Genomic DNA, 576,716 nt, shown 5'->3' on the forward strand with positions numbered 1-576,716 from the left:
GGGTGCTGGGGAACCTGCCCCAGTGCGACCTGTGCGGTGGCTCCGTCCCGGTTGTGCCTCCGGGGGACCGGCTGCCGTGATGCAGGTAAAGGCGGGTTTGTCTGTCTGCGGTCCCTGCTTTCCCCTCTGGTTCTCTCTCCTCCCCGGAGCCCACACTTTTTAAGGCTTCCTCTGCCCTGACAAATGCAGATGGCTCGGAAACGAAGACATCTCCAACCGGTCAGTTGGGGTTGGGGCCGGACTGGCTCCTGTTCCTATAGGAAGGTCCAGCACTCACTTCAGCTGAAGGGGGAAGGAATCCACCGGGGAAATGCCATTCTCCGGTCCTCGAACCTGAGAAACTGGTTATGACAGGTGCTAAACCCTGAAGAATATGTTCCTTGGCGGCGTCCTCACTGGACTTGTGCTGAGGTACCCGGTGATCCTCTGAGGTGGCGGGGAGGAGGTGAGGGACAGCCAAGTGGTGATACAAGGAAGCCTGCCCCTTCTGGAACACTTAGTAGGTGCCAGGCACTCTGAGGAGCTCTTTATAAGATTTCACCCTCACAAACCCAGGGGGCAGTATGATTATTCTGCTTTAACGCATGAGCGATCCAAAGCTTTCAGAGGTAGTCTGTCCTGTCCAAGATCCTGCAGTGGCAGAGCCGGGTTCTGCCTGGGGCGGCTGACTCCAGAGCCTGGGACTTCCCCATAGAAGGGGGTGGGGACCACTCATTGGAGACAAGCAAGTAAGGGCGCACAGAGAGACCACATTATTCCTCAGACTCTCGGGCCAACTTGAACCAGCTTTAGGATATGGAGGGGGCAGCTGGGAGTGGGAACATCCCTGCTTTTTGTCCAGATCCAAAGAGGGGATCCAAGGTTTCAGGAAGGCTCTTTTTTTAATCAATTGGTTTCTGTTTTCAGAACTAAGGTGGAAATGACACAGTGAGGAAGGAAAATGAGCACAGCCTGCCCTGGTCATACAATTAAAATATATACGCTGGCCAAAGGTACATCACTCCCCCACCCCTCCCTCCAGCGAGAGAAAGGCCCTTTCTGAACTGGAGGCCTATTAAAGCATTCCACTGCGGAATTCTCTGACCCTTCTGAAGGGACACTGTGAGAACCTTGTTCCTTAGAATGCAGTCACACAAAGGGTTTTGTGCAAATACCGAGCCATTATTCTATAAATGCAAAGAAGCATTAGGGATGGTATGTGAACAAAAGCTGGACAGAGGATGCACGCCCAGATGCTGTCTTGGCCAGGTTGCAATTTGAATGATCTAATGTTTTCTGGCTCCTTCTTGCTTTGCTTTTCCAATTTGGTTTGAATATTTGCATTACTGTATTATTTTCCCTGTACAATTGCTGTTGTCTGTACACAATTAGGTCATTTTCATAGTTGGGTGAGGAGATGCTTCAGACGTGCGATGAGCCACAGCCGGTAGCTGGTTCTCTCCTGGGATGCGCATTTAGATCCCCATCTTGTTGATCCCAAAGACTCTACCTGCACCCAGGATCCAAAAGTTTTAATGTAGGTCATTCAACCAAGTGGAGAGAACCACAGCGTCCCTTTGTAATGGTGGGTAAGCACATCTTGTTTCTATAACTTTCGGGTTGATTTGCTGATCTAATCATGCTGTTCCTTGGGCCAAATCTAACCCTGTATCGTAATGCTCCAGACAAAAGAAAGGGCTGTTTCCTGGAGGCCTGTGGCTTCTTTGGTCTGTGGAAGGTCTGCTGAAGTAGACCCTGAGCAAGAGAGAAGGAAAGGGAAGTACTAGGGTGAAGAGGAAGGGCAAGCTGCTCCCAGAGGTGAACCCAGAAATGCATGTCAGTACAAGAGGCTGAACTTTGACCTAGGACTTTGAAGACAGAGAGAGAAAGGGGATCCCAAAGGAATGGAGGCTTATTTTGCAGATGAAAGCTTATTTGGGCCATGTTCACAAAGTGCTCTGCAATCCCTCACCAGTGTAAAATCTCACTGATACACATGCCACTAATCGAGCTTTCTCAGCTCTCTGGAATTTGTGGCCCTTTGGGCAAGGCCAGTGCTACATTTTATGTGTGTGCTACCTTTAAAATAAGGTGGGGCTAAACAAATGGAAAGGGCAGGCTGTGATTAAACTCACCAGGGAAACCCCTTGACTCTTAACGTGCTTTGTAATCAGACATGACCACACTTAGCTCATTGAGTGCCACATTCTGGTAGGACCAACTCTCTGGCTCAACCTTCTCATGGTTCCTGCTTGCTTCCTCTCCCCATTCCTGAGATCTGAATCTACGACACTGACCTTGTTTCTCCTCTCTTCTTTCCTTTTTATCCAAATAATTCATTCATCATTTGTTACTAGATATTTGATCACCTTCCATGTCAGATATGTTCTAGATGCTGGAGTTACAACCAGTGAATAAGGAGTCTCTGCTCTTACAGAGATCAGTCTAAAGAGGAGCATCGACCACAAAGTGTGGCAGGCATCACGTGAAGGGAAGCCCACTTCAAGCATTTAGCAGTCGCTGAATCAGGAGGCAGCTAAGACTCAAAGAGAGGCTCTCACATATTGCTGATGACAAGATTGGAACTAGAGAGACCATTCAGGAATCGAAGCCTGGCCTCCTACCACCACTTCCTTCCTGAGGCTATCTAGAGCCCCACAGTCAGTCTTTTTCGGTCTTTTCATCCGGTTGCAGAATTCATAATTTACCCTTCACCCAAGACGAAGCTATTCCCACCTCAGTAAAACTCACATTTGTCACTAAAGCCAGATATGTGCCCTACCTCCGAGAACTGATGTGCTGATAAACTGAGCTGATAGATGTAAAAGTGCTTTGAGAGCTGTACTGCAATACAATTCCAAGTGCTAAAGCTACCGTCAAAGTAACATTTAGTTCCATCGACAAATCAGCCAAGGGATTAACCACTAGTCAACATCAGGTTCTGTGGGGGTGAAGCTATCTTCATGGATATAGTATGGCTCCATCCCTAAAGGTACAAAGTTAAAGAGAAAACACAGTAGGCATTTATCGAGTGCTTGTCATGTGGTTTTCCTTACAGTATCTCAAACAATCCTCACAGTCATCTAGGATATAGGCATCATTTTCTTCCTGGATGGAACACCCTCCCCCGATCCCTGTCTGTTCAAGCACAATATAGCATAGTAGCTAAAAACCCTGGATCAGGATTCACACTGCTTGAATTCATATGCAGGCACTGCCAATTACTTTCTGTATGACTGGGAACATTACTCAAATTCTCTATGCTTCAGTTGTAAAACTCAGATGCTACGAATAGTACCTATTTTATGCTTTCTTGTAAGGATAATGTGACCGTACATGTTAAGTACTTGCCACAGTGCTTGGTCCAGAATAAGCATGAGATAAAAATTAGGTACTATTATTATTATCCAGCTCCAACACCTTTTTATCTGCAAAGTCTTCCCAGATCCCCCATTAGAATTGGTCTCTTTTACCCCTATATCCTCACATCACTGTGGGCATTGCCTCTCAGCATATTTTTATGTGTACCTGGTTATTAGTGTCTGATACAGAAAAACCAATAAAAATGTTGATGGTTGGATGAACAGATGTTTCTGTCTCCCAGAACAATATCACATGTTCACAGAAGGCAGAGTATTGTGTTTCTAGCTATAAGACAGATCATCTGGATATCCTAGATAAAATATACCAAATATACTTTTAAATACATAGTGAAACTCTCATGCAAATTAGGGAAATCCTCATCACATACATGTGTGTATGCACACGGACTAGGATTCAAAGTGGTAAACTGCCACTGGAGCTCTGCTGCTTTGGAAAGTCTGTCTATCCCAGTGACTTTGAGGCTTGGTTTTAGGGCCATTATGGGAGACACAAGACCAGGCGTAGTTCCCTCAAAAGATGGAGAGCTGGAATAGAGAATTCTTCATAAAAGTGAGACCCACAAAGGGATACATACTAAATGAAAGGAATAGAAAAAAAAAAAAAAAAAAAAAAAAAGCCTGCCTATCTGCAATGAAGAGAAATGTCTGTCTAAGCCTAGACCATGAGATGTTAAAACACAATCTTCCCTCACACAAGTGTAGGATTTGAAATTTATACATCTACCTGGTCTGGGAAACTTCAGCTGTAAAATTAGTTTAAAGTGGCCCCAGGTTGGTAGCATACTACGGCACCTGGCAGAAAGAAGCTGATCTTTTGTAGAAGGACATTCTACAAGTTTCATAGGAGTCTAAAACAGATAAAGTCCCACTGAACATAAAATCACAATTAAAATGATAACTACATTAGGAAACATGCAAGCTACTATGAGTGAAAGCCAGTAGAAACCACAATGAACAGAATTAGACATTATATAACAGTTATCATATGCTAAATATCAATTGTTTAAAATGTTTAAAGCAATAGAAAAGGGAAACAAAACATGAAAAATGAATAAACAGAATCTAAAAAGACCAGGCAGAATTGAGAAAAAATACTACTTCTGAAAATAAAAAAAGTATAATTATTAAAATAAGAAACAGAAAGTGAGTGCAAGTAGAATAGATACAGATAAAGAGAGAATTAGAGAACTGGAAGATAAATCTGAACACATTACTCAGGATACAGCAAAAAAGGGGAAGGCAAAGAAATAAGAAACAAGATGTTAAAGAGGCCAGGAAGAAAAAAAAAAGAAATGCGAGAAAGACAATATTTAGAGAAAATGGCTAAAATATTTCCAGGATTAAGGGAAAGAAGTAGGGTTGTTTAATCTTTGAATCTAAAGCATCTGGCAAGTGCCTGGTACATAGTAGATGCCCAATAAATGTTTACTAAGTTGAACTGACACATGTGCTATAGCATTTGCTTGTCCATAACTTCATACACCTATTTATTTAAAAAATTCACCAGAGATACACTTGTGAACAAAATAGACAAAATCCTTGTCTTTATTGACCTTGTGTTCTGGATGAAGAAGACAAATAATAAATAAGTGAACAAACTAATACTCAAGATCCTTTTTGATTATAAGAAGTGATATGATGGAAGTAAACAGGTTATTTAATAGATATATTTGGATTAGGATTTCATTGAAGAAGTGAGACTTCAATTATAAGAAGTCAAGTGAAAGAACACATCCTAAGCAACATATATAGCAATTGCAAGGGCATTGGATAAGAAATAAGGTAGCATTTTTAAGGAAGAGAAAGAAGCCAGTGTGTCTGGAGTTCCGTGAGTGAAACAGTGAGTGATATGACATGTGATCTGAGAGGTGGGAAGGAGAAATGGTTTTTTTTTTTTTTTCTTTTTTCCTGAGAGCAGCAGGAAGTCATTGGAAGGTTTGAAGTGTAGGAAGCAGTGTGCTCTGTCACCTTGGCCACTGTGTGGTGTGGGAATGGATTGTAGTGGGGGCAAGAATGGAAGCAAGGAGCCTTGTTGGCGATTTCAGTTGTCCAGGCATAAGATGACAAAAACTTAGACCAGGATGATGGCTGTGCATATGGAGAAAAGTGTTTGGATTTAGCTGTTTTTTTTTTTTTTGTTTTTTTTTTTTTATGTAAAAGGTGAAGGAAAGAAAAGGAGGAATCAAGCATGATTCCTATTTTTGGATTGAGCAACTAGATGAAGGGTGGTGCCGTTTTCCAAGATGGAGAAGAGCAGAAGAGTAACACTTGGGTGGGGGTGAGGTGGGAACATGAAGCAGGAGTTCTGTTTTGGGCATGTTAAGCTTGAGAAGCTTATCACACATCTAAGTAGACAGCTGTATATAAGAATATGGAGGAGCTCAGGAAAATGAGCCCCAAGGGAAGGAAGATCATATTTTGAGATGTGTGTTTCCTTCAAGATCTTCTTATAGTGTGGGCTTGGACAGGGGGTACGCATAGGAGACTGACCACTTCCAGCTCCAGACCCTGTGGGAATAGTCAATGTAGCTCCAGGGTTCAGGAAACTCTGTATGCACAGTGCCCAACCCAGAAGTGAAGCCTGGAGTCTTCCAGCCCCATCAAAACCCATTGCTTTTGATAGTGGCTGTAGTTTTAAGCCAGTGTACATTCTGAAAGATGCCAAAAGACTGAGTACAGAAACGGTGTGGTGATAAACCTAAGCAGCTCTTGTGTGAGGAAGGGTGGAGAAGTCATCATATAATCTGGCTCCCACCCACTCCCACCCACCAGCTCAGGGCATTGTATACAAGAGATCCAAGGGAGTAGAGTCAAGAATATGACGCATCAGGAGGTACAAAGAAAAAGGAGATCCCAGCATGAGGTAATGACTGTAAAATGCCATAGTCCATTACATAAGCGAAAGTGAAACCTCTGAGGAACAAATAAACAAAGGGTATCATATTGATATAAAAATACAAGAAGCTCACTCTGTGGTTGCTGACACACATCACTGTGGAAACAAAACCATGTCCAAAGTGGCTATGGTTAAACTTGGAACCACATGACAGGAGCTTTAGGAAGTTCCAAAGTATCAAGAATAACTTGAACAAAGTAGCATTCTTCCCCAGGCTTATGGTTTTGAGAAAAGGGACAAGCATTCCTCTGGAGAGGAGGGACAACAATTCAAAGGGTCAAAGTGACTCAAGGTTCATTTGAAAGAAGGAAATTACTGCCGCCTTGGAAAAGGACCATCAGTTGACTGACATTAGTCAGGAATCAGCTCTCAAGTCCATAGGACTACAGTAGAACACTTTCCTTCTCAGCACTGCCCCCCTCCCCACATATGTATATGTATATGTATATATCCAACCTCACTGAGAATCTGTCCTTTTTCACTGCTCAGGAAAACCAAGACTATCACTTTAATTCTGCACCTGAGGGGCACCTGGGTGGCTTAGTCGGTTAAGCATCTGCCTTCGGCTCAGGGCGTGATCCCAGGGTCCTGGGATCGAGCCCCGCATCGGGCTCCCTGCTCCGCTGGGAGCCTGCTTCTTCCTCTCCCACTCCCCCTGCTTGTGTTCCCTCTCTCGCTGGCTCTCTCTCTCTGTCAAATAAATAAATAAATAAAATCTTTGAAAAAAAAATCTGCACCTGATCATGTCCACTTTACATTGGCTACTGGGAAACTCAGAACCAAATTAAGTACATAAAACTTTGGGTAAGCATGTAGCCTGTGTGGTAACTTCACTGTTGGCTTAATCTTGTTTTTATACCCTTATTTTTCTTTCATTCACCATTTTCTGATTTAAAAACAAAAACAGTGTATTTGACCTACAATGTGTTTTGGAATAAAGTAGAATACAAATAAATAAATTTTCTGCCCAAACAAGGCAGCATCAAAAGCAGGCATCTGGTGGTATTATGCCATCCCAATGAGCCAAAGAGGTTCTAATTACTGTCTGTTAGACACTCACGTCAGAATCATTAAGTTCATTAGATAGACAGGAATCTTGCTTCAGCCATAAACAAGATGACAAATTAAATGTTCATGAACAAAAGAAGGAGGTATTCAAGGTAAGAAGGGCAGAGCCAATAAAAACAATCAAATACGCAATTCTAATTCCTGTAGGGGGTGATTTCCACCCAGCCCAGGGTAAAGCTTCCAGGAGGTGCTCCTCTGGCCTGCTGGGTGGTTCTCTTACAGAAACTTGGCTGTTTCCTGGGTATAGCTGGTCCCTCAGCTTCCACCTGTCTAGACAAGTGGGTCAAAACCTCTGGAAAGGTTACTTTCTCTGGTTTTTGATTATTTCCTTACATTTTAGTAGGTTTTATTCATTTTCTGTTCTTTTTTAAATTACCGAAGTTATTCAACTTTTTTAAATTATAAAGGCAACACAAAGGCAATAAAAATTCAAGTAATACCAAAGATACAAAATAAAAAAATCAAACTTTCCCATTCCATTGTTCTCCCCATTCATCAAGAGTAACCAGCAATAACTGTTCAGTATGGATACTTCTGTAACTTTTCTGTGCACATTTAGACATATTTACATACATATACATATATTCACTAAATTTATGTATAGCTTTGTGTTTTTTAAAAGAATTTTTTATTCACATTATTCTGTAACTTTTTACACTCATTAAAATATTGTGGATTCTACTTCTATTACTTATCAACCACATTTTTTCTAATGACTCCTGAATGAATCATGAATCAGTAAAACTATACCATATAATATATTCAGCCTATTAAGGAACATTTAAGTTGTTTCTAATATTTTGATAGTACAAACTAATGTCACAATGAACATTCTTATATTTGCATCCTTTTGTTGTTTTTCTTTTTAAGAACTGCTGGATCAAGGGTATGCATGTGTTAAATTTTGATAGGCACTGCCAAATTGCCTTCCAGGAAGATTGACCAATTTGCACTTCTACCAACTATGAAAGAGTACCCTTTGTTCACATTCTCATCAACAATGGAGAGTGCCAGTTTTTAAATTTTGGCAGAACTGACAGACAAGAGCACGGTACTTATTTTAATTTGTCTTTGGCCAGTAGTATGGCTGATCATAATTTTTAGTCCTTCTTTTTACTATGGCTACAATGAAAGACAAAGCTGAAAGTGTGATTTTGGTTTCTTTTTGATACAGATGACCACCAAAACAGTGATATTTTGAGCTATTGATTCCTACGAAGATCCACATGTGAATGTTACACATTTCCGTGTCAGGACAGTCAATCATAATTGAACTCCTAAGGTCAAATTGTACCTGGTGTTTATTCTTGGATTCATTTAATGGCTTTGGTCCAAAGCATTAAAAGATGTCAGAAATGTATTCTGATAATGTTCCCTTGTACCACCATTATCACACTAACAGTTATATGTAACAGAAACAACTCAGACCAAGTTATGGAGAAAGAAACATATTAGACAACTACTGGGAGACCCCTATTGAGTTAACTAATTGATGACTGGGCCCCAGGAACACCATGGTGGTCTCACAGCAGGCATGGTATGGCTGGAAGGTCACCTCCAAATAGCAAATGTTTTAAGTTTCTTGATCTCTGGGCTCAAGTCTAATTCTTTGTTTTCTTTTTTTGAGAGCGAGAGAGAGCATGCGAACAGGGGAAGGGGCAGAGGGAGAAAAAGTATCTCAAGCAGGGCTCCACACTCAGCACGGAGCATGACGTGGGGCTCGACCTTATGACCCCAAGATCGTGACCTGAATCAAGAGTCAGATGCTTAACCGACTGAGCCACCCAGGCACCCCCAAGAGTCTAATTCTAGGAAGAAAGCATTTTATTGGCTTAACTTGGGCCTCAAGGAAGGGCAGGCTCTTAATCGAATCCAACAGGAAAGAGATCCTTCTTCAAAAGGAAACTGAAGTACCCTTAAGAAGTGAAATGGATGCTCGTTAGCTGAAAACCAACCAAACTATCCCTTACACTCAACTTTACAATTGCCATTTCTTCTCTTCACCTTGTAAACCTGCCCAGTCCCCACAGTCATATAGATAATTTGACAGATAGCATGCTCCTCACATCCAGAAGGGGAACCTGTGGGGAAGAAAAATGGAGACCATCCTATTTGTTACATTTTGTGCAATGCTTGTTCAAGAACTTTCCACTTTTCCAGCTCTGGGATTAAAATACTTAAGTCTTAGAATATGAACAAAAATTCTTTCTTTTTTTTTTTTTTTTTTTAAGATTTTATTTATTTATTTATTTATTTGTCAGAGAAAGAGAGAGAGAGAGAGAGAGAGAGCATAAGCAGGGGGAGTGGCAGGTAGAGGAAGAAGCAGGCTCCCTGCTGAGCAGGGAGCCCGATGTGGGGCTGGATCCCAGGACCCTGGGATCATGACCTGAGCCAAAGGCAGATGCTTAAACAACTGAGCCACCCAGGCGTCCCTTGAGAGGTTTTAATATTGGTCTTCACTCATTCTCCTTTCTCCTTGGTTATTCTTAAATGCACTGAAATTCTGTTTATTCATTTATTCATCCATGCAACCACTATTTATAGAGAGCAACCTTCTGCTAGACATTGTTCTAGATGCTGAGGGAACAGCAATGAAATGGAAAGCCATGGTCTCTGCTCTGGTAACAGATGAGGCTGGAAAGAGTAAGCAAGGTTGGAATTTAGACTTTGGACTTTATCTGAAAAGCAACAGAAAGTTACTCAAAGGTTTTGGGCAGGCAAGAAACATGATCAGATTGTACTTTAGATACACCATTCTAAATGGTATGTAGAGAGAGTGGACTCCAAGGGAGAAGAACAGAAGCCAACACACCAGACAGAGGACCAGTTAGGTAGCTAGAAAAGAAAAGATAGTAGCCTGGACTAGTCTGGTGCCCAAAGAATACAGAGATATGCACAGAATAAAGAGATATTTAGGAGGCACGATGAACAGGATTAGGTGATTAAAGTGTTATAGGAAAGAGACAAAGATAACTCTGGTATTTCTGGTATGAGCAACTGGATGACTGGTGATGACAATGGGTAGCCCAGGAGGAGCTGGTTAGAGGCAGGTGAAGAAAAGGATTGATTAGCTGTGGGTCACACTGAGTACATATGTGATTCTCATGTAAGTGAGGTGTCTGGTCTCAGGTTCAGTAGAGAGATTCAGAATATGGAGTTATCAGTGGGCACGAAGCCAAGGAGTTAGAAGACTGTGCCCAAGCAGAAGGTGTAAATTGAACAGTGAGGGTCACCAACATTGAACTCATAGTTTAAATAAGAAACCCTGGAGTATTCTGCCTCAAGAACTGTAACTTCTGAATCCTGTGGAGCCCCACATCAAGTCTTCTCTGTCGCAGTTTATTCTATAGGCTGTAACAATAGCCAGCTCCTTCATTTGAGGAGATTAGTAAGTTAGGCAACAGTCCTGGTGAATCCTCCATTAGCTTCAGCTTGTAGAGTCTCAACTAGTTCTGTTCCATCTTGTTTAGAGAAAGAGGTGTCCCTCATCATGCCCATAATCTCACACAAATTGTCCGGGTAGGTCCCCTACCTTTGGTTCAAGGGCTTACAGATTTCCAGGGCCATTGGACCCAGGGCTATACAGGCTATGGACTGGTGGTGGTGGGACGGGGGGGGTCCACCCTTGAGGAGAGCCTAGCCCTGACTGAGCCCCTGCCTTCTACTCTATTCTTTGGTCCTCATGGCAGATTTGAGGATGGCATTCCCTCCACACAGTGTGGTCCCAGTTGCTCCTCTCCTGCCTCTCTCCCTCACTTCAGTGCTAGGTTATCCAGTCACTGGATATGGAAAAACTGCATTTGCTGGATCCTTTGGGTGTTTGCTTCTTCCTGTCTGAGGTACCAGAAAGAGAGAAGAGAAATGAAATACACAGGAAGCACATTAGTAGGCTGAGCTAGGATAGTGCTACACTTTCAGATGATAGCTCACCTACAGACAGATGATTCAGGGATCAAGCTGGAGTTCTTAAGATTGCCAGGAGAGACCCGGAAGGCTGGGAATATGGGCGAAAGATCAGACACCTAAGCTGTTGGAAACCACACAGAGTTTTGGTAAATATATGCACAATTTAAAAAACACTTTTGCAAAAATACAGGTGTCTCCAGTTTAGCCCTCCCTGTTAATCCAAGGAATTGCTTGAGCCTTGTGGCCTAGTCCATGATCCCAGCTCTGACCGCGGCTGCCCATGAAGGCCTCAGTGAATTCCTCTTGGAGCCTCCAGACTTCCTTGGCTGGTAACTTGTTCCTCTTGGGACAGTTTCGCCCGAGTTGAGCGGCCTGGCCCCCAGCTGTGTGTGCCGGCCCTCTCTCCGGTAAGAGGAAACGCTTTCAGTTTAGTCCATTAACACAAACATTCAAAAGCAAACATTCAAAAGCCACAGATCATGTTCACATAAATAAAACAGGATTGAGGAAAGCTTCACCCCAAGAAACCAAAGGGGTGTTTAAAAAACTGCCCTTGCCTTCCAAGTAGGCAGGCAGGCAGCAAAGCCACAGCAATTCCAAAGGCTTGTGTGCCTGGTAGAGCTGGGTGGCGGAGGCCACAGACCTTTGAAGAGGAAATGCCATCCCCGGGACAGGCAGGCAGCCAGCCTCTGAGTCCTGAAAGTACCAGAGAGAAGCAGAAAGCAGTGAAGGGGAAGGGGGAGTGCAGTGAGGAAGTGAAAAAGGGGAGGAGGGAAGAGAGCAAATAAATGGGGAGATTCTTCCCAATTAGGGTCCCCACACCCAGACCAAAGAGTCACCAGACAGAGCAGTTCACTGTGCCCCTGAGACGAAGCCCGGCATGGAGAGTCCTGGGCGGCGGGCACAACCCAGGGTGACTAAGGCTTTGAGGAGGGGAGTGCGTCGTCGCTGAGGGGTGGAGAGGGGTGGTGGTGTCTGGGCTGAGAGATGCCTTCACTTTGAACGCTTCAGAGGAAATTAACTTTACAAGGTGCCTCCCTGTCTCCCAGAGTTATTAAAAGAAAGGAGGGAGCAAAGAAGAAATGGAAAAACGGTAATACCTCAGGAAGGGCTATGTGATCCTAACAGAAGGAAATGAGACGAAGATTAAGTGACAAATGTGCAACCTCCCCTGGGGGAGGAAGAACTCTGAATGTGACCTTGTGCAAATGGAAAAGAAACACAACCACCAATGTGGCAAAAGGCAAAATGCATCCGTGTGCACGCGCACGCACACACGCACACCCAGCTTTGAATATCTACAGAGAAATGACTAATTAAATACCGTAAAACTTCCAAGAGTCTGTTTGTACTCCTGTCTCAAGAAGGCAGCACTGAATGCTAAAGGAAAGGCAGTGAGTGGGGGACTTGGTGTAAACCATGGGGTCACCAGAAGGTATAAATCTAGGAGCCTTTGCAAGTCTTAACAGTGGTGCCAGTAGATGGATAGCTAGGCACTGACTGTTCTTTTGTTGATGAAGAAAGAAAAAAAAAACACTACATCTAAAAACTCTTTAAAAAAAAAAACAAGGAAGCCAACTGAAGCCATTTATTTCACAGGGTAGGAAGCCAGGTGTTTTCCTGCATGTTAAAAAACCGGGATTTAAATTTTTAAAACCCTCCTGCCTGACAATAATCCTCAGATCAGATGAGGCTACCCTCGCCCAACTCTGGTAAGCCCTGCCAGTGTTTGAAAGCACAATCCTTAGAAGCCTGTGCCTGCCCAGACATATGCATCCAGTAACTTCTTAGATTCAAAACTGTGTTCAGGTAGAATGGCAAATCCCAGGGTGAAAAAAAAAAAAAAAAAACACTGGGAGAGAAACAACCCATTTATTGCTTTTTTTTCTGTCTCTACACTCCTAAGTCTTTTAGTCCCTCAAAGCTACTTCGGATGGCAAGTCTAGAAGGACTTTGATGCCTCCAGAGGTGACACTCAGGGTGAATGGCCTCCTTATCAAGGAGACACCCCTGTGCCTTCCAGATAGCACTGTGTTTAGCCCACTGGTGAAGGAAACGGCTCTAGCTGGCTTCTACTGGCTCCTTCATCAAAGCTGCTCCCTGAACCTTTCAAAGCTCTACTCCTTCCAACATGGAAGCCCTAGGAGAGTTAGGAATTTTCTTCATCAAATTAACAGAGTATCCCGACTGACATGCTTCAGGACAGAAAAACTGACCAAAGCAAAGTATACCAGGTCATGATGGATAGCTCCATTCTTCATGGGCTAATTTTTATTTTCAATTTTTCTTATTATTTTGTGTATCAATAGATTTAGAAACAACCATAGTCACGGTACACTGAATGTTTATGTGCCAGATGCTACACACACACACACATCTTGTATAATTCTTATAAGCCTGAAATGGGTACCATATTGTTTCTTTGGCTAATTGAGGCTCAAAGGAGGGCTGTATAGCTTGCAAGAGGCTATACAACTAGTAAATCATAGAGTCATAGTTTGAACTCAGTTCTATTTAACTCCCAAACCAGTTCCTTTAATCAGTTTATGAGACTGGCTCCAGGTAGCAGGGAAAAACTAGTAAGAAATTCCATGTTGAGACCTTTGACTAGTATAACTCAATTTTCTGCCTCTGATATTGACCAGCATGGACATTAAGTAGGCAAGGCTAGGACACCGTATTAAAAAAGTTGAATAATCTTCTAAATACCTTTTTATCACTCATTAATCTGTGTTAAACCCATTAATGTTTTCAGTCTACATGATCTCTCAGATACTAGGTTCTGTAAGTTTATCATTTTATTCATTCACTACATTTTTATGCATCCTGAAACTACTTTTGTTAAGTTTCAAGGGAAGCCCTCATGCTCTAGTATTCCTTTGTTTATTTATTTAAAAAATTTTATTTATTTATTTATTTGAGAGAGTGAGCCAGCACAGGAGCCGGGGGGAGGGGCAGAGGGACAGGAAGAAGCAGGCTCCCCGCTGAGCAGGAGCCCAATGTGGGACCCGATCGATCCCAGGACCCTGAGATCATGACCTGAGCCGAAGCAAATGCTTAACCGACTGAGCCACCCAGGCACTCCAGTATTCCCAGATTTAATAGAATTGCTGATAGATCAAGATCTCAAAAAAAAAAAAAAAAAAAAAAAAAACCAACAAAACCCTCAACTGACTGGAATGGAAAGGAGTAAGAATAAATTACAAATCATGAACTGAGGTTCCGTCAGTCAGCCTATTATAGACTACGGAATGATGGCTAAAAAAGAAGATGGATGCTGTCATTCAGTGGTCAGCCATGGGATGTGGTAATCTCAGGCTTCCTCAAGAGAAACATGGGGTCCAGGACAAAGGGTGGATTACTCGGGTTTAGTCTTTGCTGCATAAATAGGAAGTCGTGTTCTAGACATACAGGTGTAATAACAATAAAACCACATTGCATAAAATATGTGTGTGTGTGTGCACACGTGTGCGTGCACGTATATGTGTTGAGTGAGAAGTGGAGGGGGGCGCAGAATAACTGACTTGAATGTTTAAAGGTGGGGAGTGAATTCAGAGGGAAGAACTGGAACCAAGTGGAAAGAAATTGCAAGGGGCTGATTTGGGTGCAGTGTAAGGGAGAATTTTCTAACTCTCAGAACTACAATGTGCTGCCTCAAATGGTGATAAGCTTCCCATCTGTGGGGGTATTCAAATAGAGGCTGAATGACCATTTGTGAGAGATGCTGTGGAGGGAATTCTGACACCGGAGGTGGGTGAAGGTGTGGAAGTGACTCCCTGATCTTCAGGATCCGTCCCAGTTACCAGATTCCACACTAATATCTCTCAGCCTTCATTCACCACCTGGGCAATCCCTAAAAAAGCCATTAATCTCTCAAAGCTTCAATTTCCCCTTCAGTAAAAGCACCACATAAAACCTGTGAAAACACAAGTTTGATATGAAAGTGCTAGTTATATTTTACTAGGATTCATCATAATAATTATATTTATGAAAATAAAAAATATTCATGAATCACCTAAAAATCACTTTGCTTACCTCCTGAGGCACCTTGGGAGGCCCTGGACTAGCTGATCTCTATGATCCTTTTGGATTCTATGGTTCTGCAGACTTGAATCACACATGTTGGAGGTGACCACAGAGGAAAGCTGTTTGGAAAAGATGACAAAACCACTAACAGGAGGCGTTCATTTGAACTTCCTCACATTCTCTCTATCACTTGGGAAATTATTACTGCTGCAGTTGCAGATGAGAGGAAAGAAAGCATGCCAGAAGGACTGTAGAATGACATGAAAATGTTACTAGGATCATCTCTCAACTCCACATCTAGTTTGATTCTCAGGCTGCCTCCCCCTGGGGCACCGTATATGGGTACGTATCCCCATGTACGTTAGCCCAATGAGGAAGAGAGATGGAGTTCTAGCGCTCCTAGTGAAAATCCAGAGGCTCATCCTGGAAGAGACTGACATGCCCGTTCCTGAACCAATTACTTTGGCTGAGAGGGTGGAATGGGGAGAGGGGTATCAATTGCAGCCAAATCATACAGCTGAGAATGAGGACAAGTAGCTCTCAAAGGAAATGTGGAGTATTAGATAGAAGGATAAAGCAATGTTGGATAGTCCAAACTCTCTGGCCACCTAACATCATCCCACAGCTTCCAAACGTACAGGCCACATTCCCTTCCCAAAGGGAGATAATATAAAAATTCATCCAGTTACTAAAGCTAGATCCAAGTCCAATATTTATGTCAACGTGCAAATCATGTCAAGTAACTCTTCATGGTTCAGTGATCTGTGGGTAAATAGTAAGTTTAACCACACCCTATATATAACAGGACAGAGAAAACGGAACTGCAATAAAAATTCCCAATTGCAGAGGGGAGAATGTGAAACATCCAGTGGCCATCAGTCCTCACACATATTACAGTCTTTCTGGACAGAAATGGCGAAGACTCCCTATCTTGCAGTGAAGTGAAGGTCTGGTGTTGCCTCAATTTCACTCTCTAAGAGGATCTCCCTTGTCCAACCTCTGCAGAAGACCATACAGCTTTAGCAGTCACTGCTGTTGGTTTAACACTAGAGTGTATGAGTGGTGGGGGATGGGGCTCTGAGGACAGATTCTGGGGTTGGGCAATCATTTTTGTCATTGGGGATTTTTCTGTATTAAAAATCCCTCATGATTTTTTTTTTTAAAGATATTATTTGAGAGTGAGCAAGCAAGAGAGAGCGAGAACGAGTGGGGGGAGGAGCGGAGGGAGAGCAGACTCGCTGCAGAGCAGGGAGCCCGACACGGACTGGATCCTGGGCCCCTGGGATTGTGACCTGAGCTGAAGGCAGATGCTTAACTGACTGAGCCACACAGCCACCTCATGACTTGAGTTGGCTCCCATCTGTGTGTTTTTGGTTGTGATGTTTAATTTTATGTGTCGACTTGACCGGGCCACGTACTGCCCAGATATTTGGGCAAAAATTATCCTAGATGTTTCTGTGAGGGTATCGTAGATGAGATTAACATTTAAATTAGAAGACTGAGTAAAGCAGATTGCTCTCCCAATGTAGATGAGTCGTAGCCAATCAACTGAAGGCCTGAAAAGAACAAAAGGCGGACCCTCCCCAGAGTAAGAATTCCTCTTCCTTGACTACCTTTGAACTAGGACATTCCTTCAGACTTGAACTGAAACATCAGCTCTCCTGGGTTTCTAGCTTGCTGTCTCACCTTGCAGATCTGGAATTGTCAGACTCCATAATCACATAAGCCAATTCTGTATAATAAATCTATTTTGAACTGGAGGGTATTATGCTGAGTGAAATAAGTCAATCAGAGAAAGACAATTATTGTATGGTTTCACTCATATGTGGAACATAAACAGGGCAGAGGACCATAGGAAGGGAACGAAAACAGAATGGGAAGTCGTTAGAGAGGGAGAAAAACCATAAGAGACTCTTAACTATGGAAACAAACTGAGGGTTGCTGCAGGGAAGGTGGGGGGGGGGATGATGGGCATAAAGGACGGCACGTGATGTGATGACTACTGGATGTTATATGCAACTGATAAATTACTGAACACTACACCTGAAACTAATGATGTACTGTAAGTTGGCTAACTGAATTTAAATAAAAATAAAAAATTTTTTAAAAAGATGAGAAAAAATAAATTTCTCTCTCTCTATATATACCCTTTTGGCTCTGTTTTGAGAACCCTGACGCACTGGTCAATTCCATGGGTTATGTAATAAAAATAGCGATCTAGTTGATTACAATAGCTTTTCATTTAGAGTACAGGTTTGGATGGTTATAATTAAGGGCTTCCACTTCCATATTGGCCTCTGTCTGGGGGGCAATACAAAGCAATGACCTACAGAGGGGAGGAACAGCTACCATCCCTTTGCCAGAGGGCTGTACACCAGCGGCATCTTTTCAAAAGGCATGGATGTCCCTTTGGACAGGCTGGGAAGGGTATAAAAAGAGGATTCTAGAAGATAGTTGGGAGATCACACTTATTCCAGGTCCCAATCTTTCCCTTCTCCCTTATTTTGCTCGAACTACCTTAACTGTAGGAAGCAATCTGGCTTTCCCATTCAGTCAAGGATCCAGACTACTGCACTCAGTCTACTTGGGACTACCCCCACAAGCAGAAACCATTTCTTATAGCAAGGCTCTATTTTTTTTTTTTTTAAAGATTTTATTTATTTATTTGACAGAGACAGAGACAGAGACAGCCAGTGAGAGAGGGAACACAAGCAGGTGGAGTGGGAGAGGAAGAAGCAGGCTCCCAGCGGAGGAGCCTGATGTGGGGCTCGATCCCAGATCGCCGGGATCACGCCCTGAGCCGAAGGCAGACGCTTAACCGCTGTGCCACCCAGGCGCCCCAGCAAGGCTCTATTTTATGCTTTCTTGGTTTTTAGAGGTGTTAGTTTCAAAGTAAATCTCTCTTTCTTATAAGATTTACAAAGGCTTCAACTTATAATCAATCCATCCTACAGCCTGAACTTTTTGTCCAAGTCTCTTAATTTTGTAGCCCAGGGAGACATATGAATTGAAGGTCCCAAAATACATTAGACAATGGAAAAACCAACTATTCCAGTACCACAAAGCAAGAATTGCTAATGATCAACTACAGTAAAGACTATTCCTTGTCCTCCAATACCCATTTAATTCTCCTCCTTAGAGGAGATCCACAACTTTTAGCCAATCACATTGCCACCCAGCATCAAGACTCTTCGGTTTCCTTGTAAGTAGGTGTGGCCACATGGCCGAGTTCTATAAATGGGATGCACAGAAGTGCTGTGTGCAACTGCCGTAAAATGTCCTTAAAGGGAAAGTAAAGATTATTTTCCCTTTATGTACCAATGTCGTCCCTACTAACACTCTAGTCTGGGACAGAGGCTCTCTTCACGATCTTGATTCAGTCAACTCCATAATCAAGGGCCTATAACTTGCCACACTTCATTTCCTGGTTTCAAATTCTGATATAGTTGACAGAAAATCCAACTTACAAATGCTTGAATAAGGAAAAAGAAAAGGAATGCACTGGCGAGTGCAACTGAACACTCCATGGGGATAGATGGCTTGGCTTCAGGCTGGCTCTCCTTACAGTAGCAAAACAGGCTAACCCACTTTTTAGCCTTACATTTTTACAGCAGGGGAGAGTCCATGCCCTGCGTGTTTTGTGGCTCCCTCAGATTGCACCAGCTTAGGCCACCTGCACAGTTGGAACCAAACATGTGGTCACAGGAGTGGGATATTCTGATCTGTTTAGGCTGATGAAAACCCACCCAGGAGCTAGGGTTCGGCTTAATCCCATCTAAACCAAAAGGCTGAGAACAAAGGGGAGCTGGTAGTTCCCCAGAGGAACTCAAGGTATGGTTACCAGAAAGAAGAGGGATGCATGTCGGGGAGCAAACAACAGATTTTTACTATACCTTTTAATACAATCCATACGGTACCATCACTTGGCCTCAGCTTTCTAGATTCCTTACTACTTTTTGGAGAAAGACAAAATGGGACTGTAGGAGATTGCAGATGATAATGAAGTACTTCTGGGTGGGCCAAATTACAGAATTTCAAATCAAGGACTTTTTGATGTGTGATACAAGCTGCAAAATAACGTGCTTGCCCTCTCACTCCTAAGGGGCACCCAAGTTTGCTAGGAAAAAAGAGAATCTGATTGCTCAGAAAGAAAACCAAGCCAAACCTCACAACTGCTCCCCTTGCCACTTAGAAAAGTGAAAAAAGAACCTCTGGATCATGTTTTCCCTTTGACTGTCCACACACAGGTCAGCCACAAACACTGGCTTCCTTCTTACAGAGTCCCACGAATTCATTCCCGGGGAGACTGGATGCCCGCTCTCACCTGGCTCTTCTCAGCACCTCAGGTTTTCCATTTCCAATGCTTAGAAGTTTTGTTTGTGAGGGTCCAAATGTGGCAGAAACTATTTACAGGCTTCTATGTTGCACTCGCTGCTGAGGCCAAAGATGTTGGCTGAGCAACTGACCAACCTTTCCAGGGAAGAGATCTGAAGCAGAGAATGTGAAAAAACACCTTCCAATCTGTCAGGAACATGGAAAAAGCTGCTGTCTCTTCGGTAATGATGGGGGCCCAAAAGCATAGCATCACAGCATCTGGTTAACCAGCCACCGAAACTTCCAAACCCAGAGGTTGGACCCTACTGTTTTTCTTTAGGAACACAGAGCAGCAGTCAAGAGTAGGACCACAGGGCTCTAGGAAAACTAAGACGTTAGTGGGCTTTTGGGACTGTCTTTGCACCACAGATTTATCCCACATGGACTTCAACTAGAATCAACTGTTTAAGGAGCCAAAAAAAATCATGATACCAAGAGGTGGTGTGTGACAGTCTCTTCTCACAGTAAAAATAATTTTGAGTGCTTAGCAGAAACCTGGGAGAAGGGAAGTCTTTCTGAAGTTAAAAGCAAAACCACCATTCGATAGTCCCTTCATTATGTACCCCAGGGAGACAGAAAATTCCCCTTTTAAAAATCAAGTGGTTTAATGTACTTCTCTCCTTGGTTATATAGTTTAGAGCATGAGAAGTGGCTTTAGTTCTACGGAACTAAGAATTAAAACTCACATTTCCCTGTTTACAAGGCCTTTCATTTGTCTGCTCTGGTCTTTTCATGGGTTTCCTCCAACCACCCCATTTCCACTTCTACAGCCATTCCTGATTCCCAACAGGTCCTGAAATGATACTTCCTCCCATGGGGTTGTCCTAACTGCCCCCAGCCTGACTCCCCAAGCCTGTCCCGGCCAGAGGCAATGCTCAATAGCTCTCAGCTGAGGTCACCAGCATGCCCAGCACAAGTTCCTCCTGTGACGTGACAATCATTAACAGTTGTCTCTGCATCCTTGTGTTCTTTCCCCTTGGGCCCCTTCCCCAAGGAGTCCTGGAGGCCACGTGCCCTGAGGTCTGCTGCAAATGCTTCGAGTGGTGCTCAAATCGGCAGTACACAATTCATTATGGCCAGTAAAACAGACTTGAGGCTAACACCCTGGAATCCACTGAAAGAAACCGGCATTAGCATTAACAGCTGCTTTCAAACAAACTGAAGCGACTGAAGTTTTTATGCCCAAACCAGTGAAATATGTGAGTACCATGGATGAAATACCCGAGAGGAACTAAACATACTAAGAGAAACTCAGCCTGCTGCCCATCACCGAAGAGAAAAACCTCCAAGCAAAGCAGTTTCACAAACTGTAAAGAAACTGTCCTTTTCCAAAAAATAATGTCGCTGGATGACCCAGATCAAACCCATTCAGGAGGTTATGTAGCCTAAAGGTTAGGAACATGACTTCTGAAGCCCAACTGGCCTTGGTTTGAATCTGGGCTCACCTCTTTACTCTCCATGTGACTGACCTGCGGCTCAGTTTCTCTCCCATATCCTACAAAAAGGCGATGATGGTACTGTACTCAAGGGACTCTTGAGCGAGCCCACATTTTAACATCTCTGAAATCTTTAGTTGTGAAATAGCTTTTGGCCAGGCCACAGTCGCGATGTAGTTGTCACTGCTTGTGCGTACATGGACTTGGTGGCTGTTTCTGGTGGCAAGAGTGGACAACTGCAGCCTTTCAGTATTTGGGTCCACAAATCACTGTCCTGATTGATGGGAAGCTTTCGGAATGCCTTATCCAGTGAATTTCACTTATGTTTTTCTTTTTATATGAGTACAGAGTGATATAAAAACTTGTCTCCATTCCCTATTACATCAATTCTGCATGATTATTCCATATTTTACCATCTCAAGTCAGGATGTGTCACACAATTAAGCTCTGTTTTTTTGTTCCTGGTGGTATACAAAATGGTATGTCTTACAAATTGATGGAGTGTTAGATTTGTTGAAATAAAATGACTAAAAGCTCTCTATGTAAGTATAAAGTCTAAATTGAGTTTTTATTTTTTTATATTTTTATATTTTTAAAAGATTTTATTTATTTATTTGACAGAGAGACAGCCAGTGAGAGAGGGAACACAAGCAGGGGGAGCGGGAGAGGAAGAAGCAGGCTCCCAGAAGAGCATGGAGCCCGATGTGGGGCTTGATCCCAGAACCCTGGGATCATGCCCTGAGCCGAAAGCAGATGCTTAATGAGCCACCCAGGCGCCCCTGAATTGAGTTTTTAAAAAGCATTATGTCATTAATTTAACTGGCAGCAATTTCTTTTTAGTGTTACATAAAATGTGCATCTTATATTAATGACATTGTAGGTTCAAAGAAACACAGCAGTACTTAACTCACAGGATTGTGAGGATTCAATGACTGATAGTTTTGTTTACAATGGTGCCTAGATCATGCTAAGTTCTAGGTTTTTAGCTATTTACATTAACCTATCGATAAGTCAGGGGGTTTGCTATAGATTGAAAGAGATCCATCTATATAAATTAAAACTTTTTATAAAATCTTTCAACCTAGAGAGGTTTCCTACTCCTCCCACCTTATCTCAATGCCCAATCTTTCTTGAGGGCTACTTCATGCCAGTAACTGCTTCTGTTCTCATGCAAGTATCAACCATAGATTTGGCCTTTAAGACTAGAAGAATTTCACCAATAATTACATAGACAGGAAGAAAGATAATGCCAGGTACAGAGAGGAATCAAGACAAGGAAAATATTCAAGCTCCATCATTTAGCATTTAGCAATTTGACCTCAGAATAAGCTTCAACCTCTATGCTTAGGTTTTTCATCTGTAAAATGGATTGAAGGTAAATCCAGTCAGTGATGCTGCCAACACGATCATTTCCATTCTCCATCTAGCTCCTGTTCACAAGTGGCAGGTGGGCTCAAATTCTTAACTCTTGGTGAAGGTGAGGAATATGAGAGGGGAGATGAAGCTGGGGAAAGAAATGGCAGGCTGTCTCAGGAAGTGGGGAAGCAGGGGGTGGGTTAATAGATAAGGATGATGAAACAGGCATCAACTATCTAGGAGATTGCTGGACTCACTCTGTTATCCTAGAAGTACAAGTCAGATATAGGACTGACTCAGAATTGTCCCATCGACATTTCAGCCTGGGTGGACATGTGCCACCATGGGTGCCAAACTAGAGAATGGACTTGGGACTCTACAGTTAGACACTTGGAATTCTTGGACAGTTAGTTGTACCAACTCAGCCTATCCTATCTTTCAGCCTGCAACAATGCAGATCCATTTCACATTACTGAATTTTTGTTTTGTACCCCACTTACTGCAGGGCTTTACTGTCACATCTACTTCACTGGACTGTTGTGAGAAATCTTAAATGTTGATCCAAGTATATAAAGTGCTTAGAATAATGCTTGGTATTGTGTAAGCTATTAATAGATGTTAGCTATTACTCTTATTATGGGTATGATATTAAACACATTTAATAGACAGTATGGCATTAGCATCAGATAATCAGGAGACACGTACAGTGTGAACATAACTATGAGTTCTACACAAAGGGATCACAACTATTACCGCTCAAGCCACGTCTCAGAGAATAGGTACAATATGTTCATGGAGAGACAATGAATGAGAAGAAAGGCACATTAGAGGAAAAAAACCCTGAAATGTCTATATAGTAGCCTCTATGTTGTTTCCTGTGACTGAGTCAACGGGTGAAAAAGAAAGGGGAGGAAAGGAGGAGGGGGGGAAGGAGAGAGAGAAAGAGAAGGAGGGAGGAGGCTGTAAAACTAGGAGGTTGGGGCCAAGTCATAAAGGGTAAGGATTTTGGTACTTTATGCAGCGAGAAAGAAAACCAGCAATAGATTTGTGTAGTAGCTCATCAAAAGCTATAGGATGTATTTGGTTATGAAGTTCAAAACAAGCACAGTCTGCCACTCTCCAATATGGGAAATGTTTACATTACAGTGCATTTTAAAGAACATATGCACACGTACTTTAGATAGCTTTCATTGACCAAAGTTGAAAGGAAACACTTTGTAGTGAAGATCCCCCCAAATTTATTTAAGGGCCTATTTTTATTTAAGTAGTGTTCATTTTTAAAAGTATTTTCCTCCAGTACAACTCTAATTTCAATACCAAAATTTCTCAAATGTTGATGAAACTGGAAGTTTCCAAATCTGTGATGGCAACGGACTGGTGCTATGTGCACGTGATGAAACTAGCAGCAACACAAAGTCAAACACAAACGGAAAGTGTTTTTTACAAGTCTATAATGGCAACTCAAAGCTGCACTGGCATCAAGTAGGAATTAAAATCTCTAGTTAAAGCCAATGAGGGTTTACAGGTTAGTTTTGAATTTTACTCCTTATGTTATTTCAAATCAGAAAACTCTTGATACACAAACTCAAAGAGGGTGCAATGAACATCTGTTAGTTTTGTATTCTCAGTAACTGTCTTGCCTCTCCTATTCCCTACCCTCTTCCTTTTTCTCATAATTTCCCCTTCCTTCGGGGTATCTCCTCTCCGGATCAGATCAGGAATGGAATGTGATCAAATGTGAGCCAAATCAAAGTTCTTTCCCAAATTTTACATAACTTGCTGCCATGCTTTGGTTATGATGGCGTAAGCTGACACTGTCAATGGCTGCCATCTACCATTCTCACCTCACTGCCTCCCTCCCCATACAGAAAGTCGGCCTGAAAGAGAAAACCAACCCAGGCAAACATAAATCAGAGCGAAGTAGGAGAGATGGAAAGATGGCTTCCTAGGGTGTTTGGACCAAGTCATGCCTGGACTTCCCTGTATATGAGCTGATAAGTTGCCACTCATGTTTACACTAGCCTGAGTTGAGTTTCTGTTACTTGCAAATGAAGAACAATTGGTTAATAATCAAAAGTGTACAATATATACTCGAAAATAAATTTTAACACAGTAGTATATGATTAAATAAGAGCAGACTAGGTATCTTTACTTAAAACTTAATGACTAATATGAAATCAGGTATAACACACTATATATGTCAACCACATTAAACCAAATATATAAAGAAAATTGTTGGCATTAGAGCTAGGCGTTTAACATTTCACTATACACCGTGAAACCTGAATTGTACTACTTGCTACAGGGAAACAAATTGGCTCAACTACACTTTGGAATCTTAAATATCTATTATACTAACTCTCTTTAATTCCTATTTATAATATGAACAGGTGCAAGCTTTGTTTACTGTAATTTATGGCTATTAATCCCATATATAATAATTAGCAATTATGAAAGGCCTACCTTGCCTTTGAAATCATTGTTTAAAAAATAAAGAAGGCCAGGTGAAGCTTTCCTCCTTTTCAAATGTGATTCGTGAACAAAATGCAGGATGTTGAACTTAACATGGGTCAGGGAGTTTGTTTATTCATCCGAATTTGTCAAGAATCCAAATGGAGAGGGCCTCAAAAAAAAAGAAATTAAGTTTTACTACTACAGACTTCTAAGGCTCTCAGTGAATCATTTCCACTTCACCCCCTCCAAGCAGTTGTCATAGTTATTCACTCAAACATGTTTATTGCAAATCCTGTGGGAATAAATATGTACATTAATCAAATGAGCTGATAGTTATATTTAAGGGAATTATGCCAAATTCCTTCCTAAGGAAGAGTCTATAATTGTAAAATCTGATAGAAGTTTAGACTATAGGGATGGCAAAGACGCACTGGATGGTGCAGATGTTCTTCTGCTTTTGTTTTCCTCCTAGGCAGGGAGGGGCAAGTACAGGATAAATCCTTCGGTTGTCCAGTTTTCATTTAAATTCTAGGAGACATGGAACTCAATACTTTCTTTGGAAACGAGACTATGTCATAGCAGATTTCACTATCAGGAAATTGCTCTCCATCCTGCTATTCAGATCATATGCTCCTGGTGTGTACTTTATCCCACTTTCCCCACTAACAATGCTGTGACACATTTGATTCAATTCATCCTATTTCTTGCCTGTTTCGAGAAAACAAATGTCACTTTTAGATTAAATACGAATCCTTTGAAATACCATTTAGTTGTCTCCCCAGAAATACTGTGAAAAACCTAATTCTACACAAACCTTTCACTGTATGAGTCAGATTCCTGAAGTTGCTTTAGGAAGTGTACCTATTTCTCAAATTGCAAGGCTTATTTTCTATGAGTCACAGTTCCACTATTACTTTTACACTAAGGGTCTTTGTGGCATTATTATCTTTGGATTCGCTTCTCCAGTTTTGACCCCCAGGTTATACATATTTGTGTTCTACAAGTTTCTCCTATGCTCATCCTCTCATTATTAGTTCATATTTCTATTTTTCCCAAGCCTCTTTAATTAATGCCTCTGGCTTCCTTTTGGTCTAAAACTTATTCCAATTATAAACTAAAAATGAATTCACCAATTTCCCATTTTATCATTGTTTTCTTAACCATTAAGTACACAGATGCAACACAGATGTAATAATCTTTTACTCTTTTATGGCCATATTGCAATTTCATAACTGTATAAATTCCAATAAAACTAGGAAACTTTAATTTCAATATGTGAGATCATAATGTATACGGAGCTGCCATAAGGTATAAATTAAGCCATGTATATACATAAATGCACATATACATTCCAGTAACACTTTGAAGAGTTCCAAGTGTTTCTTTCTTTAGTTATTGCTGGATGTTTCAAAACAGCATAAAACTGCTCATCACAATACCCCTGTATGGTAATGAGGAGAATGGAACGGGAACAGGATGAAAGGCACAGAATTCATAATAAGACACAGCTCACTGTGCAAACAAGGAGAGCCAAATTTGTGAGCACTGATGGTTCAAACAATGAGAAGCCAGTGATTTTGTGAACTGAATATAAGAAGTAATAGTATTTATTTATCCCTTACATGTGACACTGTACTAGATGATACCCAAGTAAAAAAGACCCACTTGGCCATCTCAAGAGGATAAGTTACAAATAAACCCCAAAGGCAAGAATGGGCAACTGATGGATCAGTCCTCCTGTGGCTACATGGTGTGTCACATGGCCTTTATGTTTAGTGAGGTTCCACCAATGAGACTGCCAACTTTGTGGCTAACACAGGTGATCCTTGGGTTTGGTCTTGCATCAAGCTAACAAACAAAAAGAGTTTTCAGCCTATGGAATTAAGCATATTAAAATCCTGGGCCTAACTAAAATAAGCATTATCCTGGTCAGGTGCAGAAAAAGGGTTATTACTAGGAATAAGGGCCTTATAAGTCAATCCAAGAGGCTAGAAAATACACCTTTTTCAAAAATATTTTTAGATTGTTTAATTACTCTCAGAGAAACAAAAAATTTCAACCACCCACTGACAATATCCCAGTCATCCAACAGCTAGTCAATGCATAGTCAGTCCTCTGCAATTGTCTGGGAATTTTCGCCTTCTTCCTCCAGAAGAAGTGCTCAATTTTCATTGCCAATGTTCTTGGTAGATTCACTTTTCACTGAAAAAAATAAGTAAACATACAGTCAAGTGTTTATACTGTTTCTGTTTAGCTTGTTCTGTTTTTCCTTCTTCTCTCCTCCCTTCCGGTGCATACCAACAGCACTGCTCATGGGGACAGACACACCATGTCATGTTCCAGGCAGGCGGGATATACAGTTCTGGCCACAATAAAGAAACGATGTCTGACAGTGGCAATTATATTTTGTGAGGCAACATCCTCCCTGACTCTGTGGAAGGCTTGGGAATGGTCACTTCACAGTGTGGTTATGATCCCATATTCGTACCACTGAAAAGACCACTATTATCACATAGGCTGGCCAAATGTGGTTGGAATAAATTTTTCCATAATTTTTTTTTTAAACTTAAAATTGAGGGTCAGTGTATGTTGAGTGAATGTGGGCTGAGAGAAGACTAGCTAATCGGTTCCTTCCTTTCATAGGAAAGATAACTTAGAGCAGAAATGGAGCTCCTTTAAAGGAGCTGTCCTGACTACAGTAAGCAAGACTGTGAATCACTTGCTAAGCTGAGAGTTCCTTAAGGAGAGAGACTAGATCTTTCCTCCTTGTATCTAACCTCCCAGTGTAGCTTGTTTGCTGAATCAATATGAATGCAAGTCAACCAGAGTAACAGCTCGATTTCATTGCTAAAGTGAAGCTAAAAGGAAATAATATATTAAAACACTATGAAAAGTACAGTTAAAATACAGATTATTTTGCTTCAGGCTTATAGCCACTTATTTCCATTGTGTAGTGAGGGAAATAAAGCTCAGAGGTAGAGTAAATGCTCAAGGGCCCACAGCTTAAGAGCTGATGCTAGAATCATAAACCTAGATCTTGCCTCATATGCAACTGCCAAGTTCCTTGGGTTTTGTCGATGGTACCAAGATTTAAGATTGTCCCATCAACCAAAATGTTTACTGAATCCTTTTTTATGAGTAAAGTACTGAAACAGGTTCAATCCAAGATATAGTCCTGACCCTTGTGGAGTTTTATAAACTCTAGCAGCATTCTTCAAGTATCTCCATGATAATACAAGTCAGTTGTTTCTCCTCTGGCTTTCTTTGCAATTTATACACATTTCATTATAGTACCTATTGCACTGTGAAGTTTACATGTGTGTTCTCGTGCCTGAGATCCATCCCCCCACCCCCACCCCAATGTGTCACACACAGTGAAAGACAGGAAGAGAAAGGGGGGTAAGGAAGAATGAGGGGAGGAGAGAGGGAGGGAGAATGGATGAAAGGATATATTAGCCCAATGAGAGACTGATGCATGAGTAGCTCCTATGCTGTATGTACTTTCACTAATTGAAGTCATCAGTTTTGGGTTGGATTCCTTTTCAAAAGGCAGAGACACTTTCTACTGGAGTTATCTTAGAACAGAGAAATACGTTTTGCTGATATTTTTAAATTAATGGAGCTTTGTACTACTGCAGTTTGGGGAACCGCTTCTCTTTCCTTGCTTCCTGAGGTGGCCTGTTTTCTTTTTATTGCACTCCATTCTTTTTTTCTTAAGACTGAAAAGCAGCATGCTCTTAAGTCAATTAAGTCTACTAGCTAACTTTGGCAAATAGGGAACTGTGAAGCAAGTAACACCATTCTGAGCACTTCCCACTGGACTGATACAAGATGGGTGACCAGAACTCCACATTTTCAATCTAGTGGGCTACCTTAACTGCTCAATCTTTTATAGTCAACCTTTTACATTCCTTAAAAAGCAAACAAACAAAACTTGCCTATTGCCCATCAATACTGGCTGACTTCTGAAAAGAAATTATGGCAATCTACAACCATAGCAAACATTATAACAATGATCAAGTGTGAAAACTACTGAATGCCAGCCCAGAAACACATTTTTCCCAAACTAGAAGAGAGACACCTTGTGCTATGAATTCAAGATCAAAATCCAACATTTTTGCCTCCGGAGAGAGAAGGAATTTCAAGGCTTTCCAAAGAAAATGCCCTGTTCTTATATAACCCTCCTCCTGCATTAAGGGACCACCCTGCAGAATATCCAAACCTATAAGAATGTACAAAGAAATAGATATCTTGAAGTGCTCAAAGAAATTCATGTACAAAAGACCCGGCATTATTTTAAAGTGAGTGTATTTATGATGTGACAACACTGGTATGGTCCCTAAGATCCTGTCAGGCCCTCTTTAAGTTTTTGCCACAGCAGCTCTAAATGATCCTGTATCCTGAAAGCACTAGTCACTTGTCTTCCTGTAAATAAGTCAAATATCATACGCCCACCAAAAAATAGCAAATTTTACTTAATCAAGTTCCAAGTACACTACAAAAGTAGCCTTTTCATTTTGCTTCATTACAGGAAGCCTTCCTTCAGTGTGCATTCCTAAACAAGGTGAAAGACGAGCTGTGTGTGCTCTGTTTATTTACACAGACATGTTTGCCCTGGCTAGTAACCCACATTACTAAACAACTTTCCCTGAAACCAACGTTTAGAGAGCTATGTGAATTATATTAAGGAAAAAGTAAGGTTTTACATAGCTTAAAAAAAAAAAAAAAAGCAAAACTGGTCATTTAGAACACACTTGTAATTTGAGAAAATAAAATCAGACATTCTCAAATTGTGAAAAATATAAAGTCAAGAATTAATCTAAGGTTTTGGAGGCCCATAACCAATTATTAGAAATTTCACGTTTGCTAGCTACAATTCTACTTTCAAATTGTAACGCTGACAAAATTTCGGCCACTTTGAAAAAAAAATTTCTCCTATTCACTTTTGCCAAGAAAAAAAACCTATTATACACATGTAAGAGAACACCTTAGAACAAAGGTTACTGCCTATTTCAGCCTATACTACTGGTGTAACAATAAAATGTAGCCACATGTTTCAAGTAATATTATTTAAAAAATAGATTTCAATCCAGTCCAAGGATTCACTGGTTCTCCAGAGACTGTTACAATGAAATGTGGCCTGTAGCTATTATTCTTAGCTGAAAGTGGTATCTAATGGTTTTGAGCTGAGTCACCTCTCTCCCTTTTAAAAAGTAATTTCTGAATTTTATTCATCTTCTAGAATTTGCATTCAGAAATACAAGTAGCTTACTCTAATCAGCAGTTGGAAATATGGACAAGTCATTTTAGATACTAAACTTATACATATACCATTTTCAGTTTTAATACTTCCAATTCTGCCACTCACCAAAGAGGGACAATTATCTACTTTTAAAGAATCATTAAAATGACAAGGAATATAGCCAAAGAAACAAACATCAAGGAAAATAAAACCAGTGCGTTTAAAAAAAGGAGATAAAGGTCAAATCAATGGCACTAGCTTATTGTAAACACAGTCCAAATTTTAAACAGGACGTCCTTTCAAACATTATCCCTTTCTATAAGGTAAGATACTAAAAATGTTTTATAATCCCTCATTTTAGGAATCTCTAAAGGAAGAGGTTTTTTTTTGTTTTTTTTTTCTTTAAAGATTTTATTTATTTATTCGACAGAGAGAGAGAGACAGCCAGCGAGAGAGGGAACACAAGCAGGGGGAGTGGGAGAGGAAGAAGCAGGCTCACAGCGGAGGAGCCTGATGTGGGGCTCGATCCCATAACGCCGGGATCACGCCCTGAGCCGAAGGCAGATGCTTAACCGCTGTGCCACCCAGGTGCCCCCCTAAAGGAAGAGTTTTAACTAGAGAGTAAATTTATCTGATATTGGACACACTCTTACTTAAAGGGTATTAGCTTTAAAAAAGACAAAAAACATGTAGAACTCCAAAAAGGCAAAGAATGTCGTTTTGTAGCCACTCAAACTTGTTCATTTTAAATTGATATTGCAAGTTATGTGCTCTCAAACATGACAGAATCAGCAGCTCATTCATTTGGTTTTTTACATTAACTATAGCTAGCTGTAGAGCAAATTCAGTTAAGTATGTAAATACAGGGGGAAAACAAATATATAAAGAAATAAAGACAGTCATGTAATCACTCAAGTTCACTAGAGTTATTCTAAGCATTACAGGAACAAATTTACGTTTACCTTGGTGAAGAACTTCCATGTCATGACTGGATTCTTTCAATACCACATGTAATGTTGGATACTCAATGATCACTTTGTTCCTCAAATTGTCACGGAGACTTTTGTAAGGATCCAGTTCATAATACCTTACAATAAAAAAAGCAAAACAAAACTAAAAACACCCTTCATATTCAAAGTTACTAATAAATAAAATATATCAGAGGCCCTTATATTAAAATTTTTTAAAATGTTAATGACATTAATTCAATAGTTATTTCCTTATAATATAGTAAGTTTAATACCTCTAAGAAAACCATGTAAAAGTGCTATTAATACAGGTTCTAAAGCTAAATCAAGAGCATATCAAATAATCTGACATTAGAAAAGCTTGAGAACAAGTCATTTTCAGATCAAGGAATAAAGACTAACTTTTATACAATATCTATGGTTTAATGTGTCATGAATTCTTCTTGGAACAGGCAATGACTAGTTCAAAACTCAAATTCCTCAAATATATTTAGTTTGAGCCTTAAAAGAAAAACAAAACACTATCCCATGATAATTTCCAGTAATATATGGTGTTAAAATAACTGGCTACAAATACTTTTGTAAAAAGTTAATTCTAAGTAGTTTCCAGAAATTTACATTGCCATACATTTGGCCTTCCTTTATTTTGAAATTAAAAAAAAAAAAAACAAAAATAAAACAGGTTTGAGTTTCTAGATGAGGCTAAAACACAATGAATTCAAGGAATATGTAGTTTATAAGTCATGGTATCATGATGTAGCTGTCAAATGTGTCACAGGTAATTAGATGCTAATGTTCCTTAAGGTATGAAACTCTTAAGTCATTACTTAAAAAAAGGGTGTTTTTTTTGAGTTGATTAAAGATGCATTCCCCTAACATTCTCCCCTTGCTTGCTTTCTGGGGTAGCAGAGAAAGAGGTGGAATTTCATCTAGCTCACTAAGAGTTGCATATGGGAATGTGTTGGCATGTGAATATCATGTCACGTTAAAGAGGAAAAAAGTTGAGAACACGTCCACCAGTGTAGTCATAATTCTCCAACTTTTTTCTTCCATCTCCACCAATGACAGATGATCTTCACATGCAAAACACACATCCTAAGGGATACCCAGCCTGATAGCTGTAACTCCATTCTTTTCCCTCCCACTCAAGAAAGCATACTGGATATAAGTGATCAAGACTGAGGTTATCACTGGAATACATTTGAATCTGCTGTAATTTTGTTAAGTGTAAATCATTTGCAAACTTTGCTATTTCCTAATTAGTAATAGATTATTTGTACTGTAACTCGCAGTTGACTGAGACATGCAGTGCACTTATGAAGAACTCCTGGTGTAGTGATATCTCTTTAAGTTTGTTCCATGGAATACTTTTCAAATAAGGGGGAAAAAAAGTGCTTAACAAAATGCAAAGACAAACCCACTACAGAAATGATTTTTTTCAGAAGTAGATGGCAAGTGAGAGAACTGTGCTTAACTTACGTTTGCCTGACTACATTCCCCACCCCTGGAATTCAATTCTTCATTTTAGAATCACAGAAATTTTTTTATGTTGAAAAAAAAAAAAAACACATGAAATGCAAAATACTCAGTTTTCCTAAACCAGCCACCCTAGTGCCCATAGGCCACGGAATGCATACATTCTTTTCCCTGTGTAATGTAACACAGATGTGCTTACAATACTTGAAAAGTGGTTCCAGCATTCAAGGATTAAATGCTTCACATCTTTTAAACATTATTTCCCTTTGAAATAAGCTGTGTCTTTTTTTCCCTAAAGTTAGCAGTAATTATACATAAGAGAGAAATGAGATTGAATTAGATATCAAAGATTAACTTTTAAAGTAAAATATAAAATGGATATAACCAAATTTTTCTTAGGAGAAAATAAGACTTGAATTCTCAAATAGGAAATTTTCAAATAGTATTCTACAATCACTTGATGTAACTTATCTTCTGTGAACTTAAACTGAATCATAAGACTTCTATTAAGAGACATTTCACAAATAAGGGAATGTTTTCTACTTATTTCAGTTTTTGATAATTTTCAGTGTAGACTCAATATTTTAGGTAATCTGTTTCTTTTCATAACATTCAATCATTAGGTCTCTCTAGATTTCCAAAGCTAAATAAAAAAAAAAAATTCTTCAAAAGCCATATGGTAACGGGAAGCCTAATATTCTTGCTGATACAGTATAAAATATGTTCCCAGCAGAGGAACATTTAGAGATACTTAAAAATTACCATGTAATAAGTTATACATTACTTCAACCTTAAAACTACAATGATTACTTGTCTAATTAAAAAAAATTTTGGTCCCTGTTTCATGTGTGTAGCAGGCCCTTTTACTTTTCTTTCTACTTTAACAAAAGCACTTAGGATGCAAAGATTTATAAGAACTTATAATGAATTATTTTTAAAATACTTTATTCAAATACAGTGAAAATCTGGTATGCTGTATGGTTTTCATTAGAACCGCTGAATTTTATTTAATGTTTACCCTAAAATGTTCCAAACTTCTAATCATAGCAATATTAGTATTGAGTGTCAGTAAGCTTCTAGGCTTCAGCTTTTAAGTCTGTTAAAGAGGCTGGACTTCACTAGATAATCTTTTAGTTGAAATCCTGAATTTCTTTATTTTTCTACTACTAGTGGTTACTCTTAGTCTACCATTAAAATCTGCCCGTAAATTTAAAAAGAAAATTATGTAAACTTTATAAAGAAAAGCTATCAAAACATATGGGGTAACATTTTGTGACTTGTAGTTAAATGAAGCAGCAACTTTTAGTGGCTGCTTGGGTTTGGGGTCCAACACTGTGAGTTAAAGTCCAGGTGCCATCACTTACTGGTATGTGATTCTAGACAAGTTACTTTACTTCTTTGATCCCTAGTTTCCACACACAAAACTGGAGAGAATGACAGTATCACTTCAGAGAGTTATTGTGGGGGTTAAATGATAAAACACAGAAACTGTTAGCTCATATACTTCAGCCATGAACAAAATTTTACATTTGTATTTACTTAAAACACATTCTGATAGAAACTTCAGTTCAGGACAGTCACTGAACTTCTTCAGAGTAACAAAGAATGGCACTTACTATATAAACGTAAGCACAGAAACATGTTTGGCCTTTTTATGCACTTTACATTTTAAATATAGAATTACAACTTTCAAACTATTATTTTAGATCACATTTACTTCCAGGAGGCTAAAAGTACTTTGAATGTTTCTATTTCTATTATCTTTAGGCAAGTTGTAGAGTCCAGCTTGGCAGTGCCGAAAACATTTAGGCCTTAGTTCTTTTGCAAGCCTTTAAGTTATTGAATCCTAAAGGACAGCTTTATCTGTTTGAAATTTTCTCAGACTCTGGAGTTCCCATTAGTAGAATGGCTCTGCTACCATAAGACAAACTACTTAGGTTTGGAAGAATTAAGACACCAACATTTGTCTTTTTTTTTTTACCCTTAGGGACCCTCTCAGACATTTCCTCTTGTTATTTCACTTGCTCACCCTCACGGGCTTGCTAGCTGACCCCGCTCCAGGCGGCTTCACAGGGGCATTATAAGGGCAGCATGGCTCAGTAGGCTAAACAGGTGTTACTGTGATTGACATTATATAAATAAAAGTTGTCTTGATAGTCAATGTTTTTAACCTTGGCTCTGTTACTAACTTTCAGAGAAACTGGCCAAGTTCTCAACTTCTTCCTCTATTTTATTTGCGTATTAGGATTTAAACAAAATTTCTCCTAACTCAAAAGAAGACAGAATTTAAAAAAGTCACAAACCACTTTATTTCCATTGCTGACACTCCTTAGATTATCTCTTTCCCCTCCTAAAAAAACTGAAACTAAATATGAATATTCTCCAAATTTAATAATCTAATAGTAGTCCCTAGGCCACAGAACTTTTTTCACAAAAAAATAAAGTCACTGGATGAAGTGATCACCAAGTTGACTCCAGCTTTAAAATTCTACAAGTTTTGATATATTTTTTAAAGATTTTATTTATTTGACAGAGAGAGCGTGCGCACAAGCAGGGGGAGTGGCAGGCAGAGGGAGAAGCAGGCTCCCCGCCAAGTTTTGATATTTATGCGATATTTATAGCTCTTCAGTTATGTTCTTAACTGGTCCATTCATTTTTCAATCTAGATTTCTAAGTTAAAAGCGCAATTAATTGATTCCAAATGTACAAAGCCAAATCTTTGGCTATTAAAAAAATTTATATATATGTTTATTTATTTATGTAAATAAATATTTATTTATATATATTTATGTAAGCAAGCTCTATGCCCAGCATGGAGCCCCAAATTAACCTTAATATAAGTCAGTTATCTGATAGTTAACTGTTTTTAAGGTACAGCTCATCCTGGCATTAACTGAACTATGGTTTTTTGAATCAACTGCAAAAACTAATTGTTTGAGATTCACATTTATCAAATTCCTTGAAAATAATACAACCTATACTAAACTAATTTTAATAAAGTAGAAAGTGAATGGATTAGGGAAACAAACTGGTTTTCAAAATCCGAATGAAAGGAATAAAGAAATCAAATTGTTAAGGAAGACACAGGATAGGAGAAAAAAATACATAAACTAAAACATATAAAACCAAACTAAGTACAAGAGTCAGAGAGTTTGAATTTTTCTGTTTAAAAGAAAAAGTTACTATTTAAAATTCTTCCAAATAATACTATGTCACAATTTTTGCAATTCATACAGTCCAAGTCAGATTAGAAATGGATCTTGCCAAAGCTGAATTTTTTCTTACCTAATTTCTCTTAGTTCTCATATTACCAAAAAAAAAAAAAAAAAAAAAAAAAAGCCAACAGTAGTTGAATTAGTAATTTGCTGCACTTTGTTTTGGGACTTTAATATATCTATGTAAATGAGGATTACAAGTGCTTGATATGGGGCACCAGTCATGAGTTGGGTAGTGCAGACATATGCCTCCTCTTTCAGAAAGCTCAACAGTTCATAACTGCAGTGGTAAATGATTCCAGTTTATCCATGGTATGACAGCTATGGGATGTGGTAAAATAGTGACCAATTATGTATTTTAAAACTTTAAGGAGGGCCTTACAAGGCTCTTACTTGTTCTACATGCCATTTGTTCAGTCTTTCCTGATCCTTACTGGAAGCTCAGCTACTTTTAAATCCAGAAGATCTTAAGGTCCTTAAGATGTGAGACTCCTCAAGGGTACTCCATTTTCTTCATCAGTATAATGATGGCAAAGTTATCTATTCAACGGCTAGCTTGTAAAGATTAAATAAGTGAATTTAACAGATGAAAATGTTTCTAAAATGGAACTTGTCCAACTAGTATCAGTAATAAGATTTTATACTCCAAAGATTTTTTAAAAGCACCTCAAGCAGGGAAATGACATACTAGTCAGGAATTATGTTCATGATCTATAACAAGACTACTTAGTAGAACAAGTATGATCTTGTAGACAGACCTAAGTCCAAATCCTGGCTTTGTAATTATAAATGGGTTTCTTTTGGGTAGGTAAATTTCTCAGTGCTTAACCTTCCTATCTTGTAGACATATAGTACGTTCTTCATTACAATTAATGCATGTGGAAATGTAAACACTTATTCATCAATTAATTCCTTAAATATTTATTTAGTGTCTACCACATACAGGTGGTCGGCTAGGTAACAGAAGTTCACAGAAATAAATCCCACAGTTTACTGAGGGTACTAGTCAAAGAAATAATAATCACATTTCATTGGGACAAGTGTCAATAGAAATCTAAAGCTGAGTAGATACTCAGAAAACATTCTCTCTTGTTCCGTACCCACCTGCAGATATTCAGGCTGCACATACCTTCAGTATCTAGGTACTTCATTTGCTAAGTCTAGTTACCTCCCCTTCTTAACTGTTTATTAAAATCCTTCTTCCTTTAAAGATTTTCTAATTAACACAGGGAATTTTAATTAGCCTTACTCTTGTTAATAAAACATATTTCTTCTGGTACTAAATTGAATATAAGAGTATGATTAGAACAGACTCTTAATCTTCAAATTTTTTTTTTCAAGATTTACTTATTTATTTGACAGAGAGAGAGAGCGCACAAGCAGGGAGAGCGGCAGGCAGAGGGAGAACCAGGCTCCTCTCAGAGCAGGGAGCCTGATGTGGGGCTTGATCCCAGAACCTGTGATCATAACCTGAGCTGAAAGCAGATGCTTAACTGACTGAGCCACCCAGGCGCCCCTTAATTTTCAATTTTTATTAGGAACTATCCCTTTGCAAAATATGATCAGTTTCGTCAGAGAAACTTTTGCTTAAAGGTTAGTTCATGAATTGACCACCACAGAATTATATCACTTTAGAACTGGCAAGAACTTACTCTAGCCTTTTTTTTTTTTTGTCTTCCAGCTGAGGGCAATGAAGCCCTGAGAAATTAAGTATCTTACTCAGGGTCTCTCAAGGAGATGCAGGATTGGGGCTATAAAGCAGATCTTGAATTCCTTCACTCTATTGTTTTCTTGTTCAGTTATTCCTCACTCAAAACATATTTATTGAGCGTCCCAACTTGTACCAGACCTGTTCCAGGCTCTGGGAAAATAATGGTGAACTATTAGGTACTGACTAGAGGTCAAGGATGAAGGCTTTTCAAGAAGAAAGTATATGTACAAGGTAAATAAGAGTCAGGAGGAAGCTAGGTGTCCATAGGACTAAGTGGAAAGTAGATATGGGAATATACGTAGAATTCACATTTGGGGTACTTATAAAAAATATTAAAAAGAAAGGTCTGGTTGGAGGAGGTTGAGGCTCTTTGGCTAAAATGAAATATTTGAAATCACGTAGAAATGTCAACTAATCATATCATTATTGCCACTGAAGAGCATATAAAAGTTGGTTACAAATTACCATATAATCAGAATGTATAAATTGAGTACACTGAGAATTAAAATGTATTTCCCAAGCTTTCAGAGAAAACTCTCACTTTATACTTCACATAATTCCTGTAACCACTAATCAGTACAGTATATATTTGAAATGAGATCACTATGGGAAGTGTGGACTTACAATCTAGTAAGAATCTGATCATCATATCACTTTGGAACTACTCTTCAGTACAGCCTCTCAAATTAAAATTCTCAAGTTCACAGCTACTGGAATTTTAATAGTTGTGCTTTCATCTGTCCTGTAAATACTAACCCAGCTGTGCCAACTGGCTGAGCTTCAGCTTCCCTACAGCTAAGTTTATAGTTCTTACCATAAAACTGCTTCAAGCAGAATGCCACGCATAAAACCCACTGGATATATGTCTTCTCTGATAAAAATATTTAGTACCTCACTCTACATATTGCCTTTATATGTATGGACATTCTTCGGATTGACTCTTAACATTTTCTAGTCTTCAAATGATCTCTTGTTTCCTTTGTTCTAAGGTCTAGATCCGAAATGTGGCCAAAGGTTAATACTATTTTGAGCACATACTCATCTTGATCATGGCTCTCATCCTAAAAAATAATCAACAATCCAAAAAAGGTGTAACAAAGAACTGGGTTGGGTTTTACATAATCTAAGAACATGCATTATGCCCACTCATGGCATGTACTATATTGAAGAAAACATACCAAAGCACTGGGAGACAAGCAGGCCTAGGTTAGGATCTAGGTACCACCATTTGGTGGTTTCGAAGCTGCAGGCTCTCTATGCCAATTATAAGTGTAAAACTTACAATGCATGTATAACGTAACATAATCATAATGTATACAAAATGCTTACCAAAGCACCAAAAAAACACTGGAGCCACTCAATAAGAGGTTGTTATTTAAATTTATTATATATCATAAAAATACCCATTTGCCTCTAGATCTAACCTTGATTTTAACTCACCCTTACAGCAAACATTTTTTGTGTGTGTTTGGGAAAACTTATTCAGGATCTTCACACTTTTTTGGTTATATATAAAATAGTTTTGGAAAACAATGATACTTCTCTGTGTGTGTAGATAGATATACAGATACATATTTTAAAGATTTTCTTTGTTTATTGAGAGAGAGAGTGTGAGAGAGAGTGCATGCCCCAGTCAGGGGAGGAGTAAAGGAAGAGGGAGGGGAAAGAATCTCAAGCAGACACCACACTGAGCATGGAGCCCAACGTGGGGCTCGATCTCACAACTTTGAGATCTTGACCTGAGCTAAAACCAAAGTCGGATGCTTAATGGACTGAGGCACCCAGGTGCCCCACTTTTGTATATTTTCAAACAGATTCTCTAAAATTTCATTTAAAATCTTTACTCACAAGTTTAAATAGATGCAAAGAACAAAATTTACTGTATGGTGTAAATACTGATTATTTAAAAATGAAAATGTTACCTCACTCTTAAGTAAACTCACTCAAATCTAAATACCATAGCCATTTGATACTGATATCATCCATTTAAAAGACAAATGAACATGCTCTTCTTTTTTTCCCCCTTTTTTCAAGCTCTTCCTTAATAGTTAGAAATCCTATATGGTTTCCTCTTCTCCTTGAACTTGTATTTCCACTCCAATTCTCCAAAGAATTTTACCCTGAGTAATGCATTTATGTTTGAAAATCTTTTATTGATTACCCATGTATACATGTAACAAAAATGTGTATGTAAGCTAAAATTTTAATTTTATTATCTATGACCTTAATACTTTAATTGTTAAAAATATTTCTGAATTGAATAATTTTAATAATTATTAGTAAAAAAATTGATCAAAACACAAACATACTACATTTGAAGTATAAAATTTTTACTGGAAATGCATCTCGTGATGTCCAATCATGGATGATGGCATCTTCTATTACATGCAAGTGTGCTTACTATTTTAAGTACTCATTAACAGAATCAAATTCCAAAAGGAAAACAAGGAAATTTAAGTAATCCCATCTAGAGAGCATACTGCTGTCTTTACTAACCCTTCCTTCAGCAGTTACTTTCAAGGGATCTAACTAAAAGGCAACAATGGAGTCTTCAATTTTCATAAAACAAGACATCTGAAAGTAGTTAATGCTGTTCTTAGACATTCAGGAATTCCTTTAATGTTCTCTGATAATATATTTAATTCTGTACCAATATTCTCAAATAATGTTAACTTCCAACAGCTTGTTTTCTAGTGGCAGGACATTTTAAAAAATCTTAACTTTTAACTGCATATTACAAATTTCTTACTTAGAATATCTTCAAGGTATATTTCTCAATTATTTTCTATAAGCCTGAAATAAGATAATTTAATTTTCCAGTACCAGTTCAATTAGGCAAAGGGTACAAACTAGTATCTTTAAAGATGTAAAAATCTGATTTCAAAAAAATCCATCTTAATATCAAATTATATATTTCTTTATACATCTTCAACAATTCAACTGAATAAACTCTGCCAAATACTTATACAGAAAACATGTCAGACACTGTATGGGAACCAAAAATGTCCTCAAGGAATTTACCACCCTGGCTAGTGTTTCTCAAAGTATGATCACAGGGATAACTTAGGAAGCAGAGACTATAAAAATACAGGTTTCTGCGTCCTATGTGAAACTGATAAACCAGAGCCTCTGAGGGTAGGCTGGAAATCTGTATTTCCAACAACTGTCCTAAATGATTATGATGGACACTGAAATTTGAGAAGCACTTTGTGAAAAAAGAAGAAATACAGGTTAAATGTTCAGTTGGGGAGGGGCGCCTGGGTGGCACAGCGGTTAAGCGTCTGCCTTCGGCTCAGGGCGTGATCCCGGCGTTATGGGATCGAGCCCCACATCAGGCTCTTCTGCTATGAGCCTGCTTCTTCCTCTCCCACTCCCCCTGCTTGTGTTCCCTCTCTCGCTGGCTGTCTCTATCTCTGTCGAATAAATAAATAAAATCTAAAAAAAAAAAAAAAAAAGTTCAGTTGGGGAGATGTTTATGGTAAGGAGGAATAATTGGCCAGTAGGGATATGGGCTAGGTGAAAAGCAAGGAGGGATGTGGCAGGGCTATGAGGAAAGGCAGGCAAGAGACCAAGCTCTCCGAATCAGCTAAGACTGAGAGGTGGTATCTTCCAGGCAGAGCTGAGAGTCAGGGAAATGAGAATCTGAGCAAGTTACGTGAACTGGAGGTCAGCTCTGCTCTAAGGTAGAAAAGGTTTTTGCTTGCTGGGCAGGTGGGAGGGAATATGTTAGTGAAAACCAAAAGGAGGTCAGGTGAGTCTTACTTGAGGCCTTAGGCAAAATCAATTTTTCTAAAACAACATAGGAAAAAGTATCTTACCTCTGTAATTTCACTATAAATGATTTTTAAAATATTTCATGTTACAGATCCAAAGAAAGTAAAGTAACCTTAGTTTTTATTTTAAAAACATCCTCTCAGCATGGAAATAAAACCATCCAAGAGAAAGAGCTCATACTTTTGCTGGTTGATTTTCAAAAAAAAGAAAAAGAAAAAAAAAAAAAGGTGTTCTAAATATTAACTACAGCCAGGAAAGTAGGAAACAGCTAATAAAAACTGTGTAAGTATAATAGGGTAGTGTCCCCACGAAGAGTAATAATCTTCTGAGATACTCATTAGGTCAAAGCCTAAATAATACCTTAATTTGGCTTGGGTTTAAAGTCTAGACTCTTCACTTTATATGCCAATCTTTGGAAGTAGAGTGAAGGCAATTGGTGTGTGCTTCCATCAAAAAATGACAAGTCTGGAGTGTCTATGCAAAATGCCCGTGCCTTCCACTGGGCACTTGTTATGCCTTATATATAAAATACTTATCTACTATAGCATTTACGATATATCTACCTTCTCTCCTAGACTGTGAGCTCTTTGAGGGCTAGTCTTTTAGAAGCCCTGTGTAACCCTGGCTTAACACTGAGTTGGCACATGGAAGGGGCTCAATGATACTTTAGGTCAAGTTCATTTATCAAAAAGCCTGTCTTTTGAGCAGGAACTTTTTCTAAAGTAACTTTAAATTATACCGGGCAGTTGTTATAATCCCTTTCTATTTTTCTCTCTCATTTTCCAGATTGAGAACTGAAGCCCTCAACTGATTAAATGATATAGTCACAAATAACCAATAAAAAATGCCTTAGGGGCACCTTGGTGGTTTAGTTGGTTAAGCGTCCAATTCCTGATCTCTACTCAGGTCTTGCTCTCAGAGTTGTGAATTTAAGCCCCATGTCGGGCTCCATGCTGGGTGCAGAGCCTACTTAAGAAAAAAAAATCCTTCAGAGCAGAGATTTGCAAACTACAGTCAGCAGGCCAGATCCAACCCACTGTCTGTTTTGTAAATAAAGTCTTATGGGAACATAAATCATACCCATTCATTTAATGTATTATCTATAGCTGCTTATGTGCTCTAATAGAAGAGCTGACAATTGTGATGTATGGCCCACCATGCCAAAAACATTTACTTTCTGGCCATTTTAGAAAAAGTTGTCCCAGTCCTGATTTTGGGTATTAAAGTGGTATCAACGCCGAGCAAATAGCAAGCATACATATATTTAAGTGAATCAGTACACTACTTGTTAAAAAATTAACACTGAAATTCCTACTATGGGAAAGTCATTGATTTAGTACTGCAGGAAATATAAAGATGAAGATGCCTAATGTAGTCACTGTTTTCAAAAGGGAGTTTATCATCAAATAGGATAAATCTTATTGAGAGAAAAATAAGATATGATTGCAGGAAACTCTAACAAGTACAACATATTTTTTAAGGCTCAAAGAATAAGGAAATCACATCCAGTTGGTGGGAAGGGACAGGCTCCACTGTAAATACTGATAATCAATAGTCTACTCAGAAAAATGGAGAGGAGAGACTCATTATGGAGGCAACCGCGTAAGCCAGGGTGGTAAGGGAGAGTGCAAGATGGCTCTAAGGTCTTATGTTTCACTACAAAGAATGACAGAACCAGTAACAAAGCGTGGATATCAACATTTGCTGACTGCTTACTAGATGCCAGGAACATCATTAACCCATTTAATCTATATTTAAAACAAAACACACACACACAAACACACACCACGAAGAAACAGATGTGGTGTGACGAGGTCTAAATGGTTTGAGTTTAAGATTTAATGAGATGTGTTAAGATAGATACAAACCAAGATTTGAAGTTTGGGAGAAAGGTTGGAATTTTTTGTTTTAAGCAGACTTCCTCCTTTTTTTTCTTTTTTATAAAGATTTTATTTATTTATTTGACAGAGATAGAGACAGCCAGCGAGAGAGGGAACACAAGTAGGGGGAGTGGGAGAGGAAGAAGCAGGCTCATAGCAGAGGAGCCTGATGTGGGGCTCGATCCCATAACGCCGGGATCAGGCCCTGAGCCAAGGCAGCCGCTTAACCGCTGTGCCACCCAGGCGCCCCCCTCCTTTTTCTAAGGAAGTAATCTACAGGATTAAAACAATAATAAAAACCCTTATATTGAGTCACTTCTGCAAGATGTTGACTGAATATCGCAAGTCTTACTTTTTATAATTTTTAAAAAATTTTTATTTGAGAATGAGAGCGAGCACAAGCAGATTCCCCGATGAGCAGAGAGCCCGACGTGGGGCTTGATCCCAGGACCCTGAGATCATGACCTGAGCCAAAGCCATATGCTTAACAAAACTGAGCCATTCAGGCGCCCCATCACAACTCTTAATACATGAATAATATGTATTTACCAAGAGTGATTTGTTATGTGCCAGGCACTGTGTTAATAAGCAGCTAACATCACAAAGTAATCCTCACAACAATGCACTATTGGTTCTGTTTTGATCCCCACTTTCAGGAGGGTAAACAAGCTTAGTAACTTTCCAAGGTTTGAACCAAATTTCTAACATTAATTTGACTTTATAGAAAATCTACTTTGATATAGGTTTTTGCATAAAAATAAAAAGGTTATTTTGGAACATCTCATAATCTGAGCTAGGTCTGAGAAGCAGTGATCTAATATGCCTAGTATTTACAATGGTGAGACTTTTGGTCTACAAAGTCTAGTCTGGAACCTCCCAAAGTAAAATCAGGTCTACTCCAAAGATTATGTATTCTGAAAGGATATTACTATTTCTTACTGGAATATGATATAATCTCACTGTGAAGGGATCCTAGTAACAAATGAGTAGTATAAAAAGGCCATTGTTTTTAAAAATAATGTTCCAGAAAATGATGCCACTTCCACTTAAAACTCAACGTGTCCTAAGACTCTCCAGGCCCTACCTGCAACTCTCCAAAAACAGACCCATGCCAGGAACCTCAGTCAGTCACCTTTGCTTTGTGTTTGTTTTCTCCCACTATATTAACTATACCTCATTCATTCTTGTATAAACCCCAGTTTTTATTTATATGCCTCAAAGATAAAATGTGCTTAATTAATGGTTTCTGAGTAAATTTGGAAAGAATTATCCCATAATAGCTTAAACCACATCTTTATCAAAACTAGGACCTTATAAGGGCACCTGGGTGATACAGTCAGTTAAGCATTTGACTCTTGGTTTCAGCTCAGATCTTGGGGTTGTGGGATCGAGCTCCACATTGGGGTATGTGCTCAGAGTGAAGTCTGACTGGGATTCTCTCTCCCTCTGCCCCTCCCTCCTCCTCTCTCTCTTTCTCAAAAAAATCTTAAAAAAAAAACAACAAACAAATAAAAAGGACCTTACATAAACATCAAAACAGCAAAGTAAACATAAAGAACAGAAAATGTATCTGAACTTCTTTATGGGAAATCAATGGTTCCATTAGTAAGTAAAATACAGAAAGTAGATTTGGAAAATTACAATCGAATGAATAGTATCAAACTTGAGAGTATTCTGAATTCTTCAGTCAGTAACAACTTAAATGAGCAGCAATACAATGACGGCCTCTTACAGTGCCTGGCATTACCAAGATAGGTTTTTGTTTCAAAACCACTCATTTACTTTCTGAGAATGGTTAAGAAATGGTGGGGCTAGAGATAAAGGGTGGCCTGCTAACACAAGCACCTTTCATGAATTCTCCTCCACTGAGAATGTAAGCTCCACAGGAGCAGGAATGGTTCTTCTTACTGCCATCACCCTAATGTCTAGAATGATAGCCTGGACCACAGTGCATATCACTGTTTGCTCATGAATTTACTTAAGAAGCCATATTAGCTTTTATAAGAAAATACAAATTCAAACCCTGTGTATTCTGGAAAGAAAAGTCCCAAAGAGATCAGCAGCAAATTCCTTAGGGTTAGACATGCATTCTATAAGTCCCTAAATCTAAAAATAAAAGTCATGTATGGCAAGGCTAAAAACTGGAAACATTTAAGATTGCTCTAGCTGATCAGGTATACCATGAGACAACTGTCATAAACCCTCCAAGAATGGAAAACACAACCATTGGAAACTGGCAACATCAAGTATTTGGTAAAAACACTTTACTCTGGAGTCATCGGAATGCTGTAAACCGTAGGATACATTTAAAATCAACAGCCACAAGAAAACTACATGTTTCTGCCTTGTAAGTACTTTTTAGGAAATAATAAAATCCTATTTTAGCATGCTTATCTTGTATTAGAAGCCTAACATTTTAAAACCTATAATAATCTTACTTAGATGTTCTCTGAATGTTTAATGATACAAGTGTAATTAAGTATATAATCAACTGTAAGTGCTCATCCTATCCTATGAATGCATTATCTGAAAAACAGTTATTTAAAAATCTTTAATTAAAAAAATCAAATGAAAATCTATTTCTAAAAGTATTCTCTCATGTATCTAATTTCATTATTCGTGATTAGAAAATACTCAAAAACTGGGAAGTTTTATAGAAATTAGGATCATTGTATCATGAAGCTGATTTAACAATCCGAAATACATGATACCTTACCCAATTTAGAATAAAAATTCCTTCACTGGCATTTCTGAGGACCTAGGTTGTAACCTTCCCCTTCTTCTTAATGTTTTCACAGATCATTGAGTTCAAATAAACAGCTCAAATGGGAAATCTGGATGGCAAGGTTTTTTATATAGATAAAAGAAAGTCAAAACACTTTTCATGTTATTCAGATTGGCTCAGGTTTAGTATCAAAACAGCCTATTCTAGGTATTCCTTGAACAACACTCACCTTTTACTTTATTAATCTACTATTCCTTTCCCTTTGGGATTAAGGTTAACCCAAGGCCCAACTTTGGTCCTCTATGGGTTCCTAAAGAAGGTATAAAGTAAGAGAAAATAAAGGACCTTAAAGGAAAATGAAGCACAGAGAAATTGAGTGCCTAGAATTAGGTCATTTGAATTTCAATTCAGTGCACTTCTTTGACCTTGTTTTGGGTTCAGGTTTACCCTCTCTGTTAAAATAAACCTTTCCAATCTGACTGTATCTTCCTGTGCTCTGGTCTCTCTGTATCCTGATTTCTTTCTAATTCAATTGCGTGAAATGATTTTCCCAACTACTCCCCTCCGGATCATGTCATGCTGCAGGCATTTCTGCCAGCTAGCCACTCTCCTGGAAAACCCTGGTCTGTTAGGACATGCTGAGATCTTCATCTTGAAATCTCTATCCTTTTTGCCTCTTCAAGCACTTATAGTACACGTTTCCAAGTTAAAAATGAATGCTATCTAAGCCCAAACAGCCTGTACTGTATTATAAACTTTAAAATACTTTTAACATGTACAATTTTGGTTTCCTTCAATTTTGGAAGAAGACGATACTATGCCAGAGTCAAGTCTGGCTGGCTCAGTGAGCTGGCACGTTTCTTCACTGGCCACTCCCCAGTTTGCCTTGACCTAAAATGAAAATATAGCAAACCTTCTCTTTCTGGTAATGGAGGAAATAAAAATGGAAACAACAAAGAAACAAAACAAAACAGAAACCAGAATGAAATAAAAACAAAAAAGGAGAAAGAAAAAAAAAAACAAAACCCAAACCTTGTGTCCTTAGCAGTTGTACCAAAATGATAATGCGTTGTTTTCCTTAGCTTTGGTAAAGAGTTTTAATTATCTGCCTAACAGATTAGGTAAAAAAGGTGACTGTGGTCAAGATGATGCCCAATCTCACCAAAATATTTTTATTAAGTCTAGAAAAGCAATATGGTATTTCAAACACATACTTCTTAAGAAAACAAATAATTGCATTCATGCAGCCATTAAAATAGTAGCCAATGGCTGCTATCTGTAATTATTCAAGGTCTGATAAGTACAACAAAGGAAAAGATGAAGCAATCAGTTGGATGGGTAGCACTTTTACTGTCTCCCTTCCACAATCCTTCTGGAGCCATATACATGCCATCCCCACACTAGCAGTCTATGACAAGGAGTTGGCAAATGCTCAGAGCGGTGCAAAAGTGTTAGAATGTTGGACTCATCAGCAGGTTGTCAGGAGAAGACCTGGGAGAGTATATATTAGATCCATGGCCTAGAGAAGATGAGATGAGACAACTATCCAGAAAGCAATTTCATTTTTCATAAAAACCCTCATAGGTGTTCTCTTAACAGGCTTATGAGACCGAAGCCACAGTATACTCGTCAAGAGTGCACCACGTAAATGTGAGTAACACTTACCAGAATTAACTAAATAAAACATAGTAAATGTTAAGAAAGGAACTGAATTTGAATGAGGTAACAGATAATAAAAGAAGGAAAAATTATTTAATGATTGACAGGAGGTAAATTCCAAAGGAATTATGCAAATTGTTTTGTTTAAACACAAACTGTATGAAATTTAAGATTTTGCTAAGCAAAACTGAAAGAATGCACCTTTTACGTCAGCATTTCTCACTAATTACATACATGTTTGATTATCAATTTCAGAAATACTGATTTTGGTTAACATGGATGTTATAACTGGATAAACTATCTTTGCAAAACCCACAAAAGTTTCTATCCCTCTCTGAGACCCCAAATCTTTCGGGGGAGGGAGGAGAGTTAAAGCATGAACTGCATGTAAATATACTGAATTAAGAAGTCTAGGGAAAAAAACTATGTGATAGAAAACTTGAATTTTTACATCACTGAACCATGATCAATGATATGAAGTTGAGAGTATTTGAGATATGTTGGTAAAAGGTGGTCAAGATTTGGTGTTTAAATCTGTTCTTAGCTACAAGTCTTATAACCTTATGTGTAGATGTTTTCTAAGAATCCATTGATCTGTAGTAGTAATAAAAGCATGCACTTACCGTGTGCTAAATGAACTATCTTAATCTCTCATGACAATCTTTTATTTTTTTTAAGATTTTATTTATTTATTTGAGAGAGAGAGAGAGGACGTGAACGAGCACCCAAATAGGGGGAACGGCAGAGGGAGGAGAAGCAGGCTCCCCACTGAGAAGGGAGTCCGACGTGGGACTCCATCCCAGGACCCTGGGATCATGACCTGAGCCGAAGGCAGACGCTTAACCAACTAGCCACCCAGGCACCCCTCATGACAATCTTATAATTATTGTTATCATCCCCATTTTAGAGGTGAGGAAACTAAGGTAAGTGAGGTTATATAATTTACTCAAGTTAACATAACTGGAAGCAGGCAGAGTTGGGCTGAAATCCCAGCTCTGCTTTCACAGCTTGGATTCTAAAACCTCTAAGCTACACTAACAAATCAAATCACAGGTGAGACGGACCAGATACAGTCTCAACTGATTCTAGTAGTTTTGTTAATTGAACAATGGAAGAGCATTAAAGGTCATGTAAGATCAGTGTTTTGTCTTTCAGTATGATGACAAAGTACTGGCACGTAAGCAGACTTTGCAGAGATTCCCAGAGATCCTTCGGTGTAGACTATTTTACCACCCCATTAATGAAGGAACAGAGCCCAGTAAAGTTAAGAACTTTCTCAAATAATATGGTTTGCTAGAACCCAGCTCTCTTTACATTTCTCTGCAGAAAATGCAATATATGCAATGCTCAATTGATCACATGAATTTTTGTATTTCCACAGGCAAAAACATGAACACTCGAACTCTGTTGTAGAGAGTATTTCTTGAAGTAAGTTAAAATGGGATTTAGGAATCTTTTACTTGTACACAAAGCTATTTTAAGATATTTTAACCAGAGTAATTTTTCAACTGAATTTATCCCATAAGAGTATTTTGAAATTTTAATTAATAATCATAGTAGTATAATAACCAGCTACTTAAGCTAATCAAGCTACTTAATTATATTACAGAATTAGAAAATATTTAAAGAAATGGGGAGGGAAGCAATTTTACCTTACTAAATTTTGCTGCATATATTCAACCTTCATTAAAATTTGGACCCCAGTCTGAGAGCGAATGTAGGCTTTCAACCTGAAATAAAAATGTCGTATTGAAGGAAGCAAAACTGATTTTTAATATATTTTAATATATTTCAAGATAGTATCTATGGAAGACCAAACATTTATGAGTAGCTAATAATACTTAAAATCCAAGCATAGAAAAGGGGTTAAAGATATTTTCTAACCAGGGATTTGAATTTTAAAAATTACCTTTCCTCTCTCTGTAGAATATCTTAAATTTAAAAATATCTATTTCAGTAAATTAAGTTAAACCTGGTATCTTATTTATTTTAAAAAAAATGTATCCAATTTAGTGACAGGTACTTTGTTTTACTGCCAAACACATGACCAACGATAACAACTGGATTATCAGTAAGAAGAAAGAAATTCAACCACTTATACGTGTACCAAAGACACTACTTGATATGGGGCAAGGATCTGGTTCAGTCTGGGCACAGCCTTTTAACAGAAGTAGAAGATGAGATTTAACTAGAATTGGATCAGAGATTTTAGAATCCACTTCAGTCTAAAATTTAAACACCAGGTTTCTTTGGAACCAAAACAAGCATTCATATCCCAAGCAGGTACCATCCAGAGAAAACAAAGTCAAATGGGTTCCTGCTCAGGAAAATTAATTCACACTCTAATAACAGTTCCTTTCTTGAGTGCTGCCTACTGTGTGCTAGGCCTTGTACTAGGAACTTTATATATGCTTTTTTTTTTTTTGAAGCTTCAAATAACCTTATCTAGTAGATATTATCATTCTCATTTTACTGATGAAAAAAATTAAGGTCCAGAAGTTAAGTAACTTACTCTTTGACCACATAGCTAAAAAGGGATAGAGCGAGTTATTCTAGCCCAGATATTCATAACTGAATCTTTCTACTATAATATGTAAACCATTTTTCTCCATGCTATATTTCTGGACAGGAGGCAGAGTGCATCTTAATTAGTTTTATGACGGCCTGGCTGAAACAGAATTCCCTGTCTTTAACAGTTACTTGGAAACTCTTAATTTTCAAAGTTTTTGATTCAACTTTAAAGAAGTTTGATTTGAGAGTTAACAGTGCAGACTCTAACTCCAGAATGCCTGGGTTTAAATCCCAGCTTCCCTGCTTATTTGCTATCTGAAGTCATTTAACCACTTTAAGGCTTAGTTTCCCTATCTGCAAAATGGGTATAATAGCAGTAATCTACCTTAAAGGGTTACTGTAAGGATTAAATTAATTAATACATATTTATTATCTCCTTCGATGAATGTCTGGAAAACAGTAAATGCTAAGTATTATGTACTGTTTTTAGTTATCCAAAAGCATCATCCATGACTGACAAAGCCTTGAATAAACACCAAGGAAATGGCACAGAAAGTAAACTGCACTGACGTATCACATTCTAATAAAGTCAGAGCTTTACATAATAAATATGCACATAACCAGTACCTCAACATTTGTAATAATTTCAGAAAATTACAAGATGTTTTGAAGCATACCTTTGACGAATTACAGGATCAGACTTTTCAGGATCAATGTAAGGTCTTAGGATTTCATTAATAGTTTTATCATCTGGTACTCTTCCCAACAACAAAAAAAACAAAAACAAAACTTATATTATTATTTATAATCTTCTATTAATGGTGTTAACTTGGAATTACTAAATCTTGTGGCTTTTTGTTTAAATGACTGAACACAGACCTTTTATTTTACTCTTGGCAAAATATAATATCCTTTTAAGCAAAAATTACTTAAGGAAAAAGCTCAAAAAGACTTCTTGGACACACTTAAAAAGTCCTAAAAAGCAATATTTTGAGAAGCTCTCTATAAATCAATTATAAAAATATGAAGCCTCTTTTAACACACACCTGTGCTCACAGATGAGAAGAACTCAAGATGAAATATATTTGAAAGTTGCAGAAATATAAAATTCAAAGAAAGGTTGCAAATGATGCTAATTTCAGTGCACGTTCAAGTTTATTCATTCTAAATCATAAGACCAGGGTAAAAAATTGATAACTACTTTCCCTGGAATCAAAGTATTTCAGGTTTTCAACTTTCTGGCAAATGTGCACATTATTTAGAACTATAAATCTGTGGAAACAAAACTAAGACACTGCTTTGAATGAGTAACTTTCTTCAATCAATTATACATATTCATATATACTATTGTGTTATATATCCCTATCCATAAAATTTAAGTCCTTTCCCTGACTTTAGTCTGGTATACAACTTCAAAGACAACAACTTAATTATCCATTATACTCCTGACAGACATTTACTGATATCACATTTAAGTTAATGGTTTACTTTAAGTACAAAAACACAACAAGAACAAAGAAGTTCTTAATAGTGGTAATACCATACCTTTTTTCTATGTACACAGCTTGACTCTGAGGAAATTGGAGCTTCACATGCCAACAAAACTGTTGTTTTCTAAATTAGAAGATAATCTTATGAGGATCAAGGTAGACAATAAAAGTTTCAGCACAAATCAAACCTCCTGAATTTTCTTTTTCAGATAAGAATTCAAAAAGTATTCCTAGAATTTAATGTATCTTTTCTGCTGTTTTCTCTTTTCTAAGATTTTAGAGGCTGTGTTTTTTAAACAATATACCTGTAAGGATTTTTAAGAGGAAAACAAAATTAAGTGCAGCAGTTCTGAATTACAAGGACTTTACATTCCTGAATTAGAAGGCAATTTCTCACAGTTCAGGGGTTTTCAAGATCAGTGTGTTACTACTTGAAGTTTACAAATAAATTCACTCATGACTAAAAACAATAAGCTGATGTCTTTGCCTAACTAGTCTGGAAATTAGGTGAATGAAGTGTTTTCTGGTTGCGACCAGCTGGCTGTGGATACACTTCTGAGCCATGAGTACGTGCATTCAGTAGCAAAACAGTAGACAACAAGCTGGTTGCTAAGCAGAATGCACTCTGAGCTAGAGTCCTTTTGCTTTCAGGTCTAAACTTTGGTTTGATACAGGATCAACAGTTAATAATTCACTAAATGTCTAATTTTAGCATACTGACCATATGTTCTATTTAACATACCTAAATCTGGTGACACTATATACCATTCCTTCTTTAAAAAATTTAATGCTCGAAATATTGAATCCGACAGAGAAATTCAAACGTTTTCACCATATGATGGTTTTACATGTTTTCCTTACTTAGAAGAAATTTCTAACAACCCACTGGCAAGTTAATGGCCAACAGCATGTCCAAGCAAAGGACCAGCATCATGATAAATCTATCCCTTAGCAGCATGGCTCCAAAATCTCAAATAATTTTCTTTTAATACAATCTAGTAGAATCTCTCTCACCAAATATTTATATGATTTAGTCAAATTTTGTCAGAAGACAATAACCATAAAAGCAAGTAAAAATCCTTCTGTTAGGGTAAGTCTATCAGAGATCTGCTTATGGAAGTTTTCTTCAATAACAAGACATATAAGAAACAATCATGTTAAGTTTAGCATTCGTTTTTTTTGATAAAACAAAACCATAGAGCACCCTTTACTAATTTAAAGACCAGATGTCTAAAACCTCAGAGGAAAAAACTTTAAAAAAATTTGAATGCAACTATAATAGTTCCTGGTTTTAAACAAACAATTCTTCCAAAACAAAACACTCTGCAATGTTCCTTATCTGAGAAACAGGCATTGCATCATATCACCATCAAGAGGCTCAGAGACTCCACATTTCCTTTTTTTCCTAAAGATTTTATTTATTCATCTGAGAGAGAGCACACGTGTATGTGTGTGTGTGTGTGGGCGGGGGGGGGGGTAGCAGAGGGGGAGAAAAGGAGGAGGGAGGGAGAAAGAATCTCAAGCAGATTATGTGCTCAGTGGCGTGTGGAGCCCAACACGGGGCTTGATCTCACCACCCTAAGCATAATCTGAGTCGAAACCAAGAGTCAGATGCTCAACCGACTGAGCCACCTAGGCCCAATTCCACATTTCTTAGTAAGAAATAAACTGATTGTTAAATCTTGATGTGTAATATGGTTTCTTTCTAAATATATTTGTTTTTTCCATGTTAAGTTATAGGGGAGGAAAAAGGATTATGAATTCAACATCTTATGGAGGTGTAAATCATATTCAATTACCCCAATCATTGCTTGAGTAATTTCAAGAACCATTTATCTTTCTTAACATTCAGTAGACCATAAATACCTTCAGAAGGTACTTTGCATTCCAAAAACAAAGGAAGAAAAGCCCTTGGAAATCATTTTATTTGCTATAGTTAACTAGTTGTGGTTGTAAAGAAGTCATTCACTACTATTTTATTATATATACATTGCCAAATAATGACTATTATAAAAATCTTTCTATATTTGGGATCAGTTCAAACATGAACAAATTTGAAAAGTATGTTTACTTTAAAAAAAAATGTGACTGTACAATATTTCAAAAACAAAGAAAAAGAGTATAAAGAACACTCAATGTACCCATACTCAAGATTAAACCAACTTGCATATTACCATATTTGTTTGAAATACTCTTTTCTTCTAAGGAATAAAAAGTTACTTCTACTATCACTTTATCAAATTCCCTTCTCATCCATCATCCGAGGTAGCTAATTTCCTGAGGTTGGGTATGTATTCTTGCCATCCATGGTCTTATATTTTATGTATATATACATACACATACCTTTAAACAATATAGTATTTTGTGTGATATTAATATTTACTTCAAAATTATCATACTCTAAATATCCTATGCCTTGCTTTTCTTTTACATTATGCTTTAGATTTATAATACATACATTAGTTCATTAATTTAAACCATCGTACAGTATTTCATTTTGTGAAAAGTGCCAAAATCTATTTATCCATTCTCTACTGATAGACATCATGACTGCGTCCAATTTTTTATCATTTGTTCTTCCATATTAAATTACAGTAAAGAAAAAAAACACTATCTCTAGAGATGGGTCTATCATTTACCTCTACTGGTACACAGAATTAAAAGTTAGCTTCCTTAAAAAATTGCCTGTGCTTTTTTAACTCTCTGGTAGTGTAAAAAGCATTTGTAAGCAGTAATTCAGAACAGAAGAGTTAAATGAAGGAATGGACACAGAGAGTTGAAGGGTACTGTATAAAGGATTCCTGAAATGGTTGAGTTAATTTATCTCTACAGTAGTTGCCAATTCTTTACTGTTCCTGAAACTGATGTAGTCCTGCCATGGACAATCGAAGCTCTTCTAAGTCTCAAAGAATTAGGTTTTTTTTTTTTAATTATTAAATTTTTAATTTTAATTGCAGTGTAGTTAACATACAGTGTTCTATCAGTCCTCATCATGCTATAAGCACTATCATCTATTTCACCTCCCCCACCTCTCCTCTGGTAACTATCAGTCTGTTGTTCATTAAATAAAGCTCGTTTCCCACTTTTCATAGTTATATATATGGTGATACATGCCCCAATTACAAAAATACACATACACCAAAATCCCAACATTATTTTTGAGGGGGATTATGAGTAATTTTATGTTTTTTGTTTGTATTAGTGAATTTCCTAGAAGAACACCATAAAGGGAAAAGTAACGCTTTAGTGAGTATCTTTATGCACACACAAACACACACACACTTTTGTATTTTGGACTATTTTGTAAAGACAGATCCCAAGGAGTAGAATCGTTGGGCTAGAACAGGGTTTCTTAACCTAGGCAGTGCTGACATTTTGGAACACATACTTCTTTGTTAGGGCGGGGGGTGGTGGGGTGGTGGGGAGACAGGGGAGACACTTTCCCGTGTAGGATGTTTAGCAGCATCCCTCCAGATGCCACTAGCAACACCCACTCCTCCAGTTGTGACAACCAAAGATGGCCCCAAATTATTGCAGATGTCCTCTGGGAGGCAGAATCACCACTTAATGAGAACCACTGGGATAGAGGTTAAAACATTTACTATTACTCCTACTGTTAAGACTACTGTTCCCTAAATTCAACAAAATGCCTTCAACTATAATAATGTCACTGTGTCCCTGCCATAAATTGCCAGTGTTCTCACAAATGGAAATACTGTACCCAAATATTCTAGGTAACCTAGGCACCTCAAGGTACTTTGTCTAGAGTTTGTTAACAGACTAGCGAAGAAGTGGTGGCAATTGTTAAACCTAATGTTCCCTTCTGGACCATATGACAAAGTAAGAGAACAGTGACCTCTCTCTGAGTCCCATGAAACTAAAAACTACTCATGCAAAGCAAAGCTTTTTTCCTACCCCTTCAGTCATGCACTTTTAATGGGGGCAGCATCACCCCAAAGGCATTAAAGTTTGTTCTTGGGAAGGCTAAAAAAAAAAATCTTAAATATTACCATCGTGTGTGGGCTTCCAAAGGGTCACTGTATGTAAATAAGACAAATAAGCAGTTTATCTATGATATCAAATATCACGGAGGAGCAATTAGAGGGAAAATGTCTAAAAGGGCTCCTTGGGAGGCAATAATAATAAAAAAGGTTGAGAAACACTTATATGTTTTAAAAGAGGAAAATAAATATTATTTGATACTTGGTTTTAATAAGGTAATACAGGACACTTGCTTAACAGCTAATGCTTACTAGAAAGTGTTAAGGGTCATTCTCTCCCACAGTTTCAAGAAAATAGTATGTGTTATGATGACACAAACTTACAGAGGAAGGAAGTTCTGTAACCATGCCTCTAATTATTCTTCTGACTCCATTACTTAAAATCGCTAATTTTCATATCTGGAGTGCTACCATAATTCCAAGGAAGAAGGGCAGAAAACAAAGGCACCAGATCCTTTTAAATGGCACTGATCTCTTGACACAGTAAGATTTTCAGGCTCATTTATAACTAAGAATTATAGAAATGAAGTATTTTCACCTGCCAGATTTACAAAAATGTTAAAATTAGAAGTACAGCAACGTGTGGTGAAATGGACACTTTCTGTTGTTGATAGGAATATAAGTTGGTGTAAGCTTCTGGCAGTTCAATTTCATAAAAGCTATAAATAAATATTCATAATGAAAAAAAATACACATATTTTTGCCTCAATAGTTTTATTCCCAGCAATTTACTCCAAGGAAATAATTGGAGAAGTAATGACATATGCTCATGTCCACTGTGTCATTCTAGAAAAAAATAAAAAACAATCTAAATGGATATCATCAGAGAACTGATTAAATAAATTATAGCAGATCTACATAGTGAATGAAAAGATGAGGCAGGACTATATGCGCTGAGGTAGAAAAATGTACGTGCTGAATGAGGGCATTTATGTTTAAAATATATATCCATACATGTGTTTACAGGTATGAAGGACATGCCCCAAACTTTTAACTATGGTTATTTCTTGCCATTATGAAAGGACTTAATTCTTACTGTATATATCTCCATTAAATCTCTGACATAATCATTTGTTAATTTTTATAATCAGCAAAGTCAAAAATGTTTCCACTGGAAAGTACAGGATGGTAGTCCTAGAAAGGACAGGGCTAATTTTAACATTCTTTTTAAACCTAAAAATATTCATTATTGGAAGTGTTCTTTTAAGAAGCTTCCTTTTTATCTCAGAAATTACTACCCAACCAGAACTCCGGTTACTTATCTAATCATTTTGACAGCTTCAAAGCTATTCCTCAAGAAATACGCCACACCTAAGACTTACATATGAAGGCTAAATTCTAAGAACTAAGATTTCTAATATAAAATTTAAATGAGCTTGGGTATTTTTATTCTTAAAAAAATTCACCAATTTCATTCCACTCTCTCACTGACTAACCAATATTTACTCAAAGAAGACTCCAAAGCACTCCCTAGGCATTAAGGATGTGAACAGACAAAGGGGATGAGGCAAAGGAAGACTTCTGTTTAGGACGTTAACAACCACCAATCCTGGGCACTGTGTTTCCCTTCCATGTGGCTGTGAGAGGAGGAGTATAGAGTTTCCATATGAGAGCACCTTGTTCTTCAGGGATGCTGTAGAGAGGAAGAATACTCAATATATTGTATGGACCAGAGGTAGCTCAGGGCAAAGGTTAAGCGGACTCTGTGCTTGAATCCTACTCTTAAAATTTTATAATTTGATGTGATCTTGAGCAAGAGAAAAATCTCTGTGACTCAGGTTTCTCACAGTAAAAGGGGGATAACAACAGTATTTATATCATAGGATTAAATGAGTAAATATATGTTGAGAGCTCAGAACATATAAAAATGTTAGTTACTGTTATTGCCATTGTTGTAATTCTACATTCAATTCAATGTTCTAAATTATTCACAGGTCCTTTAACTGAGAATATTTTGCTACAAGTTCTTAACCAAATTGCACTTACACTGAACTTAGTGTTTAGTAGCTAGAGATGAAACTGAACATCTGGATTCGTATTAGATTGTTAAAAGCCCTAAATGTTCTGCTAAACACTATGGATTTTATTCTGTGGTTAATGCACCAAAAACAAAGGTTTTTAAAGAAGAGTGAAATGAAGGGCTCAGAGGGAGACTCATCACCCTACTAACTTAACTCTCCTAGTAAATATTTCTATAGTATATTCCACAGTACATTCAAGACATTAACCTTTCAGCCCTTGTTTGTAATTACTAAGGGAAACGTCTCTCACTACTTTTGAGAAGCGCAATGACAGCTCATGTCAGTTCAAACATGCCTAAAATTTTTACTTCTGATTTTTAAATACAGGTGACTCCGTGGGAGTAAGCTAAAGCTAGAATTTCCACATGTCTATTCTTCAAAATACTGTATCACTAATTAAATTAGTAAAGTCTACACTTTATCAAACCTACCAGCAGATCCTTTTACCAGAAAGCACTAGCAAGTAGCAATAGTAATAACAATAGTTTATTAAGTGCTTTTAATATGTCATTGTTCTAAATGTTTTACATGTATTAATTCATTTAATTCTTATAACTCTGAGATGAATGCCATTATTTCATTTTACAGATGAGAACCCTAAGATGGAGAAAAGTCCCTCTTTCAAGGTCATTATTCAGCTGGAAAGTGGCAGAGGTGGGATTTGAACCCAGACAGTACAATAGCTCCTGGAGTCTATGCTCTAATCAACTATACCGTTATGAACTTAACCAGAACTGCAAGTTCAACAACAAACCATGTATTTTTATGTACTATTAATTCAAATGCAGCTCAGTTATATTTTATATATTTGCCTTCGTATTTTTTTTGTTTTTTAATGATTTTTTATTATATTATGTTAGTCACCATACAGTACATCCCCGGTTTTGCCTTCGTATTTTGAAATCATTTCTAAGAGTTACAGTTTAATTGCCTCCTTGGCAATCTCTTACCAACATTCTCCTTCCTAATCCATAACCATACTTTGATGAACAGCATCCATCCTCTACCTCTAGGGACATGCGCTTACTGGTTGGCCTAAGAAAATCACTATCCTAGATTTTCCTTGACACAATGGCTCAGGACTGGGCAGATAACCTAAGATGGTCCGATCATGGTGAATTTCAGGCTTTCTATTCAGTAATGCTGGGAGAGAAGCACTCCTGGATGTTTACTGCAACTCAAACTGTTGCAATATGACCACGCAAATGACCATGAGGCTTCAGCTGACACCACTGAAGATACAATGGAGAATCAGCAATAAACTGGGTTGTTGATGTAATCGAGTCATTTTATCTATTAACTCTGAAGTCCATCCTACCTCTGGATATTCAGTTATGATAGCCAATAATATACTCTTTTATAGCTCAAACCGGTTTGAATTGGGTATTTATTTCAAGCAACATCAAGCATTCTGATATAAGGAATTAAAGTTTTCTTCTTTCTAGGTTTCATCTTTCATTTTGAAGCAGTAGAAAGGAAAGATAGACTAATCTGTAAATTGTCAACTCATGAAATTTGGAAGCAGCACATACTACCTGAAGGGATTTCAGGAAAAAACCATTTTGTTCCACCATCAGTTATAAAACCTTATTTTAATTCAAAGCAGAAAGAAAATCTACCAAATTCTGAAACCCTTCAAGGAAAAAACAAATGTATAAAATATCTACATAATCCTTCACTCACAGGCATTTTATCTTTTAAAATGTATTTCAAGAGCAAATTTTAGAGTCTCAAGAATAAATATAACTATTCCTCATAAAAAATAATCCATCTATTTTATTAGGATTGGTACCATAATAACTGTTTTTGGAAGAGTGAATACAAAGGATCTGTGTAGTTACTTAGCATGGATTAAAATTACTAGAATTGGGGAGAATGAAAACCATAATTTTATATGTCTCACATCATTATGAAAATACTTTGAAAAGTTCCAGTTATATATTACATTTTGCTCTTTTAAAAATTAGTTTCACCACTACATAATAATAATAGGAAACAGGTTAAGTATGTGGTACTGGCTTTAGTAGACAGTATATTAAGAAAATGGATATAGCAGGTGAAGACTGAAATGAAAAAGTACATTTTGCTTCAAATAACTGATAAATACTTGAGCACTTAATAAAGCACTTCTCAACTGGGAGTTGCACCAACCTGGGCGGTGGGGACATTTGGAAATGGCTGGGCAGTTCTTACTGTTCCAAGACTGGGAAGCACTTTAGGCATTTTAGTGGGCAGAGACCAGAAATGCTAACCTTCCTGTAATGCATGGGAAAGTCCCACACAACAAAAAACTTGTCCTGTTCAAAATGCCAATAGAGCCCCTACTAAGAAACACTAGAATGAAGAAAGGAGAGCAGATATATATGCATACCAAAAACCGAATGCCAGCACTAAATGCAGCATGTGTTTCGTATTAACTGTGGAGAAAATATGTACTATAGGAACTGCAGCAAAAAGTAATGGAGAAGATGAGCTATCATGTGTATTTTCACAGATGGCTAGAAAATAATCGATGAGGAAAATATTCTAGGATTAAGCATGGTGACCAGCCTGGGTATGCTCGGTTGAATACATTAGCAAATCAGGTGGGGACAGACTATGAAAATTCATACTTAGTATGGATCCCTCATACCAACAGGAATATTTTCTGCTCAAAGTATGACTGTCTAAACTCCCTGGCATGGCGTATAAAGTCCTGCAAAGCCCAGCCCCAGTGGGGCTCTCTCCAACCTCATCCCCTACCACTTATCAACTCCCAACCTAGTTTCTAGACACACCAAACTACATACACTGTCTTAAATTTACTACTTTATCCTTCAGCATCTGATATCCTCACCACAAGACCATCCTTAAACCGAGACTTAACTTCTTGATTTTGAGCAGGTGACCATCACAATAAAAACACATTTTATAAAGATTTATTGGACAGCCGTGTGTCGCGTCGTGACTGAGGTAAGGAGACACTGCGGTAGGGAAGACACTTAGTAGTTCCTCAATAGTCCAGGGTGAGACAAGGTGGGTTTGCATGGGAGAATATGGTTGATAAATGCTGCAGTTAAGGAAATGGAAAGGGACAGATGCCAGAGGCATATCATGAAGTAGAAGACCTGGGAACTGAGGAAGACTTCCCTAACTGAACCAGGGTGGGGACCCCAAGATGACCAAGGGTGTTTTCCATTTCCATGAATGCTGGCTAATTGTGGTTATGGAAAAGTACAACCTCTGTGATGCTATGTCCCAGAAACTTTCTCACCACTGCCTACACGGCCCCTGTAAGGAAATGCCTATTTGGGGGACCAGTAAGTTTCTACTTTTTCACAGTTTTTTCTAAATTCCTGCTATTGCTCTGAAATTCTTCCACCAAAACAGATCACTGCAAAATCCACTTGTCCCCCCCATGACCACAACTGTTAAACCCGTCATTTCATTTTCCTTTGCTCCTTTCTAAAGTCAGTTTGCAGTGAAGTACAAACCTATACTACTTATTGGTCATCATGCAAATAAAATACTGTACTTTATGAAATGTATCACCACGTAACTGCTTAAGAAAAAAGTGCTACTGACATTAATAAATAGGTAGATGGGTATATTACTGCAATATAATTTGAATGCTGTAATTTTATCTGAAGAAAAAGTAATTTTGTGACTCTATAAAAGGTTATTTCTTTACAAGAGAGACATCTAGTGGCTAGCTTCTAAAACAGGACTGGAGCTCAATTATTAATTCACACTGTTGTTAAATAATGGGCACACTTCTACCATCTTCACACTCTTAAGTCTAAGAGACTTAGACTCTCTTAGACATTCCATATTAGTACATTCAGCTCCATTCTTTTTCCATTGTAAAAACATGCCATAATGAAGAGGTCCATTATTGACAAATTATTTAGATTCATACTACTCTTTTGCTATTACAAACAACACTGCACTCAATATCCTTGTACATATTCCATTTTCCATTTATATGGTTATATCTATCAAATACATTTCTAGAAGTGGAATTGCTAGGTCAATGAGTAATTATCATGTCTTCCTGATCCATCTCTTTCCCACTACTGACCTTACCTTTGTACTGGGGCCAGCATTTATTTTAAACAATTAGGACATTTTAGAAAAGATAATCAGAAAACCTTCTCAATAGCATATATTAAGAAATCCTGGAGAAATAAAATAAACAGACCGAGCTTATCAGCAAGTAAAAGATACCTTCTGGAACCAAAAGGAAGCAGGAACTAAAGACCCTGGGGGAATGCTGAAGCTATAAACCTGCTCTGGAAATCTTTGCCAATTCTGGTACCGAGAGGCTTGTCGACAACCATGCGGGTGACAGGAGACAAGATCTTGGGCCCACATATGCTAGAGACCTCAAACTGGAATCACAACATAAAAGTAGTGAAAGTGTAAACCAGAAAAGTCCTGCCCACTAGCAAAAGAAGACAACTAGGAAACGTGTGGACCTTAGCTTGGGCTCTGGGGAGAAAGGTAGATGGGGTAGAGGGAAAGATCTTGATTGAGAATGAGAAACCGTAGTTTCCTCAAATTGGTTGGGGGTTCAAATTATTCCTACTAATATAGTCTGAGAAACTTAAAACTAAAAAATTAAAGAGGATCCTGAATTGGCACCATGGAGTATCTTGGCATAAGCAAATGCATGCCGCCTTCTATGTCAACTTGCATTCACAGCTACTTTTTAGGAGAAAAAACAAGGAAACCAGCCACCATAATCAAAAGTCAGCAGAAACAGCAGACAGCAGTAATGGACTTCCAAGAGCTTCTAATACTGGAATTATTTACACAGATAATAAATGTTCTAAATTATTAAACAAAGGGGAACTTAAACATGAGAAAAGAATACAGTTCTATCTAGAAGAGCAGATAGATTTGGGAAAGACACAGAACTTCTAGAAATGACAATCAAAACTGAAACAGAAAAACACTCAGTGCATGAGCTAAATATAAGACTAATTAGACACAGCTGAGGAGATAGTGACTTGGATGATAATAACTGAATAAATTACCCCGAATGTAGCAAAGACAAACAAATGAGAGATTACAATAATGCCTCAGAATTTCCAGAACTGTCATATTCAGAAAGCACAAATTCCAAGAAAGATAAACAAATCTTAAAAATCACATGAAGATCCATATCATACTGCAACTGCAGAACTCCAAAGACAAAAGTGAAGATCTGAAAAGCAACTGAAAGAAAAAAAAAGACTATATAAAAAAAACCAGAGTTCTCCAAAGTGGCAAAAAAAGAAGACAAGGGAATAAATAACTGAATGGAAGTACTAAAATATCAAGGTATTTCGTATTCAACTAAGCTATCACTCAAAAGTAAGGGTAAGCTATATGATTCCATGTATGGAATTTTAAATAACGCAAAATTCATCACCAGGGGAAAAAGTCAGAGCAGGATGTCCTGGCAAGCAGGGGAGCTAACAAGGAAAGACCTTTCTGGGGTGATGGTAATATTCTATATATTCATAGGGACTGTGTTATACAGATATAGGCATACCTCGGAGATAATCACGGGTTCAGTTCCAGACCACTATAACAAAAGTAAATATTGCAACAAAGCCAGTGAAATGAATTTTTTTGCTTCCTAGTGCATAAAATGTTATTTTTACACTACACTGCAGTCTGTTAAGTGTGCAATAGTATTATGTCTAAAAAAATGTACATACCTTATTTTAAAAAATACTTTATTGTTAAAAAAATGCTAACCATCATCTGAGATTTCAGTGAGTCATCATCTTTTTGCTGGGGGAGGGCCTTGCCTCAGTATTGTAATGGCTGCTGACTGATTAGGGTGGCAGCTTTTAAAAATAAGACAACCATCAAGTTTGCTGCATCAACTGATTCTTTCTTTCACAAATGATTTCTCTGCAGCATGTGATGCCACTTGATAGCACTTTACCCAAAGAACTTCTTTCAAAATTGAGGTCAATCCTCTCAAACCCTACCACTGCTTTATCAACTAAGTTTATGTAACACTCTAAATCCTTTGTTGTCATTTCAACAATCTTCATAGCACTACACCAGGAATAAATTCCATTTCAAGAAACCACTCTTTTTGCTCATCCATAAGAAGCAACTCCTTATCTGTGAAAGTCTGATCATGAGACAGCAGCCATTCAGTCACATGTTCAGGCTCCACTTCTAGTTCTAGTTCTCTTGCTGCTTCTACCACATCTGCAGTTAGTTCCTCCATGAATGTCTTAAACCCCTCAACTTTTTCCATGAGAGCTGGAATTACTTCTAAACACTCTTGTCAATGTTGATATTTTGACTTTTTCCCATGAATCACAAATGTTCTTCATGGCATTTAGAATGGTGAGCCCCTTTCCAAAAGTTTTTCAGTGGACTCTGTCCAAGTCCATCGGAGGAACTACTGTCTATGGCAGCTATAGACGTATGAAATGTATTTCTTAAATAGTAAGACTTGAAGGTAAAAATGACTCCCTGACCCACTGGCTGCAGAATGGATACTGTGTTAGGAGGCATGAAAATAACATTCTTATCGTCCAGCTCCATCAGAGCTCTTGGGTGACCAGATGCATTGTCAATGAGCAGCAATATTTTGAAAGAAATCTTTTTATCTGAACTGTAGTTCTCATCAGTGGGCTTAAAATATTCAGTAAACCATGTTGTAAACAGATTTGCTGCTATCCAGGTTTTGTTGTTCCATTTATAGAGCATAAGCAGAGTAGAATTAGCATGCTGGATTTCTGGAATGGTAGAACAGCCTTGACTTCAACTTAAACTCACCAGCTGCATTAGTCCCCAATAAGATAGTCAGCCTGTCCCTGAAACTTTGAAGCCAGGCATTGACCTCCTCCCTAGGTATGAAAAGTCTAGAGAGCACTTTCTTCCAATATAAGGCTGTTTTGTCTACACTGAAAATCTGTTGTTTAGTGTAATCACCTCTAATTATATTGGCTAGATCTTCTGGAGAACTTGCTGCAGCTTCTACATCAGCACTTGCTACTTTACCTTGCACTTTTATGTTACAGGGAGGGCTTCTTTCCTTAAACTTCACACACCAACCTCTGCTAGCTTCAGACTTTTCTTCTGCAGTGTCCTCACCTCTCTCAGCCTTCATGGAATTGAAAAGATTTAGAGCCTTGGTCTGAATTAGGCTTTGGCTTACAGAAATGTTGTCACTGGTTTATCTTCTACCCAGGCCACTTAAACTTTCTTCACATCAGCAATAGGCTATCTTGCTTTCTTATCATTCCTGTGTTCACTGGAGTAGCACTTCTAATTTCCTTCAAGAACTTTTCCTTTGCATTCAGAACTTGGCTAACTGTTTGGCACAAGAGGTCTAGCTTTAGGCCTACTTTGGCTTTGACATGCTTTCTTCATTAAGCTTAATCATTTCTAGCTTTTGCTTTAGAGTGGGAGACATAAGACTCTTTCTTACACCTGAACACTTAGGAGGTCACTGTAGGGTTATTAATTGGCCTAATTTCAATATTGTTGTATTTCAGGGAATAGGAAGCCTGAAGAGAGGGAGAAAGATGGGGACTGGCTAGCTGGTGGAACAGTCAGAACCCACACAACATTTATCATTTAAGTTCACTGTCTCATATGGGTGCAGTTTATGGCACTACAAAACAATTACAATAGTAACATCAAAGATCACTGATCACAGATCACCGTGACAAACAATAATGAAAAAGTTTGAAATATTGCGACAATTACCAAATGTGACACAGACACATGAAGCAAGCAAATGTTGTTGGAAAAATGGCACCTTAAGACTTGCTTGATGCAGGGTTGCCACAAACCTTTGACTTGTAAAAAATATAGTATCTGCAAAGCACAATAAAGTGAAGTACAACAAAAACAAGGTATGACTATTTATGCACTTGTCAAAACTCAACAAGCGTACTCTTAAGATTTGTGCATGTCATGACACTGCATGCAAATTTTACATCAATAGGAAAAGTGAGCTTCCTATCTTTCACACAACTGTTTAAACTCTATTTTTTCTTTTACTGAGCATATCGTGATGTCATTTCAAGACAATTCTTCCACATCTAGCTTGTTTTTGTTTAATGGCTACCTAGAATTCCACCTTGGGAAGATACCATAATTTAACTCAGTCTTTTAGTAATGAACACTTGAGTTGTTGCCAGTTTTTACCCTATTAAAAACAATGCTGGAATATATACACATGGATCTCTGTAAACTGTACAAATACATTTGTAGGCTAAATTATATGAGTATGCATATATAACATTTTGAGAAATATTACCAAATTGCCTTCTAAAATGACCACTAATGTATATTCTCAACAACAGTGGAAGAGCAAATTGGCCTGGCTAACCCATACCTTCATTATATTAGATATTATCAATATAAATTTATAGGCCATGTATTATATGTATACATATCTTTCTATAGTATGTACATATCTTTCCATGACCATCTATTTCTAGCCTTTCCCCTTTTCCTAATTAGTTTCTAGTCTTTTTTCTTATTAATGCATAAACACTCTTTGTCATATATGCTAAAGATTTTTTTGTCTAGTCTTTTGAGCTTACTATGGTCTTTTTTTACCATACAATTTTAAAAAATATTACGTTAAGTCTAGTTATTTTTTTTTCCTTTATGGCTTTGGATGAGGTATTTCCTCTCTTCAAGATTATGAAAATACACCAGTTTTTTTAATTTCAGGTTTAGCATTTTAATCCACCTGAAGTTCTACTTAAAATTCCAGCTTTTCCCTGACAAACAGCAAGCTGGACTCAACCCCATTTATTAATTATCTGTATTAATGTGAATTGCTATCTTCATCATATGCTACAGTACAAAATAGCCTTACATCTACTTTCTATAATTTAAGCTACCTGTGGATTTCTATGTCAACACCAAAAAATTTTACTAGAATTTCATAAATTTTAATGAGTCCAGCCTCATTACTCCTCTTTTTCAGGTTTTTCCTCGTGCTTCTTCCATGTTTATTTTTCAAATTGAACTTAAGTCATTTTATCATAAAATCTTTCCTTCTTCTCAAAAAAAGAAAAAAAAATTCTCAAATCAAAACCAAATAAAATTAGTATTTTGATTAGGATCACATCAGATCATTCATTTAAGTAATGTTATTTCTATAATACTGAATCTCCTAAGCACAGGTACCTTTTTCCATTTGTTCCAATCTTTAAAGTTATTTGGTAGAGTTTAGGTTTTCTTTATACAGATCTTTCATATTTCCTCCACAGTTTTTGACTGGAACATACTCAAAATGGTGAAGGTGAACATAAGTTACACATCCCACAAAGAGATGAGGTAAAGGAGTTACCTCTGAAAGAGTCACTATTTTAAAGAATAGTCTGGGATCTGCTCCAAAGTAAGTAGGTAAGCCTTCTACTGGACACATTTCCTTATAAGGCTCCTCTATTTTTTTTTTTTTTTTGAGATTTTATTTACTTATTTGACAAAGAGAGACAGCAAGAGAGGGAACAGAAGCAGGGGAAGTGGAACAGGGAGAAGCAGGCTTCCCACTGAGCAGGGAGCCCAATGCAGGGCTCAATCCCAGCACCCTGAAATCATGACCTGAGCTGAAGGGAGATGCTTAACAACTGAGCCACCCAGGCACTTCTGGGCTCCTCTATTTTAAAGAGAATGTCAATTTTGTTTTGGCTCCACTTATTCTTAAGATAAGCATCCCTTTACTCTTCTTTGTTCATTAAAGTTACCCATTAGGACATTTCTACAAATTCACTAGTCCTCTAAAATTCATCACTATTAAATACATTTAAAATTTATTTTGTTTTATTTTTTATAGAAACAGTGGGCAGGGGAGGGGGGAGGGGAGAGAGAGAATCTTAAGCAGGCTATAGCCCAGCATGGAGCCTGATGTGGAGCTCGATCTCATGACCTTGAGATCATAACCTGAGCCAAAATCAAGAGTCATGTATTAACTAAGCAAGCCACCCAGGCACCCCACTATTAAATACATTTTGGACCTCACAGATTGATTAGTGTTATACCCCACTTTGACTATAAAATGAAAATTACACTTCCTATTCTTATAAAAATTCACATATCACACAATTTTGCATATGCGATTTAAGAGATTCATAGGGGCGCCTGGGTGGCTCAGTAGTTAAGCGTCTGCCTTCGGCTCAGGGCGTGATCCTGGCATTCTGGGATCGAGCCCCACGTCAGGCTCCTCCGCTGGGAGCCTGCTTCTTCCTCTCCCACTACCCCTGCTTGTGTTCCCTCTCTCACTGGCTGTCTCCCTCACTGTCGAATGAATAAATAAAATCTTAAAAAAAAAAAAAAGAGATTCATAGCCATACTGGTCAAAAACTCCTGCAATAAAGGATGCCTGGATTTACGGTGAACATTATGGTTCTAAGGTACCTATGGCACCTGCTATATAACCTACTGATAGTTCTACAGAGGTAACTCAGGCACAATAGAGCTTTAGTCACACTTCACATGGTAATACTTATTACCATACATAAATACCACAAAGACTTCTGCATTCTGTTCAAAAATTACCACTGGAACATTTAATTTTAAACAAGTTCAATTTGAGTTTTTGACTATATTGTAACTCAAGCTTAAACAAGCAAATGACCAATTTAATATCAAGGGAGTTATAGTAATCATCTTAGTACACAGCACTAAAATCTCATGTGAACAGTTACAGTAAAATCCCCAAATATCTGAAATTGAAAGTTTTCCCATTAACTCCTTTGCCAGCAAAACCTGCCTGATCCAGTTCACAATCATTATTTACCCATTATAATGTCAACATTTGCAGGTTTCACTGTAGATATAGTATTGTTTGATTATGTAATGCTGCTCCAGACCTCCTAGAGGTGAATATAATATAATAAATTTACCATATCCCCAAGGATTTCAGATAATAGAAGAAGACCTTGAATTGTCACTGTATATTATTTACTCAGTGCCAGGTACTACTTTAGGTATAATTTCATTTAATCCTCTCAACATAGTAAATTCAATCCTGTCCAAGGTCACCCAGTGTGTACTAAATGGTACAGGCAATATTCAAATTCAGGTTTATCTGAGTCAAAACATTAATCACTTCTGAAAGTTGAAAAAAAGTACCGAAAATAAGCCTCTTAAAAAATAGAATATTGGGGAATGGGTAGTGAAAATAATCCTTTGAGAAGATTCAGTATCCCCCTCTTCCCTCCTTCCAGCAATCATCTTAAATAACAACACATTATCTAATAACACTAAATCATAAAATAACACTTAAAGTCATTAAAACCTAGTCATTTTCATATGAATGGCTAAGAAAACAAAGTATCCTGAAGAAGGTGCTTCTAAATTTTCTAAATTTTGTTCCATTTTTTCCCCCTACAAGTGAAGTACAAGACCTTATATATTTATCTTGCTACTTATACACCACCTTTGAGCAATAGAATTTTTTGCAATCCTGATTCTACTATACAGTAAGTTCAAGAAGTATGTCTTCCATATTAATCTAAATCACTGGTTCTCAAATAGGGGTGATTTTGCCTCCCCCTTCTGCCCCCACTCCAGGAAACATCTAGTAATGTCTGGAGACATTTCTTGTTCCCACAAGAGAGATGGGTTGGGTAGGGGTGTGTGTGTATGTGTGTTACCAACACCTGGTGGGTAGAGGCCACATCCTAAAATGCACAAAATAGCCCCCTACAACAAAGAATTCTCTGGCTCAAAACGTCAGCAGGGCCAAGATGAATAATCATGATCTAAATCACTGATGAAAATGCTGAACAAGAATGAACAAAATATTGGGACACACTAAAGAGGTTTCCAGGCTGATTATCAATTAACTAACCAGCAATATTCTCAATATTCAGTATGGCTTCCATCTAACTGGGAACTCACCTCAGTGCTTTATTCATCTAACATCTGAATACAGACATTTTAAACTCAGTTAGTAGCAAAACCATTTTCGTTTAAAAATAATAATGGGCAATTTAACAACAAACAAATGGAAAAATTTAATTACACAGATTTTGAATTATTTTTTTCACTGAACTGACCCCTCAAATGGTCCTATGAATGAAAGATCAACTTACCACAACAGATTGGATTAAGTCAAACTTTACGCTTGAACTTTAAAGATATCACTCCGAAATATGTAGTCAAATATTCCATATCTCAGTAGCAATTAAATAAAAAGCAAATTTTAAAAAAAGTCATTTCAACCTTTCAAGTTAGCAACATTTTTTTAAAGATTAAACTCAGTGGGAGTGAGGTGTTTAAACGGGTATTCTCATATACTATAAACCAATAACAAAAAGCTTACAGACTGCACTTTGGGTAACAATGCTCTATAGTAAACGAAACCTTAAAAGATGTTCCTGATCAAATGAGAATACCCAATGTACTACGAATGAAGTTAGAAACTTACTTCTTATCAAAAAATGTTGAATTTTCTTTTCTCTTGGTGAATCCATTAGGTAGAAGCTTTAAGTTAATACCTTGTCTTCTGGCACGATTTTTCATAAAGTACATCTAATAACCAAAAATAAATAAATAGTCAAATTAATTTTAAAATGCCTTAAATTTCAGAAGTGAATAAAACAATGTTCAAAATATAATAGTTGAGATTTATTGGGTACTTTTGTTTCACAAAATGCACTAAACAGCAATATCTCATTTAATCCTCACAATACTATCAGATAGGTACAATTACTATCCCCAATCTAGGAACAAAAGTTAATGAGATGCCAACATTATACAGCTATTTCTGACAGACAGAGCCTGTACTAAACTCAGGTATATCTAATTTTAGAACCTGTATTTTTAACCATACATTCTATAAGCCAAAAGGAGGATTTAATGGGATTTTTAAAAATGTAGGTAATCTGGCAATTCATAGGGGCTACCTGTACAGTTCCTTTTCTTTTACTGAAGGTTTTATACCATACTTAGCTGTATACATGTCTGCTTTGATTACTAGACAGGTAGTTCACTCAGGGGAAGAACCATGGCATTGCCTAGTACAAGGCCCAACTTAAAGTAACCACTGCTATAGACTATACAAAATGGGTATGTGAATAATCAATCTGGCTCCGACACGTGTTAACCCCACTGACCATCTGGGTTGGTTGAGCTGAACTAGTCAACTCCAGAGAGTAGTGAAGGAAGTAATATCACAAGACTTTTTCCTTGATCACTCAAATGGCAAAGTATAAACGCAAGTTTTGGGGTCAGTGAATGGGAATCTAGAATTTGCGATCCAAAGAGTTAGATAATTAAATCATAAGCCAAGGGAAAGGGAGAGTCAGTTATCATTTGTTAAGAAGGGAAATAATCTATTATAACTCATGGGACTTTGGTTTCAGTAATAGCAATGATTATAAGGACCAACCCACCCACTGAAAACATCTAAGAATTACAGATAGCGGGGGAAATAAATATATGTAATAAAATAATATTTTAAAATCACCTTAAAAGCACTGAAGAAGTGAAAACAAAACCAGGAAAATACAGGCTATTATTTAGTGAGAAGTGGAAACTCAAGAGAGGTAAGCAAAGCAATGAAGCCACGTTTGCAAATTCTGGCAAATATAGGCTTTCCCTTTCAACAGCCTTTCAGCAACAGGGTCAGAGTTCAGACCCTGTAATATTCTAGGAACCCCACCTCAAGTGAATCTCAGTCACATAATATGCCTAATAATAATAAGAGTGAACCAGAAATAAACCCTGTCCCCAGAACATGCAAGGAAATTTATATTGGAATGACTGGAACAGAGGGGAAAAAGGAAAAACAATTCATTAGAAGCTGTAGCCAAAGGCCAGTTCTTGCTGAAATTTGAAATGATCTCCCTTGCTTTGTGTGGTCAAGGGAATCTTAAACTTTCAACTTGGTATAAGATAGGTCCAGATTTGCAATATTCCCAGATACTTGGCAGATAAAAAAAGGCCTGCGTTCTACTCTTCAAAAAGTTCTCACAAATAATTTAAGAAAAAAAAAGCAATACTCAATAAAAAATAAAGAAGCATAAATAATGCAAGAAAACAATGGTCAGTGAGCAAGAACCAAAAGAGAAAAAAGAGGTAGCTGAGAATTCCCCATAAATGCAGACACTAAAAGGATCGTACACAGACTGTAGAACAGCTCTGCAAAATTTAAAAACATATAACAGTTTGAAACTATGTGCAGTGAAGAAACTATAAAAACTGACTCAGCAAATTTTTAAAAGAACTAAATAAAACTAGAACATTTCCAGAATACATTACAGAGACAAAAAAGATTTAAAAAATCAGAGAAGTTAAAGGATAGATAAAATATGGGGAGAAGCTTAACTCACATTTAATGGTAGTTTTAGAAGAAAAGGAAAGGAAGAAGGCAGAGGTAATCTTTTAATAGAAATGGGCTGGAAATTTCCCAGAACTGATGGAAGATATGCCACAGATTCAAGAAATCTAACAATTCTCAAGTTAAGATGAAAAAAAAATTTGCATTTTCATATTACAGCACAAATGCAGAACAGCAAAGATAAAAAAATGTAGGCAGATTAAAAGATATCAAAGGCAGTTTAAAACTCCAGGTGACTGAAATAATAACAATGGAAGCCGTAAGACACCAGAACACTAATTATAAACCCAGAATTCCATAGAGAAAAATCATTTCAGAGTGAAGAACGGCAAATAAATAGAAATTTAAAAAACAAAAAAACAAAAAAAACCTCCAACAACCAAAAAAACAAAACCCAACAGAGGAACCCAAGAGGTGACAAAGAGCAAACCCACTCTAAAGGAAATTCTAAAGGATGTACGTGAAGCAGGAAAAAAGTGATCTCTCAGACGTAAGATCGAAGGTGATGACAGAAGGAATAAAAAGCAAAGAAAGCGGGATATATAAACTCAAGGGGTGCCTGGATGGCTCAGTTGGTTAAGTGTCTGACTTTGGCTCAGGTCATGATCTCAGGGTCCTGGGATAGAGTCCAGTGTCCGGCTCCACACTCAACGAGGAGTTTGCTTCTTCCTCTCCCTCTGCTCCTGCCCCTGCTTGTGCGCACTCTCTCCCTCAAATAAGGTTAAATGGAATTTAAGGTAACTGCTGGTAAACTGTTATCTGCCTGCTGCTTATCTTTATAAATTCAGTTGGAAGCTAGCCCCACCCATTAGTTTATATATTGTTTATGACTGCTTTCTTGATATAACAGCCGAGCTGAGTAGTTGTGACAGAAACCATATGGCCTGGAAAAAATATTGACTCTTTGACCCTTTACAGAAAAAGTTTGCCAACTCCTGTTCTAAGGTCTTTTGCATTGTTTAGGCACAGGGTTCAGATACTACTTAACTTTAGATACTGGCAAATTAAGCATGTATTTTGTAACGTCTACCTTAACCAACAGAAGGATAGAAAAAGTGTGTATAACTTCTCAACTGATAGAGAAAAATTCAAATGACTAAAAAAAAAAAAAACAAAACTGGCCAAAAGACATGAAGATGAAAAAAAAAACTGGTACAAATAGCAAAAATGATGTGATACATTTAAAGTCAAGTATATAGATAATTTTATTAAAATGTAAATGAACTTAATGATTTAGTTAAAAGTTACAGACTATCAGATGGAAGAAGAACTGGAAACCAACTACATCCAGAACATAAGGACACAGAGAGGCTGTAAGTAAGGAAAAAAACAGACTGTGAACTACCAAGCAAAGAACTGATATAAGTAATACTTCATAAGCATTAGTCAAAGTACACAAAAAGCTAGAGACAAAAAGGGTCACCTCATGATGCCAAAGGATAAATACACAAAGAAATACTTCCTGAGGTATGCATTTAATAATTTAGCCTTAAAACATATAAAGCAAAACAAATTGAACCACAAGGGGAAACAAATCAAACTGATTTTATCTACTGGAAAATGTTACATACTTCTTTTTGAAACTTACAGAAGAAACACATACACAAAAAAAGTCAGTAATTATAAACAATTTGAACAACATAATTAATAAACCTGACCTAAAAAGGGTATATGGAGTACTATATTCAGCAACTGCAGAATATTCTTTTCTTCAAGCAAACAAAGAACATTATAAAACCTGACCATATACTGGGCCACAAACACAAGTACTGATATATTTTAAAGGAATGACCTTAAAGAGTATGTTCTCTGATCACAGTGCAAATAAGCTAAACATGAAAAAAATACAACAAAAGTCAAGAGGACACATTAACAAAATAGAAAAAACATATAAAAGCAACTGAGCTAAGGAAAAAAAGACACAAATAACCAATATTACAAATGAAATGACTACAACTCCTATAGAGCTTTAAGGGAGAGGTTTATGAAGAACTTTACGCCAATAAATTTGAAAATTTAGGTCATATGGACAAATTCTTAGAAAAATATAATCTAGTAACACTAACTCAAGAAAACACAGAAAACCTGCAGAATCCCACAAATAGTAAAGACTATGTACCTCAGTGACCCAAACTCTAAGCCCTCACTGGTTCCTGAATAATTTTACCAAACTCCCAAGGAAGAAGCAATTCCAATATTAGTGAATGCATCTAAGAATGAAATGGGAATATTCCCAAATAATTTTATGAAACTAGAATCATTTTGATATGGAAACCTGAGAATATCAAAAAGGAAAATTAAAGGTTAATCTCACTCATGAAGAGAAATACAAAATGAGTACACGGATAAGGTGAAGACACATATAATTCAAATGAATTCTGCAGAGAATAAAAAGCATGATATGATAACATACCATGCAAGTTTAGCTTAAAATAGAAAACCAATTAAAAGAGCACTCATATTAGAAAATTATAGATTAAAAGAACACAAATGAAATAATCAAATACAGGAAAAACATTTGATAAAATATAACCACCATTCATGAAAAATCTGATAGCAAACTAGGACTAGAACCTCCATAATCTAGACATCAAATTCTATCTAGAAAAAATTTAAGAGCAAACATCATGGTACAATCTTGGAAGTTTTCCTTCTATAATCAGGAGTTATAAAACAAAGATGTACAGAAGAGTTAACATAGCAGGCCTTAGACTGTTATCTTTAGGTGGTTTTGCTTGCAAGGTCGTTCCCTGGCTAGTGCCTGGAAATTTAAATGATTGGTAAATGGTTCTCTACACTGACTTTTCCTAAAACAGTAAGTGTGGTTCACTGTGCCTGAATTGTTTGCATACACAACATGGTTTTGGTTGTTTTCCTTCTGGGAGCCTGGAATTTGGCACTTGCTAGGCAGACAGAGGATGCTTTTGCAACCAGCCCCCAATAAAAACCTTGGGTAGTGAATTTCTCATGAGCTTGCCTAGTAGACAATACTTCACAAGTGCTATCACAACTCAGTGACAGAGGAATTAACTGTATACTGTGTGACTCCAAGCAGGAGAGGATTCTTGGAAGCTTGCAACTGGATTCCTTCAGACTTTGCTCCTTTTCTTTTTGTTAATTTTGCTCTACATTCTTTCACTGTAATAAATTTCAGCCATGAGTATAACTCTGTTCAATCATGTGAATCCATCTAGCAAATCAAACCTAGGGGAGGACGTGGGACTTACAACATAAATATCTACTATCATCATTAGTACTTGACAATGAATGGGAAGTCCTAGCTATTCCAATAAGAAAAAGAGAAGAAAAGGATAGAAAGATAAAAACAAATTGGGATGAATTGTTTAAAGAGAAAATCTCAAGGAACAGATAAGGTACAAGTATAGATTTTAATTCTATAAAATGCAGATTATAATTCCATAAAATAAATAACAATAAAAATACCATTCCTAAATACCAGCAGATTAAAAATAAATACTATTTAAAAAAGCATGAAAAAATCAAGTGCCTAGTAAAAAAATCTTTTAAAAATTATTTATTTATTTATTTATTTGAGAGAAACAGAGAAAGAGAGCAGGGGAGGAGCAGAGGGAGAGGGAGAAGCAGACTCCATGCTGAGCGCAGAGCCTGACATGGGGCTCGATCCCAGGACCCTGAGATCATGACCTAAGCGGAAATCAAGAGTCGGACACTTAACAGACTGAGCCACCCAGGCGCCTCTAAAGTGCCTAGGAATAAATCTAACAAAAAATATATAAGATCTCTACAGAGAAAATTATGGAGATATTAAATAAATGCAGAGATTTCAAGATTTAATGCTGTAAAGAAGTCCAATCACCCAAGTTACTCTATAAAATGAATGCAACCCCAATTAAAATTCCCAGGTAGGAAAAGGAGACTGTACAATCAATTGGCTGATTCATCATATTTGTATAGAATTACAAAGAGTCATACCCATACTAGAGTATGGCCATGCTCCAGAAAATGGACAAAGTCTGAGGAATTACACTGAGATAGTGAGTTGCAGTAAAAAACTATAACTGAGAGTGTGGTATTGGACAGACAAGTACGCCAACAGAATAGAATAGATAGGGCAGGAACTGACCCAAGCATATATGGATACTTGATAGATGACAAGGCAGTCCCGCAGAGCAGTAGGGAAAGGATGAACTTTTCCATAAATGATGCTAAGAAAGTGGATTTTCCATATGGAAAATTAAATGGGATCTCCGCTTCACATGATACACAAAAATTAATCCCAGGTAGTTTACAAACATAACTGTGAGATGCAACACTATAAAGCTTAAAGAAAATAACTCTGGGAGAATAGCTTCATAACTTCAAAGTAGGAAAGAGTTTTTTTAATAAACATTTAGAACTACTAATTATAAAGGAAACATGATAAATTCGACTACATTAAGATTAAGAACATCTGTTCAGCAAAGACACATAGTGAAAAACAAGCCACAGAATGGAAGAAAGTATTTATAACACGTACAACCAACTACCAACAGGCATCTAAGAAATACAAAGAATTCCTACAAACCAGTAAGAAAAAGAAAGTTGACCAATAAAAAGATGAGCAAGAGACTTGACCAGGCATTCTACAAAATGAAATCCAAATGGCCAGTAAAATATTTGAAAGATGCTCAATCTCACTGGAAATCAGAGAACTGCACATTAAAAACCCCAATAAAATTACAAAGCCATCAAACTGACAAAAAATTTTAAAACTCTGATCAAATCAAGTATTGGAGAGGATGTGACAAAAGGTACACACAATATTGGGAGTCTAAACTGGTATAACCACTTTGGAAAATGTTTTGCTTACATCTAGTAAAACTGAATACGTGCATACCCCACAAAAGAGTAATCCCATCCCCAGGTATAGACCCTAGAAAAAACAGGTGTGTACACAAACCACAATTCATAAACAAAAGTGCTCACTGCAATGCTGTTAAGGTTTTAGTTGTTGTTGTTATTACAAAAAACCTGGAGTCTATGTTATAATAGAAAACTCAGAATCCATGAACAACCGAATAGATAAATAAATGATATGGTCCTAAACTAGAAAACTGTTTAGAAGAAAAAATGGATCAAGGAATGGCACAAGGGAATGGCAGGGAATTTTTGAGAAGTTGGTAATGTTCTAATTCTGGACCTGGGTTGAACACTGGATGTTCACTTTATAATTATTCATTAAACAGTGTATTTGTATTTTATGCTTTTTTAATATGCATGCAATTCTTTACGATAAAAACAAAAAATTTAAAAAGTAATTTGTCTTTTAAGCAGAAATCTTAATTATGCTTAATTAAGCTTGAGAAAAACATGCTGATGCATGATAATTTTTCTTTCAGATATGTATGTGAAAGCTCATTTTGCAGAAAGCAGCAAGAGTGATCTTTCAAAAAGCAAATGTGCTCAAAACCCTCCCATGGCTTCTATTTTCACTTAGAATATATTAGGAGCCCTCACCAGTTTCTCTAACCTCATGTTCAACATTACATTCTCCTCCTTACTCACCTATACTTCAGTCACCGTGTCCCCATTTTAATCCTCAAACATACCAACCTCACTCCTAACTCAGTCTTACTTATGTTTTTGTCACTACCTGGAATAGTCTTCCTCCAAAGGTTCACATTGCTGCCTCTTCCTCATCATTCAGATCACTGCTTAAATGTCATCTCTCAAAGAAGCTTCTCCTGACTACCATATTACTCATGACCTCCTCCCAACAAACACCATTTTCATTTTCTTTTATATCCTGTGTTTTATTTTCTACATGCACTTAACTCTATATGAAATTATATTTGTTCCTCTACTCATCTCTTGTCTCTCCCCACACAATACAAGCTCCAGGACAGAAAGAACTTTGTTTTGGTCACTGATGTATCCCTGGTAACTGGAATAGCTCTGATTCACAATAGCCACTTAATAATAGGTGAAAAAAATGGATCTAACTGACTAAAAGAATTTTAACTGGAAGAGATGAAAAGAAATACTTACACGTTTATTGCTTATTGGTCTTTTTAAGAAAGCATCTCTAGAAATGTGGTCTGCTGTTCTTGCCACATCTTCCAAAAACCGATAATCTAAAAATTTCAAAACAGAAAAATAAATGACATATGCCAATGGCCATGAAGCATTAATCTGTTATGCATAAGATGACTTACCACTTAGGAGATTCATTTCAGTAAACTGTTGTATAGAAACATATGCAGTCTTATCTCGAACTCCATTACAGGTCAGTTCTGCTTTGTGTTTCTTTACACAGGGCAAACTGAAGAGACAAATGAGGTGGTACTTTCATACTCTGAGGTAAGACGGGTACAGAAAGAGGTAGTAAGGTAGGAAATTACATACATACCTGCAGGAATATCGCATACAACGTGGACATTTGTACTTTGCTTCTTCTGTACCACAAGTTTCACACCTACAAAAACCCAAAAGAAACTTAATAAGTAAGTTATCAAATATTAATTCTATTTATTGATTTATAAATTTTTAATGCTGAGTCCGATTACTCACCACAATCATGTAGTCAATGAATAAAGTATATGTAAGTAACTGATAAAATATTTGATAGCTCTCAAACATCCTTAGAAAATTCTCCTCTAGAAAACTGTCTCCAAATGACAACTACATTTACAACGTTGTTAGTACTACATAATTCACGGAAACATGTTATTAAATTAAAAAAAAAATCTTACTTTTGACTTCTTTTTCTACTGCAATCAGAAAATGAGATTATTCATTAACATTTTAACTTGTAATTCCTGGCAGTCTGCTAAAGATTGTGTGTGTGTGTGTGTGTGTATGCGTGCGCTCACGTGCACGCACGCATGTACGCATGCATATAACCAGAAGTCCAATCAATCCATGAATTTACTTACCTTAAACGCACATATACCACAAAAAGAATATAAGACCAAGTCAAATTTACAGAGTAACAGCTGCATCTTTTCTCTTCATCTCCACACCCAACCTAAAATGAGCATTAAAATAATCCAGAAATGCTATTACCCATCATCTATCTCCAATTGCTCTTCTAGGATCTTGGGATACTGACAACCAAACTACAGTCATTTCTATTTGGCCCACTGTGTTCTAGACAGTAAGAATCCCAAGAATCTGACCACTCTTTTATTTCCTATGCTGTCACATGATCATACACTATAAAGAAATTAAATATAAAGCAATAAAGGTTCACACTATCCATAGAGAATGGGTGACTTCAAGTGCATTTTTGTCTAATTTTAACTTAATCCATGTAGTCACTGTTAATTTTATTAGACTTTTCTTTATGTCTATCCTCTTTAAAAGAATACTGAGTCAAGAGCATATTAAGTCAAACCAGAATCTGGTCAAGGGTTTTCTGGTCCCCAGAATTATCACTTCCGTACTTGGCCATTGTCCACTGGCCACTAACAGCCTGACACATTTTTACTGAATTTGTTGTCCTTTGACAAAATCCTGCCCTCCCAATTACCCCCTCCCTCCACCACAAACACGCAGGTTCCAGGGACCCAAGTTTGCACTTATTCTTCATTATTCCACACCCGGCTGCTAGATTTCCTTCAATCCAGACAACAGAGGACTCCACAGCTTTATTCCCTCAATGAATTTCTCCCTGTCCTACCTTGACATGGCCAGTTTCCGTTTGAAACCCACTGGGGGATTTATCTGAGGCTCTTCTTTCACCTTTGTATCACCATCCATCACTTCTTCCTTTGGGAAATACTTCTCTTCTTTAACACAAACTTCATCCATCATTTCCTCCTTTTTTATGTTCTGAGCAACAAACACCTCCTCTTTTACCTCCAAGTTATCCTTCTTCTCTTCCTTCACATCTAGCCAGTCCATTACCTCTTCCTTCACATTCACTTTCTCTTCTTTTACCTCTGCTTCATCCACTTTCTCTTCTTTTACCATAAAACTACTTTCCATCTCCTGCTTCACCTCCAAAGTGCCTGGTTTCTCCTCTTTCACCTCAGGCCCATCCTCCACCTCCTGCTTTACCCACCGGCCATCCAGCATCCCGTCTTCCATTTCCGACCAGTCCATAACTTCTTGTTTCACAACCGTTATGTCCACTCGCATCTCATCTGCCTTTTGTCCACTTCCTTCTCTATCATCTGTCTTCTCCATTCCTGCCAGTCCATTCCCCACTTCTACGCTGCCAGGGTCCGTCCCTGCTGTGCCCCCGACTCTCTCCCTACCGGAGTCGAGCCTCAGCCGCGCCCCCTCAGCTCCACTCTGCAGACCTCCTCCCAATGTCCCTTCATTATCAACAGCAATATCCATCAGCTCACGACCCCTGGCCTCCGCTGCCACTCTGTCCTTCAGTGTGGCTTGTCCACGCCAAAAGGAACGAATTCTGGGACGGAACACCTACACTCGCCCACGTGTGGTGCCGAGAGTCGCAAGTAGCAAACGCCGGCCTGCACCTTTCCTTCAAATCGTCGTAAAGCAACACTTCCGCGCCTCGCCACTTCACGACTCCTAGAGCCCTTTACGGCTCTGCGGCAGTCCGGCCCCGAGACTCTGAAAGAATCGGCGTGAAGCCACGCCCCTGTGAGCCCACTTCCGGGGCGGGGCTTCGCCAAACCCTTCCCCGGGGGAGGCAACCTCTGCCGGCCTTCCCCGCCCCCCATCTGTGCGGGGCACTTCTCGGTAAAGAGTGGAGCTGCGGAGCGGAGCAAAGAGAAGCAAATCCCAGACAGTTTTGGAATGGTTAAGACCCACCTTGGTCAGTATTAACGATTAATCTTGTATGAAAATGGAAGAAACACTTGATGCTACGCCTCGGCAAGCTTCATTCTTCACCTATGCACTAGAGACAGTGGTGTTAAGTGTTATTGTGAAGATTAAATGGAATCGTGCATGGAAATAAGCCAGTAGTTACTGAAATAAACTCATATATGGTGGCTATTGTTACAGGGAATCAATCCTGAGAGGTTTCAGATAGGAAAGAGGGAACTTTTATTCTTTCAGTTCCGTCAGTAACAGCCCACAGGAGCCAGTTTCCCATTCCCAGCATCCTACAGGATTCTCTCTTTAAGAAAGTGTGTGTGTGTATCCCTAAAGACTGGGCCAAAAGTTCGATCCCCAGAAATAGAAGATCCAAAAAATACACACAAAAATGCAAAAAACGAAAACCAATCTTTTATCTATTTCAGTTACTTTTAAAAATTATTATTATTACACACTGGGCATTAGGCACTTTCACCTGATCTTCACATCGTGTCTGCGAGGTATTTTTCTCACTGTGTAAGGAGACTTCATAGGACATATATTTTTCTTGCTGCGAAAAGGAGACTTCAAAGAAATGGTTTCTCTGCTTTAGGCTGCTTTGTATTAACTCCTCAATGCATGGCATTAAACTGTTACCACTCATTTGCAAGTTGGTCAAGTTGGTCAAGGAATGGGAATTTTGAATGGGTGGGCAGGCAAGGGAGGAAGAAAATTTCGAAACCTGGTTGGGGCACCACGGATTAAGTAGTGCTGGAAGGAGCACCGAAATAAATTGGGAGAGTTTAGTTCAATCTTCTTACCGGTTGTGAGAAAGAAGCTTCTTTTGGAGGTACTTAGAGGTGTTACCTGCCCATGGAGTCAAAGAAAGCCTGATCGGATTTTCAGGCCAGATGACATACTTACACTGGGGAAAGGGGCTAAATGATAGAAAGAATCCATGTGGTTTTTGCTAAAGGCAAGATTTGTGAGATGGGCACAACAAGAGGGAGTGTTGATCCTCAAGAGAATAAAACCGTCTGGATTTCCATTTAAGAAAGGGAAAAGTTCTGGAACTACAGATCAGACACCAGAAGCATAATGACTCTGTAAGATTTTAAAACTTTTGTCATTTCCCTACATTTGTTCTTGTAATCCGTGTGTTTTTTTAACAGTCACTGGAGGAAAAATCGTTAAACCGGTAAGGCTCCTTGATGGCATCACAGCTAATCATTTACCTAAGTTAAACAATCCACACTGTGGGACTGTAGGGGTGATACTGGAGGTTTTAGTGGTATTGTTGAATGGTAGTTTTGAAGGCAAATGGAGGCTTGAGTGGTCCTGAAGGAGGGAACTTTGGGTTGTTGGAGTATAGAGCACGGCATTGTATGCAAGTATGGAGACAGGACAAGGACAAAGAAAGGGAGGCAGAAGTTAAGTGGAGCTGTTAACTGAATTCTTATCCAGTTCCTCAAACTCCTCCCCTCCCCCCTTTCCACCTCAGTGGAGCAGTGGGACAAGCCCAGCTCTGTCACTATAGGATTGTGCCTATCATTTCTGTCTCCTGCCTCTGCACCACGCATCACCTTGCAGCTCTGCTAACCACTTTAGGAACTGGCCCTTTGCCAAAATCATAGTTGAGTTCATTTTAACAGCCAGAAACCTAAGAGTGCTTCTAGGAAAGCATCTTAGCTGCGACTGAAATGCCATGAAATGGTGCATCCTAGGGATGGCTAAATCATTTCAGCGGCTCAGCAGACACTTTGTGTAGTCAACTGTCTGCTTGACTATAGAATGAAGGGCCTTTCCTGACCCTTCAATAGGCAGGTAAGAAAACAAAGACCCAGAGAAATAAAATGATTTGCTCAAGATTAAATGGCTATTTAGTGGCAGCACTGACACAGAAAATTAACATTCTGGACAAAGCCCTTTGTTTGCACTTGAGTTAGTTTAAGATAAAGGCCAGGAAGCGGAATTTCAGCTGTGTCCACACAAGAAGCAGGAGCCAGGAACCAGAAGGCCTGGAAGTTTGAATTTTATTGTGTATGCGTGTGTGTTGTAATGTGTTGCAGGTTGGGCTATTCAGAAACAGATGCTGATAAGAGTTGTTAGGGATCAATACCTGTGAAGAGAAAGGAGAAGAAGCAGGATTGGCCAGAGAAAGCATTTAAATTGTGATACAGGTCTGACAAGCCTTGGCCAACCCGACAGGTAGCTCAGAGAAAGCATTTGTCTTTAGAGTGTCTCACTTCAGGCAGAACGCCTCATATTTTATATCTGGCCCCCCTGGGTCATCTGATACAGGCTGCCCCAGAAGGGGCATGATCTTGGGCAAGAGGGCTCTCTGCAGCTGGAGCTGACAGCTGGACTGCTCTTTGTGGCTAGGTAGCAAGTCCTTCTTTGAAGAAGATCTGGGTGGCACATCTCCGTGGCTACCACAGAGTGAATGTGTTCCTCTGTAGCCACATGGTCTCTTGTCATTGAATTGGCTTCACTCTACTTTCTTTGTAGGCAAGTTGTCTCTATTCCCCATGTACCTTGTTAGAAAATACTGCCATTCCACAACTCCGAGGTTTAGATATCCTCAGTGCTTATATAATCATGGAGACTCATTATTGTCTAATTCCAAATGTCTGGGGGAAAGAATCTGATTGGATCAGCCAAGTAAGGGAAATAGGGAAAAGCACTGAGTCTAAATCTCCTTTGCCAGTAGCTAGGTGACCACTCTGAGTCTCAGTGAATCTATCTGTAAAATGGAGACAGTTATATGTATTTCACAGAACTATTTTGAGAATTAAATGAGAAAATGTATGTAAAAGAGCTTTGTAAACAGTAAAGCATTCTACAAATATAAGTTTTATTTTCCTTATTCTACCAGTAATTTTGAGAGTCCTGCTGATGATAGCTTGCTTAATTGTTTTCTTTTTCGGATCATGAAGGACAAAGTTGAGAAAATCACATTTCCCAGTTCTTGGCACATTCTTCTCATGTGCAACAACCCTCTCAATATTTTTGCTGTTTGTACATCTCCACTATCATTACCTTCCCCCTCACGCTTATACATTTAATATGGCTCCTTATATATATATGTCTTTGTGAAATATGTAGAATTGTTTTATTGTATGCATCTTTTTAATAGCTTCATTGAGGTGTAATTCACATAAAATAAAATACACCTATGATAAACATACAATTCAAAAATTTAAACTTGAAATTTTATAGTTGTGCAACCATCACCAAAATCCAGTTTTAGAACATTTCTACCACCCCCGCCCAATACCCTTGTTCCAGTTTGCAGTCAATCCCTGTTCCCATCCCCAGCCCAGCCAACCATTGACCCACTTTCCATTCCTATAGACTTGCCCTTCCTGGAAGTTACATATGAAATAATACAATATGTGGTCTTTTGAGTCTGGCCTCTTTCATTTAGCATAAAGTTTTTGAGGTTCATCCATGTTGTAGTATGTCTCAGTAGTTTATTCTTTTTTATTGCTGAATAATATTCCATTGTATGGATATATCACATTTTGCTCATTCATCAGTTGATGGGCATTTGGATTGTTTCTAGGTTTGGTATCATGAAAAATTCTGCTTCCACATCCCCATATAAGTCTTTGTGTGTGTGTGTATATATATATATATATATATATATATATATATATATATATATATATATATATATATGTATGTTCTCATTTATCTTGAGTAGATACCTAGGAGTGGAATTCCTGGACCATACGGTAAGTGTATATTTAATTTTTAAGAAATGGCCAAATTGTTTTCCAAAGTAGCTATACCATTTTACATTTGCACTGGCAATGTATGAGGGTTCCAGTTTTTCTACATTCTTGCCAATAGTTGGTATTTATTGTCAGTCTTTTTGATTATGGATAGATAGTGGTATCTCACTACGAATTTAATTTTCATTTCTTTAATGACTAATGATGTTGAGCATTTTTTCATGTGTTTACTGGCCAGTTATCTATCTGGATTAGTGATATATTAAAATCTTTCACCTACTTTTAATTATCTGTTTTTTATTATCAAATTATAGTAGTTTTTGATATATTATAGGTAAAAATCTTCTGTAGGTAGCCATCAGGATGTTCCTTAATGATCTCCACCTCCTGCTATTCATGCCAATGTATGAAACTTTCCCAAATTATCCAGGATTGGCCTGAGTTACTGATAGTGCACAGTAGAAGTATACTGTGTTCCTCCTGAGATTAGGTTTGAAAAATGGCTGTGGTTTCTGTTTCAGGCAATTGTTCTCTTACTCTCTCTCCCCCAGATCACTTACTATGAGGGAAGCAAGCTGCCATGTTCCTGAGTTGCTCTACCAGGAAGGCTCATGTAGTAGGAAGCTGAACTCTGTATTATAAGGCTGAACTGTGTCCCTCCAGAATCCACATGTTGAAACCCTAATCCCTAGTACCTCAAATGTGGCTGTATTTGGAGATAGGGCCTTTAAAATGTGATTAAGTTAAAATGAGGCCATTCAGGTGGACCCTAATTCAGTCTGACTGGTGTACTTCTAGAAGGGGATAATTGGACACAAATAGAGATCAGGGATGTGTGCACACAGAGAAAAGACCACGTGGAGACACAGCAAGAAGGAGGTCATCTGCAAGCCAAAGAGAGAGGCCTCAGAAGAAACCAAACCTGTCAACACTTGATTTTGGACTTCTGGCCTGCAGATCTGTTAGAAAGTAAGTTTCTGTTATTTAAGCCACACATTTGACCTATTTTCTTATAGCAGCCCTAACAAACTAATACACTGGGCAACGAACAGCAAGGAACTGAGGCCTGTCAACAGCCATGTGAGTGAGCTTGGGAGCAGAGTCTCTAGTCCTAGTCAAGTCTTGGCAGGGCTGCAGCTCTGTCCAACAGTTGTACTCAGATTTCTCATATTCAAAAATGGTGTGACATAATAAATATTTACTGTATTAAACTTCTAAGTTTCAGAGCAGTTGCTACACAGCAATAGATAATTAATACCAAGTCCATGTATGGTTTTCAAATATATTCTCCCACTATGTGGCTTGTTTTTAATTTTCCTAATCATGCTTTTTAAAGAGCAAAAGTTTTATATTTCAGTGAAGTTCAGTTAATGAATTTTTTTAATGAATTCTGCTTTTTTGTCACACTAATAAATTTTTGATTAGCCCAATGTCCCAAAGATTTTCTCCTATATTTTCTAGAAGTTTTATAGTTTTAGTTCTTACATTTAGATCTATGATCCATGTTGAGTTTTTTTATAGTGCAAATTAATGATTTATTTTTCGCATATGGATCTCTTCTTATCCAAGCACGGTTGTTGAAAAGACCATCCTTCTCCCTTGAATTGCCTTGATATTTTGTAAAAAATGAAGTGATCACAAATATGAGGGTTTATTTCTGGACTTTCTGTTCTATTGATTTATATGTTTATCTTTGCACCATTTTCTTGACAACTGTAATTTTATAGTAAGTTTTCAAACTGGGTGATTAGTCCTCCTCCATTGGTCCTTTTTCAAAATTGTGTTGGTCATCATAGCAGAACAGATAGAGATGTTGAATCACTATGTTGTACACCTGAATCTAATGTAATATTGTGTGTCAACTATACTCAAGAAATTTTTTAAAAATTGTGTTGGCTATTCTAGGTCTTTTGCATGTCCATATAAATTTTAGGATTAGTTTATCTATTTCTACATTAAGAGCTTGCTGGGATTTTGACAGGGATAGAGTGGAATCTATAGATCAGTGGAAGAGAATTAGCATCTTAACAATAGTATGTCTTACAATCCATGAAAATGGAATGTCACTCATTAATTTAGATTGTCTTTAATTTCACTTAACAATGCTGTATAGTTTTCAGTGTACAAGATTTTGCATGTCTTTTGCTTAATGTATTCCTCAGTATTTTATTCTTTTTATTACGTAAGCTCTACACCCAATGTTGGGCTTGAACTCATGACCCCAAGATCAAGAGCCCCATGCTCTATTGCCTGAGCTAGCCAGACACCCCAGTATTTTATTCTTTCTGATGTGATTTTGAAAGGAATTATTTAATTTCATTTTTGGATCTTCCATCACTAGCCTATAATGATGCAATTGATTTTTTTATATCGATTTTGTATCTTGCAACCTTACTAAATTCATTTTTTATTATATATATTATATATAGCTGGATTCGATTAGCTAATATTTTGTTTAGAGATTTCATATATGTTTATGAAGTATGTTTGTCTGTAGCTCTCTTTTCTTGTAATGTCATCAGGTTTGGTTATCAGGGTTCTTTATGCCTTTTAGAGGAGTTCTCTAACTAATTTCTACTTTGCTCATTTGTTATTTGATGGTATCCAATCTTAGTCAACCCATCCACTAAGTTCATTTCAATCACTGTATTTTTCATAACCAGTTTCTCCAGCTTCTTTTTGCTTCGTATTGCTAATATTCTCCCTTATCGCTTTGGAGATATTTCTTTTACTCATTTAACGTTTCTCACTTCTTAAAAAACCCATCAATTTTGCTCCACTAGTAAAAATTGTCCAGTTTTCTAAGAAAGTTCTTTTATGGAATTACATTCTTCAGATGCTGTAATATTTTCCCCTGTGATCTCATATTCACCTGGGAATATCAGCAACTTCAGCTGTAATTCATACTTGAAAGGGAGGATCAAAGCCTGAAACTTGGATTGTGATTCTTCTGATTTTTTTTTTTTTTTTCTGAGGTGGCTAGTAAGGAAGAGAGTGGATGAATCTTAAGGTAGAAAGATTCTGATGTTATAGTCGGGGCTCCACTAGAACCACTTGGGCCTTTCATGAGGAGAACATGCCCCATATGCATTTTCCATCCCTTTCAAGAACTACTATATTCTGTGGTATCACCCAGACCCCAGGGTAGAAGGAAGAGAACTGTTGCCAGCCAACCTGTATGTATAGTTATCAGCTTCCCTGATGTTATTCCACCTCCATGGGCAGGTGTCGGGCTAGCCCTGCTGTTGGCCCTTGAGTTAGGGTGGGCTGTGATCCACCCAGGGTAATGCGGGTAGACAAGGGCAGAACCAGAGATACTATCCCTCCATTTTACCCCTTGCCTCCATCAGTGTCCATGTATGACTCTAAGCCTTCCTTACCCCACCACAATGGGCCCCAACTGCCTTTCATCTTCTACAGGCTTCTCAGTTTTTTCTGAAGAGGCTCCGAGCTCCATTAGCACCCTCTCATTTATATGACATCTTTAGGATTAGACTTGGGGACTCCAAGAAATAACAGTGTTATTAATTGTCTATCTTCTTCAGGAACTGGATTCTCCATATTGCTCTTCAAAAATAAGGATGATAGTAACTTTCTGAAATGATTTCAGAGGTGTCCTAAACATCCTTCCTACTGGGCTTCCCATGATATTGCTCAAATTTTTCCAGGATGCAAGCTGTTTTATTATATCCACAAAGATTTCATTACATTTGCAACTTTGAGGCAATGCAGCAATTCCCATGTACTTGTCCATGGACTGTTGTATCAGCATCACCTGGTGTGCTTGATGAGATTTCTGGATCTTTCTGTAAAGGTACTTAATCAAAATAGAGAGAGCTACTGGAAAATCTTTTAACAAGTGTCTCTGTGTGTACTTACGGTGTATAAGCAGGTTTGCAAATCACTGGGCGAAGGCATTACAATTACAGAGTCCAAGATGGTAGCCGCAATAGCTACTGAGCACTTGGAATGTGGTTATCCAAATTGAGATGTGCTGTAAATATAAAATGTACACTAGCTTTCAAAGATTCAGCACATAAAAAAAGAGTGTAAAATATCTCATTAATAACATTTTTATATTGATCACATGTTGAAATGAAAATATTTTAGATATATTAGGTTATACATTATTAAAATTAATTTCATCTGTTTTTTTTTAATGTAGCTACTAGAAAATCTTAAATTACATATGTGGCTTATATATTTCTATTGGGCAGTGCTGCACTAGAAGAGATTATTAGAATTCAAACTCCAATTAGCTGAGATTTAGATAATAGAAATATTCAAGAATCAGTTAGTTGTGGTACTTCATATGTTAATTCAGTCAATAAATATTTGTCTCTTCATTCTTCAAATTGTAGCCTGAGCATCTTTGCAAATCACAAGTCTGATGATGTCAGCCATCTCCTTAAAACCCTTCAATGTTTAATTGCTGCTCTTAGGATAAAGAAGCAAATCCTTATCATGGCCTTGCAAAGATCCCTCATATCTTCTCTTCAGCCTCATGTCTCATTACTCATCCTTCAGATGGAAGTAGGCCCTACTTTCCTAGGGAAGCATTCTTTAGGCACTCCTCCTCCCTCTGATCCAGCCTAGGTCCGAGTTCGTGTGTATGTGGGTGTTTCTTTCAGAGCACTGGTTTCAAGTTGTAATGATATATTCATGAATGCTATCATTGATTAACCATCAGTTTCTCTCCTAGATAGGAAGCTCATTGAGCACACAGCTCATTGCCTTTTTTGCTCAATTTGAATTGCCAATTCAGAGCACAGTCTCTACTTGACAATATGCTACAAAACATGAAGACGTGGAGGACTGGAGCTCCTACTTGCATCACACACTGTGCCATTCTACGTGATTATAAGCATTAAAATCTACACTTTGCTTTCAGGAAGGTCACATTGTAGTGAAGGGAGACAGGCATGTGAAGAGCAGTAACAGCCCACTGAAGCAAGTGAGAAGACAGAATGTGATCCAAAGAGGAAGCAGCATGCTTTCCTTTGTGGGAAAAGTTAGGAAAGGTTTTCCAAGGAGCTAACTTGAAGAAAGAGTAGGAGTTGACCAGGAGGACAAGGCTGGAGAACTTGCCAGGCAAAGTAATGAAAACATATAGTGTGTTCAGAGAACATGAGATAAGTTAGGTATGGCTGGAGTCCACTGACACTGACGAGAAAAGAAGGTGAGCAGGTTGACAGGTGATCAGAGGCCCAGTCACCAAGGCCTTATAGGCCTTGCAGAAAAACTTGGATTTCTTTATCCTAGAGGTGATCAGGAGTCAGTTTCATTTCCTCGGCTTGGGTTCTGAGGTTGGGACACAGAGAAGAAACCGCAGATTTGTTCTGGGTATGATTATTCTTTAGCAGGGGAGCATGACATACTGTGATTTGGATGGGCCTATTATTACAACACAAGTCACTTGTTTCCAAAGAATTGGCTGAATCTATTATTGGCAAAAGTATTATTTGGATCAAACAAACAAATCATGATTCAGGAGGTTCAAACATAATTGATGAGTCTTTAGAGGGATCCAACAATTTAGGTCATTACTATTAGAGGAATCCAGGACCTAATACAGAAGTCCTAACTATTTGCAGCAGGGAAGTACATGAAATAGATTTCTACAAAGATTTTAGAAAAAAATTTCTGAAAAATATTCCAAAATATTTATTCTCTTTTAACACCTGAACCCTGAAGGCAGCAATAATATTGGTTATAAAATCAAACTAAATAAAGTCTGATTGTTCTAATTTCTCACTTCCAACTATTAAAACAAAAACTCATTAGTATCTAGTTAATAAGTCTTGTTCAAAGTTTTTTTATTTTTTCATTGTAGGAGGACTTGGAAAAATATATAGTGTTTTTCTATGGTATACTGGATTATGTACGAAATATTTGGGAATAATTAAAAATTATTTTAACTGCATGTTTTATATAGTGTCTGGGCAATTGTTTTGGTAGTTAAATGGTTTAACCTCTTTTACAAATTGAAACATTCAAGTGAGAAAAATTGAATGTAATATCAAGAAAGTTCAAATAAAGTTTTTATATTCTAATAGTTGAGAGAGATCTTTATCCCTTCATGAAGAAATGTCTTTTTCCTGAAACTGGATTTCCAGTGTCTGCTGCAAGAAATGAGAAGTTTTCTTGAATTTCAACTCTAAATTTATCCTAAACTAGGTACCTTGTCAAGTCAAATTATTTTTAATGAATTGTTACTGGGATTACTTTGCACTTCTGTGCAGTACTGAAATTCCACTCCTAGGTACAGCTAAGATGATAGCTTGGATTCCCCACTAGTTGCTCATCTCTATAAAGGTGCCATTTTTCTAAATTAGCTTTGGATTATACCAGGACGCTGAATCCAAAACACACAAATTGCATAATTGTGTACCCGGGCTATGGTGATAATGACTTAGTCATACCTTCACAGCCAATTACTATGTAGGTAATGGTAGAAAAGTTGTGCTTGAATAGGGCAGAGCACATTACATTGAAGGGTTAGCTTACACTTGTTTCTGAAACTGTAAAAGCTGCTATTCTCGTATCGGAGGACCAAACTTAACTATTGGTCAGAAAATGAGGTCTGTCACAGTGCCTGCTGCTGAACACCATGTTTCTACTGCTCAGGTCATTTCTGTGCCACGAGCAACATTCCCTCTTTTTGTTTATTGTAGTCATCAAATAAACAAAAACTTGTTTCTTACAGAAAGAATGACATTTGTATTTCATTCCAGGTAAAAAGAAGGGATAGATCTAGGTTTTGTGAAGCCCGAGACAATTTAGGGTCCTCTTTATGGAAAATAACTAAAAATTGCTATGTTTTTGCAAACTCTATGAACATAAATGCCCAGGTGAAGACAATTTGAAGGCCATTTCAGGGCCCTAAAGCTTAAATCTATTAGCTTCAATGGTAACTCTGCCTTTACAGAAAGCATATGTCATCTTCTCTTGCTTCTTTCAAGTTCACCTAAAATATGAAGGATGGAAGGAAGGAAAGAAAAGTACAGGAAAGTATATATAGGTGGATAAAGCCAAATAAATATTATCAGTTTAAAATATTAGAAAATAACAATATTCCGTAGGATTCTAAATATGTGCAGAATTAAAATACCTGACAATAACATTCCAAAATGTCAGAGAGAGAGATAAGTGGAGTTAACATTTTATAATATCCTTGAGTTGTCTGAAAAGTAGAAAAGTACTAATTTCTGTGGCTTCTACAAAGTCAAGGATATTTATTACTGTCTTTAAAGTAGCCACTAAAAGAAAATAAAAATAATGTTTAACAAGCTAAAAGAGGGAAAATAGAATAAAAAAATATTTTACCAATCTAAAGGAAGAAAAAGAAACAGAGATGAGGCAAATACAAAATAATAGTAAAATATCAGGTTTAAATGCATATTTAACAGTAATTACTCTAAGAGTCTAAAATTGTCAAAGTAGATTAAAAATAAACAAATCTACAAGCATATGCTGAGTATAACAAATATGCCTAACCAGAATGATGCAGAAAGATGAAAAATAAGGGGATGAACAAAGATGTACCATGTTGACACTAACAAGTTACAACACAAAATTGGCATGGTCCAAGCTAACACGACAAGTAGGGATTGTTTCTCTTTTCACCCTGGAGGGCTAGTTATTAAACATTTACCAGGACACCTCTGAATAAAGCTGTGGTAAATTTGGATGCGACTACTTACAAGTATCAAGCAAAAATATGAAATGTTAAAGTAGAAACAGGAATATCCATAATCACAGTTGGAGATTTTTAACACACCTACCTCATATAATTAGAAGAAGCGGACAAAAAAAAAATTGCCAGTATAGATAAGGAAACAGACACTTAGTGATTTAACCAAGTACCCCAAACTGATGAGTGAGAGGGTTGGAACTGAATTCAACTTTTATGCATCTAAATCCAATATTCCTTCTGCTCTGGTTTTATATCATAAAAAGATTGGTGATATTTACTTATAATGACCACTGTAATTCCTACATTAATATACAAAAATGGGGAGAAAAGGGAGTCGCATTATATAATTATATACTGTTACAGTTGTACCTTATTTCTAGAAATAATCTATGTTAATCTATGTTCTAAAATATATAAATCTATTGTTATAAAACAAATTATGGGGATGGCATGGCTGTAAAACAGATGAATGATTTTATTAAGGGATTCACTACCACCTCCTTGGTGAAAACTAGCATGGAGCTTTATCTATTAAATCTTCAATGATGTTGTTGTTGCCTCAACAAGAGCAGCAGCTAATGCTTACAGAGTGATTACTGGCTTTGTGCTAGGCAGTTTTATACTTTCCCATGGCAATTTATTGAATCCATTCAACCACCAAGTGAGATAATGTTATAGTTAATTTTATGTGTCAGTTTGACTAGCCACAGGTGCCCATGTTAAAAATAATTTCCGGGTGTTTCTATGACAGTGTTTCTGGATAAGTCTTTCAACCAGTGGACTCAGTAAAGTAAATTGTCCTTCTCCCACAAAGTGGATGGGCAACATCCAATCCACTGACGGCCTGAATCAAACAAAAGGCAGAGTAAGGAAGAATGTGCCCCTTTTTGCTTTGTCTGCATGCTTGTGTTGGGACCTCTCATTTTCGCCGGCCACCAGACTGGATTTTAATCCATTGGCTCCCTTGGTTCTCAGGCCTTTGGACTTAACTGAATAACATCACTGGCCTTCCTGGGGCTCTAGTTTACAGGCGGCAGATTGTGGGAATTCTCAGCTTCCATAATTATGTAAGCCAATTCATCATAATGTTCATCAAAGCCAAATCATCATATAAAAACATAAAATAAAAATATTTTTATATATTATGCATATATAACAATATTATATGTATATTACATGTAAATTCTGTATTTCTACTTATATCTATCTATATCTCCTACTGGTTCTATTTCTCTAAGAAGCCTAACTCTTATAGATTTTTACTTTTATTATCCTCATTTTGCAGTGAAGAAACTGAGGCAATGAAAAATAATATACCCAAAGTCACACAGCTAATCCCCAGAGTAGTCTTAACCACTACACATACTATACTGCCTATGATTACATTGATTAAAATGTGCTTTAAAGTTAGTATTTCAAAAACAAAAAAAACCAAAGTAATGTATTTCTATTTTATATATATTTCTTAAATGATATCTAGGAAAACTACTTGTGTCTCTGAAATAAAATATTTTTTGGCGGAGGGAAACAAAAGGTATGGCACATAGACAGAAACTCCAGTTTCTTTCAGTTAGAATCAACCTCTGCTCCTTTTAAAAAACAATTCTATGGTCCTCAAGCAGGAAATCAGACATTTTTGCCATCGCCTTATTTTAAAAAATATGGTAAAATGAACAACATAACATTGATCGTTTAGATCATTGTGTCAATTCAGTTGCATTGAGTACATTCACATGTTGTGCAACCATTATTACTATCCATCTCCAGAACGCTGTCATCATCCCAAGCAGAAACTCTGTACTCGTTAAATAGATAATTCCTCATTTCCACCTCACCCAGCCTCTGATAACCTCTGTTGTATTTCCTGTCTTTGAATTTGTCTATTCTTGGTACTTCAGACAATTAGCCCGTTTTCATCTGGCTTATTTCACATAGCATAATGTTTTCAAGGTAATCAGTGTCGTAGCATATATCAGAATTTCATTCCTTTTTAAGACCAAATCATATTCTATTGTATGTACATACCGCATTTTGTTTATCAATTGATCTGTGGATGCACATTTGGGTTGTTTCCATCTTTTGGTTATTCTGAATAATATCTCTATGAACACTTGTGTACAAAAATCTGTTTGAGTACCTTCTTTCAATTCTTTTAGGTATATACTCAACTGGTCGTATGGTAATTCTATGTTTAACTTTTGAGAAACTGCCAAACTATTTTCCACAATGGCTGCACCATTTTACGTTCCCACCAGGAACATATAAAATTTCCACTTCATCCACATCCTCACCAATGCTTGTTATTTTCCTTTTTTTGTTTTTTGTTTTTGTTTTCTTTTGGATAATAGTCATCGTAGTGAGTGTTAAGTGGTATCTACCTATGGCTTTGATTTTGCATTTTCCTAATAACTAGAGATGTTGAGCATCTTTTCATTTGTTGGCCATTTGTATGTCTTCTTTGGAGAAATGTCTGTTAAGTCCTTTGCCCATTTTTAAATTAGATTGCTTTTTATTTTGAGTTGTAGAAGTTTAATTTAATTAATTATTTAAATTTTGGTGCAAAATGGTGATTTTATTAAAGCACGAGGACAGGACCTGTGGGCAGGAAGAGCTGCAAAGTTGTAGGAGTCTTAGAAAAATACATCCTGGGGATTAATTCCTTATCAGATATATGACTTGCAATTTTTTCTCCCATTCTGTGGGATGTCTTTTCACTCTCTTGATAGTGTCCTTTGATGTTCAGAAGTTCTTAATTTTGATGTAGTCCAATTTATCTTTTTCTTTTTTTGAACATGCTTTTAGGGTCATCTCCAAGAAATCATTGCTAAATCCAATGTCATGAAGACTTTCCCCTATGTTTTCTTCCAAGAGTTTTATAGTTTTAGCGCTTATATTTAGCACTTTGATCCATTTTGAGTTAAGTTTTGTATATGATACCAGATAAGGGTCCAACTTCATTCTTTTGCATGTAGATATCCAGTTTTCCCAGCACCATTTGTTGAAAAAACTGTCCTTTTCCCACTGAATGGTCTTGCCACCTTTGTTGAAAGTCATTTGACCATATGTGCGAGAGTTTATTCTGTGCCCTGACCTCATTTTGTACAAGTAGGAAATAGACTCTATAATCTTCTTATAGGTATGTAACAGATACTTTGTAATAATGCAAATGTACAGAGTACAGAAGGACTGTCGGCAAAGGGCTATCACACATAATAAAAGGATATGGTAACAAAAGAAGAAAAATGAATACCACCAAAAAAGATTTAAAGCATATTTTTATTATAGATAGGTAAGTGTGGTTTGCTGTGGCTAAAGATATGTTTATAATGGATGTACAAGCTTTTCTATATACCAAAAGGTATAATATTTTTTTTAATACTGAACTAACATTTCTTTGACAAGGAAAGTCTGGTGGATGGGCTGAGCCTATTTTAAATGGCTAAAGATTTTTTTTTTCCTGAATGTTGCTTTAAAGACTGGTAAGTTGAATTCTTTTAGGTCCCAACACAGTAAATTTGAGAATAGTGAAATAATATCAATGAATACTACAAAACGTGTAATTCCTATGAAGCAGAAATAATGGTTTTTATAATTTAAAACAGCAGCAATTTCAGAAGATTTGCTGAATTAAAACTTTACAAAATATTTATATACATAGTATCATTCCAGATGATCATGGATTTTTAAAAATAGTATATCACAACCCCAAAGTCTAACCCAAACCTACTACTGGATGTAGCTGGCCTGTAATATTTTTTACAACAATTTAAAAAATAAAAACGAAAGAAACCTCCCAATTCTCTTGTGCATAAGCACAGGTTACAGCGTGCTGGCTTTGATTCCATATCCACAAAGAGAATTTTTAAGTAGAACAAGGACTTCACATAAATAATGTTTTACTTGTTATTAAGTATGTAACCAAACAAATTAAAATAAGTACTAACGACCAAAACATATCTTGATGTAACCAGTACATACACTCTTAAAGAATGACAAAGACGAAAAAAGAAATAAAATAGTCTACGAAAGCCACAAGCACCTTGTTTTAGAAAGAGCACCGAGCAACACAAAAAGGCAACACGTAAGAGGTAGTGTACCACCGGCTAAGATGTATATGCCCATTGGGGACCTGAATACAGCTTAGTGTTTGGGAAAATAAGACATGTGAGACCGTGGCTTGTAATTTTTAGACAGAAGCATCGCACATATGGAAGCATTAGCCAGTATTGCTCCCTAGCGCTCTGCATCTCCAGCTGTCTAATGGGTACTTTGCTCTCAGTCAAAAAATATAGGATATCTGAAGAATTCCATGTTTATAAATTTTCAGTTCTAGGGAATTCTCTAAGAAAGCTCAGATCAATATAATTTTTTAAAGAATTAAATACTTTATCAATTATAGTCCTTTAAAAATGCCTTTTCTCCTTCTTAGGAGGAAATCTTTTCTTCCTGAGATTCTTTAAGATTTAGCCAATGCTTTATTCCATGCATTTCACAATGATAGCATCTTTCTGTCTATATTTTTCCCTCTGCAGCAATTACCTGGCCAACAGCACAAACTCTGAACTAATTCAGAAACCTTAGAGAAAGCACACAGAACTGCTTTCAATGTAGTACTTCCTTTCGGTTTTGAGATGAGGAAGTTTTTGTATTTCAATTACTGGAAGCTGATTAGGGTCCTGGGTGTGAAAAAGGAATTTTGCCTTATGCCAGCTGCCATCTTGAATCTGTAAAACAAGAACAAAATGCTTTGATATGTAATTGTGTCATTAGCAGTCATTCTCAGCAGACAATGCCCTTCATTACCAGACAGCGTAGATTTAGCTTAAGGATTAGAGATAATGAATAGAAAGTCCTTAGCGCCAAGTAAGTGCTGGCATAGAGTAGTGCTCAATGGTAACAATCACCATGACTAATTGAAAACATGGGTTCATCCTTTTCTCTAAATGGCTGTGTGTATTCTGATTTTTCAGTCTCAAGGACTAAGGCTAGGCTTCTGCTTTTGTTGTCTGTGGGTCACTGGACCAGGTATGAATTAAAAGGCTGTACTATTCATAATATGAGTAACACCCATCTGTTCTGTGTTCCTTTATTTGGGGCTGATTCTTTAGGATGGGCATTCTTGGATGAAAGGCAATGAGCTCTCAACCTCTCTGAACTTTAGGCAGGAAATAACCAGAATTGCTCAGTCAGAAGGAAATTATAATTATGTTAAATCACCTTTTAGGTTTCTTTTTTCCAGTCTGTGGTTACTGTTTATATAGTTCTTCCCTCTCTTCTTTCTAGGCCTGTTTTTCTTATTACTGTATGCTCTTTTTTTTTTTTCCTGACAAATTGTACTATGGAACAAAAACATATCATAAAATCTCTTATGATTAAGATTCAACAAGACAAAATAGAGAAACACAACTGACTAGTTTTGTGAAGCTTTTTATTAAGGAGTTTATTCACTTAACTCTTTTACAGAATTATTGTGATATAGATTTTAACATTTGAAGGATCCTTAGTGATTATATAAGCTATAAATTCCATTTACTAGTCATCAGCTCGGTGTGTGTGTGTGTAATACACCATTAGATTAACTCGTTAAGTCCTTCAAGCAGTATCTATTGAATATGAAGTACAACTGGCATGGCTGAATAAGGGGCAATCCTCTATTTTCTTTTCTTTTCTTTTTTTTTATGATTTTTTTATTATATTATGTTAGTAATCCTCTATTTTCTAACAGTGCTTGGGAAATACGAAGACGAATAAATTAGTTCTGGCTTTTGAATACTAGCAGCTTATAAATCTAGTTGGAAAGGGGAAACACAAACACATAGACATAACACAAGACAACATATGGTGAGTGCAGTATAAATAACGTAGACAGTGAGCACTAAATTCCTCATTTCCAACTGAAGTACTTAGGGAAACCTTTGGGTTCAGAATTCAGAATTTAAAATGGGCCTTCAAGTATGCCTAATTTTTTCACTTGGTTAGAGCGGTAGAGAAGGCATTTCAGAGAAAGATAATGACATGAGTAAAAACAAACATACAAACAAAAAAACTGTTGGAAAAATAGAAGATGGTTGCAAAAATAAGCCTAGCATGGGGATGAAGTGCAGATCTTGATAGAAATCCAGGCGCCACCATTCTCTTTATATATAAAACATGAAAAATGAAAACTTATCTCACACAGTTGTGAGGATTCAATGAGATTTCATTTAAAGTACCTAGCAGTATAGTGTGGCATGGGCTTTGGAGTTATACACACCTAGGGTATATTTCTTGCTCTCCACTAATTAGCTACATGACCTTGAGCAAGTTATTTAACCTCTCTGTGCCTTCACTTTCTTATTGATAAAATGAAACTTCTTTACAAAGCTGTTATAATTAAATAAAATAATGTATGTAATACAGGGTAACAGCTATATAATAAGGCCCCAAGGACTAATAGTAGGAATTATTGTTGAGATGATGATGATGAAGAAGAAGAAGAAGGAGGAGGAGGAGGAGGAGGAGGAGGAGGAGGAGGAGGAGAAGGAGGAGAAGGAGAAGAAGAGATCAGTTTGGCCATACTTTAGTGTTAACAGCCACTGAAAGCCCAAACTAGAAAGGTAGGTTGGGGCCTGGCTGTTTTAAGTGCTAAACAAAGAGCTGATAAGTTTAGATTGTGTCTCAGAGATAGTAGTGAGTCACTCAAAGTTTCCGGAGAAAATTATAAAAGTTAAGTGAGTTTGTTGATAATATTGATCTCTTTGCTTATAGAGAATGAGCCTATATTTCTGTTTGCCTCTCATTTGTCAAATACTCAACCACTGTTTGTCTGAAAATAAAATGCTGTGAAAAAGTAGAGTCCCCTGGAAATGTTAAGAGATGTTAAATCATGGGCTTCATGGTATATAAGAACAGGAAACCATGCAACTTAAAGTCATTAATGATACATATGTAGAGTGGATACTCTTTATAACAGGGTTGGGAAACTCTTCTGTAAAGGGCTAGGTAATAAATGTTTTAGGTTTCATAGTCTGTCCCATTTATTTAACTCTGTCATCATAGTGTGATAAAAGCCATAGATAATAAGTAAACAAATGAGTATGGCTATATTCCAATAACATTAATTTATAAAAACAAGTGGTGGGATGGATTTGGTCTGTGGACTGCAGTTTGCCGACACCTGCTTCATACCACAGTATTTTAAAATTATAGATTTTTCATAACATTTGTTATTTAATTTTAATTAGAAAAATGGGCTATGATTCAAATATTGATTGGTAGGGCCAGTCAATCTGCAATTCTGCCCATATCTGGCATCAGATATAAGGACTGACAAAATAAAATACAACGGACTTGCCTCTATAACATGTCTTCCATACATAATGAGATGTAAAATTACAGTAGTGAAACTGTATGAAATAAATCTATTTATTTATATGCTCTTTCTATCCATGCAGGGGTAATAGAAATACTTTACATGAGCAATAAAAAATAAATTTATGTGTTAATGCTTGTTTTGCATATAAAAATCCATGGATGACCAGTGGGTGTGACAGAAGTTGACAGGATATGATAAAAGCAAATGATTGACTCTGAAAAATGTAATGTTATTACAAATAGGGCACATTAAAACTTACTATCCTTCTGGATCTTCAGTTTGCAATTAAAGTCTTATCCCCATTATTTTAATTTTATGGCCCTATCAATTTTATGTTAGTTATACTGAACAATTCTAAAAGTGCCATCACTTACCTTGCAGTCATCTGAAAGCACCTTAGGTTCAAGTAGAGTGTTTTCTTCAAAAATCTGGCCATTCCATCCCTTGAAACCAATAGGCAATCCTGAGCCACTTGACTGAGCACTTGTCCACAATGGCGTGTTTAGACAGTGAATGGTGATGATATGAGTGGCTTCTGAGCTCAGTAAGTGAAGGAAGTTCATCTGGACTTTTCCAACTCCAAACTCCAACTAATGTCACAGAAATAATATATAGGTTATAAAATGTGGCAATTGAGAAACTTATAATTTGGGAGAATCTGAGGAAAGTCCTTGAAATACAGCCTTGAGAAAGCCCCTTTCCTTGGCATTTAAGTGCCAGTCAAGAGTATGCCAATAAATGCTTAACCACTGGCTCTTGCAGAGGTGGAGTAGGGAGGCTAATCCCTGATTACAGCATTTTCCAATTTCCATGGTGTACATACTCCTACCATGGCTGACTTAGGCAATCATGGTGGTATCACCGAACATGGAGTTGGAAAGGGGTGTTAACAATAGGGTATCCTGAGTCTCTATGAGCTGGCTTCAGTATACCATTCGGCTACCAGACATGACAAAAAAAAATGAAGGTAATTTTCATAATGTTATCTAAAATGCATTAATTATTTGTTGTTGATTAATGCTTTAATAATTTTTTCCACAAAAATCTGAAATTGTCTATAGTTTCCTTTGAAGAATTTTTATTTTGGGTTTTCAAAGATAAGCTACAAGTTGTAATTATATCTTGTTGAGTAGTTTTGACTATGAGAGCCTTTAAAGACAAGGACAGAATCCTATTTTTTGTGTTGCCAGCCCCTAATACAGTTCCAGTCATAGAGTGGAGTCATCAATTAATGTTTATTGAAATGAACGAATTCATGGACAAGTATTAATAATAAAGTCAACAATATGGGGCAAAATCAGAGCAAGGAGGTCAGACTGCAGAGTTCCCTGGCTTGGACAAGGTTTTGACATTATTATTATTATTTTATTATTATTCAAGCAGATGTATTATCATAACATAAGTGAACAAAAGTGGTTTCTACAAGGAATTTATATTAATTTCCAAACATAAAATTAGAAAAATATCAGTTATGAGGTATCAGAAAAGGAAAAAAATAAAATGACAACAACCAAAAAAGTAAAAGGAACAGAGAAGAAAGGCTAAGGAAGGTCAATGAGGATGAAAACATGGAAGGATCATAAGGAACATTAGAGTTTAAGTAGTTCAGATTCCTTTATTTTACAGCTGAGAATTACAAACTTGTAAACTATTTAACCTTTCTGAACCTTAGTTTCTTTGTTGGTAGAGTGGAGTAAGACGCAACATGGCAGGATTGTTTTAAGGATTTAAGGTGCCAAATGTCACTTACCTAGCACAGTGCCTGGCGTAGAGTAGGCTCTTTGGTGGCTCAGAGTATCATTTGCCAGGTTAGTAGAGGGATAGAGACTAGAACCCAGGTCCCTGATTTCAAGTCTACCGTTCTTTCTACTACCTGCCCAGTCTTTCTCAGGTTGAGTTTATGGATAGGAGAGATGGGAGAGTTGATTCAGTCAAGGAAGGAATTGGAATGCAGCCACTTCATTGTTCCTGTCTCCTTTGTACACACCTCCCGGTCTCATCTGTCTTTTATGATAATCCAAATAAAAATGCTGGGCCAAATCCAGGGGAATGAGGATGGTCATGCAGATATTTTGGAAGTAGGACTATCATGCTGCTCTTCATCAGAGGAACACGGATTCCCTAGGAATGGAAGAATCTTTCCTGCCTCTGCTTTGAGAGTAATAACGGTGAGTGCCTACTGCGATGAACTGGTGAAACACCCTTAATGAAGAGGGATATTTTAGGAAAGGGAAGGGAACAATAAGCAGCTAGAGGGACTAATAGACTGCCCATGTTAGCTGCTGCCTCTTTATGATGGACCAAACATACAAAGGGCAGGTTTATCAGTTCTTTGTCAATGAGAAATAAGTTCTTGGTAATAATGCCAAACTGATTTAACCAGAAAAAGAGAGAAATGCAGTTTTGATTTCTTCAGTATCTGTTACAGGTAGAACTAAGCTATAGGTTTTACAAATGTTTATTATAATCCCAGTATCATACCGAACTACCTTTCATTCATTTTATTATATTTGAAAGAAGTTTTAAAAAAATATTCAGTGGATGTTTAAGGGAGTTTTTTTGTGCCAAATCATCAAAAATAGCAAGCTTTGTGGCAAAATTCCTCTTTTAATGATGTCATTTTCAGAAAACCTTAAGGTAACTGATTACTAATTATAAACATTGCAGTTGTTTGGGGATTTTCTAATGTATGTGTATGCATAAAAACATAGGTTCCACATTTTTTTTTTTTGAAAGACTGTGCATGAGTGGGGGTGGGAGGGGCAGAGGGAGAGGGAGACAGAGAATCCCAAGCTGACTCTCTGCTGAGATCACAACTTGAGCCAAAACCAAGAGTCGGCAGCCCAACTGACTGAGCCACCCAGGTATGCCCCCTCCAACATTTTTAAAAGGAAATTAAAAAGCATTATCAGTAGACTAAGCCATGACCTGTCAATCATAAAATACACAATCGAAATTTCAAGATTCATTAGAATTATTTTTTAAAAACAAATAATTTTTTTTTCTTATATATGGTAGAGAATGATACCTTGCTTCCATTCATAAAAATCACAATTATTTAAAGTGACAGAATTTAAAAAATTATGTTCACTGATACTGGGCAAGTACAGGCATATATTCTATAACTCAATACATACCTTTGTTACAGAAACAGGAGATAAACATGTCTGACCACCAGCACTGAAATTACAGAAAACCTCAATGGCATCTGAAGGGCATCCGAGATTTGGATCAATCCAGTATTTTCCTATTAATTTATTGTAAAACATAAAAATATATAAATTCCATACTAAAACATATTTGAACCATCATTACAAATTATCATATTTTAAATATATATTTTTACAGACTTAACTATAAAAAAACTTAGATTATAAAGATGTTTACATTTAGTCAATAAATGAAAGTGGCGAGCATTATGTAAAATTGATACCAAAAATACTGTATTTTTTCATATACCTATCAATTTAAAGGCATTTTATAATTTCAACAAAAAATGATAGAATGGCTGAATATATGGCTCCTTTCCACAGATGAGCTCATCTTCTTAAAGGGAACTGTCTAAAGTTACATAGTTAATAGAAAAGTTGCAGTTGATGTGGGGTACGTGTATACATCCGTTCTGTCATTACAGAGTTCAAAAATAAATAAATAAATATATATAATGTATATATATATTATATATAGATTGTTCATATATATATATATATTTATATATATATATATATAAAACAGAAACAACTTCAATCTCCCTGAAGTAAAATATTACTTTTATAATTAGAATGAAAATAATAAAACATCCTTTGTTTTCAGAAAGAAAATGTACAATTAAATGGTTATCATTTTTGTGCTTTCCTCATCAGATTTGTGAGTGAGAAAAACTGGAGTCCCTGCAGCCTGTGTAGGCCCGCCAACCTTTGTCCTCACTGAATCCCAGCAGCATCAAATGGAGACTTAAAGTCAGCCTACAAGAAATACTCAGGCTGAAAAAGTATTGATCTAGTATCTTAATTTCAGAGTAACAAGCTCAGAATATTGAAGTAGCACCTTATTCTAAAAGCAAAGACTAAGAATTTTTGAATGAGATAGCCCTGCTTTTTTGCATTAAGAAGGCAAGACAATCAAGCAGTACTTGGCAAATGTCATTTCTGCCGTAGGTAGAAATCCTTGTCCGTTCCATCCTTTCCCTATTGCAAAGATTCCTCTGCCTCACTCTGGGCTTCCAAAATATCCTCAACTCTTCTTTCCTCTACTATTCTACTAATCCTTCAAAATGAATACTTGCTAAGCTGGTGGCTCCAAGAATAGGGACTGTCCTCTACTGCAGCGTTTTCAAATTTTAGCAGCATTAGAACCATCTGTTAAAACACAGAGAGGTGGGCCCCATCCCCAGAGTTGCTGATTCATTAAGCTAGGGCTTGAGAATCTGTATCTCAACAGAATCTCATTCTGCTCCAGGGACATTTGAAGAACCACTGATCTATTGAGATATGGAAGAAAGGGGTGAAAGAAATCCTATCCTCTGGTCCCTTTTTGTCCCCTTCCCTCAGAATTTTGGACATTTTGTAAAGTTTATAGAAATCAGTGCTGGATTTTTTACCAGGATCTACCAGGATTGCAGGCTTCCAATCTTATCTATGGGATAAACACATTATCTTCACTATTATCTCTTCTCTTCCAGAGAAATAGTATCCTTCTATTACGTGAGCTAATACATTCCTTATAAAAAGTTTTCCATCAAGCAAACTCTCAGTCATATAGGGTAGAATTGTTTGAATTCAGGCATTATGTTGTACAACGGTGACCTGGTAAGGACTTCGTAATAAAGCACTACGCCATGATATACCTTTTGTAGGCCTAAATGTTCTAACCCCAAACTGACTCATGAGGACAGTGCTTCTCTTGCAGCCCTTTCAAGTTTTGCCACAGCCTCTATTAGCAATGTGCCTGAAGTGTCTTCGTTGCTCTTCATTGCCACCTCCATTCTCCCTATTTTTTCCCTAAAATAACTTCATGGTAAAATTACTGTCATTACATTATATCATCCATTACCTTTCCTGTTGCATCTTTCTTTTCTTTCTTTCTTTCTTTCTTTCTTTCTTTCTTTCTTTCTTTCTTTCTTTCCTTCTTTCTTTCTTTCTTTCTTGATTTTATTCATTTATTCGACACAGAGAGAGTGCACGTGTGCAGGCATTATCAGTGGGAGGGGGCAGAGACAGAGGGAGAAGAAGGCTCCCCACTGAGCAGGGAGCACTAAAATGCAGGGCTGGATCCCAGGACCCTGGGATCAAGACCTGAGCCAAAGGCAGACACCCAAGCAACTGAGCCACCCACGCGTTCATTCACTTTCTTTGAAGATTTTACCATTGGATGGCTATCACTTTCACTAAATCTATCTATGACCCAATTCTTGGTGATTTTAAATTCACATGGATAGCACTTCCAATACCTTGGCCTCTCAGTTCCTGGAACTCTTCTGCCAATGTCCTCATACACTTCCCTGCTCCCCTTATTATCCCATTCACTTTAACCATTAACTTCCCATGCCATATCCTAGCCTTTGTTGTTACCTACAACTAGAATTCTGCCATAATTTCACCTCTTCTCTTTTAAGCTCATTCACACTGGTGTCCTGACTCTAATAATTCTTCCATCCTGTCAGGACCTAATATTCATTGATACTACCACTTTTTTCATCATCCCTCAAAATCATATGTTCAATTCCCTTCCTACCCAAGTAAAACCCCTAGTCCTTTACTATAATTACTTCCTTGGAGACTTCCTTAACATCCCTGCCCTGCCTCGCTTCAACGTACTTGTCTTATAAAGTCCCTACCTTATAAAAGTCCAGTTTTGTGCCTCATCTGTGCCTGAAGTTATGCAGCTAAATGTGGCTAAAGAAAAATACAACTATGCTGACTGGACTCACTTTAAATTCAAATGTTTGTAAGGCTGCCAGACAACGACACTTTCCCTTGTTAGTTCCCTCTGTCACTCTCCTAGTTAACTGTTTAAAACCTTTTCTTCTTCCCTCACCTTTATTATACCTATTCCTTCATCCTTATTCTTGACTGATAATCTTTCAATTTCACTGCGACAACTAAAGCAATCTGAAAGGAACTTCTATAACCTCCCACTACTACAACTATTTACCTACCTGTCCTTGCTCACATATAATCTGCCTTCCTTGTTATTATTGTGAAGAAACCGTGTTCCTATATAAGGTTTACCTTGTCTATTATACCTTCAGTTTCAAATTTTTCCTCTCTTATTTTGCTTTTGAGTCTAATTCTGTTTGCTGTTTCTGCCAGTTCTCATTCGGTGTTTTATTAACCAATACGCCTCATTATCATTGATTGTGTGAGGGGCACTGTATTTGAGAAATGATTTGTGGAAATAATTTGAGCCCTAGGATGATGGTATATTGTATAAAAGACTTTTGTTTCTGTCAAAATGGGGTGGGGGTACTAACAGTGTGGAACCATTTTAGTCCAAGTTCAAAGCTTAAGATTCTGATCTACCTTCATGATATGAAGCTAGGCTACAGTCTGTATGAATGTCTCTTTTCTTTTGGTTTATGTTTGCTCTTAGAGTGGAGCCCTTTGAAAGCCTAAATCCCCACACTTCTTGGGCCACAGATTCCATCTTTTGACTCCTAGCCCCATGAAGCCACCAAAAGTGGTATTTAATTTGTGCAAAACTAAAAGCAGTTCTTTTCTTTTTTTTTTTTTTAAAGATTTTACTTATTTATTTGACACACAGAGAGAGACAGCCAGCGAGAGAGGGAACACAAGCAGGGGGAGTGGGAGAGGAAGAAGCAGGCTCATAGCAGAGGAGCCTGATGTGGGGCTCGATCCCAGAACGCCGAGATCACGCCCTGAGCTGAAGGCAGACACTCAACAACTGAGCCACCCAGGCGCCCCAAAACTAAAAGCAGTTCTAAGTGTGTTCATCTCTCTGCTGTCTTCAACATGTTGGCTTGAAATATCCTCACTATTTTGTTAGCTATTTGACGCTTTTAACTTAAAAAAAAATTAAAAAAAAATGTAGCCAGGCAATTTGAATTACCTGCTTCATTACTGGAAATGGACACTCTCTGGCTCTATAATTTTCTCTTAAAACCAGATAAAGTTTTAACCACTACCATTACTCTAAACTATTCTTGTGAAGGTCATCATAGAAATTCATGCTGCTAAATCCAGTAGCCTTTCTCAGTCTTAACTTTACCCGACAGGCACCCAGTCAGTCTCTCCCTCCTCAGGCATAATTTTCTTCACTCCACAGGCATCTAGTTTTCTTCCTATCAGGTATAGCTTCTTAGTTTTCTTTGCTAGTTCCTCCTCATTTCCCTGATCTCTAAACATTGAAGACCCCTAAGGCATAGTGTTTAGACCTCTTTGCTTTTCCTTCTCCACTTATTCTTTAGGGAGTCTTAAGCAGTTATAGGGCATTGGATGCTATTTATATGTAAGTGGATTAAGTTTTTACCCTAGCCAGGACCTCTCTCTTTAATAACCACCTGCCTCCTGGACATTCTTACCTGATGCTTAACAGACATCTCAAATGAAATGTACCTGAAACTGAACTCCTGATCTTTTCTCTAAAACTTGCTTCTCCATCTCTCTTCTAGTAACCCCACACTTCCATCTGTTAGTCAAAAACCTTGTTAGAGTCATCCTCTATCCTTTTATTTCTCTCTTAACCCACATCCAATTATCATCAAAAACTGCTGGTTCTACTTTAAAGCATAGCCAAAGACTCGATCATTTCTTATCACTTCCTCTGCTACCAACTCTAGTTCAACCCATCATCATCTCTTTCCTGGATTTTTTCAATGGTCTTCTCAGTGGCTTCTTTTACTCTTGTCTTCATTATATTTGCAATACATTAGCCAGAGTAATATTTTAAAAAGCTAAGTCAAATCATACCATTTCTTTGTTGAAAAACTTCTGATGGCTTCCCACCTTATTCAGAATAAAAGCTGGAGTCTTGTGAGTAGTCTATAAGATCCTATATAATCTGGCTTTTTCTATCTTTCTGACTTCATTTTCTACCACTTTCCCCTTATGCACTCTCTTCTAGTCACACTGGCCTTCTTGCTAATCCTAGAAAACACTAAGGACACGCACTTCCAGGGCCTTTGCAGGTGTTCTTTCTGCCTGGAAAGCTCTTTCCCTAGATTTCCTGTAGCTTGTACCCTTACCGCCTTCTGATATTTCTCAAATGCCATGTTCTCAGACATGTCTTATCTAACTACTATATTTAAAACTACCCCCATTCCACCTTCTACCATAGCCCCCTTCCCTGCTGTTTTGTGTTTCTCTATAGCATTCATTGCCTCCTAGTGATGAAAATACCTTTGGGCATTAAAACCTTTCTGATACCTTGCAATCCATACACTTAGCTATTTTTCCTACAAGGAAAGCAGACCTTGAATTAGATTTCAGGCACTTGTTTGTCTTAAAATGTCTTTGTTCCTTTCAATTCTATAGAATTACAGTTTTATGACTTCAAATATGGGAAAGAATCAAACTTAGAATTACTATAGGTAGCTGTAACTATAAATATTAGTTTAGTTTTTGTGGTAATCTAGGGCAAGAAATATCTACAGAAGTTAAGCTTTTTATCAATATAAATAAAGTGAATATTTTCATTGCACTTTTAGTGGAAGTATGTGTTTTTGGACAAGAATGTGTAAGTGTGTGTGTGTTATGTGGCATATATGTATATAGGTCAAACAAAATATGCATTACTATTCACCCTACAGAAGGATATAACATTTTTTTTTTCAAATCAGCATATGTGTCACTGTAAATCTTAAACACACTGAAATGATGAAATCAGACATCAGAGTTTGAACAAACCAAGAACTTACCATCTGATACTTTGTGTTCACAGTTAAGCAAATCTTTACAGATTCGTGCTGGGTTATCTCGTGTGCCAAGGGGATTCTTGATGCTGTGCAGTAACTTGCTAAGGTAGTTCAGGGTTTTGAATATCTCAGCACTGTAGTCAATTAGAGTCACTTCGGTATTCTGGTAGCTCTGCCAAGTCATCAGAGGAATCATATCAGCAAAACAGCATACAGCAATACGTGACCCTGATGACCAACATGGACCAAGGCAGAAGAAAAATGTATTCTTCTTGTATGCAATGAGTTGGGAGTAGGGTATAAAGAACAGTTTATATTTAAATAAAGACCTATGTGTATATTTTATTAATCTTGATCCTAAATAAGAGATTAAATTTACTCTAAAGGCCTAGTTTTCAAACTAACATAAAACTTAATAGGGGCGCCTGGGTGGCACAGCGGTTAAGCATCTGCCTTCGGCTCAGGGCGTGATCCCGGCGTTCTGGGATCGAGCCCCACATCAGGCTCTTCAGCTATGAGCCTGCTTCTTCCTCTCCCACTACCCCTGCTGTGTTCCCTCTCTCGCTGGCTGTCTCTATCTCTGTCGAGTAAATAAATAAAATCTTTAAAAAAGAAAACTTAACAATCATTATGCTTACTGTAGTATAATATTTTAAAGAAAACTATGCATTGAATAGAGTTTAAATAAGAAAAATGAGTAACAGGGGCGCCTGGGTGGCACAGCGGTTAAGCGCCTGCCTTCGGCTCAGGGCGTCATCCTGGCGTTATGGGATCGAGCCCCACATCAGGCTCCTCTGCTATGAGCCTGCTTCTTCCTCTCCCACTCCCCCTGCTTGTGTTCCCTCTCTCGCTGGCTGTCTCTATCTCTGTCGAATAAATAAATTAAAAAAAAAAATGAGTAACAATGATAGATCCCATTTTAAGAAATGGCTAGGCTTCATTTAACTATTTTCTTCTAAAGTATCTAATTCTTCATTTAAAAATTCCTTAAATGTATTACATTTTTGTTTTAATGTTTTCCTTAAAAAAATCCCATGCATATATTTCTGTTTATTAAAAATGCTTACTTTGTCCTTAAAAACAGTTTCATTATGTTCAATCTGTTTTAAATACAATCTTTGAGATAAAGCCACATTTTGGACTCTGAAAAAACTTTCTGCTTGTCTATTGAGAGTGCCAATGTAAATAAAGCCAGATGTATTACCTCCATCTGTAAGGCAGAGTGCGATTCAGTCAAGGCTTGAATAGCAGCATTGATATCCATTTGTTTCTGTGTAAAACAAAACCATTTGAGATTAGCAGTAACATCAACACTGAGTACTCTAAAGTAAAAGCTGTAAATTCTGAAAGCCATGCTATTAAAGTATACTAGAGTTATTATCTGAAGGGGGTTTGTAACTCTTATGGTTAGACAGATCTTGCAAATTTTGCCTGGATATCTGAAAGGACAATATGCTGCCTTCGTCCAAATCTCAAAAGTCTCCTAATTAAAACAGGACCAAAGTCTAGAGCCATCAAATGAAAAACTATTTGCCACTGCTACATAAAAACACACACAAAAGTTACTCAAATGGAAGAGGAATGAAATATGACCCCCTCAGTTAATAAATTGTAAAATGAAGAATAAATAACTGTAGTAATTTATAACAGTTACATTTTTGGAAGGAAAATATAATAAAATACTACTGTCCTGAGGTAGTCACCACATTCGTTTAATCTGATACTTTTGCGGTCTTAAAAACAATTTCTAAAGTTGGAAAATGCACCATTAGTCCCAAAAGAAATAATACAGCATGAATCCAATCTCCTCCTGTATTTAATAAAAGATATTTTTAGAGAAAGGCTCAGCATAACCATTAGTAAAAGTCTTTTTGTATTTTATTTTTTAAAAAGCTTGGAAACTAAGAAGCATGAGTTAGGAGAAACTTCTGTGAAATGGCATCTGTGTCAACAAATCAAGCAATCTAATTTCTTTCAGAATGATTGTGCCACTAAGATATCTTTTTACTTGGAGGGCCATACAATAAAAACTGTTTTCAACAGATCTCTCATAACTCATGGGTAGTAATTTGAAAAACTATTTAAAATGATGGGACAATCAATAAAATGCACTCTTCCTTGCCTCAACATGTGGTTTTCATACTGGAAAATAATTGAATCATTCTGTATATATATACTGCCAAATAATGTGATACATACTGAGGACAAAACAGTAAGCTAAAAAGAAAACTGCCCTTGTGAAGCTGAAGTTTAAGGGAGAGAAAGGCACTAATTAAACCTTAAAACCCCATAATTACAAATTGTGATATGTGCTAATGAAAGAAAAAGTGTGCTTGGACCCATAAAGAGATTAGGGGCTTTCAGTGAAATCTGGAGGAGAAGAGCTTTGGAAGGAATAGGTCAGGGAAGGTTTCTCTGAGATAGTGACATCTGATCTGATATCTGAACACTAAATGTGAGGAGAGTGGATGGGAGAGCTTTCCAGGCAGAGGAACAGCCTTGCACAAAAGCTATCAGATAGAGAAGCATGGTCTATTCACAAAGCAGAAAGTCATCCGTTCTGGTTCTATGCAGAATAATTCTGACCATCATGCCTGTGTGGATGAGCAGATTTTGGGCATGGGTCACATAAAAATATTGGCACTAAACATGGGCAACTGAATCAAGTACTAAATAGTAGCCACCTTTATATTTCCCAGTTGGTTTGTGATTAGGGCTTTGATCTTAGAAAACCCCGCATAAGAGTTCTCAAACTCTTCAGTTCAATAACTTTTTGCACTTTTAAATATTATTAAGGGGCTTAAAGAACTTTTATTCATGTGAGTTATAACTTTTAGTATTTACCACAGTAGAAATTAAAACACAATTCTAAAACTATTTGTGTTAACTGCTTTAAAATAATCCATATGTTAATACAAATATTTAAATGAAAAATAACTATTTTCCAAAACAAAAAAGGGTGAGAAGAATGGCACTGTTTTACACGTTTGTAAATATCTTTAAAGTCTGGATTGATAGAAGATATCTAGATTGTCATATTTCTTTCAGTATTCAGTCTCTTATGATATGTTATTGTAGTTGAAATACATGAAGAAAATCTGGCCTTATAGAGATATACAGTTGGAAATAGGATTCTCTTATTTTATTTTTTGAAAACATTTTATTTTTTTATTTGACAGCATGCCCTGGCAGAATAGGGAGAGGGGCAGAGGTGAAGGGAGAGGGACTACCAGATACCACCCTAACAATGGAGCCCAAGGTGGGTACATCCCACCACCCTGATAGGAAATAGGATTATTTTAGTAGCCTTTTCAGATCATTGTGGATATTCTTCTTTGATACTATACCAAAACTTGACAAATAATAGTTTCTTAAGGGTTAGTTGAAATGTGAACTCTGAAATCAAGTCTATGAACTTTTTGTGCTTTTTATATTAAAATCTATTGGTCTATCTTAAACTGTGGAAGAATCTTTTATGTGTCCACAATTTTGTTAACATTGTGCATTGCTTATTTAGAAAATACCGATTCATGGAATTATGCAGATCTTCCAAATACTGACACATTTCATTATTAATATCACACGATTGCATTCGTTAGTATCATTGCCAATCTCATTAGAAAAATATAAGTACTGGGAAGCCATCAAACACAGTGGTAGATACAAGTTTTCCCGAATTTTTAATTTTTGCTTGCAAGTTTAAGACTTATTGGCATCAACTTCTATCAGTAGTTTTCTTGAAATGACAGGCTCACTTAATTCATGTTTAAGGAAATATCTGCCAAATACTCATGTCTGTATAACACTGTTAGTCTGTCAAGTAAATACGGTGTACTATGAAAAGAGCTACTAGTTCAGTTTCTAACCAAAACAGCTGCACAAGTGCTTTCATTTGAGGCAAACACTATGCTTCAGTATGCAGCCGAAGTGTTCCTTTATACGTTCTCCTATTTCATCACACAGATTATTAAAAAGCTGTATAGTTAAGACCGGTGTATTTAGGAGACAGAAAAAACAGTGGAATAATGACGTCCCAGAATTTTCTCTCCTATAAAAGCAATGAGAAAACTGGAAAAAATGTCAGAATGAAGCTTTCAGGATTATGGAAATTAACAAAATGCTTGCAGCAATGTGAGGAGCATTTATTTAAGAAAAATAGCTGAATCTCGGTAAGGCCAGTGAGCTTCTTAACGTAACTTTAATTTGCCCTATTCCCATGTCTTCCTTTCTTTCTTCTTTTCCCCCCACTGTCCTCCTTTTCAGTTCTGTAGTAGCTAAAAAACAACAGCAAAAACAAGAAGCCTAGGAGCCATAAGGGTGGGGGGAGAAGAATGGGGTTGGAGTTGCTTCAAAGAATCATTTCCAGTGAATTCTCATTATCTCAGGACCTGGTAGTTCCCTGGAAGACACCACTTGCAAAGCTGTCTTTATTTTACCTGCCTCACAGCTCATTCAATGCAAAACACCTTTTCCCCCCGGGAGAATTTTCCAAAACTTTTAGAGGGAATTGTTTAACTTTGTGGCTGTCTGGAGCACTGGAAAACAGCAAACAATAAGCTAACAAAAAGCTTACAAGAAAAAGATAGGGAATAAGATGTCCACAGAGACTGAAAAGCTTTGACATATTTCTGGAAATCTAGAAGTCCATGTACATATGTAGGGTTGTGCACATGTTTAGAACATATCTGATAAGGCCCTAAGTTCTCTCCTCTGGTTTTCAGTCTCTGTGAAATCAGGAAGTTAAAGCTAAGGTATAGTTTTTAAAAGTTGCCTGGCTGAGCAATGAAGGGGTGCTCCAACACACACAGAAACATTGGTAAAAACTGGGAGATTTACTGGTTCTGCCACTTAAGGAACTCTCTCTCTCCGATTGTTATCACTAAGCTGAGTAGACTTTAGGGGTCACACATATCAAAGAAAACAGACTTTATAATATTCAGAAAAGCCACTAAACAAACAACAACAAATAGCAACAAAAATAAACCCAGGGGCCAGGGGGGAGCAATTTTATTTCTAGAAATGCCACATTACGTTATTTACAGTCTATACTTTTCAACAAGAACAACAACAAGACAACAAAAAGACATGCAAAAAAACATTAAAGTATGGCCCATATGCAAGCAAAAATTCAATCAATTGATAGAAACTCCTCCCGAGGGAGCCCAGATGTTGTACTTAGTAGACAAAGAGGTTTATTAGCTATTTTAGATATGTTTAGATGTGTTTAGTTTAGAAAACTAAAGGAAACTATGTCTATAGAACTAAAGGAAAATATGAAAAAGATATCCTACAAATAAAGAATATCAATTGCAAAAAAATAGAAATTATGGAAAAGAACAAAATAGAAATTTTGCAGGTGGAAGGTACAAAAAATGAAATGAAAATTTACTAGAGAGGCTCAACATTAGATTTTGGTAACAGAAGCATCAATGAAGCTGAAGACAGGTTTATTGAGATTTTGCAGTCAGAAGAATATACAGATAAAAGAGTGAAAAAAATGAACAGAGGCCCTGAGACCTATGGAACACCAAAAAGAATACTAACATATGCATAATGGGAGTCTCAGAAGGGGAGGAGAGAGAAAAAGGGGCAGAAAGAATATTTCGTGAAATAATGGCTGTAAGACAATGATGAAAGAAATTAAACAAGAAGACACAAATAAAAGGAAAGATATTCCATGTTTGGATTAAAAGAATTAATATTGTTAAAATATCCATACTATCCAGAGCATTCTACAGAGTCATGCAATCCCTTATCAAAATTCCAATGGCATTTTTCACAGAAATAGAACAAACAATTCTAATATTTTTATGGACTCACAAAAGACCTTGAATAGCCAAAGGAATCTCGAGAAAGAAGAACAAAGCTGTAGGTATCATGCTCCCTAACTTCAAACTGTATTAAAATCTACAGTAATCAAAACAGTATGGTATTGGCATTAAGGCAGACACATAGACCAACGGCACAGAACAGAGAACCCAGAAATAAATCCATGCATATGTGGCCAATTAATTTATAACAAAGGAGCCAAAAATAAACAATGGGGAAGGGGCAGTCTCTTCAATAAATGGTATTGGGAAAACAGGACAGCCACATGCAATAGGATGAAACTGGACCACTACCTTAATCATACACAAACATTAGCTCAAAATGCATAAAGACTTGAAGAAAATACAGGTGGTAAGCTCCTCAATATCAGTTTTGGTGACAATTTTTTTTTTTTTTTGGATTTGACAACAAAAGCAAAGGTAACAAAGGCCAATATAAACAAGTGAGACCACATCAAACTAAAAAGCTTCTGCACAGCAAAAGAAACAAACAGCAAAATGAAAAGGCAATCTACTGAATGGGAGAAAATATTTGCGAATCATATAATCTGATAAGGGGTTAATATCCAAAATATATAGAGAATTCATACAACTCAATAGCAAAAAAAAAAAACAAAAAACAAAAACAAAAAAACAAAAAACCTAACAAAAAACAAAACAAAACAAAAACCAACACAAAACAATCCAATTAAAAATTGGGCAGAAGATCTGAATTGGCCTTTTTTTCCGAAGAAGACATACAAATGGCCAACGGGTTTATGAAAAGGTGCTTAACATCACTAATCATCAGAGAAGTGCAAATCAAAACCACAATGAGCTATCACTTCACAGCTGTTAGAATGGCTATTATCAAAAGATAAGAAATAATAAGTGTTGGAGAGGATGTAGAGAAAAGGAAGCTCTTGTACACTGTTGTTGGAAATGTAAATTGGTACAGCCACTGTGAAAAACAATATGGAGATTCCTCAAAAAATTAATAGAATTACCAAATGATCCAGCTAGTCCAATTCAGGGTATTAATCTGAAGAATACAAAAATGCTAATTTGAAAACATATATGATTTCCTATGTTCACTGCAGCATTATTTACAATAGAGAAGAAATAGAAAGAACCTAAACCACCTGAAACTAATACAATGTTATATATCAAATGTACCTCAATTTAAAAAAAAAGAATAGCTGAACATTTGATGAGAAACATTAACCTACAAATCCAAGCAGCTTAGTGAACTCCGCAGACACATCATAATCAAACTATTGAAAGCTAAAGAAAAACAGAGAATCTTGACAGCAGAAAGAGAGAAGACTCATAGACCCAAGAGATTCTCAATGAGATTAACAGCTAAATTTCCATAAAAAATCATAAAGGCAAGAAGGCAGTGCGATGACCTATTCAGAGTGCTGAAAGAAAAAGACTATCAACCAAGAATTCTAAATCCAACAAAACTATTCTTTGAGAATGAAGGAAAAATTAAGACATTCCTAGATAAACAAAAACTAGAGAATTTATCACTAGCAAACTTCCCTAGAAAGATAATAAAGGAAGTCCTTTCAACTGAAATTAAAGGATACTAGGAAGAAACTTGAAACCAAGTGAAGAAATAAAGAGCACTGTTAAACATAGCTATACAGGTAAATATAAGAGAATACAGATTCCAAATGGCTAAAATAATCCTGAAAACGAATAGAGTTGAAGCCCTCACACTTCAATTTCAAAATTTACTACAAAGCTACAGTAATCAAAACAGTGTGGTACTATCCTAGAGAAAGACACAGAGCAAGAGACTAGAACAGAGTCCAGAAGTAGACCCTTACACACGTGGTCAAATGATTTTTGACCAAGGTGTCAAGACCCTTCAATTGGGAAAGAACAGTCTTCAACAAATAGTTCTGGGAAAATTTGATATCCACATACAAAAGAATGAAGTTAGACCCTTACCTTACATCATACTAAAAAATAAACTCCAAATAAATCAAAGACTTAAATATAAGGGCTAAACCTATGAACCTCTTAGAAAAAATAAGGGAAAAACTTCATTACATTGGATTTGGCAATGATTTCTTGGCTATGACAGTAAAAACAAGACAAGAAAATACAGACAAATTGGACTACATCAGAATTAAAAACTGTGCAAAGGACACTATCAACAGAGTGAAAAGGCAAAGGAGAAAATATTTGTATCATATATTGGATTACGGATTAATATCCACAATGTATAAAGAACTCTTACAACCTAACAACAACAAGCAACCCAATTCAAAAATGGGCAAAGGATTTGAATAAACATATCCCAAAGAAGATATATAACTCAATGAGCACATGAAAAGATATTCAACCTCACTAATCATCAGGGAAATGGGAATCAAAACCACAAGTAGATACGACTTCACACCTATGAGGATGGGTGTTATAAAACAAACAAACAGGGGCGCCTGGGTGGCTCAGCCATTAAGCTTCTGCCTTCAGCTTAGGGCGTGATCCCAGAGTCCTGGGATCGAGCCCCACATCAGGCTCCTCCACTGGGAGCCTGCTTCTTCCTCTCCCACTGTCCCTGCTTGTGTTCCCTCTCTGGCTGTCTGTCTCTCTCTCTGTCAAATAAATAAATAAAATCTTAAAAACAAACAAACAAACAAAAACAAACTAGAATATAAAAAGTGTTGGCAAAGATGTGGAGAAATTGGAACCCTGTGCAGTGCTGGTGGGAATGTGTAAGGGTGCAGCTGCTATAAAAAACATCAAAAAATTAAACACAGAATTACTATATGATCCAGCAATGCCACTTCCGGGTATGTACCAAAATGAATTGAAAGGAAAGACTCAAACAGATACCTGTACACCACAATTCCAATGTCCACCCGGATAAACCAGATGTGGTATATATACATGCAATGGAATATTATTCAGTCTTAAAAAGGAAAGAAATTCCGACACATGCTGCCACGTAGATGAATCTTGAAGACATCATGCTAAGTGAAATAGACCAGTCATGAAAGGACAGATACTGTACGACTGTCACATGATGCTCCTGGAGTAGTCAAATTAACAGAGACAGGAAGAATGGTGAGTGCCAGGGGCTGGGAAAGGGAGGAATGGGAATTATTATTGAATGGGTACAGAGCTTCAGTTTTGAAAGAGCAAAAAAGTTCTGGGGATAGGTGGTGGAGGTGGTTGCACAACACGTGAAGGTAATTAATGCCACTGAACTGTACACTTAAAATGGTTAAAATGATAAGTTTATGTTAGGTATATTTTACCAAAATTAACAACAACAATAAATAAATAAATAAATAAATAAATAAATAAATAAATAAATAAATAAATAAATAAATTCATTATCCCTTACACTTAACCATCCCGTTGCTGGGAATTAGTCCTATGGATATTCTGCAAAATGATAAGGATAGGGACTGGACATTTGTACTGTTTGTATTAGTAAAAGAATGGAAACAAACGCCCATCAACAGAGGACTTAGATGAATATTCTTAAGTAAAATGACTATTTTTTAATTTCCTGTGAATGGGCGGCAGTGAAGAACACGATGACTTTTAGTAGATTAAGTGTAGAGTATGTTACTTAATGCATAGCAAGGTACCCGCAATTTTAAATGTCAGCTCAATGAAAAAGTCTCCCCCCCCCCAACAGGCATTAGAAAAAAAAGAAATGTCATAACACTTGGTCCCTCATAAATTTTCTTGGCAATACATATATTTGTATAATTCCCAATGTAGTCCCAAAGCCTAACTCATGCCTGGCACATAGTAGGCATTCAATTTGTTGAAATTATTAATGTTTTCCCAAGGATAGCCTTTAGTGAGGGCAGGCTCAGAGCGACTATTAAGAGGACTTGCTGGGGAAGTCATTCAGCAACGTCCAAGTGCCCCCATCTGAGTGTAAAACTCTCATTAGGTGCAGTGAAGGAATCCAAAAGCAAACGCTCCCTCCATGCACTCTTGTTAGAGAGGACATGTTCCTCACATGAAAATCACTTAAAGTTTATAAAAACATGCACATAAAATAGAATATAGAGAATAAGAAGTAATCAGATTGTTGGCACTAATGAGGGGAATTAGGATTCATTATACCTTGGGGGAATGAAATCTTCACAATTCTTTCCCAACTTATTCGAATAAAATGTAGATCTAGTCTGAGTACTCTAGTATTTTGAGGAGCAGTGTTATTTTTAAGGTTTCTGAAGTCTTAAGATCACTGGATAGGGTAAACATTGATGGGATAAGAACCGATTTCAGGTCATGCCCCTGTCTACAGTGGAAGTAACTGTTTGTCCTAGGGAACCAGGATTAGACCAGCAGCTGCACCCTCTATATTCACCAATCCAGGTTTCACAGTTAACCCACTAACTGGAGTAGATCAGTTGAATACTCCTTATCTCATTTAATTATTTTTAATGGTTACTGTTTCCACTCCAGCACACATACTCATCTTGTTCTTCCCTGCTCCCCACCAATCATTTTTGGTTAACTTTGACAACCTGTTGTAGATTTGTTAGTTTCTAAACATTTTACCATGTGCACCGAGGTCTGGCCACCACTGTGATAATATCCTCAAACTCGAAAGCACCATCAATACATATTCCTCTTCCTGAACCACTTCTTTTTAGCTATTCTTCTTTAGGAACTTGGACACGTTACTTTACTTCCATAGGTCTTTAAAAAAGGGAGTTTAATTGGATTCGAGGTTTTCAAACTTATCTTGACCCATAGCAAGAAATATATTTTTACTTCATGATAAGGTTCACACAAAAATACATACATTTAACCGAAAAGTTTTACAAAACCGTATTTATTTTTACTAGGGCCGATATACTGATTTTTGTTTTATTTCTTATTTTTTTTATTGAAATAAAACTCACATAACATAAAATCCACCATTTTAACCATTTTTAAAGTATACGATTCAGTTCTTTTAGTAATTCACTATGTTGTGTAGTCATTACCACTATTTAATTATGGAACATTTCCATCACCTCTAAAAGAAACCTCGTACCTATCAAGCAGTCACTCCCCTTATTTTTTCTATTCTATTTCACTTAATTTCATTTCAAAAGAATTCTGAATAAGATTCACTAAACTGTTCCAATCCATGAGCATGGAATGTTTTTCCATCTCTTTGTGTCTTCCTCAATTTCTTTCATAAGTGTAGTTTCTAGAGTATAGGTCCTTTACCTCTTCGGTCAGGTTTATTCCTAGGTATCTTATGGTCTTTGGAGCTGTTGTAAATGGAATTGATTCCTCAATTTCTCTTTCTTCAGTTACATTGTTAGTGTATAGAAATGCAACTGATTTCTGTGCATTGATTTTGTATCCCACCACGTTGCTGAATCTCTGTATGAGTTCTAATAACTTGGGGGTGGAGTCTTTTGGGTTTTCCACATAAAGTATCAAGTTATCTGTGAAGAGAGAGAGTATGACTTCTTCTTTGCCAGTTTGAATGCATTTTATTTCTCTTTGTTTTCTGACTGCTGAAGCTAGGACTTCTAGTAGTATGTTGAACAATAATGGTGAGAGTGGGCAACCTTGTCATGTTCCTGACCTTAAGGGAAAAGCTCTCAGTTTTTCCCCACTGAAAATGATATTCACTGTGGGCTTTTCACAGACGGCTTTTATGATATTGAGGTATGTTCCCTCTGTCCCTGTACTTTGAAGAGTTTTAATCAGGAAAGGGTGCTGTATTCTGAGAAATCACTAATGAGTCACAAGTCAGTCTCAAATAATTGATAAATAAATTACTAAGAGAATGTCTATCTCTAATTCTATGATCCTTTTCCATTCTAGACATTATTTCCCTCCAAGTGAAATATTCTATCTTGGAGGATCTCCACTGAAATTTTCCAAGAGATGCAACTTGCTTTTTGGACTCATTTATTCATTCATTCAACAGACACTTGTTAAAGGCTTGGATGGAAAAGAAATTTCAAAAATAGTCTTCCACCTTTAGAAAGTTCACAGTCTCAGAAAGAGACTGGCATGAAAATGATTGAGTATCAATACGAAGGGGAAGTGATCAGTTCTACCCTGCAGTGTGATGAGAAGGAATTAAGAATTTCATAGAAGATATGATCATAAGTTGACCTTAGAAAGAATATATAGTTATTTTCTCATTGACATTTAGACTTCTGCTCTAGAAGTCTTCCTCTCACGATTACACTGCCACTTTCCTACCATGGACTGTGCAAATCCCAGAAAGATAATATAAGGAAACCAGTTTTCATATTGACCAAGGAAAAGGAAGACAAAAAAGAAAGGAAGAAAAGAAGGAAATAAAGAAACTAAAATTTATTAAGTATCTACAATGTGACAAGCGCATATATTTTCTTCTTTAATCCCCCTAATAATTCCTGAAATTATATATTCTTATCCACATTTTGTTCAGAGCAAAAATCTCTCACACTACATCATTTTGGCTGTATAGGAACACACACAAACATTTTTCAAGTGAGACAGGGCTATGTTGCCACAGAGTTTGGTATTTCAATGTGAAATTTTTCACTAAATACCTCTAATTTGCTAGTGATCTTTTAGGACTTATGTCAAAATCATTATGAAGTGAGAAGAAAACTGATGAAGGTATTTGTAACCCATGCTTTGTGAAGAGCCAGGGGGGAAGAAAGACCAGAAGTAGAGAATAATTTAAGATTAAAGAAAGGCATTCCTATTGTTGTTCATGCCAGGGAAGGTTTCAATCCCCCAGTCAGATGGCCAGAAACGGGGAGCAATTTTTTAAAATCATGGAGAATGAATCTCCTGTTTCCAAGGAGATAATCTTCCTGCGGCATCTGGCTTGAAAGTTGATGAAAAACTGAGAGGAATGAGGAGTTTCTGGCCTGCTGAGAATGGACTACAGTGATCCACCTACTAGAACCGTCAGAGATCCAAACGACGCCAGAGCAGCATGTGGAAATAAGTAAGGCTAGAAAGCACAGGGCTAGGCATTGTTGGGGGTAAGGTAGCCAATGGTGGATCATTTTTAGGCAGGAAACGTGAACAAGAACCATTGTATTTGACCAGCCTGCTGTAGGAGTGGGGCATGGGTGAAGGTTGGGGATGGAAGGAGACCTCTTGCAGGAAGCAGGAAGACAAATAGATTATGGAGTATGAGAGTGAACGCAAAGCATATGGGAAACCAAACTTGGAACTTCAGAGTCCAGGAGATAACATTGATAATGAGGCAACAGAAGCATTGCTTCAAAGATAAGGGTAGAGAGCTCTGGGTTGTCATAGATAACAAGCAAATACCTAAGTCTGAGGCTTCACCAGCCACCAGCAACTGAGAAGGATTCATGTAAAGCCTAAGAAGTGGATTACTGGTTGGTAGAAAAAGAACATTTAAAAAAGGAGAGCCAGAACTCAGAAGTAGGGAGAAATGGAAGGAGTTAGTTTTTTTTGAGCACTTATTATGTCAGGCACTGTGCTGTGTGCTTTACTTCTTATTTAAAACTCATGGGACACCTGGATGGCTCAGCCAGTTAAGCGTCCATGACCTGATTTTAGCTCAGGTCATGATCCCAGGGTCATGGGATTGAGCCCCGGGTTGGGCTCCCCACTCAGTGGGGGAGTCTGCTTAAAATTCTCTGTCTCCCTCTGCTGAACTCCCCCAATCTCTCTCTCAAATAAATAAATAAACCTTAAAAAAATAAAACTCAAATCCACTCAAAGTAAGAGACCATCCCCATTTTATAGACAAGAAGTCTGGGGTTTAGATTTTGTTATTATAGTTGGGAAGACTCTATATTAGATTAGCAAAAAGAACAGAGGTAGGGAGGAGAAACACCTTTTAACAGGGAGTTAGAAGAAACTTTACAAAGCTTTAATGTACTATATTAAGATAAAGTAAAAAAAAAAAAAAACCAAGAAAACTTACCCTTGGGCCTGGTGCACCAGGTGGACCCTATAACATAACAAATTTTAAAAAGAATTTTTCAGTAGAGATCTCAAACCAGGCATGCACATAAGCATCAACAGCAAACAGATATAAATGTAAATAAACTCACTGGAGGCCCTGGTTGACCTCTTGGCCCCTGGGGACCCTAGAAGAAATGGAGACAAAGCACAGTATGTATATCTTATGCTTCCGGTTTGGTATAAACAAGACAACTAAGATCCAACCTCTATCACTGCATTTCATGTGAGGCAGGTCATAAGATTCAAAGTTGTTTTACTATTTTGAAGTTATATGCTCTTTGCACTCAATTATCACACACATTCATGAACAAGCTGGATATTTACTTTCATGTTTTACTGATATTCTTAGAAACTGAATTTATTCGTTTTAATAAACAATTATAAATATAACATTTGAAAATGTTAATACTGCCTAAGCATGTTTTTCCTGTTATTTCTATCTACCATCCACCTTATCAGCAAAGACGGAAACTTTAGGGTTCTTAGACACCTCCTTCTTCTTCAACATCCACCTATAATTTGGCTACCTACTACTGTCGAATTGACCTCCACATCTCTCCAAAATACTATTTCTCCGTCTTCACAGCAACTGCATTAGTTTAGTGTTAATCGTGTGCTATAGACGGAATGTTTGTGTGCCCCTAAATTAACATATCAAAGCCCTAATCTCCAGTGTGATGGCATTTGGAGGTGGGGTCTTTGGGAGGTAATTAGATCATGTGGAGCCCTTATGAATGGTAGTGACCTAAGAAGAGACACACGAGAAATGATCTCTCTACCATATGAGGATCCAGCAAGAGGGCAGCTATCTGCAAACCAGGAAGAAGAACCTCACTTGACGTTGAACCTACCAGCACCTTGATCTTGGACTTCAGAGCCTCTAGAACTAAGAGAAGTAATATTATTGTTTAAGCCATCCAGTCTATGGCAATTTGTTACAGCGGCCCTAGCTAAGACATCACATTTTGCTTGGATTCCTAATCTGATGCCCTGACTTTATACTCTCTACTATACTAACTATATTTTACTTATAAAATGGAAATCTAATCAGGTCATTACTTAGTTAAGATTATTCAATGGTTCTTTACATTAGGTTACACTAGGTTAGGAAGTTACAAACTTCCTAACAGTGATAGCTACTATTTATTGAGAACTTACTACATGCGAAGTTGTGTGCTCACTTTTTGAGAACTAACTATATGCCAAGTTGTGTGCTATATTTCCATTTTACAGTTAAGAGAATGGCAAACAGCAAATACAGAACAGAACTAGAATTAAAATTGAAGTCAACTGAATAAAAAAGTATATGTTCTTAATCAATGTACACCCCTGCCTCCTCTTTAAGATCTGGGACTCACCTCTATTTATTCCCCCCAACACACCTACACTCCATCTATGACCAACTACTTGTAGATACCTGAATCTTCAAAGTTCTTTCACACATGGTTTTTCTTGCATGTGCTATTTCCTTGACCAGGAATGTTCTTCTTACCTTCTCTGTTTAACTCTAATTCCTCTTTCAGTATGTCTTTAAAACCCTATACCCCCCCTTGCTCACCCTTCCCCAGCCACCTCTCTCCTGCTCAACCAACCACTTCTGCATTCCCTAGTACATACCACAGTGGAAAATCCCTAGGAACGCTTCAGAGTGTGTTAGTCACCTTTTTATTTTCTGGAACAAGAATAGTGACTACTTTGTAACAGGTGTTTGAAAATTGTTATTGAATGAAAGCATAATGTTAAAATTAACTAGTATTAATTTAGAAATTAGGATTATTAAAATGTGTATAGTAAAATGTGAAAAGTTATGTTGACATTTTTCAAAATGACACAAAAGTAATCACTGTTAAGAATGTCTGCTCAAGGGGCACCTGGGTGGCTCAGTCAGTTAAGCATCTGACTTTGGCTCAGGTCATGATCTCAGGGTCCTGGGATCGAGCCCTATGTCGGGGTCCCTGCTCAGAAGGGAGTCTGCTTGTCTTTCTCCCTCTGCCCCTCCCCCTGCTTGTGCTCTCTCTCTCAAATAAATAAATAAAATAAAAAAAAGAATGCTAAAAATTTCACTTATTTGATGGTCAACTGAATGTTAAGATGACACTGAGTCAAATTCAGATTATGGTTAAAAGATGACAAAACACAGTTAATCTTCAGTTGAGATTTGAATAATGTTGATGTTATGCTTGACTTACATTAAGTATCTCCAGAGCCGTTGATTCTAAATACCCTTTGACAACTAGAGCAAACAACAGTAACTTAAAAATGACAAGAGTACTCCAGTACCATGCCCGCTGGACATTTCTTAGTTTGCATGGCTTATGATTACAATTTAAAGTAAAGAATGTACAAAACTTGTACCTCAGAAGCTGCATGATAAATTACAGAAATGTCATATTGAAGATAGCCTTTAAATATTTAGAGGCTCAGAATGAATTCGGCTGTGTAAGTTTCTCCATTCTGGAACAACATTGTAAAAATAAACAGTTGACATTTCACCCCACTTAGCATATTTCTGATATTTGCAGAGTCTCACTGGTGGTTCAGGATAAAATGTATCTCTTATCTTTGACTTTGAAAGAGGAATTTATCATAAAAAGAAGAAACTATTTCTACTGCTCATTTTATTGATTTCTTCTCAGCTTGTTTTTCAAAACAAGTCAGGTCATTGCAAATATGATCAAATGAAATACTTGCAACCAAACAAGACAGGGCAAGACAACCCTAAGAAAACAACTACATAGAATGAGGCAATTAGGCAAGTGAAACAAAATATTATTTAACAATATGACATTTATTAGCTCTTTTCTATTCCTTTAGCTCACCAATAAGAAAAAGTGACTCACTCTCTCTAGATACTATAGAAACAAAAGTACCTAAAGGAGTTTATAATAAAAGCAGCTTATAATAAAACTATGATTGTCTATGTTAATTTCCTAAAGAGAAACCAAATTAATGTGAATGGTTGTGGTGATAATTTGGCCATAGTCAAAGCACTACTATTGGAAATAGACTCTCTTTCCACTTAATCCCAGAATTTGCATTTGATCCTCCAAAGGTAGCATATTTTTTCTTACTCCTTAAAAATACTGGTAAGTGCACGTCCTTGAACCTGAGTATGTTAGACTTTGCCTTTATGTAAATGCAGTCTTGACTTAGTTTCATAATCTTCACTTTAGCCTGGCGTAGGTACAGAGAGCTTCCTTATTCTCATTTATAAGTTGAGAAGCTTGCATTATAGGACGTTTAGCAGCATCCCTAGTCTCTACTCACTAGCAACTCTCCCTTTTCCCCAGTTGTGACAACCAAATATGTCTTTACATATTGCCAAATGTTTACTGTGGTGTGAGTGTGGTGGTAGGGGGTGGGGATGAGAACCACTGATTCAGAGGGTTTACTAAATTGGGAATCTAGTAATATTAAATGAGATTTATTAGAAGTAATATGGCTAGGATGTAATCAGTGAATTATAAGGCACAGAGGATAACTACAAATTAGGCATCTACTCATATGGAATCTGCCATATAAATGGCTGAGCTATTCTTAATGTAGGTGAGAGGTATGTATGTATGTATGTATGTATCTATCTATCTATCTCTACCATATTCTTACTCAAGTTGCTTCTAAAGCTTATTTTCTGAGAAGTACATAATTAATAGAAAAGTACAATAGTGTGGGAATTGGGAGATCTGGACTCTGGTCTTATCTCTGTACCTAATTAACTGTATGTCCATGAGCGAGTCGCTGCACATTTAGGTCTCAGATATCTCAATTGTAACAAGGTTTGGTGAAGATAAATCTCTAAGATTCACTTTAAAATTGTGATTTTTAAACATTTTATCAGGTTTTTTCTTCGTATTTTATATTTGAAGAAAAGAAGGTGACCATATGCATACAAGCTGGGAATTTTAAATTTGAAATTTGTATGAATGTAAGGAGTATGTACTTGAATTAAAAGGGTTTGATAATTTATTTGAAAGAATTATACTATCAATGTATTTTAAAAAGAATCATATACGTATATACTTTAAATTCTTAATTTGTTAATATTTAGGACATATTTTCCCATAACTTAGCTTTTACTTATAAGGCATCTTCCTCACTTTCAAACTGGAGGCAAATAAGGTACGTCTGCTAATCAAGAACTGTGAAGACACATGAACTTAGAGGTAATATGAGAGAAAATGTCAATTGTATTCTTCAAGATTTTACTGATTTTCATTAAATAATATACTATAAAAATGAGGCAGCTAATATAAAAATTTAAATGTTGAGATCATTCTCTATTTTTTTCTACTTCTGTGGCTTTAAGCTATATGTTTCAAGTTGTGACATTTTGTCAAAATCCTTTTCAGATGATTGACACAAGGATATTATTTTTGTTATGGGTTAAAATTCTATTTTTTTACTAATTGTATCTATTATTTCTGATGATCATTTTTGCATTATTTACTTCATAAATTAATCATGTTCTAAAATTGTTTGGTGTATCATGGAAACCAGGAGATTTTTATAACTTTTTTTAATAATAATTTTTTATTATATTATGTTAGTCACCATACAGTACATCCCTAGATTTTGATGTAAAGTTCCATGATTCATTAGTTGCGTATAACACCCAGTGCACCATGCAATACGTGCCCTCCTTAATACCCATCACTGGCCTATCCCATTCCCCCACCCCCTCCCCTCTGAAGCCCTCAGTTTGTTTCCCAGAGTCCATAGTCTCTCATGGTTCATTGCCCCTTCTGTATAACTTTTTAAGATTAATTTGCCATTAACATGATAATTTTGAAGCAGGGGGAGAGGTGGGAGTTCCACATGCTATCTGCTAGGAAGTCTTCTTAGGATGTCATAAAACTCTGGCTCAGTTTAGAGTATACATGTATGAGTGCAGGGACTTATTTTTAAAATAGTCCATAGGCAGGCAGATATGGAGCACATACAGGCAGATACAGAGTAAATATAGAATAGAAAGGGAAAAGGCACTCTTTCATATATGACAATACAAAAACAACTTTCTCAGCAGTGGAGAGGACCTATTTGAGACCAATACTAGAGTTTATAATGTAAAATTATAGAAGATATAAAGCTTCCTAGCCAAGAAACCCAAATTTATTCTAAAGGGGATACATTTCATGTATTGTATAACGAGCTGTAACTTTTTTTAAGGCATTGAATAATGATTTGGTCTTGGTATAAAATGGCATAGCTTTACACGTTCCTATGCCAGCTTCATGGAAGATTTAAAAATAAGATTTATAAAGCCTGCTTGATAGATTCTTGTGTTTCTGGTCTTTGCATGAAGAGTGAAGCATCATATTTGTCTCAGTATAATAGATCTTGGCTAATAAAAATTCATTCCAAAAATGCCCCATGTACTGGTATTATTTGAGGCTGACCCTCTTGAAGATATTATATTTGGAAACATAGTAGTTAACTAGAAGTCTTTAGGCCATCAGTTACTTAAACGATTCCCTTAAAACAAACCTGCAGAATATACTGAAAAAGTCCTAATGAGATTATCAGAAATGTTACTAAGCTTTTCCATAGGATGAAAGCAGAGAATGGTTTAATTATACATCTTATAAAGTTAATTGCAGATGATTTCTAGGAATTAAAAGATTACTTTCATAAAGTTCCTTAAACCATAGTGGAATCAAAGGGAAAGAAGTGATGAAAAGATATTTAGTACCAGTTATTCAACAATAAAAACCAGAATAAGCCAGTAGATTCTAATGTGCCAGTTAATCCTTTTTTCAATAGCTAATTTTATTGCCTATACTAAATACCACTCTGCTCCCCACCCCAACCTTGGGTACTAGGAGTTTGCACCTTATTTATGAAGAGAACTATGGTAATCCACAGATCAAAAGACAAATAAATATGTTAACTCAGTAAATGCTACTTCACCAGCCAGAATTGAAAATAGTTGTTAACTTTTAATTTTAGGGAACAATATTCATTTATTTATTAATTCGTTTCTCAAATATTACCTACTACATGGTAGGTTCTTTTTTGGATATTGATAACCAGTGTATTAGACAAAGTTCTCTGCTCTCATGGAGTTTATATTCCAGCAGAGGAGACTGAAAAATAATTTAAAATACTGCTAACTACTATAATGAAAACAAAACAGGATACTGTGAAAGAGAATGATCAGGAATAATGACACTAAATGATCATGGAAGCCTTCTCTAAGATGATATTTGAGGAGATACCTGAATAATGAGATAAGAACCAGTCATGTGAAGAGCAGATGAAAGAATTTTCTAAGTAAAAAAAGGCATGTTCCAAAGAATAGAAAGAAAGTCAGCACATTAGCAAGGGGAGAAGGGTACATCATGAGTTTGGAGAGGCAAACGGGGGCTAGTTCTTGTAGGGAATGGTAGACCAAGGTAGGGAATTTAGATTTTATTCTCAGTGCAAGAAGGAGTCATAGGAAGGTTTTAAAGAGGAGGGTGGTATAATCTGGTTTATGCTTTAATGTTATCACTCTAGTTGCTATGTAGAGAATGGACTGTAGTGGGGAAAAGTGGAAGGAATACAAAGAGTCAGGAGTGCAGGGGAGACATCAGGGCAATCTGGACAACACTGTCAGTGATGAAGAATGAAAGAAGTGCATGGATTCAGAATAGGAATCAACTTGACAGGAGCTCACCTCTACTTTAAAGAACTCATCTTTATGTTCTGTGCCTTTCTTTGTTCTTTTATGGAGGATCCACTTTTCTTTCTTTCTTTCTTTCTTTCTTTCTTTCTTTCTTTCTTTCTTTCTTTCTTTCTTTCTTTCTTTCTCAGACAGAGAGAGAGAGAGCATAAGCAGGGGGAGCAGCAGGCAAAGGGAGAAGCAGGCTCCCCACTGAGCAAGGAGCCCCATGCAGGACTCAATCCCAGGACCCTGGGATCATGACCTGAGCCGAAGGCAGACGCTTAACTGACTGAGCCACCCAGGCGCCCCCACTTATTTTTCTTTTATGTAGAATCATAAACTCTTAGAGCTTCAATGGGCTTTATCGGTATACATTCTAGTTTCCTACTCAGTGCAGGACTACCAGTCCGGTGACTCAGAAAGATAGTCATTAGGCTTCTACTGACAGGCACTCACTATCTTGTAAAGCTATCTTTTTAAAGCAGTTCCTCCTGGGGGCCCCTGGGTGGCACAGTCAGTTGAGTGGCGGATCTTGGTTTTGGCTCAGGTTGTGATACCAGGGTGCTGAGATCAAGCCTTGCTTAGAGCCCCACTTGGAGCCCTGTGTGGCGTCCCACACTTCACACTCAGTGCCAAGTCTGCTTGAGATTCTCCCTCTCTCTTCCCCTCATGTTCATGCTTTCTCTAAAATAAGTAAATAAATCTTAAAAAAATAAAGCAGTTCCTTATTATATTAGACAGCTCATTATTGTATTGAGCTGAAATCAGCCTCAGCATTCCATCCATTTAGTTAATGGTATCTATTCTGTTGTGCTAATTATGTGCTAAGTCGTGTGATAGGCTGGGAATTAGGGAGTATCAAATATACTTCATGCTCTCACGGAGCTCACTGTCTCTCAGGGAGCTAAGGACAGGAATGGAAAATTTAATTCAATAAATAAACAATTTAAAATTTATCCTTGAGAGTCACTCATATTATACAGGTTCTTCCTCTTCCTTTCAAATGTTTAAAGACAACTATCATGTCCCAACACCTCAAATGTTTTCTAATTCATTCACCAGTAATTTACTAAATATTTATTGAACGCCAACTATAAGATAGGCACTACTTTGGGTGTTGTGGACACAGCTTTATAACAAACAACAGATAAAATGTCTGTGTCGCGGAGCCCATCATCTAGTGAGGAGAGATATAACAAGCAAGAAACTCAAATAAATATGTGATATGTCCAACTGTAAGGAAGCAGGTTAAGATAAGATAGGGAATCTCAGGCAGATGGGGGCAATGCTATTTTACATAGGCTAGTGAGAAAAAGCCCCTCTGAGAAGAGGACATTTAAGTAAAGAGTAAGGAACACTTCCCAGGCATCGTACAAGGTCCTGACTACTAGGTATTATGTCCACAGGTGGCAGTTGGGTTGAGGATAAAACGTCAGCAAGTAAGTCCACCTTGAGCAAATTATTATTATTTTTTTAAGATTTTATTTATTTATTTGACAGAGAGAGAGAGACAGCCAGCGAGAGAGGGAACACAAGCAGGGGGAGTGGGAGAGGAAGAAGCAGGCTCATAGCGGAGGAGCCTGATGTGGGGCTCGATCCCATAACACCGGGATCACGCCCTGAGCCAAGGCAGAGGCTTAACGGCTGTGCCACCCAGGCGCCCCTTGAGCACATTATCTTTAAATTACGACCTCATGAGTAGGAACTACAGGGATAAAGAGCATGGGCAAGAAAAAGCAGGTGCACAACCCAGGAAGTGAAGAGAGAGCAGTGAGAACAAAAGAAAAGGATGCCCAGGTCGCAGAAGTCTGGTGAGGGTGAGACATCCGGGCTATTTCAGCTGGTTTTTGCAGGACACGGCTCCCGGATACATCACCGATCTGAGACAGCCCATCACTGAGTGTTCTTTACTTTTGTCCGCGTTCCCCTGTGGTGATGGCCGGACTGGTGCCACCACCTGCTTTATTCTGGATGCCATATGTCTATCTGCACGACCTAAAATTTCAGGTATGATCCGATGAATTTGCAGTCCATCAGGGCCACTGAATTTTCTTTTGTACAAAATGCCCGTGACATTGTCATAGGGACTTGAGGTTTCCTAACCCTGATGAAAGCTTATGTTCCAGCTACACTACTTGGAGAGAGCAGGTCGGGATAGCAGTTGGAGATGGACAAGTCTGGAAAATGGGCTAATTCCAAGCCTCTCTACTTTTTCTTCCCCCTTTCCACTCTTCCTGGGGGATATGACTTCACTGTGTGCAGTCATCCTTGCTTCCTGCTAGAGTAAGTCCCCTGAGAAAATATGAAGGCCATGCTTCTGCAAATTAAAAACAGCTATTTTGGGGCGCCTGGTTGGCTCAGTCAGTAGAGCGTGATCTCAGGATTTTGAGTTCAAGCCTCATGTTGGGTATAGAGAGTACTTAAAAATAAAATCCTACAAAAAAAAAAAAAAAGAAAGAAAAAGGAAAACATCTATTTGATGCCCTCTGGGGATTCTTAGGCTCTCTGAAATCACTTAATTTCCCTTCCTCAGCTAAGAAGACTGCATAACTGCAACTTCCTCATTCTAAGTCCCAAGCATACCCTACAGTGAAAAGAGAAAATGTCAGCTGTCAATGTAATTTCATTACCTATTAAGTAAGACTTTTCTGCAACCTTTAAGTTTCTTCTAATTTGCCTTCTGTACTCGGTTTCACTCCCCCTCATTTTACTCCATGCCCGCGCTCTGTTTAAGCTGCTGCTTCAGTCAGGTCAGCAGAATCTCTGCTGCGAAAGTGGCCTCTTTACAAAATATCTTCTTTAACCCGAAGAATTGGCATCCCGGAAAAGTAGGAAATAGCGCCAGCATAAGCCATTTAGGGCCAGAACGTGCTATGTAACTTTTGCCCATCCTCTCATAACTGTTTCCAATTGGCTGCAATATACAGTAATGATCTGCTTCTGCTTTGCACCTCTTGGGCGTGACTGGCTGCAGTGGGTAGAGCCCTAAGGAGCCCAGGCAGCGCTCTTGCTCCAGCACTGGTGTAGGAGGCTCACAGAGCAAATGCCTGATGCCCGGCAAGGCAAATATGCCACTTCACACAGTGCCTGGGAAGAATTTGATTGGCAGGTTCTTAAACATGTTCAGGGGTTATTCAGGTCTCACTACAATGTATCACATAGATTAGTTCTCCTTCCTGAAAACTGTAATTTTATTTTTATTCCACAAGTATCAGAGACATAATAGTGAAAAAAAATCAAACAATGTCCTTGTTTTTATGGAACTTATACAGCCCAGTGACAAGTGATAATACAACCACAAATTTAAACTTACAGTTTCACCTCTAAAGCCTTTTTCACCTCTGGGTCCCTAAAAGAAAACAAGAAATGTTCGTTTAGTGCTACTGACAGTTCTTTACCAAATGTGGTTGAGGCTATACACAGAAACATGAGAACTTATGTTTTTGTTTTTTCTCTCTAGCAAGACTTCTTTAGCAAATTTATATAAATTCTAGTTTCCTTTTCCTAAGGTAAGCAAAGCAAAACGCAAACAAAAACAATTTATTGATTTTTCATGTTGTGCACAGAGACAGGGATAACAAGCACTCAGTTAAGTCAAAACAGCATATGTGGCAATTAAATACAGGGCAATTTAGGAGGGAAGATTAAATTCTTCTAATATTTGTTTACCTCAGCCTTTGAAAACCTTGTTTCTAGGGTGATGTCCTCCTTTTCTTTCATTTTCTCTTTCTATTCTTCCTACAACCCACAAACTTTTGATATGTTGTATACGAGAACATTCTATTCAAAATATTTTCTAACTTTCCTTAAGACTTCCTCTTTGATCCATGGATTATTTAGAAGTACACAGTTTAATTTTCAAGTGTTTGGAGATTTTCTCATTATCTTTCCAGTTTACTGATTTTTACTTTAATTCCATTATGGCCAGAGAACATACCTTGAATGACTTCAGTTCTTTTAAGTTTAGTAAAAAATTTTCTATGATTCAAAATATGGTCTATTTCAGTGATTTTCCATGTACATTTGAAAGAAAGTACAGTCTGTTACTAGATGGACCTACTGTTCTAAAAATTTCTGTTAAAATTTTTGTTTTCATCCTTGTGGAAATAATATATGTATTTTTTATTTAAAAAATGAGATAATGCTATTCATCTTTTCAAAAACCTGAATTTACACTTCCACAATGTATGTTTTCCATATCAATCCACATTCTTCCAGATAATTATAATGCTTATTTAGTGTTTAATAAACTATAACCTTCTTATTGAATTTCCTATTAGATTATTTCTAATTTTGGTCATTATGACAGTATGACAAATCACCTTGCACTCTTCAGAAAGTTTGCTTGAGATTGCATGCCTGCCTGCAATATACGGGAGTGTATGTCCTCTGACACAGGCCATGTACTATCATTCTTTGTTAATCTTGCAGGTTAAAAATACGATCTCATTATTTTGCCATTGATATTACTTCTTTTGTGTTTCCTGCCTTGTTCTGAACTCCTTTTAAACTGGGATATTAACTTTCAAAAACTAATTTTTAAGATACTTTTATAGAACTTGTTTTTATGCCCTCCCCCGCCTCCAGCCCAGTATTAACAAGTTGGTATGTACTTTTTTTTCATACCTTTTTTCCTAATCAAATATTGACAAATATATTGATGTATGAATGGGGTGACTGGTCATGTTTTATAATACTGATGTCATATTATATACTCTTCGATGCATCCGATTTTTCACAGTTAACAATACATCATGAACAACCACAAGGCAGCTGAACTAGACATCACCAGTTGTTTTTAATAGTTGCATAGTATTCTATGAAATGGCTAGACTGTGGTTTATACAACCATTCCTCTATAGATGAACATGTGATTTCAAGTTTTGCTATTACATCCAGTACTGCGAAAAAAATCTTTGTAAACTTTCCTTAGTGTACTGAGTGCTTAATTTCAATGGCACAAATTCCTCCAAGTGGAAGTGATTGGTCAAAATGTATATGCACTTATATTTTAACAAATATCTTTCCATGAAGGCTATAATTCACATTTCTACTAGTAATAAACTGTTCTCCCTCATTCCCTTCTGAAAGGTTAGATGTAATATCTTATTATTACTTTAATTTGCATTTCTGTGACTGTAAGTTAGGAGAGCATCTTTCCAAATAATTATTGACATTTTGGATTTGTTCAATTTTCTATTGAGTTTTCTTTTTTTAAATTTTTTAAAAATTTTTATTTTGTTATATTAATCACCATACTATTGAGTTTTCTCTCTTTTTCATACCAACTTGTAAGAATTCTTTATACATGAACTCATTATACATTTTTGCAATTACTTTTTCCTAGCTTATATTAATTTTGCTTATGGAATCTTTTGTCTTTCAAAATATTAAAATTTTCAAGCAAACACATATTCTGTTCTTTTATATAGTTTTCAGATTTCCTTTCTTATATAAAAAGTCTTCTCGACCCTTAAGCTACACTTCTGCTTTCTAGATATTTTAAATACTTTAAAGTGTTTAAAAAAAAGATTTAAAAAAAAGTTGGGTGAAATAAGGTTCCAATTTCTTACAGCAATAGTGGGACTAAAAGTAATTCCATCTCCCTTTCCTGTCACTGGCGTAAGAATGGGCATGTGGCTGATCAATGGACATGAGGAAAAATGCAGTGGAAGACTTCTGGGAAAAGCTTTATTTTTTCCCAAGATAGGACTGTAGATCAGATTTCACTGTGGATAATTATGTCTGGATGTAATTGCTGAGAAATGGTAGTCATCTTGCTAAAAGCCTAATTATGAAGCTAACATTCAGGATGGCAAAGTAGAGCCATGGAAAGAAACTGGTCTTGGATAACATGATTGAGTCACTAAACTAACCACATCTGAAGCCCTTCATACCTCTGGGCTTCCCACAAGGTATATAAATTTCCTTATTATTAAAGCCAGTTTGATTCAGGGTTTCTATTAACTTACAGCCCACATCATCCCGAGATACCATTTTTGTTATTCTTTAAATACCATTTTTGTTATAAATTAAATTCCTATATAGTATGAGGTCTAATTCTGGACTCCAGCCTATCTACACTCATCTATTTGTTTATTCCCTTGTACTATCATATAGTTTCATCTACAAGGACTTTGAAGTAATGTTTCCTTATTTGGAAAAGCAAGTCTTTCATTCCCCACCACTATTTTTTTCCCCCACAAAGTATTGGCCATTTTCAAGTGCTTATTCTTTCATAGTGAACTTTTCTTAGAAGTTTCTTCTTAGAATGGAAAAAATGGAATATGGAAAATATTTGATGTGCATATTGAATATCATAAGGACCTTTAAGAACAATCTATGAACATTTTAATTGAGCCATTTCTTTATTATAATTTCCTTGACCAGTTAATATTTTACAATTTTTCACGGAGGAGAACAATCATTCAGTAATCACAAGTGTGTGTTTCTTAGCTTGCTGAAGAACCACCCACCAAAATCTGAGAATTCTTTCACTTACAATCTCTCACTTACACTATATAGCTCTGAGTGGTAAATGCTGAAAATCTAGAGAAATGTTGAATTACACTTTTCATTTTGTAAAATAAAAAATTCAGCAATTTTTGTGGGAAATTCTCAATTTATCAAAGAGAATATATTTATATCCAAAACATTCCATTTTATATATTAAGACTCTGTGTCTTTCTATATAACACTTTCAAATTATTCAAAATATTGGTTCGCTGCAGGGAATACATCTTTCCTCTCTAGGTCTCAATTTGCCCCTACCTACTGGGTTCTTCCTCTTGCAAGTTTACACTACTGGTAGTATTGTAAAACCCTCCCCTGACCACTCTGCCAACCATTGTCTTATTTTTCTGTTTTATTTCATACTCAAATTTCTGAAGGTACTGGCCTCTACTAACTGTCTCAGTTTCCTCTCCAGACACAGCTTGAAGGGGGTAGAAAGAGCACTGATCTTGAAGGAAGAAACATCACCTATGTAGTTCACTAGCTGTACCACCTTGAATAACTAGGTGAACCTCTGTAAACCTAATCTGTTTCCCCATGTCTTAAATAGAAATAATAATGCCTACTTCAAAAGTTTGCTGTAGGAATTTGAGAAAAGTTATTAAATATTTATATCTACTTCCTTCCTTACTGCAGTCTGTACTTTGTCTTCACTATAATTTATTTTCTTCAAGATCACTGTTAACCACTGCTTACTTGAAACTCATCTATCTGAACCTTGTGCTTTTCTGTTTTTCCTGGTATTCCCACCAACTATCTCTTTCCTTTATAGCGGGTGGGACTTCCAAAGACTCAAATCTTGGCTGTCTACACTTCTTTTGCTATGCTTTCTCCTTCAGAAAACGGGTTCTTTTTATTGCTTTAGCGATCACCTCTGTACTAATGATGTCTACCTCACTATATACACCTTCTTCATTACATTTATGGTCTTGAAGTTCTTAGGAACCACCTTCTAGATGAAAATGTACATCTATTTTTGCCCTTGGCTTCTCCAATACACAGGGCGATCCTTTTTGGATTACTCTAGAAATAGGGTTAAAGAGGGTTAAAAAAACAAGAATATGAAAAAGAAAAGGAAGACCTATATTGTAACAAACTTACAGTTCTACCTGTTGGGCCTATTATACCTTCTTTGCCAAAGGGGCCAGTGGTTCCCTGTTGAGGTAAAAGAAAATCAGTAAGTCTCACTTCCAGTATAATGCAGAAAAATTCTAGAAAATTTCTTGTGCAATGATAAAATTGTCCATGTCCACATAATTCCAGTTTTTAGTATAAAATCTTATAGTATCAGAACAAATTATAGTACTTTAATTTGCAGTATGTGACACAAGTCTATATATTATTACAGATCCATATCAGGAGAGTTACATCTGTATCATTTCTAACAAAGTGATAAATCAGCATTACGATTTTTATGTGGTGATAACTTCAACGATGCCATTCTACACGTGGGTCATTACATAACAAATGCAATTTCTTAACATAAAAAAGACTACATAGAATGATGAACAAAATTTTGAATAACTTTCTTTACAGATGATGAAGGAGATGTCCGAGTGACATGCAGCATGGAACTGAGAGAAGGCATGGGAAAGAAACACAGAGCATCACATGTGACCAGCTTCAGTTTCTCCATCTGTTAAATAAGATTGCCTGTGTCATAGGGCCATTGTGAGAATTAAATGTGAAAAATGATTTTGAAACTGTAAGTGACTCAATATTTTTATACATTACAAAATGATCCCCACATTAAGTCTAGTTACTGTCAGTATACAAAGTTATTACAATATTACTGACTACATTTCCTATTCTGTAAATTACATCCTCATGCTTACTGATTTTAAAACTGGAAGTTTGTGCTTCTTAATTCCCCTCACCTATTTTGCCTGCCCTCAACCCTTCCCCTCCTCTAGTTACCAACAGTTTGTTTCCTTATATCTATGTATCTGCTTCAATTTTGTTTTGTTGGCTTGTTTTATTTTTTAGAATCCACATACAAGTAAGATCTTACTGTATTTTCCTTTCTCTGTCTGACTTACCATTTCTTTATGAATACAAAATACCTATTGTAGTTATTTTCCCTTAGCCTCTACTCCCACTTTCACTCGCAGCAAATTTCAATCTTTTTGGCTCACACTTAACCTGAATACTTAAATGTAGGTATCTAATAGGCTTTCTCTTTGTCCAACTCCTGCCACAGTACAGAAAATGCTAGCAATTGAGATCATTATGTCATAAAGTTCATCCACAGATAGCCACTTAGAATAAGAGAAATTAGCTGGCACTATAAAAGTAAATCTAATGGAATCACTTTTAAATACAGAGACTGACTTTAAGTGATAATTTGTAAATATGGTACCCAAATCTCAAAGACCCACAATCAAATCAAGAGAGTTGAATTCTTAATCTAATCAAATTTAAGCCCCAGACTGGTTTATCACTGGAAAAAAGTCAACAAAGTTTTCATCTAATGAACTAGACCATGATCTGACTCTCTAAAATAATGATTTGTTAAAAGAATGGAGAGGTATACATGAACTCCAGAAAACAGTAGACCAAACAGCAAAAAATTGTCTGTGTTTATCTAAATGTGTCTGAAAGATGAGGTGTTATGATTTTATTTATTATTTATTTTATATTTTTAGAGAGGGAGAGAGAGGTGGTGGGGGAGGGGCAGAGAAAGAGGGAGAGAGAGAATCTCAAGCAGGCTCCATGCCCAGCCCGGAGAATGAGGCACGGCTCCATCTCACAACCCTGAGATCATGACCTGAGGTGAAATCAAGAGTCAGACTCTTAATGGACTAAGTCACCCAGGTGCCCCTGAGGTGTTATCATCTTAATAGTTGGTAGCAGTTAACTACATAAATACATCTTTGAAATGAACAATTAATCTAGCTGTTTCCTACTTCAATTAATTTAATTTATTTGATCATCTAGTATTTATTGATTTTTGAGCAGGAACTAGTTACTAGGCCACTTAATATCCAGTCTATATTCTAATTATGCAATTAGCAGGCAACCTTATGACATATTATTTGGTCAATCAGCTGTGGATTCAAATTTTGGCTCTTCTACTTACTAGCCAGATATGGCCTTGAGCAAATTACCTTTCAAAGACTTAGTTTCCCCACCTGAAAAATGGGGATAATAGCATCTCTCACAGGATTTTTATCAGGATTAAATGATACAAGGGATACAAACTGAACACTGGTAGATGATAGTTTTTTGCTAAATAATAACCTATCATGACTTTTCACTTGTCTTTATAATGTCTTGATATCTGCAATTATAAATTAGTATTTGTGAGCAGTTACCAGAACTTTACTATTGGTGAACGGATAACATTTCTGGAGCTGCAAAGCAGTATAGGCTCAGACTCTGGCCTACAGACCCGGCACTCGGTAAGAAGATTCCGCTTAGGACAGATGTTAGGCAAGCAGCCAACTTCTCTTTGACAACCTCAAGAAAGGACTAATTAATTGAGAAAACTTAATAAAACTAGAATGAAGGGATTTAACTAGTAGGGAACTTAATATATATAAGAACTTAAAAGTGATATTTATTATAGAGAAGCCTATCCATATATAACCCACCTGTGGATAATCAAGAATTGGGCCTTATATAAAGCATCAACTTTCCATGGTTCTTCAGAAATCATAAAAATAACTAATAAATTTGCACCTGAAGAAATGTTGAGGCGGGTCTTTAAACATTTCCCATGACAACCCTGACCTTTGTATTACCGAAAATAATTTATCGTAAGAATTGGGGAAGGGGTGTAGGATTTCAAAAATTTGACTTTTCATTTAATATTTTGCTCAAGACAGTGGTTTTCAGCTGTGAAGTTCTTCAAGATTCCTTTCTCCTGCTTCTGGACCACTCTCCTTTTTTCGCTCTGCCGTCTCCACCCTTGCCCTAGTAGCTGCTATTAGCCGAGGGGGTGCTACGGCTAGAGGCAAACCACTGTTTGACATTTTATAGATTTTTTTTTCAGTTTTATAGATCATCTCATCATTTAGGAGACTGTGGTTAATGAAAACAAAATCAAAACAAAAAGCAAAACTTACAAAAACCAGTAATTGCTGATGGCTTATTTATCCCTATTTATTTTTGCTACAGTTTGTGATTCTAGGCACTAAACAGCTAATTGGAGTTCTTTGGACACCAATCTTTGCAACTCTTTAAGCAGTTCTTCATCACTCTCCGGGGATAGCTACCCATGAGCTGGGAAAACATAGCTATTGGGAAATATTTTTCAAAGTGTGGTGTGAGGAGCTCTGGTCATAGGCAAGCCTCCTCCAAGCGGTGCATGGGGGTAGTCTCTGGTTGTATTAATGCTTATAACATGAAACTGCTTTATGTTTTTGTTCCTAGTGTGAGTTAATACAGTATCCACTATCAATATTAATTCTGATATATATTTTCTAAAGAACTGGGAAAATGGGTGGTCTATGGGGGCTTTTGCTCCAATTAATATATGAACTAAAAAAGGCATGTGAACTAACGAGTTTCTATCTTAAAAGTTATTTTATTATGTTATTAATTTGGAGTATATTAATTTTAGAGTTCTTAACACTAGTTCCTACAATAAGCAAAGAATCACAATTTCCCAGCAAGTAGAATGACTTTATACTTACTCTCTGTCCAATAGGACCTTTAGGACCTGATATTCCAACAATGCCAGCATCTCCTTCAGGACCCTAAAAATATAATAAAAATAAAAAGTCAAAATCTTTAACTCTATATGAACATTGTACAAGTGAAACAATCTTGTAACAATCTATTAGGAGTCAGCTCTTAAAAATGGAATATTAATGTAAATGGATAGTTAATGATGTGCGTGCGAAGTACTATGGAGGAATTGTTCTGAAGTATGCAAGTCACTTTGTTGGTTTTTTTTTTTTTTTTTTTTTTTAAAGATTTTATTTATTTATGTGACAGAGAGACAGCCAGTGAGACAGGGAACACAAGCAGGTGAGTGAGAGAGGAAGAAGCAGGCTCCCAGCGGAGGAGCCCGATGTGGGACTCGATCCCGGAACGCCGGGATCACGCCCTGAGCTGAAGGCAGACGCTTTAACGACTGCGCTACCCAGGCGCCCGGTTTTTTTTTTTTTAAAGATTTTATTTATTTATTTGACAGAGATAGAGACAGCCAGCGAGAGAGCGAACACAAGCAGGGGGAGTGGGAGGAAGAAGCAGGGGGAGTGGGAGGAAGAAGCAGGCCTGATGTGGGGCTCGATCCCATAATGCCGGGATCACGCCCTGAGCCGAAGGCAGACGCTTAACCGCTGTGCCACCCAGGCGCCCCTGCAAGTCACTGTGAAGTACACTAAAATGAGTTCAGAGAGGGAAAGAGGGACAGACAGATTCATGACAAAGCAAGCAAAGAGCTATGCTAGAATCTAGGTAATAGGTATATGGGTTTTCACTCATTCTCTCAACTTTGCTGTATGTTTGAAAATTTTCAAAATAAAATGTTTGGGAAAATGGAACGTGAGGGGACAAAGCGAGTTAGTCAATAAAATTGGTAGGAAAATATATAAATTTAAAATGAACATATTCAAAATTCAAATATATAACTGTACCAATGGAAATGTTGCAGATTAAGAAATACAAAGGCTCAAGTCAGAGACTAAATATTGGTATTTCGACATCTTTCTGATGAATAGCAGAAAATGTGTAAACATACTCTGGGGCCTGGGAATCCTTGGAAACCTGTCAAACCTTGAACACCGTGTTCTCCCTGCAATGTGAATAGACAGGATAATCATTATTGTGCAATGGTGGCCTGGCCTGTAGAATAATACTTAGTGAATTTCTGAGTTGGCACATACAGGCTGCCCTTTCAGGCCAGGCTCTCCACACGGTCCTTGATCACCCTGTGCTCCTTGGTGACCTCTTTTACCTTGAATTCCAGGTTGACCAGGTAGCCCTTGTTCACCCTATGGACAGAGAAAGAAAGGTGATCTTGACTTTAGAATCTACAAGCATTTTGGCTTTTAAATGAAACCAAATACAGGTCCATCCTTAGGCATAAGTACAAGGCACTGGGGAAATCAAATTCTGCATGGTCATTCTTCCTACCAATATTTTTCACACAAGTAATATTTGATTATAATAAGTAAGAAGTGTAACAGTGGGGAAAGAAAATTCCAGGGATTGTGGTCATATGTGTGGAAAGAAGAGGGAAGGAGTGACCTAAAAACTAGGAGGAGGATAGTGGGGCTAAAGAGAGAGGTGGTGTGTGTGAGGGGGGTGTTTATATATGATGGAATTTGAATTTTATTTGAATTGGTATTATTTTGCTGTGTTTTCCTCACCATACAGTGATGATTCAATTGATACCAGAAACAGAGCAGGGTCTCCTGAAGTGTGAACCCTGGTTTTTGCCATGGTTATCTTTTCAATCCTATCATTAAGAAATTTCCATTACCTTTTTCCCAAGGTTCCCTTTGATATATATTCCCTTCATTTCCTAAATTCCACTTTAAAGCTATACTTAAGCACCACTGTTTTATTTGTAAAAGTCAAGTCTTTTCTAAATTTATTTTTATTTTATTTTTGAAATGAAAGCTGTAATATCTTTCATACTACCTCTAAAAATAAGAATCAGGAGGGTTTAGAGATAGGGTAATGAAAAATGATGCTTGGTAAATTTTGATAAAAAATTCTTTAAGATTAGCAAATTATCCTTCACTGTCTGGAAACAAAGATACAGCTTTGGGATTTGACAAATATGGATCTCTTTTACTGCCAGTTCATTCTTTAGAGATAGGAATTTTATTTCACTTCCTAGTTTTAGCATTGGCTCAGCTACTTTGAATTTTAGTGGAAAGGGAGGAGTCATTTCCAGTTTACTCATATGGGTCAGAATACCTGAACATTCTTTAGAACTGGAACTCTGAAAATCAAATTAAGAGGTGATAATGATGAGGGTGCCAACATCTTAATCCTTGGCTTTTATGAAATTGCTTTAGATACTGGACTAATCTTTTGGTTGTATGGGTTAATTCTGCATTGAGATAGTTCTAAAACAGGTTTTGTTTAGAAAGCCTTATTGAATGTACAATACGCCATTCAATGAATGTTAATGTAAGATTTAATTATGATCACTTTGACTCTAAGATATAAGCTCTACTCTTATCAGATTTATTAATTGGTTGGTTAGATTCAGATTCAGAGGAATAGGAAGTGTTTCTAAGAAAGTATGTATCCGGAAGTAAGTAAGGTTTCTCTTTTTAGGAGGAGAAGGTGGATGACAGGGAAGAATGAGTTGAAGAGCTTTTTTTAAAGCATCGCCTATACTGCGTTAATGAGTTGTTCTGGCAAATTACATGCACTGTGGTTATCACAGGAGATGAGTATGTCCAGGCCACAAACTTTCCTTTTCCTCCTAATGTGTTTTTATTATTGGTCAAATTTATTAAAAGCTATTAATCTTGCCATCCTGTGATCTAGCCAATGAACTCAGGGAGAATATGTCTGTCAATAGTGCTGCTTGTCCATCAGAAGAAACTGTTAAAGTACCTTTGGGCCTGGAACCCCTGGGCTTCCTGGAAGGCCTGATGACCCCTTGGCTCCTCGAGGACCTGGAGACCCAGCCAGTCCTGTTCTTCCTGGGCTGCCTCTGGTGCCCTAAGAAATAAGAAATAAAAATCTGGGCATTTCCCCAAAATCCATCCAGACGCTCAGTATATGTAGGAGGGGTTGGTGTTCTGAAGGGCTGCTGTTGACACACTGCCCAGGTCTGAGAGTTATCCTGGGCTTCTTTCCCAAGTAAGTGAAATATTTAAGTAATGTTTTGACTCACCTGAAGTCTCTAATATAGTTAATGTAATGGTTTGAGGTATTTAAAATGAAAATACTGAGGCAGTATAGTCTGTCAGTACCTTCTGACTTAAATAGCCTAATTGTAAAGTATGCGTGTTGCATTCTAACTTTCTGTATTATATTCTAGGTATGCATGACAACTACTGGTTAATGTTTCCTTAAGAAAAATAGTCTATGGATATTAACCAGACTTACTGTGGTGATCATTTCTCAATATACACACGTATTGAATCATTATGCTGTATACCTGAAACTAATATAATATTTTATGTCCCTTATATATATTTCAATTTAAAAAAAGATTAAGAGGGGTGCCTGGGTGGCACAGCGGTTAAGCGTCTGCCTTCAGCTCGGGGCGTGATCCCGGCGTTATGGGATCTAGTCCCACATCGGGCTCCTCCGCTGTGAGCCTGCTTCTTCCTCTCCCACTCCCCTGCTGTGTTCCCTCTCTCGCTGGCTGTCTCTATGTCAAATAAATAAAATCTTTAAAAAAAAAAAAAGATTAAGAAATTAAAAAAAAAGTTATTGAGTGGTTCACTTGTTAGTCCAGCATGGAAAATCACTTACTGATATGACTTAAATCATGTCCTCAAAGTAAACTTGCTTAAGATTATTAGCCTTTTGGCAAGAACAATAGGCTGAAATGTTAAAGACATTGCAGCAGCATCAATAGTAAAAAAACAGGCATATGCTTTTGAGTGATCTTCCTTGCCTCTTGATGAATCAGTAGATGTTACCAATACTACTCAGTTGTTTATTTGGGTAGTCAATGCTGTGTTGACATGACTGAAGAATTAACCTATGTGAATAGTTTGCAGATTGACTATAGGTGAGGAATACTTTCCAAGAATTTAAAACACTAAATCAGCACAACCTCGAGTAGAATCTGCTAAAACATGATAAAACTGACAGCAATGCATTGGGAAAAGATTTATTGAATAAATTTACAAAACTTGTGGAAATGTAAGGTATTTAAAGCTACGGATATTCATTGTATTATTCACAATCAGGTACACAGAGGAAAACACTCAAATCTAGTATGTGTTATTGAACCAGTAGTGTCAACAGTGAATTCCATGGACTCTTGCAACCTTCACCCGTTCTGTGATATTTTTTGTGAATATAGAAACTGAATATCCTAATTTTCTCTATCACACAGCAATTTGATGGCTTAGCAGGGATAAAGTTTTATTGAGATATTTTGAGAATGAGATTGAAATGTTTTTGAATGGGAAGAACCACCCTCAACCTCTATTACTGGGTAATAAATGGCTTCGGAAATTAGATCTTGCTGCAGACTCTATAATGTTTATCAATGAATTTAACTTAAAATTATAAGGCAAAACAATGCCTATATGTGAAACATATACTTTGGTAGTCATTTCTTTTCCTTTTCCTTTTTTTTTTTTTTTTTAAGGGTGGTGGCAGGGGGAGAGGCAGAGGGAGAGTGAAAATCTTAAGCAGGCTCCATGCCCAGCACAGAGCCCAATACCGAGCTTGATCTCACCACCCTGAGAGCATGGCCTAAGCCAAAATCAAGAGTTGGATGCTTAATTGACTGAGTCACCCAGGGCCCCAAGTCATTTCTTTTTTTTTTTTTTAAGTCATTTTTTAAAAAAAGTAATCTCTATACCCAATATGGAGCTTGAACTCACAACCCCAAGATAAAGAGTCATATGCTCTACTGACTGAGCCAGCCAGGCGCCCCATGTGGTAAAGTCATTTTGATGACAACTAATATTTGAATCACAAGTAACGTCAAGCAACTATGTACATTTCCTGTGGTGTCAAAAATTAAAACAATAAGTGAGATCTTCATTTCCCACACAAATTTGCAGTGGGCAGATTTTCTGAGCTCAACTTCTTTCAACAGTATTTTAAGCACTAGAGGCAAGAAATTTCTATACCTCAAAAATCCATTTAACTGTGCAGCTGAGGCGTTCCCACCTAACAGTTCAATTGGAAATGCTAACATACAATGTAATGACATGCTAGAAGGCAAGTAATCAAGAGAAGAATCTAACAAAATTTTATAAATTCCTTCTAAGCAATGAATATGCACAATTAAAATCATATGCTCATGAATTTGGCAGTACCTATCTGTGTGAAGAGAATTTTCAAAGATAAAATATGGAAGACATGAGAAATCTCATTATAGGTCAGCATTAACAAATAAAAAGAAAATTTTGATGACAGGGAACTATAATAAGCTAAATGTTATCTCTCCTCCCACAAATCATTCCATTTTTCTCATTAGTAGACTTGTATTACAAAAAAATTGTACTAAATTACTTTATTTTGAATTTCGTAAAGAAAAATTTTGTGAAAATCTATTTTCTCTCATTACATAAGTTGTTAAATAGACCCTTAATTTTGCCTCTTTCCCTGCAAAGCCTAAAATAATTACTAATATTTACAGAAAACATTGGCCGACTCCTATTTTAGGAGGTGACTGATACTTTCTGAGTTGATTCCTGGGATACTAAATTGGGTTGTGCAATCATTCTTCTAGGTATTCAGCAAATATTTGATTATGATATAGAATATTATTTACGTGAAAGGAAGTTACCATGGGAAGCCCTATGAGGAATACAAACATAAATAAAATATGGTTTTTGTTTTCAAGAAGCTTAAAATTAAGTGACAAAGATAAAATATAATATAAATAGTGATAATGAAGACAAATATTTTAAAAATTGCCAAATGAGAAGGGAGATACAAAGCAAATACTAGAGGGATCCTAAATAGGGGAAATTACCTCTGGTGCCAATCACAAAAGGAATTACTGAGAAAGCAGAGTAGAACAAGATCCTAAGATGAAGATATTGCTGGGGCCTCTGTGTGGCTCAGTAAGTTAAGGGTCCGACTCTTGATTTCAGCTCAGGTCATGATCTCAGGGTCGTGAGATCAAGACCTTCAATAGAGCCCCGTGTCGCTCTCTGCGCTGAGCATGGAGCCTGCTTGGGATTCTCTTTCCCTCCCCCTCTGCCCCACCACTGCTCGCAATGCCCTCTCTCTCTTTCTCTCTCTCTCTCAAAAAAAAAAGATAAGGATATTGCCCTTAAAGTTACAAATATGATAGGAGAGGTGATTTGCTAAAAAATAGAGTCATTTCTGTAGAAGGTCTGTGGGAAGAATACGATTTAAAGATAAAGCCAATTTTGAATATAATACTGGAGTATTTTTCCTTTTTTCCCCAAGTTATTTTTTCCAAATTGTATCATCACATATCTTTTCACTCTCTTACTTATGGTAAATAATTCAACATAAAGAATTAGCTTTTCCAGGTAGATTTTCTTCATGATCACAAAACTGACTAAAATAATGAATGAAAATGTGTTTTATTGACTAGGTACCATGTCCTATGCTGACCACTTACAGGGAGAGATCTACTCGACTTTAAACCTTTTTTTTTTTTTTGTTCTAATTTACACTGACTATTTTATCTCTTGCCATTTCTCTATATTAGTGGCTCTCAATATATGTAAGGAACAATTATGAGGACAAAATTCTCATTGATGGAAAGTAAAAGGGAGGGGAGAAAGAGAGAGAGAAGGACAGTAGGGGAGAGAGTGAAAAGAGGGAGAGGGAGGGAAAGAGAGAGACAGAAAAAGAGGGAGGAAGCAGGGCAGGGAGGAGAGAAAAGAGAGAGAGAGATCCACATTGTGGACTTAAGATTCAGGTGGTATGGTTTCCCACGTTGCTTGCATCATTAACCTAAGTGTACTAATCTCTATTTCCTTTCCCTTGCCACATGAACTTGAGAACCCTGGATTCATGTAATCTACCCTATTTCTTTCCCCTTGACACACAAACCCTGGATTCATGACATGGTGTCATTTCAGAACTCAATGCAAATGAAAGCAAATCCAGTCATAGTCATCTGAGACTTCGGGATATAAAATTTCAAAAATGTCCAATGAAGACATAGCTGTTATACCAATAGCCAGGTCTCTAATAGGAATATGACTCTACAGAAAAGGCAAGTCTCAAAAACAAAATTCTGATAAACGGTGTCCTCCCCGTTAAAAACAAAAACAGGTCGAAAACCTGAAGAAACCAATGACGCGCAGAGAAGGAAGGGTATGTAAGCGAGGGAAACAAAACAAAACATACAGACTTAGGTCAATATATAGATTTAGTTTCAGAGTTAAACTAGGTGGAAAGTAGATCAATGTAAGGATTAAATAAAAAAAGGTGGATTGTCTTGCAAGGCTGTGAGTATCCTATCCTTGAATGTATTGTAGAGGTAACAGATGCCACAGGGAGAGGATAACACATAACAGATTGCCCTAGACAATTTTAGGATATCTCAACATTCCAGAATTCTAATATAGTAGCACTTCACTTGTAATTTTAGGCAATTTTTAAAAATCTTTATTCACCAACAGGAAACAAATGTATCTTTTAGGTGATGCATGGACAACGTACTGCTGAACGCTCCTGAAGTCAAACGGTATTTTTAGCTGAGAATGAAAGGACTCTAAGACTAGTCCTTAGGGTTAACTGAAAACTAGAAACTTTACTTGTAGTGCTACCACACATTTAACAGAGCACAATGAATATGTTCCAAGTCATTTACTGTTCATGTTGGTTTCTTAGAGAGAAATTTGAGGATAGTAGCAGAATGTTCTGGACAAAGTTCCAAACAATGTTTCATACAAGTAGAGAACAAATATTTCTTATTATGAACACAAAGATGGATGAGTAATTTTGCTTTCAAGAGAAACAGATGTTAATGCCTAGGCATTCTTTCCAGTGTCTTCTAAATGATTTGTTTAAAACCAATCAGCAAACAGTAAGTCATTCTAAGCAAATTTTTAAAAGTAAATAAAATTATATTTAATTTGTTCAGAGATGCTGAAACCAATAAACAGTTCACCTGAGTCTTAAAAAAAGTTAATAGTATGAAAAGAGTACATGATGTCTCATGGCTAGAGACTTCCATTATTCTCAGATAGGCGTCAGATTCCCTGCTGAATACGTTTTTTTTTTTTAAATTGGCATATAATTGACATATAGTATTATGTAAGTTTAAAGAGTACATGGTGTTGTTTTGGTACATTTATGCTTACGTATTACATGTGATTATTACAGTAATATTAGCTAATACCTTTATTATATCACATATTTATAATTTCTTTTTTGTGCTGAGAACAGTTAAGATTTAGTCTGCTAGCAACTTTGAAATTTACACTATGGTATTGTTGACTATAATCACCATGTTGTGCATTAGATCTCCAGAACTTATTTATCTACTAGTTGTTAGGCTGTACCCTTAAATTGGTTTTCAATCCTGCAGAAAGTGTCAATTTTGACTGGATTGAAACTGATGACTGCTTGGGTTAGTCAGTAATCAACGATATCAGCCACAACAAGAATTACTTTTTATTGAGTGTCTTCTGTGCATCAGGAACTATAAGAGTAAAAAAAAAAAAAAAAAAAAAAAAAAAAGAAGAAAAGAAAGAAACTATAATGGTAATATGTTTGTACTGTGTATTTAATCTGATGTCAGTGAAGGAAAGAAGAGGGACTCCTTCTCTTTCACTTTGACTTCCCTGTGGGGAAAGGAAAGAAGGGTGTGTAAGCATATACATGTTTATATATAAAACTGCTTTTTTTCTGGAACTGAATGGAAAGATCTGGGATGGAAAATGGAGTTATCTGCATATATTTAGAGGACAGAAAGAGAAAGATTTTGGAATAATGATGACTGGTTTGTATATAATAATTAACATAACAGAGAATGTCGCTCTGTTACTTCCTAGGCCCCTTAATTTAGTTGTCTTAATTTCATCAGGATTGAAACAAATATATTAAGGAATAAATAACAAAGAAATAAAATTTGTTAAATATAGGCAACAATAGAAATCCACATTTTAAAGTAGATTAACAAAGGAAAACCATTTTTAAAACTATGTTGAATGAAAAGACAAACATTTTTGATGTTAATTTTATTGATTTCTCAACAGTAGAATAATAAATTTAAAATGACACTAAACTTCAAATTAGTTGACTTTTTTTTTAAAGTAGCACCTTGAAAATTACTAGAAAGTTTTTTCCTTTCCCTACTTGCAAGCATCCTCTGTGCTCAAAGCATTATGTTTATATAGTTATTTACTGTGTGAGAAAACAGCAATTAAAATTAATTTACTTTCTATAGTACAAAAAATTAAGTATGATTTCCAGAATTTTTTTTTGCATTATTAGGCAATGTAAGTACTGCATTTTTTTAAAGCCAGCAAACCAATGAGTTATAAAAGTAATGCTTTGCTTCCTTTATTCCAAGCAACTAAAAACACTTCTATTTAAGTAAGGATTTCTCATTTTATTTGGTTTACTAAATATATCCCCCCCTAGGAAAGAATTGGCTGTTTAAAAAATGTGGGACAGTAATTATTAGGTGATTATATGCAAGGCTATATTATATAAAAATAATGTAGCATTCATAACATTTTCCTTCAGTGCCAGTCAAAAGTAATGTGGCCAAATGCTGGAAATAAGATTTATGAATGAGCTACACACTAAAGTCAGGAGGTAACTTTAGTTTTGAATCTCTAAACATATTAAAACTTATGGAACTTGGAGCAGGTCTGAGACAAGTCATAGGGTAGTGGAGACAAGTCAGGTCTGCTTGACTTAGGTCTATTCCCAAGAGTATACAAAACTCACTCTTGTTCAGCCTTAATGAATACAAGCATTTCAACATTGTATTACCTCACAGAAATTATTTATACATTTCCATTAGAACAACTGGTGGTTTATCAGTCTTGCAAAATGGACAGTGCAAATGTCACACTAATATTGGGCAAAATTAATGTATCTTATAAAATTTCCTTGACTCAGGTCTTAACCTATAATCACAGGACTAACAGGGACTGAAAGAGGATATTTCATTTATACTTTGGCTCTTAGACATGTCTAGGCTCACGCTACTATGAAGAAATAAATGCCCATCTTTTATTTCAAAAATAACAAATCTATACCTATACTATCTTATTTGATCCTCTGATAATCCCGTGAACATGCCAATTCTTTCCTGACTGAAGGTTTTTCCATTTTGGTTCCTTCACATAGTATGTTCGTCCTTCATTCTTTATATACCTGGCTCAGTCTTACCTTCTCAAGGGAGATATAGTATAACCATAGCCAAGTATGACCTCCTCCGGGAGGCCTCTACTCTCTACTCCATCTATAATCTATCTCCCACATGCTCTATCTCAAAACCCTATTTATTTCTTTCATAGAACTTTTGGAATTACCTGATTTCTCTATATATGGACTACTACCCAATTACTGGGCTGATTTATATTACATTATAATTTTTTTTTTTTTTTTTTTTTAGGTAAAAAATGGTCAAATGTTGGGATACCTGGGTGGCTCAGTTGGTTAGGTGTCTGCCTTCGGCCCAGGTCATGATCCCAGGGTCCTGGGATCAAGTCCCACACAGGGCTCCTTGCTCAGTGGGGAGCCTGCATCACCCTTTTGCCTGCTGCTCCCTCTGCTTGTGCTCTCTCTCTCTCTGACAAATAAGTAAATAAAATCTTTAAAAAAATGGTCAAATGTCAGACATTTCTTGCTGTTCCATGTATGTTTCATGGAGGCAGTTCTTTGTCTATCTTGTTCAGTGCTATATTTTATAACTCCTGGCTCATATTAAGCCCTGAACAAATATTTGTTGGATGAATGAATGTTAGCTTAACCATGAATATCTATTATTATTCTATGAATATCTATAATAACAATAAGAGCATCCAGTCTACTAAACACTTCACATACAATGTCTCATTTGATTTTCAGAAAAATCATATGAAGTAGGTATTATTACATTCCTATTAGATGATGCTTAAGACATTAAGTAGCTGACACACCTTAATTTTATTCAGGACTCCAAAGTCACAGTTTTTATGCAAAGACCATTCATTTTTCAAATATTTATTGAGCTTCTTTTTTAAAAGATTTTATTTATTTATTTGAGAGAGAGAATGAGAGACAGAGCACAAGTTGGGGGGAGGGAGAGGGACAAGCAGACTCCCCACCAAGCAGGGAGCCCAATGCAGGGCTCAATCCCAGGACCCCAGCAATCATGACCTGAGGCAAAGGCAGATGCTTAACCAACTGAGCCACCCAGGCGCCCCTATTGAGCTTCTTCCATGGACCTGAAACTGCTGAGTGCTAGGGCTGCAAAGATGAATAAAACACAATCCCAATTCTACATGAGTTTGCCATCTTTTGTCACAGAAAGACATGAGGATATGTAATCAGCAACCATATGATCTGTGTTCTGATGGAAGCAGTGTACACAAGTTCGGAGCAGGGATGCTTAACTCTGACTGGAGTGTTCCAGGAAGAGTGTCTGAAGGAGGTAACAGTTTGGTTAAGTCTTGAAAGAGCAAGAAATTGTTCATCCTAAAGTTGGATGAGTTTTCCAAGCAGAGGTCATAAATGACATGTATCAAGACATGAAAGTAAGGAAAATATACAGAATTTGGGGGGGAATACCTATGTAATTAAGCATACCTGAAGGGGTATGCAGAGTGGTTAAGAACACAGGCTCTGAATCTAGATTACCTGATTTAGAATTCTGGCTCTATTATTTGTTGTCTATGTGACCTCAGGCAAGTTACTTAGTCTCTCTGAGTCTCATCTTCCTTTTCTGTAACCTAAGAGATAATAGCTATACCTACTTCATGGGTTTTGTGCGTGTGCGTGTGCGTGTGCGTGTGCGTGTGTGTGTGTATTAAATAACTTCATACATATTCAGCAATTTGAATGGTTCCTGGCACACAGTAAGCGTTTAATAATTGTTAGCTGTCATTGTGACTGAAATGCACAGCAAATGTGAGGAGAAAGATATAAGACTGGAAACGTAAACAGAGGCCAGATCATAAAATCAACATTGCACAAAGAGTATGAACTTCATTGGATTGGGAATCACTGAAGATTCAACCAGGAAAGTTACATCCTTTAGCAAATCTTTCACTTTGTTGCTAATAAGCAGCCAAACAGACTGTGTTTTGTCTGTTCTGGAAGAGTTCCTAATGAGCAATAAATGGGCCAAAACAAGCAGCAGGGGGAAGAGGGAGAAAGTAGCAATCAGGATAAGCCATAATTGGAAATCACCCTCTTAATCAAGAGTTGACAGGATCTGCTGAATGTAGATCCGGCAAATGCAAGTATGTTTCTTTCTCCAAAATACTGTGAAGAAAGAAATGTATCTTCTCAGAAACAGAAGTTTCTTTAGTGTGAGGAGCTCCCAGGCTAGACAGCACAACAGATGGGTGGCAGGGCTGCTGGTGTTCCTAACAGAGGTTTCCATGGTGGTCCTGCTACTCTGTGCTTGAGCTATGAGTGGGCTGATGAAGTGTGTTTTTCCTTCTTGTATTGGATACAATCCACAGTGGAAAACTCAAGACTTTCGATGTTCTTTTAGGACAAGCATCTCATTTTCTACAACACTTAAGCCTGTGTTCACCTGACAAAGTGCAAAGTCAAGATTGAAAGGCCTTGATTTGTCTTAAGTCAAGATGTTGGGTTTGTTTCTTTCCCTCTTTTCCAATAACCAATTTTATTAGTTGCAGCAATAAAAAATAAAAAGACTGGTAAGCCTTCATTTTGATGACAAATAGATTTATGATCTTTGCAGGGAAAAGTTGTTTTCCTTTTTCATAAATGATTGAGGCACTACAGAAGTCCAATGCGATGAAAACAGCATGGTAGACTCATTTACTACAGATGTGCTAAGTTGACTAGTCTCAAAACACTCATTTATACAGAAGGAAATTCACACAGGCAACTGTGAGCCTCCCCAATACTGTCCTTCAGTTATAGTCACATGACTTTGAAAAAACACTGAAACTGTGGAATGAATATGCCAAGAATTCTTTAACTCCTTGGCCACATCAAAAAAAGAAAGAACATTGTTTAGGAAAATCAGGCAGTTGCATAATGCTAGAAATCCCAGAATAAATATTTTTCTCAGTGGAAAAATCCAGCAGTCTTTAAAGGTAAGCCAAGAAACACCACGGTGCCATGATTTTAAAAAATAAAATAAAAATTAAAAAAAAAAAAGACCAATGGAAAGATGTCCTTATCCGTTGTTGAAAATATTCCATAGAGACTGTGTTACTTTCTCTTAACTAGTTTTTCTATTGCCATAGTAAGTTTCAGAAATAATTACTTAGAAATAATTTTACCTAATGACCAGTTTAGCCATTGCTATCTAATGTCATTGACCAGACTAGCTCCTTATAAAGCATCACCATTCTAACTTCATATCATATATTCTACAGGACACAGAAACATTTGTAGAAAATATTTCCGTATTCATAAATACCAATAGCATGTGTAAACTTTGGGGTTAAAAAGGGGATTCTTCAAGGGAAAGTTTTTTTTTATTTTGATGGATACAAAACACTTCAATATTTATGACATCCTGATATTCAAAGTATGCATGTGAAATTTTTCTAACTTATTCTTTGAAAATGCTAACAAAGTAGAAGATGATGACTTATGACCTGATACCTAATTGCTTACTAATGACAATAGCAGACACCATTCAACTTCACGGCCCTAGGCGATATACTGAGCAATAGTCAGCGTTAAGAGAATTCATTTCAATCCCTTTCCTCACAAAATTCCATGAGATTCTTATAGCCCTATATAAAGGGACATGTAGCTCAGAACCTGTTTTTTTTTTTTTTTTTTAAACGGCTGCCCAGTTAGAAGTAGAATAGCTTTGGAACTAGAATGTGCATATTTTATTCTGACTAATTCATACTCAGATTCTCCTTTCTCTTGATTATGTCTTTAGCCTCTCCGTCTCTACTAGGTCCATCTAGCATCTAAATGTGCTCCAGGTTCTCTCACTTCAAATAACTTCTACTTGAATTTCAGTTCCATCTCTAGCTATTGCCCTACTTTCTCTTTCAGAGCCAAATTGCTCTTGCTCACTAACTTTAGTCACAATTGTTCTTGCTCTGGTTCTTCAAACATACTAGATTCTTCCTAGATTTTTATATGGTATTGTCTCTGCACGGAATGTTTCTTCCTGGCTTTCCTCACCCACAATAATCACTCCTAATGTACTAACTCCTACTTATTGTTCCGTGTCATCTCTCTTTCCCTATCCCCTCATAGCAAGCCACTTTACTGAGGTATAATTGACATAAAGTAAATGGCAATATACATATTTAATAAGTCAGCATAAAGGATTTCACACATCTGTGTAATCACACAATCATCACAATCAAAATAACATACCATCATCACAATCATATCTGCTCCCTCCCCCAAAAGTCTTACACTGTCCCTTCATAAGCCTTCCTTCTCACACCTCCCTATATGCACTCCATCCAGGATATCCCTGATTTGCTCTCTGTCACTACAGATTAGTTTGCAATTTCTAGAATTTTACATAAGTAGAATCACATAGTATGGGCCTTTTTTTTTGGTCTGTTCCCCCCCCCCCCATAGTTTCCACATCCAGCATGGAGCCCGATGTGGGGCTTCAATTCATGACCTTGAAATCAAGACGGGAGCTGAGACTGAGTCATATGCTCAACCTACTGAGCCACGCAGGCACCCTGTCTGCTTTTTTCCCTCAGCATATTTGAGATCCATTCATGTTGTAGCATATATCAGTAGCTCATTCTTTTTATGCAAATTAATATTTCATTGTACGTATGTACCAAATTTTTTCAGCCAGTCACCTTTTGATGAACAAATATTTGGGTTATTTCCATTTTGGGGCTATTACAAAGATAAGTGCTATAAATATTCATGGGCAAGTTTTTGTGTGGACATATGTTCATTTCTCTTGGATAAGAGTAGAAAGCCTGGATCCTATGATAGGTATGTGTTTAATGTTTTAAGATACTGCCAATGCCAAAATTAACATCTTAATAGTATTAAGTGTTCTGACCTATGAAGATAGTATACATAATACTTATTTAGGTCTACTTTAATTTTTGTTAGAAATGCTTTATAGGGGCGCCTGGGTGGCTCAGTGGTTAGGCATCTGCCTTTGGCTCAGGGCGTGATCCCGGAGTTCTGGGATCGAGCCCCACATCAGGCTCCTTTGTTGGGAGCCCGCTTCTTCCTCTCCCACTCCCCCTGCTTGTGTTCCCTCTCTCACTGGCTGTCTCTCTCTGTCAAATAAATTAAAAAAATCTTAAAAAAAAAAAAAAGAAATGCTTTCTAGTTTTTAGCATATAGGTATGCACTTTTTGGGGGTCAAATTATCTCATTCCAGCACTATTGTGTTTTAAATGTCACTTTCTGAATGTTCATTGTTAGTATACAGAAATACAATTCAAATTTGTATATTGATCTTACATCTTGCAACTTTGCTAAATTTACTTAGTTTTTTTGTAGATTCTTAAAGATTTTCTACATAGATGATCATGTTGTCTATGAATAAAGACAGTTTTATTCCATTTCAATCTGGGTGAGTTTTCTTTCTTTTTATTATGCTGACTAGAACTTTACTGCATTGATTAGAACCTCCAGTAAAGTGTTGAATGTGTCATTTAAATGAAAGAGGGTAATACAGATATCTGTAGGCATATGAGATCTCAGAAAGTTTGTCTCACAAATACTTACATTGGAAATACTTTTTAGAGGAAGTACTGAAATAATAATAGAAACAAATTCAGGAGATTCTATAAAGGATATTCAAATTGATAGTGATCAAATAGCTTAATTAAGTTTACTACTCAAAAAAGAAGGAATGGAAATAAAAAGAGAAAGTAAATGCATAAAAACTAAAAGTCAGGGGCATTTGGATGGCACAGTTGGTTAAACGTCCGACTCTTGGTTTCAGCTCAGGTTGTGATCTCAGGGTTGTGAGATCGAGCCCCGTATGAGGCTCTGTGCTCAGCACGGAGTCTGCTTAAGACTCTCTCTCCCTCTCTCTCTGCCCCTTCTCCCATGCTCTCTCTCTCTCTCTCTCACACACACACACACACACTCTCTCTCTCTCTCTTAAATAAATCTTTTTAAAAAAAACCTAAAAGTCAATATTCACGGCAATATCAAAAAATGATGAAGGCAAAGAGTAGTTAATAGAAACAAAAGGAAATGAGAGCACAAACAAGTACTTATTTTGTTAGAGAGAAGATACAGATAGTGATATATTTAACAAATCAATATAGTTAAATACATACACATTTGGTTTTAAGTTCAGTGCAATTGCTACAAGAACATCCACCAAAAAAGAAAGGACAACTTTTCATAATTCTAAATAATGTCAGTGATAAAACAGTCCTCTCCATTAGTGCTGCTATTATCACCCTTATTTAGTTTGGGTTTGGCTCATGGGACATCCTGGCAGGGGACTGGGGGTCAGGGGGGAAATCTGCAGCAGATTCAAGATGCTACATAAGCTACCTTGCTATTTGCACCTTATGACTGAGCAATGATAATATCCAATAAGGATCATAATTGTATATATCTTATAAGATTATTAGTCTATCCAACGGGAATCAAGAAAGAAAGAAAGAAAGAAAAAAACAAAAACAAAAAAGATAGTCTGAGACAAGGAAAATAGAGAATTAAGGTGGCAAATACTCTTCGTGGAGAAATTTCAGATGCATCCTCTAAGATCTACAGCAGAAGGATGTTCACTATTGTGGCTACTGTTCAACATCGCATTGAAGGTCTCTGCCAACTTATGTGGAAGGAAAAAGAAGTGAGTGGAAGGAAAGAGATCAATCTGCCATTATTTGAAGATATTATCTACCTCAAAAACCCAATAGAATCACAAAAGGAAATTATTAGAAATTTTTAAAAATCCAGTTGTATGGAATATATCCTGAATCAGTGCATTTATTTAAACTAGTAATAACTGGGGGCACCTGTGTGGTATAGTCAGTTAAGCATCTCATTCTTGGGTTTGGCTTAGGTTGTGATCTCAGAGTCATGAGATTGAGCCCTATGACAGGCTCCATGCTCAGCATGAAGTCTGCTTGGTTTCTCTCTCTCTCTCTGCCCCTCACCACCATGGTCTCTCTCTCACCCTCTCTCTAAAATAAATAAATAAATCTTACAAAAATGAATTGTAATAAAAAAAATAAACTTGTAATAACTAACTAGAGAATAAAATAATACACAAGGCCCTTATTAAAGGGCAACATTGCATATTGATAAGAGCAAAAAATATGGAGTTAGGCTGCTTTTGTTGTTATAAGACAATGAAAGCAACAATCTCTCACTGCCTCAGTATGTATATACGTACGTATTTCTTTTTTTAAATTGAGGTATAATTGGCCTCAGTTTCTTCATGTATAAAATAAAGATCATAATTGTATATATCTTACAAGATTATGAAGATTAAGTGAGTCAACATAGTCAAACACTTATCATGGCAACTGGCACATACTTAGTATTATATGAATTTTTGCCATTATTATTATGGAGCTATTTTATTATAGCACAATAAAGATGATAAAATAAAGATTTCATCTCTTTTATTGGATAACAATGATAAGATATGAATTTTCTCCCAATATATCTATAAACTCAAGGCAAACCCAATGACAATTCAAGTTTTCGTTATGTTTTTAGAGAAACTCAGCAAATCTAATCTTAAATGTATGTGGTAGAAGCATAAAGAAGGGGGACTTGCTCTACTAAATATGACGACACATTACAAAGCCATAGAGTAAGAACAGTGTGATAATACAAACAGACCAGGGGACAGCCGGTTTTTTCTGTAAAAGGGCCAGAGAGTAAATATTTTAGATTTTGCGAGATCATTGGTCTTTGTTGCGACTACTCAAACTGTGGTTTATAGCGCAAAAGCAGCTATAAGCAAATGTAAGCAAATGACGGTGGCTGTGTGCCAATAAGATTAATTTATGGCTATGGAAATTTAAGTTTCATGTAGTTTTCACTTGTGACAAAGCCTTCTTCTTTTTATTTTTTTCTACTATCAAAAATGTAAAAACCGGCTTAGCTCATGGGCCATATAAATATAGATCCATTTGGTTCATCAGGTGCAGTTTGCTGATACACAGAATGGACTGATATAGACCACATATAAAGGAGAACTTAAATAGAGTAAGTTGGATGCTTTCTGTTTGTTTTTTTGAGATCCAGTCTCTACCCTTCTCCGTTCCTCTCTATGCTCCAGCAGGTTCCCTTCCCCTTTAGCTGTTGGCTAGTGACATATCAAGGGGAGGCAGATGGGAGAGAGCCCACTCTTAGTGCAGGCAGAAAGGGAATGCATTGTCGTTTGTGAATTTTTAAAATAACAATAACACTTTTTTTCATCATCATGTACTGGCAATTCTCAACAATGTCAGTGATAAAACAGTCCTCCTCATCAGTGCTGCTATTATCACCCTTATTTAGTTGGGTTTGGTTAATGGGACATCCTGGCAGGGGACTGGGGGTCAAGAGGAGCCTGGAATCTGCAGCAGATTCAGGATGCTACGTAAGCTACCTTGCTATTTGCACCGTATGACCGAGCAATGATAATACCCAGTAATAATAATAATAAGCCAGAGGGATCTGTGGCTGGTAGAGATGCTGTATGGACCGTCTAATAACCCCTCCATAACAGAACCACAGCGTATGTCCATAAGGTTTTGAAGATAAGCCATGCCTTCGTCACATGTAATTTCCCACCTGGAATGCAGTTCTGCACTTGCTCTGGTTAAAACTGAATAACCAGGGGCGCCTGGGTGGCACAGCGGTTAAGCGTCTGCCTTCGGCTCAGGGCATGATCCCAGCGTTGTGGGATCGAGCCCCACATCAGGCTCCTCTGCTATGAGCCTGCTTCTTCCTCTCCCACTCCCCCTGCTTGTGTTCCCTCTCTCGCTGGCTGTCTCTATCTCTGTCGAATAAATAAAAATCTTAAAAAAAGAAAAAAAAAACCTGAATAACCAACCCTAAGACATCAAATGACTATGTGCCCTGAACTGCACATTATGAATCAGGTGATATCTGATCCACTGAATCATAAAATTGGATGTGCGGCAGCAGCATTCTCCTCCTAAATGGAAATGGCATATATTGAGACTTGGTGCTACCAGGTCCAGAAAGAGCAAACAAAATACGTAAGCAGCCAATTAGGATTTCCATGATACCTGCTCAACTGCTTTACCTCTGCTCCTTCAGCCTAGAGAGCTCCCTTTACCAGTTAATAGAGGAGGGAAAAGCTCAGACCCGATTTATAGATAAATCTGCACTGAATGTCACCATCAGCTAGAAGTGAATGGCTACAGGGTCCTGGGATCAAGGAGCATGACCCCAGCTGAGGGCAGATGCTTAACTGAATGAGCCACTCTGGCGCCCGCCCCAAACTCATTTTAAGACTAGTAAATGGTGAGTCTGGACAGCAGCATGAGAATGAGGGTCCAGTGCATAAACGCCCTTAAAGACTGAGATCTCAAATGAATAAAATCTTCTTTCAACCAGACTGGTGTTGATGGCAGACAGAAATCTATAAAATATCTATTTTAATTAAAAACATCAGACTGCTGTCAAAGTTTTCTAGGTCTTAACCTGATGCTCTGATGTTCTGACATATTGCCTCCAAAACAAATAGAAACCATGTTTAGACTCCTTAAAAATATTCATCTTTTCAGATAGGATCTGGCTGTATTAATTCTGAAATACTAAATTGGCTAGTTCATAGTTTCTTAATTTAATGAATGAATGAATGATTTCAAATAGGCTATCTCATCATAGTGAAAGAAGATTAGTTTGGGTTTGGGCTTAGGTATAGCACCATTTAAATAAACAAGTAGGATTAATTTAGCATTTAAGAGAAGAAAAACGGGTCCACAGATGACCACATACAAATAGCAGAAGTGTAAAAGTGTAAATATTACAAGGTTCTTGAAAGTATGTGGTTTATTATTCTAATATTTCAAGTGAAAACACAATGTGAGATAAAAAAATCTGGATTATGAGGACATTAGGGAAGGAAAGAAGAGAAATGGCTAAATGAAGACAAAATATGATTTTTAAATTTCTGGTAAAATAAATAAGATAAACACTTGCATAAAAATCAGAGAGAAGCTATATCATTGCATCACCACTAAATGAACACAGAAAATGTTCACACAATTTTTATAAAATACTGTAAAAGTAAAGGGAAAATGAATTTTGGCAGAATTTCCATTGAGTTATTGCCAAGCTTTAAATGTTTCAAAGGTGGCTTAAGATATTTGATGAACTCAAAACACAGCCAGGTTGTGTAGTCCCTAAAAATCTGCTTCTTTATGGTTCTTATTTCTAAGCTTTTATAGGTGCAAAAATGGCATGTATTATTTTTAATGTAAGTTGTTAGATATAAAATACCCAAGAGAATGTACTCATTGACATTCCTTGAAGATCATAAACACAATTCCAAAACAACTATCAAAGCAGTGTTTGGCTAATCTGAGCCAGTATCGAAACTGAGAAAGCCAGAATATATATGGTCTAGCAAATAGATGCTTAAAAATAAGCAAGGAAAAGTAAAGAGATTCATTCTACTCACAGGAAGTCCCTGTTTTCCTGGTAGCCCAATTTTTCCAGAGTTTCCTGAAATGCCATCGGCTCCATGGTATCCTTGCTTGCCTTTCGGCCCAGGTAGTCCAGGAAGACCCTTGGTAATGAAAAATTACGTGAATTACAGAGAGATGATGTACAAATGTTCAAATGACAAAACCTTTATATTTGGGAGGGGAATGTTTACATTTTTAATACTCCGTCTCGGGATAAATTTTCCTGTTTCCTAATCCCTTTTTGGATTCAACAGATCAGGTTGAACTATCGTTAAAATTTCCCTAAATAGAAACATCAAGCTAACTAAAATGTACTGTGTAAGCTTTTCAGCTTTAGTGCAGTTCTCTCGTATTTTCCATTGTGCTGGCCTCTGCTCTATCCCACGATGGAGAAAAGTCAGCTATATGCACCTGTCAGCCTAGGATACAGCTATACTTTACCATCTGCAAAGCCTCATGTCCTGTTATTTTCTCAAGAAACAAATTATGGTTCTTTTTGTTGCCACTTTGAACTAGATAATTATATGACTGCTTAAAGGTTTGAACATTTTGTTTCTGCTCTTGGGTAAGTGGCTTTTATCTGTATGAATCTCTGATCTGAATGTGCTTATAATTTATGTTCATTTTCTTTTCTTTTTTTGAACCAACACAGGCCACCCAAAGTGGGCATCTAGCCCTTGGCTACGGAAGACCAGCAGGAAGTAAGCCTTTGCTAATAAGCCAGTCAACACATATTTGCTTGGCTCGAGGAAACTGATGGTTAAGGTAAAATTAATCTTTGTTCTGTGATGAAATGATTTAAAACATTTTCTTCTAAGACTTTCTGTCCTATTTGTCAGGAAACTGAGAGGCTGTGTCCTTCAATTACAATCCAGCTCATGCTTTTTATTTATGCTTGAGGATCTCTGACCTTTGTCACCAATCACTTAATCATATTTCAAGTTCCCTGTTTTCAGTCATGATCAGAGAGTAGGATGCGTCCACAGAGAGAGCTCCATAACACCGGGAAATAGCATCCTTCAATTGCAGAGACTTATATTTAAACAGCAAGCTTGGTTTTGAGCTAATGGTCATATTTTGTTCTCTCTGTGTTCCAGCTTGAGCTTAAATTTTTTTTTTTTTTTGAAGACAAGCTGATTTATCCAACACTTGTCATAATTGGCCCCGAACTTTTCTGCTTGCAGAAGCTGCCAATTCTATTTAGAAAAACAAGAAAGATGAAAAGGGCCTGCTACTTACAGGAATCCCAGGTTTCCCAGAAGGACCAGGAGCTCCTTTTTTTCCTGAAGGACCCTAAAAATGTGAAGCACAGTTGTCACTTAATTGTAATAAACTTAACTAAGCTGAAGGCATAGAAAAGAACCCTGAGACCGGGATGCTGCAGCCAGTCCTGGCACTGGCTAGCTGTATGTCACTGAGACCGCCATTTAACTTCCCTGGGAGCCATTTTCTTCATCTGAAAATGGGAGATTTTGACCAGATAATCTATGAATTTCCATATAGCTCCAAATTCTAGGATTTAAGAATTTAAATCTTGGCTCTAAAAGGGAACTAAATATTATTTAATAAATGTCCACGTTTTCAGACAGGGCGTTTGTCTTCCTATTGAAAGTGGCTAAGTGCTTTACTAATTTCATAAACATTTATTGACTATTTTGTATGTGCTAGAAATGCAAAGTCAAAGCTACTGATATCAAGGCACTCACAGTGTAGTAAGGGAAATAAACCAATAGCCTAGAATGTGCTTATCTGGAAGCATGGAGAAGAACATACTTGTGAATCAAAGAAAAGATATTTATTTCCCACAGAACTCTTTGTTTTTCCATGTGTGAGATGTTTTAAATCATAATTGATTCAGCAGTAAGTGGTCTGCCAGGATAGTTAGGAACTTTGCCCTTTGCGAATATGCCATTATTCTGATGATATCCTAAAATTATTTTAAAAAGAAAAATGTGGAAAAGACTGACCTAGTTCACAAATAAGAAAAAGAAGCATATTGTCATTACCAGACACATTTCTCAGAAGTCATCGAAAGTTCTCACAAACAGAATAATTCCACCAAAACGGGATATTACGTTACTCAAGTTTGAAGATAAATTGTGCCAAAGATTCAAGCTGACAACAATAACAAAGTAAATAATTTCTTAACATATTACATCCTCTAAAATGATCTTAACGTTTCAAGAAGAAATAGTATATGTAGTCACAGGAAAAGGACATTTTCTGTAAGAGATAAAAATCCAACTTTGTTAGAATTAGATAATGGGGAGATATATGGAACGGGGAGAGTTCTACCTCCAGCTTGGAAAACTATTTTACTTGCCTTAAAAAGTCACTAATGTAAAGTCTTTCTAAGGGTAAGGAAGCCAGGAAATGAAACAGAAGGTGATCTGACTTTAGTTGAAGGAGATGGAATCCCTTGAATAATATGATCTCTAAAATACATCTTTTAGAACAAAATAAGGAAGTAAAATAAACAAGATTTTAAATATTGAAAAAATTGTGATTTCAGTTATTTCTAATAGCACTAATTAAATAGTATATGAACTATGATAATATTCAAATATGTTAACCAGAGTGTTTTTTTCCTTCACAGTATTTGTTTTTATGCAAAGTGATAGATCTGTTCTAGATTTTAGATTTCCAAATAGACTTTTCCTTAGCTTATGAATTTCAAATAGACCTCTGAAACTCATGGTGAAATAATAATTTGAGAATGATACAATATTTTGGGAAGAATATATTTTTTAAATGCAAAAGCCTGATTTTTAAATATTTAAAGTTTATATTTGAGTATCAAAAACCAAGTTGACAAAGAATTCAAATCATATATTTTTGCCATTAAGAACAGATTTAGAATTATAATAGTATAAGAGAAAGCTTTTCCTATTTAAGGGGATATAAAGATCTTCAAGTTGGAGAAATGTAAGAAGAGAAGTAGAAGAGAAGCAAGATTGTTCCACCCTTACAGAAATCTCCGAGAAGGGCCCTTTACACCTCACTCTGCCCTCAAATCCTGGGGTAGGTAGAAGCAATAATACCCTCAGATAAGTGCGGGGATTTGGGCACAGAGACAACGGTTAGGGAGACTAAAGTCTTCATTTAGAAGCCCACATAAACTGCACTGAGCATCAGCAATAGAGTAGAAATTTCTGCATGAGATGTCTAGGCTGCTGGGCTCGAGAAAGTCTGGTCCCGCAGGCACCCAGCATGGTATAGGAATTAGCAAAATTTATTTCCAAGGGCCAAGAAGAGAAGCGTATAGCCCTTAAGGTCCTAAATAAGGAGACTTTGTAGCTTTTCTATACTCAGAAAATAGCTGTATATGTCAGCATGGATTGAAGAGCTTCTGCAAGGAAGGCCAAGGTAGATGTCAACATGGTGGGATGATGGCAACGGGGGACCTACATGGATGATGTGCATTTCAGTGTATACTAGTGTAAATAGATGACTAAAGACCAAACTCACCTTCCATTCCTCTTCCTCATCCCTGCTACCTAGAATGTAACTGCAAACTTGTCAAGAGAGTGAATAGGGAAAACTCTAAATCAAATGTAGGATATTTGTGCGGATGGAGTTAAAGACACTCAATTGATTAGATTTCCACCAATTACGTTTCTACCACCATGCAGGAAGGGCACTCAGGACAGATGTTAAGTTCCATTATAAAAAACACAAAAAACAAAGTTACATTTTTAGTATACCTGAGTTTGTGTCTTATGCTTCAGACACACTACACATGTAAGTAAGGGTTTTACTCTAAATATTCATATAACAAAATAAAAACAAAGAGATTCACATATCATCACAGATTGGTGACATTTTGGGATAACCATTATGTTGGGGATGATTTCAGAAAAGTTAAATGTTGTGTACTGAAATCTACATGTATGGGTCTATTATGAAAATTGGAATGTCATTCAGACTTGGATGGGCATCAGGAAGCAGCTCCCAATAGAATAACATGAAAGGGAAAGCATGACTATAAAAATTATTTGTAAAGTATGTTTTGCTACTTGTAATAAGACAGTTGTGGCAAAAATCTGTCTATTGAAGACAAAAAATATTTAGCAAATAACAAAACTATAGTCTCTGCTGTTTTGAGATGTTCAATTTGGGAAAGATTTCTTTATTATAATTAGTATCATCATACTAAAAGGAAGTAGGCCAGCTAGAAAAAACATAGTCTTACAATTGAGATTTTAAATGTATAAAGATCAACAAAGTGTAGAACAATTGATACTTTAAAAAAATTGTACATTAAAAAAAATCTCAAAGTGGAATTGTTGGCTTATAGCAAAATTAAGAGCCAAATATTACTAAACATTAATCCTATGCAGAGGTAGTCTGTTTCAATAGGAAATTACAGATTTGGCCAAAGACAAAATATTTTGTCATATAAGGTGTTGGCACATGATTGAGCTGCTATCATAAGAAGGAAAAAAGTCACTCTTCAACCAATACCCAGAATTCAAATATAGCATTCAAATGATACTTTCAAAATTAACTTATTCATATTATTTTATTTAAATATTAAGTACCTCATAAATCAACAAACAGACTTTTCTGGTCTCTTAGTAGGAAAGGCAAATGAATTTTACATGTAGTCTTTAGAGTGAGCATAAAATTGTCTTTAGTACTTTGCTATTTCTAACTTTGTTAGGGAGGATAGCTTTACAATACAAACTTAGATTTAGAGTTAGGCAATAATTACTCTTCCTCTCTTCTTTTTTTTTTTAAACCAAGAAATTTCAATTCACTAAAATTTGGAATTTTGTTTTGGAAGGCAAATAAGATTTTGGTTTGAGTCTTAGTCTTTGAAAGCCATTATAGGATAGTTCACTACATTTGAATTAAAAAAGTCTTTGAAAATGTAGTGGTTGTACAATTGGCTTTGACTTGCTTTTTTTCTCTACAGTTGCCCACTGTCTCATGTATGAGAGCCCAATGAATGAGTTAGTTGGTTAAGTAAGATTAATCACACTTTACTTAATTTATAAAAGATTTCAAAGTAATAGGAGGCTTTTGTATAACATTGGGAGTCAGGAAATTTCTAGTGTTGGTTCTATTGTTCACTAATTCTGTGATTGTAGGTAACTCAATCTCTCTGAGACTTAAATTTCTTCATCTGAAAAATGAGAGGATTCCAGATGATTTTAAAGGGCCATGTGCAAACCTAAAAAACAAATCTGAAGCTTTGCAAAAACAAGACGACAACAATTGGACAAGATCCACCTGGCCATGGAAGGTGTCCCTAGTGAATAATACATGGTCAATGATTATTCTTGTAGCAGTTATGACTACTTTAAATTCTAAGAGTTTTTAATGTAACCTTGAAGTGTATGCCAGCATTGCCTAAAGCAGGATAGAACAAATTCCCTTGGGTAATACAGATTGAAATCATGGCTTCTCAGCATCTTTCCGCTCTAACACCCAGGAAGAGTTGACCGTGCCAGCTGGAAATGAAGTTGTCTAGTAAGAATATTTGAATTTCATTGGCATAATTTTAATAGATACTAATAAATACTTTAAAAATTTCTTCTTCCTGACATATGTCAAAAAAGAAAACACTGAGAATATGAAAGTACTAATTGCAAGAGACTAGAAATTTTAGGATCAAACCTTGGGAGAGCTTTCGCATCCTTAGGCACTTAATGCAAATATAAGGAAGTCAAATGAAAGCAGTAGTAGTGTTCTAGGTTCATAGCTTTGCCCACTACTTTTTCCGGTTTGGGTATTAAAAATTGTAAGTAAATGGGACAATTACCTTCTCTCTCTGCATTTTTTCTTGCTGAGGTTTGCCTTCAATGGGATATTTTTATTTTTCATTTATTAGGGAGCCTGACTGGGTAGGTAGGTAGATATCAAGACTATTCAAAATGGCTTTAGGTGAGTGAGCACCTATGTAATATCAGATTCCACCCAATTTTACTACTTATTCCCGTAAGTAGGAAAGACAACATATGGGTGAAGACTTAACAAATTAGGAGAAATGTGGCCTCAAATTGATTACTTTTTATCCATTCTCATCTAATTTATTATTAAAATATAGTACATTTTCTTATGGATTTAATTCAAAATCAATAGCATGTGAAATCAGAATGCTATGAAAAGCAAGGTAGCAAAGAACTGATGGTACAAATTACAAAGCAAGTTATAAGGCAACAACCTTCCATAAGGTTGAGGCAACATCCATCAGTGCACAGGGAAAGAGATGTCTGAATTCAATCGCTAATACATTTGTAGTTTATTTGACAACAAATAATTGGCTTGACTTATGGAAAAAAAATCTTTTAAACCAATTGTGAGTCTGTGTCACATAGTCAAACTATTTCTACCCTTATCCTTACTACAACTAAATAGGTTTGACTGACAGATTTTCACTTTTCAGTGCTGGTTTTAAGGCTTATTGATATTTTTGCTTTAAATCCCTAGGAGAGACCATTCATTTTGGACAATTTTTTAGGCAATTTTCACAAAGCCAGAGAAGAGTGCTGGTAAAGGGAAAGTGGGATGGCAGTCAAAACACATGAAATAATCAGTAATCATGTTTTAGCACAATTACTGACAAACACTCTGATTATAGGCCTACAGTGATCCTTGCTCTGGAAGGGTGAATGATCATTTAAATTACAATGAACAGTAGTTCCTATGTCCCTGCCTTCTCAAACCAACAATAGGTTTCAAATTGTCTTAAATAATTTCAACTTACTTCAGATCCTCTCTCTCCTGTTAGTCCTCGTTCACCCTGGTCACCTGGCTCACCCTTTAATAGGAAACCAAAAAGAAATCACGTATGAAGCAGAGACCAAATAAGATATATAAACATTAATTTTTTTCAAGGCCAGAGTTACAAAGAGTGTTTTCAAAACATACTGGGGGACCTTGTTGTCCAGTAGCACCTCTTGGTCCTGGTAAACCCACATGACCCTAGGAATAGAAAAAATTATATTATTAGAGTAAATAGAGACATGTAACTTAGAGAATAGGGTAGTATCAGTTAAAATGGTAGCAAAATGTTAAAAATTCAATTTAAATATCAAAAATTATGGTTCTCTCTCAGAAATGTTGTAGAACATAATGTCCACTGTATTATGATAACTGAGAAAGAGTGTAAAGTTTTGTTTTGTTTTGCACATAGGTTAACGTAGTGGGGTGAATGGTGGCCCACCAAAAGATGTCTATGTCTTAATCCCCAGAACCTGTGAATATGATCTTGTTTGGAAAAAGGGTCTTTGCAGATACCATTAATTTAAAAAGATATTATCCTGAATTGTTTATGACAAGTACCCTTATAAGAGAGAGAGACACACAAACAGCAAAGGAGAGGCCCATGTGAAGACAGAGGCAGACACTGGAGTGATGTAGCTACAAGGAACACTGTCAGCCACCGGAAGCCAGAAGAGGAAAGGAAGGATTTTCCTCTAGAGCCTGTGGGAGGGAGTATGGTCTGCTAACACCTCAATTTCAGATTCCTTGTATCTGGAACTGTGAAAGAATAAATTTCTATTGTTTTAAACCACCCAGTTTATAGTAATTTTGGCCAGGAAACTAGTATATTAAATAACCATAGGAATAGAGAGTTTGAGAACAAATTTCTTTCTTCGACCTATTCCCACCGTGGAAGTGAATTATGGTCTCCATTTTTACAAACTAAGTTCATACCATTTGTATAGATTTATGGAGGTGAAAACTGGGAGTTGTTACTGTGTATAATGCCAAGGCACGTCAAGTGACTTTGATATCCAGCAATGTGTCATTGCCCTAGTCTTCCTAAGAAGGAATGCTGACCTACCACATTTCCCTTTTCAAGTGTGTAAATAGAAACTAGCAACAACCCAAGGGCATGTCAGAGTATGCATGAAGAATTTTGCATGTAATCTCTTTTATCCCCTTCCCTACTGTCCTCTTTGCTTCAGATTTCTTTCTTCCTACTCTCTGTGTATTACAGAAAGAATGCCATAGACTCATCTCCTTTTTCTGGACTAGGAGAAGTAAGGATTGCCTACATAGGCTAACGATATTTATCTCACAGAAAGATCAGTTGAAGCCTTCTTTGTTTGTATTCTTTGAGGTAAATGTTTATGGTTTTAAGATCCAACTTCCTCATTTGAAGAAAAAAAAAAAAAGGAATCCTGTTTAAGAGAATGAACAGCGGCAAGAGAGAAAGGATAGTTGAAAGCTTTCTATAGAACATGGCCTTAACTAAAGAGAATACATATACCACACATGGCCCTGCCAGCAAAACATGAACAGAGTCAGAAATAACAGAATCAGGTCAGTCAAGAGGAAGTTTGGTACAAGTAAATATGATGATTACAGGTCATTTATTAAGCAGAACTCAGGAGAGAAGTGATTGTGAAAAGCTGGAGTTACAGAGTGCAGTGAGACCGAGAATATGAGCAAACTATAATACTCAAAACCATGAATGGCCAATTGTGATTTTGCTACCGTTTTTGTCTGTAAGTTACAGGAACCGTTTTAGAATGATCACAGAATAGCTGATTGCTTCTCTTGCTTTTGTGGAGTCTGGATATAAATCTCACTAAAAATAAACATGTTTTCTAGGAGTTTCACTATAATTCCTCTGGTTCTTTCTATTACAATAAAAATTGACAAAGGCCATTTTTCTGCAGTGTTAAAAATAAATATGCTATAGTAAATATTATTATCAGTCATGTAGGCAAGGTTATGGGAAATGACTGACTTTGCCTAATGATATTAGTGGTGGGATGAGCTAACTGGCCAAGGGGAGCTAGATGGTCAAGGACTTTATAAGGGAAGTGATGCTAAGCTGAATCTTGAAGGATGAGTGTTCCAGGCAGCAAAGTAAAACGAAGGCATTCTGCCAGAGGAGATAGCATGGGGGAATAAATGGAGATTCATCTGACCGAAAATGTTAAGAGGAGAGTGGATTTGAGAGGGCTATGACCGGGGATAGGGAGTCTAGTTAGGAAGTTATTAAAGTAATTCAGATGAAAATGATGAAACCTAAACTAAAGTAGGGCAAAGTGGCTAGATCCCAGAGCTACCTGAGGTCAAAAGAAGTGGCCAAGTGAATATGAGAGATCAGAGGAGAGAGAATGGAGTGAGAGGAGGGAAAGGATGAGAGAGGCAAAGAGACAGAAAGAAACACAGGGAGAGCAAAAGACCCACACAGAGAGAAAGAGACACATGGAGACAGCAATATATTGACAGAGGCACAGACCGAGACAGAAAGAGAAAGAGAGAGAGAGGGATGATTTGTTTATTGGCTTGAACATCTTAATGTCTGATGGTAGCATTCACTGAATTGGGGACATAGAAAGAAGAGTATCGAATTTGGGGAGGATGAGGAAACTGTTGTATAGGACATACTGAGGTAGAGGTGCCTGTGATGATATCCAGTAGCAATTTGGATATGCATGTCTGATGCTAAGGAGTAACGGCCAACTGAGGATTTAAATATTGTTATTTTATTGTGTGCAAAGATGCTATGGACCTTGCCAAACCAAAGTGAAATGGAGTTTGAGCTAGAACATAATTTATTCAATGTATTTCTAGGACTTCATCTCACACAAGTTTAGTCTGATTTAATCTTGGGTATGTGTATGTTTCTGCCCATAGCTTTAAAAAGCAGATGTTGACAGTATAATATGCTTATTCCCACTAAGTACTCTGGCTTTCTCAAGCCTCAAATTAATTTATCTTGACCTATGGAAAGTATAGCTTTCTGGATGACAGCTATAATTTACTATATCTGTTTTTATACTGATTAAATGTTCTTTCTGTCTGTCTTCTACATGTGATGTCCTCAGAGGTAGGGACTGTGCCTGGGGTGCTCAGTATTAAATTCACGGCACCTAGTTCTGCTCCTGGTCCATGGCAGACATTCAAATATACAATGAGTGACTAGAGATTTTATTATGTATGACACGTAAGATCTGTCATGTATAATGATGCCTAATGAGTATTTATTGATGACAATGAGCAAAACACATGACTTTTATAATTCTCAGTTTCTTCAAAAGGAAAAAAAACAAAGGATGGTGAAAAAAATTTTTAAAATTTCTAATTGTTCATATCCAAATGGAAACAAAATCTGCATTATCCATTCCATTTTTTAAAAGATTTATTTATTTATTTCAGAGAGAGAGGGAAAGAGAGAGGGTACATCTGCACATGAGTGGGGAGAGGGGCAAAGGGAGAGAATCTTCAAGCAGACTCCCTGCTGTGTGCACAACCCAAAGTGGGGCTCGATCTCAGGACCCTGAGATCATGACCTGAGGTGAAACCAGGAGTGGCACACTTACCTGACTGAGCTATCCAGGTACCCCCATTCCATTTTTTTTTATCCAATAGGATAATCATGAGTTCACCACAATTTTAAGAATATTTGTGAATATAAAAATGTTTTTAAAAAGGTTGATTATTCAGCCATAAAAAGGAATGAAGTAGTAATACATTCTACAACACTGACGAATTTTGAAAACATTATGTTAAATGAAATGAAGCCAGACACAAAAAGCTGTATGATTCCATTTATATGAAATATCCAGAATAGATAAATCAATAGAGACATAAAATAGAGTAATGGTTGCCAAAGGCTGGGAGAAATACAGAGCGACTGCTTAATCAGTATGGTGCTTCCTTTTTGGGGTGATGAAAATGTTCTAAAACTATGTAGTGTGTGATGGTTGTACAATATTGAGAATATATTAAAATCTCTGAATTGTACACTTTAAAATGGTTAAAATGGGGCTGTCTGAGTGGCTCAGTCGGTTAAGCATCTGCCTTCGGCTCAGGTCATGATCTCAGGGCCCTGGGATCAAGCTCCACGTTGCTGGTGGGCTCCATGTTCAGCAGGGGGTCTGCTTCTCCCTCTCCCATTGCCCCTCTCCCCTGCTCGTGTGCTCTCTCTCTCAAATAAATAAAATCTTTAAAAAAATAAAATGGTTAAAATAGTAAATTTTATATTATGTGTATTTTAGCCCAATAAAAAGGAAGGCCTGGTGATAATGCTAGCCATCATTTTACTAGAGTGAAAGGATAGTATATACATTTTAAATTATAGAAAAGCGAACACTTGAAAACTTCACCCGAGACTACAACAGAATAATCTAACTCTAAATAAAGCATGGTTCCCCTGCATGAATGAAACTTGTGCTTGGGAAAACCTGGTAGGGGACAAGTGCGGATATTTCATGGCTTTCAGATGTCTAAGTAATACAATTATTGTGGCTGTGTGGCTCGAGATGGCTTGTTTAGAATAAAACCAGCAACAGATGATAAAATGACCTCTAACACCTGAGGACATAGGATAGAATAAGACAGAAAGGAAGATGTCGATCAAAGTAATTCATGAAATAGCCACAACTGAAAACTTCACTAGGAGTATCTGTGGAATGAGGAAGGAGAAACAGACTCCACAGTGGGCCTAGGAAGAAGTTCTCTGATGAAGTATTTCTGAGTAAGGCGTAACTATCCAGAATAAGGCAAGCAGGGTTTTTCTTCTGCAAGCCAGGTGAAGAGATTCTTTTCTTCTTCCGAAAGAATAATTACCTGTTTGTTTGGCAGTACATTTGCTGGTTTAGCTACCAAATGTTTTGTAGTTAGTAGAGGCCAAAAGAAGATATTGCAAGAACCTGATTTTCCTAAGAACGTGTGAAGTTATGCACAGCAAAAACTAAGGAAGTTTAAGATGCTTCTCAAATTATTCTGAAAGCAGTGGGTTGGCTTCTCAACTCAACGAAAATCTATTTTCAAGTAAATACACAGGATTCCTTGGATTAAGAAACACTTATAGATACAAATATTACATAAATTTGAAACTATATATGATGTTCTAAAAATGTTTCTCTAAAAATAGAAGAAATGTACAACAATTTCACAAGCATTTAGAACTACCTTCAACATTTGCTTCAAAGAGAATTTTAGGAACTGAAAGTTGATTTTTCAGATTCCAGGCTTGAGAAAATCAATTTACTAATGATAATTATCTACCTGCCAGCTTGTTCATTCAATCTGGCTATTTAAATCTTATTTATATGATTTATTTATTTATTTTATAAATATTTTATATTATTTTATATTATTTATTTATCTGGCTATTTAAATCTTATTTATATGAAATCTTATATATATGATTACTGAAATTTTAAATGAGAGGGGCATATTGGATCAAATAACCCATCAATTTATTATTAAAAATGAATTATGTTTATATACATATTATATTATACTATTATATACTATTACATACAAAGCTCAGAACAAAACATTGTAGAAGAAAGAGGGAAGTCATATTCAAATTGGAGAGGTAAGATATCTGCACATTAAAAATAATTAGCAAAAATATCAGCAACAGAAGATGGTTAAATATTTCTGTTGAATGATTTCTGTAAATAATAAATATTATATATTTATAATATATAAATATATAAATATATTTATAATATATAATAAATATTACATATTTATAATATATAATAATATATATTTCTGTAAATAATAAATATTATAGGACTACAGAACAGGAAAAGATTCCTGTTAGGGTGAGTTGGGAAAAAAGGAGTTCGAACTAGATTATAAAGGATAGATAGGATTTATGTAAATAAAGATAATACTGTGAGTAGGCACAGAATGTTGTGAGCAAAGGAATGACATAGAAACTATAGGAAGAGAATTAGCAGATGTCCATTTTGTTTAGCTACTGACAGTGTAAACAGGAAGAGAAGAGAGATGAGGCAAGAATACAGAACATCCTAAACACAAATGTGCTAATAAAAAATGACCCAGAATAAATGCTACACTTAGTCTAATATAATTTTGGCTGATGAAGTTGGTCTCATAAAATCCTTCTAAGAATGGACAACGACAAGAATTGACAGAAGGCTTGAGAATAGGACATTCGTCCACCCAACTGACAACTATCTATTGAATTCCTACTATACACCAGGAACATATGTTCTAGAAGCTGGGGATGTAATGACGAAGAAGCCAGACAAGAGACTTATTTTCATGGATCTTACTTTTTGGTAGGGAAAAACAGACAATAAACAAAAAACACAAATGTATAAAAAAAGAGATATATAGATAGCATGAAATATGATATAAAGTGATGGATAGAAAGGGCAGATAGAAAAGGTCTTTCAGGAAGCAACATTTCAGCTGAGATCTGAATGATGAGAAAAAAGCAGCAATGGAAGACGAAGATGATTATAGAAAGAAGGAACAGAAAATACAAAGAGCTAGGCTTGTTCTAGGATCAAAACCATAAGATATTACTAATAACACAGTGATGCTTATTTTCATTTGAAACTGAGCAAAATCACAGAGAACACTAATTCAATGTAGAAGCAAGGGGTGAAATTTGCTGTATTTACCTTATAGCCCTCTGCGCCAGGCTCTCCTCTCTCTCCTTGTTCCCCGATAGGACCCTACAGAGACCACGTGCAAAGATAATCAATTTCACAGCTGTACCTAAGTATTTGTGAATGTAGATAATACAGTTACCGTGGAATATTTTTTTCCAAAAATATGAAACCAAATGTATAATAATTTGCTTGTTTCCACTAAATAATTTCAAAAGATTGAATTTCAATAATACCAAGAACATCATAAGCATGGAATTATTTAAAGAGAATCTCATAATGATTCTGCAAGGAAAAATATTGAAGAAATGAAGTCCGCTTAAACAATATGAATTTTCAGATGGATAAAGTATGTTAGGCATGTTGGCAAAATAACTTGCTTTTTACTTAATGTTAAAATGATAGAAAAAGATTTAATCTGAATCATTCATTAATTAGAAGATTATATTTAATAATCTTTTTATTTATTTATTTTTTGAAGTACAGTTGACATACAATATTATATTAGTTTCAGGCATACAACACAGTGATTTGGCATTTATACACATTATGAAATGATTACCAGAATAAGTCTGGTTACCATCTGTCACCATATGTAGTTATTATAATATTGTTGACTGTACTCACTATGCCATACTTTACATCCCCGTGATTTATTTATTTTATAACTGGAAATTTGTAACTCTTAATCTGCTTCACCTTTTTTATCCAGCTCCCTACACTGTCCTCTCTGGACAGTTTGTTCTGTGATTTATGAGTCTGTTTCTTTTTTTTTAAAAGATTTTATTTACTTATTTGACAGAGAGAGAGACAGCCAGCGAGAGAGGCAACACAAGCAGGGGGAGTGGGAGAGGAAGAAGCAGGCTCATAGCGGAGGAGCCTGATGTGGGGCTCGATCCCGTAACGCTGGGATCACGCCCTGAGCTGAAGGCAGACGCTTAACAACTGCACCACCCAGGCACCCCTATGAGTCTGTTTCTGATTTGTTTGTTTTGTTTCTTAGACTCCACATATAAGTAAAATCATACAGTATTTTCTTTCTCTAACTTATTTCACTTAGCATAATGTCCTCTAGGTGCACCTATGTTGTCACAAATGGCAAGATTTCACTCATTTTTATGGCTGAGTACTATCACATTGTGTGTAGGTGTGTGTGTGTAATATACACACCCTACATCTTTTTTATCCATTCATCTATCAGTGAACACTTAGGTTGTTTCCATATCCTGGCTATTGTAAGCAATGCTGCAATGAACATATAGGTACATGTAACTTTTCAAATTAAGTTTTTCATTTTCTTCAGATAAATACCCATATGTTGAATAGCTGGGTCATACAGTATTTCTATTTTTAATTTTTTGAGGAATCTCCATACTGTTTTAAATAGTGGCTACACCAATTTACATTCCCACCAACACTTTTTTCCCACATCCTTGCCAACGTTTGTTATTTCTTGTTTTTGTTTTTGTCGTTGTTGCTGTTACTAGTCATTCTGACAGCTGTGAGATGAAATCTCATTGTGATTTTGATTTGTATTTCCCTGATTAGTGTTGTTGAGCACCTTTTCATGTGTCAATTTGCCTTCTATATGTCTTCTTTGGAAGAATACCTATTCAGGTCCTCTACCCATTTTTTAAAAATCAGATTGTTTTATTTGTGTTGAGTTGTATGAGTTCTTTATATATTTTGGATATTAATCCCTTATTGAATATGTCATTTGCAAATATCTTCTCCCATTTAGAAGGTTGCCTTTTTGTTTTTTTTTTTTGATGGTTTCCTTTACTGTGAAAAAGTTTTTTACTTTGATGTAATCCCAATTGTTTATTTTTGCTTTTGTTGTCTTTGAGGAGACAGATCCAAAAAAATATTGCTAAGACTGATGTGTAAGTGTTTACACCTGTTTTCTTTTGGAAGTTTTATCATTTCTGGTCTTACATTTAGGCCTTTAATTCATTTTGAGTTTATTTTTGCATGTAGTGGAAAAATGTGGTCTGGTTTCATTCTTTTGCATGTAGCTGTCCAGTTTCCCCAACATTATTTATTGAAAAGACTATCCTTTCCCCATTGTATATTCTTGCCTCTTTGTCATAGAATTGTGTGTTTATTTCTGGGCTCTCTATTCTTTTCCATTAATCTACGTATCTATTTTTGTGCCAGTACCATACTGTTTTGATAACCATAGCTTTGTAGTATAGTTTGAATCAGGCAGCATGATACCTGAAGCTTTGTTTTTTCTCAAGACTGTTTTGGCTATTTAGGGTCTTGTCATTCCATAAAAGTTTCAGGATCTTTGTTCTAGTTCTGTGAAAAACCCTATTGGAATTTTGCTAGGAATTGTATTGAATCTATAGGCTGCTTTGGATAGTATGAACATCTTAACAATACTAATTCTTCCAACCAACAAACATGGTACGTCTTTCCATTTATTTTTGTCATCTTCAGTTTTTTCATCAATGTCTTATAGTTTTCAGAATATGGGTCTTTCACCTTCTTGGTTAAACCTATTTCTAGAGATTTTCTTATTTTCATTCAATTGTAAATGGGATTGTTTTCTTAATTTCTCTTTCTGATAGTTTGTTATTATTGTATAGAAATGCAACAGATTTCTGCATATTAATTTTGTACCCTGAAACTTTACTCAGTTAATTTAGTAGTTGTAATAGCTTTTTGGCAAAATCTTTATTTTCCATGTATAGTAGAATGTCATCTGCAAATTTTGACAGTTTTACTTCTGTCTTACGAATTGGATGCTTTTCTTTCTTTTTCTCCTCTGATTGCTATGGCTAGGATTTCTAGTACTATGTTGAATAAAAGTGGTGAGAGTAGGCATCTTTTTATTGTTCCTGATCTTAGAGGAAAAGCTTTCAGCTTTCACCACTGAGCATATGTTAGTTGTGGGTTTGTCATATATGGGCTTTCTTACGTTGAGGCACTTATTGAGAGTTTTCATCATAAGTGTATGTTGAATTTTGTCAAATGCTTTTTCTGCATCTATTGAGAGCATCATATGATTTTTATCCTTTATTTTTTTTTTTAAAAGATTTTCTTTATTTACTTGACAGAGATTGAGAGAGAGGGCCCAAGGAGCGGGAGCAGCAGAGGCAGAGGGAAGAGCAGGGAGCCCAATGTCAGGCTTGATCCTAGGACTCTGGAATCATAACCTGAGCTGAAGGCAGATGCTTAACTGATTGAGCCACCCAGGCACCCTATCCTTCATTTTGTTAATGTGTGTATCAAATTGATTGATTTGAAATACTGAACCATCCTTGCATCCCTGGAATAAATCTTACGTGACTATGGTATATAATCCTTTTAATGTACTGTTGAATTCTGTTTGTTAATATTTTGTTGAGGATTTTTGCATCTATGTTCTTGCATCTATGTTCTATGTTCATCTATGATATTGGCCTGTACTTTTCTTTCTTTCTTTCTTTCTTTCTTTCTTTCTTTCTTTCTTTCTTTCTTTCTTTGTACTGCCTTTATCTGGTTTTGGTATCAGGATAATGGTAGCCTCATAGAATGAATTTGAAAGCATTCTTTCTTCTAATTTTTTTTTTTTTTGGGTAGTTTGAGAAGTATAGGTATTAATGTTTCTTTAAATATTTGGTAGAATTCACCTGTGAAGCCATCTGGTCCCAGACTTTGGTTTATTGGGAGTTTTTTGATTACTGATTCATTTTTATTACCAGTAATCAGCCTGTTCAAATTTCTGTTCCTTCCTGATTCAGTCTTGGAAGATTATACATGTTTAGGAATTTATCCATTTCTTCTAGGTTGTCCAATTTATTGGCATATAACTGTAGTAGACTGGGGGATACTGTTTTTTATTTTCATTTGTCTTTGGGTATTTTTTGATTTCCTCTTTACTTCTTCATTGATGCCTTGTTTGGTTAGTAGCATGTTGTTTAGCTTCCATGTGCTTGTTTTTTTCTAGTTTTTTTTTTTCTTGGTATTTATTTCTAGTTTTATACCATTGTAATCAGAAAAGATGCTTGATATGATTTCGGCCTTCTTAAATTTATTAAGACTTGCTTTGTGGCCCAACATGTGATCTAACCTAGGGAATGTTCCATGTGCACTTAAGAAGAATGAGCATTCTGCTGTTTTTGAATGGAATATTCTGTATATACCCATTAGGTCCCTCTGGTCTAATGTGTTGTTTAAGGCTACGGTTTCCTTATTGATTTTCTTTCTGGATGATCCATCCACAGATGTAAGTGGAGTGTTAAAGTGCCCTGCTATTATTGTATTACTGTTGATTTCTCCCTTTAAGTCTGTTAATATTTGCTTTATAAATTTAGATGCTCCTAAGTTGGTTGCACAGATATTTACAATTGTTATATCCTCTAGTTGAATTGATCTTTTTATCATTATGTAATGCCCTTCCTTATGTCTTGTTACAGTCTTTGTTTTAAAGTCTATTTGATCTGATATGAGTATGCTACCCAGGTTTTTATCATTTCCATTTGAATGGAATATTTTCTTTTCCATCCTTTCACTTTCAATCCATGTGTGTCTTTAGGTATGAAGTGAGTCTCATGTAGGCAGCACATAGATGGTTCTTGCATTTCTTTTTTTTTTTTTTATGAAGATTTTATTTATTTATTTGACAGAGAGAGACAGCCAGCCAGAGAGGGAACACAAGCAGGGGGAGTGGGAGAGGAGGAAGCAGGTTCCCAGCGTAGCAGGGAGCCTGATGCAGGACTCCATTCCATGACCCTGGGATCACGCCCTGAGCCGAAGGCAGACACTTAACGACTGAGCCACCCATGTGCCCCGGGTCTTGCTTTTCTTATCCACTCAGTCACCCTATGTCTTTTGATTGGAGCATTTAGTCCACTTACATTTAAAGTAATCATTGAAAGGCATGTACTTATTGCCATTTTGTTAATTGTTTTCTGGTTGTATTTGTAGTTCTTTTCTGCTCTTCTCTTGCTCTCGTCCCTAGTGATTTGATGATTTTCTTTAGTGGTATGTTGGATTCTTTTCTCTCTCTCTCTCTCTTTTTGTGAATCTATCATAGGTTTTTAGTTTGCAATTTCCATGGGTTTCATATTTAATACCCAATGTACACAGCAGTCTATTTTAAGTTGATAGTCACTTAAGTTCAAGCACATTCTAAGTCCTACATTTTATTCTCCTCTCCCCACATTTTGTGTATTTGTTGTCATAATTTACATATTTTTATTTCATGTATCTCTTAGCTAATTATTGTAGATATAGTTGTTTTTACTATATTTTTTAGGGGAGGGGCAGAGGGAGATGGGGGGGAGAGAGACTCTTAAGCAAGCTCCACATCTAACATGGAGCCCAACACAGGGCTTGATCTCACAACCCTCGGATCATGACCAGAGCCGAAATCAAGAGTCAGCCGCTTAACTGACTGTGCCACCCAGGTGCCCTGTTTTTACTACTTTTGTCTTTTAACCTTCCTACCAGCTTTAGAAATGGTTGATCCACTCTCTTTACTATGTTTGCTTTTACTAGTGAGACTTTTTCTTTGATAACTTTTTAATCTCTAGTTATGGTGTTTTCTTTTCCACTTAAAGAAGTCCCTTTAACATTTCTCATAAGTCCAGTTTAGTGGTGATGAATTTCTTTAACTTTCATTTGTCTGGGAAACTCCTTATCTCTTTAATTCTGAATGATAATCTTGCCAGGGAGTGTATTCTTGGCCACAGGTTTTTTCTTTCAGTGCTTTGAGTGTATCAGGCCACTCCTTTCTGGCCTGCAAAGTTTCTGTTGAAAAATGAGCTGATGATCCTATGTTTACCATGTATGTAATCACTAGCTTCACTCTTGCTGTTTTAAGATTCTCTCTTTATATTTAATTTTTGACATCTTAATTATTTTCTGTTGGTGTGGACCTCTTTGGGTTCATCTTTTTTGGAACTCTCTGTGCATCCTGCAGCTGGATGTTTGTTTCTTTCCCCAGCTTAGGGAAGTTTTCATCTATTATTTCTTCCTTTTGTCTTGTTACACTCTTTTTGTAAAGTCTATTTTATAAGACTTGTGTTGATATTGTATGCCTGATATTTTCCCAGAGGTACCTTAAACTAACCTCTTTTTTTTTTTTTTAACCTTTCTTCTTCTTGCTGTTCAGTTTGGATGACTTCTACTACCTTGTTTTCCAGATTGCTGATCTGTCTGTACCCTTTAATCTGCCATTGTTCCATCTACTGTATTTTTTTCATTTCAGTTACTGTGTTCTGTTCTGATTGGCTCTTTTTTTATTTTTTCTAATGTCTTTGTTGAAGTTCTCACTGTTCATCTATTCTGTCAAGTTCGGTAAGCAACTTTATGACCACTACGTTGAACTCTTTATCAGGCAGATTGCTTATCTCTGTTTCATTTGGTTCTTTTTCTAATTTGTCTTGTTATTTTGTTTGGAACATACTTTTCTGTCTCCTTGTTAGGCCTGACTTACTGTGTTTGTTTTTATGTACTAGGTAGATCAGCTATGTCTCATGGTCTTGACGGAGTGATCTCATGTATGACATGTCCCTTAGGCCTGAGAAGCACATTCCCCCCCAGGTTATCAGAACCAGGTACTCAGGGGTGCCCCATGTAGGCTATCTGTGCCCTGTTGTGGCTTGGCCACAACTTTTTCTGGCATGCTGGTAAGAGGGCTGACCCCTGACCCAGATGGCTGCAATGACTGGCCACATTGCTGTGGGCACACTGGTGGGTGGGGCAGCCCCTTGTGCGGCTGGTTGTGAGGTCAGGCCATGACTGTTACAGGCATACTGATGGGTGGGCCTTGCCCCTGTCCCTGGTAGGAGCCACTCTGAAAGGGTGCTGGTTCAGGTTAAAGCCACTTGTTTGGTGTGTTGGGACAAGAGCTACTTTGGAGAATGCAGTTCCTGGCCAAGGATACCTGCTGGGTGTGGCAGGGTGGGAGCTGCTTTGGGAGACACTGTTTAATGATCTTTTTAAAAGTATTTAATAACTGGGGCACCTAGGTGGCTCAGTTGCTTGAGTGTCTGACTCGGTTTCAGCTCAGGTCACGATCACAGGGTAGTGAGATCGAGACCCGTGTGGGGTGTCTGTGCGCTTAGCACAGAGACTGCTTGAGATTCTCTCTCCCTCACCTGCTGCCCCTCCCCCTGCTCTCTCTCAATAAATAAAATCTTTAAAAAAAATCTAATAGGTAATCTTACTTTACCATTCTTCATCAGAAGTTCTGTTTATTCCTTAATCTGTGAACTTTTTAATTTTTAAAAAATATTTATTTATTTATTTTTAGACAGAGAATGCATGAGCAGGTGGGTGGGGAGGGGCAAAGGGAGCGGGAGAGGAAGAGAAGCAGACTCCTCACTGAGCAGGGAGCCTGATGTGGGGGTCGATCTCATGACCCTGAGATCATAGCCTGAGTCAAAATCAAGAGTCAGACACTTAACCAACAGACCACCCAGGCAACCCCGAACTTTTTAATTTTTAAGATATAAATTAACCTAATAAAAATTATGTTTATTTATTTTAATCCTTAAGGTAGTAGCTAAACTAATAAACTTACACTTTTAACTTTTTCCAAACATTCCTAATATAAAATCTTTGATATGATAAACTGTTCAAATTATTAGTCTAAAATACATTTGAAAAAGCAATTTTTGCATATGAGGACCTACTGTCTGAAAAGAAACTCAAATTGAAATGTTTGGCAAAAACATAAAATTGATAATAGACCACTAATTGATAAATTTTCCTATGTGAATAAGTGTATTTGACATAATGTAGAGACATTAATCTCTGACTTTGCTTAATGATTTAGAATATTCTTGGTTTAAGTCTCACACCTGTCTTATGCCTACTAGATAAAATGACACATTTTATGTTAGACTTTTAATATATTTATTATATTTCAGTGAATTCTTTGACCCTGGCATATCGGAATCTGGGGAAGACATGCACTATTACAGACGATTTGCCAATATTTTTCCATTTGCTTCAACTTTTTGTATTATTTCCATATTTTCCCCCTGAGGGCTTTAAAGAGACTAGAACATATTTGATAAAAAAACTTATATATTCTTATAGATAAGTAGGCCTCTCTATGAGATGGCTTGATTTAATCAGAATAATCCTAAAATCTTTCCTATTTCTAAAACAAAATATAACTTTCAATCATCTCCAAACAGCCAGATCAAAATATCACAAATGACTACATAATGTGATCCTTCTGCTTTAGGATTTTTTTTATCTTATGTGATACGTGGAAGATAGAAAATTTAACCAATTATATTTATTTCTATGAACTGAATATTTTTATTCTACCTATTTAATTTACATACGTCCTTTAAGATTGTTTTAGTCATACATGAATATAGAGGTGGTTTTTCAGATAATCAAAACTATAATAGCTACTTTTCAAAATAGCGTTTATAGTTAGCTCTTAAAATGCTGAATTAGAAGATTATAGATCAGTGATCTTTAAAGAGTATTTGTTCTAATAACTGGTTAGGTAAGTTTTAAAATCATTTGGTAACTGTATATAAATTACTATAAAAAAGTATACAGATCAGATATTTTTAACACTTAGAAATAAATCTGAATTTGATGATTAAAAAAATATCTGCCCTAAAATATCTAGGGTATATAGTTTTTTGATAATCTCTGCAAAAAGTTGTTATAGTACATTTAATGCTGAAAGTTAGATTTGGAGAGTGACTGTATTAAACTATATGTTATGCTAAGGATCTTGACCTGGATGTAAATAGATTTTGCATTTACATTATACAGCTACAAATACTGCATGCCTATAAAATCATGTTATGAAACTAACAAAATAATACTCTTTGAAAAGATGTGATTAGTGCTGTCAATCTATTATCTTCATTGCCTTTTATCTTGAAACATCAAAATAATTTTAGGAAAAGACCTACTGGTTCACCTCGAGGCCCAGGTGGTCCTAGTACTGTGCTATCTTCTCCTGGATACCCCTGTAATGAAGATAATGATTTATAAACAAAACCAAGTTAATAAAATAACCTTTGAAATATGCAGGCTACTATTATCTAATATGTATGAAATATACAATCTTTATTTAAATGGAAAACTTTTACCTACAAAACTTATCACAGGATATTTTATACAGTTGTGATTCCTATAAATTCTAAGAAGTGTCAATCTGCTTTAATTACATGAAAAGCAGTTTAGGAATTTGCTCGAAGTTTCAGGTTTCCAACGATATTGTAAATCAACAGGGGTACTGCTGTAGTTATTCTTAAACCATAAAAAATTTTGCTATAAATGTACTAGTTAGTCATTTAATCTGTAGTCTCATGATTTCTTTTGATAAGTAATTAATTTTACTTTTACAAAGCTTTACAGATTGCAAAGTGCTTTAACATATATTATTTCATGAATATCTTGATACAACCGATTGAAGACATTTTAATGACTTATTTACATTTTTGACCTTCATTATTTATCTTTTAGAATTTGCAACACTTCCCAAGTTGAGAAGTGTTTCTTTTATTTCTTGAAAATGTTTCCACGCATACTTTCAGAAAGAACACAAAAATTTAATATTTAACTTTAGGATTGAAAAGTCAATATACACACATACCTTTTCTCCTTTAGGTCCTGGCAACCCAGAAGGTCCTGGTTGACCCTGATGGCCCTAACAAAAGGACAAGTAAGCAGACATTCTCCACATCATTTGTGCATGTTCTACCTAACAGCACCAAAGCCATGCTATGAGATATTGCCAATATTCTGATGCAAAACAAGATTCATTCTCTAGGGGGTTGAAGCCTAAATATATTAGAAAGGTAGTTATCAGTGAGATTTCATCTTAATTTGCATAACTGGGATGACATCTTTATATAACTATTTTCATGTAAATACACATATTTTAATTTCCAATTAGAAATGATTACCCTGTATCCTGGAATTCCTGGTTCTCCATCGGGTCCCATCAATCCTAAATGTCCCTAAAAAATAAAGTAAATATTAGAAAACAAACAACTGTTTAAGCCATTAAACTTATACTCTTATTATTTATTTGTTTATTGATTTATTTATTTAGTACTCCAATTATTTAAAATTTAGATTTTTTTCGAGGCATAATATTTTACCTAGTCTGAAATGGGAAAACAAAAGTAACATTCTAACTTTTGCCTTGTTTTTCTTCTGAACCACAAAAGTCCCACCAAAAAATGTCTCTGTAGTTTACTTCTGGTATGAATATTCTTAATCATATTAAGAAAAATATTTTCAGTTGTTAGAATCTGAAAGTTTTCTAGTAAGTTCTTGGAAACGTAGTTTGCACCTGTCAAAGTTTATGGTAGATGTGCATCACTGAATATTAGAATATAGCCTGATAGTTTTTGATATGTTCATGATGGGATCAAGGAGAAATATTCACTGATAGTTTCAGGTACTTGAATGAACAAAGTTTCAGCTCTGGTCAAACTTGTTAAAATAGAAATGACTGACAACTTATGTGCAATAATCACCCTATGACTGCTTTTCTTATCAATATTTTGCAGATGAGGATACTATATAACTTAAGGGCTAATTAGTAAATGCCCCTAAAATACTGAAAATGTGACTCAGACAACTGAAAAGAGCAAAAATAATAATCCTGAAAATGTCTTATCTTTCATACTATTAAAAAGTTTCCACATCAACTCTCCTATTTGAGTTTGAAACTAAACAGGAGATGAGGAAATTAAGGCACGGAATAGGTATTAGGCCTAACCAAATATTAGACTAACCAGAAGTTCTAAATATGATTATTTACCCAAAGAACCACCTATCATTAAAGTGGATGTAAAGTAAAAATATTAAAGTAAATAGATACCTTACATAGCATCAATAAAAAGATATAATGGAAAAAAGGACTGCATTATAAATCATAAAATCCATAAAAAACTAACAATAAACCTAATAAGCTAGAGTTAAGAACAGAATGAAGGAAATAACAAAACTTTATTAAAGGATATATAAGAAGATATACGTAAATGGAAAGACATGTAGTGCTTCTCTACTGAAAGCTTCAATACTAAAGGAACTTGAAGAGCTCTTTTAAAAGTTCACATGGAAGAGAGAATTATAGTAAGAGCTGAACTTTTTAGAAAAATGAATTATGGAGATTTGCCCTGACAGATTTCAAAAAATACTGTAATAGTATAATAATTTAAATAATGTGGTATTGGACCTAAGAACAACAGACAAACAGATTGACAGAAGAAAACAGAATGAAAACAGGCCAATAAATATTTCAGAGTTTAGTTTATGGTAAGGGTAGTATATCAGAAAAGTGGGAAATAGATTGACTATTTATTCAATGATTTTGAGACAACTGAATATCAATTTGGAAAAGAGAAAATCAGTTCTTTGCAACTTAATTCATAGCAAAGAAATAAACTTCATATGAGTTAGGGGTAAAAATAAAGCTATTAAAGTATTAGAAGAAGGATATAGAAGAGTATTTTTATATACTTTAGGTAGGAAAGGTGTTTCTAATGAAGAAATAAAATGTAGAACTGTAAAGAACAGACAAATTTGACTATATAATTAACTTTTTGTCCAGCAAAAGATATCACAAACAATAGATAAATGACAGAAAGGGAAATGTATTTGTAATATATTTTATAACATATTTAACAAAATATATTACCTAAAATAATAAAGCGATATTGCAAGTCAATAAGAAAAAAACAATCTAATATAAATCATGTAAAGTACACATGAAAAGGCAATTTCCAGAAAAAAATACAAATTACTTAATTGCAATCAGGGAAATGTAAATAGAAAGAAAATGAGACACAGTTTTTCATTTATCAGATTGTCAAACATCAAAAGGGTTAATAGGAAGTATTGGTGGTGGGAGAGTGAATTCGATGAAACTTTTTGGGAAAGTTAAATATGTGTCAATATTTAAAAAGTGAATATTCTTTTTAGACAAAATCCAAAGTAGAAGGCTGCTTTGATGGCAAGACTCTGGATTAATTCTGATGTTCATTAAAAATTAATCATATAAAGTTTTTTGACATATAAGGCAAAAGCAGAGAAATATTAATAATTTAAATAAAAGGAAGTAACAAAGACCTGAAGAAGTAAGATGAATATGTAAAATGAGCTTGGGACAAACTTTCCTCAGACAACAGATGGATTATGCAATGCTCTCAAGAATGCCTTGGTAAAAAGTCTAGCGTTTGTGACATTTAATGGAGAGTAGGAAATATACCTGCATTTTGTATATAAGCTTATGAAACAGGGAAGATACTAAACACTAAATTACAAATATTCTGCATCTCTTGTGCTAGGACTTTCTGAACAGGTTCAAATATATTAGCATAAAATTTTGCTATTATAGGTTCAGAAGTATTACGCTACCCTTGTGTCCAACATCATATAAAGTTCATGCAAAAGATTAAATATTAGATGTCATGGATATTGATCACAGCTGGTTAAAAAAAAAAAAACCCTTCAGATAAGCAAGTGGAGGCCAAGCTTATAAAGAAAACTCATTTTTATTGTGGACTAACATAACATAATAAAAAAAATAAAAAGAAAAAACAAGAAAACTCATTTTTAAATAAACCTAATTTTCAAAGCAATTTGCCAATCCCGACAGCATAGTTTTATACAGATATTAAATTCTGATTTTAAGTGCAAAGCATATAAACTTTCTTACTTAGGTTAGGAGTTATAATCTGAATTTTTTTAGACTTCACTTCATATTTTATTTCCATTTTGAGTTTTTTTCCCCTTTCCCCTTTCCATGTCCAGAAACCACTAAGCCATTTAAGTACTGTGGAATGCTTACAATTCTCCACAGCCCATGGAGGTAGATTATTTTCAATGGAACTATTGCTTTCTCTGTAAAATTAATCAAGGGATGAAACTTTAAGGACATGGATACATTTCTTTTCCATCCACAGTGAACTCAGGTCTGGAAACAAATCAAATACTAACCACAGCACCTCTAGTTCCTCTGGCACCCTTAGGACCACTTTCCCCAATTTGTCCAGGAGCACCTCTGCTTCCAATTTCTCCTGCGGGCCCTATTTGTCCTTTATCGCCCTGTGGATGTCATTAGTAAGAAAAGTGAGAAAAAACAAATTTTTTACTTAGATGAATTAACTATATCATATACCTGGAATGACACCAGAGGATATTCTGTTAGCAAAATTCTGTAAATAGTAACTTTGCTTTAACTTAATAGTAGTAGAGACCATCACTGACAATAGTAATGTATCATCACCACCTAGGTTATCCTAAAGATATAACTAAAAGTAATTTAGAGAAAGAACATTAAAAAAAAGTAATTTTGGCCAAACAAGCAGGGGAGATCTGGTGTTCATGCTGAACTCCAAAATAACCAAGTTTTTTTATTTTGAAATTTGTTATGTTTGTATGTTTGCAAGCATGCACGTATTTCTTGTTACCATGAGAAAACAGGCCCCATAAGAAGCCCGTTTCTTTAGAGAACTTCAATGCCACAAAGATCTATTTCATGCAAAAAGGTTCCAGTGTATGGTTCTGTATATTCAGAATCATCACTCAGTGGTTTGGAGTCTGCCTTTAAAAATCCATAACATTTTTTTAATCGGTAACATTTTTATACCATTTTACATCATTTTTAAAAACTAGTTACCTTCTGTTTTCCATCAAGCTGGCTGATCATTCTCTATCCCAAAATACAGCAGCTTTGAAGCAAATTTAAGTACTATAATTTGTTTTCTGAAAATGGGAACCAACCTGCTCTACTACTGATATTCAAGTAGATACAAAGAGAAACTAGACTGTGATCAAGGCCAGGAACTTTTTGGTATTCATAATAATTCCCAGGGGTGCAGGTTATTGTAAGGACTTATACTGTCCTACTTCTAATGTTGATTTTAGATATAACATATGAATGGTGAAAAGAGACTTCAGTATTGGGGTTACTTTCATGGGCAAGAATAGCTACTAAATATGTAAGTGATGAATCACTGAATTCTACTCCTGAAACTAATATTACATTATATGTTAACTAACTAGATTTAAATAAAAACTTGAAACATTAAAAAAAAGAATGGCTACTAAAATTTACCTCATACATTTTTCTTTAACTTTCATTCTCACTTATACTGTCCCTACATTATGACAAAGATGGAGTGGGTGTATATTAGTAAAAATGATAAAATTAGACTTTGGGAACTAGATATGGTGTGATTTGAAGCTAAATACAGTAATATATTCAGAACTGTTGTGGTAGAATAAGGAAAATAATTTCTGTCTCACCAATACTTGAATAAATTATTGACTCCATACAAAGATGAATTTTTAATTATAACATTCTAGAATTTTATAAATATCATTTCCTTAGTAAAATATAAAAGAAACAAACCATACTCTTGATTTGTTTCTTAGTCAATATATGGGAAAGATAAAATCAATCATTAACTTTTTCAATTTAGATAAGCATAGTACTAATGAACCCAGAAATAATTCTAATCATATTCCTTTCCCCTAACCATTTTACTAAAGTTGTTACTAAATAGCACAAATGGTATAGTATTTTCCTTTTCTCTCTTTTCCTGTCCATAGTCTACTAAAGAATTTTTGGCAAACAGTAGAAGGAAAGGCAAAGATCTTTATAGAAACTACAGAGTAGGAAATCTGCCTTTAAATAATTAAGGTGATGGGTACTCCTAAGTAGAGTTAAATATTAATTTATACAAACACACCTTTTAAAGCCAATTTATAGTTCTTTATTACTTTATATCTAGTGCAAATAAAAATATCACATAGCATCCTATGGAGCTCAGGGCACGTCAGAAGAAAGATCTGCTATAAAAAGATGTAAAAGAAAAAAAATGTAAAAAAAAAAAAACCATAAAAAGATGTTTAAAAAATTACCTTTTTCCCTGGACGACCTCTTTGTCCAGGAGTTCCCACAATTCCTTCAGGTCCCTGGATATCCAATATAAAAAAGAAAATAAACTGTTAAGGAAAGGACTAGATGGAGTGTTTAAATACTTACATCACATAATCACTGAATTAAACACTACATAAAAATGAAGATTACTTTTCAACAATAAATATTGTTTTTTAATATTTATTTATTTTTGAAGATTTTATTCATTTTAGAGAGAGAGTGCGTGCAGATGAGTCAGGGGAGGGAAAGAGGGATAGGAAGAGAATCTCAAGCAGATTCTGCACCAGGGCCATAGCCCCATGTGGGCTTGATCTCTCAACCCTGAGATCATGACCTGAGCTGAAACCTAGAGTCTGATGCTCAACCGACTGAGCCACCCAGGCACCCCTGTGTAATTGTTTAAAAAATAGGTCACCATGATTTAGAGGTCTAGTGAGTAAAGTTTATATATACCAGCCAGTCAAGATAGATAAACTGTTTTTTATTTATAGGAAGAAAATTACTTGGTTTCAGTGTAATCCATTTTAATTGGTGAGACTGTAATTAAAGTAAACCCAGTGCATCCATTTTAGCAGTTCTATGAGCTACTGTGGGTTCAACATCTTGATGAATGTATAGGATTATAAAATATATCTAAAACACAGTCAAGAAGAATCTCAAAATCTGGGGCGCCTGGGTGGCACAGTTGTTAAGCGTCTGCCTTCGGCTCAGGGCGTGATCCCGGCATTCTGGGATCGAGCCCCACATCAGGCTCCTCTGCTAGGAGCCTGCTTCTTCCTCTGCCACTCCCCCTGCTTGTGTTCCCTCTCTCGCTGGCTGTCTCTATCTCTGTCGAATAAATAAATAAAATCTTAAAAAAAAAAAAAGAAGAATCGCAAAATCTTATTGGAGTAGATTAAGGAGATTTTCTCTGGTCTGTGGAAAAAAGGAGAGAGGGAAATACATGGAGAAAAAAGAGGTAGTCATATTAAACTGTTTAAAACAATATTTTCATTTCAATCTGTATTTTGTTTAGACAAAGTAGACAGAATTTTTTAATACTCTTTTGAAGTATCAATTGGCTAAAATATTTTAGATATCATGTAAATTTGCAGGTCAACAACAATTAGGCTTAAATGAGATCCACAGTAAGCCAGAGGATGCAAGTTCTAAAATGGCTAATAATTAATCACAGCACTCCTTGCATTAGTTGGAAATGAAAATGGAAATCTCAAATTTGTGTCCCAAAGCTTGGAAAACTGCAAAAATGATGTAGACAAGAAATAAATTGTGGCTTACCACTCGCTATGTAGGTCCTTGATAAATATTTGTTGAACGAATAAACAGATACCTAAGGAAGTGACTCATGCCCTATGCTCCTGAGCAAATGCTCTTCTAGCCTCAGAAAGTCACTGAATTTAGAAGCCAAAATGGTAAAGTTCCATTGCTGTAGTTCTAGCTGCATCCAGAGGTCGAAATGATAGTTGCACTAACTTGAGTTTTTTTGTGGTTAATGCCGAGTTTTAAAAAGAGGCAGATTAACCTTCATTAGAGGTTAATGGTGTGAACATTTAAAAGTCAGACTGCTAGTTTCATATTCTGGCTCTGTTGCCTTACAGCAATACGACCATAAGTAGATTATTTAACTTCTAAAGGCCTTAGTTTCTCATTATATAAAAGAAGTAAAATAATACCTTTTCAAAGAGTTACTAAGATTGAATGAGATAACGCATGTAAAGTTTAGAAAGAACTGGACTTACACTGAAGAGCTTAGGTCAGTGTTAGTTCTCACTAACTACTGTTGCCTTTTTAAGGTTTATTGTGTAATATTTAAATACATATAAAAAGATATTAGAAGGTACAATAAATACCCATGTACCCACCACCCACTTGAAGAAAAAGAAACAATATACATATGTACATAATTGAAGTCCCTTTACACATACCTTTCCAAACAAGTTACCCTCCCTCTTCACTCAGGTTCAACCATTGCCCTCAATTTGTTTATCATTCCCATGCATTTCTTTATACTTTTACTCCATTTGCAATATATGGTTATTTTGCATCTTTTCAAACTTTAAATAAGCATACTTTATGTATTCTTTTGAAACTTTTTAAACACACATTTTGTTTTTGAAATTAATCAATGTCATTAATCCATTCACTTTCTGTTTTTAATTCTACAGGATTCCATTTTCTTATCAAATCACAACTTATTTAAACACTTTCCTACTGATGAATTCTTGGTGTGGGTTTTTTCTGTTATAGAGAATGCTGCAACAAATACCTTGTGCATCCCTCTATGCGCCATGTCAAAGGGCTGTTTGTTTTGTGTTTTACGGTATTGCCCCTGAAGTTAAATTGCTGAGTTACAGAATATACGCATCTTCAAGTATACAAGATATTGTCAAATTGTTTTCCAAAGTAGTTTTGTCAATTTACATTTTCACAGCTATGTTTGAGTCCAATTACTCCAAATCTTCTGTAATGGTTGGTACTATCGGACTTAAAATATATCCATCTCATTGTGGGAAATGATATGTTGTTTGTGTTTTCAATTTGCATATTTCTGATTATTAAGGAGGAATGATTATCTATTCATACAGTTATCCGACATCTATATTTGACTCTCTGGCTCTTATCTTCTGTCCAGTATTCTCCTGAGCTATTCTTTTTGGGTTATACATAAAAGTTTTTATACATATTCCTGATACTTGTATTTTGCTCATTCTATATAATTCAGATCTCTCCGCTTGCAGCTTATTTTCTCACTTTAACGTAACTTTTGATTAATACAAGTTTGCAGTTTTAACATAGTCAAGTTTCATCAATATTTTCTTATTTCTTTCAGTGTTTAGGGGATCCTTCTCCTCTCCCTCTAGAGATCATGAAATGTTCTCATAAATGTTCTCATAGTTAACATTTTGATTTTCACAGCTAAGTGTTCAATTGGAATTTCATTCTTCTGTGTGTGTGTACACTAGTGTGAAGAAGCTGTTTTATTTTGTTTTCCATTTGGGTAACCAATTGTACCAGTATCTTTTATTGAATATTTCATCCTTTCCTTAATGATCTGTAATCTATAATTAATTTATCAAACTTCGAGTTTCAAAATATACTGAGATATGAGTCTAGGTTATCTTCTATTTCCACTGGTCTCTTGTCTTTCTGTGAATGAGCATGACACTAAATTACTCTAGCTTTAACAAGTTATGATATCAGGTAGGGCAAGTTCTCCCTTCTACACACCACTGTGCTCCCACCCTTTGCAACTTGTTCTTGAAAACTGTCTTGATATTGGTCCTTTGTTCTTCCCCATTTCTTATAAAATCACTCTTCATCAATTAGGTCCTATAAAAAATTCTTATGGGAATTTTGACTAAAATTACACTGAATCCATAGACTAATTTAGGGGAAGTTGATAATTTTTTGATATTGAGTCCTCCGATCCATGAATATAAACTATCTCTCCATTTATTTAGATCTTTGTTAATAAACATTTTTTTTTCAATAAAATTTTGCAAATCATTTGTTAGATTTATTCCTAGGTGCTTAATTTTGTTGTTGATTGTATTGTAAATAGTATTTTTTAAAGTTTTCTAACTGCTGTTGCTGGGGAAGAAGAATGGAGTTTATATTTTTGTATATTCTTATATTTAGCATCTTGCTAAAATCTCGTTAATTCTAATAATTTATCTATAGATTACTTCTCTTATTTTACTATACTGTCAGGGTCTCTGAGTAAATGTTGAATAGAAATAGTGAATAGTGGTGATCTCTGCTCATTTCTTTGAAGTTTCACCGTTATGTATGATAGTCAATATTGATATTAAATTTTTATAAATACTTTTTGTTTCATCTATTGAGATTATATTTTTTCTTTAATTTGTAGTTATGTGACTTAAACTTACAATTCTTTTTTTTTTTTTTAAAGATTTTATTTATTTATTCGACAGAGATAGAGACAGCCAGCGAGAGAGGGAACACAGGCAGGGGGAGTGGGAGAGGAAGAAGCAGGCTCATAGCGGAGAAGCCTGATGTGGGGCTCGATCCCATAACGCCGGGATCACGCCCTGAGCCGAAGGCAGATGCTTAACCGCTGTGCCACCCAGGCGCCCCTAAACTTACAATTCTTGTATGAGAAGGAATTCATAAACCCTTATATTATATCAGCACTCCACAACTGCACTGAACTCAAATATTCAGGCGTCAGCTGACACTACTGTGTGCCAATGCCATCTGCCAACCAACAATACAGTTTAAGCATCATTGTGTTTATATATTTAAATATTAATAAAAATTTGTGGATAATGTAAAAATGTGACAAACAAGTCTCACAAATGTGTATAATTGAGAAATTTGTTATTACTCTGCAAGATGGCTTGCACATTCTTCAAACTTCCATTCTCACCTCATTTTCAAGTTAATGACCTTGCCTCATGCTGCACTGACACCAGTAGCAATCAAACAAGAAACACCTCTTCCCAATACCCAACCTACCAACACACCTCCTTATGTACGCACATATTGTTTCCCTTCTCTTACGAAGGAAGACGTTTCCCTGTTTCTTGTCTGAGGCCAGCTCCTCACTTGCATCTAAAACCCATGTGCTCGTCAAGGCCTTCTCCTACACTTGCATATCAATTTTTTTCTCTTAACTGAATCACTTCCAACGGTAACTGAACATGCTAGATAGCTCTCATTTGAGAAAAATCCTTCCTTGACCTCATTCATGTCCCTCCCTCCCTTTCCATTCACTCATTCAATTTCTCATGCACTTTTCTAGTTCCATTCTTGCTTCCCCATCATAGCAAAGCTTCTAGAAAGATTTGTTTATGCTCATTGTCACTCTTTCCTTATTTTTCATTCCATCTTCATTTGGATGAACGACCAACTCTGAAATTTTTTTTTCCTTACCACAACTCTGAAATTGCTTCCTTTCGGACAACTGACCTTCAAATAGCCAACTCCAATAATCCAATGGCTCATTTTATCTGAAACTGTTTTCCATTCTTGGAACTTCTTAAAACTTCTGTTTACATGGCAGCATGCTTCTCAAATTTTCTACTTACTTATAACATCTCTTTATCTTCTTATAGTCTAATGATTCTTAAAGTTATGTCACCTGTCCTGACTGCGCCAGTGACCTTCTGATTTTCCCACCTATTGACATCTTTTTGAATTTCTAATAGGTATCTCAAACTTTATGTGTCCCAAACTGAACCTTGAATTCCCTCCTCAAACCCCTAAACCTTGTCTCTCCTTATCTTCCCCATCTCTGCTGTAATGGGGGCAATATTTGAAAATTATTAAAAATGTTTTTCTATTTTGCCTTTTTGAATACATAGACTTTACCCTATTTGGGTTGAGGGGTTTGTATGCTGAAGGGCTGAATGTATTAAGAGAAAATTTTTCTGTTTTATTGTTTCCAACTTTAAAATTCACAAGTTGAGCCTGGAGCACCTAGCACATGGGCTGTCCTATATTATAGAGAAGACATACTTTCCATCTCTCACAATAGTACTTTAAGGCTTTCACTAGATGATAGAAGGATGAGGATATGACATAGGGGAAATATAGAGAAAGCCAGGTTTTGTTTTGTTTTTTTTCCTTTTGATTCCAGGAGTATGCAGGAAGGCAAAGAGGGAAGGAGAGACATAGATGTTCAGATATTCCTCTTTCTGAGTTTTGGCAGAGTGAAACCCTTGCTCCCTACTACCTCTTCAGGATGCAGGAAAGTTACCTCCTTTTTAGATATCACTTGGTTTATGGCCACATCAATTTGGATGCTCAGGAAAGTAAAAATGAGGAACATTTGTTAAATTTTCCTGAGCTACTCCTTGATTCCTATATGACGTAGATGGGAACTTAGAAACACCAGGGGAGCTTGTGGGGGTGGGGTGGGGGGAGTGGCCAATACTCTAGAAAGACGTGGCTCTGCCGTAAGGGCTGAAGAGCAGATTTCCTGGGCTAGAACTGAATGAGAATCCAGAAGACCTGAGAGGGATCTGCAGATTAGCGGAAGCTGACAGGGAACCGCCCCCCCCCCGCCCCCCGCCCACCAAAGAAATGAAAACTACTAGCTACGGACGTCATCATCACAGGCCAGCAGGGTAGGCAGCAAGCAAACTGACAAGGGATGTTACCATGTCCCTATCGTTATGAATAACACATGCATCTAGAACTAAGGCCACTTTATCCTTGCCATCAGCAGAAATTCAGACTCTAATGGAAAGGAGTAAAAGAGGGAGGCCAAGAACAGATAGATCTGAGAAGCAACATCATAAGATTCTGAGTCTTATCTACTACTAATTTATAGGAATAAATTGTTTAAGCTTTCAGCTGAGTTGGATTTAAAAATTTCTTTTCCTGGGGCACAGGGGTGGCTCAGTTGGTTAAGTGTCTGCCTGTGGTTCAGGTCATGAGCCCACAGGGTCCTGGGATGGAGCCCTGTGTCAGGCTCCCTGCTCAGCAGGGGAGTCTGCTTCTCCCTCTCCCTTTGCCCCTCTCCTCCTCATGCTTTCTCTCTTGCTCACTCTTAAATAAAAATCTTAAAAAAAAATTAAAAAAAATAAAAATTTCTTTTCCCCTCAGGCCCCCCAACATTCCTCACTAATCAGTAAGTTAGAGCTTGTGAGGAAAACCAGATGAACCAAAAATAATGAAATTACATATTTGCACATATGTAAGTACCAATTTGTAGCCCCATAATACATTTAATAGCGTGATTACCAATTCAGTTACTCCAGCAAAAACCAGGATTTATTCTTTATAAATTTTTTCCTCTTTCTCAACGTCCAAACAATGAGCAAATTCAGGCGGCTCTGTCTCCAAAATATGTCTTGAATTGGAACGCTCTCTCTCTTGCCCCTTACATTCCAAACCACTATACCAATTTTCATCTACACTACCACCACAGTCTTCCAAATCCACTTTTACCCTCATAGTCTGTTTCTTCAAAATACCCCAAATTATCACTAACAATGTTAATCAAACTCTCCTCCCTATTTAAAACCTTCCAAATGGCTGTCCACTGAAACCAGAATCATCTCCAAACCTCTTATCATCGTCTGTTATCCTCCACATGATCTGGCTCCTTCTATTTCTCTGACATCATGTTTTCCAGTTGCTTACTACATTCTAGCTACTTGGCCGTATTTTTCCTTTTCTAATAGTGCATCTAATAAATGCCCTTTCTGCCTTAGGGCATTTGCATTAGATGTTCCCTTTGTCTAGAAAGCTTTTTCTTAGATATTCACATGACTAACTTTTTTTTATTTTCAGGCATCTGGCTCAGTGTAACCCCAGGGAGTCCTTTTGTGACTACCCCAATTTAAAGTAGCCTATACCTAGTCACTCTTTATCCCATTACCATGTTTTATTCTCTTCACAGCACTTATCACTATCAGAAATTATCTTTCTTGTTTACATTGCCTTCCCACACTACAGTGGAAGTTCCGAGACAGCAGGGAACTTGTCTGTTTTGTTTATTGCTATAACATTAGTACCCAAAACGGTGCCTGGCATATAGTTGATGCTTAATAAATATTTAAGAAACAAGCATGCCCAAAGTAGAAAATATTTAGCCTTAATCAGACAGTAACCTAGTGTACTTGGCATCCATTTTTAAAGAAATAACATCTTAAAAAACATGTACTAAAGTTGGAAGTAAAACCAAAGTTTATGAATAAAAGGTGAAGAGTAGTGAGACATTTTTATAGTACCTTTTAGTTTCTAAGAAATGTAACATATGGATCTATTTGGAACATATTGCACAGTAAACTTTTGTACACTTGAAGAACACATTATGTGTGAAAAAGGGGGTTGACTGTATTCTATATTGTATTTTCTTCTGATAGTATAATCAGAAAGGTTTCCCCTGGTTCTTTTGTCCACATCTTTTTTTCTTCAAAGACAGGTTGTTTTCTCTTCTTGCAGTGGTGGGGCGGGGTGGGTGGCAGTAAACTTCCACTGATATTAGGCTGGTTAATTTTAATGCTTGTTCTGAAATGCATAAGAAATATCTTGCTCCAAAATGTTGGCTATTAACATACCCACTGCAACCTGTTTGTGTATTTAGAAGCTTGCAGGGCGGACTGGAAAAATAGCAATAATTTCTAAATGTGCATGTTCTTCATGCATTTCTTCAATGATTACAAAAATAAGAATGCTTTTATATAAATGTCATGTTGACAAAGAATAGTTGGCTTCATGTTGAGCCTACCCATAAAATGGAAGGAGTCTGGGATTCTAGTCTTACTTTAAATATGTGAGGATAGCTGTACTGTCTTCAAAGTAACACATGACATCTATTTTTTAAACAACTTTGAGATATAATTCACATACCATATTATGAACCCATTTAAAGTGTACAATTTAATGATTTTTAGTATTTCACAGAATGGTGCAACCATCACCACCATCAATTTTAGAATATTTTCATCACCCCAAAAGAAACCCTGTACCCATAAGCAGTCATTTCCCATTTCCTCCCAACCACTGACTGCACCGCACCCTCCTCCTTTCCCCGGCCTTAGGCAACCACTAACCTACTTACAGTCTTTCTGGATTTGCCTTATATGGGACATGTCATATAACATGTGGTTTCTTTTGACTGGCTGCTTTCACTAAGCATAATGTTTTCAAGGTTCATCAAAGTTCTGGCATGTAGGAGTATATAACTTCTTTGCATTGCCAAGTAATGGTCCATTGCATGGACATACTACATTTATTAATATACATCTACTAATTCATCAGGTGATGATCATTTGGGTTATTTCCACTTTTTGGCTATCATAAATAATGCTGCTATAAACATTTATGTACAAGTTTTTATCTGAACCCTGTTTTCAATTTTATTGAATATATACCTAGAAATAGAGTTGGTGGATCATGTCGTAACTCCATATTTAACATTTTGAGAAACTGGCAAATTGATTTACAAAGTGGCTGCACCATGTTGTATACCATCAGCACTGTATATTTACATCCTCATCAACACTTCGTATTTTTTTTAATTTAAAAATTTTTTATTATAACCATCCTAGTCAAGGGAAGTGGTATCTCATTGTGGTTTATTTGCATTTTCCTAATAGCTAATGATGTTGATCATCTTTTCAATTGCTTATTGGCTAACTATATGTCTTCTTTGGAGAAACATCTGTTTAAATGTTCTGTTAATTTTTCAACTGGTTTACCTTTTTACTACTGAGTTGGAAGAGTTCTTTATATATTCTGGATACAAGTCCCTTATCATATATGATTTGCAAATATTTTCTCCCTTTCCATGGGTGTCTTTTCACTGTCTTAATGGTGTTTTTTGAAGTACAAAACTTTTAATTTTAATGGAGTCCATTTATTTTTTTCTTTTGTCACTTGTACTTTTAGTGTTATCTAAGAAAACTTTGTATAAATCAAGCTCATGAAGATTTACTCCTATGCTTTCTTCCAAGACATTTATAGTTTTAGCTCTTATATTTCAGTCTAAGACCCATTTTGAGTTAATTTTTGTGTGTAGTGTAAGCAAGGGTCCAACTTTATTCTTTTATATGCAGGTTTCTACTTGTTCTAGCACCATTTGTTAAAAAGACCATTCTCTCCCTCTTTGAATTATCTTGGTACATAACATGCTCTTGCAATTCAAATTTATTTTGTTCTATTTTTGTCCCCTGGGATTTATTGTATCCATTGAGATAGCCAATAACATTTGATATATTAAACAAAGTTTGTGAGTTATATAGTGATTCCCACCACAGACTATGTTCCTCTTCTGCTTGAAACCTTTCAATGCCTTTTTACTATACTTTGAAAAAAATCCAAACTTCTTGCCATGATTTAAATAATCCTTCATGATCTGCTTCCTATTTATTTCTTCAAGCTCATCTCAAACAACTTTTCACTATTCATTATGCTACAACTATGATTAGCTTCTCTTTAATCTTCCAAAAATACCTATACCATTCTCACTTCCATATCTTGGCCCTTGCTTTTCCATCTACCTTGAAGAATCTCCCAAAGTTCTTTGCAGGGCTGGTTCTTTATCATTCTTCAGGTCTCAACTTAATCCTCCCCTATACAGAGAAGGCTTCCCTCAATGCCCTGTTGGAAGCAGGCTTCTCTTCCCTTAACCAGCTTTTCTTTTTCATCACCCTATTTATGTCCATTACTGCATTTATCACTACTTGCAATGATCTAGTCTATATGGTCAATGTTCACAATATTATAAAATCTGAGATCAGGAATCTTGCTAGTCTTGTTCCCCTTGGTATCCCCATTGCTTAGTAGAGTTCTTGGTTCATAGAAAGTACTCAAAAACTTTGCTGAATTAATGAATGGGCAAATACATTTTATAGGGTCACCATCTGTAAGGCTAATAAAAATTTAGGGATATCCAAGCTAATGCTTTTTTTTTTTAAGTTATAGAATCTTTTCTTCTGAAGAAAGCCTATACAGAAGCCAATATGTTAGATATACATACAAAGATTTTTTTTCTGACTCACCTAGTAACAGAAGAACACTCCTGCCCATTCAGCATCCCTTCCTGACACAGCCGTCCTGGGAGGTTCTGCATAGCTCCCTTTGTGCAATGTGTAAACTGAGAAACCAAAGAATGACTCACCCAACAACATACAGCTCTTTAGTAGTAGAGCAGGGATAGTGGTAGACCAATTTTTGCATAATGGTAGGTGCAGAGTTCTTTCTATTTCTGTGTTGGTTTATGACACAACAGTTCAGAACAAGCAAGCCTAAGACCAGAGTCATAAAGATCATTCAGAAGATAAAGATTTAAATAAGTCCTTTACTCCTTAATGCCACTGACCTCAAATTTTCAAAGTTGCTATTTTTCAGGGTTTTCAAGGAAATTACCTCAGAAATAAGAGTCATGTATACCTTTATCATTCTTTTCTAACTATTAATAAGTCCTCTCATCTTTGACTGCTTTTAAAGATTCTATTGAGAAAGCTTCTTAGCTTTATTTGGCTTCATCTTTTCTTAAGATATTCCCCTATTAACAATGATCATACCATTCTATACAGATGGGAAAAATCACACTTCAATAAATCCAACCAACTTTTGTCCTAACAGAATAAAAGAAGACACTTTCATTTTTATATATTCAACTTTTAACTCCCATAGTGTCACATCTGTTTAGATGTTAGATACTACAATGATAGTTTTTTTTTTGTTTTTTTTTTTTTTTAGAAATGGGTGAAAGACCGTAAGTCAGGCAGATGTTTCTTCTCAGATGTTTCCAAACTCTTTTCCCAGAGTTATATATTTAGACAACTGAACACTTTAGCACAGAATTCAAGCATACAATATACATTTTAAAATTCTGTTCAAAGAAGTCTACATCTTAGATATGGGAATTTGTTACTGATGCTTCCCTTGCCTTATTTTTCAATCTAGTTCTCATTTTCCAATCTTCTAGAAAGAAAAGTGCTTCTTTCCTTGAAAAACAAGTTTTATTTCTTTCGCTCACTCTCTTTCTTGTTTATTTTTTAAGAATAGGTAGCATCTTTGTGACATTGCCTAAGGAAGTATTTTTTAAAGTGAAAAATAAATCCAACATCAGGCTGTATGATTAAGCAATAGTTCCTTGGATCATAAAATTCTTTTGAAAAAATGTGCCATGGTATTTTTATTGAGTTTATGAGCTGAAAGGCATTTAAAATTCCAAGGAGAACAACAAAAAGAATAAAAAAGAAACACACATGTGTTGTTACTAAAAAAGGCACCAAAGATGTGTATGAGGCAAGATTTTTCCTGGGAAAAATTATGAAGCAGATGAAATCTGTGTTTATCATTTTTCCATGTCTTGTTTTTAGCCCCTTTTTTCATCTCTGTTCTGCCCATCACCAGCTGTCACTCTGCATCATCCCTGTCTGGGACTCGTGTCTGTTATCCTATGACATGGCTAGGCCTTTCTTTTTCTTAATTCTGTTCTCCCCACCAACATTTAGGGTTCTGCTGGGGAAACAGGCTAGGTGATTGAAAAAATCCATGCTAAAGTATTAATAATTGTTAATGATTAATGACTTTCTCATATAAAAATTAATTTGCTAAGAATTCTCAGAAAGATAATCACAATTTTTCAGCATTTGTGACTTGGATTCTCTATGAGTCCAGCCCTGATGGGTTCTCTAAAAAAGATGAAAAATATCAAGAACCCCAAAAAGGTAAAATATAAGCCCGAGGCTGGTTACTTCATGGAGTAGTGTGGCTTAGAGGCACAGAAGCCATAATAAAGGAACTAGACAGAGCCAGCTCTGCTATCTGCTATATTCTTACCTTTCTCTGAGCCTGTTTTTTTCAGTTGTAAAATGGGGAAAATAAAGCACCACTAGATTATTGGAAGGATTCTATGAGAAAATATAACTGAAATTCTATTGTTCAGCCTGGACCAATAGTTTGAAGATAATCTGGGGAGAGGGTGATTCTCTAATGCTTTGTATTTGCTACAGTAGAACACCTATCATAGTTTTCCAGGACTGAGAGCGTAAGCCAGAGAAATGGGCACTTTACCACTTGTGTAAAACCAGAGGGAAAAAAGACTCAATTTGCCAATTGCTGAAAAACAGGCAACATTTCTGGTTCACCTTTGAACTTCGAATGTCATGCTGAAATACACTGGTACAGTTATTTATTATTTGGGGGAAGGGGTGAGATAGTATTAATTATTGCTAAAGGAATCAAAACTATTGATTATGACTAAATGATATGAATGATAAGATAGCCAGTTTGTGCTTCATTTATGGTATTTGTTGTATTTTTCCAGATAGAGCTTCTTCTCAGTTCTTGGAAATGTAACTGAGATTAATGGGGGCAGGAACTATCTTTAAAAGGCTGAGTAAGTCTCCCATGATATGGCAAAAAGAAAAATCATTTTCTGGGAAGGTCATAAGTGATGACTCCCAAGATATGAGAATATCTTCAAAGGCAAGAATACTTGGAGAAGTAAAGAGAGAATAATCTTGGGGGAGATCTCATATTTAAAGATGTGAGGCAAGGAAGATGGAACAGTAAAATAAAAAAGTAAAATATCCAGAGAGGCCGTATCTGGAAGAACATAACAAATACCATAAATTAAGCATTTAAGCAAGGGACAAGATGTTCTCATTATTTATTTATATCTTCTACTTGCCCTGCGGTGAGAGAATCTGTCCAATGTGACATCTGGAATTTCCCATGAAGTAATACTACAATTTGAGATCAGATATTGATAGCTTAAATTATGCTTGCAAAGGATTTCCTATGTCATTCTAGAGTTAGGATATTACTCTATAGGAATAATATCAGCTCTATGAATAAAAATCAGAAATATTCTAAGTAAGTTTGAGATAACACAAAGTGTTCCTCTTCAAATGCTTTATGACAGAAGTTCCATAGCTGAGGTGACATCATTAGGATAGTGACATAAGTCATTCCTGAATTCAGTCATCCTTAGAGGAAGACCAAATAGCAAGTATCCACATAAAAGGCCACCATTGTGAAAATCCCAGAACCTGAGGGTGAGGCTGAAGCACTCCCCTAGATCACAGAGATACAGAAGGACCACAGTAAAAAGGTAAGAGTAAAGATTCCATTTTGATTGCATTGTCCTTTCCCCAGACCAGCACAGCACTGAGTCAGTGCTTAGCTTATAGTTTCTCCAGTGAGGAAAGAAAACCCAAAGTGGACATTCAGCTCCCCCAGTATTATGGAATGCTTCCAGGGTAGCCCACTTAGGTCATACTTCCTGGGGATCACTACGGAAGCCTAGGGGCTTGACCACCGAGGATCAGATAGAGACAAAGAACAGAGGCAAGGATTATAGCAACCTGCACCAGATCTCGGTGGACTGTATTCCTGCTTGCAGTAACACCTGAGCAGAGATCTCAGTCAGTGATTCTGCACTTCTGCAGAGCTGAGTTGTTGGCTCTGTCCGGTCGGGAGCTTGGTTGAAGTGTTCTGCATGATTTGGGTCTCCAGCCAAAGGATCATACCTCCTATCGAGCCCATTATATGGCTCTGAGTTGCAACCTTGCCCAACAGTTAACCATATACTCCCATCCTACTCAACCAGGACTGTCTGGCCATTGAACCTGAGCAGTTGTGGAGTCCGTACTATAGCTCTATTCAGGTAGGCAGTCAAGCCAGCAGCCCTGCCAAAATGTTGGGAATGACCACAGAACCTGAACAGTGGTCCTGGGAAGACTTGGAACCCAGTTTAAAGTACTGCCTAGCTCTGAAGCCCAGCCAACAGCTCTACCCAGCAGCAAAATCGCTTATGGCCCTGTCCAATTACTAAATATAGCCTGCAACCTTGCATAGGCAAGAAGCCCAGCAAGTGGCCCTGCCCCACTACAAAGGATAGCCTTCAGCCCCACCCAATAAAAGCTCAGACAGTAACTCCACCCAACCGTGGAGCATATTGTCTCCAGCATCAACTAACACTGAGATACAGCTAAAGAATGCACTTAACTAGAAAGCCTGGCAAGTGACCTTACCCAACACAGGGGCACAGCCAGTGGCCTAAGTAAACATGAAGCACAGCCTGTGACTCTATACAACCTTGGGGCACAGCCTGTGGGTCTGTCATACTGTGAAGCCATGCTTGTGATCTCATGAACATGGAGTTTAGCCAACAGCACTATTCAGTTAGGGTGCACAACATGAGACCTTGCCCAACTTCAGAGTTCAATCAGAGGTATTGCCTTGCCAGGGAATACAGCCCAAGACCTCACCCTAACAGCACCCCTACCCAACTAGGGTGCTTATTCACTGGCCTCACTTGAAAATGAAGCCCAGCCAGCGGGCTCACCCAACTGCAGAGAACAGCCAGTGACAACCCTCCCCAACCTCAGACCATGGGTAGGGGCCTTGCTCAACTGGAGACCTCAACAGTAAGCTGTGCCTGCCCACAAATGCTACCAATTAACCAGTCAGCTAAGCAGACTGGTGAAGGACTTTCCTTGCCAAAATAAACCTCTAATGTTTGGAAGAGGGACTGCTTATTCAAATGTGCAGATACCAGTGCAAGGATACAAGGACCATAAAGAATCAAATAAAGATGACAATGCTAAAGGAAACTAATAAAATTTTGATAACTAATACCAGAATAATGGAATTCTATGGACTTTCTGACAAAGAATTCAGAATAATCATCTTAAAGAAGTTTAGTTAACTATAAGAACACACAAATAGACAAATAAAATTAGAAAAATAACACATGAACAAAATGAGAAATCTAACAAATAAATAGAAACTGTAAAAATAAAGAAAACAAAGATCTTAGAGATGAACAATACAATGACTGAACTGAAGAATTCAATAGAGAACTTCAGTAGTAGACTCAAGCAAGCAGTAGAATCAGTGAACTCAAAGACAAGTCATTTGAAATTATCTAGAGGAGTAAAAAGAAAAAAAAAAAGAACAAAATAAGGGGAAAAAAGTCTATGGTACTTATAAGACAGCATCAAGTGAAATATGTGTATTGTGATAATGCCAGAAGAAGAAAAAGAGCAAAAACTCTATTTGAAGATATAATGGCTGAAAATGTCCCAAACTTGGGGAGAGAAATGGGCATCAGATTCTCGAGGTCCAAAGCATCCCAAATAAGTTAAATCCAAAAAGAATAACTTTGAGACACGTCATAATTAAATTGTAAAAAGTCAAAGACAAAGGGAGAATTTTGGAAGCAGCAAGAGAAAAGCAACTTGTCACACAAAAGAGAGTTCCTGTAAGACTATAAGTTTCTTAGCAGAAACTGCAGGCCAGGAGAAAGTGGAATAATTTCTTCAAAATATTCAAAGAAAAAAAGTTAACCAAGACTACTATACCCACCAAAGCTGTCTTTCAGAAATGAAGAAGTGATAAAGACTTTCCCCAAAAACCAAAAGCTGAAGAGTTCACCACTAAACCTGTCTTACAAGAAATGCTAAAGGGCATTTTTTCAGGCTCAAATAAAAGAACATTATTAATGTCATAAAAACATGAATGTATAAAACTCACCAACAGATGTAAATATATATTCAAAGCCAGATTCTCTAGTATTGTAATGATTACGCATAAATCACTTACAACTCTAGTTAAAAAGTTAAAAAACAAATATATTAAAAATAACAATAATTTGCTATTGTATCATAATATAAAAAGATGTAAATTGTAACATCAATAACCTGAACTATGAGGAAGGGAGAAGTAAAAGTATAAAGTTTCTGTATGGTATTGAAGTTGTTATCTGCTAAAAATAAGATGTTAAAACATATTTTACATGAGCCGCAAAGAACGTAGTAGATACACAAAATTTTAATAAGGGATTAAGTCATACTGCTACAAAAGTCATAAAATCACAGACAACAAGAGAGAAAACAAGAAGACATGATCTATAAAACAGTCAGTAAACAATTAAATGTCAATAGGAAGACCTTATCAATAATTACTTTAATTGTAAATGTATTAAATTCTCTAATCAAAAGATACAGAATGGCTACATGGATAAAAAGACAAGACCAACTATATACTGCCTACAAGAGACTCACTTAAGCTTTAAGGACACACAAAGACTAAGAGTGAAGAAATGGAAAAAGATATTTCAAGTAAAAGAAATAAGGGTAACCAGAAGAAAGCAGGGATAGTTACACTAATATGAGACACATGGTATCAAACTAGAAATCAACAACAGGAGGAGAGCTGGAAAATTCACAAATATGTAGAAATTTAATAACACAGTCCTCAACAACCAAAGATCAAAGAAGAAATCAAAAGGAAAAATTTAAAAATCTTCAAACTAACAATTGTAAATATTTATGCCCCCAACTTGGGAAAATATAAATTTATAAATATATAAATCAATTAATAACAAATATAAAGAAACTCATTGCTAATAATATAATAATAGTAGGGGACTTTAACACCCCACTTACAGCAATGGACAGATCATTTAAGCAGAAAATCAACAAGGAAACAATGCCTTTGAATAAATCACTGGACCAGATGGACTTAACAGATATACTCAGAACATTTCACCCTAAAGCAGCAGAATACACATTCTGTTCAAATGCACATGGGACATTCTCCAGATCACATACTGGGTCACAAATCAGACCTCAATCAGTACAAAAAGACTGAGATCATACCATGCATATTTTCAGACCACAATGCTATGAAACTTGAAGTCAACCACAAGAAAAAACTTGGAAAGACCACAAATACATGGAGGTTAAAGCTAACCAGGAAATTTAAAAGGAAATTTTAAAAAATACATGGAAGAAAATGAAAATGAAAACACAACAGTCCAAAATCTTTGGGATGCAGCAAAAGCAGTCATAAGAGGGAAGTATATAGCAATACAGGCCTACCTCAAGAATCAAGAAAAGTCTCAAATACTCAACCTAACCAACCTTACATATAAAGGAGCTAGAAAAAGAACAGCAAATAAAGCTTATAGCCAGGGGAGCCTGGGTGGCTCAATTGTTAAGCATCTGCCTTGGGCTCAGGGCGTGATCCCGGTGTCCTGGGATCAAGCCCCGCATCAGGCTCCTCCACTGGGAGCCTGCTTCTTCCTCTCCCACTCCCCCTACTGGTGTTCCTGCTCTCACTGGCTGTCTCTCTCTGTCAAATAAATAAATAAAATCTTTTTAAAAAAAGCCTATAGCCAGCAGAAGGGAAATAATAAAGATTAGAGCAGAAATAAATGATATAGAAACAAAAAACTCCAGTAGAATAGATCAATGAAAGTAGGAACTGATTCTTTGAAAGAATTAATAAAATTGATAAACCCCTAGGCAGACTTATCAAAAAGAAAAGAGAAATAAAATCATGAATGAAAGAGGAGAGATTACAACCAGTACCATAGAAATACAAACAGTTATAAGAGAATATTATGAAAAATTATATGCCAACGAATTGGGCAATCTGGAAGAAATGGACCCATCTCTAGAACTGAAACAGAAAGAAATAGAAAATTTGAACAGACCCATAACTAGCAAAGAAATTGAATCAGTAATCAAAAATCTTTCAATAAACAAAAGTCCAGGGCAGATGGCTTCCCAAGGGAATTCTACCAAACATTTAAAGAAGAGTTAATACCTATTTTTCTGAAATTATTACAAAAAATAGAAACAGAAGGTAAACAACCAAACTCATTATATGAGGTCAGCATTGCCTTGATTCCAAAACCAAAGACCCCACTAAAAAGGAGAATTACAGGCCAATATCCCTGATGAACATAGATACAAAAATTCTCTACTAGCAAATCAAATCCAACAGTACATTACAAGAATTATTCACCACAGTCAAGTGGGATTTATTCCTGGGCCGCAGGGTTGTTCAATATTCACACATCAATCACTGTGATACACCACATTAATTTTTTTACAAAAGGATAAGAACCATATGATCTTCTCAATAGATGCAGAAAAAGCATTTGACAACATACAGCATCTATTCTTGATAAAAACCCTCTACAAAGTAGGGATAGAGGGAACATAACTCAACACCTTAAAGGCCATATGTGAAAGACCCACAGCTAATATCATCCTCAAGGGGAAAAAACTGAGATATTTTTCACTAACATCAGGAACAAGACAGGGATGTCCACTCTCACCATTGTTATTTAAAATAGTACTGGAAGACCTAGCCTCAACAATCAGGAAATAAAAGGCATCCATATTGGCAAGGAAGAAGTCAAACTTTCACTATTCACAGATGACATGATACTCTATGTAGAAAACCTGAAAGACTCCACAAAAAATTGCTAGAACTGATACATGAATTCAGCAAAGTCGTAGGATATAAAATCAATGTACAGAAATCTGTTGCATTTCTATACAACAATAATGAAGCAGCAGAAAGAGAGATCAAGGAATCGATCCAATTTACAACTCCACCAAAACCTGTAAGGTATCTAGGAATAAACTAACCAAAGAGGTAAAAGATCTGTACTCTGAAAACTACAGAATACTTATGAAAGAAATTGAAGAGGACACAAAAAAAATGTAAAAACTTTCCATGTTCATGGATTGAAAGAACAAATATTGTTAAAATGTCTATACCACCCCAAAGTGATCTACACATTTAATGCAATACCATCAAAATACCACCAGCATTTTTAACAGAGCTAAAACAAGCAATCCTAAAATTTGTATGGAACCACAAAAGACCCCAAATAGCCAAAACAATCTTGAAAAAGAAAAGAAAAGCAATTCCGTACTTCAAGCTATGTTACAAAGCTGTAGTCATCAAGTCAGTACAGTACTGGCACAAAAACAGACACATAGATGAATGGAACAGAATAGAAAACCCAGAAATGGACCCACAACTACATGGTCAACTAATCCTCAACAAAGCAGGAAAGAATATCGAATGGGAAAAAGTCTCTTCAACAATTGGTGTTGAGAACACTGAATAGCCACGCGCAGAAGAATGAAACTGGACCACTTCCTTACATCATACACAAAAATAAATTCAAAATGGATGAAAGACCTCAATGTGAGACAGAAAACCATCAAAATCCTGGAGGAGAACACAGCAGCAACCTCTTTGACACTGGCTGCAGCAACGTCTTACTAGACACATCACCAGAGGCAAGGGAAACCAAAGCAAAAATGAACTATCGGAACTTTATCAAATTAAAAAACTTCTGCACAGTGAAGGAAACAATCAGCAAAACTAAAAAACAACCTAAGGAATGGGAGAAGGTATTTGCAAATGACATATCTGATAAAGGGTTAGTATCCAAAATATATAAAGAACTTATAAAACTCAACACCCCCAAAACAAATAATCCAGTTAAAAAATGGGCAGAAGACATGAGTAGACATTTTTTCAAAGAAGACATAACGATGGCCAACAGACACATGAAAACATGTTCCACATCACTCATCATCAGGGAAATACAAATCAAAACTACAATGACGTATCACCTCACACCTGTCAGAATGGCTAAACTTAACAACACAAGAAACAACAGATGTTGGCAAGAATGTGGAGAAAGGGGAACCCTCTTACACTGTTGGCGGGAATGCCAACTGGGTGCAGCCACTGGTGCAGAAAGCAGTATGGAGTTTCCTCAAAAAGTTAAAAATAGAAGTACCCTTCGACCCAGCAATTGCACTACTAAGTATTTACCTAAAGAATACAAAAATACTGATTTGAAGGGACACATACATCCCGATGTTTATAGCAGGATTATCAACAACAGCCAAATTATGGAAAGAGCCCAAATGTGCATCGACTGATGAGTGGATAAAGATATAGATACATAATGGAATATTACTCAGCCACCAAAAAGAATGAAATCTTGCCATTTGCAATGACGTGGATGGAACTAGAGTATTATGCTAAATGAAATAAGTCAGTCAGAGAAAGACAAATACCAGATTATTTCACACACATGTAGAATTTAAGAAACAAAACAGATGAACATAGGGGAAGGGAGAAAAAAAAAGAGAGGGAGGCAAGCCTTAAGAAACTCTTTACTACAGAGAACAAAGTGAGAGTTGATGGACAGGAGGTGGGTAGCGAATGGACCAAATTAGTGATGGGGATTAAGGAGGGCACTTGTTGTGACAAGCAGTGGTGTTGTATGTAACTGATGAATCACTAAATTCTACTCCTGAAACCAATATACACTGTATGTTAACTAACTAGAATTTAAATAACTTGAAAGAAAAATTAAAACAAAAAAAAATCTTCAAATAAAAATGGAAACACAACATAGCAAAAATTTATGGAATTCAGCAAAAGCAGTTCTAAGAGGGGAGTTTAGAGTGATAAACGCCTACTTTAAAAAAGGAGAAAGATCACAGATAAATAACTTAACTTTATACCTCAAAGAAGTAGAAAAAGAAGAACAAACTAAAGCCAAAGTTAGCAGAAGAAAAGAAATGATGACGATTAGAGCAAAAGTAAGTAAAATAGAAATCAGATAACAGAAAAATTAGAGAAAAGATTAACAAAACTAATAGTTGGTTTCTTGAAATGATAAACAAACCTGACAAACACCAAGACAGAAAGGCCTCAAATACAGTTAGAAATGAAAGAGAAGACATTATAAATTATAACACAGAGAAACAAAGGATCATAAAAAACTTTTTTAAAATTTTCGAACATTTGTTTTATTTTTATTATAAATAATGTTACCATGAATATTTTCATGCACATTTTGTTTTCTTGCTTTATCCTTATTTCTTTAGGTTGAAATCCCAGAAGTTTACTGTACTGAAGAACTTTTTTTTTACTGTTTTCTTTTTTTATAATAATTTTTTTATTATGTTAGTCACCATACTGTACATCCTTAGTTTTTGATGTAGTGTTCCATGATTCATTATTTGCATATAACACCCAGTGCTCCATGCAATATGTACCCTCCTTAATACCCATCACCCATAAAAAGACTTCTAATATACAATTATTTGTCAACAAATTGGACAACTTAGAATTTATCTATTCCTAAAAGCATACTATTTACCAAGACTGAATCATGCAGAAATAGAACATCTGAACAGATCAATAATGAATAAGGAGATTGAATAAGTAATGAAAAACCTCTCAACAAAGAAAAACCTAGCATTTGCTGATGATTTCCACAAAACACTTAAAGAAGAATTAATGGCAATATTTCTCAAACTCATCCAAAATTTTGAAGAGGGGAAATACACCCAAGCTCAGGTCAGCATTACCCCTGATACAAAAGCCAGATAAGGATATTTTAAGAAAACTACAGGCCAAAGCCCCGATGAAATGGATGCAAAAATCTCAATGAAATACTAACAAACTAAATTCAACATCACATTAAGAGGATCATACACTGTGTTAGAGTGGGATTTATTCCTGGGATGCAAGGATGGTTCATCTGCAAATCAATCAGCGTGATACACCCCATTCACAGAATTAAAGATAAAACCATATGATCATCTCAATAGATGCAGAAAGAGTATTTGACAAACTTCAATAACTTTTCATGATAAAAATTTCTCAGTAAAGCAGGTATAGAGGGAACATACCTCAACATAATAAAGGCCATATATGACAAACCCACAGCTAACATCATATTTAATAGTGAAAAGTTGAAAACTTTCCCTCTAAGATCAGGAACAGGAGACCGAGGCGCTCACTCTCACCACTTCTATTCAATATAGTACTGGAAATCCTACCCAGAACAATTATTCAAGAGAAAGAAATAAAAGGCAACCAAATTAGAAAGGAAGAAGTAAAATTGTCTCTGAAGATGGCATTATCTTCATATATAGAAAACCCTAAAGACTCTACAAAAAAAAAAACACACAAAAACCACCAGCTGTTAAAATTAATAAATGATTTCAGTAAAACGGCAGGATACAAAATCACCCACAAAGCCCAGTCATGGTTCTATACACTAACAATGAATTATCTGAAAAGAAATAAAGAAAACATTCCCATTTACAATAGCTTCAAAAAATATTTAGGGATAAATATAATCACAGAGATGAAATATCTATACACTGAAAACTACAAGACATTGATGAAAGAAACTGAAGAAGACATAAGTGGAGAGCTATCTCATGTTCATAGGTAGGAATAATTAATATTGTTAACATGTCCATATTATCCCAAACCACCTACGATTCAAAGTAATTCCTAGCAAGATTCCAATGGCATGTTTTACAGGAATAGAAAAAATCCTAAAATTCACATGAAACCAGAAAATACTCCAAATAACCAAATCAATCTTAAGAAAAAATAAAGCTGGAGGTATCACATCTCTTAATTCCAAACTGTATTAATACAAGACTATACAAATCAAAACAGTATGGTACTGGCATTAAAACAGACATATAGACTAATGGAAAAGAACGGAGAGCCCAGAAAAAAATGCATGCATATGTGGTCAACTTATATTTGAAAAAAGAATGGTATGTATATGGTTTATATATACAATGGAATATTGTTCAGCCACAAAAAGAAGGAAATTCTGACATTTGCAACAACGTGGATGGACCTGGAAGTCATTATGTTATGTGAAATGTCAGACAGAGGAAAAAAAGTACTGTATGATCTCACATATGTGTGTTATCTAAAAAAACTGAAATTGTAGGAACAGAGAGTAGACTGATGGTTGCTGCCAGTGGCAGAGAGATGGGGGAAATGGTGAATGGATACAAACTTCCAGTTATAAAATAAGTAAGAGATATAATGTACAATGTGGTGACTATATTTAACAATACTGTCCTGTGTATTTGAAAGTTGCTAGGAGGGTAAATCTTAAAAATTTTCACCACACCACAAAAAGGTAACTAAGTAAAGTGATGAATGTATTAACAAACCCTATTTGGTATATATATATCTATAGATATATAGATATATATATACCTGTGTGCATGTGTGTGTGTGTGTGTGTATAAAATCATCACATTATACACCTTATATTTACACAATGCTACTTGTCAATTATATCTCAAAGTGGGAGGAAAAAAAAGGACTTGTGTGACACATGGAAAAAGTATCTTTCGTACTTGGATGTTAGGTAGGCTATCGGTCCCTGGTTTGGCCCTCTCTCAAGCCACAGTTTTACACCTTCAATTACCCAACAGACATCTAAGAGAATCAGAATGTATGTGTGTGTGTACGTATAGAGGACTGAGTTCACGGAGTACTCAAAAATGAACCCAGCAGTACTCACCGGAGGGCCCATTAGACCTGGTCTACCCAAGGGCCCTGAAGCCCCTGGTAAACCTGTCTCTCCTTTTTCTCCATCCTCTCCAGGAAGACCCCTTCCTCCTGGGTTCCCCTGTAACCCAGTAAAAATTTTTAAGAAAGGGAAAGCAGTAAAATAAGCACACACAATAAGCAGATTTTTGTTTGGAACATAAAAGTAATCATGTAATTATGTAATATTTTAAAGATTTCACAAAAAATATCTACTTATACATAATGAGAAAAGTATAATTTACCTTTAATCCATCTTTTCCTTGGAGACCTTCCTCTCCAGGAGCTCCTGGTTCACCCTATTTTGTAGCGAAAACAGTAAGATTTATTATTTTGCTAAATTGCGCACCTTATTTTTTTCCTGGTATCTATAGGAAGTACCAGGTTTGTGTACATTTATTCCTACTTCTACTTTATTTATAAGGACTATTTGGCAGTATAATAAGCTTGATATAATTTGCTTGGAATAGCTCTGAAGATGATTTAAAGAATCGGTATTGTGAATTCAAATATAAGATAGGTGCAGAATGCCTTTTAGTATGCAAATGTCTCTTGAGATTATCTTGGGCACTGTTATCTTGGGAAAAAGCTTACGTCAGCCCAAATTACAGGCTGTCTATATTAGAATAACTTCTGTAAGCTATCTAATTATACTTATTTACAATTATTTCCTTGAATCCTGTTAACTTTTTGTGACTTTAGATTTTTGTTGTTGTTTTTTCAAACATAAATTAGGTTGTAATCATTTGTTTGCCTTGTTAGGTCAGGAAATAACCTGAGAGTTGATTACTGTTTTTTGTGAATTTCTTCTTAATGCGACCATGAGTGACAATCACAGTTACTCTGCATATGTGTAAAGCATTCTACAGAGTACACTTTATACTGACAAAAGGATGTATGAGGTTAGAACTCCAAATACTACTAAATGACAATGTGAACAGGGTCTGGTATGCAGCTTTTAAAACTAAGAAATAAAGACATTTTCTATTATGTACCAGAAAGGTTTATTATGCATTTTTTGAAGCTTTACTTATGCTAAATTTTGAGTCTCTGAACTACTCAGGCCAGTGCGTTGAGATGGTTCCCAGTAGACATTTACCCGTAACCCTGGTTCTCCAGCAACTCCAACATTGCCTGCAGGTCCAACATTTCCCTGAAGAAACACAGGGAAAGATTAAAACTTTTTTCTACTAAAATAGTATATCTAATAATTATGGAAGGTGTATCATAAAGATATGACTTTCAAAACACTTCCCATTTTTTTCTTTTCCTGATTAATTTATTGATAATATATTGCCCCATGCTTTATCATTTGTATTTCCTCATTTTCTCTTACACACACACACACACACACAGAGTCAGTATATACATACATATATAAGTGCGTATTATATATATATCATATATATATATAAAATTTTTTTCTGACTCATATGAAAACACTTCCCATTTTTATTTGCTCTCCTTCACTTGCTTTCGAGATGGTGGGTACTTGCCAAAATGTGGCAAACAGGGGATTCAGTGGTAAAAGTTCAGAGACCCTTTTACTATTTAGGAAGGTTACCTTTGCACCTGGTTCGCCTTGCAGACCAGATTCTCCCTCAATACCTGAAGGTCCCTAGAAGAGAATGATTTGACACATCATCTGTATACATTTCTTCACCAATTGCAAAGGCAATAACAACCTCATAAGAAGATCATAGTAATTTCTAGCCCAAGGGTAAGATGTATGTCCAGGAAAATATTTTTGCTTACACTTTATAAACTTGATGGCATAATTCTGGCACCCTTTAACAGTTCAAATGCCAAAGCAACATCATCTGAAGTCAGAACTTTTAAGACCTATTTCTTCTATTCTTCCTGTCATCCTTTATTCCTTGGTCAAAGACAAACCACTTCCCATTTCCTCTTCTAATTTCCTACCTTCATATTCTTACTATTCTCAGTGTTTTTTCACTTTTCACTCTTCCCATCTATTGCTGTTGAGCCCTCTGGAGCACACTTCCTTAAAAAATTTCAGTTTTCTTTATTCATTTCATAAAAAATATCACACAAAGATGATATGAATTTAATCACATTATAAAAGATTATATGGCAGCTTTTCCACTTTCCTTTCATGGGTGGGTCCAGTTGGGGAGAATGTGGCTCCTTTTACCTTGAAAACATAAAACTTCTTGCAACCTCTGGCTCTCTCTAGGCCTGGAGCTCCTACAACTGCTGTTGTATTGTTTCTTTGTTTGTTTCAGAGATATTTATCTTGTTTTTGAGCACACTGAGGGTACCTCTCCCCTCTTCCTTCCTCATTCCCCCTTCCTCTTTTCTTCTCTTTCACTGTGTGCATGTACTTATGTGGGTTAGCTTTGTGACTTCTTCACTGTTACAAGAGGCAGTACAGGACAGTACTTAGGAAAAACTATGAAGTGAGATTGCCTGGGTTTCTGCTCTGCCTCAGAAATGACAGAATTTAATATCCTACTTTAAGATTAATATTCTATCTTTAGAATTCCAACTCTCTTAGAATTTCTTCCATATTAAAATTGCTTTGATGTCACAGATCTCCTGTGGTTCCTAATTTCTCCCAACCTGTCAGTTCCTCTTGGTTTCTGTTATTCCTTTCTTAAACTAACTCTAATAGTTGATCTTCTGAACACTGTGTTGTTTCTTTTCTTATACTAGTCTTGGATTAGCACCTTCAACCATCTCCATTTCCATTTCCAGTTGAAAACTGCTGGAAAAAATTACACACTTGTGCCAAGTGGCATCATGACATGTTGAGAAGCATAGTGGTGAAGAGAATGGGTTGTGGAGAGAGACTGCCTGGGTTGACATGTAGGCTGTCCCAATACTACTAGTTACTGCTCTTGAGCAAGTTACTTAACCATTTCATGCTTTTGTTTCCTCATCTGTAAAATGAAAATAATAGCAGCATCTATCTCATAGAGTGTTCTGAGAATCCATTAACACAGCAAAGCACATAAATTCTGCTAGGCACATAAAAAGTGCTTCATAATTGTGGGCTATTGTCATCATCAATATAATGCAAATTCGTAGTCTCCTACTAAAAGCTTGACTTCTAGTAAAGTATATCTGCTCTTTCACTTGCCTATAGTCATTTCCCTCTCCCATTACCTTCGACAACTATTCTAAACCAGCAAATTTTCCTCGACTGACCTACTCAACCCCTACTCCTTATCACAACAGAATTTTTGTCTCCTACTCTGTTAATAGAAAAAACCTTCTAGTTATTAGGTATGACTTTTCTCAGTTTGCTTTAGGATCAGAGGATGTGGCATAGTATAGGGTATCAGCATCAGCTTTTGAACCAGATGTGGATTCAAAGTCAGGCTGTCCTACTTCTTAACCATTTACCTTGGGCAGATTAACAGATGATGACCCCCCATCTCCCTAATATTCCTCTTTGGTCTCATGAAAGGTATTGCCATCCATCCTGTTGCACAGCCTAGTATCTGGGAATAATTTTTTACTTCTCTTTCCCCTTTACTTCCCATATTCTACAAATATGAAGGTTCTGCAGAATTTATATAAAAAACATTTCTCAAATCCATCCACTTTTCTCCCTTTCTATCCTTCCTACTTTAGTTCAGAAGTCCACCATTTCTTGCCTGGTTGAATGCAACAGTCCTTTAGTAGGTATTCTGTCCTCTCAAATATATCCTCTATGCAGCTGCTAGAATTATCTTATTGTCCAAAAATATAAATCTGACTTTATTACTGCCCTGCTTATATCTTACAATGACTTAATATAGCCCATAAAATAAAAAAATTTAAGCTTCTTAACAGAGTACACAGAACTTTTCATAACCTAATAATTTTTCTATAATTTCATCTATTACCACACCTTGCTTTGACTTTAAACATCAAAGAATCCGTATTGCCTCATGTTTGTATATTCTCGCTCATACTATACCTTTTCCTGGAATTTCCTTATCCTTATTTACTCTTTTCATATGGCTAACTCCTACTCACTCCTTAAAACTCATCTCATCACCACCCCACATTCCCCACAAGTCTTCTTTTCCCCGGAGTCAAATGCTCATTGCCATGTTCCTATACTGACCTCTGAATATCTCCATCACTGGGTCTAACACATGGCAATGTAATAATGTTTTATATGGCTATATTCTGGAATAGATTATAAACTCCTAAAGGAATCAGGGACCATATATCAGCCATCCTTGTATTACCAGTGGATACAAAGTGCCCAGCAAGAAAGCATGGCATAATCATGGAATTAAAAATAGGCCAACAAACCTGGAGTACATGGGGGAGGAGAAGAGCTTTATTGGTATATGGCTAAACAGCTCTGCATAAATCAGATAATATAGAACATTATTTATCATGTTTAAAAGTTGGCATTTTATTGAAGGTCACGAGAGCCACTGAAAAATTCCAAGGAGAGGAATGATGGAAGGAATGATGGAAGTTGCTGGAGACATGCAATAAGAGCAGAGGACTAGAAACAGGGATGAAAAGGAAAGGATAAAATTGAGATACTGTGGGGGCTCATTCAGAGGGAAATGATGGCTGACTGGAGAAAATAAAGTAGGAAGAGGAGTCTAGGAAGACTCAGTTTGGGGTTGTTGGGCATAAGGAGTATCATTCAATGAGATGGAAATAAAAGGAGAAAGAACAGTGGGAAAGTGATGGGTTTGGTTTAGATATTTTGAATTTAAGATGTATGTGGGCTACTTAGGTGCATATGTAAAAAGACAACAGGGAATCAGTAACTGCAGCTGAAGAAACAGGCATGAGTTAGAGCCATCAAGATGGGAGCTCTAGGAATAATACTGATAACTAAAGGCGTGATAATATGATTGCTAGGCTGAGAAAGAAGGACAGCTTCACATCAAGATTGAGAAAGGCTAATGAGAAGGTAAAGAGCAGAATCAAAAGAGAGCAGTTTCACAAAAGACAAAAGAGGAAAGAATTTATGTCTAATTTATTTAGAGTTAAAGTTAACAAACAACAGAAATGAAGTAATTGGATTTTATAATTATAATGAGCATAGTATATTATTCCAAAATATATCCTAAACAGGGGTCATTTCGTTTTTTTTAAGGATTTGTTTATTTATTTGAGAGAGAGAGTGTGGGAGTGGAGGGAGGAGGAGAGAGATAATCCTCAAGCAGACTCCCGCTGAGCATAGAGCCTGATGCAGAGTTCGATCCCAGGACCCATGATCCCAAGATCATGACCTCAGCCAAAATCAAGAGTTGGCTGCTTAACCAGCTGAGCCACCCAGATACCCCAGAGGTCACTTCTTAATATTCTTCTATAAAGGAGAATCTTAGAGAATCTTAGAACATCTTAGAGTGAAGCATTATCAAGTTAACTCTAATGAGTGAAGGGTAAGTGTTATTCACTTTTTGTTCTGTCATTTAAATGGGCTGTTAAGAGAACTTTATGTGTACAGGCAGTAACCTCCTTGACATAGGCTGTAGCAACTATGCAAATATGTCTACCACAGCAAGGGAAACAAAAGCAAAAATAAACTATTGGGGCTTCATCAAAATAAAAACCTTCTGCACAGGAAAGAGAACAATCAACAAAACCAAAAGGCAACCTAAGGGATGGGAGAAGATATTTGCAAATGACTTATCTGATAAAGGGTTAGTATCCAAAATATATAAAGAACTTGCAAAACTCAACAAATAATCCAGTTAAAAAATGGGCAGAAGACATGAACAGACATCTTTCCAAGGAAGACATACAGATAGCCCACAGACACATGAAAAGATGCTCAACATCACTTATCAGGGAAACGCAAATCAAAATTACAATGACATATCACCTCACACCAGTCAGAATGACAAAATTAATAACACAAGAAACAACAGATGTTGGTGAGGATATAGAGAAAGAAGAACTCTCTTAGACTGTTGCTGGGAATACAAACTGGTACAGTCACTCTGGAAAGCAGTATGGAGTTTCCTCAAAAAGTTAAAAATAGAACTACCCTACCATGCAGCAATTGCACTGCTAGATATTTACCCAAAGAATACAAAAATACTAATTCAAAGGGCTACATGCACTCCAATGTAAACATTGTCAACGATAGTCAAATTATGAAAAGAGCCCAAATGTCCATCAACTGATGAATGGGTAAAGCAGATGTGGTGTATATATACAATGGAATATTACTCAGCCAGCCAAAAGAATGAAATCTTGCCATTTGCAACAATGTGGATGGAGCTGGAGAGTATTATGCTAAGTGAAATAAGTCAGAGAAAGAAAAATACCATATGATTTCACTCATATGTGCAATTTAAGAAACAAAACAAATGTTCACAGGAAAAAAAAAGAGAGAGAGGAAAACCAAGAAACCAAGCTTTAACTATAGAAAACAAACTGATGGTTACCAGAGGGGAGTTGGGTGGGGGAATGGGTTAAATAGGCGATGGGGATTCAGGAGTGCATTTGTTCTGATGAGCACTGGGTGTTGTACGTAAGCATGCCTGAGCCACTATATCAACTAACTGGAATTTAAATAAAAACTTAAAAAAAGAGAACTTTATATGTATAAAATTAGATGCATAAAACAGTCACTCCTACTTTTAATGGAATTTGAGGCTCTATTTTCTGAATATGAAACACAACACTACAGAATTATTCTTTAAATATATACCTAATGCATCAACTTTACGTTGAGGAGTCTTACAAAAAGTACCGGGTATTAATGAAATAACAAAAAAGAGCCACACAAAAAGTTACCTCAGCACCCATTTCTCCAGGAGGTCCAGCGTCACCTTGCAATCCTCGTGGTCCCTATATTAAAATAAAATTTAAGATCTGAGAATCAAAGTTTACTCTGTATTTTGATTAACATATGCATCTAAATATGAAATTTATAATATATAATATGTAATAGAACACATAATAATACATTTATCAACTTTTTGTATAAACAAAATTACAACTTTATAGTTGATTCATATGTTTTGTGTGTGTGTGTGTGTGTGTGTGTGTGTGTGAATAGAAGGCTATGTTATGGCTTCAGTTATAGCTTATTAAACATTATATATAATATTTGAAAATTGTGAATTCTCCTCAGGATGTGTTTCCACATTATTATAAACACACTGAGAGAAACATGTCTGTGCAGAAGTCTGTGTGTATTCTGCATTTTCTCCCTTAGAACAGAGTTTGAAATGTACCATTATTTCGTCACAAAGTCAAGGAAATTTCCTGAGAGGTTGCAATAACTAACATTCTGCAAGCAATATATAAAAGTAAAGTCTATTCATTGAATCCAAGCCAACAAAGAATATTATTTTTTAAATTCTTCATTAATTTGATGGACAATCTCTTATCTTAAAATATGTACATATCTGACTATTAGCAAAGTTGAATATTGTTTTTGTAATTTGATTATCAGCTATTTGCCATGTGTTCTTGATCATGTCCTTTGCCTATGTATTTTGGGAGTCATTTAAAAGATTTTTTTTTTTTTAAGATTTTATTTATTTATGTGACAGAGATAGAGACAGCCAGCGAGAGAGGGAACACAAGCAGGGGGAGTGGGAGAGGAAGAAGCAGGCTCATAGCAGAGGAGCCTGATGTGGGGCTCGATCCCAGACCGTTGGGATCACCCCCTGAGCCGAAGGCAGACGCTTAACGACTGCGCCACCCAGGCACCCCAATTTAAAAGATTTGTATGAGTTTTTTATGTGTTGTGGACATGAACTTATAGGCATCCTATTTTACTGTTAACATCTGCCTAGTATGTAGTTTGTTATTTAATTTTTTAATATATATTGTTAAAGATAACCCTTTCCCCCTAAATATGATCACCGTAGAATACTTGGAAACTCATAAAGTAAAAATGACTCAAAATAACCACTTAAACCACTTAACATTTGCTGTATTTCCTTAAATCTTTGAGGATAAAAAAAATTGGGATGGGAGAAATTTAAAATGTGTATATAGTTATATCTGTTAGTGTTTGAAGATTTTTTCCATCACATTTAAGGTTAAAACATCTACTTCCATGGAATTATTCTGTATTATTTCTTTTAAATTCTATCAGCCCTAGTCTTCCTTTTATGGCAGGTTAAAAATATTGAGCGATTTTGCCTGCTTATTTTTATGTCATCTTTCAATAATTAAATCCCACACCTGATTTACATGGGTAGTGGGATTTTTGAATGGGACTGTGTTAACTCTAATAAATACATTAGTTTAAAAAATAATTAGTCTTCTAGTTAGACAATTATTTGACTTTCTACTTAAATCTGTTTCTAGGTCGCTTAATGAATTTTTGAAGTTTGTATGTGTCCCATCCAATTCCCATTAAGTTTATCCTTAATTATTATGTTTTGTTTCTATCTAGAATGGAATATTTTTCCATTATATTTTATTACTTGTATATTATATGCATATCAGAAAAACTGATTTTTAAAAATGTCTATTTTATGTCTTGTGTATATTACTCTATCTCAGAAATTGAAAAATACAGAATTAACTCTTTGGGTGTTATAAGTTTTGGGGGGTTTATTTAAATTTTCTCTAAATAATGCTTTTCTTTCCTTATATGATAAGGAACCACTACACTTAGCTAAAACTTTTCGAATAATGTTAGATAATACAGTGACAGTTGGCAATGTTATATTGTGATTTCTATGCTTCTGGTGTTTCCTTATTTCCTAGTAGGTTGGGTGCGGATATATGATAACCTACTTTATCTTAATACAGAACTATGTTTGACGTTACTAGAATATTTTGTTTCAATTAATAAATTTTATTTCTTAGAAAAGTTTTTTATTTACAGCAAAATTGAACAGAATGTACAGAGTTTCCATATATCACCTTTGCCCAGTTTTCTCTGTTATTAACATCTTGCATTAGTGTGGTGCATTTGTTATAATTGATTAATCGATATTATACACTATTACTACTTAAAGTCCATAGTTTACATTAGGGTTCACTCTGTGTGAACACAGACACAGAGTTGTACAGTTGTATGAGTTTTGAAAAATGCATAATGTCATGTATCCATCGTTAGAGTACCATATAAAATAGTTTCACTGCTCCCAAATCCTCCTGCTTTCCACCTCTTCATCCCTGGTCCTCTACCCCTGACACCTGGCAACCACTGTTCTTTTATACTGTCTCTATAGTGTTGCCTTTTCCAGAATGTCATATCGTTGGAATCATACAGTATTTAGACTTTTCAGACTGACTTCTTTCATTTATCAGGATGAATTTAAAAGTTCTTCTTTTTGTGGCTTAATAGCTCTTTTTTTTATTGACGAATAATATTTCATTGTATGGATGCACCACAGTTTGTTTATTCATTTATCTTTTGAGGACATATCAGTTGCTTCTACTTTGGACAACTATGAATAAAGCTGCTATAAGCAATCATGTGCCAGTTCTTGTGTAGGCATTAAGTTTTCCACTCATTTTGGTAAATACCAAGGAGCATGATCGCTGGATCATAATGGTAAGAATATGTTTAGCTTTGTAAAAAATTGCCAAAGGGTGTTCCAAAGTTGCAGTACCATTCTCATTCTGTATTACCACCAGCAACGGATGAGAACGCCCGTTATTTTACATCTTTGCTAACCTTTGGTATTGTCAGTGTTTTAGATTTTACCCATTCATACAGGTGCGTAATGGTATGTTATTGTTGTTTTAATTTGCAATTCTCTCTAATGACATATGATGATAAGCATATTTTCTTATGCTTCTTTTCTATTTGTAGTCTTTGGTGTATTGTCTGTTCAGATCTGTTGCCCACTTTTTAAATGGATTTTTTGTTTTCTTATTGTTAACTTTTAAGAGTTCTTTCTATGTTTTGCATACAAGTCCCTTATCAGATATGCGTTGTGCAAATGTTTTCTCCCAGGCTGTCGCAAGTCTTTCATTCTTTTTTTTTTTTTTTTAAAGATTTTATTCACCTATTCGACAGAGATAGAGACAGCCAGCGAGAGAGGGAACACAAGCAGGGGGAGTGGGAGAGGAAGAAGCAGGCTCATAGTGGAAGAGCCTGACGTGGGGCTCGATCCCACAACGCCGGGATCACGCCCTGAGCCGAAGGCAGACGCTTAACCGCTGTGCCACCCAGGTGCCCCAAGTCTTTCATTCTCTTAACACCTCGTTCACAGAGCAGAAGTTTTTAATTTTAATGAAATTCAACTTATCAATTTTTCCATTCATGAATCATGCTTTCGATGTTGTATGTAAAAAAGCCATTGCCAGATCCAAGGTCAGTGAGATTTTCCTCTTATGTTATCTTAAAGAAGATTCAGTTATACATTTTAAATTTAGGTCTATAATCCATTCTGAGTTAATTTTTTGAAAGGTATAGGGTCTTTATTTAGATCCTTCTTTTTTTTTTGGTTTTGGTTTTGTTTTTATGTGGATACCTAGTTGTTCCTGCACTATTTGTTGAAAGTGTTGCCTTGGCAACTTTGTCAAAGATCAGTTGACTGTATTTGTGGACTTCTATTCCTGGGCTCACCATTCTGTTCAAATTATCTGTTTATTCCTACTACGCTGTCTTGAATACTGTAGTGTTATACTAAGTCTTTAAGTTGGATAGTGTCAGTCCTCTGACTTTGTCCTTTTTCAATATTATGTTGGCTCTTCTGGATCTTTTGCCTTTCCATGTGAACTTTAGAAGATTTTTATCAATATCCACAAAGTAACTTGCTAGTATTTTGACTGGAATTGCATTGAATCTATAGTCATGATATCCTAATAATATTTACTCTTCCTATCCACGAACATGAAATATCTTTCTGTTTATTTAGAACTTCTTTTATTTCTTTGATGAGTTTTGTAGTTTTCCTCACATATATTCTGTGTACGTTTTGTTAGATTTATACCTATTTCTTTTCTACTTTTGATGCTAATGTAAATGGTGTTGTGTTTTAAATTTCAAATTCCAATTGCTTATTGCTGGCATATAGGAAAGCATCCGACTTTTATATATTAATCTTGTATCCTGATATCCTGCCACGTTGTTATAATTGCTTATTAGTTCCAGGTGTGGATTTTTATTGGTCAGTTGTTTGGGGTTTTCCACATATTTGAGTTCATACCTATCTTTGTTACTGTTTTCTATTTGTTACTCATGTTCTTTGTTTTTTTTCTTTCTTTGTCTTCCACTCTTTTTTAACTGTGAATTTTGATTCCATTTTCTCTTTTTATGATAACAATTATACTTCTTTTAGAAGATTTTTAGGGGCGCCTGGGTGGCTCAGTCGTTAAGCATCTGCCTTCGGCTCAGGGCGTGATCCCAGCGTTCTGGGATCGAGCCCCACATCAGGCTCCTCTGCTATGAGCCTGCTTCTTCCTCTCCCACTCCCCCTGCCTGTGTTCCCTCTCTTGCTGGCTGTCTCTCTCTCCATCAAATAAATAAATAAATACTTAAAAAAAAAAAAAGAAGATTTTTAGTGGTTTCTCTAGAGTTTGCAATGTATATTTACAATTAATCCAAGTCTATTTTCACAAAAAACACTATACCACTACACTTATCCTTAAGGTATGAGATTAAATACACTGTTGTGATTATTATTTTGTACAAACTACCTATTCTAGTAATTAAGAAAAAACATTTGATTTTACTTTTATATTTTCCTTCTAAAGTTCTTTCTTCCTTTCTTCAATGCTAGATTCTCATCTATATCACTTTCCTTCTCTCTGAAGAATTTCATTTAACATTTCTTACAAGGCTGGTCTACTAGTGACAAATTCCGTCAGTTTTTGCTTGTCTGAGAAAGTCTATTTCTACTTACCTTTAAATTCCCAGTCTGAAAATTTCAAAATCTCTGCTATATCTGAGTCTGTTCCTGATGCTTGTCTCTTCAAACTGTTTTTCCTCTTTTAGCATGCCCTGTGATTTTTTTTTTGTTGAAAGTCAAACATGGTGTATAAGGTAAAAGGACCTGAGGTAAACTGGCCTTCAGTGTAAAGTTTTAAGTTATCTGGTTAGGAATTAGGCCATGTTTACTGTTTGCTGCGCTGTGGTGTCAGAAGCTAAATTTCCTCCTAGTGTCATTGTTTTTGTCTTGTCTGTTGTCTTTAGGCTTTCCTGGAGATGCCTTAAATAGGATTTGGGTCTGCAGTTCTTTTAGCTATAATCCTCCACTATTATACAGGAGCCCTATTCATGTGATGGTAAGTTATAAGAGGGGAGAAGCACTCTATAGTTTTATGATTAGGTCTCAGTCTTTCAATGAGCCTGAGCTGGGGTATTTTCTTTTCCCCATGTCTAAGGCTAGAAGCATCTAGGGTTGGGGAACTGCTCTTCTCCCAAGTTCAGTAGGTTTTGGCAAAAACTCAAATCAGTTAGGCTCAGATAAAACAATTTCCCTTGAGGGCAAGCTTTGTTAAGGAGAACAGAGCCCCCTGAGTATATTTCAAAATGGTTACTTTTCCCATCTCACTGTTAGAAGAAAAAACAGATATGTCTCTGGACTTTATAGTGAGAACCTAGCGGGTCTCCCGGTGGTAAAACTCAGGGACATGTGGGACCTTGCCTCAGACAGGGTCCCCTCTTAGTTTCTTAACACTTACGATAGTCTAAATTGTGTCTTAAGCAATTTGTTAATTTTATATTGACAAATATAATTATAAAGTGCTCCTACCATCCAGTTATGGTCTTCAGCTTCTGGTAAGCTCTGGTTCTCTATATCCTCCTGTCTTGTCTCTCCAGTTTTTAGGCAAAAGTTTGTCCTTTGACCTCAATGATCTAAATAGAGTTGCTGATTTTCAGTTTGCTCAGCTTTTTCCTTGTTGTAAGAAAGGGGATGACAGCTTCCAAGCCCCTTACAATTCAGAGCAGAAACCATTTTATGACAATTTTTAACAAATCAAAAATAGTTGAATTTTACTGAGTACTTGTTTTTAGCATTTTTAGATTATATCTGTAATATGTTATATGATAGATTTCTTAGTATTAAGTAATTTTTGCCTTTCTGTAATTCTTTCACTTCATTTGTCTTTTATTTTATTCACTTAATTCTTTATATATATAGTTGAATTTTACTTGTGTTTGGTATTTGGCTGAAATTCATCTTTAACTTTTTCTGTTGGTGCTATTTTTGTCTGGTTTTAGTACTGTCAAAATTCTACTGAGACACTGATTTTTATGTTTTGCTTCTAGAACTGTTGCCATTTTAAAATATCTTCATAAGTAATTCAATGTCAGGTTTTATCACATACTTTTAATTAATCTGAGAATCCTGTTAATTATCTTTTAAGGTAAGTAGAAGTGACTTCTGGTACTCAAATAAGGAAGTGTACCTAGAAAATAATAGTTTTTAAATTGAAGGGCATATTGTAAAGCACACTTACCAAGAATTGATTTTTTTTTATTTTAGAAACAACAGCATTCCCCTCATATTCCTTTTTAAAGGCAGTTTTCAATGTTTAAGGATATCAAAAATATTTATTTGGGTCAGCCAGAAATTTAGGAATCACTTTAATTATGGACAATCTATCTCCTGTTGATTTCATATCTCCTTTTGAATCTTTTATATCTATCCACTTCTTTTCTCTGCTAATCAAAAGCATTCTACCATCCCTTATTTGGTTTACAACAGAAAGCAGTGCTTGTCCACTCTTAGTCCCTTCCATTTTGTTTGAATGATCTCTACAAAACAATAATATGATCGTAAAACTAGCCCTATCTCTTCAATGACATCCCTTTGTTCTTATGATAAAAATACAAATCCTTGGGAATAAGGCCCGCAAAGCTACATGTTTTGTCCCCTGCTTCCTTTTCCATCTTCGTCTTACACTTACTTCCCACCTGACTCCCTGTGCCATTGCCATGCTAGCCTTCTTTTAGATTTTCAAATAAATATGTAGAGCTTCCTCTCAGCTCATGACTTCTCTCTAAAATAACCTCTCCCCATCGTTGCCTAAGCAACTACTATTCATCCTTCAGATCCTAGCTCAAATGCTCCTCCTCTGGAAGACTTTCCTAAGGATAGTTTCTCTGCTATACATTCTTTTAGAAGGCAATTCCTATAGTTCACAGCATTTATCTCAGTTTGTAATTATCCATGTGTCTTTGTAATAATTTAGTTAGTGTATATTTCTATCATTAGACTGAAACCTCCATACTTAACAGTACATTCCAAGTGCAGGTACTTAAATATTTGTTGATTGTATAAATGAATGGCCAACTATCCAAATCCCAGTATTTGCACTGCAATGAGCAAACTAGTTTTGAAACGTGTCTGGGAAAAAGAGACAACTCTGATAGATGCTGACTATAGAAAAGATGTAGTCCTCTCTGTTTTATTATTCTCAAAATATAAATATGTTTCAACATCTCTTCTGTGTCCTTTATTTTACCAATTTACTTCTTTTCTTTTCTATAATTTAACCAGGCAGCTCAAATATATGAAACAAAGCCCATCATACCCATTATAAATTGATTTGTATTTTATTTACCAGCCCCACTGACCCAGTGACCTGAATGTCAATTTTTAGGTGCTGTTAAACTATTTAGTTGTTTATGCCTACAGTAACAAATCTTTTCTTATATAAAGCCTAAGATATTGTCTCTGCTGTTGCCATAGCTCTTTTGACATACTTTACTTAAATGTGTTCCTTACTAAGATTAAATTAGTTTCTATTGTATTTCACTTCATCCAATATTACTGGCTAAATTATTATGTTTTTGGGTATATGACCTTTTGTCAATTCAGTTTAACAAACATACACTAAGTAGATCTAATAAGCCACGCATTATACCAGGAAGGATCACAAAGATGAGAGAAATGGTCTCTCACTTCAAAGAGCTACAAACTTTTTCAAAGAGATATTTAGGTAAATAATGCTAAAGAGAGTTGCATTATTTTTGGTCAAATAAATATTAGGTTTAGGATGGCAAGAGTTATAAAACAGAGAGAGAAACAAGAGGCGTTTAGTTTGATAAAGTCAACACCATATCTAAAATTCTTCATTTGGGAAGAATTATATATACAGCCAAATCTTTGTTTATTGATTGAAGAGTTTATACCATAGGTTAAATATGTAAAGGAGGAAAAGAATACAATTTGGTAGAATAGCTCTTTGTTACATTTTCCACTTGCTACTAGGTAAATGAATTATACAAAGGCCACCTGTAAACCTTTAGGTCAACTGATAGATAAGATCAATCCAGTAGAGTTTGAAAGATTATATTGTATTATAAATCTTACAAGCATGTCACAGCATATTACATCTGATACCATTAAACAGAAGAATGACTTCATAGGCAAGAAAGAATAAGTTGTGAGAAAGTAGGTGTGACAAAAATCTTTCCTTTTCACAATCATTTTCCATGAGAAATTTTATAATTGAATCACATTTATAAAATCGTGATGTAAGTTTTTGCATTATTGATATGCCAGTATTTCTGTCATGTTTGTACACTTAGGTCCATCGGATGTAGAGTCTGGCTTCTTTGTATGGTATTTTATTACAGAGTTGGCCTCAAAAATATGATTTTGTGTGTCTGTGGCAGTATAATATAGTCATTATAAGAACAGCAAGCCATTCACAAAGAAAATTTCTGCAAGTCAATAAAACAGAGCTATCTTTGTTGAAAATAGAAATATGTGAAATTTTAACAGTTCCAGAAAAACAGGACCAAATCTGACTATATACTATATTTAGTACCAGGAAGGTACTAAAAACTATATTCACAGCAAAATATTTTCTGTATAATTAGGTATCTGATAAATGCTGCTTTCAAAAATGTACCAGCCATAGCACAAGAGGGCAATAACAGAAAGGTAAATGTATATTATGAGAAAAACACAATTAGGAAAATAGAAGCTTACTGGTTCTCCTTCAAGTCCTCTGTCTCCTGCACTCCCAGGGGGTCCCTGTAAACCCTGAATAAACAAAGGCAAAATTTGAAGAAAAAGTTATGCTTGAAAATGTTTTACGTTCCTTACCTCAGCATTCCTTTACAATCTTCCTACCTAATTTTTCTGTCTACCTCTATTCTCTCCTTTCTTTTTATGGTAAAATATAAATAACATAAAATATATAATTTTAATAGTGTTTACATGTGAAGTTTTGTGACATTTAGTTCCTTTGCATTGTTGCACTACTATCATCACTATCTATTTTCAGAACTTTTCATCTTTCCGGACCGAAATTCTATACCCATTAAATAACACCCTTTCCCCCCTCCCTGGTTCCCCTGGCAACCACCATTCTGCATTCTGCCTCTAATTTGACAATTCTAGGTGCCCTATATAAGTAGAATTGTACTACATTTGTTCTTTTGTGTCTGGCTTATTTCACATGGCAAAATGACTTCAAGTTTCACCAATATTGGAAAGGAGGAAGATGCAGTGAAGTAGGAGAATCCCAGACTACCCTTGGCCCAAAAATATAACAAGGTAACTATCCTAAATACTGCAGAAATTGACCTGAATGGTGACAGAGCAAACTCCACAACTAAAGGGAGAGAAGAAGCCACATTGAGGGTAGGAAGTACAGAAACATGGTTTAGGGGAAGAGCAAATCCTGACTGCTGTGGAGGGGAAGAAACCATGGCTGTGGAGAAGGGCAAGAGAGAGAAGCACACAGGGGAATGCACAAGGAGAATGTTTCCCCATAGCTACTAGCTTGGAAAATGACAAGGGCTGAATTTTGTGAGTTCTTGCAACCAGTGGGGCTCAAAGCCTAGTTTTAAAGGACAGCAGGATTGGCTGGGATACAGCCCAAAGGGCACTGTGCTGCTCTTGGACAGAAGGCAGGCAAACAACCTGGGAACATACAGCATGGAAACAGCAATCTAAAGAGTGCTTGGGGCACACAGTGGGGAGATTATACACTCTTCTTAGAGCAGATCCCTGAAAGGCAGTGTCCAAGGAGACACCTCACAGTGAAAGCTGGCCAGCACCATTTCCTGTCCCTACCCCTCAGTGTAAATACAGCATCACCTGCGGGAAGCACTGCAGCACTGACACTGGCTGCCTAACTTGTTTATACTAAGCCCCCCCACTCTGCACTCTGGGTGGAACTGCCTTTCTCAGTCACTCTTGCCTTGGTCCCAGCACAGTGGGCCCCTCCCCAAGACCAGCACAAATCCCTGTCCATACCACATTTCCCAACCAGAGTTCTGCAGAGCCTCAGTTATGGAGGAGGTGGTGACAGGTCTTATTTCACAAGCAGACCAGAGCATACCTATTTAAAACTCACCACATTCAGGTGAAGAACCAAACACTGCCCACATAAGACAAGAGGAGCCTCTGCAGATGACTGGCCTGAAGGACAGAGCAGCCAGAACACAATAGCAGAGCACATGCAACACACACTGGAGAAACTCCCTGAAGTATGAGGCCCTGGGCGCTACATGACTTCTTTTTCATAAGGCCATTACTTTCAGGAACAGGAGATATAACTGGTTTTTCTAACACCAAGAAGCAGGCAGAGATTTAGACAAAATGACAAGACATAGACATTTATCCCAAATGAAAGAACAAATAAAGTCCTGGCCAGAGATCTAAGCAAAACATATATAAGTAACATGCCTGGTGGAGAATTTAAAGCAATGATCATAAGGATAGTCACTGGACTTGAGAAAAGAATGGAAGACATCAGTGAGTTACATCAGTAACTCTTATCACAGAGACGAGTTTAAAAAAAAGGATCAATCAGAGATGAAGAGTGCAATAAATGAGATTAGAAACATGCTTGATGCAATGAGTATCAGTTTGGAAGAAGCAGAGGAACAAACTAATGACCTAGAAGACAAAATAATGGAAAGCAGTGAAGCTGAACAAAAGAGAGAAAGAAGAATTATGCAGAACAAGAAAAGAGTTATGGAACTCAGTGACTCCATCAAATGTAATAACATTTGTATTATAGGAGTCCCAGAACAAGAAGAGAGAGAAAATGGGGCAGAACATTTATTTGGAGAAATAATAGCTGAAAATTTCCCTAACCTGGGGAAGGAAACAGACATCCAGATCTAGGAGGCACAGAGAACCCCCATCGAAATCAACAAAAGTAGGCCCACACCAAGACATAGTGTAATTAAATTTGCAAAATTTAGTAACAAAGAAAAAATCTTAAAAGCAGCAAGAGAAAAGAAGTCTAATTTAACCTACAAGGGAAAATCCACAAGGCTAGCAGAAGATTTCTCAACAGAAATTTAGCAAGCCAGAAGGAAATGGTATGATGTATTCAAAGTGCTGAATGGGAAAAATCTGAAGCCAAGAATACTCTATCCAGCAAGGCTATAATTCAGCATACAAGGAGAGATAAAGAATATGCTAGACAAATAAAAATGAAAGGAATTCATGATCACTAAAATAGCCCTGCAAGAAATATTTAAGGGGACTCTGAGTGGAAAGGAAAAACCCAAAGTGACAATATAAAGGCAAGAAACACAAAATCAGTAAAAATGAATATTTTTGTAAAAAACCACTCAAAGAACTCACAAAAAGGATATAAAATATAACAACATATACCTAAAATGTGGGGAGGAGAGGAGAAAAGAATGGGTTCAAACTTAAATTACCATCAATTTAATATAGACTGCTATATGCAGAAGAGGTTATTTACAAACGTAAAGGTAATCATATATCAAAAACCACTAACACACATGCAAAGAACAAAAAGAAAGAAATCCAAATATATCACTATCAATATATCAGCAAATGATGAAAGAGAGAAGGGCAAGAAAGGATCAGAGAAAATCTCCAGAAACAACCACAAGACAAGTAATAAAATGGCAATAAATACATACTTATCAATAATCACCTTGAATGTAAAGGACTAAACAATCAAAGACAGAGTGTCAGAATGGATAAAAAAACAACACCTATCTATATCCTGCCTACGGAGACTCATTTTAGACCTGAAGACACCTGCAGATTGAAAGTGAGGGAAGGAAGAAACATTTATCATGTAAATGGATGTCAAAAGAAAGCCAGAGTAACAATACTTGGACACTACAAGGACAAACTAGACTGTAAGGCAAAGACTGTAACAAGAGACAAGGAAGAACACTATATAATCATAAAGGGGATAATCCAACAAGAAGATATAACGATTGTAAATAGTTATGCACCTAACGCTGGAGCACCAAAATACTTAAGGTAATTAATAACAAAGATAAAGGACTTAATCAATTATAATAGTAACGGACTTTAACACCCCACTTACATCAATGGACAGATGATCTAAACAGAAAAACAACAAGGAAAAAATGGCTTTGAATGACATACAGGAGCAGGTGGATTTAACAGATATATTCAGAATATTCCATCCTAAAACAGCAGAATACATTTCAGGTGTACATGGAACATTCTCCAGAATAGATCACATATTAGGTCACAAAACAGGTCTCCACAAATACAAGAAGACTGAAGTCAGATCATGCACCTTTTCTGACCACAACAAGATGAAACTAGAAGTCAACTACAAGAAAAAATCTGGAAAGATCAAATACATGTAGGTTAAAAAACATGGTACCAAACAATGAATGGGTCAACCAGGGAATAAAAGAAGAAATGAAAAAGTATATGAAAACAAATAAAAATGAAAACAGAATGGTCCCAAACCTTTGGGATGCAGTAAAAGTGGTCCTAAGAGAGAAGTATATAGCAATACAGGCCTACCTCAGGAAGCAAGAAACATTTCAAATAAACAACCTAACCTTACACCTAAAGCAGCTAGGAAAAGAACTACAAACAAAGCCTAAAGCCAGCAGAAGGAAAGCAATAATAAAGATCAGAGTAGAAATAAATGATACAGAAACTAAAAAGACAATAGATTAATGGAACCAGGAGCTGGTTCTTTGAAAAAAATCAATAAAACTGATAAAACCCTAGCCAAACTTACCAAGAAGAAAAGAGAAAGGGGCCAAATAAATAAATGAGAAAGGAGAAATAACAACCAACACCACAGAAATACAAATTATTATAAGAGAGTTTTATGTAAACTATATGCCCACAACCTAAAAAAGTGGATAAATTCATAGAAACAAATAACTATCAAAACTGAAACAGGAAGAAACAGAAAACTTGAACAGACCAATAACCAGCAAAGAAATTGAATCAGTAATCAAAAATCCCCCAAAACTAAAGTCCAGGACCAGATGGCTTCACAGATGAATGCCACCAAACATGTAAAGAAGAGTTAATATCTATTCTTCTCAAACTATTCCAAAAAATAGATAAGGAATGAAAATCTCCAAATCTATTCTATGAGGCCAGCATTACCTTGATACCACAACCAGATAAAGACACTACAGAAAAAGATAATTATAAAGGCCAATATCTCTGATGAACATAGATGCAAAAACCCTCAACATAATACTAGCAAATCAAATCCAACAATACATTTTAAAAATCATTCACCACCATCAAGTGGGATCTATTCCTGTGTTACAAGGGTGGTTCAATATGCATAAATCAATCAATGTGATACATCACATTAATAAAAGAAAGGATAAGAACCAGACGATCAATGCAATAGATGCAGAAAAAGCATTTGACAAGTACAACATCCATTCATGATAAAAACCCTCAACAAAGTAGGTTTAAAGGGAACATACCTCAACATAATAAAGCCATATATAAAAAACTGACAGCTAGTGTCCTCATTGGGGAGACACTGTTCCTCTACAGTCAGGAACAAGACAGGGATGTCCATTCTCACCACTCCTATTCAAAACAGTACAGGAAATCCTAGCCATAGTAGTCAGATACCATAAAGAAATAAAAGGCAACCATATTGGCAAGGAAGAAATCAAACTTTCCACTATCTGCAGTTAACATGATATTATACATAGAAAACACAAAAGACTTCACCAAAAAATGCTAGAACTGACAAATGAGTTCAGTAAAGCCGCAGGACACAAAAATCAACGTACAGAAATCTTTCGCATTTCTATACCCCAATAATGAGGCAGCAGAAAGAGAAATTAAGAAGTCAGTCCTATTTACAATTATACCAAAACCACAAGATACCTAGGAATAAACCTAACAGGAGGTGAAGGACCTGTACTCTGAAAACTATAAAACACTGATGAAAGAAACTGAAGATGACACAAAGAAATGGAACAACATTCCACGCTCATGAATTGGAAGAACAAATATTGTTAAAATGTGAATACCATGCAAAAGCAATCTACATACTTAATACAATCCCATCAACATACCAACAGCATATTTCACAGAGGTAGAACAAACAATCTTAAAATTTGTTCGGAACACAAAAGACCCCAAATAGCCAAAGCAATCTTGAAAAAGAAAAGCAAAGCTGGAGGCATCACAATTCTGGACCCTCAAATTATATTACAAAGCTGTAGTAATCAAAGCAGTATGATACTGACACAAAAATAAACACACAGATCAATAGAACAGAATAGAAAACCCAGAAAGGAACCCATAGCTACACGGTCAATTAATCTTCAACAAAGCAGGAAAGACTATCCAATGAGAAAAAAGATAGTCTCTCCAACAAATGGCATTGGGAAAACTAAATAGCAACAAAAAGAATGAAATGACCGCTTTCTTACATCATACACAAAGATAAATTCAAAATGGATTAAAGACTGAAATAGGAAACCAGGAACCATAAAAATCCTAGAAGAGAACACAGGCAGTAACTTCTTTGACATGGACTATAGTTACATCTTTCTAGATATGTCTCCTGAGGCAAAGGTAACACAAACAAAAATAAACTATCGGGATTTCTTCAAAATAAGAAGCTTCTGCACAGCAAAGGAAACAATCAACAAAACTAAAAGGCAATCTAAGGAATGGGAGAAGGCATTTGTGAATTACTTCTCTGATAAAGGGTTACTGTCCAAAATATATAAAGACCTTATAAAATATATAAAGAACTTATAAAACTCAACACCCCAAATAATCCAGTTAAAAAATGGGCAGAAGTCATGAATAGACATTTTTCTAGGAAGATCTACAGATGGCCAACAGATACATGAAAAGATGCTCAGCATCATTTATCATCAGGGAAATACAAATCAAAACTACAATGAGTTATCACCTCACTCCTGTCAGAATGGTTAAAATCGACAACACAGGAAACAAGGCGTTGGTGAGGATATGGAGAAAGGGGATCCCTCTTACACTATTTGTGGGAATGCAAACTGGTGCAGCCACTCTGAAAAGCATTATGGAGATTCCTCAAAAAGTTAAAAATAGAACTACCCTTTGGGCGCCTGGGTGGCACAGCGGTTAAGCGTCTGCCTTCGGCTCAGGGCGTGATCCTGGTGTTCTGGGATCGAGCCCCGCATCAGGCTCCTCTGCTATGAGCCTGCTTCTTCCTCTCCCACTCCCCCTGCTTGTGTTCCCTCTCTCGCTGGCTGTCTCTCTCTCTGTCGAATAAATAAATAAATAAAATCTTTAAAAAATTAAAAAAAAAAAAATAGAACTACCCTTTGAACCAGGAATCACACTACTAGGTATTTACCCAAAGAATACAAAAATACTAATTCAAAGTGTACATACACCCCAATGTTTATAACAGCATTATCCATAATAGCCAAGATATGGAATCAGCCCAAGAATCCATTGACTGATAAATGGATAAAGAAGATGTGGTATACACACACACACACACACACACACACACACACAGAGAGGAATATTACTCAGCCATAAAAAAGAATGGAATCTTGCCATTTGCAATGACATGGATAGAGTTAGAGGGTATTATGCTAAGCGAAATAAGACAGTCAGAGAAAGACAAATACCATATGATTTCAGTCACATGTGGAATCTAAGAAACAAAACAAATAAGCGAAGGGGGGAAAAAAAGGAGAGAGAGAGCCAAACCAAAAAAGAGACTCTTAACTATAGAGAACAAATTGATGATTACCAGAAAGGAGGTGGGGGGAGTATGGGTTAAATAGGTGATGGGGATTAAGGAGTGCACTTGTGATGGGCACCTTGTAATGTATGGAAGTTTTGAATCACTAAACTGTACATCTGAAACTAATATTAAACTGTATGTTAATTGGAATTTAAATAAAACTTTAAAAAACTTTCTTCAGTTTTAAAGTTGTATTCAACTTTTTTCATACAATATTCCATTGTATGTATATACTATATTTTGTATATCCATTCATCCATCACTGGACACTTGGGTTTTCTACCTTTTGGCTATTGTGAATACTGTGCCTATAAACACTAAAAAAATTTTAGTTTCTAAGTCTCTGCTTTCAATTCTTTGGGGTATAAATCTGAGGTGGAATTGATAAATTACATAGTAATACTCTGTTGAACTGTTTGAGGAACCACCAAACTGTTTTCCATAGCAACCTCACCATTTTACATCCCACCAGCAATGTACAAGAGCTCCCATTTTTCTACATCTTTGCCAACACTAGTTACTTTCCTTGTATACGTGTGTTTTGTTTTGTTTTTCTGTAATAATAGCTGTCCTTATGGGTAAGAAGTGGCATCTCATTGTGGTTTTGATTCTCATTTCTCTAATGTCTAGTGATATGGAGCATCTTTTCATGTGCTTATTGGCCATTTGTATATCTTCTTTGGAGAAATGTCTATTCGAGTTCTTTTGCTAATCTTTTTCATCAAGTTGTCTTTTCTGTTGTTGTTGAGTAGAAGTTCCTTGTATCTCTCTATATTCCCATACTTAATCCCCATTCATATACAGAGACAATTATCCAGAATTATTTTAAATTTAGATTTTTTTACCTTTGATATTGATATAAAAATGGTTTCCTTCTCCAAAAATAATAACTTGTGATTTGTTAAGTAAGTATAACTTATGTCCTTAAAACCTGGTAAGGCACAGGAGTCTCAGAACCTAGTTGACCAGAAATGACTAAATTGAACTCTCTAACATCCTTTATTTTCCCCTATTTTTATACCATGCCATCTATGGTACCATTAAATTGAATCTTAGAAGTGAGGGTATATTCTAAAATGGTATATAAAACTAAATCAAATTCCAGGTCCTCTTTGATTCTCCCATTTAAAGATTTACTTAGCATGTACCGTGTGCCAGACACTGATGACTATTAATGATATAGAAAATACTGCCCTTCGCTATTTGCAATTTGCCTGTTCTGTATTATTGACCTTGAGAAGGTTGGCAAATATACAATGGATCACAACCACCATTTTATATTAAAACTAAAAGCTAAGAAAAATATGATATTAAATTGGAAGTAAAGATATTCAAAATTCCTAGCAAAATAAAACTTTCTAAGTTATAGCCGTTAATGCTATATTTAGTTGTGTATAGTTCCCTGGTTAAGGAAAGGAAGATATGTAAAATCACGGACTCACATCTGACTAAGGCCTTGTTTCAGTCATGAAAATTATATGCTATCCATTCACTCCAGGCTCCAATGTTAAGAGACAGGATCAATATAAGGGTTCCCTTTGTACCTGACATACCAACTGAAACATACAGCAAAAGTTCAGAACCTTGAATAATGTCTGCCCGATCTGCTTTGTAAAGTGTACATGTACACAATGTCAAGCTTGATATATACTTTTAATGATGTTAATGGTGCATAAAAGCTGTTTGGCTAAGTTATGAAATGATCTAAATGGAGCTACTTAGTTTTATTAGAGACAAAGAAATAAAGCACAAGCTGTTACAAAATAAAAATCCCCTTTAAAGCTTTTCAGATAGTACTGAAAATATATTCTTTGTAGTAGAACTTCTTGCTCCATGACTTCAACCCAGCAATTATGATAATGATGACTGGGAGAATAATGATTACTGTGGTTACTATGTATTCAGAGCCTATGCCAAACACATAATGAACATCATTTGATATAGTCATAAAAAGTATCTCATTTTATTTTAATTTTTTTAAAGATTTATTTATTTGAGAGACTGTGTGCGTGTGCGCATGAGTGTGGGGTGGGTGGGGAGGGGGAGAGGGAGAGAGAAATCCAAGCAGACTCTGTGCTGAGCATGGAGCCCAACACAGGGCTTGATCTTACGACCCTGAGATCAGACCTGAGCTGAAACCAAGAGTCAGGTGCTTAACCAACTGCACCACCTACACTCCTTAAAAGGTATTTCATTTTAAAGATAGGAAAACTGAGGCTCAGAGAGGTTAAATAATTTGTATGAAGTCAAAACAGCTAGTAAGTGGCAGAACGAGTATTTGACTTCCAATGTCTGATTCCAATGCCATGCTCATGCACTAAACTGTACTCCATTCTACTGATTTCAACAAGAAATCAAACATTCAATGCCTCTTCCATTTATAGTAAATACATGCATAATCTTCATAGCCTTTTTATGGAATAAGCAAGGGACCATGTAAATGTTTTTTCAATATAGGATTATGAAAACTGTATGCCTCATTATCTGAAAAAAGAGAAAGTTAATACTATATACTTTTTATATTGTAAGGGTTATGAAATAAATGTTTCTTAAGTATTCTGAGTTACTCCAGAGAAAATTATTTAAAGAAGAACTGTTAAGAGTTTCCACTTCCAATATTGGTCAAGTAGCTCCTATCAAAACCACCTATATAGGGATAACTATAAACCCAGGACAAAATATTTTTTTAAAAATCTGAAAACACTGAAGAAAGACCAAAAATACATAAAAAGCAGAGTGGAAGAGGTCTACATGTAGAAGAAAGGAATGGCACTGAGTGTCTGATTTTTTATTTTAAATGTGGCTTTTAGCCAGAATGTAAGCTATGTAGGATGATTAAGAAAAAAGAAGGATAGAAACCTGCAGTCTTATTGGCATGGAGAACCAGAGGATAGAATGTGGAATGATCACAGCTGCTGGGAAGTGATGGAAGAGAAAGCGAGAGGTGGAATCTCAAATTCTGAGTGTAAACTCTGTTTAAATCTCTTGCTGATATTTGAAATATGTATTGATATGGTAGACACCAAGCATCCTAACATGGCTTAGAAGAACTGGACAAAGATTTCAGCGGCCATCCATCACAGAGGAGAGAGAGTTTGAAGTTTGAAAGCAGCCAAGTTAATGATTTGCCAAATCAAAAACCAAAATGAAACAAAAAATACTCTTTAAAGAAATATAACAGAATTTGGAGTCTCTACAATGAATCACTTAAAATGTTCAAGATACAGGGGTGCGTGGGTGGCTTAGTCAGTTAAGCATCTGACTCCTGATCTCAGCTTAGGTCTTGATCTCAGGGTTGAGTTCAAGCCCCTTGTTGGGTTCCATGCTGGGCATAGAGCCTCTTTAAGGAAAAAAAAAAAAGTCACTACATCAAAAACTAATGATGTACTATACGTTGGCTAATTGAACATAATAAAAAAATGTCCAAGATATAATTCAAAATTACTGGACAGGAAAATTTTCCCATATGCACAGGAAAAGGCAATTAATGGAGACCAAACTCAAGATTACCCAGGTATTAGAATTATTACATAAGGATATTAAAGTAACTATTATAAATATGCTCAGTAATGTAAATAAAAATACACTTATGATGAATAGACAAATAGGAAATCTCAGAAGAACATCTATAAAAATGGAAATTATAGAACTGAAAATTAAATATCTAAAATAAAACTTTAAAATTCCACATCATAAATAAAATTTCAATGAATGGGCTTAAAAAGCGAATGAAGGTAGAATTATGTTATCCAATTAAAAAAAGAAAATAGGAAAAAGAAAGATTAAAACAGGAATGAGTAAAGTCTCAGGGACCTTAGGGATGATACCAAATGTTTAATACACATTTAATTGGAATCCAAGAAGGAGAGAGAAGACAGAATAGGAAAAAAACTGAAATTAACAAAGTTGAAAAATTTCCAAATTTAGTGAAAACAGAAAGTTACACACAAAAGAAGCTTAGCAAATCTCAAGGTGAATAAATGCAAAGAAAATCCATTTAGGCACATCATAGTCAAACTACTAAAAGCCAAAAGTAAAGAGAGAATCTTGAAAGCATCCAGAGAAAAATGATACATTACATGCAGGGGGAATAATGATACAGATAAATGTGGACTTCTCCCTGGAAATAATTGAGGCCAAAAGAAAATGACATGTCATCTTTATAGTGCTGAATGCAAACAAATAAAAGAAGACCTTGTCAGCCCAGAATTCTATATCCAGTGGAAAAATATGATTTTCTCATCTGTGGAATTTCAGAAACAAAACAAACAAGAAGAGTGGGGAAAAAAAGAAAGAGAGAGGGGCAAATCAAGAAACAGACTCTTAACTATACAGAACAAACTGATGGTTACCAGAAGCATGGTAGGTGGGGGGATGGGTTAAACAGGTGATGGTGATTAAGGAGTGTACTTGTTGTGATGAGCACCAGGTGTTGTATGGAAGTGTTAAGTTACTATACTGTATACCTGAAACTGATATAATACTGTATGTTAACTAACTGGAATTAAAAACTTTAAAAAAGAATTCATGTAAAAGAAAAAAATGAAAGTGAAATTAAGACATTTTTACAAATACTAAGAATTCATGACTGGCAAAATTTGACTATAAGGAATCTGAAGGAAGTCCTATAGGCTTCAGGGAAATGAGACCATTTGGAAATGCAGATCTACAGAAAAGAATGGAGAATATCAGGAAAAGTGAATGCATGGATAAATTAAAAAACACTACTTTCCCCCTAAATACCCTAAAACACATATTTCACTTATATTAAAAACAAAAATACTTTATTTATATTAAGGCAAAATTTTAACTTTGCAAAATGGGTTTATAACACAGTTTTAATACATAAAAACAATTATAGCATAAACAACAGGATGTCGGTGGTAAATGGGTTTATATGGTTGCAATTTTCTTACAATTATGTTAAGTATTACTATATTAACCCTAAGTAGACTATGGAAAGTTAGGTTGTATACTGTAATCCCTGAACCAGCAGCTGGCAAACTACAGCCTGGGGGTCAAATCTGGACCAGCACTTGTTTTTACAGAAAATGTTTACTGAATCCTGACCTAGAATAACCACTTGAAAATAATAGTTCAAAGAAGTATAGCTAAAAAGCCAATATTCTAAACTAAAATGGAGTGCTCAACGCCAAAAGAAGGCACTAAACAACAGTACCACCACAAGGGAAGAACAATCATAAAATGGTTGACCAAAGTGCAACTAAATTGATGATTACATTAAATGGAAATGTACCGAACACTAAAAGGTAGAGATTTTCAGAATGAATAAAAAAGAAAGACCCAATTACAAGACACTCGCTTTAAATACCAAAACGCAGTTGTGTTGAAAGTAAATGAATGGAAAAGACAGGCCATACAAACTGCAAGCATAAGTAGGCTGGAGAGACTTATTAATCAAAAAAAGCCAATTTAAAAAACAAACAGTATTATCAGGAATAAAAAGTATTACCAGAGATATAGAGGAATATTTTGTAAAAGTAAAAGGGGGGTCAGTTCATCAGGAAGACATAATAATCCTAAATGTGAAATCTCTAAAAATTGCATTTGAAAATAAACAAATTTAACACCATTAACTCATCAACTGAAAGAATATCTAGATCTAAAAAATCAATAATAGTTACAGATTTTATAAGATTTAGAAATCTAAAAACAGTTACCCAGGTTTTTTCACCTTAATAATACCATGGATCACGGCCTTTCCTCTTGAGTCAGATCTACATGTAGATGGAAGGCAAGTGTAGGAAACAGAGTTGGCCCATAGACAGATGTATTTCTCCTAGTTATCTCAACAAGCAACATGTTACCATTTTTTATTTAATACCTGGCTTTAGAATTATGACAATTGAGAGATGTCTCTTCACTTTACACCCAAGGAAAATATCATCCGGAGAGCTAACCAATTTAATCAAACTATACAGCTAGTAGGAGCATGTACTGGAGCAAAGGTCAGTCTGACCTTCAACATATCTTTCCATTATATAGCACTGCCTGCTTCTCAGACAGTTGCATAAATGACTAGAGACATTGTGGAGGATCAAACAAATCTTCAGGGCTGCCTGGATTCTTGGATTGATTGATCCTAGCTTCCCTAAGATGGCAAAAGTCTATTTCAGTTCAACCAAGAAGAAGGAGACAATGTAGGTATAGAGCTATGTAAACCTCAACAACTACTATAAACTCATGATTTAATGTCCAACCCATGTCATCCACTAAAGTAACTTTACTCAATTGCCACATATTTTAAGCTTTGTATACAGTGTGGCGAAGTGGAAAGAATCTACAGAAACACCATTGGCATCAATATAACAGAAACCCAGATGATGAATATTAATATTCAAAGAATGTCCTTTGGGATGACTTCAATGGATAACACTCACACACAAATCCTTTCCTTGGATACAGTCATTTTTCTCCTTTAGGTCTCTGCTATTTTACATTTGACCACTGTTAAATACAATGTCATTATGGGAAACAGCAGGCAGGGGGCAGCAGATTTCAAAGAGGAACAAGTAAATGCAGTGACATTAGTGACAACCACGGTAGCAGAAAAAAACATTTCTCTTATCCTTTTCTGACTCTTCAGTTGCCATGTATTTAAATTATTATCTAATTTTATAACTTTAAATTGTGTATAGATATGTATATGATAAAGCAAGGTGTCATTACAAATTAAAATTATGATTCTAAATAAAAACAGAAATATATGAAATGTACGAAAGCTCATACAATTAACATTATGTCCTCAAAATTTTATATGTATGTACTAGCATAGATATGTGTGCGTGTGTACATGTGCATATGTGTATCCTTCTGCTTTTGTTTTTCATATTTCTCCCCTTCATTAGTGAATGAAGACATGTGATCCTCTTTAGCTGACAAACTTGTGCTTGTTTCTGTGCTATGACCATAAAAAAGAACTTACTGCCACTCAGGGAAAAAAAAAACTGTATACTTCTGAAAAGATTTTTTGATGGCAGGAAAATATCTAGCATTGTATGGTATTAAAAACTCTTAGAGCAGTGGCATGGCAAAGCACGGTGACACACATAGCTCCAAGCTCCAAGGGTCTAAAGAACACTCAAACAGAATTAAAATGAAAGTTGGTAAGAAGCCTCAAAGAACTTTCTTGTTATTTTAGCTTTATTCATATTATATTACATTTATATAATATCGCACTATTTTATTTTGAAATGGATTTCATAGAAAAATTAATCCTACCTAGGGAGGAGTGTAACAGTTATCACCACCAGTTTATAACTGGTAGCACTAAGGCCTGGAATGAGCAAGCAGCTTGCACAAATAACACATCTACCTAATGACTGAAGGAGGAAAAGAACTGGTATTCTCTTAGTCTAACGTGCTGATAATAACAATAGTTGCACCAGAGAATAAAATGAACAAAATTTATTCATGGCTTAATTATTCTTTATTACTTACTGGTTTCCCTTGAACTCCTCTCTCTCCAGGGTTTCCAGTCTTACCCTACATAAGGAAGAAAATGTTTGGGTCACATAGCTCCCTCACCAGATATTAAACACATACCAAGAAAAACAGGGAAAATTTTATATATTTATCTTTAATATGAAATGTTTTAGTACTTACAATAAGACCATAAGGCCCTCTTTTTCCTTGATCTCCTTTTTCACCCTAACAAAGTATTAATACCAGAGGAATTAATATGAATGAGAATTATGGTCTTACACATGCTAGCATACACTCACATACAAGAAAATAGGACATCAAATATATAATTCAATATTTAAAAGAAAATATTTCTCTGTGTGTAGTAAAAACTTTATGTATGTTTCATACTTACACTAAGAGAAAATTTAGAACAATACTTTTGTAAGGAAATACAACAGTTTTAAGTCAGGTAGAACACACATGGGCTCAAAAACTTAATTATATATAAAATGAAAAAAATCAGTGTTTACCTTGGCACCTTGTATACCTTGTTCCCCTGAGAGACCATCTGGTCCTCTTGGTCCCTAGGGATGGAAAAAAAGTCCTATTGTTAATTTGAAATATTATTTTTTTTTTTACTATTATGCATCCTTACAAACGAACGCACTGTGTTCTTCTTGACAAATTCCTTCTGCGTGTTTCTGTACCATGACCACAGAAAAGAATACAGCTAGGTATATGGATGAACCTATTTGTATGGGATAATCAAGCCAGTGTTTTCAAGATTTATTGCCAAATAATAAATCAGGTGACCACAAAAACAGTTGATTCAGTTGTTGAGGTGGTTATAATATAGGTTTGTTATTTGAATATTTTATTCACCTTACTTACTCAGAGCCATCCACAACTTATTCCAAGAACAACTCCACATTAACTTAAAAGTGGCTGGCTTGTCTGTTCAACAGTCTTCTTAAGGTTTCTGTTTTTGGAATGGCACTCTTTTCTTTATTAGAGAATGAGCGCTGACCTCATTGTACTCACTATTCACCTGCTTGACAACAGTTACTGGAAAGTGGCAAGGGCACAGAAAAGGGACAGAAAACACTGCTGGGAATCTTCATGTAAATGTAAAACTTCTCAGCTAAGTTGCTATCAATATTCAGTCATTAGTTGTGAAGAACTCCTAGTTGCAAAAATTACTCTGTAATAAAATGACGGTATATGTCTCCATGCCTAAATTATAACAATCCTTGGAATATCTTAAAGTCCCTTTCAAAGGAATTAATTCAGTTCTACAACACTGACAATGTCTACTGTGGAAAAGGTACTGCGTTAAGTGTTACGGAGATACACAATTGTAAGAAAGTTTCTCCTTCATGAAGCTTAAAGAATGGTAAGGTAAATTATACAAATGATGATTATATAGGGAGAGATAAGGCATTTTAAGGGCTAAAAGGATTCAAAGGAGGGAGAGAACTTGCACAGGTTTGTATAAGGAATAAAGATATCCCTTTGACAGCTGGAGAGCATACTCTGAAAGGAACTCTGGACAGAGGGATAAGATGAGAAAAGGGTACAGAGGCAGGAAAGACACCCAAGAATGAAAAAAGTAGTCTGTTTAGCTGATCTATTGACTACAAGTAGTATTTCTTCGTATTTCTATACTAAGTATTTTCTATACTAAGAAATAATTGTGGAAAGACTGGGACTTAAAAGGTGAAAGACTGGAGTTTATATTTAAACCAATAGGCAATGAAAAGGCACTGAAGACTTTTTTTTTTTTTTAAGATTTTATTTATTTATTTGAGAGAGAGAGCATGCACACACAAGCATGGGGAGGGGCAGAGGGAAAGGGAGAAGCAGACTCCCTGCTGAGCAGGGAGCCAGATTCAGGGCTTGATCCCAGGACTCAGGTATCATGACCTGAGCCAAAGGCAGATGCTTAATCAACCGAGCCACGCAAGCACCCCAAGAAGGCACTGAAGATTTCTATACAGATGGTGATACAAATTTCCCAATACAACATGCTGATTTGAAGGAATCCCCTAGGCTCCTTCTTTTTTATCCCATCTGAGGTCAGCTTGGTTTAGCTTTATGTTCTTAAAAAACTGCTTACTGTAATAGGACTCTCTTCCTGGGTACTGTTAGGGTACTGCATTCCCTGATCCTTTTAGGCATATTCAGGGGATTAGAGAGAAGGCTCACACTCCATGAGGATCGACAGCCCCACTGGTCATACTAATGTTAAAGCCATAGCTCCGGCCGTTCAATCTCAGTCTGTATTGAAGGTACTCCACGATCTGCCCTAACTTCCTTTTCTGCCCTATTTTCCCATAAAAGACTGTAAAAGTGAGTTTCAGTCTTATGTGTAGAACCTTGAATGTCAAGTTGAGGAATATGGACTCAATTTAGTAGATAAGAGACTTTCAAAGTGTGTTACTCATTTAACAAACATTTGCTGAGTTCCTATTATAAGCCAGGCATTGCTTCAGGCACAGAAGATATGGTAGGGAGAAGAGGTACATCCCTGAATTCATAAGCAATCAAATGAATATATAAACTTAAACTATAAAATGACAGTAAGAAGTCAAATATAATGAAGTAAAATAAAGGAGCTTAAGGGACTAGAGAGAATTCAAGTTGGGGAGCCCTATTTTAGACAGGGTGGTCTAAGAAGCCTTTCTAAAATGGCATATGGGGAAGATCATTCTGGCAAAAGAAATAGAAACTACAAAGGTCCCGAGGTGGGCACATGCTTGGAATGATTAACAGTTAAATAACTGAAGAAGAAAACAGTAACAATTATTAAAGGATGACTCTGAAGTTTTAAAGGCAAAGATCCCTCAGAACCTTGTTCTAAACACCACCTTCACCTTAACAATTCAGCAGCCTATATTGATTCTCTTTCTCTGTCACTCTCTAAGCACATTCTCCTTCTCCTCTTTCTGCTCTATAAGAAAACACTTTGCAAAATTTTTTTAGAGTTATAACCAGGTGGCTGAAGGAGTATGAAAAGGAATGAGTGTTGTCTAGCGACAGCAGCTACACTTGTGACGAGCACGGCATAACCTACAAAGTTGTTAAATCGCTATGCCATACACCTGAAACTAATTGTAACATTGTGTGTCAGCTATACTTCAATTAAAAAAAAAAAGGATGCGTGGTCAACATTCTTAAATACTGCAGAAAACAAGTGAGATACAGACTGAAAATGTGTCCACTGGGAATCAGGCACTTAACCCTTTTGCAACCTGAAATCTCTATCTTTCTTGGATATTTTGTTAAAATAACTAGTAGAGTGATGACAGCATTAATGGCAAACAAACTGGAAGTGTAGGTTTGCTTGGGTGGAGAGGGAGAATGAGGCAAATACAATGAATGTGATTCTAGACAATCAACCACAATGAGGAGGTATCTCTAAGGCTAGTGCTAGAGAATAAGTTATTTTGTCTAGGTTTTTTTTTTAATTTTTAAATTTCTTTTAGATTTTATTTATTTATTTATTTGACAAAGAGAGAGAAAAAGCACAAGCAGGGGAAGCTGTAGGCAGAGGGAAAGGGAGAAGCAGGTTTTTGCTGAGCAGGGAGACTGATCCCGGGCTCCATCCCAGGACCCTGGGATCATGACCCTGAGCTGAAGGCAGACGCTTAACAGACTGAGCTACCCAGGTGCCCCCATTCTGTCTAGGTTTAAATGGTGGTATCCATATGGATAAATCTGCAAAAGTCCTCCCAGACACCGAGTTGTAAATCTAGAATTAAAAGAAAAAAAGATTGGTCTAAAGATGGCAAGTCTCTTTTCTTACATAAAATCAGATTAAGTGGCTGCCTGGATATATACATAGAAAAGACTGCATCTAGGTCAGGAGGAAGATCTCAGAATTAACTGCCAGTTTCTGCTTCTGATATAAATCACCTAATGTCAAGGCTGCACCAGTGCAAACTCCGCTTTTTTAATATGAAGAAATGGAAGCCTGCAAACACGAGTTGCCTGAGTCATATGATGTCTAAATGTATAAAGACTTTAAATAGCCGTGCTTTATTAAGTTTATAATATTTTTTCAAATGTTAAAAAGAGGCATAGGTTAATCCTGTTAACAAGTGGATTTAGATTGAAATAGAGGACCTGAAGTTTAAAGGAAGTTTATAAAATGGATATGAAACTTATAAGTAACTGCTAATTGGCATTATAATTGAAAGGAGTGCCCTCCAGAATTAAGGAATACACATAGTAATGATAATCACTCATTTTATAATGTTTTTTTGTCAAAATATTTTTTTAAATATACTTTCAGATTATTATTTTATTTACTGAACCAGCACTACATAGGAAACAAATTTCTGCTTCCACAGTAATGACAAAGATAACCACACTTAGTTTAATAAAAAAAAAGGTCTAAGTATAGCAATTGCATTAATTAAAGGTTATAAAGCCTAAGGTTGCTGGTTAAGAGGTTAAGGCCGAAAGAACTCTAGGAAAGCTTAATATGCTCTATGTTTCAGTTAAGGCTAAATTAATTAACTAAAAGCTTAGCTTTCTCAGGATCTGTAAGTTTCATTCTGATATTAGTTGTAAAAGTTACCCCTGGGTTAGTTTATATGCCTTCTTTGACTTCTGAGACAAATTAAGCTTTAGGACAAGATCTAAGAGACCAATAGCATTATAATAAGACATCTAATTGGGTATAAAGTTATTTTTTTAATATCTGCTTTAAAATATTTGATTATCAGGGCCGCCTGGGTGGCTCAGTCGGTTAAGTGTTGGACTCTTGATTTCAGCTCAGGTCATGATCTCAGGGTTGTGCGACTGAGCCCAGCATTGGCCTCCATTCTAGGCATCGAGCCTGCTTAAAATTCTCTTTCCCTCTCCTCCTGCCCCTTCCCCACACTCATGCGCATGCGAGCAAAATAAAATAAAATAAAATAAAATATCTGATTATCTATAAAGCTCTTGGAGAATGTATGGTAGCTAAATAAAAAATCTGATCTTTTCTTCATCATCTGTAAGAAAAGTTAAAGTTGGCTACAATAAGTGGCAATTAGTAGGTTCTAAAAACTGGAATAAAATCTGATAGCTCAGCTACATAAATTAAGCATGTTTCATAAAATAACAAGTACTTGAATTGTAGGCAATAATATTAAAGAGTTAACAAAATTCCTGAATAATCAATATAATCCTATAAGTATTAGATGATAGGAGACAAAACCACTACTTCATATAAATGCTACAATTAAAAAAAATTATTAACACACTGATATAAACTGCACACTAGTTTATGTAGGAAGCTTTTATGAGAATTACAAGATCATCTCTATAATGCTTGTAATCAATTTTAAAGAGCTAAAGCATCTATGAATGAAATAAACAACCCTTATTCACAGAACAAATGTCCTTATAACTTAGATTCAGTATGTTTATACTTCCTTTTAACCACATCCATCTGTCTTTGCTTGACCCCTCTATTAATTTTTAATTACTCAGATGCCTAACTAATTATGCCTAGCAGTCTGTTCTGGCTCTTGATTGATATAGCTGGGACAAAATGTTCCCTTAAGTAAAAACTAATATTATCTGTGATTTTGTGGGAAAAATCATGTCATTCTATTCTTGTTATAAACTTTCTCAGGAGACGAAACCGCACAAAAATCTCTTCTTTAATACTTGGTGTGCTCCAGGTAGTACTTACACTGAATCTAAATGAAAATGCTGATGGCTGGTTTCCCAATATGGTATGCCTTTTCTCAAAGAAGCCACAATTCAGAATTTTTATGGTCATATCCATTCTGCATCTTGCATAGAAAATCTTAAAACATTACATATTTCTAATACAGTTATTTCAATCTTTTTTCCTCACTTAAATATTAAGTAGCATAGAATAAAAAATTACTCAGCTGTATGCCTCTCTACCCTCCCTTCCCGAGAAAGGGTACAAAATCTGAAGATGCCTAATGTTCAAAGGCCCAATCCATGGGCAAAAAAAGAGAAGTTAACTTTGCTCAGTGTGTCATCTCTCCTGTCAGGGCAGCTGGAGACAGGACACAGAAGTACATATTGAAGAGACACCAAAGGATCAGACCTAGCCCCAGTGAGTTAAATGTACACATGAGGGACAGCAACTAAAGCTGTGTTGATTCCTAGTGACCCAAAAAAGGCTAAGCCACCATCTTTCTGGTACTGCAGTAGGGAATCTGCTAGCCTATATTGTCTATATGATGGATATGATTGTATGTATTGTTAATTAGCTTTGGCATATTAAATTATTTTACTACACTTAAATGACTATTCTTCAGCCAAACTTGGCAAGTGAAAAAAAAAAAGGTTTGGAGTATGTAGGATAAATAAACTTTAAATTCATGCCAAATCTCCCATCTAAGAATCTCAAACCATAAGAATGATACTTTCAGCCAATCCTGCTCTTTTTCAGCTATCTGAGAAGCAGAATGATATAACCTTCACAAAGCAGGTTAGACAAATTTTCATTATATTAATTTAACTTGTTTTCTGAAATGGCAGACATTGTTGCTTGCTTGAGCTTTTCTTACCCTCTGGAAAAGTACCAATATTGTACAATACTTCAAAAGCCACTGGGCTGTAACGAATTAAATAGTAAAACTCATGTGGTCCAGATCTAAAAGATAGTTACCCTTGAACCCTCCATGGTATGAGGAGAATGCCTGATAAATTATAGGAAACCAGTAAATGTTAGATAGTTGAATGACAGATGGGTGGGCAGGCAGACCCGTAAGGGCATGTCCTATTATTAATGATGTTCACATGGCCATGTGATAAGTGTAAGTCACAGGCAAAACAGTAATAAGAACCAGTTCCATAATAATAATTCCCTATGTGATCTCAGGGTCCATGAACGTAGGGCACAGCTTCCTCTCCAGTTTACTGTGACACAGTTGTGTGCTATGAAGAGGTTACAGGTATGCTGGGAAGATCAACCCCCACAGCCTTTGGGGGTGGTAGGGAAGAGCTGGAGCACAGGAACTTCCGGCCAGATACCTTTTTCATTTATCTCAGTGGGTCAGACACATATTCTTTTTTTTTTTTTTGCAGTTGAAAAACATTGGGAAAGGTGGACCTAGCATACTGAGATCACATCCATAGCGGAGAACAGATTGATAAGAAGACAATAGAAATAGGAAGATACTATGTGACATCTGGAAGGGAACTTTCTAATAATATATTCTTAAATATTCTGGTCTTTAGTTCTTTTTTGTATTCTCAATGTTCAGAAATTGCCTGAAATATTCTACTGCAAAGGAAGTGTTTTTGTACTAAACAAAACCTTCATTTCTAAATAAGATTTCCTTGTTTAGAAAGTACTGAATTAACTTTAAGTAATTGTGAGAAGCCATTTTGGGAGAGAATCAGTAAAATGTATTTGGAGGGTAAGAGGAAAATAGACCATTGAGGAGGTAAGAGTTGAGGACAAAGTGGCAAATCAGAAAAGGATAACGATCTATTGACTGATGAATGGATAAAGAAGAGGTGGTATATTTATATAATGGAATATTACTCAGCCATAAAAAAGAATGAAATCTTGCCATTTGCAACAATGTGGATGAAACTGGAGTGTATTACACTAAGTGAAATTAGTCAGAGAAAGACAAATACCATATGATCTCACTTATATGGGGAATATAAGAAAGAAAACAGATGAACATAGGAGAAGGGAAGGAAAAATAAAATAAGATAAAAACAGAGAGGGAGGCAAACCATGAGACTCTTAACTACAGAGAACAAACAGGGTTTCTGGAGGGGAGGTTGGTGGAGGGATAGGGTAACTGGGTGATGGGCATTAAGGGGGGCACTTGATGGAATGAACACTGGATGTTATATATAACTGGTGAATCACTAAATTCTACTCCTGAAACTAATACTACACTGTGTTAGTGTTATGTTAACTAACTTGAATTTAAAGAACATCTTGGAAGGAAAAAAAAAAAAAAAGAAAAAGAAAAGGGTAACAATCTACCCAGGGGTCATGGGGAGGTTAGAAAACCACAGAGCAAATGAACTTCCATACGACTTAGGAGAAAACACAAGTGGTTCAGGAGGAGTTCTTGCTTAGGTACATGGCTTCTATAAGACCCCAATTACTTAATTAACAAAAGGCAAAACATAGCAAAAAGTATTTCTGCTGTTTTTCAACTGTCATAAAACTGGTTGGGCTTTCTCACTTTGACTAATACAAAGTTGAATAAACACATTGGACCTGACCAAGTACTGAATGCTGGCAGGGTATAGACCATTAAATGACAATTTGGATACAGATCATCTATTGTCTTTTTATTTTATTATTTTAAATCTCATTTGGGCTAAAATAGAAGTGGCCATCAGGATAATTTGTAGATTGTAAATCTACAACCCAGTAAGGAAAATAGTTTTTCAGGAAAGAAATAATAATAAAGACAAATTTGCTCTCTTTCATCAATCTTCACTTAAAACACAGGACATGAAACTAAAGTTATTATTTCAAACTGGGCATTCTTAACACTTTTCTCCCATTTGCCAACTGGAAAATGAAGTTTTTGTTTTGTTTTTAACTTTTGTTAGTTGGACACCATATTTTTAGGGTTTTTAAATATTTTCTTCACTAGCTCTAAAAATCAAAGTAAAGCCAAGGGAGAAAGGAGAATTTTTACACCCACATATTCAGATTTATCAAGGAAAAAAAAAAAAACCCTCCTTAGTATTCTGTATGGTGTCAAATAAGCATAGGCTTGGGAGATAGATAAACTAAGATTTGAATCCTGGTTTTGTTGTTTCTCTCTGTGTGTCTATAGGCCATATACTTAAACTCTCTGAGCTCTGTTTTCCTCAGCTATAATATCGGAGACCATATATCTTCTTTGGATAGTTCTAAGTATTAAGTAAAATAAGAGATGTAAAGGTGCCTGGCATGTGATAGACATGCAATAAATTGTGGTTCTTATGTCTTCAAAGAAAAAAAAAGGATTTAATGTTTAAAAAACTCAAAAATTGAAAGATTTCTAATTTAATTCTTACACATAATTACCAAACAATGATGGTATATGCCTGATTTACCATTAATAAACAGTCATCCTGCATCTGTCTTCATTCCATTACCTGTTGCTCTTATTTTGTCATGATGTTACTATTCCTTGCTATGTAAGTCTCTGGTCAGTAGAAAAATAACTTACTTAAACATCTTCACATTTACAATTCTCCCAAAGAATGGAACTGGAAATTGAGAATGTGTAAGAAGAATTCTATATGTAATTAGTAAAATTTGTAAAACATAAAATGGAAAAGCATGGTTTTATGAGTACAAATGATAATGAGTCACACTTTAATTAATGTAGGTAGTTCATCTAATATAATGAAAACAAGGAAAAAACCAACAATATCTAAGCACAATCTAGAAGACATAGAGCTGTTTTTGCCAAACACATGACTATTTATGAAGTCATTTTTTTTTTTTTTTTGAGATTAATGTACTTCTTGCATTAGATAACTTACTCTTTGTCCTTTAGGACCTTGACTCCCAGGTGGTCCTCTTGCCCCCACATGACCCTACACATTGAAAATTTAAAAATCAGTCATAGAATTCACAGAAATGTTAGCAAAATAGGAATTATAACCTTTCTTATGACATGTAATTCTCCTTGGGAATTCCAAAAATGAAATTGATCAATCTCCTTTAAAATATGCTTTATTTATGAAATAAATGCCATACTTTCCTCCCCCATTATTCTGCTATTCTTCCCTCCTCCAGTATTCCAACTAGTTTTCAGGAGGAACATTAGAGTGACAGTGGAGACACCCATTTAGCCAGTCTGACTAGTCTAATCAGTTGGGTCCCTCAAAAAAAGCAATGACTATTGCTGCAAGATTTCTTTCATTATTCTAGACATGATAATCCCATCATAAAAATATAGATTTTTTCCTTGTTATGATGAAACATGTCCCAAAATACACTAAATATGTCACAAATAGACTGTAATGAAGATAAGTTGTTACTTATTACTAAGCCAATTACAATGAATTTTTTATACTTGATAATTTTTAATAAAGACTTAATTAGAAAACAAAATTGATTTATCTATATGACATTAGGTAGATAAAAACAGTGAACTTTTATAGGATCTTAGATTTATTATCTTATGTGATAAAAAGACTGGCAACTATACCAATCTAGATCAGTCTTCCTAATTTTAGAAGTCAATAACATGCCTATCAACGTACTGGAAAGTCAGGCCTATCTTCAAAACAGAAACTTCACAAAACGGCATAAACCATTTCTGATAATAGTTCTGTTTAAGGGGATTATTAAGGCTTATCTTTTTCACATATAAGTTGCTTATTTTGCATAAGAACAAAAAGTACAGTATAACAAAAATCATAGATTTAAATTAAAACAGACATTCTAGAAGGGAATATAAAGTCTTCTCTTTACTTACAGGTAATCCCAGTGGACCAATGGGTCCTGGATCCCCAGGAGTACCTGGATATCCCTATAATTTGAGTAAAAATATGAAAGACATAAAGTCTCTATTATATCCGATTATTTTTACTGAAGACAAACCAGTAATTTATAAATAATAACAACAAGTGATAATGTAAATAAGATTTCTCTTTTCTATCCAGGATATAAAAGGCCATGGGAAATGTACCACAGTTAGAAATAAGACATGATTACACAGAAACTGTATATCATTTTATTAGTAACTCTTTGCCTAGAAAAGAAATTTGCTAACCAGAATCCCATATTAGGACCTATTTAGAAGAGAATATTCATCTTTTCTTTCTGTAGGTTTTTCATGCTATGAATAGATGCATGTTACATTACACAGATTACGAAACCATTTCATTGTCAGAAGCCAGGGAATTCTATAATGAAGGAATGTGAATGTATACAAATACTCTAGCCTGTTAAATTTTAGAAGGAACACATCCTTTAGGGTATTAATACTAATCCAGAGAATGTCTTAGTAGATAGTAATTCCTGAAGTTGATTAACCTAATGGGTGTATTAAATTTCTTAGTTGACAGCAATTGGACATAGCTAAAAAACCCAATCTTACAGTGTTTTGCTGATAACACAGAAGTTAAAATTAAAGAATAACTTAGATAAAATAAATTTGTAGACAGTATTACATGCCACTAGATCTATTACAATATATTTTCTGAAAGCAAGATTCTTTCATTGATTTTTTTGTCCTAGTTCCTATCATATTTAGAAACTAATAAACTAAAAAAATACAATCTATATATAATATTTGTCAGCTATTACTACCTTAAAGATGAGAGAGTAAGATGAATTCTGCATTCTGATGTTTCACACATTAAAGAATTACATCAGGACCACACACTCATGAAAGAGTGGCAGTGATAATATGTGCCATAGAAACTATAGGCTATAAAAAAACAGTAGAATCCTAATTGAATTTTCTTTTTCATCCATTTCAGCTAATTTATGGTGGTTTAATTCTTCCCTTAAAGCTATAGACTCATTTGACCAAGCCATCATTTGCTTGCTTCTCAGTGCCAATCAGCATTTGAAAGGTAAACTGATTAAAGGAAAAGAAAATTCTAACGGAAATATACTGTAAAATAGACATTTTCACTTACTTAAGTTCCATTCAAGGCAATTCCACCTCTGGAATTATGATGTTCTTTGGAAATATATTTCAAATCACTGACTCTTACCATAACACCCTTTTCCCCCTGGGGACCTAGTGGACCTGGACTTCCACGTTCTCCCTTTTAAAACAAACAAACAAACAAACAAACAAACAAACAAGAAAACCATTGAGGCACGTTAATCAGTCATGACTGAGCTAAGCCTTGACAGGAACATTGTAGAATCATACCTTACATGCATATCTCATCCTAACTGCCAATAGTATTTAATTTACAAAGTTTGTATTTTTACCTTAAAGTTGCTAGACTTGTAATACAACAAAAGTCCTCAAGATATATTTCAAGGGATAAAATATTAAATGTATTGTTTTATAAGTAGAAATGCTTATCATTTTGAGGCATATAAAATAGGAGGATGGTAAAAGTATCAAGACATGTTGTAAGAATTAACTAATTCCTATAACCATTGAACAAAATTTTATTTCTGTAGTCTGTCTACCACAATTAAGTATAATTATGATAATCAAATATGACATAGCAGATTAAAAGAATTAAACTGATTCACATTAAAATTCCTAGGATTGTCATAATCTTAGGGTAGAACATTTGACCTTGCACAGAAGAAACCAAGTCAGAATAAAAACAGTTACAAATCTAATTTTTTTAAACTGAGCTTTTATATTTGTTATATTGTTAATAAAAAATCAATAAGTATATATTAAGCACTTTTGATACACTGAGGGCTGGAAAGCTGTAACAAGAAATTTGAGTAAGAGTCTAGTCTCAAGTATTTGGAGACATGACATTAACAAAGGTCAATCAATTAGAGGACAATTAAATTGTAAATTGTGTGGTGCTTATTCTAAGTCCAGGAAGTAAAGAAATGAGGAAGGATTAGAGGAATCTGGGAAGACTATGGAGGAGATGAGAATTTGAGTCCTATAGTTTGGCTTTGAATAAATAGAGGGAAAGGGAGAGGATACTCCAAACAACAACAACAACAACAACAACAACACAGTGAGAACAGGAATAGGAACAAATATGTAATATACAAGACAGGGGAGGGAGAAAGATTTATATTGAAGAATATTAGAAAATTTGTTGGATGAACTGATTAAGCCAAAATTATGTAGTACTTTGACAGCGAAGTAGAGGGGTTAATAGGGTCAACAGTAGGGAGCCAATGATGGCTTTTCAAAATGTTTCATCATGACCCATCAAAATTAGTCCTCTGCTTGTAGTATGTAGGATGGATTAGAGGATAGAAATATGACAGGGGGTAAATTTAACAAACTGATAAGAGTATGTCTAGGAGGGGCAGGCTTTGGATGAACTATTAGAAAAGATGAATTATATAGGAAAAAAATTCTAAGTCCTGCTAAAAGATTAGGCATAGAGAATGGAGGAAAAAGGAAAGCAGATTTGGATTTCACTCTATTCCGGAAGACTGGAAGAATTAAGATAGGTATAAGACACACTAATAGACATGAGATTATTGGAAAGAGACCGGTTTAAATGTGGAAAAAAAAGTGATAAATTTTAGACATGTTGATTTTGACTTAAACTAAAAATTTCAGATGGAAATAACTGGAATATTATCTAATTTACTTCTAGTCCTGGCTCTACTTAATTACTCACAGGATAGCCTTATGTAGTAATTGCACAAGACTATCAGGCTTACGATTTATATCTAGCAAATCAGGTTTTAGTCAAAAACCCAAAGTTTTTGGTTATTACCTACTAGTCCATTACAAGATTCCATAAAAAAAATTTTTTTAAATGCCCTTGGTGGTTTCAAGTAAAGAATTATTTTTTATTTTTTAAAAAGACTTTTCTAAATTTGAAATTCAACATGGAAAATCACTCCCAATATCTAGAAGGTATTGATTTCTAGGTAATCTTTAAGCAAATTACAAATTCCATTACAATAGAGGAATATCTATGAATAATTGCATACTGGATTCGAAAGGAAAGCAAGAGATTGTGACTGAGACTTGGATCAGGTAAAGTGACAACTTAATCCTTTTCAAAACTGCTTCTTTAGGGGGCTTGCTCTGATAAAGCAGATTTAAATATGGTCTAGTCATAAATCTAGACCATCAGTTTCATCTTTTCTCTTCAGACTACATCATCACAACCTAAAGAGTAGTCTGTCCTTTACAAATCAGAAACATATATCTTATTAGCTATATTTCAATATATTTAAGATATTCAAGACATCCGACGTATTTTATGTTATGAGTGATTTCTAATTAACATAAAATACCATATAAATGTCTCTCCTTTGAGTTTAGCCTGGAATTCTTACTATTGAAAAAATGAAAGACGTTACCTTTTCACCAATGCTTCCAGTAATCCCAACTTCTCCCGGTAAACCAACAGGTCCCTTTTAGGAAAAAATATAACAGAAAATATACATTTTTTACTGCATTGCTATTACAGCATTTTGGTTTTAAGTCACCTTAATCCGTGTTTCTTTCTTACTCATCCTAAATTTTATCTTAGAGTAAAATTCCTCCTAGTATAGATGTCCAGCCTATGACTTCACATCAAAACGTAATCTATTCATTCAATTAACAAATATATATTAATGCCTAATATGTGGCGAGCCCTGAGCTGGGAGGCACTTAGTTTCATATCCACAGTTCCTGTCCTGGTGGAATTTATAAGCCAGTGGATGTTATAAAGAACTGTAGTTTTCATAGCTTCTTGATGCGGATACATCAGCTTAAGAAGTCATTTTTGTGACTTCTTTGAAAATTCCTCATAGTAGCACCCATCCATTCATTAATTCATTGTCACTCAAGAAATATTTGGTGCCTGCTCTGTGCTGGTACTACACTGCTTTGCTGAGATTTCATTAGCAAGTAAGGTAGATGCAGGCCCTGCTCTCACAAGGCAAAAAGTCTTATACAGAGACCAAAAACAACTAAATTAAAAAGTGAATAATTACAAATCATCGCATCGGCTGATAAAGGAAACGACTGTGATAATGAGGTAGAGAGTGAAAGAGAAGACCGATGGAAAGATGGTCAGGGTAAACCTCAGGTTTGACATCTAATCTGAAGCTGAAGAAGAAGAGGCCAGTTGGCCAAGAGAAGAAAGGAGGAAGAGTGTTCTGGATAGAGTAAACATCTTCAGTAAAGGATGAATTTGGTGTGCTGAAAGAAACGAACGGAGGAATTCAGTAACACTGTTTCAGAGTGAAAAAGGCTCGGTGTTCATCTACCTTGTCTTTATGGATTCTACTTCAAGCAGCACAGAAAAAAAATAATATAGATCAAGCTTTATAACAACAACATAATCTTTCTCCTGTCTACAGTTATGAAGCCCTTTTATACTACTGTTTAAAGATGTATGAAACATTTTCCTTTTCAATAGCTATCAAGCAAAGACCCTGCTTAAATAGACTATTGTATGACAATGAGTTAGCATATAGAAGGCACCTAAATCATGAAAAAAAAAATGATTTGCTATGTTGAAGCTAACTGAAGTTAATGCGTGGGGCAGGATTATATCCACATATATTTGTATCATTATCCATATCAATCTCTCTCTCTCACTCTACCTACCCACCACTTTACCTACCTACCTCTCTACCTACCTACCTACCTACCTATCTACTGATCATGGATACACTGACATATGTTAAGCACTACATATGTGTCTAATTTAATCCTCACAACAACCATATTTGGTAGTATTATCCCGATGCCCTTACAGGCAAGGCAGATGAGTTAAACAGCTTGCTGAGGTGGGTGCGTTTAAGTAGTGTAGACGAGTTTAAGTGACTCTGGAGCACTTGAAATGCAGCTGGTCAAAACTGACATGTGCAGTCAATGTAAAAGACATCACATTTTGAAGACTTACTACAAAAAGAATGAAAAAATCAAACCATTGTTTAAATTGATTACATATTAAAATTATAATGTTTTGGAGATATTGGTTTAAATCAAATGTTACTAAAATCAATTTCATCTGCATCTTCTTACCTCTGTAAATATGGCTACTGAAAAATGTTAAATGACATTTGTGACAGGCCTTATATCTCTACTGGACAGCACAGATCTATATTCTCAAACATTATGCTAATGTTAATGGTTATATACAGTTGGAAGTGATGTAATATATTTCTATGATTATTGATTTTAAGAGCATTAACACTTTCGCTCTGAGACAATTAGTCATCAATGATCAGTTAATCAAATCTGAGGAGAACAATGAAATATAACATTTGTGAGACAGTAAATAAAATAGCAGAACCTGAACACAGAATAGCATTGATCCAGGGAAAAAACCCTTTTCCTAACATATATAATCTAGGTGCGTGAATGGAGTAGGCCCATTTGACTTATTCCAATATCAACTATGTATACCAGAACAATGCCACCTACAGAACTATTTTGCTTGGCCCATAGCACTTGCTTATTAATTAAGAGAAACTGAATTAGGTACTAAGATCTAAAAATCCAGAGATTTTATATATAAAGATTAATAAGATGCCTAATTTCAGATGGCCTAGCAAGCATAGGCAAGCATTTTCAAAGGCAAATCTGGATGGACCTAAGCAGCAGTTGCTACTCAGATGCATTCTTTAGTTCACTATCGTCCATACCAATTGCTCTTGTCTCTTATACCTGACCCATTTCACTGCTATATACTACCTGCCTGCTCCCAACAGGGCACTTGGGTTTGTCACTCCTGATGTAAGTATTAGGACGTGCAGTCTATCAAAAGGGCATACTTGGAAGAGACAGGTTCTCACGGTAAATAGGCAGTTCACAGGCTTACATCTTTGTCCACAGGGAATCTTTAATGAAACTTAAATTAGGAGAATATAAATAATTTATTAATACTTTGATTCCTCCCAACAGTTTTCTTCCGTTTCTTATATCTGTTTTCAAGTTATACACTTAAGGAGGAAATTCTAAATTAGTGTTGTTGGAATGATGTACATTTTCCCAAAGGTGAAATGTATAAAATTTCATTCTTATTTCATTAGTTATTGATTGTCTACCAGGTATAAGACACTATACTAGTCAATTTAGAAATAACTAGTAACTAAAATCAAAGTAGACAGCAAAAATATTACAAGAAGATAAAGTACTATAGAATATCGGATAAAGTAGCAGTCAGCAAACTGTGACCCCAAAGGCTGGCTACCTCTTTTTGTAAGTAAGTTTCACGGAGACACAGCAGTGCCCACTTGTTTACCTATTCTCTATGGCTGCTTTTGCCCTACAAAGGCAGAGCTGAGCAGTTGTAGAGTCTGTACGGCCCACAGAGCCCAAACCATTTCTCTTGGGCATTTAAGGGAACTACAAAGCAGTCATTGAAGCTGTAGCCTTCATTTATAAGAATTATCAGCAATTTATACCTTTTTGACTGAGAATTTTCATTTAAAAAATTTCAAAACACTGATTCTACATCTAACACACATTAAAGAAAATGACAAAGCCTTGAGCCAAAACACGCTGTGTGCTAAGAGCTAGACAACTCTACTATAATTGAAAACATTTCACTTTTTATAAAATAGGATATGTCTATTTATAGATTTTGTTAGCTAAAGCAGGAATTCAGAAGGCCAAAAAGCCTTATGTATAATAAATCACTTGTTAGAACTGAAAAGCATTATTTTTTTCTAAAAGTCGGTAAAAACTCTAAAATACACTAGTTCTATTTTTTAAAGTAACCACATCCTTTTTAGTCACTAAAGGCTAATGCAAAATTAGAATATTTCCTAGTTGAAACTAAAATGTTTAAAAATTTTTTTATATAAAGTTCTTAGGCTTGACAATTCTGCTTTAACTGTGGTTTAGAACTTGTCTATATTGTTTCAAATTTTCTTTTCAGTGCAGAAACAACTGCAGTTACAAGATTAAAAAAACCCTCAGACCTAAAGCTCTTTAAATTCACTCAAAAATGGAATATTATAAGGCTGATTTTCTAGGTTGTAGCTCTGTTTTAACTTAGAAACATATTAACTATAAGGTTTGCGTTTATTGTTATTGTATTCACTCTCTTTAAAAGTAAAAATTTTAGAAGTCGTCTTACCACAGTAAAAGTAGTATTTGGTTGTGCTATATGAAATTGCTGCGATTTGGCTTTCTTTACCTTAAACATGGGTAATTTTACATGATTCAATAGTATAAAAATTTGAGGGTAGGAGAAACAGAAGATTGGCCAGACATGAGAGAATAACAACTTTAAGCACTACATAGGAAAATGTACTTCTAGATCTATAATTTAAGTTCTCCACCTAAAGATCTCATACTACCTTCACATCTTTGTCGAAGATAGTGAAAATACAGACTGTTGTCAGCTTAGACAGATATGGGGAAGATGCAGAAAAGTGGAAATAAAGTGCATATAATCCATCTGGGTAAGAAAGAGGAACTCATTTTTAGATAAGATGAATATGAGGTATATATTGGACATACTGGTAAGAATATTTGTAACACAATTGAATACATAGGTCTTAAGCTAAGGAAAGATATTTGTGAACCATCAGCAAAAAGACAGCAAAGACCTGGAGAGCAGATGCATCATCAAAGAGAGTACATGGACTGAGAAAAGCAAAGGCCAAGAACAATAACATTTACTTTTTAAAAAAGATTTTATTTATTTATCTATTTGACAGAGAAAGAGCAAAAGAGCACAAGCAGGGGGAGAAATAGGCAGAGGGAGAAGCAGACTCCCCACTGAGCAGAGAGACAGATGCGGGGCTCGATCCCGGGACTCCAGGATCATGACCTGAGCTGAAGGTAGACGTTCAACTGACTGAGCCACCCAGATGCCCCAAGAAAACTTACAGAATTGACTATATAAAGAAAATGTACTGTCAAAAGGAGGATATTTTCAAGGTGCTTGGGTGGCTCAGTTAAGCACCTGACTCTTGATTTCAGCACAGGTCATGATCTCACGGTTGTGAGATCAAGCTCTGTGTTGGCCTTGCACTCAGCACATTGTCTGGTTGTCCCTTACCTTCTGTTCTTCCCCTTGCTTGAGCACACTCTCTTTCTCTCAAATAAGAAAACATGTGCCCAATTAGGATTTGTCCATAAATCCTCTTTTGGCCACTATGCCAAGAACTAAGGGTAAGTCACAGTATAACCCATCTGGGAGCTTGCTATGTCTGACAAGGAGGAAGAGCGTATACCCCAACGGAATGAAAGATCTAGCCAATATATACTGGTAGGAATTGGGAGAGTATGTGAGAACCTGATTTTAGAGGTACTTAATCAAGGGAGACATAACATAATCTAAAAACATAAATATAACATAAATTAGATATGAGAGTTTATGAATTTGGGAGCACTTATCAAAGATATAGGATTCAACATCCTGGCAAGGACCTCAAGAAATTGTGCAAACTCCTGCAGTGGGTCTAAGCTATGAGGTAAGCAGCTCTGCCACTTGGGCCATATGACCGGGCAGACCGTATAGTTTTTAGAAACAACAGAAGTGGGAAAGGAAGCCATGTAGAGCTTACAGCAAGCCTTGATAGGAAGGAGGGAACAGGCTCCTTGGATTTTGTAGCAAGGCCATGCCATTTGCAGCAGAGATTTATATGTGTTTTGAAAATCAAATTCTAGTGTGCAACTAGGCTCTAACAGACACTGAGCACCTAACCATGGACACCCAAATGACCATGCACCTAGATCTATCTGTCATAAGCTGAGCTGTGTCAGACATAAGGTGAGCAGTTCCAGTGCAATCTGGCATGGAACATGAGCAGGACAGAGGTATAGGCAAACTGAATGAACAGGTAGTCTAGACCCCAAGAGGACTTCTTTTTCAGCAGTCACCTTTGGCTATCTGGGAGATATCTTATGACCAGCTGTTTGAGAAGAAAAGTCCAAACTTGGTTTATGGATTGGTAGGCTTAGTGCTATGGACTGAATATTTATGTCCTCTCAAAATTCATATGTTAAATATCCAATGTGATGGTATTTGGAGATAGAGCTTTGGGGAGGTAATTATGTGATGAGAGTGGAGCTCCCATGATGGGATTAATGTCCTTATAAGAAGAGGAAGAGAGCTAGCCCTTTCTCTGTCTACCATGTGTGGATACAGTGAAAAGGCAGCCATCGGAAAAACAGGAAGTGGGCCCTTACCAACCACTGGATCTGTCCAACAACATGTTTGTTGTTTAAGCCACCCAGACTGTAGTGTTTCATCATAGCAGTCTGAACTAAGACACTGACTATGTAGTTGCAAACTGAAAATGGATGGAAGCTGTACTATAGCTTCACTCAGGAGTATCTTAAAAGGCAGTGGAAAGGGTACATTTCTAACGAGCAGAGTTTCTGGCAGTGCACCAGACCATCCACTTTCTGGGAAGGAGAAGTGGCTTCAGGTTAGAATATGCACAGACTAGCGGGTATCTGTGAATGACCCAGCTGGTTGGTTAGGCACCTGAAAGGAAGAAGATTTAAGACTGGGAACAAGGTTTAAAAATGAGGTGCAGAGATGGGTACATTAGACACAAAATGCAAAGATTTTGTATCAAACATTAATGCCTACCAGAGGAGGTCAAACCTAGAAGAGTGCCTGGAAGAATACAGAATGATTCAGAAAGTTGACATCAGCAAGTCTTGGTCATTAGTCATCTCAGTGCTGGATGATGGGCATATGAACGAAATGGGCACGGTGGGAGAGATGGAAGGTACGCATGGGCCTGATTTCATAGGTTCCTATGAACAAGGCCGAATTAATTACTGCTGATACTGAATATTCACGTTGCAAACAACAGAGAACAACACTGTGCCCATGAAATGATGCCATTCTTTGAGGAGAACAACCAGCCACTTGGGGGCAATCTCACTCTGGAAAGGCCAACGATTTATTCTAACAGAAATAACAAATCAGAGAATGGGTTTCTTTCTTATCCTCAGATCTCAACTAGCAGCAATATCTGATGGCTTACAAAGTGTCTAATCTATCTTACAAGATCGCAAAAACATCATGTCAGACCACGGTACCCATTTTACAGCAAATAAGTTGTGAAAGTGGGCTTATGTTCATGCAATTTAGTAGTTACATTATATGACAATAAGAAGCTGATGGAGCATTGGAATAGCACGCTAAAGGAGCAGTTAAAGTGCCAGCTAGGAGGTGATACTTTTTTTTTTTAAGATTTTATTTATTTATGACAGAGAGAGAGAGAGCGAGAGCACATAAGCAGGAGGAGCAGAAGGAGAAGGAGAAGCAGGCTCCCCGCTGAGCAGGGATCCCAATGTGGGGCTCAATCCCAGGACTTTGAGATCATGACCTAGCCGAAGATAGTTGCTTAACTGATGGAGCCACCCACGCACCACCCAGAGGGGATAGTTTTTAAGGATAAAGCACCACTCTATAGCATAAAAAAGTATACACACCAAATCAAAGACAGTTTTATGGCACTGGATCTCCAACAGGAAATAGTCATTGGTCTTGGAACCAAGGGGTGGATGCAGAATTAATCCTACTTACTACCACTCCCAACATCTCTGTGGAGGATCCTATACTTTCCATCCCCACAAAATGTAAGCTCTGCCAGAATAGAGGTCTTGGTCCCCAAAGAGGACATATTTTCATTAGGTGACACAGTAAGAGTTCCATTGATCTACAACCTATGGCTCAAAGCGCCCTTTGAGCACTTCAAGTTCTCTGTATCTGGGCCCCAGAAAGCAAGGAAGACTCATTATTGTGGCATAGTTAATTCACCCTGATCATTGTGGAAAACATGGATATCATTTGTGGTTCTAAAGCTAGCTGCAGTGTTTGGGGCTATAATTTGTAGTGCTAATTCCTTTTCTAAGTTTTCCCTCAGGAAGAGAAACTACCAGAAACCTAGAGGAGCAACTCCCTGAAAGGACATGAAGTCAATCCAAGTAACACAAGGAGTAAACGGCTGTGAACATCAAGATGGGCCATCGACATACATCATCAAGGAAGAATATGTTGCCTAAGCTGTCATCAGCTTCATGTCTTCACCTTCAGAGGGCCTTCCTGACCAATGCGCACCCCAGGGTGACCCATATACCATGAGTGCTTGAGTTGGAGCATAAAAGCCCAGCCATTCAGCCCAGCATGATGAGTTTATAAAGGATTCAGAGCTTCCTATAGGAATGGTTGAGATTTAAGTAGGGCCTGTATCAATTTGACTTCTCTACCTATTCAACGCTGTTTCCTCTTCCTCTTTTCTGCAGTGTTACTTCCTAATAAATACCCTGCAGCAAAACGCTATCTCAGCAGTCTGCTTCTAGAATATCCCACTTGTGTTCAGTTTCTCTCTAAATGTGAGCCTCAGTGTACAGAGGGCCATGCAATTATTACAAGTGTCAGCAAGTCCATACACAGGTGCTGAGAGTATGCTAAACACAGAAAAGCAGGACTACCATTTGTTGGTCTGTGAAAATGATCTTCATTTGTGAAAAGACTGGAAGTCACTAAGAGTAGTCTGAATTAGTAAAGGCAGAATCCCTTTATATATATTCCCTTTGACCAGATGTAACGGCTATGCTTTAGTGTAGCTACTAACGTACACACCATCAACCTACTTTTAATGCCTGGGTAATGACCGCTACCACCATTGGGATAAACTGAATGCTTTATCCTTTTTACTAAAAGGGAAGAAATTGTTTCTTACATATATATGGTTTCTAGGGATTGACTTGCAGGTCCAAAGTATAAGAAAATAGCATTTGGAATGTATCCCAAATGCAACCTGAGGGAGACTCTCTGAGATAGCATCTGGAGTGAGATTTCATCCCTTTCCCTTTGTACTAAGTTATAAATCTTCTCTTGATAGATTGGGGACGAAACTTTTCAAGCTCACCAAAGACTGAGGACACTTTGGCAGTAAAAAATTATAGATTATAATTTGTTTTCCAGAATATTTTACTTACTGTACAAAAAATTCCTTAACTCTACTTCTCTTTCAAGTAAGGTACACTTATATACAGACACTATCACTATACCAATATCTGGTGCCTAAGAATTTAAATAAACCAAATGAGGAAACCATGTAGCATAGTTATTATGATAAATCATACCTGTTACTAAATAGAGGAAATAGCTCTCTTAATTTTTTTCTGGAATAATGTATAAGTAAATAAAAACAGTGATTACTCATCTGTGTTATCTACTGTCTTTGAAACCAACAATGTGCCTAATTAGCCTTATTAATTTAAAGTTTCTGAAAAATGAAGATAAGCTATCTATAAACACTGGCGACTTACTAAAGAAAAGCCAATTATTTAGAAAGCCTGCATTCATTAACACTTTAGAAAGTATAGAAGTGCCCTAAAATAATTTCATTCATCAGTCAAACAAACATTTGAGAATACAATACATGCCAGATATTAATGAATAATACAGAAAATTTATACAGTCAGTTAAATTTAAAATACAGACAAGCATTTCATTATTTTAGAGATTCCCGATTGGACAATAGTTTATTGTGGCAACGGCTCCTCTACTTCAGACTGTTGGCGTTTAGATATACAGGTTTTCTAAAATATATAACTCAATGGTCTGCTCAGTATCCAAACAGGGATTTCAGTTTCTGACATTTCTCTAACAACTACTTGACACTTACTTCCTTGGATCATACATGTAGTCATGAAATAAAAGTTCAGAACGAAGTTTTGCCTCAAGAAGGTCTGGCAATAATTAAAAGAATATGCCTGGAATGTCGACTCAACAGATGCTTTTACTCACACTTAGGTTATGAGAAGCTTGAGAATAGAAAGGCAACTGGTGCTGTCCTCCCTGCACTAAATTGCTTGGCATCTGTTGTCCACATTACTCTGCTCTCCTGAATGAGTCTCATGACAATAAATCAAAGGTGATAAAGTGAGTATCAACATAGGGCTACCCCTAATCTTGGTTGAACTTCTTAAATTATTGATTAGAAAAATAAGCCGGATGAGAAATAAGAGGAATTCTCCCGCTGTGACACTTGTGTTGCAAAAACATTTGAACTGTAAGCTCTTCCTAAAACTCTAATAAACTAGCAAGATCACTCACAGAAAAGAATATGTGCTTATAATTACAGCATATTTTTCCACATATAAAGCATTAAATTAGTTCTGCATTCTTTCATGCAGATCTCATATGTCTTGAGTTTAGTGTGTCTGTGTGTCTCTGTGTGTGTATTCTATCTGTAAACAAAATCAGAGTCAGAAAATCTGTTGTCTGATGACTCCCACCAAACCCCCCTTCCACCAAAATCTCTGTACCTAAAAATGAGGAAAATAACAGTGTGGTATTGGTAGTTACTAAAAAGTTGAGTTCTAGTTTAGACCTTCATTCATGAAGCAAGTCATGGAATAAGTTTGGGTCTCATCCTTTCAATTCTAAAAAAGAAAAAGGATGGACTAGATGATCTTTCTCTTACAGTCCAGTACTAAAATTCCATAATCTTTCTCAAAGTTTCCAGTACTGAGATTCTAAAGTTTAATCACAGGAAGATGAAAAGCACCCAGGTATTTAAAGATACTTAAAACCTTTTGAACAGGTGGCAAAGAGATGTAATATTTTTTAAATTGGAATACTTTTATTTCATAGTGAGGAAGGTGTAACTGCCATTCAGAATCTTCAACATCACTATAGAAATGATTTACTGACAAATATCTACAGGAGGCAGACTTTGTGATCTCTCTTAGACCTTTATTTTCTTTAAACTCATTTTTTATTACTTAAAAAAAAAAGCTTCTAACTTGAATAAACTCTTTGAGAGTGGCATGTGTTCTGTTTGTCTTGATGTTCATCTCAACTAATCTCATTGCCTAGCAATATCTTACTTAGCACAGAGCAGGTGCTCAGTAAATATCTATAGAATGAATGCACAGCATAAATTGGATGCTGGATTCGTCTTTTTTTTTAATTCCAGTATAGTTAACATACAGTGTTACATTTAGTTTCAGGTATATAATATAGTGATTCAACAATTCTATATATTACTCAATGCTCATCCCAAGTGTACTCTTAATCCCCTTCACTTATTTCACCCATACCCCCACCCATTTCTCCTCTGGTGAACATCAGTTTGTTCTCTTTACAGTCTGTTTTTCACTTTCTCTCTTTTTTTGTTTGCTTTGTTTCTTAAATTCCACATATGACTGAAATCTTAAGGTATTTGTCTTTCTCTGACCTATTTTACTTAGCATTATACCTTCTGGATCCATCCATGTTATTGCAAATGACAAGATTTCATTCTTTTTATGGCTGAATAATATTCCATTATATATATATATCACCTCTTCTTTATCCATTCATCTATCCATGGACACATGGGTGGCTTCCATAATTTGGTTACTATAAATAATGCTTCAATAAACATAGGGTGCACACATCCTTTTGAATTAGTGTTTATGTATTCTTTGGATAAATACCCAGTAGTGTAATTACTGGATAGTATGGTAATTCTATTTCTAATTTTGGAGTAAAATCTATACTGTTTTCCACAGTGGCTGCACCAGACTACATTTCCACCAAAAGTGCATGATGTTTTTTTTCTCATCCTTGCCAACATCCTTATTGTTTCTTATGTTTTTTATTTTAGCCATTCTGACAGGTGTGAGGTGATAGCTCATTGTAGTTTTCATTTGCATTTCCCTGACGATGAATGATGTTGAGCATCTTTTCATATGTCTGTTGGCCATGAATGCCTTCTTTGGAGAAATGTCTATTCATGTCTTCTGCCCATTTCTAATTGGATTGTTTTTTTGGTGTTGAGCTGTATACAGTCTTTATATATTTTTGATACTAACACTTTATCAGATATGTCATTTGCCAATATCTTCTCCCAGTCAGTAGGTTGTCTTTTAGTTTTGTTGATTGCTTCCTTTGCTGTGCAGAGGCTTTTTATTTTAATGTAGCCTTAATAGTTTATTTCTGCTTTTTTCTCCTTCCCTCAGAGACATATCTCTGTTAGGGCTGCAAATGAACTGGTAAGTGTGGTTATCCTCCCCTCTCCTTGGGGCAGGAGTTACTTTGGAGTGGTGCTGGACCCTACTGGGGCTGCTTGCACAGTGCCATACTTGTGGTACCCCTTTGGAGGGGCTCCAGACAAGGGCACACTGGAAGGGCAAGTCTATAGAAGACTTGAGGCAGGGGCAGGGCTTGCAGTGCCAGTAAGATCCATGCTGGTCCACTGTGGGAGGAGACATTCAGTCACCCGGGAAAACTCCTGCTAGACTGGGTGTACTGGAAGGGGCATTTCAGCAGAAGCGCACGGGGTGGGGCACGCTGTTGACCGGCTGGTTGGAGAGTGTTTCACTGTGCTGATTCCTACAGGTGTCCTTGTATCTAGGCTAGGAGGCATGGAAGGGAAATGGTGCCTACCAGTTTTTTGTTCTTGGAAAGTCTTCCAAAGGTCCCTGCTCTTCAGCACAAGCGCTGAGATTAGTAAATAAATCTTCCTATTTACCCCAGGCATTTTTTCAAACTGCTGATTCTGTGCTATATCTCCATGGGCTGTTTGGTGTGCTCCCCAAAGTGGAGATTGCTGCTTTTTAAAGTTCCAGGTGTAAAGTCTCACCAGTTGTTAGACCCCTCTGGTTTTCAAAGCCAAGTGTTACAGGGATTTGTCTTCCCTTTGCAGGTCTTCCATGCCTGGGGTACCTGGTGTAGGTATCTGTTCCCCTGCTCTCTCTATGCCTGCTGTGCCCTCCCTCCTGGAGACAGTCCCAAGGGTCCGTTTGGCTACCAACTGACTCTCTGTCCTACCCTCCTCAATATGGCCTCTTTACATTTGGCTGTGGAGAGTCTGCACTGCCTAATTTCGGGTCATTTTCTGGGTTATTTGTACTGATGTGGGTGTTATCTAGTTATATTCATGGGGTGAGGTGAGCTCAGGGTCCTCTTATTCCACCATCTTCCCCAGAAATTTCAGATGTTGGAATCTTAATTAAAACATTGAAATGGTGGAAGTTCCCATAGTTTACTTATATATAAAAATGTGATGATCTTTACTTCCCTACTTAAATTATTAAAAAATAAGGAAGGAAAAGTAGAGATCAGAGAGGAAGAAGGATGTCCTCAAGAGACTTTCTTCTTTCTTTATGAAATAACAAATATTTTTGAATTTGTCTGCGAACTGGCTGGACAATGGTTCTTTGCAAGACCATTTGACTGACGCATATGATATTCTTAGGGCTCAAGTGTAAGAGAGCATCTTTAAGATATGTTGCAAAACAAACAAACAAACAAACAAAAAAACAAAACCTGAAAATCTCTCCTAAGAGTGAAGATATCATTTGCCACAATGAAATTATGCTGGGTCATATTTGTCATTTCTTTCTTACATCATTTATTCCTGCTAGTTCTGAGTATCTATCCATTTCATTTTGACCTCATTAAGTGATTGGCTTATTCTTGCCTCATTCTGCATATGGCATGATGTTGCTCACTAATTCTCTAGTATTAACTCTTACAGACCTTGGTTTTGGTTTTGTCACATTGTAGAATATGCTGGGTAAGTTAGTAATCTCACTAGTACCCTAGTACAGGTAGAAAACTCGCTTTCAGCAGAGAGCAGGTCCTTGAACATTTACTGTGCTGACGATAAACGTAATAGCATTGTGCTGAAAATATTGAAGCTTAATGATGCCCTCACTGCCTGTTTGAGAAGGTGAAGCAATTTCACAAAATCCCCACGTGAGTTCTTAGATTCCTCATACTCCTGACTTTCTCCAAAAAGGTTAGCAATGTAGCCATGTATACCACCATGCTGGTCATATCATCTTCCCCATTACTCAACTCAGGGAATCAAAAATAATAAGATACTTAGGGATAAACTGAACCAAGAATGTAAAAGATCTGTGTCCTGAAAACTAGAGACATTGATGAAAGAAACTGAAGAAGACACAAATAAAATATCCTGTGTCCACGGACTGGAAGAATTAATATTGTTAAATTGTCCATACTACCTAAAGCAATCTACATATTCAATGCAAGATTCCTATCAAGATTCCAATGGCACTATTTACAGAAATAGAAAAAATAATCCTAAAATTTGTATGGAACTGCAGAAGACCCCAACCAGCCAAAGAAATCTTGAGAAACAACAAAGGTGGAAGTAGCACACTTCCTAGATTTCAAATTATATTACAAATCTGTAATAATAATAATATGGTATTGGAATAAAAAGAGTCACACAGATCAATGGATCAGAATAGAGAGCCTAGAAATAAACCCATGCATATACAGCCTATGAATTTATGACACAGAAGCCAGGTATACTCAATAGGGAAAAGACAGTCTCTTCAATAACTGGTATTTGGAAAACTGGATAGCCACAGGCAAAGAATGAAACTGAACCTTTATCTTATAGCCTACACAAAAATCAGTTCAAAATGGGTTAAAGACTTTTAAGACCTGAAACCATAAAACCCCTAGAAGAAAATGCATAAAAAGGGTAGCTCCTTTACATTGGTCCTGGCAATATTTTTTTAGACTTCACAGCAAAAGCAAAGGCGACAAAAGCAAAAATAAACAAATAGTACCACATCAAACTAAAAAGTTTCTTCATAGCAAGGTAAGCATCAACAAAATGAAAAACAGAATAGAAGAAAATATTTGCTAACTACATATCCGATAAGGGGTTAATATTCAAAATATACAAGGAACTCATACAAATCAATAGCAATAAATAAATAAATAAATAATCCAATTTTAAAATGGGCAAAGGGGCTCCTGGGTGGCTCAGTTGGTTAAGCGTCCAGCTCTTGATTTAGGCTCGGGTCCTCAGGGTCACAGGATTGAGCCTTGCATTGGGGTCTGTACTCAGTGCAGAGTCTGCTTGTCCCTCTCCCTCTGCTCCTCCCCCCCACTCTCCCTCTATCTCTAAAATACAATCTTAAAAAATATAAAAAATAAATTTAAAAAAATAATAAAATGGGCAAAGAATTTGAATAGTCATTTTCCCAAAGAAGATATACAGATAGCCTTCTGGTACATAAAGGTGCTTAGCAGCACAAGCCATCAGGGAAATGCAAAACTCCACCACAATGAGATACCACTTCCCACCTGTTAGAATGGCTACTATCAAAAAAGACGAAAGATAATAAAGATTAGCAAGGATGTAAAGAAAGGGAAACCCTTATATGCCGTTGGTGGAAATAGAAACTTGTACAGCCCTATGGAAAACAGTACGGAAGTTCTTCAAGAAATTGAGAATAAAACTACCATATGACCTAGTAATTCTACTTCTCGATATATATCCAAAGGAAATTCATTATTATCTTGAAGAGATATCTGTACTCCCATGTTCAAAACAGCATTATTTACAAAAGGCAGTATATAGAAACAACCTAAATGTCTGCCAGTGTATGAATGGATAAAGAAAATGTGATATATAGCACAGTTATAAGATGAATAAGGCCTGAGGACCTAATGTGTATCACTGTGACTATAGTTGGTAACAACGTATTGTGAAATTAAAATTTTCTAAGAAAGTAGAAATTAAATTTTTTCACATACACATAAAAGGTAAATATGTAAGGTGATAGATGTGTTAAACAACTCTATGGGGGAATTCTTTTGCAATGTATATGTATATTAAACCATCACACTTTACACTTAAAATATCTTACAATGTTATTTGTCGATTACACCTCAATAAAGCTGAAAAAATGAACTGATATAATAGAAAATTTTATTACCGGACATTTTCAGTGATCTTTGATAATCATTGATAATCATTTCTTGAAGTAGAAGACCTCAAGAAAAAGAAAAAGAAAATGCTTAGAAGAGGGGTTTGAATGGGTTCGGGAGAAGGGGTGATGAGTATAGATTTGAATCCAATGAGTCTGAGGTATAATTTTTAACTTTAAAGGAAACTACAGATCAGAGAAAGCTTTTGGATTTACCTTCATCCATTATTTATTTCTTAAATATAAGTTATACTTCATATTTAGGCTTTGCTTCACAACCCCTGGTGTTTAAAGAACTTAATCTAGTACTGGAAAACCATGTAAATAAGTAAGGGCAGTAAATGATGGTAGAAGCATGTATAAGGTATAGAGAATAAAGCAATCGAGGCTTGGAGGAGGTGATGCTTGATCTGACTTGTGGAAGGACAGTAGGTATTTGTGAACCAGAAAAGACAGGAAGGACATTACAAGTAAGTAATAAGAGCCAGGTGAGCCGTGACCACTCGTGCCTTACCTCCCTCCAGCTACTCTGAACTCCTTAGAATATAGTTTTGCAAACACCGCAGATATTTCATGCCTCCATATATATATATATATTTTTTTAAGATTTTATTTATTTATTTGACAGAGATAGAGACAGCCAGCGAGAGAGGGAACACAAGCAGGGGGAGTGGGAGAGGAAGAAGCAGGCTCATAGCAGAGGAGCCTGATGTGGGGCTCGATCCCACAACGCCGGGATCACGCCCTGAGCCGAAGGCAGACGCTCAACCGCTGTGCCACCCAGGCGCCCCAAATGCCTCCATATATTTTATTCTCATGCTGCTGTTCCCATTGAAATGTCCTTCCTTATTAAGATTGCTCACAAGAATATGTCATACTTTCAGACTTTGCTCAAGCACACGAAAGTCCTTTAAGATACAGCTAGTAGCAAATAAATTAGAAAAATTACCTTTCATTCTTAATTTGTTTCAGTTCAATCATATAAAACATATACTATTGTCAATGTAAAATGTATTAGGCATGTGTTCATTGCTGTGGGAGACAGTTTTCTGTATAGATAATTCAAATAAAAAGGTAACTGGTATAAAGCAAAATAAACTAAGGACCATGATAATGTAGATAAAGTACTGAAAGGCTTAACAAAGAAAGAGACTGAATCTAATTTTGGGCAGGGATTACCAGAAAACACTTCATGATAGAGCAGATGATTTGAGAGCAGACAATGGGAGTGGGGAAATGAAGGCCTTCAGAGGTGAAAGAAACAATCCGAACAAAGGCATATATAAGTGGGTTCCTTTTAAGAAACATTTAATGGCCCAGTTTGGCCTAGTAAATTGGGAAGTGTGAGAAATAATAACTATAAGGATAGGTGAGGGATATATTGCAGGAGGTCTTAACAGGTTGAAAAATTCTTATCTATATTTTTAAGGCTTCTACAGACTCATTTTCCCCCCTTAAAATCTACTATGTCCCATCCCCCTATCATTTTTGGAGGAGCGTGTATCATCTAGGTTTTTCCAGATTTCAGTGACTAAAATGATTTTATTGTTAATGATATAATCAACACATCAAAGAAACACAGATTTTAACAGAGAATTTTTCCAAAACTCATTAGTCAGAAAAAAATAAAACCCTCAAAAAACTGAGCATATAAGACTTCTATCTCAGCAGCTATGAACTTTCCATCTGGAACTGAAGACATAGAGAGGTTATATAATTATAAAAAGTTTTCTATAAGACACAAAGCTGGCTGTATTTATGGCTAAAAAAGGGAAGATTTCGCTTAATTATTTTTCCTATAGTCAAAAGGAGAGTATTAAACATATATCTTTTTGAACAAAAATGCTGTGATGTTCCCCTCAGGCTGTTTTGTCAAATTGATGACAAAAAAAGAGATGTTTCATAAACAGAAGATAGAATGCAAACGCAAAATATCTCAACCTAATGGGAAATACAAGTCTAATGACATTCCTTATAACTTTTCCCAAAGTAATGGGGAAAAAAGCTCACCAAATCTTAATATATGGAAATCTTTTGACTCAGAACAGAACTTCAAAAATACATGTATAATGTTCAGAAAAATGTTTCCAATGAACTTGTGTACATAAAAAGCAGATTTCTTTGTTCTTGGAAAATACTTCCTAATAAGATTCTTAAGTGTTTGTTGAGGGGAAAAAAAAAAAAAAGGACGAATTGCAGTAGAGTACTTTGGAGGTAAATGTGGTCTACATATAAATGCAAATTAATTCATTATGTGAATGCTTAGTACACAAAATCAGTGCATGGTAGCAACACAGCATGTCTGCTAGTTTAATCTGCTTTTTTATTTGAAGAAATCACATTCACATTTAGTGCTTTTTTATTAATAATAAAAGAGTAATGAAGCAGAAATGCATATGGCAGATTCATTTAATAAAGACAGATGTATCCCAGATAAAGTGTAACTTTCTGTGAAAGGAAAGGCAAACTAGAGCCTGTAGGCCAATCCTGCCTGCTGTATATTTCTTTTTTTTTTTTTTACTATTATTTTTAAAGATTTGTTTATTTGAGAGACAGAGAGCGCACAATGGAAAATGGGGGTGGGTGGGGGTGGAGAGGCAGAGGGAGAGGGAGAAACAGACTACCTGCTCAGCAGGGAGCCTGACACAGGGTTCTATCCCAGGACCCTGAGATCATGACCTGAGCTGAAGGCAGACACTTAACCGACTGAGCCACCAGGTGCCCCTTTTCTATTATTTTTGTAAATAAAGTTTTATTGGGAACACAGCCAGAGTCATTCATTTCCATATTGTCTAAGAGAGTTTCTGTAAGTGGTAGAGAGAGTTGAATAGTTGTGACAGAGATGATATGGCCTGAAAGTCTAAAATACATATCTGGCCTTTTATAGAAAAGTTTGCTGACCCATGTTCTAAAACGAATGTAGCTCCTTAAGGTCCAAATTCAGTACATCGGTTATGTAGACCTTATGTATTTCTTTTAAAGATCAGAACCATAAAAATTTTTCACTAGCCTTACTCTCAGATTCAAAAACTGCATTTTCCTTCTATAAGAGCTGTAGTGCCACCAGGTAGCCCAAGGTAACACCTTTACCCTGGTCCCTACCTTTACTTCCATCAGGTCACCCCATTCTTTGACATGAACAAGAAATGTATTCTTTATCTTATAAATTCTGAGCATAAAAACATCATTAGAAGTCTATTTTTATTGATGTGTAAATATCTAAATAAAATAAAATAGTACACTACTAATAAATGAAAATAGTGTATTTTTAAAAAACATTTTACTTATTTGAGAGAAAGAGAAAGAGAGATAGCACAAGCAGGGGGAAAGGGAGTAGCAGAATCCCTGCTGAGCAGGGAGCCTGACATGGGGCTCAATCCCAGGACCCTGGGATCATGACCTGAGCTAAAGGCAGATGCTTAACCAACTGAGCCACCCAGGTGCCCCCAAAATAGTGTAGTTTTTATGCAAACATAGCTTCAAGGGAAGTCCCTTATCACTCCCTTCTAACCTAAGTGCTACCCCAGACCCCTTCTATATAGAAATTTAGACCTTCCGTTTCCTCAAAAACTGTGATTACCACATTGTAGTTATTTCTAATTGAGAAAACACTAACATGATTTTAGTCAAATAAAGCTGAGGGTTTGTTATCAACATATATATCCTTACGATAGGCATGAAAACAATTTTTACTTCTTCTTCTTCTTCTTCTTCTTCTTCTTCTTCTTCTTCTTCTTCTTCTTCTTCTTCTTCTCCTTCTTCTCCTTCTTCTTCTTCTTCTTCTTTCTTTTTCTTCTTCTTCTTCTTCTTTTTTTTTTTTTTTTTTTAAGACTATCTTCTAGGGTGCCTGGGTGGCTCAGTCTTCCGCTCAGGTCATGATCCCAGGGTCATGGGATCAAGCCCCACATCAGGCTCTCTGCTCAGCAGGGAGCCTGCTTATCCCTCTCCCCCTGCCTGCCACTCCCCCTGCTTGTGCTCTCTCTCTCTCTGTCAAATAAATAAATAAAGTCTTAAAAAAAAAGAGTATCTTCTATAATAGGACTCATGTTTTGATGAAATATGTGTATAATTTTTTACTCATTTTTTAGATGACAAATCATTTGAGGATCAAGCCTTGTATATCTGGCACATAGTAAGTATTCAATAAGCATCTTTTGACTGATTGAATAAATGAAAGAAATAAGTTTATCAGTGTGAAATCATGGGATAATAATCTTTTTTCATGATTCTTTTTTTTATTATTATGTTATCTTTAAACCCATTTGGATTCTGAATCTTAATGTCCCAGGCTCAAATACAGAATTGCATTAAATGTGATTTTACAAAATAACCCTTAGGAGTAAGTCCTGAAAAACCAAAGGAAACTAAAAAAACAATTATTTTGGGGTGCCTGGATGGCTCAGTCAGTTAAGTGTCTGCCTTGGTCTCAGGTCATGGTCCCAGGGTCCTGGTTTCGAGTCCTGCATTGGGCTCCCTGCTCTCTGGGGAGACTATTTCTCCCTTTCCCTCTGCCTGCTGCTCCCCCTGCTTGTGCTCTCTATCTCTCTGTCAAATAAATAAATAAAATCTTTAAAAAATTATTATTTTTATCAATTCTAAAATAGGTAAAGTGATCAAGCTTATGTTTCCTTAGTCAGAAGGCTAATAGCGTCCCAGACAGTAGCATACTAAATGCTTACATGTGAAAAAGACTAATGTTATTGTTTGTGTTTGGAAGCACAAACTTCTATTTTCATCTCTCTTCTATTTGATTACTTTGAAGCAGTGTATTGCTATTTCAATTGGGCAATCTGGAAACTTCATTAGACTAAGAAGGGTTCTCTTATTACTCTTTAATATGATATATATGATACATACCTTTTCCCTATGTTACTCCATAAATGTTGGATCTCATTCCTTTTCCCAGAATATTTTACTTTTTACCTGTCACTGAATGTACATTGAGTAAGGATAAAAGAAAAAAATATATACTTAATATAAAGTATATAAACTTTTATATTTCTAAGATATGCTGGGCTTTCAGTACCTTCTGTGTTTTTAGCTCTAGCACAGTTTTGTGTGTATTATTCATTCCCCCCCAGATAGAAATTTTGCCTTTTACATTTATTTTATAATCATGTGAATTTTTTTCATTTTTGTTAGTTTCCCCTTAATAACCACTTATATGTGCTTTAATTTTGGTCTACCTCTTATGACATTTGCTTTTGTGACATGAACAATTTTCTGTAAACTTCATTTTTCCATGTACTTCAACTTTCATAGCTGTAGAAAAAAGTTCTGTAGGACTACACTTAATAGAGTTTTGTTATTTTCCTACTAATTTACTTCTCTTTTTATAATGAGATGTCATAAATGTTGAAAAAATGGTATATTTTATAGCCCAAAGGACTCAGAAATTCTTCCACCTTTATGAACATTTCAACTTTTCCCAGAATTTGTTGATTCCATTTTCTTAGAATAATCTCCTGTGTTTGTGATTTAAAAACTATTGATGTCTCAGGGGCCTGGGTGGCTCAGTCAGTTAAGGGTCAGACTCCTGATTTCAGCTCAAATCATGATCTCAGGGTTGTGAGATCAAGTCCCAGGTCAGGTTCCATACTCAGCATGGAGTCTGTTTGAGATTCTCTCCCTCTTCCTCTGTCCCAATCCCCCCATCCCCCACTCTACACTCTAAAATAAATAAATAAATCTTTAAAAGAAAACACTATTGGCATCTCATTTATGAAATAATAGCTCATCTTGGAGTTATTTGCACCTTGTTTTCAGAGAATGGTAGATTTCAAATTGTCTTTAATTTGCTTCTCTTCAATTTACCTAGAATTGTAATGTCATATATCTTCTCTGATCATGTCCATGAATATGTCCACACACTTTGTGTGTATTTGCTTTTGACTTCACTGATTTATACTTTCTAATTTTCTTTTTTTCTAATTTTCTTTCTTTTATTTCTTTTTCTTATGTTCAGTTAGCCAACATATAATACATCATTAGTTTTTGATGTAGTGTTCAATGATTTATTAGTTGCGTATAACACCCAGTGCTCATCACAACACATGCCCTCCTTAATACCCATCACTCGGTTACCCCAACCCCCTACCCCCTCCCTTCTGTAAGCCTCAGTTTGCTTCCTGGAGTCCAGAGTGGACTTAATACTATAGTGAAATTAATTTGCTGTGGCTTCTTAATCCAATAAGTAATGCTATTTACACATTTCAAAGATGATAAATGTCAAATATACGATTCTAAAACAACAATTTTGCCACATCTATGTTTCTGAGACACTTCCTCAAACCATAATGTGGTACTTGGGCCCCATAATCTCTAACTTTATATAGTAACAATAGGACAATATGTATTCGTTAGAAAGACACTTGGAAGTCATCTCATTGTTAAGAGGAAGCAGGGTGCTAAATTTCTTAACTTCTCTGAAACATGTTTTCTTTTGTATAAAAGAGGAGCAATTTTTATTTTCCAGAGTTTTTGTGAGGATTAAATGAAACAATATATACAAAGTAGCTGACATATCACAGGTTTTCAATAAATAGTACCTATTTTTATTATATTCAGGTAAGCATCCTTTTCATGATTGTATGTATGGTAGATATACATTTTGTGTAACTCTCCATTCTGAGAACAATTGCCTCTCCCTGCCATATAGGAGACATATAACAGCTTTGTAGCTGTCCTACAGGTATGTGCAGCTTGGAAAGAAGAGGGGGTAGATGACATTTTTAAGATGAAAGCACTGAGACTACAGAGGCCCTATAAGGACAGTTTGATAGAGTTTTACTTTGTTCTTCTTATTTGGCTAAATGGTACTATCAGCTTCTGGGACTTTTCCTCAAGAAAATATGAGTCACTTTTATGATTTAGGCAAGTCCATCTAAAATAGCATTCTCCTTTTAATGAAAGAAGAAATGGAACTTATTAAATAAAATGAACTTGTATGATGTTTGATAATAGTTTCATGATAATGCCAACAAGACAGAACCAAAATTCATTGCTGTATTAAATGAGGTTTTGCAATGAGCACTTCTTAATATTTTCTTCCACATGTTTCAAAATCTTTCCTGATTCCATTATAAATACATTAAATTATGTTTCAATAATTCTCAGAAATAATAACATTTGACAATATTTTAAAATTTAATTGCCAGCTTGGCCTAAAAGATTACCAAGTAAAATTTTATTTTGCTCATTTCTGAAACTAACTATTGATTCCCAAGTTTCCATTTAAAGACAGGACAAATAGAGTAGGCTGGGAAGATGGCAGAGGAAGAGGATCCTAAGCTTACCCCCTCCACGGATACAATTAGATGACACTCATGTCCGTGTAAATAACCCGGAAAATGACCCAAAGACCGACAGATCAAACTCCACAACTAAAGGTAAAGAAGAAGCCACATCAGAGAGGGTACAAAGGGCAACAGCGTCCCCAACAGTGGGGAACAAACAAACTGGTAGTCCATGGAGTGGGGGAGGAAGCTGAAGGCACAGAGAAGGGGGAGAAACAGACTATCACACCAGGGAGCCTGCATGGGGAAGATGAATCCCCATAACACTTTGCTTTGAAAGTGAGAAGGACCACATTTCATGAGTTCTTACAACTAGCAGGTTTAAAAACCTGGAATTTTAAAAATCAGTGGGCTCAGCTCCGGGAGAGCCCAGAGGGCAAGCGGAAACTGAGTCCCCATCCTTAGATTACAGGACCAACAGCCCTGGCAGAGACAGCACAGAAGCGGCAGTTTGAAAAATGCCTGGGACATATAAGCGGGAGAGTAGTTTACTCATTTCGGAGAGTGTCTAGAAGGGGCAGGATCACAGGAGGACCAGTCCAGGAACAAAGGAGCTGGCAGGCACTATCTCCCTCCCCCACCCCTCAGCATAAACACACTGCTACCTGTGGGAATCAGCACAGTGTCAGAATTTACTACCTAATTGCTTATACCAAGCCCCACCACTCCGGGCTTCAGCGGAACTGCCCTTTTCAGTCACCCTTGCCTAAGTACCCCTGCAGCAGTTCCCTTCCCCTAGAAGACCAGCACAAACCTTGCCAACACCATGTCTCCTGGCCAGGACACTTTGTGGATCCACGCAGGCCAGCCCCAATCCCAGCAACTGCAGTGGCAGGTCTCATTTTGCAAGCAGACTGGCGGGCACCATGCTAAAACTGTGTGCCCCACACCAGCCCGGACCCAGGAGTGGCAGCATGTCCCTGCCAACACACTCATGAGCCTGTCCGAAGTAGTGCCACAAGCCTGGCAGGATGCAAAAAGCTCCCTCAGGGGCCAACACCACTTCACATTGTCTACTGCCTTGGGGTGAGGGAAAGAGAACCACACACTAGACCAGATAGATTTAAGAGATATATTCAGAACATTCCATCCTCAAACAACAGAAGACACATTCTTTTCAAGATCACACAGAGAACATTCTCCAGAATAGATCATATATTAGGCCATAAAATAAGTCTCAACAAATTCAAAAAGATTGAAGTCATACCATGCATCTTTTCTGACCCCAATGCTATGAAACTAGAACTTTTTTCCAGAAAAAGTCTGGAAACAGCACAAAAACACGGAGTTTAAATAACATGCTCAATGAATGAGTCAACCGAAAAATCGAAGAAATAAAAAATTACATGGAGCAAAACGAAAATGAAAACACAATGGTCCCAAATCTTTGAGATACCCCAAAAGCAGTTCTAAGAGGGAAGTTTACAGTAATATAGGCCTACCTCAAGGAGCAAAAAAATCTCAAATAAACAACCTAACCTGACACCTAAAGGAGCTAGAAAAAGGACAAACAAAACCCCAAACTAGTAGAAGGAAGGAAATAATAAAGATCAGAGCAGAAATATATGATACAGAAACTAAAAAAACAATAGAACAGATCAATGAAATCAGGAGCTGGTTCTTTGAAAAGATCAAGGAAATTGAAAAAACTTTAATCAGACTCACAAAAAAAGAAAAAAAAAGAAAGAGAGAGAGAGAGACAGAGGAGTCAAATAAAATCAGAAATGAAAGAGGAGAAATAACAAGCGACACCACAGAAATACAAAGGATTGTAACAGAATATTATGAAAAATTATATGCCAACAAATTGGACAATCTAGAAGAAATGGGAAAATTTGTAGAAACATATAATCTACCAAAACTAATGCAGAAATAGCAAATTTGAACAGACTGATTATCAGCAATGACATTGAATTAGTAATAAAAAAACTCCCAACAAACAAAAGTCCAGGACCAGATGGCTTCACAGATGAATTCCATGAAACATTTAAAAAAAAGTTACTACCTATTCTCAAACTTTTCCAAAGAATAGAAGAGGAAGAAAAACTTCAAATTCATTCTATGAGACCAGCATTACCCTAATACCAAAACCAGATAAAGACACTACCAAAAAAGAGAACTATAGGCCAATATCTCTGAAGAACATAGACATAAAAATCCTCACCAAAATATTAGGTAAACCAAACCCAACAATACATTAAAAAAATCATTCACCACTACCAAGTGCGATTCATTCCCAGGCTGCAAGGGTGGTTCAATATTCACAAATCAATCAACATGATACATCACATCAACAAGAGAAAGGAGAAGCAGCATATGATCATTTCAGTAGATGCAGAAAAAACATTTGACAAAGTACAAGATCCATTCATGATAAAAACCCTCGACAAAGTAGGTTTAGAGGGAACGTACTTCAACATAATAAAGGCCTTATATGAAAAACCCAAAGCTAACATCATACTCAATGAGGAAAAACTGAGAGCTTTTTTCCCTAAGGTCAGGAACAAGACAAGGATGTCCACTCTCACTATTTTTATTCAACATAGTATTGGAAGTCCCAACCACAGCAATCAGACAGAAAAAGGAATAAAAGGCAACCAAACTGGTAAGGAAGTAAACTTTCACTATTTGCAAATGACATTATACTATATATAGAAAACCTGAAAGAGTCCACCAAAAATCTAGTAGGACTGATAAATGAATTAGTAAGTTTGCAGGATACAAAATCAATGTACAGAGAAATCCACTGCATTTCTATACACTCATAATGAAGCAGCAGAAGGCAAAATTAAGAAAACAATCTCATTTATAATTGTACCAAAAATAATAAAATATAGCTAGATATAAACTTAACCAAAGAGATGAAAGATCTGTACTCTAAGAACTATGAAGCCCTGATGAAAAAATTGAAGACAACAAAACAAATGGAAAGATGTCCCATGTTCATGGAGTGGAAGAACAAATTTTGTTAAAATGTCTATACTAAGCAAAGCAATATACACATTTAAGGCAATCCTCATCAAAACACTAACAATATTTTTCACAGAACTAAAACAAATAAGCCTAAAATTTGTATGGATCCACAAAAGACCCCCAAAAAGCCCAAAACAGTCTTGAGAAAGAAAAACAAAACTGGAGATATCACAATTTTGGACAAGTTATATTACAAATCTGTAACTTGCAAAAGAATGAATTGGACCACTTTCTTACACCATACACAAAAACAAACTCAAAATGGATTAAAGACCTAAATGTGAGGCCTGAAACCATAAAAACCGTAGAGGAGAACACAGGCAGTAGTTTCTCGGATATCGGTGGTAGCAACTTTTTTCTAGATACGTCTCCTGAGGCAAGAGTAACAAAAGCAAAAATACACTATTGAGGCTACATCAAAATAAAAAGCTTCTGCACAGCAAAGGAAACAATCAACAAATCTAAACAACGACCTACTGAATGGGAGAAGATATTTGCAAATGACATATCTGATAAAGGGTCAGTATCCAAAAACATATAATTAACTTATACAATTCAGAACCAAAAAACCCCCCAAATAATCCAATTTAAAAATGGGCAGAAGACATTAACAGACATTTTTCCAAAGAATACATACAGATGGTCAACAGACACATGAAAGATGTTCAACAGCATTCATCATCAGGAAAATGCAAATCAAACCTAGAATGGGATATTACCTCACACCTGTCAGAATGGTTAAAATAAAAAACACAATAAACAACAAGTGTTGGTGAGGATGTGTAGAGAAAGGAACTCTCATGCACTATTGGTGAGACTGCAAACTAGTGCAGATACTGTGGAAGACAGAATGGAGTTTCCTCAAAAAATTAAAAATAGAACTACACTACACTAATCATACTACTGGGTATTTAGCCAAAGAATACAAAAACACTAACTTGAAATGACATATGCACCCTATGTTTACTGCAGCATTAACTACAATAGCCAAATTATGGAAGTTGCCCATGTGTCTATTGATAGATGAATGGATAAAGAAGAGGTGGTGTGTATATATACAATGGAATATTACTCAACCATAAAAAAGAATTAAATCTTGCCATTTGCAACAACATGGATGGAGTTACAGAGTATTATGCTAAGCAAAATAAGTCAGAGAAAGACAAATACCATATGACTTCATTCATATGTGCAACTTAAGAAAAAAAATGAACAAAGGGGAAAAAAAAGAGACAAACCAAAGACAGACTCAACGACAGAGAACAATCAGATGGCTACCAGAGGGGAGGTCAGTGTGAGATGGGTGAAAAAAGTGAAGGGGATTAGGAGTACATTTATCTTGATGAGCACTGAATCATACATGGAACCGCTGAAGTACTATATTGTACACCTGAAACTAATATAACAGTGTTTGTTAACAACACTGGAATTAAAATAAATAATGAATAAAATAAAGTAAAATAAAATAAAAAGAGAGAACAAGACAGTAGGCCAATTGATAAAAAATAAATAAACAAAGACAGGATAACTAATTTTTGATGTAGCTAAAAGAACCTTGGAACAGGAAGTAGAAAATCCAGATATGAAACCCAGATCCACTGCTTACTAACTGTAGGAATTTGAACATATCATGTAACTTCAATAAATTTCTATTTCCTCACTTCCAGAATGTCAATAAGCTTTATCTTAGTAGGGTTGTTTTAAGATTAAATGAGATAGTACTTCTTCAATAAATAGATTTCCTTCCTTTCATTTCCTCCTCTGACTCCACCTCTATTTGGTCCTGAAGGAGCTGGTTATAATCTAACTTAGAATCAGCCCTCAGAAGCTCTATGATTCTAAAGGTTTTGTAATGAGAAGTGGAATACCTGATTTTGAGGATTATCCATGGCCTTTCCTCTTCCTCTTCCTTTCTGCTCATCAGTCATTTACTATATACTAGCACACCAGAGGGCAGGCAGAAAAACAGAGAGGACACAGTAGATTGCTTATGAAATTTTGCTAAATTGATAAATTAGGAATAAATGATGTAAAATCAAGTAGTTGGGTTATATTTTAAGAGGTAAATTAATATGGCCAAACTATACGACATTCTTAATAATCCCTTCAATTGGACAGAAAAGTTGCAACTGAAACTTAATGTAGTCACTTTATGAAAAAAAATTCCAAGTTTTATATTCAAAATAACAAACCAGAAAAGAATCCTGGGGGTCACTGCCAATCATTTTCCAAAGTCATCCCAGCTTTTTTTTGCTACAGGAAAAACCTACGCAGTTTTGTACATCTCAGCAATAAAGGAAATAGAGGTTATTATCCCCTTCATGAAGAAGGCTGTGGAGGCATTGCTTCTAAAATATTTAGTCTAGTTCTGTTTGCTATAACGGCAGGAAGACATAATGAAACTGGAGGAGAGCCAGAGAAAAGAAGCCAAATTGGCAGGTGAGAGGAAGACTAGAAACACTTAAATTCTTAGAAAAGAGTCCTAGATTCTTATAATTGGAATTATCCTTAGACATCATATATACCAATTCCTTATGCTTCCAGAATATTCCTGATAAATCATAAAGAGTTGTTATCAAAGCCCTATTATATGCTGGACTGACTAGAATCCTTCCCTTTTTTTGCAGCCTATCTTCAAATTATCACCACAAATATATCTCATATGCATCCACTTCTCTTATACCCACTGCCATCACCCTGGCCCAAGTCATTTTTTTCTCATTTAGGCTACTATAATAGCATTCTAACTGGTCACCCTCTTCTACTCTGCTCCTCATAACCATGTTTCAGTTTCCTATTGCCACCAGTGTGACTGTGAAACACAAATTAAATCCTGTCATTGGCTTACATGGAATACTCCAATAATTTTCCGTCTACTTCAGGATCAAGTCCAGAGTAATAAACATCGCCCCGAAAGATTTGGCTCCTGCTTCCTTTACTAATAGCCCCTCACTTTGCTTTTCCCTTGGCTCACCAAGGTCTATCCACACTGGCTTTCTTTCAGTTCCTAAAACAGCCAAATGCTTTTCCATACAATAATAATCACCACCACCACCATTACAGCTAACATTTCTCAAGTTTTTACTATGTGATTGGCTCTGTGCTAAGTGCTTTAAGGCATTACCATGTTTAATCCTCACAAGAAACTCCATGAAGTAGTTACTATTTTTATCCGTTAACCGTTGAGAAAACAAATATTTAGAAAAATTAAAAATAATTTCTCTAAAGCACGAGAAGTCCAAAGGTGAAAATTCTGTTATATTGCATATTCCAGGAATGTTCTTTCTCTCCACCCTTCCCTAGCTAGATCCTACCATGCTTTATGGTTACAATTCGTATGTCATTTCCTCAAAACAGACCTTTCATTTTCTGATCTAAATTTGGCACCTCTGTCACAGTCCCTTAAACTTTTCCTCTATAGAATGTATCACAGTTTATAATTACGTATTTCTTTATGCAGTTATTTATTTAAAATCTTTCCAACCTCCAACAGACTATAAATTTCATGAAGGCAAGGATCATATGAATATAAATACAAATATCTGCTGAATAAATGATTGAAGAAAGTCATCCAAACTTTCTAAGAATGAGGTGTTGAATCACCCCATGGGAGAGTCCGAGTATTAGAAATTCTATTAAAATATTTTTGCCTACATAGAAAGCTGTCCCCTTCTGATGTCTATCCACTGATCCTAATTCTGGTCTCTTGATCAATACTAAAAAACGAGATTCTATATTCTCTTTTATACCTCTTCAAATACTTTCAGCCTAGAAAGTTAAAGACAAAGAGGACTGGCAATTAAGGTGGGATAATTCAAGATTTATTCATAAAAAAATACTATGTTAGAATGAAGAGAATGAGGGGCATTTTTTGGAATTACAGACTTTTTAGGGCACATTTACAGAAATTAATTATTTGCCTAGAGTAAATGAATGTAAGAAGTATATAGATATGAAATATAGATGGGTTGCTATGCTTGGCATGCTGTATCACAAACTGGGTTCTAATCTGTATAGATCTAGAAAGAAACAAAACTGGAGGAGGTTCAGTTAAAGGCAATTAAAAGACTGTACAAAAAGACTGGGAAAAGTAAAAACTAGCTATGCAATTAAAACTAACCTTACATATCCCCAAATTATAAGACTGATATCAGGAAGGGTGATCATATCTTCCCATATCTCTTATGAGTTTTGTTTTAACAGAACTCTGGATTAGATGAACTACATTTCTAAGATTTTGAAATTAATAAGATAAAATAAAAGCTGGGGATTACCAAGAGCCAAAATAAAATATTCTTTAGGCATCTTATATATTTTAATTAACTCAATATAGTCACTGAAATTTTTTTAAAGTCTATCTCCTATCCTTAATGAGAAAGATGGAATCTCAAAGATGAAAAGGCCGTCTTGTTTGATAATATATTTGATGCTTGAAATCTCTCCACAACTTGTAGTCTAAGTGGCTGTTAGCTACCAGTAAACATCCTCAGCTCTATTAAATGACTTGGGGGGGGGGTCCTTAAATCATCACTTATACTTTAAATATCTTATAACTTTGTCAGTTAAACCTCAATAAAGCTGGGGTATGATGCTTTGGATTTTGAGATTTCGATTTTGAGTTTGGATCTCTAGGTTAAATCTCAGTTCCATAATTTATTAGCTATGTAACTTTGAACAGGTTACTTACTGTGCTTCAGTTTCCTCATTTCAAAAACTGGAATAACAAAATGTGCCTTTTAAAATTGTTTGAGAATTAAACGCAATGCCACGATATTAAACATCACTTCGTATTACATCTGGCACATAGCAAATGCTCACTAAAATGTTGATTTCCCTCTAATAACAGAAATCCACTATCTGCCAAGGCAGCCCATTTCTACTTTAGACAGTACTGGCACTGGGTTCTTATACTGTGTGGAACTAGTCCAACACTACTAAGTAATAACACTTAGAAGCTTAATATACGATGTTATATTAAGAAAAGATGCTCTTGGGGCACCTGTGTGGCTCAGTCGGTTAAAAGTCTGACTCTTGGTTTCGGCTTGGGTCGTGATCTCAGGGTCTTGAGATCAAGCCCCACATCTGGCTCTGGGCTCAGCACTAAGTTGGCTTCAGATTCTCTCTCCCTTTCCTTCTGCCCCTCTTGCTTATGGCTCACTCACTGTCATTCAGATAGATAGATAGATAGATAGATAGATAGATAGATAGATAGATAGATAGATAAACAAACAAATCTTTTTAAAAAAAGATTGGTATTTTAACTGTGGCTATTAATTCTAGTTTATATATATTTCTTAGCAATTTGTCACTCAGAAATGGCAGAATTTAATTTCTTTGAGTGACCTTAGAGAAATACCAGTTACAATTATATTTGAGAAGAAGTCTTGAATAATCTAATTGATGTCAACGTCCCACTGGAATTACCCTTCTCAGTAAAAACAAGAACAGAAAAATCATCTTTCTAGTGATTATGGATTAATTGGTACGGCAACAATCTTTTAAGACTAAATGGATTCTCTCTTTATTTTTGTTAAGAATTCATGACAAAAATAAGAGTATCAGAAACGTATTGCCATTTTATCACAAGACCAGGAAATATAATTGTCTGATTACTTGATATTGCAAAACAATTTTTTAGAAGAGTTTATTTTTATTTAAGTCATAAGAAAGGTTAGAAGGAAGAGAATTTGCTCATTTAACCTATTAAATGGTACCACTTGCTTTGTGATAACCCAGCACACTTTGTAAATAAATTCGCTTGCCTTGAATCAATGTAATTTACCACTTTATATATGTTATATGGGTTCATTTGTTAGAAAATACTTTATCTGGCTTTCCCTAGTACAGAAAATAAAATTACTTCTAACATATATGGTTCAAATACAACATAAAGCTTCCTACTTCCACAGCAATGCAAATTTAAACAAATCAAACTTCTTTTGAGGAAAGAAGTTACAATATGCTTTCCAATACTTCACCTCTTAGCTTAATCTTTCAAATCTAAAGAAAAAATATTTTCAAACTTAAGAGCTTACTATTTTATGGCTTGGTAAGTTATAGATTTTTAATAATGAAAAATGTTAAGGTCAAATTTAGATTGAAATGACCAGAACTAAAATTAAAGACCAAATATTAGAAACAAGAATGTTCCTGGTATTATAGATATAATTTATATTGGACAAAAATATCAATAACTCTGTTTCCCCTCATTTCTCTTGTAGAGTAGGTTTTATTTGTCACATCACAAGTGGCTTTAAATTTGTAGGAGCTAAGAATTTTTTATTCTGAATTTTATTAAGCACAGATGATCGCTAACATGACTCCTAAACATGCTTACAGATGATGGTACAAATAAAAGAGCATAAAATAAGCTTACTGTTTCACCAATCTTTCCAATGTTTCCTTGATCTCCCACTTCTCCCTGTTAATAAATAATATAAAGCTGTAAAAATGATTATTTTTCAAACAAGATCACTCGTGACATTGCTTCCATTTTCATTTAATGTTATTAGTCAAATTCTAAAAAAATAAAAAAAGCAAAAAAAACCTCCGTTATTCAAAACTCTGTTATACTATTTCTGTGAAACATAGTCTTCTTCCTACTGTTTTCTTAAGTTATATTCTTCTATTGATGACTTTTAATCACTTTTAAAACATTTTTGCAAATAAAATTTTTTAAAAGAAGTATTTATTGAGGTGTACTCTGTAAAAGGCAGAGCAGTAGGAGCTGTGGAAGGTATTAAGAAAGAATAAAAATAAAATAAAGCCTTTGCCCACAGGAATGCTCTATTTGATCCAGGACAAAAGACCTCAGAAAGCGGAGCAGAGCAGAGTACCTGCCACAGTGAAGAGCAAGGGAGCTCACAGGAGCACGCCCGCTTGGGCTGGCAGCTAGAGCTGGCTTCACTGGGGAAGTGAGGTATGCTCGGAACCTTAACCACAGTCCCTAGTCCCTACCACTCGGAAAACGCAAAGTTTTTCAAAACTCGTTTGGTAGCAAACTTAACCTAACCTGAATTTATTTGGCAACAATGCTTTATCTGACCTGAGGGAGGCTATTTATAGTCTTGTTTGTTTTAATTAATCTGAACACCCTTATATTTCACCGCAGAAATGTTAGTGTTTCTAATTATGGTGTGTTGTCCCATAGCCTGCTGCGGTGTTAAATAAAATGTAGTATATTCACCATATTCTCTTTTGAAAATCCAAACATCAACGATTTCAAGTAATGGATTAGGAAACTATATTTGAGTTGGGCTCTGAAGAATAGGTGATATTCCACTGGTTATGACAAAGGTCCCTTTGTGGTGTTGAGGAATGGCGTGAGTGAATGCTGAACAAAGACATAGACTAACGAAAGGTAGAAGATTCAGTTTAGGTACCATGTATAGTTAATCTGACAAGAATATATGTTTTATTTATAGCAATAGGAAATTAAACCCTCGATCGCTATTTAAAAATTAGTAATTATATTGTAGGGTAGAGTAGTAAAATGTTAAGCTGCACTGAACAATTATTGTAGCCACTAATATAAATAGCTACTGAGCATTTGAAATTAGCTGGTGTGAACTGAAATGTGATGTAAGTATAAAATCCACACTAGATTTCAAAGACTTTGTAGCAAAAAAGAATATAAAATATTTCATTAATAATTTTAATATTGATCACATTGAAATAATATTTTCATATTTGGGGTTAAATAAAATATATTACTAAAATTAATCTCATTTGTCTCTTTTCATTTTTTTTACTGTGGCTCACATCTGTGATTCATATTATATACTCTATTGAACAGTGCTGATTTTAAACACTGAAACCTAATATTCATATGAGTAATCAATTTGAAATGAACTTTTAAAGACTACACAAATATTTGTTTCAATTCTTGTGTGGACTTAGATATACAGTAAAGAATGAAGCACTGTAGTAGTCTGTGAATCCTAGTTTTTGACTGACAATTCACTAGATAGCTTTTTTAGAAAATCTGTGGCAGAATAATATACAGATTATTAATTATTGTATTTCCCTCTCCTTACCCAATACCCCTTTCAAATTCCAAGGGAGATGGACTGTTTTGTGCTTCATAGTCTTAGGGGAGGTCTGTGTTAACAGGCAGAAAGCAGAAGTTGCTTGCAGATTACCTGCATTCCTGCTTTACTTTTCAGAGAGCCTAAAGGAAGGAGGTGAGTTGGTCTTTGAGGGCAACAAGAGAGAGAGGAATATTTCCCCAGGCCTAGGAAGAGAACAGAGATCCTAGAGTTCTGTAAAAGGTGGTGTGACCCTTAACCAACTCCCAAGTGCTCCCCCCAGGAATGCCAGGTTCCCCCAAGAGAATGCCAGGTTCTAGTGAATAGCTATATGACACACCAAGACTAAAATTTCAGGGACAACTACAAGGAGCTGAACATTAAAGAACTCCTTCATCTCCTGGGTTACAAAGAGCCACCCAAATGCTGGAGTGATTCTAGTAAGGAGGCAGGATGTCACTAGGACTAAGATTCAGTTTCTTGCCTGTTTGACTACATGTAGCTCACAGGTGGATTTTTTTAGAGCTATCTGGCAGGACTAGTGACTAATCTCAGTCAAGGAGAATTAAGCCTTCTGTTTATAAATATCATGTTTCCAAATTCCATGTTTCCATTTCCATGTTACTATGTTTCCACTACACATGTTATCATGTGTGTAACTTGAGAGTCAGGTACACATATTCCCCCAGAATAACTGCAGCTACAGAGAGGCTGACACATTAGAAAATATTTTAGCTCGTTTTTCTTTATTAATTGATCTCAGAAAATATTGTTCATCTTTTTCTTAGATTCTAATATCACAAAAATAGTTTAATATAAACGGTGACTTCTAACTTTAAGAAATTTAGCTATAATGCTGTAAAGCTTTTCAATTTTTCCTTAAGTTTTAAATTTGTATATATCACTAATTCTTATAAGCTAGTTTACTTTAGACCTTAGTGTTGCACATATAAAACCAATGCATTACCTTACATTTGTTGGTGTTAAAAAGTCACACAAAACTTGGAAACAAGGCAAAAAAGTAGGTGCCACATTCTTTCGATGACATAAAGTGGTGAAGGCCACCTAGTGATTTTCTAGAGAATGTACTTAGAATCACTGTACAATTGCTTAAAGGACCCACACTTGGTGAAGATATATATATAATATCTATATAACAAATTGTGTGTGTGTGTGTGTATTTAGTGAAATTATATTAACTTGTAGATTTCTGTCCAGCGAAATGGACAGCCCCCCAAATTGTGGTTTATTCTCCTATATCTCACCACAAATTTAACAATTCTTTATTAAACTGTATATCTATTCATATAAAGATATAGATATAAATACAGTCACAGTTATAGATATTTATAGACACAGATATATAGATGTAGATATAGATATAAAGATATGTAACTTTTCAAATGCTATTTGAGCCAGTTTTAACATATCACTGGCTCCCTTATTAATACGTTGAATAAAATCTTAGATGTTCATTTTATATTTTTATGAAAGTCATAATTTTATCTCTTTGAAAACTATATTTTATAATTCCTAATAAGTCAGCTACTTCACCTTTAAGCCTTCTGGTCCTGGTTCACCTGCAAAACCCTTTTGACCTGGTTTTCCCTAGAAGAGAACAGAAAAAAAGAGATACATTTAATCATTTTCATTTTTGGAAATTTCCAAACATTTATGATATTCAGACCGTCCTATGAGATGAAACACTTCAAAATCAATTGATAAATGCATTTTAGCATACCCATTAGTATCTATTCTACAGTCTTACACTGTCTACTGTGTGCCCTGCACAGTTCTAGGGGTTGGAGATTGAGGAACGCACTAAGCATACCTGCCTTCATAGAGCTTACATTCTAATAAGGATGATACCATTTAATAAAATAAGTAAAATATATAGTATGTTAGGTAGGGGTAAATGTGACGGACATAGGAAGGGAGATATAAACTGTTGTGGGAGTTTTGTTCAAATTTTTGTTAAGATTGCCAAGGAAGACCTCACTGAGAAGATGGCAGTTGAGTAGAGACTTAAAAGGAACAAGTTATATGGCTATCTGAAGAAAGAATATTCCAAGCACAGGAAAAGAACACGTGCAAAGGCCCTGAGGCAAGAATGTGACTGGTGTGTTGAAGAAACCATGAAGAGTCCATGAAGCTGGTGCAGAGTAAGAAAGGAGATTAGTTAAAAGATTAGGTCAAAGAAAGGAATGGGGAATGAGAAGCCAGGTCATATAGGGCCTGGAGGGTTACAATTAGGGCATTGCTTTTTACTCTGAATGAAGCAGGAAGACTTAGAAAAGCTTTGAGAAGATTAGTGTCATTATCTATGTTTTAACAGGATCACTTTGATGCAAGTGTGGGAGCAGGCAGTCCAAAGAGGACTGAAATAATTCAAGTGAAAGATGACCGTGGCATAGACCAGGGTGGTAACAGAGGAGGTTGTGAGTAAAACTGTATATAGTTTGAAGGTAGAGCTAACAAGATTTGCTGACAGGTCAAGTGTAGAATGTGAGAGAAAGAGAAGAATCAAGAATAAACTCAAGATTTTAATCTGAGTAAGAGACTAAATGAAATGAGGAAGACTCTAAGAAGAAAGATTTGGAGGGTAAATTGGGAGCTCAGTTGTGGACCCTGCAGTTTTATAGTCTTGTTAGAAATTTAAAGTAGAGAGATCTTGTGGTAGTTTTACATGTCCAGAGATTCAGAGTAGAAAATTCTGATCTGAACATATGATTTAGGCAATCACCAGCATTCTGATGGTATTTAAAGCCGTTAAGACTGGACCAACACATCTAGGAGTGAGTGTAAATAGAAAAGAGATCAAGTCCACAAACAAAGCCCTGGGTTTTGTGGATTTACAAAATTTTGGAATTTGAAGGAATGAGGAAAATATGCAAATTTCCTGCCCAACAGTTAGGAAGAAGATCATGTAAGTGAAGAAAGTGCTTCTAGGAGGAGGGTGTGATCTTGTCAAATGACCATTGAATTTAGCAACATGGAAGTCACTGATGACCTTCATAAGATCATTTGTTTTGGAGTGGTGGGGACAAGAATGTTTCAGCAGATAGGGTGAGGAGAAAAACTGTAAAGAACATGTATAGGCAATACTTCTGAGAATTTTTTACTGAAAAGGTAAGGAGAAAAAGGTAACGCCTGGAAGAAAACCTGGGATCAATATGTTTTGTTTTATGGTTTTTAAGCTGGAAGAAATAATAGCATCTTTCTTTGCTGATAGGATTGATCCATTAGAGAGAACGAAATGAAGATGCAGGTGAAAGTGGGAAATAGTTGGGTCAATGTTCTTCAGTAGGCAAAAGGATAAGATACGTAGTAAACAAGTGGAAGTTTTGACCTTAGCTAGAAAAATGGCCTGTTCATCCACAAAAACAGGAGGGAAGGCCAAGTAAATGGTATAGACAGAGAGGGAGATAGAAGCAAAAGTGGAAACTTATAGAGGTTCTCTGAATACTTCAATCTCCTCAGGGAACTAGGATGCAAAGTAATGGGCTAAGAATGAAAATTAGAGAAATGAGTGGAGTTGAGAAGGGAGAAAGTGTAAAATAATAATTAGAAAATTAAAAGTAAATGAGCATAGGGGGCCTTGAGCGGTTAAGCATCTGCCTTTCGGCTCGGGCCATGATCTCAGGTCCTGGGATGGAGTCCCACATCGGGCTCCCTGCTCAGCAGGGAGTCTGCTTCTCCCTCTGCCCCTCCCAACCTTGTGCATGCACTCTCTCTCAAATAAATAAATAAAATCTTTAAAAAAAAAGAAAAAGAAAAGCAAATGGGTATGGGAATAGAATTCAGAATGCAATCAAAGGGATAATTTAGTGTTTTAAGCATGATGAGGAGGGATGTGAGGTCTCCGATGAAAACAGGAATAATGGAAAGGCAATAGGATCAATGGATTAAAATTCCTTCTGGAACTGTTGGATTGGTTACAAGAGAGAATGACTAGAAAGAAAGGAGATTATGGTTGGGGAACGAGAAGTTTGAAAATAAGGAGAAGCTGCTATTACTGGTAATGACAGGGTAAAGGCTATGACTATAGAAGGTAGTACATAAAGAGTAGAGAATAAGATCACTGAAGGAGTGGAAGTCAAAATCCTAGATATTGGGTAGATCAATCCATAGTATGTGGCTTCTAGTATCAAACAACTGATATCTGATTATACAAAATTTGATTAAGGAGATCACTATGCCTCAATCAATGTGTGTGACAAATTCAAAACTAAGAGTAAAAAAAGTGTGTGTGGGGGGGTGATTGTTACATAGAATACTAACTTATAATACCTATCAGGTATTACAGATTTGGATTTTATTACTCCTATCCATTAACAAATACTCTTATTTTTCCTTCTTCAAACAAAACAAGAAAAACAAAACAATCCTCCAGCTTTTATTGTATTTTGACTACATATAAAAACTTTAGCAACTTAAAAATTATATTTAGGACCTCTATCAAAAAAGTTGCTCTAATTTTTACCTCTGCCTTGCTTAGAATTCTCTAGCGGCTTTCTACCAAGCACAGAGTAAAGCAAAGTATCAAAAATCATCCTACTATTGTTAAATATCAATTGCTCTCTAATCAGAGATAGGAGAAGAAATGTAATTAAGAGCCTAAATTCTTAGATTTGTCTATGATATTTACAGAAAATTTTAAAATAATATACTTTATTCCATTGTTTTGGAAAAAGCCTTTGTGAGAATATTTCTTTCATCTCTAATAATGTGATACTCACTCAAGCATTACAGTAGATTAAGAAATAGTTATACATCATATCTACATTATGAAAGGAATCTCTCTGGAATCTGTATCAGCACATTAAAAATCTCTTTGAAGTCAAGAGATTCAGGGCATCAGTGCTGGCGTCATTACTTCTGGTCCTGTTTAAGTTCTGCCATACTAGGTTTATCTTGAGCATGTTATGCTTGAGCATGTAATAATAAGGCCTTAGACTAATATTCTAAAAATGTGGGCAATATCCTGTAGGGTTGTTTTCAGGATTAGAGATGATTCATGTGACATACTTAGAGCAATACTAGGCTTAAATTGATCTTCGACCAATAGTAGCAACAATAGTTATACATATTAAGACTGAGTTGATAAGAGGCAAACATGGTTCTCCTGTTTTCTAGAGAAGTAAATTTCAAATGACATCAATTATACTGGGCTCAAATAACAATAGCCTTTCTGTTATATAAGTCACCTAACAAAAAATGAAATAAAAATTATTCTTTTTTTCAGTGGGATAGTTTCGTATATGTGCTAGTAAGGTAAAGGTGAAAAAGAAAGATTTATTGTTTCCTTAAACGTAAAAATGTTTTAAGAACCTGCATGTTATGATGTTCTCAAGAAAAAAGAATGAGATGTATTTCACGTGAGTATAATGACGTTTCTTAAAATAAATGTGATACACACACCTTAATTATTTCATAATAATGTAAGCTTTGGTCATGCATGCCCAAATTCTTAAAGAACTCATTTTCAGAATTTGAAAACAGGTAATTCATATCTTACCACAAAATATTATCTGAAGAAAAAGTTGACAGAAAATACATCTTATTTAGTTTCCATAATTTTACTGGCACACTTAGAAAACAGAAAATTCCATAATATCACTAAAATGACTAAGGTATTTAGCTTTCTATTACATTTTGAGAAACTTTTTAATAAGCACAAATTACAAAGACCATAAAACTACTGAAGGAAAAGCAAATATGTGTAGTAGGCATATCATTTAAAATATTGCTGGGAAATTCCAGTTATAGGCCTATATTATTTGGAGGGATTGTATGGTTATAGTGTTTATTGTCCTTTATTATAACTTAAAATTTGGTGCTATTAAAAGACATTCACATAACAGTTATTTTAAGAGAGGCATTTTTTGAAAAGTATTTATATGATACTTACTCTTGGCCCCAGTTCTCCAAAGGGTCCAATTGGTCCTTCTTCTCCCTTAAAAAAGAAAAAAAAACATCAGAATTTATCGTGGGCTGAAATAAGTATTTAAAAAGGTAAAGCCTTATTCTATTTATTCTGAAATCTGGAACCCACTGAGATGTGATGAAAATAAAGCTGTGACTTTCTTGTATTTTATTTTTAAAAAAGATTTTATTTATTTGAGAGAGAGAGAGAAAGAGAGAGAGACCAAGCAAGAGTGGTGGGATGGGGAGGAGGGGCAGAGGGAAAAGCAGACTCCCTGCTGAGTGGGGAGCTGGAAGTGGGGCTGGATCTCAGGATCCTGAGATCATAACTTCAGCCCAAGTCAGATGCTTAACCTACCCTATCTTCCCACCCAGGCGCCCCAACTTTCTTGTATTTTATTGTACCATCCCATAGCATTTTAATATTTTGAGTGACAACCCCACATCTGCCCTAAATGGGACATGCACTATTTGACTGTTTTTAAATTGGTAGATGATAAAAGTTATATATAAAAAGTTGAGAATGAATAAGAGTGAAAATGATTAGGGTTTCTATTACAAAATCAGGATATCTGAAAGGGGGTTAATATCTAAAACATATGAAGAATTTATACAACTCAACACTAAAAGCCCAAATAATCCAATTAAAAATGAGGACCTGAATAGACATTTTCCCAAAGATGACACACAGATGGCCAACAGACATATGAAAAGATGCTCAGCATTCTTAATCATCAGGAAAATGCACATCAAAACCACAACAAAGATTAGAAATCACTGAAATCATAAATTAAGGATAACCTTTACTTTCTTGGGCTCAATATCTCTCCCACACAGAGAGGAACTCAATTAAATTCTTAATAGATGGAAATCAACACACATTGGTATATTAAAAAGTTATTGGTACAGAACATGTTTGCTCTTGGCACATTTTAATACTTCACTTATTCAATAAATATGCTTTTGAGTCTTAGTTCTGTTTTCAGTCTTAAAGATACAAAGGTATATTGGATCCTACTGAATGGAGTTAATGTCTAGAGCTTTTTCTTGACTAACTTATAGGTCCAATATTCTTTGGGTGAAACCAGTTATAATGTCATAAAAATACAAAATCTTGTGCATTCTTCTAAGGATCAAAATATGTATGAGTAGATAGAGAATACAGAAACATAAAAAAAGAATTTTTATATATTATTCTCTAAGAAAATTCAAAAGTAATATTTTTATTACATTTATTGACAAATTTTCTAAAGCATACTGACTTTTCATCTTTAAATAAAAAGTTGATTAACATATCTGAATAGCATCCATAGACCTATTTAGCATCATGTATTCTATTTTATTTATTTGATTAACAAACATTTTGCTCAATGCACAATTCAATTAAAATAAAATTTACTAGGTCATAAATATAAAACAGATACAAATAGCAAATATATATTCTAGTACATACAAGTGAGATTCTAGCTCATATTCTTCAGATATTCCATGGAGATCACTGACATAAATTACTTAATCAATTCACAACACTGAAAATTATTCCAAATTCCGTTCCATATCTGCCAATATAAAACGGTAACCTGAAATCCTCTATGGCAAAAACTGCCCACACTAAAGCAATGTTTTCCTTTAAACAAAAAATAAAAAGGGAAAATTTGAACTAAAACTATTACTGACTGGATATTTATTTCTTCCCATACCTGAAGTCCTTTGAGACCAGGAGGTCCAGGAGGTCCCCTATTTCCAAGGAGTCCCTATGAAAGCAACATAAGCACAAATAATAAAAACTGTAGCTCAATTAATATTTTTCAATCAGCATTAATCTGGAGATGGCCAATACAATTTGGTACCATTCCTTTCCCATTATTAAGTTATTAAAATGAGGTCAGAGGGTAGGTGAGCAGAAAACTACAGGACATCCAAAAGAATGGGAAATGTAGGATAAACTTATTTTTTAAAGTATGCTGGTGTTCAAATAATCTGCTCAGTATGTTACTCTTCAACCAGATACTCAGAAAAAGTACTTCTGAATTTAAAGCCATGAGTACAATTGTTAATTTGATAGTAGTACAATAAATACGTAACAGAGTATCCACAAAGTCTAAAGACAGGTGGAAGCAATATGCGCTATTTTAATATCTGTTAAGAGACTAGCAGAATCCAGAACACATTAGTTGCACTACATGTTCCTCAGCTTATTTCCCTTCTTAATACAAACTGGTAAAAAGAGGGCAATTTGCAAAAGAAAGTAACAATCTTAATGTGATTAGGAATTTCACGATTAAAAAAACCCTTTTGTTAATCAAAATCAAAATCAATGTTGTTAAAAATCAAATGCTCTCTGAATAAAAATTCATTAAAGTCACTTAAAAAAATCTTCCTACTTCAGAAAACACCCTACAGTATCTATTTAACATGGTGACATTTTTCTTACTCAGTTCTGTTCCCCTAACTATACAATGTGTCAGCGAAGTTTTAAGTTAAATAAAAACTACCTTTTGCATTATTGCTTTTAGTGATTCTATAACCATTAAAAGATTTTTATCTAATTTTTAAGTGTAGTAAATATCTATGCCAAATAGTGAATCTATCCAGGTGGGATTAATCTTTAGTTCCAAAATGCAGCAGGGTGATAAACTGCACAAGAATCTTGTCTTCCTGTTATACCTTGCTCTATCATTGCTATGTTCTAATATAAACAAAAAATGAAAAACTCTTGGTCGATTTAACAGTCTATAATATATTATCACAAGCTCATGTATATAGCACCATTTAAGAAACTGTATGACTTTAGGCAATAACATTTTTGTGCAGCTATCTTATTTTTTTATTGGAAGAGATGGATTAGATTACTGAAACGGGTGTATGTTGTTTGATGCAAATCCAACATACATTCACAAAAGCATCCTAATTTTACTTAGGGAAACACTGTCTCCTCATTCAGCCCACATGATTGAGAACAGGTGAGTCCACCCCTAACTAAGTTTGAGGGTTGACATGTACCTAAGTCGGTCAGCATATTCTAAGCCCTAGAAACAGTGATTGGTTCAGTAATGAGCCAGAAACCGAGCTCAATCTAACTAAAGGAGATTTTGGACTACAGTGGAACAGCTGGGAGTAGCATTAAGGATGATGTAAACCTAAAGAGTGGGAAACCATGAAGCCCGAGAGAGGCTGAGAATGAAATCCATAAATTAACAAATGAAAAGAGCAGGTGTAATTGGATTCTAATGATATTGTTTGTGGTCCTGGATTTAGTTGTTTGAATTCCTAAACTTTTCTCATATTTATAGAATCACGTTTAAATTGTGTTTTCGTTACTTATAACTAAAAGAATTCTGACTGATAAAATGATTTCTAACTCTTAAATATCCAAAAATACTCTTCTAGATCTCTAAGTGATAGGTTTTAAGTACTCAGACTGATGTAAAGTATGGAATCAGAATGCTCTGATATTTCCATTCCATCACAGGACAGCTAATCCTTAATTACTTAATTCATCGTTCATTCATTTTTTTCATCCAACATTTATTAATTTTCTACTATGCATTAGGTCCAATAAACAGCACAGCATTTGGCCCTGAGTATACAAAGACAAAACACAGTTCCTATTCTCAATGAATTCATAATTTCTTAAGGATGATGACACTTTAAAATAAAAATTAGTAAACAAGAGTTGTAATAGAAGTAGAAGCAGAAGCAAAGTATAATGGGAACTTACATGAAAGAGCAAAATCTTTTCTGGGAGGGTCAGAAATTTTTTAATGTTTGCGAATAATTCTGTGTTGAATTATGATAGGCTAATAAAAACTTATAGCATAAAATAAGCAGACACCACAAACTTATTAACAACTTCTGGGGTTCAAAAGATATTGATGAATATACAATTCTAGATTTCTGTGTATGTGTAAGAAGCTGGCTCAGCTCCATATCCAGGGTGTAACTAAGAGAGGGCTGAGTGACCAAAGAAAACCAGGTTCCTCTATTCTCTCACTGCAGCTATTTACTCTGCACAAGTGGTACCACTGACCAAGAAACAAAAAATGACTTTCAGATAAACCCTTTTTCCTTTATCTTCCAAGACCAATTTACAAACTTAAAAGAGTTATAAAAGCTGAGTTAAAAAAAAAAGAACTAGTTATAAGCTCTTTATAAGAAACACACATAAAACAAAAATAAAGGGAGATTTAAAGTCCAAAAAAGTAGAAAAAGATATTCGAGATTCACCAGCCCAAAAATAGCTGAAATAATCACATTAATGTAAAATATAACAGATTTTAAGGTAAAACAGATTATTACAGTTAAGAGGGTCACCAAATGATAAAAGGCTGAGATTAAAGAGATTAAAGGCTCTCAATTTTTATGCAACTAATAAATTCCAAATACATGAAGTAAAAACTAATAAATAAAGATAAATAGAAAAATCTAAAATTAGAGAGGGAAATTTTAACACATCTCTCAGAAATTAATAGATCCAGTGGATAAAAACCAGTAGAAATAGAGAAGACTGAAATAGCAAAATCACTTAATCTAATGGCCACATGTAGAACACTGAATCCCCAAGTTGGAGTTTACAAATTCTTTACAAGCACATGTGGAAGATTTGTGAAAACTGACCTCAAGAAAGAAAGAAGGCCGTAAATGTCTATCAACAGTTGTATCGATTAAACAATTATATCTACATGGTGGGTTACTATTTAGCAGTAAAAATAAATAAACTGTAATTATATACATCAACCTAGAATACAGGGAAAAGGTCATTGAAGAATTTATGTAGTATGATTCCATCTATATGAATTTCCAAAACAAGCAAAATAACAAATATTGTGAGAGTGTATACACAGATGGTAAAAGTATGGCAAAAACAAGAGAGGGGTTATCTATAAATGGAAGAAGGGAAGAGACAGATGTGATTAGTGAGGGATACTCAAGAAGCTTATAATGGTCTATTTCTTAATGTTAATACAGTTTGTTTTATTATAATTGTTTAAACTGTGTGCATATTTCATATTTGTTATGTTAAATACACAAATTATTTTAATTTGGAATATATAGAATCTGAAGTCAAGTCAGGACTTGAATTCCAGCTCTGAAGACTCCTAGGGCTATAACCTGAGTTTCCTTATCTATAGAATCATGTTACCATCATTATCATAAGGTTGTTACAATAAAGAAAAGGGTACCTTGAATATAACAGGGACGCAATAAATATTAGTTTCATTCTCCTTATGCACTGAGCATTGATTAGTGTTTGCAACAGTCTTTGAACTGAAATTGCACTTATCTACCTTATATATTCACCATATTTATAATTTGCTACTGTTATTCTTCAAACATCTTTCATCATTTCACTCCTCTCAAAATCTTCCATAGAGTAAAAGAGTAGAATTTTTGTATATAACTGGAGTTAAGTTGTTATCAGCTTAAAATAGATTGTTATAAGAGGCTTTAATCAAGCCCCACTGTAACCAGAAAGAAAGTATCTATGAAAGATACACGAAAGAAAACAAGAAAGGAATCAAAGCATGTCACCATAAAAATTCAATGAAACACACCTGAAGACAGCAAGAGAGGAGAAGAGGAACAAAGAAGCTATAAGACAAAACAATTGCAATTAACAAAATGGCAATAGTAAGTCTTTCCTTATTAGTAATTACTTTAACTGTAAATGAATTAAAGTCTGCATTCAAAAGACTTAGTGTGGCTGAATGGATTTAAAAAAACATCCAACTATATGATATCTACAAGAGACACACTTTGAATTTAATGACATACGTCAGATGAAAGTGAAACATGGAAAAAGACATCTAATGCAAATGATAACCAAAAGAAAGCAGGTGTGGCTATACTTACATCAAAAAAAAAAAAAAGAAAAAAAGACTAAGTCAAAAACTGTCATAAGAGACAAAGAAGAACATTAACTAATGACAAAGGGTCAATTTGCCAGGAAGACATAACAATTATAAATAAATAAGCACCCAATATCAGATACCCAAATACATGAAGCAATTATTGACAGAACTGAAGGAAGAATGAGAGAGAAATAAAATAAATGCAAGAGATTCCAATGCCCTATTTTCAATAATTGATAGAACAACCAGACAGAAGATCAATAAATCTTCTAGGAACATAAGACTTGAACAACACTAAAAATCAAATGGACCTAATAAACATATAAAGAACATTCCACTCAAAGCAGAATACACTTTCTTTCAAGCACATATGGAACATTTGCCAGCACAGATCACATAGATCACATTTTAAGCCACAAAACAAGTCTTAACACATATAATACAACTGAAATTATACCAACTATCCTTTCTGACCTCAATGAAATGAAACTAGAAATCAATAGCAGAAGGAAAACTGGAAAAGTCACAGATAGAAGAAACTAAACAACACACTCCTGAAGAACCAACGGGTCAAAGAAGACATCAAAAGGGAAATTAGAAAATATCTTGGGATAAATAGGAATGAGAACACAATATACCTCAATTTATGGGATGCATAAAAGCAGTACTAAGAGGGAATTTTAAAATCATAAACACCTGAATTAAAAAAGAAGAACGATCTCAAATAAGCCTCAGGAAACTAGAAAAAGAACAAACTAAGACCAAAGTTAAGAGATAAAAGGAAATAATAAAAATTAGAGCAGAAATAAGTGAATAGAGAATAGGAAAACAATAGAAAAAATCAAAACTAAAGGTCATTTTAAAAAAATCAACAAAATTGACAAACATTTAGCTAGACTAACAAAAAGATAAGACTTAAATAAAATAAAAAATGAAAGAGGATCATAAGATACTAATATGAACAATCGCACACCAACATTTTGGATAACCTAGAAAACACAGATAAAACTCCTAGAAACATATATCCTACCAAAACCGAATCATGAAGAAATACAAAATCCCTCAGATCTCTAACTAATAAGGAGATTGAATCAATAATAAAAAACCTCCCAGCCAGGAAAAGCATACAACCCAATGACTTCACAGGGGAATTCTACCAAACATAAAAAAAAAAAAAAAAGAATTAATGTAAATCCTTTTCAAACTCTTTCAAAAAGCTGAAGAGTAGGGAACACATCCAAACACATTTTATGAGGCCAGCATTACTCTGATACCAAAGCCAGACAAGATATTACAAGAAAAGAAAATTATATGCCAAATTCTCTGATGAATATTGGTGTAAAAATCCTCAAAAAAAAACCTAGCAAAATGAATCTGACAACACATTGAAGGATCATACACCATAACCAAATGGGATTCATCCCTGGGATATAAGAATGGTTTATACATGAAAATCAACGAATGTGATACACCACATTAACAGAACAAAAGATAAAAATAACATAATCATGTCAATAGATGCAGAAAAAGTATTCAACAAAATTTAGTACCCTCCTTTTATGGTAAAACACTCAACAAACTAAAACTAGGAGGAAATTACCTCAACCTAATAAAGGTCATATATGGAAAGCCCACAGCTTATATTATACTCAACAGTGGAAAACTGAAAGCTTTCCTCTAAGATTAGGAACAAGGCAAGAATGCTCATTCCCACCACTTCTATCCAACATAGTATTAGAAGTCCTAGATACAGCAATTAATCAAGAAAGAAAAAAAAATGCACCCATGAAGGAAAGAAAAAGTAAAATTTCTGTTCACAGATGACATAATCTCATATGTAGAAATCCTAAAGCTGTTACCAACATATTGTTTAAAACTAATAAATGAATTCAAAGAAGTTGCAGAATACAAAATCAACATACAAAAATCAGTTGCATTTGTATATATTGACAACATTGAAAAGGAAATTAAGAAAACAAGCCCATTTACCATACCATCACAAATAATAAAATACTTAGGAATACACTTAACCAAGGTGAAAGACTTATACACTGAAAATTACAAAACACTGCTGACAGAAATTATAGATGACACAAATAGTGTAAAGATATATCATGTTCATGGACTGGAAGACTTCATACTGTTAAAACACTCATACTACCAAAAGCAATCTACAGACTCAATGCAATCTCTCACAAGAGCTCAATGGCAAATACAGAAAAAGTAATTCTGTTACTCATAAGGAACCAAAAGGACCCTGAATAGCCGAAACAATCTTGAGAAAGAAGAATGCTGGAGGTCTCACATTTCTTGACTTCAAAATATATTAAAATGTTATAATAAAACACTTTGGTACCACTATAAAGACAGATATATAGGCCAATGAAACAGAACAGAGTACTCAGAAATAAAACCACACATATATGATCAAATAGTTTTTAACAAGAATGCTAAGACTATACAATGGGAAAAAGATACTCTCTTCCACAAATGGTATTAGGAAAGCTGGATATGTAAATTGGACCCTTCTCTTACACCATACACATGAATCAACTAAAAAATGGGTTAAAGACTTAAATATAAGACCTGAAACCATAAAAGTCCTAGAAGAAAACATAGACAGAAAGCTCCATTACGTTGGTCTTGGAATGATTTTTTGGATTTCACACAAGCGCAAAGGCAACAAAAGCAGAAAAAGACTAGTAAATACTTCTGCACAGAAAGAAAACAACGTAGTGAAAAGGCAGTTTACAGAATGGGAGAAAATATGTGTGAGCCATAAATCTGGTAAGCGTTTAATATCTAAAATATATAAGGAACTCCTACAACCCAACAGCAAAAACCAAATAACCCAATTAAAATAATGGCCAAAGGACTTTAACAGAAATGTCTCCAAATAAAACATAAAAATGACCAAGTGTATGTAAAAATGTTCAACATAACTAATCATTAGGGAAATGCAGATCAAAGCCACAAAGAGATATCACCTCATACCTGTGAGAATGAGTATTATAAACAAACAAACAGAAAATAAATGTTGAGAGGATGCAGAGGAATTAGAACTCTTAGGCACTGTTGGCAGGGACTCACAACAGTGCAACCACTATGGAAAACTGTGTGGAGACCCTCCAAAAATTAAAAACAGAACTAACATATGATCCAGCCATCCCACTTCTGGGTATGTATCCAAAATAATTGAAAGTATTAGCTCAAAGAGATAACTGCATTTCCATGTTCAATGCAGCATTATACAAGAGCCCATAGAGGAAACAACCTAAACAACCATTGATGGATGACTGCATAAAGAAAATGTGGATATTTAGACTATTGGCCAATGCACTGCTATTTAGCCTTAAAAAAGAAGGAAATTCTAACATATGCTACATCATGGATGAACCTTGAAGACTTTATGCTAAGGGAAATAAACCAGTCACAGGAGGACAAATAATGTATAATTTTACATATATGAGGTGACTAAAATAGTCATCGTCCTAGAAGCAGAAAGTAGGATGATGATTGCCAGATGTTGGAGGAGGTAGAAATACAGGGTTGCTGTTCAGTGGGTACAGACTTTCAGACATGCAAGATAAAAATGGTCTAGAGATTTTCTGTACAACAATATGCATATAGTTAACATCACTGTACTATACACTCAAAAATTTGTTGAGAGTAAATTTTATGTTATGTGTTTTTATTACTACAACAAAAAAAAATTCTTCCATGAGCCTATTGGCTTATTAGCATTTAAACTTCTCAGCTTTATATTTAAGATATGTCACAATCTGACTTCTAACTTCTTTTTAAGACAGGTGGGTTTACTTCTGTCCTCCATCCCTGTGTTCATTTTTGTATCTCTCCTTCCTTGACTCTACTTGGCCAAATGCAGCCCATCCAACTATAAATCCTAATTTTTCTGTAAAGTTTCTCAGAAAAATGGCCACATTAGTCATTCTTTCCCCTTCCCCTGAGCTCCTTATTGTTCACTTATGTGCTGCCTAGTTATGCTTTTTTAACTTGTCACATGTGGAAATCTCACGCTTTCAGAAAATTATAAGTTCCTAGCAGAAGACCATGTTTTAATCTTGTTTTCAAGTAATTGCTTAACACAGTACATTGCTCATTGTACAAACCTGTAAGTATTTCTTAGCTGACTAAATGAAGTCCGGAGAATAAAATGATAAATAATATCAGAAACCTTGATTTAGCAAATTAAATATGAGTCAGGGTGGAGTCCAGGTGATCTTAGAAAACTAGTTAGAGTTATACATTTTCCTCTTACACGTTAGCTCACCTCTGTACAGATGATCACATGACATATTTTAATAATTCAGTGTGAAGGCTATTTCCATATATTGTGTAACATAACTTCACCAATAGTAGGCTTTCTCTAAGAACTTATCAGAGATGTTATGCAGTAGAAAATAACAGCCTGTTTTACCATCCCTAATTCCATAGTCAAAGTAACAACGCAAATCATTATAGCAACAAATAAATTATTCCTCTGTTTACTAGAGAACAGAGAATATTTATTGGGTACTCACTTCCTGCAGTAAGCAGCAAAGGATGTGGTTTTTCTAATGTTGTGGGATGCTTGAAAGCAGATGGCCAAATTGGGCAGCTCTTAAAAAACACTCGCTAAACTGTGTTTTGTATCTATATGCACATATACACATACATTCTCGCAATCAATAGAATTATAATCAACACAAGTTTCCAGTCTTAGTTTGAGGTTTTTAGTCAACTGGCAGAAAATGAAGAGAAAATAAAAGGCTTCTTTAGAGCTGTGCCAAATTGCTCTGGAAAGAACCCAATTGGTTTACAAATAGGGTAACCATGTATTTCACATAGAGTACACATAATTGTCTTGATGACCACCTTGAATAGCCTCAATGGAGCTTTAGCAATTTATATTGTCCCTACTTTCCAAACAAGATATGTATATTAAAATAAAGGAAGTTTTAAGATGCTTCTATGACACAGTGCATGCTACTAAAGAAACTCATCATGCTAATAGGGTCAGTATGTTTGACTCTTTTTTCCCCTTCTGTTTCTAGAAACAACTTCAATAAAAATAGGAAGCACCAAGAAGAAAAACATAACCAGACCCCTCTTAAACTACAAGACAAAATTACATCCCTCTTTCTTTAAAATTTTCTGGTTCTTTTCATTTTTTCTGAAATATTATTTTAAAATTCAATGATATATAAAGAATCAATTAGTCTAATGACTTTGGTGCTGATGGGGCTGCAAGTTCATGTTTACTGAATAAATTTAGATAAAGAATCCACAAAGTGATTATTACTCATTGGAAGTTCAACCATTGGTATTCACTAAAATGTCTGGTTTTCAGGGGTTTTGTCTCACTTTTAAATAATGTAATTCTAGGACTAAAATAAGGAATGAGAAGGAGTTTTAAAGATCACTGTTGTAATATTATTCAAGAGGTCAGTTGGATTTCTTCAGTTCTCTGGATTTTTCTTGACAAAACTTGAAGTGAAACAAAATTTTCAAACTGAAAAGAATTTAGAAAGCTACCTGGTTCTTCACCTAGTATGATACACATTCTTGAAAACATTAAGTTTAATTATTAATTCCTCTTAAAGTAATTCTCAATTTTATAGAGTGGAACCTGTTTCTTAATTCTTTAGACTCTCATAGCAGTTCACCAACATTTTTGTATAGCATTTCTTTTTTTTTTTAAGATTTTATTTATTATTTATTCGACAGAGATAGAAACAGCCAGCGAGAGAGGGAACACAAGCAGGGGGAGTGGGAGAGGAAGAAGCAGGCTCACAGCGGAAGAGCCCGACGTGGGGCTCGATCCCACAACGCCGGGATCACGCCCTGAGCCGAAGGCAGACGCTCAACTGCTGTGCCACCCAGGCGCCCCTGTATAGCATTTCTTAATAATTTTTGTGATCTTTTTTGGTATCTTTGCCTAAACTGTTACCTCATTCAGGGAAGGAACCATAGTTTAGAAATTGTTATAATCTCGCATTTACTACTTGGCCAAACACATAAAAGAAACTCAATATATGTTAAATGAAGTACTAAATGAATGGATGAATGGTGTTTATATATGCATCAAGTTCAAGTATGCAGCAGGTAAAGTGCTAAACATTACAGAAGTTATCAACTCCATTCTTTATACTACCTTTCTCCCACAACATCCCCTCATGTACTATTTCTACTTTAAAGCTTTGTTTACTGCTATTTATTATTTCCACCTTGATGTCAAACAGGTACTTCAAACTAAGTATACCTAGAATGAAACTTCTTGTATTCTCCATCCTCCAAACCTGCTCCTCTCAAGTTCCCTATTTAAGTTAATGACATCAGTAATCCAAGTTGTAGTCTCAGCTTCCATAGTCTTTGGCTTCCCTTTCCCCCATCACCTTCATTTAATAAATTACCAAGTTGTATTGTTTCTATTTCCAAATAGCTTTCAAATACAGTTAATCAATCATCTATGCAGCCAATATCTACTGCATTCCTATTCTAAGCTATGGATATTATTACGGTTATTGTGATGTTTATAAAATCAATTAGCCTCTTCTCTCAAAAGCTCATAGTCTAACAGAGGGATAAGCAAATCAGCAGTTATAATATATGAAGGTAGCTGCTTGATGGATTTTTATTTTAGGAATACAGAGAAAGGATATCTCGGTCAGACTTGTAAGAAACAGGGTAAGCTTCCTGGACAATGTAGTATGTGATGTGTAAGTGTTAGCTAGATGAAGCAGGGCACAGGAAGGTAGAGAGATAACCAGACAAAAAGAACAGCACATAGGAAGCTTTGAGATTTGAACAAGTATGGCACGGTCTGGTACTCCCAACAGTTTAGCTGGAGTAATGCTTTTGGAAGAGTGCTGGTGGATATGACTATAGATAATGGAGTTAAAGAGAGAGATTAGGTCATAAAGAGCCTTGTGAAAAAAGTAAGGAAGTACAAGCCTTAACCTGGAAGCTGTGGAGATCACTGGAGGATATAAGCATAAGAGTGACATGATAAGATCTGTACTTTACAAACACTATTTCATCAGCAGTTTGGAAGCAGATTTGAAGAAATGCCAGACTGGAGGCTGGAAGAACAAATGAAGGATTATTACTAATGCTGGTGAAAAATAAAAAGGGCCTAAACTGCAACATTGGCAGTGAGAATGGTTTTAAGGGCAAAGGGGAAATTTTGGTTCAAGGGAGAGATCAGTATAAAGGTGATAATTGATGGCATGAAGTTATTCAGGAGTTAGAGGAGAAGTTTTGATGCAAAACATCTGTGGAACTTGAATACTGAGGAAGAGGAGGAATATTTCTACGGACACATAAAAGAAGGGAGAAAATTTTATATATGGAAAATTTGTAGGTGGCCAATAGGGTTGCCAGATAAAATACAGGATGCCCAGTTAAGTTTGAATTTCATATAAACAATGAATAACTTAAGAGTAAGTATGTTCCACATACTGCACTTCCACCCTCTCATAAGCTTCCTTTTCCTGAATTCCATACATCTCTCTTCTCTGTATGCAAATTCCGACTCATTTGTCACGTCAGCTCAAGTGCTACTTTCTCTGCAAAGCATAATCTGAATTCCCTATCCCATTATTTGCACAGTATTACATAGTGTATATTATTCATATGGTCATTATAAAGGTTTTCTTGCATATCGTTCTCTATATTATACGTTTTTTGAAAGTAGGGATCAACACTTTTCATTTTTGTAGATGGTCTAGCATCTAGCACAATGGCTATGTCATGTAAGAGTAGTCAATAAATAATTGCTGACTGAATGTTCTGTTTCAGACCTTTATAATTCTTTTCTATCTTTTTCTAGTTTATCTCCTGACCTTCATTTTCCCTCCTATTTAAACCATCCTCCATGCTGAATGAAAGGTATCTTTTTAAAACAGAAATCACCTAGGACATTTTACTACTTTAATATCTTCAATTGTTTCAAGATGCCCGTGGATAAAGTGGAAACACTTTAGCATGGTATTGAATGTTTTCCACAGTTTCATCCCAAAGCTAAGTGGTTAAGAACTCAGATTTTGAAATCACATCTGGGTTAGAATCCTGACTAAATCGGGGGGCGCCTGGGTGGCACAGCGGTTAAGCGTCTGCCTTCAGCTCAGGGCGTGATCCCGGCGTTCTGGGATCGAGCCCCACATCAGGCTCCTCCGCTGTGGGCCTGCTTCTTCCTCTCCCACTCCCCCTGCTTGTGTTCCCTCTCTCGCTGGCTGTCTCTATCTCTGTCGAATAAATAAATAAAATCTTTAAAAAAAAAAAAAAAGAATCCTGACTAAATCACTTGATAGTTACATGCCAGTGAGGCAATAATTTAACCATCTGTAAAATGGAGACAATACCTAGCTCATAACGCTGTTGTGAATATTAAATGAGATGTGTATAAGACATTTACTATAGTGCTATAGTACTTAACACTATAGTACACTAACAAATACAGTTATTATTAATATCCTTTCCAGCTTCACCTCCTCTCACTCCTCTATACTCACACTAACCTTCTACAGTGGCAATACTGTACATCATAACCTGTCCATTCTCTAAACTTCAGGCTATTTCATCCTTTCATGTCTTTATTAACAATACTTTATTTGTTTACAATGCTCATTCTATATGAGTCTGCATGGTAAAGAGTCCTCAACAAAATGAACCCAAAGATATCTAAACCAAACATATTTTAATTAAAAATGTTATAATTAAAATGGCAGAAGTTAAAGATAGAATCTTAAAAACAGCTAGAGAGGGCACCTGGGTGGTTCAGTTGGTTAAGCATTCAACTCCTGACTTCAGCTTAGGTCATGGTCTCAGAGTTGTGAGATCAAGCCCCGTATTGGTCTCTTTGCTGGGCATGGGACCTGCTTGGGATTATCTTTCTCCCTTTTCCTCTACCTCTACTACCCCTAGCTCACACACACACATTTTCTTTATAAATAAATAAATAAATAAATAAATAAATAAATAAATAAATAAAGGCGGCAAGAGAAAAAAAACAAATAATCACATACAAGCGAAACACCATAAGACTGTCAGCTAATTTTTCAGCAGAAACTTTTGGAGGTCTGAAGGGAGTAGCAGGATATATTGAAAGTGCTAAAATGGGAAAATTTACAACCAAAAATAATTTACCCAGCAAGGTTATCATCCAGAAGTGGAGGACAGATGAAGAGTTTCCCAGACAAGGAAACTAAAGAAGTTAACAGCACTAAAGTGGCCTTACAAGAAGTGTTAAAGAGCCTTGACAAAGAAAAGTCCATCATTGGAAATAAGAAAATATATGAAAGAAAAAAATCCCACTGGTAAAGGCAAATATATATGGTAAAGGGGTAGATTAGCCACTTAAAAAGTTAGTATGAACATTTAAAGACAAAAATGGTAAAATCAACTATAAATATCGTAAGTAGTTAAGGGGTACATGAACTAAAAAGATGTAAAGCCAAAAAACTTAAAACTGGGGGATGGAAAAGATGTAGTGCTATTAGAATGTATTGAACTTAAGCAACTATCAGCTTAAAACAGACTGCTATATATAAGGTCAATACATACAAACTTCACAGTAATCAAAAACCAAAATCCTACAATATATATACAAAAAATCGAGAGAACTGAATCCAAACATAACACTAAAGAAAAGCATCAAAACACAAGAGAAGAGACCAAAAGAAGAAAGGAAAAGAGAAGAACTAAAAAAAACAAACAAAAAAAACCACCAAAAACTGACCAGGAAATAATGAACAAAATGGCAAAAGTACATACCTATCAATAATTACTTTAAATATAAATGGACTAAACCCTCCAATTAAAAGCTATAGGGTGACTGAATGGAAAAGAAAAACAAGGTTCATCTATATGCTGCCAACAAGAGACTCACTTCAGGTCTAAAGACATATATAGAACTAAAAGTGAAAGAATGGAAAGAGATATTCCACAGAAGTGCAAATGAAAAGAAAACTGGAGTAGTAATACCTATAAAAGACAAAATGGATTTTAAAACAAAGACTGTAACAAAAATAAAAGAATGGCATTTACATAGTGATAAAGGGATAAATCCAAGAAGAGGACATAACATTCATAAATATTTATGCACCCAACATAGAAGCACCTAAATCTATAAAGCAAATATTAACAGATATAAAGGGAGAAAAAATAGCAAGAGACTTTAATATCCTACTTACATCAATGGATAGATCATCTGGACGTAAAATTAATAAGGAAACACTGGCCTTAAACAACATATTAGATCAGATGAATAACACATTAGACCAGATGGACTTAATAGATATACATATGGAATATTTCATCTGAAAACTGTGGAAAACACATCCTTTTCAAATGCACATGGAACATTCTCTATAAGAGATCACTTACTAGGCTACAAAATAAGTTTCAATAAATTCAAGAAGACTGAAATTGTATCAAACCTCTTTTCTGACCACAACAACATGAAACTAGAAATCAATTATATGAAGAAAAATAGAAAAAACACAAACACATAGAGACTAAACAACACACTACTAGACAGCCAATGGGTCAACAAAGAAATCAAAGAAGAAATTAAAAAATACCTTGAGACAAATGAAAATAGAAACATAACTTTTCAAAATCTATGGCACACAGCAAAAGCTGTTCTGAGAGGGAAGGCCACAGCAATACAGGCCTACTTCAAGAAACAGGAAAAATCCAAAATAAATAATCTATCTTTACACCTAATGGAACTAGAAAATAAGCATAGAAAGCCCAAAGATAACAGAAGGAAAGAAATAATTAAGATCAGAGTGGAAATAAATGAAATAGAGACTAAACAATAATTAAAAAGGTCAATGAAACTAAAAGCTGGTTCTTTGAAAAGGTTTAAAAATATTGACGAACCTCTAGTAACATCAAGAAAAAAGAGAGAGAGCTCAAATAAAGTAAGAATGAGAGAGGAGAAAACATAGGCAGTACACTTTTTGACATCAGCCTTAGCAACACTTTTTTGGCAAAGCAACAAAAGCTAAAATAAACAAATGGAATTATATCAAGTTAAAATGCTTTTGCACAGTAAAGAAAACCATTAACAACAAAAAAGGTAACCTACTTAATGAGAGAAAATACTTGCAAATCACATATCGGATAAAAGGTTAATATCCAAAATACATAAAGAACTTACACAAATTTTTAAGATTTTATTTATTTGAGAGAGAGACAGCGTGCACATGAGCAGGGGGGAGGGACAGAGGGAAAGGGAGAAGGAGACCTCTGCTGAGTAGGGAGTACAACATGGGGCTCCATCCCAGGACCCTGAGATCATGACCTGAACTAAAGGCAGATGCTTAATTGACTGAGCCACCCAGGCTCCCCTACACAATTTAATATAAAAAGCAAATAAACAACCTGGTTAAAAAAAAGTGGGCAGAGAACTTGAATAGACAATTTCCCAAAGAAGACATACAGGTGGCAACAGACATATGAAAAAATGTACAACATCACTAATTACCTGGAAAATGCAAGTCAAAACCATAGTGAGATGTCACCTCACACCTCTCAGATTGGCTATTACCAAAAAGACAAAAAGTAAGTGTTGGCAATGATTGGAGAAAAGAGAACCCTTGTATAGAGCTGATAAGAATGTAAATTGGTGCAGTCACTATGGAAAACAGTATGGAGATTCCTCAAGACATTAAAAATAGAACTACCCTATGACCCAGCAATTGCACTACTAGGTATTTATCCCAAAGCTACAGATGTAGTGAAAGGAAGGGGCACATGCACCCCAATGTTCATAGCAGTGATGTCCACAATAGCCAAACTGTGGTAGGAGCCAAGATGTCCTTCAACAGATGAATGGATAAAGAAGATATGGTTCATATATACAATGGAATATTATTCAGCCATCAGAAAGGATGAATACCCACCATTTGCACTGACATGGATGGAACTGGAGGAGATTATGCTAACTGAAATAGGTCAAGCAGAGAAAGACAATTATTATATGGTTTCACTTATATGTGGAACATAAGGACCACAGGGGAAAGAAGAGAAAACTGAATGGGAAGAAATTAGAGAGGGAGACAAACCATGAGAGACTCTGGACTCCCGGAAACAAACTGAGGGTTACAGAAGGGAGGGGAGTAGGGGGATAGGGTAACCGAGTAATGAGTATTAAGGAGGGCACGTGTTGTGATGAGCACTGAGTGAATTGTTGAACATTACGTCAAAAACTAATGATGTACTATATGTTGGCTAACTGAATATATTAAAAAAATTAAAATAGAACTATCATATGATCCAATAATTCCACTTCTAGATATTTATCCAAACGAAATGAAAGCACCAATTCAGAGATATACATACCCCTATGTTCATTGCAGCATTATCTGCAATAGCCAAATATGAAAGCAACCTAAGCGTCCATTGATAGATGAGTGGATAAAAAAGATAAGATAGATATATAAAACAAAATATTACTCCACCATAAAAAAGAATGAAATCTTGCCATTTGTGACAACATGGATGGACCTAGAGGGTATTATACTAAGTGAAATAAGTCAGACAAAGACAAATATCATATGATTTCACTTACCATAGAATCTAGAAAACAAAAATGAACAAATAAAATAAAACAGAAACAGACTCACAGATACAGGAACAAACTGTTGATTACCACAGAGGAGAGAGGTCAGGGCAGGGAGGCAAAATAGGTGAAGGACTTAAGAGTTATAAACTTCTAGTTATGAAATAGCAAGTCATGGGGAGATCATGTACTGAATAGAGAATAAAGTCAATAATATTTCAATAACTTTATACGGTGACAGACAGTAACTACACTTTATTGTGATGATCATTTCATAATATATAAAGTTGTCAGATCACTATGAGGTACACAGGAAACTAACAGGGTATGTCATAACTATAGTTTAATAAATAAAATTTAAAAAGAAAGAAATTTTGCTAACTTCCAGTAACATATATGTGACAACAGTAAAGGAAGTTAAAAATGCTTAAGGTTCTTCAGTTATTTTGTGCTATGTATAAATTCCAGGACACTGTAGCCTTTCTTGTATTTTAATCAGAGGATATTTTATGGAGCCTAAAGGGTTTCAATGGCCAGAAAACTCTCACCCATTTATCATGGGTTATGGCTTTTTAGGTTTTTTTCATCTCTTCCAAGAAATCCTTTTTCAGTGATTTATGTTTTTTGAAAATATTATCCGCCTAATCTATGTCCATACCAAACAAGGAAAATCATTTTCAATGACCTGAACCGAAGAAGTTGGATAATATACTGTAATTAAACAAAGGCTGCTGAAAGAACAACCAAACATGCAAGCTACTTCCGGACTATCTTGAAATAAGCTCTATAGCTATAAAATATCCAGACATGTTCTGATATTTCTAAAGTCTTTTTTTAAACCATTCATTGAAATTTGAGATTAGAAAACTCTAGATATAATACTTTTTTCTTTTTCCTTCCTTCTCTTTCTTTCTTTTCTTTCTTTCTTTTTTTTTTTTTACCTTTGATCCTTCAGGGCCATTTTGTCCAGGAATCCCAATATCTCCTGGAAAACCCTAGGGAACATAAAAATGTAGAGAATTTACTCAAGAGCCATTACCATAACTCTATTAAGCATTTAAAAATTTCCTTTGCCAATCTCTCATTCCCAGTTAAACAATTTAGACTGCTCAAAAACTCAATATTAAAGGTGAATTATTAGGCAGTTATTTAACACTGGAATACAAAACTGACAAAATGTACTGAAAAAGAACTGACTTCACCAGTTATTCACAATCTTCAGACCCAAAGAATATTCTCTAATCCAGTCTAAGAGAACCAAAGTCTTATTCCAAAACCATCCACAACATGGAAAGAAGGCAAAAAGTTTCCTAATAGGTCCTTTCAATGACCTATGGGACACATTGCCACCCAAGGATTAGGGGAATGTAATTTGTTAGATTTGCTGTTTACTAACTATATGTTAACTTGTAGATTTTTGTTAGGTAGAAATGCAAATAACTTCTGTCTGGTAAAAAAAAATAACCATAAAGCTTATAGGTTAATATACAGGATATTAATCAGCTTTGTATCTAATTTAATTATCTTATTCTAACATTCCTATGTTTAATAGTCAATACCTAGCTCCTCAAATGCTCCTCGAACTCATCTTAACATTTAACTGGTTTCATCATTAATTAGTGAGTTCAAAAAAATTTTTCACCCATGTTTACTTTATACTTGCCTGAGAATCACAATTTTACCTTTCTGGAAATTGTATTTTAGCAGCCTAAAATAGTTGGCTCAAGAAATAGAAAGGAGCTGTAGTGTTAAATAAAATCTGTGCTGGGGAAAGGCCTAGAATGTTGCTCTAAAATTGTTAGATCGATCAATGTTTTTGCTGAAATAATGAATTAGAATGTGATTCATCATGATCAGTTTCAATAATGAGAATAAGCTAATAAGTACAGTTTTACTTCTACTGATTTTGTCACACATAAACCTGTTTCAGTATGAACAGAAGGTAAGATGAGTATAAGAGTCAGCATCTTTTTTTTTTTTTAATATTTTATTTATTTGAGAGAGAAAGAGAATGAGCAGGAGGAGGGGCAGAAGGAGAAGCAGACTCCCTGATGAGCAGGAGCCCACTGTGGGGCTCCAATCCAGAACCCTGAGATCATGACCTTGAGCCAAAGTCAGATGCTTAACCACCTGAGCCACCCAGGCACCCCAAGAATCAGCAACTTAAAAGGTAAAAGTTGCAAGTAAATATGAATGTGAGCTAGAAAAGGTAGCTCAGTAAAGAAGTAAATATGATGGTAATAAAAATGACCACAAGAACTGCAGGGTTGATTCTGGCATACTTGTCCTGGAAAGAAAAACAAATCAAAAGAAAGTGATACTAACTCATCCAGTCCAGATTAGGACAGAAATGGCACAAAAACAGACACATAGACCAAAGGAACAGAATACAGACTCCAGAAATGGACCCTTGACTCTATGGTCACCTAATCTTTGACAAAGCAGGAAAGAACATCCTGTGGAAAAAAAAACAGTCTCTTCAATAAATGGTGCTGGGAAAATTGGACAGCTATATACAGAAGAATGAAACTTGACCACTCTCTCACACCATACACAAAGATAAACTCCAAGTGGATGAAAGACCTCGATGTCAGACAGGAATCCATCAAAATCATAGAGAAGAACATAGGCTGTAAGCTCTTCGACATTGGCCATAGCAACTTCTTTCAAGACACATCTCCAAAGGCAAGGGAAACAAAAGAAAAAATGAACTTTCGGGACTTCATTAAGATAAAAAGCTTCTGCACACTACAGTTTTACAAGATGCACACGTGAATGACAAACCATAAAAGAAAAAAGCACAGCCAACTTTTGGGAGGAGAGAAAGGCTTGTGGTTGGGTTGGAATCCAAAAAAGCTTCTGGGGATAACCGGCAGTTCTATTCCTGGCCTGGGCAGTAGTTACAATAGTGTTTGTCTTACACCGTTTGTGATTACCTTTGTTTCATATAGTTTTTGCATCTGTGTTTTATTTTTCAACAAAACAGTAAGAAAAAATGTTACTGAGGTGACTTCTGGGTAAACATGGAATATACATAATATATAATGCACACACACAATGGACTATTAGCCATAAAAAAGAATGAAATCTTGCCATTTGCAATGATATGGATGGAGCTAGAGAGTATTATGCTAAGTGAAAGAAGTCAGTCAGAGAAAGACAAACACCATACGATTTCACTCATATGTGAAATCTAAAAACAAAACAAACAAGCAATGGGATAAAAAAGAGAGGGAAACCAAGAAACAGACTCTTAACTACAGAGAAAAAACTGACGGTTACCTGAGGGGAGAGGGTGGGGGTGGATTAAATAGGTGATGGGTATTAAGGAGGGCACTTGTGATGAGCACTGGGTGTTCTATGTTAAGTGATGAATCACTAAATTCTACACCTGGAACTAACATTACATTGTATGTTGACTGGAATTTAAATAAAAATTTTTAAAAAGTTTTAAAAAGATGTTGATAATCTGATCTTTTAAAAAGATACTGATAATCTGATCTTATAGTCATGTCATTCAAATATTTTTAAATTAAAACTTTATTTGAAAGTTCAGAAACATATCAGCACAGCTATTAAAAGGAGAAAAAACAATCTCTATTTTCTTCTCAAATAGGATACCTTAGAAACAACCAGAGAACATTTTTATTACGTTAAAAGTTTCAGTCTGGGTTACCACCAAGTAGAGATCTTACCTTTTAAATAATAGATTTTAAATATAAAAATTAGAATTAACTGGCTCAACTGAACTTTAATGAAAACATATGTGTATAAAAGAATTTTTTTAACTTTCAAATTTAACATTCAAAATGTAAATCAAATGGCAGGACATGGCTGTCCTTGCCAAATAGCAACATTTCAAAGAACTTACAGATTGAAAGACAAAAAGTACATCATTCAGAGTATAATTTCCATTAAAAAATTATGTTGGCATGAAACTATACAGGGAAAAAATTAAAAATAGAAATCTGATAAAGATGCTTTCATTCATTTTAATTTGAAATAATCTGGAAAACTTTGAAAAGTCAAAATGGTTTTTCCCACAATGTGTTTCATTATCTCATTGTCTCAGCTAAGTCATCACATCACAATTGAAAATACACCATCTTAGTGAAAGGAGAAGAAAGAGCAGCCTCACCTCTGGTGCCTTTATTTTTAGCTGAGATATAACTGACAAATAACATATTAATTTCAGCTATAAAACAATTCATTCAAATAAGTATATATTGTAAAATGCTTACCACAATGTCTAGTTAACATCTATCACTACAAATGGTTATAATTTTTTTTACCTTATGATGAGAACTTTTAAGATCTACTCCCTTAATAACTTTTGGCAGTAGTTAGAAGTTTGGAAACTAGAGTGTCCTAATGAAGCATGAGATGCTCTGTGACATACATTGAGCACTTTAGTATTTCTTTGATAAGAGTTATAAAGTCTCTGTTTTCTACTGAAATATATAGTCCTTCCAGTTAAAAAGTGGTTAAAAATGGTAAGTGGATAAACAATCTACAAATAAGTAAATCCAATGGATAAACTAATTACAGTGTATCGGAAAATGAAAAAACCTGGACGTGGCAACCTGGATGAGTACTGAATGTGTTATATATTCTTGGCTCCTTTGTCATAGATTAATTGACTGCATATGGGTGGGTTTATTTCTAGGCTTTCTATTCTGTTCCACTGATCTATGTGTCTGTTTTTATGTCCATACCATACTGTTTTGATTTCTATAACTACGTAACATACTTTGAAATCGGGAGTGTGATGCCTCCCTCCAGGTTTGTTCCTCTTTCTCAGCTTACCTGTGGTTCCATATACATTTTAGGACTGTTTGTTCTATTTCTGTGAAAAATACTATTAGAATTTTGATAGAGTTTTTCACTAAGTCTGTAGATAGATTTGGGTAGTATGGACATTTTAACAGTATTAATTCTTTCAATCCATGAGCATAGAATATCTTTACACTTTATGTGTGTCTTCTTCAATTTCTTTCATCAACGTCTTACAATTTTCAGTGTAGATGTCATTCATCTCCTCAGCTAAATTTATCCCTAGAGATTTTATTCTTTTTGATGCAGTTGTAAATGGGATTGTTTTCTAATTTTCTCTTTTTGATAGCTCATTATTAGTGTACAGAAACACAAGTAATTTTTTATGTCAAATTTATATACCTACTTAATAGGAATAGTCTTATCACCAATTTTTATCAAGAAGTAGAAAACTGAAGTGGCTTTAAAAATAGTAAGTGAAAATATGTCTTCTATTTTCAGACTCCTCACATCTGTTTAACAGCACTGATAAGAGTGACTCAGCATTCTCTCCAGTAATACCAATGTTTTATTATTCTCTAATCACTAAAGGCTGGAGACACATTCACATGCATTTTTTTAAAAGCAAAAACCTGGGAACCAAAGTACTAGCAGACTCCATCAATTTCCTGGGAAATCATAAGGGTAAAATATGGTCATTCTTATTTTAGTAGTAGATAGAAGTTTAGAAACTATAGTGTCCTATTGGAGTAAGTACATGATGCTCGATGGCATACATTGAACACTTTAGCATTTCTTTGATAAGAGTTACAAAATCTCTGTTTCCTACCAAAAAAAAAAAAAAATAGTCCTTCCAGTTAAAAAATGGTTAAAAATGACAAAAGTGGCACAGCACAAAATCGCAACTTCTAGAAGTCTGCTCAGGTGAGGCACATTGTTCAGGAGGTTAAGCAGGAGTGGAATCCTCGCTGGGACAGTATGGTCTCAGGACCCTCAGGATTACAGGAGGGTGGGGGGGTGCCTGAGTGCGGCAGAGCTCCCAGGTGTCCGAGTGGGGAAGCCCGTCATAGAGTGAGTCCGGGAGTGGGCTCTCAGCTCAGGGTTGCCATAAACCATCATCTGGAGCACAGCTGGGCTGCTGCTCTTCAAGCAGGGGCCCCACAAGCAGCAGATCCAGGGAGACTCCCCTTCCTCCCCTGGGGAGGAGAGGCACGATAGCCCACCGCAGGAATCTACTAGGTTTGGAGACTCTACATGGGGCTGTGTGCCAGAGATAGAAACACTCGGTCACAGGCCGGGTGAGCACAGAGTGCAGCCGGAGACCAGGGAGACAGGAGTGATTAATTGTTTTTCTCTGAGGACGCATTAAGGAGTGGAGGTCAGAGCTCTCAGCTCCAGGGCCAGAGATTGTGAGGCCGCCATTTTCATTCTCATCCTCTAAAGCTGCACAGAAAGCCTTCAGGGAACAAAAGCCATGTAGAGCAAACCTGAGCAGATGGCTTACCCAGGCCCAATTCTGCCCAGGGCAAAGACATCTGAGAATCAGTGCAACAGGCCCCTCCCCCAGAAGATCAGCAAGAATGTCCAGCAAAGACCAAGTATACCCATTAATGAGAACTACAAAACTCCAGTGCAGGGGAATACAGCACAGAGAATTCATGGCTTTTTCCCCATGATTCTTCAGTCTTTCAACTTTAATTTTTTAAATTGTCTTCATTTTTTTCTTTTTCTTCTTTTAAATTTTTCTTTCCTTTTTCAATCAACTTATTTTAACAACTTTTTTAAAAATCTTTTTTAATTTTCATTTTTACAGTCACATTCTATCCCTTCATTGTATTCAACCTTATTTTTGTGTATATATATATATATATATGTTTTTCTTTCTTTAAAATTTTGGGATGCAGCTTCTTCTAACAGACCAAAATACACCTCAAATCTAGTATATGGCTCTGTTCTATTCACCTGCCTGATCATATTATCTCTCTCTTTTTTTTTTAGTTCTTCCTTTTTTCTTTCTGGTTTGTTGGGTTTTTAAATTTTGTTTTGTTAAAAGTTTTTAAAATTTTCATCTTTACAGTTATTCTATCCTCTCAATGTATTTAATTTTATTTTTGTATATATAAGTTTTTCTTTCTTTACCATTTTGAGATGTAGTTTCCTCTAACAAACTGAACAAAATACTCTCAGGAGATAGTGTATTGCTCTGTTCTGTTCACCTCGCTGTTTATATCACTTCCTTTTTGTTGTTATTGTTGTTTTTTTCTTTCTCTTTTGTTTTTTCTTTATTTTAATTTCCATTTTTACAGTTACATTCTATGCTTTCATTGTATTTAATTTTATTTTTGTATATATAGAAGTTTTTCTTTCGTTACAATTTTGGCATCTAGTTTTCTAAAAAAACAGACCAAAATACATGCAGAATCCAGCATATTGCCCTATTCTGTTCACTTGTCTGATTCTTTTTTTTCTCCCCCCTGGTTTCAGGTCTCTTCTGATTTGTTTAGTGTACATTTCTCTGGGGTCATTGTTGTCCTTTTAGTATTTTGTTCTCTCAGTCATCTATTCTTCTGTGGACAGAATGACAAGATGGAAAAACTCACCTCAAAAAAAGAGAACAAGAGGAAGTACTGACTGCCAGGGACCTAATCAATATGGACATTAGTAAGATGTCTGGAGTAGAGTTCAGAACAATGATATAAAGATACTAGCTGGGCTTGAAAAAAGCGTAGAAGACACTAGAGAATCCCTTTCTGGAGAAATAAAAGAACTAAAATCTAACCAAGTCGAAATCAAAAGGCTATTAATGAGATGCAATAAAAAATGGAGGCTCTAACTGCTAGGATAAATGAGGCAGAAGAGAGAATTAGTGATATAGAAGACCAAATGATGGAGAATAAAGAAGCTGAGAAAAAGAGAGATAAACAACTACTGGATCATGAGGGGAGAATTAGAGAGGTAAGTGATACAATAAACAAATTAGAATAATTGGGTTCCCAGAAGAAGAGGAAAGAGAGAGCAGGGCAGAAGGTATATTGGAGCAAATTACAGTGGAGAACTTCCCTAACCTGGGGAAGGAAACAAGCATCAAAATCCAGGAGGCACAGAGAACCCTCCTCAGAGTCAATAAAAATCGATCAACACCCCAACATATAATAGTGAAACTTACAAATCTCAGAGACAAAGAGAAAATCATGAAAGCAGCTTGGGACAAGAGGTCTGTAACTGACAAGGGTAGAAAAGTTAGATTGGCAGCAGACCTATCCACGGAGACCTGGCAGGTCAGAAAGGACTGGCATGATATATTCAGGGTGCTAAACGAAGAAAACTATGCATCCAAGAATACTTTATCCAGATAGGATGTCATTCAAAATAGAAGGTGTGATAAAAAGCTTCCAGGACAAACAGAAACTAAAAGAATTAATGATCACCAAACCAGCCCAACAAGAAATATTGAAAGGGATCCTCTAAGCAAAGAGAGAGCCCAAAAGTAACATAGACCAGAAAGAAACAGGGACAATATACAGTAACAGGCACCTCACAGACAATACAATGGCACTAAACTCATATCTTTCAATAGTTACCCTGAATGTAAATGGGCTAAATGCCCCAATCAAAAGACACAGAGTATCAGATTGGATAAAAAAGCAAGACCGATTGATATGCTGTCTGCAAGACACTCATTCTAGACCCAAAGACACTTCCAGATTTAAAGTGAGGGGGTAGAAAACTATTTATCATGTTAATGGACATCAAAAGAAAGCTGGGGTGGAAATCCTTATATCAGACAAATTAGATTTTAAACCAAAGACTGTAATAACAGATGAGGAAAGACACTATATCATACTTAATGGGTCTATCCAACAAGAAGATCTAACAATTGTAAATATTTATTCCCCAACATGGGAGCAGCCAATTATATAAGCCAATTAATAACAAAATCAAAGAAACACATCAATAATAATACAATAACAGTAGGGGACTTTAACAACCCTCTCACTGCAATGGACAGATCATCTAAGTAGGAGATCAACAAAGAAATAAGGGTTTTGAATGACACAATAGACCAGATGGACTTCACAGATATATTCACAACATTCCAACCCAAAGCAACAGAATACACATTCTTCTTGAGTGCACATGGGACATTCTCCAGAATAGATCACATCCTGAGTCACAATTCAGGTCTCCACCAGTACCAAAAGATTGGGATCATTCCCTGAATATTTTTGGACCATTGAAACTGGAACTCAACTACAAGAGGAAAGTTGGAAAGAATTCAAATACGTGGAGGCTAAAGAGCATCCTACTAAAGAATGAACGGGTCAGCCAGGAAATTAAATAAAAATTTTAAAAATTCATGTAAACAAAATGAAAATGGAGATACAACTGTTCAAAATATATAGGATGCAGCAAAGGCAGTCCTAAGAGGGAAGTATACAGCACTACAAGCCTTTCTCAAGAAACAAGTTCTCAAATACACAACCTAACCCTATGCTTAAAGGAGCTGGAGAAAGAGCAGCAAATAAAGCCTAAACTCAGCAGAAGAGAATAAAGATTAGAACAGAAATCAATGAAACAGAGACCAAAAGAACAGTAGAACAGATCAATAAAACTAGGAGCTGGTTCTTTGAAAGAATTAATAAGATTGATAAGCCCCTGGCCAGACTTACCAAAAAGAAAAGAGAAAGGACCCAAATAAAAAAAAAAATCATGAATGAAAGAGGAGCAATCACAACCAATACCAAAGAAATACAAACAAATATAAGAACATATTTTGAGCAACTATATGCCAACAAATTAGACAACCTGGAAGAAATGAATGCATTCCTAGAGGTGTATAAACTACCAAAACTGAACCAGGAAGAAACAGAAAACCCGAAAAGACACATAACCAGCAAGGAAATCGAAGCAGTAATCAAAAACTTCCCAACAAACAGGAGCCCGGATGGCTTTCCAGGGGAATTCTACCAAACATTTAAAGAAGAATTAATACCTGTTCTTTTGAAGCTGTTTCAAAAAATTGAAATGGCAGGTAAACTTCCAAACTCCTTTTATGAGGCCAGCATTACCTTGATCCCAAAATAGGACAAAGACCCTACCAAAAAGGAGAATTACAGACCAATATCCCTGATGAGTATGGATGCAAAAATTCTCATCAAAATGCTAGCCAATAGGATCCAACAGTACATTAAAAGGATTATTCACCACTACCAAGTGGGATTTATTCCTGGGCTGCAAGGTTGGTTCAACATCTGCAAATCAATCAATGTGATACACTACATAAATAAAAGAAAGGACAAGGACCATATGATCCTCTCATTAGATGCAGAAAAGCATTTGACAAAGTACAGCATTCTTTCTTGATTAAAACTCTTCACAGTTTAGGGATAGAGGGTACATACCTCAACATCATAAAAGCCATCTATGAAAAACCCACAGCGAGTATCATTCTCAATGGGCTTTTCCCCTAAGGTCAGGAACACGGTAGGGATGTCCATTCTCACCACTGCTGTTCAATATAGTGCTAGAAATCCTAGCCTCAGCAATCAGACAACAAAAAGAAATAAAAGGCATCCGAATCAGCAAAGAAGAAGTCAAACTCTCACTCTTCACAGATGACATGACCCTTTATGTGGAAAACCCAAAAGACTCCACCCCAAAATTGCTAGAACTCATACAGGAATTCAGTAAAGTGGCAGAATATAAAATCAATGCACAGAAATCAGTTGCACTTCTATATACCACTAATGAGATAGAAGAAAGAGAAATTAAGAAGTCGATCTCATTTACAATTGCACCCAAAACCATTAGATACCTAGGAATAAATCTAACTAAAAATGTAAGAATCTGTGCTCAGAAAAATTGTAGAATACTCATGAAAAAAATGAGAAAGACACAAAGAAATGGAAAAATGTTCCATCCTCATGGATTGGAAGAACAAATATTGTTAAAGTGTATGTGCTACCTAGAGCAATCTACACATTTAATGCAATCCCTATCAAAAAACCACCAACCTTTTTCACAGAAATGGAACAAAAAATCCTAAAATTTGTATGGAACCAGAAAAGACCCAAAATAAATAGCCAGAGGAATGTTGAAAAATAAAACCAAAGCTGGTGGCATCACAATCCCAGACTTCAAGCTCTATTACAAAGCTGTAATCATCAAGACAGTATGGTACTGGCAAAAAACAGACAACCAGATTGATGAAATTCAGAAATGGACCCTCAATTCTATGGTCAACTAATCTTTGACAAAGCAGGAAAGAATATCCAATGGAAAAAAGACAGTCTCTTCAACAAATGGTGTTGGGAAAATTGGACAATCACATGCAAAAGAATGAAACTGGACCATTTCCTCACACCATATGCAATAATAGACTCAAAATGGGTGAAAGACCTAAATGTGAGACAGGAATCCAACAAAATCCTTGAGGAGAACACAGGCAGCAACCTCTTTGATCTCAGCTGCAGCAACATCTTCCTAGACACATCGCCAAAGGCAAGGGAAGGAAGGGCAAAAATGAACTACTGGGACTTCGTCAAGATAAAAAGCTTTTGCACAGCAAAGGAAACAGTCAACAAAACCAAAAGACAACCGACAGAATGGGAGAAGATATTTGCAAATGACATATCAGATTAAGGGCTAGTATCCAAAATCTATAAAGAACTTATCAAACTCAACACCCAAGAAACAAATAATCCAATCAAGAAATGGGCAGAAGACATGAACAGACATTTCTGCAAAGAAGACATCCAAATGCCCAACAGACACATGAAAAAGTGCTCAACATCACTTAGTATCAGGGAAATACAAATCAAAACCACAATGAGATACCACCTCACACCAGTCAGAATGGCTAAAATTAACAAGTGAGGAAATGACAGATGTTGGCAAGGATGAGGAGAAAGAGGAACCCTCCTATACTGCTGGTGGGAATGCAAGCTGGTGTAGCCACTCTGGAAAACAGTATGAAGGTTCCTCAAAAAGTTGAAAATAGAGCTACCCTACAACCCAGAAATTGCACTACTAGAGATTCACCCCAAAGATACAAGTGTAATAATCCAAAGAGGCACCTGGACCCCCATGTTTTTGGCAGCAATGTCCAGAATAGTCAAACTATGGAAAAAGCCCAGATGCCTATCAACAGATGAATGGACAAAGATGTGGTATGTATGTGTATGTGTGTGTATATATATATATATATATATATATATATATATATATATATATTTATATTTATATTTATATGTATATATATTTATATGTATATATATTTATATGTATATATATTTATATATATATAAATAATGTATATATGCAATGGAATATTATGCAGAAATCAAAAAAAAATGAAATCTTTCTATTTGCAACAACACGGATGTAATTAGAGGGTATTATGCTAAGCAAAATAAGTCAATCAGAGAAAGACAATTATCATATGATCTCACTGATCTGTGGAATTTGAGACAAGGAATAGGATCATAGGGGAAGAGAGAAAAAAATGAAACAAGATGAAACCAGAGAGGGAGACAAACCATAAGAGACTCTTAATCTTAGGAAATGAACTGAGGGTTGTTGGAGGGGAGAGGGGTAGGGGGAATGGAGTAACTAGGTGATGGACATTGGGGAGGGTAGGTGTTGTAATGAGCACTGGGTATTATATAAGACTGATGAATCACAGACCTGTACCCCTGAAACAAACAATCCATTATATGTTAATTAATTGAATTTAAATTAAAAAAATTAAAAAATGGTAAGTGGATAAGCAATCCACAAATAAATAAACCCAAAGGATAAACTCATTTCAGTAAATCAGAAAATTAAACAACCTGGATGATCTTGAATGTATTATGCTAAGTAAAAGATCCCAGACAAAAAGAAAGAATATACTATGAGTTCATTTATACAAAAACTTTAGAAAAATGCAAATTAATCTTTAGTTACAAAAAGCAGATCACTGATAGCCCAGAAAGGGGGGGTGCAAGAAGGTCAGAGGGAGGGATTACAAAAGATAAACAAGGAAATTTTTGAGTTTGACAGATAATATTTGCTGTCTTGATCCTGGTAATGCTTTCATAGGTTATACACACATGAAAAAACATGAAATCACATATCACAGTTTAAATAGACATAACTTATTTATTTTAAATACACCTCAATAAGGCTATAACAACAGCAAAAAAGGTAACTGGTGTTGGATGTTATAGATAACCATTGCTTTTTGGCAGGAAACAGTTTGCAATGATTTGAAGACCTTTAGAGAGAAAACAGAATTTATTCATTGAACTTGTCCTCAGAAAAAATGAGTGAAGTTCAGATTTTAGATTGTTTTGGAAGTAATAGCATATTCAATTATAATTACAGGTTGAAAATAAAGTACATATTTTGGGAAATTTAAACTTTCACGATATTTTATAAGGTAGCTTTAAAATACTCTATTGGGGCACCTGGGTGGCTCAGTCGGTTAAGCATCTCACTTCTGCTCAGGTCATGATCCCAGGGTCCTGGGATTGAGCCCCATGTCAGCTCCTTGCTCAGTGCGGAGCCTTCTTCTCCCTCTCCTTCTGCCTAGTTTCCCCTGCTTGTGCTTTCTCTCTCTGTGTGTCAAATAAATAAATAAAATCTAAAAGAAATTAAAAAAAAATAAACCTAGACAGAATGATTTCTCATTCTCTAGCACTAGATGGCTAACAGACACATGAAAAAATGCTCAATATCACTCATCATCAGGGAAACACAAACCAAAACCATGATGAGATACCATCTCACACCTGTCAGGATGGCTAAAATTAACAACACAAGAAACAACACATTTTGGCAAAGATGCGGAGAAAGGAGAACCCTCTTGCACTGTTGGTGGGAATGCAAACTGATGCAGCCACTCTGGAAAACAGTAAGGAGGTTCCTCAAAATGTTAAAAATAGATCTACCCTACAATCCAGCAATTGCACTACTAGGTATTTACCCAAAGGATACAAAAATACAGATTCAAAGGGATACCCTGATATTCATAGCAGCATTATCAACAATAGCCAAACTATGGAGAGAGCCCAAATGACCATTGACAGATGAATGGATAAAGAAGATGTGGTGTATGTGTGTGTGTGTGTGTGTGTGTGTGTGTGTGTATGCATATATATATGTACACACACACACACACACACGTCTGTTAGCCATCTGGATATCTTTTTTGGAAAAGTCTACTCATGTCTCCTGCCCATTTCTTAACTGGGTTATTTGTTTTTTGGGTTTTTTTTTAGATTTTATTTATTTATTTGACACAGAGAGAGACACAGCCAGCTGGGGGGGGGGGGGGACAGAAACAGGGGGAGTAGGAGAGGAAGAAGCAGGCTCCCAGCAGGGATCCCGATGCAGGGCTCCATCCCAGGACCCTGGGATCAGGCCCTGAGCCAAAGGCAGATGCTTAACGACTGAGCCACCCAGGCACCCCTTAACTGGGTTATTTGTTATTTGGTGTTGAGTTTGGTAAGTTCTTTGTAGATTTTGGATACTAACCCTTTATCAGATATGTCATTTGCAAATATCTTTTCCCACTCTGTAAGCTCCCTTTTAGTTTTGTTGATTGTTTCCTTCGCTGTGCAGAAGCTTTTTATCTTGATGAAAAGTCCTAATAGTTCATTTTTGCTTTTGTTTCCTTTGCCTGAGGTGATGTGTCTAGTAAGAAGTTGCTATAACGGAGGTCTAGGAGATTGCTGTTCTCTATGATTTTGATGGTTTCCTGTCTCTTTCATCCATTTTGAGTTTGTTTTGTGTTTTGTTTATATATAAACAAAACATGGCCATGGAAAGAATGAAATCTTGCCATTTGCAGTGACATGAATGGAGCTATAGAGTATTATGCTAAGTGAAGTAAATCAGCTAGAGAAAGACAAATACCATACGATTTCGTGGAGTTTAAGGAAGAAAACAGATGAGCATATGGGAAGGGGGAAAAGGAAAGAAAGGAGAGAGAGAAACAAGCCATAAGAAACTCTTAAGGATAGAGAACAAACAGGGTTGCTGGAGGGGAGGGGAGTGGGGGATGGGCTAGACGGGTGATGGGTATTAAGGAGGGCTTTTTTGATGAGCACTGGGTATTGTATGGAAGTGAGGAATCACTGAATTCTACTCCAGAAACCAATATTACACTGTATGTTAACTACCTAAAATTTAAATTTAAAAAAATACTAATAAAAAAAATAAGCTGTCTAGGAATAAAAAATAAAATAAAATGTTGTTATAGACAGTAGCATCATTTAGGCCATTTAACTCTTGAAAATTTTCAAGTTTTCATTGATTTTTATATCGATGATACACAAGAACACAATACGGTTGGCTTAAATTTATCTTAAGTAGTTTATAAGTCTGAACAAAGTAGAAATGAATATATCTCTTATAAAAACAGTCATATTAAAACAAGATAAAAGTAATAAATAGTTCAAGCTAGGGCAACACATAAGTTATGAATTCCTAAAGGGCAAAATTGTTCAAAGCCTAGTCTGGTGCTTGAATACAGTACATTTAATAAAGATTTGATGGCTTCAATTGATGACCAAATTAAAAATGAATTGTTTGAATGATTATATTTTCAGTTTTGCAGTTTCAAAGTTATTCTTTGTCAAAACAAACAAACAAACAAAACACCACCCAAAAAAACCCAGGTAGTATAGCTTCTATAGATAGGATTGTAACATACGCAAACAAGAAAGAATGCAGTCAGAGGGAGAGAGGTTCTCTAAGGGGAGAATTCCATTTGAGACATGATCCAAAAAACAATAATAAGATTTCATTCTTTAGCATTTGTGGAAGTATATGCCATGTCAGTAATATGCTGAGGCCAAGTTAGAAAGCAATAAAAAAAAAAAAAAGGATTAAAATGACCTTTTCAGAGTGAGAATTATCCATGTAAAAGTTAATGCCAAAAAAAAAAAATTTGACAAGGCAGAAGTAATAAATTCACTTTCCCAGGAAACTATAGAAACGAAACTTTAGCACAGGGTAGCAGGCAACTGCACATTAAGGAACTGTTCTGTCTTCTGGGAAAACCACTAACAGAAAATATGAGCCTCTGGAAAAATAACGGCAAAATAAGGAATTCATCTAGGTATCTGGCTTTCTTTCATTCTCCTTTGCTGTTTTAGAACTAAAAAGCCATCAAAAGCAGATTTTTTTTCATTATGATATCATTGAAAATCTTTGCAATCTTTGCAAATGATTACTGTTATTCATGTATTTTCCCTTTTGCGATTCTTTATTTTTGAGTAGTAAATATGGCACAGCTTTATTCCGTTAATATGTAGCATCCTAAAGACTCAGCAGAGAAAATCCAGAAACAATAAAGACAATGAAAATTCATTATAACACAATATACATTCTCTGAATGACTTGTTTAATAAGGCTTTGTTTAAATAATTTTATCAATATGCTTGAAGTCACTCTACAAAATCAATTGCAAAGTCCATTTTTATTTTACCGAAATCCACACAAAGCTATACTAAACTTTTAATTTTAAGATAAACTATTTTGACCATTATTTGATCCTTAGATTTGGATAACTTATAGTGACAAAAAGCAGATCAGTGTTAGACTTGGAAAGGGAGGAACATGAGAGACAGAAAGGAAGAATTACAAAAGTGAACAAAGAAATTTTGGGATTTTTAGGAAGCTTTTATTTATTTATTTATTTGAGAGCAAAAGAGAGTGCAAGAGCAGGGGGAAGGGGAGAGGGGAGGGAGAGGAGAGAGAGAATCTCAAGCAGACTCTGTGCTGAGCATGGAGCCCAGACAGGGCTCAATCTCAGGACCCTGAAATTATGACCTGAGCCAAAATGAAAAGTCAGACGCTTAACCAATGGAGTCACCCAGGTGCCCCAGAAATTTTGTGATTTGATGGATATATTCACTATCTTGATTTTGGTGATGGTTTCATGAGTTATACATACGTCAAAAATTATCAAATTGCACAATTTAAATATATGTAGTTTGTTATATGTCAGTTACACCTCAATAAAAGTGTAAGACAAAAGGCAATTGGTACTGGGTGTTTTAGATAATCACCGCTCTTTAGTAGACAACAGTTTGCAACCATTTGAAGACCCTTAGAAAACTTATCTCTAGTTAAAAATCAAAGAAGCTCAGATTTCAGATTGTTTTGGAGGTAGTAACAGGACTATGATTTGATACTTACCTTTGGATAAGTATCATTTTAGGTACTCCATGTCTATATATTTGACATTTAAAATTCTTGTGTCTTTAATTAAAGAATATCAATTTATTCATTCAACATGTTACTATGTATCAGGCATTGTTCCTGGCATTGAACATAGGCTAGAGAACAAAATATTTCCTCATACCACACAATGTATATTCTGGAGACTCTTTGTCTCAGATGCTCCCTTTTTCAGTGTCTGTAAATTTGTGGCAAGGAGTGGGAAGTTAGATGATTTGAAAAGTTGATTTATATTGTTGTGAGGAACTGGGACATATCCATTGCCTACTTTTGTTTTAAATGCACAGCTATGGGCCTGAGCCACTCTACCTTGTTTCCTATTCTCTTGTTTCTCCAAATGGAATGAATATTGTGGCTCTTTTGTTTTCTTCCTAAAATCATACGGATTGTCTGAGATTCAGACCTATATTTATGCCTCACTGAAAAGAATGCACTTTACTCCAAGAACCCAGCCTTGGAGCTACAAGCAATAATTGATCGATACATTGGGTTATCTTCCTTTGGAGAAGGGAGAGCATATTTTCAGCTGTGTGGGTGGCTGTACTATGTTACCAGGGGCGTTTTAAAAACTATTTAGGTGTGGGGGGTGCCTTGGTGGCTCAGGGGGCTAAGCATCCAACTCTTGGTTTTGGCTCAGGTCGTGATCTCAGGTCGGTGAGACTGAGTCCTGCACTGAGTCCATGCCTAGCATGGAGCCTACTTGGCATTCTCTCTCTCCTTCTGTCTCCCCACTTCCCTCTGCTCTTTAATTAAAAAAAAAAACCAAAAACACAACTGTGTAAGTGGGAAGAGTGGTATGTGCAGATGCTGGGCACCAAAGATGTAAAATGTAGAGAGCATCTTCTTGTCTGCTCACCATCTCTGAAAAACTACTCTTCCCTAATTTGCAGTCTATGTGCTTCTGGTCCCAATCCCAATTTCCAGAGGTGAGTAAATGACCCAAATCTTGCCAATTACAGTATTCCAATCTCATGATTACTGTGATTGATTTAAAGATGATCATGATATCCAGCCAGATTGGCTGGAACTCACCTTAGAATTTTTGCTATAGAGCTATAAGGAAAGAAGAATGGTTTCTTTTTGCTAAGGTTGCTAACTCCGAGCGCAATATAAGCCCAGAATTGCTAAGGATCACATTTCCCACGACGTGTTCCTGTAAATGAAGCCAACAGACATAAGTAAGGCTAAGAGATGGATGGTGTCTTGATTATACTCATCGAAGTCCTGTATCCAGCCAAACCTCTAGGTACATGTCCTGCTGGACTTCCCGATTATATTAGCCGATCCTGAGTTTTGCTTACAACTATTTGAGGTTGGTTTTGTCATTTTTAATGGAAACAGACTTGACTAAAACGCTGAATATGAAAGGACAGAAATTTTTGACCGCTACAGGCAGAAACCAGGCAAATCAATAAAACTCTGGCTGGTTCATTTGGGAGATCCAGGGGCAGGTTCCATATTTTTCACAAAACAAGAACTGTAAAATTAGGCTTCACTAAGAACATACTGTCTTGATATCACTTGGAATCAAAGGTATTAAGCAATATGGCACCTACCTAGTTTTATAACCTTATCTATCACTCTAAACCAACAAAAGGAATCTGCATCAGCTAGACAGTTTCATTCACTGTTCTATAAATCCACTCTGCATATTACCTGGATGTTCAGGCTCTGCTCATGTGATTTACCCTGCCTGGAATGCCTTTCCCTTTTCTTGCCATTTATTCATCAACAATCTAATTCAAGATTCATCTTTTCCATGAACCCTTCCCTAATCCTTCCATCTCATGTTAATCTCTTTCTACTAATACTGAACTATAATAACTACTTATTTCTTACACGATGCCTTTGCCATTATCTAACAGTATATGTATGTATCTTTTTTCCCCAGACTATAAACTGCCCCAAATTTAGCCAATATATTATTTTTGTATATAATCCTATGGTGTTTACCAGGCATAGCTCTTACACAGTAGGAACTCAATAAATGATTTGTTATTGACTGATTTAATCACATTTTCTTTCAGCACCAGTTTTTGAGTAACAACTAAAAACATCAAATTACTCAACCAAACTCAAGTGATCCTTCTTTGTTAAAAGTAACTGGTTTAAGTAAAGTAGATCCATCTGGACTAAGATCTACTCAACTGACTGCAGGTTGGCTTATTCAAATTAAGTCCACTGAGGTGCTAAAATGGACATTTAGAAGCATGCCTTTGCTTGATAGGAGCAGACTCTTCAAATGAACTTTGGTATTTGTCTACAGTGATGACCACCCTATTGGAAAAAGAGAACCCACTGCTTAGCCCCTTCTGGTATCTCTCTGATTAGTTGTCTCAGCTCATTTTGTAGCAAACAACTGGCCCCACTTACCGAGAACATCATCCAAAATTCAACTATTTGGCAATCTCAGTAGTCCAGGGAGGTTAACAGCTGAATCAACAAACATTCTAACTATCCTGCTACCAAATTTGAAGGTGGTTTGCTGCCAGAACTGGAAGGAAGCATGGGTTTAGTGCTCAAAACTGAAATTACTATGCTTAAAGAAATAGAAAGAATCCTGTACAGCATTTTCCATGTTTTTGTTAAAAGCAGACAAAGAACTAGCATGGAAAAAAAATTAATCTTACGCTTTAAAGCACGTGATGTTTTATCTTGGGACAACTCTGGAAAGAACTAAATGCACAGGTATGTTTACTTCACTGGTACAGCAAATTTAACTTGCCCAGAATAAGTAAAACGTTATGAAGCAAGGGAAAAAAAACTTCGAAGTGGTTTGAAGTGACATTTGTTCAGATGATCTTTAATGATGAACAGTCTCTTCAGTGCCAGTGGCAAATAACTTAGCATTTACAACAAAAAGAGTGCTTTGCTTTCACTGACTCTTATGAAGATCTGAGCTTCTGAACTAGAAGGTACTAGAAAGAAATATTGTCTTGTCCTGTCTTACTGGTGGTACAGATGACAATTTATGTGGTATGATTAATTTGAGGAGCATCAAAGTTTCTAATCACCCACAAATCTTTCCCTGCGAACTAAATGACACCCTAAATTCTATAATTCAAGATGCATTGCATTAGTTCCAGGTTTCTGTTTAGTGTTAAGATGTAAATATCAGGGGCGCCTAGATGGCTCAGTCGTTGAGCGTCTGCCTTCGGCTCAGGGCGTGATCCTGGTGTTGTGGGATCGAGCCCCTCATCAGGCTCCTCCGCTGGGAGCCTGCTTCTTCCTCTCCCACTCCCCCTGCTTGTGTTCCCTCTCTCTCTGGCTGTCTCTCTCTCTCTGTCAAATAAATAAATAAAATCTTAAAAAAAAAAAGATGTAAATATCAATATCCTTGAAAGGGGATTCTATTGAAGTTAGCTGTTCTGCTAACCATTTATTGCTTGGAGTACAATATATTTATCAGGTCTTTAAAAACAAGAGACACTGCTTGTTGGAGATAGACAAGAGCTCATGCTCAAAAGGGAAAGAACAGAGGAAGACCAGTGGCCATAGGAATGAAGTTATTTGGCTATTTTATAATTTTCTCTAAGGACTAAACTGATTCTAGACTTTTAAAGTATTAATTGATTTTTAATTTTTCATTTTATCAAACCTAATTAATTTTGATGTCTGAAAAAAAGACAAATCGAGACGGTGGAGGCTTTGACATAGTTGGAATTGAATACTGATTTCTTAAATATAAGTTCCTTGAAGTCAAGACCAAATCTAATCGGCCTCAGCATTTTTTTTTAGGGATGAACATATAAGGGATATCTCAGAAAGATCTGTTGACGAGAAATAATTAGAACTGGATTCTCTAAAGAAGAGCCTAAATGGAAGAGGCAATTCTATAGTCAGGTAGGCCTCTGGGTTCTAAGGATCAGACAATCAGACAATCACATCTACACGACTGCCAATCATATTGGGTAGAGAGAATGTCAGAGATCCCTGCCAGCATTAAAAAGCTTGTGATTACTGGTTTGGCAAATGAACTCTTTTCCTTTACAATTAAAAGAAAATTTAAAAAATAGTCTGCATTCATGTGGGGCCCTTCAAATTTGGAAGTTTCAGAAGTTCATCTTCACAGAAACAGATACATGTTTTATGAGTTTACCTTTCCTTCCTTTAAAGCTCCAACGAGCACCACTATCTAGAAAATTACAGAATGCCTGATCCGCAGGCATGGAACCTCACAGAGTATAGCATGTGAACAAGATACCCTCTCTACAGCAAAGCTACAAGAGTGGACCCCTGATATGACTAATTGGCCTTCACCCATTCTGCACTATTTAGAGGTATTCAGCCTTAAAATACTTTGGAACTGTCTTCTAAAGTTATAATAGAAGTGCCAACTTAAAGAAAACAATATGAAGGGAGTACCACCCTTTGCGATATAGTGTATTTTTTTAAGTCAGAGACCTGTATATGGTGCTTTTGTCTCTGATAGGAAGGATGCATGACTCTGGAAACCAAAGAATAGAAGTGGATGTGGTCCTATTTACCATCACTCCCAATGATGGTCCCAATATTTTGTACTTTCTTTCCCCACAACCTTGGACTCTTCAGGGCTAGATATCCTGCTACCCAAAGGATCTCTCTCTTGACAGGAGACACAACAAACATCCCACTAAACTAAACCGAGGGCTGTGAACAGGGCACTGTGGACTTTTTATGATGAGGTCTGAGCAAACAAAAAGGAAAGTCACCATTTTGGCATGGTTAACTGACCCTGAAAAATGAAAATTGGCAAGACTTCTTTACAAAAAAGGGCAGGAAGGGATACATGTGGAACTCATGTGATACACTGGACACCTTTGAGAACTCCTATCAAGCATTCATATTCTCAGTAATGAAGGTTAAGGTCATACCACCAGGTAAGCCACCAAGACCCACTGAGGTGATAGCTGAAGGTGAAAAGAATTTAAAATGGATAGTAAAGGAGGGAATGACGAGTACCAGTTGTGACCCCAAGAGTAATTAGATCAGCAGCACCCATAGTACATACCATTTACATAGATCAATTAGACCAAAAATAAATGAAGATATAGCAAAACCTAAACAACATAATAAAGAAGAACAAGTCATTATATACTATATATTAAACTTCACATTTAAAAATAAAAATATACCTCCTTGTCAAGTGTATATTGAAATGTCAAGTGTATACTGAATCACAAAAAATGATCACAACAGAAAAAGAAAAGATTGATAAGTTCCAAAAAATAGAACAACATCCTCTGATAACAATGTGATAAAAGTAGGAATTATTAACAAAACCAAAACCAATAGTCTCTCCCACCTGGAAATTCTAAAACTCCTTTTTACAAAACTCTTGCGTGAAAAGGGAAATAACTGAAATTATAAAACTTCTAGAAGGCAATGGCAATAAAAATACTTTATACCAGAATCTTTGAGATACATTTAAAGTAGTAAGCAGAGGGACAGTGATAGTTCTTAATAGTTTAGGAAAATAAAATAATGAAAATACATAAAATTAAATTCTTAACTAAAAAAAATATAAACCAAAAGAATCTCCAAGAAATATTAAAGATAAAAGGTGAAACTAATTATGTAAAGAAAAGAAAAACAGAAGATAATAAATAAAAATTTCAAAAAATTTTTGAGAAAATGGCACATGGGCAATAACCATTAAAACAAAAATTTAAAAATCATGAGACCATTTTGTGGATATGTATGGAAGTAAATTTGAAAATCCAGATGAAACAGATAATTTCCTAAGGACAATTTAACAAAGCTAACCCCATTAGAGATAGCTTAAAAAGGCTAATTTCTGTAGATGCAGTAAGAAAATTTGTCAAGGAACTGCCCCATAAAAAAGCTATCTCTATCTCTGTCGAATAAATAAATAAATAATCTTTAAAAAAAAAAAAAAAAGTAATGATCATAAGGATCCTCACTGGACTTGAGAAAAGAGTGGAAGACATGAGTAAGACCCTTAACACAGAGATAAGGAATAGTATAGCAGAGATAAAGGACTCCATAAATGAAATGAGGAACATGCTTGATGGAATTAACAGCAGGCTGGAAGAAGCAGAGGAACAAATTAATGACCTAAAAGAGTAATGGAAAGTAAACAAGCTGAACAAAAGAGAGAAGAAAGAATTATGCAAAAGGAGAATAGAGTTAGGGAACTCAGTAACAGCCTCAAATGTAAAAACATTCATATCTCAGAAGAAGGGAGAGACAGGGGAGCAGAAAATTTATTTAAAGAAATAATAGCTGAAAACTTCCATAATCTGGGGAAGGAAACAGATATCCAGATCCAGGAGCCACGGAAAACCCCCATCGAAATCAACAAAATAGATCCACATCAAGATATTGTAATCAAACTGGCAAAATATAGTGATAAAGAAAAAAATTTTAAAGCATCAAGACAAAAGAAGACAGTAACATATGAGGGAAAATCCATAAGGCTAGCAGGGTTATTTCTCCATCATTGAAACATTGTAACATTCATACAGGAACAGACAATCATTCAAGTGGAACAGAAAACAAAATCCAGACATAGACCAAAGAAACACAAAAATTTAGTATTTGTAGAGGTGGCTTTTAAAAATGACTAAAGCAAAGACCAATTGTTTAACAAATGGTTCTGGAACAACTGATAACCCATTTAGAAAAAGACGAAATTAAATATATATATACCAAAACATTCAAAATTAAAAAAAAAAACAACTCCAAGTAATCTCAAGTTACTCAGGTTGCTATCATTCAGAAGTATTAATCCCAAAAATATGTTATTTTTCAGATACCAACTTGAACCTTTTATCTCCCAATAATTAACAAAAGCTATCACAGAACTATAAACCTAGGTGTCACCATTTAGGCTCCTAATAAAATTACTTTTACTGAATTGTACTTCAGCATTTTGACATCAGTCTGAAAGATGGAAATCACACAACACCATGAACTGCTGTACTTCTTTTGAACTATCACTATGTTTTTTATACAAGGGAGAAGATATTCATATTACTGGTCATGCTTCACTGTTTTGGCCAGTAGGAAGTTCAGACTCAAATTTATAACATGGTTCCAAAAAAATGTACAGGGTGTTGTGGCTGTATTTTGAGAAAAGATGGTTTTTCAATCTCAGCTGAGTTCATTTTTTTTTTAACATTTTATTTATTTATTTGTCAGAGAGAGCAAGCACAAGCAGGGGGAGCAGCAGGCAAAGGGAGAAGCAGGCTCCCTGCTGAGCAGGGCCCAGACGCAGGACTCAATCCCAGGACCCTGGGATCATGACCTGAGCCAAAGGCAGACAAAGGCATGTGTCTCCTCAGCTGAGTTCTTAATACCACTCAGAAATTATTTTATAAGTCTTTAGTCACTCCCCCACTTACTCTTCACAGAGCTCTTCATGTGTCCCCTTTCCACATGGCCACAGTCCTCTAACTCTTGGGATTGTCTCCTACTTACAAAGAAAACAGAACCTACCCTATTTCACCTCTTTTAACTTCTTTCTCCATCTGAAACAAATCCCTACACTTGTGCTACGCACAACTCATTTATTCTTGATCTTTCTTGCTTTTTAGAGCAAAAAACACGTTAAGATGGTATCTTATTCCCTTCTTACACAAACTAAATGAATTGAACTGAGCGGTTCAAGTGCTGTGAATTATGTATCCTCATTATTTCTTGAAGCCATCTTTTCTTCTCAATTTTAACAGGTCCTCATCATTTCTAGCCTGGTCTTGCATTACCCTCCTAAATAGTGTTTAGTTAGTTTTGTCACCTCTCTCCTCTTTTACGGTTTTGTTCTTACTACTACACATGTGTTGAAAACACAAGTCTGATCATTTCATTCCCTTGCTTAAAAATCTTTGATCACTGCCTAAATAAAGTCTAAATTTAACACAACCTATAAAACCCCTTATCTGAGAAAATTTATCTACTGTGCAAGTAGAAACTTTTCAGGTTTGATATAATATTAAACTTACTATTGTAAATTCTTAGACCTGCAACTCTATCAAAAGTCTAATGTTGAGAAGGAGTTGGATAAAAGTGCTGCCTCTTATATAACTGCCAACACATTATACTTTTATGATTAAAAAAACTTATGATCTTTAGATTAGACCCCTTTTCCCAAACAACCTTGTACCAATTACACAAATACAGGTTACATCTTTGGCCCAATGAAAACATTTAATGCAGGTGAGTAGGAGGAATGGGCACAGTCTGACAAGGTTGGAGCTCAGGACCTTGTAATAGCAGTGCAGAAATCAAACACAATGAGACAATGTTTTGAATGATGAATGCAAATCATAAAAGCTCAGAGGCAACAGAGAAAAAAGAAACATCTTTGGAAGACCATGTAAGTAAAAACATGGCCCATGCATCCTTTAACCTGGCTTTAGGAAAAAGAAGAAAATGATCCCAACCATACAGATAATTAGGCTGTGACACAGTCCTCCCTAGCACATATCCCATCTGTAACTAAAGTTACAATACAACAACCCATGTTCATAATAATAATCTTTAAAGATAATAAAAGATAAATCAAGTTCTATATCCTCAGTATGAGAAGACAGGTAAATAGAATTCCTTCCAGGAAGGTTTTCATGAAAAAATTCTTAAAAGCATACAGGCTCACAGAAGATATAAGCTTATATTAATGTATTACTATTTAAATTATTTTAATTAAATTAAAATACTATTTTAATTATCTATTTTAATTACTATTTTAATTATCTGTTAATAATTGCTTCAATTACTCAAAACAATTTCCTTCTTCCTAGAATGCTGACATCAATATATCGCTGTATTTTATCTCCTAGTATGTCCTTATTAATAAAGCTAGGTACAATGTAGTTTTTTAGATTTTCGAATTACCAATATCCAATGTGTTTTTAAATGAGACAAAAAGAATAGGTCTTGCTGAAGAAATCGGCCAACCCTGAAGAAGAGATGCAGGGTAAGAAGTAGATTTAATGGTTTACAAAGAGAAGGAGAAAGCATCAGTAAACAGTGTTATTTCTAGAAATTCTGCGTACTGCTTTGACACTGTTTATTGCTCTGCTTTATTTATTCTGAAGCCAAATCCATTTTCTCAGCTTTACGGCTGTATCAATGATTCTGAATTAGATATGTATGTGTATTTATATGTGCATGTACATATATCTTTTTGGCTTATATTTCTGAACTAAAGTGAGCTTCAGAAGCTTTATCTCCACGTGGTACATATCTTTGACTCATAAAATGATTTGTAAAAAACTCAAATGTTTCATGTTAGATGCTTGTCTTCTATGTGAACTTGCAGGAAAAAGGAAAAAGACACTCTACTTCAAGTATTCAGCCAAAGTCAAATTTCAAAGAGTAAACAAGCAAACTTGACATATGTACTACAGACTTAATTGTATTTATTCTAGAATATGAGATCCAAATGATACATGCATACAGCAAACATTGGAAGAATTTTGTATTAAAAATGCAGTGGAGTTTATCCTGAAATCTGATTTCATGCCCCAAGTATGTGTTATTAATTGTTGTGCCAAACAAATAAGTCAGCTGTGATCTAATCAGTACTATAATGGGGCTAATACCTTTCTGGTTCCTTGGGATCACTGTTGCATACCTTTTGGTTGTAGGGGAAAAAAATTTAGTTCAAACTATTTACAAAGATGTGAACTTTAACAAGGATCTTTCTTAAACCTGTTATGTAAAAACATGTTTTACAATCAAGTTTAATTTCTACAACTTTCGTTTCAATTTATTATCTTCCAACCAACATTTTACCTCTGGTCCTGGAGGGCCACCTGGTCCTTGGGGTCCTGGGTCACCCATCTGGCCCTAAAATGGGGGTGGGGATCAAAATATAAGTATTAATCTGATAAATGCAATTTAAAACAGAAACAGACATATGATAAGCAAACAGAACTCAATATATGATGCCTCAATGTGTGATGTATAAAGGCTTTTCAGCAAACAACACTCAATATATTATGTCAAACAAAATTGTAACTACCATTCAGAAAGACTTAATTTGTAAACATCATCACTATGGAAAACAAATAAAATGTGTATGAATGTAATATATATTTACTCCTAAGTGCTGGAGATACAAAAAATTGAGTTAAGTGCTCAAATCAAGAAAAAAAAATTATGTGTATGTGTAGTTTAGCCAGAGATAAGGCAATAATTTGACTCAACAAAGTAGGGGACTCTAGATGAGGAACTGCTTTCATAAAAAACCAGAGTCCAGGACTGTCCCCGAAAATTCCTCTCTCCCTTGGTACTACAAGGGGCCTGATTTAGTAACTAAGAATCATCTGGATTTAAATCCCTGCTGCTTAATCTCTCTCTTAGGCTCAGTTTTCTTAACAATAAAATAGGAATAATAATTGTAACAAGTACTGACATTGTTACAGGGTAATTGTGAGGATTAAAGAAGACAATGTATTTAAGGTGCTTAGTTTAGCACAGTGCCCGGCAATAAATGTTAACCAATTTTATAACCATTAATCTTTCCCTTTATATCCTCTGTCCTCTCCTGGGTACCTATAATTCCTACATTGTTTTCATCATTATATTAAAATGTTGAGGATTTGTTGTCAATATTTCTGAAGCCATTTTCTGACACCTGGATTAACCATGTGAAACCAGGGCTGGAGAGGAAGTTCAGAGGAGAGAAAAGTGGTTATAAAGCTGCAGCTAGAGAGGGCTGGCATTGTTCTCAAGAGAGAAAAGGAGACAGTAGTCTGATACCTTTGTTTTCATAAGAAAAAACTAATGAATTCATTATTTCTGTCATATTAAATTTCTACGTGAGTTTCAGATTTGACCTAATAGGTCTCAGATTACATAAAATTACAAGAAATAATATATGCTTATCCAAGTTTCAAGAAGTAAAGCACTGTTTTCCATAAGCACTAAAGCCATTCTCATACAGCACTTGAGTATCTGGGTATTTGGATATAAAACAGTACACAACAGAACTACTGAAATCAAATCTAGAGAAAAGTAATGAACTATTATATAAAACTTGATTTAAGTTCTTCTAAATAAAGTCATAATTCATCATAATCAGTATCTAGAGGAGTCTTGAATTAAAATGGCAAGTACTTCTCTTAGAGAGATAAAGATGGGGCTCTCACTGGAGACCTCTGGTGGCAAAAAACAAATGAGAAGCTAAATTAGCTTTGAGGAAAAAATAGGATACTCTAGGTCTTTGTTTTCAGAAAAGTTAATTGACAACCAGATACTTAAAAACACAAATTTTGGAAAAACTTCCTTCTTCAGAATAAATCTTCATTTTGAAAAACTTCAACTGAAAGTTTCTGACTTTTCAGGTAAGTTTTAGACAATGAAGTAATGATTAAGTAAACCTCTCTAACTGACAACACCTTCTAGTTAAAAATATGGAAAGACATAATAATTGTCTTTGTCTTCTTTGTTTTAGGGAAAGAATATTTCTTAACTGCTTCTGATTGGTAACGGTCTCTGGTTTTTAGATGCTTGCAGAGCAAAAGATTCCCTAATTCCAAAATGTTCTGATTTAGGACATTCTTTCTTTTATTTTGTAAGTATTCTTTCATGTTACAACTTAGATTCATTTGGGGAAAAAATATCACTAATGCCAGCATCTTAGAAAACAGAAAGCCAAAAGTAGGAGAAATAAGAAAGACATCCGTATGACTTTGACATTCTTTTTCATGATAGTAAATAAATGATTTAGATAGGCACTAACTTGTTCAATTTCTTTTTAATAGAACAGATTCAATGCAAGCAATTTTTCATTGAACAGGTGTCTCCTTCCAAAACTAGGGAAGGTTTCCGGGTCAAACCTCTACAATTTTTTTCTATTTATAGGACACAAACAAGTGATAAATAAAGTGATAGACTAAAGACTTTCACAAATATTAATTCAGAAGTCTCTAGCCTATCTTCAGTCTGATGGATACATTTTTTTAAAGTTTTGATAAAACAAACAAAAAAGGGTAAACTATCTCCTACCAAAGAAATCCCTGCTGACATTAAAAATGTGTTTTTTATTAGAAAAATATAGAAAGGTACAAAATGAGCAAGTAAAAGCCTCACTCTTCTCATCTTAATGCTCCCTGCATCACAGCCCTAAAAAAAAACACATTAGAGTTGGTTCTGGTGATTTAGTTCAGGAAAAAAATAATATTAAGGGTTTTAAGACAATGTGTTAAAGGGAAACAGGCTCTCCACCTTTTCTTCAGCTTAGACTAGAGAAATACTGGTAAACACTATCACTGAGAGAGGAAACTAAAGAGTCACAGATTTGCAAGGAACCTTAAATATGAGAAGAGTCTGACTCTCAGTTTAAACAAGTAACTGAAGATCACAGTCGTTAAATGTTCAAGGTCATAGCAAGTCGGTGTCAGGGCTGGGACTAAAATCTAAGTCTCTGTTTCTTAGAGCAGTATATCCCCCCTGCCTCACAATAAACATGTTACCAATATAAACAGGATCAAAAAGTAAGGGAGACATTAAAAAGGTTTACTTTGTGTAATCATGATATCTGACTTTAGTTTTCTCCAGTAATTAATTGCAAAGCACTGCAGAAGATACCATTTATTACTTAGTATTGGCCTTAGAAAAATGTGTTGTACCCACTCCTTTTATTATCATTGCAAGTCAGAAAACCCTCACATTATGAACAATCGAGGGTATAAGCAGTTTAGGGTCTTACTTTGCCAACCACCGCAGGTATTGTAAGTTCCTGTTATGTGATTAGAATCATCCTTGAAAAACAGAAGCTTTTTGTTAGCTTCATGATCTGTTTTTATGTCCCTTATTTACACACTTTGGAATTTCTGAGAGTCTGGGTACACGGCTGACCAGGTTTACTCTGAGTCTAGGGGAAAAAACTAGTAAGAGTGAAGCTCACCACCAGCATATCACTTGACGAAAAGATACAGAAAAATTTTCTTTGGAATAAATAATTTCTGAGAGATGTATATGAAATGTTGTCACTGTTAGAAGTCATACAGAACGAGGTATATAAAGTACTGGAACTTAATGCTGCTTCCTCTGACAAAAAATAAACAAGCCTGAGATGGGAGGAGGGAGTCAGAGGAAACACAGTGCTCAGGGAATGACACTCTTTTTAAAATGTTTATTTTAATATTATATTAATAAATTATAATTTTCCATCTAATTTTTTCTACCTACAATCACCTGCACCTTCATAGAGTTGTGATAAATATTAAAAAAATCTTAAAACAATCTTAAAATGTTAAATCCTAAAACAGTATGGCGCAGTGGCTAAGCACGTGAGCTCTGACATATGGTTACCTAGGTTTTCCCAGGTGGCCAGCAGCTAACTCTGGAAACTTGGGCAAGTTATTTAACTCTGTGTCTCAGTTTCCCTAATCTGTAAAATAAGATTTATAACAGTACCAACTTCATATGATTTTTGTAAAGATTAAATTCGAGGTACAGACCTTAGAATAGTGACTGGTACTTTGTAAACACTCAGTAAATCTTAGCTATAATAATTATTACGACTTTTAATATATACAGACATCCTGTCAAGTCATGTTTTAACCATTATTTAAATGCTTTTATTCAGTAATTTTAGTTTGATTTGGGTTTCATTTAACTACAATATATTCTTTTTTTTCCCAACTAATTGATGCTCAAAGGTTAAAAAAAAGACAAAGAACTAGTATATTTGTGCCCACAGCATGTGACATGCTATCTTTTCTTCACAATATTTCTATAATGAAATATATTGGACTGAAAGAGAGTTGGGAAAAATTAAAATATTATTTAAAGTGCTTTGTATTTTTTTTGTCTTAAATGTCCATTGTTCACTTTAAATACTATTCATAACAGATCAAACAAGATCTTTAGGGCTCACAGAAATTTGGTTTTGTCCTGGGATGAGGTGGGGGACAGGAAGGATGAGGTCCAATATTCTATGGAATGTAAGCTGAAAACTTGAAGGATTAGCTGTATCCTGAAACTGAAGAGAAAAAAATGCCAGACTGGTAGGCTTATCTCCTACTTCTTATATTCTACTCATACCAACAAGTGTCAAGACTCAGGCCATGATGTACCCTTCATTAATGGGGAAGAGCAAAGCAAAAGTTCAAACCTACTGAAGGTCCTGGCTTTCCTCTCATCCCTGGTTGTCCTGGAACACCAACAGAACCCTACAAGAAGAGAATAATAGAAGATGAAAGCTATTATACCACAAAAGGCAGCTATGCCTCTACATATAAGCTACTTAAAAAATCTTGTAGTGAATCTCAAAACTTTGAGAAAACCATTTCAAACAAGACATGTAAAACCATATTGATACCATATCTTAACAAACTACATGGTTAAAATAATCATTACTCCTTTTTTTTTTTGAAATTTATATTTTTTCACTGAATTTTTTGTATTTATATAAACTTAATGGTAAAAAAAAAAAAAAAAGTTACCTTGTCTCCGGGATACCCTGGTTCTCCTGGCTCTCCTGTAATGCCTTGTTCACCCTAGAGGGCACAATTTCATACAAAGACACTTAAGCAACACAAACATGGCAATATTATAAGAAAGTAAATATTAATTATAGAAGAATAGTTTCTCTATTTTTCCTACTTCTGATTAAAATTGTGTAATTAACAGCACAGATTAGATCCCATATATAAAAACAAAATATTTTATAAGTTGTATTGACTAAAAAGAAAAAAATTAATGTGATAAGAAATCAGCTCTATGATAATGTAAATATTTAAATCACCTTATCACCTTTGATTCCAGGTAGGCCCTTATTCCCGGAAAGACCCTAAAAAAAAAAAAGTGATATTTTGTGACATCATAGAGAAATTAAAAGGAAATATTCATTATGCAAATCGAGACATACCATTGGGCCAGGAATTCCAGAAGGTCCAAATGGTCCAATAGGGCCAATACTGCCCTGAAAAGCAATTAGACAGAAAGGCATCATTAAGCATCCTCTAGGATTGGAAAGAGAATATGGTAAAATTAATTTATTAACTAACCCAGAACAGTTCATCTCACTAAACGCCCACATGTGCCTTGTTCTTCCACAACTTCTTTTCCTCTCCACATTTATAAATCATACCAATGTTTGAAACTTTAGCGAGGTCATCCCGCTCCCTGAAGCCTACTCATACCCATCTAGTCCACAAGGATCCTCCCCTTCCTTTAGTTCATATAATGTTTAACTGTCCATGACATTCATCTTGAAATATTTCTCTAACTAGATAATATCTTGAAGATAAGGGAAATATCTTAGTGCCACATTCCCAGGAGGTATTCGATAAATATTTCATTTGATCACCATGTATTTTTTATTTCACCCATTTATTGAAGAATTATTTATTGGGCACTTATTATGGTCCAAGCATTTCAGTGATTTCATTTTGTGATTTGAAATTTGCGGAGTGATAAAATTTACCATAATTTCAGGGATAAACTGAGTACTGAACAAAAGACTCTACTCTTCTGGGCTTCTGGCATTCATTCATCATTTAACATTTGTTAAATTCATCATTTAACATTAATTGTGTGGAGGAAATAAAGATGAAAAAGACACAGATCTTGCCACTTGCAACAACATGGATGGACCTAGAGGTTAAAATGCTTAGTAAGATAAACAGAGAAAGACAAATACCATATGATTTCATTCATATGTATAATTTAAAAAACAAAATAAATGAAGAAAAAAGACAAACAAAAAACCACCCTCTTAAATACAGAGAACAAACTGGTGGTTGCTAGACGGGAGGTTAGTGGTGGGATGGCTGAAATAGATAAACGGCATTAAGAGTACACTCACTGTGATGAGCACTGATTAATGTACAGAATTATTGAATGATTATATTGTACACTTGAAACTAATATAACACATGTTAATGATACTTCAGTAAAAAAAATTTTTTTAAACAGTGATTTCAAGAGCTCTATCTCCCAACATAACAGAACATTGCTAATAGTCTACCTTCATATACTACAAATTTCAGAATGGAAAATATGACATCTTTGCTTTTGCGTGAGTCCTAAAGTCTGTGAAATATAACTGAGATAAATTTTTTCCAACATGTTTAATCCTGAAATATATGAGACCGTGAGAGGGAAAGAGTAATACTTTCCAACTTAATAAACAGATATGCAATATTCATATATCACTGACAAATTCTGTCAGTAGGAAACAATTGTTCTTATAATTACAGTGGCTAGTTTATTCAAAGTTCATAGCTTTAAAAATAATGAGAGTTTCAAAAAATACAATAAACATTTCTGTTTAGAAATTATGCAGCAATAATCTACATAAGTATGAAAAAATCTTATAAACAAATAAACGAACATTGGTCATCCTGTCCGTTTTTTCTATAGGCAATTATATTAACTTCGTTTCAGTAAATATAGTTCATAGACTAGTTTCTTCAGATGAATGTACTCTGTATGCACGATCTGTTTTACTTTTTAGTGACTCTGAAAGAATTATCACAAAATAGTGTTGAGAGATATCAAAGATATAAAAGATTATAGTAAAGATATAAAAGATTTAGTAAAATAGGGAATTAAAAAGTAAAATAGTATGGGTATAGAAACCTCCAAGAAATAGCAAACATTTTGTGGTATATTACAAACTGTGTGGAAAATCCTAGTCCTGAAAAATTATAGCTTTCTCAAAGCAACCCGCGATAGGCTAAGGGCAGTTTTCAGTCCACGAGGATAATGCGAAAGCCTTCAGCACTCTGCTTACCACGCTCCTCTTCCACGAGAAGACAGAGCAGCCACGGGAGAAATACTTCCATGCATGGCAGCTTAGCTGAGGGTGGCTGGATACAGCACCAAAGGCAGAAGAGCCTCCCACACACCCAGAAACAATAAAGAACTTTCGAGTCAAAGTGAGTCAAAGAAACAGAGATCCAAGGGATAGGTTCGTCATATAAAATGAGCAGCCGCTAGCCAATCGGGGCTCATATGAGTGAGCGCACTGTAGAGAAGACTGTGGGTTCGTCTTCAGGCTTTCCAACCACACCCACCACACTCACAGGTAATAATCACTATCACTAATTAAGAAAGCAAATGACCAACAGTTGCAAGGAAAAACTCATTTAGAGAAAGCTGTATCATCTCTTGTCAGAAACTATACTTCCTATAAGGGAACAAGCAGATGTGTGCTTGCAGGTACACTGGGCGAGCAAACTGCTGACTATGAAATATAAAGCTTCCATATAAATCTTTCCTAATTATCTTCAAATCATCACCTCCTTCCATTCCACTCCCATCCCCCCACACTTCCTAAGCTACAATCCCACTACTCCTCTTCCCATTGCCCAAACATCGCATTTTTTTCACCTCTTATGTTCATTTAAAGAGGCATTCTCCTGCTTAAAGAGCCCTTTTCCTGTCTACTCCACTCCACTCACGCACAATCTTCAAGATACAGTTAAAACACATCTCTTTTGTGAAGTCTCCTCTCTCAAGGTAACATAAGTTCCTCCTTTCTTAGTGCTTTTTAGTTCATTAGAGCAGCAATCACATGGTATGATAGACCTATTTTTCCTTCTATGCCATTGGATTATAATGTTGCCAAAAACGGAGATCTTGTTCGTATTTTTAGGCCTAGCTCAGCATCTGATACATAGTAGGTGCTCACACTGTTTTAACAATTTAGTAAATGGAAAATGGAAGTTGTAATACCTGCTCTAGCTACTTGAGGGACAAATGAGATACAAGTGTGGGAGTACTTGGGAAAAGTATAAAGTACGACCTAGATCAATGTAGAGATGAGGATTACGAAGATGACTGTTAGTATCATTCACCATTTTCTTTTCTGTAGAATCTCTTCCCATCAACCAAAGGGTAAATTGAGAAAGAGAAAGGACAAAAAACAAAACCAAAACCAAAACCAGTTATTTTTACTAAGCACTATTATGTGTTGGAACTGTGCTAAGTCCTGGAATTGAAAAATGAGTAAGAGTTAATTACTAGGTAGAAAAGTACAGGTAAAGTGTTTCAGGTAGACAAACAAGTGCAAAGGCCATATCTGAGAACAAACAGTTTTGCTAGTGCACGAAGTATGTCTCAAGATACAGATGAGAGCCAGAACAGTCTAGACATGCTAAGAATTTTGGTCTTAACCTTCAGCATAATAGCACAAGCTGCTGAGCTAACCAACGGGTAGGTTAAATGAAGAATGCATAAAGAGTATCTTTGGAATCCAACTCCATTCCGCAGCTTCCTTTCCGCCCCATTGCTAAGGCCACCGACTACCACCTACAGGTTTAAAACTATTCTAAGTTCTTAGAAAAAAAAATTGGTCCTTTGGGTTCCACCTTCACATAGAGCTTCTCATGAAGCCTAAAGAAATCTCATAAGATAAATGGCATACATTTTAAGGTCATATCAGTTTTAAGGAGGTGGTAGAGCACACATGTAGAATTTTGAGCTCTGGTTTAGATCACCTGGCTTCTAATCTGGGCCTAACACTCATAAAGTGAGTGGTCTTGGCTTGTTCTGAGAATTAAATGACCTAGCACTGACTAGCACATGGAAAATACTAAATAAAAGTGAGCTGTTATTGGGGTGTCTGGGTGGCTCAGTTGGTTAAGCATCGGACTCTTAATTTTGGCTCAGGTCATGATCTCAGGGTCGTGAGACCGAGACCTGAGTTGAGCCCAGCCTTGGGCTCTGCGTTCGGCAGGAAGTCTGCTTGAGCTGCTTCTCCTCTGCCCCTCCCCGTGCTCTCTCTTTCCCTAAAAAAATAAGTAGATCTTTTTTAAAAAGAGTGAGCTGTTATTGCTAACTTTATTATTAGTATGCTAATATCATGTAAAAGTAAAGTTTAAACGTATAAAACAGTCTGTATAAATTCTCTGACTCTCAATTCTATACTCTTGCTAGCCCCAAAAGGCAAGTTAAAACTTGTTATACTGATTTTTACCATAGATCCAATAATTGAACTCTTGATGTATTCCTTTGGTCAAGTTGTCACCTTCTGACTTGGGGCAGTTAAGGTGGGGAAAAAACATTAAATTTAGACTCAAAAGACCTGTGTTCAAGTTGAAGCTAAAAATAATTGTGGTTATAATTTATGGCATAAAACTCTGGAGTCTTAATTACCTGCTTCATGGATTACAAGCACGCTCTAAATTGATTTTTAGGGAAAATCTTACCTCTGCCCACGGTCACTTCCTATTTTTATACGGATATACATACTTTACTTTTAAGATTCTATTTTAATTAGGCTTCTTACATTTCATTAAAGTATGTGAATCTTGCCTTTAGCTCAGCTGTTGAAGCACATGGCTCTAAATTTATATAAAATATCTGCAACTTATGTCCCTGTCATGAACCATAAGCTTGACTGAGAGAATATATTTATGAAGATATGGCAGAAGTAGCAGTCTGTTTGCTTCAGTGAATAATCTAAAATTTATCAGATAACTACATATCTGGAGTGCATTATGTTGGTCTCCACAGAATTGCTTTTACTAAATTGTACTTTGCCTACATTAGAAACTCCAGGGAAACTCAGAGTTAAATTCACTGAATAAAAATGATTAAGTGGACAAATAATACAGTCACTTATATTTTTAGTATAATAAATTAGGTATTAAAATGTTTACCAGTAGGGCGCCTGGATGGCTCAGTAGTTGGGTGTCTGCTTTGGCTCAGATCACGATCTTGGGGTCTTGGGATAAAGCCTTATGTTGTCGGGCTCCCTGCTCAGTGGGGAGTCTGCTGCTCCTTCTCCCTCTCCCTCTGCCCCCCCCCCCCGCTTGTGCATGCTCTATTTCAAATAAATAAATAATCTTTAAAAAAATGTTTGGCAGCATTAGTGAAGTATAACTACTACCTATTGTTCAGGATGTTTCCCAACCATTTGTTCAATTTTATTCCAGAAATAAAATCTACAGTTACCATGTGCTATGATATGGTATGGTATGATATTTAGACCTATCTATATCTATCCAGGCCAGACGGTATGAAAGAATATTTCAAAGGAGAGAAGTGGCTGTTCTATGTCATACTTTTGAAGAAACGGAGTCTTAAGTATCTATTAATGAAACAGACATAAATACATATGTACACATAAATTCGTAGAAATTTGTTATTTTAGGTTATCATGAAGTTTAATTTTTTGACTCATACTCCTGGTCTAATTTGTGTATCTGGTGGAAAAATACATTTGAGCAAGTCCGACATCCAACAATAACACTAAGACACCTCATTTTTCTAAAGATTTTAAAATGCATCTAACAAATATAAACACAATATTTTATAAGAATGATAATACTTGATACTCACTCTAAGCCCGGGAAATCCTGGAGGACCAATGCTACCTACAAGTCCCTATGTAAAAGAAATGTACAAAGTTGGTTAAATACAATTGCAAACTACTAAGGGTATTTTCTAAAGACAAAAACAAACATTTCTAGAAAAAAGATATGTCAGATTTTACCTTCATGCATCCTCCCTAAGAAATGCAAATCTCTGATGGCAGTTTATGTTCTTCAAAAATGCCCTTGGCTCCATGCTTTTGGATGCCAGGAGTACCACCTAGCCTAGGATAGATTGTTCTGTGTCTTTTATGTATCTAATAAAGGAAGTAAATCCTATAAGTAGTAAGCATTATGGACATAACCAACCTATGTATTATATAAAAAGGTAAGTGGTCAGCATACAGAGTTAGAAGAGCATTTTCATATGGTTTAAAACACTACCCACTCTTGGAGTACGATATTTAAATTCTCTAAACTTCAGTTTTCTCATTTATAAAATAGGAATAATAACATTTAAGGGTGCCTGAGTGGCTCAGTCAGTTAACGTGTCCAGCTTTTGATAACAGCTCAGGTCTTGATCTCAGGGTCGTGAGTTCAAGCCCCATGTTGGGCTCCACAGCGGGCATAGAGCCTACTTAAAAAAATAAAGGAATAATAACATTTGTTCTCACTGTTGTAAAGATCACAGTGAAAACTGTCGTAATGTATAAAAAGTTTTGAAAAATTTCTCACAAATGTACGAAATTGCCAATATCATTAATTATGTATATAATAAATGAGATTTTAAATTATCAATATTAATTTTTCCAGTTGATTTGTGATGGTCTTTTGAACCTGTCATTATAGTCTTTATGATAATTCCTAATCCACTCCATGGCAGTGTTACATTATTCACATGATACAAAATACAAGAACGGGTCCCCTCTTCTTTTGTACTTCAAGTTCTGTTTTGAAAATCAGGTACAGTAAAAAAATATAGAGAATTATAAGTCAGTAAACTAAAATAGTCAGTTTATTCTTAAATTTTAAAGATTTAAAGCTTGAAAATGCTCTTCGAGAAGAATTATCTGTAAATAAAGAGCAGATTTCAAAAAGAAAAATTTAAACCCTAACAAACTTCAGGTTTATTTAACTGACAAAAAATTAAATAAGATGGCTTCACAGTAGTTATGCAAGTACATAAATGCTATTAAATTTTATTACTCTTTAAGTACTCTTGCCCCAGAATCAAGGACAAGAAAACTATGGTAAACATTCTACTTAAAACATCATCCAGGTTTTAACAATTTATTTGGAAATCAGTTCTACTCTTATCTGCCAAGACTTACAACAAATAAAACTTTGGTTAAATTAACTGAATAACTAATAGTCATAATTTAGAAAAATAAATAAAAAAGAAACTATTTTCAAACACATTAAGTATAAATGCTAGTTATTTACCTATATCTAAATATAGGAACTATTCCTAATCTAGGCTACAAAGATTTAGTTATTGACTCTAATTCACCTTAAAATCTTATTTAAAAAAATGTATGCATGGAATAGATTGGAGGGAGCTGATAGATATTTTTTGAGAGCAAAAAAAAAAAGAAAATTTTTCTACCTAATGTCAAAAAAACAACAATCCATCATCCTTTGATAATATAATTAAATTATAGAATAGTAACTCTCTAATCTGAAAATAATAGCTGAATAATCCCAAAGGAGAAGACTTCTCTAGAAATAAATACCCAAAAGTTAAGCAGATCAATGACAGGCTTGAGTCAAAAAGAGAAATCACTAAGAGCACAATTTTTACAGGAGGCTTGTTAATTCCTTCATGTACATGAAAGTCTTCCCCCTCACCCCAAAAATATATGAGTCAGTATTATGATCATATATTTCTAATATTTTTTTGTAAGCAGGTATATTTTACCTGGTCACAATGATTAATTTTAATTATTATCTCCCAAGACAGAATTTACTCATAACATTTTTGTCTTTGCAAATTGGAATGTGCCCAGAGGTATCAAAATTGTCTGGCTAATCATGCTTATTTGAATGTCATAATAGAGGATGGCAAGTGCAGGTGCTGTGACATCTGAGTGATGTCAAATCGCAAGGCTGGACCATCGCAATGTACTCACAGGACTGCCATCAGGGCCAGCAGGGCCTCTGTCTCCAAAGTCACCTGGAAAACCCTGGCCCAGGGAAAAAGAAGAAATGCCGTTAAAACCAACATGGATAAAGATTTCATTTTTGTTGTGTTTTCTGATAAGGAATTGACTAATAGGAAATATTTATTTCCTAACCTCTAAATTGTAGTGCAACAAAAACTTGTCTTTGTTTTGTGTAATACTTCACTGATTTTGTTCAGTACAATATTTCTATGTTTTACAAAAATGATTTTACATACCACATAATATATACAGAAAGCTAAGTTGGAGAAAATATACATTTGTTCGTCACTCTATAAAGAATCACTGAGTGAGAGGGAACATAACAAAGATTCATGCCTGACCAATCCATTAGTTATCTCTGCAATTTCATGCCATTCCTAGACCCACAACACACAGAATAAAATGGCTAATATTATTTAAGCCTGTACTTAGCACACTTACCATGTGGTAAGGGCTTTAAAAACTTTATTATATACATACTACTTCATTTTATCTTCATAACAAGTCGAATCAATGGATATTAATAACCTCACTTTGCAGACAAGAAAACTGAAGCACAGAGAGCTTAAATCACTTGCACTCACCAGTCATGAGTGGGACTGAGATTTGAATGGAGGAAGTCTGAATGCAGAGTCAACACTCTTTCTCCTATTCTACAGTGAGTATTTTAGCTCATCATTTCAAGATACGATAAACATGTAACAAATATCAGTTAAGTACTATGTTATTGGGGAAAGCCATAATGCACATAAATCCTGCAACCATAAAATGCAGTGCCACTAAAAGTCAAGCTTCCCAAATGCCTGAGGATTCCACACTGTAAAACTATGAAGGATAGTAAGTAACACACTTTCTTATTATATATTCTTTTGTAAAATAACTCAATGACTCAGTTGCTCTTTCTTTGTATACTGAAATTCTTCTCTAAAGATTTGCCACTAGATTTATCAACTTTAAAGCTTACTTTTTAAAAGCTGCTTTGCAAAATGGTTTACAAGATTTATCATTAACAACATTTTAATAATATTCCTTTTTAAAATTTTTATGACTAATAGAAATAAAAGTACATTATTAGAGTCTTCTAATCTCTTTTTTAGGCAAGCCAGTTACTAAATACTTATTTAATAGACTGCCAAAAATCCCGGTTTGCTAGCACAGACATGAACGGGCAAAATTTAAAAGATAGTTTAGCAATGGAAAAAAAAGTATGATGTTTCTAAGGCATAGTTAACTTATACTAGAAGCAGTTTTTCTTATTCTGTAATCAGAGGATAATGCAAAAACCATCTGTGTAGTCCAGCATATTGTAGCCATACCCCCTTCAAAGTCAGTTGAAGTTCAGGCAGGCGTTTTGCTTTCATTGTCCTTGGAAGTCAAATTCTGTTGTCAACAAGCTCACATATCTGCAATACATCATACTATTCAGTATGAGCTAATAAGGGTATTTCAAAGTATTTATGATGTACAGGTAATGGAAAAAATGGAGGAAAAATTCTGTAATAAATCTGAAACATAAGAGATGATTGATTTTTTAGATGGATCATAAGTAGGTTTTTCAAAAAGTTCAATGAACTATTAAAGACTGGGTACATATTGCATGATTCCATTAATGTGAAATGTCCAGAACAGGCAAATCCAGAGACGTAGAAAACAGATTAGTGGCTGCCTAGCGTTGGTGCTGCAGGGAGAATGGGCAGTGACTGCTAATGGGTATAGGGTTTCATTCTGGGTGAAGAAAATATTCTAAAATTAGTGTGACAGCTACACAACTCTGTCAATATAGTAATAACCACTGAACTGTACATTTTAAAAGGGTGAATTTTATGGCATGTGAATTAGATCTCAACAGTCTTTCTTAAAAAATGAAGACACAATCAGTCTGAACAAGGAGCAGAGAGGGACTACTGCAAACAACCTTGGGGACTCACTCAGGATTGCCTGGAAGATTTGGGACTGAGTGGCCCCATCCTCATCCAGTAGGAGGAGCTGCTTTCCAGATCAGCTTTCCATAAAACTAGTGATTTTATCCCCCTAGAAGGGGAAAGGGGAGAGAACTATGATCAATTGTCTACTTATGACAAAATCTGCACTAGCATAATGAATAATAAAATACTTATTAATTTCAACATCCTATTCTTCTGGTACTTCAACATTATAATAAATATTAGCTGTTAACTTGACTTTGCCCCTGAAACAATTTATTTAAACTGAGTAATATCTACTTTTAAATTTTTAATGTATTATTTCTCCTCTCACTTTACTACCCATTAAACATTTCTTTTCATTCTTAATTCTCTAGTCTAGACAGATCATTTATTATTTTTTAGCCTTCCTATATGTTGACCATTGTATCATCAATTTCTGAAATAATTCCTATTAAATCTAGATATACTTTCCTGTTTAATGAAATATAGCACAGTTAATGCCACAAAAAGCATCACTATATTTGGCTACATACTGGACATATATTTTCTTTTAAAAAAAACATCATGCCAATGGTTTATATTGTTGAAGATGTCATGTGTTTGTTGTTTATCAGTTATTTCATTTCTAGTAATTACATGAGTGATTTTTTTTTTAATGCAGGAGAGGTTCTGTATTCCTTTAATTAGGAGCCTAAAGGTTTGCATTCATGAATCTCCATTGTCAAAAACTGATCTTAAAATATTGGTTGTAAAACATGGAACAATAGCGACAAAACACTTTGCCTTTGAACTTAGAATGCAAAAGATAGTTTCTATAGTTTCTTTCTTCACTTGAAAGAATTTGTTGTAAAATAAAATGCCAAATTTTCTCTCACATTTACCTAGTGGAAAATTATAACCATCAATTTAAATCAAATCGTGCTTCCCTAGGAATACCTTTACACTGCCAAAGGATTTAATAGCCATTTTCCAGGATTATCATCCATAGGGAAGCTTGAGTTTTTGCCTTTCTTGCCCAATTTGCCAATTTGATCAATTTGATAACCATCTACTAATGGGCAAACCAGAGGTGCACTGTTTCTTCTGCGTTGTGCATAATTCTCTTTCTTACATTTTGTTTTGATGTGGTATAAAATTTTATTTTATGAAGAATATGACATCTCAGGGATTTCATTCGATCTCTTCAATTCATGAGTAATGTTCTTGCTCATTTCCACTGTTGGATCAGTATAGACTTTCAGGTGACCTCCTATGATTCTGACCTCTTGCTATTCTTGCTTTTGTGTGATACCCACCCTTTGAGTGAGGGTGGGACTATGATTTGTTTATTCTAACAAACAATATAGAATAGGTGATGGGATATCACTGATATGATTATGTTATACTACACAAGACTCCATCTTGGCAGCCTGGAGCTAAAAACTTCCCTTGTAAGCTTGATCAAGTAAGCGGCTATGGTTGGAGATGCCCACATGCAGGGAATTATGAGTGATCTCTAGGAACTGTGGACAGTCCATAGGACCTAAGGTGGCCTAGAGCCAAGAGATAGCAAAAAGCCCAGGGCGTTCAATTCTACAGCCTTGAAGAAATGATGTCTTCTCATAACCTGAATGAAGCTGGAAGTGAACTCTTTCCAAGCCAAGCCTCCAGAAGATCATGCAACCAGCAGACATTTACTCGGACTACAGCCTTGTGACCCTGAGCAGAAGACCCAGTTAAGCAGTACCTGGACTCCCGACCCAGGAGAACTGTGAGAAAATAAATGGGTGTTGTTTTAAGCCCCTAAGTTTGTGGTATTTGTTATGCAGTGATAGAAAACTAATAAAATTGGTAATTAAATCTTTAGGTAGAGATTGTGTAAAGTTCTATTTGCAAATTTTACTAAGTGGTAATGTTTAATATAAAAGTACTAGCATTGTTTCTAGATTTTAAAATTTAAATAGATCACCCCTCTGAAGACTTTCTATGGCTTTTTATTTCCTATTTCAAATTATATTTACTATCAATATTAGTTAAATTAAAATTTTATATTTATTTACAATTTTTAAAATTTAATCTAATATCTATATTTTAAAACTTCATGATTCTAGCATTTCATATTCATCTAATTGCTAATGAAAAATTCATGCTTCATGAATTGAGTTTATAGTTATGAAATGCAAATTTAGGAGTAATATAAGTTGCTTAATAATGTAAAATATTTCAGTCTCTAGGTACAGCTATTGCAAATACTGCACTAATTCTATTACTTCTGAAACCATAAATCATAACACAAAGAGAAAGAAGAAAATAGAAGTCTGCATGATCAGGAAATAGCACTTCTATGTACAGGATTCTATTGCATTCATACTGAAAGGAGAATTAGATAAGTTAATTAATTCATCTTTGCTCTTACTTAAGTGCTTCTAATTCCTACCCAAATCCTCACCACAATCTTGAGGAAATTCTGTCTCTAATTTTGGCAGTTGTATCACCTACAAAGCTTCATGGCATTCAGACGTGAGATTATAGGCCACACATATGGAGAAGAATTTCTCTGAGGCCTGAAGACATTAAATTGTGATAGCCAGCCTCAAAGATGGACCCCCATGATTCTCACTTTCTGATATTAATGTCTTTGTGTAGTTCCCTCCCATTTTGAATCATGGCTGGCCTATGTGACCAACAGAATATCGAAGTACGGTGTAACTTCAGAGGTTAGGTCATAAAGGGCACTACACTTTCTACCTTGCTCTCATGGACCACTTCATTCTGGTGCAAGCCAACAACCATGTCCTGAAGACACTCTAGATGCCACATGGAGAGGTCCCTATGGAGAGGAAATGAGGCCTTCCCATAACTAGCACCAAACTGGCTGGCCAGCAAGTAAGGCCCCTTAAAAGCAGGTCCTCTAAACCCAGTCAAGACTTCAGATGACAGTAGTCTTTTTTTTTTTTTTTAAGATTTTATTTATTTATTTGACAGAGACAGCCAGCGAGAGAGAACACAACCAGGGGAGTGGGAGAGGAAGAAGCAGGCTCCCAGCGGAGGAGCCCGATGCGGGGCTCGATCCCAGAACGCCAGGATCATGCCCTGAGCCAAAAGCAGACGCTTAACGACTGCACCACCCAGGCGCCCCTCAGATGACAGTAGTCTTGCCCAAAATCTTGACTGTAACCTCATGGGAAACCCTATGCTAGATCCACCCAAATAAAGCATTCCCAAATTCCGAACTCACAAAAGCTCTGAAAAATAATATATATTTATTGTTGCTTCAAGCCATTAACGTGGAGTAACTTGTTATACAGCAATAGATAATACATAGTAACAAGAGTGGTTGTCTAGGATTATAGGTCATATCAATGCTAACTGCTGGATCCTGAGTGACAGGGGCACTCATGTGTTTTGTTTTTGTTTTGCTTTATTTTTAATATATATTTACTTTATTTAATTTGTGATGTACAGGCTCCCCAAAATATAGTGCCCAGATCAAGTTTCTCTCTTGCCTGGGTCTAACAATGGTACTGTTAATCAAACTTGATAGCGATCAAATACTATGAACTATTCTAGACTTGGTATGCCTGAATATATGTGTGGTATTAATATTCTAGAGCACAGACTTGTGCTCTAAACTTGGCAGTATATCTAAACATCTTAAAACAGTGGAAAACTTTGTGCTTAGGGAGTCTAGTAAAATGATTATTTTCCTAGTTCTAAAAAGAAATTAGAAAAAATCCTGCATATAAAATAATTAGGAAAGTATGAGGACCAAAATAACCATAAAATACTAATGACTACATTTACAGAATTTTAAAAAATAAAAGCAATACAAAATTTTTCTGTTAAAGGCCACAGTTAACTATGAACATACTTTGCTCTTTTCAGAGAACAAAGGTTTGAAAACAACATATTCAAACTAAACATAAATAAGAATTATCATAAAAGAGATATACACTAAATAGGCATTACCAACAAAAACAGGAATTCAACTTTTTCTAACATTAAGCAATGAAAAGAAGATCAGACTAACTTGTCTAGGATCAGAAACACTAAAATAAAACCTGGTAGTTACTTCTACACCTTTCACACATGAATACATATTCCCACAAAATTGTGATATTTTTAAATCCTTCAAAAATAAAGTACTATTACTATAGGAAAAGGCTAGAGGGTGAAGTACTCTGTGAAGATTCATTCAGTCTCTTCCCCTTTCTTTTCCTCACAGGTAGGACAATTTGATCCATACTTCAAGGGTCAACCATTTTCCTGTCGGTTGAAACTAATTTTATTTTATTTTTTTAAATTTTTTTATTTTTTGAAACTAATTTTAAACTTAGGTAAGAATTTAAGGAGTTCTAGCCCAATTCTCAGAGACCTTACTGTTTACCTAGTTATGCTCTGGGCCTCAGTTCTCAGATTCAAATTCCTGCTTTGTTCTTAAAGACTGGTTACCATCTTGTACTCCAGTTGTGAGAACTGCAATCTGCCTTATTCTTGTGTCCACGAAGCACTTTTGGTATACATGTTCTATCCCTCAATCATAAGGGCCCCAACCTTATTCTTGCCATTTTTCCACACAAGGAATACAGTCCCTGAACTCAACCCAAGTCTTATGGCCATATTTGTACTTACATTCCTGACTTTGATAACCTACAAATCTCTGAATTTTCTCTTACGTTATCTGCCCTGAAAATCACTGCCTGCCTGAATTTCCACCTGTTTGTGTTATATTTCTATGAAATCATGCTCTGTCTGGACTTCCCTCAAATTATCAGCTGTAGTTCACTGGGTGTCTCTCTTCTCTATTTATCCCAACCTAGAAGGTAGGTTTAATTCAAAGTCCTGGCCTCTTGCATACGTCTTGTCAAGCTGTAGGTAAGCAAAATATAGTCACTACAGACTACAACCAGTAAGTAAAAATTAGAAAATAGTTTTTCTGGGGCGCCTGGGTGGTGCAGTCATTAAGCGTCTGCCTTCGGCTCAGGGTGTGATCCCAGCGTTCTGGGATCGAGCCCCACATCAGGCTCCTCTGCTGGGAGCCTGCTTCTTCCTCTGCCACTCCCCCTGCTTGTGTTCCCTCTCTCGCTGGCTGTCTGTCTCTCTGTCAAATAAATAAATAAAATCTTAAAAAAAAAAAAAAAGAAAATAGTTTTTCTGAAAGAGACAGAATCACTTAAAGAGTAATAACTTTTTCCAGAATGCTCTAGATACAGTAGTACTTTCTCTATAATCAAACTAACTACAAACTTTTCTTTGAACAAAGAAAACACTGTCTCCAAATTCTTGATAAAATGTATGCATCTGAGACACTATTGTGCAATATGTATTTAAGACTGTCTTGGGCTAAGGATAGAAACTAATAACAGATGTCTAACAGAAGGATTTTATATTCTGAAATTCTAACACTGGAGTTAGAAGCCAAAATACAGTTTACTTTAAATAGACTCTTCTAACAGAAAGATGCATGAGAAAAGAGGAAGAGATACTCCTTTCTATAGTTAGAAAAGTAAACATCTCTGAAGTCCAGGTGCCTTAACGGTGTTATTTTGTCTGCCATTCTAAGGCTATGATATTTTGATTTGCATTAGAAGAAAACTGAGTATACTTTTTCTTTGTCAAACTTTAATGAAATATGATTTGATTACTTATAATCTACTCCTATCAGGTCTGAAAAACTCCTTCAAAAACCTCATGTACCGTATGGTGACTAACATAACACAATAAAAAATTAAAAAAAAAAAACCCTCTATATTTTGACAACAGTTTTCTAGGCGTTGTTGAGAGTAAATTCCTCCAGCTCTAATTTCATGTTTATCTTCAATCCCGACAAGTCAGTTCTGGCCTAAATATTTTAGATCTGTGGAGTCATATAAATTTGCATAACCAGCTTAATACAAGAAAGGGACTACTGATTAAATCAGTACGGGAGCCACGTAAAATGCTGGGTTTTTTTGTTTTTTGTTTTGTTTTGCTTGGTTTTTTTAAAGCAACTATAGAACTTCCTGACTATGGCACTACAGAATGAAGTTTGAAAACTTTGCATTAAAAAAGAAGCTGCTTACAATTAGGTAATACGTATAAAACTGATGTTAACAAATATATATGAAACCTTTCCCTGCCTTCTCTCTCTCTTTTTTAATAGCATTCTTCTTTTCTATTATAAATCAGTGGATGACTTACACTTTTAGAGAATCTGGCTCATCAGATATGTTCCAAGAAGTTTTTAAAATAAAGACAGTAAAGCATATAAAATAGAATGGTAGTTCTATGGTATTTAAGAGTCCAACCAATAAAGATAGTCTACTACCTTGTTTTTTTCAGAGATCTCTTCAGAACGAACTTGAGATAAATTCAAGCTATATCCAGAGACAGCAGAAAGAATGGACGAATAGCATTTAGAGCCCCATGGCTGTCCTCTAATATTAACTGACAGTAAGGATTTTGATCCATTTGTAATATGTAGGGTGTGAAAAGGGGAGGAAAGAAAGAGGTAAGAACTATAATATCTCCATACCCAAAAGCACGAGTACACAAATATTGACTAATAAGCAACTGATGACATGAGGTCTTTAAAAATAATTGTAAGGATTATTAGTAAATACCTTATCCTACAATCTTGAAATCAAAAATAGCTTATAGTACAGGGAAGAAAAAAACTTCTCAAATGCCAACAACGTAAGACCAAAGAACAAATAAAATTGTTAATATAACTGCTTTTATGTACTCTGACCCCAAAACATACCAAATTTCCAACAAAACCAGTTTTCTTACTTTTCCTGGTTGAAAAACTAAAAACACATTGTGTTATAAATATCAAATCAATCTGTAAACACTGAATAAATACAATGTTTTATTTTGGGGGAAAGCTTTCTGGGAAGTAAGATTTAAAATGAAATAACTTTTAACCCAAACACTAAATTAAAAATAGCAGTATGAGGCTAAATACAAAATAACTCTTGAACAACCAAAATAATATCCTATTTTGAAATGTTTCCATTTTCAAAAGAGTTCATATCATATTTATACTACCTAGAAGAAGATATTTCTTACTTGTAAGTCTATCATTTTATTAAAAAAAATACAGAAATCACTAAGGAAGTTGGTTCACAACAACTTAATTCCATGCTTGGTGTTTATTCAGGAAAATAAGTGATGATTTGGCCAGCAGTAGCAGCATATGATTGATAGCAACAATATTCAGAGCCTAAGCTTAGTAATGTTATTAACTCACTGAACAATTTTGGACAGGATTTTTACTACTCCTCTATATTTCTGTACTATATGTACATAGCATATGATGTCTATATATAGGGAAAGAGAGATTAATATTTTGGTAAACTACATATCAAACACACAGCTTTAGTACACAGATTAGAAACCGACTCAACAGTGCAAAGAAGTTCATCTTGATTAATATTTAGAAAGGCCTGAACTTGGATATTGGAGGTTTTCTATGTCTATTTTGACTGTCAAAGTGTTTCAGTCATACCTAATACAGAAAGTGAAGTAATTTATTCTACCAGCTTCTGGCCTTAATTTCAGAGACTTTAAAAACCTGTGTAAAATATTACATAAAAACTGGGGCTCCTGGGGGCACAGCAGTTAAGCGTCTGCCTTCGGCTCAGGGCGTGATCCCGGCGTTATGGGATCAAGCCCCACATCAGGCTCCTCTCCTATGAGCCTGCTTCTTCCTCTCCCACTCCCCCTGCTTGTGTTCCCTCTCTCACTGGCTGTCTCTCTCTCTGTTGAATAAGTAAATAAAATCTTAAAAAAAATATTACATAAAAATTAAGGAGTTATCTAAAAAGAATTATTGGTTTTCTACAAATTATGTTATAAAAATTACTTCAAACTGAATCATATTCTATGTTCTTGAGATGCATACTTCTATCTACCTAAAATTTGAGGAAATGAGAAATTTAACATACAGAAAGAATAATCAGATTAATAAAAGGGGAGTGATAATTATAATAGAGTACATCTAATGCCATTCATATTAATGATAGTAAATGAAATAACATGAGATCCACATAGCAGTACCCTAATCAAGCATGAACCCACACTTCTAAATAACTTTGAAGTCAGCTGAAAATTGGACGTAACTGTCTTTGACATATGCATAGCCACAAGTTTCTTAGATACAAGTACTTTTAGATTTCAGTATTTCCAAGGTTTCTGTTACATTCTTTCAGATATATAGGTTTCTGCTCTCTTCCTTATGGTAGGCTGGTGTGCTTTAGTTATGCACCTGTATTTGAATATCTACTTCAGACATAACAAATACTATACATAATTGAATCAATTGCCAAGAAAAAATGGTCAAATTTGTATTCCACACACCTAAAATTTTCTACATCAGAGAGTGGATACTTCATCTTACTGTTAATAAAACAGTAATGAGTAACCATTCTTCTCATGGAATTTTAATCATCTAAATTGAAATACAAGTATCCCATAAAGCATAATATCCCAAGCTAATATGTTTGCCCTTATTTAATGTCAAAGCTATTTGAAGACAATTTTACTTATAATAAACAGAACATAGGGGAGCATTTACACATAAGATACTATTCTAGAACAATGTCTGAGGTCAGCCTTGGCATAATTTGACTTGTGGCTGTAACTGTATCTTACTTTAATTTAAGTACTATGATTTCCTCATAATCATGGCCAAATCATTTTGTGGTAAAAACAAAAGTATATATAGCATACATGACATATTATAGCACCAGACAGATTTTCTACTATAAACACTATTTAGGAAAAATGAGATACATATGTTTTTCAAATATAATTTTCCTAAGGATCTAAATCTGTAAAGAGGGCATATGTTTTTAAAGCAATAAAACTTTACAAATTTTGTAAGGTAAAGAACAGTGTAATCAACCCAGTAATCATTCTATTCATTACTTTTCCACAATTTTCTTGAACTCCTCTTTTGAATTCAATAGCATCTGCTGGATAATTTTATAATTAGAGAGTAAAAAAACAGAAGTTATCTATAAACTTCCATGGATAATTTGAGTTCATGAGCAGGAAGCTGGGAATTACCTATACATTTCCAAGATTAAGTTAATATCTATATAAAACCAGCCATATTATTAAATGAAGTTGGTAGCTACATAAGTGATATATCACAGGGGCTTTGGGAAAATACTCTATTTTTTCAACAATGCCTAAAATTCCACCATTGTAGATTACTTATTTTGTCTTAAACTAAAAATATAATTACTAATGGGTAAGGTAACAGTTGAAGCATTACAAATAATCTATATAATACCATAAATAATTTTATTCATTCTTTTATTGACACCACACTTTGAAAAGAGGAGGATGGAAAAAATTAAGAAGAATAATGGAGAAGACAAGAATAAAGAAGATAAATTTCACCTACTGTCAATTTTGAGACAGCCCACATCTACATATTTAGATTCGATATTTGTACATGATAATTAGAGAGGTATTTCTATTGGGGTGTGTGTATGGGGCTTAAACAAAAAGAAGTAACAACGTTTTGCAGTATCAGACAGTGTAATTAAATGAGAGACACCTTGAGACTTAGAATCAAAAATTAAATAGAAGACAGTGTAAGATATTTATCAAAGTGCTTAAGAATGAAAAATGTAGGTGGTGATGGTGACAGTTTCTGCGGTTAGAAATGCTAGATTATTTGGACTCTGGTTTGGGTTGGGGGTGGGGGAATGGGATAGGCTGGTGATGGGTATTAAGGAGGGCACGTATTGCATGGTGCACTGGGTGTTATACGCAAGTAATGAATCATGGAACTTTACATCAGAAACTAGGGGTGTACTGAATGGTGACTAACATAATATAATAAAAAAATTATTTAAAAAATGCTACAGTAGCTTTAAAGTTGGAATATAAATGTAAGAAAACAAAATGGCTTATTTTTAATTTCTTGACAATTTGGTAAGCTTATCTTAATAAACTGAAATTTTTAAAGTGAAATTTTAAAATAATTTTATCACATTTTGGCCAAATGTCATGAAAACATTAATCATGCTCTTGTAAGCAGTGTGAGTAGCCGAGAGCAGAAATACTGAGGAAGTAAGGAAAAGGATCCTAGATTTATACTCAGGGGAGCTGAGATCAATTCTTGATTTTACCACCATTATCTGTGGATTCTGAGCAAGTCTCTAGACATCACTGAGCCTCATTCTCCTCACCTTTATAATGGTGACATTAATACCTATTCTAATCTACCTTCAAGAAATACTGCAACATGCAAGGATAAAATGCTTTAAAAGGATATGAATATTCTGGTGAGGTTTGTAATCTTTTACAATTATCATCACGATTTTATTTATCTACACCAAAATTTTAGAAAAGCTGTTATGAAAAACACAATTACCTTCCTCATAGACTAGAAACCACAGTGTAGCACAAAAAGTGTTACCCTGATAAATACCTGTGGACAGTAGCAAAGACAGCGCAAGGACAAGGAGGTGGCTAGGTAGCTATACTAACTCAGCCAGGATAACAGGAGGATGCTTCCCTGAACCACAGTTTTCTCATTGGTTAAGGGATGGGGTATTGGATGATGTCAAAATTTCCACCCATCTCTGAAATTATTATATTATCTGGCAAAATTCACTTTCCTTGATTTTTTAAATCTGAAAATATAAGAAGCTGTAGTGAAGTAGTTTCTGAGCTAATGTCTGAAGCAGGCATTTTTAAAACCTGTAAAACAGGAGGGGAATCGTGCTATCATTAGTGTTTTAAACTGCTCATGTATTTTCTATGACATTTTAGCTCCTTGTCATAGGGATAAAGGTCCTTTCCACTGGTCTATTAAATGAGTTAGGAGCATTAAATTTCATTATTTTTTAATCTAAAATTTCCTTCACAATTTCAGGTATTATTTGACAGACTGTTAAGGTAGCAAAAATTAAATTCTGTTGAATGAGAAAGATTGTGGACAATAAGAACAAGTACATTTATATTTGTATAGGTGAGAAATATGTACACAATTAGATTATATTTCTCTGAACTGAACCTCAAAAAACAAAAGTTGAATTACCTGTCTTCCCTTAAGACCCCTCTTTCCCCGGATACCAGGAACACCCTAGGATATGTAAAAGTCAAAAATAAACATTTGTTGAATAAATGAATGAGTTAGATATTACATATCTTTTTTTCTCAAACATCAATTAATGAAGTATGATGAAGAGAAAAATGAATTGTTCTTTAAACTGGTATGACATTCAGAAAAGCTTCAATATATTAATTGAATATAATAATATTCACCTATAATAATGTATACATATATACACATATAATAATAATAAAAGAAGTGTCTCCTTTTGTTCTTCATAACAGCATCCTGATTTTATTCTGGAATGCATCCTACCTGTACTTCCAAATGGGATCCTGACATTCCTCTAGTGATAGTTATTTGTCCAGAGGTAGGCACACAACCAAAGCTGGCACAACCAGATAAACAGGAAGGTCTTACTTTTCCAAAACCTAAGGGACAATTACCTCATCTCTGTCTCCCTGTCTCTCTGGCTGGACATAAACGCACATTTAGCCCTAGCACCGGCAATTCTGCAACTGTATGGGAAACCTGCCTTAGTGTAAAGCCAGCATTAGGCAAGTCAAGGCAGAGAAACTCTATCACTGTGCTCAAGAGCGTATTGTGCCTCTATCCCACGTAACCTACAGATTTCTGGTCATGTAGGAAGCAGTAGGGCATAATACTTAAACACTCAAGCACTGGAGCCAAAGATTCGTGTTCAAATACTGGCTCCATTCTTATTACCTGTATATAGTCTTAGACAAGTCTTTCTCTCTGTGTGCCTCATTTTTTTCATCTACAGTGACAATAATCATAATAGGACCTATCTCACTGGGTTTTGTGAGCATTAAAGTAGTTAATTCATAGAAAGTATTTGCATAGTGACTTGCATATAACCATTCAGTATACTGTTTGCTATTATCATTACCATCATTATTAAAAATTTTCTCATTTCTAAGCCAGTTTGAGTTGGGTTTTTCTGATACTTGCTGTCTAAAATATACTCACTGAAACAATCACCTTGAGTCTTAGAATCATAGAGGCCTTAGAGACTAAGAAATCTGCCAGAACTATGCAGCTTGGGATTTGCAGTACATACGGTAAGTCAGAAGATACCATTAGTTGAAGTAATCCATCCACTTTCAATTCAATAGTGTCTGATAAATACTCATCTAATATCTTATCAAAAGAGTATGGGTGAGCAATAGGATTCATTTCATTAAGACTTTATACATCTTTAATAGATAACCTTTTCTCAAAAAATAAGGTAATTATTTTTTATAACTTTAGTAGCTCCACTAAATCTCAGAAGGAAACCTAAGGATAATACAGATAAAATTATATAAGCACTTTGTCATATATACACACATATGTATATTACTGACTCCCAGGGAGGATTTTTCTATTTGTTTTCAGGAGTGATTCGCATTATACTCTCTTTGTTTGCTCTTCTCTACGCTTCTTCTCTCTTCTCTACATGTGCACATTTTATAACATAATAACAACACCCAGTTAGCTATATTATTCATAGTTCTCAATGAAAATTTTGAAGTAGCCAAATAATATTAGGACATGTTATCCATGACAGCCGTAATAACACAAAATGGCCTTACATTTATGATTTGAGACAGGTCTTAATATTTTCAAGTAGACTGGTCAAAACTAGTGATCACGATTACAGGCAGTGTGCCTAATGATGATCAGTGATAGGATCCTTAAATCCAAGATGATAACATTTTGCAAGGACATATAATTTTGTTTTATTTATTACATCATTAACTAGAAATAAGGTCAAGAAAGTATTATGTCAGGAGCAGCAGAGTAATAACGATGTAAACTGTATATACTCCTTTGGTCAATGAGAAGCAGTTCAATTCTTTGCATAATAGATTGGAAACATGATCTGTAAGTCTGCTGTATCACATGGCAATTAAGTAGCTCGGTTGTGGGATCACACGGAAGATATTTCTACAAGTCAAAGAAATGACTTATATATTCATCAAGGGAAAATCTTCACTTCATCTCATCAAAGAAGACTGGACATTTTGATTGTCACTACAGCACATTTAAACTCTGAATATTTCTTCTCTGTCAGGAAATTCACAAGTGATTACAAGAAAAATGTGATACAATTCACTCAAACTATATACTTGAAAAATTCATCCAGCAAAGAATAATCTGGTTTACTTTCACTTGCAAAAATCACTTTCCAGAAATGAAAACTCTGGCTTCAGCATACCTGCAATAATAGTGTTGGATGTTAAATTCTGAATGTAACTCTATTTTCAAACCTAATACTGTTCAATTCTATTTTTTCAATGAATTCTGACAGTAAAATGAAGGAATACAAATAGAAACCAATGAATTGCATACAACACTGAAAACCAGACATGATGAAGTTGGAATGCCAGAACTCTGTACCTAATCTTGATTAACTGTTTTAAGATAACAAGCATTTTGCAAAGATTGTATCTTTATTCACAAGTACCTTTACTCACAGTAGCTATCTGTCTCATTCCTACATTTGTGAACAGCTATCTTCCATTATTAAATTAAACAAAAAATATATCTTCTGAGGCTGAATTATTTACTGTACGTTATACTATAAAATATAAGACCTGTCAAGAGTTTATGCTTAAAGATTAACGAATTATAAAATGCAATTTTCATAATTAGATATTTTAATATTTCAATCTGTGTTTTTTAAAAATTGAATTTAAAATAGCTAACCATATATATTTGTATCTTTACTTCCTTAAAACAAAATTCAGTAAAATTCCAGAGCATCTAATTATATTTCTGGTATGTGATTTTTCTTAAAGCTGGCTCGCTTCACTCCATAAGATTACCTGCCTGATATGTGAGTTTATAACCTCTGTCATACTATTATAAGCATATCACTTTAGAAATAATATTTTAAGGAAATGGACTTACTCTTTCTCCTTCAGGTCCCAGTTGCCCTACTTCTCCAGGAGAGCCAATAAAACCCTTAAAGTAAGCAAATAATCTTTATATTATTTCATTTGAATACTTACCCTGCAAGTAACTCTAAATAGAGATCATAAATTTTTTCATAATAATATGAAACTTCAAGGCTTAACAGAATAAATAACTTCCCCTTGCTTTAACCCTTTCCTTCCAGAAGTTACAGATCAATATTTTCATTAAAAACAAAAAAGTAGGGAACATAACTTAAGACACAGTGATCAATGAAAATCAAGACCAAATCCTTTTCTTTGTTAAAATTTATAGTGGGGAAAAATATATATAATTAACTAAAATGTAAGGCAGAATGGAAATCTCAAAAGATACTTAGTACAGAGGAAGAAGAAATTCATTCCAATGTGGCAGGAGGTAAAGGCAATAAAAAAAAAAATCTTCGAAAGAGACTGGCACTTGAGATAGGCATACAGAGTAGATAAAATCCTGACAAGCAGAGGATGGAGAAAGGAAACTAGAGGCAGAACAATTACAGGAAGTGGAAACAGAGAACTTCAGGAAGTGTTTGCAAATGGTAAACGGATAACATTATACCTGTAAGATGCTTTGGAGAAGAGCAAAGATCCATTGTATCCTAAAGAAGATTCCAACTGGTCTGACAACAAGGGGTACACATAAATAACAATACAATGTACTTTATCCTAACATACTTAGTTATATCTCTGTGGCAAATAATAATCTCTTCAACAATTTAAAAGATAAAACGTATGATAGTTTGGAGACTAGATTAAGGAGACCTTTAAATTTCAAGCTAAGAATTTTAGACTTTATATTTTAGACAACTGGAAGCTACTGCCTTTAGGGGATTGTGGTAGTGCCCTAAGGTTAGGCTGTATTTCTAAAACATTAATCTATTGATAGGATATATTATATATCTGAGACAAGAAACAATGAATGTAGGAAAACCTGTTAGAAGGCTCTTTCAATGGTCCAAATTTGAAGGAATATGAGCCTGGATCATTGATTCAAAAACTATTATTTAAGTGCCCATTATGTGGAATACCATTAAAAAAAAAAGAAATCTTGCCATTTGCAATGACACGGATGGAACTGGAGGGTAGTATGCTAAGCGAAATAAATCAATCAGAGAAAGACAATTATATGATCTCACTCATATATGGAATTTAAGAAACAAAACAGAGGATCATAGGGAAGGGAGGGAAAAATAAAACAAGATGAAATCAGAGAGGAAGACAAACCGTAAGAGACTTAATCATAGGAAACAAACTGAAGGTTGTTGGAGGGGATGTGGGTGGGGGAATAGAGTAACTGGGTGATGGGCATTAGGAGGGCATGTGATGTAATGAGCACTGGGCATTACGTAAGACTGATGAATCACCGAATTCTACCCCCGACACTAATAATATACTATATTAATTATCTGAATTTAAAATAAAAAATAAAGAAAAATAAAGAAAATCCATTCACATGTGTAAAAGAAAAACTGTGAGCAGATCCAGAGAAAATTACCAAAACAGCCTTGGTCCAGGATATCCCAATTCAAACCGCCAAAGCAACACTTCCAAGAAGGTTCAACTGACTTACACATCATCACAATAAATGTTTTTGTTTGTTTATTTTGTTTTTTAAGTAGGCTCCACACCTACTGTGGAGCCCAAAGTGGAGTTTGAACTCATGACCTTGAAATCAAGATCTGAGCTGGGATCAAGAGTCAGATGCTTAGCCAACTGAGCTACCCAGGTGTCCCAATAAATATCTATTTTTTAAATAAATACGTATGTATAAACATTAGGTCAAATAGTTTTACATATTGAGGGGAAAAAAGTGCCCATTATGTGCCAGGAACTGTAATTAAAAGATGAATATGAAAGTCAGTGCCCTCGAGAAGTTCATAGTTTTTTAGGAAACAGGGTCATACAAATAAATAATTGTAATATCATATGATAATTGTAATATGATTATATGATATATGATGTGATAAATACAAAATACAACAGAAACTTTAGAGACAGAATGACCAACATTGCCCAGAGGGATGATTTAGGAAAGCTTTACAGAGGAGGCAACATTTGAGCAGGGCTAACAATGTACTATCACTCATTCAATCAATAGGAATGACATGACATGGCATTTATACAGAACTGCAAATAGCTCTATGCGCATGATAGGCAAGCGGTGGGGTTAGAAAGGGTCACAGTGGCCACATCAAGAAAAGGTTTTTACGTAATGATGGAAAGTTTGGAATTTATACTGAGAGCCATTAAAAAAATATTTAGGCATAGTTTTGATACAATCGAATTTGCAGTCTATAATAAATTCACTAGGTTTACAGTGGGTCAACAGGTCTTTGTAACTGTCTCTAAAGACTGAAGCAAAGAGGACTCTAAGGTTTACACTTAGACTGATAAGCAAATGGTAACTGCTGGTAGAAATATAGAAAACAAATAGGAATGCTATTTGGTAGAAAGAGGATAAGTCCTCTTCATCATTTTGAGTTTATGGTGTTGAGGCATTCAAATGGAATTATCTTGACAGGAACTGGAGATGTGAGACTCAAAGAGAGACAAGATTTATGGAACGGGTATGTTGGAGGCCTTATAGGTAAACTAGAGCTCTGAGAAGAAAACAAAAAATTATCACTAAACCAGAGAGAGGTTGAAATGGAGGTGGGAAAAGGAGAATCACTTTACGGATACAGAGAAGAGCCCAAGTATAAGAGAATTTGAAGGAGAGATCCAGGAGGCCATTTTAACTAAATCCTATAACGGCTACTTTAGTCAGAGAATGGGTGACTTCAGAGTGAATGCTTCCATAATAATATACATTAAGAAAGAATTCAGATTTTTTTAAAAAGTAAATGTCATTTGTAGAAGCAGAATGGCATTCTTCACAATAGCCAAAAGGTAGAAGCAACCCAAATGTTTAACAGATGAATGGATAAACAAAATATGGTATATACATGTAATGGAATATTATTCAGACTTAAAAGGGAAAGAAATTCTGACACATGCTACAACATGGATAAATCCTGAAGACAGTCATGCTAAGAGAAATAAGCCAATCATAAAGGATAGATATTGTATGGTCCCACTTAAATAAAATACCTAGAGTAGTCAAAACATAGAGACAGAAAGTAGAATGGTTGCCTGAAGTTGGGGGGAAGCAAGAATGAGGAGTTACTATTTAAAGGGTACGGTGTTTCAGTCTGGGAAGATGAAAAAGTTCTGCAGGTGGACAGGGGTAATTCAACAATGTGAATGTACTTCATGCCTCCTGCTACGGACTGAATGCATATGTTGAAGCATAGTCCCCAATGTGATGGTACTCCAAGGTAGGCCCTTTGGGAAGCAATTAGCTCATGAGGATAGAGCCCTCATGAATGGGATTAGAGGTGAATGCTATCTCAGCTATGTGAGGATACAGTGAGAAGGCAACTGTCTACAGCCCATGAAGTAGGTCATCACAGATACTGGATCTGCTGGTGCCTTGATCTTGAACTTCTCAGAATTCAGAACTGTGGGATACAAATGTTTGTCATTTAAACCACCCAGTCTATATATCATACTTCTACCATAGCAGCCCAAACTAAGACCACTAAACTGTACTCTTAAAAAAGGATAAAGTCGAAATTTTTATGTTATGTAGATTTTACAATGTTTTTAAGTAAATATCTCAGGAATCATTTCTGTTTTGCCTGGAATAAGAACCTTGGGAGGGACTTAATCTCTGAGAGTGAAAGCTAGTTGGGTGTTGCCATAGTAAGAGCAGCACTTTTCTTTGACAACGAAAAACACCTTTAAAATTCCCTATGTTCTACAGTACGTATGAACAAGCAAAATTTTTTTTAAAAGACAAAATTAGTTTCCTTCTCCTTAACTTTAATAAGTAAAGCATCTATAATTAGTTTGCTTAAAAGCCAAGCATGTGGAGGATGTGAAAAGTTTCTTATAAAATGAAGCATCCAAAAACATTCCTGATACCAGAACATTTAGGATTATGATGACATGCTATACATATTTTCAGAATCACCAGCTACAGGTAGCCTCAAGTTTAAAAAGACTTCTGTTTTAATACATACAACTGAATTTTTGCTTATAAATAAAAAGAATAGACACCCTAACTGGTGTACACTTATCACTGAACTGAGTAATCAACTGAGAACTCAGGAGAAAGACCTCTACTCAACATAGCCTGAAAAGGGTGCAAAAACATTTTACAATTAAAGATTTTAATGAGTAATTACAGTAGGTGTTTCATAAAGGCTTCTTAGTAATTATGCTGATGATAACAGAAATAAAATGCCAGCGGCACCCACTAAGAAATCACATGGGGTTGTGGTCATTCTCAAGACACTATCCCTAAACTGGAGTTTAGTGTGTAATGAAGCAAAGAAGATTAAAAAAATAATAACATATATGCTTTTTCATTTTAGATTGAAGGTTGTATATCCAGTTCGAGGCAATTCTGTGTCACCAGCAGGGCCACTAAAAAGTCAGGAGAGGCCCTACACACTTCTACTCGTTGAGGCACCGAGCATATCATTACACAAAGAAATGCCAAAAGAGGGTAACAAAATATACATTTAACATAAAAGTAATATTGGGGCGCCTGGGTGGCTCCGTTGGTTAAGCGACTGCCTACGGCTCAGCTCATGATCCTGGGGTCCTGGGATCGAGGAGCATCCAGCTCCGCACTTGGCAGGGAGTCTGCTTCTCCTTCTCTCTTTGCACCTCCCTGCCCTGCTCGTGCTTGCACACCCTCTCTCTCAAATAAATAAAATCTTAAAAAAAAATAAAAGTAATATCATAACACCAAAAGATGGAATCAAATAATGTTTTAAAAGATCATTTATCAACATGATTTATAAAAATATTAATTTACAGTGTATAGCATGTGGTACAGTGCAGTAATAGGACACAAATTAAATGAAAAACATCTTATAAACCTGTCAGTGTGCTTTTGTCTTTTTAATCAAATGCAGATTTGAAGTTAACATAAAAGTCTACATTTGACACCCTCTATGAATGCCAAGCCTAAAGAAATGGGCTTCCTGAATCCTCCTGTATTCCCAAAGGAAAATTAAAGAATCAAATCAATTAAATCAATCAGAAAATAAATTATATTTGTTAATTTAAAAAAAATGCTTTTATGAAGCTGGCTGTCAAAACCTAAAATTACAACTTAAAAAGGGTTACAACCTAGACAATAGTTTCCATACAAGTGAGGAAAAAAGCAACAAAAGGAGGTATAATACAGTGCAAAAGGATGTATAATATAGTGGTATAAAGAAGAATTTAGAGAAGTTCTGGGAATCACTGAAGCAAGATGAGAAAATATAGTAAGAGAAAACTGCATGATACCAAATAACATGTCTTGGAGTTATGAGTTCATGCACAGAAAAGACTCCCAAATTCCAATAAAATGATCCAGTCTGCATAGAAAATGCATTCTATATGCTAGACACTATGGTTTAAGAATGTTAAGCTCAGGGAGTTATCATAACTACCTTAAAGGTAAGTTTCACTATCATTATCTAATAAGATTTTTAAAATGAAGGGAAAAAAAAGCAGGCTTGTCTAACTCCAAAGTTCAGGTTCTTGACCACTATTCTCTACTTCCCAGATCCAAGTCAATACATGCTTTTGGTACAGTTTCTAATAAAAAAAATACATGACTTTTCTCCATTATATTTTCACTTACTACAAGGGTAGAGACAATACAGGATAGAGGAAAGAATACATAGCTAGAGGTGAGAAGACTTTGGTTCTTTGGCCAGCTATGACTTTGCCAACTTGTGTAAATTCCTTAGCTTGCTATTTTCTCATCTGTAATATTACTTCACACGATTGATGGCAAAATAAAAGAAAAAATACATATGAAAGTATTATTTAGGAATTTTAAAAATTTAAAGCATCACACTGTTTAAATACTTTGTTTTATTTGAAAAAGATATTTTATTTTTTATTTATATTTTTAAGGGGGGGGGAAGGGGGTAGAGGGAAAAGAAGAGAGAGAATTTTAAGCAGGCTCCACGCCCAGCAAGGAGACTGAAAGGGGGCTCCATCTCACCATCCTGATCTCATGACCTCAGCCGAAATCAAGAGTTGGATGCTTAACTGACTGAGCCACCCAGGCACCCCTCAAAAGGGTATTTTAGATAATATAAGGCATAGATGTAGATTCTAGAAAATAACTTGCTATTAAAAATAGAGAATTTTAAAAAAAATTCCAGTTTATTTTTTCTAATTTTTCCTAGACTGGCTTTGATTTTAATTTGTAGCACATTACATAAGCTTTCACAGTAATTTTTTTTCACTCCCTTAATAATTAAAAGTGACTAAATTCTTTTTTTTTTTTTTAAAGATTGTATTTATTTATTTGACAGAGATAGAGACAGCCAGCGAGAGAGGGAACACAAGCAGGGGGAGTGGGAGAGGAAGAAGCAGGCTTCTAGCAGAGGAGCCTGATGTGGGGCTCGATCCCATAACGCCGGGATCACGCCCTGAGCCGAAGGCAGGCGCTTAACCGCTGTGCCACCCAGGCGCCCCAAATTCTTTTTTTTTTTTTTTAAGATTTCATTTATTTATTTGAGAGAGAGAGCGAAAGAGAGAGACAGAGCACAAGCAGGGGAGGAGCAGAGGGAGAGGGAGAAGCAGACTCCCCGCTGAGCAGGGAGCCCCAACATAGGACTCAATCCTAAGGACCCTGAGATCATGACCCCAGCTGAGGGCAGACACTTAACCAACTGAGCCACCCAGGTGCCCCAAAAGTGACTAAACTCTTTAGTGGTTTGACGTGCAATGGTATATTCTTGATATGATAAGCTTATTTCCTTCTTTGCAGGGTTGTTTTTTTTTTACTCCAGGTAGTTTTTGTATCATACTATCTCAGCCTTGAAATTAATATGAATATTTTTTGCCTATTCATAATTTTTATCATGATTTCTTAGGTCTATATATGTTCGTATATAAATTATACTACAAATGTTGATAGAGTCCATTCTAACATAGCAGACATGCTAGGAGCCAGAAAGTAATAGAAAAGAATGAGGTAAAACCTACTACTGTAAGACTGTTTTCTGTGGCCATTAACAGTGAAAGTATCTATTAAACAAATGTACGTCTTTTCTCAGGCTAACCTGGAATCACATTCAAAGTTCCTACGGAAGGGTGATACTGACACCTGTTTTATATACTTCATTCGACTTTTATGCAAGCGTGCTTACAAAATGATGAGAATGCTTACTTACTCGTACACCTTTAGGACCTGGATTACCTTCTGGTCCAGCTAAACCCTAGTGTGAACAAAAGACATCATTATCTTTCTACAGTATTTTGAAAGCATTGTTGATAAATAAAATAAAATAGACATATAAAGAGGTATCATTTTTACAAGTATAAAATTCAGAACTAGGTATACTTAATCAAGACTATATATGTTCAAGGAGTTTTAGAATTTCAGAACCAAAAGAGGCACTATATATATAATTTATACAAAAATATATTTTAGATACTTAAATAAGGTAAATTAATACACATTATAACATACAAAAAATAAATTCTAATTAAATTATTTCTCATTGGAAAACCATGCTCTTTTAAAACATTTCTAATTAAATTATCTAAAATATATTCCCATAATTTTAAAAAAATCAAGGCATTTTTAACTTCAGATCAATGTCCATATGCTTGAGTATTTATGTATGTTTCAGATAACAGAAATCATCACTTGGTGGTAAGACTCTAATATAGTATACTCTGCATGTATTTTTAAAGGCCCAAAATATGAAATTTTGTTAACTACAGGTTACTTTTTGGCATTTTCATTTCCCTCATTCTGGTTTTTTTTGTTTTTTGTTTTTTTTTAAGATTTTATTATTTATTTGACAGAGAGAGAGAGACAGCCAGCAAGAGAGGGAACACAAGCAGGGGGAGTGGAAGAGGAAGAAGCAGGCTCCCAGAGGAGGAGCCTGATGTGGGGCTCGATCCCAGAACGCCAGGATCACTCCCTGAGCCGAAGGCAGACGCTTAACCGCTGTGCCACCCAGGCGCCCCAATTTCCCTCATAATAAAAAAGATATTATAACTATGGTTTTCTAGTATGCTAAATGAATAATTAATTTGAAGAGTAAGTCTTTAATTCATGAAAACCTCAGAAAGAAAATTTGTTCTATTATTAGTTTATATGAAAGAGATAAAGTTATAAATGAGAGGAAAATAAACAAGAAATGTTTAAAATGAATTTTCAAAACTGTATAAAAAGACTTGAATTCATTTCAGATAAAAGTATTCAGTAGTGGTATACACAGCACTGCCTAACTGTGTCTCAAGTTTTTATAACTCTGCTATTAAAAAATGATGCTTGTTATACAGTCTTAACTCTTACCATTACTTCATTATAGTGAGTGGCAGTATTGTAAAATCAGTAGCAGGATTGTTTTTAAAATCTTATTAGACCCTTGGGTATTTTAATTTTGAAATTTCCACTGTATCACATCACACATGTTTAAAAACCCCACTACCATTTTAAATTTTTTTTTTTTAAGATTTTATTTATTTATTTGACAGAGATAGAGACAGCCAGCGAGAGAGGGAACACAAGCAGGGGGAGTGGGAGAGGAAGAAGCAGGCTCATAGTGGAGGAGCCTGATGTGGGGCTCGATCCCGTAACACCGGGATCACGCCCTGAGCCGAAGGCAGACGCTTAACCGCTGTGCCACCCAGGCGCCCCCCCACTACCATCTTAAACAAAACTTTCTATAGTAACATTTCTTAAGCATTTTTAGTTTTAATTTTGAAATTATTTTGCCATGAGTAATTCATTATTTAATAGAAATAAACCAAATATTATTCGAACATTAACTCTGAAAATCAGAACATATAATGCATTAATGAAAAGGAACATAAAAGGAGAAGTGTAAATATAGTTACCTCACCTGCCTGCCAGGGTAACCACGTGAACCAATATTACCAGTGAATCCTGGAATTCCCTGAAATAAAAAATAAAATAAATAGAACAATACAACAAAACCAAACAAAGCCCAAGGAAACAAATTTGGCACAATCATAATACCCAAGTTAATAAAGAATTTTTTTCTCCATAAAAGTACTAAGCATCCTGCATATTGTTTATCTGTCTGAAATCACCTATATGAAATAAAAATGAGCCAAAATTATTTTTAAAAAATAATGAAATTGTTGGATTAGGGGCCCTAAATGAGACACTGACTATAAATGATAAATCTAGGATGGAAAAATCCAGCACTACGGAAAGAAGACACTTATGGTAGAAAAAGAGTTGGGTGGCTCAATCATTAAGGGTCTGCCTTTGGCTCAGGGCATGATCCTGGGGTCCTGGGATCGAGCCCTACATCGGGCTCCCTGCTCTGCTATGAGCCTGCTTCTTTCTCTCCCACTCCCCCTGCTTGTGTTTCCTCTCTCGCTGGCTGTCTGTCTCTCTGTTGAATGAATAAATAAAATCTTAAAAAAAAAAAAAAAGAGTTGGTACATTTCTTAATAACCAGTATCTTTTTATACTGAATTCCTTCTTATCTCAATCATCTTGCAACTTTCCTTGACTGTCTAAGCATGAGCCCCAGAAGAATAAAAGGGGCAGTGAACCTCAGAACCAACCTCTTCTTCCTTCCTAAAGTAAACTCATTCTTACACCAGGTCTGATTAAGAAATGGATATTGAGTGGTAAGTACCTTTATCATGACATAGATCTATCTTAAAATTCAAACTAACTTTGGATGGTAAACTCATTTTAAATAGACAACTTTGTATTTTTAATTTTAAAACAAGGTTTGCTGAAGAAAGGCTGATACATGGAGACTCAAAGGCATAAGAAAGGAAACTTGCTACAGAACTGGGGGGGAGTCAAGTGAGAAGAAATACCTCCACTTTGTCTTTACTTTCTTTCATTGATAAATTATTCATTCATTCATTAGTTAATCCAGAGTCTAGGTCTATTAAATAATTCTCGAACCAGGAAATGCCAAAAGAATGTATGTTGAACTGCTTTTACTTAATCTCAGATAGTGATGGCAATGGTAAATTTCATGGATTACTTATTTATTATGTAAAATTCATTTCCTTCTTATTGTTTGGAAGAGAGATAAAAGACACTAGCCCTTTGCCCTTCTGCTCTGAAGCACACAGAAGAGTGTTACCTTCACGTTAAGTACAGAAACACTATAAAACTCCTAAAATTTTGGAAAATCTATAGAAAGAATAGATGAAGGAAAGGGCAAATGGAGGATCATAGATGAACATTTTTGCCCTCCCATTTTATTAGACATGTAGGCTCCTAATATATATTTATTTCCACTTTTCTCAGAATTTCTCTCAGGTTTGTTCTCTTCTCATTTCTCTCCCTCCTCTCCCCTTCTTCCACCAATTACCATTTACTGAGCCCTTTTTATGGGCCACTCACTATGCCAAGCACGTTACATCAACTTTACATCTATGAGATAGATACTATTTTCTCTATTCTACATTTGAAGAAAGTAAGATACAGAGAAGTTATGAAACTTGCCCAAGATGCCACAGTGAGGAAGTAGCAGAGCCTGGATATGAACTCAGACAATCTGACAAAAGTTGTCATGTCATGCACACACACATACATATGCATATATATGTATATATACATATATATATACAGACATTCATCCATATATATATATGACAAAGGACAATTTAACAGAATGTAAATAAAACAGTGGCTTTCTGAGAAGTACAGAATAAAATTTTTATCTACATATGGAGAGATGTATCCTATGAATTCCAGAAACCATATTTCTGTACTAAATATTACCTTATTAAAATGATGTACAATATATATTATATTCCCATAATAACATTCATTTAGCACCTATCATATGCCAGGCACTATTTCAAGTATATTATATGTATTATCTTATTTAATCTGCCTAAACCCTATAACGTAGGTGTCATTATCCCTATTTTACAGATTAAAAAAATGAGACATATAGTGTCTGTCACCAGGGGAAAGTCACTTAGCTAGTATGTGGGAAGCCAGGATATGAGTCAGCATGTTTAATTCCAGCGACCATCATCCAAGGCTGCTTCCCTAGTGTAGTTCTGAAGTGTACATAACTTCCAATAGTATTCTAGGGAAAACCCTCTAATTATGAGATTTGCTCCTGTCTATTTACAACTGCTTCCTTACGCCTCATCCAATTCTAAAATACACAGGCCTATATCCAGACATTCACAAAACCTTATATTTGGGTATGCCAATAGAAAGGGGTGAAACTAATTAGAAGGGCTGTTTTTATTCTGTAGGTCACTGTTTGGCTAAGGCCAACCACCATCACTTTCATTCCTCTCCTAGCCAAATTAGATTAATTGAGCTCTATTAAAAAGCAATCTGTTTTAAGACATAAAGGGAATCTGATTTTGAATGGAATTTCATAGAGGGTGTTAAGGCAACATGTAGAGATCTAACACATTCCAGCTGCAAAGAGAAATACACAAAAGAATTCCGCTGGGTGGCTAAATTCTGCCATCCTGGAATGGCGGTAAACGGAGTAAACAAGTAGGCCTCCAGCAGTCTTATATGGCATAAACGTGTCTAAGCCAACCGCACCCTAAAATCACTGTGACAACCACAGAAGCTCAAAAGAAACTCAAAGTAAACACTACAACTTAAAATCCACTATGCACTTAAAAATGGTTAAAAACAAAAAAAATTTGGCCCACTTAAATCTATAGATTAAATGGAGCAATTTAGACACAAAGTTTTATCTCTAGACTCTGGAGAAATTAGGAATAGGAAACCCGCCCCAATCCTACTTCTAACACCAAGCATTAAAAGCACACACTCTGAGACAATCAGACTTCGTTGAGAATCCCAGCACTGCTACCAAGTAGTATGAGTAAAGTATAATAATAATATCTAGGTCACAGGATTACTGTGTGGAGAAAACAGAACGATGTGTAGAAATATATTTAAAAGTGGGAGAAACGGCAACAATTCTTAGCATTGCTGTGCATTAAATTAGTTAACATATGGAAATATTCAATAATTATACTACTGGAAGTTATAGTTAATAGTAGGTAGTTTAGCAATTAATAAGAACTCAGTAAATGACAGCTCTTATTACTAGAACTTGCATAGATGATAAAAGTATTTTCCAAGTGTTTGTTGACCAATTTATAGATATTTACAAATTTTCCAGAAGTAAATGTCTCCTAGCAAATTAGTTATGCTCCTCTTAATATCCACAGTGTGTTCACAGTTAAAATGCAAAATGATTTTAGTTGTATTTCACAGTTGTCACCAATTTTCCCTTTCTTCTGGAAATAAATAGAATGGAAAGCCATAACTGCTCCAAAATACATTTTCCAACCTTTAAAACTGATTTTAGACTCTTCTAAAATGCATACCACTCTCAGAACAGTAACAAGTATACTCAGAACTAGGTTATAGAGCAGTTGTGAGAACACTTGTTAGTATTAACATGGTCAATTTTTCATTTACTTGTGAAATATTAGGTTTTCTTTATTAGAACCCATACATTTGTATCAAAGCAGTTTTCTAGAGATTTTTTTTCTCCCCAGGGAACTAATCCTTCCTGCTCTTCTGACTTTTTCCCCATAAACGCTTTTCAGCACTTGTTTGATCTTCAAGAAACCAAGATTGCACTTGTTACAGATACATATATTACTTTACTTGCCATATCTAGTAATTAGTAATCTTGAAAAATTGTGCCTCAGGGACTGAACAGAGTGTACTGTCCCACTTAACATGAATGAAAGAGAAAATTAGCTTTATTTCATTTATATCTTTCCCTCAGGGACATTCTATCACATTTCTTTCTGGAGCTCTCTTTAGGGTTTCCTGAGGCTCTTTGCTGAATCTCCAGTAATGGTATCCATCACCCTAGAAAGTTTCTAATCTCTTACCCTTTTCACTGCTTTATTTATACTGACCTAGTACACACTGTATTGAAAACAAGAAATGTGGCTTTATTTTTTTCCTATGACATATAATATATTATTTTCTGGTGGGAGAGAGAAGGAATAGCATCATTAAAAACTAAATAGCTCTCAAACTATTCTGACTTTTAACTATGTGCGTATGTGTATAATGGGCAATAACACATGTGCTCTTCTAATTTGGATTTTTATTAAAATTTATTTACATTCCCTTATGCAAAGGTCAGGAAACTAACAGCTGTGAATTGGCTTTTGTAAATAGGCAAACTCCCGAAACTGTATAAAAAATCAAATGTGTGGGGTACCTGGGTGGCTCAGTCAGTTAAGTATCTGCCTGGTTAAGCGTCTGCCTTCAGCTCAGGTCATGATCCCAGGGTCCTGGGATCGAGCCCTACATTGGGCTTCCTGCTCAGCAGGGAGCATGCTTCTCCCTCTACCCCACCCCCCATTTGTGTGTGTGTGCGCAAAAGTGCGAGCAAACTCTTGCTCACCCTCTCTCTCTCTCAAATAAAAAAATAAAATCTAAAAAAAAAAAAAATCAAATGTGTGAAGAAAAAATAAAAACAAAACAATGAAAATAAATCAAATGTGTGTATGTGTACATGTGTGCATGCATGTGCATGAATAAGTGTGTTTTCTGGGGAAAGTGTTCATATCATTTATAATATTCTCAAAGGGGCTTATGAACCTCAAAAGTTTAAGAACTGCTGTTCTGGAACATGTTAGACAGACAGTTAAAGTCAGTCAGGGATTCGGGGAAAAAAAAACCAAACAAACCAACCTGTAACATGATCAATTGAAAAAGTCTGTCCTGCATTAAATAGAGTAAAAATCATTGAGAAGAAAATCTTAATAAGTTGGGGAAAATAATCCCTCAATAGAGTTCACTACTGTGTATCTTTTTTACTGGAGAAGATACAAGTTTTATAAATGAAGTACTTACTGGTTCACCTCGGAGTCCTGGGAGCCCTGGATAGCCTTTGAGTCCCTGTAAGGTTAAGGTGAAGACATGCTATGAACAGTAAGCTCATACAAACCAAAAACTGGGCAAAGTTCTAATTTGTTTTTTTATCCCAACTTTTGGTTTCCTCATCCAATGCATATTTAATTCTTAAAATTTATTTCTTATTCATCTTTTTAATATGAATATTTGAATTATTTGTTACTATCAACAAAAATGGTAGCATAGTATTGAATAGAGAATAAAAAACAGCATCTTTTATATAAAGCTGGTATCCAGAAGTGGATCTGTTAAATTTTACTCAAGCTTTTTAAAAGTTGATTTTAGTTTATTATTTATTGATTGATTTATTTAGAAGTGGGGAGAGTTGGAGGGAGAGGGAGAGAGAGAATCCTAAGCAGTCTCCATGCCCAGCACAAAGCCCAAAAGCGGGCTCTATCAAGTTGGTTTTAGTTTACTAATGCTGAAGCAAAATGCCCTCAGACATAATCTATTTGTAATTACTGAAAAACTGGACCATAATCTGGCAGTTTCTCTAATCCAAATCATTGTCATCACATTCCATGAATGACCTAAGAAAAATCAAAAAGGCTGCTCATGGGTCCTATGAAAAAAAGGGTTTTATAGAGCTAAAAATTAGTGTCGAAAAATTCTTTTTCCATATAATAGAACCAAAATCAAATTTTTAATCTCCATTACTAACACCCAAAGATATAAAATAGATAATATCCTTTTTCTTCTAGAAAGATCTGTGAGCAAAATGAAGGAAGCCAAACAAAGAACAGGAAGGAAGAAAGAAATAAAGGAACACTTTAGAGTTTATTTGTATAGCTCTAATCAACAATCAGTAAATCAACCTACTGTTTATTAGGTTTTGACATATACAAAAAAACAAGAAAAAGTTCCTTTTCTTAGGAACCTCATAAGACTTCTGGGCGCCTGTGTGGCTTAGTCGGTTAAGGATCTGACTCTTGGTTTTGGCTCAGGTCATGATTTCAGGGTCCTGAGATGGGCTCTGCATTCAGCGGGGAGTCTGCTTTTCTCCCTCCTCCCCTCTCCCTCAAGCATGTGTGTGTGTGTATGTATGTGCACTCACTCTCTCTCTCTCTCTCTCTCTCTCTTTCTCAAATAAATAAATCTAAAAAAAGGAGAGAACCTCGTAGGATTTTAAACAAATTCTAACTCAAAAACTGAAATAATTTTGAGCTTACAAATATCAAAAACTTCAAATTAATGTACTGCAAACTGAAGATAAGTTTTTAGAATTTCAGGATATAGAATAATGGCATTCAAGAGTCATTCAGGATTAATCAATTTGTATTAATGAATTAGAGAAGGAAGTAATGCTTTGGCTAGACAATGAGGAAATTAGAAAAGGTGCCTATTTGAAAAGTAAGGAAGTGATTTAAGCAGCTTCTGAGATGTTAAACTGAAAGCAACAACAAAATGCTAAAGTAAACAGGTCTCTTGGGAACCAGAGAAAAGACCGGAAAGTTAAGAAAAGCTTGGAGACAGATTTTTGTGTTATCTCTATATTATTGTAAGTGTATTAGTCACAATGAAGTAACAAAAGGAAAAAACAAGAGGGCAGAGGAAAAGGACTGTTCTGTGGGAGCTTGGTCCTTTTGTGTTTAGACTATTAGAAAGAGAACAGAGAAGTGGTCATGAGAAAGGAGGGAAAAAAGAGGGGGAAAAGAAAGTAAGGAACTTCATTGAGCTACTATGTGCCAGATGTTGTACCAGCCACTACCAAATACCTCCGTTAATTCGATGGCAATACCACAAAGCAGGCATTTCCCCCATTTTCACAGACAAGAAAAGAGTTCTGAGAATTAAATGATTTGACCAAAGTGATACAGGTAGCAAGGTGGAATCCTATCAGTTTGACAGATTTATCAAGAACTGGGTATCCTGCCCTCTACTTAATCTCTACGCATGTAGTTGTCAAATACAGACTGATTCTCATCAATGTACACAAACGTTAATTATAGATCACCAAGACAAAGCAACCGAAGGAATTACATATTTCATAAACATGGTGTTATTAATATTACTCATTTACCAACAGCATCTAATAGACCCAATGTTGTAACTCAATTTTGCTCTGAGTTTATACTTTTTCTAAGATAGCTAAATATCAGCCTAATTACAAAAGATGAGACATACTGTTCTCAGTTGTCCAAGTGTTAGGTGAGATTCCCCAAGTAAAAATATTATCCTAAGTTTCTTCACTTCTTATAATAGAACATAAGAAATGTCTTCAGCATTAAGGCAGTGGTGGGGGCTCCCTAGGATGGGACAGCAGCTCTAGGACGGTGGGAGCTAAGAAGCTCCCGAGAAGTGTCTGGAAGATGAGCAACAAGGAGCCTGGGTAACAGGCGCACAGGTAGAGAAACCTCTGTCTAAGCCTGTTTCCTTTTCCTTTTTTTTTTTTTATTAAAGTATATTTTATTTATTTACTTATTGATGTTTATTTCTGCGAATACTTGAGTCTAACCACATGCTTCCCTTTCTTTGGCTACCGTATGTTTTTCCAACCAGTTTCTTCCCTCCCCCAGGCCATGATGAAGCAAAATGCAGTGGCAGTACGATTTCTTTAATTTACTTCATCTGAAACACTTTATAATGGTGAACTAGACATGTTAAACATGGTATCGTCTGCATCTACAATTTCCTTTGAAGGGATCGTTCCACATCCAGAGAGTCTAATAAGGGGGCAGCAACAGTCATGATCTTTTCTTTATGAACTCAGTCCTACTCCACGTCAGCCACAGGACACGACACTTGATCTAACGGAGACCAATATGAAGTCTGGCCAGTAGCCAATGAAGTTACTTGGAATAAAGAGTTTTGCCTAAATAAAACAAGTCAGGTCAGTCAAATCCTTTTTTTAATTAGGTTAAACTACTTTTTAGGAAGGAAAGAAAGAAAAATTCAGGTACTTAGCAGGGGGGAGGGGCTGAATTACCTTTTATTGTTAGCATTCTGTGGTTACTTGGTTCTATAAGAAAATCACTACTTTCTTTTTTTTTTTTTTAATTTAGCTTTCATTGAATGAAAACCAAAAGCATATTTAAGAGTCAATTTGGGCTTAGAGGCATAGGAAGAATTTAAGTAAGATTGCTGTATATATCGAAGAAAAAACAGATTCAGGCATATGATACACAATAGAGACTGAGATGTGTAGAATGGAAGAGAATGGGTCAGGTTGGAGACTTTTATAGTATAGTGAAAGATAATTATAAATAAGATTTTAGTCGTAGAGTAAGAGATGGCATATAAGTTCCTTACAGAGTTTAAACTGAAGTTCTTTATTTTATTCAGTGTGGTATCCTCAGTGCTTAGAAGAGTGCCTGGCTCACAGGAAGTGCCCATTAATTAATCAATGATGAGACTTGGATAAATGAATGAACTGATGTAAAGACTTGAATGGATTTGAGTTACTTGAGTAGAAAATAGATTCTAATTTCTTTTTTAACATTTATTTATTAGAGAGAGAAAAAGACAGAGAGGGTGTGTGTTTAGGAGGAGGGAATCTCAAGCAGACTCCCTGCTGAGCAAGGAGCCTGATGCAGAGCTCCATCTCACGACCCTGAGATCATGACCTGAGCCCAAATCAAGAGTTGGACACAACCGACTGAGCCACCCAGGCACCCCAAAAATAGATTCTAATTCTAAATATCTAATATGACATCTCAATTCCTTTAATCTTAAAATGAAAGGTAAATAAGTAGGACAAAGAATGTCTTTGCTACGTTTTAATGTGATATTATTACATCTCTATAATATACTGGAGTTAGCACCACTATTGTAGAAAGGCCTCCATTTATTTCCCATATCTGTGACTATACTCCTTATTTATTTTCTACTTAAACACTAGTCTATAAAGTTTTTAAAAGTAAAGGGAATAAGTTCCTGGGAACAATGCCTACATTTAAATTTTGGCATAGCTACAGTCTAGGGACCTAGCATTTTATTTTTAAAAATTAGTTTATAGGATAGTCTTTTGAAAATATGATTTGAATCACTGTTTTCTATACTTACATAGGAATAATAACAAAAAAGTCCAGTAAATAACAACATACAATTTTTCTCGGATCAATACACTGAAAAAAACTCATGTGAACATATTCCTTAAGGAATGCCAATAGGAAAATTAACAAACTCTGTTTTAAAACAGATTAAATAATAAATTCAGTAGATACAGTAGAATCAAAATCAGAAATATTAAGAGATGGGAAAGAAACAAATTTCAAGTTATATACCTGAACTTGACCCAAGTAATTAAGATTTTGGATACATAAATAAAATGTTTATCCATAAGGAAGATAGTGGTACCATTGATATACAGGCCATCCTCACTTGGCATGGTGCCACAAGACCATAAAACTGATCATCCAAGCTGAAACCATGCAAAGCAATATTATAATGGGAAAAACTACAAATGTTCTGTGACTTTTACATTTTTTTGTCAAAATGTTAAAAATTCTGCCAGTTACAATTGTGTAGGGAAATGAAAAAATGTTAAACTCATATTTAGAGTACAATGTAATTTAAAACATTAAAAACATTGACAAAGTGTCATTTCTTTGAAAAAATCTATCAAGAGTAGTTTGAATAGTGCTGGCCTTCTTGTATAAATCACCATACTGAGCAAGCATATTTTCTATGCTTTGGCATATTGTCATATTCTTTCCCAAGTCTGGATCAACTTTGAACATTTTATCCTTTGTACTTTCAATGTCATGAAATAGTTCCAAAAGTTCTTCTACTGTGAAGCTTTTACCTGGTGTTACCTCCTCTGGGACATCTCCGTCATATTCATCACAACCCTTTTCTTATTTATGTCAAAAAGTTAACCTTCACTATGTTCCTCTGGCTGCAACATCTAGAGTCTCTCAAATGGCAGCCATGTCCCAGGATCAGCTATTACATCTATAATTGCATTTATATTCAATTCAATTTTAAGTCCTCTGTTGTCACCATTCCTTTATTTTGCTGTACTCTCATGTTTGCTGGTCAATTACAACTTTTGATTATCCATTTGTGTAAAATAGCGCATAGCTTTATCACTGAGACACAAGGAAGGAACACACTATACACTCTGCTGTCTGTGCATGAACTGAGTAACAGATGTGCAGTGAACAATCACCAATAGCCTGAATGAAATGATGTGACTGGTCGCTGGTCTTGATACGTATCAGTTATTTATGTAGTTTTTGAAATTTATTTTGTTTTGTAGACTGAAGAGACAGTAGCAAAGTTGGTATTTTATGCAATTCATCACAGTTAACAATTGTGGTAAGTAAAATTTGAAACACATTGCTGGGAGACTGGTGTTATTTAACTAAACATGGTAACTGAAATCTATGTAATGGGAACCATGCAAAGTGAGGAATATATATATATATATATATATATATATATATATATATATATATATATATATATATTTTTTTTTTTTTTTCCCTAGATAGAAAAGACTTATATTTACTCAGATAAGGATTTTTCCACTATGTGAGAAAGCATCCCCTGTGGTATAAGACAGCTTCTGTATTGTCACCCTACCATTCTATCTTGGGCCTCCTTCATTAGACTTTAGGTTTCAGAAAGGTAGAAGCATTCCTCTCTAGAACCCCGCAAAATACCAAAGAGACTGGAGAGTAGACGATTTGCCTCTGGCACTCCCTTTCTTAAAACCCTCCAGTAGCTCTCTATTACCTGATAAATGGACAATACCAGTGATACATGATACAAGCTCCTCTACAAGCTGGCCCCTGAATACCCTTCAGCCTTATCTCCCAACACCTCCTGCCTCACACTTCGTAATGCAGGCATGAGGAACCACTTCTTGCCTGTGAGCCTGTCTTTACACCAACACTCGTGCGTTAAACAGCATACAGATGGCTACTAACTACAGTATCATCAGGATAACTCTGCTCATTCTCAAGATGTACTTCAGATGTTGCCTCCTTCCCTGTTACCTAAACACTGTCCCACCTCCTGCCCCTGGAAGTTCAGGTAACCCTCAACTATGTCCTATACCCTTCCCATATCTTCATTTTTACCCTTGCCACAGCATAATTCACTTTCGTAATTTACTTTAGTGTGCTTTCTTTTTTAGACGGTAAACTTCTTGAAGACAGGAACTATACCTTATTTATATAACACTGGTTTCCTGAATGAATCGCAAGGCAAAAAGATATGACTAAAACAACTGTAGCATTCCAGAGTTAGTGACAGATTTTATCTCCAGAAGGAAACTGCTCTTTTTTTTTGAGGCAATTTCCCTGGATCTTTTGTTTCTGTCTAGTTTCAAGAAGCTGCGGCAAAGGTGGGCTAACCTTATATATAATCATGTGAAAGGCAACATCACTGAGAGGTTAGTAAACAGGTTAACTAGTTCTACTCAGCCTACCTAAAATGGTATGAAGTCCCGAAAAGAGGACCCAGGGAAAATAAGACAGGAGAGAAGGGGCACTGATTTGAAAAGCAGACACTAAGGAAGAAAATGACCAGTAGGACTGGGTGAAAGGGCACAGTCAATTAAACTTAAGAGCAGCAATCTTTACTCACTCACTAAGAATATGTGCCAGATACCAGGCTGAGATACCACAGTGAATAAAATATAGTCCTTGCACATAAGGACTCCTAAGTCACTCATAATATTTCCCTTTAGCCCTTGCTACTTCACTGTTGTCTGAAATCAATATTAAATTGCATTTCTCTGTAATGTAACGCATTAGTTTACAGATTAGGTAATTCCAACTTTCTAATGAAACCTGTCACACACTACAGGACTCATAGCAACAATGCCTTGAGGAATACAGACAAAGGCCTCTAACCATGTTTTGGCCAAAATAACCACAGGAAACTATGGCAAAATTAAGAAACAATGATAAGATGACCATAAAAAAAGAAACCCTAAGCAAGAAATCAAAATGAGATGAAAATCAATAACTATGAGAATGTAAGCACTTCTTGGGAGAAGGCAATACGTTTCCTTAAGTCCTAAGAATAAGAAGTTTAAATTTTTTAAAAAACAAATAAATAGAAGGAGGATCCCAGGTAAATGGAGAACTTGAGGGGACTCAAATTATAGTTTGAATACCACACAAACCTCTCTATTCTACCTGCCTTGCCTTCTTGGAACATACTTCCCTCATGCACACAACAGACTTGTGCCAACATTTGCCCCAAACTCTTTGCAGTACTCACCCATTAACTTCTTTTAATCAGCACTCAGTTTGTACTCTGGTCCCATCAAACCTAGTAACAGTCCTTCTCAACTAGTTCTCATGGAGAAAAAGAGTATGATAAACTAATTTTCAAAATGGTGCTACATGACAGATTGTAGCTTTTTCTGAAGACAGAATTTTTTTTTTTTTTAATTTCTGGAAGCTGAAATACTTTTAGCCAAATAAACTGGTCCTTAATGTTAAAATGTCAATCACAAAAGCCAGACAGAAGGAAATACCTTTGGACACAGGGAAGTTTTCAAAGTCCCGCAAACTACACCAAGCCGGCAATCACTGGCTTGCCTGTGGGGGAGCTCAGTACTGCACCGGCTGGCTCTCTGTGTCCCCTACCATTAGTGGGAATGGGGGATTGCAGAGGAGATGGCCACAGTGGGGCCAGAATAGCCCCAATGCAGCAGCATTTGTATCAGACTTTCAGTACTACACTTGGACTGGAAACCAACCCAAAGTAAAATGTAGCTTTGCAGATTTTTACCAGGATAGTGGGCAAGTGAGAAAATAATCTATAGAGATAACTCTATAGAAACAGTAGAACTCTCCTTATTTCTCTCTTCAGGCACAGATTTTATGCCAATCCTGATTTTTTATTGTTGTTCTCATGGACATTCAGTATTTTAGCTCCTTAGTACTGTCCTCGTTTTAAATAGATTATGAAAAGCTGTGTAGTTTTTGAGTGACTAATAAATCCCAGTGCATTCCCCTTGATACTTTCACTGCTTTTTTCCTTTCCAACTTTGTAGAGATATTTACTGTGTACCTCATATGTAATGGAAATTTTTTTAAATAATTGAAATAATCCCATTAAAACAATAAGAATTCACAATTATTTGTAATTATTGCTAAAAACATACTAGTTAGTATTTTTGATATTCAGAAAAATACTGCCATGCACTATGCATAAAAATCTGTATTAAAATGTGTGCATCATATATCACAATTGCTGTGAGTTACATGCCTGTGTGCTAAGATGTGCTTAACTGCTCCCATCTGGCTTATCCTCTTGATCCTAGAAAAACTGCTCCAATTGAAATCATTGTTAATGTTCATACAATTTTAAATAGCAGACTTCCAAGATTAATATAGCAACTGATTGGCTATATTAAAAAACAATTTAAAACTCCATCTGGAGTCCAAGCTCAGAATAATGACTCTTGTCCTCCATCCAAGACAGCATGCACTCTGGATCCAACTTATCTGCCTTTGGCACAAATTTAGACACTTAGTGGGAAGTAAAAACATAGTTTAGTTCCTAGGAAAATAAGAGGACATGAGGGTGGCTAAATTGAGGCAATGTAACCAGTCAATCTGGGGAAACACAGTGCTTGTTAAGATGTTAATACTGGTTTAAAAAAAAAAAAAAGTTGAGAGGAGAGAGATAAAAAAGGGGAAAAGAAGAAACCAAAATAAACTCTACTGAAGGGTGAAAAAAACATTGCTACTGATTTATTCACTTCATTATTTCTCTCAATATTACTTCTAGTTTTCAGAATGTTTTCAACATCAGCTTTCTGTTTATTTATCTCAACAGTTTTCATGAGCTCTCACGGTGCTCCACACGACTTTCTTGAAGCCATTTTCAAGATTACTAGAGTATGGCTTATATTGAAAGGATTTCAGTATTTCCAGATCGTTCCAGCAAAAAGAAATAAAGAAGTCATTATCATCTGTCATCCAAAACTATATCTGTCCCCTTGGCTTTCATGAAAAACAAAATTTTACTTCCTCTTGCATACATGCCTGGGACACTGAGAAGTACTAAAATACATATCTAACAAATACTAGCTTAACAAACTAATTAATTAATGGGGAAGCAGTATTTGAAGTTAATAAGAACAGTCATATGTCAAACAGGCCTGGATTTGAGTCCTAACTCAGCCAATTAATAATTGTTTAGCCTTGGGTAAGTGATTTATACTAAACATACCGTTTGTCTCAATGAGGTTTTTTAAAAAAAGATTTTATTTATTTACTTATTTGAGACAGAGAGAGAGCATGCGTGTGCACACATGAGTCGGGAGAGGGGCAGAGGGAGAGGCAAAGAAACTCAAGCAGACACCACACTGAGCGCAGAGCCTGACCTAGGGCTCAATCTCATGACCCTGAGATCATGATCTGAGTCGAAACCAAGAGTCGGATCCTCAACTGACTGAGCCACCCAGGTGCCCCACAATGAGTCTTTTTTTTGTTGTTGTTGTTTTTTTTTAATGAGTCGTTTTTAAGATGAAAAGAAACAGGCTCAGCAGAGCAACCAGAATATTGCACATAATAAAACAGCTACTATTGATACTAGTATAATAAATGTAATGATACTGCACAAAATAGTTTAATAGATAAAAAGACGTAATAAACTTCATAATAATCAAAACCCAAGTACCTTGTTTATCTCTCATAATATGCAAAAAATAGTTAAAAGCACAGTGGATTCAGTAGCAATAAGTTTCATCTCTAGATCCTGCCATAATTTTGAGTGACCATGAGCAATTCTCTTAACCTCTCTGGACTTATCTTAGATTTGTCACTTACAAAGTGAATAACTTTGAGTTCTTGTCTTGACATTAAGAATTCACCTAGCACTAACACTATGGGTAGAAATGCAAGGATGAAAGAAACAGGGGTCCCAGGTCACAGCTAATATGAGCCATTATTCTAGGTTTTCCTAGCATGGATCCTGTTTGCAAGGAAGTAACCTAGAGTGCCCAGGTGGTACAAAACATGAACCAAAATTAGTAAATTTCATAAAAACAGCTCATGATCTACCCATTTTACCTAATAATTGGACTTGCCCTTTCCTCTTCTGTACGGACCACAGTAACAGTCTATCAAGCTCATTTTGAATGTATTTCTACTGTATATTCATTTTAAAATAAGACATGCACATAGTATGATAGAAATTTGTCCCAAGCCTGCTATGTGGAGGATTAGTTTAGGTTTAGATTGACTCCTTATGTCCTTTTCCTAGCAATACTTTTTTTAAAATCTGTATATGGTTTCTATCAATAGCCACACTCTATTAAAAAGAGGAAAAATCCTCAGAAAAACTACAAAATCATTTCAAATGTTTCAACGTTGTTCTAAACTACTATCAAATCATAGTAAACCACGAATGCTTCATTTATCAGAAAGTAGTTTTGTTTCTAAATATTTTCAATTTAGGGCGCCTGGGTGACTCAGTCGGTTAAGCAGTTGCCTTCCGCTCAGATCCTGGAGTCCTGGGATCGAGCCCTGCATCAGGCTCCCTGCTCCATGGGGAGCCTGCTTCTCCCTCTCCCTTTGTGCTCTCTCTCTCTCTCTCACTCTAGCTCTCACTCTCTCACTCTTGCTCTATCTCAAGTAAATAAATAAAATCTTAAAATAAATAAATAAATAATATTTTCAACTTATCTCTAGAGAAAATTGAGCTACAGCTGCTAATTGATCACTGGTTTCTACATGATCAATTTTAACCAAAAAAAGGCAGATTTTTAAAGTTTAAAAAATCACATAAGAGGAAAAGAAGTCTGTGAAAGATAATCTATAACCCGGTTTATTTAAAACAATGCTGTATTTCACTTTACTAGACTTATACAGACCAAAAAGCATATATTAATCTTAAGATTTTCAAATACTTATAAGCCAAGACATACAATATATGCACAGGTCTTTGGAAGTTAATATCTTCTGCTTTAAGTAAGCACAATTTCAAAGTTAAAATGATAATCTGCTCTAATGGTTAAAATTAGCCTTTTAAAATTTGTCTCTACAGATATTTCTTTATATACGGTTCTACACAATAACCACGCAAACTTTACTGAGAATTCCCTTTTCTGGATTGCTAATTTCATGAACCACAGGCATCATTTAACCTCGGAAAGTAATGATTAGTTTTTCTGTCATATGCAGTATCATTCTTTAGGATGAAATAACTGTATATTTAATAGCAAATAAAATAATTAAGATAATTTCCATGAGATTGTCTCTATTTGATGCCACTCGTCAGTACAGTTTCTTCAGAGGTATACTTAGTGGTCAGAGGTATACTAAGTAGCATTAATCAAACAGATTCATGACTATATATCAAGGCCAATTCTGTTAGAAATGATCACTCCCCAGGTTCCTGTCTCCATAGGAGCAGCCAACAACCTCAAAGAAGTGATCAGATTCTAAGCACTCCCTACAATGAAAATTAGTCTGAAGGCCACAGAAATAATGATAGTGTGGTCGTGGGAGGAAAAACATCCATGAGATCAAAATCTTTTTCATCATTTTAAAATTCAGCCCTTTAGCAGGAGTTATGAAGAAAAGCAAACATGGTCATGTTTCCAAAACCAGATAAAGAGCTGATGGCTGGAGTGCCTAGGTGGCTCAGTTGTTAGGCATCTGCCTTCGGCCCAGGGCATGATCCCAGGTTCGTGGGATCAAGCCCCGCATCGGGCTCCCTGCTCCGCTGGGAGCCTGCTTCTTCCTCTCCCACTCCCCTGCTTGTGTTCCCTCTCGCTGGCTGTTTCTCTCTGTGTGTCAAATAAATAAATAAATAAAATCTTAAAAAAAAAGAAGAAGAAGAAGAAGAAGAAGAAGAAGAGAGGATGGCTAACAGCTATTAGGGCTTGCTATGTGTCTGACACTGTATTGCATGGATTATCTCACTCCTTATACCCAAAACCTCCCTATGAAGTGAGCAGTATTATCTTCACATTTTACAAATGAGGCTACTGAAGGGTAGAGAGGTTAAGCACCCACCCAAAGTCAATGGGACCTAGAAAATGGTAGATGGAATTTGAACCAAGTAACCAGAGCCTAAATACCACTTCCACCCTAAATCTCCTAAGGGGAAAGGATTATGACACACTAAGACATCAACGCAGCTCATGATTACATGTATTTAGATATCCATACCAAGTCAAATACTGCCCTTTGATATTCTGGGGCCCTTAATACATTGAAAGATATTTTGTATCTTCCTTTTCCTCTGTAGAAAGTCAACAACTCAGTGTTTGGGAAAAAATAAAACAAGCTGAATATATAGAGGAAAAGCAGGAAACTGCACAACATATTTTATATGAAATAATTCTAGCAGCTGTGTTAATATTTCTTGTTACCTCAGAAAAGGCCTAGTCATATTTTTTTACCAGTTATCCCCAATTCCTACTTCTTTCCTATTCTTCAGGCTGCACATTCGTGTATATATCATGGCAGAGATCCTTATTTCCTAAGAAAATAAGAACCCTTTAAAAAAAGCCAAAATTGTTACCTATAACTAAGTATACCTCACTTTACATATTAACGTTAAAAAGTGACGTCACAGTTTCAGAAGTAGGTTACTGCCCTAACATTAAAAAAGGAAGAAGAAAAGAAAAGCTTCAACATTCTATCAGTGGCTTTGACTTCTTTCTCCATGTGAATTTTGTCCCCATCATTAACTGAAGGGTTTTATTTTTCATAAAGTACTGCCTTTTGTGGGCACCACTTTCCTGGATTAGGACAGCATCCTAATCCCTTTCGCTGAGAAAAGGAATTTAAAAACATTGACTTCGGGCACAACTTCAAAATGAGATCTTAAGAGTTCAAGAGCTTCCAGCCCCAGATGACATCCAATTATGTCAAAGTAAAACTCTGTCTTACGGGTCTTACCTTATCACCTTGCATCCCAGGGGACCCCATTAACCCAGAAAGGCCTTGACTGCCCTAAGGACAAAACACAAACAGAAGCGTAATGTTATGAAAAGGAAGTGAACATTAGAATTCCCTTGCTGCAGGAGTTCATCTTGGACATCAAAATCTTACTGAATTTATTTCTCATCTTCGCAATCCGCCTCAAGTTCCACCTCCTTTCTGAGTCCTTTTAGGACTTTTTCTGAGATTTCCGGTATTTCTCTCTTCCCATACTGAGTACCACTGTCCTTCCCCACTACCATACCCCGGCTCCTTTTTGCCAGATGTTCTTTTCTCTAGGAATGCCCTCACTCCCCAAATTCCTGGAGTTCCAAGGTTTACTGTGGGTTTTTTTTTGTTTTGTTTTTTTTAAGTTTACTTAAAAATTCTACAAGCACTTTGTGCGGCAGCTGCGGAGGGCTCGGGCTGCCTCTTAGCAGGACTCCCACTAGGAACCTCAAGGCAGGATTGTGGGGAGCAAGGGCTGGGTTCACGTGTCACACCAGAGAAAAGGACACTTCCGCTTCCCAGCTGCACTGGTATTGGCCGCTGCACCACTGGGAAGTAAATGCTGTGCAAATTTTGGGGGAGGACGTGTGTTTGGCTTCAGCAGATGGATGGGACTTCACCTATTAGGGCGGTCCATCCTCCTGCTCCCCCAGCTTTGAGGAGGGCCTGTAAGCTCATCTTAGGATAGGAGGAAGAAATATGCTCTATGAGAGACGTTCTTTAGTACATGTTCCATACTGAAGGACTAGCCCCTGCACTTCCTTTATGTCGTCACTGACCATATATTTATGTAAAAATGGCGAAGTGATTAAAAATAAAACACAATTGTTTTCCAACCCCTGTCAACTCTCACGAATATGATGTTCATATTTTATTTGTATTCATAATGTATGTGTATAACTGATATCTTGCCACCTCAGTTTGAACACAATCTAATGTAAATACAACGTGTAAGAAATGTTTTTTAAATTTTACCATTTTAGAAATACATCTCTCAATTTTAAAAGTTTGATTTCACTTAAAGCTCAATGGCAACACATTATTAAATCCTGTATCTTACTACCTTACTCCTATATAGCATTAACCACAATTAGTATATGAGTAACTCAAAAAGTGAAAAAAAGACTGACATACTTCCAAGCCTCAATTCCAATGTTGAACCATCCTATATTTTATACAGATACTGTACACATACTGAACCACCCTGTATTTTGTACAGGGAAGCCACAAGTAAAGATAAAACCAAGCATTTGATATAAATGTGAATGCTTAATTTGGGGGGTTTATTTAAAGCAATCACCAAAACAGAATGGACCTCTAATTTCTAAATTTTAAGTAAGAAATCAAATGTTCTATATTTAGGTATTTTAAAAGATGTCATTTTGTTTCTCAGATTGCAGGACATTTTTCCTTACAATAACTAAGGGACCAATGAAAATATGTTTCTAATAAAGTTTCAATCTCTTTCTAAATTATTTATATTCAGTGAATTCAGTTCCATCACAGGAATAAAATTCTCAAGATTCTAGATTAAAATTTTTTTGAGGATTCACTTGTTGGTATAATACCAGTAAAGTTCATTAATATGATGTGGGGGGGGGTTGGTGTATTGTTTTGTTTTGTTTTTTGGGGTTTTTTTTTTTTTTTTTTTAGTTTACAAGAGTTTCTGTAAGCCAATTAAAAGATCAGATTTCAACCCAGGAACCACCAAAATTATTCAGGGATTTTAAAAGTTTGTGAATGTATACCATACAAACAAAAACATCCTATAATTTTATCACATTCATGAAGTACTTGTCCAAATAGAGATTCCCGGATGTATTCCTAAAGACTCCAATTTTATTCAACCTCACTGGAAAACAGTATCTTCCTCCTAACAAAGATTGCTAGCTTTATTCAAAATGTTAGTTTCTTTTTACCTAAATGTGAATGTGTATGTTTGACAGCATTACGATAAAATGAAATGCATACTAGACTAAAAGTCAAACAAATATATCATTAACGCAACCATTAACTATTCATGAGTCATTTAAATTCTATGAATTCTGTTTTCTTAACTGGAAAACAAGATAATGATGGCTGCTTCTCTCACAATTACTGGGGGCTTAAAAAAGATAAAGTACATGGAACTAGTCTAAAAAAGGCACAAAATGGAATTAGAATTTATGTATTACTGTGTATATGCCTTTTAACAGCAGATTTTTGAGATTAGGGACACATCCTGCTCTAATCTTTTGCCCCACCCATCCCTAATTGACAGGTAGCACAATGGTAGGCCACAGTAGACAGTCAACAAAATTAAGATTTTAATTGATTCATTAACCTGATGATATAATTTATTTTTCAAATATTTCTTCCTTCATTAAAGTTCTCTATCTTCTCTGATACCTTCTCTAATTCTCTGTCTCCTCTGTCCGATATCAAGTAAAACCCACATTTAAAAAAGGTAAAAATGAATTTTTAATGCTTGAAATATATCACCATGATTTTATTCCAGGGCAACTAATTACCTTTTCTCCAGGAACAGCTTGACCAGGGGAAAATCCTGGATCTCCTTTGGGGCCCTAGATAAAACAATTATAATTGCTGAAGCATAAATCACATATAGTATATCACACTTCTTCAGTTGAATGCATCATCAGATTATATATAGTATTAAATAAAATTATTTTAAATCAAGATGGGCATGCCTTATTTGCTTTTTTATTGTACATTTTTATTAGCCTTATTTTTAAATGTTGAGAAGACTGTGAGACATAGATGATTTTCAAAATCTAATAAAGTTATGCTACCATTGAAACATCTTTCCTTAAGGGACCTATATAAAGGCTCCATTAACACCCATTCTTGTGACATATTCAGTTACAACTCCTATTTTAGCATTGGAAAATTAGTTACTTTTAGTAAAAGAAATCTGCTTATAATTCTTAAAATTTTATGATATCATTCCAAGTTTAAATATTTTCCAAAATCTTGCAAAGTACATGCATTACTTTTGTAATAAAGAAAAGATAAATCAAAAAATACCTCTAATTCCCAAAATAGATATAAAAATAGATACTTTTCATACTCTGGGAATCTTATATTTTACATTTCAAGAGAAATATTAGGTTTCAACCAAATTTTTTTTGCACAATATTAAAGTAATCTTTCTTATTATGCATACTGGCAAAGTATCTCTTTTCCCATCTCATAAAATTAAGAGGCCACAATTGAGACTCTTTATAATTCCAATTATGATTTCATTACCATTCTCAACTAGTAATAATTTCCATTCCTAGAGACTTCTAAATGCTATTTTCATTCTATGAGAAATAGTCGTGTTTCTTCACAAATTCAGGGATGCTTTCAAATACCACTAAACTGAAAAGAAGGAAGACCAAAAGAAAAGTCCTTCATGTTCCCCATTTTACAAGTCTTCCCATTTAACAAATTAGAAGTAAATCCTCACTGGCTAAACAGCCTATGTTCTTGAATCAAAGAAAATTTTCAAGGAAAAGTTGTTTTCCAGGTTGACCTCTTCCCTTCCATAGCTATCACCACTTCTACCACTAGGACTACAATTTTAGACCATTGATTACAAAGTTATGGGATCTGAGAAACAGCTTTAGTGATATCTCAATATTTAAGAACTCAATCCATTCTCCAAAAAAAAAAAAAAAGGAAAAAAAAGTATAGTTAGAATTTATAAGAGACATTAGAGCTTATCTAGTAAAACACATTTTATAAAGAAGCAATGAGGTTCAGAAAGGTTAAATGACTTGATTAAAATTGCTCAGAAGAGTACTGGCAAATCAGGTCAATTTTCTTTCTCATAGTACAATGTCTATCAAATAAAAATCTTATTTACTGGTTTTAATATATTTCAGTCTTTTATTATAAAACCTAGCCAATTGATTTGAGGCAATACTTAGAATTTTAAAAGAACTTAAGAAATGATAGCTCTTGAGAATTTTAAATTTTCTATTATCTGTCTATTTTCTTATCTCATCAACTAATTTAACATTTGATCCTCATTAGAAAAAAAACCCTGAGAACATGGATAAAAGTAATCAATTGATCAATAAAAATCAGATTTAAAGACAGAGCTTTTTCTTATTCATAAGCTTTATGTATCTGGAAAACATATTTAAAGAAATATATGCCAAATCTCTTTTATTCCCATACAAATGTGCTTGAGTTAATTGATCAACTTGTTCTACAACCATAATTCCAGTCAACATGAAGGGAATGTTCTTAATTTGGCCAGTCGTGGGTTGGGATCCTTCATAGTATAAAATGCATGAGCAGAGATTATTGAACATGACAACTTTACCTAAATGTCAAAGAAATAGGACATATTTCTCTGCATTAAAGAATATCCAACAATTTCTTACTTTCACCCTCATTTTTCATGAATTCTAGGACTCCCAACACACTTTTAGTCATACGTGATTGGCTTTTCAAATCCCCTTTAGAATTAAAACTAAGTGTCTATAAATTAATTAGTCATAATTGACTTTGACTTTCAATATTGACTTCTATATGACTTTTGTTAAAGGAGTTATATACCTTTTGAGTGTAAACAGGAAAAGGAAGTTGCCTACCTTTTATTACTCAAAGAATTCTCAAAGTCCCACCTAGTCTACTGTTCTGCTACATAGCCTAAAATCCTCATTATCACCACTATTATTGGATCTCTGAGGGATTCTGTCTAGGGAGGAAAACTCCCTAAGTACTAGACCCATTAACATGTTAGAAAAGATTTATCAGATTAGAGCCCATTCAATACAATGGAAAGAACATTGGGATTTGGAGTGAAAACACTGAACAAATCATTTAATCTCTCTGAATTTGAGATTATTCTTCTGTAAAATGGGAATAATAATAACACCTGCCAAGTTCAGCTTGTAAGATATAGGTAAAATTCTCTATAGAGTATAAAAATATAAGTATTAAAAATAACAAAAAACAATAAGACTAGAGACAATCATTAAAATCAATTTTACAATTATTGTCATCTTAAAAAGCAGAGAACACAATTCTTGAACAAATTATTGATGGAGCAACAAAATTTAAATGAAAAGAATTTGGAATTAAAAACTCAAATATGGATAAGCTAAATTGGGAGAGTCTCATAAAAGAAACACTAAGTGACATGATCTTGAGGTAACATTACTTGAATATTCTTCACTTTAACATTATTAATAACTATATAAACTCCATAATATCAATTTTAAGCACTACATTCTCTAACCAACACTTCCTATCTTTTTAACTCACTCCCTAAGCACCCACAACTTTAACAATTATTTGACCTACTGTAACTGATATGTGATCCCACCACATTTTCACTGTCTCATCCCCATGTGGCCTGACTTCCAATCCTTAAGCAGACTAAATACCAAGGTCTAACATTATAATCACCTCCTGACATACATAAATGGCACCATTTCTTCTTTCTCCCTCTGTCTAATACGCTTACCCGGCAATTCTAATCTAAACTCACCACCTATTCTGTCCCATCCCTTAGCAGCTAAATGTGACTAAGAGAAAACAATCATGCTGACAAATTTCACTTTAAATTCATGACTTTTTACATTAATTGGTTTTGTTTTCTTTTGTTTTTTGGTGTGTCTAATAGTGAATTCACTTTCCCATTTTCATAGACAATTATTTTATAACTCTCTCTTTTCACTCTGAGTAGGTGATCTTGCTTTTAAAATTCATAACCTGTCACAACCAGATCCACTACCCCAACTAAATCTGTTCCAAAATATTCTGCCTTCATAACCAAACCCACCATTCTCTCTCATCGGGGCATCATTAATACACTGTCTTCCCTACATTATTTTAATTCTTATTTCTTTCCAGGATAATTGATATCACCAAGAAGCACACTGTAATTTCTCCAATCTTAAAAAAACAACTTTTCTTGAGCTATGTCTCCCTTCTCTGCTCCATTACACTAGTCCCTGTTAGAGCAAAACTCCTAGAAACTTGTCTATATTAATGAAGAGACTTCTTCCATTCTCTCTTGGACTTAATTCACTCAGGCTCTTGTCCCTACCTTACCTCACTGTCATTCTTTCTCAGTTTCCTCTGCTAGTTCCTCTCTTCTTCCTAATATACTAAATTCTGGGGTACCCCAAGACTTGGTCCTTGGACAATTCTATGTCTATATTTACCCATAGGTTAAGACAAAATACATAAAATAACTATTTTAATGCACAGGAGAACAATCAAAAAGGACACAGTGGAAGGAATTCAGCTCTTGCAAGAAAAGAACCACACTTGGTATAATACACATTTATACAACTTTTCTTCTAAGGACCCCCCCCCCCCCCACAGTCTGCATGGAATGATTAGAATTCCAGCAGAAAACCATAGATTTTTTGGCTAATGGTGTCAGAGGACAGATTACGAGACTACCTGAATAACTGTAAATTGAGGGGGGAAATGAAGAAAGAAAAGAAAAGAAAAGAAAAGAAAAGAAAAGAAAAGAAAAGAAAAGAGAAAAGAGCTGGATAAAGACTCTCTTCAATTCTTGGCTGATACTAAATGTGGTTGCATGAGACAGATTCCAAAGAGTTCACCAAAAAGCAACAACCAGAAGGTTAAAATAATTGAATATAAATTTCAGCTGCTGGCCACCACAGGAGAAATAGTTTGGGGTTTGAGTCACATCATTTTAAGGGACATGGTAAATGCCTTGGTAATCACCTTTCCATTGAAATTCAGGAAGGGCTATACTTTAGAAGCAAATATTATATGCTTGGACTAACACTAACATTATAAGCAAAACTGAAACAAATATGTCCTTTAAAAAAGTTACCAAACCTGTACAAGTTTAAGGTGATGAGCCAGTTATTTAATTGCCTATAGAACAAAAAAATCAGCCATTATCAAAGGATTTCAAAGAAAGATAACAGAATCTAAAGTTCTTCCACACATCATCCATAATACCCAGTACATAATCAAATTTTTCTAGACGTGCAAAGAAAAGTAAAATCTCTGACCTGAGTTAAGATAAAAGTGGTCAATATAAATAGACCTCAAAAGGACCCACATATTGGAATTAGCAGACAAGGATTTTAAATTAACTATTATATATATGTTCAAAGATGTAAGGTAAATGATCATCATAATTAGTGAATACAGAAATATCAGCAGACAAGTGAAAACTATACAAAAAAACAATAGAATCCTAGGACTGATAATACAGTATCTGAAATGAGAAATTTCCTGGATGAGATTAACAATATATTAGGGAAGGCAGAAATTAAGTTTAGTGGACTTAAAGAGAGATCCATAGAAGTTAACTAATCTGAAGTAAAGAGAAAAAAGTGCAAAAATGAGCAAAGATCTAGTGACCTGTGGGACAATATTAAGTAATTTAACATACATGTAAATGGAGTTCCAGAAGGAAAAGAGAGAAAGAATGGACAGAAAGATTATTTGAAAAAACAATGGCCAAAAATATCTCAGATTCATTACAAAAAACCAAAAACTTACAGCTCCAAGACATTCAGTAAACTCCAAACAAGATGTGTTCAAGGGAAACTTCCCTTATGTACATCATTGTCAAACTGCTAAAAGTCAGACAAAGAGAAATATCTCAACAGCAGCCTATGAAAAATGACACATTACATTGAGGGAAATAACAACGTGACTAATGACTAACTTCTTATCAGAAATAGTGGAGATTACAAGATAAGAACCACGAGTATCTTTAAAGTTCTGGAAGAAAAGATTTTTATACTCTATAAAAATATACTTCAAAGAACATAGATAAAAAAAGTTTCAGGTAAATAAAAAACAAGAGAATCCATCACCAGCAGAACTGGTATTAGCTAAAGGGAAGTGATACCAACTAGCAACTCAGTCTATAGGGAGAAATGAAGAGCCCTGGAGATGAAAATAAATAAGGAAATATAAATGACTCCCTTGTTTGTTTCTTCTCTTAATTTCTTTAAAGACTGATCATTTAATACAAAAATGACTACATTGTACTTTAGAGTTTACAATGGCATAGATGTAAAATAAATGACAACAAAACACAAAGGATAAGGACAGTGTATAGATATAATCATAATGTCATAAGGGTCTTATATTTTAAATGAACTGCTACCATATTAACTCTAGTAAACTAAAATGAGTTAAGGAGGCATATTGTAATCTCTAGGGCAACCATTAAAATCAATCAATCAGAGATATAGCTGAAATGCCGATAGAGAAACTACAGAATACTAAAGAATATTTTATTAACCCAAAAGAAGGCAGAAAAGGAGGAATAAGAAAAAAAAAAAAAAAAAGAAAAGGAGGAATAAGGACCAAAAAACATATGAGATAAATGGAAAAGAAATGACAATGTAGGCTGAGACCAAATCATACCAATAATTACACAAACATAAATGGACTTAACATTCCAGTGAAAAATCAGAGATTATCAGACCAGGTAAACAGTGAGATCTAATATATATTGTCTATAAGAGATGTATTTTAAATACAGAAAGGTAAAGGAAAAGAAAAATATATACCAGTCAAACAATAATCATAATGGTGTGGCTGTTACTATCAGACAAACTAGACTTCAAGAAAAAGAGTACCACTGGAGATAAAGAGAGACACTTGATAACGACAGAAAGGATCAGTTCATTAAAAAGATACAACAATCCTTAAACATGCATACACAACACAGAGCTGCCAAGTAAATGAACCTAACACTGACTAAATACTTCCTAAACACTAAACATAGAAACAGACAAATCCAAATCATAGTTGGCTATTTTAACATACCTCTCTCAATAATTAATGGAACAACTATATTTAAAAAACAAAAAACCCAGTAAGGATAGAGAAAATTTTATCACTATCAACCACCTTAATCTAATAGGTATTTATTGAATACTACAACCAAAAACTACAAAATACACAATCTTTTAAACTTTGTATCAAGGAAGGGAGTAGCATGATATATTCAAAGTACTGAAAGAAAAATATCTGTAGCCAAGAATACTCTATCCAGCAAGGCTATCATTCAGAATAGAAGGAGAGATAGGGTTTCTTAGATGAACAAACTAAAGGAGTTCATGACCGCTAAACCAGCCCTACATGAAATGTTAAAGGGGACTCTTTGGGTGGAAAGGAAAGACCATAAATAAGAATATGAAAATGAGTATATTTGTAAAAATCAGTCAAGGGATTCAAAAAATAAAAGGGTGTGATGAATGACACCATATATCTAAAATGTGGTGGGGAGAGGAGTAAAGAATGAGTTCAAATGGAAGTGACCATCAACTTAATATAAACTGCCATATGCATAAGATGTTATATAAAAACCTAATGATAGCCACAAACCAAAAACCAGTAACAGATATGCAAAGAATAAGGAGAAAGGAATCCAAGTATATCACTAAAGAAAATGAGCAAACCATGAAAGAGAGCCAGATAAGAAAGGATCAAAGAAAAACTACAAAAACAACCACTAAAAAAAGTAACAAAATGGCAATAAATACGAATCCATCAAAAACTACTTTAAATAGGAATGGACTAAATGCACCAATCAAAGACACAGAGTGACAGAGTGGATAAAAAAAGACCCATCTATATACTACCTACAGGAGACTCCTTTCAGCCCTAAAGACACCAGCAAATTGAAAGTGAGAGGATGGAGAGATATTTATGAAAATGAATGTCATAAAAAAAAAAAAAGCTGGAGTAGCAATACTTATATCAGACAAAATAGACTTTAAAACAAATACTGTAACAAGAGACAAAGAAGGACACTATATAATCATAAAGGAAACAATTCAACAAGAAAATATAACAGCTGCAAATATTTATGCACCCACATGGGAGCACCCAAATACATAAAACAGTTAACAATAAACATAAAGAAACTGATCAATAGTAATACAATAATAGTAGGGCGCTTTAACACTCCACTTACATCAGTGGACAGATCATCCACAGAGAAAATCAACAAGGTAAGAGTAACTTTGAATGACACACTGGATCAGATGGATTTAGCAGAAATATCCAGAATATTCCACTCTAAAACAGCAGAATACACATTCTTTTCAAGTGTACATGGAATATTCTCCAGAATAGATCACATATTAGATCACAAACCAAGTCTCAACAAACTCAAAAAGATCGGTCATACAATACATCTTTTCTGACCACAATGTTATGAAACTAGAAATCATCATAAGAAAAAATATGGAAAGAGCACAAATACATGGAGATTAAATAACATGCTACTAAACAATTAATAGGTCAACCAAGACATTAAACAAAAAAATAAAAATTACACGGAAGTAAATGAAAATGAAAATATACAGGTCCAAAATATGTGATTTGTAGCAAAAGTGATTCTAAGAGGAAAGTTTATAGCAATATAGACCTACCTCAAGAAGCAAGAAAAATCTCTATTAACAACCTAACCTTACACCTCAGAGAGCTAGAAAAAGAACAACAAACAAAACCCGAATGAGCAAAAGGAAGGAAATAAAGATTAGAGCAGATATAAATGATATAAAACTAAAAAAATAATAGAACAGATCAATTCAGCCAGGCGCTGATTCTTTGAAAAGATCAACAAAACTGATAAACCTCTAGCCAGAATCAAAAGAAAGAAAGAAAGAAAGAAAGAAAGAAAGAAAGAAAGAAAGGAAGAAAGAAAGAGAAAGCATTCAAAATAACAAATGAGAGAGGAGAAATAATAGCCAACATCACAGAAATACAAACAATTGTAAGAGAATATTATGAAAAATTATAGGTGGATAATTGGACAACCTAGAAGAAATGGATAAGTTCCTAGGAACATATAACCTACCAAACTTCCCAAAGTGGAAATAGAAAATTTGAACAGACTGATAACAAGCAATGAAATTGAATCAGGAATCAAAAAACTTCCAACAAACAAAAGTCCAGGACAGATGGTTTCACAGGTGAATTCTACCAAACATTTAAAGAAGAATTAATACCTACTCTTCTCTAACTATTCCCAAAAACAGAAGGATAAGAAAAATTTCCAAATTCATTCTGTGAGCCCAGCATTACTCAGATACCAAACCAGATAAAGATACTACTGAGAGAGAGAGAGAAAGAGAGAGAGAACTATGTGTCAATATCTCTGATGAACATGGATGCAAAAATCCTCAACAAAATATTAGCAAATAAAAATTAACAATACATTTAAAAAATTACCACAATGAAGTAGAATTTATTCCCAAGATGCAAGGTAGTTTAATATTTGCAAACCAATCAATGTGATACATCACATCAACAAGAGAAAGGAGAAGAGCATATGATCATTTCAATAAATTCAGAAAAAGCATTTAATAAAGTATAACATCCATTCATGATAAAAACCCTCAACAAAGTAGGTTTAGAGGGAACATAACTTAATATAATAAACGTATGTTTGAAAAACCCACAGCAAACATCATACTCAATGGGGAAAAACTGAGAACCTTTCCCCTCAGACCAGGAAAAACACAAGGATGTCCAGTTTCATCACTTTTATTCAACATAGTATTGGAAGTCTTAGCCACATCAATCAAACAACAAAAATAAAGAAAAGGCATCAATTGGTGAGGAAGAAGTAAAACTTTCACTACTTACAGATGACATGATACTATACAAAGAAAACTCTAAAGACTCCACTAAAAAACTACTAGAACTGATAATTCAGTAAAGTTGCTGGCTACAAAATCAATGCACAGAAATCTGTTGCATTTCTATACACTAATAATGAAGCAGCAGAAAGAGAAATTAAGGAATCAGTCACATTTACAACTGTAACAAAGATAATAAAATACTTAGGAATAAACTTAACCGAAAAGGTGAAAGACCTTTACTCTGAAAACTATAAAACACTGATGAAAGAAACTGAAGATGACACAAACAAATGGAAAGATATTCCACGCTCATGGATTGAAAGAAAAAATATTGTTAAAATGTCTATACTACCTAAAGCAATCTACAGATTTAATGCAATCACTATCAAAACACCAACAGTATTTTTCACAGAACTAAAACAAATAATCCTAAAATTTGTATGGATCCACAGAAGACCCTGAATAACCAAAGCAATCTTGAAAAAGAAAAACAAAACTGGAGTTATCACAACTCCAGACCTCAAATTATATTACAAATCTGTGGTAATCAAAATAGTATGGTACTGACACAAAAACAGACAGATGGATTAATGGAACAGAACAGAAATCTCAGAACTAAACCCACAGTTATATGGTCAAATAATCTTCCACAAATCAGGTAAGAATAGTCTCTTCATCAAATGGTATTGTATTGGGAAAACTGGACAGCAACATGCAAAAGAATGAAACTGGACCACTTTCTTACACTATTCACAAAAATAAATTCATAATGGATTAAAGAGCTAAATATTAGACCTGGAGCCATAAAAATCCTGAAAAGAGCACATGCAATCATTTCTCTGACATCGGCCATAGCAGTATTTTTCTAGATATGTTTCCTGAGGCAAGGGAAACAAAAGCAAAAATACACTATTGAGACTACATCAAAAGAAAAAGCTTTTGCACAGCAAAGGAAACAATCGACAAAACTAAAAGGCAGCCTACAGAATGGGAGAAGATATTTGCAAATGATATATCTGATAAAGGGTTAGTATTTAAAATATATGAAGAACTTAAAAAGTCAACACCCAGAAACCAAATTATCCAACTAAAACATGGGCAGAAGACATGAACAGACATGTCTCCAAAGAAGACATATAGATGGCTAACTAACACATGAAAAGATGCTCAACATCACTCATCATCAGGAAAATGCAAATCAAAACTACAATGAGCTATCACCTCTCACTTGTCAAAACAGCTAAAATTGAAATTAAGCGTTGGTGAGGATATGGAGAAAGAACCGTCATGCACTGTTGGGAATGCAAACCGATGCAGCCACTCTGGAAAACCGTACTGAGGATCATCAAAAAGTTAAAAATAGAACTACTCTATGACCCAGTAATTGCATTATAAGGTGTTTGCACCTAAAATGCAGAAACATTCAAAAAGAGACATGCGCCCTGATGTTTACTGCAGCATTATTTACAATAGCCAAATTATGGAAGAAGCCCAAGTGTCCATCGATGGATGAATGGATAAAGAAGATGTGGAGAGTGTCTGTGTAATGGAATATTATTCAGTCATAAAAAAAGAATGAAATCTTGCCATTTGCAAAAACATGGATGAAGGTAGAGTATAATGCTAAACAAAATCAGTCAGTCAGAGAAAGACAAATATCATATGATCCCACTCATATGTGGAATTTAAGAATCAAAACAGAAAAGAAAAAAAGAAAAAAGAGAAGAGACAAAACAAGAATCAGAATCTTAACTACAGAGGACAAACTGATGGTTACTGGTGGGAGGTGGGTGGAAAGAATCGATGAAATAGGTGACGGGGATTCAAGAGTACACTTCTCATAATGAGCACTGAGTAATATACAGAATCGTTGAATCATTATATTGTACACTGAAATTAATATAACACTGTTAACTATACTGCCCCTTGTCCCTGCCTGCCTTTCTTCTGACAATCCTTCTTTAATGTCAGCAAAAATGACTGTCAGCATGTTGACATTAACCTAATAGATAGACATATGACCAAAGCCCTGTTTGGTACAACTCAGCACACCCTGACCGCTTAAGGTAGTTCCATAAAAGAGCTCATAAAAACCCCTAAACTTAGAAACTCCAAGGGCGACTCTCTCAAGTCCTCTCCCTATCCGGGAGCTTTGTACTATTGCTCAATAAACTGCTCTTTGCTGCCCACCACACTTAGTCTGGTCTACCTCTTCATTCTTTGAAGTAACATGACCAAGAACCATGGGCACTAAAGGCAGAGAAGTCCCGCCAACACAAGGTCCTACATAACCTGGCTCTGGCTATCTCTCTGACCTATCTTCCAGGATTTATCTCATTCAGCTTATCCTCAAAACTCCCAAGCAGCCTCCTGCCTCAAGCCTTTTGGATTTACTGGGTTATTTTTTATTCTTCTTCTGCCCTTTCCTCATCAGGATTGCAAAAACGGTAATTTTAAATTCTAACATGCTTTCCTCATTTCCTAGCTTTTTCTATAAAGAGAAACTACCCTTCGTCAACTATTTGTCCTAAGGTTAAATTCTATGAAAAAAAAAAAAAAGTAAGATAATTTTATAAGAAAACTTTTATTCTTTCCCCTTATTTTTCTTCTATTTATCGTTTTTTAAAAAATAATGATATTGTGCTATAATAAAAATATATATTTGGTCTTTGGTCCTGGCTTCTGGCACAGAGCTCCTAAAACCCTTGGAATTTCCTGAGTCATACAAGTGTCTTTTGTTATTCATAACAATCCCCTTTGACCACATCTGAGCTTATGCTAATGAGGTGACTCAGGGTGGTACCCATAGATAGCTTCAGGATAGGGGGGCTAAACACCAGAAAGGCAAACAAGTGGCTAGAGGGTGGGAATTTAGGAGGAGGGGGAGAGCGGAGGGTGTGACATTCAATTACACAAACTTTTGAACAAAGACATTCTAAGAGCTTCCGGGTTGGTGAACACACTGACGTGCCAGGAAAGCAGCACACGTAGAAAGGGTGTGGAAGTTCTAAGCCCCCACCTTCTATACCCTGCCCTATATGCGAAAGCTATTCCTGAGTTGTATTCATTTTAATAAGCTGGGAAGCCTGTTTTCCTGAGTTTGTGAGCTGATCTAGTACAGTATTAAACCTGGGGGAGTGGGGGGGTGGGAACCCCTGAACTGGTGGTCAGCCAGGCAGAAACATGAGCAGCCTGTACCACTCCTCTGTGGCTGGCATCTCAAGTACTGACAGTCTGTGGGACTGAGCCCTTAACTCTGTGGAGTCTGACACTAACTCAGGGTTGAATCCCCAGCTGGTGTGAGAGGATTTGATAATTTCAGAGATGCAATTCCTTAGCATCCTCTGAAGGTGACCAGTGAGGGTTGGTCTGTCTGTTTGTGTTTAGCATCATTATAACTCATGGATTTAGAGACACATGATGGGATTCAATCTACTGCAGTTATTATCCTTAATGATGTTCAAATCACATCACTCTTTGGCTAGTAGAAGTCTTTCAAATTGACCCCAGAATCCTTCTGACATGACCCTAATAATCTCTGATATCCAGAAAGTAGCATTTTTAATACACTTAAGTGATATTTTAACTGAAATCACAAGCACAGAGTCAAAGGAAAGAATCATATTATTTTGTCTGGTCCTTTGTAAGATGGTCCTTATGTTTACCAGAATAACAGAAGCACCTCGGTCTTCAACATTTTAACATACTTTACGTTTTCAAAGTGCTGGACTGAACATTTTCCAAAGCAATTTGATTCAGCAAAAATTCTTAGAATGGGTCAGAATCTATGCTCAATACATTTATTTATTCACATGTAAAGAAAATGGGACTTCTAGTTTAAAAGACATGGGGACATTGGGTCAAAATCAGGAATAGAAAAAGCACTAAGATTATTCTTTGGGACTCAATATTAAGTATTATTAATAACATTTAATTTAATATTACTAATGGGACATCATTATTGCAGTTTATTAAGGTTAGATGATTCATATAATTGGATTAAACTTGGATTTTTTGTTTTATTGGCAAAGATTTTTTTATCTAATTTAATTTTAAAACACTTCTTGAGTATAGTTGACACACAATGTTACATTAGTTTCAGATGTACAATATAATGATTCAACATCTTTATACATCATGCCATGCTTACCACAAGTATAACTACCATCTGTCACCATACAATGTTATTATAATATCACTAACTATATTCCCTATGCTGTGCCTTTTATTCACATGATTTATTCATTCCATTACTAGAAGCCTGTATCTCCCACTCCCCTTCACCCATATTTGCCTATCCCCCTTCCCTTTGGCAACCATCAGTTTGTTCTCTGTGTTTATTCGTCTGATTCTGCTTTTTGTTTATTCATTTGTTTTTTTGTTTTTGTTTTTGTTTTGTTTTTTTTTTAGATTCCACATGTGAGTGAAATCATATGGTATTTGTCTTTCTCAATAACTGGATTAAATCTGAAGGAACTATTGGCCTTGACTAAAGTAATATAAACTGTGAATGTTTATGGGAAGGTTTTAAGTTTCCTTTAAAAAGTATTTTTGGGAAAGGAACTATCTTGACCACAAACAGGCTGGATTAGAATTATAAGTATATGGTAGGCTGAAGATACAGACTCTGCATTCATTACTCAGGTTTAAAGATCTCCTGCATAACTAACCATGTGTTCAATTAACAGTAATAAAAAATTCATCACCCTGCAAATAAAGTTCATTAAATAGATAAATATGATAAACTGTGAACCCAGTTGGCATTTGCTAACAAGAAAAAAAGCTATTCTCTCTAGTAAATAAGAAATGGAATTTACTTTTTTGTGCGTGTGACAGCAATTTATTTATGCAAAAACACTCTCCAACATGATCATTCCCTCAACAAATAATTTAAAGGGAGAGAATATGAAACCTAATCAAGCTCAAAACAGCCTGTATCCAAAGTTTCGGTAAGATCCTTAGTGTATCTGCTTTTATTTTTTATCCTTTTCTTTTATTCAAGTATATTTTATACACAGTGAAATGTTCTGGTTTTCAGTGTTATCATTTGATGAGCTTTGACAAATGAACATACCCATACACCATATTCCTATCAATATATAAAATACTGACATCACCCTAGAAAGTTCCTAAGGGCCCTTTCTCAATCAGCCTCCATGCCCAGGAGAAACTACTGTTGTGATCTTTTCCACTATAGGTTCATTTTGTGAGCTCCGAATGCTCACACACAATGTATTCTCATGTGTTTTGCTTCTTTTCTTCGGCGCAATGTTTTTGAGACTCATTCATGTTGCTGCATGTCAGTATTTAGCTCCGTTTTACTGTTGAGTAGCATTGTATGAGCAAACTTAAATTGGTCTATCCATTCTCCTGTTGGTAGAAACTCGGGTTGGTTCTAGTTTTTGACTTTTGTAAATAAAGCTGCTATGAAATTCCAGTTAAGTCTTTCAGACATACTATTTCCTTTTTCTTGGGTAAATACTTAGGAATATAATTTCTGAGTCATAGGGTAGGTTATGTTTAACTTTATAAGAAACTGCCAAACTATACTCTAGGTCCTTGTACCACTTGACACTCCCGCTAGCAGTGTGTATGAGTTTCCGATGCTCTAGCTTCTCGCCAACATTTAGTGTTTATAGTCTTTTTAGTTTTAGCCATTCTAGTGGGTGTGAAGTGGTAATTAATTCCAACCGTATATGCATTTCCCTTGTGACTAATAATGTCAAGCAGGGTTTTTTTGGTATTTATTGACCATATTGGAATTTACTTTCTTGTAATTTTTTTAGAAGTACATTATTTCTACCATTTGTCTCCTGATTTCAGCTAATGATTTTGTTAGGGGGCTCAACAGACTTTATTTTTAATCCTATCAGTATTACTAATGCTGACAGAACTTGCTATGTGGCCACTAAAATTTTGTGTGGCAATTCATTCTATCATTTAACAATTTAACAACATAGTTCTCAAGGGCTAGAGATCAGTTTCACACTTCATGCAGTTTATCTTTATATGTTATTATCAGTATCCATAGAATAAGTTGTAATGTTAGAATAGACATGTTTTGTTACTATTGTTAAATGAATTCATGAAGTCTTTAAATTCCATTAGGTTACCCCATCCCTGCCCTTCCACCTTCAGGTAATGTTTTATAAATTAATTACTCACTATTTTGAGAGACAACCTGGTGTCTCTCAAATAATTACTCACTATTTTGAGAGACAACATAGCTCTCTAAGTATGTTTTCTTCTGTGCAAAGCAGAAGGTAATAAAGCCTACTCTGAATACTACTTTTAATTGAAATGAACCTGAATGAGATGCCAGAGATAAAATAATTGTCAGATATTAGAAGCTTGATAAAGACTAGTTCTCCTTCTTTTATGATACCAGTGCCTCATTATTAATATTAACTCAGCTTTTTGGTTCAGTTTTATATTTATTGAGTGCCCAGCACATGTGGGGCACTGGGCTAGACACAAATGCAAAAATGAGTAAGTTCTGGCCCCTGCATTCAAACAACTAAGGGTTTATTAAGAAAGACCAACACACAGTGAGAACTCATTTTGTCTGAAGAGAGATGAGAACTACCAAGATCAGTTTACATTTCCTGTGCTTTATAATAAATACTAATTTTACTGTAAAAGCAAAACAGAAAATGGATTTGTTTTTGCATCAATCTAGAATATTTTAGCAAAAAAAGCTTTATCCTCATGAACTTTAAAATAGTCTTATAAATAGAAAATATTTATATATTGTCTTAAGGTATTTTCATTCAAAAGATTCACAAGACTCTTTTTGTTTTATTTACCAAATAAGAAGTATGGTATTTTTAGCAAGTTATACTTCTAATTTGCCTAGTTGCCTCATAAGTAGCTCCTTCAAGAAAAGAAAAATAAAATTTCCTTAAGTGTCAACTACATACAAGCATTCTACCAGATGCTTTATGTGCTTTAAATCATTTAATTTATATAAGGTACGTTTTGGTTCTAATGACGACTTTTGTAAAGTCCATTCATCCAAATATGTTTGTATAGAGATTCCATTATGTGTTGCATTTCCTATTTCAGTAAAACCTTTCTAAGCTGCAACTGCCTTAATTTTCTCTTCCCATAGGTTCAAGTACCTCCCTTTGAAATGGACAGATTATATCTCGTGCAAGAAACAAGATGACTTTTCATACAATTTTCTTAGAGGCCAACAATTCCACCTCTGCTATTCTTGCTAAATAATAACTGAGAAAAGAAAAATATTCAGGATTATCTTTATACTTAAAAATTTCTTAAATTAGAAGAAATCTTTATTCCCTAAAGGAAAATAAATCCTATGACTGCATGTCAAATTTATCATCAAGACCTTGCCCTCTGCATTTTTTGCATTATCTTGAAAAAAATTATAGGAGGATTATAAAGTTTGAATATTCTATTGATCTTGGTTAATCTAAAATGCATGGTGAATATCTAGGAAATTGTTTAATAAAACCACACCCCACAAGCTTTATTGGATGCATTTAAGACACAGTGGTAGTTTTTAACACCTGTCACAAATCTAATGTCCTCCACAAATATATGCAATTAAAATAAATCATAGTCAGTTTTGGCTATTTTGGACATAGTTATCAAATTATTAAGTTAAACATAAGTTAAAAACTAATACTCCAGTTTACAAGATTAAGTCCTCAAGAAGTCTAATTAGTTGCTTACAAATTAAAAGTAGGGTTTTTTTTTTAAATTCCCTGATATATGGTTACACAAAAATATTTTATTGGTGAATAGTTATAAATACTCAAAATATATCCATACTACTGAATATAATATTAAAACTTGAGATTCAGGGGCACCTGGGTGGCTCAGTCTGTTAAGCATCTGCCTTCAGCTCAGGTCATGATCCCAGGGTCCTGGGATCGAGTCCCACATGGGGCTCTCTGCTCAGCAGGGATCCTGCTTCTCCCTCTCTCTCTGCCTGCCACTCTGCCTACTTGTGATTTCTCTCTCTTTCTCTCAAATAAAAATAGTCTTTAAAAAAAATTGAGATTCAAATTTTTATCTCTCCTAGATCATTTTACCAAAAACACATTCATACTACTCAACTCTAAAAAATACACTGTTTTAATCTCGAGAAAACAATAATTTTTATTTAATACAAAGTTTTTCATTTTCTCAAATATTTTTCCTCTCTAAATATACACATTTTAAAAAGTCAATTAAATCAAATACTTTTCATTATCTCTCTATCTCCTCACCCTATTCACCATATTTCTTATTTGTTTGTTTTGAGTACCTAATTACTACTGACTGAGACAGGGAAAGGGGGAGGAGAATAAAACCATGTGGAAATCCCCCTCTCAAGTGCTCTATCTTCCCTCATATTGTACAGATGAGGTGGTGAGCAGGACTATAAGCTCCCTGGAACTTCAGCCCCATGAAAAAACATGAGCTGGGTCCTTATAGCTACTTTAAACTTTTACTAGTCTAAATACCTTTGAAGTCCCCAAATAAAGCGTAAAGGGCTAGGAAGTCACAAATTCAAAAACAAACTTCTAATTTCTTTAGAAGTTGTCTGTCTTAGGGCCTGGGTAACTCAGTCGGTTAAGTGTCTGCCTTTGGCTCAGGTCATGACCTCAGGGTCCTGGGACTGCCCACCTGGGGCTCTCTGCTCAGCAGGGAGTCTGCTTCTCCCTCTCCCTCTGTGCTCACTCTCTTGCTCTTTCTCTCAAATAAATAAAAATCTTAAAAAAAAAAAGTTGTCTGTCTCTTCTCTCATTGTTACATATCTAGTTGATAGAATTGCAAAAGCGGCAAGAGAAAAACAGCTTGTTCTGTACAAGGAAACCCCTATAAGACTATCAGCAGATTTTTCAGCAGAAGCTTTACAGGCCAGAAGAAAGAGGCATAATATATCCAAACTGTTCAAAGGGAAAAAAAAAAACCAACCAAACAAACCAAGAATACTCTACTGGTAAGATTATCACTTGGAATTGAAGGAGAGATAAAGAGTTTTCCAGACAAGCAAAAGCTAAAGGAGTTCATCACTACTAAACTGGCCTTATAAGAAATGTTAAAAGGACTTTTTTAAGCTGAAAAGAAAGAGCATTAATTAATAACAAGAAAACATATAAAAGTATAAATCTCACTGGTAAAAGTAAATATATAGAGAGGTAGTGGATTATCATAAAACTTCCATGCATGTTAAAAGACAAAAGTAACTATAATAGTGAGTTAAGAGACACACGAAATAAAGAGATGTAAAATGTGACATCAAAAAAACAAGATGTGGGAAGGAGTAAAAATGCAGACTTTTAGAATTTGACCAAAATTCAGTTGCTATCAACTTCAGATAGGCCATTTTATATATATGTGTGTATTCATGTATGTTTATGTGTATATGTGCATGTATGTATATGATGTTACATGTGAGCCTCACATTAATCAAAAAGCAAATTCCTATACTAGACATACAAAAGACAGTAAGAATGGAATCTAAGCATAATACTAAATAAAGTCATAAAAATACAAGGAAAAAGAGCAAGAGAAGAAGAATGGAACAGAGAGGAACTACAAAAACAGTCAGAAAACAATTAACAATAGGTAATAAGTACATACCTATCAGTAATTACTTTAAATGTAAATGGACTAAATACTCCAATTAAAAGACACAGAGTAGCTTAATGGATAAATAAACAAGACCTATCTATATGCTGCTTACAAGAGACTCACTTCAGATATAAAAACCACACAAAAGCTGAAGGCAAAGGGATGGAAAAAGATGCTCTATGCAGATGGAAATCAGAAGAAAGCTGGGGAGATATACTTACATCAGACACAATAGACTAAAACAAAGACTATAATAAAAGAGAAAGATGGGCATTATACAGTATGGTGAATAACATATCATAATTTAACAAAAAACAAAAAACTCAGAGCCATTGAGAAATTAAAAAAAAAAATAAGATGGGCATTACATAATGATAAAGGGGCCAATCCAACAAAAGGGATATACATTTGTAAATCTTTATGTACCCAATATAGGAGCACTCAAATATATAAAACAAATATTAATAGATTTAAAGGGAAAAACTGACATCAATACAAAAATAAGAGACTTTAATATCCTGTTTACATCAATGGTAGATCATCCATATGAAAAATCAATACGGAAACATTGGCCTTGCCTTTAATGACCAGATGGACTAAATAGATACATACAAAACTTTCTATTCAAAAGCAGTAGGACATCTATTCTTCACAGTGCACATGGACTATTCTCTAGCATAGATTATATACACTAGGTCACTAATCAGGTCTCAATAAGTTTAAGACTGAAATCACATCAAGCATCTTTTCTGACCACAATGATATGAAACTAAAAATCAATTAGAAGAAGAAAACTGAAAAATCACAATAATATGGAGATTAAACAATGTCCTACTGAATAACCAATGTGTCAATGAACAAATCAAAGGAGAAATTAAAAAATACCATGAAAATGGAAATATAACTTACCAAAATCTTTGGGATGTAGCAAAATCAGTTCTAAGAGGAAAGTTCATAGTAATATAAGCCTACCCCAAAAAGCAAGAAAAATCTCAATCTAACTTTATACTTCAAGGAACTAGGGGAAAAAAAAAGATCAATGAACTAAGAGCCGGTTCTTTGAAAAGATAAACAAAATTGACAAACCTTTAGCTACACTAACTCAGAAAAAAGAGGATTCAAATAAATAAAATTTTTTAAAAAAGATTTACAATGGATACCACAAAAATACAAAGGATCATAAGAGACTGCTATGAACAAATATATACAAACAAGTTGGCCAGCCAAGAAGAAATGGATAAATTCCTAGAAACACACAATCTTTTAAGACTGAATAATGAAGAAATAAAAATTTGAATAGGCTGATTACTAGTAAGGAGATCAAGGCAGTAATCAAAAACCTCCCAACAAATAAGATTCTAGGACCTACAGCTTCATTGGTGAATTTTACCAAATATTTAAGGGAGAGTTCATGCCAATGTTTCTCAAACTCTTCCAAAAAAATAGAAGAGGAGAGAATGTTTCCTAATTCATTTTACAAGGATACCACAAAAAAAGAAAACTACAGACCAATATCCCTGATAAACATAAATGCAAAATCCTCAACAAAATAGTAGCAAATTAAGTTCAACAATAGATTGAAAGGATTTTCAAGTGGGATTTATTCCAAGGATGCAAGGATGGTTCAAAATCTGCAAATCGATCAAAATGATACACCACATTAATAAAATGAAGGATACAAATCATAGATCATCTCAATAGATGCAGAAAAAGCATTTGACAAAATTCAACATCTGTTTATGATAAAAACTCTCAACAAAGTGGATATAGAGGGAATGTACCTCAACATAATAAAGGCCATATACAACAAGCCCACAGTTAACATCATACTAAATAGTAAAAAGTTAAAAGCCTTGCCTCTAAAATCAGGAACAAGGTAAGGATGCTCACTCCTACGACTTTTATTCGACATCGTATTAGAAGTCCTAGCCATGCTAATTAGGCAAGAAAAAGAAATAAAATGCATCCAAATTGGAAGAGAAAAAGTAAAACTTTTACCATTTGAAGATGACATGGTAGCATATATAGAAAACCCTAAAGACTCCACTGAAAATAAATTCTAATAAATTCAGTAAAATCGCAGGGTAAAAAAAAAAATCAACATACAAAAATCTATTGCATTTCTATACACTAACAAAGAACTATCAGATAAATTTTTTTTAAATCCCATTTATAATTGTATCAAAAAGAATAAAACCTAGGAGTAAATTTAACCAAAGAGGTAAAAGACTTGTATGCTGAAAACTATAAGACATTAACAAAAGAAATTGAAGACACAAATAAATGTAAGATATTCTGTGCTAACAGAGTGGAAGAATTAATATTTAAATGTCCACATTACCCAAAGCAATCTATAGACTCAATGCAATCCCTATCAAAATTCCAATGGCACATTTCACAAAGATAGCACAAATAATCCCCAAATGTGTATGGAACCACAAACGACCATGAATAGCCAAAGCAATCTTGAGACAAACAACAAAGCTGGAGGCTTCATGCTCCCCAATTTCGAACTATATTACAAAGCTATAATAATGAAAACAGTATGGTACTGACATAAAAAGAGTCACATAGATCAATGGAACAGAATAAAGAGCCCAGAAATAAACCTATGCCTATATAGCCAATTAACTTATAACAAAAGAGGCAAGAATATACAATAGGGAAAGGAGAGTTTTTAATAAATGGTGTTGGGAAAACTGGACAGCCATATGCAAAAGAATGAAATTAGACTATTCTCTTATACTATACACAAAAATAAACTCAAAATGAGTTAAAGACTTTAAGACCTGAAATCATAAAACTCCTAGTAGAAAACATAGGCAGTAAGCCTCTTGACATCATTTTTGGCATGATTTTTTAGATCTGACTCCAAAAATGAAGGTACCAAAAGCAAAAATAAACAAGTGGAAATACATCAAATTGAAAAACTTTAGCAAAGGAAATCATCATAAAAATGAAAAGGCAACTTACTGAATTGGAGAAAATATTTGCAAATTATATATCCAAACTCGTACAACTCAGCATCAAAACAAAACAATTGATTGATAAATGGGCACAGGATCTGAGTAGGCATTTTTTCCAAGAAATACAGGTGGCAAACAGGCACATGAAAAAGTGCTCAGTATCACTAGTCATCAGCGAAATGCAAATCAAGACCACAATGACTTATCACTTCACACTTCACTTAGTTCATTTCACTTTGCCCCACTACAGCTGCCCAAATCATGGAATGGCTATTATCAAAAAGACAAGAAATAACTAGTATTGGTGAAGACTGTTAAATACGTGGAGAACAGGGAACCTACTTGCACTGTTGGAAGGAATGTAAATTGGTACAACCACTATGGAAAACAGTATGGAGTTTCATCAAAAAATTAAAAATAAACTTAAAGACAAATAAGTTAAGGAAATGAAAAATACAGCATAGGGAATATAGTCAATAAGATAAAATAAAAAGTGAATAGAACTACCATATGATCCAACAATTCTACTTCTGGGTATTTTATCAGAAAAAAACAAAAACACTAATTCATCAAGATATATGCAACCCTGTGTTCCCTGCAGCATTATTTATAATAGCCAAGATATGAAAAGAACCTAAGTGTCCATCAATGATTGAATGGATAAAGAAGATGTGGTGTAAACACACACACACACACACACACACACACACACACACACACACAATGGAATTCTACTTAGCCATAAAAAAAAAAAAAAGAAACCTTCCCATTTGTGACAACACAGATGGACCTTGAGGGCATTATGCTAAGTGAAATAAGCCAGACAGAGAAAGACAAATATTGTACAATCTCACTTATATGTGGAATCTAAAAATCAAAACAGGTGAACAAATAAAACAGAATTTAACTGGTCAGAGAGCAGAGTAGTGGTTGCGGGGGTGGAGAGAGGGTACACACTTCTAGTTGAGAAATAAATAGGCCGTGAGGATATGACGTGTGGCATGGAGATTACAGTCAATGGTACTGCATGCATATTTGGAGGCTGCCAGGAGAGTGGATCATGAAAATTTCCATCATCAGAAAAAAAATTTTTTGTAATTTTTTATGGTGATGGATGGTGGCTGGACTTACTGTGATCACATGCAGTACGTACAAGTGTCAAATCATTACGTTATATACTTAAAACTAGTATAATGTTTATGTCAACTATATCTCAATTAAAAAAAAGTTAAGGACCTTCTTTAATAATGTCAGGAAAATAATGTGATACTCACTAGTCATCACTCACCTTTGGACCTGGTAATCCAGGTAACCCAGGATTTCCATGTGGCCCTGGTATGCCCTGCAAATAGTAAAAAGGTCAGATCACTCTTAGAACAGATCCAGATACAAATAACAGACAATGTTTATTGCAACGTTCAGATAAATATTACATCGCATAATTAAAATGAATGTTACCTTTTTCTCCCCCCACAAAGTTCTTTATCTTTTCCTAAATGTTGGATATTTCACTCTTGGAAAAGAGAGCTACACTAATTATACAGGAGGACTGTATTTTCTGTCTTGTGATTCAAAACACTGCCTTGAGATGCTTACCTCCTTTATTTTTCACCCCTATCTCCAGCCATATTGCATAGTGCTACTTCTAAAAGCTGTGCAGAGTAAGAAGCCTAAAAATAAGAAAGTGCAAACGTTTATTCTTCTGTCAGCATATGTTAATGCTTTCTGCACTTGGGTTTTTGCTTATGCCATTTTGTACACCTAAAAGACTTAGTTCATTTCACTTTGCCCCACTACAGCTGCCCAAATCATTCTTCAAGTGTCAACTAAGATCCCACCCCATTTTTAAGTCCTAGCTACATTATCGTAAAGTGATTTCTCTTTCCTATTAACCTCCACAGAAATTGCTACATGTACATTTCATTTGCAATTAATTGTATATGCTTTAGGACATTTCTTACACTGTTCTAATCTGTTCTTTAAATATTTTATTGCTATTTTAACTATCTTATGATATGTGCCACTTAGTTCTAGGATTGAAAATTTTTTTGAAAAGGGACTGTTTTTTGTATTACCAGTATAACATTTGGAACACATTAGATACTCAATAAGTACTTGTCAATAATTGTCAATAATTTGTCAATAATTCTATTTACCAAATATGCATAGATAACTGTGTTAATGCTTTATATTTCTTATTATTAATCCTTATAACAACCCTGCAAGGTGGTTATTTTTACTCCCATTTACAAATGAAGAAACTTAAGCTCACAGAACCAGCAAGTGGAGGAACTAAGATTCACCTCCAGAAAGCCTTCCAGGTTTGCAGACCCCTATATTCATTTGGGTTTTGTACCCACTTCTGGGCTCTTCAGCCATCCTCTAGCTTAACATATAACATATAGTTAATAATTATTTATTTTTCTGTCTTTCCAATTCTGAATTAATAGAGCATTGTGCTTCAGAAAGGAGAGAGACATCAGCGATGGCAATATTGGAGGTATATCTAGCAAGATCAAAACTAAGGAAAAAAGATTAGGTGTTATGACATATGTCATTTGTAACCTTCAAAAAACAAATTTTAATAAAATAGGTGGAAAATTTATGGGGATTTACAAATGAGTTATTGATAGAGACACAGGGCAATGGCATAAAGTATTATTTTACAAAGTTCAATACTGCAACCATGAGCTAGGACAGTAACTTTAGGAAAAATTAATGTCAGTAAAAGTTTGAGGTTTTTTTTTTTTTAAAAGGATAATTTGTTGTTTGTTGCCAACTGAGATAAATCTAAGGAGAGAAAAAATGCAAAGTTGCAAGTTTTAAGATAAATAATGGAATGGAGATAAAATTAGGAACACAAATGTAATAATTAGTCTTGAGAAGAGGAATCTGTTCCTTCCTTAAAGAAAGGATTAGACAAATAAATTTCTAAAAAGAAGAAATTAGAGAAGGAAGCTGCTCTGTCATGAGAACAAATGGAGACTCAGACGTTGAAGGTCATGCTGTGGGAGAACAGCCTCAGTAGCGGAAAGGGAATGGAATTAGCACAGACAGAGATCTGGTTCCTCAGAAGAGTAGGATCCAGACAGAGAGCGAGGAGGATGGAGTAGTGTGCCAGCTACGGGAGAGTGGGCGCATCGATGAGAGACTCTGGAAGGAACATGATAGGTCATCAAGTAGACAGAAGTAAACCAAATGCCAAACAACAACTAGCACCAGTGAGCGTTCATCTGAGGCCTCATACAGACAAGAGTTTGTTGTGAATATGGACGACTCACAGTGATATTTCAGGATGGTTTTTCATCATATTGTTTGTATGAGAGATAAAAATCAGGATAGAAAGAAAGTAGATTGTCCATGGCGTGTGCGTTTGTCTTTGTAACACACGGTCGCAATCCCTTTTCTGGCTCTTTGAAGAATTTCTTTTAGTAAAAGTCCATATTGATTTTTTTAGTTTTGAAAGAAATGAATTTTAACACAGCAGTAAATCTTTTGTTGGACTTGTGTAATGTGAGAAACTACTGCTGATCCTTAAGGCAGCTTTTTCCTCAGGACAATTATTTTTCTAGTCAGTAGCTCCAGTATTTTCCACTATATAATCCAGGAATGTACTATTTTAAGGCAGCCCACTCCTCTTCATTTCCCAAAGCAAATGAACCCCACCTTGAACTATCAACTACCGATGAGATCACTTTATAACTAAGAATAAGGTTACAAGTAGCACCAGAAGAGCCACTAATCTACAAATTTGATAATCCTTCTAGGGCATGTTCACAGAGAAGGCTTTGGCTGCGTGTTTACTCTCAAATAAACAAGCTGCACATGTTCTTAAGTTTCTCTTGAATTGGCAAAGGTAGGACTACGTTTGAAGATCCAGGCAGGTTTCCAAAGGAAGTACATACTGTACAATACTAGGAAAAACATACTTAAAAGTTACTAATTCTAACTGCAAGTGGGACATGGAGCCCATTTACTTACCCGTGGACCTCTCTTTCCTGATGGACCTGGGATACCTGCGGGACCTGGTGGACCCTTGGAAAACAAATGCCAAGATGTTAGGTACCGTAAGACACATCTTTTCTCACAAGTCTCATTAAGATTCCCACACTAGGGCTTTTTTTTTTTTTTCAGTCTCCAGTTCCCAGCTGATGATGATTTTAAAGTAACATGAATCCCCTCACCCTAATCAGCAGGGGTGAGAGTTGAAACTCAAGTGTCCTCTTTAATCTGGCCAGAAATGGCAGCAGGAAGTCTGTGACTTATGGTTACAGCCACTGTATCTGGTTTTTACAGGGACCATAACTAGTAGTTTTGTGGGTAATTTTTACCTAACTTTACTTTTACTACTGCAGGCGGAATTCAATTTAGGGTTTGGAGACCAACAACTACAGGTTTTTTCAAACACATTTCAAAAGACTTGCCCTGAAAAATTAAAGCACTGACCATATTATATTCTTTCAAAAGACTTATAGCAAGAATCTGTATAATGTGTTAAACTGTTATAATGAGATCCTTCTAGTATATTCAGTAATAAATCTGCCTTACATCAAACACAGCATACCAGGAGGTCAGCAACAGACTTAAATGGTTTGCAAAACAAAGTAGCAAAGCAAAAATTAACCCATTTTTAAAGGGTTCTGAGTTTTTTAAATGTTACTTATTAAATACATCAAATAAGAATAGGAAACTACTACTTTACTTCCACTTGGAATGCTTTATGTCATCTTTTTTACTTACTTTAGCAATCAACTGGGGCAAAATAACTGTTCATTTGGGATATGGTTAACACATTCATTCATTTATCTTTCGTTCACTTAATTGTCACTGAGCGCTCTGCTGATATGGAATTATTCTTGCTGTCTCTAGAGCATACACATATTCCATTTTACAAATATTCATTGAATATTGCCTTTAAAAGAGTAAGAGTATGAAATTAGACATAAAAAAGTTAAAGTACTAGCCCTGTCATTAACAAGTAGCATGACCTATTGAGCCTCATTTTTATGCAGTGTTTTTTCTCATTTCTCATTCTTGATATTAATTACTCTTTGAAACTTTCTTTTATTTATCTTACATTTTGAAGTTTTGTAATGTTCTTTATATAGTTCAAACTGTCCATTTTCCTTTAATTGTATTTTTTCTTCTCCTATTCCCTAACTTGATAAAAACTGTTCATGTATTTCCTAATATTGAGAGATAAGTACTATTTCTATTCAAATTCAGACTGAGGGCATTCTCCTTTCTAGCTGTTCAAATATTTTAACAGCTAATATTTTATTACTAGCTTCCATCAAGAATTGACTTCCACTTATTTTTTTTTTAATTGGAATTCCTTTCACAGTTCTGGTTCCATTGTTATAATCAGAAATTAAAGGCTATTTATTTGAAGTCCCAAAAAATAAGAAAAATGAAAGACTAAACGGAAAATTAAAACAGAATGTCTAGTTTGGTTTATTTCCCTATCATACAACATTACAGCAAAAGAAAACACTATTCCATTCACAGTGAAAAGGTAATTAACATTAGATACTGGGGAAGAAAGAAAGTATATTTTATGTCATGATTGAAATATTTAAGTTATTTAATAAGCACTAAATAAAAATCATTTTAGCTTTCTTCACAATTTTGCATTTTCAAATATTTGAGAACAGATTATTAATGGGGATTTCTAGAAAACAGGGAAGCAAACTGATCTTATATGTCATGACTGACTTGTTTGAGGAGAAAAAGTTATTTTCCGTAAATAAACTTAAGTACTAAAAATGGCACTTTAACTTTGAGATTACTAGCTATTAAGAGCAAGTATAATTCAATGAAAAGAACAATGGTTTTGCAATTGTCCAGTCTAGATTCAAGTCATGCCTCATTTACTAGCTGAATGACTTTAGACAAGCCAGTTACTCTTTTTAAGTCTTAGTTTCCTCATTTTAAAATACTGATGATAAAAATATACCTTTCGAAGTTCTTGTGAACATTAAAGATACTATAGGTATAAAATACCTATCACTATGGCCGATATATAGTAGTTAACCAGTAAACTATAGGGTAATGAATTTTTTAAAGGTGTATATGGGCACATCAAGTACTCAATTAATGTTAGTTGTAATATAATTACTAGAGTAATTATTATTACTAGTGTATAAATATATATATTAAGGCAAATATATTCACTAGACCAAAACTTCTAAAACATAGTAATACATGGTCAATTAATCTTGGAAGTCTTGTGTTTAAATTTCCTTTTTTAATACCTTCACTCACTCATTCATTCACTCATTCGATAAACATTAGTGAGCATCAAGCCCTCCTGCAGCTTACAGTCTAGATAAAAAGTACACGTTAACAGATAAGCACATAATTATACATTTGACTTAGTGATATGAAGGAAAAGAACAAGCAAGCAACAGAGAGATTAACATAGCGCATCTAATTTATTTGTGGTATCAAGGAAGACTTCCCTGAGCAAGTGCTAAGTTAGACTGAAAAGATGAAAAAGAGAAAACAGGAGATGGCAAAATTCCAGAAAACTGGAAGAAAATGAATGAGGGCATAAGTAAAACCAAGCAAACCAAACAAAAAGCACAGTCTTATTGAGGAATTAAAAGAAGTGAGAGTAAGGGGAAGTGGACAAAATGAGGCTGCAGAGGTAAGAAGGAGCCAGATCACAACCGCACAGGTTATAATAAAAAGCCTTTCATTTACTCTAAGTGCTTTATTCTTCTGCCACTGAAGAATTTAAGCAGCTAAATGATGTGATGTGATTTGTGTTTTTAAAAAGATCACTAGAGAATTTACATAAAACATGGCAGAATGAGAACATTTTTTAAACTACCCTCCCTCCCTCAAAACCCACTGAAAACAACAAAAAAAACACCAAAAGAAAAAACATCATCTCCAACGAAACAAGGAAAAGACCACAACCACAAACCACAAAATATGATGATAATCTTCCAAATACTGAGAAACTTTGTGGTAAGGAAAGATGTTGAGAGATGACCAAAAACAAAAAACCTCCTCAGACCTCAAATCTTAGACAGGCTACAGATATCTAAATGTATATCAATCCTGAAAGTTCATTCCAAAAATTCTTTGATTAACAATGATGAGGTTTAAAGGGAACGAGAAAGCCACAATAGATATGATTAATGGCCCAGTGAAGACCCAGCTCCAAACAGCCAAGAGTAAGGAAGGTAGATTTGAAGAGGAAGAACCCACCATTTTTCTGATCTGCAACCAAACCTAATCCCAGGAGATTTTTGGTGGTGACAAGGGATAAAAGACAGGAGCATAAATCATCATATTGGTTCTTAGAGGGCCTGTGAAACAAAGGGCTTCATAACAAATTGTACATGAAAATAAGAGAAGATATGTCTCTGGGTAGAGGACAAAATAAATACAATCAAATGGTGTTTAAAGGTAGCAACCTAAACCTTACTTCCCTTTGCCTTTCCCTGTACTATTCTAAAACAAATAGTGGCCCAGTTAGAGTTCTCTTTATTTTAAAAATGGCTAATAACCAGAAAGAAACCAGCGGACAATCTATACATACCTATCGAGGAGAGGGGGAAGTATGAGGACAGAAACATAAATTAAAAGTAGATGAAAATTATTTATCAGAGGAGGAATTACTCCACACAACAGAGAAAAAGTTCAGTCATACAGATGCAAAGAATTTCAAGATGTGATTTTTCTATAAAAAGAGAGCTTAAAGAAGAGTTATAAGAAATAAAAATAACAATGAAGGTAGTGAAATGTGAACTAGAAGAGTTTAAGAAAGACAGGAAAAGAGCAAAAAAGAAACCATTATAGATGAAAGCCATGCAAGATACAATAAAATCTGATTAAATACAACTGAAAAAATCAATAAAGGAATGTGAGTGCAGAATAACTGAATTCACACAAAATGGAATAGAAGAAAGCAATCACATAGACATGCTTGTAGAGAAAATAATAATATCTATCATCACAAAGGACATCCAACATACATGTATGTTGGGGTGCCTGAAGAAGAAGATGGAAAAATGGAAAAGAAAAATATTTGAGGATATAAGGGAAGATGTTTCTATAATGAAATAAAAATAATCTTCATATCAAAGGAGTACCAGAAAAAACCTGATACAGACCTAAATAGGTTTAATGAACTTCAGAGATGATGAAAGAACTGCACAGGTGTATGGCAGAAAAAATCATCACCTACAGGTAGGAAAAATCAGGCTGGCTCAGAGACTTCACATAGTAACATCTACTTCAAGAAGTGGGGCAACAATCCCCACAAACTTCATCATTTCATCACCATTTACACTTTCATTAGCTTTTTAAAAATCTACCTTTAGTCTTCTACCATAAATTTAAGTTGGATTCATGAATTTAAATAACGACTTTCCCATCAGAAGAGCCGATGCATTTCCTCCACTGTTTTTCAGTACTCATCTTGACTTCTATGTACCTTTTGGCACTGCTGATCAATTTCTTCTCAAAACTCTCTTCTTGGGCTTTTGTCAGAGTACATTATACTCTTCTCTCCCATCTGACTGTTCATTCACATTTCTGTTTTTTTTTTTCTGCCATAATCAGAAAGCAAACACTCCCCATGATTTTGCTCTTGACCCTGTGCCAAACTCCTTTCCTTGAAAATTATCTAACCCTATAGCTTCAACTATAATATTGATAGGAAGACTCCCCAATCTATATCCTTATCTTGATCTCTCTTTTCCACTTCAGCTTCTTAACTTTTCCAACAGCTGACTGAATTTCCAACAGTATCTTCAATGTTCTAACTTAGTTTGCTCTACTAAAATTGAATTCCTCTCTTAATTACTGATTTTAGTAATGGTATTACCATTTTCTCAATCCACAGACTTAAAAGTTAAGTCATCTTTGATTCTCTTCCTTTCTGTTTGGTCCCTAGGTCCAATTAATTTCCTAGTTCTATCGAATCTTTCTTCAAAATAGTTCTTAAATCCTACCTTTCCTCTTCATTTTCACTGCTGTCATCCTAGACAACATCCTAGTCTTGTAACATCAAGATGATAGCAGGAGCTTCTTGTCTGTGCTAGGCACTAGTAACAGACCGACTTCCCTATTAGTATCTCTGCTTAGAAACCTACAAAATTCCCCACAAGAACAAGATAAATTTAGAACTATCCGTTTGACAATTAAAAATCTCCACAACCTGACAACATTTAGCTTGGGTCTTATATTTGTCCAACATTATTCAGTCTAACATCATGAAAGAGTTTGAGCTTTAGAGGCAGGAAACCTGAATCCAAACCCTGGCTCCATCATTTATTAGCAATGTGGTTATGAGCAAGGAAATTAACTTTTCTGGGCTTCAGTTTCTTTACCTGAAAATGAGGATAATAATACCAACCTCGCCCAGTTATTTTAAGATAAGGTAAGGGCATGGTAGAGCTTCTGCCACAAAGTAAAAACTCAATAAATGATAGCTGTTATGCCACTTCTCCTATATAATATAAAATAGACCAGTTCCTTTTGCCTATCAAAATCTATCCATTCTTTGAGGCCTCAGTTATAATGAACTTTGTCCGCAAGAACCTCTTCTGAACAGCTCAGCCTTAAGTGATCTTTCATAGGGATCTCCTCAGAAAATATGTCTCTTATGAACATTTGTACCCCATACACTTAGTTTGTAAGCTCTTCTGAGAGTGACCGTGTTATACATATTTTGTGTTCCTGTTTTACCCATAGCAGAAACTAAGTAAATATCTGTTAAATATTACTGCTTCATCTACCAATGTTGAAATGACAATTTTGGGGTTTTTAGAAGAGCTTAATGCTCATTTCATCATACTGACTTTTTCTGAAGAAAGTAAATGGCTTCCATAACTATCGTTTAATATTACCTACCCAGTAGCTCAGTTTTATTACTAAGATGTTAATAATTAATTGCTATAGATAAAAAGAGTTTATTTCTCTATAATAATACATTCTTCAGATTTTATTTTAAAACCTTTAAACATTCACTCTAATAAGAATTGTGGAATACCTATCAAATCACTTCAAGCAAGAACCACAAAGGAAACATAAGCTAAGCAAGTGACATCATATTCTCTCATTCAATGGCTTCTGGAACCAAACCAATGACTCAAATTTTATTTTCATCAAAGAAACATAAAAGGCAAAAACATGTTCTTAATGTGATTTTAAATAGATTAAAATAAGTTTTAAAAGACTTAAAACTTTTTCAAATGTTCATCTGTAATTGTACCTATACAGCAAAAGAATTTCAGAGCTGAAAACATCTGTCTATTATCTCATAGTTTTGTTTATATATTGTTAAATAAGTGATTTGGCTGTTGTTTTTCTTTTTTCATTGAATAGACAGATGGGCTGTTAGCTATTTTTTTGTATCAAGTACCTGGAGATTTTATTAATTCATAAATGTAAATGAATATCATTAAAGATATAATGAAATATGTTATTCTTAACAGATACTAAACTATTTCATATTGAATGAAATAAAATGTTGCTTTTTTCCAGTCAGTGACTCACTACAAAATTATCTCTATCTAAAATAAATTTTTATACTCTATTTTAATCCGCTTGATATTATTTTGATAAAAGATGTGTTTAATGATTAACAGTTAATTTAATTGATGTATTTAATGTATTTTTCTTTAGTGTACTACAACTTTCATAGCCTTCTCTTAACAGGACTATGTATTAAGTCTACAGTTTTTCTATAAAGAATGCTGATCTATATTTAGCACTTGAATTCCTGGTTGAATTTCAACTAGACAAGAAAAACATATACCTTACTCACCACTTTACCAGAAATAAGTAACTTTTCAGTCTGCCAATAAAAACAACAACAACAACAAATACAACATTTGAGCCAGGGTTACATTCTGGTTGGATGAATTATAATAACCATAAATTCACTCACTATAGGCAAGATACATTTCTGAAACAGATCTGATCTGTTCTGTATTGCTCAATCTAGAGATTTCTTTTTGATAAGTTAATACATTAAGACAGATGTCAAAAACAACAACAACAACGACAACAACTTACGGGAGGTCCAGTGTCCCCTTTTGGCCCTCTTAGAGTCTCCATTTCGAGCATTGTATTAAGATCCTCATAATAATAATAATAATCATAAAGGTCCGTCTCATAGTTACTTTCGATGGGATAGGTAGCATCAGGATCAAATTCACCTTCTTTCCTTAGGTCAAGGTGATTGTCCACAGACGGCTCATCTGTCACTCTGTATAAGGTTGTGTTAAAAATCTGTTGTAGTTCCATGAGTTCATTAGTGTGTAGATTTGCTGTGATACCCTTCTTGAGATTAGTAATTGTTTCTTGTTTCATATGTGGAAGAACAGATGATATCTTCTTAAATGGTGACAAACCAGTTACTCCAGCATTATGTTGTGTGACATTGTCAGACACATTTGGGAGAGAACTAAATTTCTCCTTGCTATTTGTTCTCACCTTATTGAGATGATGGGTCACTGACAGGCTTAAATTTGTCTGAGTAGGTTCCTCAGTGATCGTTTCTTTGGCCTGAATTCCATGGTTTTCAAGATCCACAGCAGAGACATTGCTTGAATGAAAAGACGTTGACTGAGATTTTGCTATCCGATGTCCTTGTTGTTTACGGACCGTTGCAGAATCATTATTTATGATATTTGGGATGCTTTTGCCTTTGGTAAATGTGTCCTCTGACAGCACTTTTTCACCAAATTGTTTGGGCAAAGGAGAGTTTTCCAGTATCTCAGGTGGTACGATGGTTGTAGGAAGGCGGCTTATCTCAGGGCGACAACGCTGTTTCACACATCTGCAATAATCTGCAGATGCTTCTGCAGAAGGAATAATATCCAACTGACATACTATTCCTTCAAAATGGACAGAATTATTATTCATACTTCCTAAGGTAAACACACTGTTAGAATCAAAAGTCTGAACTTCCAAAAGAGTCTCTCTGCTAAAACATTTCTTTCCACACTCAACAAACAATGAGACAACTTGGTTTCTAACAGTAATAGCAAATGAGTGCCATCGTTCATTGTGAACACTGTAGTTGAAAAATACAGACTGCTTTCCTCCAAGGTACACTACTAATTTTTTAGGTAATAATTGCACTCCTAATTGCAGTCTATTTTTATTTCTAATGCTGAAGAGAAAGGCATTGTTTACTCTATGTGACTGCAACCCAATTAATATTGTAAATGGCTGTTCTAAGTTGACTGGTAAAATTTTCAAGAGAGGTGACTCGATGTAAGCATCATTTGTTAAAACGACACCTGATTCTGTTAAATGGACCCCCTGAGGTAGAGGTGTAGATGGTGATGGTACAGCAGTCACTGATGAAGAGAGTCTTACATCTTTGCCTCCAAGGCCTAGTTGATGAAGAATGTCTATGCCTGGGAATTAAAAAGAGAGAGAAAGAATCTTACTCTTAGGTTTTCATGTGTTCATATAAATGTTTGAATATGAGAACATATTTCTTGTCTGTATCAACAGTAACCCCTAAAGTAACCATGCTCTGTCAACTTCCAGGTAATGAGAGATATGGAGAGGAAAAGTAAAATGTTATACTCAGTAATCTGAAACACACACATATACATACAACCGTGTGTGTGCATGCACGCACACACACACGCACACCAATATTCCTAAACCCCAAAGTTAATAAATGTTCTCTCATTTTTCCTGATCAGTTTGGAATCTTATTTGTTACTCCAATGATATTACTTCTTTAACTAGAACTTAAAATTTTATGACTTCCCTGTTAAAGAGGAACAGGGGACACAGTTACCAAAAAAATTTATAATTTGGAAATCATTTTATAAATTAAGTTCACATAATCTTTTTTTTTTTTAAAAGATTTTATTTATTTGTTTGACAGAGATAGAGACAGCCAGCGAGAGAGGGAACACAGCAGGGGGAGTGGGAGAGGAAGAAGCAGGCTCATAGCAGAGGAGCCTGATGTGGGGCTTGATCCCAGAACGCCGGGATCACGCCCTGGGCCGAAGGCAGACGCTTAACCGCTGCGCCACCCAGGCGCCCCCACATAATCTTTTAAACTATAGTTTTTCAGGCTATTTTCCCTTATAGCCTTCTGGGAATTTACTAGTCACATAAAAGTTTTCCCTATGCCTAATACCTTAACTTTCCTACATACAGAGTATTCAGTCACCTTGATATCTCCTAGACAGGAGAACTTTAATTCCTATTGTTGATGATCACATACTTTTTCTTTCCCTTCCAAGTTTCTCTTGCTTCCATTATTTTCTCAGTCCTCCATAATAATTTTTATCCAAACAATTTTTAGACTCTTTTTCAATATTTATTATATAATATAGATTTTATGTAATACACATTTTATATAATTATGGTCTTTTCTGGTTTATTTTTATTGCAATGTTACTTCTAGCATACTGCTTATCTCCCTTATCCAATGATAAACTCTTGGAAGACAGATTCTGTGTCTGATTCATTATTGGATATCTACTATTCTTGCCTTGCAAATAGTTCTACAATTTCTAAATTAATAAATTTACCTAACCAGAATCTTACCAGATGCCACATTTATCTCTAGAGTCTTATAAAATTAAATACAATTTGTAAAGAATGATGAGTCATTTCTTAGAGATACAGAACAGTTTAGTCAGCCATATGATCTTTATGATTTGGGGGGTTATAAACCTCCCACCTGTATCTTTGTACATATATAATCATTTCCAACAAGAAATGTCAAAGAATATTAATTTATAACTGTGATAAGTGAGAAAAAAATAAAAATTTTTGAAGATTAGCCAAGAAAATTGTGAATCATCTTAGTTTTTCTTTTATAAGTTATTAGTAGATGTTTGATAATTCTGTTTATTACAAATAGCAAACATAATGGCAAATATAACTCATACATAATCTAGCAATACAATTAAAATGTTTTCTCAGCAAAGAGTTTTATAAATAAAATACTTGTGTTTTTGTTTTAAGGTTAGAACAACCATCATTTTATTTATAAAGTATAGTTTTATAATAGTTTTAAATGCTGTGAATGTTAGTATCTAAGAGACAGTATGACAACATCTCTCAATCTTTTCCAACAAAACATTAGTAACAGCGGTTTAGAATTATATACATCTCCAGGAATTTGGGGGAATATTTTAAAGAGGCCCCATAAAAACACAAAAAAATATCTTGACTTCTCATACTTTATAATTATAATTTAAGAAAAACTTTAATTTTACTCCATAATATGGCTATTTTTTAAATATAAAACATAAGTTACCAGCTAAATCAGTTAACTATCCCCACTTCCAATCTTCATTGAAAATTTTTACTCTTGAAACATATATCTGCTTAGTCTGTGACTTCGGGTACTCTTGTCCAATGATATCTGCCTCTGTGAGTGTGCATATCTCAATCTGAGAAGTAAACTATGTTAGAAACACTGCTCCTATGAAAATCACAATGCTTAATGTGTATACAATCATATTATGTGAAAGTTATCATTCTAAGATGCCATATAGGCTATCTTTACACAAAGGAAGTGCCACATTTATGTGGTATAATAACAAGGGCTGCTCCTTGCCCAAAGAAAACTTCTTGCATTTAACAATAACCCCTGCTATCTAGTACCTCAAATTTCTGATGCTATTAAAGGAAATATTACTGGAAAGAGTATTATTTGAAAACTTCATTATATATATATGTATGTGTTTTTAATATTTCATATATATTTTCCTTTAATTCTATTTTGAGTTTTTACAACAAATTGCTGAGTTTAAGAAAAAAAAAAGTCTTTGAAAAGTTGCTATTTGGTAAGTGTCTTGTTATTGAACCATCCTTGCATTCCTGAAATAAAATCTCCTTGATGATTGTATGTTATACTTTTGATACCTTGCTGGGTTCTTGAAGAATAAAGTATGTAGAACCATCACGTCAATATTTATAAATTAAGACTTGTCTGTGTTTTTTCTCTTATTGTACTATCTTTATCAAACTATAATATTGATTCATTATTTTCTATGGCCTAATTTAAATAGAATTTATTAGGCTAAGTTTTAAAAACATAAAGTACAAATTCAACACCATTCTCTAATCACAAGGCTAACAAGTTAGATTTTGATAACAAAATTAGAAAACAAACAAACAAACAAAATCCTTTAACTGAAAATGTAAAGGTTTTCTCCTAAATCATTTGGGTCAATGGGAAAATACAAATAAAAACTACATGGTTTTTAAAAAACAACAAAAATGAAAATACTGCAGATCAAAATCTATGGGATATGGTTCTAGAATTATCTTTTAGAAAGAAAGATTTATATTTTTATTCTGTTACCTTTAAAATTATAAATGTACACAATGTCCCTAGTTCTTTTTATTTAGACATATCTACTATTTCTTTCCTATGAACAGTGTTTCCTTTATCTTTTCCTCCCTCCTCCCCTTACCCTTACCATCTAATATTAGCCAATAGAATTAGCTTTCTTAGCATTTACTTTTTTATTATTAAATATCCTGATAGTATTTTTATTTGCTTTATCAGCTTTGAATAATATTAATTTCCAGATTCTACATATGAGCCAATCAGCAAACTTAATGTACTTCCTGTCTTTTTTCCCTCTTCCCTTCCCATTTGTCAGTGATTGTACCATTCCTACATTAATTCATATGGTAACTTATATGCAATTCTGCTCCCACATTTTCTTCTGATAAATAGAGCCAGTCTTTTTATAGTCATTTTCTCAGATATTTGTTTTTTGATGAAGTTTATCCTCTACTACTCTCCTCAAGAAGCATTCATGGGAAAATTTTCTGGATGTTTGACTTTTTAGAATTGTTTGTTGGTAGCCTTGTATCTTAAATTTCATTGGATATAAAATTCTCTGCTGATACTATCTTTCCTTGAATATCTTATAGATATGATTCCACTACCTATAAGTGTGGAATATTAGGATAGAAAAATCTGAAATCAGTTAATTTTATATCTCCCTCTAAGTGACTCAATTTTATTTTATTTTTTTTACCAACATGCCTCAAAGAGCTGTTCTTTATCTTTGAAGCGAAGTGCAGGTTTTATTAGGATATGGCTTCATATTGACCATTCTGGATAAATGTTTCCAGGAATACAGTATACACATTTGCTGTACAGATCCAAGTTTTGTTGTTGTTGTTTACTTCAGCAAAGTTTTCATGAATTATATCCTTGGATATTTGTTGTATTTTAAAGTTTTTGTTTTCTTCTTTAAAAATTCCAATTATAAGTATGTTTCATCTCCACTGTTATTTTCTATGTCTATCATTTCTCTGCAATCATTTAAAATATGTTCTTTATCTTCAGTTCTGTTTGATTTTCTCATTTCTGTCTTTACCGTGTTTCCTATAATGTCTAATCTCTCTTTGTGCTCCTTCCAATCTCATCTTGATTTATAAAAAGGGTTTTTTCCTATGGCATCTTTTCTGAGTTCTACAAGCTCACAATTCATATCCTTTTAATGTCTTGCCATATCTTCCTTCTCTTGAGTTCTTATGTTTCTGTTTTATGATCTTCCTTCATAGAGGTGTGGGGTTTTTTTATGTATGTATTCTCATTTTGCTGTTTTCCCCTATATTTTCCTTATTGTACCTTTCTATTTATGCTGTGCCAGTTGCTTTTAGTTACTTATTATTTCATAGTCCAAGAATTTATAGAAGGACGCTGAAGGAGAAGACAGAGGGCCATGCCTTCCAAATCTCAAAACCCAAAGGCTATTTTAGCATTACTAGCATTCCTTCCCAAATGGCTTTTTGATATAGCCTCACCTTCTTCTCTGAATCAAACCTAATCTAGCAGAACTTCTACAGCCAGCCGAGCTGGCACCCCCTTACTCTCCTTGCCCTGTATCCACTCTTATTGGTATATGCTTCAGAATGAATCCTTCACCTTACGAAGTAGATTTGTGCATGTTCTGAGATCTGTCCCCACCAAGCCATTTAGCTATTATATGTTCTTCTTTCTTGTACTTGCTCCTGGGAAACTTCTGTCCTCCCCAGATCCTGCAGCACTTGTTTTGTACAAGGGCTCAAGGTTAAGTACTTCAGGGTATGCTCCTCGTCTTTAAAAAAAGTGTGTGGTTATGCTGTCACTTATATGCTTTTCTCAGCATATTTTGAGTTTGCAGATTTTATCAGTCCCTTGTTTTGCTGAAAATGGGGTCTTCAGGGTTAAATATTATTTTATTCTTTTTTTTTTTCATATGATATCCAGAAACAGAAGTGGGAAGATAATATCTCATGGTTCCATGTCTATACTTAAAGTCTATACCTATTTCACAGATGAAGAATCTGAGGCCCAGAGAGATTACATAATCTCTCAAGGTCATATAGGTCAAGGTCATATAGGTGATAAATAGTAGAAATGGATATGAGTCCAAGCAGTCTAGCTTCAAAGTCTATAATCTTTGCCCCACCACACTGCCTCACAGCCACTGTATGCTCCACATCACCTCACATATCCCTTGGCAAGCCTCATGAATTAATCATAGCAGTTATTTCTTCCCACAGAATCTCACAGTGGGAAATACACTCTGGGTAGCCCCCAAAGTTGGTATCTGAGTGGATATCTAAATGTTAATCCAGTTTTAAGTTTCCAGTCTTATTGTGAATATGTTTAGCAAATGTTTTGAGCAGATATTGATAGCAGAATAGCGAACTCTTAAGGATAAAAGGTACAGATGAGAAGGAATGGAGAGAACAGGAGAAAGTCTTCTATCAGAGGATAGACTCTTTACTGTTAATTTAGGTCTGACCTGGATATCATCAAACTGCAATTTGGAGGTTAAATTTAGATAATTGTTGATGTGGGAAACAAAGGCAGAAGAGAAATTATTAAATTTCCTTACTATCTACAGCCCATTGACAAGTCCTTGAAACAGGCAGTGTGACATTCCTCTAGGGACTCAATTGCCTCCGTGTTAATACTCTGCTAAGGGTAAAAGGCAACCTTAGCCCAATACCCAGGATTCCATAAGTCTACCTTAACATATAAAAATTCCTTTAGAAATTTTATCTCTAAACCCCCCAAGATATGTGTTGGCAATCATCCCCCAAGCATATGGCCCACCGATATACATCTGAAAGGTCTCATGACTAAGGTTTTACTAGACGGTAATAAATAACTTCTTCCCAACAATAGCTAGCCCCCTCAAGGTCCTGGAAACCTTGCTTCCAAAATTCATTAGAGACTTATACTATCCCTAACCCTCTTCCAACTTGAAAGTATATAATGGGCCACTCCTCATAACCCCATGGCAGCTCTTTCTGCCTGCGGCTCCTGTCCCCAAGCTTTCATAAAACCACCTTTTTGCACCAAAGACGTCTCAAGAATTTTTTCTTGGCCATTGGCCTTGAACCCTAATATCTTTTCCAACATCAATTGGTACCGATGAATACAGCAAGAAAAAACTAAGCTGTCTGTAGTAAGTTACTTGTTTCATGAGTGGCCCTAACCACAAAATCAGTCCAGTTTGTGTCACTTAGGAAATCAGTTACTATTTAAAGAATACTGATTACCAACTAGGCACTTCACTAAGTGCTTTGCTTTTTTTTTTTTTTCATTAAGAAACTTTTTTCCTTTAGAAATTTTTTTCTAAATAATTTTTTTATTTGAGTATAGTTGGCACACAATGTTATATTAGTTTCAAGTGTACAACATAGTTATTCAACAAATCTATACGTTACGCTACGCTCACCATAGTGTAAGTGTAGCTCCCATCTGTCCCCGTACAATGCTATTACAATACCATTGACTATATTCCCTGTGCTGTATCTTTCATGCCCATGACTTCATTCCATAGCTGGAAGTCTGTGTCTCCCACTCCCCTTCATCCATTTTACCCATCCCCTCACCCCCTTCCCTATGGCAACCATCAGTTTGTTCTCTGTGTTTATAGCTCTGATTCTGCTTTTTGTTTGTTTATTCATTTGTTTTGTTTTTCAGATTCACATATGAGTGAAATCATATGGTATTTGTCTTTCTCAGTCTTATTTATTTCACTTGTGCTTTGTATTTTTTAAAGAATAAAAATAATAGCAGCATTCATTAATTCTACATACCAAGCACTGTTCTCACAACTTTATTAAGCCACATAATGCTCACAATAACCCTATGAGGTAGGTAGTATGGCTAACTCTGACAGTCATAAAAACTAAGTCACAGAGAATTTGAATCACTTTCCCAAGGTCACCCAAGTAGGAAGGGTAGAGGCAGAATCTGAAAGCAGGCAGACCTTCTGACTCAATCTCTCAACTGGCAACTTTTAGGAATGCATATGTCACCTAACAGCAGAACTGATTTTATCTTTTTCACCTATTTGCTTCTTAAACAGAGAATAAATCATGGTGTCACCAAGACAACGGGCTTTGCTCTTTTCACTGTAAACACCAAGACTAATGACTTCATCCAAAACATGATTTCAGTAACCACATATGCTGACTCACAAACCTCTCTCTGGACTTGCAGATCCAATGGCCTACTGAATTTATGCAGGAGAGATTAGATGTCCTGCAAGCACTTCTAACTCAATATATTTCCCCCCACATTTGTTCCTCTTACTTTAATGCCTCTCTTAGTGAAGAACCCCACTACCAAACCACCAGCCAGAGTAATATTTTTATAGTGTCAATTATGTCATGCCAATCTCCTGAACAAAATCCTCCCATGGCTTCTGTTACAGTAAAAATACAATCTAAACTCTTTACTTGGTGTATGAAACCTATGTCATCAGCTCCCTTCTTATCTCTTTTCTCATCTATTTTCATTTCATCCCACATTACTTTGCACCAGCCACACTGGTCTTTCCTTATTCCTTAAAACCACTAAACTTATTTTGCATTTGTGGCAACTACACTTATTGTTCTTTCTGCTTAGAATGCTCTAAACCTTTCGTTCATTCAGATCTAGGCTCAAATGTGACCTCTTCAGAGAGGCCTTCCCTGACAACAATACCTAAAATATAAAATTGTCCTCCTCCGTGCCCCAGTGACTCTCCAACATCTTACTATGCTTTATTTTTTCCTCACAACCCAGAAAATTTAGGGGGAGATATATATAAATATATCATATATATCACATATATGTGTATGTGTGTGTGTGTATGTATGTGTGTGTGTATATGTATATATGTGTGTGTGTATATATATATATATATATATATGCCTATATATGACTTGCCTATAGCTTTGCTATATGTGTGTATATATATATATATATATATATATGCCTATATATGACTTGCCTATAGCTTTGCTCCCCAGTTGAAATGTTAAGTCCATGAGGTTAGCACTTCATCTTGTTTTACTGTTATATTCCAACATACAGAATAATGACTAAAACAAAGTAGGTCCAAAGTACTGCTTGAATGAATTAATCAATCAATCGAGCCATCTAACCAGAAACCTGGTAATCACCTTTAATACTTCCTTTTCACCCATTCTCCATAACTATTCAGTCACCAAGTCCAACACAAACCTTAGTTAAGCTCTCTTTATCCTTAGATTATTACCTTAGTCTCCTAATAGATTCCTTTGCCTCTTTTAAGACACCCTTATCCAATCTGTTATCCACACTGCGGCCAGAGAAACCTTTCTATGTACACAACAAAATGAACATTTAGTTCATGACACCACTTCCTATAACGCATCAGTGGCTCTCAAAACTTTTAGTGTAAAACTGAAACTTCTTATTTCATCCCTCAGGCCCTTAGTGATCTAACCCCTGCCTGCATTTCCAGTCTCATATCTCATGCCTTCCTAAAGAGCTTTCCCCTTTTTAATTCAAAGGTGATCAAACCCAAAAGATCAGAAGAGGAAGATGTAAAGTGTAGGAAAAAAGGATCACTCTCAGCAAGAGAATATAGTAGAAATAAAAGAGAACCATTAAATAAGGAATGAAGTATCCATGCTCTTTCAGCCTTATGGATGTCCTGTTTAGGAAAAATCTTTTTACCATTTTCTATCCCCTTACTCTTTCATTAAAGGATTATGACTTATTTTAAAATAATTTTTGTGTTAAGATATTCCATGGAACTGTGCATGTCTGTGACACAGTTGATGAAGTTGAGCAGATTAGCACATTTAAGATTATCCTTGTAATTGTGAGTGGTATGGTGGCCTTATTGCAAACTGTCAAATTATGCAACTGAATCATTGGGACTCCCTGTCTTGATTTCACTTTCCCCAGTCCTTCTTTCCCCCCTTTCCAATATGGCACCCAAAATCCACACACTACTTGTGTAGTAAAAAATTTAACCTAGTTTACATTTGTCATCAGCTCCTAGGAGGCACTCCCTAAGCCCTTGAATATCTTGCCTGATAAAAATATCTTTATCTGAGGGTTGTGGACCACACCAGAGAGTCCAACAATGTGATTTATGGTAATCTGTTCAACCTCAAGAGGAACTGGAGACTGAGGTCAGCTACTTGGGCAGTCCAGCCTGTCCACCTAACAGAGCCCCAGTAAAGACTCTGGACATGAGGGTTCAGGTGAGTTTCACTGGTTGGCAATATTCTGTACGTACTATCACACGTCATTGCTGGGAGAGCTGGCACTGACTCCACTGGGAGAGGACAACTGGAAGTTCTACATGTGGGACTTTCCTAGACCCTAACCCTTGTGTCTCTTCTGCGGGTTGATTTTAATCCATGTTCTTTTGCTGTAATAAACCATAACTGTGACTATAACTGATTTCACTGGGTTCTATAAATTTTTCTAAAGCATTATTGAGACTGAAGGTTGTCTTGAGGAACCTCAAACTTGTAGTTGGTATCAGAAATAAGCTTGGCCTTGCTGACTGCCCCCCTAGTTTACACTAGCCCTTACACATTTTTCCTTCAATGGTATCGGCTCACTCCATGGCATTCTCCACTCTCAATTTTTTTCTTTTCCGTTTCTTAAATTTCTTGCCATATCAAAATATATCTGTGTTTAAAAAATAATAAATCCCATCCTTTCAGAGCCCTGCTAAGTATATCCCCTCATGCCAAATTTACTTATAAGACTTAGTTTGAGTGTTACCTCCTCTGTAAGCCTTCAGTGTAATTTTTGCTTGTTGTTGTTTTGTTATACACTAAAAGCAAATAGATCACACTCAGTTTGCTAATAAAATCAATCTTCTAAGCCTATGGGGCTAATGCTGAAATGTAGGCACAGATATTCCAACCTTGCTCGCCTTTCATTTGAAACTTGTATAGTAAGCACCACTGATACTACTATCACTAGTCAGAAGAAAAGAAAGAGAGAGAGAGGGAAGAAGAGAGGAAAATGGAGAGATAGAAAGTGGGGAGAGGAAGGAAGAATAGAAAAAAGGGAGAGAAAAAGGAGAAACTGAGTCTCAGCAGATGATAACATTATGACTTATACCCTAGTATTTGACTTTAAATCCAGTGGCTAGATAATTAACTCTATGGTGGAGTATAGTATATGCCTAAAGAAATAGATATGGGAGAGCCAATTGTTATACTTGTTTTACAAGTTTTACAAGCACTTCTTTTTACAAGAGAGCCAAGGAAACATTGCAGCTGTCAATATTCAACAATATTCTATCATAAATCGGAGGAACAATAGTAATATTATGTTTGCCCCTCAAAAATGTAAGGATTCTTACATTTCTGAGTAAGTGGTAGCTTAAAAGATTTAAAAGTTACCAACTTTTAGATAAAAGGTTAAGAGTAATATCACTCAACAGAGTGTAATAAGTTACAGTGTTAACTCATTAAATAAATTAATATAATATAGCACTTAATTTAATAAATTCTCACTGTTTAAAATTATCATATATCTGGGTCAGCAAAATCTCCAAGCTATATTCTTTCTGGTTTGTAGAATTGAACAAATTAAATGCTTGTTTAAAATAAAGTCACAAAGGGGCGCCTGGGTGGCACAGTTGGTTAAGCATCTGCCTTCGGCTCAGGTCATGATCCTGGAGTCCCAGGATGGAGCCCTGCATCAGGCTCCCCACTCAGCGGGGAGTCTGCTTCTCCCTCTGACCCTTCCCCTCTCATACTCTCTCTCTCTAACTCTCTCTCTCAAATAAATAAATAAATTTTTTTTAAATAAATAAAATCACAAAGTTGTAAATAAGAAAAATAATATAAGCCTTAATATTCTTTTCTTTGTCAGTTTACCCGAATTGACTAAATTAACCAGGTAATTGTCCAATATCCACTTTCTATTGTTCTATATAGTCTCAGCCAAATAGTCAGTGCTAGAATCAAGACTCAAATACAAGCTGCCTGGCTTCCAGCTCACTGAGTTAAGGAACGAAAGGAAGTGCTTAAATTCAACTATTTTAGTTTATTTCAGTTTTTCAATATTATCAGTATATAGGAAAAGAGAAGGATCTTGAGTATTCTTTTTTCCTAAAAAAAATTATTGTCTTCATCATATAACAGGCATACACTAAACGCTTGACATGTATTATCTCATTTTACCCATACAACAACCCTATGTAGTAACAACTATTATTATCTTCACTTTAGAGTTGCTGAAAATGAAGCTCGCAGTGTTTAAGGGACTTGCTCCAGATCACATAGCTAGTAAGCCCTGGAAGGCTTCCGACTCTAGAATACCTGTGCTTTATGGAGCACCACCGTCATACTGGGCATGTGTGACTTTGTCCCTACTGTAAATAACACACCTATTATGGATAAAGAGATAAAAGCAAACTTGTTCATAAAATGCGAAATGAAGCTTTAACCTATGTGTAAAGATTTTCGTGAAGTGTCCATAAGGGGTTTTGGCAGAAAATCCTTGGAGTATCTGCAGCTAGAATGAGCTGATTCTCTGTTAACAATAAACACATTTTGGATTCATTTCCACAGGAAATACTCTTTTCGGAAATAGTATTGTATACATGTGGTTCTCACACCTAGGGATCATGGAGCTGAGAACGCTGTGTACACTGGGGATTAGCTACACATCTTGCATGATGTACATATCCCGCAGAGGCACTGCAGCTAGTCCATCTCTGGCGGCCAGCCCACCAACACAGACTGAGTAATAGGGAAAGCAGACCTTGTCAGATAAGGAAAGGGATCAATCTTCTGTCAAATCCTCAGAAAACTCAGCCTTAAATAAAGTTTTCCTTGAAGCAGAATCATGTATTCAATAGGTTATACCTAAAAATTGGTTATAAAACAAATGAAAATTTAAAGATGTTTATTTATTTGAGAGAGAGAGAACTTGCCCACATGAGCGGGGGTGTGGGGGGGGGCAGAGGGAGAGGGAGAAGCAGACTCCCCACTGAGCAGGGAGCTCCACATGAGACTCCACCACAGGACCCTGCGACCTTGACCTGAGCTAAAGGCAGATGCTTATCCAACTGAGCCACCCAGGGGCCCCACAACATTTAAATTTATTAACAGGGTATTTTAAGTGATTTTCTTGGCTATGTTAAAGCTTCAAGGAAAAACTGAAAACATGGCAAATAACAGATGTTTACATCTGTTCAGTCTTAAAATCGCACTAAAATGAGAATAAGGAAATGGGCTTTAAAACTACCTGGGCAAAGGGAATGGCTGGAAGAGACAACAGCAGATAAGAGATATCAAGAAATTTTTGAAAGATGAAAAGCACAGGAAGGAATTAGCAAAACTGGAAAAAACAAAAAAACAAATCCTGAACACTACAGACATGTAGTGTAGCATTGTAAGTGCTAATGCGGGTGGGCCAACTCACATCAAAAAAACCCTGAAAATGCTCAAGAACTGAAGATGCCAAGTCAGTGAATTTAGGAGGGGGGCATGGGGCTTCAATGGGGGGGGGGGGGTAGGGGTGGTAAAAGTCTGTATAAGAAGCTTTGAAACCACAATAGAAAATTAAAGCTTACTTGTGTAGAAACATTGAATCAATCATAGCAGGAGATGGAAGAGAAGCACCATAATGAGAACAAGCAGATTCAGTTAAACTCTCCATACTAAAAAATGAGACAGCCCCTTTATATCACTTAACTCCAATAACAGAGGCAACTAGGATTAAATTCCACAAGTAAGATACTGAAGAATTCTTTTCTAAAGAAACTGTACAGCCTTAGACACTCATGGCCAGCAAGAAAATGGTCAGCTAAGTTCCTACTGCAAGGCCCTCCATGTAAAATATACCAGTTAGCAAGCCTAGCCATGAAAACAGTTTCCAAACATATTTTTAGTGCCTTACTTTAAAATGACAAAACAGGTTGTACAGACATAAAGACTTTTTCCAACATAAAAGACAGACCAAAACAAACAAAACTTTATAGGAAACAAAGGCAATGTGGGGAGCACAAGAAAAGTTCAAAAAAGTTTTTTTTTTTTTTTAAGATTTTGTTTATTTATTTGAGAGAGAGAGAGAGAATGCACATGAGCCAGGGGAGGGGCAGAGAAGCAGATTCCCTGCTGAGCAGGGAGCCCGATGTGGGGCTTGATGTGGGGCTCGATGTGGGGCTCGACCCTGGGACTCTGAGATCATGACCTGAGCTGAAGGCAAACGCTTAACCAACTGAGCCACCCAGGTGCCCCCCAAAAGTTATTATCTTTAGATACATAAGAGTAGATATTGCATCAAAGAAACAAGAACAAGATGTTATCTTTTTTTTTTTAAAGAACAATCTGAGTAAGAAGGCTCTTAAAAATTTAAATACAGGAGAAATAAAAAAATTAAATGTTTGGAATAATGACTCATGAAAATCTAATATAAAATAGAATAAAAAATAAAGATAGGAAATAGGAGTTAAAAATAAGAATATAAGACAGTCAAGCCAGGAGATCCAATATCTCAACAACAGAACTTACAGAAAGAGGAAATAAATATGAAGAAAGAACTAACACAGAAAAATTGCCAGAAAATGAAAGATGTTTCTACATTGAAAGTCCTACTGAGTGGCCAGCACAGTAAGCTGAGAAAAGATCTGTACCAAGCACATCACTGTAAAATTTCAAAGTACCAAGGATAAACAAGTGATCTTAAGGATTTAAGGAGGAAAAGAAAAAGGTCACATGTAAAGATTAATATAACAACAGACTTCTGAACTGCAAGCCAGGAGACAATGGATAGAAGTCTTTAAAACGGAGAGAAAAGCCTACAGCCTACAGTTCTGTACCCGCTCCAATTACCTTCAAGTTTATGGGTAAAAAAATCACATTCTCAGAAAAGCAATATACACATTCTCAGGATGCTACTGGATGATACGCTCCACTCAAATAAGGAAATGAATGATGAAAAGGAAAATAGGAGTTCCAAGACACTGGATCCGACACAGATGAGAGACATTAACTCCGCAGGAAGCTTAGAGAACTACCAATCCACAGAACAGGAGAATTTTAGCTTTTAAAAGGAATAGCTCCAAAAAAACCAAAAAAACAAAAACAAAAAAACACAGATGGTTAGTGTATTTGGTTTGTTTTTTTTGGAAAATATTTTTCAAAGTTTTTCAAGTATCTAAGAATTAGTGATAGTGACATCTCCTGATTAAATGTTACATTATTGTTTCATGCCAATTTAATAAAAAGAATGTACTTTAGGAAAAAATTACTTCTAAGTTTCTGATAACACACTACTATTTTCATTTCATTTTTTAAAAAAGATTTATTTATTTATTCGAGAGAGAGTGCACTCATGTGCACACACTCACGCACATGCGAGCAGTGGAAGGGGTAGAGGGAGAGGAATAGAGTCTCAAGCAAACTCCTCTCTGAGCACAGAACCCAACATGGGGCTCAATCTCACAACCCTGAGATCATGACCTGACCCAAAATCAAGAGCCGGCTGCTTAACCAACTGAGTAACCCAGGCGCCCCTTTCATTTCTTTTTTTGAGCTCAAAAAAGTATCCAATTTTTGGAAGTCAAAAAGGTTTTAAGAAGATTTTTCTTTTTGTTAAGAACTAACAATAAAATGTTATGGTTACAGGAAAACTAAAAATTACGGTGTTCACTCTGAAACAAAGGAGCAGATTTTGTATTCCATAAAAGAAATCTTAAGGCCAAAAGATATTATTTCCTTCATTGGTTCTGAATTTTTTTTTAAAAATCCATAAAAAATTTTCAGTTTTCCTTATATCCTTCTTTGCCTGGGTTTTTAAAATCTTGATAATGCTACCTTTTGTAAATTATTAAACTCATGACACCAGCAGATGGCAATTGTGAAGCCAAGAGATGCGTAGTAGGAAGAGGGTTTTTTGTTGCTGTCAGGGAGGGACAAGCCTAGATTCAAGTCCCAGCTGTATGAGCCTGAGCAAACCCCTTCAGTTTCTTCATCTATAATCCCTATCCTGGAGGCTCATTATGAAGATTAGAATAATACATGTAAAGTGCCGGCCAAGGACAAGCCACAGAATATATATGCAATTAATAATGACACTTTTCCTTCTCTTTTTGATCTTCTCTGTGGTCCAAGAGGCACAGTTCTAAAGAGTTTGTAGACTTTGCGATCAAAATACCTGAGTTCAAATCTTGGTTCTTCCATATATTTGCCTGTAACCCTTGGGGTAGTTACTTATTCTTCTTAACCTTGTTTTCATCAATTCTATCATGGGCATAATCATAAAAACCCTGTGATGAGGTACTAGTGAATATATATTCTACAAGCATGGGGCTGGTACACAAGAAGTTCTCAGAAGGTATAATGTAAGTAATAACAATGAACTAAAAGACACAGTTTTTCTCCTCTTCAAGGCTAATTAAAGCAAAATAAAGGAACAGAAATGACTTAGTCAAGAATAGCATTTCATGAAGTTATATGTGACATGTGACCTAATTAAACCATTTCCCCGTAAAACAGAAAATGCCTTCCAAGATATCTTTTAATTCATCTATGTGCTACTTGACAGAATACTTATCTACTTGGCAGTTTGGGCAATCAGAGAGAGTACCACCCCCTCTTTTGTGCACCCTCTCTCTACCTCTGCATATTTCATTTACTTCTCTCCTTCTTACTGTTGTTTAGTTGATGGACCAAATTGGCAAGTGGCTTGTGGACTTGGTCGCTGATTTGAAATGTTGGTTTTGTCAGAATGCATAATTTGGCAGCCCTGCTGATATAAGACAGAGGAGCAAAACAAAAAAAGCGGGGGGGGGGGGGGGGCATGGTGGTGATACTGTCTGTAGATCCAGCATAATTCCTGGGTTTTTCTCTTTGACTTTGGCTTTTTATTTTTTTAACCTTTGACAAAGGCACTTGTTTTTACACTTTGAGGCCAGAGACATTCTCTGATTTATATTTCCATCACTGGTAATTAGGACATTAATGTGGCAAATAGAAGATACTTTTTAAAATGTTATTTAATAAATTAATTTGAGTATACATAGATTCCTGAAACTCTATCACCATAGTACCAGAGCAACTAGCTAGCATGCAAAAACAAAACATTGAACTATTTTCTAAACCTCTCCATTTGAATTAAATAAAAATCCCAAACCCACTGGTATGTAAATTGTATTTTGTTTCTTAATGATGTAAATCTAGATGGAACATTTAGTATATGCTTGTGTTGTTTCAAGAAGTGCAAAGGTAACTCAGTCACAGTTTGCCACCCCCAAGAACTCCCACTTCAAATGAAGTCACAAGCAAAGCCTTTTCACTATACAAAACTCCCCTTTTATAGAGAGTTTGCTTAAAAATGTAAGTAATTTCTTAAAGGTCATATTTCCCCCCAAAATTGGTTTTTTCACCCTTACATTCTTATTGTACTGGATAGAATTTTTTATTGTTTCGTGTTGAATTTAAGGTTCTGATGATTTTAAAGTCATATACTTTTGCTGTTTGGAAGCAGAATTTTTATATAAGCAAATAAGTAACAAGGTAACTTTCTTACCTTGTTCTTGCGCATGAACAGCACCCCCTGCCACACATAGCACAATAAAATGAAGAAGCAATTTCCTAAAAAAAAAGGGGGGGGGAATTTTAGTGGATATTTACAACCTATGAATCATATAAAACCCAAAATGAACTCTAGTACAAGATTAAGAAATAATCTATCATTTTTAAAAAAATTTTATTTATTTATTTGAGAGAGAGAGCGAGAGAGAGCAGGAGCAGGGGTGAAGGACACAAGGAGAAGCAGACTTCCAGCCTAGCAGGGAGCTCAATGCAGGGCTGGATCCTGGGACTCTGGGTTCATGACCTGAGCTGAAGGCAGACGCTTAACCAACTGAGCCACCCAGGTGCCCCAAGACATAAGCTATCACTTTAATTAACACAGTATTTTAATACTCATCATGGCTTAAGTTCCAGCTTTGCCACTTACTATATGACTTGGGCACACTTTTTATCACCCCAGTGTTTCTTCATCTGTTAAATTTATCTCATAAACTTTTTCAAAGATTAACTGAAAAATTTCATGTAAGGCACACAATATAGTACCTGGCACATAGGAAGCACTCAATAGCTGTGAACTAGTATAAATGATATTATTACTATCATGACTATATATTACATCAAACTAAGATACATGTAATTTTATACAAAGTAATAGAAGTTTACACAAAGCAACAGAACTTATAGTCACTTAACCGTAGTGACTATAAATTGTGGAACCAGTGATTTGTTTAAATGAATGTTTATATGTCAAAGCCATTTATCATATCAAAGCCATCTGAATATCACTTGTATCAGATTCATGCTATCTGAGTTCTGAATAGCAATGGCCTGTAGACGTCAACATCGAACATTTTGATTAGCAATAATTGTGAGCACAATACTCAATCACTGCATATCAAAATGTTCATTCATATTGGTTAGCTGAGTACAAATATTTTGTGATTTTTTTTTAGTACAACCAAACTTTTCATAGATTTTATTGAGTAGTCTTCATAATTGGCTGTATCTACCCCCCAAGTGAAAACCATAGAGATAATTTCAAAGGTAATGGAAAGCTTGCTGAAAACAATAGTTGATCACCTAACTCTGCTTTTTTTTTATTCTAACCCAGGAATTGCTTTTTTTTTTTTTTTTTAATTCTAACCCAAGGACTTCCCAAATGACATTTCTGTAAAATATAGTCTGTAAGGAGTGATTACAAAGCCCCCTGAAAAATAGTTTTTTCTTTTATTAAGTTCCTGGTGTACTAATAGTAATTGGTACATTTTCTATTTATTACCAATGATAAATGTTTTTTATCTTTTCAACTAGTATAAGGAGCATGTTCATATAACAGAAATAATCTTTACAAAGTGAGCCAACAATATATAATTATACTTTTCTCCTTAGTATAATGGAACTATCTTTTATATTAAAATGGCCCTAACCATATTTTAGTAAGTGAAAAATGCATACTCTATGGTCATAGTATAGAGCACAACTTTTATAAGACAAAGTTTTGATGGAATACTTAAAACTGTCATCAATTCTATATTCTAATCAATCGAACGATTACAGAAATTTCAACTGGTATAGGCGAATAGCTGAACCATGTATTTTAATGAAGCATATAAAAGATTCCTATGTATGGTGTCATCCATTTCAAACAATAGGGGGAATGGGATAGGCCGGTGATGGGTAGTAAGGAGGGCATGTATTGCATGGTGCACGGGGTATTATACACAACTAATGAATCATCGAACTTTACATCAAAAACCAGGGATGTACTGTATGGTGACTAACATAATATAATAAAAAACATAAAAAAAAAAACAGTTCTCAGATGTTAGTTCGTTAAAAGAACCACCTGAGATGCTTGTGAAAAATGTAGGTTTCAGGCTTGCCTCAGAGATATGATTCATAAATCTGGAGTGAATCCTCAGTTTGTATACATCTTTAACTAGGTGATTCTAATATGGATTGTGCATATATTAAACTCTGAGAAACAACAATTTAGAACATTTGCTACACAAATATTCTTTTGCTTAAATTGTAATCTAATTTTATGATATGACCTAAGAGTATTTGACCCTTGGGAGGGTTGTTGTTTTTTGTTTTATTTTTATCCTTTTCTCCGGCTCTAGATCAGTGGTTTCAAACTTTACTGTGCAGCAGAGTCACCCGGAGGGCTTGTTAAAGATTCGCTGGGCTCCACCCTGAGAGTTTCTGACTCAACAGGTCTGGGGTGAGGTTCGAGAATTCGCATTTGTAACAAATTCCCAGGCAATGTTGATGCTGTGAATCTGGGCTTTACGTGGTGAGGACCACTGCTCAGGAATAGATACTACTCAACAGTGATGAAAGCCTGCCTGTTTTGAATCTGGTCTTTACCTTCACTGCACAGTGGAATCACCTGGGGAGTTTTCAAAACTAATACTTGAGTCTTGCCCTCTGCACCTGTGCCCTCAGAGAGTCTGACTTCATTTGTCTGTGGTACAGGGATTTGTAAACACTCCCCAGGTGATTCTACTGTGCAAATAAGTTGAGGACATCCGTGCGAGATTGAAATGATATCTCTAGGTTCTCCAGGATGGATCCCAAAGCGATCTAGAGTTTGAGTAGAAAGAGGCTCTTTTCCTTTCAACTTTGTATTTTCAAAAAATAACTGGGAGGATATAGACCAGTGAGACTAAAAAATAGCTCAGGCTTATAATCACAGAGGGAAACTGCATCAGATTAGCAGAAAATGGAATGTGAAAGGAATCACGTCTCATCTGCCCAAGGTAATCTGGCTCACTCAGAGTTTAGAAATAATCCAACAGGTACTCTCCTACTCAGAGGAAGCTAACTAATGAAGAGTACAACAACCAGAAGTATTCATTTAGCAATTCAGCCAACTCATAGACTTCCCCAATGACCTTAGGGGAGAAGAATGAAAAATAAAGTTCTTTCTAGACATGTTAACAAGTCCATTCCTGGTGTAAGGCAGGAAAATATGAACACATCAAACATCATCCCTTAGCCAGGTGATTTTAGGGGATTATGACAAATCAGTTGAGCCATACCTTACGTGTATTAAAACCAATGACTAAGAGAGAAGTAGAGATTGAGGGCTGAAAGAGAATTTTTCTCTTTTTTCTAATTATGTCCCAAACTAACAGCCACCCAAGGAAGAACATATGGATATCCATATCCAAAGCAATATGGATTTCATTACACCTGACCTCCCTCCCCTGAAGCTACAGCCATATCACATTATACTGTATTCTCTGGAGAGACCTTGTAAGTATCTTAAAGGCCCTCTTCGTTTCCACCTGTCAGAATCTTAAGTATCATCAAAGCCTAATTTGAATAACATCTGCTCCATGAAGTTTCCATCATCTCTAAAGATGGTTGGCTCTTTCCCTCTTCTCTGTACTCTTAATGCTTTAATTGAAACTTTATTATATGCCATATATATTGTACATTTTAGGATTAATAAGTAAATAACAAGCAATGGGTCTCACCTTTTATCTATTTCTTACATGAAATTGACACTTAAACATTTTTAACTGATCTACCCAGGTGTCCCTTTAAAAAAAAAAAGAAAGAAAGATTTTATTTATTTGTTTGTCAGAGAGAGAGAAAGAGCGCACAAGCAGGAGGAGCAGCAGGCAGAGGGAGAAGCAGGCTCCCCCCTGAGCAAGGAGCCTAATGCAAGACTCAATCCCAGGACCCTGGGATCATGACCTGAGCCTAAGGCAGATGCTTAACCCACTGTTTAATAAACATTTTTAAAATGGAAAGGAGTAACAGTAACATCTCCCAATGACTGAGGAATTCAATTTTTCCCTATAGACCTAATTCTTTTAACACTTGGGAAAAGTAAAGTAAAATAAATAAGAGTACTTTTACTTGGCTGTCCAAAGAGAGAAAGAAAAGAAAGAAGAAGGTTTAAACATATCTGATATAATAGGGTAAGTGGAAAGGCTTCTTTTTTTTTTCACTGTAACTGTTTTTCTCACCTCTGAAGTGGGAACACAGAAAAGACATCAAGCTTAACTGACATACTCGAAGAGCCAAACTCCATCATTGTATGAAATGGATGTCTAATGAATCCAGGCTTTCTGGAAAATGTCCAGTTGGGCTGGGCTTGTTTATTTTTTTGGTTTTACCCCCCTCCCATGATATCACATTTACTATACATTCACCTAATGAAGAAAAAATGTCACATTTCCACATTAGTAGATGATAGAATTCTCAAGGGTATCTGCTGTGCTTTATGCTTTACGTACCATGTATGCATTTAGTGCTAAGACATGCTGGAGTCGTTGAATAAGTTGAAAGTAAAACTGCATTAGGTTGGAGAGAAAACAACATGGCAAACACTAAACCTGGTTCTATTTCTAACTTACTGTGTGATCTTGGGTGGTTTATTTCGATGTTCTGAGTCTTGGCTGACTCAACTATCATGTGATGAGATAATATAAATTTTATATTTTGCTTTCTAAATATAAAACCCTAAAATCTGTGTCTATGGTAGGATCCTGTTAGTATACTAGCATTAGAGGACAAAGATCAAATTATTTAGCAAGATGTTCCGTAAATCACTATATATGACATGATGTTTAACCACAAATCTGGAAAGGTCTTCCTGAAGTTCTGGCCAATACTCTTTTAATTACGTAACTTAAAATACCCTACTAAGTTTGCTCATTTGTTCACATATTTACTTTAACAAAAAGTCTAGTTGGCATATTAAATATGACTTTAAATATTCGAAGCATGTCTGCTTTGGGTCACTTTTCTGTACATCTGGACTCTATGTCACTGACAGAAAGTAACAGAAGTACATATACGCAGACATTTCACAAAATCAGACCAGATCTGAAAGAAGTCAAGAATATGGTAACAGTCAATAAAAGTTCAGAAAATATAACCCATGATATTAATATCTGAGGATCTCTAGCGAAATATGAAATTGTTCTCTGGGCCTGGTCTGCTAGCCACATTTTCAGTATTGCAGAAGCCACAATCAAAACATAACCAGACATGTGAGAGGTAAAGGCCTGGAGGAGATCAGACAGGAAATAGATATCCAAAGACCATACTCAGAATATTTAAGGAACGAATATCCATCCCAGGCATCTTCCCTAAATAATTCTTACAGCTATTTAACTTTCTCTTTCTCTGATGGCTTTAAGTTACTTTAGGAGAATCCCAGGCATCTTTTTGTTTAGGGCACCCAGGAGACTCTCACATGTTGTGTCTGCAGACTACCAAAGCACTTTCTGACATAGATTCAAGTTATAAATGTAAGGACCTGTGAAATCTTATAAATAGGGAACGTTTTTTTGAATGAGATGATGATTTTAATTTAAACCAACAGGAAAATGCAAAATAATCTGAAAATGATACATGTGATAGATATCGATAATTTCAACAACTACCATACACTACATTTCCAAGCCAAAAATTCCTCTAAGTCATGACAACTTTACAGATTTTGCTCTTTACTAGCTGCAAAGAACCAGAAATAGTAACATTTCCGTCCTTTGCTGCCCAAATAACTGAAGATCAGTTCTCATCCCAGCAGTGGGGGTAAAGTCAGATGATTCAGGGAGTGAAGTGTTGTCACTAACTTATATGCAATGAATTTCTGAGACTGTCAATTCAGCTCGGTAGGTATTTGTACAACTAATACAGCGTGAGGCATACTAGAATTTTGGTTAAATTTCAAGCAAACAGGCAATTCATGAAGTACAAGGGAGATAAATGCTTAAGGACTTCAAGCGATCAAAACACCTAGAGTCCAGTCAGTAGTAGGGAAAATACCTCACCTAGTCCATCCTTGTAATACCCCCAGAGATTGTTAAAATGATTGCTGCCTAGCCTAGCAAAGTTCCTGGCACACACTAGCGTTAATTCAAGTTTTTTACATGAATGAGTCAATCTTCAGTTAGCAAGACTATCAGGTGGTCTTGAGTTTCAATAAACATACAACTTCTCTAGCATCTTCTACATGCACACTGATCCCAAGATCAAGAAGTCAGGTCATCCTAACCTCCATTTATTTCGCTAAGAAAGTAACCTGGTTTAAAGACTTTTCAGAATCTGGTCTCTTGTCTCCAGATCCAGCTCCAGTCACTCCTCTAGAAAGCGTGCTCTACAATCAACTTCACTTCTTTCAGGCCCTCAAATCAGCTGTGCTATCTCACCTCTCAGCCTTTTACTGTTCTGTCTGGAAAGTTCCATGCCTTTTCCAGTTAGGTCTCGGTGAGGATTTCATTTCCTTTAGTCAGTCTTTCTTTCCAGGATTACTGTTCTGTATCTTCCCCACTTACCCAGGACTTCTAGGTGTCCTCCCGTCTATACCTTTACCTCATTGTGCTATACCTAGTTGTTCATTTTCTGTCTCCTATACTAACCCGGGCACATTAGGGCAGCAGTTGTATTTCTGTCTTGCTCTACCATTGTATCCCTTCTGCTTAGAGCCAGGCTGGGTATGTAGTTGGAGCTCAGAAAACATTTGTTGAATAAATGAATGAATGATTGAGTGAACAATTGAGTGAATGAATGCCAGAATAATGTTAGCCTTTTATGAGAATGAAAATAAAATGATCTTTACCTCACTTCCTAGAGTTACAAATTCTAAAATAACTCATAATTGCAAACCATGGCAAGGAAACTAGCACAGCTATTTTAATTTCCATAATAAAATTTATTTTTTCTCCTGCTACTTCACAGATTACCAAGCAGAATGTCTATGCAACACTCAAAACTACTTTCCATAAATTACAATCCCTCTCCTTGAGACGTTAGTTTATTTTAAACATCTACTTGAAAGCAAAGATAACTAAGCAATTTTAAGGAAGTTTCATGCCCACTAGGAAATAGATGTTTATATCCAAACCTACCTCCCCACACACACACCTTGGTTATAGAAACTCTTTAATTACAATAATAACCTGCCTGGGGGACTTTCTGATACTGTTAAATCGTTGTATCTAACACTGAGTTTTGGTTTTAATTTCCTTTTATTACTTCCACAAATTCACATTAGGTATTACTTCCACAAATTCACAAACTCACTTAAAAGCAGCCCCATGAAATAAAATGTCTTTAAGGATCCAGTTTTAAAATTGCAAATGTTTTTGGGTGAGTAATCAGAATTGTGATTTTAAAAAGCTGCTCCTGTTCTTACAAAAACGTCACCACAAAAGGATGGTGGAAAATTAAAACCTCAAGGATTTCATTAGAAATTCTAAGGTTTAATTCAGTGGACTGACATTATCATCAGCTAATCAGCTGTTTCTGCCAAGTCCCCTACCTACAGGGTTGGTAGCAGGGTATTTTATTTAAGTTTGTTTGTTTGTTTGTTTATTTGTTTATTTATTTATTTATTTATCAGAGAAAGAGCACAAGAAGGCGGGGAGTGGGTGGGGGGAGCAGAGGCAAAGGCAGAGAGAGAAGCAGACTCCCTGAGAGCAGGGAGCCCAATGCGGGCTGGATCTCAGGACCCTGAGATCATGACCTGAGCCGAAGGCAGAGGCTTAACCCAAGGAGCCACCCAGGCGCCCAGTTTTAGTTTTTTGTTTTTTGTTTTTTTTTTTAATTGATGAGCGCTTAATTCCTTAAGGAAATTGGATTTTTTTTTGAGAAACAGTTTTCTCAGATCAGTTAGTAACCACCTTTCCCCTACTTGGCACGGGTATGGTTGGAGGTATAAGGGGGTGTAATCTGATATAACCTTGAATTACCCTTAATTCTCTGCAGCCCACCCCCGCTGATAACTGTATGGAACAAACTGGATGTCAAAGGAGGCTGCAAGGTCCCTGGCGGAGAGACCTTCTAGACCAGTACCTTCACCCAGGATCTGCTATCAACCCCAATTCTCTCAGCAAGGGTTCTTTTCTCATTCCACATAGTCTAATTTTTCCACAGTTCCTGCTGTAATCCATTCTGTTTGGTTTCTCTGCCTCCCTCCCCCCAATCATCTGGACCCAATTTACAAACCCCAAACTGCCCAAAAATTTATGCAAGGCCTTTTCTGGGAGCGTCTGGAAGGGAAGTGTAAACCAGACAAGGCAGAGACCAGGAGCAGAAGATCTGCTTTAATCCGAGAGGTGGTCACAACTACCAACCCCGTGGATGGTTGACCAACGCCGCAGGCCTTGCTCAATGGCCAGGGGAAAGCCCTCGGGTGGGAGCTGGCGGGGAAGGCAAGAAGCGCACAGGGATGAACGCTGAGGTTGCGGGCGGGTCAGGCGGTGGACCGCCTCACCCAGACTCTCCGGGTGGCTGGACCCGTGGGAGCCCGAAGCTCATTCCACCGACCTGGATCAACAGGAAGATGCGCGCGGTCCCGCAGGATCTGCTGTGCCCGGAGCCCGGCTTTCCCACCGGGTCCACGCGGAGGGGTTTTATTGAGAAATGTGGCGGGAAACATGCCTAGGAAGCCGGCGCGACCCGCGTGAGTCGCCCTGGGGAAGTTAACCAGCATTGCCTGAGCTCTTCCGGTACCCGGGGCTCCCGGGTCGCCGGCACCTGGCCCCAAGCACTGGATTGTGAGCTTTCCTGCGCACTGATTGGTCCGGCTTCGGGCGCGTGGGAAGGTGCGTCCTTCTCAGCCGGGAAGCCAAGCTGCCCAGGCGCCCAGGGGTCAGAGCAGAGTGCGCGCGAGCCCCAGCCACGGTCGGCTGCACGCGGCTGGGAAGCACATGTGCACACAAACACTGCCATAAGGCGGTCTCTCTCCGCGCCCCGCCTCCCTCCGCCTGCCCTCCCCACCACTCACCTACTCTCCCAAGGGGCAGCTTCGCGGCAGAGAATGACCGGAGCCGCTTTGGTCCCTCCCGTCTCAGGGGCCAGAAGCAAACTTGCATAACCCACTGACGTTTCCAGGGGGAGCAGGGCAGCCAGCCAAGGCGTGCATCCCCCTCCACGCTCTTTTCCCAGGAAGGGAGTGAGCAGGAGCAGGTACAGCGCCCAAGGAGGAGGTGGGGTGCCAGTCCGGGCCTGCGCGAACACTCTGCGGGAGGAGCAGCCCCGCCCCCGCGTCCAGCCCCTTCCCCAGTGACAGGCCAGTGAGGCAGGACGCAGCCTCGGCCCCAGATGGGCAGCACGTGTGTTGGCCTCCTAACGACAAGAGGCGATTGCCTCTGAGTCTAGCCGCACCCTGATGCCCGAGGTTTTGAGGGTACCCTCTCCTCCAGTCCAGCAACCCCACCCCAAGTCTGTGTCCCCGCGGTCCAGGCTGCCCGCACAGAGCCCAGAGGACTGCCGGCGCCCGAGCAGTCCCCAGGCTGGACGCCCGAAGAAGCACCACGGGAAGCAGAACCTCAGCCAGGGCCCTTAGAAAGGAGAAGGGAAGGAGGGGGCGAGGGCGGCGGGAGCTGGAGCTCCAGCCGGCGTCCGAGCTGAGCTCGGGAGTCGCGGGGACCGCGGCCGCCGGAACCGGGACGAGGGCCAGCGAGCTTTCCCTCCCCAGCCGCAGGACCTCTTTAGCATAAACTTTCTGAGAGATGCGCTGGCTGGAGGCTTCCTTTCAAACACGGTATTTTACAAATTGAGGAGACAAGAGGAGGATGCCACGGCTGCTCGCCGGCTCCCAACTTCAAACAGTGCGAAGGAGCGGGAGCACGGATCTCCAACCCGCTCAGAGGGTCGGGAAGTGGGGAGAGGGATGGGTCTAACCTTAGCCTCCGGGTGAGTGGGCTACTTACGTTTTTGCCGTGTGGGAGACCTTTCCACGCCTTGTCCTGTGGGCTCCTAAATGCATTTGTATGCATTTGTCCCTGCAGCGAAGCGCTAACGGAAAACAGAAGGCAACTCCGAACTGCTAAGAGTGCAGGTACTGGCCATGAAAAAGGGGGGGAAAAATCACATGAAAACGATGCTCCCAAACCGCAACAACAACAAAAAGGGAGGAGGGAACTAGGAAGGGGAAAGAAATAGCACCCAAAGGGTAGATCAATCAGCTAGGCTTAGCTCCCTAGCTCGGCAACGGACGAGGCCGGGGGGAGCGCTACCCTGGGAGGGCGGGCGAGGAGCAAGACCTCACTGGCAGGCGGCGGGGCGCCGGCAGGAGCTGGAACTCCGCCGCGAGTGCAGCCCTCGAGTTCACTTGCGGTTCAAAGGCGACTCTGTGACTCCAGTGGAGTCCTCTGCTTTGGGCCTGGGAGGAGAGAAGGGCTGGGGGAGGGAAGGGGATGAAGGGGGTGTGTGGGGGGGGGGGAAGTCCTTGGAAGCAACCCGCGCCGGAACATTTGTCAGACAAGCACACACACCCACTTCGGAAATCTAGTCGGTGCGAGGGGGCCGGTGGCAACTGCAGGCGCTCAGCGTTGACTGCCGCCGGCTGCTTCCCCTGGAAGAAGAGGAGCCCAGCAAATCCGGCCGGTGTTAAATTTCACCGCTCACTGACTTGCAATGACATCACCCGACACAGCGCACACCTCCCCCTCCGCCCCGCAACCTACCCCCAGCCCGCGCGGGGCTTCCGCGCCCCTGTCCGCAAGCCCCTGGGCCGGCAGCGCCTGGGGAGCGCTCGCAGCCGCCCCGGGAACGCCCGGACGCTCTCTCTTCCCATGCCACCCTCCTCCTGGTCCCCGAAGCTCGTAGGTGACTAGTATCCTTCCTTCGTCCCATTTTCGGCAGTCCCCAATATGATGTATTCCTCTTGCATGTCTCTCATCCCCAGTCTTTTTCTCTGTCCTCTTCACGCACGCCCTCTGAAATCCTACTCAGCGGAGCCCTTCATTCTAGACCTTCTTGCATTTTTTGCCCTGATGCTTGCGGCCTAAGTCGTATTATAAACGGACTGTGACGGTTCTCATTCTACCTTTCCTTCCCTTCACTCTTGCCTTTCAGTCTGCCCCCGTACTACTTTTCTGCTGGTTTTTCTCTCCTGTAACCCACTTTTCTGCTTTCTGCCCTTCTCTAGCTTGTAAACATGGATTAATGATCTGCATTTATGCATCCAGAACATGCTAACAGACCATGGTCTTTCCAATTTGAATATCTTCTCCGATTTTTGTAACAAATTTCTTTTTTGACATAAGCCTCCATGCCTGCATAGCCTTTTCACAGCCTGACAAGTCCACCTTCCAAGTTTTGGGAGGTAAAAAAAGCTAACCATCTGATTTTATCTTTTTATTAATAAGACTGGAAACTCCAGGAGGCCAGGGATCTGTTATCTTGCTCATTGTATCTCCAGCACCTAAAATTCTACTTAGCATGTCTGTTTAACCAGTGACCGTTGCATACTATTGAGTATCATTTCTCCAACAAATTTTCCCGCCTATTCTGGGTGCCATCCACAGCTAATGATCTCTCCACATGCTGGAAAGCATCCCACATTACATGCACATTATAAATTTAAAGCAACTATATTGATGAATTGAAATGATTCAAGAAAACTTTGGAATTTTAGGAATTATTTCCAAAAAAATTTTGGTGATTTTTTTTCCTCCAGGAGTATAGAATTTAATTCATCTTCCTTTCCCTCGATTCTTCAACTTGTTATTTTGAAATAAATTTAGATTTACGTAAAAGAGAGTTTCTATATACCCTTCGTTGACTTTCTCTAATACTGGTATCTTACATAACAGCAATACAACAATCAAAACCAGGAAATTAACACTGATACAATACCATTAACTATTTAATAGCTCTTACTCAAATTTTGTCAGTTTTCCAAAATGTCATTTGTCTGGCCTAGTATTTAATTCAGGATCTTATACCGTGTTTAGTTAATTAGTTAACAGAGAGATTCAACTGTTAGATCTCCTTAGTTTCCTCCCATCTGTGGAAGTTCCTGTCTTCTTTTGTCTTTCATGACTTAGACCCTTTTGAAAGAGCACTGGTTAGTCATTTGGTAGAAACTCTCTCAATTTGGATTTGTGTGATGTATTCTCATGATTAGTTTTAGGTTATGTATTTTCAACATAAATACTACTGAAGTGATGTTGTCTCTTTCTATGGGTATCATATTGGGTATATATAATGTTGATATATCTTATTACTAGTAATGTTATCTTTTATCACTTAGCCAAGGTGCTACCTGCCAGATCTAACCACTGTAAAATCCCTCCCACCTCTTGATTTTTGTAACAAATAGCCACAGCTCTCTGGAATCCTTCTAGAAATCCAGGGCTGAGGGAAGATAATCATTCTTAAATAGCCTTAAACTATAGTTATTCTATTTTTGGATTACTAGTCAACTAAAGAAAGACAGGTAATTTGGTTTGCTGGAAAGAATAGATAAGAATTAAGCAGTAACTCACCTAATCTCTCTCTCCATTTTCCCATCAAATCATTAAGGATTAAAAAACATTTTTTTTCCACTGGGTGTTATACGCAAATAATGAATCATGGAACACTACATCAAAAACTAAGGATGTACTGTATGGTGACTAACATAACATAACATAATAAAAAGTATTATTAAAAAAATAAAAATAAATAACATTTTTTTCTATTCATAATATTGAGTATGAATATTTGAATGCTATATGAAATTGAATTATTATTAAAATGCATCTCAGGTTCTTTGACTATAAGAAGAGAATTGTTGCTCATTATAGTGAATAGAGCTTTTATCACGCAGGAAATTCCAAAGGGTACACATAGCCTCAGATAGAGTACATTTGTTTGTGGGAGCAGAGGCATTTACCTAGTAAAGAATAAACCATGTAAGGTTTAACGCTACAGACTTTTAGGGTGGTGGAGATTTACAGAGATCAAACTGATCAAGACAGGGACCTTGGGACTTGCTGGGCCTTGGAAAGTGAAGAGGATTTACATAGGTGGAGCAGAGAAAGATAATGTGCTTAGAAATGGAGAACAGGAGATTCAAAACAATGGGCAAAAGGAGGATATCTTAATTATATTCAGAGAGAAAAAAAATAGATTCATCAGTTTGTATTAGAAGTTTGTGCAATGGAAGAGAGAGGGCAAAGTATGGAAGTCTCTGAATGCCAGGATAAGGTTCATTCAGTCATTCAGTAAACACTTAGTGTGTTACCTACTATATGCCAGGGACTCTTCTAGGCAGTGAGTTATATTGGCGAACAAAATGCATGAAAATTCCCTTCATGGGGTTTACATTCTACCATTTAAGATTTGATCTATGGGCAAAAGGAAACAAATTAAAGGATTTCAAACTGATAAATGATTATGTTCCAAATTCCCATTTTAAGAAGAATGATCAGTAACAGATGCCAAGATTGAAAAGAGAGAAGGTTGGACGATAAGTTAGATGTTGGTGTTGAAATATGCTAGTATTTGGGAGAAATGATAGAAAAGCTAAATAAGGGAACCATTATTAAAAGAAATTAGGAAGGTCTGATAACTGGTCACGTTGGGATGGGAGAGTGAAATTTCAAGTCCGAATGACTGAAAAATTATGCCATTGGCCAATGTCAAAGGGAAGACAACTAATTCAGTTTGAGACATATTTAGCTTGATATCTTGGTAGGAAATTCTATTGGAACCACCCAAAGATCTGTTGGAGTTGAAAGCTAGAGTTCAGGAGAAAGACCAGAGCTAGAGTTTTAGATTTCTTCATTATCTGGACAAAGTAGTATTGGAGGCTTTAACAGTGGAATCTATTTTCAAAGAAGTGAATGTCGAAATGGAGAACAGAGAGCCAAGGATATAAACTTAGGTTACAGGGAGTGGGGAGAAACAAGGCAGAATTAAAAGAGAATCAAAAGTATGCAGCATTATTAAATAATACTATAGGAGTTCAAAAAATAATAATATAGTAAATACTTCATAACATTTACTATGCATGAATAGTTTTAAATATTTTTTCTATATTAACTCATTTTATCCTCTTAATGAATCCTATTAAGTAGGTACTGTTTATCATCCTCATTATACAGAGAAGGAAATTAAGGCAGGAAAAGATTACAGTGGAACCTTGAATAATTCAGGGGGTTAGAGTAAGTTAGGAAGGAAGGAAGGAAGGAAGGAAGGAAGGAAGGAAGGAAGGAAGGAAGGAAGGAAGGAAGGAAGAAAGGAAGGGAGGGAGGAAAAATGGAAGGAAGGTTGTTGTTATTGACAGCATCAACTTTACCCAGAGTCAGTCTGCATGGGTTTAAATCTTGATTACCAGTTTTCTGATCCCAGCAATTTAACTACAATTGACCTTTGAATATCACCAGTTTGAACTGTGTGGGTCCTCTTATACATGGATTTTGTTCAATACAACAGTACTGTAAATGTATTTTGTCTTCTTAGCATTTTCTTAACACTTTCTTTTCTCTAGCTTACTTTATTGTAATAATATGGTACATGAGTTGCTTTTTACAATTACAGATTCCTGAGTCTTAGGCCTAGAGATTCTGATTGAGCATGTCTGAGGTGGGACTCAGGAATCTGCATTTTTAACAAGTAATTATTAAAAGTATGCTATAAGTAATTGTGCTACAGCTAGACTACTGATGTGTTAACATGTCAACCCATTATTGACTATTAAACACAATACTTAATGACTGCCTGTGAAATATCTTAACGAGTAAGTACTCTTGTTCATATGTACCTGAGTAGAATCATTGTGGCTTAATCAAAATTCTGTGCTTAAATATTTACTGAATGAATGAATAACTACAAAAGAGTGTCATGCCTACTGTGTATCAGGCAATGTCCTAAGACCTGGGGTTATGAAGATATGTGGCATAATTACTCCTGTTAAGGAGTTTATTACCTGCCAGTCACAGAATCTGATAAGAAAAATCAACTGGTATAGATGATAGAAAGAAGTAAGAATAACCACTTGGTGATATAGGGCAGTTGGGGCACAAAGGAGATAATACACAATTCTGTTGAGAGTGAGTGGGAGGGCGCATGTGAAGCTTGGGTCCTTAAAAATGAATAGGTGTTTGCCAAGTAGACATGAAAATTCAACTCTATCTGGGTGGAGGAGGCAGCATAGGCAACTTGCATAGAGGTATAAAAGGTCCTAGCCTCATTAGGGACCTGCAGTTGGAATGACTATAATGTAGAGATGAAGATGGAAAGATCATGGAGTGCCTTCATTGACATGGGAGAGATACATGTTCAAACTTTACTCACTTTAAAATATGGGTACTGGAAATTAAGATCTCATTTTCTGTTTAGTACATAATGCACCTAAGTTAGAGACACAGCGTTTGTTAAAGTATAAGGGATACTTACTCTGGCTACAGTAATGCGGGGGTGGGCAGGCCAATAGCTGGAAGGGTTCTTTCACTGGGACCTTTGAGAAGATGACCAAAAAATTCATAAAAATGACTTAATATTCACTTTGGGAAGAGAACTATATACACTTGTCAAATAGTTAACTAAGGCATGTTTATATACAGTGTGTTGCAAATGATAAACTATTTCAATCCCTTCTCATCAGAGAAACTGATGAAAATCTTAGCTTGGATGGTGAGGAAATTTTTTCAGTTCTGATCCAATGTGAATTTCCTGTCTTTTATTACACAAACTTTTTTGATCTTCTTTGCTGCCATTATTTCCTTCCTAAGTCTGTTTATGCTAGGATCGTTCTTTTCTTCTGTTCCTTTATTCTCAGTGTCATGAACTAACTCAAATGGGCATTTGAAACAGTTGGCAGAATGATGTTCCTTTCTTGGTTTGCTGGTCCAGGAGCTAGTGAGCTCTCCATAATGTGTTCTTCTATCATGTGGATGCCCATGTTCTCTGAGATGCTTTGGACCATGTGGTGCTGGAAGAGCGTTTTATTCTGACTTTACTGGGAAATGTAACATGTTTATTGGGACTAGACCTGAAAACCAGACAGAAACACACCAGACAGTCTTGACACATTTTGCATATTACAAAGAGGCCACCATTCCAATCCCACCCAACCACATTCCCTTTTAGCAGGATCATTTGATCATTTCACACATACTATAGTCTAGCTTACCTGTTCAAATAAAATCTGGAAGTACCAAGAACTAAGGTAAGCCCACTGTCTATTAATTACTTACTTCTGCCCTCCCAGTTACCTGTTTCTCATTCTTTCTGTGTAATGTTCTTGCCGTTTAGCACAGATTCGGTATTATTCATTTGTGAAGTGAATTAAATGGAGGCTACCAATTGATTTGAAGGCAACTCACTTTTCCCTGGAAAGGAACCTTAATCAATTTTAAGGTCCTAACCAATGGACTAGGATAATCTGAGTCCAAATGCTAAACAAGATTAAAAAAAAAAAAAAGGACACATATGTTCACTATGTCTCTCTAGATGCTCTGATATTTTATTTTGGTCTGCCATTCAAACAAGTGTGTGTGTGCTGTGTGTCAACTTTGAATGAAATTAAAATATAGTCACAGGGATGTTTATTTCAATGGGCATCATGCCTATGAAGCAAAGTGTTAAACAATGACACTGTTCATACCACTGAAGTTCACTATCTGTCAGCATTTCCATTTTAAACTCCTTCTGAATGAATTCTAAAAGCTACAGTATTACCAGAGGGCCCATTAATTTTCAAATGTATATTTAAAGTTAAATTAAAACTGGTACTTCGGAGTATGTCTTTGAAACCTTAAAGATTTCTCCCCTGACTCTCTCCATTAAAAATTAATTGCTACAAACAATGTGCTCCTGATATTGGATGTGGTAGCATGGTGGAGACAGGAGACAGACTGATTGAGGGAGAATTCTCTATAGGGACATATATTTCCTAAGCCTTTTAGTGTAGCTCCACCCAAATTCCTTTATAGAACTATTATAATGGAGTTATTTTATGGGAATAATTGGTATTTTAGTAGTGAAAGGAATTTCTACTCAGATTTACTTTTCCTGAATCTCCTCTGCCAGTTTCCCTCATTTTTCATGGTACAAAATTCTAGTCTAAAAGTTGGTGAAAAAAAAAGTTTAATGTTACAACTTTTAATTAGAGTGTGATACTGTTCTAGATTATGTAAATAAAGTAAATTTTAAATAATAGTTTGAAGCTACGTTAGCAGGTAATTATGGTACATAGAATCATAATAGCACACTAAATGACATTTCCTAATGTTAAAATTTTTTTTATCAAGAAATATATCATTGGAGATTCCTGGCTGGCTCAGTTGGTAGAGCATGTGATTCTTGATCTCAGGGTTGTGAGTTCAAGCCCCACATGGGGTGTGGAGCCTACTGAAAAAAAAAAAAAAGAACGAACGAATGAAAGAAAGAAAGAAAGGAGGGAAGGAGGGAGGGAGGGAGGAAGAAAGGAAGGAAGGAAAGAAAGAAAAGAAGAAAAGATATCATACGTGAATATAAAATTTAGAGAAGAATAAAACACAGTACCATGTAGGAAATGTGACAATATTAGTTCCTTAAAGCCTTTGTGTGCTTCACTCCCCTGCATCTAGCCCTACCTAACCCAGTCACATCTTGTAACATTTTAGAAAATATTTTAAAAGAAGGTTTAGGCTGAAACAATTTTGTTTTCAAGTATATGAAGAATTACTATTTACTCAGTGGCTTTTGTGAAAGATTATGCTAGGGGTTATAATACTTCTCTCCCCACTGAAAATAAATCCTTTGGTTTTTAGCTTCAAACACTTCTACATTTGTCCAGTCAGTCTGTCCATGACTCCATCTATGAGACTCATTTAGACCTTTGGCTGGAAAGGGCTCTCCCATTTCTGATCTCTCTGTGCCAGCCTATCTGTCTGCCACAGTTGTTCCCAGCAGCCCTGAAAAGTAGAGTGTATGATTAATAGCAGGACTCAATATAACTACTCTTGATTCCATTGGCTTTCATCCAACAGAGAAAATGAGTCCAAATGATTACATGTGATCCTCTTATGCTCTAAAATAAGATTTCCAACATAGTCACACTTTTATTTATACCAAGGTCTCAAAGGTTTCAGATTGGTGAGAATTCCAAGATGAAGTTTTCTAAATTTACCCTTTGAATTGCACCTTTTAAAATTATTTTTCCTGACATACAATTCTTAGGCTTTAACATTTATTATGATACAGTGTATGTCTCCCGTTTTGTTCAAGCAAACACTAGAGTTTATACTGACCATATGAACTAATCATATAATTTTCCTTCTATTTTCTTTAGTGTTTGCACACAAATATTAAATCAAAATTCTTTCCCTGTGTACCTGTTGAGAGAGACAGAGTAGAGAGACAGAGACAGAAACAGACAAGACTCAAGACCCAATTTCTTTCTCTTTAAGTCTATCTATTTAGCTCATATTTCCACATTTCAATTTAGGAACTAAATTGCCTAGAAGGCTTTATTTGGATAACACAGAAGTCATTTTCTCCTCAGAGGAAATTTTAGTCAAGTTTAAAGACTCTATAACAATTCTAAAAGTTCTTTAAATTAATAGAATAGTTGTGTTAATATTGAATAAAACAAAAAGAATTGCAAAAACACTTTGATGCCTAAACTGTCTCCAAATTAGAGATTTAGGATAGTATCTGCCCAATCACTTAACATTTTCTTCTCAGAGAGCGTTTAGTTTTTCTTCATTTACCCACCCTCATAACCACTATATCCAATGTGTGTTTTAACAAAATATCTGTAGCCTAGGACAAGAACAATATATTTTGGAATATATATTCAAGGGGAAAGTATTTAGAATTCCATTAGTGCCAGCCCAAAAGTATGGGGCATTACTTTGGTCAAAGAAATACTAAATGTGGATAGAAAATATTTAGGAATTATAAGAAATGGAAAGAATTAGAGAGTGCCTTCAAGGGTAACCAGACTAATTCTAGGAGAGATGGATGTTCTTCCTAAAAATCTTTGGTTTAAATAAAATGCAAGAGAAATAGTGTTGGACTACAGTTGCAAAGATGATTTTTCCTCCACATCAGCATTTTATAAAAGAAGGAATATGAAAGGAAGGATTTTTAAACTCATGGACCAGATTGCATAAAGGATTGTTTCTATTATATGAAAGTTAAGTAGCTTTTGAATGTCATGAATGAATATCTGCTTTGTGTGGAATGCTTCTTTTAAATGCATTGTGATAATAAGCACATTTATGTAAATAATGGGTGATGCTTTTAATATTATATAAACATCACCTTTGTTACGTGATACTTCTGAAAGACTCTGCTGACCCTGTTACTTTTGGCTTAAGAAATCAGTGAAATCATACAGGTTTTTAAGGAAATCCACAGGAATGTATAAAATCCCCCTCCCATTCTGGAAGAGAAAATCAATGCTCTTTTTATGTACTTACATTTCTATAGGCAGGTCTATAACTTATAGCTGGAATAAGTCCATGTACATTTGTATGCAATATGGTAGAGTAGGCTTAACCCAGTATGGGATCAAATCTTAGCTTTGCCACTTAGAAGCATGGGATCTAAGATGGTTTAATTTCTCTCACCTCCAGCTTCCCTGTTTGCAATGTAAGGATAATACTGCTACTTGTGTTCACAGGGGTGCTGTGAAGATTAAATGAAATAATCCTGGGGCACCTGGGTGGCTCAGTTTGTTAAGCATCTGGCTCTTGATTTCGGCTCAGGTCATGATCTCAGGGTCATGAGACTGAGCCCCTCATCAGCTCTGCACTCAGTGGGGAGTCTGCTTACTATTCTCTCTCTCTCCCTCTGCCCCTCCCCTCACTTACTCTCTCTCAAATAAATAAATCTTGAAAAAAATAATAAACGAAATAATCCCATGTAAAGTGCCAGTCTCTAGCACAAAGCACATGCTCAATAAATGTTACAGCCTCCTGACCACCCTTTGAGGTCTGCAGTCCAGGTATTGTTTATCCCAATTCTACAAATCATGAAACAGACTTGAAGACAAAGCTACAATCACAGAGCTAATGAGGAGCAGAGTCACACTAAGAACGCAGGTCTTGCTGATGATAATGATAGTAATAATAACAACAGTAGAAATACTATTTCTGATGATAATGATAACAGCAGTAACATTAGTTTTACTATTGTTAGGTAATGACTTTCATGCTCGTTGATTGGTTGACATTTTACTTCAGTTTGCTTCTTATTTGCAACTCCTATGAAGCTTTCATTGCAGACAGGAAACAAAGTATCCTCTCACAGAGAGAAAAGCTTCTCTGCCCTAGCTGCCTGGTACAAGCCCATGGCAACCAGAGACAGCTCTGTTTTCACTTGGAAACAAAACAAATGCTGAAATTACTTGAGCCATCAGTTCAAACTGAGAAGCATCTGCCTCCAAACCTCTCCAAATGGTAACAATTACTGGTTTTAATGTTCATGACTTGCCACTACTCAAGACCTATACTTATATCCATATAAATGAATGTGTATTCACATAGCTAGTTTACATGTGAAATAAACATTCCTATGAATCCTAGAGTGTTTGCTTTAGACTCTTAGCCAGTTAGTTCACCAGGTATTAGCAGGCCAGAGTCCATGTCTGTGCTATGAAAGATATATTTCAGTAACACAGACAGCTTAGTACTGGCTACTGAATCTAGTACAGTCAGGAGAGGAAAATCCTTTGCTCCCTTTATTAGTTTCAATATTCTTGAAAACCTGCGAAATCTGTGGCCACGTGTGTACAGGGTAGAATAGAATATTTCTTTATAAGTGAATCAATGTTGATCCAAGATAAGGTTCCAGAGGGGTTAATTCTGCTAAGACATCTTTGAGTGTGTGTGTATACACACAAGCTGTGACCATGGGAAGCCAGTATGAGTTCACAAATGACAAGAACTGACAGACTAAATCTAATTTCCTTTTTGGACAGATTGGCAAAATTTGGATCAAAGGAGTGAATATCAATACAATGTATCTGGATCTTCACAGGGCATTTGACTAGATTTTTATGATACTCTTATGAAACCAGAAAGAAATATGTTTTAGATGATAAGAAGCCAAATAGTATATAATTACTCAAGGGATGTTAATTAATAAATAGATATGAACCAGCAGTTCATACAGTACCTTATAAGTTCTGATGTTGGCAATTTCCAAGCGGAAGTTTTCAAGTTCTTAAATGAGAACATCGAGGATATTTGAGGATGCTGATTAAATGTGGAAATGCTATTATCATTGGGATTTGAGTGGGGTGACCAACTTTTCCCAATTTGCCTCAGACTTTCCCACTTTGAGCACTCAAAGTCCCAAATCCTGGGAAACCTATCAATCCCAGTAAACCAGTGTGATGATTAGTCACCCTCGATTTGAGCAGTGACTAGGAGTTAGGAATGACCAGGCAGCAAACAGGAAAGCACAGATTCAAGAGAGAGCCCGAGTATGTTTGAGGACTACAAGTGGTTCAGGCTTGCTGGAGCAAATAGCAGTGCACAAGAACGGATAACTAAGCATCAGGTTCTGCAGGATTTTTTTAAGTTGTGGTGAAATATACACAACATAAAATCGACCATTTTAACCATATTTAAGTGTATAGGGGCTTTAGGTACCTTCAGCTTATTGTGCAACCATAACCACAGCCAATCCAGAACTTTTTTCATCTTCCCAAGCTGCATTTCCATATTCATTAAATAATAGCTTTGTATCTCCCCTACTTCCAGCCTCTAGCAACTACCACTCCACTTTCTGTCTCTATGAATTTGTCCACTTTTAAGTACTTCATATAAGTGGAATCATACAGTATTTGTCTTTTTGTGACTGGCTTATTTCATTTAGCATAATGTTTTCAAGGTTCATCCATGCCATAGCATGGTCAGAATGTCCTTCCTTTTTTAAGTCTAACTTATATATATGTACACCACATTTTGTTTGTCTATTTATCTCAGTCATTCATTGAGGGACACTTGAGTTGCTTCCACCTTTTGACTATTGTGAATAATGCCACTATAAACATGGGTATACAAATATTTGTTTGACTCTCAATTTCAATTGTTTTGGGTACATACCTAGAAATGGGATTGCAGGGTCACACGGTAATTCCATTTTTAATTTTTAAAGGTACCTCCACACTGTTTCCTGTAGCAGTGACACCATTTTACATTTCCACCAGGAGTGCACAAAAATTCCAACTTCTCCACATCCCTGCTTAAACTGACTTTTTTAAAAAAATATATAGTAGCCATCTTAATGAGTGTGAAATGGTACCTTATTGTAGTTTTTCATTTCCCTAATGATTAGTGATGTCAATCATCTTTCATTTGCTTATTTGCCATTTGTATATCTTCTTTGGAGAAATGTCCATTCAAGTCTCTGCCCATTTAAAAAATTGGGTTGTTAGTTTGTTGAGTTGTAGTTCTTTATATGTTATAAGTAGCCATCCTAATGGGTGTGTCCACAGGATCTTAATGCCATCAAATGCATCTAGGATTATCCTCTCACAAGATGAAATTATTTAAGAATTTTGAGCAGATAGTATCAAGAGATTTAAACTAAGGTGGTTCACTCTGGAGAAGAAAGATTGAAGGGGGAAAGCCTGAAGCAGGGTAACAGTACAGAAGCTCTTATCATTATCAGTCAAGAAACAATGAAGACCTTTGTAGTGGAGTTGAGGAGGAAGAGATATACATGAGATTTTTAACAGGGCAATATCAAAAGGGCTGGATGACTGCTGGGCTGTGAATGGGAGAAATCCAAGATGATCTCCCAGTTTCTTAGGAAACTGGGTGGATGGTAACATCATTCACCAAACTCAGGGAAAGGTAAAAACCAGTTTTATTTAAATTGAATATGAGGTACTTGTGGGGCAGCCAGGTGGATATGCCTGGTTGATGGCTAAATATATTAACCTGGAGCTCAGCACAAAATCTCGGCTTGAGATAGACGTATCACTGTGTAGGTGAACCCTGAAACCATAGATTCTCCAAGGACAGTAGGTGAAATAAGAAAAGCGTATTGATTTCTGAGAAACACCCAAATTTATGGGCTGGGTAGAACAAGAGAAGCCCACAAAGAAGAACAAGAAAGAATATCCATGAAGTTGAAGTTTGTAGGGATACAACTTCAGCTGAATAGAAGAAGAATGTTCTAAAAATTAGAGTTGTCCAAAAAATGGGGGGAAAATCCTTTTGCTGAAAGTAGTTCCCAGCCACTGGGACTATTGTCAGAAGCAGGACAACCACTTACCTGGATGTCACAGGAGGGATTCATTCCCTGGTGAGGATTTGGTTTCTATTTAAGAATATGCTTTTTAAAAAAAATTATTTATTTGAGAGGAGAGAGAGAGAGAGAGAGTGCACGCATGAGTTGGGAGTTGGGGGGAGAGGAAAAGGGGCAAGCAGACTCCCTGCTGAGTGAGGAGCCCAACACAGGGCTGGATCCCAGGACCCCAGAATCATGACGTGAGCTGAAGGCAGACGCCTAACCGACTTAGCCACCCAGGCGCCCCAAGAATATACTTTTTAATGACTAAAAAAACCTACCATTTCATCAGAAAACAATGTGAATTAACAAAACTCTGGGAGATCTTTACTTGTGTAACACTTGAAGTTTCTAGGACTGAATGAAAAAGAAGAAATACATGGGGCTTTTTTAGTCTTCCAAATCAAGGGCTAGGCATATTCCACTCAGAAACTGCTGCAAATATCTTCAGAATATAAGCCAAAATAATAACTGTGATTCTCTTATAAATAATGCTTGTTGAAAGATTCAGACATACTGGCCAAAAGACTTTGGTTCCAGTAAGATGAGTAAAAGAACTTGCCAGCTTTTCGGAAGACAGCTCCTCCTGTGGCAAAAGAAGGCTGTGTGTGTGTTTCAGTATTATTTCCAGTTATTAATTATGAATATGGGAACATAATGAATAAAGGAAATATGCATAAGAACATAAAGCAGAGTTACTCTTGTTCTCTCTCCCAAATCATGAGGTTTACAAAATCCCGGGAAAAATGGAAAGCAACAGAATAAACCTTCTCCAAAGAGCCACTTGATAAATATTCCATCTTCTGGCTGGAAAGAAAGAGCAACCTTTGCCTTTGAGTCCTTTATTTGGTTCTGTAACTCACAACGAGGCCCACCTGCCTCAGCATGCCGACTGACGGCACAGCTGCACTCTGTCAGGCAAGGTCTGCTCCCACGACCCACCAGACCTGGATGAAGTTCAGATCACCAGTTAATGAGAGCTCATTGCTGGTCTCTGAGGAATGGTAACTGGCTTTCCAAACAAATACGAACAGTCTGGGAATCATCTCTATAGTCTACACATAGGCAAAGCTATTTGGGAACGAAGGCAATAGTCTATTTTTGTCTAAAAGCCTGAATTATTCATTTTTTGTCAGTCCTTCCCCCATCCTCACCTCTGAGAAAGTGAGATATCTATAAAACCTGTACCTTTCAGGGTCAGACAGGTCAGACATTTGAATCCTGCCTCTATCATTTATTAGCTGTGTAAACTCAGCTATCTTTGCTTTGGTTTCCTTATCTGTCAAATGAGTTATAATACATACAGAGCTTGTAACAGTGTGGATACACAGTACCCAACAATGTATGCAGGGTAGGCAGGGTCCCTGTACCCACTGATTTAGAGAACTCATCTGATCAACTGATGTTCCTCCTGAATGGGCAAAGGAAGAAGACCAAGGATGCTTAGAAAATTAGCCTTTGGTTCAAAATTGAAATAGATTGCTTCACTAGTTGAGCTATTGGTGTAAATCACCTTTTCATACTTATTCTCCGGAGTTTGGGGTCTCTAATCTTTTTCTGAAGAGGAGCTATTTATGAAATAATGCCATCCCCCAAATCTTCAGCATGCTGACCTGTGTGGGGTCTTTAGAGTTCCAGGTAATGAGAGATTTGGAGGCAGGAGAAGACCAATTGCTAAGATACCATCTGGCTAACTGATTCAATATTTGTACTAAAGTACCTTTCTATTTTAATCTATCACCATAACCATCAAATCATAAAATTTTAGAGCTGGAAGAGACCTTTTATTATTATCAAATCTAACTCCTTCGTGTGTGTGTGTGTGTGTGTGTGTGTGTGTGTGTGTGTGTGTGTGTAGACAATGAGACAGAGATGCTAGGTTATTTGCTCCATATTTTTTAACAATTAGTGGTAAAGGACTAAAATCCACCCCTCCTTGTTCAGTTCCCTCATTCATATTTCCATCCAACAACTATTTCTTAGATTCTTCTAATGTGCAAAATATTGAGAGTAAGGAGGTCAATAAAGCATAGTCTTAGCCCTCAAAATCTTATAGTCTAGAGGAGAATTATACCAAGTAGATGGTACATTTTAATGGTAAAATACTCAGTGCTCTACTGTTGGGTGGAAAGGTGCCAGAAGGGCATGTGTTGTAATCTGCTGAGAACATCTCATCATCACTGAGGAGGACTTACTTTGTGTCAACACTGTCTAAGATTCTAGGGACACAAACGTACAAAGGCACACTGCTACCCTCCAAAGGTTGTAAAGATTATCACAAATACAGTAAAGACTAGCACATTCTGTGTTATGAGTGTTGCAGACAGTACGGCACTGAGGAGTTTAAAAGATGGAGAGCTCACCAAGGGATGGGGCCACTGGAGGAGATGCAAATGGCTTTGGACTTCAAAGGAAATAACATTTTGTGCTTGGAATCTATCCCAAAACAGTACAAATGTGATTCTTCCTTATGTCAGATCTGATTCCTTCCCCCAATATGACAGGTGTTCTCATGACAATTTTTTCAGAACTTATAAGGAAGAACTTAAATGTGATGGTCTTAGAGCATCCCTTCCTCTGCCACATGTCTAGTTTTCTCTGTGCTTCCTACTTTATCCTCTCTCAAGGATTTTTTAAATATTCAAATGTATTTGAGATTATTCACCTACTACTTCTCATATCCCACTCTAGCTGTTCCTCAACAAATCCTTTTCCTAATCCAGCCTTTTAAGAAATATTTCAAAATAGGTTTCATTTTTCATATTAAGTTTTGACACTTTCCAAACATAGCTCAATATGTGATTTTTTAGTAAAAAGTTTTCCAAACAACAAAATTGTCACAATGTTACCATGAAATATCTTTCAACCATTCAAGTGTGAATATGTGTATGTGAATTTTAAAGTATTAAAGTCTACTGAGTAAGTGAATGATAGGAAAACAGACTAATATCAAATGCCTAGACATTATTACCTAAACCTGGATAAACCAGGAAATTTTCCAAATCAAATATGAAATCATCAGGCCAATATGATTAGGAGAAAAATGATGTAATAAAACCAACTTTTAAATATCTATATCGCATGTCACATTTCCTAGGAATCTTCAAATGTTTGCTTAAGGATAGCCAAAGCAATTGCAATAAAAGATAAAATAACTCTCTGAAATCATATTTCTAAAAATTCATAAATTTCCCCAATTCCCTACATTATTTAAAGAAAAAGTTATTTTCCCAGGAAGGAAACTTCATTTTAAAAAACCACTCCAGTATATCCCTTGCAAAGAAGTAAGCCAGATGATTCTAACACATGGAATTTTACTTGGGGAAAATTCAGACAAGGAAACTTAGTAACTCTTTCATGCCAACAACCACTGTGTAATTCCTAGAAGTTTTCTTCTTCATGAAGGATGATGAGATAATAATCAACGTCTACTGAGAAACAAAATAAACAAAAAACCTGGAAACCAGCAGCAAGTGGTTATATGGGATCCATAAAATATTCTAGAAAGAACCTGGACTGGGATAGAGATGCCTGGATTTGCCGCTTACCAAGCAGAAGAGAACAGATTCCATAGATATGTTCCATTTGATGTTTTTGGCAAATGTATATACCTGTGACACACCACACCACACAAGATATGGCAGGTTTCCATCACCCTAGAAAGTTCTCTCACGTCCCTCTGGCATCAATCTCCTCCCCCACCCCTGCCCCAGGCAGCTACTGATTTTATTTCTACCGCTATGAATTAGTTTTACCTTTTCTAGGACTTCATGTAAACAGAACCATATAATATACACCCTCTTGTCTGACTTCTTCTGTTCAGTTGTTTTCGAGACTCATTTATGTTGTACTGTGTGTTATTCTTTGTGCTGCAGAGTATATTCCATTGTATAAATATACAATTTATTTATCCATTCCCTTGTTGATGGACATTTGGGTTGTTTCCAGCTTGGGACTATTATAAATAAAACTGCTATGGATAATCTATCATCATACTATTTGTTTTCCATTTGTCTCTTCAAATTATCGGTTCCTCTGTTTCTCCTGTCCTGACTTTATTTGGGTTAATCAAATATGTTTTTAGTGTTCCTCTTATTTCCTCTATTGGCTTCCTTACTATCTATAACTTTTTGTTTTTAATTTTTAAGTGGTTGCTCTAGCACTAACAATATGCATATTTATCAAAGGCTATTTATAGTCCAATATTTTACCACTTCACTCTTTATACCAGACTGTTTACACTTCCCGTTTGCTACTCCCCATATCCCAAATGTAATAATTTACGAGAATATAACTACAATTACCCACCCTTCCTTTTACTCTTTCAAAGCTGTCACCCTCACTTTGCAATGTTATTTTCCATTTAAATGGTAAGTGACTTTTATATTTACCCATTTACTTACCATTTCCAGCTCTATACATTCCTTACTATAGATTGGAGTTCTATATGGCATTACTTCCCTTTAGCCTGAAGAATACCTTTTATCATTTCTTATAATGTAAGTCTTTATTATGGGAGTTTTTGGAGACTATTTCTGAAATTCTTCAAAAATTGGATTGACAGGGTTTTTTTTTTTTTCTTCAGCAATTTGACGATATTATTCCATTGTCTTCTGGCCCCCACTGCTTCTGATAAGTTAGCCATTATTTGTATCATTACTTTCCTATAATTAATATCTCTTTCCCTTCTACTTTCCAGATTTTCTCTCTTGTTTTCACTAATTTAATGGGTTTTTTATTTATTAGTACTTATTTCTTGGATATAAATCAATTTTTTTAAATCAAATTTAGTAAAATTTCAGTCATTGTGTCTTCAAATATATTTTCTTTTCTATACTCAGTCTTGGGGACTCTGTTACAGGTATGTTAAACCAATTGATATTGTTCCATGGGTCCTGATGCACTGTTACTTTTTCTTTAATTTTTTCTCATTCTTCAGGTTAGAAAATACCTGAATTTTAACTCAGGGTCATTGATTTTTTTTCTTGTACCATCTATAGTTTGCTGTTAAGCTCATCTGGTGAAGTTTTAATTTTTGTTGGAATTTTCCATTCTAGAATTTCTTTTTTTTTTTTTTTAAGTTTTTTTGTATTCTTCTGAGGTACCCTATTTCCTCATCAAAATCATACATTCCCTACTTACTTGAACACATTTTTATTTCATTCTTTTTAACATATTTATAATGGCTACTTTAAAGTCTTTATGTGCTAAAACTAATATGTGGGGATTCTGGAAGTTGGTTCATATTAACTGCTTTTTTCTTGACTATGAGATTTCTTTGCATGTCTAATAATTTTTGTTTGCATATAAACTTTGTAGATGATTCCTTGCAGAGACACTGGATTTTGTTATCTTCTTTTGAAGAGTGTTTTTTTTTTTTTTTTTAAGATTTTATTTGAGAGAGAGAGTGAAAGAAAGAGCCAGCACAAGCAGGGGGAAGGGCAGAGGGAAAGGGTGAAGCAGGCTCCCACTGATCAGGGAGCCCCACACGGGGCTCAGGGCTCCAGGCTCAATGCCAGAACCTCGGGATCATGACCTAAGCCAAAGGCAGACATTTAACCCACCAAGCCACTCAAGCACCCCTAAGAGTGTTGATTGTTCTAGAAGTAGTTTAACAGCTAAGCAACTTGAACTTGGGTAACCATGGTCTTACACTTTGCTAGCATGTTTCTGTGGAAAGTCCACAGTGTTTTCCACATTCCTATTACTGGGCATATTTATTTCTAGGCAGGGAGAGAGTTTGGAAGTTTAGATTTTGTTGTAGTGGATCTAAAGTAGATTTTATTTTAGAGTGTGCTTCTTACTTGTAGGGTATGACCTTACTGGTATTTCAGCTAAATGGCTAGGATGTTGATGAAATATTAACTCCATCTCTCTATTCTGATTGGGCTGGAGCTCTAATGTTTTCCGGCACTGCTTGGTCCATCAGCTTACTGTGCCAGTCAAAAAATTATCCCCAGACAGAGGTCAAGGGTGAGGCTTACCTTGTGAGCTTTCCTTCTCTCAGAGATTATTTTTGTGCTGCCTGTGGTCAAAGGCCTGTGAACTGTTGCCTTGTACATTCTGTTTAGTTTTATAATTCTTTATGGCAGGAGGATAGTCCTATGCCAGTTATTCAGTCTTATCCAGAGACAGAAGTCCTTTCCAGATATAAAATGACTTTGCTTTCTGGCTTGAATGACTAGGTGGTGATGGCTCCATTAACTGCCATAGAAAATACTGGATCAGGAGCAAGTTTAGGATGAACAGTGATGACTTGGGTTTTGCTCATGTTGCATAGGAGGTGTGGGAGAGGCTGGTAGAGATAGTGTTATTCATTCATTAATACTTACACTTAAAATTGATCACCATACACAAACTATTCTTTCCTATTTTATTACTTAAATTTAAATATCCTCTTTAGGTTCACCTGGGTGGCTCAGGTGGTTAAGCGTCTGACTCTTGATTTCAGCTCAGATCTTGATCTCAGGATCATGAGTTCAAGGTCCATGTTGGGCTCCATGCTGGGCGTGGAGCCTACTTAAAAATAAAATAAAATAAATATCCTCTTTAAATTTTAAGAAATACAAATAGCATTGATTTGGATTCTTTCTTGAGTTATTTTAGAACCAGAAACAAAGTTATACTAAGGAAAACGTTTGTTTCCAAAGTGAGTTGTCAAAAACTCGAAGGTTTTTCTTTTTTTGAGGGAGAAAGAGCACCCGTTTAATCTTGTGATAAAACTATTTCTGTCTTTTTCTTCCACAGTGCATGAGTATTACCATTCAGCTACTGTAGACTAGCTATAACTCTGTGCCACACACATGTGTTCTCACTGAAGTCAAACTCCTCCAGTATACCAACCACAAATATGAAACAAAGGTGCTGACACAACTGGCAGAACATGAGCAATAACGATGAATATATTTGGGTGTTCCTGTGGGCTAAGACAGGAATGAAAGTAAAAAAAAAAGAAAAGAAAAGAAAAAAAAAGAAAGGAAAGAAAAAACCACTCTCGTACAACTCTGAGCCATCACTATTCCACAAGACATTTCAGTTTTACCAGTTGTAGCATGAAGGGCAGTTGGGGATTAGACTGTAAAATTCTCTTGGCAGTCATTCAGGGGCAGCCACTGTCAAGGAGAAATTATACCATGTCCATTTCTGCATAACTGGCAGGTCATCTTCCCACTTGCATCCAGCCTATGACATTCCTCATATCTCATTGGCAGCTAAGGGGGCTGTGCCCTTGAACCAAAAGTCCACAGGGATTTGTACCCTCTGGTTTCTCTTCTAAACATGTTAAATGGGGGCCTCATCAGAGGGAACATTTTGGTGGTGCAAATTTACCAATTTTACTCTCCATCTCCCTCCTCTACCCTCCCCCCCAACCTGTTTCTCACTATCTCAGGTTCTGCTCTTTGTGCTATAGGGATGCATACTAATTGAACTAATCTTGGTTGCATGAAGATGAATAGAAAGTGCTATGGTTTGCTTTGTTATGGCAGACGTCAAAATAATTCATAAGGATTTAATATTCTTTAGCTAGATTGGTGACCATTAGATGACAGACTGCTTTAAGTCTGTATTTTATTTACTTTGTTTAAATTCTTGATGCCTAACTCAGTGCCTAACCCAAGGGAAGTGTGCTCGACAAATTTTTGCTGTTGAATGAATACCAGGAAAAAGTCACCTGTTCTAGTTACTTTGGCATAATACTATGCTTACCTCTAAAGAAAGGTAATATGTTGGCATTCCATCATCTTTAGTCCCAACTGCCCTTGTGTGCTTTCCTGACGTAGTGGAATGAATTACTTATTTGTCACACACCCCCGCCAAAAAAAAAAAAAAAAAAAAAGATGTTGACCAACTTTCACATTTAAATCCTGGTCTCATTAATTACCACTTAGTTGCTTGATATCTCTGGGCCTCAGTTTTCTCATCTGTAAAATGCAGGCAATAATTGTACTGACTTCATAGGATTCTCGCAAAGATTTAAAAAATGAACGGCATTATACATGTATTGGTCACAGTAAGATCTTAATATATAGTTATTATTATAACTGTTATTGAATCATTTTTAAGGAGATAGATAGGAATGATGTTTATAAATGCCAGCTAGTGGCTTCGTAAATGCTAGCCAGAAGCAATAAATACACATAGTTTGGTTATTAACCAAAAATCTGGCTTCAGACCAAGTGGAAAATAATAAATTAGTTCTTGTATAAGCAAAAATTTTTAAATACTTGTAGCCCATTCTCATCCCTGAAGTAATGTATAGGTATATTTATTTACTCGATAACTATAGTTGTCTGGATTCTATCGCTCCAAAAGTTATGTTGAAGTCCTAATTCCCAGTACCCGTGAATGTGATCTTATTTGGAAATAGGGTCTTTGGAGATATAATCAAGTTACAACAAGGCATATTAGAGTGGGCCCTAAATCCAGTGACTGGTGCTTGTATATGAGAAAGGAGAGAGATATCAGATACAGAGACACAGATTCACAGGGAAGAAGGTCATGTGAATATGCGGGCAGGGACCCGAACAATGCAGCCACAAGCCAAGGACACTGGCAACCCCGCAGAAGCTAGGAAGATGCGCAGAAGAATCCTTCCCTAAGCCTTCACAGGGAGCATGGTCCTGTTGACAATTTGATTTTGGACTTCCAGGCTGCAGAACTCTGAGAGAATAAATTTCTGTTGCTTAACGCCACAAAGTTTTTGCTACTTTGTTATGCAGCTGTAGGAAACTAATACAATAACTTACAGAAAAGGGGGGCCATTTTTTTTCTCCATTTTAAAATTTCATAGTGAAACAAAACTTTAAAAATATCTTCAGTTGGATTTTGTTTAGAATATATGGTTTAAATGCAGGAACTTCACACTTCATTTTCCCTTTTAAATTTTTTTGGAGGGGACTGATAAACTATGGAAAGACAACTGCAGGAAGAGGTGTTTTAAACATGGGGCTATGTTTCAGTAATGTGACTGATCTTTAAAGAGTGTGAGTTACATTCTAATAATGTGGAAGTTCTTTATAATGTTTTCCAGGAGACAGGGTTTTGAACTCTATGTGCAGGAAACCATTACATTGGGGGAAAATATTGCTTTATGGGTCTCTGGCTGGGACTTTTAAGTGTTATGTATGAGAAAACATTGAAGCTGGGGGAAGAGAAAGATGTTATAACAAAGTGATCTTTATTATGTTTCAAAACACCAAATTCTGAGGAGTGTTAATAACCACTCTTCAAATTCATTCTTATTTGATTGCTTTTGTTCACATTTCTGGAGTTGATTTTACTTGTGTTTAAAAACAAAACAAAACAAAACAAAACAAAACAAAACAAAACAAAACAAAACAAAGCTCCTTTGGAAGTAAAATAAAAAATTAAAGCACAAAGCCTTTCAACCAAAAGCACACAACGTTTTTTGAGATATCACAGTTCTAGTTAGAGTAGAGAACATGACACAGCTCTCCAAATTATGAACAAACAACTGAGGCCATTACGTAATAGAGAGTATCCAGGATTTGGGCAGCAGGCAGCATGGGTGAGAAGAAAGAGCTTTGAAGTTACATAGAGTCCAGATACTTGGAGGACAATAATTCAGTTACATTTACTTCACACCTTTTATTTTTCACACCTATATAATGGAATAACTTTTTTTTAGATTTAATTTTTTATTTATTTGACACAGAGAGAGCACAAGCAGCGGGAGCGGCAGGCTGAGGGAGAGGGAAAACAGGCTCCTCGCTGAGCAGAGAGCCTGCCCGGGGCTTGACCCCAGGACTCTGGGATCGTGACCTGAGCTGAAGGCAGACGCTTAACTGACTGAGCCACCCAGGCGCCCCTGGAATAATTCTTATACCTCATTGGTTCTTGATGGATTATTGGAGTTAATATACACAAAGTGGATAGAATAATTTCTAGTACTCACAGAAGCTCAATTAATATCTTTACTCCTTCCTCTCCATTGAATCTTTTACATTTGAGATGATCTCTCTGTCTTAACATCCAGGGATTGGAGAGAGGCTGGATGAAATGTCAGCACTATGTTCATAGACCCAAATTATACTGCAATGACTAGAAAATTCCAGTGTCTTCTGTTAGATTTCCCCTAGAAAGCATAGAGGCTTTCCATCACACTGGGCAATGACTGGATTTGCCTGTTCAGGTGTAATTACATTCTGTCCCAGAGCTTGAAGGAGATTTCTGCTCATTTTGCAATTTCAGCATGGTACAAAGAAAAGAATACTGAATTGGGAGGAATGAGAAATAGGTTGGGGTATAGCTCTAATCTATTCTGTCCCTAATTCCTTCAACTGTAAATTTAGCAGGTGGGAACAGATTGATCTCCAGAATTATCTCGGAGATATATTAGCTGAGGTATATTTTGGAGTCAGAGGACCGTTGGTTTGAATCTTGGCTCCACCACTTAATTGTTCAATTTTTGCCAAGTGATTTAACCCCTTGGAGCCTTAGCTGCACCTACTGAAAAACAGCCAATAATACATAATTGAAAGGATTATTATAAGGATTCAATGAGAAAAATATTGGAAGTCCTGGCACAAAGAAAATACTCAATAAACATTAGCTCCTTTTCACTAGGTGAGTATTTCTTAAACTATAGCATGAATCAGAGTCACCTGGAAGGCTTGTAAAAGCACAGAGGTGAAGTCCCCAGAGTTTCTGATTCAGTACATCTGGGGTTGGAGCCCCAAGATTTGCATGTTTAGTGAGTGCCCAGTGATGCCCCGATCATGTATTGAAAATCAATGCTCTGCATCAGGAACTGGCAAAGTACAGCACTTGGGCTCTGTTTGGCCCATTGTTTGCTTTTGTGAATAAGGTTTTATTGGAACATATATATGCCCATTGGTTTACATATTGTCCATAGTTACTTTCCCACTATAACAGCAGAGGTGAGTGCTTACAACAGAGACTGTATAGCCCACAAAGCCTAAACTATTTATTATTTGGCCTTTTACAGAAAAGTTAGCAGACTTGCTGTAGACCATCATGTGGTATTCTTCCTAGGGAGTTTTAGGGCTCTAACAATTTGTATAAAATGTATTTTCTGTCAGGAGGCCTAGATATTTTCCCAAATATTAGAAAACATATTCTCTGTGAGCCTGAAGACTTACTTAACTGATTCCATGGAAATATAATGATATCCTTGCACAGCATACTTACTAAGAGGACTCTTGAGTTTGAACGCAAGCTTTGGATAAGTCATTTCACTTCTTCTATGTTAAACAGAGATAGTAATAGTACTCATCGCATAGGCTTATTATGAGGATTAAAGGGAGTTACATACTTGAAGTATTTAGAAAAGTCCCTGGCATATAGAAAGCCATCAGTAAGTACTAGCTATTACCATTACTATTATTAAGGAAAAAGGCACCTTCAGAATGCTCTGTTCTCAGAATCACAACCCTCCCTTTCCCTTTCAATTAGTACGCGAGATTATAAAAGTGTAGTCATTGTATGTTTATGATAGCAATATAGCCACTTACTCTAGTTTAAAATATTTGATCACAAATCTTGTTATCTCTAATAAATATCAAAAGCAAAGAGACCAAATTGCATTTTTATGGGGATGATTCATTAGAACCAATGACAAAATTAATAGGGCAGATTTCGACAAATCCGTTCTTTCCAGCAGTCCTTTGTGGAGCCTTAAAGTCTTTTCTGAAGTGGGAAGGAGATGAAAGGTCCTTTAAATGAAAAAAAGAAAAATCCAGCATATCATATGAAGGAATCTCTGTGGTCAAGTTTAAATTTTTATCCTGAGTTGTTTGTTCTGAGTCTGAGGCTGTCCAGAAAGGTCATGGAAAGTAAGTTTTCTTTGGGTTCTATCACAGGGCTGTTTTGCTTGTAGAACTTTGCCTTCTAATAATCTTTGAACTTGAAGTGCTGGGCACACAAATGATGAACTACAGACGCTTACTTGTGACATGAACACAGTACCAGTCAGCTCCACCTCTCTTCCAGCCTCTGTCATCTTGCTGTCACTCAGCATACTAACACCACATTTTCCTTGTATGTCCTAAGGAGCAACAGTCTTAAGAGCTGGGCAGATAACCACTGGGTTCCTGGGTTTTTTTCTTAGAACTTGTAAGCCTGGGCCTCTATTTCCTCTTTTCTAAAATGAGATAACTCATAGAGTATTGTGCATATTAAACCTGACAGCATATGACAAGTGCTTTGCGGACTCCTGATATATGTGAGGACTCTGCAAATGTTACAGCTTTGCCTTCTACCCCCATCACCGCTGCCATTTTTCGAACTACGTAATGAGACCGTGTAAAGTAATCTGTCTTTACTTAGTCTTTTAAAAATGGTTTCCTGAGAATCTGGGTCCTTTAAGCTGAACTGTAGCCCTCACTCAGGGGGAAGAGCCGTGTGAAAGACTTAAAAGCAGCTGGGCTAGGCACAAGCTTTCCTTTAAAAAGGTGGTTCAGAGAGGGATGGGGAGAGCAAGGGGGCCAGAGGAATCACTTAGGCCAGGATAAACTAACTGGGGCTAGGAAGTAATGGACTGCTGTGGGAGAAGCCTTGTATGTTAATGAGGCAATAAACACTAGGGTTAAAAATAGTAGCTAAATTCAAATAGAAACAAATGGAGTTGAAAGCAATGAAAATGGCCCGAGGCAGTTGTAGGTGCAAATGAGGTGAATACATATATATTTTAGGAAATTGAACTGCTAAGTTGGTAAGGGTCCAAATAAGATTTTTTAAAAGAAATGCCCTCTGACCATGGTATTGCACAGGTAAGAGTATACAACATATAGATAGTATTAAATAATTTATTTTGATTAAAAACCTGAGTAGGTGGAGAGCTTATTCCTACACCTGTAGAGTACTTCTCTGCTCTGGAAGTAAGTCAGACCATTTTACCAGTATTTTCGCAACTCCATATTTCCTGGTGACAGCCTTGGAATTACTGGTGAAATCTCCATAGGCCTGTCCATCATTGCAATTGATCCAAAGTTGCAGAACAAAACCATGCGACCTTCTCTTGAATCAAAACCAAACCCTGAATCTTTAATTTTGAAGATAAAGGTGTACAGTTCAACCTTCATTTCCCTTTTCTTCTCTTACTTCAACCAGGTAAAACTTTTTTTCCCATTCTCCAAGCAGTGACCCTCTATTTCTTGGCTCCTGGTTACAGAAGTTGGCTTCATCTGTTCATCTCAAAGACATCCAGACAGCAGCAGGAATCACTTGATTTTCACCATTCCTTTTTATTATAGATGATTGAGAGGTGACCTGCAGAAGTCTTTTTTTAATTAAAGTATAATTGACAAACAATATTCTATTAGTTTCAGGTGTACATAATAGTGATTCTTTTTATACATTACAAAATGATCCCCATAAGTCTAGTTACCATCTGTCACCACATAGTTATCACAATATTAATGACAATTATTATGGACTAGTGTTGAACTAGTGTAATGTGTAGTTTTCTAAATAACATCTTTGAAAGTTTCTTTTAACATTCAAGTAAACAATCAGAACCTACGGAAAACTGAATTAAGGATAAAAGGTTTCAATATGCTCTGTTTCCTACAGAATATGGCATTTATGCAAATTCATCTAGTGTGGAGTTTAAATTTCCTTCCTAATTATAATTAATGAAGAATTTAAACTTCAGAAGGCAAGGAAAATTTGACTAGGTTGGTTTGGCCAAGTTTGATCTGACCAGGACTTTTTAAAAATTCAATTATTCTTAATTTATTCCATAATCTCTCTTCCTAAAAAGGGCTTATATTCAGCTGGCTGTGAACAATAATCAATGAGACTTACTATAAGTAAGTTGGCTTATTTATTGTTTAGATGTCATAGAAACATTTTAGAAACATAGACAATGACAACAACAAACAGTTTAGAATTTATCCAACCTGCTCCGGAATTGAACTATGGTGTCAGGGGACAGCTGTGACACCATTGGATGAAGGAAGAAGGCACTGAGAAGCTACTGGACAGGACCGATAAAGAAGTACCCCTTCTCCCACCCCCAGTGCCTGCCTTGCATAGCTATTAATTTGTAAAACTCATTCAGTCTTTCAAGATTAAATCATGGATGTTTAATTTCTCAAAAGAACTGGCTCAGTGGCAGAGAAGAATTTATCAAGAGGGTCAGACAATTACACAATGGTCTTAGGACAATGTGTAAAAAGCATGCTGATGATTACAATGATGTCTTTGTTTTATGTCTGAGCGTCTTAATTTTATTTGGCCTTCTTGATGCTGGCGTTGGAGCACACAAACAGCTGTTTTACATCAATGCTCACTTGGTACATTCCACAGTCCATCGATTGTGAAGTGCAATCAATCAATTCCCCAATTTTTCAACAACCACAGGGCCAGATAAGATATGCTTTCTTAAGACAAAACAGTTTCGACTCTGTAGCCAGCAGTATTTTACACTGGCCATATACTTTCTTCCTCTTCCCCAGTAATATATTTTCTTCCTTTGCCTTTAGCACCCATGACTAATAGTACCCTGTGCCTAATTTCAGGCTGCATGTTGTCCTCATCTCAACTTTATTAGTTTATCCAAATCCTGTTTCCTTGAGTGACCATCACAGATGGCATCTTTTATAATTAGCACATTGGTCATACAGATTTAGTATTGTTTAGTGGATGGGAGGGTAGAATCTGTGTCCAATGGCCCAAGTCCTCTCTCTTCGCTGCCCTCTATACTGGGACCCTCACTCATCAAAACTTTATGTTCCATTTCTCAAACAAGCTGAAAAACATTTTCCATCATGTATATATGTGAGCAAATATGCTGGGGGGAAAAGACTATATAAATCCATGATATCAATATTCTCATAATGCATTTTATATCTCATCAATATGCAAAATGCATCAATGTACAAAATTCATCTCATAATGCAGTAAGGTAAAAACATTGTGAGAAACTCTTATTAGTTTTCTAAAAAAACAAAAAACAAAAAACATCAAAACACTGAAGTTAGTGTATACCTAATAAATGTTTATCAGATGCAATTTAATTTTTTAAAAATATTTTTTTATTATATTATGTTAGTCACCATACAGTACATCCCTGGTTTTTGATGTAAAGTTCGATGATTCATTAGTTGCATATAACACCCAGTGCACCATGCAATACGTGCCCTCCCTACCACCCATCACCAGCCTATCCCATTCCCCTGCCCCCCTCCCCTCTGAAGCCCTCAGTTTGTTTCTCAGAGTCCATAGTCTCTCATGCTTCATTCCCCCTTCTGATTATCCCCCCTTTATTTATCCCTTTCTTCCCCTACCAATCTTCCTAGTTCTTATGTTCCATAGATGAAAGGAACCATATGATAATTGTCTTTCTCTGCTTGACTTATTTCACTTAGCATTATCTCCTCCAGTGCCGTCCATGTTGCAGCAAATGTTGAGAATTCATTCTTTCTGATAGCTGAGTAATATTCCATTGTATATATGGACCACAACTTCTTAATCCAGTCATCTGTTGAAGGGCATATGGGCTCCTTCCACGATTTAGCTATTGTGGACAAAGCTGCTATGAACATTGGGGTGCACTGGGGTAAATACCCAGTAGTGCAATGGCTGGATCATAGGGTAGCTCAATTTGTGAGACAAGAATCCATCAAAATCCTAGAGGAGAACATAGGCAGCAGCCTCTATGACATCGGCCACAGCAACCTTTTTCATGACACATCTCCAAAGGCAAGAGAAACAAAAGATAAAATGAACTTGTGGGACTTCATTAAGATAAAAAGCTTCTGCACAGCCAAGGAAACAGTCAAAAAAACTAAGAGGCAGCCCAAGGAATGGGAGAAGATATTTGCAAAGGATACTACAGATAAAAGACTGGTATCCAAGATCTACAAAGAACTTCTCAAACTCAATGCACGAGAAACAAATAAACAAATCATAAAATCAGCAGAAGATATGAACAGACACTTTTCCAATGAAGACATACAAATGGCTAACAGACACATGAAAAAATGTTCAAAATCATTAGCCATCAGGGAAATTCAAATCAAAACCACACTGAGATACCACCTTACGCCAGTTAGAATGGCAAAAATCGACAAGGCAAGAAACAACAATTGTTGGAGAGGATGTGGAGAAAGAGGATCCCTCCTACATTGTTGGTGGGAATGCAAGTTGGTACAACCACTCTGGAAAACAGTGTGGAGGTCCCTTAAAAAGTTAAATATCAGATGCAATTTAAATTACAATGAGTCAAATTCCCTTTAATTCAAACTAAACTCAAGAAAAAGAAACTATTTGAGGTATTAATTTTTTAATACCAGTTAATATGGCATGGTTTGAATAATTTTATCCTGTAACAGAAATTAACGGAATTCCAAATAAAATATGATCTATAACCTTGCAGAAATGGGGAAGAATAAAGGTGACACTGACAAAGTTAGCATAAATGAAAGCACAAGGGGAAACTACTGAGATAAAGCAATCTTCCAACACTGAATAAATCATAGACAAGTTATATATCAAGCAAACTTAAGGGTGCCTCCTTGTGTCAGACTTGTAAGGTAGGAAATTCTGATATCAGTACTGGAGAACTTAGAATGACTCAACTATGGCTAATGACCCCTGTTTAATAGGAGAATAATATTCATTAGCTATTATTAGTGACACTTGTTGACGTGACACCTTTCTTCCATTACTAAGTACTAGAAAAATGAGATGATTCTAAACCAATTCCTCTGTAATAAAATAGTACATGGTGTTTCCCCAAATCCACAATACCTGAAGATTCACTTTCATCCTGCTTTCCTGGGTTAATGCTGCTGCTGATCAAGGTAATCTGAGAATCTTCCTCTGAATTAAAAACTCCAGTTCCCACTAATTGGGCTCTGATTTTTGCCCCTAAGTGGCTCTGTTACCTAATCAAGTTCACGGGGAATGGTCTCCATCAGTGCCACACCAGATTTCCATCCTCCTGCCAGTCCTAATCTCATCATGGTACCTAAGAGTTCTATTCTCTTACCTGCATATCTGTACTTAAATGAAAAATGTTTATTGTTCTCAGTTGCTCAATCCAAACATGATTTTATTGTTTCTCTGATTGATAGCATGCATAAAAAAGCTAGTGAATTTATAGCCTGAACTTCAGGCAGCAAGCCAATTCTGAGATAAGTTTCTGCAATCAAAATTAACTGCAACATCGACTGGAATGAAGAAAAAATATGGAAGCAGAGGTTAATGTATCATAAAAAGAATAGAAGAACGTGTCGGGGGGGAGGAGTACATCTCCCCACTCTATTTTCTTAAGATGTCTTTTAAGGATCTTTTTGGACTAATGATCAAGACCTTTTCCTGGTTACAAAAGCTCTATATCATTAAGGCAAAGGGCACAGTGGCCTTTCCATCCTAGATTTTATTGGCAAATGCCCTGCTTTGATAACTATGTATGTAGTGTGTGTGCTAGGCAATTTGAAATAGACCCTGAGTCTCCAGGGCTATCAATGATTAGACTCCTTTTCCTCACCATAAACATCAACTTCTAAAAGCTGATTTTTTTTCCTGACATCTACTATCCTACCCCCCCCCCAACCCCTATCCTATCCCTGCCTATGTCAGATGACTGTCCCATCTGTTTGAACAAAAACCCTGATTTGGCCTGGATTTGAATTTTATTTTTCCCCACTTCAATGTATCAGATACCACCCTAACCCACCCAACCACAAGAACCCACCTATTTCTTCACAGAATGACTGACCCTCCTCTGATCCCACTGGCCTCCCTGGGCTCCCAGTCCAGATCTTCCCTCTGGGTCCTGGGTTTCCTGCTGCTACTCTAAAGCTCTGCGACACTTCGGGCTTCAAGTGCCAAGAATCCTGCTCCAGACTGAGAGGGCATGCTGGTTATCCTTCCAAGTGATAGATGCCACCATGGCTTCTGTCTCTGAGGAAGAAATAGAGTACCTTCTAGTCAGAGGTAACAGCATCAGGGAAATAAAGTTTGGACAAGATAATTCCTAAAATCTGTTTCAGGCCTAAATTCCAGATTTCATATCTATAGAAGAGAGGCTTGGAGAAGCTGACTCTTCACGGAAAAGAGAAAATGGGAGGCTGCCTATAGATAAAGGTGGAGCTACCATCAGAGATGTGCTGGCGAATGTTTAACGACCAGATCTCGGGGGTGATAAGAAAAAAGTTCTGATTTATAGCATTTCCGTAGTATAATTCTGGTGCTGATTTCTGTGGTATCAATACTGCCATGATAGCTGATTTCAAACTACCAACATGAGTCAACCAGCTGTAAAATTCCTTAAAATTTAACAATCAGCTCTTGGGATCTAGTACCTGTCAGCTTCAGCACATCCCCCAAAATGTTCTGATTTGATAGTGATAATGGAAGGACCACTTGGTTGGTTCTATTGCCCTGCATTTCTCTAACCTTTATAGGTAAGATCACTTAACCGCAACCCGAGGGCATGGCACCATTCCAGATTCTGAGACTGTCCCTAGACTCAGAGAACATAAGGCCCCCTAAGGCAGTGATTCATTGAGTAGCGGCTTTTTCAGGCTTCCTCACACCCCTGTTCCCTGCCTGTTCTTTGGTTCTACTGTGACAATATCCAGTCTTCTCAGGGACTGGCTTGCTGCCAAAGAACCTACTCACCTTAAGACTTGGGTTTCCATAGATGGTAACTAAAATCCACCCCAAGACACAGTCATGAGTTTATTTTACTCTAATATTTTATCCAGTTGTGTAGGTGAGAACTCAAACACAGAGAAGCAGCCACAGTGGAATTGTGGAAAATAGGCATCAGGGTGGTGTGAGAAACGCTCATAATGAATTAGCTTCCAGATCTATAGCCACTGTAGAAAATGTGTTATTCCTAAAGACATTGAGCTCCTTTAACTTCTTTTACTTCTGACTTATAAAAGACCAAAAACGCATAAAAGCCTTTGATGCTGAGTCAAAGAAACATCAGAGTCATGCACCTCCCTCTTGAACAAGAGACATTTGACCATGATGTCAGCAAAGATAAACTGAATTCAAAATGTAGCCCAGGAAACCCTTCATGAATGGCTATCATTTCAAAACCAGAACTTAAAAAATATATAACCTCTGGCACAAAAATGAATAGTTATACACAGTCATGATCACGAATCATAGTGCACTGACTAACTTGTTAACAATTCAGAGAAAATCAATCCAACAACAGAGAAATACACGAGAATACATCTAACAAACTATTATGCAAAACTTCAAGATTATAGTTATGAAGATCACATAGCCACATGAGGAATGCTTAAGATTTGTTAGTGTAAAAAGACATAAAACTGTGTATCACCAGGACCCTAACCACACTTACGAACACTGAGAAAGCCCTCCTCCTGAATAAGATCCTTGCTGCACGTGCACAAGGCTCATGGCAGACCTCATCACATCGCTTAGATCAGAAATACCATTTCAAATCCCGAAAGACTTGTGGCAAAGAGAGGACACTTGAGGTGAGCTGCTGTCATTCATTCTTTTTTCTCAGCTCTCCCAGGGAAAGACCAGGTGCCCTTCCTTGTCACATTGTTACTGCTACAGAATGCCTCACCTCAGGTACAACCCACTACCGATCATCTCCTCTTTTGTACCATGGTCTCTAGATCCTTTATTCCATTGCTAACTCACTTTCTTAGGTTTTCAACCTCTTTGAACACTTGGGCCAAGAGAAAAACTTGGCTTCCTGGTTTCCCTCAGATGCATCCAAAGCTGCTGATCCCCCCCACTCTGGTAAAAGCTTATCCTTCTTGAGGTTCATGTTATTCCATTGTCCGACTTCTATCCTTACTTGGTAATTTTGTTTACTGTCTCCTGGGGACTTCCTGTCTTTCACTGAAGACTTTGGCATGTGGCTCAACACCTCCCTCTTTACTCCCACCAGCAAAACCCAAGTCTGGATCAATACTGTATCTGCAATCTCTATTTCTGTATTGGGGTGCCTAAAAACTGCTGAAAAGCAAACAACTCTGAAAAGTAGAACTACTACAAATTTGCAATTTCCCAGTGGTGCTTCCTCAAACCTTTCTCTTTCATCTTTACCAGAGATGTAAAGAAAGGTCTTTGGTAAACAGAGTAGCAAGTTGCATGGAGTCCATGCCACTATCAATTGTCTCTCAGTTCCAATTCACCCTTCAAATATATACTCTGTGATAATGGATGGAATTGCTGAAAGCATTTCTCTGTGAGCATGATGTGAAGCTTTCTCAGTAGAGAGTGCTGGAGGGACACTGCAGGAGGAAGGGGCTCTCTTGAGGTTTCTGGCTGCAGTGTGGTGGATCAGCAGTCTGGGTGTGACGACATCCGGTGGTACTTGGCCCTAGGCACCCACCCAGCAGGCACTGCTCCTCAGGGACATTGCAGCCCCAGCACAGCCTGGTGATCATCGTCCTGCTGCCCTCTCTATACCAATATCCTGGGCTCCAGGCCTCCTTTCGGCATTGGCTCCCTGATTGTTTGCACTAACTCCCTCCTCAGGTGTGGCTCCCATTGTCCTCTCCATGCTGTGCTCCTCCCAACCTCACATTCGTCCCCATAGGGACATCAGGACTCCACTGCTACTGCATGCCCATGCACTGGCTACCAGCTGTGGCTCACCAGCCCTGCCTGCATGCCAGAGGGTCTGTTCCTGCTTACACTGTGACTGCAGACCAACTCTGGCCAGCGAGTCAGCACTGCTGTCTACGAGGTTCACATGAACACTTCTCCAACGAGATTTAAACCACGGCCTTGAGGAGAGGGCCCCCTTCCAAGTTTGTCCATCTCCTGCCCTAGGAGACCATAAAGAGTAATTTTATATCCTAAATTTACTCTACTATTATAGTTTAATAATTCTTTATATTAACCTTCACCTGTTTAAATCACTGTGTGGTCTTAATCTCCTGATGGGACCCAGAGTGCTAGAATCTAAGAACCTATCTATTTACCCAGACAGGATGGGATTAGTCAGTGGATTTGTCTACACTTGCTGCTTCCACTTGACGTCCTATCTAGTCTTCATTCTACCGCACTCTGGCTCCCACCCCATTCACTGAAAATATTTGCTCCAAGATTACCAACAATCTTAATCCTTTTTTTTTTTTTTTTTGATTTACTTATTTGAGAGAGAGAGCACGCACGCATGCATGTGAGTGCACACATGGGCTGGGGGAGGGGCAGAGGCAGAGGGAGAGAGAGAGAAGTCTCAAGCAGACGCCTCACTGAGCGTGGAGCCTGACCTGGGGCTTGATCCCAGATCCCGAGATCATGACCTGAGCTGAAATCGAGAGTTGGCCACTTAATCAACTGAGCCACTCAATCTTAATGTTAACGGACAGCATTTTTAACCTCATCTTATCTGACTTATCTGCTCCATCTGACACTGACTGCTTGCTTTTATTTTGTGACACATTTTCCCGGTTTTCTTTCTACTTCTTTGATCATTTATTCTCAGTCTCCTTCAGAGGCACTTCTCTCTGCCTGTTTCTTCAAATAATGTTTTTCCAGGATTCTGCCCTTGGTCTTTTCCATGTAATTTCCTGTGTGACTTCTTGCACTCTCATTTACACAAGACACATCCCAGATCTGTATGCTTAGTTCAGATCTCTGTCCTGAGCACTATCTTCCCTCTATACACTTTCACCATGATTCATAGGCAACTCAAACTCAATGTGTCCAAACTGAAATGACCATCCTCTCTGCTAGATTTATTTCTCTCCCCCACTTTCTGCATCAGTGAATAACTCCACCAGTCACCCTGCTCCAGGCAGGCACCTGGCTGTTATTCCACACCTGCTTCCCTTTCTCATCTTCAAAACCCATCAGTCACAAAGTCTTCTTGATCTCCCTCCTGAATAGCTCCTGAATCTTCCAACTTCTTTTCATCACCATGACCCAAACTTTAGTAAGATGGTGAATTCTAAATGAGAAGGAAGCATATTCGAGGAATAAGTGGAAAACATGAGGGGGTGCCTTCCAGAGAGTGCTTACCACTTGTACAAGAGCATGGACATGAAGCAGTATGATCTCAGCCCATGCTGTTTTTACCATGCCTGCCATACGGTGAAGAACATGTTTCTGTGAAGGTATTTTGTCCATGTGGTTAACATCTAAAATTAGTTGACTTAAAGTAAAGATGACCTTTGATAATATAGGTGGGCCTCACCCAATAAGCTGAGGGCCTTAAGAGCAAAAAATGAGGTTTCCTGGAGAAAAAAGAAATTTTGCTTCAAGATTACATTAACTCCTGCTTGAGTTTCCAACCTGCTGGCCTACCCTACAAATTTCAGGCTTGACAGCCCCAATAATTACATGAGCCAATTCCATAAAAACTATGCATATGCATATATGTCTTTATCTATATATGTTTATACATTTTATATCATACACACACACACACACACACGTATCTATCTCCCATTGGTTCTGTTTCTCTTGTGAACCTTGACTGATACATCTGCAAAATTCTTTCACTTGGCCTACTTGAATACTTGATAGGCAACCCACAGACGGGTCTATCTCAGAGTTTCAGACTCTGCAATTTAAATCTCCCTACATTCAGCTAAATCACAAGATATGAAAACCAAAGATCATGTTTTTCATATTCCATGTATGAAGTCATGTGGCATTTGTGATAAGAACCGTACTTTTTAGCAGTTAGAAATACACTTTGTCGGATTTTTGGTTATGAGAGAAGAGAAAAAAACAAAATATGTCAGGAGAAAACCAGTTTGGTTATCAGTAAATTAATTGGCCTGACAGCTTTAGCAAAGATCAGTAATTAATTTCTCCTTTGGATAAGAAAAAGAAAAAAAAATAACTAGTTCAACACATAGATGGAAAGAAGTCAAGAGCTAAATTCCATTTCTGGCTATTGCCTTAATAACTTTTCTGGGTTGTTTCTTTTTTTTTTTTTTTTTTGGTTTTGTTTTTTAAACAAAGAGAAGCTGTAGGAGCAAGGAGGCAGTGAGGAGTATCTTGTTGGCATATTTCATTTAGTTTCTGGTGTTGAGAACCAGTAGAATAAAAGTTACCATTTATAGCAGGCAGGAGAATCCGTTTATAGTGTTCAAGTATCTAGTGATTTGAAGGGGACATTCTCTTTTTTCCATGACAAGTGTTTATTATAAAGGTGAACCCTGATCCTCATGATGGGTTTATTGGTAGGATTTTTGGTAGCAAGTACAGCACCAGGACAGCCAAACTTTTTGGATTCGTAGTACAGGGGATCAGCTACCAGCAGGGTCCAGTCATACTGAATAAGATGACCTTGATCTCTGAAGGAGAAATTCTTGAATCAAATTTCCCTCCAGAGATGATCTGGATTAGTTCAGTGATCATCAACATTTTTGCGAATGCAACGAAGTCTCTTTTTATAACAATTCCCCATCCTGAGATGTTACATCATATTTATGCTGAGGGAGCATCCCCAAGCATGTGCTCTTTACTCAAGAAAAAATTTAGCAGAACTAATGATCCCCCCAAAATGATGCTGTGACTCATGCTAACCCCAGAGTGCCTGCAAAGAGTTCAGAAGATTCGTTTCTTTGTTCATTTGTCAAACAAATATTTTAGAGACTTTCTTTTTCTCTTCATTTTCAGGACAGAGGTAAGGAAGAAAAGCACAGGAATTGTTTTAAAAGATCTATAGTTTTGAGTACAGACATGTCAGTTTTAAATTAAACAAGTGACCTAAAAAAACTTCAAGAGTCTAATAGTGTATGACTTAGATTTTTTAGCTTCCTAACAGCTCCTTCCACTTAGAATGTGCATTAAAATAATTATTGAATTCATTACCTGAAATGTAGCCCAATTATCAACTGAACTGCACTGGAAAATCACAAAGTAAGCTCAAGAATACCATAGTAATAGTATAACAATGGAGAACAAAAAATTTGGGGGTGGGATTTAAACACGTTAATAACTCTGTCTCAAAAAGCATCATACAAATTCAGTTTCTTTGTCTAAAGTTTTCAAGTGAAATTTGATTTGAACTTTTCTTAAAGATCAAAATTTGCCAAGCAACCAAATTTGTAGGTCTCCTGCTAGTCTTTATGACAAATTTTAGTGGTATATGATTATAAGAGTCAGAATCTACACAAAAACCAGGAATTTGTCTGGTTTCTATTGTGGAAAGTTCCATTTCTAAGACTCATCTTAACCTTACCACCACTATACTACAATTTTAATGTTATAAACATTCTGGAAAGGCACAAGGAACTAGCAAAATAAGGTGTCAAGCACTTTCTTAGCACTCAAACATTTTGTTAAGTTGAAAGAATAAGTAAGAATTAATGAAATTTGGAGGGTGTTGGGAATTCAAAAATGTTTTTGATAGGGGCACTAGATCATTACCCTAAACTGAAATTCAGTTACCATGAAGGCTATGGTGCTGCATGTAAATAATAGTCTTATCTCAAGACTCCATTCATGGGATCCGATTCTACTCCAAACAAAGACATAAAATTTGTTGCCCACAGTTTTCACATTTGTGGAAAGTAAATAGTACATGAGAGATAAAAATAATAATAATAATGATGATGATGAAATAGACTTGGTTATATTGTAATACCAAAAATATTCTCATTTAATAGAATAACATATATTAAGTCCCTAAGAATAGCATCTTGATATATTGTCAATAGCATATTGGCACATGATAGGCGCTCAATGTTTGCTAAAAAAATATTAAGCATGTGGTTGTTTTTATGTAATGGAGAAAACTTTCTCAGATTCTTGCATTATTCAGCAGTTGTTGGTACATGTAGCACAAAAATTGGTATTTCAATTCAGTGCCAATTGAAGTAACTGCCCTGTATTGGAGGTCAAGTCATGCTTTGGTTTTGCATTAGTTATGCATTAATGGGGGATTGTTTGGCAACAGTATCAACTCTGGAACCTCAAATAATTTATATAGAGTCACTCTATTCATTGTTGAATTGAAAATGCTACAGATGAATTTGCAACAGAGAGACCTTCCCTCTCTTTTTATGACAGAAAGAAGGGAATTGCTGGGGCAGGATTTGCAACTTAGTAGCAGCTAAAGCCTTGCCAAGAGCCTGTCTCAAGAGTGGCTGCTGTGAGGACTAGTCATCACCCCCACTTGGGAAGTGGTGGGGGTGGTGGTTAAGAGTCTCTCAGCTTGGCCCACATCCCAGGAGGAGGGAGGATACTGGAAGCTGAAGGAGTGTGATGGGTGAAAATGAGAAAAACTGGTATGTTGCTGTGGCTGTCAGCTCCCAAAAGGATGGGCTCTTCTCAAGTGTCACCAAAGAAGAACCAGAGGCAAGGTCTATAAACAACCACAGATATAATAAGAGGCTGGGAAACAAGACTCAGTCAAAAGGTTTAAGGAACTGGGATGAGTTATTCTAAAGAAGGGAAGCTGAGAAAGATGTATTGGGGGCTACTTATGACTCAGTAGGAAGAAATAATTCTACAGTTGACTGAGTGCTTTTGCAACAAACCAGGGTATTATCACATACGCTATGAAAAATCATCTTACGGATGAGGAAAATGAGGCTCTCAAAAGTTAAGCAACCTACTCACATCACACAGCTAATATGGACAGAGCTGGGATTCTCATCCAAGTCTGCCTGACTGCCACAGTCTTTCCCTACAGGGCAATGATTGCTCTACAAAGTTGCCTACTCACAGATGGATTTGCTTACAAGCCCAGAGATGAGGCTCCAACAGGGTAGGGAAGTATGTATACACATCTTATGCCTGCCTCCAGTTGCCTTCTGTCTGCTAACGGCAACACAAATTGCACCTGTCTCCCATACTCTCTACCCAACACAGTTGCACACTTGTTGCCAGACTACAGAAGGACTTTCAGTTCAAATAGGAGTGACTCTAAAACTTAATGATGGTTTTACACACACACACACACACACACACACACACACACACACACACACCTCCCTCAAAACTTTTGGATTGAGGTAATATACTTTAATAAAACAGCCAGTGCTCTCTAGTAAAGAAGCAAAGGACTCTGACTTGGCCAATGTTAGAGTTAGAAGAGAAAATAAGTCACTAAAAAGGTGCTTCAGGCAGAGACTAATATAAAATAACTCCCTAACAGTCCCCCTCACCACATCCTGGGGCCATGAGTAGCACCATAATAGAATGATGTTAGCTTATATCTGACATTCTTAAAATCAGAGAAAGGCAGAGAGGAACTTGGGGTCACCTGGTCCAGTTCTAGATTTTTTAAAGATTTTATTTATTTATTTATTTATTTGACAGAAAGACAGCACAAGCAAGAGGACAGCGGCAGAGGCAGAGAGAGAAGCATGCTCCCCACAGAGCAGGGAGCCTGATGTGGGGCTTGATCCCAGGACCCTGGGATCATGACCTGAGCTGAAGGCAGATGCTAAACCAACTGAGCCACACAGGAACCCCTCATCTGGTCCAGTTCTTACATCATTCATTAAGAATCTGCCACCAAATAATCTTTACACAAAAATATGATTAGTGTCTGTATTTCCCAATTACTCCAAGATACTCCCACCAGGCTCCCATACAGTATTAGTGCTTCCCAGGTCCCAGAAGATGTCATTTATTTATTCTCATTTATTCCCATTAATTCAGTTTCTTCAGGCCAAGTACATAGGTTCTACTCTGTCATCCTACCTTTCTACTCCACCTCCCAACTCTAGTCCCACATACTCTATGCTCCAGCCCCACCCTACCCCCTGCTGTTTTCTGAACACTCCATGCATGATCACACCTGTGGACTTTTGCTCATGCACTTTCTTGGGCTTGGAATTTTCCTACTGCTTAAAATGGCAAACTCCTATTGGTCCTTCAAAGCCCAGTTCAAAATAGTCAACTCAGTGAAAACTTCCAAACCTTGTGCTTGTGGCAATTAATATGTAAATGTAGTGGGCCATTTATGATGATGTGAGAATTTCCTACTTCCAAACAAACACATATCTTTATTACACAGACTGATATGAGCAACTGTACCACTTTCTCATCTCTGTGTTTTTTCCCTTTCTCTGTTGTTTGACATCAGAGTCACTTTCCTTTAGAAAGTACTTATGAATCTGGAGCCCTAAGAGGGGTCTTGTGGGAGTCTGGAGAATGGGAAGCAGGAAGCTGATGTCTTGGGATTTGCTCTGGGTTTAAGGCAGACAGAAGTAATGAGGACCTTGGGTTTCTATTTAGACCATATTCCCCAGGTTACAAGTCTTGGGAAAGCAGCAGCAGTTGAGTACAGAAACCCTTCCCAGACATGAATCCTATCTTTGTTTGAACAGTCATGAGGACTGAACTGTCACTGACAGGAGAGTGAAGAAACCTCAACCTCTGCCACACAGTCACATTTAATTAACATTTACTACATTTACTTGAACTGAAGAAAACTCTCTGACATATGTAAATTTAAGTTCTCCATCTGGATCTGGTCTTAAATATAACTTGCTTACACAAACCCCAAAAACTCCTTTACCCCAGGCCCCAACAGGTTCTTGGGGTGAAGTCCCTGAAGGATTCCTGTTGTATGAAAAGGATTAGACTACTACTCACCATTATCCCTATGGCCCTGATTCATTTCTTTAACTGACTAGTTAGCCAACAGCTGGGAATGATGAAAGGGAAATTAAGGTGTTTGGGGAATAGATTTGAAAATGCCTGGAAGTTCAGGCATTGTCTGTGAAAGAGGACATTGTAGAAAAATGTTTTGAGAAACTAATGGGAAGTGAGAGTGTACATAAGTGGGAGAAAGGTATTAGGAGTCTGGAGGTGACTAGGAAAGAGGTGAGACTAGAAAAGATAAAAACTGAACGTTAAGAAACGCCTAGATCAGCTTTGCTTGACTTCTCAGATTTTCCCTAGCTGTGACCTTGCTTACCGTATGTCTGTGCCCTTAAACTTCTAGCCAACAGTCAGAGAAGTGGGCACATGACTTGTAAAAGCCTGAATGAGCCCACTCTCATCCATGGACCCATTATGTTCTCCCTCCCCAAGGGATCAGGGATCGTGATACCACGGGGAGTTAGGACGCCTGCAACCTAAGCTGCCAGCTCGTCCAGTCCTTTCAGAAGAGGATGAGAAGGTCAAATCTCACAGAACTTAGAGAAATTACTCAAGGTCACACTGAAGCCCTAAATCTCGTATTAGGCTTTCTATACACAATGCTGTCTTAGTATCTTTACAAAACAAACAAAACTAAGAGGTTTGTATATAAAAAAATATTATTCTATTTAAAGCACCACCTTTTTAAGGGCAATATCTTTCCTCTCGACTCTTAAACATATCTTTATAGGTTATAGCCACCCTTCTGCCCCAAGCAAACCATCTCATCCTTCAATGCCCTAAGGAAGGTATTTTGCAGATCATACTACTGGGTCCATGATGTTTTAGTGTATTCACATGCAGCATAATATGGTGACCCGAGTTCAAATCCTGGCTAAACTCTATAGTAGCTACAACCTCGCTGAGTCTCAGTTTCCTCTTTTGTAAAATGAGAGTAATAATATTTACCTCATAGAGTTTTTGTGGAGATTAAATCTAAAATGCACAGAAAGCTTTTAGTATAGTGTCGGACATTCTCATTAGTACTAATATTATTGTTTACATGCCCTTTTTTTACTTATATTACTTAGTTTCCACACAATATTTCTTTCATATTAGGTACCTAGTTTCCACCTCTTCTTGGCATGTCTGCCTGGTTTGTTTTGGATCTGTCATTCATTTACAAGGGCCTATTATGTGCCTGGCACTGCTCTTAATAGTGGGGATGTGAAAAATAAAGCAGACACAGCTCTTTGCCTTAGAATCTTCTTTCAGGTGACTGCTTACTGATAGAGGCTCTCTGATCACTCTACTCTGACAACATTCTGCTTTTAACATAACAGGTGTGACATCTACTTCATGTCCACATTTCAGTATAAAAAAGGTATTTTGGATGTTATTATTTGGGGTATTGATTAGGACTGTTTTACCAAAATCAAAATGACAATAGTTTAACAAAACAGAAGGTTTTTTCCCCCTCTCATGTGGAAGTCAAAGCAGTTAGGTGGCTTGGGGGGAGGGGATGGGGTCATAAATCTACTACTTGCGTTGTCTATGGATCAAGGTTTCCTCTAACTTATTGCTTCCATACTCCCCTAGGCTGTAGTCTTCATCTATTGGTGACAGCTGGCTCTTACACCCCCTCCCAGAGAAAGTGGAGGACAAGCATGACTTTAAGGGCGTGACTTGGGAATTGCACACAAGCTTCCCATTCCCATCCCATGAACCAGAACTCAATCATATGGCCACACTTAGCTGCAAGAGAGGTGGGGAAATGTAGTCCCCAACTGGAAAACCACATGCCCAGCTAAAACTCAAAGGGAAAGTAGATATTGAAGGTCAACTCTTGGTACCTGCTGCAAACAGAAAGGTGGCTCTCCTGTGAAGGACACTAGCCAACCAGTTAGAACCTCAGAGATACAGGAGCCTCGCTAAACCATGGGTAAGACTGACTCCACTGTCATATATAAACATTCCTGCATCATTCATACATGTGCTATTTGCATAAATCATGTGATAGGGCATGTAATAGAGTACTTTCAGCTTTTATTAAATGAAGAGTTACTTATGTTTTGAGAATGTTACAACAGCAAAATATATTGAATTGACAATTGCCAGATATTTATTTAGAACAAAAAAATTTATAGCCACATGAAATCTAAAATGCACGACATTACTTCATTGCAAAGAGAATTATTGCAACTTGCGTTCTTATCAAAGAGCGTGATTTGATTAATTCCTAGATCCACTGGACCATGAATAATTTCCACCAATCAGATCTCAGTCACAAACAGAGTCAGTTTATTTCATCTCTCAGAACAAAACCACAGTAATAAGTGTTATAGTATTTTATATAAGCAACATATATATTCACTGATACAATGAACTAGCTCATTATCAATTAATGAAAAGGTATGACCCTTACAAAATTATCTCCCAGCAGAGAGAAAAGACCAGGACATTTGACTCTATTTACACAAACACACAAATTCAGGTGACTTCGGACAAACATGATGTGGCCACATATATAACTTTCTTAGGGCTTTCCTAGCTCCAGAGTTGCTTCTGTTGGGACGCTTACTATTTAGTATCAATTTGAATGAGAAACTGTAGATGGCAGAGGAACATTAAGTTGCCTATCATGGCAAACTAAGGCCCCATAACATAATCCATAGTTAACATTTATTGAACTCTTAAATTCTAAGCTCTTTATATAGGTCATTTATTGGATCCTTACAATAACCCCATGAATTACATACATTGACTGATTTTACAGTTGAGAAAATGACCCACAGAACAAGAAGGTAACTCTATGAGTCATGCAGCTGAAAGTGGCAGTGTGGCCACACCCTTGACTACTACACAACATTGCCTCTTAAACAACAAATGGCCTCTCCACATCTCTTTTATCTCATTCCTTGCCACTTGTAGCTCTGCAAACTAAGCCCCGGCTATACTAAGCCACTTGCATTTCCTAACACATGTCCTGTTTCCCCTTGCTGAAATGCTCTTCTTGCAGCCTTCTCACTTAGATAACTCCCACTTACTTTTCAGATCTGCTCAGATAGTGTCTCCAACCAGCTACATCTTCCTTGCTGTCACCCGCCAGCAACATAAAGCCCAGAACAGGTCTGCATTTTATGCACTCCCATTACCCATGCTTCCTGAACCCTATCCCTTTAGTTACTTGCATGTTCCCTGGGACAGAATGCTGCTTGAGTGCAAGAATGAGGTCATGACGGCCTTGTGTCCTGTGTGCCGAGCATTGCGGCTTATACATAGGAATCTACACAGGATGGACCAGGAGACCTGACACTTAAAGGTGAGGTTTCCCACACCTCAACAGAAAATACTTTCTATTTTCCTAAAAAGATTGCCACTAAAAGAATGTCAGTTTCATGACAGCTGGGACGTTTGTCAAGTTTATTCACTGATGTACCTCTAGAGCCTGGAACAGCACCTGGTAACTTGGAAAAATTCAATAAACATTTGTTGAATGACACAACAAAACAAAATGTTTATACTTATTAGTGATGTCATTCACTTTGAAAAATGTTACATTGAAAGGCATTTTTACATTACTGTTTTTCTAGAGTTTCCCACTCATCCTCTTATTGGATATATATTTGAATGTTAATTGTTGATTTTATTTTTTACTGTGATTTATAAAGATGCATTTAAGCAGACAGATTTTGCGAAATACATATTTCTATTTTTAAAGAACTTAAAATATATTCAAAGTTATCTATAATTTTTATTCAAAATAATACATGCAGATAGGAACAAGTGAGGCTATAAAGACCATCAATGGTTATTGGTAATCACCAGAATGATAACCACTTTTAACATTTTGGTATCCTTCAAGACCACATTATTTTCAGGGGCGCCTGGGTGGCACAGCGGTTAAGCGTCTGCCTTCGGCTCAGGGCGTGATCCCGGAGTTACGGGATCGAGCCCCACATCAGGCTCCTCTGCTGTGAGCCTGCTTCTTCCTCTCCCACTCCCCCTGCTTGTGTTCCCTCTCTCGCTGGCTGTCTCTATCTCTGTCAAATAAATAAATAAAATCTTTAAAAAAAAAAAAAAAAAAAAAAACCACATTATTTTCATTTTTTCCTCTCAGTCTGTACACATACATGATATATGTGTGATATGTGTGGCCTATATACTGAATTTATATATACAGATTGAGAGAGAAAAAATATATTTACATATATGTACATATACACATATTTGAACATATACACATATATAGGTTTTATAAATGTATTATACATGCTGTCTTATAAATTCCCTAATTCACTTAACAATTATAAACATAGTTCTGTACCAGTAAACACTTTTCCACATTGCCATTTAATGTTCTTTATTGATTTATCTGCTACCAGACAGCAAGCAACTTGATACTGGTTGGAGGGCTTATTCCGAGTTAGGATAAACATAGCTGCCCTCAGCAAACACCTGCCGAATGGATGAGGCTGTGTAAGCACACCCTTGGTGGTTCCCACTGGATACATTTTTTTCAGGTCTAAATTTTCCATGAGGGATCATTCACCTCTGAGTGGTAGACAGCTACCTCAACCATGAAACAAGGAGACTACTGGTAAGAAAGAGTCAGGAGCCACAGCTGGACCTCCTGAGGCACAGGAGTCAGGAAGCTGCAGCTCCAGAATTCTCCTGCTACCCCTGTTTGCTCCTCTGTGTGTCCTGCCTTATTCTGGTCTCTCCATGTAGATCAGTTCCCCGCTCTGTGGACACGCAGAGCTAACAGAATCAGACTTTTGGCTCACATATTTCTGTTCAAGCAATGAACAGAATACAGCTATCATCTCTGAGTACCATCTTCACCCTTATAGGAGAGAGAATCTGGGTCAGGGATCCACACTGGGTTCAGTTTGCTCTTAACAGGCAGACAGAACAGGTAATGACAACTCTGTCAGAGGGAAGGGAAATGTCAGAGAAGGAGGCTCATGAGCCTGTTATGTTAGGTGATTCAATGTAATTTACCTCAGATGTATGTCTTGGAGAGAAGGAGAAATGAATAGAAGAGTAGATGCTACTAGAATGGAGGCATACAACAATTTTCCACAAGCATTTCCAGCAATAACTTCTCTGACGGTTCTGTGTTTCCAAGGGCCCACCCTCTGCATAACCATGAAACAGGTCAAATCTGTCATTTGCGCTGTTCCAGCTTCAATTTCAGAGTCCCCCTCCCTCTACTCAGTTAGCCCCCTTCCTTCTACTGAGCAGAAAACGAAATTTTGTCCCCCTTTCCCTGGAATTTTCCCTCCAACTCTCACGAAATAATGTTCCATTCCCTCAGAACTCTTTTCTCTCTCTGCAAATCTAATGAACAAGGTCTTTACTAAGTTAGCAACAGCAGTGACTTATTTCTATATACCTCTTCTCATTCCAGAAAGGATTAACGGTAGCATATGAGGATACCTAAAATAAAGCAAGATAACTTAAGTAAAAGTAGGAAAGAAAAACAATGGTAGGAACATAAAATGAAGGAAGGGATAAGATTAATTTAAAAATGGTTTCTTTCTACCCATAAAGGCCTATGAGTTTTCTATGAATAGGTTATTAATTTTGCTCAACGTTTAAGTAACAAGCATGATAAAAGAAACCTAATCAGTTGCCCAGTTTATAGTGTTCAGAAGGTAAAAAGAGACCAATTGTTCAGAAGTAATTTTTAGAACTAAGACTAAAATAGAATTGCTCTTATGTCCCTATAAAGATGACACAGTCTAATATTATAAAAAAACATACCGTCACAAAGATAAGTGTATTCAGGCCTCAGTAGAGCTGATAATATCACACTCAGAGCTCAAGTGAGGGGCCAGTCTATGAGGCATTTTCTAGGGTTGGTAGCTCAACATCGTCTTTGATATATTGGAAACCCAGTGGCAGTTGACTCAAATTTTTATACATGACTTTATACATATCTGGTAAAACATAAGATGAACTTACAACATGGGATTCTGCTGAAGAAAACTGTGTCCTTGGGTAAAGATTGGCACTGTATCCCTACCTCAATTTAGTCTTTGTGATACATGTAAGTTTTTCATGCAATTACAGCTGAAATCAGCCATGTTTCAGGCACCTGAAGCTGAAATTCTGAATATGAATAATTCATGGGCTTGACACATTTACTGGGAAGGAATGATTTATTTTATTCACATTTTAAATAATTTATCATGTCTCCCAAGAAGTTGTCTGATTCCAAATATTGCAAATAATAGCTGCATATAACAAATTCCTTATTTTAAACATAAAGTTATTTGTACTCTATTTCCGTTATTAGAACCCATTTTTTGTCACCATCTCCACTAAGTAACTATTGAAAAAATACTTCAAAAATATTGGTTTGGGAGTGCCTGGGTGGCTTAGTTGGTTGGGCCTCTGACTCTTGGTTGGAGGTTGGGTCTTGATTTCAGGGTTGTAAGTTCGACCCCTGCATTGAGCCCCACGCACGGAACCTATTTAAAATACATATATTGGTTTGATGAGCTGTCCCATTACTATCTTACCTAGGGCTCCCACCTGTCTCAGTCCAGACCTGATTACACCAATGCTCAATTCAATAAAAGCAGCCCTACATGAGACTGATTGACCTAATATGCTGCTTTTCTCAGAAAAAGCTAATGAAGCAGAAAGAAAAGAGATTTCAACCCTGTGGGTAAGTGGCTCTGTACCCACTTATTTACTAGTGCTGAAGTCTTCGTAGAACACAACTTGACTATGATCAAATATTACCAACCAAATACAAATTTACTTTCAAAAGTTATTAACAGCTGGTTAGAACCAATAAAAAAAACAAAATCAAAACAAACAAAACAAATAGATAAAAGAGCAATGCAAAGAAAGTCTATAATACCAAGAGACAGTTTTCATTACTCCACATTTGGTTGTATAATTGGGTCAGCATTTAATGCCTCAGTCTATGAGAAAGAATCGATCAACATTCATCAGCCCTTTATCCTTTGCAAATTTCACAAGCACCTCATAAGGAAGGATAGTTACCATCTTAGAAAGAGTTCTGACTTCTTTGAAGAAAGACTAGATGCTATACTTAAAAGTTCAAGGTGGTACAGTGAAAGTAATTGCCTACAGAGAAACTGGGAATCCAGGTGACTAGTTTCACGGCCTCACTAATAAAATTCTGCTGATAGGAAAATACGAACTATTTCTGAAAGAAGAATAATTTCCCTAAATTTTCTTTTTTTTTTTTTAAAGATTTTATTTATTTATTCGACAGAGATAGAGACAGCCAGCTAGAGAGGGAACACAAGCAGGGGGAGTGGGAGAGGAAGAAGCAGGCTTACAGCAGAAGAGCCTGATGTGGGGCTCGATCCCAGATCGCCGGGATCACGCCCTGAGCCGAAGGCAGACGCTTAACCGCTATGCCACCCAGGCGCCCCTCCCTAAATTTTCAAGAAAATTTAGTCAACATCTTTTAGTTTGTACATAAAGGAGTACAAATAAATATATTTTAGAAAAGTGTCTGGGATCAAAGTATCTGAATCTTCATGCCTGAAAGAATTTTAGGGCCCTTCAAATCTTTAAAAAGTGGCTGCCTGAGAAGTGCTACCTATAATAACATGCCCTATGTTTTCATGCACCAAATGCTGAGAAGAAAAATAAAAACATATGTGGCTGGGATTTCTTTTTTTAAGAAAAGAAAACCATACTTAAGGTTTCCTGTCCAGATGCATCAGTGAGACACATCTTGCTTGTCTGCCTCTATAACATCCTAACATCCGGTCACGGTGCACAATTTTATGTGAACTGACAGATTCCTACCAGAGGAGAAAGCAACTCTAGCTTCTGAATTATGAGTTAATTTATGCCACAGAGTATACAAAAGTAGTTTAAGATGGTATTTTTCCCCCCAGTTAAGTCTTTTAATTTAACTTTATATATCCATCACAGTTCTTGTTTGGATAACAAAGATAAATGTGCACCTTGGGTCCAAACTTGAATGCTATTTTTAGCCCTCTCAGAGTCAAATAAAGAATGTATCTCTGTTCTTGTCTTCCTTTCAAAACTGTCTTAGTAGGCTAATAACTAAGACTTCCTCTACAGGGTGTTTTGTTTCTAGGCTATGAAGATTAATGGTGGGAAATAGCTAAGCTCAGCATTTTAAATTTTAGGCTTTGGAATCAGATAGACCTGACTTGACCTCTGCTTATTGCTGTGTGAGCTTGGGCCAGCCACTAAATCCCACTAAGCTCTGGATCCTCAACTGTAAAATGGGATAATAATAGTAACTATCTCACAGATGGCTGTAAAATTAAATGAGATAAAGCATATGAAGTGCTTAAGTAGTGCTAAGAACAATAAATATTGAATATGTGTTAGTTTAAAGATAAGGAGTCACACACACACACACAAAAAAGCCACCAACAAAGGACTTTTCTCCCAGTAATGGCAGACCAGGTAATTTGGAACAACCCTCCTAGTGATAATAACTAGCAGAATAGACAAAATATACTTTGAAACATTGCTTGAATACATCGAAGAGCTAATAGGGGAGTGAAGAATTTTGGGAGTAATATCTAGAAGAAACAGTTTTAGAAAGCATGTTTTTCAGAGCTCTTTTCTCCCTTGGGATTTCTTCCAAATCTGGAAAATATAGCTGAAAATCTGAGAAGCCAAGTGGAGCTTTTGTCAGCCTCATAGAGTTAGAGTGACAAAATTAGAGATCAAGGACTTCCAAAGGGAGAGGCTTTGGGTTAGACACCAAAGTAAGGGTCAACTTGAAATAGGTTCTGGTATGCATGTCAGTCTAGTTTCAAATCATCTCAGTTATAAGTTTTTATTAAGGTGAACTGGCATTTATGGGGTCCTTAGCTGCTTACAACTATGTAAATACTCTCTGGGGGATAGAGAATCACTCTGGGCTTCACTTTTTTCTAGAATTTTTCATATACAATGTCTGGTGCTCAGTCAAAAATAACTAGACCTCTTTCTTTTAAGATAATTCAGTTCATAATCCATTAGTAAAATGGGTGTTTTTAAGGGTGACAGGGCACTAGTTCAGCAATTGGGTGGTGGCGATTGAGCAGGATGATGAAGGCATGATGAAATAGAGAAGGATGATGAAGATAATGGGAGATTGGTTACACACAAAAAGACTTTGTCCAATAAGTAAACATACTGAAGAAGATAAGAACCAGGTTTCTCCTGCCAGAGAAGGGAGTTACAAATATGAAAGAAAAACTAGAATAAATCCTCTGCTGCTGGATTAGAAGTAGCATTTTGGTATGAACTCTTGTTTTTCAATATTTATAGATTGACCTAGGAATAAATTTAGATATAAATGTGAATGGACAAACACCCACACACATTCCCTAGTTCTGTCCAATGAGAAGGCCTAGGAACAAGACACCCCAATGGTATCGAGTACACCTAACACTCAGGTCTTTCTAAATTCCATTCTCCACTAAAAGAAACTGGAGTTCCTTGGGGAAAATGGTTAACTCCTGGTTTATTCAGAGAAAGTACAAGCTGAGCCTGGAATATCTCATTGGGCCATAAAGTAAAGAAGTGTTCAGATAATGAAGGGACATATCAAAAGACAAGAAAGTGTATTAGTTTTCTATTGCTACATAAGAAATTACCATAAACCTAGAAGCTTAAAACAAACATGTTTATTAGCTCATAGTTTCTATGGAATAGGTGTCTAGGGACCATTTATCTGAGTTCTCTGCTCAGGGCCTTAGAAGGCTGCAATCGAGGTATCATCTGACATGTGTTTTTATCTGGTTGCTTGACTAGAGAAAGACTGGAGAAAGAGAAATTCATTTCTTTACACTCCGTTTCTTGCTTGTGACCAACATCCGTTCCTAGAGGCTTCCTGTCAACCCTTGATATTAGATCACTTACTTCTTCAAGTCAGGAAGAGCATAAGAACAGTCTGCTAGGAGGCCAACATAAATTGCCACCAAAATCTGATCGTATATTAACAAGAAAGAAAAATTACAGGCCAACCCAATTCATAACTTAGGATAAAAATCCTAAACAAAATGCTAGTAAACAGAATCCAACAGTATATATAAAGGATAATATGTCATGATCAAATTAGAGTTATAGAATTATAAAATTGATTTAACATTCATAAATCTATTGATGTAATTTATCACATTAATAGAATAAGAAGCAAAAAATCCATATGATTATTTCTATAATGTGTACAAAATCTTTTGATAATATTTAACACTTCTTCATTATAAATACTCTGAGCAAGTTAGAAATAGAAAAAACTCTCTTAATTTGATAAAATGTTATCCACAAAAAAAAGTATTGCAAACATCACATTTAGTGGTGAAATGTTGAAACTGTTTTCTCTAAGATTAAGAGGGAGACAAATACACTCTCCACTACTAGTAAACATTATATGGCATTCCTAATCAGTTCAATAAAGCAGGAAAAATAAATAAAAAATAATTGAAAAGGAAAAAACAAAACATTTATGTAGAACATTTAAAAAATCTACAGATAATTAGAAAAATAATGAAGTTAGCAAGTTCATTGGATGCAAAGTAAGATTTAAAAAATTAACTTTCATATTCCAGCAACAAATGGAAAAAGGAAGTTTTAAAATTTCTATGCATAATAGCAAACATAAAAAATCAAATACATAGGAACAAATCTAAGAAAAGTTGTGCATGACCTCTATTTACACAGCATGCATAACACACACACACATACACACACACACACACACACTACTGGAAAAAATTTTAAAAGTTCTAAATAAGTAGAGGAATTTACCATGTTCATGAATTACAAGACTATTTTAAAGATATTACTTTCTCCCAAATGGAACTAATGGAATCAGTACACTCTCTTACAAAATCTTAGGGCTTTGTGTGTGTGTGTGTGTGGTAGAAATACACTAGCTAATTCTAAAATATGGAGATGCAAATGACTAAGAATGGTAAGACACTCTGGGAACATAACAAAGTGTAAAGAAAACTTACTTTTCCAGATATCAAGAGTTACTATAAAGCTATAGCAATTAAGACAATGTAATAATAGTAATAACTGAAGGATAGAGAAACTGACCAATGGACAGGATAGAAAATGGAGAAAGGAGACCCACACATATATGGGCACTTGATGATGATGAAGCAGCACTAATGGAACAGTGGTTAAACAATGATCTTTTCAATAGAGGCTGTTGGGTCCATTGATACTAATATGGAAAAATAGTGAAACTTAATGCCTCACACCATATACACAAAAATAAATTTCAAGTGGATTGTGAATCTAGTGCAAAAGGCAAAATAATAAAACTTGTAGAAGTTAATATAGGATGATATCTTCATGACCTTGGGGCAGGAAAAGATTTCTTAATCATGATACAAAAAGATAACTATAGAGGAAAATATTGATATATTGACTACCTTGAAAATAAGAATGTCAGTTCATCAAAAAATCACCATTAAGAAAATAAAAGGCAAGCTATATAGTGGACAAAGACATGTATGTCAGATATAACTGTTAAAAGGTTCATGTTCAGAATAATTTCTATAAATCAATAAGAAAAAATTTAAAAATTCAATAGAAAAATGAGCAAGAGACTTGAACAGACACTTTACAAAAGAGGACATTGGTCAATAAACAAATGAAAAAAGTATTCAATTTCATTATTCAATAGGAAATTGTAAATTAGAACTATAATGTCTCTAAATACCCAGAAGAATAAGTATAAAAAATTGGTAAAATAAAGTTTGGGCAAGGATGTGGAACAATGGGAACACTCAACACTACCAGTGGAAATATAAACTGGTAAGACCACTTAAAAAAACTTGTAACATTATTTACTAAAGTTTAATGAATGCATACCCTATGACCTGTAATTCTTCTCCTTGGTGTATACCAAACAGGAATGCATGCACATGTATATCATGAAACATGTTTATGACTGTTTATTAGCAGCACTCCTCATAATAGCAAAAAAACAGAAATAATCCAAATGTCCATCATAGTAGAAAGAATAAATAAATTCGCTATAGTCACACAGCGGCATTTGACATAGCCCTGGAAATGAACAAAATGCAGCTATATAAAATAGCATGGATGAATCTTATAATCTGTAATGTTGAATGAAAAGCCTTGTCACAAAATAGTAAAGACTCTGTGTTTCCTACATAAAGTTTAAAGCCAGAAAAAACTATCATGAAAGTATTTGGGATAGTGGGTACCTTAGAGGAGGAAAAAGGGGCTAGTGGTTGGGAGAGAGCGCAAGATGGGTTTCTGGGAAGCTGGAGATATTATTTCTTAAATAAAATGTTAATTATGTGGTTATTTGTTTTGTGATCATCCTGAGCTCTATGTTTACATTTTGCTTACTTCGCTATAGGTAACCTAGGACACACTGTAAAAGCTTCTAGACGTTTTCTTCATTAGTGTCAAGGGAGGGACCCTGTGAGATTCAGGAAGAATTTTGGTTAATGACTACTAATACTGTTTCTACCACCACTGTCTTAACTTTTATATTTTTTGATGTGATGATATAGTTCTTTTCTTCCTAATTAGCCCTGCCTAACATAATAGGTAGAGACCAAGAGAAATTAGAAAATTGACCCATCCAAATACAAATTTCCTGGTGAAAGGTAAGGGAAATGTAGCAGTAAAACTTATGCTTTGATCATATTGATTGTTCCTGTTTGATGCTGGGGAACAGCACATCTTGATGGAGCTGAGATAGTATTTATTCATCTTCTTCAGAGTGTTAACTCCTGAAAGGATGCAATATTTTAAAGAAAAGATGATAGAGGGGCGCCTGGGTGGCTCAGTCGGTTAAACATCTACTTTCAGCTCAAGTCATGATCTCAGGGTGCTGGGATCGAGCACCCTGCTCAGCAGGGAGTCTGCTTCTCCCTCTCCCTGTGCCCTTAACCCAGGCTGTGCTCTCTCGCTTGCTCGCTATCTCAAATAAGTAAATAAAGTCTTAAAAAAAAAAGATGATACTTAAAACCCAAACCTCTGTAGTATGTTTTATCCACATTTACAATCCAATGAAAAATTTCTTCAAATTCTCTCTTCCAGTTATCGCTTTCCTTCTTTCAAAGTGCGCTCATGGGATGATGTCAACATCCTCATGCTACCACGTACCACATTTCTTCTTTAGGCACTTCATTCCCCCAAACCTGCTTTCTTTGTTGTAGCCAGTCGGATCTCCTAGGTGACACCAGTCGTTTAGTTCCACAAGTTTCAGTTACGTCAGATAAATAAGTTCTAGAGATCCACTGTACAACATTGTGCCTATGGTTAGCGCTATTATATTATACACTTAAAAATTTAAGAGGGTAGACCTCATATTAAATATTCTTGCCACAAAAATAATTTTTTAACATTAAAAAACCATATACTGACCACTTACTGTATGCCAGGAATCCTGCTTCAGCCCTTCTGAAAAGGCCTGTGTCCCATTCATAGGAACAGATATTAGACTTTCTTCCATAGGAATTTCCTGATGACAACATTGCCAAAGCTTATTTCAGGATTTTGCTTCACTTTATGGTGAATTCTAGAGTGAATGTTTTCACTTAAGAATTCAAACAAATTGGAACAATGTTGTATTCTGCATGTATGCATTTTGACTTTCATCTCTCACAAAGGGGGCCGGAGGAACAGGGTCAATAAGAAACATGAGAAACAAAAGTGGAAAGAGCATGACTCTGGCTGGGAAAGTGTAATTGAAACCAAAATAATGAATACATCAAGTTATACAAACGAGGCATCAGTCATTACACCATAGTGTGTGTATAATAAGGCACCAAAGAAATAGCTGCCTAATTTAATGGGATTAGAGCTAATTGGACTGGATGCCTCTTCACATAAATAATCTCCTGCGGGGAATGAAAATACTTCTGGAAGTTTCTTCATTCTGTAAGTAATGGATGTGAAAAGGAAACTGGAAAGCAGATATGTTTGATCCCTTTGGAAAATATTTCAGCATAATTAAAAGTGTATAGCTTTGTAAGCACTGAATAATGTATGCCAGTGATTAGACCATTTTCATAGTTTGATAAAGGCTTAGAATTTCTACAAATGGTTGTGAAGCAACCCTGCAAATATCCAGATACAATACAGCAAGTACAAGCGGTTGCATGCAAGGGTTTGAATGTAAAGCCACGCGAGGCTAATGATCCCCAACAGCACAGAGTGAATGGTAAAACCCCACCACAGACTGCTACAGGCCTGATGGCAGAAATGGCTTTTCCATTTCATTTCCTGATCGCACAATCCTGAGTTATATAACATGTTTAAAATGAATGAATTTGTCTCCTTGATGAGTTTCCCAGTCTTCAGTTTTAAAGAGGAAATGGAAAAGACCGTGGTCCCCGCACACACAAAAACAGTTATATGTGTAAGCTTCTCACATGCCTCATTTCTTATTCAATCCAAAGTAAACTCTGGCCCTCTGATACTGTAGGTGGCTCCTTGGGTAAGGATGAAGAGAGCAAACCAGCACATAGCTGTGGCATGGAAATGAATGCTCTTGCTCAGGCCCTTTCAAAACCACAGTATCCCTATCCTTTCCGCACAGGGCAGGTCAAAAATACCTACCAAGAGAATCAAAATCCTTCCACTCTGTTTGGATCTCTTAATTAGGAAAAACCATGCAAAATAACTTATCCAGACGCTGTTCTTAAAATAATTAGTAACCGCTTTTAAAAGGCCCTGTGGCCATTTTTTTTTCCTTAGGGGTGGGGAAGGGCAGAGGGAGAGGGAGAGAATTTTTAAGCAGGTGCAGAGTCCAACATGGGGCTCGAATTCATGACTCTGAGATCAAGACCTGAGCTAAGATGAAGAGTCGGACGCTTAACCGACCGAGCCACCCAGAAGACCCCAAAAGGCCTGCGGCCCTTTGACATTTCAGTGGTACAATTCAAAATAACTTCAGAGGACAATTAATTTGGACACTTTTCCATGTAGCTGTATCTTCCTTTATCTAAGGCCATGAGCTGTGTTCAACACAATCACCAGTGCTGCTGTTGTTTGTGTGTGTTTAAGGCAGCAAGTCACTCACAGCGTATGTCCTGGGAGATCCGGAAGCAGACCAAGGTTGAACTCGCTGCCTACTTCCTGACACTATCAAATCACAGGTCCCAGTTGAACCAGTTCACAGCCTCTACCTCAGGATTCACATCTGTAGGAAGGTACTCAATTTCCAAACATCCAAACATGTCATTGGGCTGACACATCATTAGAGATGATTGTGTCTTTAAAAGGAAATTAGCCTGATGGAACAAAAACTGTTGCTAATTTTCCTTTTGTTCCCTTACCTCCACTCTCCTCTTCTTTCCTAAATGCCTCATAAGCAGTACCATTCTGGGCAAATGTCTTTCCGAAGCAAAAAGGACCAGGACAGGCCCTGGTTGAGAAACTCCAGGCTTGACTTTTTGTGTTCTTGGAAAGCTCAGGGGACCTACCAGAGTAGCCAGAGTTGCTTAAGATTTTATTTTCTTTAGTAGCCAGAGTTGCTCAAGATTTTATTTTCTTTAGTATAATTACAATTATAATGATGATAGTAATACAGCTACTATCTGTTGCGTATTTATTATGTATGGAATAGGTACTAATATTATTCCTATTTCATAGATGAAGAAATGGAAGTTTACTAAATTCATCAACTTGCCCAAAGTGGATTCTTAACCACCAAGTTATATCATCCCACGTTTTCTTCTTTTCTTTTTTCCTTTTGATTTTATTTCTTGCCTTGTTCTAAAAGGAAAGTTTGATGTAGAGATGTTATTTTCAGTGTCCAGTAGCAAGTTATTCATCAAAGTAGAATTTCCCCTGTGACCTATATGAGCCTCAATACTGCTATTAGTAAAATGGGTAAGGTAATAGCATCTATCCTAATCACATTACGGAGGTTAGGAATTAGAATACTTACAAACTCTAAAGTGCCGCACAGGTGTCAAATGGAATGATGACTACCCATATGATCCTAGACGCTGGGCAATCCCAGGAGGTCTTGCTCCTACCTTGGAAGGCTTGCAGCAGTTCACTGCAGAGGACTGAACATGGGTCATATGTTCAGGATTCAGTCTATCGAACAGTATGCATACAGCCTCGCGAGTGTAGCTTTCATAGTTGAACTGGCATATCTCAACTCAATGTCCAAGGGATAGTAAGCCCTGAGGACAAGGGTGATGCCTTGCTCAACTTGTATCCCCAGCACTCAGCACACAGTAGGTGTTCAGTAGCCATTCATTAAATTAAATACACCAGACAAATGAAATGTGATCATAGATACAGAGGTGGAAATTCACAAGTGGGAAGCCTGTTCATTCACTGCCATGGAATTGTTAAATTTGGCAGTTTAGCAGAGTTTTGAAGATTTGGGATTTTACTCCTGACCACTCTGTTGCCTTTCTCTCTAACTTGGGACGACTCCATGCCAGAACAAGCCTGATATTTTAACTTAAGTGAATATCAAAAATAGAGAAAGCAACCATGACTAAAGTTCCTAATGAATGTAACAGTGAGGCAGAAAAGAGAGCAGAGTAGCTTTAAGCCGTGGAAGAGAAAGAAAAAGTGATTGTCAGAAATGCTGGGAAACTGTCAAACCCACAGCTTCTATGAAAGCCAGAATTCTCCTTGCAAAAATAGTGACAAGTGACATCCGAGCTGCCTTTTTACAGCTTACTATACAAAAGGCATTTGTGCCTCTAAGCACAAGGGCTGAAAATATAGGGCAGGCATTGCAAGAGGACGCAGGTTAGGAAGTCTAGAAGGCCAACACGGGGGCAGAGTCCAGAGGCAAGAAGGCTCTGTGGTATGGCTTATTATAATGATTCAGGGTGGGACTGTCCAGTTTCCTGAAGGGGTACATCTCTGCCACACAAAGACACTCTGGAAAACTTCATTCTATCCCCTAAGTACCCTTTGAGTGGACCAGGAAGGGTTTCAGGCGAGGTGATCCTGGAACAGTCCTCTGGATCCCCCAGTACCAGATCAACCTTTATCCAGCTCATGTTCCCCTTCCAAACCGAGCTTGGTTTAGTCATGAAGTGGGGTAAAGTGAGGGTGAGGGAAGGAGAGGTGGAAGGACTGTTCATGTCTGATAAAGCATTTATCACATGTTTGACATTTGGTTAGACTCCAGAAAATCCTACTCAGGATAGAGATTTTTAACAGATTCCAAATGTCATTATGCTCTCTCTGCCAAGGACATGCCCCACATTTAAAATCTCTGAGCCGCAGGATAATGGAAACAAAAAGCAGAGAGGCAGAGAAAAAACAAACACCTATGCTCTCCCTGGAATATAATGATTCTACAGCACTTTTAAAGCATAGGGATAGAGCTTTATTTCGTACACCATACATGCATTCTACATGCATAAATGTAACAATATTCATATTTAGAGTCATAGCTATCACTCAGCTTAAAATCATTTCAATAAATTCATTTAGTCAATGCACAAATAACAACAAGAGGATGATTTTTACTTTCTAATTCATAGACGGTCTAAAACACCTTCTCTACCAACATCTTCCACTCTAGAGATGGATCCTAGTATCCTCCCTCATTTTAAAGATGAAGGCCCTGAGGCTTAGTGAGCTTAAGGAAAATGACCAGGGGATTTGAATTAGGAACATGGGCTCCATGACCACCCTCTTCTGACAACACCTTTGAAGCCTGAGAAATGTGACTTATATATTTTACAAATAGGGAAATTGAGACTTAGGAGCTGCCCAGTTGACAACCAGAATTCAAGGGACCTGAATTCAAACACGTCTTTCTGACTCCTGAACCTATGCTCTTTCCATTGCGTTGTGCTGCTTGCCAAGCTAAAGGGTAGAAATAAGGACAGTTTTAACTTCTAAAGCTGCCTTAGAACAGCCAATATAATTTGAGTAGACATATGCAAATTAAGCACTACTGTTATGTAAATATCCTTCTCTGCTGTCCCTAACAATTTCAAACACAGCTGGCTGTTGCCCTTGAAGAAATCCAGGTTAAAAGCAGTGCTGTAAATTGGATGTTTGCTTTTCATCTCCTCAAACTTCAAATATTCACCAACAAGGGGGTGTGTGAGGGAGTTCTGGGGATAAACACTCTTTACTCAGAAAGATCTTTGTGGTCTTTTCTTTCAGACAGTCAGAAAAAATATATATCTGGCAGTTTCACTCCCATCTCTCTTTCTAATAACCTCAGAGTCATAGTCAACTAGCTGGTATGTGAAGTGTGAATGGCTTCTATCACAGGGAGACATGACCTTGGCAAACAAATTGGAAAGACAGATAAAAAAAAAAAAAGATTACTTTCTCATTTCCACCGTTGGGCTCACTCAGAATAGATTTTCATCCTGAAGCCTGAGTCCTTGGAACTGGTAGAAAACATTAAGTCTGGATCAATAACTCCCCATAAATATCAATACAAGGCCTTTTTTCAGTCAAGAAAAGCTTTGCTCTATCACCATTGGGTGGTATGTCTCGTCCACACATTATTAAACAGAGAGGGGTCAATTGTGGGGAAAAGAATAGGGAGCCCTACAGAGAAAATGAGATGTTTCATGCAGACACGTCTTTATCCCAGTGGAATATTATTAATACAGAACTAAATTCCATCACTAAGGAAATAGTTTCTTTCTTCTCATCTCTGGTTGCCCATGTGAGGTTTGTTATGCACTGAATTGTGTCCCTCCAAAAAAGAAAAGTTGAAGTCCTAACATATCTTTGAAGTACCTCAGAATGTGACCCAATTTGGAAATAAGGTCATTGCAGATGTAATTAGTTAAGATGAGGTATCCTTGAGTCGGGTAGGCCCCTAATCCAATATGACTAATGGCCTTATAAGAAGATAGTCATGTGAAGACAGAGACACAGGGAGAAGATCATGTGATGATAAAGGCAGATACTGGAATTATGCAGAAAATGCAAAAGGTGCTACCAAACTACCAGAAGCTAGGAAGAAGCAAAGAAGGATTTTCTACATGTTTCAGAGGAAACATGGACTTCTCTCCAACTTATTTCAGAATCCTAGCCTCCAGAACTGATACGCTATACATTCTTGTTGTCTTAAGCCACTCAGTTTATGGTACTTTGTTATGGTTGCCCTAGGAAACTAATGCAAAGGTCTTTGGATTCAGTCAAAGGCAATGGATTCAGTTTGTCAGTGTTACAGTTTCTCGAAGCTATAGCTGTCATTTTAATGACATATGCCCAATATAGATTATAGCCATGATGGAAGCCCTGAAGTGTCAGCACCATAAAAAGAGGAGGGTTATACAGAGCTGGTCATTCCTGGGCTTCCACCAGAAATCCCCTCCCTCTTTTCCTCAATCTCCCCTCACTCCACGGACCCCAGGAAAACACAGTTCCACATAAGTTACTTCCACTATTCATTTTACTAAATCGTTACATATCACAGTTGAAATTCCAAAACAGCAGTTCTAGGCTACCTACCAATATCTGTACTCCTGTTCATACTGTTTAACCTTTGAGCTGTTGGTAACAAGCTCTACAGCAGCCCTGCCCTGGCTTTTAAGATTGTTTTGCATGTGTATGTGAGTGATCACAACTGACTAAAAATTTCAAGGAGGAGATAGCAGGAGGACTTTATACTACAGAAAGGAAAGCAACCTTAACTAGAATAGTTAAGTGCCACCAAGGCATTTCACTGCCTCACCTGGTACTAGTCACTCTGAGGTTCTGAGCAACCTGAAAAGCCCTCCAGCTGACAAATAGCAAGAACCCACGAAGGGATATAAAAGTATATGGGGCTACAGCAGGTCTCAGATATCTGGGGAAAAAATAGGCTGTGGCTTTTTTTTTCTTAGGTCAATGTCAATTCAAGTTGTAGGACCTACAGTAAGAGAGCAGAGTGCTGCCCAGCCTTCCCTTAATCTCTAAGCTCTGAGATCCTGACAGCAAGTTTTGTTTTTTACCATTTCAGCTGTCTTTGATTTGAGTTCACACTTCAGCAAATTCAAATGCTAAACCAGCTGGTTCCTCTAATCTACAATTTTTCTAACTGCCAACCATGTTCTTTGGAGTTTTCTGACTCTCCTTAGCTATAAAAGAAAACACATCAGTCCAGTTACCTCCTTTCTTTCTTTCTCTTTTATTTTCACATAGAACACTTCACTTGTGACACTTCTGGTCACCAAATGCATGCAGGTTTTTCCCCACACCACGCAATTCTCCATGACATCAGATGGAGATCTTGTAACCTACTCAGTTCTAACACTATGTGGATACAGTGTCAGATTCCACAGGTTAGAGGCTCAGTCCCACAAGACGGTGCCCACCCCACTTCAGATGCCAGTCGCAAGTAGTAGGTCCTCAGGTTATTTGTAACTTCTGTCCGACCTGGCCACAAATTGGGGGTTCCCGTGACCCCCTCCTCAGGATTGATTAACTTGCTAGAGTGGCTCATGGAACTCAGGGAAACATCTACATCTTCTACCAGTTTATTCAAATATGTGATAAAGGATATAGACTGAACAGCCAGGTGAAGACATGCATAGGGCAAGATCTGAGAGGATCTGGAGGGCAGGGGCTTCCCTCCCCGTGGACTTGGGTGTGTCACTCTCCCAGTATGGATGTATTCGCCCACCTGGAAGCTCTACAAACCCCCAAACCATTAGACTTATTATGGGGGCTTCATCACATTGGCATATCCATCATTAACTCCATGTGCATCTCATCCCTTCTCAAGAGAAGGAGGGTGGATCTGAAAATTCCAAGCTTCTACTCATGGCCTAGTCTTTTGGTGACAAGCCCTGATCCAGAAGCCCACCCCAACTCACCTCCTTAGAACTAAAGACACTCTTATCACCCAGGAAATTATGAGTTTCAGGAGCCCTGGTCAGGAACTGGGATCAAAGACCAAATATTAGAACAAAAGATGCTCCTAGAGTTCTTATCACTTAGGAAATTACAAGTGTTTCAGGAGCTCTGTGCCAAGAACTGGTAGTAGAAATGAATATATATTTTCTATCACTTCACATTAGCTAAAGCCATGGGGTGGGGGGGCAAGGTCTCTGTGATCATTGACCCCAGAAGTGAAGTGTTTAACACTGACCTACACATTTTATGGCATCGTCAAAAAGCCATCCTTCATACTCTATTGACCTCAGTTTCCACATAAAGCCAGTTCAGTTAGAGAACAGCCCAAAGCTTAGACTTGTATAGAGAGGTGAGACATTATTTTTTATTTAGAGAGATTTTTATTAATAGGCCAGAATATTCTTTTCATTTCTCCAAACTATTGTGCTTTGCATTGCACAGGTCCCCCATTTGTCCTTAAAGTGGAGCATTTCTTTGTGATACAGCTTTATTTATTTATTTTTTTTAGAATCTTTTCCTTTTTTTTTACGGAGTTAAAATACACATAAAATATTTACCAAGTTAACCATTTTTCAATGTACAGTTCAGTGTATTAAAATTTTTGTGCTAACTTTTATATTAATGTTTACAGTGTTTATTAGCCAATCCAGCTGACTATATGCCAGATACTGTTCTAGATGATACAGATATAATAGTGAATAAGGCAGAGAAGTCCCTGGTGCTTGTGGAATTTATAGGCCAACGCAAACTGTTGCAAATTGTTAAATCTAAACACAATGTTAAACCACCATCAGTGGTTTTCAATCTTGGCTATACTTTAGAATCTCCTGGAAAGCTTTAAAACATCCCAATGCCAGGACTTCTGGTACCAGACATTATAGAACAGCTTGAATTAAAGTAATCCTTCTACTGAAAATAACTTTAAAAGCTAAACAAAGTCCACAACTGTGTGAAATCATTGGAGAGAAACCAACTCTGGTAGGACTTGAGGGACTGATTCCTGAGAGAAGGGAAATACCGCTTTGTAGTCACACTGGCTTTTGTCCTGGAAAGGCAAAATCCCAGAGAGGTAAGAACTGTAAAAAAAGCAAACTTTAAGGTCTTGTGCAATTCCCCCTCAAAGTATTGGATAACTGCTAAGCTATGCATGTAGAGGGCAAGGTTCCAAGAAACTCAGCAAAAAGCAGCAGATGAAAGCTAAACTGCTGAGCAGAGACTTCAGTGGCCACACAGTGCTAGGGAGACGGAGATTGGAGTTCCCCACCGAGGCACCGAGTCCTAGGTAAATACCCTGCAGTTTCATAAGCCATAGAAGGGCTACCATCTGGGAGTAGGAGATATACTCAGGAGTGAAGGCAAAATGAAAACAGACCAGCCCCGATAAAGCCTAAAACTGGCCCTCGACAGGATTGCTGTGATCTTCTGGCTCTATATATACTGGCCCAAAGATGTATTCACCCTCTTTGGAGAAAGATAACATCATTCAGAAACTATAATTTTTAATGCAGAATGTTTGGCACTTAGTTTTTTAAAAAGTAACCAAATTATCAAAAGTCAAAAGAAAATAACCTTCAGTTATTTTAAAGTACCTAATATCTCTAATATCTATAATTAGTATGTTCAAGACATAAAAGAGAAGAATCAAAGGGAAATTCTAGAACTGAGATACTGTAACAGAAATTAAAATTTCAATACCTAGATTTAATAGCAGATTAGACACAGGTGAACAGAGAATTAATGAATTGAAAGGTCAGTGTAAAATATCAAGATTAAAATTCAGGAAAACCTCCTGATGCCCAATTATATCAGAATTTTGAGGAATGGGACACAGGCATCAATATGTTCCTATGCTTCCATTTAGAATCCAGTGCACAGCCTGTCAAGAATCTCTGCTCAAGAGAGTTTTAAATGGGAGGTGTTATGCTTTGGGCTTATGTTTTTAAATGACCACTGGATCCTATGAGGAGAATAAAATGAAGGAGATAGTGTAGAAGCAGAGAGATAAAGTAGGGTGATCTAGCACTCGATTACTGTGGTGTAGACAAGGGATGATGGTGACCCTGTAGTGGCATATCTCATGGTACAAAATAAGATCCAAGGTAAGCAAGGATGAGATAATACAGGACTTGCTGATAGATCAGTGGGAGGTGGGGATAAAAGAGGAGTTCTTGTATACCTAAGTGATTCTCATCCAGGAGCAATTTTTTAGGGGGCATATGGCAAGATCTGGAGACATGACGACTAATCTCCTTATGGCTCTGACAACAAAGAATTATCTGATCCAAAATGTCAACAGAGCTACTGTTGAGAAAGCCTTGTTTAGCCTCTTTTTTTTTTTTTAATTTTACTTATTTATTTAACAGAGAAAGAGAGCACAAGTAGGGGGAGCAGCAGGCAGGGGAGAGGGAGAAGCAGGCTCCCCGCTGAGCAGGGAGCCTGATGTGGGGCTCGATCCCAGGACCCTGAGATCATGACCTGAGCTGAAGGCAGATGCTTAACAACTGAGCCACTCAGGCAGCCCCCCTTGTTTAGCCTCTTTAAAAGGTACACCTTGCCTCCACAAATTAGCTTTCCCCTTTTGCATATGTGTTTTCAACTAAACTGTAAAATTCTAAAGAGCATAGACCATATCTTTCACTTCTATATCTTCACCTATACTGCCTTATACATTAAAAACGATTAATAAGCCTTATTTTTTACAGCAGTTTTAGGTTTACAGAAAAACTGAGTGGGAAGTACAAAGAGTTCCCATGTACATCTTCTTCCACCCACACACAATATCTCCAATTACTAACATGCTACATTAGTGGTGCATTTGTTATAATTAAACATTATATTCAATTATATTAATATATTCATTATATTATATAAATTATATAACTGATTTATATAAAATTATATAATTTTTTTTAAAGATTTTATTTATTTATTCGACAGAGATAGAGACAGACAGCAAGAGAGGGAACACAAGCAGGGGGAGTAGGAGAGGAAGAAGCAGGCTCATAGCAGAGGAGCCTGATGTGGGGCTCGAACCCACAACGCCGGGATCACACCCTGAGCCGAAGGCAGACGCTTAACCGCTGTGCCACCCAGGCGCCCCTATATAAAATTATATAATTAATATATCAACTATATTAATATATTATCATTAACTGAAGTACATAGTTCATATTACATTTTATGCAAATACCTCTCGATGAATAATCGATTACCAACTAATGTAATCATTTGTCAAAGGACATGACAATAAAAAGAAAGGAAGAAGGAACTACCAATAATTTTTGGGGGTGGGAACAACCAATAATTGAGCACCAATTATATACCAAGCACTATGTAAGTCAATTTATATATATGTAATTCATATATATTTATATGTAATATTATGATATGTATTCATGTCAATAACTGTGAGTTGGATAGTATAAATCTCAATCTTAAGGCTGAGGAAATTTAGGCTCAGAAGTTTTACACTATTTGTATAAAGGCACACAGCTAGTAAGTGGGGAAGGTGGAACACAATGTCAGGGCCCATATTAGAGTAGTTACACCAAATACTTCTTTTTTCTTTTTTTTTTCTCACATTTCCTGTTTTAAAACATCTTCACCTGCTTCTGCTGCACAGTCCCAAGGAGTGAGCCATCCTACAAGTCCTTTTCCAGCCTTGCCTCTCAACTCCACCAGTGGAGGTCCATGTGGTTCCAGTCTGTGCCAAGTGGCTGCCCCACCCTTGATACTTTTAAGCCAGGCTAACAGGCTAACACACCCACACAAAACCATAAAATCAGCTGCAAATGCTAGCAGATGTTCGACAGTCTCTCAGCTCCCACTCTCACCTCCCTTCTGATCCTGGCTCATTCTTATCAATCCAGTGCTGAACTCTCGGCTCTCCCTATGCATGCCCCGCACCCCAGATTAGAACTCTTAATGATTTTTCCTTGAAGGCTTTCTCATCTGGGTTCCCCAGCATGCCTTCTGGCTTAGTTTGAATCTTTCACTCTGGTATCTCTCCTTGTCTCAGATGTGTCAGGGAAAGATACTTTCATTTCCTCTCAGACCTAGGTCTGGTCTGGAATCTTAGCTGAGGGTGAGCTCGATTCTCAGAATGTTATGGGTGTTAAAACTGGATGGTGTTGACTGATCAGATGAAATGTGGGAGGGGGCTGAAAGGCCTGCTCTAGACCAGAAATAGCTCATAAACATTCTCCCTGCCCTCTGCCTTAGGAGGTGTTGGAATTTAGAAACAGCCCACACCAGAGCACCAATGCTCCAATTAGCATGAACTGCCTCGGTGGTTCTGGATTGCCACCCACCTCCTTCACGTCTTTGTTTTTGTATGCATTAGTCTTCTCCCTCTAAATTATAAATTCCTGTGGGAGCAAGAATCATTTTGATTTCTAACTAGTTTCCTTTCCTCCAAATTCCAAGATCTGAACACATCTTTTGAACTTCTATGAAGCACATTGTTCTCTTCTGCTTCTTTTGAATGATATTGAGAACCCCAGTTCTTTGCCTGCCTGTATGACATCGTTTCATAGTAAATGGATTCAGCACTGTCGTCAAAGCACTACTGCGTACACGACAGGAGCATCAGCATAGGTCCCAGAAATGGATCTTGTTTCTGTTTCCTTTCCTGAGCTTTTTTCTTATCCTTTTAGTAACTTTGGGAGAAATGAAATCTATATGACAGAACATCTCTTCTCATCAACTGTAGATACTGCTTTGGTGTCATCCCCTCAGGGCCAGAGTCCTTTGCATTTTCCTTCTTTCCTTCTCTTCCCATGCCTACCCTTCCTTCCACTTTCCTTCCCTTCCCTCCTTTTCTATAGTGCTGGTGATGTCCCCTTACAGTCAGCTGGTTTCAGGAGAATCGTGGGTGAAAAAAAATCACAATGTTTAGGTGAGACTCTCTTCTTAAATTTTAGGCTTCCATTTTATTCTAGACATTTTGCTTCTTCCTCTCCCAAGCCAGTCTAGTCATTTTGTGCTATTTCTGGCAGCTCATAAGCTTGGGGGGAAAATGCAATAGAAGGGGAGGAAAACAGAATTTCCTGCTTAGTGAAATAGGATAAGAAAGTAAAATTTGATTAGTCAGGCTCCTGAATAAAACAACAGACCCTGGATGAAACATGTTCTCTTTAAACAGAGAGAGAGAGAGACTGTTAAGTATATCAGACATAAAAGGCAGATAAACACAAGATACAATTTTTTTAAAAGATTTCATTATTTATATGAGAGAGAGAAAGAGCATGAGTGGGGGAAGGCGCAGAGGGAGAAGCAGTATCCCTGCTGAGCAGGGAGCCCTACACGGGTCTTAATCCCAGGACCTTGGGATTGTGACGTGAGCCAAAGGCAGATGCTTAAACAACTGAGCCACCCAGGCGTCCCATCCAATTTTTAAAATAAAGTGTAACCACAAGGGTATTCCTCTCCTTAAATGATACTTCGGCCACAAATTTTATGGTCATCCTTGATTCTTTTTTCTCATTCCCATATCCAATCCATCAGCAAATCCAGTCACTTCTACTTTCAAAAGCAGAAAAATGGACCCTTTCTCTCTACCTCAATTGTGCCATCAAGAGGCAAGCCACTAACATCTCTTGCCTGATTACTGCAAAAGAAGATTCCCCTGCTTCCAACCTTGACACTCTTTACAATCTATTTTCAAATGTAATGGCCAGAACGATGACAGTCAGAACCTGAGGCTAGCTCTTCTGCTCAAAAACCTGCAATGGCTCCCCATCCCATCTAGCACAGAGGTTGGCAAACCAGAGCCTGGAGGTTAAATCTATTCACCATCTAGTTCTGTAAAGTTTTATTGGAACACAGCCATGTCCACTGACTACATATTATCTATGACAGCTTTCATGTTACAACAGCAGAGTTGAGTATTTTCAATGGAGATCCTATGGCCCATAAAGCCTGAAATATTATCTGGACCTTTGCAGAAAGTTTGCCAATTCCCAACCTAGCACATAAAGCCCTACTGACAGCTCCACCTCTCTGACCATATTGTTTATTCTGTTTCAGCTGCAATGTACTTGCCACTTCTCCCCACACACACCAAGCATATTGTATTGAGACCATTGCACTGGTTATTTCCTTTGCTTAATATGCAACTCCCCCAGATATTCATGTGGCTTACTCTTTTACCACTTTGTAATCTTGGCTAAAATGTCATCTTGTCAATGAAGCCTACCCTTATCATTCCACTTAATTTTGCAAGCTATATACCCCTTCAATCTGTCTTAACCTCCACATCTTCTTATTTTTTTTTCCATAGAACTTATCACCTTTTAACACAATAATTTAATAATTTAATTTTAGGGGCGCCTGGGTGGCGCAGTCGTTAAGCGTCTGCCTTCGGCTCAGGGCGTGATCCTGGCGTTCTGGGATCGAGCCTCACATCAGGCTCCTCCACTGGAAGCCTGCTTCTTCCTCTCCCACCCCCCCTGCTTGTGTTCCCTCTTGCTGGCTGTCTGTCTGTCAAATAAATAAATAAAATCTTTAAAAAAAATAATTTGATTTTAACATTTTTTGTCCCTCCTTATGGACTATATTCTCCACAAGGGCATCTTGTACCCCATGTACTTGTAGCAGTGCCTGGTACATAGTAGGCATTTAATAAATACTGGCTGAATGGCACAATACTGAAGAAACAGAACATTACCATGCCTCTGAATCCCTCTATGTGTCCTTCTGTAATCACACTCCTACCTGCCCTCCTCTCATGGAAATACTCTTTAAGTAATTTTTTAAACGTTTCTTCGCTTTTCTTTATAGTTGCACCAAATTTTATACATCCCTATAAAACTGATGCTTACTCTAGCCAGCTTTGTAACTTTATAAATTGAATAATACTTGTATGTATACTTCTAAACTTCCTTTTCCCCCCTCAACATTGTTTATAGCATTCATTCAGATTAATGCATATAGTTATACTAACTTTCATTGCTGGACAGTATTACAGTGTATAATACACCACAATTCACCTATATTTTCTACAACATACGTATTTAGGTTGTTTTAGTTTTTTGTTATAAACAATACTGCCAGGAATATTCCACAAAATCTTCTACACAGTGTAAGATTTTCTCTAGGCTTTCTACCTCAGAGTGAGATTCCTGACTTGTAAAGATTTACATATTCAGCTTTATTGGGTAATACTGAATTGTTTTCTATAGGGTTACACAAATTTATACCTCTACTATCAGTATAAGAGAGTTCTATTCTATAGCTCCATATCCTCACTAACATTGGGTTCTGTCAGGTTTCTTATAGTGGTGGTATATAGTAGTAATTCACTGTGGTTTTAATTTGCATTTTTCTGTTCACCAAGAAATTGAGAATCTTTTCATATGTGTATGAGCCATTTGTTATTCCTTCTCTGTGAAATGCCTGTTCATTTTTTTTTTCCTATTGGATTGTTTTGCTTTTTCTTACTGAGCCACAGAAGCAAAAAGCATAATTTTCTCAAAGTATTACATTTAAGGACAATTGCACTACACAGCATCACAATGCCTGAGGGCAAAACTGTCTTAAAGTCTAATATAATCAATAAAACAATGATCCTGACTCACCAAGAAAAGTTTATATAATACTTGTTGGCTAAGCATTAAATGAAGAAATAAATACTCAACTGAACATGTTAAAAGTGTGGTCCTGGTTTAAGTTAGCCAAATAAATAATATCTTTGAGGAAGAATTAAAAATAGGTAAAATGAAAATAAGGGTGCATGCATAAATGAGGTTGTGTTTATGAGTATATGCTAGATATACTGATCTTTAACTCATTTTTTCACTGTTAGAATGACTTTTTTCTCTTACAATTCCAGTCAGAAACAATGATGAAAACTGACATTAATAATTTGTAAAGTAAATATCAACATTTTTTCCAAGGGTTATGTTAATGTACACCCCAGCCAAATTACATTTACCACAATTCCAAATGCAAATCTAATCATTCTTCTATCTTAGAGTGAATGATGCCCATTCATTGCTAAAATGGAATATTGTTCTAAGGAACTGAGAAATAAATCCCATGACGCTCTGTTGGTGGACATATTGTTCTCACTTGGGAAACATTTAAGCTATTCATGCATGTCCTCCATTTTGTTTAGTTGAAAAGGGATTTCCTGTCTATGTATCTATGTTAGAAATCAGGATAGACCTTATTCGTTACACAACCTAAGCCAGGGAATTTTAGTTTTTTTATCTGTTATGCCTAGCAAAGACATTGTTTTATAACAGGTTAAAGAAACTTGTCACAGAAAATTCAGTATCTCAATATTTATTGAGAAATGTCTTTTCAATTCTTCTAACTCCAGCCTCTTCATCTACTTAAAATGATGTCAAACAGTAATCCTAATAAGAAATAAAACAGAAATAAAACAAATCTGAAAGTGACTTTTGAACTTGTGACTATAGAGCATATTAGAAAACATTATTTAAATAAAATTATTTTAACCACTTAGGAGTAGAAAGATAAGTTTCCAGTTTGAAAGGGTCCACTGACAAGCAAAACAAACAAAACTAGACCTACATCAAAACATATAACTATGAAATTTCAAGACACTAGAGTTAAAAAGAACATGTTTAAAGTTTACAGTGATTACAAACAAAACAAAAAACAGTTCACCTAGGAATTACTGAATAACACCTGACTATAACAGCAACACTGGAAGCTGGAAGATAATGGAGTAGTGTTTTAAAATCTGGGGGGAAATATTTCTGACCCATAATTCTATACCAAGTCAAACTATCAATCAATTGTAATAGCAGAACAAATGTATCTTCAGATATACAATGTTTCAAAACCAAAAGCCATTATTCCCTTTTCAGAAAACACTACTGGAGAATGTGCTTCTCCAAGATGAGAGAGCAAAACAAGTAGAAAGGAGACATGGAATCCAGAAAACAGAGAATCCATTACCAGACTGAGGGAAAAGTATCCCAGGATGGTGACAGGAGATAAGATTCCAGGAATTCTGTTACATAGTAGGTCTAGAGTACCTAGACCAGTGTAGAACAAGAGGATGAAGAACTCTAGGAGAAAGGTCTTCCATAAACTGAGAGATTATCAGACATGTTCAAATGTTGTGAGAGCATATTCACGATTTTGGGATAAATTGGTGGTACTAGGAAGAAAACTAAGCAAACAAGAAAGCAATGAAATTATTACCTTCAGGGAAACCAAAAAAAATTTCATAAGGAAAAAAAATGCAGTTGTTTGTAATCACATCTATTATCTGACTTAACTGTGAATAACAATGTAAAATTTGAATATCTAACCAAAATTTATGATCTACTATATAGGAAAATCTATTTAGGAAGGATGGAAGAAAAGGTATGTTTGAGTATATGTCTATGGCTGGAGGATTAAATCCTTCTTTCCTATATCAGTAGTTAATAACTAAAAGTCAATAGATAATAACCATAATTCAATAGATAATTACTCGAATTTCAAAAATAATTAAGAATTGTAGTGTAAGGCTGTTGTTTGGATACGTGGAGGTAAATTTCCAAAGAAACAGAAATGTTGAAAGTGGTTGACTGAAATTGGGTGTGGAGGATGGAGAGGGGCTAACTTTTTCACTGTATGACTCATAAAATTATTAGTCTTTTAAACTTATATGTTCAACTTAGATAAAAATTAAATTATTCAGTAATATAATCAAGTAAATAAAAATATTTTACTTAAAATACTCTATTATGATAAGTATACGGTATCTTCTTTTAACAGGGGAGTTTCTGGGGCCTGGAAAAATAAAAGTCCAGTCTTGGAGATAAGTAGTGGGTCAGCAGACAGTCTAAGGAGCTTGGCCCAAGGTTAAATTACTTACCAGAGACAAACATACTGCTAGCACCCAGTGTTCTGACTTCATCTTACTCTACATTAAGGAGTTTTCAGAGTATTATTAAATATTCATCCATATATTTTATTCCTTCTGGATGATACTATATAAACATTAATGAGAAATGGGAATATAGTCTCAGAACTGACATTTCTTGAGCACCTACTATATGACATCTACTTAAGATATCTTAACCAGTTCTATTTCCAACAATCTGATGAAGTAGCAGTCATCCCCATTTTACAAATGAGGAAACTGAGGCTTCTAAAGATAAATTACCTTGCTCAGGATCACACAGGTAGTAAGTGTGAATCTGGGCTTGGAACCCAGATTTGTCTAACTCCCAAACTTAAGTCCTGTCAGCTTCTCTTCCTTATGTGACTATAGAGGGGCATGAAGGTGGCAGCAATCAAGGATCACTACTTTTATATGATAAATAGGTCCAGTGGTGGGTGTAGCACCATCTGGCCTAGGTTGGTGGGTGGACAGTAAGGATGCCTTGCCCCTAGCTATCGTGTACCTCTATCACAGACTTACCATATTTTATCACAGTTAGTCATTTGTACATCTGTCTCCCAGACTGAGGAACTTCACCAGGACAGGCAGTGAGTCCTATTCATCTGCACAAGCCCAGCACCTAGCACAAGGCTTGCCATAGAGTAAGTGCTCAAGAAAATATGTGATAAGTGAACCTGTTAGTTTCAGGCTAAGACATTAAGAGTATTTCATGTTCCTTCTGGACAAACTTGACTATACCTAATTCTCCATCTTTAGTCAATCCAGATGGTTGATGGTCTAATTAGAAAGCACTAAAGAGGGAGTGCCTGGGGGGCTCAGTAAGTTGAGCATCCGACTCTTGATTTCAGCTCAGGTCATGATCTCAGGGGTCGTGAGATTGAGCCCGTGTGGGGCTCCACGCTCAGCAGGGAGTCTGCTTCTCACCCTCTCCCTCTGCCCCTCCCTCTCATACCCACACTTACTCTCTATTTATAAAAAAGAAATCTTTTTTTTTTAAAGTCACTAACAGGCATTATTAATCAAACATCAATGTTTTTAAACCCTTTCTCTGAAGTAGTGATTTTTATAATTTTAGTGAATAGTCAGCTTCTTTAATTTTTACCTGAAGTCAATAGTTCCATAGACCACTCAATGTGCTCCACCTTCTCAATTTTGAATCATCCAGGCTGAAAGCTGGCACTCACCCTTGATTCCAGCCTCACTTTTCCCTCCACATCTACTCAAACTTGAAACCTCACTAATTCCACCTCATTAATGTGTCTCTTCTCTTCATTCCTCATTGAGTCTTAGCTCAATCATATTTCACCTGGACGGAGGCAGAGTCTTTTTTCAACCTCCTTTTCCCCAGGTTATCTCCATACCAACCAAGAGGGGAAAACTTAATAGGAGAGTGAGGAGATCAATTAGTTCTGACTAGAGGTGATTTGTATGAGAGAACCCAGGAATAATCATTGGCACAAAATAGAATCCCAAAACATGTTTGAGGATTTTGGCTTTGTTTGTTTGTTTTGGTGGGGAGTAGGGGTCTGGACAAGGTGAAATTTAAGCAGGTGTTGGAAGAGAAAAATCCCTATGCCAAAGAAATTTATTTTAATATTTTCTGTGATAAAACAGGTGCCATTTGCCAAAGCGGAATTTTGCTTCTTTGCAAAATGAAATATGTAACCTACCTCACAAAACTGAACTGCCATGAGCAATGCATTATATTACTTATGATAAGTATGCTGTATTTTTCTGTGGAACAAACCTTGTCTCATGCATAATAGTCATAAATCATGAAGCAAGGATGTATTTCAAAAGAAAAGTGACTGCCTATAATTCAAAGTCAATGATTTCTCATTTCAGTGAGAAGTTAGGGGGAAAGTTTTCATGTGGGAGGTTGCCATTTGTCCAATCTCCCTTCCTGCTAAAACATCAGTTCTTTTAGTTATTCACTTCTTCTTCCTGAGGACAAGTGTTCTGTCTGTTCTTTATATAGTCCTTATGCTGTTCTGAGTAACCCTGAGAGCCACTGGTGGACACTGAAACCAAGACTTCTTTCTGATCTTAACAAAGGAATTGAATTATTGGTTCTTTCTCCCTCATTCTCATTCACTTTCACACACACAAAAATACCATATAAAATGCTTCTGTATTGGCAGGACTAAAAGAAATATGTCAGATTCTATTTCGTTTCAATCCATACAAGAGCAGTGAGGAAGTTTAAGCTATGATTAGACAAAAGGGTGAGATAAGACAAAAATTCATGGCACTGTGCTGTGCTCTGAAGGGTATTGGTATTTCCAGGCCCTGAGCTGGTGAGCTGTTAGGCAGACTTGAACCCAGGCTGGGTTATCTCCTTCCTTGTGGCTGTCTCAACTGACGCATGTCTGTGCTCTCTGAGTTCTTAGAACATGAAGTTACCAGCAGCCATAGAATTATACTAGTAGTAACAGTTACAGTAATAATTAACACTTACTGAGTGCCCACTCTGTGCCAGGCACTGTAGTTATCTATGTCTTTATATACTTAATGTAATTCTTAAAATAATCCTATGAAGCAAATACAGTTATTGTCTGCATTTTTCAATAAGGAAACTGAAGGGAGAAAGGATAGTTTACTTGCTCAGGGTCACTGAACAATCAAGAGCAGAGCCAGAACCTGACTCCTTAGGAAGTAGGTTCTATGAGTAGGGTTCAATTGGCGTTCCGAGGTACTTCACTAAATATCGTGCAGTTGGGCTCTACTAATGTTGAGCTGAGGAAAGCCTAACGTGAGAGAAGACCTCCCGGTAACTTTCTGGGTCTACCTCATAGGCAGTTTAGTGAAAAGGCTTGGAAATGTTCCAACGTACATCCAATAAAATATTGAACACTCAATGTTGAAAAGAATTATGGAATTATTATGTCTGGGAGAATCTTTAGAAATCCAACCTGAATCATCATTGAATCTCAAAAAAGATCTGTTTCCCTCAAGGAGCATTCAAATAATTTCCTGATTCTTTTGTCATCTTCCACGAAAGATGGAGAAGGAACGTCATCATTTATTCACACAACAAATCTTTACTAGGTACTTACTCTATGCAAGGCACTGAACTGAATACCTAGGATACAAAGATGAATGAAATAGGTCTCATTTTTACGGATTCATGGATGATCCAAGAGACACATTGCTGCACCCATCCACTCCCTGAACTACCTTAGTGTGCCTACCAAAACTTCCAAACCAGAAATCAGAAATCTGAAACTATTTCTCACTGGGAAAAGACTATATGGTTGGCTCAGAATTTCTAGTGGCTACTTACTTAAAGAAATGTATCATTTTAGCAGAAGAGAAAAATTATTTTTAAAATAGTGAAATGAATGAATAAATGAAGATATGACAACTCTGGATTATTTCATCAGACATATTTTTAGTTGGTTGGCCAAGTGTGGCAGCATTGACCTCTTAATGTGCGTGTTGGCATTTTCTGGTTGAAAAATATAATTCAGCTTGCCTGACTTTTTTGTCCTTAGATTCTTCGCATGAGACAGCTTGTAGGACCAGAGATGAGTGATGGATAGGAATCCATTCTATGCACAGGCTGTTCTGCCAGACAGGATTAGAAGCTAAAGGGAAAACCAACCAGCAAACAAACAGGTTCTCATTTCCAAAGTTAAAAAAAAAAAAAAAAAAAAAAGACATTCCAGTTTGTCACTACGGTCTTTTCAGAGGAGAATTCAGAATTTCAGCAGCTTCCTACACGAACACATTGAACGCACTACACTGATTTGTGCCATCAGCGATTTGACCTGAGAACATGACCTTAAAAAGTAACCATCCTCTAAGACTTTTCTATTTGTTTACACTCTATAAAGCGTCTTTTCTCCCTCTAGTGACCCCAGCTGTGTCTTGGGCCACTTGAAGTCTGAGATCCCTTTGTTAAAAACTGGAAAGTCAGCATTCCTGCATAGACACAAAGCAGTGGGCCAGCTACCCCCTCCTCTTATTTGCACAGTTCATTCAACAACACCACCACAATACACGTTTTCCATATGTAACCTCAGATGAAACTGCGGATTCCTAAATTGTTTACAACATAATGTGAAATGGCCTGCAAGCCAGCCCAAAAGTACGTCGCCTGGATCATGTCAAGTCATATCCTTTCCCCCCCGTGGAGCAGAGGCCCTCATTTAGCCTGAAGTTTGCTTGGCAGGAAGAGTGGACTTGTTGCTCCAGCTGTGTCTGATAAGCAGATGACAAGATAAAACATTATCTTCATTTGACTTCTTCACTAACTACCACAATGTAGAAATCAAAGGCCTCAATGGACTGGGCCCTGCATCCGTGCCATCTTGATTCAAGGCAATAAGTGTGAATATTACTCCTTTTTAGTAAATCTGTGAAGCAAACTTCTAATTCGTCTTGCTTATAATTCATGAGTTATAAACATGCTGAATAATAAAGTATCACAAAGTCCCTGAAGTTATCTTCTCAAAATTGGGAATACTGCTGTGTTTTGTTTTGTTTTGCTTTAGAGGTATATATAGAAATAGTCAGAAACGAAATTAATTCATTGACAGTGAATCATTATTACCAAATAATTACTATTTTTACTAAGCTTTACATTCTGTAAGGTGTGTTTGCATCCATTACCTCCCATAATTTTCACAAGCCTGTCAAGCATGTCACAGTATGACAGAGGTCGTGGACTTGCTTGAACCCTGCTACTGAACTTACCAGATGAGTTACCTGAGGCAAGATACCTAACTTGGACAAAGGCTCAGTTTCCTCATTGTGAAATGTGGGTTAGTAAAATTTAAGTCGTAGGAACCTGTGAGGATTAAATTAGATAATCTTTGCTAAATTGTCTTATAAGTATTACATGAGATAATCATGTAAAGCTGTTGGCACAGTGCTTGTCATATGGCATATGCTCATTATGCCGTAGTAATTCTTACTATTATTAATCTGGACAGGGTAGACGACTACATTCAGAGATGGTAAGTGATTGCTCGAGGGCACATAATCTGTTATTCCAAACACAGGGGACCAGAACCCAGGCCTTCTGCCTCTGACTCCTGCGTACTTCATCTGTTCACATAGAGTTTCTCTTCATGCAAATGTACTGTACTAGATGCAGCAAGGGATGAAAATAAATGTTAAAAACACAGTCCAGACTTCTACTTCAAGGCAAGATGAAATCATAGGAACTAGACTTACTCTCCTGCTGAAACAGCCAGAAAACAGACAGAATATATAAAATAACAGTTTTCAAGACACTAGGCACCAGGCAATGAAGTATAGTGGTCTTTGAAAGATGGAAGAAAATAAGGTGTGAGCCCTATAATTATCCCAGCTTTATACTTTGAGAGAATTTCCTGGGTGTGGTGCAGGAAAGGGAAACCGGGGAGGCACCCAAAGGACATCCTGAAGTAAGGAGATGTAGCTAAAAGCCTGGGGAGAGGAAGGCAGTTAGTTGATAGGGCAGAGTACTAGAGAGGACACAGCTACACAGAGAAAACTCTGGAAATCTACAAAGGGGTCTGCTTGAGTATTCAGCTGAATACTGACCAGTCCTTGTGTGTAAAGAAATCAATAACAGAAAGATATCTGGAAGATCCCCAAATATTTGGGAACTAAATAACACACTTCAAAATAACTTAGGAGTCAAGGAATAACTCAAAAAAGATATTAAAAAGATATTTTGAACTGAATAAAACTGGAAACACAACATGTCAAAATTTGTAGGATGCTGTTAAAGCAGTACTAAGGGGGAAATTTATAGTATTAAATGCGTATATTAGAAAAGAAGTTAAGTCTCAAATCAATGGCCTCAGCTTCTACATAAGTAAACAAGAGAAAGAAGGGCAAATGAAGCCCAAGGTAATTGCAGAAGAAAGAAAATAATAAAGATCAATGCAGAAATCATTGGAACAGAAAATAGCAAACAGTAGAGAAAAATCAATTAAACCAAGCATTGGTTCTTTGAGAACAATAAAATGTATATAAGCTGCTAGCTAGACTGATCAGGAAAAGAATAGAGAGGATACCAATTACCATCATCAAGGAGTAGAGAAACGACATCATTACAGATTCCTCAGATATTAAAACTACGATAAGAGAATGTTATGACAATTTCATGCCAATAAATCTGCTGACTTAGATGAAATGGATACATTTCTCCAAAGACAAACTACCGAAGCTTACCCAAGGAGGAACCGATAACTTGCTTGGCCCCATACTTATGTTCTGCAAAATTGAAAAGGAAGGAATACATGCCAACATGTTATATGAGGTCACACCCTGATACAAAAAGGAGACAAAGACATTATAAAAAAAAACACAAACAACAACAAAACTTAGCAAACTGAATTCAATAATATATAAAGAGAATGATACATATGTCCTGGGAATATAAGGTTGGTTTAACATTAAAAAAAAAAAAATCAATGTAAGTCACTATATTAGCAAACTAAAAAGTAAAAATTATATGATAATTTTAGTAGCTGCAGAAAAAGCATTTTAGACAAAATTCAACGTCAATTTTTGGCCAAAATTATCAGAAATCTAGGAACAGAGGGAACTTCTTGACTGGATAAAGGACATCTACAAAAAAAAAAAAACAAACAAAAAGAAAAACCAAAGTTTAAGTAAATATCTATGACATAAAACAGACAAGAGCAGTTTTGATGAGGCAAATTTCAAACTCCCATCCCCAGCCCTCCTTTTTTTTTTTTTTTTGTAAAGATTTTATTTATTTATGTGACAGAGAGACAGCCAGCGAGAGAGGGAACACAGCAGGGGGAGTGGGAGAGGAAGAAGCAGGCTCACAGCAGAGGAGCCCGATGTGGGACTCGATCCCGGCGTGCGGGGATCACGCCCTGAGCCAAAGGCAGACGCTTTAACGACTGCGCTACCCAGGCGCCCCTCCAGCCCTCCTTTCCTATGTAGCCTAGGGCAATGCCACTTGTCTCTGGGGGTCCAGGGCCTTGATCTGAAAATCCCACTATGGGTTGTGGGGACCCATGGAAGCAGGTCATCACTAAACAGTTACTGACACACTACTCTGTGTGACGGTTTTGTCTTGAACACAGCTAGTAATGAGTCTCAGGGTAACAGTGGTATATAATGCCTTAGTTCAGGACTAGAGTCTGGCCCTGCATATAGCAGGTATTCTATGTTGGCTGGCTTACAAGAAATAGCTACATAAAGTGTAAGGTCGTAGAGTGATGACTCGTGCCTCTCAATCTGAAGAACACCTGTCAACACCAGGGCTGCCAAAAGCCATTAAATAAATGTCATGCAGCTTTCTTGAGTTTTAATTTGACTTAAAGATTGGTGCAAAAGTTATTTTTTCAGAATACAATGCATATTTACCTGTATTTTAAAGAACAAAATGTGAGACTTAAAAGAAAATCCAGGCTTGCAGTAGGTAGGCTCAAGCTAACGGAGTAGGTACTCATTTTCCTGTTATCAGGGGTTCCAAAGTGAAGAGGCTTGAGAAGCACTAAATGAATACAAATGCATCATGATGTTGCTGATGTTGTTGTAAACCATCAGATGGTTTACGAGGTTTATCTGAGGTCAGAGTTAGATAGTGGGTAACTCTTTATGAGGTATCCTAAAGGCCTACTCCTTCAGAAGTATCTGGAAAAAATAGGATCTGCTCAAGGAGTAAAAAATTAGATTTAAGAACTTTGCATAGACCAGCTGACCAAATGAAGGGGGTGGGAGGTACCAACACAGCTAGAGGTCATGTACTTATATTTTTAAACTAATTAGGAGGACCATATATGCACTCGTAAAATCCTATAATCAAGACCATATAAAATAATTTCCAGGTAAGAACTAAATACCCTGAATATAGCAAGCATCTAGATAGTGGAGAGAGAGATAGCACTTTCGCCATTAGGAAGGAAACTTGCAGTTTGGTAGTCTCCCAATGAAAAGAAGGGGAGAAACTTATATCTTCCTTCCTTAAAACAAGCATAGCTGACTTGAAACACCCCAAATCCTACAAAGCACATTTTCCCTATGAACTTAAGCTGGAAGGATTCTGCCCAGGCAGAATGGGGTTGCCAAGGCGAAGGCTGGATTACATGACCTACAAGGTTCCTTTCAATTTCTAAAGGTGTATGGTTCTACGATGACACCGACATGCCCATCTCTGTCTGCTCTGTGATGAAAATTTATAACACGCATTTGTTTAGTGCTTGCTTTGTGAAAGGGGTAGAATTTGTTATTCCCTTGTTTAATTTCAAATGAGACCTTCATTAGTAGTTTAAAGTGGTAACCTCTGAGAGGCAATATACCTGTCTCACACACCTGCATGTGGATGTAAACAGTGACACAATACACAATAGCTCATGGAGAAATGAGCAGAGGGCCAGCCTCTGTGGCAGACAGGACATGGCATATTTGCAATACCGCAACAGAAACTAGAAGAAAATGTCTTTTGGAATCCCACACGAGAAAGAAAACTATCTTTAACGGAAGAGAGCTGTTGGCCATATAGCTGAATCTTTTACTACCACCAAACAAACCCTTTGTTAACCCAGACATTTTTTAAAGGGGCAAAACCACTTTCAATTATCACCATTCTCTTGAGGACTTCCACTGAGCATCTTGTTCGGTATTCTGTCATGCAGATGTTCACTTGGTTAGCACTCAAGAAAGAAGCAGACAGATTCATTAAGAGACAGGCAGACACACAAATTCCTCTTTGGAAAATTCACCACAAATTTTTCTTAAGCGCTCGCCTTTTATGATTGCTGTCATGGACATTTCAGTTCAGACTGTAGCCATGCCTCTTTCATTCTGAAAGCTACTGAGGGGATCCATCACATGCCAGGCTTCTGCAGTAAAGCACTGGGCAGGGCAGGGCTGAAGAGCAGCGGGGAGGTAGGCATCCTGGCGCCTGATGCCCTGTTCCAGTCCTCCTGGCATTACCCCCTTTACCATGAGTTGTCATTAATTCCTTCCAGCTTCTACTCTGAGCACATCCTACTTCCCTGATTATATTCTGGGATTCATTTGCTGGGCCAGTGCCTAGCGCGGTTACACATGTGTAGCTACTATTGAAATCTAATATTACACAGTAGAAGACTGGATGTTGAGTTGGCTTTCTATTCTATGGGCTCATTAGGCAAAGAAGATAACTGCCTCTCCACTAAAATCTTGTTTTCTATTACAGCCTGAAGGGCTCCTCTGATTTGCTCCTAAACCCTGAAAGGAAAAAACAAGGACTGTTGAGCCCACTGACTTTCCCAAAACCCAGCATATTGTCCCCCCCCCCCCCGCCCCCCGAGTCAGTAGACCTCTGCTTTACAGCTTCGCAAAACTCTCTCTGGATATAGTGGTATTGTGTGTGGCCTCAGCAAGGCTTTCCACACTGCACTGTGGGCTGCGAGGGAGATGGGAGTAACCACTGATAGTTAGGGGAGAGAGGTGGGACACTTGTAGTTCAGATCATTAGAAAGTTCACCTCCTATCTGATTCAGTCTGGTAATAATACTGCAGAGCTCTCTTAGCTGAGGTGGGCTCATCTTCACACGAGGCTTGAAGAATATAAAGCAGAGTACCCAGGTTGAAGCCCAAAGCTTGAGCCAACTCCTGGGGGGAGGGGGGGACTGAAAGGAATGAGGTAGGTAGGAAGACATGGAATGTTAAGTAGGAAGCTGAGTAGAAACCCGTGTGGATCATGGAAGACAGCTCAGCATGCTCCCAGGCACCTGTGGACTCATACACCAATTCTAGAGCCCTCCTTCAGGTCCAGAAATTCTCCTTGTGACCTGGCACACTTGGTTCACAGCATGCAGATCTTTCATGACCATCACAGGATAGTATGGGGGAAGGCAGGGCTTGACAATTATTTCTGCATCATTGATCAAATCGTAAAATACATCAAGATCATTAAGAAATTCTTAAAACTAAAGAAGGGAGGAGAAAGTAGCCAAAATGGTCATCAAGCATTTAACTCTCTTGACTAAAATTTTTCAGTTTACAAGAAGCCATTTTTCCAGGGGGCAGTCTAGACCTTTTATTTTGAAACTTTCCTAAGTAGTCTTGGTTTGTTCCCTTTCTTTGTTGTTTTCCTTGGAAAAACTTGACCATTTGGAGAGCTTCCTAAAAAAACTATGCTCATAACCTGCAGACATGTAATCACCCTATTTATCTTACCACATTTCTGGTACCAGTTGTCAAGCTATATGCTTTGAAAAGTAGCAGTCCCTTTCTACCTTCTCCAACCTTAAGGAGAAGCCCTTGATGGAAATTGACTTTATTAGCAGCTCTCAACAGACTCTCAAAACAGCAGAAAAAGAGAAAAACATCAGCTTCCTTCAGAAGTTTGTAAACTGAGGGACAAGAAGACTTTCATTTATTCTTTTCCTGTTTTGAGTGGATTTATGAGGTGCTAGAAACAGGAGCTGAAGATAAAAATCTTTTGTTTCACAGCTTATATATCATGTTTACCTTTGCCAAATTATTGTTTTTATACACTGCCCTGCTAAGGAAAGGACTTCCTCAAAACAGAATTGTAAGAAGACACATGAATGGGCTATTTATGAAAAATAGGTTTTGGAGAGGTTGTCTGAGGAATTGGATTGAGTATCGAGGTTAAATAACTTAAAAGCTTTGTACATAGCAGGAGAATGTTTTGAAGGTTCAGAGACTTAAAAAGCCCTCTGGAGAAAGCCTGAGGCACCTTTACATCCTCAAAGACCAATACCATATTCCAGGATTCTCTTTGGTTCAATTTGGTTCAAAAAACCTTTTTTTTTTTCACATAAGGTGCTTATTTTTTTTAATAATTTTTTATTATATTATGTTAGTCACCATACAGTACATCCCTAGTTTTTGATGTAAAGTTCCATGATTCATTACTTGCGTTCAAAAAAATCTTCTGAATGAATCTGAAGTACAATTTATAAGACTAAAGGGAAAGGTCAGACTTTGGAATATTGTGTTGGTTTTGGACAGATTTAAGTATAAATGAATGAAATAGAAAACACAGAACCCAGAGACACAATCAATGAAACCAGTAGTTGGCTCTTTGGAAAGACCAACAAAATTTACAAACCTTTAGCTGGATTGACCAAGTAAAAGGAAGAGAGGACAGAAATTAACATATCAAGGGTGAAAGAGGAGACATCACTACTAACTACAAAAATTACAAATAATCACTTTGTGCCAACAAATTAGACAATTTAGATGAAGTAGACAAACTCCTAGAAAGCCACAAATTACCAAATTGACTCAAGAAAAATAGAATATATGAATAGAACTAGAAAAAGCAAATAGATTAAATTAGCAATTAATAATCGCCCCACAAAGAAAATTCCTGGTCTCTGTGGCTTCATTGGTGAAATTTATCAAATATTTAAAGAAAATATAATACCAATCATTCATAAACTCTCAGGAAATGGAGAGGAGAAAAATAATAGGAGAAAATCTTTGTGGCCTTGGATTAGACAGAGTTATTAAATCCATTAAAAAGTGATAAAATTGGGAAAATTTTAAATTTTCATTTCAAAATTTAAAACTTTTCATTTTCTTACAGGTGTCTTTTTGAGGGCAAAAGATAAGCCACAAACTGGGGGAAAATATTTGCAAATCACACATCTGATAAAGAATGTGTAATCAGCATGTATAAAGAATTCTTACAACTCAGTAATGCAAACAATGAAATGGGCAAAGAAATGGACAAAAGAATTAAAAAGCTATTTTACCAACAAAGATACATAGACTACCAATAAATACATGAAAAGACGTTTTACATCATTACTCATTAGAGAAATGCAATTTAAAACCACAAAGAGACACTACTACATACCTACTAGAATGACTATAATCGAAAACATATGACAATTCCAAGCATTGGTGAGGAGATAGAGAAACTAGAACCCTCTTACATAGCTGGTGGGAATGTAAAATGGTGCAGAATCTTGGAAAACAGTTTGGCAGTTTATTAAAATGTTAAATATAAACATCATACAACCCAGAAGTTCCACATTAAAGAATCTATCCATGAGAAATGATACTGTATGTCCACACAAAGACATGTATAGGAATGTATGCAGAAGCATTATTCATAATCGCCAAAAGCTAGAAACAATCCAAACTGACTGAAAACAACCTAACTACTGGTGAATGGATGCACAAAATGTGATATACCCATATCCAATAATAGAATTCTTTTCAGCAATAAAAAGGAATGAGGAACCGATAAATGGTACATGAACGAATCCCAAAAAATTATGTTAAATAAAACAACCAGATGCAAATGACAACATATTTTATGAGTGCACTTATATAAAATGTTCATCAAAGGCAAATATACAGAGATAGGAAGCAGATCAGTGGTTGCCTAGGCAGAGACCAACTTCAAACAGACAGGAGGGAATTTTTTTGTGCTGATGAAAATGTTCTAAAACTGGATTTGGATCGCAGTGATGGTTGTACAACTCTATAGATTTACCAAAAAATCATTCACTTATATACTTTGATAGTGGGTGAATTTTATGGTATGCCAATAATGTTGCAACACTGTTTACAAAAACAGTAGAGGGTAAACTGTTCTATAGTTCCTAACTATGATAACATTTTCTGAACTTCTTCCTATTTATTGAGCACTAGGTAAGTGCCAGGTATTGTTTAGAGTTTTCTGAAGATTGTTTATATTTAATTATCATAATTATTCTCTAAGGTCAAAATTATTTTCCCATTTTATATATGAGGAAATAGCCACAGAGACACAAAAATCCAGGACCATGGAGCTGGTAATCTCAATAGCAGGGATTGGAACCCATTATTTGTCTGTAGCAAGGCCCAGGCTCTTAATCACTGCACCTTAGTATCTATCTGCATACTTCTAAACAAATTAATTTTGGCTCCATCGGATATGTGAAGTAGACTACCTAACTTCCCACAGTCTCATCCTTTCATATCTTTATAGACATGTGAGTTTATTTTCCTCCTTCCTGCCTGAGTCATTCACTTTCCCATCAATTACCGTGCTTCAGTGGTTTTTAATCTTCAGCTGTGTTTCAGTGGTGTTTTAATCTTCACATCCATCAGGTAACTGCTGTAGGGCTTGACACCTTGGATCAACAAAGTGGCTATGAAGGGAAATTCTGAGTGCTTGGAAAGGCAAGTGTTCCATAGCTTAAATTTTGCATTAACAGTAGGCCTTTTGAGTCCATTGAGTCTGGCAACTCTTTGGAGAAATATAAATTGATCACGTAGTGCATATTATAAAAACCCATTTGTCTCTAAACGGTTTCACATACGACACAGTTATTCCACAGGTTAACTTTCTAAATTAAATCTTTCTCTAAAGTCAAAACACTAAGAACCAGGCTTCATAAACGAATAGTGGATTTTTTCGTTAATAGCAAAAAAACAGCCTAAAGTTGAAAGGTCTACTGGGTAGATCTAAAATGTGGGAACAGTTCATAATTGAGGGCCTAATGTTCCATTTTTTAAAAAATCTCTTTGAGGTATCATCAGACAAACTTAAAAATTCTCCACCACTGGCCATTTCCAAGTGCAGATGCCAGTTTGACCACACATTTTAAACATGTGTCTGGAGAATTTTATGTAGCTCCTTTTACAAACTTAAAGAGAAATATATTCTCTGTTACCAAAGAAAATTGGTCTATTGGGAGGATTTAGAAATGGAAAAAATGTAGAAAATAATCCACAAGTAAATACTAGGGCAGTTTCTATTTGTACCTATGCCTGCATTGGTTACAAGTTAGGCTCTTTTGAAGACTACACACATATGTTATGCATAAATGTATTTTGGAAGAGAGGTAAGAAGAAAGAAGCCATGACCAGAGGATGGGATAATAAGAAATCTAATCCATTTTACTGTACAGTTTTTGCTAAAGCATATCGTCAGCTAAGACCACCATGTGGTGAACCATGCCCCATTAAAGAGCATATTGATGGCCACTTAATGGGACAATAAACCAATAAATCAACATGTTGTTGCTGTAGCACAAGTGTTACCAGAGATTTTTATCTTTCATAGTCAGAAGAGGTACTTGTTAAATTTTGCTTTATCTTTTATGAATTAGATTTAAATTTTTTAAATTTTGCTTTATCAGGTAATTCTTTAATTATCAGATGATTTTCCATTTATCTCTGTTTTTCCATTTACCTCTCCGTTTTTATTTAAAATCCATTATAACCAAGTTTTGAACCCACATGTTTGTCTACATGTTTAAACCAATTTCCCTGTTTCAGAGAATGGGAAGTTCAAAATGAACAAGCTCAACTGTTGTTAGAAAATAAAAATAACCCCTGGGACTATGGACCAGAGTAATAGGAGTTGGTCCATAACTAAACCACGGGTTGGCAGTGGCAAAGGGCATTTGCCTGCAGGCACAGAGCCATGCCCCCAGCTCCACAGCTCCTGGACCAGGGTGGACAAGACTGAGACAGTGACAGGCTTATCTTGCTGGCATTGTCTGGGTCATCTGAAGGCAAGGATGGTGGGTACAGACCATAAGAGAAGAATTAGGTTAGTGCCCACAGTGCAAGATAATTCTCCCCTACCTTGGATATCACTCAGGGAAAGAGGAACATGGGCTCTAAGACAACTATGTTCACTCCTCACCAGCACCCCAGAGTCTGAATATGCAGAGGGGCTAGTCCTGGGTCCCTCCTTCTAGTGTAGAAAGCCTGAAGTAATACTGTATACACTGCGGTATGTTTTCCTCACCATGACCTCTGAAGTAGGTAAAACTGTTAATAGCCACATTTACAGATGATGCCCCTGGTTGTAGAGAGGGTGATGGGCCTGCTATAAAGTGTTTAGTGTATTAATGATGGAGCCAGTCTACAACCCTGTCTTCTGACCCTCATTCTGCTATTCTCTCCAGTAAAAAACACTAACTTTCTGAAATAAATAGTGTAAGAGAGGTTTACCATTTCTTCTTTTTCAACGTCGTCATAGGAGGGAGACTGGACTCTAAGATAACAAGAAGGACCCTATTGTACCAGTAGCATATAAAACCCCACTCTGGACAGATGGTTTTAGCATTTCCCCTCATGTTCCTTCCCTCCTCTTTTTCTTGGTTAGTATCCTGCTGCGTGTGTCCTAGGAGACCAAGGTGGAACTGCCAATTGCCATTCTGGCTAAGGGACTCCATGGCTTCCATTCAGGGGCAGGGGTTATAATTCCACATTTGAAATTTGGTTTGGATTGAACACAATTCTCATATTCAAAAGGGGAAAAAAATCTTCTCCAAAAGACTTTTTTTTTAAGTTTTCAAGTTTTAAGTAGAAAGAGAAAAAAAAGTGACAAGTCCAATTAATTTTGGTGATGATCAGCATCTTTCTTTTTCAAAGATCGTCATTTACATAGCACAGATGGACTACTGGACTGTCATCAGGAGCTGCTATTCTGGGAGCAGCTGAAAATGTGACCCAGACAGAAGAGGAGTTCGTGTTTCAGAGTAGCTCATGTCGTACTTTCCCCAAATATCTTCTAAAGACCAATCTATCCACCATCGGTCTCCTTAGTGGGATTTTGTGTACAAAAGCCTCTTGGGAACATAAATAGTGATAACTAGCTAAAAGGAGATATTAAATATTATTGTTTGCATAATACTTTAAAGTTTGAAAAATGTTTTTCCTTTCTCCGCCACATTTAAACCTCGTAAGTAGCTTCCATTTCGTTGCACATTAGAGGACTGGAAAGCACTTCACTCAGCTTCTCACCAAGCTCTTAAGGGATGCAACTGACTCAGAAGCATGAGCCACATTCATGACATGTCACTGCTTCTCACAAATAGTTCTTTTTATCTTTTTTTTTTTTTTTAAGTAGGCTCTACACTAGCGTGGAGGGCTTGAACAGGGCTTGAACTCATGAGCCTGAGATCAAGACCTGAGCTGAGATCAAGAGTCTAATGCTTAACCAACTGAGCCACCCAGGTGACCCACAAATAGTTCTTTAGAAAATAAAAAGTCTCTAATTAGTTATGTGACTATGCAGTGCCATGTGGAAATAAAGCTTTTGAATTTGCTCAGCGCTGCATTTGGAAGCCCCCTCTAAGGTGAAATGCTACCACACCTGGGATGGGCTCTCTTACTCCCAAACTTACCGTTCACTAAAATTCAAAGGGGTGAAAACACTGGATTTTACTTAAACACCTATCTCTCTGGCTTTTCAACATGCCCCAGTCTGCTGTTGAGAATGAGAAATGAATCAGGAATTAGGAACCAAAGCTGTCTGCCTCCTGCTTCTTTGCGGCCTGTTGTTGGGCAAATAGGAAGGGGAGCTACCATGACTGTACCCTATTTTCCCTGAATTAGAGGCAGTTACAGGCTCTCTTTCCTGCATAGCCTTAGCACTTTTTTTTCCACAATTTTTTCATAGCATATTCCATGTTATATTACAATTTTTTTGTTTATACTGTAATTCCCCACTATGTTGTGACCCTTTCTGAAGCTGGGACTGTTTGTCATCTAAATAGCACAGCACCGGGCACAGGGGACAGGCTTAACGAACACTCATTGAATGAATGAGTATGCCATAAGGAGGTCTGCCACATGAATGAACTCAGAGACCCATGGAACATTTGCACTAAAGCATCTCCATGTGGAAGGGATCTGTCTGATTGCAGAGGTGCAGAGGCTAGATCAATTGCCTAATCCATTTCTGGTCAGAAGAAAATGTTGTCCTACAGTTAGAAAAATAATATTCCTGTTCATTTACATTTTCTTTTTCATGTCACGGAGCATCTTTGTTTATAGATACGGTGTTACCTTTCCATAAACTAGAAGGCAGGCACTTATCCCTGTTCCAACAGCAGGAATGTGCTAGACCAAACCTTTCATACTCTCTCACCTTTCTCCTGCTAACCAATTGCATATTTATAGGTTGACGAGCCTGAAGTTAAAGTGTAATCTGGGGTTAGCATGCAAGAAAAGACAAAGATGAAGGGAGATCTAGCTAAATCAGGGCCAAGGAAAGTGGAACACCCATTACAGATTAGTATTGAACAAAAAGGCTCTCACACGGTGATGACCAAAGATGAGCTGGTCCTTGGTCTTTGGTTCTCCAGTATTGTGAGTAAACTGGTATGCAAGGGTCTTCCTGACAAAACTTACACTCAGAGCTATTAAAAGGTGGAATGGGTCTGCCCTTCTAACTCTAGAGCCTTTCACTAGCACTTCTATAGCCTTAGCTGCTTCCAAAACACATGACGAAACACATGTTTTCTTAATTAATCCTCATGGAGGAAACAGAACATAGCCGTTAATAGTTGATTGTGTAGGTTTTGTAGTCAGACTGACCTTGGTTAGAATCCTGGCTTCCATTACTTGCTATATGACCTTGGGCAAATTTTAACCTCTCTGAGCCCCACTTACCGTCTGTAATGAACACATAATAACACTCCCTTTTTCAACGGTTGTTAAGGTTAAATAAGGTAATGTACATACATTATTTGGCCACGTGCCTGGCCTATAAAAAGTGCTTTAAAACGACAGTTGTAAATGATGTAAATATTATTCTTACCCGTTAGAAGACACTTTCTGCTTGCCCACCCCTAGAGAGCTGTTCTGACAGGCAAGTGAAGGAAAACCTTCTGAATCAAATGCTTACTCTGCACCAGGTCTCAAGGACGTTGGCTTGGAATCCCGACAGTCTCTATTTAGTCACAGTTCCTGCTGACTTGAGTCAGCCTCCTGCCCATGTCAGGACCAAGCCTGCAGTTTCTCATCACATGACTCTCCTCTCTAACCTTCTCTAGCTCATATTGCCTGGCCCTGGCCCCAGGGAAGACATGACACAGGCCATTGGAGCAAGATGTTTCATTAAGTTGGCCAGGAAGACAGCTTTTCTTAGAGAGACTTTTTTTGGAAAAGAAATTCCTCCTTTCAAGTAAAATTACCCTGACTGAAATCACTAGGCTATGCCAGCGACATCAGGGCATCGTTAAAAGAAAAGCCTTGACTAAGCAATGTTTATAATTTCAGAGTTGTTTGGAGTTTACGGTGTAATTTATGCCATGTGTTCTATCATTAACAGTTTTTAAGACCGACCTATTTTTTTTTATTCAACTGAGCACAAAACACCCACTTATGACACGGCATCTCCCATAATAAAGAAGACACACTCTTTCATTGAACTGGGAGGTTTCCTTTGTAAACCATTATTTGTTGGGTAGCATTTCCCTTCAACTATCTAACTGGCTACAGACAATGAAAACAACTTAAAGAGCAAAGAGTTCAATTTCAAGGTCTACTTGCCCAGAATTTGTATTGTGAGTTGTCTGCCGTAGGGTAGTTCGACTTGTTGGTAGGAGCCTGCCTTGATTCGTGTTTAAGAACTGGGAACATCTCTGGGGCTGAGCAGAGCCTCAGAAGTATCTTTCAAGGATGCCTCCAGGGGCAACAAGGCTGTGTTGCTTTATGTGGAGTGAAAGGGAGACCACAGCTGTGAGGAGTTGAGCTCTGACTCCTAGCACGTAGCTGCCAAAAGTACATTGTTGAGCATACCACAACACAGACCCCTGAAAGGGCTCAGTTCCTTCTCAGAGGTCTGACTGTATGAAATATGGGCTGTGTAGAATAGTCCCTAAGGCACACTGAACTAGTCGAACACCGAGTGTAGCTTTAAAAAAATCTACCAACAAAATTCTTTGAAAGTAAAACAAGACACACGCGCACGCACACATACACACCAAACCTAACCTCAGCTTTGGTTTAGATTTCACAGGAGAGGAATAAGGCTTGAAATGCTGTTTCTGCAATATCAGTAAAAATAGGACAGTCTACACAGCAGAACTATAATGGAAGGAAGCTCTTTGTCCCTGACTTATTTCTGTTACTGCTTCCTATCCATGATGCAGCATGATCTTGTAACTACTAATAGCCCAAACACCTCATCTGCTGACTCTCAGGCCTTCCCAGCTCACAGAAGAACTGAGGCATGAGTAACACAGCTTTGGGAACCCTGTGACAAACACTAAGGTTGGAAGTATATGAAACATGCAAGATAACAGACAACTGAATCACACACCCAACCCCTGAGTCATGCTTAGTGCCTCCTTCCTCTATACCCACAACCAGTTGGTGGTTGAATTTTATTTGCTACCTAGTAAATCCTTTAAGTCCGACCCCTCTTGCCGTCCTTGGAATCATCACTGCCATGGCTCTTGCCAGCAGTATTTAACAGCCTCCTCACTGAGCTCCCTGACTTCCCTTTTGTCCTCTTCCATTCTACTCTCAATACTGCCTCACACTGATCCTCCTAGAGCAAAAATCAGGTCTTGCCAATGAATTCCAATGTCCTGTCATTGACCACAGAATAGAGTTCAAACTCCTTCCAAGAGCCTTTGATGGCCTGGGGATCTATCTATCTGGGTTTTGTCACTGACTGGTCTTTGCCCTTAATCTCTCTGAGACGCAGGCTCCTCACCCATAAATGAGGATAATAATAGTACTGCTCTAATGAGGTTGTCATAGGGGTTCAGTGAGATGAGGTAAGTAAAAAGTCTTAATGCCAGATACAGAAGAGGTGCTAAATGAAAGCTGTTACCAATGCACATAGCCTTCAGCCTATAGCCCTTACACTGAATAACTTGCAGTTCTTGGAATAGGCTCAGCGACTTACTGCCTGTTGTTTTTCATTAACTGATTGATTATTCATTCATCAGATATTTACTGAACACCTACACATGTCTGTGGCCTCAGCACCAACAATTTATTGAGTGCCAAAGACATAGCAATGAATAAGACAGGGTAGGTACTAGTTCTCCTGAAGTTCACATTCCAGAAGTGAAGACCCAGATAATAAAATTAGAAAGACTGATAATACTAAATGTTGGAGAGGGTGTGGAGCATCTGGAATTCTCATACAATTGTTACTGGGAATATGAATGGTGCAGCTACTCTGGAAAGTAGTCTGGCAGCTTGTTATAAAGTTAAACAGGCACTGACCACATGGCCCTACAATTCCACTATTAGGTTACTAAAGAAAAGAAAGAAAAAGCAGGGTGCCTCAGTGGCACAGTCAGTTAAGTCTCTGACTCTTGGTTTCAGCTTAGGTCCTGATCTCAGGATCGTGCTATTGAGCCCTGCATGGGGCTCTGTGCTCAGCGTGGAGTTTGCTAAAGTTTCTCTCTCCCTCTTCCTCTGCCCCTCCCTGTTCCTCTAAAATAAATAAATCTTTTAAAAAAAATGAAATAAAAAAACATATGTCCACACATGTAAAGATTTGTACATTAATATTCATAGTAGCTTTATTCATAATATGCAAAACTGGAAACAATCCAAATGTCTGTCAACAGGTGAATGGATAGATTGTGGTTTATCTCTACAATGGAATACTATTCAGCGATACAAAGGGATGAGTCAACTGATACATGTGTCAACATGCATGAATCTTGAAAAAATTATGTTGAGCCAAAAAAAGTCAGAAGTATATTGAATTATATATCAATAAACATATACTGTTTGATTCCATTTGTATATTCCAGAACAGGCGAAACTAAGTAATAGGGATAGAAAGCAGACCAGTAGTTACCTAGGGTCAACTCTGCAAGGGAAGGAAGGAGGAGAATTGACTACAGAGAAGGGAACTATTTGGAGTGATGAAAATATTCTGTATCTTGATTGGGGTGATGGGTGTGCATATTTGCACATTCAAGATGGGTACATTTTATTGGATTTAAATTATACTTCAACAAAATTGATTTTTTTTTTAAATAAAAGATTAGTGACTGTTTAGTACCTAAGAGAGACTAAATATGAAGAAATCCATTACCCATGTGAGGAGCTAAATCAGACAATTCAATCATTAAACTTACAGTCAAGAACTTAAACATTACTTTACACTTCAAGTGAGTATTTGGGGTATTTCAATTTAAATTGAATACAACCCAGGTAGTTTGGAATATTCTATGGTATTCCTGTATTCTGAGGTCATTTAATGATTTCTTCTTTGATACACGTTGCGCTCAATCTTAGGGAAACAATGATAAAAGACATAAGACAGATAAGAAAAAAGGCAATTACAATATAGTTCCAAGAAATGTTTTAATAGAGTTGTATGCAATGTGCTATGGGGTTTGGGTGGAAGAGTGAACATGCAAGCTTGAGGTATCAAATGGAGATACTGAATAAGAGTCTGGATGTAAAGATTTGAAGTTTCCTATTCCCAAAGAAAGAGATTTGTGAACTATCAGCATGTGTGTGGTAACTGAAGTCATGTAAATGGATGGGACTGCTGAGAAAGAGAGAGTGCAGAATGAGGAGAGAGCTGAGGACAGTTTTAAGGGTCAAGAGGAGAAGGAGGAACCTTCAGAGGAGTTTGAGAAGGAATCATGTGCTGTCATGGAAACCAAGACAAAGAGTTTCAAATTGGTGGGAGTATCTCCTGAGTCAAATGCTGCAAAGAGATCAAGGAAGATAAGGATTTGACAACTATTTAGATAAAGCACAAGGGCAAGGAGTGGAGCAGAGGCCAGACTGAGGAGTGGAAACAATGAATGCCAGAAGCTGTGAAAAGCAGATAGAAAAAGAAATAGAGAGGATCGTTATGGGGGAAATTTTAATAAGTACTGGAGAGACTGAGGCCCAGAGAGCCTGGCTCTCTGGCTAATATTTCTGATAGACTTGATTGTGGAATTCAGGCAAGTGTGCAAATTTAACCTCCATCCTTGAGAATTCAGTTAGTAAAATGAATTCCAGTATGAAACGGAAAATCTTGGCTTGGCGCCCAGTCTAGAGACCATTTCTGCAGCTGACCTTTTCTCCCATGATATAATGGCTACTATTATTGATCACCTCCATGTGCTTGGCACCAGGCTTATGCCTTCTGTAGATTCAGTCTTTGTGGCTTCTCTACTTCTGGGGTACTAAGGTAAGCAGAAACTCCAGACACATTTTTAAAGATTCTTTGAAGTGAATGAAAGAGGCTGAAATTAGAAACCAAACACTCAGAATATGCTGTTTTTAGAAGACACTTTGATATAAAGTATTTTCATGCAAAAATCCAGCTCCTTTTTGGTGCTGCCCATGAATGTGAGCTATCACACCAGGCCTGCACTTCCCAGGGCCAAGCCAACAGCTGTGATGAACTGCCCCTTGCTAGCATGAAATTGCCATAGTGTGTTGCCTTTCTCCTGAAGGGGCCATGAGGCTGCTGCTACTTCTCCTTAGGTGGCACAGCATACAACAACAGAGAGTGAGCATCAATCTGGACAGTGAAACGTGGCTCAGTCTGATTGCATTTTAGATCCTAAATAGAAGAGTAAGTGTTCTACATCCTCTGCTATCAAGACCCTAATTCCAATATTTATCACCCAGGTCTCAATTTCCAACTGTTAAATGAAAGGGCATTGAGTACCACCCTACGTTTGCATATGGGTATTTGTAAGCACCACTGTATATGCCATCGAAATTCTATTTATACTTCATAATCACATACATTGCTCAGTGTAATTTACATGTAGAGATTGCTTACTTTGAAAAAAGGGAGCTAATAATTTTGACTAAATCATGCAGTTTAGAAAAATTTCCAATAGAGTCAGTAATCCAGTGTATTTTAATTTAGTCTAATACCACCTACCTTAATTCACCTTTGTTCTTTCAATGTGGTTCAGTTAAAAATAAAACAAAATTTTATTGGAGATGATATCTTTGATGTAAGGTCTTAATAATTCCATGAAAAAAAAAAACCAAAATAAAACAAAACAAAACTCAATGATAAATCCTTAAACATCTAAGCCAAAAGATTATAGACAAAAAGGAAGGAAGGAAGGAAGGAAGGAAGGAAGGAAGGAAGGAAGGAAGGAAGGAAGGAAAAAGAAAAGAGAAAAGAGAAAAAAGAAAAGAGAAAAAAGAAAAGGAAAAAAAGAAAAGAAAAGTTGTATTCTATTTAATGGACTGCATAGCCCATGTTAAGGGAGAGTCCTATTTTATCTAATGTGCATAAATGCAGAGTCATCCCTAAGCAAAAAATTGCTGTAGTTTTAAGATTACATATCATTAAATAATGATGCTCAATAGAATAATTGTTACAGAATAATTTTTATGAACTAAAGTTCTGAGAGAAAAGGAAATTTTATTTTATAATAGAATATTTTTGAAATGCTCATTTTAACCAAATAGTTACAGATAAACCTTTTATTTCTTTATATCCAAAGAATCTATAGTGGGATCTAGGCACCAGCTGGATAGAGGAAAGTAGTGAATAAATTAGAAACAAATTTATAAAGAAGCCCAATAAAGAACAGTGGCTGCTCTGCTCCTTAAAATGACTTTCATAAAATAATTCAGGTTTCTAGCATGTCTGAGGTCTGAAGTAATTGTCCGATGTGCAGGACTCAGGAGCTAGTGAAAGTGAATCCAACTCTAAGGAAAGATGGGGGCCACACCAGACCCTACCTAGGGACTGACAAGACTTTGGTGAAATAAGAAACCTCCTAAGTCAGGCAATCTGATCACCAGTAGCAACATCGTTGGCTGGATGGCTACAAGTTTCTGAAAGAGACAGTCTTTGCCATATTTTCTTCCTTTTCAAGCAAGTGGATGGTTTTATAAACACTTTAGGGTAACAGTACTGGAATGAACTTCCACTGCAGCTCTGTGATACACTGCTCCCTGATCTAGAAGACTTCTAAAGACTTTTGTTCCTGGAAACAGAATTCCTACTATTGTTTAATCAGATTTTCCTAAGGAGTGAAAGGGAAACAGTGAATACCTATTACACTCTGGGCACTGGTATATGTATTATCTCCTCTAAACCTCACAGCAACCTTGTGAAGTATCATCACCTCTTTTGTAGACGAGGAATCTCAGTGTGAGAGACATTAATTAACCTGACCAAAGTCACACAGCTAGTTAAATTAGTGGCAGAGTCTCAATTTAAGTCAAGTCTGGCTCCTTACAAAAAATCATGTGACCTCCCAAGATGAAACATTCTTTATTTGATTTGGTAGATATTTTTTATCATATACTTAAGCTGCCATTAAAAAGAAGGTACACCTGTATGTGAATATTTATTAAATCTAGGAGAAGACATTGACCTTGACACATAGCTCATGACCCTACCTTGCTCCTTGTAGCAATGCATCAAAGAAAATCTCTAGAACCTGCTGGCAATTCCTGGGGAGGGGTTCTAACACTTTGCATTTCTCAGATACCTCCAAGGACTGGTGAGGATCAGTTTATTATCTGTAGATTCAGGTGAGAGCAAAAGAACAAGCCACAGGGAAGACTTGCCTTTGCTTAAAGCCCAAGATAATAACTCTGGCTATTATGGCTTAGTGCAAATACTAGGTACCAGTGGTCACAACCAAGTTTCCCAGGAGAGGCACAACTGCTCCCTAACTGCTAAATGTTATTAGTAAGAAACACACCTAAAGGGAAGAGACAAGGAATAGGCAAACATAAGTGATTATTAATAATATACCAGGAAAATACATACCAAAAAACCCCATAGCTATAATATTAATATCAGACTAAACAATAATTCAAGAAGAAAAAGAGTACTATGAAACCACAAAAGATATCATTCACAAAAAAGATATAATATTTTTGTGCCAAGCAACATTAGTGCCAAAGAAACTCTTGAATCATGCGCTAATGAATCCAATTACAATATTTAAAATAAAGACAATTTTAGAAACCTGTGATATACACATAGCAAAATGTATCTTACATCAAAGAATACATATTCTTCCAATTGTGATATTTGATTGTATATCTGGCTACAAATAACCTTAATAAATTATAGACATCAGAAATTCTTCCAGGCCTTATTTTGTGATTATAATCCAATAAAACTAGAAATCAATAATAAAAAGAGAAGAAAAACCTTAACTATTAGAAAATAAGAAAATACTCTAAAAAAATAGAAATTAAGAAGCACACTAAATCCTAAACCAAAGTAAAAGCAAACTAGAAAGTAACAACATACCACTTCATATTAAAATACATGAGATGTAACTAAGGCTAAATGCAGATGAAAATTTACTCCTCAATACTTTAATTACTAAAAATAAAAACTCAAATTAAGTGATTTAATATTAATATTAAATTTAATATTTCTAATTTTAAATATTGGAAAAATAATACCAAACTAAGTCATTAGAAAGCAGGAGATGTAAATTAATAAAGATAAAATATTAAAATAATGAAATAAAAACTAACAAAAAGAAAAAGTTAAAAACTGAAAAGACCCACTAAGTCTCATTAAAAGGAAGAGAAAACAGAAACAGATGAAATTAGCAATGAGAAAGATACCATAGATACTGAATAGATTAAAAGAATTATAAGAGGATATTGTGTGTGGTTATAAGATAATCAGTTTGAAAGTCTGAAAGAACTATATGATTTTCTATAAAAGTATAAAGTACCAAAATTGATCCAAGAAAAGTTAAAAAAAAAAAAACCTGAACAGACCAATAACTGTATACTAGATTGGAAAGATAATTAAAGAGCCCCCTTTAGGAAAAAAAAAAAAAGATAATGCCACAGAAGCATGTATTAAGACAAGATAGTTTCGTAATTGGGTTCTATCTAATCCTTAAAAACAGGTCATACATATGGTTATTCGTGCTACACCAAGCCACAGAAAAAGTTTGTAAACACCCTGATTCATTTTTGGAAGCTAGCATAACTGGAATCTTAAAACCCAGTAACTACAAACTATAGGTATGGTTATTGAAAAATAAATTTAACCTATAAAAAGGATTAATGGGAACTATTTCTTTGCAACAAATATATAAGAATAATATCAAGATTCCTGCTATCTAATTGCTCCATGGTACTGAGACAAGTTACGTGGGAGCACTCCACAGTGTCTGGATAGGATGTATGTGGGTCCAGTCAGGAGACCATTACCTGCATGAGTACTAGAGTGTGTTTCTAAAGCTGAAACGAAGAAGCCAGATCTTCTTCAGAAGATGGCAGTTATCACTAGGAAAGTTCAACTCATGTAAAGACTTCCTGACCTATTAGTATTACCTCAGCTAAAATTTACGCAGAACTTCATTGTGTCAAGCATTGGGCTAAGCACTTTTGCATTATTTTTTCATTTAATTTCAATATCCCCATAAGGTGGGTACTGTTATTATCCCCATTTTGAAAATGAAGAAACAGACTTGCAAGTGTCATATAACAAGGAAGTGGCACAGCCAGGATTTGAATCCTGCTATGAATCCAATCTAGAATCATTCTGTGTATGCTCTCCCTAAACACACCCTGCTGGTCTTCTCATCCCCACCATCTTTGTATATGTTATTCGTTTTGCCCAGAACCCTTAACCAAAATAATAATAGTAGTAAAAGCACAATAAAAATTATTATTAAAACAATGGCTGCCATTTATTGAGTGATGAATATGTTTCCAGCACTGTGCTAAGCATGTTATGAGTATTATCTCATTAAATTCTCCTGACAACCCTATGAGGTAGCTATTAAGTCCACCATTCAACAAAACATAATGGGCTATATGTTCCAAAGGCAGAGTGGAAGGATTTTTAAGGGCAGTGGTTGATGAAATAGTGGTTCATGACAGCATTCTCAAAGAGAATATCCTGGTAAGCAGCATCATACTCTATAAGCTTAAAATATTTCTTAACGAGAGTAAAAAAGAAAAACCTTTCTAAGTTTACATTTTTACCTATAGTTTTACTATCATTAAAAGGTCATTAATCAAGCTAAAAGAAGCTGTTGGAAAGTCTTGATGGCATACCATTAAAAATATTCCATATCTAGTCAGGAAGATATAGAGAATCAATTAATCATAAAGAAAACACCACTAAACAAAAGAGAAACATCCATCTTATCTGTTCTCATCAGTTACACCCTCACATAATTTTAGCATCTTCAGGTAAAGTTAGAAGTTACTAATACAAGAAAAGGCAACACAGTATATCGACTACTCTCTATTCCAAATATGTAATTATTTTTTTCCATGGGTCTGATAAATTGCCACAAGGTAAGAAATCCCTAAATAAATACTACTTGATCCTAGACAGCATTACTACATCTTAATTGTTGTATTAGTTTTGATAAATTTGGGGGGGAAGCACAGAGATTTTAATTGCACAGAGCACGGAAGAAATAAAACACTTTAAAAATTGTCAACTTTACGTGGTTTATTGATATTTAACTAGTTTGAATAAAGAAACTTATCCTTCCAACTAAACAAAAAACAAGAGCCTCTTTAAAAATCTGTCATTATAGAAAAGAGAATTTAAAAACATATTCTGATATCAATAGGACAAATCTGAATATGGCTCGTATATTAAATTTCTTGATTGTGATAATGTTATCACAGTTATTTAGAAGAATGTCTTTATTCGTAGGTGACACATACTAAAGTATTTTGGGGTGAAGTACCATAATGTCTACTACTTTGAAGTGGTTTACCAACAACAAAAGGGTAGAATATAACAAAATATTTAAGAGTGGTAATCCTGCATAAAAGGTGTATGGCTTCTATTGTACTAATTTTCAACTTTTCTGAAGTTGAAGTATAACTTCTTTTTTTTTTTTTAAGATTTTATTTATTTATTTGACAGAGAGACAGCCAGCGAGAGAGGGAACACAGCAGAGGAGTGGGAGAGGAAGAAGCAGGCTCCCAGCGGAGGAGCCCACCGGGATCACACCCTGAGCGGAAGGCAGACGCTTAACGACTGCGCTACCCAGGTGCCCCATGAAGTATAATTTCTGAAGTATATTTTTTCAGAATAAAAATTTAAGAGAAGAAATGTGACTAGAGAAAATTAACTGCCTTTGTACCTTGTGTCTTAGTAGCTAACATACAAGTCACTGAAATGCTCTCATTTTCCTATGTTCCCACATAATATTTATTCCTAACATTAATCAAGGCCTACCAAGGTACCAGGAAGAAACCACTATAAATAGATATAATGACCCAATATGGAAAGCTCAGACAAATGCTATTTCTTTTAAGCTGTAGTTCAAAACTACTTAGGGAACACCACAGAACCTTGGTCTATTAATGTGATTTGGAGGGATACTTGGAACATTTTTAGAGTAACTGCTGTATGCCGATGACACATGGATTCTTGTTTTTCATATTCTTTACTTTTCATCATCTTTATAGACAACATGTAAAATCCCCAAGCCTGGAGAAGAGCAGTCTTCCTGTAAGCATGTGGGGCTCTCTCTCTTGACCCCTACTGATTGAAGTCTGGAAGCCTGAAGAGGGTTAGTTTACAAATTCTTGTGCTGGGTAGGGTAGGGGAATTTCCCACCCATAGAAAATTTGGAAGCGTCAAGAATTTTTAAAGCTCTCCAGGTGATTCTTACATGGAGCCAGTGATTCTCATTTGAGAACCACTGGTCTAGAGATTTGTTTCTTGGTGTGTCTGTGGACCAGCAGCATCTGCATCACTTGAAATCTTGTTAGAAATTGAGAATCTTAGGCCTCACTCTGAACCCACTGAATCAGAATCTGCTTTTTAACAAGATCCCTGGGGGATTCGAATACACACTGAAGTCTGAGTACAACAATGAGCACAATGATCCAGCAGGGAGAGGCTGATCCCATATTTTGATAATATTTGACATCCTTATCTATAGCCAGGCTGATAGAAAACAGTTTTGTCCTCAAAGAACTCAGTCTTAAACTTATAGATGTCCCACTCTTGCAACTAAATACATCTTTATAGGTCAAGGATCCTTCCCAGTTTCTCCTAGTAACTGCAGAGTCTAGCATAGTGCTTCACAGATCATGAGAGAACTACAAATGTCTCTTGATCATGCCAGTAGAAATAAGAATGCTTTGAAATTAGGAGCCATATTTGATCAAAGGACTATAGAGCTCATGGTGTAAACATAATACACCAGACCTCCTTTGAAAGTTTAGGAAATATCAGAACAGAGAATAATGCTATGGGCTTCCTGCTAAGCTCTTTGCAACCTGTGGATTTTTAGCAAACTAGTTCACTGTCCCCCTACCACCACAGCTACCAAGTGCTCAATTATTTCTTTCAACCAAATACATTGAGAAGGCCTGTGGATATTTATTACTTCATTCTTTCTGTTTACAGTATGAAAGTGTAAATTGAAACTGTACTTTAAGGGAAAAAAATCTTCTGAAGCTATTCTCTAGAGAAAAAGCAATGGAAGGTGAAATAAATTATGTAATGTGTTTGACAGCAAACAATTTTTCTTGCAGCACAGGTGACTCATTAATTTAACTAACAGTGAAGAAATCCCACATGAGTAAAAACTTTCCAAGGGTGGTTATGGACACGATAATAAAAATTTTGTGCATTTTGCAGCTTTGGGTTTGTTGTTGCTGTTGAGGTATCAGTATAGAGTTCTGAAATCTTTTCCCCACAGCACATATGATACATATCCAACCAAATAAATTACTATTCCCAGCTTGACTGCTTCTGGCAAGAATAAGAATTTCACATGCCAACCCATGGCTGAGCCATAGTATGTATTTACTGAAAATATAAAGAATAGTTATCATTTAGTGAAGGCTTCATATAGGTTAGGCACAGTGTTAAGTATTAAGCTTTGTTTTACTCAACTCTCAAACAGCCCTATGATACATATGTATCAACAATCCCATTTTCCAGAAGAGGAACTGAGGCTTAGGAAGTTTAATTTAGTTGCTTTAAATCAGCCAACAGAGACCAAGCTCTTCTCCTATAATACAACCCACAGTCAGAAAGATTTTTCCCAGCAACATCTCTTGACCAGAACTGGAATTCTATAAAACATGCAGCCCGATCTATGGGGCTTCTGAACCTTTAGTTCATCCTCACCTTGCCCAGGTGGAAAACAATACTGGCAGGATCATCTCAACAGAAGGTGGCAGTGCTTAGCACCAGGACTCCTTACAATGCCAGGGATTTCCAGGAAGGAGCCAGCTTCTTACTTACAGGCTCTATCTCCTGACTCCCTGTACCTCTTGGTCCTCTGAGAAGGGGATGAGTGGAGGAAAAGTTGCAGAAATTAATTATTAGTCTCTTAACCCACACTGTTCCATCAACAACAAAAACCCTGATTCCGTGTATTGCTTTGGCATATTTAAATCATTGCATATTGTCAGAAATAGTATATCTTTCATCCAAGACTTAAAAATACTGTAATGGGGGGGGGGCTGAGTGGCTCAGTAGGTTGAGCATCCAACTCTTGATTTCAGCTCAGATCATGATCTTGGGGTGGTAGGATTGAGTCCTGTATCATGCTCTGTGCTCAGTGGGAAGTCTGCTTGAGATTCTCTCTCTCCCTCTCCCTTTGCTCCTCCCCCCCACTCACACTCTTTCTCTCTCTCTCTCTTTTTCAAATAATAAATAAATAAATCTTTAAAAAAATACTGTAGCTTATTAAATGTATAGGAGTTCAGGTCTTCCTATTTTTTTTTAAATAACAGAATCCCTTACATTCCAAAGTCAGTTATGAGGGTTAAGAGGACCTGCCTATCAAATGGATAAGAAAAAGGTTATTCATCACAAATAGAAAACACCCATTGAAATATAATCATATTTTAATCATTAGAGAAATCTTGTGATCTCCATATCTGGATAGAGGTCTTATGAGCCTTATATTTAATATATACATGGTAATAGAACACAGAAATGCCCTCTCATATCCACTTCAAGGAAGAAACCATCTGGCAGCATACACCATAGTTTATGGAGCCACTCAATATGTCTAACTTTCATATATGCTCAGCTTTAGGCAAAAATATGTCCGCATATATCCATGTGACTAGTGAACTTCAACAGATGTCTATTTTGAACTGAAAACACAGAGTAAATAAAATCCAATTAAATACCTATGGTAAATTTTATTTCAAGCCAATCAATGTACATGTAGGAAGAGATAAGCTCAGTAAAATTAAAAAACTAATAAAATATTTATAACTAACTCATGTCCCTTTCAAATATAAAATTAATAAAACTGACATTAGTTTTTAAACTACAGTTACCCTCAATATATCAACACTGTAAGTGGGTAAACTCATTCTGAAATGAGTTGTGAACAAATTGACATTTCTTATCTTCTGAGAGGGTGCCGGTGTGCAAATACAGGATTTTGAAATTCTTTTCACCTAAAAATTGATAGCATTTCCAGAAAGAATGTGTTTCGTTGGATGGAATGCCAAAAAACAACTGCCTTGGATCAGCAAAAACTGAGCATGGCCCTTTTTCCACGTTTTTTAATCTTTAGATATTATCCTGAGTTCAGCATGTTTGCGTGTCAACTGGATATTTGCAAAATGTTGTCATCCACTGGGAGCTAGGAGAATTCAACCTTGGCCCAATGCTAAATATATATACATATATATACATACACACATACACATATATATCAGAAGAATTCTTCAAGTAAAATACCAATACGAGGTCTGAAAGTCAACATTTGTTCTCCAAATGTCCATATTGTCCATATGTATTTACTCAAATCTTTATTATTCTTAAATTTTTGAAAGGAAAGTGATGATGTTCTGCCATGCCATAATACTACAAAGCCTAAATTAATAAAATAGATAGCGTGCTTAAATGAAAGAATTTGGAGACATCATGATTAAGAACACGAGCTCTGTGGATAGACCCTAACAGTCACTTGAGCTTGCTGTGTCTCTGGTTACTTGATTAGTAAAGTGGGGTAATTATAATTATCTCATAGGGTTGTTAAGGGATTAAGTAAGATACCATATGCCAAGTACTTAGTACATTGCCTGTCTCCATAGTAGTAAATGCATTGTTATCAAAATATTCTTATCAATAATTTTAATTATAGAAAATGAATGACTGAATACTGCAGTTGTTTTTGTCACCTTCATGGGTAATTCAAGGGGATGTCTGTAAACTAGCAGTCCAAAGGCTCTGAGACTCTAAGAAACTAGAAGACTTCTTGCCCCGCTCTCACTTCACCCCATGGATAATCTGAAGAGATATTTAAAAGGCCAGGACTCTGCAGGACTTCCAGTTTCTAATTGTAATTCTAAACCAGGGCTTGTGACCTACTCCTAAAATATGGGTGCAGAGTACCTTTAATGGGAAACAGGGTTGTCCACAAGAGGGCATTTTCTCAGAAACCTGGACATTCAAAGCCAAATCAGTGTAGCCCAAGTGTGATACAACAGAAAAATTTCACCCAAGTTTTAGGCCTACTGAAATTATAATCTAGTCAGTTTTGAAAATCAGAGTCAAGATTTTAAAGACACACTAATTAGAGTCAGACTATCAAATTCCAAGATCAAAAAAAAATCTACTTATAATCTTTTACACACCATTATGGTTAAAAATTTGTTAAAAAGTTTGCCTTGCTATTATATGTTCCATTTGTCAATAGTCTTGTCAGGTCCAGTGAAAACCCTATTCACTAGATTTTAGCATTTAAATATGGCTGCTTTGAATGTTTTGTAGCTACAGCTGGTGCCAATGTGTTGATAAAAAGTCATTCAGGAAAGTAAGTCCAAGAATATGGTTGCCATTGATATTCTCTCCAAGCCAGGTGTGTAGATCAAATGTCAAGCTACACTGCCAGGTCTGATGCATAATTAACAGACACTTGGACATTTAGCACTTGGCAGCATGGAACTGAATAAAGAAAATTAAGCACAGTTTTAGAAGCTTACCATGTGCTCTATTCCACTGGTTCCTATTGCTAAGACTATAGGATTAGTGGTTCTGTGCTATCTCCTCCCTTCTACCTGCTGCCAAACAAAATTAAATAATGCTACCTTTCTATTTGTTAACATTATGCAGCTTACAAAGTACTTACATATGCAATGCTCATTCAACCCTCACATCCGATGACATGAAATGGAGTTTATGCAACTTTCAAGAAAAGCATTACTACCCATATTTTAAGAGCTAAGAAAGGTAAAGTAGCCTATGCAAAAATACAGAGATAAACGACAAACCTAGAACTTCCTCTTAAAGTGTCTCAGTGATTAGAGCACCAACAACAACTAAGACTGCTCTGGGACTCATCAAACATCTGGAAACCTATGGCTCACACCATGGTGACCAGACCAGCTCCAGAGATGCCAGGAGACAAGACTTGGCATGGAATGGGCTCTAGAAGCCCACTCTTCTAATTAAGACCAGTGGACTGTGGACTGACTCTTGAGATCTGAAAGGAAGAGTGGATATACATTCTGGGGTATAATGTTCAATTACAATGGTATAACCTAATGGGTGGAACTGAGAGTATTTCTTTTTTTTTTTTTAATGATTTTTTATTATATTATGTTAGTCACCATACAGTACATCCCCGGTTTCCGATGTAAGGCTCAATGATTCATTAGTTGCGTATAACACCCAGTGCACCATGCAATACATGCCCTCCTTACTACCCATCACCGGTCTATCCCATTCCCCCACCCCCCTCCCCTCTGAGGCCCTCAGTTTGTTGAACTGAGAGTATTTCTAATATCATCCAACAGAGTTAATAATTCTGATACTGTCAACTAAAAAAAAAAAAATTCCAGCATCTGCCTTTGCTTATATGTGGCTAGATTTCAAATATTTCCAAACCATATGTGGATTTAACATGGATTTGATGATACTGTATAGCTGCTTTTTGATTTCTTGGTTGATTTTTTATTTTTTTGCATATTGGACAGAGAACATGAAAGATCAAATGAAAAGAACTGTTGCCAGAAAAATGTTTAGTCCATCTTTCTTTTCAAAACATTAGATTCATGAGCTCAATCTTCTTTTATTGAGTTTATAATTTCCTGATGTTTTTACTTAATTTTTCTTTGTGTGTGTATATATATATGTATATATATCTACAAATTATTTTCATAACCTCATCCATAAATGACTTAATACATGACAGGAATGTGCTTTTATATATAAAATGTCCAATCAATGTCAGAATCATTAGATTCCTGAACAATAGAAAAAGAGTCCTGAGATCCAGTAGGAACATGGTTTCACACAATCAATAGTCCTGCTTTTTTCTGTAACATATCCCAAGGCAGCAGGGAGAATAGGAAATAAAAATTTGAAGTTGTATTTGGTTGGACCAGGAGATCAGACTCCAAAATATTTGTAAATACTTCGAAAGCAACTGAGCTAACACAGAAGCCCCACGGGAGGAAGGAGAACGAAGCCCAGCAAAGAGAGAGTCCAGCAGTGGCTGATATCAGAAATTAAGAAACAAACAAATAAGCAAAAACACTTCCTAAGCTCAGAGACATATTTGGAAGGGCAGAAGCTATATTCCTTGCTATATTCCATTTCTGAATGGGAAGGTACAATAATGGAGTTGAGTTGAATATCAGAAGAAGCCCCACTGAACCTAGTTCATTCAGAGAAACAGAGGAAGCAGGGATAGCTAAGGGGAAAAAAGGTTATATTTGCAGGAGGTTTAGCATCATCTAAGAAGATAGCAATCTTTCTTTTGTGAAAACCATCTACTGTGGAAGATCATCCTGACCTCTTCCCACCTAAGGAAATTTTGCAAAGAGCTGATATGGGAAAATGCAATACATCCCATAACGAATGTATCTTTGTATGATACAAAACTTTTAATGTTTTTTGGTATAAATCAAAATTCAATACATTCAATGAGGAAAATTAAATAAATTCAATAAGTAGCACAGCATCAATACAAAGAGGCTATAAAAATGAGAAGTAAAGCAGCAAACTGTAATAGATAAAAACACTCACCAGAGCAACAACTGGCACAGAGCACATTAAGTTATGAATAACAAGATTTGCCACAAAATAATAAAAACAATCTTCTCTACAAGAAAACTCACAAAGCAGAATTGCCAGATCTAAAGAAGAAAACACTGAAACATGGGATATGAAGCATAAGCTGTGAGAGCTGAGGAAAGAAGCAGAGATATAAAATAAAACTGTAACAGAAATTAAAATAAGACTGAAAAAAGATTAAGGGCAACACATTATGGAAGATAAAATATAGAAGATAAAATGAGAACAGCATATATAGTCAAATAAAAATAAAGAACTAAAAGGGATTGCAGAAAAAATGAGAGCTATAGATGATAGGTATAGAAGATCCAACACATACATAACTGGAATCCCTAAGAAGAACATCTTAAAAACAGAAAAGAGCAACTGTTTAAAGACATAATTCAAGTAAACTCTATATAGAAAGGCCATAGAGTGTGCTAGGATGAATTTACCCAAAATAGTCAACATGGAGACCTAATCTAGTATATCTAACTTGTCTTCAAAGATAAGAAAGAACCCAATGAGCCATCAGGCAAAAAGACTGAGTATGTTATAAAGAAGGAAATAATCAGGTGAACTTGGGTTTTTCCAGAGCAACATTTATCACCAAGAAAACATAACATAATCTAGAAAATACACAAGGAAAGCAAGCATGAGCTGAGGATTTAACATCAAACCAAAGGAGAGTTTAAATTTACAGGCTACAGACAACAGATTACAACATGCAACAATTCAGGGACTATTGTTGCCATCCTTTCTTTACTAAACTTCTAGAGACAAATGATTGGCCATGAGCTTTAATACACTTAACTGGAACCAAGACTAAAACACGTTTGGAGATTACAGTGACATAAGAGAACATATATATTTTATTCCCTAACGAGGTAGAAATTATACCATGAACAGAAATTGGAAGAAAAACAGAAAAGTAAGAAGACAGATTCCTTCATGTGTAGTATCTGGAGTAGAAGTATAGCATTTAAAGATGACATGTTAAATAATACCCATACAAACATTTAACAATACAATATAAGTTCTAAAGCTAAATAATGGAGAAAAGGTAGAAAAAGAGGAAAAATAGGAAAGATTTTGATTTCATTATTGCTCATATAAGGGAACTCATAAAGAATTAAGACTATTAAATGAAGCTATAATTGCAAAAGTAATGGAATAAAACTGCAAACCTTTCTTAATATCAATAGAAGCACACAGAGAAAGAAGAATGAAGAAAATAAAACACATACCTTATGCTACACTGCCTTTTCTCTCTCACTTACCTATGCTTCCCTACAATCAATAGGCAGAGGAAGAGAAGACTCAGGCCTGATTTACAGATAGTTCTGCCAATATACAGGCACCAGGTGAAAGTGGACAGCTGAAGCACTACAGCCCCCTTGTGAGACAGCTCTGAAGAACGGTGGTGAAGAGAAATCCTCTTGATAGGCAGAACTTTGAGAAGTACACCTGGCTGTTTACTTGGTAAGGAGAAACAGCCAGATGTGTAATTATATACAAATTCGTGGGCTGTGGCAAATGGCTTAGCTTACTTGGTCAGGAACTTGGAAAGAGCATGATTGGAAAGTTGGAAACAAGGAAATCTGGGGAAGAGGTATGTGGATAAAACTCTCTGAATGGGCCAAAATCTCCACGAAGATATTGCGTCCCATATCAATGCTCAACAAAGGGTAACCTCAGCAGAAGAAGATTTTAATAATTAAGTGGACAAGATGACTCATTCTATGGATGCCAGTTAGTCTCCTTCTTCATTCACCCCTGTTTTTGTCCAATGAGTTCATGAACAAAATGGCCACGATGGTAAAGATGGAGGTTATGCATAAGCTCAGCATCATGGACTTCCACTTGCCAAGCCTGACCTGGCCATGCCCACTGCTGAGTACCCAATCTGCCAGCAGCTGAGACTAAGAGTGAACACCCCAAAAGGCACCACTGCCTGGGGTTATCAGCTAACTATCTGGTGACAGGTTGATTACACTGTATGGCATCCATTATGGAAGGGACATTGATTTATTCTTAATGAAACAGACATTTACTAATTTGCTCTTGCTATGGATTTGCCTTTTCTGTACACAATACTTCTGCCAAAACTGCAATCCATAGATTTACAGAATGCCTTATCCACCAGCATGGAACTGCACACAGAATTGCTTCTGATCAAGGAATTCATTTCACAACAAAAGATGTGAAGCAATGGCCTATGCTCATGGAATTCACGGGTCTTACCATGTTCCCCACCCTCCTAAAGCAGCTGACATGATAGAATGGTAAATGGCCTTTTAAAGATTCAGTTATAGCACCAGCTAGGTGGCAATACATGGGAGAGCTGAAACAAAGTTCTCCAGAAGGCTATATATGCCCTGAATCAGCATCCAATATATGGTGCTATTTCTCCCATATCTAGGATTCAACGTGTAGGAATGGGAGTGGCACCATTCACTGTTAACCTTAGTGACCCACTAGCAAAATCTTCCTATTTCCACAATCTTATGCTCTACTGGCCTATAGATCTTAGTTTCAAAGAGAGGAATGTTTTCACCAGGAGGCACAAAAATAATTTCTGGAAATTAAGACTGTCATCCAGCCGTGGTGGACTCCTCATGCCTCTGAAACAACAGGCAAAAAAGGGATTTGCTGTACTAACTGAGTGATTGACCCTGACTACTAAGGGAAAATTGGACTGCTACTCCACAGTGGAGGTATGGATGAGTATGTCTGAAATACGAGAGATCCTTTAGGATGTCCATTAGTATTGTACCTTGTGATTGAGGTCAATGTAAAACTATAAGATAAGATATGCCAATCCAGGCATAACTAATGACCCAGACCTTTCAGAGATGAAGGTTTGCGTCACTCCACCAGGTAAAGAACCATGACCAGCTAGATGCTTCCAGGAGGCAAAGGGTGTATAGAATGGTAGTAGAAAAAGGTAGTTAGAATTATAAGATCTGACCATATGACCAGTTACAGAAATGAGGACTGTAACTGTCATGAGTATTGCATGTTTGTATGTGTACGTATAGCAAATATCTTTGTTTTCTTTTGTTTCTTATTTCCTTATCATGTAATAGAAGATGTAATAACTTTGTATTATAGTATTTAAATATTGTTAATTTTACATCACAGTATTTAAGTTATAGGATATCAAGGAAAAGGACAAACATCACTAAAAGAATTTGTTCCTCTTCTGGAGAAGGGGTTAGTGCATTCTTGGTTGTACTCGAGGTAGTCATATCATGATACAAGAATTATGATGCTGTTATTATCTGTTTTTGGAGATTAAGTATGGTTTAAGGAGATTCATATGGGTGTCAAATTGACAAAGGTAGACTTGTGATAGTTAACTTTATGGGTCAACTTGATTAGGTCATGGGGTATCCAGATACTTGGTTAAAAAATATTCTGAGTATGTTTTTTGGGGTAGTTCTGGAAGAGATTAACATTTGAACTGATAAACTGAGTAGAGCAGGTTACCCCCCCTAGTGTGAGTGGGCCTCATCCAATCTGTTGAAGGCCTGAATAGAACAAAAAGGATGAATAAGGGAGAATTTGCTCTCTCTGCCTGACTGTCTTCAAATTAGGACATTGGTCTTTTCAGTGCCTTTGGACTCAGCCTCAGGCTAAAACTTACACCGTCAAGTCTCCTTGTTTTCAGGCCTTCAAACTGAGACTGGAACTTATACGATCAATTCTCTCTTATTCTCAGGCCTGCAGACTCAGACTGGAACCATGCCATCATCATTCCTGAGTCTCCAGCTTGCCAAATGCAGATCTTGGAACTTGTCAGTGCCCATAATCACATGAGCCAATTCCTCATTACAGACAGATAGAGATAGGGAGATAGAGATAGATAGATATAGATATAAATATAGATATAGATAGATATATAGATAGATATAATCTTTATCCTACTGGTTCTCTTCCTTCTGGAGAACTCTGGTTGATTCAGATTGGAGAACAAAGAATATTAAATAAAGCTATAATTACAAAAGTAACAGTGAGAACAAAACTGCAAAGCTTTCCTTTTTGTCGTTAAAGTTTAGTTGACATATGATGTTATACTAATTTCAAGTGTACAACATAGTGATTTGACAATTTTAGTTACCATGATAAATGTAGTTACCATCTGCCCCTACACAAAATTATTACAATTTTATTACTATATTCTTTAGGCTGTACTTTTTATCCTCGTGCCTTATTTATTTTATAACTGTAAGTTTGTATCTCTTAATCTCCTTTGCCTATTTCACCCATCCCCAACCCACACTTACCTCCTCTCTGGCAACCACTAGTTTGTTCTCTGTATTTGTAAGTCTGGCAAACCTTTCTTAATATTAGTAGAATCACATGCAGACATCAAAACAAAGAAAACCAAAAACAGGCCTTATACTCAAAGGCCTGAAAACTATAAATTTAGGAAATATAAAATAATATAACTAAATTAAAAAAATATCTGCTACAGGGGCACCTGGGAGGCTCAGGTGGTTAAGCATCTGACTTTGGCTTAAGTCATGATCCCAGAGCCCTGAGATTGAGCCCAGCATCGGGCTCTCTGCTCAGTGGGGAGTCTGTTTTCCTCTCCCTCTACTCCTCCCCCACTTATGCTCACTCTCTCTCTCTCTCTCTCTCTCTCAAATAAATAAAATCTTTTAAAAACATAAAAAAAATTTAAAAAAAATCTGCTACATTGATAAATGTCAGTAGGCTTCAGATTAGATTATTATACCCACTCTATACTGTCTTCAAAAGAAGCACCTAAAATAAAATAATCCAGAATAGCTAATCATAGAAGAATGGCATACCAGGCAAATGAAAAGAAGAAGAAGAAGAAGAAGAAGAAGAAGAAGAAGAAGAAGAAGCAGCAGCAGAAGCAGCAGCAGCAAAGGTTACATTGTATTATCAGAGAATTGTCCAAGGTAATTATATACTGGTAAACATGTAATATTTATGACTATGTATGCCCCAAGTAACTAAAGAATATATAATGAGAAATAAAAACATACTAAAAATAGAAAACTTTAATTCACCTCTCCAGACTATGACAGATGAAGAAAGAAAACAAAAATTAAGTAAAGATATGATACAGATGATCTATATAACACAATTAATTAAACTGATCTGGTTATAAATATCACTATGTATCCTGAAAAAAAGAGATTACACCTTCTGTTTAAGTGCCTATGAAATAGTCACAGAAACTGATGATGTATGAAGATCCAAGGAAAATCTCAATACATTACAAAAACTAGAAATGGTATGGACAAAATTCTCTGATCACTATTCTATGTTACAAATTAACAATCAAATTAGAAAACAAAAAGTCAATATCTCTTGGAATTAAAAAAAATTTACTTAAACAACTCTTAAATCAAAGAGGAAAATTCAAAACTAAAATTGCAGAATACCTAAAAAACAATAAGAAAATAACACATTGCTAAAGCAATGCTCAGAGGAAAATCAGAGCCTTAAATACTTCTATTATAAAAATACTTCTATTATAAAAAGGAAAGACGGAAAATAAATTGGGCATTCAACTTAAGAAATTAAAAAAGAAACAAAACAAAATGAAGGAAAGCCAAAGGAAGAAATCAATAAAGATTAAAGTAGAACTTAAGAAGTTGGAAAATACATGATATATTGAAAAGTGTTGAAAGAAAAAAATCCTGCAATTAAGAATACTCTATCTAGCAAGGCTATCATTTAGAATAGAAGGAGAGATAAAGAGACAAACAAAAGTTAAAGAAATCCGTGACCACTAAATGAACTCTACAAGAAATATTAAAGAGGAATTTTTGAAAGGAAAGAAAAGAGTACAAGTAAAAGTAAGAAAAATAGGAAGTGCAAAAGCAATAATACCAGTTATAGCTATAAAAATCAGCCAAGGGATTCACAAAATAAAAAGATGTGAAATATGCGGCACCTGGGCGGCACAGTCGGGTCTGACTCTTGATTTCGTCTCAGGTTGTGATCTCAGGGTAGTGGGATTGAGTCCTGAGTCAGGCTCCAGGCTCAGCAGGGAATCTGCTTGGGATCCCTTCTCCCTCTCTCTCAACACCTCTCCCCTGCGCTCTTGTGCATGCACACTTGTGCACACGCACTCGCTCCTACTCGCTCTCTCAAATAGCTATAAATCTTAAAAAAAAAAAGATGTAAAATATGACACCATATTACCTAAAATGTGGCAGAGAGAGGAGTAAAGAATAGATTCAAACTTAAGTGACTATCAATTTAATATAGACCATTATATGCAAAAGATGTTATATATAAACCTATTGATAACCACGAATCAAAAACCAGCAATAGATATGCAAAAAAATAAAGAGAAAGGAATCCAAATAAATCATTAAAGAAAGTCAGAAAACTGTGTGAGGAAAGAGCAAGAGCAAGAGAGAAGAACTACAAAAAGAACAATAAAACAAGTAACAAAATGGCAAGAAATACAACCTATCAATAATTACTTTGAATGTAGATCAACTAAATTCTCTAATCAAAAGACAGGGTGATAGAATGGATAAAAAAGCAAAAACCATCTATATGCTGCCAACAAGAGACTCATTTCAGACCTAAAGACATGCAGATTGAAAGTGAATGGATGGAAAAGCATTTATCATTCAAATGGAAGTAAAAAGAAAGCCAGGGTAGCAATATTTACATCAGACAAAATAGACTTTAAAACAAAGACTATACATGAGACAAACAAGGATACTGTATAATCATAAAGAGAACAATCCGACAAGAAGATATAACAATCATAAATATTAATGGACCCAACATGGGAGCACCCAAATACATAAAGCAGCTAATAACAAACATAAAGAAATTAATCAATAATAATGCAAAAATAATAGAGGATTTTAAGACCCCACTTACATCAATGGATAGATCATCCAAACAGAAAATCAACAAGGAAACAATGGCTTTGAATGACACATTGGACCAGATGGATCTAACAGATATATTCATAACATTCCATCCTAAAACAGCAGAATATACATTCTTCCCACGTGTACATGGAACATTCTCCGGAACAGATCACACATTAGGCCACAAACAAATCAAAACAAATTTAGAAAGACTAAAGTCATACTATGCATCTTTTCTAACCACAATGCTATGAAACTAAAAATCAACCAAAAAAAAAAAAAATCTGGAAAGAACACATATACATGGAGGTTAAATAACATGCTATTAAACAATGAATGGGTCAAGTAAGAAATCAAAGAAGAAATTTAAAAAATGCATGGAGACAAATGAGAATGAAAACACAATGGTCTGAAATCTTTGGGATGTAGCAGAAGTTGTTCTAAGAGGGAAGTATATAGCAATACAGGCCTACCATAAGAAGCAAGAAAGATCTCAAACAAACATCCTAACCTTACACCTGAGGGAGCTAGAAAAAGAAAACACCGAAACCCAAAGCCAGTAGAAGGAATGAAATAATGAAGAGTAAAGCACAAATAAACAAAATAGAAGCTAAAAAAACAATAGAACAGATAAATGAAATCAGAAGCTGGTTCTTTGAAAAGACAAACAAAGTTGATAAACCTCTAGCCAGACTCGTAAAATAAAAAAGAGAGAGAGAGAGAACTCAAATAAACAAAATCAAAAATAAAAGAGCAAAAATAACAACCAACACTACAAAAATATAAAGGATTATAAGAGAATATTATGAAAAATTATATGCCAACAAATTGTACGACCTAAAAGAAAAGGATAAATTCCTAGAAACATATAACCTCCCAAAACTGAAGCAAGAAGAAATAGAAAATTTGAGCAGACTGATTACCAGCGATGAAATTGAATCAGTAATCAAAAACTCCCAACAAACCAAAGTCCAGGACCATATGGCTTCACAAGTAAATCCTACCAAACATTTAAAGAAGAGTTAATATCAATACTTTGGTTTCTCTTCAGATTGTGTAAATCTTACACTTTTTACTAAAGAAGTGTTAATACCTATTCTTCTCAAACTATTCCAAAAGAGAGAAGAAAGAAAATTTCCAAATTTATTCTATGAGGCCAGAATTACTCTGATACCAAAACCAGAAAAAGAAACTACAAACAAAGAGAACTACAGGCCAATATCTCTGATGAACATAGATGTAAAAATCCTCAACAGAGTAGTGGCAAACAGAATCCAATAATACATAAAAAAAATCATTCACCACTATCAAGTGAGATTTATTCCTGGGCTGCGAGGGTGGTTCAATATTTGCAAATCAATCAACATGATATATCACATCAATAAGAAAAAGGATAAAAACCTTAAGATTTTTTAATAGATACAGAAAAAGCATCTGACAAACTAAAACATCCATTCATGATAAAAACCCTCAACAAAGTACATTTATAGGGAATATACCTCAACATAATAAAGGCCATATATGAAAAACCCACAGATAACATCATACTCAATGAGGAAAAACTGAGACTTTTTCCCTTAAGATCAAGAACAAGAAGACAAGGATATCCACTCTCAACACTTCTATTCAACACAGTTCTGGAAAGTTCTAGCCACAGCAATCAGACAACAAAAGGAAAGAGATGGCATCAAAGTTGGTAAGAAAGGAGTAAAACTTTCACTATTTGTAGATGACATGCTATATATGGAAAACCCTAAAGACTCCACCAAAAAACTACCAGAACTGATAAACGAATTCAATAAGGTTGGAAGATACAAAATCAATTGCATTCCCATATACTAATAATGAAGTAGCAGAAAGAGAAATTAAGAAAACAATCCAATTTACAATTGCACCAAAAATAATTAAATCCATAGAAATAAACTTAACCAAGGAGGTAAAAGACCTGGACTTTGAAATCTATAAAACACTGATGAAAGAAATTGAAGATGACACAAAGAAATGGCAACAGAGTCCATGCTCATGGATTGGAAGAACAAAAATTGTTAAAATGTCCATACTACCCAAAGCAATCTATAGATTTAATGCAATCCCTATCAAAATACCAACCTCATTTTTCATAGAACTAGAAAAAAAATCCTAAAATGTGTATGGAACCACAAAAGACCCTGAAGAGCCAAAGAAATCTTGAAAAAGATGAACAAAACTAGAGATATCCCAGATTTCAAGATATACTACAGAGCTGTAGTAACCAAAACAGTATGGTATTGGCTCAAAAACAGAATATAAACAGAAAAACGGATCTATAAAACAGAATAGAAATTCCAGAAATAAACCCATGATTATATGGTCAATTAATACTTGACAAAGGCAGTAAAAATAAGCAATGTGAAAAAGACAGTCTCTTCAACAAATGGTACCAGGAAAACTGGACAGCAACATGCAAAAGAATGAAACTGGACCACTTACACCATACACAAAAATAAACTCAAAATGGATTAAGGACATAAATGTGGACTTGAAACCATAAAAATCCTAGTTTCATATACACAATCAATATTAATTGAAAACATAATGGAAGAAAAGACCCCATTTCTAGGGAAAAGGGTTAAAAGAAATGTTCAAGGCCATGTAATCCAAAGAAAAGAAAATATTAAAACATTCTCTGAAAGACAAAAGGAAGTCTTAAACAAATGCAAAAGCATTTTGGATAGGAAGACTCAATATCATAAAGATGTTGATCCTCCCTAAGTTAACTTATAAATTTAATGTAATTCCAATAAAAATAAAACCCAAGTTGCTTTTTTCCCTCAGAACTAGAATTTAAAATTATTGATCTTAAAATTTATATGGAAATATAAACACAAAGTCAGGAAATTTCACAAAAGGAGAGTACTAAAGGGGGGATTTTCTTTATCAGATAAAGCCTCAGTAATTAATAAAGTATACTACTGATACACAAATAGGCAATCAGACAAATGCAATAGAAGATATAGTCAGAAACAGACCTAAATACATTTGAAACTTTAGTATTAATAAGTGTGATATTTCAAATCACTGACAAAAAGAAGCACTATCAATGAATTATCTGGGAAAAACCAGGAAGCCATGTGGAGAAAAATATGGCTTGACCTATACTTCGCATCATAATACAAAATAAATCCCAAATGGGCTAGAAATTCATACCATAGATACAAATACATAAGAAGAAAATGCCATTTTCAAAGTACTCATTGAAGCACTAAAGCAACATATTGGCAATAACCTAAATGCTCACCAATAGGGGACTGGTTAAATGCATTAATAATATATCTTTAAAATGGAATATGATGATTTTGTGTTAAAAAAGATATTTTATATGAATATATTATATCAAAAGACCTCTAAGCTAGAATAAGTGAAAAGATAACGAGCAATAAAATGTGCATAGTATGTTATTAGCTGTACTTTAAAAAGAGAAGCAAAATAATAATATATATTTGTACTGACTTGTATATAAATGGAAATTCTTATGAAGTATAACTAAGAAACCAATTAAACTGGTCACCCATTATGGGTCTACAAGAAACAGGAAGCTAAGGTCACGGATGTGAGGGAAAATTTTAGCTACATACACTTTTATACTTTCTGATGTTAAACCAGGTAACTAGTCATACAAAAAGTTGTTAGTATGTATTTTGAAATGACAGGAGTCCTAATCTAATTATAACCAAAGGTGAAACAGGAAGGTCTATAAACAATTTGCCAACTAGCAGAGATAAACTTATTTTACCAATAAATGTGTCCATAAATTTTTTGTAAATAAATACCACTTTAAAAAGAAAATGTGGGGCACCTGGGTGGCTCAGTTGGTTAAGCGTTTGCGATTAGCTCAGGTCATGATCCCACGGTCCTGGGACCGAGCCCTGTATCAGGCTCCCTGCTCAGCGGGGAGTCTGCTTCTCCCTCTTCCCCTGCCTTGTGCTCTCTCTGGCTCTCTCTTTCTCATGTAAAGAAAAAAAATCTCTTTAAAAAATTTTTACAAAGAAAAAGTAATGCATTCCTGAACTTTACAGCCTAGGCCAAATGCCTGTGTTTTACATTTATACACACACATATACCCCCTGTACTTCCTTAGAACACTTATTATAATTAATAATAAACTCACAATAAATTGCTCAGTGTATGGCCTTCCATCCTAGAATGTAAACATCACAAGGGGAGCAACCACGACTGACTTGTTTACTTCTGTATCTTACAGTGCTGACACATAGCAGGTACTCTTTATGTTAAATGAAGGAGTTATGTTTTAAAATCTAAATGTTTTATTTCCATTTATTCAGAGAGTCAAATAACTATGGATATCTCCCTGTTCCACTGCTACTAGACAGAGGGGCTGAGCAAGATGCTTTCTGACAATCTCCCTGCTGTGCTGCTTCATGCAGGCATCCTTCTTGTGG

The 576,716-nt window shown here is 36.2% G+C and overlaps 2 protein-coding genes across 7 annotated transcripts; both read right to left on the reverse strand.

Moving 5' to 3' along the window:
• Positions 1–1,282: 1,282 nt before the first annotated feature.
• ZNHIT6 (zinc finger HIT-type containing 6) lies at positions 1,283–80,359 on the reverse strand. 4 transcript variants are annotated; one of them, XR_015726292.1, is made up of 11 exons: positions 79,502–80,359; positions 78,230–78,295; positions 78,036–78,142; positions 77,869–77,954; positions 69,946–70,049; positions 51,585–51,653; positions 50,717–50,797; positions 49,181–49,258; positions 31,083–31,207; positions 24,888–25,047; positions 1,283–1,734 (listed from the first exon to the last, which is right to left on the reverse strand). XR_015726292.1 is itself a non-coding variant. In XM_087866073.1 (10 exons), exons 1-10 carry the CDS (start codon positions 80,164–80,166, stop codon positions 25,025–25,027), a joined length of 1,404 nt encoding a protein of 467 aa, XP_087722199.1. In that variant the 5' UTR covers positions 80,167–80,359; the 3' UTR covers positions 21,610–25,024. The 4 variants fall into 4 exon arrangements, 2 of the variants coding, with proteins under 2 accessions (XP_087722199.1, XP_045657822.2); XR_015726291.1 differs by lacking the exon at positions 1,283–1,734 and adding an exon at positions 14,401–19,745; XM_087866073.1 differs by lacking the exon at positions 1,283–1,734 and having other exon boundaries at positions 21,610–25,047.
• Positions 80,360–95,302: 14,943 nt separating this feature from the next.
• On the reverse strand, positions 95,303–459,693 carry COL24A1 (collagen type XXIV alpha 1 chain). 3 transcript variants are annotated; one of them, XM_045801864.2, is made up of 60 exons: positions 459,281–459,693; positions 449,593–449,657; positions 431,829–433,180; positions 424,773–424,826; positions 422,080–422,133; positions 399,142–399,195; positions 396,602–396,655; positions 383,718–383,762; positions 378,748–378,801; positions 377,062–377,106; positions 369,786–369,839; positions 366,855–366,899; positions 353,877–353,930; positions 351,776–351,820; positions 346,353–346,406; positions 346,230–346,274; positions 345,928–345,981; positions 345,601–345,654; positions 341,267–341,320; positions 315,466–315,519; positions 297,802–297,855; positions 296,088–296,132; positions 291,731–291,784; positions 288,526–288,570; positions 256,569–256,622; positions 254,303–254,356; positions 253,054–253,107; positions 252,113–252,166; positions 243,151–243,204; positions 242,819–242,863; positions 242,654–242,698; positions 228,169–228,222; positions 219,095–219,148; positions 213,927–213,980; positions 213,462–213,515; positions 212,608–212,661; positions 212,337–212,444; positions 188,695–188,748; positions 186,766–186,873; positions 183,720–183,773; positions 183,407–183,460; positions 182,721–182,777; positions 173,851–173,904; positions 167,363–167,416; positions 167,199–167,252; positions 161,726–161,779; positions 160,480–160,587; positions 142,686–142,793; positions 140,993–141,100; positions 140,848–140,901; positions 139,796–139,858; positions 136,260–136,313; positions 131,959–131,994; positions 122,092–122,127; positions 121,962–121,988; positions 109,459–109,524; positions 108,258–108,426; positions 102,520–102,629; positions 99,757–99,972; positions 95,303–96,752 (listed from the first exon to the last, which is right to left on the reverse strand). In XM_045801864.2, the coding sequence occupies exons 1-60, from the start codon at positions 459,334–459,336 to the stop codon at positions 96,606–96,608; spliced, it is 5,127 nt and encodes a 1,708-aa protein (XP_045657820.2). In that variant the 5' UTR covers positions 459,337–459,693; the 3' UTR covers positions 95,303–96,605. The 3 variants fall into 3 exon arrangements, with proteins under 3 accessions (XP_045657820.2, XP_087722200.1, XP_045657821.2); XM_087866074.1 differs by lacking the exon at positions 186,766–186,873; XM_045801865.2 differs by lacking the exon at positions 173,851–173,904.
• Between the last annotated feature and the right edge of the window lie 117,023 nt (positions 459,694–576,716).

Source organism: Ursus americanus, chromosome 12 (genome assembly GCF_024610735.1).
Source record: "Ursus americanus isolate L20-20 chromosome 12, mUrsAme1.1.p, whole genome shotgun sequence".
Classification (NCBI taxonomy): domain Eukaryota; kingdom Metazoa; phylum Chordata; class Mammalia; order Carnivora; family Ursidae; genus Ursus; species Ursus americanus.

What these genes read in the sequence shown, in the direction of transcription:
- ZNHIT6 (XM_045801866.2), bottom strand. Translation starts at nt 80,166, where the DNA reads ATGGATATTGCTGTTGATAATGAAGGGACATTGGGAGGAGGTCTGCAG. An exon ending in GACCAATAAGCAATAAACGT is followed by an intron (nt 70,050 to 77,868) that starts GTAAGTATTTCT and finishes TTTGGTTATTAG; the next exon opens with ATGTACTTTATGAAAAATCG. An exon ending in CATGGAAGTTCTTCACCAAG is followed by an intron (nt 27,081 to 31,082) that starts GTAAACGTAAAT and finishes TATTTTTTTCAG; the next exon opens with TGAAAAGTGAATCTACCAAG.
- COL24A1 (XM_045801864.2), bottom strand. Translation starts at nt 459,336, where the DNA reads ATGCATTTAGGAGCCCACAGGACAAGGCGTGGAAAGGTCTCCCACACG. An exon ending in CAGGACCTAAAGGAGAAAAG is followed by an intron (nt 182,778 to 183,406) that starts GTATGTGTGTAT and finishes TCTTCATTACAG; the next exon opens with GGGTATCCAGGAGAAGATAG. An exon ending in CAGGAAAACAGGGACTTCCT is followed by an intron (nt 142,794 to 160,479) that starts GTGAGTAGAATG and finishes CTTATTTCTTAG; the next exon opens with GGCACCAGAGGCAGCCCAGG.